Raw genomic sequence first — 543,968 nt, 5'->3', positions numbered from 1 at the left:
AAACTTAAAACTGCAGAGCTTCTGGTGGTAAAAGGAATCACCTACGTTACCCAGCATTCCCATGGGCAAGGATCAAGTGGAGTTAGCGTTCACATAGCTGCAAAAAAAAAAAAAAAAAGGAGGGGATAGTGCCATATTGGAGGGAGGAGAGGAATGAAGAAGGTATAGAAAGGGGACAGGGAGACCAGGTATCCAGATAGGAGAACTCATGATGGGCTCCTGTAGATGGCACCCCCTAGAGGACAGGAACACTGGCATAAAGTAAGAATAAAAATGATCATGATATATCTACTATGTTCACTATGCACAAATCCTCCCTCTTATCTTTTTTAAACTTTTTATTTAAAAATTATAATAAAAAATACAAACCCCATGCAGAGAGCTCCAATATACCACCAGCCCCCAGATACCCTGATCCACCCATTTTAACATTTTGCCACTTTTGCCATGTCATTCTGTCTCTCATCTATTTTTTTTTCTTTTTTAACTTTTTTTATTGTATAACACATATACAAAGCAAAGAAAGAAAAAAGCAATAGTTTTCAAAGCAGTCTTCAACAAGTAGTTATAGGACAGATCCCAGAGTTTGTCATAGGCTCCCGTACCATCATCTCAGATTTTTCCTTCTGGCTGCTCCAGAACATGGGAGGCTAGAAGAAATAAATACTTTCTGTGTGTGTGTGAAAAATAACATTTATGCAAAAAAAAAAAAAGCAATACATTTCAAAGCACAGCATAGCAATTGGAGAACAGATTTCAGAGTTTGGTATGGGTTATAATTCCATAATTTTAGGTTTTTACTTCTAGCTGTTCTAAAATACTGGAGATGAAAAGAAAATCAATTTAATGATTCAGCAATCATATTCGTTTGTTAAATACTACTTTATCTGCATAACTCAACCATTACCTTTGATCTTTCTATCCCACTCTTTAGGGGTATTTGGGCTATGGCCATTCTAATTTTTCATGTTGGAAGAGGCTGTCAATAATATGGGGGTAGGGAGATGAGACTAGCTGATGTTCTGGAGAGGCTGGGCCCTGAAGGTTTCAGAATTTATCTGGTCTAGGGACCCATCTGGAGGTTGTAGATTTCTGGAAAGTTACCCTAGTGCATAGAACTTTTGTAGACTCTTATATATTGCCCTAGGTGTTCTTTAGGATTGACTAGAATAATTTTGGTTTGGGTTTGGCAAATTATGATAGATAACAATGTCCAACTAAAGCTTGCATAAGAGTGACCTCCAGAGTAGCCCCTCAACTCTATTTGAACTCTCTGTGCCACTGATACGTCATTAGATACACTTCTTTTTCCCCTTTTGGTCATGATGGCATTGTTGATCCCAGGGTACCAGGGCTGGACTCACCCCTGGGAGTCATATCCCACACCACCACAGAGACTTTCACCCCTGGATGTCATGCCCCATGTAGGGGGGAGGGCAATGATTTCACTGCAGAGTTGGGCTTAGAGAAACTGAGGCCACATCTGAGCAACAAAAGAGGCCCTCCTGAAGTGACTCTTAGGCATGCCCATAGGTAGGCTAAGCTTCTGTGCTACCTGCATAAGCTTCACAAGAGTAAACCTCAGGATCAAGGGCATGGCCTATTGATTTGGGTGTCCCTAATGTTTGATACAGTACAGGGGTTTCCCTAGTGGTAAAGTTTAATAGTTCCATATTTTAATACTTATTGATTATCTGCTTAAGGTGTTTTTTATTTTGGGAGATACATGGTCCAGGAATTGAACCTGGGTCTCCCACATGGCAGGCAAGAATGCTACAACTGAACTACCCTTGCACTGCCCCTATTTCTCTATAATCTATTTTTGATCATTTGAGAGCAAGATGCAAACATCATAGTCATTGAACACATAATCCTTCAATGTACGTTTCCTATGAACAAAGATATATACTTACATAATCCCTTAAAGTACAGTTATCAAGTTCAAGAAGCCCAACATTGATGCAAAGCTTATAGTCTATATTCTAATTTTTTCCTATGTCCCAATAAAGTCATTTTGAGCCTTTTCTCCTCCATTTTTATTTCCCATCCAGTATCATCTGTTGCATGCAACTGTCATCTAGTTTTTCTTTTTTGTTTGTTTGTTTTTGGACAAAATAAACACTTTTCTTTTGTCTCACACAAAAGTTAAAGCTTTAAAATACAGACATTATTATGATTATTATTCATTTTTAACTTTTATTGTATAGTATAACATATACACAAAGCAAAGAAAGAAAAAAGCAATAGTTTTCAAAGCACTCTTCAACAAGTGGTTACAGGACAGATCCCAGAGTTTATCATGGACTACCATATGATCTTCTCATATTTTTCCCTCTAGCTGCTCCAGAATATAGGAGGATAGAAGGCTTAAATATTTATCATCACAGTCGACTCTTTTTCCTTCTTTTTTTGTGAAAAATAACATACATACAAAAAAGCTGCAAATTTCAAAGCACAGCACCACAATTAGTTGGAGAACATATCTCAGAGTTTGACATGGGTTACAATTCCATAATTTTAGATTTTTATTTCTAGCTGTTCTAAAATACTGGAGACTAAAAGAAAATCCATTTAATGATTCAGCATTCATATTCATTTGTTAAATCCTATCTTTTCTGTATAACTCCACCATCACCTTTGATCTTTCCATCCTTCTCTTAAGGGATATTTGGGCCATGGCCATTCTAACTTTTTCAAGATTCTCTTTCTTTATTGTGAAAACATAAATACAACATAAATCTTCCCATCCCAAGCCCTCCCAGGCACACCATTCTGTGAGATTAATCACGTTCACGATGTTGCTGAACTCTCACCACAACCCATTGCTAGAAATTTCCCTTCACCCACTCAGAAACCCTACACTCACTCATTCTGCATTAACTCCCTATTGCCCTGTCCCCCACTTATAAACTGAACTCTACTTTCTGTCTCTTAGTTTGCATATTCTCTGCTATTTTCTTTGTTGCTGCTATGTCAGCTCCAATCTGCTGGTGAACCCCTCTAGGGAATTTTTTATTTCTGTTACTGTGGTTTTCAGCCCAGTTCAATTAATTTCCATCTCTCTACTGATCTTCTCTATATGGTCAGTTATTGTTTTCTTAATTTCCTTTAGTTCTTTGGGCATATTTAGGAGTGTTTTTTAAAAGTCTTTGGTAAGTCCTAGGTCCAGTCCTTCTTGTTGGTGGTTTCTAATGCTTTGATCTTCTTTGCCTGCACCATCCTTCCTGTTTCCTTGTATGTTTTGTAACCTTTTGTTGAAATCTGAACATTTTAATATTTTAGTGGGTTTTTATTGGAATTTAGAGTCTGGAGCATCTGTTCCTTAGCTTGTATCTTGCTAGTGTTTTTGACAGAGCTTTCCTTGAATATCAGGACCTAACAAAGAAAAAGAGAGAAGAGAACACCTGTCCCAGTATTTGCAGATTGACCTGTGTGAGGGCTCTCCCTCAGAGCTTAACCATACAATGAGTTTAGAGAACAGCTCCAGGCCAAAGCATAGGATTCTCCCTGGTCCTTTCAGCATGTAAGTCTTTGCATAGGCATGGACTTTTGGCCCCAGGAATTCCCTTGTTAACACAGATAGGAATGTCACCTTTTCCTTAGGAAAGAGTTTCCTCGCGGTCCCAGATGCTGCACTGTACTACAGCCAGCAAGCCCTTGCCAATCAAGCAGCAGCCACTTGACTGCTCTCCCACCATGTTTTGTAGATGTACTCTATGAGGTGCCCTCTATTTGCAGGGCAAGTTCTGGGACAGTGAGTTCCTCAAGACAGATTGGGTCAGACATATGTGTCTCCTCATCCATACATGAGGGTTACTCTGCTCACTCTGGAACCAGGACCAGGGATTTGTACTGGGGGTGTGGCCGGCTCCACACTGGACCAGGGAGGGCATAGAGGAGGGGCCAGCTGGGGCCTCAGGAGACCCTATTGCTTTTAAGTGGCTTTTTCCTCATTTGACATTTGCCCTGTTACTGCAGTCCTTTAACTGTTTTCTGGAGCTTTGAGAAAGGTGTTTCTGCCAGATGTTGCTGGTTGCTCAAAGCCTCTGTAGGCGAAAGGATCCCTGAAGCTTCTCCTTCATCTTGATCCGGGTGGGGCCTCCCTGCCTGATCTTGTTTAATCCACACATCAATCCTGCAAACAGACATATGTTACACATGGTGGATGAGGAAACTGAAATCTGCAGCCAAAGTTGGGGGCTAGAAAATGCAGGCCTGCGGGGATTAGGGGATCCACAGCTGTTCCCTCAAGGTGCTGCACAGTGGCAGATGGGGAAGAAGAAGGCATTTCTTTCACCCCCACAGGACACAGGAGTGAAGAAAGCAGAGGAGGGCGAGTGTGGAGCGAGGAGTCCCGTGTCTCATCAACTCAACAGGCTGCCTGGATTGGCAGGCAGAATGGGGTGTTTTGTTTACCGCCCCCACCCCTGGGGAGGGTATTTTAACAGCAATGAAACAAGCCCTGCATGTTGACCGTGGGCAGAGTTGGCGAGAAACCCAGTGGCTCCCATTCAGTGGAGGGAAGGGGAGAATGGAGGTGTGACCTAAGTGAGCCTCCCCGTCCATAATTTAATCCACCTGTGATGTCCTCCAACCATAAGGCACAAGAGACAGGAGAAGCTGATGGGTTCAGGGCGGGGGAAGGGTGATGACATTTAAAATCTGTCATTAGAGACAGAATTATTGTAGATCCTAGCAGAGAATGCCATGAGGGCAGAGCTCCAACGTTTAACTTCCTCACGGGACTTTTGTGCTAATCCAACAGAATCCTTGTCCTTTCATTTCTCCAAGCTCAGCAGGGAACATTTTGATATTTCCCCCCAGCCCCCCGAGCAGCCTCCTGCTATTGTCTCCATTACCCATCCCCCAGCAGCATCTTCTCTGGCTCCATGAACATAAATACCATCCACTTGGTGACCCTCTTCTTGGGTCTGAGAAGAACGTGGTGATTGAAGGTTTTCACTCCACCTGTTCAAGAAAGAGCTGCTCTACGTGGACCACAGTAAGTCAGCAGAGCTTCTGTTAAATCTCACAATCTGTTTCCCTTCTGAGTCTCCCCATGCCCCACCTCCCTCAACACACACACACACACACACACACACACACACACATACACACATGCATGCACACTCATCCCTGCCAGGACCCCCGTGGTGGCAGCTGGAAAACAGGGTCAGTTTCAGGATTGGGCAAATGCACTGAGTTGTATATTTGCATTTCTTGAGGCCCAGAGAAGAATGCCATGTTCTTCTGGTGAAAAGAGCCTGAGGGGTCCTGCTGAGAATGTGTTTGGTTGGGCACAAAGCCCAGGAGGAAAATGACAGGTTTGGATTGGGGGCTGGGGGGGTGGTGGATGGAGCTGATCTGGCCACAGTGGCTGGGAGCAAGCGGCTCAGGGGAGCCCACACTGGAGAGCGTCCTGCACACATAGGTTGCTGCCTCTCCGGCTTTGAGCATGTCTGAGCAGGAGAGGCCTCACTGCTGCCAGGCCGTGGAAGTCCTGAGAATATGGACCCTCTCTCAGATGGAGGCCGCTCATGTCCCTACATCAGCTGCAAACTGACATCACTGCACAGAAAATTTGACCCTGCAAACTTAACTCTATTGACTTTCCCATATTTAAAATTGTAATAGAAACTCTGAAAGATCTATACTTGGTCTAAGGGTTTATAAGAGTCTCAGAGACATCTGGCTCACTCCTCCTTGCTCTAAAACTGAGAACAGGCCTGACCAGGCTGCGCTAGCTTGGGAAATGGAAGATATTAAGATGCCTGTGTGAGGCTGAGCCTACTAAAAACTAGACCTGAGAGTCATCCCCAGAGAACCTCATTTGTTGCTCAGGCGTGGCCTCTCTCTAAGCCATTTCAGCATGTGAACTCACTGCCCTCCCCACTGTGTGGGACATGACTCCCAGAGGTGTAAATCTCCCTGGCAGTGTGGGACAGAAAGCCTGGGATAAGCCGGGACCCAGCATCAAGAGATCAAGAAAGCCTTCTTGACCAAAAGGGGGGAGAGAGAAATGAGACAAAATAATGTTTCAGTGGCTGAGAGATTTCAAACAGTCAAGAGGTTTTCCTGGAGGTTATTCTTATATACTATATCCCTTTTTAGTTTATGGTGTATTGGAGTGGCTGGAGGGAAGTACCTAAAACTGTTGCGCTGTGTTCCAGTAGCCGTGTTTCTTGAAGACGATTGTATAAAGATAGAATGTTTACAATGTGACTGTGATTGTGAGAACCCTGTGTCTGATGCGCCTTATTTCCAGGGTATGGATGTATAAGTGAAAAATACGGATAAAAATAAGTAAATAAATAATAGGGAGGACAAAGAGTGCGATAAATTGGGTAGATGGAAACAATAGTGGTCAATAAGAGGAAGAGGTGAGGGGTATTGTATGTACGAGTTTTTTCTTTTTATTTCTTTTGCTGGAGTGATACAAACGTTCAGAAAATGATCATAGTGATGAATATACAACTACGTGATGATATTGTGAGCCACTGATTGCACACCATGTATGGAATGTTTTATGTCAAGAATATATGTTTGTATATTAAGTTTTTACAATTAAAAAAAGAAAAATAAATAAAAATAAAAAATGAGAAAACTGTCGTTGCTGCAAATGCTGACTTTCAAGCTGCAAGCTGCCTACTATCAAATCCTGCTTTGGGGGATTTCTGAGCTTTTTAGAAAGGTTGCTTCCTAGATGTCTGGCATTTGCTGGTTCTGCAGGGAAAAGCATGGTCTGGAGAGACCCATCAGGCCGCCCCTCCACCCCGCCCCCTTCCCATGTGCTCACCTCCTCACTGCTTTCTTACAGGTTTCTCTCCTGGGGGTGTGCTCTGATAGGTCACTCCCAGACAGGAGGCTGACCTAACCTCCCCACCCCCACCACTGTGTGAGGTCTGTGCACCCCGAGGATTTCTGTCAATCCTGTGGGCCCCCACTGATGGTGTGCAGTCACCCACAGCCTCAGGGGAGCCAGACCCCAGAGCCTCAGGGACCCTCCCCACCAGCAAGTGGTATCAGGGAAGCACCAGCTGCTCACACACTTGGCACCTGGGGAGACTTGGGAAAGGGATGCACTCCCCATCAAACATCCATTCCTCCCCCCCATCTTTCTCCCTCCACCCTTCTCCATGGGTCCCTGGGAACCAAAGTCTGATGCTGGTCCCGGCTGTCTGGCTGGAGCCAAGCAGCCCTTCTCATCCTTGTCCCCCAGGCTGGAACCTACTCCTGGCCCTCACCTTGTTTAACGTGGACCTCCCCCAAAGCACCCCTGCCCTGAACTTTAACTCCAGGCCACCACTTGCTCCAGAACCCAGGAGCGCTGACATCAACCACAGACCTGATATGGCTCCATGTAAGGGAGAATCCAGGAAGCTAGCTAATAGTCAGTGACTATCATGTCCTTTTTTTTAACCCCTTAAGAATTTCCAATCAACGGACACCATGGAGAATGAATGAGACCATGAGATGGGCCTCTCTTTGATGATGTTGATGTTGGGGCTGCACCTATTTAAATTTAAGTTTAAACCAAAATTGAATAAAGTGAAAAGCTGGGCTCTTTGGTCACATGGGCCCATTTTGAGTGCTCAGTAGCCACGTGGCTTGGTGCTATTGTATCGGGCACTGCAGGTAGTTGGGTTGGCCAAGGCTGAGCTACTGTATTAAGTCAGACACACAGACATGCCCAGCTCACTGTTATGAAATGGGTAGGTCTCATCCAACAACCCAAGGCTGTGATTGGTGTGAAAAGAAACAAAACCAAATAGAATTACTCTGGCCAAGAGATTACAATGGAGCAGGGAGGTCGTGCAGATCTCAGCCAGATATCACAAACTGCCACGGTATGCAACAGCAATGAGGTTCCTCAAAACCCTAAGGACATGGGGATACCAGAAACCAACCACAAGATAAAGAACTCAGTAAACTATCTAACCTGAAAGACATTGGGAGCTTCCCAAATATCCACTAACCACAAACCACCTATGTAATCTTTAAAAAAAAAAAACCTCTTCCTTGGAATCACCAAGATGGGACATGTTTGGGGTTGCTACCTGAATCTGTGCTCCCTGAACTGCAATTCTAAGACACCAAATAAATGTCTTTGTTGCCTTGGGGCTCAGTGTGTTGTTTCTTGGCTGATGCAAGGTGTCAATCAGGGCTTCTCAGTCCAGAAATGTGGGATGCTAGTACCACCCTAGCTCCACTTCTGCTCACCTTCCTCAGGATGTCTTCAGGACTGCTGTTGTCTTCTCCACCCCCAGGTACTCCCAGCCTCCAAACCCTGAGCCTCCATCCTGGCTGCTGTTTTGTGCACAGGCCCATAGCTGCTGCTGCTACCTAACCTTCCATGGGGTCTGAGCTACAACCCCAGGAGCTGTGTCTAACTCCCTGCTCTGGATACTCCTGAGCTCCTCCTGGGCCTGCTTAACACACACACCACCTGGCAGCAGATCCTGAGGCCGGAGCTGCTACTGTCACTTCTTTGGGTACCATGACTGCTGTTAATTTCCTTTCCATTTTCCCTTGAGAAGAAGGAGGCTACCTGTAAGAGCTGGGCCTCCTTCTTTCTGACCAAGGAGGTTCCCAGCATCCTGGAACAGTCCAGAGAAACCTCAGGGCAGACCTTTCTTTTACTGGAACCCTGCCTCCCCACTTGCCCAGGCAGAGGGGCTGAGTTCACCTGGACTGCTCCTCCTAGTCTCCCCTTCTTCTTTCCCTCCCATCTCTTCTATCTCTTTGTTAAGTAACATGAGAAGATTCAGCAGAGGCCCTTTTCTTTATCCCTTGGGGATGTTAGCTTCACAAGACCAGAGCATATGGATAGCAAGTGATCTTTGGGAGCATGGTGAGAACAATTCCACCAAATAAGCTTGGAGAGGCTTATTAGAGACACTCAATGTGGTCCTCAAAGGTGGAGGTGGGGGAGACCCAAGATGGAAACACAAGTGGCAGCAAAGTCTAAGAGACAGGAATAGCGATATGGGAACAGGGAGCAGCTAGAGCACGGGGGTACCATGGGGCAAAGGACATCAGGAGGTGGACCCATTCTCTAGGCCACGGGATGATTCTGATGTCTGGCTGTAAGAATGGTGTGATGATTAATTTCATGCATCAACTCAGCTAGGTTATGGTATCCACTTGTTTGGTCAAACACAGGCCTAGTTGTAACCATGGAGGTTTTTCATAGATGGGATCCACCTCTATAATCAACTAGCCTTCAGTCAGGAGATTAGCCTCCATGATGTGGGTGGGCTTCATCCAATCAGTTGGTGGTCTTAAGAGCAAGAACTGTGGGTTTCAGAGATAAGAAGGATAACTGCCTCAAGACTTCAATGTTACCTTTACCAGAATAGGCAGTCTGCTCTATGGAATTCAAGCTTGCCAGCCCCCACAGTTGTGTGAAACAGTTCCTTATAATAAATCTCTATTTGTCTATCTATCTATCTATCTATCTATCTATCCATCCATCCATCCATCTTTTTATCTATCTATCTACCTATCTATATATCTGTCTATCTACCTTCTACCTACCTACCTATCTATCTATCTGTCTACCTATCTATCTATCCATCTATCTAATCTCCTGTTGGTTCTGTTTCCCTGGAGAACTCTAACTGATATAGACGCATCAACTCAACTTGGGCAGCGTTCCTCCATCTTCCAGAGGTGAAAGCTGATATTCAGAGCAGGTAAGGGCTCTCAGACCACCCACAACCAGTAATCTTTTGTGCCTGGCCTCAAACCTTGGCTTTCAAGTAATGATTGCTTGTGATTTTAAAGTTAATCTTAATAGCTTGAAATTTGCCAAATTAAAGCTTAATTTTGTTGATGAAAACACCCTTAGAAAGCTGTTCTGATGACCGATCCAGTGGTCACTTTAAAATGCAATTGCTATCTCCAGTGCCAACATACATCAAGGGTCTAACAAATTATTCCTAGCAGAATCTTTTTCTGAAAGGTTCCTGATCTTTGCTTGAAGATTATACATCACCTAATTGCATTTATTTCAGATTGGTCCAAGAGAAAATACAATTGGGAATTTATCTAGAGGTGAAAATGCCCGCTTCCTGCTTTTAAGCAAACTGCTGGCAATATCGTGAGTGTTGCCTGCAGGACCTCGGCAGGACAAAGGGAGGAAAGTCTGTCACTTCCGATTGGGGTACGTATTCATTCCCCAGACTTTTCTCTGTTCCAAACTCATGACTCCATGGATCAAGTCCTTTCAAGAAAAGAAAAATAGAGCTTGTCATTTCCTATTGTTTCAAAGACGAAATCCAGCCTGGGAAAGATTGAGGGAAGAGGAAGGGGGACTCGTGTTCAGATGACTAAGCACCAATCTGACCTGGAAAAGGCTCAGCCTGATTTGTTTCTAAGGAAGGGAGGGAGCTCCAATTAGAGGGATGTGTAAAATAATGACATTACCTCACTGAAAAGTGAAAAAGGAAAAGTTTCCCAAATCACTAACAATGAACTAGCAAGAGCATGTGTTACTAATCTGTTAAGAATTTACAAACGCAGTGAGTCACCTCCCAGCCTGAACTTCCGAAGTTGCTGCCTTAGAACCAGACCTTAGATTGGAAAGCTGCCGGACTCTGGGAAAATGAAGTGGATGTCGGTCAGTGGAGACTGAACTACCCAAACGAGCCCATGCAAAACTTTTCTTATTGAAGATGTCTTGGGAGGACTGTCCTGAATCTAATTAATGAAGACACATTGCCTTGTATTTCAAAATGAGGTAGAGCTCTACCAACATGAAAAATTCAAGTCACATTCGTCAATGAAAAGCACACATTATAAACTAATACATTGGTTAAGATACCATTTATGTTAAAAAAAAAAAACACACTCAAATCAAAACTATATATTTTTATGTACATATATATAAATCCATAGGCTTTCCCCTAACATTTGAAGGGTCTGAGAGAACAAAAGGAGGCCCACGCCCCATACAGTCAACTATTAGAAAGTTATACTTCAGGCTAACAAAATGTTATATAAAATATGTTCCTCCTCCTTTCTTAATAAATATGTCTTTATAATGACCTTGAAGACCAAGTTCAGATTTAGAGTCAAGATTCCTCAGGGTTTGGTACTGGGATGTGGCAATGTGGGGGGAACTGGCCCCAGGATCCAGCACCTGGTGTACCCCTTTCTCTTGCCACCCCACCTCTAACTCTCACTCTAAGGGCCTCTCCCCACACATGGGGAGTGGACACTCCGGATCATGTGTCTAACCTCTGCCCCAGCCCCCAAAGAGCCACCCTTTTGCCACCATTTGATATCATGTGAACAAGGGCCTCTCTTAGATGAATGGACTCTCAGAAGTGCCCATACTATCTCTGGAATAACTGTTATGTTCCAGACAGCTTAGCAGTTTCCTTCCCTGGACAGCATCGGAACAATTTTTAAAATCTTTGGTTAAATAGTCCTATTGGTTTACACCTTTTCCAAAGAGGGAGGAGAAGTGGAACCAGAGGCAAAACTCAATTCAGGGCTCAGTCAGGTGCTGCAGTTAAATCTCCTCAAAGAAGTATTGTCCCAAGTTCATGTTCATCCTCCATCACCAATTGGCTGTGAGCCAGTTAGTTCAATTAGTCAATTTCTTAACCTTTCTGGCCTTCAGTTTTCCCCATCTTTGAAATGGAGACAGTTTGGTTGCCTGTACTTTATAAGATCATCAGGAAGGATCAGTAAATGAGGAGCTGCAGAAGCTCAACCTGACACAAGGGAAGGAAGATGGATCTTCAGAGGAACACAGAGCAGAGAGTGTGGCCAAAGATGAGAAGAATAGACAATAAGTTTTTAAAGGATAATTTTCTCATCAATTGAAAGATATGAAGGGATTTATACATTGAGAAGTTTTTAAACGTTTTTCCATCCTTGAGTATTCCTGGGCGCCGTATTCATGTTAACCCATCCACCACCCCATACACACAGCTTTTTTTTTTCTTTTCATCTGGGAATCTTCCATTCATCACTGCTGGACAAATTCCTATCAGTCTTTGAGGCCTGTTTCAGATACTACATCTTTCATGAACCTTTTCAGATTCCCCAAACTGGGACATGGCATATACTTCCTTTGAATTCTGACATTGTTTTCCTCTGCATTTCTCTTGGGGCCTTTACCTGGCACCACACTAGGGACTTGGAATTCAAAGACTAAGACAGGTTCCCTGTCCTCAAGGAGTGCACAAACAAGCAAGAGAAAGTGGACAAGTACAGTATAGGATTTGAGAAACATGTAATGGAAAAATAATAAATACCTTTTTAGACACAAACTCTATGCCAGCTTTGTTATACATTGTTATTTACCAGTGAAGCCATCCTGGGCTTTTCTTTGCTGGGAGGTGTTTGGTTACTGATTCAATTTCTTTATGTATCATAGGTCTGTTCAGATATTCTATTTCTTCTTGAGTCAGTTTTGGTGGTTTGTGTCTTTCTAGGAATTTGTCCATTCCATCTAAGTTATCTAATATGTTGGTAAACAATTATTTATAGTCGATTTTATTTTTGTAACAACAGTTGTAGATGTTCCCTTTCTTTTTTTTGCATGGACAGGCACCAGGAATCGAACCTGGGTCTCTGGCATGGCAGGTGGGAACTCTACCTGCTGAGTCACCATGGCCCACCTGATGTCCCCTCTTTCATTCTTGATTTCAGTAATTTAAATCTTTTCTCTTTTTTCTTGGCAAACTTTCTAAAAGTTTGTCAATTTCATTGATCTTTTTTGGCTTTGTTAATTTTTCTATTGTATTTCTACTCTCTATTTCAATCCTTTATATGTTAATCTTTATTAATTTCTTCTTTCTGCTTGCTTTGGATTTGTTTGGTCTTTCTAGATTCTTATTTGTTTAAGATATTTCTTTTTAATATAGGCATTTATAGTTACAAATGTTCCCCAAAGCACTGCTTTTGCTACATCCCATAAGTTTTGGTATGTGGCTTTTTTTTTTTTTTTTTTTTTTACATGGGCAGGCACCAGGAATCGAACCCGGGTCCTCTGGCATCTCAGGCAAGCATTCTTGCTGTGGCTTGTTTTCTTATCTCAAATTATGCTCTAATTTCTCTTTGCTATCTTCATTGACCCATTTGCTATTTAAGAGTATGTTGCTTAATTTCTACATAGTTGTGAATTTCCCCAAATTCTTTCTGGTTTTGATTCTAATTTAATTCCATTGTTATCAAAAAACATACTTAGTGTGATTTCAATCCTATTAAGTCTATCAGAGGTTTTGTAGTGTCTATGTCTCTTTGAATTATAATGCTGTTCAAGTATGTTATATCCTTGTTGATTTTTTTTTTACTTAGGTTCATGTATTTTGGTTGTTGTTAGGTAGCATCTCCTTTAGGTAGTATATAGTTTGATCTTAGAGTTTTATCCACTCTGACAATCTCTGCCCTTTGATTAGATTGTTTAATCCACTCCTACTTAGTATTATTATAGATATGGGTGAATTTATGTCTGCTCTTTTGCTTTCAGTTTTATATGCCTCATGATCTTTTGTCTATTCCTCATGTACTACATCCTTTTGTCTCAAGTGGATATTTTCAAGTGTATGATTTCAATTCCTTTAATGATTTTTAAACTATATAGTTTATTTTAGTTATTTTCTTAGTCATTGCTCTTTATCTCTTAACTTCTCAGAATCTACTTCACATTTATACTAACTTAATTTCAGTTACTCCTACATATCTCAATTCTATACATCCATTTTATGATGTTATTGCTATATATTATATCTATACATGTTACAAATTCACCTATACTTTGTTATAATCACTGCTTTTTATAGTCTTATATCTTTTAGAAAGTTAAAAAATAAAGCACAAATACAGTTATAGACTTTTTATATTAACTTCTCTTATTTACCATTTTTGGTTCTTTTAATTTCTTCCTATAGATTCATGGTACTGTCTGGTGTCATTTCCTTAGTACAGTATAGCTTCATCCCCACCCTTCTCCCCTGTGTTGTTATTGTCAAATATGTTACATTTCTATATGCTATAAGCCCAACAATGCAATTTTGTAGATACTGCTTAATGCAATTGCTCTTTAAAATAGTTGAGAAGAAATAAAAATAAATATGGAATTATACTATCCTTTATCACTACCTACATAATTACCTTTATCAGAGCTCTTTGTGTGTATGTGTGTGTGCTGGAATTATTTGGTGTAACTTCCTTTCAGCCTGAAGATCTTTGTTTAGTGTTTTTTTATCAGGCAGGTCAGCTAGTAACAAATTATGCCAGCTTTTATTCATCTGGGAATGTCTTAATTTAACCTTCATTTTTGAAAGATAGCTTTACTGGATATAGGAGTATTGGTTGACAGCATTTTTCTTTCAGCACTTTCAATATATTGTCTTGTGACTTCTGGACACCATTGTTTCTAATGAGACATCAGCTGTTGATCTTATGTGGCTGCAATAGGTAATGAAAATATCAAGTGTCTTTGCTTTGGACTGGAATTATTTCGATCCAGTTATCTCATACTGGTAAATAAAGGTAATCAGAGAGTTACAGGTGTCTTTAATTAAAAAAAGAACATGAAAATAAATAAATTATTCCTTAATACTGCTTGATAAACCAGCACATTCAAAATATGAAATCTGTGGAAGTGGGGGAGATAGTGAAAGAAGCAAAGACGTTGCATGCTCCTAATAGGTTTGCTTGACTCCTCCTAGCCCTGCACCCCACCTGAATCTCCCCTCCATGGTTTCCTTTAACCTCTAGGCTCTGGGAGCAGAGCTTATTTCCATGTTGATTTAAACTGACAAAAGATTTTGTCACAACCAACTTTGCACCAGGAAACCTCAGCCATTTCCAGAGTCTGTGACACACTCCCAGTTCGCCTTCTCTCCCAGACCCAGAACAGATGGGGCATCTTTCTCCTTCTTTCTTCTTTATCTGAAGTTGTGTCCACCTATATCCATCTGTCAATTCATTCATCCATTAATTCATTCACTCTATAAATCTTCACTGAGCTCCATTCTGTGCCAGGTATGGTCCTGAAAATATAATGGTGAGCAAAACCTGGACCTCACCTTCAGGGAGTTGACATTCTAGTGGTGGAGAGAGACATTAAGCAAGCACACACATTAAAAAAAATACAACTACCAATTGTGATAATTACAGTGAAGAAAAGACACGGGATGCTCTAAGAGAGAACATTAGGGGGACAGTCTGATTGAGATTGTCATACTGTCAATCTCTTGACAGTCTTGAGGTTGTTCCAGAGAAAGCACCCCAAGAAATCATTTAAGCTAATCTCTATTCCTACCCTACTCCATCCACCTTGGCTTGAGCCATGGGGTGTGTTGATGGAAGGACTCATGCTGGCTCTACCATTGAGATGGTGAAGAAAGTAATCACTCTCTGTTCTGAACCTTGACTTTTCTGCAGGAGGAGCACAATTACTCACTCTGAGGTTAGTCAAGAGGTTCTGGTCTCAGACGGGATTTTCGCATGAAGAAAATGAGAAATGCATCTCAGAGTCTTCTTTCCCTGCTGGAGAAACCTCTGGGGGACAGCCCTGCTGTGCCCCATGCTCAGCACAGACAAAATTAATCACTTCAGACCAGGAACAATGTGTGTGTGTGTGTGTGTGTGTGTGTGTGTGTGTGTGTGTGTGTGTGTGTGTGTGTGTGTGTGTGTGTGTGTGTGTACTAAATAGGATAAGAGATGAGTTTTGCCTAAAGTTGAAAGAAGGTTTACTGAAGAGTGAGTCTCAGCCAGAGCTGGGCAAGGTTGAACAGGATGTTGTCTGAGGAGCTGATCCTCTGGATCACAGTATGGGCCTCCTCTGTTTTACACCAGGTTAAATTGAGATGGGGCTGGTAGTCAATCATTGTCCCTGACACAGGATCAGCTCTAGAGAACGTGAGGGTACCTGTACAGTTCTGACCCCCAGCCCTGAATCAGGCTCCTTCTCACACTTAGAATGGCTGAGACTATGAACCTTGTACCCAGCATCCAGAAGTGAGCTGGTTCAGCACCCAGGTAGGCCCTGAGAAGCCAGCCCCTGGCCCAGATCCTGTCTCAGCCCACCATGGGGCTCATTCTCTGATAAGCTGTTCCTGTAGAGACCCTCACCCCAGAAGCAAAGTCAGTGGGTTTGCGTGAATTGGAAAGGCTGAAGCAGAGCTTGGAAAAACCCACCCCACCATCCCTGGGCAGTAGAGAGACCTGTGAGGTGGGCCAGCTCCAGCTCAGCCAAAGGTCCTGGCAGGTCCCACACACATGTGCTCAGAAGTGTCTCCTCGATTTGGCCTTTTCCTGTCTTCTGAGCTCTTTGACCTTGCACTTCCATTCCATGCTCACCCTAGCTTCTCCACCGTCTTGTGAGCAGACACTTAAGGCTACCCACACTGGGTCAGCCTTTCCACTCAAACCCAAGAGGGTGGATGAGAGGAAGGGAAAGGAGACCATGCACAAGCCTCCAGGGCAGGCTAGCCAGAGGGGTGGGGATTTGGAGAGGCATTGTGTTGAGCTGCCTTGATCTGCTTTGCTTCCTGCCTTCTGACTTTCTCAGGCCAAAGTTCTAAATATCACCAACCAGGTACATTGTGAGCCCCTGACCAGGATTAAAGATGGCTTCCAAAACCCCACCTAATACTGAATCAGAAATTCGGGGGCATGGGCCCAGGGAGCTGTATTCTTAAAAAACACTCTCCTGGTGGTTGAGATGTGCAGGCAGCTGAGATTCAGGCTTCCTGGGCCCGATCATCTGGGCTGTTTGCTTGCCCTGTAGAGAATATCTCCCAGTTACTCCAACAAATGTGCTCTCCTCTTTCCTCTCCAGCCATCTTCAACTATCCTGTGCTCCAGAACATTCTCACCCATCTCCCTTGTCCGTGGAGTTCCCATTGGGTTCAGCCAGTGAGGAGGAGCCCTGAAAGGACATGGGAGGGAGGGAGGAAAGGTTGGTTTAGTGTTTCTCCCAGCATCTTCCCTACAAGGTCATGTTGCATGGCTGTGCCCCACCCTCCCCAAACCTCAGGTGTCTGCTCCCCTCAAAGCAGCCTGCATCGGAGCCCAGCTTTCCTTCCTGGTTCCCTCAGATGCCTTCAGGCCTGAACTCTTAAGGGGACGACTGGCCCTCTTCTGGAGGTCCGTGCACTTCCTGACATTGCATGTGTAAGCCTGTGTGATCTCTGCGGCATTCTCATGGGGTTGCGTTGTGGACCAAATGAGTTCACATAAGTGAGATGAGACACATAACATTAGCAGTGACAGCCAGTAAGTGCTAGACAAATAAAAAGTATGATGAGCATCACAGCAAAATTGAAAGAAACTAAGGTGCATCTCTGTATCAACAGTGTTTGTGGAACTTCTCATTGAAGTTTGGTTCACCATGTAAAAAGGCAGTTGTTAGAAGGTAGAGGCTGAACCTGAACTTCTGGAAGGAACAGGTTTGCTTAGAAAATGGTGCAGTCATTGAGAATAAAGAGGATACCAGGGCGCATGTGAGAGCCGGAGGAAGGGGACATCACTACTGTAGAGCAAATTTGCTGTTTTCCATAAAGTAACTCTAAAACTAAAAGAGCAAACACTTAAATTGAGTGTCCGTTTGCTCCCTGATCATAATTAATCAGGCAGCCAGTCACCTGGATTTTTTTCCACCATCTTAGAGGGACAGCATTGCCAGTAGCTTCCCCCTGAGGAGATACAGTCCACAGCAGCTCCCAGAAGCAACAAGAAATCACAAAGCATAAATGAGCCACCGGGCTTCCAACAGGAACCAGATTACAAATTCAAATTGGGATGAACCAAGGAGGGTGTATTTCTAAAGGGTGAGCTGAGCCTGCTCTGTGCCAGAGACCACAGTGAAGTGCTGGCAAAATGTGTAACAGCCAGCAACAGGGGAGAAACAAGTCCTTGATTTGCAGCATTGGCTGATTTCTGTGGTGTAAATCTTTCCTCCCTGACCAGTGCAAGCTACCAGCCATCACTGGACGCAGAATTGGGAGGAGATACCCAAGAGCATAGGATGGTGAGAGAGATGTAAACAACCTCAAGAGCAGAGAACAGAGAAAAATGTGATACAATAATTAGGACCTGATGAGTTTTGAGTGTTTACTGCCTTTGTTTCTAACACAATCTGTTTCATTGTAAATTTTCATAATGCCATTTCTAATCATGGCTGTGCTTAATAATGGGCTCTGGGCTCGCAGTATTCATGAATGTTGAACAATGGGCTCCAGCACACATCGGTTGGGGGGTGGGAATAGAGAAGACTGACTCCCTTGGCAGACAGGACCTCTGGGGCCCTCACAGCAAGTGCTAAACGGTGGGCTCCTGGAGGATGCTCCCCAAGCACCTGCACCTTTGATGGCCACAAAGCAGCCTCAGAGGAAGCCACCACGTGCTCCTCTGAGTGACCAGCAGTCCACAGAGCAGCCTCTGTAGTCACCTCTCGACTGGTTCAGTATGGCATGGCCAGGCGAATGTCCTAAGTGCCCCATCAACAGCTTACATCAGTGAGCTCTGGGGAAGTCTATTGACCCACAGGACCCAGAGAGGGCATGGGGAGGAGGGACAGAGAGAGGGTGGGGTGGAGAGTCACCAGAGGTCTGGCCAAGAGATACTAGTTTGGACTAGTAGGAGGCTGACACTATGAGGATTACAACTAGTCTGGCAATCCTTACCCACCCCAAGCTTGGCACAGGGAGGGATTCCTCACTCTAGAGACTCACATTCCCAAGGTACGGGATGCTAATACTGGCTCAGGAAATGGAGACATTTATGTTGAGCTCCAGCCCTGCCTCTTGACACCCCTCTCCCATATGCAGGTGCACACACACACATGCACACACATACAGGCACTGCACACTGTTGCATGCATTTGTGCACACTCGTGTGTGTGCATGTGCACACATATGTACACACTCAAATGCATGTGTGTGTATGCACATAACTTACATGGACACACATCTCCTTCTATTTTCATTTCTACCAAGACAGTATTCTTCGGTAACAACTACTTATTTTTTATTTAAATCTATTTTTATTGTGGTTATAGATGTATAACAACATATATAACATATATAAGATACAATTTGCTATTTTACCACTGTTCAGTGTACGATTCAGTGGCAGTAAGCACATTTACAGTTTGGGGCTCCACGGTTCGGTGGCTCCCATCACCACCACCCATTATCAAAACTTTTTAATCAACCAAAACTCTTTCCCCTTTAGGTATTAACACTCCCCTCCCCTCTCCACAAACCTCTGTCAACCTCTCATTTACTTTCTGTCTTTAAGAGTTCAATTCTTCTAGATATTTCATATACATGGAACCATGCAATGTTTGTCCTTAACAGCTACTTATTAAGGGCTTCTTGGTATCTGGAACCAGGCCAGAAGCTAGGACTTTAAAAGAAGAAGCAAAGCCTCTGCCTTCCAGCAGTTTACAGTTTAAGTGGTGGCCTGAGATCGTCCAGAGCTGCTGGTGTCTAATTCTGGGGCTGAGGCTTAGGAGGTCCTTTGCCACCCTATACTCAGCCCTGAACTCCACCTCTGTTGTGGTGGATTTTGAATGGGGCTTTAAAATAGGGTATTATTTCTTGAGTTGTTTCAAATCCCTGTGCTTGGAACTGCAGACAATTCTTTGTGGAGGGACGTTCTGAGGTAGAATTGACAGGGAAATTTGGTCACCTGAACTATTGAGTGCATTGGGAATTACTTGCCATATCCTTAGCAGTCGGAAGGAGGGTGACCAGATGTCCGATTTCTTGAGAACTTCCTATTACATGGGAATTTTCAGTGCCAACCCTGCGGCCGTATTTGATCACCCCAAATCTCACCTCCTCACTAAGGACCCAGTGTTGAATATTGAGGTATTCCACGGACAGTAATCTTATCCAAGTAAGCTACCACTGAGTTCTAAATCTTGTATTTTCCTTGAATCTATTTCCCTAGGAAATATTAGAGCATTTGCTCCTTTTCATTTTCTAAGACATGTTGAAAACCAGCCATTCATTTCTAAATCCCTCTTTTCAGTCACTTTTAATATTCTTTTAGAAAGAAAGAAAGAGAAAAGGCTATTGGCACCTAAACTTCACATACTTGGATGAAACCCAAAGGTGAATATTTATTTCAGCAAAATTCACTTAAGGTCTTGAAAGTCAAGTGCGTGAAAATTAAAATACACCTTTTCAGCGTAAAATAATGCCCTTTTCTGCACTTGCTGGGCTGAACTGTGACATTTTAGGATGACATATTTGGTGTCCCCAGGAACGTGACCTTAGGAAAAAGAAAGGAGAGTGTGGTGACTACAGAGGCTGCCAGACCCTATGCTGAGGTCCGAACTCAGGTTCTGGAAGGTTCCAGTCCGTCCACCTGCCTCGGCGCTGCTGACACCGTACCCCACCATGGTTCATCTGCTACTGGAATGACAGGTTAGCACCTCCGTTACGGGGACTCTGTTCAAATCCTTTTCCCAAGCACTCTTGTGATTTCGTCTCTTTGCCGTGACTCCACCCATTCCCCCCCCCCCCCCCCCACCACCACCAGGAGGATATGTCTGGATTTCACACCGGCTGCTTTTAGGGGGCGGGGGGAGGGGGAGATCCTTCAACACCTTCAAATTCCAGCCCTCATCACCGAGGCCGAACGCCGCCGTGTTCTCGCTCTCATGAAGATTACCCTGCACTAGAGCTACATAAGCAGGCCTTTGATCCTTTCATTTACTCGTTGGTTCCTTCCGTCGCGATCACTAGCTGTTTGCAGGACAAACACAACCTGCGTGTGTGTTTTTGTACGTGCGTGTGTATGTGCATGTGCATGTGCATACATGTCTGTGTGTGTGTGCATTTCTGTGTCTGTGTGCATGTGCACGTTTGTGTGTGTCTGTGTGCATTTCATTCCATCCTTAAAACCGCCCTGCAAAGTGCGTAGGGTATGTGGCATTGCTTCCGTTCCACAGGTTGGCAGATGTAAGTCAAAAGAGGGATGGACAGTTGCCTTCTGGGGTCACAGGGTGGGTGCCACTTTCCAGTGGCCTGGGTTTGAATTCTGTCTTGACCTCTTGGTAGCTGCACAAACTTGGGCAGCTTGTCAAGCCTTCTATGCTTAGTTTTCTCAACTGTAAAATGGAGACAACAGGAGTACTGCCTTGGAAGGTTGTTGCCAGAAGTAAGCCAGGTAAGGAGGGCCAAGGGCTGGCTCAGTGCCCAGATGGACGCTGGCAATGCCCAGTGGATGGCAGCTGTCCTGGAGCATCTGCTCCCTTGTCCTGGCACCAACAAACCCCATCAATGCTCTTGGCTTCTTGACAAATGTTGGCTTTGGTTGGTAAAGCTGAATGTCTTCTTTTTAATGGTTTCTCTCTTCCCCAGGAGGTGATTCGCCCACACAGATGCTATGTCACTGAGAATTCACAGGAAGCATGTCTGGTTTTATTGTAAAGGAAGGGAGAAGGGGCAGGGTAGGGATACATGTGTTTACCTGGCCAGGTCTTGGGATGTCTCCCTGGAGAAGGCCCAGCAACCCTTGTGTCTGGAGCCAGATTCACAGGTAGCAGGGCTGCCACTCAGCCTCAAAGACCACACCCTCATGCCCCTGCTGGGTGTCATCCAGGCACCCAGACAAGGCCTGCAGCTGTCCCCACCACCTGGGACAGGCCACAGGAATGTCATGGTTTTTTTTTTTAATCCCAATTTCTAAGGCTCATCGAATAAAAAATGAAAACAATGTATTTGTGTATAGAGGAAAACAATTCTAATCAGCTGTCTTGGGCCATGTAAGTCCTCCCTAGAAAAATATAAACATCATGTGTCAGTTTGAAAGTATTATGTACCCCCAGAAAAGGCATGTTTTAATCCTGATCCAATCTTGTGGGAGCAGCCATTTCTTTTAATCCTGATTCAGTACTGTAGGTTGGAAACTTTCAGTTAGATTATCTCCACAGAGAGGTGACACAGCCAATTGTGGGTGTGGCCTTTTGATTAGATGAAGATGTGACTCCACCCATTCCGGGTGGGTCTTGATTAGTTTTGTGGTATCCCTTAAAAGAGGAAGCATTTTGGAGAGAATCAGAAACAACAGAAACGACAGAAGCCTCAAAGCGAATAGAAACTTCACTACAGAGCTGACTCGGATGTGGACATGTGACGTATAGAGACACGGATGTTTAGAGATGCTTGGAGCCTAGCAGATGTCACCATGAAATGTTAAGCAAGCCAGAACCTGGAGAGAGCCAAGGGAAGCCAAGAGATGAAAGCCAGCCCTGGAGAGATAAAGTGAGGAACCCTCAAGGAACAGAGGGTGAAAGCAATGGAGCCCAGGAGCAAGGGACCAACAGATACCCAGCTGACAGAGGTGTTCCTGACCCCTCAGCCTTTCTTGAGTGAAGGTAACCTCTTGTGGTGCCTTAATTTGTACACTTTCACTTCCTTAGAACTGTAAACTTGTAACTTATTAAATTCCCCTTTTTAGAAGCCATTCCAGTTCTGGTATATTGCATTCCGGCAGCTTGCAAACTAACACATGTTGATATTCATCCCTATAAAATTAAAAGTCAATGTTATAAAAAAAGAATGCAATTGAGCTAGTGGTCAATGAAAGGGAGGGGTAAGGGGTATGGTATGTATAAATTTTTTTGTTGTCTTTTTATTTCTTTTTTGGAATTGATGCAAATGTTCTAAGAAATGATCATTCTGATGAGTATGGAAACTATGTGATGATATTGTGAATTACTGATTATATATGTAGAATGGAATGATCACATGTTAAGAATGTGTTTATTTAAAAATTAAAAAAAATTTTTTTTTAAAGTCAGTGTTATATACTACTTCGGGTTCTCTAGGGAAACAGAACCAACAGGAGATATCTGTAAATAGTACAAGATTTTATAAAAAGGTCTTATACAACTGCGGTGACACATGAGTCCAAATTCCATAGGGCAGACTGCAAACTGGCAACTCCGATGAAGGTTTTCAATGAATTCTCCAGGAGAGGCTGGAATGATAATCTCCTCCCCTTAAAAGCCGTCAACTGAATAGATTAAACATCTGTCATTGTGGAGGACATGCCTCTTATCTAACAGCAGATGTAATCAGCCATAGATGCAATCAACATGTTGATAATCTATGTCCACCAAATGTCCTCACTGCAACTGACAGGCGCCTGACCAGACGCCCAGGCACCATCACTTGGCCAAGTTGACACATGAACCTAACTCATCACAGCCCATCCCTTGTCAATTTGGCAGCTTTACAAGTCACCTTAAACCATGCTTCATCTCTAAATAAAAATAATAACAGACATATTTTTCACCTAACAATACTCAGCTATCCTGTGTGCAACCAGAAATGCACTACATCTCTCCAGAATAGGGTGCAATTTCTTGAGTAACATTCACTCTTAAACTTGATATCCTATAATATGAACACTACAACTTGTATCACATGATGAGAAAATAAGGTATTTGCTTATGTACAAATGCAAACATACTCATAACAAAATAAGGAAGAAATAGTCAAATCATCACAGTCCTTGTTGTAACTGGTCATGTGGTTGTAAGTCATATTTATCACTACTTCTTCCATTACCCATTCCATGTTCCCTTTACCCTCAGCAAGTACATCAGCTGGCTGTGGTTCTTTGCCAGGTGGGGTGACCCAGACCTTCATTCCTGAAGTTTCTGGGCCATTGGTAGTCCTGCCTGGATTGGGTTGTTGCAGTTTTGCATTGAATTTAATCACAGGGCGTGGTAGTCCTGATCCCATTTTAGGGGATCTCCTGTATTCTAGGAACACTCTTCTTTACCTCCATTGTGTAGTTGCATCCTATTTCTCCTTGACAATCAGTGTCAATCACCCTAGCCAGGACAGTAGTTCTTGCCTGTTGATGTCAAGGTCTTCAAGAATTGTGGGAACCTGTGATGGAAACCCCGAGCCCAAATTATCCTACAGAGAAAAACTGTCTGGCAACCGAAACATCCGCATTGGACTGTTACACGGGGGAAGACATATATTTCTATTGTATTAAGCTGCTGCAATGTTGGTGTTTGTTATAATATCTCGCATCCCCCTAACTAATACACCATGATACCTTTTTATTTATTTAATTTTTAGATAAAACAGTACTTTTCTGAGGACACACCTGGAAAATCCTTATCTTGTATTTCAGTGTTAAATATGCCATTAACTGGTCTTTATTCCTTACCGTGTTAATAAAGTAGCTTTCCTTTCTTGGAGTACCAAGAGCTGTTTATGTTTACTGCTTTTGTTTTGAACGGGTATGGATTTACTGAATACCTTTGCAATATTTATGGAAATAATCATGACATTTTCCTCCTTTGATCTATTCAGGTGATGTGTTCCATTCATACTTCTTAAACTTTAAATAGCTTTGTATTCCTAAAATAAAACCATGTTTCCTCACTTACAGTACTTTTTATATTCTGTTGAACACACAGGAATAAGCAAACAAAATAATAGATTGAGAAATTCTTTAAACTGATTTATAAATTTTGAATTTCCACTGAAGTGGTAAAAATAGAATAGACCCTTCTGAAAACTAAATTCCTTATCCGAGAATGTTTTTTTAAGATAGGAAACGTGACCACATATCGATATATTTATGGGGTGACGTAGTTGGGACATCGGTGATGCAGAAGAGAGGGGGAGAACTGCAAAGCAGAGTCCTTGACTGGGATGGAATCACATAAACCAGCACAGGCTGACCTTGGTAGGACCCCTGAGGTTCCTCCATTGAAACGGGGGAACAGATACAGCCCCCTCCCCAAGAATGGGATGGCACGCTGGCGGGAGCACTGCAACTATGTCCCTGAAGCCCCTCTTTACTCACTCAGTGTGTTTGGGGGCACGACCACCAGCTAAAAGGGGGTGGTGAGGAGGGTGAGGAGCTTTGGAGAGAGAGAAGGTACAAAATAGATGTTAAAGGAAAGAGAGTGAGGGCTGGGAGTTCTGGGCCCCCTGCCCCAGAAGCACCATTGGAGTCTTCTCTCCACCATGGTTGGTTTTAAACTACAGTTGAGGTTTTGCCAAAGGGAGACAGTGGGGCACAGGGGCTGGAGGAGCCTATGGGGGTGATTTAATGGTGACACCAAGGACTGTAGGGTTAGGGATGTGGGGAGTTTGGATGTCAGGCAGTGTAAAGGATTGTAAGAAGATGCCAAAATATGTTGATGAAGCATCAGAGTCAAGGGTTTTAGGGAAGAGGAAGGACTATGGCTTGGAAGCAGTAAGAAGGACGCTCCCCCACCTCCACCAGGTGTGAGGGGGTGAGAGAGCCACCAGCTACCAATTCAAGGGCTGTCAGGGATACAGGTCCCAGGGGAGGTCAGGCCTTGATGGGACAGAGTCAGGAGATGTTTAGGGAGAGGTTGGATGTGGAAGGATTTGCTGGTGCATCATAGGTTCCCAAGCTGGCCAGAAAGGTGCTGGGGGAGGTGGAGGCTAGGAAGGGGGGTTGGGGGTGGGAGATAATCCAGAAGTCTTGGGTTTCTTGGGACCATCATAAACGGGATTGAAGCGTTGGATAGTCCCACGCAGAAGCCATGAGCCAGGGAGAGGTGGCATTACCATCGGGACACGGCACTCAGAAGTCCTGTGGCACCTGCCAATGGGGTGCCAAAGCCTCCTTGGACAACTTCCAGCCGTGGCCACAAGAGAGGCCCTGGCCAAACTCGAACCTGACGAACGTCTTTCCTCAGGGGGCCCATGTCCTGAAACCATGGCCATGAGGCACCACATCCATCATCCCATTAGTCTGGAACCCCACTTGGCTTCTGTAGGGGTTGAGGATCCTCAACCACATCTGAAGCTGCATTGAAATAGCAGGCATTTTTAGAACCTTTCTCTGTGCTGCACAAAGCACTTAACAAGGAGTGCTTCCCAGGGTCTCCACAACTGCCCTGTGAAAATAGTTGCTATTATCGCTCCCGTTTTACAGATGGGGAAACTGAGGAAGGCAGAAGTGAAAGTAATGGGCTTGGGGTTTTTAGCTGGCAGGTGGTTGTGTCAGGGTTTGGATACACACCCACACTCTGCCTGCTATCACCACAAACAAATCCTGAAAAAGCCTAAACTGACCCGTACCTGTTGCATATGGTATGTACTCAGTTGCTCCAGCTCTGAGGTTAAAAATGTTTTTTCTTTTTAAAAATCACTTCCCTCCCCTCCCCCCACAGCCACCCTACAGTAGGTAGAATTGTGCCCCTTCTCCTGCTCCTCCTCATGCCAGTTTGAAACTGCTGTGCACCCCAGAAGAACCATGTTCTTTAACCCTCATTCAGTATTGTTAGGTGAGACCTTTTGATTAGATGGTTTCCATGGAGATGTGTGTCCACTCATTCAAGGTGGGGTTGCTTACTGGAGTCCTTTAAGAGGGAACCATTTTGGAAAAGACTTTAGAGCTGACACTGGCAGAGATGTTTGGAGATGCAGAAAAACAAAACGCCCCAGGGGGAGCTGTTTGAAACCAGAAGTCAAAGACCCTGGCAGATGCCAGCCACATGCCTTCCCAGCTGACAGAAGTGTTTGGGACCCATTGGTCTTTCTTGAGTACCTTTTACTGGATGCCTTAGTTTTGACATTTTTACAGCCTTAGAACTTTAAACTTGTAACTTAATAAATTCCCTTTTTAAAAGCCATTCCATTTCTGGTATATTGCCTTCTGGCCACTTTAACAAACCAATGTACAATACACACCTCAGAATGAAACTTTATTTGGAAATGGGGTCTTTCCAAATGGGGGTAGATATAACGTAATGGTAAGATAAGGACAGAGATGAGCTCATACTTAATTAGGGTGGGGCCTAAATCCAAGGAAAATGATCTCATGTGAGACAGAAAAAGACAGGCAGAGACACAGAGAAGGAGGTGATGTGAAGATGGAGGCAGAGATTGGAGTGCTTCAAGACAAGGAATGATAACTTGCCAGCAGTCACCAGAAGCTGGGAGAGAGGCAGGGATCAGTGTGGTAGTGCCATAGCCTTTTAATCCATTCCCGAAGATGCAGACCTGTTGTGGATGGGATCTTTTGATTAGGTTATTTCAATTAAGATGTGACCTGCCTAATGCAGATGGGTCTTGATCTTCTTGTGGAGTCTTTTATAAGAGGAGAAAATACATACAGACTTAGAGAGACAAAATTCAGAGAAACACCCAGAGAAGTTAAAGAAAAAGCCACAGATGGAGAAGCCAGAAGCTGAAGCAATGAAACCAGGGAGAGAAGACATAACCATGTGTCTTGCTATCTGACAGAGGAACCAAAGCTTGCCAGTAACTGGACTTCAGAGAAAGTATCATCCTGTTGATGCCTTAATTGGGACATTTTCACAGCCTTAGAATTGTCACTTTGTAAGCTAATAAATCCCCATTGTTAAAAGGCAGCCTATATCTGGTATATTGCATTTCCTCAGCTTTAGGAAACCAAAGTAAATGGTTTCTCCCTCTAAGCCTCCAGAAGGAAACAACCATGCCAACACCTTGATTTTTGAGTTTTGGCCTCCTGAACTGCAAGAGAATAAATTTCTGCTCCTCGAAGCCTCCTGGTTTGTGGTAATTTGTTGTGGCTGCCCTAGAAGGCTAAGACACAGTCATTCAATAATCAGCCCCACATTGCTGTTTCTTCTCTCAGTGTTAAATTGTTGAGTGTGTTTGTGGTGATGACATATCATTTCAAAACTGGCAGCAGAAATGCTCAGCAAAGGAAAAGGAGAAGGATGCCAAATTGATATTGATTCAGTAACAAGAAGCAATTCCCACATTTGTCAATTTGGCAATTGAGTGTTACAGCTTCTAGATCATTTCTTTTTTAAGAGTGGAACTTGGAAACACTCTTTGAAGCATTGCTCTATTTTCTTCTGGCTGGGTACATTTTAATCTTCCAACACTCCAGCACAATGTTTTGGCTCAGTGACATCTTGATTTTCCTATGTGACTTTATCACTTTTGTTTAGCTCTTCATCTTTACTTTAAGTATTACAAGAGTTGAAGTACAGTGTGGTAAGGGGAAGATGAGATGGGCTGTGTTTCTATAACAGTTGGATTGAGTTCATCTGGATATAATCAAGAGCAGAAAATAGTGACTTAAGCAGCATAGAAGAAAGGAGGTAGGCAGTTCTGGGTGGAGTGATGGCCTTCTGATTTCAGGGACCCAGGTTCCTTCTGTTTCATTCTACCATATGTGGCTTCTCTTCCCACATCAGTGCAGTGTATAAGGTAGCTGCTGGAGTGCTAGCCATTACATCTGCATTCCAGGCACCAGAAAGCACAAAAGGGGAGAAGAGAAAGCAGTCACTTTTATCACTGCTCCAGTTTCAAAGTTCTGGGCAGAAATACCTTCTGGTCAAGCCAGTGAGGGCTCAGGCTAGGCTTTAACAGGTAGAGGTGGGGAGAGCAGGAATCCCACATTTTCAGCTTCCCTAATGGGAAGCAGAGCATGAAGAGTCACATGGTAGTGGATTTCCCAAGAAGGGAGTTAGGTGCTGGGCAGCTAGAGATTGATAAATGTCCACTAGACCATTGATCATATATAGAACTTTCCTCAGGGTTCATTTCAAACTCATGCTGGAAGGGAAGACAAGTGTATGTTCAGTTAACTATCTCCTAATTGGCTGGTGCCAGGATCTGAGCCAGTTAGCCATTCCATGGTTCCCCACTCTGGTTATGTAAAGATCTGCATCCCCCCTTCCTGCACCCAAATGCACCAATCAAATGGAACTGCACATCCTTCCCCTGTGGACAGACCTGCTTTGCCTGGCTGATGCACCCATCTCTCAGTACCAGGAATATTGGCTGCTAAAGGTGCAAGTCTACCCCCTTCTCTAGGGAATTGCCCTCTGCAAATGGGAGTCAAGGTTGGCACCCCAGTCTTCAATATCCCACTACCTATAAGTGGCTCTGGGTGGGAACCCCTTTGCCTCAAGATGGGACCAACACAAGTGAGGCTCCAGCTGAGGTCACACTCTTGCTAAGCTTTCTTCCCTTGCTCTATCATGATGTGATGAGCTAGAGTCAACCCACTCATCTTCTTCAGGAGACAGATTTATATCTTATAGGCACTTGTGGTAGTTAGATTCAATCATCAACTTGGGCAGGTGAACGTGCCTAGTTCTGCTGCTGTGGACATTAGCCAATGAAGTACATGAACCTCATCTGTTGCTCATGACATCTGCAGTCAGTTAAGAGGTGTGCCTGCTGCAATGAATGATATTTGATTTAATTGACTGGTGCTTAAATGAGAGAGCTCAATGTAACACAGCCCAAGCAGCTCAGCATACCTCATCTCAGCACTTGCAGCTCAGCCCAGGCCTTTGGCGATGCAGAAAGGAATAACCCTGGGGAAAGTTGTTGGAACCCAGAGGCCTGGAGAGAAGGCCAGCAGAGATTACCCTGAGCCTTCCCACATAAGAAAGAACCTCAGATGAAAGTTAGCTGCCTTTCCTCTGAAGAACAAAATAAACTTCCTTTTATTAAAAGCCAATCCATCTCTCGTGTGTTGCATTCCGGCAGCTAGCAAACTAGAACAGCATTTACCATTTAAATAGCTCCCACCCCATGCTTACCATCAGGCTGCTCTTAAAGGACAATCACCCTTCCAGCCAACCACCTTTGACCACCCTGCTGCAATGTGTTTTCCCAGAAGCATAGCTCGTCCGTGAATCACAGCCTAGGATAAATGTATGTCTTCTAGCTCTTCCTGCACCCATGCCCTTGGCCCTCCTTCATATAATAGCACAGAGACTATGAGACATCCTGCTGTTTACCTCCCATTAGCTGGACATGTTGACACCCACCCAAGCCCTTCATTTCCCAGTGTTCCTTGTAGCTAGTGTAGCCACAAGATGCAGCTCTGGATGAAGAGCAAAGAGATGAAAGCGAAAATGCCGGGACACTATGGGGGATCGAAGAGGTCAAGGGCAGAAGATGTACAAGCCAGTCCCATGCAACAAAAAGGGGGGTGTGCCAAAATGTCCATCAACAGACGAGTGGCTAAACAAACTGTGGTATATACATACGATGGAATATTATGCAGCTTTAAGGCAGGATAAACTTATGAAGCATGTAATAACATGGATGGACCTAGAGAACATTATGCTGAGTGAGTCTAGCCAAAAACTAAAAGACAAATACTGTTATGGTCCCAATGATGTGAATCGACACTTGAGAATAAACTTGGAATATGTCATTGGTAACAGAGTTCAGCAGGAGTTAGAAACAGGGTAAGATAATGGGTAATTGGAGCTGATGGGATACAGACTGTACAATAGGACTAGATACAAAAACTCAAAAATGGACAGCACAATAATACCTAATTGTAAAGTAATCATGTTAAAACACTGAATGAAGCTGCATCTGAGCTATAGGTTTTTGTTTTGTTTTATTTTGTTCTTACTATTATTACTTTTATTTTTTTCTCTATATTAACATTCTATATCTTTTTCGGTTATATTGCTAGTTCTTCTAAACCGATGCAAATGTACTAAGAAACGATGATCATGCATCTATGTGATGATGTTAAGAATTACTGATTGCATATGTAGAATGGTATGATTTCTAAAAAAAAAAAAAAATGGTCAGCACAATACTACCTAATTGTAATGTAATTGTGTTAAAACACTGAATGAAGCTGCATCTGAGCTATAGTTTTTTTTTCTTATATATTTTTGTACTTTTTATTTTTATTTTTATTTTCTCTCTATACTATCATTTTATTTCTTTTTCTGTTGTCTTGCTATTTCTTTCTCTAAATCGATGCATATGTACTAAGAAATGATGACCATACACCTATGTGATGATATTAAGAATTACTGATTGCATATGTAGAATGGATTGATTTCTAAATGTTGTGTTAGTTAATTTTTTTTAATTAATAAAAAAAAGGGGGGTGTGCCAGTTTAAAAGGATGTATGTACCCTAGAAAAGCCATGTTTTAATCCTAATCCCATTTTGTAAAGGCAGCCGTTTCTTCTAATCCAGTATAATACTTCTATTCAGTATTGCATGTTGGAAATTTTAATTAGTTTATCTTGAAATGTGCCTCAATCAGTGTGGGTATTAAACTTGATGTATGGAGAAGTGTCTCCACCCATTCCAGGTGGGTCTTGATTAGTTTACAGAAATCCTATAAAAGAGGAAACATTTTGAAGAAAGCAAGAGATTCTGAGAGAGCAGAATGACATAGCCCCAAGAAGCAGAGTCCACCAGCCAGCGAAGTTTGGAGATGAAGAAAGAAAATGCCTCCCGGGAGCCTCATGAAACAGGAAGCCAGGAGAGAAAGCTGGCAGATGACACTGTATTCGCCAAGTGCCCTTCCAGATGAGAAAGAAACCCTGACCGTGTTCACCATGTGCCTTCAAACTTGAGAGAGAAACCCTGAACTTCATCGGCTTTCTTGAACCAAGGTATCTTTCCCTGAATGCCTTAGATTGGACATTTCTATACGTTTGTTTTAATTGGGACATTTTCCACAGCCAAAAAACTGTTAACTTGCAACTTATTAAATTCCCCTTTTTAAAAGCCATTCCATTTCTGGTACAGTGCATTCCGGCAGCTAGCACACTAGAACAGGAGGTTTCTACCATACGTTCCTTGCAATGTACTTTGACTCTAGCTCTGGCTTTCCTTGGTTCCTGCTCATTTTCTGAGACTGCCACTGATTCCTGGATGTAAGGGTGGTGGTGGTGGGGGGGGGGCTGGGATTCCTAGTCTGCTTTACTTTTTAGCCAAAGTGAATCAGAATTGTCTGTGTTGTTTGCCACCAGGAACCCTGACCGATGCAGGGCACTTGTGGCAGGGTTCAGGCAGAACTAAGGCAGAGAGAAGTTAAAGGCACAATTAAGAGACTCCAAAATACCCTCAGACCTTGCATTGCCTTCTCAAAACAAAATTGCATTTTACTATAGATTTTAGCAACTGGTGCACTTTATGTTATTATAATTCTTTAAACTTCGGTATTCTAACCACAATACATCAATAGATTTGATTTCAAGGAGCATCCTGAGATCTCTGCCTTTGGCCAAGATGGTGCTGCTGGGACCGGATGTACCCTCCCACTTGGAAAAAATTGAAAAACCTGAAAAATACACAAAACCACATCTTCAAGACATTGGACATCAGATAATGGAGATCAGTGACCCCTGAGAGGCAGGAACAAAGTAAGTCAGCCCTGTGATTGCCCCAGCTTACTATCTCAGGGGCATTTCCAGGCTGCAGCCCAGGGAGGGACAAGCCTGAGCTGAGGACACAGGGCTGAGAGTCCCAGGGGACTGAGGTGATGAGAGTTTCCAAGACCAAGTATGGGAAAGGAGAAACCAGATATGTGAAGAGGGGATGAGAATGAGAAAGCAGCTAGGGACTCCCCACAGCCAAGTAAGGAAGCACATGAAAGGATTCACAGGAACTGAGAATGGAACTCACCAGGAACAGTGCCTGTTCCCACCAGCCAGACTGGAAAATCTCATCATCTGCAGGGCAGTGGGTAGAGTTGTCAGAGGGTCCGGCTTCAGGAGTGATGGATAATTAGCTCCCCCCATAAGGCAGAGCTTACTTTTTGGAAATTCTGTTGCATATGCGAAGCTGCTTCTCCAGCTATTTAGACTGCTATGATGTTTCTCGTGTCAACAAAATCTTGAGCTAATATGTAACTGGGATGTGTTTTTATTCCAAGGAAGTCTAAATTTCCCACAGCTTTCTAGAAACTTCCTTTTACTGCAACAGACCATCTAGGTTCGCAGGTTGTGAACATTTCTTTGAGATTCCTGACTTAGCCAACTTCTCCCCCTCCACCCCCATTCCCAAAGTGTGGTTCAGACACAGCCCACACTCTGGGAGGCAATGTGTCTAGCCACCTCTCGGCCACAGGGACCAGGATGGGGAGAGGCATGGGCAGTGGGTGCTGAGTTCAATCCTGCTGTTGGAGGAGCTGACCTGTGTCCACCCCTGGGGGTTGCTGCTGGAATCCAGGCACTCCATACGCATCTGGTCTGGATGGGAGAAGTGGCCGCCCTTTGCCAATGGGCACTTGAGGCAGCAGAGGTGAGGCTGGATGGCAGACCACGATTCCAGCAACTGCCTCCAGGCCAGAGCTCTTCTCTCAGCTGAATGTGCTGCCCACACTTGGAGGGCATCCTCAGGAATGGGAAGGGGGCTTCCCCTGATTAACACTCCGAACAATTAAAATACTTCTAACCCTACTAATGCTACCATGTACTGTAATAAAACCCTATTGCACCCATTCTGTAGACTGGCCCTGCTCTGAAACAGGAGTAGGCAAAAATTCTTGCCTTTGCTTATGTGTGTGAGCACATGACAGGAAGGGTGAGTCCAGATAACACAATGGTGGCCACCCCAACTCAAAAAGAGCAGTCGAGGGTTCTGGACATCTCAGGTAGGCTACTGACCAAGCTCCTTAATTGGGCTAGTGAAATGGATGCCAATTTAGGAGATTCCTGGAAGAGCTGCTGCTGGCCTGGCTGTCCCATTGAGTCATAGGACTCAGAATCAGCCCCATCAATATTTAATATTATCACCACTGTTTGTTTGCATGATATGTTAAGTCAATTAATCCTCCTAACAACCCTGATGGTAGGTATAGCAGACATGAGCAGCTGTCTATCTAATTTCTCTTCTCCCTTTCCTTGTTTATAGCAGAACCTCAATTTTCTGGCTAAAATAGTGGTCAACCCATACTGCCTTGCAGCTAGCATGGGCAAAAGCAAAGTTTCAGCCAAGGTGATGTACAGGAAAGTTGCTGGTTGGGACTTCTAGGAACACTTTAAAGAAGGAAAACACAAGTGGCATCCACATTTTAGCTTTTTGCATTTGGCTGCCTGTATTAGTTAGGGGTCTGTAGAGAAACAGAATCAACAGGAAAAATCTATAAATATAAAATTTATAAAAGTGTCTCACGTAACCATGAGGATGTAGAGTCCAAAATCCATAGGGTAGGCTGTGAAGCTGATGACTCTGATGGAGGGTCTGGACGAACTCCGCAGGAGTTCTCCTCCTTCAAAGCAGGAGGAGAAGAGAGCCTGTCTCTTCTGAATCCTCCTTAAAAGGTTTCCGGTGATTAGTTTAAGCATCACTCACTGCAGAAGACTCTCCCCTTGGCTGATTACAAATGGAATCAGCTGTGGATGCAGCCAATGTGCTCATGATTTAATTCTGTGAAATTCCCTCATCGCAACAGACAGGCCAGCACTTGCCGAACCAGACAAACAGGTACCACTACCTGGCCAAATTAACACATGAACCCAACCAGGACACCCCCCCACTTCTCTATCCTCTTGCCTGATAATAAGTGGGGGGATTAGAGCTTCAATAGCCATCATGTAATCATGAAGAAAGCTTCAAGTTAACAATGATGGATCAGGAAGTCAGAGAGAGCCTGCGGTTTAATGGTTTCCTCAACTGTCTGCCTCCAACTTCTTGTTACACGAGGAATTGGAGGGATATATAAGCCTGATTTGGTCAGGCTACAGTGGTTGAGTCTCTGGAATATGCAGCCAAATGCTGTCCTAATGGGCGAAATAGAGAATGGTGTTATTCCCATTTTACAGAGTAGGAAATAGGCTTGTAGAGTTTAGCAATTACCCAGGGTCTTGCAGCTGGTAAGTGATAGAGCCTAAATTCCAACTCAATTCTAAACCCAAGGCTTAGGCATCTCCACCCACACCATCTCTTTTGCATTTAAGGCTTCTCTGCAGCTCAGCTTCACATTGTGTCCCTGATCTGGGGGGTAAGGGGCAGGATGAGGGGAAAGTGAACTGCCCTCCTGGACCCTCCCTGCTCTTTCTTCACTAAAGGAGGTCCGTGGGGTTTTATTTCTTCTTTAACTGTTTGCACACCATGGCCCTGCAACCTCATCCTCAGGGAGGATGAACCTCCTCAGTGAGAGGAGGCCGGGAGAACCAGCTTGGCACCCTGCCCTTGTCATGCTTTGGAAAATCTTCAACCATAACAGCAAATGTTTTAGGATGCAAAATAATCTGTATTGTATAGTTGGCGTTTACAGCCATGTCAACTGGGAGTTGAATTTTATCAAATGCCTCCTTGGCATCAGTGGAGATGATCACTTGATTTTTTTCTTCTCCTTTTAACTAAACCACACTTAAAACATCACTTCTTCATGATATACTATTATATTGCTTGCTTATATTTTTATTTAAGATTTGTGTATCATATTGATAAGTGATATGACTGAATTATATCAGCATCAAAAAAGTAGCTTAGAAGCTTACCTTCTTGTCCTACGCACTGTAATAATTTAAGAAGCTTTGGGATTAACTGATTTCTAAAGGTCTGGCAGAATTCCTTGGTGCTTTTTTGTGGGTTACCTCTCTTACAGTTGTCTCTCTTCTATGGAAATTGTCTGCTTACACATCCTATCTCTAATGGGTCAATTTTGGTACATTCTATTTTCATAGAAAAATTCATTTCATCCAGGTTTTATATTTATTTGTCTAAACTTGTGCAAAATAATTCTGTTCAGTTATATTCCCCTTGTTTCTTATTTTGAATAAATGATGTCAGCTAATAGGTTTCCAATTTGGTTGATTTTTCAATCAACTTTTTTATTCATAAGTTACATTCTTTTCCAAGTCATAAATATCTGCTTTGATCTTTATTAATTCCTTCCTTCTGCTTTTTGTGGTTTACTTTTTTGGATCCTTTTCTAGTTCATTCGATGTTGATTTGTTTTCATTTCTATTGATTCAGGTATTTAATGCTGTGTATTTCTCCCTTATCACTGTTTTGGCTGAGTCTCATGAATTTTGATATTCTCTGTCCCCCCATTCCTGTTTCTTCATCTTAGCTCGGGTAGATTTTCCTGTATAAGTAGCTTCATCCAAACTTTGGTCAAATTATTTTTCTTAGTAGTTAATTTATGAAACTATTCTCTAGGTGTGTACACTAATTTGTGAGTTCATTTATCATAAAGCTATTGAAATCCTATATTCAATAATTTATATTTACTTCCCAAGGAAAACAAAAACTATGTTGCTCAAAAACTCCCTCTGCCACTGAATGTAAATTACCTCTAGAAATGCCGTTTTCCATCCTGAAACTGTTGCAAGAAAAGTTTGACATCTTTTCTCTCGAGTTGAATCCATTTTGTGAAGGTCTAATGGCAAAACTGAGCACAGTCCAGGGGTTTTGATTTGCACATCAATGCCGTTAGTTGTTTTATCTCCCTCTCTTTCTCATTTATTCTTGCAATCACGTGACTTAATTATAACAGGATTCTGATAGCAAGAGCATCCATTGCATTTTGTATTTTGCTTATTTATCCCTAAAACACACAGTTGCTTTGAGACTCTGGGATTCGTTCCAACACAATACAAACTGAATAACAAGAAATGAGATCTCACAAAATAATACTGCCACTGTGTCCTCCTGCTTTGTTTTGGGGATGCTGAGGGTGTCGGTAAGCAAGCACAGAGGGCTGGGGGAGAGGGGGTCCATGTACATCATTTATTGCATCATAGACAGGTTACCAACTCGGCTCTAGATTGTTTTGAAATGAGGTAATAGATGAAGCAGCAGAATTAAAACACCAGTATCATTCTCACTTTCTTCAGACTTGTGCTGGTGGCCCATAAGCACAAAGAACACAACTGCATCTCTCCATGAGCTAAGGAAAATGGATCAAACATCGTTAGGTACCTTGAGCTGATGTGCCAAGTGCACTCAGGAGAAGTTTCAGGGCGGAAAGACAGTGATGAAGCCATGGTTCTATGGCTCCCAGGCAATGCTGCATCCAATGGAGCCAGTCATAGGACTAGAGATTTTAGTTGCAAAATTACCGAGGAGGTTTTTGATGTTTAACATTCTGCATTTCACAACAATTCTGGTTCATGTGGTTGTTTGGAATCCTGCCTCATTGTTGGAATAGCAAGACAACCCCAGCTGCTCGTGTGCTTTTGTGGTCTGTGTGGGGGTTTGGAGCTGTATGTGCCGCAGAAAAACATGTTCTTAAACTTAATCCATTCCTGTGGGTGTGAACGCACTGTAAGTAGGACCTTTTGATGAGGTTACTTGAGTTAAGGTGTGGCCCAACCCAATCTGGATGGGTCTTAATCCTATTACTGGAGTCCTTTATAAGCGGAATGGAATTCAGATGAGAGAGACGAAGAAAGTCAAAGGAAACAAGAAGCCCAAGGTCAATGGAACCCAGAAGAGAAGGAAGGGGCCAGAAAGGGCCACTATGTGCATTGCCATGTGACAGAGGAGCCCAGGATCAAGAATCACTTGCAGCCAGACCCAGAACACCAGACTTTGGAAAGAAAGCATTGCCTTGGTGATGCCTTGATATAGACTTTTTCCTAGCCTTAACACCATGAGCCAAAAATAAACAAATAAATAAATAACAGCCAAAAAAAAAAAAAAAAAACCCTGAAAAAGTATGAGCTAATAAATTCCCATTGTTCACGCCAACCCATCACATGTTATTTGAGTAGCCAAGGAAACTAAAACAGTCTAAATATATAGAATTCAATCTATTCAAAGTAATGACAGACCAGAGCTTACCTGTGGGAATTATTCAACTGCTAAGCTGTGAACCCATGCCAATGTGACCCAGAATCCTACAGGTGAAGCACCTACAACCTGTGTGTACTGGGGCTCCAGCAGGGAGGCAACCCGACTCAGTCTTTCATCATTCAGGTAAATCAAATCATTCTATTTTTTATTAAAGCAGATTAAGGATGGCTCAGGTGACTTTCTTTCCTTTCAGTGGTTAGTGAACCAAAGCAGAGTGGTAGGATCCGGAGCCAATCATCATCATTTAGCTTCCAACATTAAAATAATCAAAGGCTGCCATTTGCCTACCCTAGAGAATCTGTTCTTGATTTGGACCCTTTGCAGCTGCATATTCCATGGACCTTCATTCACTGCCACTTGGTTTAGTGTCTACACTGAATATAAACAAAAACTGCCAGTGAGCTCAGTGTAGACTCTGGGCATAAGCAGGTAGATTTTTAGATGCTTGACCTTGGAAAAATTAATTAATCTGGCCTTTGGTCTAGTAACCTTTTGCTTATTAAGTTCTGCTGATTATATGAAGGTACAGAAAAACTTTTGTGGCTACTTAAAACATTCATATCCTATTGGTCAATAAGAATTTCTAATAGTATGGAAATAGTGGTTCTGAAATTATTATGATCATGTAGCCTGAATATCTTTTCTTGCAAATCCGGGCAAAGATTAAATGCACTTAGAATAATATGGCAAAAGCCAAAGTCTTTTCAAATAAAACTGTGGGATAGCAATTGTGAATTTCACATTATCTGGGGACAAAAATTATAATAAAAGTCAAAAAGAAGACAGTTGCAAATTTGTTTTTAGAAAATCTGACATTCAACCAAAGGAATAATGTACAATCGAGACGTATAGTCAGCGACAACCCACTTTAGAAAAGTTTTTGAGGAAAGCATAAATTCTAGTGGCCAGCTAACAGACAACCGTAAGTGCCTTGGAGTGGAGTGGGGAGGTGAGAGGAGGCAGGAGGCTCTGAAAGAACCTATGCTAGGTATTTATGGGGACTGCCTTCCAGGGGTCTCTGCCAGGAGCCCAAGTCACCCACTCAAGGTGGGGAGCAGCATAAGTCTCAGCAAATCTTGCTGCTGTGTCCCAACTTTTATTTCTTGTGATTCATGGAGACAGGCAGAGTAGCTAGACCCCCTTTCTTCATCCGCAACGGAACTAGGCTTGAGAACCAAGCAGCTGGTCTCAAGGAAAGGCTACTTTTTGGCAGGTGGACAGGCTGGAGTTTGGCAAACTGCCTGTCCCCAACAGCTCCATCTCTGTGGCTATGGTGGGGAGCTTGGGCCTGGAGGCAGGAAGAGGAGCAGAGGCACAGGAAGATGAGGGCAGGAAAACCCACCTGTGCACTCCACTTATCCTCAGGGGTGAGAGACCCTGATTCCTCTAACCAGGGGAATGGTACTGTACAAACCAGAAGTTAAGCATGACAAAATTTCTAGGCCACTTCTGGTTGCCACAGGCAATCTGGGAGGTGTACTTCAGATGCTAAAGTGTATTAGAGTTTCCAGGTATGGAGAGGATGAATTGAAGTATTTAAAATCAAAGGCATTCCCATAGAATGTACAATGATAATGACTAAATGTACAATTCAAAAAATGTTTTTACAAGAGGAAGAACAAAGGAATGTCAATATTGCAGGGTGCTGAAAATAGATAGGAATTCATACCTTAAAACCTTATGTGTAAGACTAAAGCAAAAAATGTTTATTTGGTACAAAATTTATATTTTGACTAGTGCTGTTCCTAATATAACTTATATGGGCAGGTTAATTGAACACCATAAATACATGGATCCTTGAATAGAGCAAGAAATTTTATAGGTTTGTCTAGTGTGATGCCTCGATAAATCCCAGAGTGATTTAAACAGTGAATAAAAAAGTTCTTGCAAAGTCCCCCTGGGGGAATGGCAAGAGAGAAGGAAAATTCAACTTTCCCATTTGGAGAATGCCAGATATTCTTGCAAGCAGTGAGGACAACCAAATTAATAGGCCGAGTCCTCAGTCTTGGGGTTTGCTAATATGAAACTTATCGCCACAAAGGGTAGGTTAAGACTATTTAAAATTAGGCCTAAGAGTCAACACCAGAGAACCTCCTTCATTGCTCAGATGTGGCCTCTCAGCCAACATGGCAAGCAAATTCACCATGCTACCCCTCTCAGAGTGGGAATTGACTCCTGGGGCGTAAACCTTGCTGGCAACATGGGACAGAAAACCTAGAATAAGCTAGGACTCAGCATCAAGGCATTGAGAAAATCTTCTCGACTGAAAGGAAGAGAGAAGTAAGACAAAATCAAGTGTCAGTGGCTGAGAGAGTTCAACCAGTCAAGAGGTTATCCTGGAGGTTACTCTTACACATTATATAGAAATCCCCTTTTGAGCTCAAGGTGCATTAGAGAGGCTAGACAGAAGTGCCTGAAATTGCAGAGCTACGTTCTAATAGCCGTGTTTCTTGAAGATGATTCTATAATGATATAGCTTTCACAATGTGACTATGAAAACCTTGTGTCTGATGCTCCTTTTATCTACAGTATGGACAGATAAGTAAAAAATATGGATTAAAAATAAATAATGGGGGAACAATGTTTAAATCGGGTTGAGGGACACACTAGTGGTCAATGAGAGGGAGGGGTAAGGGGCATGGTATATAAGGTTTCTTCTTTTTTCTTTTTCTGGAGTGATGCAAATGTTCTAAGAAACGATCATGGTGATGAATATACAACTATGTGATGATATTGTGAGCCATTAATTGCACACCAAGTATGGAATATTCATATGTTAAGAATGTCCGTGTTTCAATGTGACTGTGTGATTGTGAAAACCTTGTGTCTGATGCTCCTTTTATCTACCTTGTCAACAAAAGAGTAGAACATATGGAATAAAAATAAATAATGGGGGAACAAATGCTAAAATAAATTTAGTTTGAAACGCTAGTGATCAATGAAATCGAGGGGTAAGGGATATGGTAGGTATCTTTTTTTTTTCTTTCCTGTGTTCGTTTTATTTCTTTTTCTATTGTCTTTTTATTTCTTTTTCTGAATTAATGCAAATGTTCTAAGAAATGATGAATATGCAACTAAGTGATGATATTGTGAATTACTGATTATGTATGTTGTTTTATTTTTTAATTGATAAATTAAAAAAAAAAAGAATGTCAGTGTTTGTATGTTGTTTTAGCAATAAAAAAATAAAAGGCATTCCAGAAAAGCAGCCAGCATGGTGGCTGAAGCAGGGCTCCCTAAGCCCGATGTCACCATCAACCTTAGGTAAAACCTCAGCACCAACAGCTGGAAACAACCTAAGTCAGAACTTGCAGGATAATCCACAAGGAGGAATTTCCACTTACCAGCATCTACACACCCTTTCAGGATGTCTAGCTCAGTGACGAAGTTTGACAAACAGAGAAATTATGGAATAAGGTATTTAGTTTTAAAGTTATACCAGCTTGGTCACCCAGTTCCCAGCACAGGTATAGCCTCTATTCCGGGAAGACAAGGCCTGAGAGACATCAACCAAGGAGTCAAATTTCACCCTGGAAGCTGGGAGACTTCTGGCTACTGGGACTGCTTCGGCAGATTACAAAAGTCTTTCAAACAATTCCGAGAATTCTGCTTCCTTCAGGTCTCTGTGGAGAGCCCTAAGAAAAAGCCAAACAATTTAGTAGCTGGCGCCCTCTTGTGGTCACTTTCAGTAAGTTGCTCATGAGATGCTGGACAGGCTACAAAGACAAATTGCTTTCAGATCTCAAATACAACAGTTCTTACGAGAATATAAAACAAAGAGTCAGGAGGAAAAAATATAAGACTGCCACTTCATTTTAAATATTCTATCAAAGAAGAACCTCAAATATTAGTTACCCTGAAATAAAAATAATTAAGGAAGGGCAATGCAATGGTGGCTCAGTGGCAGAGTTCTCACCTGTGATGTCAGACCCAGGTTCGATTCCTGGAGCCTGCCCATGCAAAAATCAATCAATCAATCAATCAATCAATCAATCAATCAATAATAATTTAGGCAGATTCTTTTGAAGATGTGTTTATTAAGTCCTAAAACCCTGGATAACCTTCATTTTAAAAATTCAAACTAAAAGAAAAACTAGGAAAACTAGAAAATGTCAGCAACTTCCACAGAGGTTTGTTGGTATTCTTTTTATTATTAATATTACAATTATTTTGCCTAAAACAAAGTGAGTTAATAATTTTGGAAGCTTCACAACTGGCACACTTCATCTTGGTCTCCATTTTATGTCCTTTACGCCATGAAAATGTCTTTTCAATGCAGTGTTATCTGCCCATGGAGAATTTAAACAGGAGTCATCATCATTTTCTTCCAATTTCTGGAAATAAATTTGTTTTACTCACTTTATTTCAGGAAAGTGTTTCACATAAAGAGACCAAAGAAAGACTCCATGGCCAATGCCCTACACCCACTCCCCATCTCTAGCATTAAGGCAGGTGAGACACCTGGCAGGGCCCCAATAGCTTCAGGAAGGCTGATGTTCTAGACGGGCTTCCCCCACCTACCACCACCACTGCCCTAGAAAACAAACACCCCCCACCCCCCACTTCTGCAGTGCTCAGAGTAAGAGATGCGCATGTCATCTGATACCTTGAGTTCCTCCTGCCTTCTGTGATAATACAGCATCAGCCGTTTCTGCTCCTTACTGCTTATAATAGGTTCTCGGGCTGGAGCTCCTTGTCCCCTCTGAAAAGATTAGGCAAAGGGTGAATTGTGGATTAAGGCCCTCTTCTACAGACAATCAGGAAAGTTACACTGCAGGTTTTACAACTGCTTTTGTCAACTGCTAAAGATAAGCAAGGCCATCATTTTCAAATGCAACCATCGGGGGCAGTCTGAGTGTGCAGCAGCCCCCTCGCTCGCTCTGCACCCTTACCAGGGAGGAGACCAGAGGCAGCAGCCATCATCTACTTCAATGCCCCTTGACATCCCTGTCCTGGACACTTGCCAGGCAGCCACTTGTTGACAGATAATCATGGAGGACCCCACGTCCCCAAATGAGAGAGCAATGATTCAAGAGCAAAGCAGCCTTATAAATACACAGCTTTAAGTTACATCCTTAAAATATCTTTATTTATTTATTTATTTCTCCCCTCATTTTCAGAGCAACAGCAGTTTGAAAAGCCTTGAAATCAGTGCTCTGGTCTGTATTTTTCATCGCAAGGAACACTTTAATTTACTCACAGCCCTATTTTAAAAACTGAAATTAACATGGCATAACCACCTCCACCTCCCCAATTTAAACAAACTCCAGGTATTTCAATTAATCCATATTTTCTCACTGTCTTTGTCAGAGTATATAAAGAAGACATTTTTACTTTAACCCCAGAGTAGTGGGATGAAAATATTTAAGTCTTCCAGATTTGTTGTAAATTTTCATCAGTTTGAAAGCAAAAAGCAAAAAAAAAAAAAAAAAAAAACACTGAAATGTCAAAGCAAAATAACTTACTTGTTGAATCTTGACAATAATTTTGGTTTTTTCATTTTTCCCCACATAGTCTGAAAGCTTTTTTGTTCTTCTTAACTCCTTGGCTGCCCACCACAGTTGGGCCTCTGCTTCTTTAATGACATCGAGTCCTGCCTAGGCCCAATCATAAGAGGGGTTGTCAGAACACCACCTGGGGTGTGGTCCCACCCTGAGATGCACAGGGCCAGCTGGTGCCCTCCCAGTGTGCCACAGGCTTTAGATGTCCTGCCTCCACCCTCCACCCTGTGGGAGGCTCTGACTGTCCTAGCTTACCCAAAATCCTTGCTGATTTTAGCAGATAACCTCCCCTGTTAGTTTCAACAGGGACTCATTCACTCAACTTCTTCCTCTGGAAAATGGGGAGTATCTTATCTCATTTGTGCCCTCATCCATAATATAAATTCACTCTTAAATGTATTTTTAGGATACTACCAGGAAAGAAAACTGGAATCTCGCTGGACTTTTGGTTAAAGGCATTACAGGACAGTTTTATTTGCTTGCTTCTTTGTACTCCACCTATTAAAGACGGTCTGGAGATATATTTACTGCTCAATTGGATAAAGAATAAAGGAGAAAAAAAATGGAAAATAAGGTGAAGCAAAGGAGAAGCTAGAATGCAAAATTCTGTGTGAAGTGAGCAATGCATTTGGAAGGAAGAGGCACTAATTAGGCTGCTGGCTTCCCAGCGGCCACAGAAACTGGGAAGTTTTTAGTTGCTCATGGTGGGGAGGCTCACAGACCTGTCCACTGCCGCGTGTGGGCCAAACTCCTCAACCAGGAGCACCACACTCTCAAGGTCTTCTCATGAACTCCGCATTGAGATGAAAGCCAGGGATGAAGCCAAAACTATGTCCAATAGAGGATGTAGTCAAAGCTGAAGGGCTTCTGCCCTTTTGGGGAACATGAACTCACCTTAGAGATTACCCAAGGACCACATACCTGGGTTCCTGACAAATCTTCTTTATTTTCAAATTCCATTTGGATGGGATCGTATGGGGGCAAGCCCATCGGGTAAACGATCATCACGGCCCCTCTAAGCTGATCCAAGGCATCTTTCACCATTTCCAACGTAACACAGACACCGGCTTCTACTTGTTTCTGAAAGTGGACAGGCATTGTCATCTACAGTACAGCTATTCAGTTCAAAAGGTATTTATCAAGTTCTGTATAAGACTCTCCTCAGATACCACAAGAGCCACAAAAGGGAATAAAACAGTTGTTGTTACCAGAGTGATGACCACTGACTTCAGGTAGACAGTGTCCGGTATTATAAAGCAGAATATGGAAGTGCAAAGAATGCTTCAAGGGGAAAAGAACCCAAATCGAGACAGCACAGCTGAGAGAGAGGATCAGGAAATATTGCCAAAGGAGAAGGCATCTCAGGTAGACCTTAAAACACAAGTGAATTTAAGAGGTGAAGATGGGAACAGGGGTTTCGGGACAAGCAAAAACAAAGCAAATCTGGAAATAGCCAAGAGATAACTCTGTTTGGGACATGAAGGAGAAAAGAAGATAGGACTGGATGGGGTAGGTTGGTATTATTTTTTGAAGGGCCATGAGAGTTTGGATTTTGGATTTACTCTGTCAGGCAATGGGCAGCAGTTGACTTTTCTGGGAAGGAGTGATAACTTTGGGAGACCGATCTTGCAATGGGTACAGAATGAACCTAATTTGGGGAAACCCAGTGAGGAGGCTCTGAGGAGTACAGATGAAAGGCTATAGGGAGATCGTTGCATAAAGTAGTAGCTATGGAAATGGAAAGAGATGTAAGTAAGAGACATTGTGGGGCAGATGGGACAGGACCGAATGTCAGGTCTATGGGTGATGGAAACAGAAGTGTTGGAGATGACAGAGAGGATTACAGCCTGTATAACTGAGAACTGGAGGTTCTGTTACTAGAAAGAGAACATCTGTAGGAAGTGTTTATTCTTGAGTACAGAATAAAGAGGGGAAGGGAAAGAGGAAATGATGAGTTCAGATCTAGAAAATCTGTGTTTGAAGAATGGTTAGGGACATCCAGGTGAAACAGTTTAGGAAGGAGATGGAAATTCAGGTCCTATGCTGTCGATGATGTCAGGGGTAGAGGTAAGAGCTACCCACAGAGATGTGAATTTGCACTTGGCAGGGTAGATAAAATGTTGGGGGAGGAAGAGGAGAAAGAAAAGAGAAGAGGGCCAAGAATCAAATATTTTGATAAATACCAAACTTAAGAGGCAAGAGAGAGACAAAAAAAAATAGCCATCGGAGAAGGCTAGGGGGGACAAGAGTATAATAGGACCATGCTTGTGGTCAAAAGATAGAGGGCCACTGGAGTTCTTGGAGTCAGACCAAGAAAGGCGTTTGGCTTTGCTGATGGGGTGGGGGTCACAGTTAGAGACAGTTGTTTCTCTAGGGAGGAAAACAAAGGCCAAGCTATATGAGCCCAGGAAGATGTGGGCTAGGGAGCTAAAGACAAGAAATGTGCAAATCTCCTTCTAGAAGCCTGAGAGGAAGCAAGTCTAGTGACAGGAGGTAATGCAGGTGGTCACATGCAGAGAATTTATTTGCAGTTAAGGAAGGAGGCTGATTACGTTTAACTGGGAATACATGGAGCCCACAGGAAGGAAGAGACCAAAGCAGTATCGACTCTTCGGTTTATGTGGTAGGGAATCCAGATAAGCTAGAGATGTGAGAGGTGCAGCCCTGGGGCAAGAGATACTGAGCAATCAGAATTATAGTTGTGGGGAAAGAATGAGAAAAGTAGGACAGAATTCACAGGAGATGCAGAGAGCTGCCGGGCTCCTCCAAGGTGGACTTGATCTCCTTACTGAAGCAGGAGGCAAAGATGTTCACAGAGGGCAGGAGCTAGCAGAGACAGGTCATTGTCATTCTGGAAGCAATAATTTGAGTCTGTATTTCAAAAGACAAGATTAGAGCATCATTTAAAATGCTAACCTTAGATATGATTGCTTTGGCTTCTTCTACAGTCTTCTTTAAAACTTGCATCATTTTTTCATTTGGAGCTATAAAACAAGGGATGGGGAGATAGAATGGAGGAGAGAGATAGCCATTAAATATAACCTCTTTAAAATTCTTAAATATCCCAGTCACATCTGTCTGAGTCAGAGAATACATGAAGGAGAGAAAGTATGAGTTCAGAATTTAGATGGTAGATGCAGGAAACCTGGTTGCAAGAAATCAGATAAAGGTACCTCTGGGATAGCTAAGCACTGCAGTATCTTTTCTACAAAGTGGAAAATGCAATGAAGAATAGGAATAGGTCACAGGACCAGACAGGGGTCAGCAAATATTTTCTGTAAAGGGCAGATACTAACTATTTTTGGCTCCTCGGCTGTACAGACTCTGTTGTAATGGCACAATTCTGCCACAGTAGCATTAAAGCTGTCATAGACAATACTGAAATGAGTGGGGTGGCTCATTCCAATAAAACTTTATAAAAACAGGCAGCCTTGGCCACATTTGGCCTGAGGCACATAACTTGCCAAAACCTGGACAAGAAGAAAATAATCATGACTTGAAATTTTCGAATCAGATGGAAAGTCCAAATGTAGGAAAAATGGGGCAAATTCAAACGTTATATTCTAAATAAAAGAATGGTATTAATTGGACATTGAAAATATTAGAAATATAAACTTAGAATAGATAACAGTTGATTTAAAACAATATCTGTTTAAAGATGAATAACAAACTTTTAACTTATATCATTTTCATTAATGAAAGTCCTTCTAAAAAGCAAAGAATCTCTCCAAACTGAGCTTGGGTTTACATATGAAAAGATGTGGAAGACAACCAACCATTTTCTAGCTTAAAATTAAAAGGACATAATACTAGGAATTCCTATTACCCCTTGGGCTGGTTTGAATCTCTTATGCACCACAGAAAAGCCATGTCCTTTAATCCTCATTCAATATTGCTGGGTGGGAACTTTTTGATTATCCATGGAGATGTGACCCACCCAATTGTGGGTGGTAACCTCTAATTGGATGGTTTCTATGGAGACGCATGTCCACCCATTTAAGTTGGGGTTGCTTGCTGGAGTCCTTTAAGAGGAAACCATTTAGGAAAAAGCTTTAGAGCATGAGAGTCCATTTGGAGATGAAGAAGGACGCTCCCCTGTGGGGAGCTTCATAAAACAAGAAACCAGGAGAGAAAGTTCGCAGCCTTTGCCACCTGCCCTTCCAGCTGAGAGAGAAAACCCGAATTTTATAGGCCTTTCTTGAGCGAAGGTAACCTCTTGCTGGTGCCTTAATTTGGCTTTTTCACAGCCTTAGAACTGTAAATTTGCAACTTAATAAATACTACTTTTTAAAAGCCGTTCTAGTTCTGGTATATTGTATTCTGGAAGCTTGCAAACTAGAACACTCCTAAATTGTTTTTTCTTTTTTTCTTTTTTTTTAGCTTTTAAAGGCTGTGCAGGAATACTGTTCTCTATTTCAATTTTTGCTTCCCCAAATGGCTGACAGTGTTTTAGGAACATAGTAGATGTTCTAGGTGTTAAATGATCAATTATAGTCATTTAAATGGAGTTGTTTATACAGGATAAAAAGATAAGCTATTAAATTTGATAATCATCTCTCATTAATTCAAATTCCACATTACTAACCACAAACTGGAAAAAAAAAAAAGAAAGGATAACTGCTTCAGTGCTCTGACATGTACTAAAGTGCTTTGCTCCAGAGAGGCATATCCTGAACTCAGAGGCAAGTCTCTTGTGCTGACATTTACTTCCATCTTTCACACAGAATCTCTAAATAAACCCCAATTATCTGCAAACCAAAACAAAAAAACAACCCAGTAAGTTTCCAAGGCTTATCCCCCTAAATTATTTGGTTAGACCATGTAAACTTACCACATTCAACCTTTTTTTTTACCTATGAAAATGGTAATTTATTTAAAAGCTAGCTGCAATTAGTAAGAAGTCATGAGCCATTAGAATTATTCATCTAATTTATTTTAGATTAGGGTTTTACCACAAGGAGTTACACAGTGTAGAATTTCATAAATTTCTATAGAACTCTTGAAGTCAATTTTTTAAATTGTGAGAACTGCTTTCCTAATTATTGGTACGCTCAGGCATGCACACAGAAGATAAAAGCTTGCTTACCTTGTCCATTCCTTCGTCCGATATCATCTTTTTTAAATATCGAACCCCCACTGGGCACACACTTTTCACCCCATTCATCCTTTAATTTCAATTCCTCAATCTGGTCATCAGTCAGTCCTTGCATATTAGGAGGGAGAAATATGCCATGTTCTGCTAATTCTCCCATTTCTTAAAAACAAGAGAAATGAGACAATATGCATCATCAACATCACAACACCTCTACCCAATTAGAACATAAGCTCCCAAGAGGGCAGGTGTCTTGCCTGACTCACTATTTTAAACCACTTGTCCTCGACCCTCAACAGAGAGTTACCAACATCCTCCTTCCACAGAAGTTAAGAAACTCATTCAAGTTCACAAGCAGTCAGGCTGCTGACTCTGTGCTCTGTTGCTCTGGCATTCAGGAGGTCCAAAACTAACATTCATTCAAAGTCTGGATATTATATTCCTTCTTTCAAATGTTTTCACCCAAATTATCCCAAATCGTTTAGCCTTAGGAGGTAGGCAAGCTAGTTATCACCATCGTATTCCCTAATTTGCAGCTGAATCATCAGAGACTCTTTCAGGTGACACAGCTAATGCTCTATAAAATAAATAAGCAATATCGACTCCAATCAGTGGAATTTACAGCAGTTCATACCCCTGGAGAGAGGTAGAGACTAGACAATTGGATACAGCCCTTGGCTTTATAGTAATGAGAACTAGGATTGTAGTCAATGCTTGGCTTTATACTTTCTACACGTGTTCACTCCAAAACCAGTCCACATTTTTATTTTGCAAAATTGCTATCTCTGCATTAAGTAGATATCACCTTGTTATTCAAGATGTAATGGGAGGCTGGAGGGAACTGCCTAAAAATGGAGAGCTGTGTTCCGGTAGCCATGTTTCTTGATGATGACTGAATAATGATATAGCTTTCACAATGTGACTTGTGTATTGTGAAAACCTTGTGTCTGATGCTCCTTTTATCTACCTTGTCAACAAACGAGTAGAACATATGGAATAAAAATAAATAAAAGGGGGAACAAATGTTAAAATAAATTTAGTTCGAAATGCTAGTGATCAATGAAAGGGAGGAGTAAGGGGTATGTTATGTATAATCTCTTTTTTTTCTGTTTTTGTTTTGTTTCTTTTTCTGTTGTCTTTTTATTTCTTTATCTGAACTGATGCAAATGTTCTAAGAAATGATCATTATGATGAATACGCAACTATGTGATGATATTGTGAATTACTGATTATATATGTAGAACGGAATGATCATATGTTGAGTGTTTTTGTTTGTTGTTAAATTTTTTTAATTTAATAAATAAATAAAATGGAAAAAATTGCTCTTTTTTTTTTTTAGCATGGAAAGAGATCCATAGATGTAGGTGTTTCTGATTCTGTGAGACACCTGTGGCCTGTAGCAACACAATCCTGCAGAGTATACTGACATAACCAAAGGGAATGCTTATTGCCTCCACCTCACCAGACTCTAAGCACCTAGGGGCAAGGGGCTCGTTTTATTTCCCCCTCCTTTCTAAGGTAGAGCACTGGCGACTGAAAAAATCAATGTGTTCTAAGTTTCCCAACAGGACTTCTAACATTCAGCACCTTATATTCAATTTATAATTTTTTAAATTAATTTTCTAAATATAACAACAAACATATTCTTACCATATGATCATTCCATTCTACATATATAATCAGCAATTCACAATATCATCACATAGTTGTATATTCATCTACATTTGCAAGCAGTCTGGCTGCTGAGTCTGTGCTCTGTTGCTCTGGCATTCAGGAGGTCCAAAACTAACATTCATTATTTCTTAGAACATTTGTATCAATTCAGAAAAAGAAAACAGAAAAAAATTCGTACATTCCATACCCCTTCCCCTCCCTCTCATTGATCACTAGCGTTTCAATCTACTAAATTTATTTTAACATTTGTTCCCCTTTCAATTTATAATTTTATAGAAGTTCTTTGAGTCTCTCTTCTCCCCCAAATCCTTAGATTTTTAAATAACACAATATTGAGTTTATTTGGTAATCAGTAAGTTTTATGAAGGAACTTTACTTATGCCCAGTAAAGGTAGAGACCATGATCCTTATGGAATTTCCCACGGTACACAAATCACACTCAATCATATCTTAGACCACACCGGGAGTCTCACCATGTCAAGATCTAGAAGTGCGTCTTCCAATGCAGCAGCTACTATCTGCACTTGGCTAACCTAAATTTAAACTAATTAAAATAAAATACAGTGAAAAATTCACTTCCCCATCTACACTAGCCACATTTCCGTTGCTTAACAGCCAAGTGGGGCTAGCGGATACCGTACTGGACAGCGGAAATGTGGAACCTTTCCACTGCCACGGAAAGTTCTATTGGGCGGCGTTGATCCAGTGAGTGTTCAGAGGACGAGGAGGATTAGGAAGCGGTAAGAGATCCTAAGATGCTGTAACAGGAGAAACGGTCGGGCTTGTTTCTCGAAGAGGAAACAGCACCAAGGCACTCCCACCATCAGAAACTGTTCCACCTCACAAATCTCAGAATACGAAATGAACTTTTAAAAAACCTACCCAGTTATCATTCCACCCCGCTGTACCCGTGTCAATCCCAGTTGCTGCCAATCCTCACACACTGAACCCCTCGATCCCTGCCTGAGAAAGCCTGGTAAGTCCCGTCAACCTTCCTCCACTCTGCCGGGCCCTGCGCCTTCTAGGACCCCACCGCGCCCCGGGCCGGACTCCGCACCTGTGCACAGGCGCTGCACCTTGAGCCGCCCGTTGTAGACCCGGGTCACCTGCACCGTGAGCTCCTCCAGTTCGGTGCTCCCGGGCGCCTGAAGCAGGAACTGGCTCTCGTCGCCACGCTTCACGTGCAGCAGAACCATGGCGGCCCCAGGAGGCCCCGCCGAGGCGGCGAGGAGACCCGGGATGCGCGGCTCACTGGCCTGGCCCGACGAGATTACCCCAGGAATACTAGTTTGCAGCTACAGACCAACCGACCGCTGCGTGGAGGCCGGAACCCTGGGTTCCAACGTCCGCAGTACAAGTGGGAAACGGTATTCCCTCCCGGAAGTGGCTGTTGCCAGGAGCGACAAGTCAACACAGAGTCTGAGGCGCCGCCCGCTCTAGGTCGGAGACCCAGGGTGGGGAAGCCGGGTGCAAGGCGACCCAGGAATCCACTCCCGGAAGCAGGCGCTGCCAGGGGCAACGAGGATCCGCGGAGCCCCTTCCCCGGAAATGGCTGCAGTCCCGGCAACTCTCAGACACAGAACAACCCGCTGGAGGGGAGCGCGGGCTGCCCAGTCGATTACCCTGGGCTCCCGAGCTTCCAGGAAGATGGTGGGCTGGGGGTGAGGGGTTCTTGGCTCGGGAGAAATGGATGGCGTGGAGAAGACCCACAGACACAGTGATCCGTACCAGCCTCCCCTTCCCCGCCGCACCAAATCCCAGAGTCCTCCATTTCCGGAAACGCTTCCCACCGCTTCCGGTCTAGAGGGCCTGGACTAGGTGAGCTGCGGACTGCTGATATTCCAGTTGGTCAGTGTTTCTCTGGTTTTCCGGACCGAGGGGGCCGGGGACGTCCCGGCACGCCTTTTTGCAGACTGATTCGCACATCTCGGGTAGCTCAAGTGGCTGTCCTCTGAGCGACTTTCACCCAATTTTACAGGCGGCCGTCCGTCCTACCAGTTTTTAAGGAACGGCTACAGAGGTCTGGCACTGTTTTCTTCCAGGTGCCGGTAACAAAACAGCAGACCCACTCAGGGCTCTCCTGGAGCTAATATTGTGGTGTTCCTGGCAAACAGAGAACAAAAATAAATGGACAAGGCAAATTCAAGTAGAGATACACGGAAGCCAAAATGTTTATTGGCTTTTTAGGTTGAATGGTCAGGGAATGCCTTAAGGTGTGGCCGACATTTGCACTGGGCTCTTAACCACAAGCTAGCAAAGCTAAGCTAGGGCAGGCCGTAGAGACCCAAGGTTATCTCGTTCTTCAAAGGGGTAGTGCCAAATACGAATTGTTTTGAATATTAGGAGCACCCGCTGCTTTGTTTTTCAGAGTCTTTGGCCCGCTCCACTGAACGGCATCTCTGGTAGGGTAGGGAATAAGTGTGAAACTAAGGGCTCCGTAATGCCCAAAGCCCACCCAGGGCTTCACATGTAGACTTGAGACTGACTGGACAGAATGGGGATGAAGTACAAGGGGAGGGGAAGATGTTTCCTCATCTGTAATAACTTTGGGACAGAGATCGCTTTGGCCCTGGAGCAGGCGCTACTTGTCAGATTGGCAAATGCCTGTCTCCCTGTGAGGGAAAAGAGAGCAACTTTGTTCTTTAGCTCCAATTTTTGGCCATTAAGGTCATCCTCCTAGATCTCCTGACTCTGATTCTGTATTCCTCATCTAAAAGTCTGCTTAAAATTTGGTATACGGTATAATCTTCCAGGGAGAGAGAGAAACACTTATCCGTAAACTCATGTTATCTTAGGATTCCTGGCCATAATTTTAAATGAACTAATATTAATGAAATGTGTAGAGAACAGCTGAATAAACACCCATGTGCTGACTGTCCAGTTTTATTTTATTTTTATTTATTTTTTTAACATGGGCAGGCACCAGAAGTCGAACCTGGGTCTCTGGCATGGCAGGCGAGAATTCTGCCGTTGATCCACTATTGCACCGCCCAACTTTCTATTTTTAAGAATGCAGTTTTTAAATCATCTGGTGGAAAATCTGCAAAACTGCCAGAGATCAAGCCCTTGCAGTATCTTCAACCCATGTCAGCACTGAAATTTGCCTTTGCGGTCTTCGTAATTTTATTCCGTTATTGCATTCCCTTCAATGACATCTTATGATGTTTTTATTCTTATACAGGCAGGCCATGGCATACAAACCTGAGTTTAATTTTTTTCTTTGTGTAGTCTAAGTAATCATGCTACAGCTTGTTGTCTTGCCACCACCAAAGTGGGTTCTGAATTCGAAGACCAGATGACATCTGGTGTTGTCTTGTTTGTTTTGGCTAATTTTCTCTGGTTATTTTAGGTACTGTTACTTTTTAGGGTAAAGAACATCTGTGACAATTTGTTTATGTTGAAGCAGTCCATTAGTGATGGACTTCCTAGTCTGGATAATTAATGGGTCATTCTTGATGGCTACTGGTTGCCAGGGAGGAAAAGAGCAAGTTTGACTCTACTGACAAATTTATTTCAGATACTTTTAATGTGAACACACTGCAGGTACAGTTAAAGCTCCCACAGACTCCTCTCCATTCTCATTTCTCTCTTCCCCCTTTTCCAGAGGTATCTGCTATCCTGAATTTAGTGTTTATCATTCCTATTGCATGTTTTATACGATTAATATATGTGTGTATCCATAAAGAATACATTGTTTCTCATGTATTAAACCATTAAATAAATGGCGCCATGCTGTATCATTTTGTAACTTACTTTATGTTTCCACAGTGAGATTTATACATACTGATATGTTGTTCTCATTTAGATATTATTACACTGTATGAATACATTATTCCATTCCCCTGTTGACATTTAATTCATTTCCAGTTTTCACTCTTACAAACAATGCATCTCCTGGCACACATGTGCCAGAGTGTCTCTAGAAGTCAAATTTCTTGTTGATAGGGTATAGGAAATACGACATTTAGGTTCATCTGTAAATTTGAAAGTGCCCTCCAACCGGGAGAGACTGATATACAGGTCATAAGTATCAGAGAAAAAAGTGTTGTCTATTTTTTTGTCTGTTTTAAATGTCTCTGCTATCCCTGTGTAGCAATTTCTTTTGATGCAATGACTGGTTTGTGATTAAGTGCTCATAAAAACCTTTGCTATAAATAAATGAAAGTGCCTGCAGAACTTTCCTGCATTTGGAAATCTAGCTAGACATTTATGAAGTTTTGTAAAATGCCTTTCCGCCTTAATCACAGAAAGTCAGTGCAGTAGAGAAGCTCAGAGCTTGGTCTATAGGGAATTGGCAGAGCTTGGTTTACTGCTGATTTAAGTCTTTGCTTTGCCACATGTATTAGTGCCATGTGGTTGCTAAAACAAATTACTCCAAACTGTATGACTTAAAACAACAGAAATGTATTCTCTCATAGTTCTGGAAGCCAGGAGTCTGATATCAGTATCACTGAACTGAAATCAAGGTGTTGGCTGGACTGGACTTCTGAAAGCGCTAGGAGAGACTTGTTTCTTGCTGTTTTAAGTCTCTGGTGACTTCAGGCATTCCCTGACTTGTGGCTGCATCACTGTAGTCTCTATCTCTCTCTTCATGTCACCTTCTCCTTTGTGGGTCTTATTCTATATGTGTTTTAGTTTCCTAGGCTGCTCAAAACATGAAATGGGTCAGGTTAAACAAAGAGACTTTATTCATTCATAGTTTTGAGGAACTATAGTTTTGGGAAAATGTCCAAATCAAGGCATCATCAGGGTGATGCATTCTTCCTGAAGACTGGCTACCAGTGATCTCTGGCCCCCTGTCACATGGCAGCAACTACTGGTCTTACCCTCCTCTTCCAGGTTTTCTTGAATTCAGTTTCTTTCTTCCATAATTCTGTCTGAATTTCATGCCCTTATAAAGGACTGCAGTAATAGGATTAAGACTTATCCTGAATGAAGTGAGTCACACCTAAATTGTAAATAGCCTCATCAAAAAGTCTAGGTACAATGGGTCCACAACCATAGGAATGGATTAAACTTAAGAACTTGTTTTTCTGAGGTGTATGCAGCTTTAAACTACCATAATCTGTATCAAATCTCTCTCTGCCTCACATAGGAACATTTGTGGTTGCATTTAGGATTATTCTAGGAGCATCTCCTCATTTCAAGAGCCTCATCGCATCTGCAAAGACCCCTTTTCCTTGTATCATTTACAGGTCCCAGGGATATATATCTAATATCTTTGGGTAGCTATTATTCAGCCCACTGTACCACATTGCTAGCTATGTAATCTTAGAGATTCAACTTTCTCATCAGTAAAATAACTAGAAGCTACTTACTAAAATGTAATTGAGATAATACAGAACATGTAGTACCTTCTTGGCACATGAGTGCTCATATGTATTGGCAATTCCATTCTTAGCACTTGTATCCCTCTCTCTTTCTCTTTCTCTTTCCTCACACCTCCTTTCTTTCCTTCTTTTTCTCACCGTGCTTCTGGGTGGTGATACCCTCAAAAAGGAAGAGACCCCAAAGCTGACATTATCTTTCAGGGGCAGAGAGGATGGATGCCAGACACTTCCTGAAGAGAATGTTACTGTCCCTAAGCTAATGAAGTATGGTCTCAATTGAACTTTAGGGATGTGGGGAGGATGGAGGGAGAAGGCATAACATATGCTGGTGAATGATCAACCAGTGGCTTATATTCTGAGTTAAATGGGAAGCTTCTGAGGATTCTGAGGTGGAGAGTGACATAACCTGGCTGCTATGATGACAGACTGCAGGAGACAGTTACAAAGGCAGAAGACCCATCAGAAGGCTATTAGAATAATCCTGGAATAGCATCCTCCAAACTCCCTACTCATGATTTTAGTCCAGATACTATTTTCAAACCAAGTTGAATAAAAATAACTTTCCAGTTAGGTTAAATTTATCCCTCAAAGCCTTAAGATTCTCTCAGCAGAACTTTTTTTGTGATGAAAGTCTTTCAATAAAGCAATTTGAAAAATAGTGGATTTCTCATCCAAAAGCATGGAAATCAAAAAGAAGTGGCACAACATCTTTCAGGTGTTGAAAATAAGGAACTGTCAATCTAAGCTCTATCTAGCAAAAATATCCTTCAGGAATGATGGAGAAATCAAGATAGTCTCAGATAAGGAAAACTAAGAGAATCTGTTGCCAGCAAACCTACCCTAAAAGAATGGTAAAGGCAGTACTCTTAACAGAAAGGAAACGATAAAAGAAGAAATCTTGTAATGTCAGGGAGAAAAAACAATGAAAAAAAGTAGAGACATGGGTAAATAAAATGCCTTTCCCTTCTCTTGAGTTTTCTAAATTAAGTTTGATGGTTGAAAAAAGCACGATGTGGTTCTAAATGTATGTAGAGGAAATATTTAAGACAACTATATTATAAATGGAGAAGGTAAAGGGATGTAAAGGGAAGTAAGGTTTCTATACTTCACTTGAACTGGTAAAATATTGATACCAGTAAAGTGTGATAAATTATTTATATATAAAGTAATACTATAGCAATCACTGAAAAAGCTATAACCAAGAAATACACTCAAAAACATTATAAATCCCTGCAGAACCTGGAAAAGCTGTTGCTGCTATTGATGCATAACATACTGCTATTGGTCTTTTTATATAAATATATATATATATACATATATATATATAATTTGAATTTTTGGAAACTTCAGCTGTGCTGTCAACTTTGGAAAAAGTATCCCAGTTGAACCGTGTTGAGTTGGCATTGTACAGAAATTAACAGCCATATTGGTCTAGAAACGTTAAACTTAATTTTTTTCCATTTGTACAGGGGTAATGCACTGTATTAAAATATGTAAGGTCTTATCTACATGGGTTTGATTACAGAAACTAATAAATTATTCTCTACATAGTGAAAAAAAACATTATAAATCCACTTACCCAATAGCTTACCCTATTTCTATCTCCTGATGGTCTCTGTTGCTAGTGAAATTCTCCAAGTTTATTCACTAATGTCAGTTCATGCAACAGGACTGATTGTAAAAACTCAGAAAGGGATAGCACAATACTACTTGACCGTAATACAATTATGTTAGAACACAGAATGAAGCTGAATGTGAGAAAGATAGAGGGAGGAGGGCTGGGGGCACAAATGAAGTCAGAAAGAAGACGATAAAGACTGAGACAGTATAATCTAGGAATGCCTAGAGGGTATAATGATAGTGACTAAATGTACAAATTTAAAAATGTTTTTGCATGAGGAAGAACAAAGGAATGTCATTACCACAGGGTGCTGAAAACAGATGGTAATTAATATTTTTTAAATTTTAACTTATGTGTGAGACTAAAGCAAAAGTTTATTTGGTACAAAATTTATTTTTTGACTAGTGCAGTTCCTAACATAACTTAAGTGGACAGCTTAATTGAACACCATAAGTACGTGGAACCTTGAGTAGGGCATAAGATTCTGTAGGTTTGTCCAGAGTGATGCCCCAATAAATCCCAAAGTGATTTGAGCATGTAAAAAAGTATTTGCAAACTCCCCTTGGGAGAATGGTGAGAAAGGGGGAAAATTCAACTTCCCCAAGTGGAAATACTTGATATTCTCACAAGTAGTGGGGACAACCAAAGCAATAGGCTGAGCCCCCAATCTTGAGGTTTGTTCATATGAAACTTAACCCTACAAAGGATAGGTCAAGCCTACTTAAAATTAGGCCTAAGGGTCACCCCCAAGAGAACCTCTTTTGTTGCTCAGATATGGCCTCTCTCTCCAACCAACACAACAAGCAAACTCACCGCCCTCCCCCTGGTTTATGTGGGACATGACTCCCAGGGGTGTGGAACTTCCTGGCAATGTGGGACAGAAATCCTAGAATGAGCTGAGACTCAGCATTAAGGGATTGAGAAAACCTTCTGGACCAAATGGGGAAGAGTGAAATGAGACAAAGTGTCAATGGCTGAGAGATTCCAAACAGTTTGAGAGGTTATCCTGGAGGTTATTCCTACGCACTAAGTAGATATCACTGTTATTCAAGATGTAATGGAGAGGCTGGAGGGAACTGCCTGAAAACGTAGAGCTGTGTTCCAGTAGCCATGTTTCTTGAAGATGATTGTATAATGATAGAGCTTTCACAATGTGACTGTGTGATTGTAAAAACCTTGTGTCTGATGCTCCTTTTATCTACCTTGTCAATAGATGAGTAGAACATACGGAATAAAAATTAATAATAGGGGGAACAAATGTTAAATTGTTTGAAATGCTAGAGATCAATGAAAGGGAGGGGTAAGGGGTATGATAGCATACATTTTTTTTTGTTTCATTTTATTTGTTTTTCTGAATAGATGCAAATGTTCCAAGAAATGATCATTATGATGAATATGCAACTATGTGATATTGTGAATTACTGATTATATATGTAGAATGGAATGATCAAAATAGGAATGTTTGCATTTGTTTGGTGTTTTTTGGTATTAAAAAAAATAAAAGTAAAAAAGTAAAAAAATAACGCCAACATAAACATGAACAACAACAAAAAATGTCTATTACTCTATCTGTAACTTTTTTTTCTTTTCTTTGTATGCTGTATGGTGGGGGGTCACATTTCATTCTTTTTCCATGTGAGTATCCCCTTATTGCAGCAACCTTTGTTGAATTTTGGTTTTGTTTGACTTTTGTTTGTTTGGGATGGGCCTGGAATTGAACCTGGGTCTCCTGCATGGCAGGCGAGAATTCTACCACTGAACTACCCTCACACCCCTATCTATAACTTCTTAATTGGAGGTTAATGAATATAACTGGTTAAAAATTAACATTATTCTGAATATAAATCATATAGGACTGAAAAAGGGCAATACCCATACCAACTACTAGTCTGGGCCACTTCATTTGGGTCTGCCTTTGAGCTGGTCTCTTGGTCTGGCTATTCATGTGCCTATTTTCCCTCTATCACAACCAGTTGGCTTTTTGTGCTAGGGGTTAGAAAATCATCACTCATGCTTCATGTGTTATTTTCAAGTCAACAAGATTTTGAAATGAGGGACTGTCTTGCAAAATAAATGCATGGGCTTCTTGATGATCTATAATCTCAGAAAATCTTATTTTTAAAGCTAGCATTATATGGAGAAGTGAATTAGATTAAAATAAGTACTTAGGTTAAAATACATGATCTGACAATAAGAGTGTAACCTATTTTACCAAATGTCACAAAACTTATATATGCAAACTACAAGGAAAACAGCTAAGAAATTCTTCCCTTTTGGGCAAAGCAGTCAACATGGTAAAGACAAGTATATTTATTTCATATGACAGCACATTTCACATTATATATACATGTTTGTATAGCACTGACTTTAATAATGTACTTCTATAAAGTATATAGTTATAAATATTGTATACCACATAAGCAATAAAATTCTTACATATAAACACCAATCTACTATAGAGAACAAAAAATTCACAAGGAGATCCTTAGTGTCTAATTTCTGCTCTGCTTTAACAGAACTGGTAAATACTTTTAATAGTACATAGAATAATGGCTAGTTATTTGCAGCATACCTTTTAACTTTCAAAACTGTGCATTTTCAGCAACTTGCCAAATATAATATTCCTGATAAAGGCTGAGCTGCTGCTTGATATGTATATTTTAGACAGTAGTTTATATTCAATGGGAAATGTTGCTCACAGAACTGCAATTTGCCATAGTGAAGTTTACCTAACAATGAATTGTTCTGCTAATGGAGAGCAAATACCATATACACTATTCACATAGATGTCAAAGCCACAGTTTCAACAAGTTATTTCACATTTTGAAGCACACGGTTTATAGTAATACTGTTCTACTGCTGAAATTATTAGAACCCTCAAACAAATCACAATATAAAGCTCACAAGAGTTGTTTTTAACAGCAAATCCTGGCTGTTAACAGAGAAGATTACTTCTATAAATAATATAGTATTTTGATAACATTTGAGTTTTTAGAAAAATGCTCTTTCCTAATAGCTTTGTTTTATGTTTTAAGTGCAATTCAGTTTTGCTGTGCTTTTACATCTTACACATTCTTGGCTATTTTCTGATATCTCTTCAATGCACACTTTTAAAGGTTAAATATGGACACAGGAATTTAGGTGGATAAATCTAACCCTTTATAGGAAAGGAATGTTAATGTAAGTCTTAATGGGTAAAAGATGATTCTAACTTAAACTGACAACAAAACAACTATTGCTCAAGGAGTTTTCTGATTGAGTTTACTTAATGATATCAAAATACTACATTCTGTAAAAATTCTGTGTACTCCATAAAATTAATAAAAGCAGGATCAGTTGCATATTGGCAGTGCAAGAGACAAAATCCAAGCTAATCTGAGGCGTAGTTTCCAACGACTTAAAGCAGCATTGTAGATGTATTATGTCGCCTCTTAAGGGGAGAGAGAATGTACACTGAGTATATCCCCAATTCAAAGCACTCTGAGGACTGCTGCTTTCCCTGCTAAAAAGCAAAGTTCCAAAGCAGAAACAACGAATACAAAAGTGTCGGAGGAAAACAGGCAACATACACCTTAACTGTATGGAGAGTTAACATTCGTTGAGATCTAATATTTCTAATTGAACTCTGTGCTATGTGCCTTCCGTAGAGATAAGTCCATAGAGCTGAGAGGTATGGGTATCCATCTACATGAGAGTGGCCACAAAATACGCTGTTTCCAGCTGCCAGAACCTCCTCCTAGAGAAAACTAGATGGAAGCGCTAGACTGGAAAGAAGCGGAGGTGTATGTGTGTGTGTGTGTTTGAAGAAGTGGGTGTTGAAGAGTAGAAAATTCAGGCTCTGTAGTGATATAATTCCAGTTTTTGGAAGGAAAGTTAATGAAGTATCCAAATTACATTTGCAGTCATCCTTATGGTACTGAGATATTCACAAAAGGACTCTGTTAGAACTTTTAGCTAAAAATCTGATTTGAGTCATATCCTAGAATTTTACAAATATGTAATTGTGTGTATATCTGCATATGCATATACATACATATACTTTTTTTAAGCAATACTGTTCAAAAAATCTGTTTCAATACAACTTTGGTAGCTCTTTGGTAAATACTCATAAATACCAATTGCTAACAAGTATAAAAGAAGTTGTTTGAACTTTTTGAAATTCTTCAGAGAAGACTGACAAAAGAATTTCTGAATAAGGAGTATAGAATATAGTAGTTTAAAGGACTTTTTATGGCTACTGTTCTTTCCTGTCCATCCAAACTAAAACACACCAAAACTTCAGTTAACAATAATATTTTTTCCTTATTTCCCATATACACATATTCCAACTTTGTATACATTAAATAGTGGTATTTTATGAAGATATCAGTGCACTTAACAATTATTTATTGCACTTAATGAATAACTAATGCCCAATTCTTTTGGCTCTTCCCTGCCGAAACTAAAAAAACACAACCTTTTTTCTATTGTTTAACATCATCTTTCTGTAAAATTTAGTGTGGATGATGAAGTCTTAGGTGCCAAGGATGTAAAAGGATCTGCTGGAGGGGTGGTATTGGGTGGCGGCAGAGGGACAGGAGGTGGAGGTGGTGGTCTTGATGGCCACACACAGAAAGAAACATTTGTACCTTTATTATAGTCATCATCAAATGTCAAGTTTGGGCCAGACAACGATCTTGGTTGATTATCCAGTAAACCTGGACAAGCTGACTTTGACTTCTGTTTCACACCAAAGTCCTCTTCCTCCTCAAAGGTTACCCATCCTTTTGGATTGTTAGTTTTAACTGTAGATTGCCTCTGCAGATCAAAACTGTCCTCCAAGTCGTCATCAGGTGATGCTTCATTATGACTAAGAAGCTTCACAGATGGGAAAGGACTGTTAGCAAGAGGCTCTTCTTTGGAGAACCAGGACTTTATCTCTGGTACTTGAGACTCAGCTCTAAATGGGTTTCCAGCAGCAGCAGTCTTGTCCATGAAAGAATCTGTGCCAGTCAAGCTAGGAATAAATGGATTTGGAGAACTTTCCATCTTTTCTTGGGATTTACTCCGGGCTGGAATAGGAGGCATTGTTGGCATGCAACTTACAGAACTCAGAGTATTAACATTACTTTGTGTTGCAGAAGGCAACAGAATCAACCCCTTTAGGTTTGGGGTTAGAACAGATGATGTTTGGACAGATAACCCAGCCTTTGATACAGCACACAGATTAAATGACAGATCTTCAAGTGGGTCACTTTTTAATGTGGATCCTGATTTTACTTCGGAGACTCCATTGATTTTTTCCTGGAAAGAAAGAGGACACTGAATAACCACAGTTTATAATTACACACAATACCCCCTTTGCTTCCTGTCTCAATTAGTCTTCATTTTGGAGGCAAGTACACAAATTTAGAAACTAAAAGGCAACGTTGTGTAGTTTGTTACTCCAGTGGTTTAACAATGAAATTTAAGATGAAATAGCTAAAATCTTATTTATTTATTTATTTTTAACATGGGCAGGCACCGGGAATCAAACCCGGGTCCTCTGGCATCGCAGGCAAGCATTCCTGCTTGCTGAGCCACCGTGGCCCGCCCTAATCTTATTCTTTTTAAAACTTCCTTCTAAATAAATCCTTTTATTAAATATATTTTTAAAATCTCAAAGAAATTAAATAAAGTTTATTCATCATACAAGTACTAAAATGATAACATGGAGAATTGTACAGAATTAACAAGTGAATATTGTTCTTATTCTGTCAAATTTTAGTATAAACTTCAATCCATAGAAAAAACTTATGCTGGATCTATAGATAAACTTCCAACACCCTCTATGATGATTGTGGCGTCACTGTTCTTTTAAATACATTTTCATTTAAAATTAATGTTACTATGGAAATTCAATTTAATGGGTAAAAATTTAGTGTTACTAATATATTTGTATTTATAAGCTGAAGACAATGCATCTTTTTCTTTTCTACTTAGGAAAATTCAAAAAGTTCTCTGCCTTTTAAGGTAAGTTCTCCTTTTTAGAAAAAAACTCTTTGATTAATGTGATAACTTTCCTTAACTGACCTTTCTCATCTTATAAAACGGTTCCAAAGCAGATACGCCTATTAATAACCAAATAAAATGGTTGTTAAAAAACAGGGGGAAATTTCCTATTTTCCATATGGTGTGTTAATTATAAAACCAGAATGAAGTTGTGCTCAGAGTAGTACACAATCCTTTTTTATGGGACAGGGATGGTGAACTGTTATTGTAGGAGGAATGTTCTATATTACTTTATGGTCATAAAAAGTTCATACTCTTTCCCTAACTCCTTTCACAAAGAAGCTACTTGGAGTAAAGCATGGCTATGGATGGAGCAAAGCTCCTCTTATGGAAGAGAGAACTATGTTCTTAGCCTCATGAGCAAATTAGCTTAGGAGGTACTTTGTTATTATATATATATATATATATGATTGTTAAAAGTGGAATAGATTGATTTGGACATTAATGCTAAGTTCAAAGATAAGAAAAACAAAATTTTGAGGTTGGAAAGGGTAGGGGACAGGGACCTCTAGCTCATGACTTATAGGGTTCTCCCCCCTCAAAGAACAATTAGGCTTCCTTAACAAAATGGAGCACTGCCCCAAATGAACTAAGATAGTTATTAAAGCAAAATAACTAAACTTTCATAAAATAATATGTTGAAAATAGAGTAGTAGGCCCAAATAAAACATAACTGCAAATTATGAAATACTAATTTAGTAATTAAGATAGGGAAAGGTATTGGTTTGCTAAAGGAAATGGTGTGGATAACTTGAAAAGTAAATAACTTTCAAATATCTGACGTTTTATTCAACTAACCTAGAACATTCTTAATAATTGAATGAACAAGTATATTTTTCTTTAGAAAAAACTTTGTATGACAATAAATGTGAACAAAGTAAAAGGGTAAACATGGCACAGACTAAAATTATATTCTAAATGTGTAAAAATAAGCAGATCCATATATGAAAATCTACTTGAGAGAGAAATTTATTACAGACATCATAAAATGATCACATGTGGGATCCATTTCTCCACTGGCAGAACAGTCCACAAGGTAGATGTTACAGGAAAGGAGAATTTTATGTTTTGCACAGCAAATAAATGTTTTACAGTCAAATAGCTTTATGTTCACATATAAGAACATTTTTATTTCAAAATATAAGTAAAAGGTAATTTGTTAGAAGCAAAATCATTTTGTCCCATCAGATTTGAAATTATAATGAAAGCCACAATACTTTTTATGTTATAATTAACTTGTAATCTAAACAAAATTTGTGATAGCTTGACATTAAAAAGTTGTATTTTTACAGAGAAAGATGTTGGAAGGATCTTTGAATAATCCAATTATAACTTTAATCTTTCTTTATCATCAATTCTTCCTTACCCAAAAGAATCTTACTAGTAAAGCTAGTTGAAAAAAATTTTTCCCATCAGAAATCTAAGGGAAATAAGAATTTTGTTTTCATGTAATTATGCCATTGTGAAAACCCAGAACCAATTTGGTTTGGCCAAATAGACTTTCATGTGCCTAAAGTTTACCTTCTTGTAGCTACACATTTTAGTTTTGTTAATTTTCATAATAAAATGAAGCAAAAAAATAGTAAAGCATTAGCAAGAACAACTAAAATTGTTCCTAAAAATCTAAAATACTAAGAAAAAGAAAAAGCAGGTTTATGGGATGATGATAGAATTTATTAATGTGGACAGGTAGTTTTAAAAATAGGTGAAACTTTAGATGTATGAAGCAAAGGACACATACATCTAATGTGCTAGGACAGATGAAAAGCACATAGAAAATTGATAAATAGTCAGATACCTGTTACCCTGATGGTTGCTCCTGCTTTGAGAAAGGGAACACAGACATCAAAGAAAAGAGTTAGGAGCACAATCTGAGACAAACCAGCAACCCTAACAGTTCAATATCCAAAATACTTTCAGTTTTATGTTACATACAGAGTCCAAAAGCAGTAATATTTGTAAGGTCATAGCATATGTTCCAGAGATAATTCCAATTCCTTTTGTAATTCTGAATGAGAAATTTTTATTGAATTAGGACCTAAATTTTAATTTTGTCTGTGGTTGATTGACCTGTTCAAAGTTTTGTTATTCCACAAATATTATTCCAGATAGGTGTTCAGAACTTTAAAATATTTCAAGCAGCCTTAGGAAAGCCTAAAGATCTGTCATCATTAGAGAAAATGTACAAAATGGCATCACCATCACTTTGCAAACGTACTGGTCCAATGAAAATTAGTATCCATTTCAATAAAACAGTCAGGATCCAGGCTTGTTCTATATTACTCAGTTTTTTTTTTCATTAATTCACCTCGTAATTTATTAGGAAGATAGAACAAGGTAAGAAACTGGATCCTATTTTTATTGTTCAAGATGAAATTCATGATCTTTCTATATCCCATAATATGGTAATATCTTATTTATCCAGTATTCTCAAGAAATAATTTCAAGCCAATTTTCCCAAGTTCCTAATGCTTATTTTTAAATAGCAAAACTTATTTTGATAATTTTGGGAGACACCAATCTAAAATACATTAAACATTTTTAGAGTTTCTTGCCTACTAAACATGTGTCTCTCGAATTTAAATGAACATTTAGTTTCTTGATGGCCTAGGGTTATGTATATCAGCCTGGCACTGGACAGGAAAGTAGGAATGGGTTTATACTAACTTCTACAGGGTTACTGGTCCCTCCAGTGAATGGACCCAGAATGCTAGGATTTTCTACTTGGCCTCTCCCTTACTGTCAGCTATCACTTCATCAGCAGTGATAGCTTTATCTCCTGTTGGACCTCCTCACTTCTGGTTCTGAGCTAATAGTCAGATGACTGAGATGTCAGAAGTCAGACACTAAGGGAGAGTTTCATATTTCGTAAAAGGTTTGTAACATATTTTTAAGTTATTCCTTATGTTTAAAGGTATCTTTTGCATCTAGAATTAGAGAGTCAAAGAATATTTAAATATTGGGGCATGTCAACACGGGAAGCAAACTCACTGTCCTCCCCCTCTCTATGTGGGACATGACTCCCAGGGGTATAAACTTCCCTGGCAACGTGGGACAGAAATCCTAGAATGAGCTAGGATACAGCATCAAGGAATTGAGAAAACCTTCTCAACTGAAAGGGGGAAGAGAGAAATGAGACAAAGAGCCAGTGGCTGAGAGATTTCAAATAGAGACGAGAGGTTATCCTGGAAGTTATTTTTACACATTATATAGATGACCCCTTTTTAGTTTAAGGTATATTACAGAGGCTAGAGGGAAGTGCCTGAAACTGTAGAGCTGTGTTCCAGTAGCCATGTTTCTTGAAGATGATTGTATGATGAAAGCTATAATGATATATAGCTTTTGCAAGTGACCATGTGATACTCCTTTTATCTATGGTATGGACAGATGAGTAAAAAATATGGATTAAAAATAAATAAGAGGGGGAATAAATGTTAAAATAAATTGGGTAGAGGGAAATACTAGTGGTCAATGAAAGGGAGGGATAAGGGGTATGGTATGTATGAGTTACTTCTTTTTTCTTTTTATTTCTTTTTCTGGAGTGATGTAAATGTTCTGAGAAATGATCATGGTGATGAATGTACAACTATGTGATAATATTGTGAGCCACTGATTGCACAGCAAGTATGGAATGTTCATATGTTAAGAATATTCGTGTTGTATGCTGACTGATTTTATTAATGAAAATTAAAAAAAACAACCAAAAACTGGAGCATGTATATCTTTGTGTTTTAAGGAGCCACCTTGTAGATTTTGGGCAGAAATGATAAAGACTTGTAAAATAGTTTAAGTGCTGAATTCTAATAGTACTTCATGTCATCATCAAATATCAATTTCATCATATTTAAAAATCTCATTCCTCATTTTTTAAAACTACAGTTACACTTCAAAAGATTTTTAAAATTTAAAAATTTTACTTTAGAGTAGGTATTACTCTTACGGTTCAAAACTGAAAAGGGACAAAAAAAAGTATAAAGTGAAAGCTTCTTCCCCGCTCCCCACCCTATTTCCCTGCACTGACTTCTACCCAGTTGCTCCTTCTGGAGGAAACTGTCGTTAACTTCTTTGGGATCCTCACATAGACAGTCTACATATAAACAAAACCCTCATCCTTCCATCCCCCAAAAGAAAAGCATGTCTGTGTATATAATTTTCAGAAGAATCTGAAATAAATTGAGGAAAAAAGAAAATTTAGAATTTAATATAAACATCTTTGCTATTTTTGCTTAACTAAATACCACAGCATACGAGAGAGAACACAATCTACCAGGCCGTTTACAAAGCATGTGCTGTCTGCCACCAAATCGTGGTGCTCATTTCAATGAAAAACACAGAAATCAAAACAAGGGGAAAATGACTTCAGAAAACAGCACATGGCGTTCACTGAAATATTCACCCTATAGTGCTGTCTGCCATCTATGACTCTCTCACTTGAAAAATTTGCTCTTCCTGAAGGTTTTCAGAGTATTGCATTTACTTGGCCTAAGCATACTTTAACCATAATGGAGTTTTAGGAATTAAGGTATACATTTACTGTGAAATGTCTGCTCACTTTCTGTCATAAAACAGTAAGTGAAAGCTCAGCGCTGGCTAGTCTGAAAATTTTTTGCTCTCCAATTATATTTTAAAAAACACAATAGTGTACACTACAAGAAAATGAGATGAGAAATTCAAAACTAACTATAGATGGATTGGCAGGAAGAAAAGTAGACATTTATTCTTTGAAGGATTTCTACCATTATTAAATATCTTCTGCATCCTCAACTTTCTAAACTGAAGAATGGAGACAACATTTTGGTATTACTCAGCTGAAAAGAATATTTTCTTTCTCTATTATACATCCTCCTTCAGCTTTTACAAATGTGACCAATAGTCTAATGAACCCGTGTTAATTGCTCCTTAGTTGTTTATGGTTATATTTGGATTGTTTTAAGGTTTTTATTTACTTTAATATCTTTTCACCATCTAAAACTGTAAGACAGGAAACCACTTAACTTCTGCCAACTAGCTGGACATACCCATATATCTGTAAAAATAAATGCAAGTTATTATGTTTAAGTATGCTTAAGGGATATCACCAATGTGTAAGATTTCCGTACTTTGGATCTTTCCAAAGTTTAAAAGTAGACTTTTAAGACTTTACACACATTTCTTTGGTCTTGATGACATTTTCAAGTTAAATCTTTAGAGTAAAAATAAAGTTTAAAGCTAGATAACAAAAAATGTATTTACTAAACAATTGTTCATTTAAACAATTTTATTGAAATGTATATAACAAAAACAAGTAAAACAGGCTCCAAATTTTTTAAATTTAGTTTGCATGATTATTCTGATATTAAAATAACTTTTTATATATACTTTCTAATTTGAGATCACTCTGGCCAAACGAGAGACTTGTAATTCTATGATTCCAACCCATCAAAGCAATGGCACCATTTTCTGTGAGACACTAATAAGGTGACTTATTATTTTGATGGTTTTTACCTGGTGAACAAGCCTACTGCTGCTGTAAGCCCAAACCATTTAAACCGATTCAACAATGATTAATGGTTTGAAATAATGGAGGAATTCTGGTGCTAGATCCAATACAGAAAAGAACAATTGATCACATCAAGAGGAACAAAAGGGTTATCCTCTGTTTATTGGAAATGAACCACACGCCACTGGTCTAAAGATTGAGCTGAACTGCCTCTCTCCATAAAGTAAAAACCAAGAGTAATTTACTAGTCATGGACAATAAGAAAAATAAATCCTTATTGCTTGTCCTAATTTATTAACTGCCCAAAGTAAATTATACATAAAAAAGGAAAAAAAAAAAAGTTACAAACATTTTAAACGGTAATGAGAAAACAGCCTGGGAATCACTTGGAACTGCTCTAAAGAACCCTGGTCTAGGAGCACTCTTTGAGAATTGCTAATCTGAGCAACAAGGTTAAAAAATCAAAATCAAAATCAAAAAGCCTCAAAAAGCCAAAACACGCACTGATTATATGACTAGTCTGACATGAGAAGTGACACATTTGTTGAAGTCATTATCTCGCAATATCAAAAGGCAAAAAGAAAAAGAAAACTAAAGTCCACATTTTTTTATTTCTTATAAAATAGTAACCAAAATAAGTATGTTCAGAGACTATTCCATGTGCATCAGAGATGATATTTTGTTTAATAGTGAGTCTTACTTGCTGCTGTGATGAAGACTCTGAAGGCAAGCTATGGGATGACCTGCTACGAGGTGGAGGCTGTGGTGGGGCTTCCAGATTTGGCTGCGGGGCAGACTGAGGCATAGGTGCTGTCACAGGAACAAGAGGCTCCTGCATCTTTTGAACAGGTGGAGGCAGAGAAGGCTGTACAGGAAGAGCAGCCTGAGGCTTCAGTGGTTCTGGAAGGAGAGCTGAACCTACAAAAAAGAATCATTTTCATATGTTAGATGTTTTCTGGAAAACGAAGTTTTTTCTCTTTTTTAAATGACAAAAGAACCTTAAATGTTAGAGGACATTCTGGTTTCTTTTTCCAACTAGTAGCCTCACTTCCTTTGGTATAAAAGAAGAAAGGACAGCCCTATTTTGAGTAAGTTGTGAAAAGTGGGAGACAGCAGAAGAGAAAAGGAAAAGAAAAGGTGACAAGAATACAGAACAAAACTGGTATTTCTAATATGGTTACTACCTTTTGGTGCTTCAGATGATTTGCTTTGGCTTTCAGGAGTCAGTCTTCCAGCAGATGCCCGAGCATGGCTCTGTGGGGCACTAATAACTCCAGCACGGGGCGGAATAATCTAAAAATGGGAAATGTAACATTTGAGACATTTACTTTATTTTAATAAATTCTGTGAAAATATCTGCTTTTAGTATCTCATCATTTTAATTGCTTTCCACTTGTAGCCATGTAATCATGACTTTAAAAATCTTTTTTATTTTTAAGAAATTATGTATTTACCATGCCAGGCACTAAGGCACCCTCTCACTGAGTCTTCAAATTATCCCTAAGAGGAAGGTATCATTTTTTTATTTTGAGGAAGTTCTCTGCCCAGGAACTCAGACCTAGAAAACAGAGCTAGGATCCAAACTCAGGCCAGACTAACTGCAGGCCCCTGATTTTAACTATTGAGCAGCAATGCCTTAACAGGAGAGGAGGGAGAATCACAGGACTGATAAGGATATGGACAAATCTACACACACTGAGCAACTAAGAGGCCGAAGAAAAAAAGTATACCCTGAGATCTTTTTCTCTTTCTTTCTTTTTTTAACACGGAAGTAAATCCCTTGAATGAATAACTACATATTCTAATTAAATTCCTTGGAAGACATACCATATTCTCTTTCCACACTTTTACTGAAGGCTCTATGCCTATAATACTTCTAAGTCACTTTAAGTAAAAGTTAAAATGAAGGCAATCTCACAAAATCTTGACTCACAACTGCCCCGGCTCCCTCCCACACCATTAAAAGTATTATAAAGAATAAAGGAAGAACTTGTGGGGAGTATGGTGGCAGAGTAGCAAATTGCAATTCTATCTCTTCTTAAAAAGAGCAGAGCAGACAACAGATACAAGATATCTTTAGATATAGCCCACAGACATTTTACTTTGGAGTGTAATATTAAACATAATAAAGGATTTTTAGATCAGATGTTAAGCAGACAGCTACAAGAGAAATGAAAACAATTCCTGTCTTCACTAGAAGCACTTTTTAAATTTCTCACAACCTTAATTTCTAGTTACAGACATGGTTCCCAGTTCTCTGTTTTTCAGAAATAGGTCTCTCAGCTGTTCCAGGCACTACCAGACAAGGCTGTCACTGATTACTGGTTACCATTTTCTCTTTTTTTGATTACCTGCTATATCCCAGAAAAATATTTAAATTTTTAATAGAATTTAAAATAATACAAAATATTTAATATAAAAGTGTGTATATATTTTCTCTTATGTATATAAGAGAACATGATAAACACGCCTGAAACCACAGAGTCAAAAGGTAACACCATCTTATCTTCTATTTTTAATATCTTTAGAATGAGTTTTAGTAAACAGATTCTATGAAAACATTTTTTTCTGAAATCTAATTAAAAGTTACCTAATTAGTTTCTATCCTTATTAATTACTAAGGTAATATGCTAAAAAGTTGTACAAATATATCACCTTCTCATAGGCTAAGTATATAACTTTTATTCAAATAAATGAAGTATGATTGGGTACTTCTGAAGAGTATGTTAGCCTGTTAAAGTTGAAAAGTACCTTAGAGGTCATCTAGTGCCACTCCCTCATTTTAGAGTTGAGAAAACTGAGGCCTTGAAAGGTCACACAATTTGCTCAAGGTAACAAAACTAGGCAGTAGCAAATGTGGGCCTAGAACCAGGATTTCTTGGCTCCCAGGCTAGGTTTTGCTTACTGGTCTGGCCACACTGTATCCAGCAGTTCCTGGGCCTGTGAGTCCGGCTTGAGATGAAGGCTGATTACGTCCTGGAAAAGAGACATCACATTATACAATAAATTGAAATATATATATAAAAGGAAAGCTATGTACTTAGATTCTAAGTGTATATTTATTGGTCCAGTTACAATGTTAAGTAGCCAAATTCAATTGTTTTTTTACCTATATTATCTTTCTGTGTTATTCCAGGGCTTTTGGGTGCTTTGAGGCAGGATGGAAAAAAAAAATTAGTCATAAATAAATAATAAAGCAATACTGTATGCCATCAGTTAACTGTTCTTTTATGATCAGCAGAAACGGGGGCATGAGATGGTAACAAAACAAAGAAGTTTGATTTGGATAATGATGCAGGGTATTACCAGTCCTGAGTGAAATATGCCCAAAGAGAAAAATCAGAATACTTAGAGCAAGTATGGGAGACATGCGTAGTTCTAGCCTGATATCTCACTCATACAGTCACTTTCAAAGTTGATTTTCCCAGTAGAAATGTTGTCAGTTTTAAGTTGATTTTCCCAATAGAACTGAAGATATATGGTCTGCCTTTGTGAAAAGCCACAAGAGTGGCACTGCTGCTGCTCAGAGATCTTGCATCCAAATTGCTCCTGAGCAACAGACATGACTGCATTTTTCAGGTTACTCAAGTAATTCCTAACAACACTGGTTTAGGGTTTCATGCTATGATATCATTAAGGATGAAATAAGCTTATGATGAGGTCTTTTAGATTTATAGAACAAAATTCTATGAATAAGTAGAAAGCAGGTATACCCAACAGCCAAATATCTGTCTTATAAAGATCGTGTTAAAATACGGTTCAAATGCAAATAATCTATCAGTGGCTGAGAGTTCAAACAGAGTTGAGAGGCTACACTGAAGGTCACTCTTATGCAAGCTTCATTAGACATTGCTACTGAACATAATTTGCCAACCCACAACCAAAACCATTCCTGCCAATCCTAAAGAACACCTAGGGCAATATATAAGATTCTACAAAGGTTCCATGCACTAGGATAACTTTCCAGAAACCTAAAACCTCCACATGGGTCCCTGGACCAGATTAGCCTTGAAATGCAGAGGGGCCAGCCTCTCCAGAACATCAACTAGTTCCATCCTCCTATCCCATATTAATGGCAGACCCTTCCAACATGGAAAAGCTAGAATGGCATAATAGCCCAAGCACCCCTAAAGAGTGTGAGAAAGATCAAAGGTGATGGTAGAGTTATACAGAGAAGGGAGGGTTTAATAAATGAGTATGACTGCTGAATCATTATCTTGATATTTCTTTTGGTCTCCAATATCTCAGAGCAGCTAGAAGTAAACACCTAAAATTGTAGAATTATGATCTGTACCAACTCTGAAATCTGTTCTACAACTAATTGTTATGCTGTGCTTTGAAGTTTAGTACACTTTTGTATAAATGTTATTTTTAACAAAAAAAAGAAAAAAAAACCCATTGATTGTGATGATAAATGCACAGCTATATGATGATATTGTGAACCACTGATTGTATATTTTGGATGATTACGTGGTATGTGAATATATATTGATAAAAAATTGAAAAAAATTAAAGACCACACAAAAAATACAGTTCAACTGTACAAGGAAGTTAGCTGAAGGATGAAATGAAATAGATTACTTTTTGGGCCAGAAGGAGTAGGAGGGACTACCAAGACTAATACCTCAGATTTAGCCTCCATTTAGAAAAAAATTCAAGTACAATTGCTATATGAAATACACTGGCCTTTGAATGAATGGCTTTTAGTTTTAACGATCTTTTAAACAAACCTAGCTCAGCACCATTATACATAAAAACATTGATGTAATAATGTGAAATCATCCACCAAATACTATATTATCAGATCTGAATTAATAGGGTTTAATTATAATTACTAATTTTTAAAACTTCAGATTTAAGCCTGCCCATGAAAAAAAAAGATAAAATCTCAGATTTAGTATGGTATTTCTAAATATTTGACTTATTTTGAAAAGAATTATGAAAGCATTCTTCTTAAAATAACATAGTACAGTAATTTCACATTCTATTTAAGTATAGACAACAGACAATATGAGAATCTGAAGGAAATTAAATGGATATCCATTAGAAATGATACACAACATAGAATAAAAAGTAAGCATAAATACAAGGTGGTTTCACAAGGTTTACATAAAGAGGGGGAGGGAAAATTTGCAGCTGAACTAAGGAAAGATTTAGTATGCTTTTAAACATTGGAGGAGCTGGAGCTTAGAAATAAAATGAGATCCATTTCTAAAACACAGAAGTCTTGTTACCTTCCACCTCTCTCCTAGCTATCCCAGGACTGGGAGGGGCTCCAACACCTTTTCAGAGAAAGAACAGAAGCTGTATATTGTTCCGGGCCCACAGCACAGAATGAAAGGCAGGCACGCAAAACAATTTCTGCATTAAACTCACTTTTGCAAAAAGGCTCTTTGGTTGCTTTAAATTTCTTCAAAGATAACAATAGAAACCAATGAGACTTTAGATGCTTAGTCCCAGCCTGAGTCTTTCCTTTTCTCAAACAGAAGAATAGAACTGGGATGACAGTTTTATATCTGAGATTGCTAGCAGCAGGAAATTAAAAAGATACGTTCAGTGAAAGCCTTCTGCTTTATGATCATCTCATTCCTTACATAAAATTTAAATGACTAATGAAAGCTCCAGGTTCAAAGAGAAAAAATATTATGAAGTTTCAATTTCATTTCAAATTTCTAAGAGACTATTATGTAAACACAGCAGAAGTTAGTTTTCGATGCATTTAAAAAAAAATCACAAACCAAAAAATCCCACAACTTTCTAAGTACTATACTGACTTTCCCTAAGCTTATTGCCTTAAAGGAGTTATTGGTTTATAGGGTAAAATAAGATATTTTATGAATTATGAAGATGAGTAATTTTAAAACTAAACCAGATTTCTAAGTAAGCTATATGTTGCTAACATAAGTTTTCACAAATTAATTTTTAAAGTTTATTTTTGACAGGCTGTTTTCCTAATAAAGGGAGAAAACAAATAGGATTTATCATGAAACTATAAATAGGTGAAACTTTGAAGCAGGAAAAATTCTTCTGTAAGTCAATGAAAAAATTATTACCTAGTAGTATTTTGCAGAAGTTGTAATGCTGAAATAAATTTAGCTATTCTCAATATATAAAGTCAGTATATAAGCAAAGTGAATCTGTAATATCAATTGAATTGGTCAATAATGTTGCTAGGCAGCGAGAGTAGAAACAGATAAACTACACATGCATGTTGGGCCTTAGTAATATTAAATCTGATTTGTGAAAGCTCTTCCATTGAACTGTGATAATCGGCCTCGTCCTTTAAGTAGTAGACTAAATAAACCTGTTCTCTATATACTACCAATTGAGCTTTAAGTTAGAAACCCAGTCTAACTTAAAGCGAAAAGTGCTTCATTTGTTAATATAAACTTTCTTCTAGAAAAAAATTAAGGAAAACATAAATAGTTCTTAAAATTAAGAAGTGAAACCTGAGTTTTATAAATTATGCTAAAGCCATGTAGAATGAAAGGTATATTTCAGATCATTATAACTTTAAATTGCATTCCTAGGAAACCTTGCTAATTCATAAGCTACAGAAAAGGAATGTACTAAAGCATCACTAAGCAAACACGTGGGACATGCTCTATATTTACTGTACCTGATTCCCTTCTGAAATTAAAACTACTTTTGGAAATTAAATATGTGCAACCAGAATGACTCAATTTGTCAAGAAAAAAGTATATCAGACCTTGATGAGTAGTAGTTCAACTACATCTACCTGGGAAACGGAAGCTCTCACCAAGTGGTCCTTGTTTTAGTAGTTCACTACTAAAACTAGGCACTAACCTTGTACTTGACAGGAAGATAACAGAAGGTTAGAACTGGACTTTATATTTGGAGTACAAATGCCATTCATTCTGACTTCTATCAAACTAACCTAAAATGTCTCAGCCACAGGGATCAAACCCCAAAACATTAATGAACCAAGATCCATACATTATAACAAATGTAAACGTTACCTCCAAATTCTTTTCTAGCAGGTGCAGGACTCCTAGCCCCTTATAGTTTGTTAAGAAAATATGCAGCAGGAAGGAAATGACATTAAATAAGTATCTGAAATGTCAAGGATTTACTACTGTATTCATTTCATATATTGTGTAGAGGCACTATGTTAATATCTAGGTGTTATGAAAAAGATTTAATGCATATACTTCTAACAATTTAAGTCACAACCACACTTGTTTAAAAAGAATATTTAAACCAATATATAAAGTTCCTTAATGTAAATATAAATTATACCTCATAAGTACATTTATGCTCTTCAGTTCTAATTATAAATTTTACAGACATTAGTAAACTAATGATCTCATGCTCAGAAAAGCCAGAAATGAGTGTTTTAAAATACATAAATAAAGCTAGTTTTACCTAGGAACAGTTCACATGCCCAACTATATTGAGCTAGCAAAAACAAAACTAAGTATCTCATGCACACTTGTAAGAAGGCAGCTATGAAAACATGCTAGAGAAAGCGAGTTGGCAAACACCCTTGTCACCTGTTCTGCCACACCCATGATGTTCTTTAGAGAAATGCTGAAGTAACAATAGTGATTAAAAAAAACAATAAAATCTAAATACTAGAGATTTGGAGACATGTAGAATACTTTTTAAATGTTAAATGGGGTGGAAGAGAATTTTAGGTCTAGTAGAAATGAAAATCAAACAGTTTGTTACCTGAAGGGGGAGGTGGCCTCTGTGGGGGAGTGGGCCGTGTGGGTGGAGCAACCGGGCGTGGTGGTGGAGGCCGCTTGGGCTCCAAGGTCTGAGAAGAGTCTTTCTGCTGCAGCGGAGTTGCTGATTGAATGTCAACAGGAGAACCTAAAATGTGACATTTGTTGGGGAAGAAGATCAGTCTCCAAGTGGGTGTTGGCAGAAAGGTATGTGCTTCATATATACATATATATATGACTATATGTATACATATAGGATACATTTTCTATTTTGCCAATTTTCTAAATTAGTACATAGAGTAAAAAGAAATGACACACATTCTCAGTAAGAATAACAAGCAATTCTATCATTAAATTACCCTCTGGTATCACGTAAATAAGAGTGCTAGCTCTGTGTTGACTTCTTAGCTAGGCCCCATGTGCTGAAAGTTGATTTAGTGGGTGGCTCTACTGAGATGGCACCAAGTGCTGTTTAAGTCATCTGCAGTTTGCATGCCAGGAGAGAGAAGAAGAAAAGGGGAATCTCTTTTCTCTTTACTTTAGCTTACCTTGGCTTAATTTAATGAAGTCAGTACTCCAAGAATAGAAAGGGATAAAGGATATTTTCTAAAAATGTTGATTAGCATAGTATGACTTAATCATTTAGTGTTAACAACTGCCAGAGACAAATCCTCCAACTTTAGAGAAATAATGACAATATATTTCAATCAAAAACAAATTTTTCTGTCTCTCCTTGCTTCAAACTATACTATAGGTAATAGACAAAAACATAGTTAAGTCCATATAGTTCATTTCATAATGTAAAACAGGCAATATACATATTTAGATCAGTCCAAATAGATGGGATTTACAATAAAGGGTTTACTGTAACTATAGAAAACGTCAATTTTGGAAAATGGACATATCTGACAACATAGAAAAGGGATTCCAAAAATTCTCATCTAGTGACAGTGAGGAGGAGCCTCTTTCCCAGCAGAGGCCTGCCAACTACAAATTGTCCTCTTCTGGATGCACACAAGGCAGAGTACATGACAGCAATGGACTGCGCAGGTAGACAAGAATGGGTCCAAAGGATCAGAAACTTTGACCACTGAAAATTAAACACACTAACCAAGAAACGATCACACAAAACTTAAAATAACATACTCACTTTGTGCATTTGGAGGCCCAGGAGTTCTTGATGGTGCTCGACTTGGCCTTACGGGAAGGGAAGGCACAGGACCCTCTGTTATGGTAGGGGACTGGCAGGGACTGGTTCGGGGTGAAGAGCTTGGGGAAGTGCCAAGGCCAGAACTTGAACATGGCTGGAGATGTTGGGGAAGAATTTCTTCTACTTCAGCATTATAGTCATCAACATCACCTAAGGAAGAACAAAGTCATCAAAGATACCAGTCTTCCAACTTTCTCAGAGATTTTTTTCCTCTAATCTAGGTTTTAAAGGGTTAACTACACAAAATGAACATGTTACTATTCTTTCATAGCAAATATGCATGGATTAAACATGTAGACATGAATAAACAAAATTTATATGTATAAAATTAGATTAGTATAAAATCCCTATAGAAAACATAAAGAAAAATATCCTATTATCTCTGGTTGTACCAGTGGGGACTAACCAGTTGGAACTGGGACTAAGTGGGCTTTTAGTATTCACCGAGCAGCTATCTTGGTGCTGCTCTCCCTCTCAAAACTTTCCACTTGCTCTTTGGAAACCCCTAACCTTCTCCCAACCTGCCACCCAAGGTACCGTCCTTACAAGTAACCAAGCTCTCAGCCAGCCACAAACTGAAACTGGCTTCCCTGAAATTTTCCTAATCCTCCCTCTCGGGCTCCCAGTCAACCCATACCTCCTTAACTTTAACTGAACACTCAACACTGGTTCTTTCCTGAGGTCTTCTCAACCCCATGAGCCTCAGGGTTAGAAAGTGGAATCAGGGCGTCCCTGGCAATCCAGAACGTTAACCTTCCAACCCTGAACAAAAAGGCCTCTTTCATTGAGGCTTATACCATTGGGAATTACATGTAACACCTTCTACCCCTACTTGTTGCAGTAAATGCCAACCTCCATCCTTCCAGTCACTTGAACCCATTTGTCAAGGACTAAGCAGTGAGCCAGATGATAAGTAAGGCCTTACCCTCTTTCTATGTGACAGTAAAGTCCATGTGGACACCCTCTTCAATATCTAAATGCCCTGGTCTTATCCGTACTGACACTCACCTCTACTCTAAGCAAACGCACCCAGATACTGCCACCCCTCAGAAGTGTACTATCTCTGAAATAAAAAACTCAAATACTTCATTTTGTCACCTTTTCAGCTCTTCCTCAGTTACCCTCTTCCTTTGATGTCGACAGGAACCAGGCCTTTGATCCCTTCCTTTCAACCATTTCATTTTGCCTTCTTCCATATCTATCTTTAGATTCTATGTTTTTCAACTCATCCCTCCCCTACTTCACTATTCTTCCATTGAACCTGCTTGACAAAACCCCAACCCTGGATCAATTCTACTGTTTAATCTCTCCACAAGTGCACATGGGCTGCATAGTGCTGCTGCTAAGGAAAATCACACAACTGCGATGATTGCAATCACATTAAGTTTGCAATTTTCAGCCTGACCTGGGCTTTTACAACTGCCTGGCAATTTCATGATTCCCTGGTTAGCTCCCCTCACCCTTCTCTACAGGTGCTATATTGCAAAACTTCTCAACTTTCCTGAAACTACCCCACTCCAGATAATCTCAATTCTCAAACTTCACCGAGGAAAGAGAATTCATAAGATGAACATCCCCTTCAGCAATTTGGCCCTAGCAGGAGTCTGATCACAGGTATTTGTGGATGGACCAAAAGGGGCCTTACCCAATCAGTTCCTCCAGGGCCTTGCTCTATCAGTCATTCCATCCTGTTCCTCCCTGGTATTTGTCAGTCCTTTCCCCTCTTCTAGCTCTTTTCCATAAGCAGTAAGCATTCTCAACCCTTTCCCACTTAAAAACAATGGTCCCCCTCTCTCTTCTTTTCATCCCTTCATCTCATTAAACTCTTTAAAAGAGTTGTCTATAGATACTCTCTCCAATTCTTTGCCCTCTACCCATACCATCTGGCTTCATTACTCCATCGAAAGTACTTTCGTGAATGTCATGAACAATCTCCCTCCGGTGATTAAATCCAAAGGACAAGTCTCAGTCCTGATTCTTCCTGGTCTCTGTGGTAATGGAATCCCACTGACTACTCCTTCCAGGTTATCTTCTTTTTCTTTGATTTTTATGCCACTGTGTTCTCCTGGAATATATTCCAGGAAACTGAGAAGAAACGACTAGAAATATACTTTCCTTTTATGGGAAGCCTTCTTCTGCTTATCTTTAAAGTTAATGTCCCTCAGTATTCAATCCTAGGACTAATTCTTTCCCTTCTCTACATAATCCTACTGGTCAAACAAATAATTGCTTGTGGCTTTAACTGACATTCGAGCTACCTGGTGACTCCAGAGCTCATTCCTGAGCACCAGGCTCACAGAGCAATAGCCACCACCTGGACACTACTGATTCCACTGACACCTCAAATCCAATGTGTTCAAAACCAAATCCATCTTCCATCCCACATGTGCTCCTCGTCCTGTGTTCTTTCTTAATTTACCCCCTGCACATACGCTATACCTATACAATCTACTCTAGCTCTTTTTTTTTCCCACTTAGGACTGTGTACATTTCCTTCTTCCCTCACCTGATCTCTCTACCCTTTTTTATCCCATTCTTACTTATCTTTCAGATTTTAAACTTAAATTCTAATTTCTCTAGAAAACTCTACAAACTCTCCAAATCCAGATAAGGTCACTCTCTGATGAGCTCCCACAGCATCTTTTATCATCATATTCAGTTGCTTTATTATAATTGCCTACTTACTTATGTGCTGCACCCACTAAATTGTGAGTTCTGGGAAGATAATGACTATATCTGTTGGATTTCCAGTACCTAGCATGAACCTGGCACTTAAAAGGTATTATATCTGTATGTATGAACCAAGTAAATGATTAAATAGAGAACTGTGAAAATGAGATAATCTTCTAAAATGAGCAATTCTTACATGCAATAATTAGACATACAGGGTATCACAATATGACATATTGTCCTTTTATAAACTAAGATATGTACTTCAATGAAAAATACGCTGGAATAATATAGTAAGTAATATCAGAAAGCAAGTGCATTTCTTAACTATGTTTAAGGAAAATGAACCTGTCCCCAAACTAAACTTGAAATGGTTACATTTATTATGGGTGGGTCTAGTTTCTAATGTATGTGTTTCTAAACACTTTGAATCCTCTTAAATTACTTTGAAACATATCCTCTTTTTTAGTTATTATTTTGAATTCATTTTTTAAAAATATTTTTATTGAGTTGAATTCATTTTTGCTATTAGAAAACCCACTCTGACCTTTTAGTTACTTTACCTAACTGTGCATAGAAGGATCAAACCTACATTAACAATATCAATTTGTGCTTCTTACACAAGAATACAAAATAACATTTATAAATGTCTTACTATATGAGTGGCAGAATGGAATATACATTTAAAGTCTAGGTAGAAGCAAAATAAACACAATACAAAGAAAACTGAAAATTAAGTTAAGTGTGTTCTAAGAAGAAGGAAGATAAACTTGGATGCTAAGACTTTACTAATGGGAAGGAAACTTATCTAGGATTACATAAGTAAATGTGTCCAACAAACAAACCTTCCATGTCAAAATCTGCTGTGACCTCTGCATCTTCACCAAGCAGGGTAGAGCTTGTTGAGGACGGCAATGGAACACTAATTTTCTCTAAACTCATTTCTTCTTCCAAAGTTTTGATCCAGTCTGGACTTTTTAAAGTAATGGTTATAGACCGACCCAATAACTAGGTAAGTAAAAGAAGAGATAAAATAAAAATTTATTGACATGAAAACGAACTATTTTGGAATAAAGCAGCTGTCTTTTACTACGAAATGGCACAGACAGTTAATTTAGCTAGACTCAATTCAACATAATTCTTTCAAACATACTACATTTTTAGCTAGCTTAAACTTTGTTCCCAGTTCTCCCTTTTAAAGCCTGTGTGTTACTACTAAATAAAGGTCTGCTTTTCTAGACTGCACACAGATTCAAGTTTCCTTCGCTACAGCCAGCGTCTTTTCCTGGCCAGACAGAAATTTATTGACAAGTGTGCTACCTAATTTTACACTTCTTTTAATTTTGATTCTCAGATTAAATAGCTGTTCCTACATGATATAACTACAGATGAGACCACAGAAAATCTTTAAAAGATATTTCCTGATCATTTGGGCCTTCCTAATTTGACATAATTGTTCTGAAAGATGCTGTGCTGTTAAAGTAGTTTCAGTATCGCAAATATCAGAAGAATATTAAGAAAACCTAAGAGCACATTATATCTTCAACAAAAGTCAATCATGTTAATCCTTCTGAAAACAGAATGAGTGGTGCCTGTAAAATTGCCACTATGCCTTTCCTATAAATGAATAACTTTTAGATGAAACTGTAATCTTCAACACATTTTAATCAAGTTACAGCATGCCCTGACAATACATTAAAAAAACAAACTCCTCAGACAAGCATAAACTGTGCGCTAGCAAGACCTGCTCATATAAAGGCCATACAAACACACAGCAAACTTGCTTTCTAAATGTAAGCTCTCTCTCACATGGCTTTAACTTCCTTTGATTTGAAGAGTTTCTTAAGTATACACAACATGTGAAGTTTTTCTGCTACTTCCTCATGAGCTGGGAGCTAGTCTGCTATTGCCAAATGAGCTGAAGACAGCTGACATCTGAGTACAGCTCTTCCTTGGCTTGGGTATTTGTGATGTAAGAATTCCTTGAGGGCATAAGGATGAAGAGGCTGAAAGTTGCTGGCCTGAATGGCATGGCCATGTTTCACAGTAATTTAGCATACTCATTAAGATTTGAAGTCAGAATCTTAAGAATAATCCTTTACTTGCAAATCAGAGTATTAAAATCAATTCAATTTCAGAACTTAATAACAGACTTTAGAAGTCATTTATTACTTTTAAAGTCAGTAACATTCTTGACATATTCACCAAAGAATACCAATAAACCTTCTTAAGCCTCTAGCACTCTAATGGCCATTTAAGACGCAATTCCTTTAGACTTCGACTAGAGATATGAATGAAGCAGATTTGGATAAGACTGGAGTAGATGAGAATATAGGATAAAGGATGATAACCGTATTTTAAAACTTCAACTTCTGTGTGAGACTAGAGGGAGAGATGTTTAGTTGGTGCAAAATTTATATTTTGGGTAGCACATTACCTAATTTAACTTGCATGGTCAGTTTAGTTGAACACCATAAGTTCATGGAATCTCGAATAGGGCATGAGATCTTGTTATAGTTTGTACAGGTTAGTATGATGCCCTAATACATCCCGAGTAACTGGGCAGTGAATAAAGAAGTATTTGCAGAGTCCCCTTGGAGTAATGGGGAGAAAGGAGGTAATATTCAACTTTCCCATTTGGAAAACTTCTGATATTCTTGCAAGCCCTGGGAGCAACCAAATCAACAGGTTGAGTCCTTGATCTTGGGGTTCGCCCCTATTAAACTTATTTCTGTAAAGGATAGGCTAAGCCTACTTAAAATTAGGCCTAAGAGTCACTCCTAGAGAACCTCTTTTGTTGCTCATATGTGGCCTCTTTCTCTAAGCCAACTTGACAAGTGAACTCACTGCCCTATCCTTCTACATGGAACATGACTCTCAGGGGTCACGTTCTAGGTAGCATATGAGACAAAACTCCCGGGATAGGCCAGAACCCAGCATCATGGGCTGAGATGGAGAAAAGCCTTCTTGACCAAAAGGCGGAACAGAGAAACGAGACAAAATAAAGTTTCAGTGGCTGAGAGATTTCAGAGTCAAGAGGTTTTCCTGGAAATTATTCTTATGCATTAAACTGATATCCCTTTTCAATTTATGGTATATTGGAGTGGCTGGAGGGCAGCACATGAAACTGATGAGCTATATTCCACTAGCCTTGATTCTTGAAGATGATTGTATAACGATATGACTTTTACAATGTGACCATACAAGTTAAATTAGGTAATGTGCTACCCAAAATATAAAGAAAACCTTGTGTCGGATGCTTCTTTTATCCAGGGTATGAACAGATGAGTAAAAAAAATATGGATAAAAAAATAAATAATAAGGTAGATAAGGGGTAAACAAAATTGGGTAGATTGAAATACACAGGCCAGTGAGAGGGAGGGGTAAGAGGTATGTGATATTAGTGTTTTTCCTTTGTGCTTCTTTCTCTGGAGCGATGCAAATGTTCTAAAAATGATCGTGGTGCAAGGGTTCCAGGCACTAGAGTAACTTTCCAGAAACCTACAACCTCCAGATAGGTCACTGGTCCAGATAAGTCCTGAAACCCAGCCCAAACTCTCCAGAAGATCAGATAGTTCCATTTCCCTACACTATATTAGTGACAGACCCTTACAATATCAAAAATTTAGAATTGCCATAGCCCAAACACCCCTAAAGAGAGGGATGGAAAAGTCAAAGGTGATGGTGGAATTATACATAGAAGACAGGACTTAACAAATGAATATGAATGCTGAATCATCAAATTGATATCTCTTTTAGTATCCATATTCTAGAACAGCTAGAAGTAAAAACCTAAAATTGTGAAATTGTAACCCATGTCAAAGTCTGAAATATGTTCTACAACTAATTGTGGTGCTGTGCTTTGAAATTTATAGTTTTGTATATATGTTATTTTTCACAAAAAAAGAAGGAAAAAAAGTCGATTGTGATGATAAAAAACTGTTTAAGCCCTCTAGCCTCCTATATTTTAGAGCAGCTAGAAGGAAAAATCTGAGAGGATCATATGGTAGCCCATGACAAACTCTGGGATCTGTCCTGTAACCACTTTATTGCTTTTTTATTTCTTTGCTTTGTATATATGTTATACAAAAAAAAAGTTGAAAAAAAATGATTGCGGTGATGAAAACACTACTATGTGATTATATTATGAACTATTGATTGTAGACCATGTATGGGCTGTATGTGTATGAAGACTTGTCAATAAAAATAATTTTTAAAAAAGATGCAATCCCTTAGGAATATTCACTTGGTAGAGATCAGAGTCAAATGAAAAGGAAGAAATTTTTGATGACAGGAAAAAAAAAGTGATCAAGAAGGTCATTCTTCAGGTTTGCTCTGCTGAAGCTATATATTTTTTCACGTTTCTTTTCTGAAATGGAAGAACGCTCACTGAGGTATATGCAGCCTGGGAGATGTAGAACTGAAATAATGGCCCTAACAAAGGCAGAAGGCTATGAGTTTGGAAGCATCTAACCTTCAAAGGATAAAAAGACTAAACTTTCCACAAACATAATATATAAGAGTTTTGAAAATCTTTTAGGGTAGTTAATGATGGTTACTAGTCTAAGCGGGTAACACAGATGACTAGACTAAAGGGCGGAGGGATATTGCTGAAAAGAAGTGGGGGAAAGAAACATGGAAAACTAAATTATTATATTGACATTTCTGTTGTCTCCAGCATCTTGGAGCAGTTAGAAGAAAAAATAAATAATCGTTGAACTGTAGCCCACACCAAACTTTAAAATCTGTTCTATAACTACTTGCTAAAATGTACTTAGAAATTTATTGCTTTTTTGTATATATGTTATATTTCATAATAAAAAAAAATCACAAAAAAAACCCCTGAATTACAGGGGGAAGACAAAAGAAATACTCAGAAGGGAGGAAGTGCTTACAAGGAACGCCAAATTGAGAGTTGATCTTTAATATTTCTATTATCAAGGGATGAGGAAGGGCTTTTAGTGTGAGACTATAGCTAGAATTAAATAAAAAATAAATAATTTCCATATAGTTAAGATATAACAAAGCTACAAGACAAACTGAGAAAGATATTTGTAGCATATACCTTCAGAAGTAACCTATATAACACACAGGGAGCTTCAAAAGATGTTTATCCCATTGGAAAAATAGGGTAAAGACATAGCTGTTATACAAATTGTACAGATAAGCAATCAACAAAATATACTTAATCATTAGCAATCAAAATCTTAAAACAGAAATGACATGCTACTTCTAATCTTTTAGAGTGTCAAAGATAAAAAATATCTAATATCTGATACTGATTAAGATGTTAGATGGTAAGTGATCCCATGCATAGCATTTCTTGATATGTCCTTTCTAAAGGGCAATTTGGAAACAAATACCAAAATTTAAAATGACTTTATTCTTTGACATACCAAAGTTACATTTAGAAATGTATCCTAAAGAATAATAGGACAAGCACACAGTTATAGATACCCAGGGGTTTCCTGGATTGTTCATTTTAATAATTAAATAGTGGAACCAATCTAAATGCCAAATATAGGAGTTTGGTTAAATAAGTTTATACATTTATCCACCTAATGAAATTTTATGCATCCATTAAAAATGACATATTGGGGAGCGGGCGGCGCTGCGGGTCAGCGGTCGCGGGGCACCCGGTGGGCTCGGCAGCCTGGGGCGCCGGGCGCAGCTGAGCGGCGGCCCCCAGTGCGTGCAACCGGCCCAGCTGCTGGAAAGGCAAATGAAGATAAGACAATGTCCACCAACCTAAAATATCTTTCCTTGGGAATTCTGGTCTTTCAGACTACCAGTTTGGTTCTAACAATGCGTTATTCTAGGACTTTAAAAGAGGAGGGACCTCGTTATCTATCTTCTACTGCAGTGGTTATTGCTGAACTTTTGAAGATAATGGCCTGCATTTTTCTAGTCTACAAAGATAGCAAATGTAGTCTAAGAGCACTGAACCGAATACTACATGATGAAATTCTTAATAAACCTATGGAAACGCTTAAACTTGCTATTCCATCAGGGATATATATGCTTCAGAATAATTTACTCTATGTGACACTGTCAAATCTAGATGCAGCTACTTATCAGGTCACGTATCAGTTGAAAATTCTTACAACAGCATTATTTTCTGTGTCTATGATTAGTAAAAAATTAGGTGTGTACCAGTGGCTCTCCCTAGTAATCTTGATGACAGGAGTTGCTTTTGTTCAGTGGCCCTCAGATTCTCAAGAACTTGATTCTAAGGAACTTTCAGCTGGCTCTCAATTTGTAGGACTCATGGCAGTTCTTACAGCATGTTTTTCAAGTGGCTTTGCTGGGGTTTACTTTGAGAAAATTTTAAAAGAAACCAAACAGTCCGTTTGGATAAGAAACATTCAGCTCGATTTCTTTGGGAGTATATTTGGATTAATGGGTGTATACATTTATGACGGAGAATTGGTATCAAAGAATGGATTTTTTCAGGGATATAATCGACTGACCTGGATAGTAGTTATTCTTCAGGCATTTGGAGGGCTTGTAATAGCTGCTGTTATTAAGTATGCAGACAATATTTTAAAAGGATTTGCAACTTCTTTATCCATAATATTATCAACACTGATATCCTATTTTTGGCTACAAGATTTTGTGCCAACCAGTGTATTCTTCCTTGGAGCCATCCTTGTAATAACAGCTACTTTCCTATATGGTTATGATCCTAAACCTACAGGAAATCCCACTAAAGCATAGCAGTATACTATCTTAAACTGGTTTTTCAAGATGGTGCACTAGAAATTGCAACATTAATCCTGCACAGAGGACTTCAAACAGATTATGTGAAGATATCATGCTGAATCTGATTATATTATTCAAATGGTTTGAAATAATAAAAATTTAAGGAAAAAATGTATATATATATATATATATATATATAAATACCTATTGCAATTGAAATTAAAACTTGAAAGAATTTCCAGGGATTAGAAGACTTTAATTTCAGAAAACTTGAAATCTGTGCGTTTAAAAATACTTTACCTTTTTGATTGCTGCAGAAATGTCCTATGCACTCTTTGCAATAGCACACAAATGTCAGATATCAATTTTTGCAAATCAGATCTATTTAATCTTATTAAAATTTTTAAATCTTACTCTTCTTGTACAGAGTATATATAATCTGATATATCTTCTTGTACAGATATATCAAATTACACAGAATATTTAAGGTTTGAAAATTGTAATTACATATAAAGTTGTGAAGAAATAGAAGTATATATGATTTGAAAAAACTTTTACACATATCTAAGATTTTTATATTTGTACAAAGAATTACTAAACAAAGGGCTGTAAATGTTATTTGTTAAACTACATAAGAATTGATAGAGTAACATTCTGGTTCAATTTACCAGAGAATAAAATTCATATTTAAATTTAATGTAGAGAGATATACACATCTATTTCTCCATATATGTTTTAATACCTTCTGTTGCTTCAAATAGCTGAAAACAATCCAGTTGCTCCTGTGTTAAATAGGCGTCAATGACCTTTACACTAATGGAATTTTGCCCTTAATCTCCTAATTGTATTTTTTCTGTAAATCAGATAAATTCTTAATATTAAATTAAATTTGTATATGTTAATTTCCATTAAAGTTTTAAAATGTAAAAAAAAAAATGACATTCACATGGAAACATGTCTAGCTATAGTCTCTAGTAAGCAGTGTCTATAACATGATCCCATTTGTTGGTACATTTTATGTGTATGTATATATGTGTATCTCCTTTGTATTAATGTGTTTATATATAAATATAATCCCATTTGTAGAAATATATGCATATGTATATATGAAGGTTAAGGGAAATTATTTAACAGTGGTAGGATTATAAGTGGTCTTTATTTTTTCTTTATGCTTTTCTGTATTTTCTAATTCACTTTTTCTATGAGCATATTACTCATACTGCATTCAGGAGAAATTAAGAAGAGTAACACAGCATGGAAATTTTTTCTCTAAGCAAATTCAAGTAATGGGACAGAAAAGGAAGCCTACAGAAAATCTTAAGAGCTGTCCACAGTTGGAGAAACCAGGCCTAGATTTCAGTCCATCCTTATAGGAACCAAATATCTAGAAATTTAGGATTCGTCTGGAAACATTCAGATAAATTAAATACAGCACTTCATAGATGTAAAACTGTTCCAGGCAAACTCCACTTACCAATGATATTACAAATCACAGTAAGAGATAACGCCACTGATTAAAAACTTCTAAAACACTGTAATGAAATTTGTTATCTATGGGGATTCTTTTACTTATGCTTGAAAGAGATGCCTGGGCACCATGACCCAAGCCAACAAAACAAGCTCTTAGGAATAAAGAGCACCTTTTCTCCTTGTTCTTTAGGAAATAAAGGATTTTCTTCATTTAATAGAAATCTTTTCTATTTGACAGATGAACCAACTATCTATCTGTGATTAAACCTTTAAAACTTCTTATATAACAAACTATAATATAATAGAAATCAAATTAGATGATAAACATGTTTTCTTCTTACTCCATAACAACTGTTAATATTTCTGGGGAGGGATCAAAATACTCTTAGGTTTAGTCAGAAACTTAATCTAAATAATAAATATTTTAACCCATACTTCCTCAAGCATACCATAATGGTCTACTGCCCACCTAAAATGAAAACACATTTAGATAATCTTATTGCACATCTATATTATATTCGTATATAATCTCCAGACACTTAATGATTTAGGATCAAAAAATGTCACATTACCTCTTTACCATTTAGGCTCAGAGCACTCAAGGCAGAGCTTCCCTCCAAAAATGTAACCCACATTTTATCTTCTACAAATCTTTAAGAAAAACAAACAACAGAAAATATAATTAATACCAGAATCATAACTAGTTCAATAATTACTAATTAACAAGCATCTGCAGGTGCTAGGAAGATAGTAAGAAAATGCATAAAAAATATAAATGAGGGAAGGTTGTCAGGTCTGTGGTAACCTGGAGAGGGTGCTCTCTCCTGAAAGCATTAAACTAAAATGTCTTTCCAGTACCATGTTAATAAAACACTCTGCTCAAAGAATCTTAAGGTGTAACAATCAGATGGCTGAGAATTATTTCAGGTGTGGAGATACCACATGGTTTTAAGAGTTAGGGCAATGCCTTGTTTTGCTACTTAATGATAGCAAGCATTTCTGGGGAAAGCTTTTGGCTCCAATTGAACACCAAGTTCTTAACAGTCTGGATTATAGAGACATACAGGATGTTTTCCCCTATAATCATTCATCCCTTAAATACATTCTGGATTATTTGTAGCCCAATGCAATATTTCACATTTGCTCATCATAACACTTATTTGCTACCTTGCTGCCCACTCACACAATTCACGTTATGGTCCTGGTAGTTTTCATACTTAGCAGAGTTTATTGTCATCTCTAAACTTGGAGCTTTCATTATGTACTTTCTAGAACTTTAATACTTTGGGAATTTTTGTTTTGTTTCAAAGCCTTGTGATAGATCTTTTTTTTAAAATTTATTTATTAATCAAAAAATAAAGAAACAACATACATAATCAGTAATTCGCAATTGTGGTAGATCTTTATCAAAAGATTTGTGAGAAATCTAAATACAAGTTCTTGTATTTACTAATTTAGTCTCTGAAAGAACTCCAAATTTCTCAGGCATGCTTCTGCAGAAAGCACACTTTCTAATTTCTGTGGACTGTGCTGGTTAGAATGGAGGGAAGGCATATATACATGCCAATCCTTCCAACTAGACTACAAGCAGGAAGTGAGTCTGCAATTTCTCGTCTGCTCTTTCACAGCACCTGATATAGATGCTTGCCCACTGAATACCTATAAACACACCTAAAAAGCAAGCAAACAGCCCACGAATTGTATCTCTGCCCTATGAAATTCAAACTTACATACGTCATTCAATCTCTCAAAACTTTTGTACTGTTGGAAGAGAACATCTTTTAAACAAGGAAAGAAGCGGCTATTTTGCAAAAGGCAGATGGTTAAGTGAGCAAGGGAATTCAAGACTGGAACGGATGATTTCTGATTATTCATTTGGCAATGCTGCTTCTCCTTTGATTGGAAATTAAACACACTTAAACCCTAAAATTTCTTAAACTTAGGGAGAAAAAATCATTCTAGTCTATATTTCTTTCAAGAAACAGAAGGGCAATTACAGTTTCATTTTGTTACATGGCTTTGTTATATGTTATATAGGAATCTTAAGAGATCATATTTACACTTGCATATACTTTTGTCTTTAATTGTTCATATAAAGTTCCATTCTTTAAACTTTCTAGGCAGAGAATTCATTATCAAAACCTTTGATTTCTTTGAATAACATAGCTGTATTATGATTATTCTTTGGTTTGAAAATACAAATACTCATTAATACTCAAACTTTAAACAAGGTTATTTCTAACATAGAAGTTTTTATGAATCATGAGCTGCTTTTTGATAAAAAATATTCTACTCACCTTATGAGTATAACTTCACCAAAATTTGCAAACTGCTGGAGAAGCTCATCAATTAGAGCATCATCGAAAAAATTATTTTCTGGTAAAGAACTTTTGATTGAGACCAATACTGTACCATCTGGTGGGCCCTGTTTTGTGATTACTTCTTTATAAATGTTTTGCCTTTCTTCAGCTTCAACTTCAAATATATCTATATCAATCATGGCAACGACAGGCCTTAGGGCATAGAGGAAATAGACATATTAGGGATGTTTAAGGAAGGATATATTTTAAACAAACGTCAAGAACCGTTAGTAATACTGAGACTGTTTAAACCTGTGGTCAGAAGTCTTTAGCTCGGCTCTTCCATAATGCAGCAAAGTGCCAGGAGTCCAGGTGTAGAGGACTTTGCTTTCATCTTGAAATCTAGTATTTGGAAGCTCCAAATCTTCAGCTGAAGTTGGAATAAAACAAAATAGGAGAGAAGCCATGTGAGCAGAATCAGTTATGTAGAGCAAGGAGCTTTCTCCTTTTCAATAGCTTCAACTGTCTGAGGCTGGACTACACTTGTTTATAGGCAAACAGATACACTTGTTTATAGGCAAGAAGCCTACACACCTTTAAAATAGAAAGGTTTTTGGTCAAGTCATTTTATGTTTTACTTAATAAAAATTAAGACTATGGCTTTACTTCTGAAATTACTTAAAAGCCTTTGATCAAACGGTGTTTCATAAATAATTCAATAGACAAGTGGCAGCTCAAAATATCTGCAAACCATTTCAGTTATTCAAGTTAAAACCTTAATATGCAGGCAATTGAAATCTTCAAAAAATTTTCCTTGCTGTGCTCTGTATGAAATTATGTCACTGTAAAGAAAATAGATTGAAAAATGATGTCAAATTGTTATAAGCAGTCTGAGAATACTTAAATTTGTATTATATTTAAATTTTATGTCTTCTATTCTGGAAAACCTTTGTTGAAAAAATAGCATTGTTTTTCTTATTTGACATTTATATCATTCCCTTCTTCCTCATAAAATGTACATTAATTTATTTAAATGAAGAAGTCCATTGTCCAACCTGATCTATCAAAAGGCCATTTCCTTCTTCTCCAGAGGACACGGTCTGTCCATGCAGGCGTGCGGCACTTTTCACTGGTGTCATAGTCATCAGAAAACAAATCATACTTATATGTAGGAGCAAAAGTCATTTTTCCTTCTAAAAATCCTCTAAAAATCTAAAATAAACATATACAAAGTAAGTCATTCCACCACGCAAGAAATTAAAAGATCTGTTTTCATTCAGGCAGACAATCATTAAATGTCTATTATTGCTGAATATTCTCACACTGAAATTCATATGTATTTGATGAACACTTCTAAATAGAGCCACACTTTAAAAATAAGCAAAAACATGGCCATTTTCATACCACCTTGTCTGTCCTTCATTTAAATAAACTACAAAAACACAAATAAGGAAATTCCACCAGATTTCTGAGCTATAGCAGACATTCAGAGCTGTGATAGATTTTGGAAATCATCTAGACTGATACTTTATTCTCAAATGAGGAACTGAGGCCTAAAAAGGTAAGTGGTGCCCAAAGTGTCTAAAATCAACCCTTAAGACTAACCATATCAATGGCCTCCAATAACCTCTATTTAAAAAAAAACAGTTGTTTTTTTTAAATAAATTCTTTCAAAATTTTATGGTCACAAGTTTTAATAAATAAATTTCAAACAGGCAGATGATGTGGGCAAAAACCCATATGCTGATGCAAAAAATAAATACTGTTTTGCAACCTAGAACTCATTGTTCAGTAAGAGTTCTGATACAGATAAGAGAGGAATACATGATAAAAAGAAGGGAAACAAAAAAGGCAGGTGAGACGAGAAACTAGAAGAAAAAAACAAAGTAAATCTTAAAAAACAGTAGCCCTAAATAACTCAACCTCTCTGGGCCTCAGTTATGAGATGAGGAAGACAACAGTATTTATCCTTACAGGATTATTCTAAGGATTAAATGGGCTAAGAATAGTTCAAGCACTTAAAATAGTGCCAAGCTTATGGTGTTAGCTATTATTACAGATCTACTATTCCTTATCTGAAATTCTTCAGGTCAGATGAGTTTTAGAATACAGAATTATTCAGATATTTAAAAGGTAATATTTATTACCTTTTATATGTGAGATATATACCACATATTACATAACATCCCTAATGGAGCCTGGGACAATACATATATAATCACTTAATATTTCTATTAAAAAAATATGAATTCTTACTAAGCAAGACAGATAAAGAATATAATCAGCTTTAGGTAATAAAATTAATAGAATCCATTTATTAATTAATAAACTCAATTTTCAGAACTTTTTGGATTTGGGGATTGTAAATAGAGAATTATGGATCTTAGTAGTAGTAATATTAACCCACTTGTTAGGGAGAACATTAACTTTTTTTCTAGATGATTTTATAAGAAATGTTCTTTTACAGGAGTTGCCTCTGGAGAATAGAGATGGGAGAAAAGACACCCATTTTCACTTAAAATTCTTCTGTAATTTTTAAAGAAGACTTTGCTATGTAATGTATTACTTGTAATTTTAAAATTTTAATATAAATAAAATAAAATAAATAAAAGTTGATTCATTAAAAAAAAAACAGTAGCCCTTAAGACTAAGATTCTAGGCTCACTATTACTGAAACAATAAAACAAAAATGTATAGCTTACCACTAAGAATTAAATTTTATACAGACATATTTTTCCTCCTGGGAATTATTTTGGGTTTTCCTTTCTAAAAAAATTTTAAATGAAAAAGTAATTCTATATTGGTTAAACTATGGATATATGTTAATTAAGTATAAAGGTACTCCAAGAGATTAATAAAAATCACTATGATTAAGGAGAGCATTCTCATTCTCCCCAAATCCTTTAAGATATAAAAAGTAGCACTCTTGTCAATGTAAATATCTTCTTAAATATGTACATACCTGCCCGGCATTTTTCTGATTGATAAGTTGATCTCCTGCTATAAGAGAATCCCAATTTTGCTGTCTTATGAGTTCTTTAACTTCTTCATTAGGAAGATCGATTCGATAGTTGAAATCACCACACCAAAATACATAATCATGAGAAAATAGCATCCTTCCCTGGAAGCAGTGAAATGAAATTTTAAATTCAAAACAATTGCCCTGTTTCTTTGACCCAACAGTAATAACAGGTGAAGTATCTGTTTAGGTGAGTGTTACGTTTCTAGTAACTATCTCCAATTTTCAAAAGTACTAATGTATCAGTTTGAAACTGCTGTGTACCCCAGAAAACCATGCTCTTTAATCCTCATTCAATATTGCTGGATGGGATCTTTTTTATTGTTTCCATGGAGATATGAACCACCCAGTTGTGGGTAGTGCCTTTTGATTAAGTGGTTTCCATGGAGATTTGTCTCCACCCTTTCAAGGTGGGATTGCTCACTGGATCCCTTTATGAAGGAACCACTTTGCAAAAAGCCCAATGCTGAGTGAGGCCACACAGCCAGAGACCTTTGGAGAGGCAGAAGGAAAATGCCCCAGGGGAAACCTTATGAAATGAGAAGAGAAAGCTAGCAGTCATTGATCGCCATGTGCCTTTCCAACTGACAGCGTGTTCTGGACACACTGGCTTTTCTTGAATCAAGGTATCTTTCCCTGGATGCCTTAATTTAGACATTTTCATGGCCTTAACTTGCAACTTAATAAATTCCCCTTTTTAAAAGCCATTCTGTTTCTGGAATATTGCCTTCTGGCAGCTTTTACACATTAAAACAACTGATATGGAATCTGAGTAAATTAATAGAGGCTTCAAAGTTTATCTTTAAGAACAAGCAGCAAGAGCTTACTTACCATAGGAAAACTCAATTTTCGAGCTATTTCTACAAAATCTTCATTTCTTTCTTTGACTTGTGATTGCCCTGCAGCAAAGTGGCTACAGACAAAGCAAAGGCTTGTTGTGTGGAATAGCATTCGTATTGCAACTGCTCCCTTATTTCCAGTTGCACCTCCCATTCCAGTCTTCACAGTATCCATTGCAACATCCCTTTAACACAAATAATTCTAAATCAAAGATCTGATCAAAATTTAAATGGTTCTGTGTGTCCACAAGAAATTTAGACTATATATTATATAACTATGCATTATATGGTACTTCAAGTGCAATGCTTTGGGTGCATTAGTACAGGGTAACTATTAGTGACTCTTTAATCAAAAACACATTTCAAAACAAAAAGCATATTTTAAAGCACTATGAATAAGTGCTTCTCTGAAACAACGAGCATCCTAGACATTTTTCTTGTTATGCAGTGGTAGAAAGTAGCCTGAGGAGAGTGCTCTGTTCACTGACCTGATAAAGGGGGCATGCTGTGGTCTGGTAAAAACAAAGAGGCAGACACCCACCAACTGCTCAGAAGCCAGGAGCACATACTTGTTGTCTCTAGAGATAGTCTTCTGAAGTTCCACAGCCCAGAGCTTCTGATTAGTTGTGCTACCATAAAATATTAACAAGAGGATCTTTAAAAAGATATTGACAATAGCTATTTTATAAGACAATTGTCAATTATGCTTTTATATGCTTGAATTTATGAGACTACTGATAGTCAGGAAAGCTATACCAACAGTAAAATTTTTATGAGGTTTTTTTGTTTTTCTTTTTTTCTAAAAAGGAAAATCCAAAACTTACCTAAAAAGAATACCAGACTTCAAAATCTCATCTATTTCTACTTTACAAGGGAAACAGGTGCTTATTCATTAAATGGCTACATACCTTACGAGTAATCTCAAGTTCGTATACTTTACTTCGGCATTAGGTATATGCTAGAACAGATACCTATGTACTTCCAGATATTTACCCCTTCTTCCTTATTACCTTGAATTATAACTAATGTTTTAAAACAACATAGCATTATAGAAACTTTTTAAAAAATAAACCTGGTGTATCTAAATCTAAGTCACATGTCATCTTACCCATAAATACTTCAGCATGCATCTCTAATACAATATTATTTTATATAATCCCAATGTCCTCAGCACACTTAAATATTAATCATTCCTTAATATCATCTAGTACTGTTCATATTCAAACTTTACCTGTTATCAAAAAATGGCTTTTTACAGTTGGCTTCCTTAAAGCAGGAGTCCAAACAAGGCCACACGTTACATTTACTTTCATGTCTCTTGAATCTCTTTTTTTTTTAAATTTTTTATTTATTTATTAATTAAAAAAAAACTTAACCACAAACGAACCAAAACATTCTTAACATATCATTCCGTTCTACATATATAATCAGTAATTCACAATATCATCACGTAGTTGCATATTCATCATGATCATTTCTTAGAACATTTGCATCAATTCAGAAAAAGAAATAAAACGAAAACAGAAAAAGAAATAAAACGAAAACAGAAAAAAAAGATTATACATACCATACCCCTTACCCCTCCCTTTCATTGATCACTAGCATTTCAAACTAAATTTATTTTAACATTTGTTCCCTTTAATATTTATTTTTATTCCATATGTTCTACTCGCCTGTTGACAAGTAGATAAAAGGAGCATTAGACACAAGGTTTTCACAATTGCATCATCACATCGTGAAAGCTATATCATTAATCAATCATCATCAAGAAACATGGCTACTGGAACACAGCTCTACATTTTCAGGCAGTTCCCTCCAGCTTTTCCATTACATCTTGAATAACAAGGTGATATCTACTTAATGCATAAGAATAACCTCCAGGATAACCTCTCGACTCTGTTCGGAATCTCTCAGCCATTGACACTGTCTCATTTCACTCTTCCCCCCTTTTGGTCAAGAAGGTTTCCTCAATCCCTTGTTGCGGAGTCTCGGCTCATTCTAGGGTTTCTGTCCCACGTTGCCAGGAAGGTCCACACCCCTGGAAGTCATGTCCCACGTAGACGGGGAGGTGGTGAGTTTGCTTTTTTTGTTGGCTGGAGAGAGAGAGGCCACATCTGAGCAAGAAAAGAGGCTCTCTTGGGGGTGACTCTTATGCCTAAATTTTAAGTAGGCTTGACCTATCCTTTGTGGGGGTAAGTTTCATATGAACAAACCCCAAGACTGGGGGCTCAGCCTATAGCTTTGGCTGTCCACACTGCTTGTGAGAATATCAAGAATTCAACTTGGGGGAGTTGAATTTCTCCCCACTCTCACCATTCCCCGAAGGGGGCTTGCAAATACTTTTCTAGTCACTGATCAAATCACTCTGGGATTCATCAGGGCATCACTCTGGACAAACCAACAAAATCTCATGTCCTACCTGAGATTCCAAGTACTTATGACATTCAATCAAACTATCTGCATGAGTTATATTAGGAAATGCTCTAGTCAAAATATAAATTTTGTAACAAATAAACATTTTTTGCTTTAGTCTCACACATAAGGTGACATTTTAAAGTATTAATTATCATCTATTTTCAGCACCCTGCAGTAATGACATTCCTTCGTTCTTCCTCATGCAAAAACACTTTTAAAATTTGTACATTGTACATTTCACTATTATTATACACTCTAGGCATTCCTAGATTATACCATCTTGATCTTTACCATTTATCTTTCTTTCTGATTTCATTTATGTCCCCAGCCCTCCTCCCTCTATCATTCTCACATGCAGCTTCATTCAGTGTTTTAACATAATTACATTACAGTTAGGTAGTATTGTGCTGTCCATTTCTGAGTTTTTATATTCAGTCCTGTTGCACAATCTGTATCCCTTCAGCCCCAGTTACCCAGTATCTTCCCTATTTCTATCTCCTGATGGTCTCCTTTTACCAGTGAAATTCTCCAAGTTTATTCACTAATGTCAGTTCATATCAGTGGGACCATACAGTATTTGACCTTTTGTTTCTGACTGATCTCACTCAGCACGATGTCCTTAAGGTCCATGCATGTTGTTACATACTTCATAACTTTATTCTGTCTTACAGCTGCATAATATTCCATCTTATGTAAATGTCACAGATTGTTTAGTCAACTGTCTGTTGATGGACATTTTGGCTGTTTCCATCTCTTGGTAATTGTTAATAATGCTGCTATAAACATTGGTGTGTAAATGTCCATTTGTGTCCTTGGCCTCATGTCCTTTGAGTAGAGACAGCATATAGATGGGTCCTGTTTTTTAATCCATTCTGCCAGACTGTGTCTTTTGACTGGAGAGTTTAATTCATTAACATTCAGTGTTATTACTGCATGGGTAGTACTTTCTTCTACTCTTTTGCCTTCTGGATTTTATATGTCATATCTAATTTTCCTTCTTTTTACCTTTACTCATAGTCTTCCTTTCTACACTCTTCTCCACACCTCTCTCTTCTGTCTTCGTATCTGTCTCTAGTGTTCCCTTTAGTATTTCTTGCAGAGCTGGTCTCTTGGTCACAAATTCTTTCAGTGATTTTTTTGTCTGAAAATGTTTTAATTTCTCCCTCATTTCTGAAGGACAGTTTTGCTGGATATAGAATTCTTGGTTGGCAGTTTTTCTCTTTTAATAATTTAAATATTTTATCCCACTGTCTTCTCGCCTCCATGGTTTCTGCTGAGAGATCTGCACATAGTCTTATTGGGCTTCCCTTGTATGTGATGGATTGCTTTTCTCTTGCTGCTTTCAAGATCCTCTCTTTCTCTTTGACCTCTGACATTCTGATGATTAAATGTCTTGGAGTATGTCTATTTGGATCTATTCTCTTTGGGGTACGCTGCACTTCTTGGATCTATAATTTGAAGTCCTTCATAAGAGTTGGGAAATTTTCAGTGATAATTTCCTCCATTAGTTTTTCTCCTCCTTTTCCCTTCTCTTCTCCTTCTGGGACACCCACAACACGTATATTCATGTGCTTCATATTGTCTTTCAATTCCCTGAGTCCCTGCTCATATTTTCCCTTTTTTTTTCCCTATAGTTTCTGTTTCTTGTCGGATTTCAGATGTTCCGTCCTCCAGTTTTGAAATCCTATGTTCTGTCTCTCGAAATCTACCATTGTTGGTTTCCATTGTTTTTTTCATCTCTTCTACTGTGTCTTTCATTCCCATAAGTTCTGTGATTTTTTTCAGACTTTCAGTTTCTTCTTTTTGTTCTTTCCTTGCCTTCTTTATATCCTCCCTCAATTCATTGATTTGGTTTTTGATGAGGTTTTCCATGTCTGTTCGTACATTCTGAATTAATTGTTTCAGCTCCTGTATATCATTTGAATTGTTGGTTTGTTCCTTTGACTGGGTCATATCTTCAATTTTCCTAGTGTGATTTGTTATTTTTTGCTGGCGTCTAGGCATTTAATTACCTTAATTAGTTTATTCTGGAGATTGCTTTCGCTTCTTTTACCTAGGGTTTTCTTGCTGGATGAATTTGTTGTCTATCTGTTCTTTGACATTCCGTTCAGCTTTATCTGGACCTTTAGCTTAAGTTTTGTTTCACAAAGGAGAATTTTTCAGTTCTTGTTTTCTTGTTTCTTGCCCTGCTTGTGTGGTGCCTTCCCCCCACACACACACTTAGGAGGGTCTACTTAGATATTATATACCCCAGCCAGATTTTCCCAGGCCAAACTGGCCTCCTATCAGGAGGAATGAGTCATCTGCATCGGTTTTCCCTGAGGGTGAGACCCAGCAGGTTGAAAGACTTTCCTGTGAAGTCTCTGGACTCTGTTTTTCTTATCCTGCCCTGTGTGTGGTGCTTGTCTGACTGCAGGTCCCACCAGCATAAGATGATGCGGTACCTTTAACTTTGGCAGACTCTCCCTGCTGGGGGAGTGGTGGAGACAGAGGAGAGGCTGTAGGCTGGTTTTAATGGCTTCAAATTACCACACCCTGGTGTCTGAATTCCTTGATGGAGGGATTCCACCTGAGTTGGGCTTCACCCCTCCCCTGGAGAAGGCACAGGCTCCAGACAAGCCCCCAAAAGAGCTCATTTCTGCCTATGCCTGGGGCAGTTGCAGCCTGAAAAGTCCTGCCACTGTACTCAGAGGCAGTCAAGCCTTTGTAGATACACAGTCACAAAAACCTGTTTCCTTCTTCCCCCCACCCCCTTTCTCTGTCAGTCCTGCCCTCTTGGCACCAGGGCAAAAATGAGCAACCTCCGCTTTGATCAGGTTCACCTAAGCTGGGGGCCTATTTTTAGTAGTCAGAATTTGTTAATTAGTTCCACAATTGGCGTTTGATTGTGCCCAGACCCTGCTGCTGGTAAAGTCCTTTCCTTTCCCCTCTGGGAAGCGGCCTGTGGGGGACGGGCGCTGGCGGCCGCAGCTTTGGGAACTCACAGTTCGGGGGGAGCGGTGCTCGCAGCTGGTCCAGCTGCTCCAGACTGGGGTACGCTGTGTGTCTGGTCACTGACATGGACCCAGGAGCTGTTCTGTACTGTTTCTGGTTATTTAGTAGTTGTTCTAGAGGATGAACTAAAACGCGCACATTGTTAAGCTGCCATCTTGACCCGGAACTCCCCTTTTTTTAACACCATTTATTTGTTTAAGAATTTAGGCCATTTGTACTACAGAATACTCCAACTTTGGATATGGCTGATTGTGCCCTCATGGTGTCTTTACTTGTCCTCTAGCCCTCTTATTCCTATAGTTTGATATAGAGGCTTGATGAAGGAACAAGTTCAATTTTGGGGGTGATAAGGAGAGGGCCAAAAACATCTCATGGGGATTGAAAGCAGGGACTCAAAGAGGTATGTGTACACGAATGTCCACAGCAGCATTATTCACAGAAGCTAAAAGGTAGAAATGATCCAAGTGGCCATCAACTGATAAATAAACAAAATGAGGAATTATGTATGCAACGGAAATTATTCAACCATAAAAAGGAATGAAGATCTGAATCATGCTACAACATGGATGAACCGTGGAAACACTATGGCAAGTGAAATGAGCCAGTAAAACATTATACAGCTTCACCTAGATGAAATATCTAAACAGGCAAATTTATAGAGACAGAAAATGGATGGGAGGTTACCAGGATATGAGGGGAGAGGAGGGTGGAGAGTGACTGCTGAATGGGTACAGAGCTTCTATTTAGGGTGATGCAAAAGTTTTATAAATAGATAACGCTGACAATTGCACAGCATTGTGAATGTAACTAATGCCACTGATGTGTACACTTGAAATGGCTAAGATGGAAAATTTACATATATATATTTTACCACGATAAAATTTTAAAAAACAAAACACTCCATGGGTGGTGCTGTATACTTCTTAGGGTATCCCGGCAGGAGGGATATAGCATTAGTGATAATACCCTTGATCATTCAAGTGGTATTCAGGTGATGACAGTTCCCCATGGAACCTTTCAACTGGGATTTTGGCATCTATCTATGATCACTGCCTTAGATCCATTATATCATTAGGAGCTGTAAAATGTTGAATTTGTAATTTCATCCTTCCACAGACATTTATAATAAGTTGGAATTAATCTACAAAACCTTTTATCAATTATTTAATTACTCTGAAATAAAGTTCATATAAGAAAGGCATGATAAATATTCATTTTTACCTCTTTATCAATACAATTTCAGAGTAGCTCAATATAATTTCAGCAGAAGACCCTCCAATGGAAACCAAAATATTCTTTTCAAATGTCGTTAGTAACTCAAGAAATTTTACATTCCAAGTAAGTTTTAAATGAATTGTGTGAAGATGAATTGATAGTCAATGAACATTAACTGCATGTTAGGCAGATTTACATGTTATTCCATTTAACTCTAATAACCACTCTGAAAACAGTCTCGATCCCATTTTACAGATGAGAGGACTTTCATTGGTCAAGGTCACACAACTGCTAAGTGGCAAAGCCAGAATATGACCTCACGTCCATCTATCTAAACATTCAACCAGCTGATCTAACACTATGCCACACAACTTCCAAAATACAAATTCAAATACAAAGTCCACTGCTATTACTTGGATTCTGATCTCAGAATGACAGCTTCCCTCACTTCCTTCAGGTTACTCATCAAATCACCTTCTTGATGATGCAAACATCTCTCCACCACCAAACACCTAATCCCCTTTATTGCTCTCTATTTTCCATTACACTTCTCATCTTCTAACATGCTATATACTTTATTTATCATAGGTATTGTTTATTGTCTGTATCCTCTCACTAGAAGAGAGGGTCCATGAGGGAAGGGATTTCTGTCTATTTTAGCCATTAGCTGTATCTTCAGCACCTAAAGCATCAATAGATAATGGTTAAATAAATGAATGAATAATAATCACTATCTCATTAAAAGAATAATTCGACAAAACTCCAATTATGCAAATAACTGAACAATTTTTGTGGTGCCAGGAACCCTTACAATATGTTCTATTTTAAGACCTGGATATGTATTTTCACAAACACGTCTCAAAATATTAAAATGAATGAAGTCAGATTTTCCCCTTGCTTTCTGGAAATGATTTGTTCAGTTTTGATTAAGAAAAAAATTGTCATATGCAAGACTGATAACCATATCATACTATTTTGGCCCATTATTTTATTCTGAAAATCTTTTAAAATGTCATAAAAGATGCTCACCTGCTCAACTTTAAAAGCAAGCACAATTTCCTAACATAATTTATATGGACAGTTTAATTTAACACATAAGTGCATAGAGCCTTGAGTAGGGCACAGATATTTTGTGGGTTTGTCCAGAGTGATGCCCCAATAAATCCCAGAGTGCTTTGAACAGTGAATAAAGAAGTATTTGCAATGTCCCCTTGGGGGAATGGCAAGAAAGGGGGGAAATTCAACTTCCCCATTTGGAGAAGGCCTGATATTCCTGTAAGCAGCGAGGACAACAAAATCAATAGGCTGAACCCTCAATCTTGGGGTTTGTGCATATGAAATTTATCCCTGCAGAGGACAGGCTAAGCCTACTTATAATTAGGCCTAAGAGTCACCCCCAGAAAACCTCTTTTGTGCTCAAATGTGGCCTATCTCTCAGCCAACACAGCAAGCAAACTCACATAACTCCCAGGGGTGTAAACCTTCCAGGCAACGTGGGACAGAAATCCTAGAATGAGCTGAGACTCAGCATCAAGGGATGAGAAAAACTTCTCAACTGAAAGAGGGAAGAGAGAAATGAGACAAAATAAAGTGTCAGTGGCTGAGGGATTCCACATAGAGTTGAGAGGTTATCCTGGAGGTTATTCTTACACATTATATAGATAACCCCTTTTTAATTTAAGGTGTATTAGAGAGGTTAGAGGGAAGTGCCTGAAACTGTAGAGCTGTGTTCCAGTAGCCTAGTTTCTTGAAGATGACTGTATAATGATACAGCTTTCGCAAAGTAACTGTGTGTTAGTGGAAACCTTGTTCTAATGCTCCTTTTATCTACAGTATGGACAGATGAGTAAAAACTACAGATTAAAAATAAATAAATAATAGGGGAAACAAATGTTAAACTGGGAAGAGAGAAATACTAGTAGTCAATGAGAGGCAAGGGTAAGGGGTATGGTATGTATGGGTTTCTTCTTTTTTCTTTTTCTGGAGTGATGTAAATGTTCTGAGAAATGATCATGGTGATGAACATACAACTATGTGATGATATTGTGAGCCACTGATTGCGTACCAAGTATGGAATGTTCATACGTTAAGAATGTTCATGTTGTGTGTTGACTGGTTTTATTAATAAAAATAAAAAAATAAAAAAGCAGGCACACTTGTTTTCACTGAAATAATTGAAACAACACTCAAAACACTTAGGCTTTAAGTTTCACTTCAGCAATTTGTATTTATAATAAGGCTTCAGAGATGCTCTCAAAATGTGATCTGAGGACACCTCTGGAAACATCTATACTCATATAAGGTCAAACAATCTTTTCATAATAATACTAAGATATTGTTTGCATCTTTCACTGGGCTGACTGACATTTGCACTGATGGTGCAAGAGCAAAAATGAATAAAAGTGCTGATGCCTTCACATGAATTCAAGCACTAAACTGCACTACTAATAATCATTATAGTCTTTACTGCCATGCATGTGCAATAAAAAAGTACTATTTAACTTTAAGATGTCTTTGATGAAGCAGTAAAACATCATTAATTTTATCAAATCTCATCTCTTAGGTCATATTTTTAATATTTTGTGTGATGAGAGGAAACACACAAATCATGTCTGTTGCATACTGAAGTGCAATGGTTGTCTCAAGGAAAAGCATCTAATAGTTTGACTAGCAAGCTGAACTTCACTCTTTTCAAGGAACACAATTTTCACTAGAAACAACCACCAGCAGACAAACTATGGCTATTCACACTTAGGTATGTGGCAAACATTTTCTCAAGAAAATCTGTTTCTTCAAGGAAAACAACAACAGTATTTGTTTCCAATGATATGATTTGAGTTTTCTATGGTCTTTCCCAGAAACTTCAGGTGTATATGTGACACATGAGACTCAGGGTTAGAGCTCTGAAGCTATGAAAGTCAGCAGTAAATGGTTTAAAAAGTTGAAAAAGTGATCAGACATTGAGTAGAGATATGAAGGAAGCTGATCTGGATAGGACTAAGGTATATCAGAAGATTGGGTAAAGGATGATACCACCCACATTTTCAAACTTTCAACTTCTCTGTGAGACTAAAGGGAGAGATGTTTATTTGGTGCAAAATTTATATTTTGGATAGTGCTTCCTAATTTAACTTGTATGGTCAGTTTAGTTGAACCTCTTAAGTACATGGAATCTTGAATAGGATGTGAGATTTTGTTCGTTTGTCTGGGTTAGTCTGATCCCCTGATAAACCCCAGAGTGATCTGGACAGTAAATAAAGAAGTATTTGAAAAGTCCCCTTGGGTTAATGGGGATGAAGGAGGAAATATTCAACTTCCCTATCTGAAGAATTACTGATATTCTCACAAGCAGTGAGGACAACCAAATCAATAGCTGAGCCCTCGATTTTGGGTTCATCCCTATGAAACTTATTCCCGCAAAGGATAGGCTAAGCCTACTTAAAATTAGGCCTAAGAGTCACCCCCAGAGAACCTCTTTTGTTGCTCATATGTGGCCTCTCTCAGCCAATACAACAAGCAAGCTCCCTGCCCTCCCCCTCTCTATGTGGGAAATGACGCCCAGGAGTGTAAATCTCCCTGGCAACGTGATACAGAAAGCCTGGGATAAGCCGGGACCCAGCATCAAGAGACTGAGAAAGACTTCTTGACCAAAAGGGGGAGGAGAGAAAAGAGACAAAAGAAAGTGTCAGTGGTTGAAAGATTCAGAAGGTCACATGGTTATCCTGGAGGTTATTCATATGCATTATATAGATATCCCTTTTTAGGTTATGGCGTATGGGAATGGCTAGAGGGAAGTACCTGAAACTGCTGAGCTGTGTTCCAGTAGCCTAGATCCTGAAGACGACTATATAAAGATAAAACATTTAAAAAAAAAATAAAATAAAACAAACAAAAAAGATAAAACATTTACAATGTGACTGTGTAATTGTGAAAACCTTGTGTCTCCTTATATCCAGGGTACAGACAGATGGGTTAAAAAAATATAGATAAAAAATTAATAAATAATGGGGGGGCAAAGGGTAATTGGGTAGATGGAAACACTAATGGTCAATGAAAGGGAGGGGTAAAGTATATGGTATGCATGAGTTTTTCTTTTTTCATTTCTTTTTCTGGAGCGGAGCAAATGTTCTAAAAAACGACGGTAATGAATACACAAATATATGATGATATTGTGAGCCACTGATAGTACACTATGTATAGAATGTATTTGTGTGATTTCTCACTTAAAAAGAAACTTGAATTTTCAAGTAAAAATTAGTATTTCAGAAAACTTGTGTCCTGTCACTGTGATATTGAGTTTTTTAATAGTTAAAGAATTTTCTGATAAGTGGTAACAGCAAATATGATGTTTTGATCTTTTATAATGAAATGTGTCAAAATGTGGAAGATCTACATAACTTATTGAACCAATATTTTCTAAATGACCAATACATGATGTTACAAAATCATGCAAGGGTAAAATAAAGATTAACTAGTTTTAATATAATCAAGTACAAAAATTTCATTAATATGATGTCTGATTCCATAAGACAATTTGTCTTTAAGAAACTACTGCTTATCAAGTTTTGTAATATCAGAGAAGAAATTATCTGAAAAAGCTATTAAAATACTTTCCTTTCCAACTACATATCTATGTAATTTTCTTCATACTCGTCAAGCAAAACATGTTGCAACAGACTTCCAAAATAGATGTGTCTTAAACCAGACAATGAAGACATTAAAGAGATTTGCAACACTACAAAACAATGCCACTTCCTTCCAAGTTTTTTTTTCCAAAAAATATTATTTACGTTAACATTTACTGAGTTTATGGTTGTTATTTTCAAATGAATTAATGTTTTTTTAAATTTTAGTTTTAATTTCTAATGTGATAATATACAAGATATAAGGAGTAAAAAGGGAGTGTAAAGGGAATCACTGTTTTACAGTTCAAGGACACCTTCACATATATCTCAATGCATCCTGGTAACAGCTGCTTAGTTATCTGCTCTCCATGTTTCTCAACTGGACATTTTTCCTGTGTGTTACCTGGCTGGCTTACCTTGCATTCACAATATTTCCAGCATTCAACTCTACCATTTCTTCAAAACCAATAGCAAATATATCAGTTGGCTTACTTCTTTTATCTACAATTAAACATCCAAGAAAGACTCTTTAAAAATAGCCTTAGCCAAATGGCAATCTCTCCTGACACACAAAAAATCAATTCCAGATCCCACAAAAATCCATTCCTGTGTTTTAAGTTCAACCAAATCTAAATTAAAGGCAAAATCCCAATAGTGGGGGAAAAAATTACTAAATTTCTATCAGGTGTCCTAAATTCGCTATTTCATGACTTTTATTCTTTAATATCCTTTAAGTCAGTTCAGAAATCATTTAGAAAGAATTCTCACTAAAGTTTGTATTACAGATAGCTGAGAAAAAAGCCAATTCCCAGAGACAAAATGAATCAAAATTGGAGAACTAAAAGTAATTCTGTAGGAAAAAAGCACCAAGAATAAAGTGGTTGAAAAGTTGGGAAGGATATATATATATGTTGGGAAGAATTTTTAACATTCAAATTTCAAAACCACAGGCTTGATCTTTTATTTATTTTCTGGGTGGACAAAATCCAGGAAAACTAGTAGAAGAGGTCCAAAGAGTAAGACATATCACTGTTTCAGTTATTAGCTCCTGAGAGGTGACAGGGACTAAAAAAGGACAGAAGCTACTTGAGAAAAGCAGTCCTGAGGCATTTTGTTGCTCTAAGCTTTCAGCAATGATGGCAAATATCTAGAAAGTGCTTATGATATTATGACGTAATACTGAGAAATTAAAATATATATATATTTAATGATGGCTACTATGTGCAAGGCCTGTAAATGCATCAAATCATTTAGTTACTGCACGAACATCTTATGAGCCAGATAGTTTTTTACCTTTATTTTACAAACAGGAAACTGAGGTTATAGAGAAGCTAAGCAACAGGCCCAAGCTCACAAATATGATGCAGTGTAGCACACAGACTTGGGAGCCAAACTGCTTGAGTTCAAATCCTGTCTTTGCCACTACTAGCTGTATATTTGTGCAGGTCACTTTCCTTTCTGTTTCTGTTTCCTTTTCTGTATAATTTTTTTAAATAATAGTGTCTAAATAACAGGTCTGTTGTAAGGACTAAATGAACATATGTAAAGTACCTAGAATTTTAGTGCTAGCTATTATTTTATCATTATTTGACTATAATTACAACTTCAAAGTTAGGTTCAATATAAGAGAACAAGAGAGAATTTTAATAAAAACTTGGGGATAAACTCACAATTTAAGTTGTGACTGAATAAAAATAACTAAAAAAAGGAAATCACACCCCCTTCATATATAATATTTGGCAACTGTATGCTATTTTAAAAGGGAATTAAAGTTGATTTAAAACAGGAAGGCGAGGGTGCACGGGTAGTTCGGTGGTTAGAATGCCCACCTTCCATGCCGGCAACCTGGGTTCGATTCCCGGACCATGCACCACCACCACCCCAAAAAAAACCCAGGGAGTCGGCCTCAAATTCTTGAAAGCATCTTGAGCTTAACATTTGTTTCTGGCTATTAATAGCTTAACGACAGAGTACCCAAAGTGAGTGATGACCAAATGTTTACAAGGATAAATCAGAACTACTAAAGTTATAAAGTACCGCCAAATATCACAAAAGGTTTCATAAGAGTGCTCATGGTCAATCCTATTCTTTATCTTAACTAAACAGAGGACTAGATTTGAAAAAGAGAACATATGTGGTTTGAAAAATGAATCTCAAATTATCAATTACAAAATAAGCTTCGTTTGCTTTGATTTAAAAGAATAAAAACAGAACTAGTTTTCTGATATGTTTGATGCCTTCAGAGTAACCTATTTATGTATGGATATTATTTCTTGAGAACCAAGAATAAAAAAAAAAGATTTTTCATTGTACCAATTCCATTTGCATGAACTAGAAAGTAAAGGTCAAGAAATAAAAACAACAGAGGAAAGATTTCAATAGATTTCATCTATAAAAATGTCTTCAACTTTTTAAATCAAAGTATCTTTTATAAATTTATGCATATTGTAGAATGCATTAATTCTACAATATGTATTATTTAAATCCATATTATAGAAAGCCAACCTTGAAATTCCTGGATGCCAGCCAACTTGGGTGCATCAAGCAGCCAGTCAGTAAGTGTCTGATTTTTAAAAGCGATGCTGCGAAATTGCTTCCCACCATTCACATTCCAGGTTCCAACACATACTCGAATCTTCTTGGTCTTTGAATATTTGTAGAAATTCTCACACATACTCTTTAGTACTTTAGAAGATGCTATTTGAAAACAAAACACAACAGAATTTTAGCTGCAAGAAACCATTTTTAAAATTTGATATTCATAACTGAGAAATGTCTGAAAAGTACAATTAGCATCATAAGAATAAACAAGCATAAGATACATGCTCAGGTACCAAAAAATGATAAGCTCGGAACGCAAAGTCCGTAATGATGCAATCAACCAACACACATACAAACAACAAAAAAAAGACCATATTAAATATAATAGACAAAGTAAAAAAGCTATTACAAAATTATTGCAGCAATATAAAACATGCAGAATATGTCTATTTCAATAAAATAGTACATTATTTTATAATATAGAGAACCTAAAAACTACATTTTTAGCAATATAGCAATTGATTTTCACACAATTTTCATTAGGTGACTGGTAAAAAATGTATTTTATTTCTCCTTAAGCAAAAACATTTTAAAACATTTACATTTAAAACTCCAGCTCCTGGGCGGGCCACGGTGGCTCAGCAGGTAAGAATGCTTGCCTGCCATGCCCGAGGACCCGAGTTCAATTCCCAGTGCCTGCCCATGTAAAAAAAATTAAAAAAAATAAAAATAATAAAAAATTAAAAACTCCAGCTCCTGGCAGGAAGTTTGATAAGTAATAGCTCCCGTGATAAATACAACTCATGGATGATAATGAGATGTTGGAAAACGAAATCATTCCTAAATGTTTCCCATTTCACTCAGAGTAGAAGGCAAAGTTCTTAACAATGGCCTGTAAGCCACTCCACATTGTGCCTTGCCTTTTACCCTCACCTATTACCCTTCCCATCTCACTCACTATTCAGTCTATTGTTTCAAAAAGATGCCCGACATGTTCTCACTACAGGGCCTTCGCATTAGCTTGTCTCACTGGCTGGAACACTCTTCCCTGACCTCTTTCAGGTTTCTGGTGAGGCCTTCCCTGACCAATTCATTTAAACCCTCCTTGCTTTATTTTTCTTCATAACACTTTTTGCCATTTACAAATGTTAAAGAGTACTGTATTTGAAATAGAGTGCATATGTATGTATTTATCCTGTAATTCTGCCCCATGAGAAAAGCTACGTTGTCTATTTTGTTTATTACAATATCCCTAGTGATTAGAAAAGTCTCTAGCACACAGTAGGTGCTCAATAAATAATCACTAAATGAATGAACGTTCAGTATATTCTGAATCTTCAATCTCTCTTGTATATTCTTTGACTATCATATCTTTTCCCTTCTGACCCACTCTTTGTTTTGGTTAAGTTAAATTCTCAGCACCTAAAGTGGATAGAATCTGAATAGCAAATCAATCTAAAAAAATAGATGAGGCAGTTGATTAGTAGTGAACTGATGTGAGGAAAGGAAACAAAAATATTTTCACCTTTCATACCCATGATCTTATTTTATTACATTATCTTTTATTGTTACATTATCAATATTATATTACCTTTATACAAAGATACAGCAGTCTCGTAAAAATTAAATGCATGAGGTCAATTCTAAGGTAGGTGAAACAACCCCTTTCAATGTACCAGGTAGATAATTCTTGCAGGATAAGCAAATGTACACATGTGGTAATTGATATATTGCATAAAGCTTCCCACAGATTTTCCCATATAAATGTATCAAATCTATCTGGCTCTATTTTTGTATTCTAATTTAGAGATGTAAGTAAATTGCTGCTCATGTAGCTGCTGCCTACAAATGTGAACCTTAATTCATGAAGTACAGCTGTAACACTGTTCCTACAAAGTCTAACATTATATATAACAGCACAGCAAAAACAGAGTTGGGACTTTGTAACTAGAGCACTAACAAGAACACTAATAATCCAAATAAAAAGATAAAACTAAATACCCACTAGCATTTGCACCTAAAATCAGTCAGTCCATTTTCTGCAATGATATACCCCAGAGCTCATGCTTCTTTCTTGGAGACATAGATTTTCAAAGACATTAGGTTCAACAGAAACCAGAGTCATCAAAATAAAAAATATGACCCAGAGACAGCCTTCATCAAACATCTTTTAAGCAAAGTAGAAATATGTGAATAATTCTCTGCTTCTGAGTTAACCATAGTGGAAATTACAGTAGATCTGAAATCACTTCTTGTGATTTCTGCAGTATTTCTAGTTTTCTAAAATCTTCATAATCCCCATACTAAAGCATTATTTCTCTTTACTTGTGTGAAATCCCTGAATAATTAAAAATATTAACAAGCTGGAAAAATCCTGAATGAAACAGTGACACATCTGCATTGTACTGACAGTTTTCCTGTTTATCAGATGTGCATGAAGTAATCCATGGTAAGAAAATCTGTGTTCCTTTAATGGACCAGGATAATTTTCAACCATGCTGTTTTTCCTCATTTCAACCAGTATTTTAATCCAAATATGATTAAAATTCACAAGAAACTGGGAATGAAGGAGATTCTCAATACAAAGTGGCAGATTCCTCTAGAAATAAGGAAATATCATGAGGCATCAGCCAATAATTTGAAATTTATTTCTAGAGGCAGAAAGGCAAGGGGGGACACAAAAGGACATGCTTCGTAGATGCATAAGGACATGAGTCCCTTCCCAATCTCATTACTGTTTTGGACTATACTCTCTGGTGTTGCTGCCAGAACGTCCTCCCATTCCCTCTGACACAGACCCATTTTATTAAAAGCAAATTTATTTCCTACAGATTTTTCAGGGGGTTGGTTCACAAGGTCAAAACTATTTTCATGACATTACCATATTATTTGCTTTTTTAATGCTCATTTTCTTACAAGAGCTATTTTATTACAGATATTTTCTTACTGGCACATGAATCTGGAAAACAGCTTACCATGCTTTTGGAACAAATTCATGATGTGGCTAATGCAAGAAATTTGGATCAAAAAACTGGTGCTACCACCTATTTGCAAAAACTAGGGTAAATCATTAAACCCATCTTGATTTCCTCATTTGCAAATAGAAATAACACGTCTTACCCATCCCATAAAATTACTCTAGGCTTCAAATGAAAAGATGTATGACAAAGTGCTTTGAAAACCACAAACATGAAATGGTCAGATTCGCTGTTGCTCCTATTAGTATTTTACTGCGTCCACCATCCTGCCAATTCAGGATTCCCTATGTCTGACCATAATTTTCTCTCTAAGCATCTTAACCTCTCCTTGACCACGCTTTCCAAATCAATTCTTTCCACATCAATGAGGCTTTCCTTTCACTTTTTATACCTCACTGTTTACCCAGTCTGTAATACTGTGCATTTGCTTCCTGACTCAAATAGCTTATTGCCTAATCTTAGCCTTCCGGTCAGTTCCACTTCTATTAAAGCTTCTATTAGCCTTTCTATATCATAACCCTAGTCCTATAGTGATTAAACAGCTTAAAAATCCAGCCAGACAACTAACGAACCATAAGAATGAAAAACATACTGCTGCATTGTATAAGCTAACAGAAGTTAATTAAGTTTTAAAATAGAATATATATTCCTAACTTAACTGGTTGGCAGATTAATGTAAAGAGAGAAATAAGTCAATGTTCAAACAACAGATGTCCATCTCTAATGATACCACTTCAAGAAATGGATTACATTACATAGTTCAAAATTATATATTAAAAACATTTAAAAATTATATATTAAAAACATTAAAAAATTATATATTAAATGCTCTCTTCCTCTACTCTTTGCCAAAAATAAATAAATAAATAACCAACAGCTTCTTAAAACATTCAGCACAAGAATCAGCAAAACAAACATTAAGTGATTCCAAAATTGAAGGGAAGAAAACTTTTTTTCAGCTAAATTTCTGGCAAGAGTTTTAGTTTTTGTTCCTTTTGCCACGATTCATGTTTAAAAGATACCATAAACCTTGTTCAGTGAATGAAGGCATGAGAAATAGAAAGATAAATAATGACTTTAGGTCTCACATTTAATTATCTAACTTTGTTAGCCATCTTGATGATTTCTAAAAATTAGATTTCAGGTCATATTTTAGTGCAGGTCTCTATAGTTACAGAAAATATTTCATCTACAATGTAAGAAAACGAGACAAAGTTTTCTCAAATATTGTATGTGAGAAACACTATTGAATAGTCACAAATATCATAGATAGTACCCTGAAACTTATCCAAAATAATCACATTTGAGTTTTTTTCCAATTGTGTGATAAAGAGTAAGTTATATCTCTACTGTTTTATTTCAGTAAAATAAGAAAATGAAATTAAAATTAGATGAGTATTTTAAATTTGAATTAAGCATTTGCTGTAAGAAAGCACTGTATTTCCTTCTAAACTTAAATTCTTTTTCTCAGATCAAAACAAGATACCAATTTATCTTATAAAATTTGAGCACAACTTATTTGTTTACATTATCAACTTTAGAAAAATAAAGACAAAGTTGTTTTTATTTACAGATTTATTTCTATACTGTACCTGATTGTAATGTCTGTTCAGAAACTATGGATGCATCAAGAAGAAAGCAAAGAGTCATTAGTAAAACATCAAGTTACAGTAGAAGTCTATAAGTGTTATAACAAAATATTCTAAGATGATTTTACCTTCTTAAGTTGATTTTTTTAAATTTTTATGACAGCTATAGGACATCAAAAATTAAAAATAAGTGACTTAATAACTGATACAATTCTTCTGTATCTAAGAAAAAGGTTCCAGTGATTAGTTATGTCTACTGATTCTGATGGTTTTACACCACAGTTTCACAATCTTAGTCAGACTTGATTCCTAGGCCTGTTTTCCAGGCTGCTCCTGCGTGTGTGTGCTCAGGCTGCTCCTGCGTGTGTGTGCTCAGTCTGCTCCTGCGTGTGTGTGCTCAGGCTGCTCCTGCGTGTGCGTGTGCTCAGGCTGCTCCTGCGTGTGTGTGTGCTCAGGCTGCTCCTGCGTGTGCATGTGCTCAGGCTGCTCCTGTGTGTGCTCAGGCTGCTCCTGCATGTGCGTGTGCTCAGGCTGCTCCTGCGTGTGCTCAGGCTGCTCCTGCATGTGCGTGTGCTCAGGCTGTTCCTGCGTGTGTGTGTGCTCAGGCTGCTCCTGTGTGTGTGTGTGCCCAGGCTGCTCCTGTGTGTGTGTGTGTGTGTGTGTGCTCAGGCTGCTCCTGTGTGTGTATATGTGCATGCATTAAAATAGTTTTGGAAGGGAATTTCTATAACAGTCATTTTTTAAAATTGGATTCTCCATTTTTTTTTTAATGTATGAGTGAGAGAGACCATGAATGCGAATATGAAAACCTCAGCGGCTGGAGGATATTAACAATATGGAAAATACTGGTGTAATATACACCTTTTAGAAGTTTTTCTAAGATTCACCAACTGAGAAGTAAAATTTTAAATTTAAAAATAAGTAAAATAAGTTCTGCTATAACAAGACATGGGCACTCCAAAAAATCACATTATGCAAAATTGTGCAAAATACCACAGCCACAGGGCTTATAGAAAAATGGGGCCAGGACACAAAATTCAAAAACTTCAACAATGACACACCAAAAAAGACAGGAACCTAATAATAATGGTAACAAAATTTTACACATTAGATGGCTAAGAAATACATGATACAGTAAATTTATAAATAAATACAATAAATATAGAACTTTACCCTGAGCTCAAATCCTTTTGATTTCAATAAAAAACACACAGTAAAGGATAAAAAGCTATATATTTATGTCAAATTTTAAACTGGGAATAGCAGTGAATGTCCAATAAGAACTAACATTTAAAATTATTAATTAATATGATTTAATGTTTATTCAAAAAATAGTGGTTAAAAAGACCAAGTATTGGAAACTTTTGGGATGGCAATTAGGAAAAAAAATCAATACAGGTAATAGTTTTTACAATAAAGAAATTATTTTCTACAGTAAATAACTGAATGGTCTCTTAAAAGCACTCACTGAATATTATGAAATCCTGCCTTGAACAAACTAGTAATACTTAAACCATTTACCCCTCTCATTCATAATCTATAAAAGAAAACATATCTAGGCTTCAGTTTATGGCTTAACCATACCATGGATAGTACAAACATTTTAAAAGAAACAAACTTCCTTTGGAGAATCCAATTTTTAAAAAGCGCTTTTATAGAAATCTCCTTCTATAACTATTTTAAACAAATCTTTTAACACCAAATTCATTACATTTACATTCGAAACATTTACATATTTACCTCTTGGACTTTTAGAAGGAATATAAATAACATAGAGTAAATAAAGGATAAAGTAAGCATACCACGCAAACTTCCGGTAGTTAAGAGTGCTCGAGCTTTGTCAGCTAAATCACTATTTAGAGTATTTCCAAGCAGCAAAACATCAATGGCCTCTTGCTTGGAGCTGTCAAAGAAATTATTCTGAATTGTTCTTGTAACAGAACGAGCACCATCTTTTAACTTTCCAGCCTGTTGGGGGAGAAAGGAGCATTTTAAATATTAGTTGATTTTACTCAAAAGGCATCCTAAAACTTTAAATCAGTTCTATAAGATTTTAATGTAATAAAAAGTACTGGCTCATCCTATTTTGAGTATCTAACCATCACATAAAAATGCCACAAGATGTGACTTTTTCTTGTTTGTATAACAACTCTGCACAAAGAGAGTAAAAAGTTCAGTGTTACAAATGCATCCAGTAGTGACATAGATCAGTAAATGTTCAAAATTATTTATTATAAAGGAAATAAGTATATTTATTTTTAAAAAGGAAATTACTTCTTACATCTTCACCTTTAGAATTGACAACGGGGTGAGTAGGGAAATAAAGGAAGATATACTGAACTTGCTACATGTCCTTGGAAAAACTTCAAATTACTTTAATAAAAGAAAAATAAAATTTAAATTGCTCCCAAATAAGTTATATTACTTAAAACTAAATCTCAACATAATAATGGTCTAATCTAAAAAGAAATTTATAATTAGAGTTCATAAATGAATATTTAAATCAGTTTTTATATTTCAGGCAATTTTATTACATAGGTAAATCATAGCCATAAAAACAATAAATTTATGCCAATCCCTATAGTGAGGGAGCTGATTATAATTTTTAAAGAATATATTTTTATTTAGGCATGTTAGTTGCCATAAAAAAGATCTGTTTTGATCTTATAAGTTTTGATGATTGTTTTAAAAAAACAACAACCTTGAACTTTTAGAAAATAACTTCCATTTGCAATATGTAATTTTTTATTCCTCAAAGAAAGAACACTAATTAGAGGCTTCTTTTAAAAATAAAGAGCCAAGTTTTTAAGATGTCATTAAATGAAGATAGCACATATAATCAGCTATTTAAATTTGGCATTAAATGTTATTACTTTCTACATGAAAACATACGCAGGTGACATTTGAAAAGACACTCACCATTCACATTATCAGGCAATTACCAAAAGGAACCCAGAGAAAGGGAAAAAAGAGCAGTTTAGATATTAGATTTCAGTTCAGTTCAGACTGGTATATTTAATATATAAGTAATTCATAGCTATATATTATGTTAAAGATAAAAGACCACCAAAAATATATGTAACCACTGTACATATATTGTCTATTCACTACAGAAACAAATAGGTGAGAAAATGAAAAATATATATATATTTTTAAATATTAGTTATAAAGAGCTGACCTTTAATAGCTAGGATTATGTACTCAATTTAAAAGGAACAGATGAAAGATTGGCAGTTTCAGGTTTTTGAAAACAGGAGCTATTTCAGAAATCAATATTTATAAATAAGAATACAAATTATTTCCATGAGTTGAACAAAAGGGACTTTGCAGGTAAGGACAATAGCTTTGGTGGAGGTATGGTTTTTTATGAGACACAGGAAATGTACAAATTAGACAAAGACTTGGATATGATGGTCTTTAAAGAATTTCAGTTACTATGCTATGAATAAAAACTATAAAAGTATTAAGTATTCTTGTTTCTTTTACTGAGATAATGTGAGGAATTGTATACATTTAGAATATTAATAAATTCAACAGAGGACAAGATCTTTAAAAAATTAGAGAATATTTAAGCATATAAAATAATTAAAAATATCTCAAGCATGCTTCCAAAATTCCTCAACAAGGACAAAAGACAAATACTAGAGGGGGAAAGTAGTCTACAGATAGCAGCAGTAATGAAAAAGTTATAATGAGGCACAGAACTATAATTCAGTCCATTCCTCATACTTCTTTTGCTACTTTCTAAAACCTCCCTTTCAAGGCAAAATAAGTAAAAGAATAAAAATTCAATAATTAAGTTCTAATAGTGCTGGATTCATAGTAGGTGTTCTTATCTTCGTGATTCCTTTATTCATCCAGCAAGTATTTGTTGTACATCTATTACACAGTACGCATGACAACAAAGCCAAATGAGATAGGACCCTTTCTTAGCAGGACCACAGTTTAAAAAAAAAAACAAATCATATTTATAATCAAAATAAACAATATAAAAAGTAAGATAAAGATATCTAAGGAGAAATGAATGGGGAAAAAAACCTCATAAACAATACATATATAAACCTAATAGATTATCACTAAATGACTATGTCATAGGTACATAATCCTCAATTCTAGGGAAATAGTTATCATCCATTTAATCATTAATAGCCACTATAGAGGGAAATATTAAAGAGTGCATAAAGGCACAATAAAAAACAGAATTTTAAAACAGATACTTTAAAGCAAAACTATTAAATCAGAAAAGATGTGAAAAAAGTGATAGATATGTCATCAGTTTTGAAGTGAGACATAATTCCTTGTAAAATACAGATAACAAAGGTTTCTAAATCTTTCTTTCCTATTTTTAAAATAAAAATGTACAAAGAAAAGTTAAATAAAACATAATACTTTCTTTTGGAAGGATTAAAAAATAGTCAAATACATCACTTACTGACAATGCTCAGATTTTCATTAGGTGTTCTATAATAGAATTATGTTAGTACATAATTAATTAATAGCACAGCATATTAATTAATGCTCAGTGGGATGTAAAAGTATTGAACATCTACAATGTGTACAAAACCATCTGGGAACACTTTGCAGGACCAGAAAAAGAGGAAAAGATCATATCCTTAACCTATTTGTTGATAATATAAGGAGGGAAAAGGAAATATATGGAAACAAACAATTATAGCTACGTATGATGCGTAAGCTTTAAAAAGCTATAGTTACAGGTATTTGGAGTCAGGTGGGCTTAGTCATGAAAAGCTTAAGGGCTTCTCAGGTCAGGACAATCAGCACGTAAGAAAAATTCATAAGAGTGACAGGTAAAATACATGTGAAGGATAGAATGGAGATTTATGTGCTTTGGGAGATGAGAATAATTAATTGTATCAGATTAAGGAATAAATAAAGAAGTAAAACCTAGAACCCACTAAAGATCTAGGATTTCACAATGGATTATTATTTGGGAGGCATTTTATCCTTTTCAGATAGGAAGAGGGTTTATCAAAGCACAGAAGTTAAAAGAAAAGGAAAAAAAAGACCACGTAAAAGCTTTATAAGTGAGGAAAAAGAGGATCCTTTGTACTGTTATGATAATTCTAGATCTACCTTGGCCTTCCCTTCAAGAGCTCCAGTTCCTGCATAAATCTTACTGATTGAATCGCCATTCACAGACCACATTGAACGAAAAACTTCTTGAAAGCGAGTCACCAACTGAGGCTTTTCAGCTAATCCAAGAACTTCCAGCTGTTTAGTTAGCATCTGAACAGCAAAACAGAAACTTTTATAAGTATATTAATATATTCATTGCGATGCAACTTTTAGGAACTACCAAACTCAAACCCCATTTATAGTTATAGGACTATATAAGACTGGATTCTGAAAATATAGGCATTTAATAAGTTAACTGTTTTATTCTCATCATTTCAATTTTTGAAGAATATATTACATCAATGAAACTTATAAGTAATATAATATTTCCTTATATTAATATGAAATTCTTTCTGGTTAAATGATAAAATTAATCTTATAAATGTTAATCAATCTACAAATTAGACCAGTCTCCCTTCTCACTCACCTAAAAGATTTATTTAACAGCATGATTTAAGAGCAGAGAAAAATATTTACCTACTTTTCCTAATTAATATATGGAAATATCTAAGTTCCTTTAATTTTTAAATTTGATTCTATAAGTTTGGGTAATTAAGGTTAAGGGGACTATGGGGAGAGGAGAGCTGCTCTTAAAACGTCACATGCTTTTTATGCAAAAAATCTATATTGGTAATGTATAAACGAGAACTAGGTGGGTCATAGCATGTGAAGAATTTCTGGCCTTCGCCACTACTTCATCATAGATAATAAGAGTGTTTAAATAAGCAAGAAAAGTTATAGGTCTTTATCCTGAATGAATTCTAGCCTTGAAATGTGGCAATGTCAAAACAATGTAAAAAAATCCTTATCTAGTTGTTAGTCATATCGGAATCTGGTCATTTTCTATGCCTAGCATTTTCAGTTTCCTGCTTCCAATTTATGTTTTCTCTTATCTCTAAGTATAGATACTGATCATAATTATAAAGAGATCAAAACTAAGATAATATAAAATCCCTAACCTGCTTATTACTTTGGCACTGTGCCAGAACTAACTTCTTTGTAGTATGGAGAAAAAAAAAATAAGAGGACTTTCTCCATTTTTTATACCTCTCTCCAAAAAACTTTCAAGGAATTAAGCAAAACTGATCTTACTTCATATTAATTTGGTGTTGTCTACCTTAGCAGTAGATTGCTACATTATGGGAGAATTCCTACACCTAGCCACCAACAATGAATTGAGAGCTAAGTCAGATTTTAAAAACTAGCAAGTGCTATAATTTTAATGAAGATTTTCAAGTATTTCAGTATTCAATCACTTAAAAATAGAAGCCACGTGAAAACTCCATCCAAATGACCAACATGTCTGCCTTCACTTTTTTTTGTCCCTATCATATTTTTTTTTTTTTTTTTTTTTTAAAGGAAAGACAGAGAGAAGGAAGGAAGGATAGAAGGAAGGAAGGGAGGAAGAAAGGGAAACATCTTTTAAACATTTTCTTGTTTTATTGTATTTTGTTTCTCCGTTTTTGTTACATGGGCTGGGGCCGGGAATCGAACCGAGGTCCTCCGGCATAGCAGGCAAGCACTTTGCCCGCTGAGCCACCGCGGCCCGCCCTGTCCCTATCATATTTAACTAAATAAATTCTAATTGTAAACTTCAATGACATCTGAAACTTCAAAGTCAAAACAGTAACATTTATTTAGTTACATGAAAAACACATTTCTGTAGCAGAGATATTTTTATACACCATTGTTCATTTTTTTGAGCTAGGAAAAAACTTAAAATTACCTTAGGAGGTAATTTTAATATTCTGGCCAACTTCAAAATCATTAGAAGAAATAAGATGTCATTTGCTATTCTCGTTTTTTTATCGTATTTGAAAACTATGCTAAGTTCCTATGGAACTATGTAAAGCTCCATGGTAGCCTTATGACGCCTAACTGTTACATATTAGGAATGACTTAGGAAGCTCAGCAACACCACATAGTTTGGCAAATAGTTGCAATTATGTCTACATTACACTGAATTTGATGGATGTGTGACAAAGAAAACAAAGATCCTTTTAGAGAAGTTAAACCTATGTACTTTCATTTTCACAAAGGCATTTTCATTTATCCCTGGTTTTTACAGCCACTAATTTGAAAATGCCATACAAACTAGACTGGACTACAGACACTGTCAAAAATGTAAAATTAAATGGAAATTCTGAATTTCCCATTTATAAATTTTTAAACATAATGTAACCCTATAGGACTGTACATATGAAAACAGACCCTCCTCAATTCCAAACATAGATTTTTAAGAAACACAAAGAACAAAGGTCAGAAATCTTTTTTCAAGAGGAAGGCAGAATAAGCAATTATCAGAATATTATAAATGGCAGTATTTAAGAGGGAAAGTTAAGGAACAACAGAAGAAAATACATAGGAAGCCATCTAAAAAGAAAGTATAAAGAACAGGTAGAGGAAACATTTGGAAAGAAAAAAGACTAGAAGAGATGTGTTGCATGCCTTTATAACTTCTTCATTAAATACTTTGCAAATATAGCAAAAGCACTAAAAGAGTCCTTTTAGTCACATACAAATTTTTTTAATTTTTTTTTTACCTCTAAGCCAAGGAATGCCTGCACACTATTTGTTCTATCAAGACAATCCAAGCAGTTTGCTCTAACTGTACCACTTTGGCATCTGCAACAAATTCAAGAAAGTTAAATAACTAGTTTAGAACAAATAAACAGCTAAATAAATTTAAGAAAAATTAGGCAATTAAAATGTAGCAACCACTTTTCCTCCAACTTTTTATTATAATTTTCAAACATATAAGGAAGCTGAAAGATTTTTACAATTAGCATCCATATACCTACCATCTATATTCTACAACTGTTAATGTTTTGCCATATGTTCTTTATCCCAAATCTATCCATGCATACCCATTTACTTTAAATTAGGCCAGTGGTTAGGAGTTATATATACATTCAGGATTATAACACCATAGTTTATTGCACATAATAGAAAATCAAATATTTGTGGGATGAATTAATTTTAAAAACCTAAGATCTGTTATATCTGATTGCCCTACAAAATTTCTATGACATTGATACTAAGCAAAATATTAGGCAAATGGAAAAAATTAAAAATTTGGGCTTTGTTTACTAAAGTTGACCTAAATCTATACTCTGAACTTAAATCTTTCAATACTTAAAACTTTTCTCCTCTACTTCATATACCAAAACCAAAGATTTAAATTATATTAAAAATGACATTATAGCAATGTCTTTTACTTCTACTTATATTTAATAATCCTTACTGTGGTCAAGAAATACTAAAGCATTAGATTTAAGAGAGAAGTGCAGAACCTCATAGTTAGCAGCTTGAGATCTGGAGTCAGATGAATCCTGGCTCTCACACTTCCTAGCTATGTACCTTGAGGAAGGTTATGGCCTCAATTTCTCAGATTAAAAACAAAATGAGGCTAACAGAACCTATTCCTATAATTGTTGTTAAAGATCCACATAGAGCACTATGTACACTGTTGGGTACAAAGTATGTACTCAATAAGGTAAACTATTACTATTTGTCGAATTTTAAAGAAAGAAAAAAAGCCTAAAATCAAGTATTTATTTCATATAAACCATGCTTTAAAAAAAGAAACTTATGAATTCAATGTTGAGAATAATTTTTAAATTATAGCAAAGTTCCAATTTAAAGATAAGAAAAACAGAGCAGTCAAACCTTTGAACTTCACTTCCATTGTAATAAAAAAATCCATAATCTACAAACTTTTGGACTTGAGGTTTAAGAACACTGTGCAATTTTTCTGCCTTTCCTCCTTTAACCATTTGATGATAGTCAAAATTCACCATCTGGATATCAGCAGCATGTTCAGAAGCTTTCAAATGACTCTGAAAGTAAAAGGTAAATATTCACCTAAATGTTAATGAAACATGATCAATATAATGCTACAAATGGAAACACACTTTAAGGTAAAATTTCAGCACAGTCTCTTGACACTGGCAGTAAAACTAAAAATTACTTGCTGATACCTAATAAAACCTTTTACCTCAAATCTCATAAACTCTCCCAAGAGATTAGGTGATGTTTTAAATATCAGGGAACTTAAATAATATTCTCATTAGGTTTATACCTTCATTTAATACATACACATGTTCTGAAAGTTTAACATAAAAAGTCACTCTCTGAAGTGTAACCTGTTTATGAATGGTGTTTATTTCACAAGTTTAAAACAAAATAGCACAACAATTGGTTAATTCTGGATTCAATTAAACTTTTAGAATATGTTTTCTAACCATTAAGTTTATAATCTTAATCTAACATAATTTATACTAATTAATTATTTATTCAATAAGTGTTTATTAAGAATAATTTTTCCTTAGAAGTCAGACATTTCTTTGGTTTGCATTTAACTTGAGATATTCAAATTTTCTCTAATCAATTCTTAGGTATCTAAGAAGGTATAGTCTTGCATGCTTACAAATGCATTATTCAACCACTTCACATGTTTAAAACAATGACTGTGGGTTTGAGGGTGTAGATAAGCAATGAGCAGACGAAAGAGGAAAATGTGTGATATTTCTCTACTAATGACAGATGAACTTTTTTTTTTTTTTGGAATGGTGAGGGAAGGAGGGTATCCTTCTGCTACTTCATGGCACAAATAAGATTAGAAAACAATGCCAATTGCCTTGAAAATTTTCCATAATTCCATTTCTAGCCTAAACAGTTTCGCAAATGGTCCCAAAGAGTTAAAGATCTTAACAGGTACCCAATTTTTTTCTGGAAGTAATTTACTTTCTAGAAGAACTTGATTATTATATTATTTTATTTTTTAATACTGTTCTAAGTGTCCAAGGACCAGGCCAGAAGTTTAAAAAAGTGACCATACTTACCTGGAAAGCCTTACTTAGCATATGTTCCCCTTCCTTGGACCCAAGCAAATTTACTATTATTTGTTTACCATATAAACTCTTAAGTGTTCTAAAATGCCTAGTAAAGAAAGGAAATAAACCTTTGTCAAACGATAGCCTGTTTGTTTCTTTTTTCAATAAACAAATATTCATTATTAAACAGAACTTAAATGGCAGTATTTTAAACTCACAATACTGGAAAAATTGGGTACAAATTCATTGTACATGGTCTCAAACTTCTGAATTTATAAAAACTCTCAGGTAATGCTATCTCCTCTCTGATTTGCTAACGCTGAGACCTGTTTTTTTTTTCACTACAGCAGAATGATGTCAATCAACTCCCCCTTCTGCTGGAGCTGCCTGAGTCACTGGCTCCCTAGCCAAGCTGTGAGGCTGGCACTAGACTAGCAGAGAGAACACAGGCCATCTGGCCTGACGGGGAAGACAGCAAGGACAGAGGGTGCAGGACTGCACCTCAAATATGAGGACATCATACACTCAGCAGGCATTCAGAGGGACCTCCTGAATTGCTCTAGCCTTAAGCAAAGAGAGCCCCAAATAGGTTTTTTTTTCTTTCTCTTTAGCTCCCAACTATTCCAAAGGGTATAGGGCAATGTTGACCAAAGAAAATATAACATGAGCCACATAAGTATTTTAAATTTTCTAGAAGGTACATTTAAAGAAGTAAAAAGAAATAGATGAAATTCATTTAAGCACATTTTATTTAACCTAATATATTTAAAATATCATCTTGGCATATAATCAATATAAAACAAATATTCATGAGATATTTTATATTCTTTTTCTTGGACAAAATCTTAGAAACCAGTGTGCATTTTATATACTTAGAGCACATCTTAATTTGCTCTTCAAGTGCTCAATAGCTGCAGAGTGGCTCAATAGTGGCTACCATATTAGGCTGCACCCCCCCATAGGAAGTCTTAAAGCCAAGAAGACCCACACATCCAGTGCAACCACCCTAAAAGTCATGCCAATGGATGTCACTGTTTTTTAGTTAGAGGGAACTTTACCTATAGCAAAAAATGCTGTAATGAATCAGTATATTTCATTATAACTAATCTCACTGCTTAACTATGTCAAAACTTACAGTACTATAAAAAAATAATGCACATCACCTGTCAAAAGCTGGTGCATTAGCTTCAAATCCTCTTGACATACGAACACGGTGGGATCCCACCTTGGACAAGAATACATTTAGTCATGAGAAAAACAAACATGTAGAGACAAAAGTAATATCATTGCTTAAATATATAACAAGTCATTTTCTTAGCACACAGTAAATCAAATAACTGATTTTTGCTCATGACACCTGTTTAAAAAACAAGTTCTGGACTTTTTCTCTTCCTTGTACTTTTTCAAAGACCTCATAAAAAAGAATAGGAAGTTATACCATATGAAATACTTGTAAATTAATAGAACTTTTTATTTATGAAACATATTTTTCGAGTGTTTTCACATACTTGCCCTTGCTTCACACTGAAACCTCATGCCAAGTGTAAGTTAATAGATAAATCACTACTTGAGCAATAATAAAAAAAAAAATACCAAGAGGTGAAAAAAATTCCTCTCTGAGGTCAACATAACTAATTTCAAAAAAGATTCAGAAAATAATTTAGGTCTCCTGACTAGATTCATATCCTTCTTAGTCTTCCAAGCTGCCTCCAAGAGCACAGTCTATGCATTTTTTTCTTTGCTATGAAAAAAAAAATTCTATTCACCTCCCCCTTGCTGAAAGCTCCAACAAATTAAAAAATATCATTCCTTCCTGGAAAAACAGACTTTCTAAGTTAACCTACCTGCCATACAACTATATGAAAAGCACATTTTTCAGAGCAAAAAAACTGGGGCTCAGAGAATAAACAAGATGAAAAATATCTCCCATGGTATTTTGTTATAGTTTTTCTTTTCTCACGGAGGAGAGTGACAGAGATGAGGCAGAACTGAGAAAGTTCTAACAGTTGCAGAGAAGAAATATAAAGGTGAAACCAGATTATTTCCTGGAACTATACTTTTAAACATTTCTCTCTGAGACTTTGGGATCAAAGTTCCCCAGAATTCATTCTTGCTAACCTGTGGAAAAAAGACTTTAAAGGTGATGTGGGAGGAGGGTGAACAAATCAGGAATGTAGTTGGACAAATAAAATCAGAAAGTAAGTTTAATATGCTCACCTATTCCCATAATGGAATTAACATTATGATCACTCCTCTGACTTTCTCGCTTGCTGTGCTAATAAGTGAGACAAACTATGGCAGCTGTTATAATCAGTGAATTTTCTTTTTAATGTTTTTCTCTTTTTTAATAAGAAATTATCTTAATGAATATCACATCTATATTCAATTTCATTTCGTATTATTTTAATATCCTTCATAAAATTTTAAAATTTGAAATATGTCCATTCCAGGACATTGGGCATTTTAGACTACAGAAAACTCAGAAGTTTATACTTTTTCTTTGGTGTAATTTCAGGTTAATGGCCTGTAACTCTATAAAAGTAGAAAGTACTGCATTTGTTTTTATCTTGCAGAGTACTGCAAAAGTCAATGAGGTGAACAATACGATGTTTTTCAGCAAATGCCAGTGGTAGCTTCCTATCACCCTGTCCCCAACACACACACACACCTAGCTATACACTGTGACTCTTACAGCAATATATTAGACTAGATGAAGTATCATCTCACTGAAAAAAAAAATCTATAATAAAAGTATTATTGAATTATTTGTGATTAAAGTAGTACTCCAGGAAGTTTAAGGCTTTAACCATAAATGTACTTAATTAAAAAAAAAGAGGTTGAATCATTTTTTTAAAAAGTTAATTGGTTGGCAGGAAACACCATTTTCTATCAGTATTATTGCTTCCTGTTCACATACTTCTGAGACAGAAATTCAACCAAAATTTGATTGTTCAGCACTACACTTGGCAAAGAACTTATGATACTACCAGCTTTTAAGACTCATAATACAAGCTATAATGGAATGTAGTAATATAATCTAGTGTAATAATATGTCAAAGTAATACTATAACTTATTAGTATCAAGGAACTTCAGAGAAAGAAAATCCTAGGTAAAATGAGTTGCCAGCACTTAAAATATCATTCTTACCTGTGTAGCACCTTGATAACTCTTATGTCTCAAACGAACTCAGATTGATATTTAACTTTTCCCTAAAAGTACTAACTCCCCCAAAATATCACAAATTCTCTGTGAAGCATTGATATAGCCTTTAATTCTCACAGTACCTACTAAAGAATAACATATATTAGAAGAGTTCAAATATTTAATGAAGAGATCAGTGTGGAAAAGTGATTAGAATCCATTCCATGTGCTCTAATTTGGTTTTGGCAAGTCAAAAAACAATCTGGGGAGTATAGGGATCCCATTAGAAAATAAGAAAACATGAATTTTGACAGGTGAGTAAGCCAGATCAGCATGCTATGGATGCCTAGTAGATCTGGTGACCATGATATATTGAGAGTGGCAAGAACTCTGATATAGTTACAGGGAAGCAGAGCCTAGAGGGAAGAAACCATTTAAAAAACCGTGAGAGTCTTCCAGGCAAGAAGAAATTATAAAGATCTTCACTGGGCTGACTGCAGTGGGAATACAAAGAAAGGGGATAGTTGCAGTGCCCAGGAGAATGCTGAGGCTGTCTGCTTGTTCAGGACCAGCTGCTGGAGCAAACCGGTCTGGGTATGTTTGAAGGTCATCAGAGTAGGAGCCTGTAAAACAGAAATTTCCTCTCAAATTTGAGAGGAAAGGAACTTGATTAAAAATGCAGATTCCTGGCCCCATTCCAAGAAATTATTTTTCAGTTATCTGAAGTTGAGACTAGGAATTTGCATTTTAAAAAATCACTCTGCCTGCCATGCCGGAAACCTGGGTTTGTTTCCCAGTGCCGGCCCATGCAAAAAAAAAAAAAAAAAAAAAAAAAAAATCACTCCAGGCAATTCTTTCAATTAAAAAAACTCAGAAAGGAATCAAACATGGAAGATAAGGGACAAGCCGAAGGACAACTGCCTAAGACCTGTGACTTCTAAATTGGGACATCTCACTAGGCAACATTAATTCAAGGATCCCCTAAAATAAATTCTACTCCCGAGAACACACAGGACTCCTGATAACCATTTACAACCATGCAATTCAAAACTCCTTGTTTGCCTTCTGCGAAAAAAATAAACTTACGACTTAGTATTTTTGGTTTTATAAATCAATAATCTATTTTTAGTCTTTTTTTAAAAAAATCAATTATATTTTTGCATTCTACTATTACCTACTTTTTTAGAATGGAGGGGAAAATGTTTTGGAGTAAATAAGATACTCATGAAATTAATCAATTCCTAATCAAAGAAGGCTGGCTTTAAAAACTACTATGCTAAGTAAGTGAGAAAACCACTGACTGACCCAATCTTCTCCCTAATTCAAGACAACAATAACGTCAAATCAGTGACACTTTAACGGAATTGCTGAACTGTCTTAATAGCTCAAAAATTACTATCTCCATGAAGAAATACATGATTTAAAAATCTGTAGTTTGTAGCCCACAATAGCATGACATTAGCCAGATAGATTATTTGTATAGGCCATCTACTGTACAACGAAAGGAAGTAGGAAGGGAGTCCCACCCAAAGAGGACCCCTCAAGGTAGCTACTTAGGATCTGTTATTGAATAAGCAAAACTATATTTTTGAGCTTCTTAATAAAATAACCAGAAGCAGTACAACAGAGGGTCCATAAATAGGCTATTAGAATCCCTTATACTAATCTATACCTAACATAAAAGCATACATCTTGCATCAAAGCAAGGCTTTTGGAATGTTCTCAAGGTAAATATTTCCTAAGCCCTTCTCTTATCATGATAGTTTAGAATAAGTGGGCTAGGGCTGGGATTCTTTTTCAAGAGAGATTTGGGGAGAGATTTATCTCTTTAAGGTACTTCTACATGCCAATGATAAAACCTAAAGAAGACAAACCGGTCTTGACAATAACTCAAGAACCTTAGCAAAGCAGTAGTGTTAATCCTTATTAATTCTTGGTCTGTCTTGAAGAAACTGTATTACTAAATCAGTATAATAAAAAATAATGGCCTGAAATTTCTCTCACCAGCAGCCACTCTAGAATGAAACAATAATACAGTTGTGAACTAAAAGGAGACAAGATTTTTTTCTGTCCATTTTCTCAATTCTATAAGCTGAAGCACAAAATTTATTACACTATACATACTTAGAAGCTTAAAATGAATTTACCAACACTTTAGAAACTGAATATATTTGAATAATTATATTTGAATAAAAATATTTGGATAAAAATAAAATGCAAAACCACATAATTATGGGCAATCCAATATTATGACCTTACATGAAAAAAGGGCTTAAAAAAATGGCTTAAAATGTTTAAATATTAGGCATTTATATTAATAAAGGAAAGTAAGAAAATTAAAAGAATATCAGAAAGAAAGTCAGAAAACCTGTTAAAGATGACAGGTCACCATAAATTACAAAGAAAATTTCTGCAGAAGATATATTATTGATAACAACAGCAAGAGCTAACCCTTACATGGAGCTCACTCTGTGTGCCAGGCACTATTCTAAGTGCTTTTTGTTTAATCCTTACAATATCCCTAAAAAGTAGGTACTATTGCTATTATTATCATTCCCATTTTACAGATAAGGAAACAGACACAGAGAACTTTAAATCACTTACCCAAGATCAGCTAGCAGTGACAGAGCAAGGACTTAAAGTGAGAAGCATGGTTCAATAGTCTTTAATTACTATATTCTTCTACCTAAAGACGCTAAATTGTCACATACTAAGATAATGAATAATAAATATGAAAACACTCTGAAAATAAATATGCTATAAAAATATATCAAAACTTTAATGTTAAATCAAATACAGCAACTGAATTTCCATGGACATTTGAAAGAATATTAAAGGAAGAAATACCTAAGACAATTCTATACTGAGAGAATCTAGCTAATATTAGATGGGATAATAGAACTATCCAAAGAACTATCCTGAAAGTTTAGAAAATACGGAAATTTTTCAAGAAAAAAATAAAATGAAAACTGAAAGTCAAGCACATACTTGCAGACCTGGTTGCTCCCAGAATAGTGGAACAGATCCCCGGATTTGTATGAAGGAAGAAACAGAGTCATCTAAGTATACAACCTAAAGAAAAATAATATATATAATACCCCCCAAAAAAGAACAAATTTACTAAAATCTGTTGCCCACTAGTTATTTTACCAATCTCATACACAAATTGCCTTCATCAAAATATCCAAAACAGGCCACTGAAAAGTTTACTGATTTTTTCTGTTGGTGATAGCTCTTCCATATATAGTAAACAAAAGCATAAGAAACACAAATTTTTAAAAGAAATTCCTCTTAAACTTAAATATTCTAAACATATCCTTTTATATTTCATTTCATTTTTTTCTTTAGCTTCTTATATTTTTCAAAAACTAATCTAGAGAACTGAGTTAAGCTGAGGGGAGGGGAGTGTGGTGGCTCTCAAAAATCATAAAAGTATAAGTCTGAATTTATAATTATATAGTTTCATAACCAAAAATGTCTTAATTTATAAGTTTAGATGGCATACATACATACCACTTAGAACACGGGTTTGAATCTCACAAAAATTCCAAAGTTGAGTTTCAAAAAAAATAAAGAAAAACCCTTTCTTAAGTTGTCCAGTTCAATAATTAAGGATTCTTAATCCAATACCAAAACATAAGGCACTGACTATGCCATATTGATTCCTGAATATCCTGCCATTTAATTTTATTTGAAAAGCCAGATAAATAAGTTTGTTCTAGGGGAAAGCCTTTCTTAAGGCCAATAAGTAGCCAAGAACAATCATAAAATGACATTACAAATGTCAAAATGAGTTCTGAGTCAAATAAAAATCCGTTCTCTTATTTTCTGTGGCTGTCATATAGTACAACACAAAATACTATACCTGTTCTGTTTCTACAAAATTAGCGACATGCCCATCATCATTTGTTCCCCGGACATTAAACCTGGTCCCAGCTCGTTCACAACTCAGTCTTGAAATGAGGCAAGCCTTTGCCTGTTTATGAGCGGCATAAATTGTCCTGATTTCTACTCCTCCACACATGAGGCGTAATAACCAGTCATCACAATTCACACCATAGTGCTTGAGATGCAAGTGCAAAGACTGATTCCTAACAGAAAAAGAATTAACTCTGTTAGTTTCTTGAGTACTAAATAACAAAGTATCAATTTTTAAATGGTGCTTCTGGAACATTAATTTAATATTATGAAATTAAAAGGCACCAAAAGTAAATCCACTCATACATTTACATGCTAGGGATGAGACAGTGATATAAAATGAGATCCTGGGACATGTGATCAGTGGTCCACAAAAGAGAAACATTTTGCATTTTGGTTTTGTGTTTTGAGAATCTGTGCCCCATTTCTGTTATGTCCTTAAATATAACAAATTTATAACCTAACTTGCTTCAGAAAGGATTTCATATACACATCCCCACCCCACTTTATAAAGCTCTCCTTTTAAGGCCTAACTTTTATATGGCTCCACATATGGTGAGTCACTACCCTAGTAATGACTAGCACAGCCTTAGAGTTTTTCATCACTCCAAATACTTTCAGCATTCTAGGTCACAGATGAGGCCTAGCTCCCAAACTTTTTCAATATTATAGAAAATATTGAAAGGCACCTTGTCATCTGAAAATATCAAATAAAGAGTATTCCTGCATAATGTACTTTCCTGAGCGGTAGCTTGCTTAGAAGCTATTTCTGGAGCTTCCTTCCATATGGATCCTGTGGAGGACTAAGGTTCCAACAGAGACATACAAATTCACCTTGGGTGTGTTAGCCTCTTCTTTGCTGACCTGTCTCCTCCTAGATAAACCTTCTCAAGCTTTCTCTGATCTAAATTTGCCCCATCTCATCCTTATTTAAAGAAAAGATAAATGAATTATTGCTACTAATTAAACCTAGCAAATGTAACTGCAATTGCTTGTACTTTTAATTGTGGCAGTAAAGCCTTTATCTCTCAATCTAAGGAATCTGGGGTAGGAATGGGGAAGGAAGGAAAAAGTAAAGACTGCTACTCTATTCAGAGCTGTAGCATGTTCACCTTTTTCAACAAACTTCAATGGCTTTCACCAGAAAAAGTGGACCAGTTTTAACTGTTCTGAAGCCTAATTCTGAAGGCTAAACAAAAGAGCAGCATTCCATCACCACTAGCTTCTTTATATCCACTCTTCTGCCTATCGACCACTTCATGCTTTTCCTCTTTCCCTTCTGCATTCCTAGACTCTAAGCCCCTGAAACAGTGCTCTGAAGCCTGTTTTTCATAATGTCCTCCCTTCTCCCAGCGTCACTACTCTGGGCCAAGACACTTCCATGCAAGCTATAAGGTGATCAAGCTGTTGCTCTATAATTAGTTTATATTCTAAAGTTGTTGACTTTGAGCCCTCTGACACCCAGGGACAAATGGGCCAGGTCTGAACGTGCTACTCCAGGACAGTACAGATAGATAATAAAAGTGTAAAGGAAAGAGGGAGAATCTTGAAAATGAGTTACTAAAGGAGGTTGCAAACAGAAAGTCTTGGACTTTGGTCTTAAAATACACTTAAGGGTAACGAAATATAATTTGCTCAGGGTATTAAGCAGAAAACGTCAACACTGATGTCAGGTGCAGACAAAAGAACCACTATACTAGAAATTTGGTCTGGTTAAAATAAAGCAAAACTAATTACAGTCACAAGCATTCTGTTTACCGTTTGTGCCTACTTATACTACAGCTCTTTATGCATTATTATGAAATATATCACAGTTACCTCCATAAGTTTTATTTGATTTTAGTACTGGACTGTATCCCAGTATACTACTTCTTCATAGTTAGTTGTTCTTGAATAAAAATCATCTACTTAAAACCTTAAAATTTAAAAAGAGAGGCAGGGAGAATACTGTTCTTAGAAAGGCAATTCTGCTAGAGACTAAATGTCAAAACATGAATATCACAATTTTACTACAACTGAACAAACTTCTAAATTTAAAATAAATTTCTCAAATTTCTGAACTGAAAGGTTAGTCTAGCTCAGGGAGATCATATAGGTTTCATGTCACATGCTAACTCCAATAAACTGGCAGGGGCTGCCTGCCATGTTCTACTGAGGATTTTGGGGCAAGAAGGGAAGGAGTGGTATTCTCAACCAGTAATGCCCAGCTCTTGTTATCTTTGGAAATAGCAGCTGTTTAACATGGTATGTCCAAAATTACTATGCATTTGCACAGTCCATAATCACAAAGGGAGAAAAGAAAAAATCACGTCTCACCAGAAAAATCTATTATCGGTGGTGTGCTCCTGCATGCTACGATGAGCATTAAGACTCAGATCTAAACTGATTCCAGATGCAGACCATGCAAAATAGAAGTTTCCTGAATTCAAAACTTTTCGCACTTCTGAAATGCGATCCTCATCTGAAGAATCAACTCGTAGTGATATAAACTCAGTGGAAGTGACACGGAAAACTTCAGATTCCTGAATTTTCCCAACAGACATACATCCAGTGACCAGGACCATATAATGTAACATAGTATCACCTGCAAAAAAACAAAGATTTAATTGGAGGAAGAATCCCAATATTTTTCAAACTATTCAAAGTTTCTTCCAAGTTTCTTTTCATGTCGCCATCTTTTAAATGACATGATGATTATTTTAAATTTATCACAGACATATTTATGCTTAAATTTCACAACCAGATTTGGCAAAAACTGGAAAAATTCTTGTTTAAATATACTCAGTATAATAAAGCATTTAAACATTCACAGTAAACTCTCATGTAGGAAAACTGATCTATTTAATCTGAAGCTATGTAAAATTTATCAAATGAAATTATGTGGTATCTTCTCTATCTTCCCTTTGTTGATTGTTAGGAAGTTCAGAAGAGTCAGTGAAAGTGAAAGTTCTTTGTAAATAGTACAGCTGAAAAACTGGTATATAAATGTGAGCTGCTGATATATCGGTGAAAAGTCCCTGATCACAACTATTTATGTTTTTTATCTTTTATAATATTTATAAATCAGTTTGGCTTACAAAAAATTCTGTAGAGATTTTTGCATCTAATCGTGACAAAAATCCTGTGAAATCAGTCTGCAGTTGGAAGACAGCAGCGGTGTACTCTGAACATGGGCGTTCAGGTAAGCAAAAGTGGCCCTGAATTTTGACTCCATTACCTACTGTCTGTATCAGCTTGGATATGCTAACTTAACCAACCTGAGCTATCATCTCTCATAAAAAGGGATTAAAACAAATATCTCATTGGACTGTGAGGAATATCCAAGACAATATTAGTAAAGGCCCCAGGTACACTGCTTCACATGTGATAGATTAGTTGTAAATGGAAAATCTCCATTTTATAAACCAGCACTACCCAAAACGAGGTCTGTGAACTGTTACCAGTCCACAATGAGAAAAGGGCTTGCAACAGAATGGAAATCAACTACATCACTAAGTCCATTCACCCTCTGGTTTAGATGACCCTTTATATATATATATAGTAAGACTTTCTCCATGAGGGAGTTTACACTGATTTACTTAATGGCCCAAGTTCCTTATCTCATCATCCACTATAACAAAGAGTTCACCTGACTGGTACTAGTCCTTGGGCTACACTTTGAGCCATAATTACACTTTGAGTTATCATGTTTTAGGTAATCCAGTTGATAATCACAAGGTGACATTAAGTGATAGAGAGAGGCTCAAACTGCAATCTTCTGAATCTAAAATAAGGTCCTTTTAACCAGGGAAACAAGTGTGGTTCCACTAAGGCACCTTTCCTAAATGCACTGAAGCAAAAAAAAAAGTAGAATACCTGATTTTCTCTTTTGACAACCAATATCAACCCCTTAAAGTGTTAAAATAAAACACTGCTTCTAGAACTTAAAATCACATGAGCTTGGGCACGTAGCATGCCTTTCTGGGCAGTAAACATTATCACAGTATTAGCTTAATTAAGGTTTAAAAGACATTTCCACATGTGTAGTCAAATTTGGAGTTTGAAAATGATATATAGGGAGTCTCTCTCAAATCCTTAGAACTATAAAAATAGAAATTAAAAATGGATGAATCATATAGAAGAAAAAAACTTACCAAGATTTAGTCGTAAAACACCCAAGAGTCCATATGCATCCATCACTTTGGAGTATGTACCTTTGATTGCCTCTTTTTCTGCAGATGCTACAAGAAAAAGCTTTAGATTTAGAAAAATGACCTGAAACATCAGTTTCTTAGAAATCAAGTCAGAGGTTCAATTAAAATTTTCTACGTCTGATGTTAATATATATGTACTATATAACAAATTTTCTCAAACTAATAAGTAAACTGTTCTTCCCGAAGAGTTAAATTCTTCTAGCACCAAAATTTAATTAATCCCATCCTTTTCCCCACTGATCTGAAATACTACTTTTAATAACAGTCATATGTACTTGGGGCTGTTTGGGGGGTTTCTTCTTTGTTCTACTGCTCTGACTGCCTACTCTTAAACCAGGACCATACTGCTTTATGATCCCCTATAGGTTAAAAACACCTAACTTCTTAAACAAGCAAAAAATCTCTCAGAATCTGGTCCAACATACCCCTTCTGTTTGAGTTTTTATTATTCTCCTCTCCCTCCTACTCCCTGCTCCTATGCGCCATTGCCCAAAGGCGCTCTTTTCCATTTCTGTGCCTTGCACACACTAGCCTTCTGCCTGGAAGTCTTCTCTACCTTACCTTTGCCTCTTGGCAAAATTCTACTTACCTTAGAAAAAATAGGTACACAGTCACTTTATTTTAGAAACGTCTTTACTTTTCCAACTCTCCCTTAACACAGTTCCCTCTTTAGGTGGCCAAAACATTTAAAATACACTTATCACCTTTACTTTCCATTGTGTTCCTCGAAGGCAGGAACTGTGCCATATTTATCCTCTTATCCCTAATACTTAGAATAGTGCCTGTCACACAGAAGTCTGACAAAAACTTTAAACAATGAAAGCTAATGGCAAAACTTAACTACGCTGTTTAGTATAGGAATGGGGAAAACTTCAGAAATGGCTATTTGGCTTGACTTATTTCTTCTGTTATAATGTTCACTTGTTAATGAATATAGCCTAGAGAAGAAAAATTTCCCCGTGACACACTGCTGTAGTTGTTCTATTGAGGAGGGAAAAAAAAGTCCCCAAAACTTCTTCCTAGTACTTAGAAAATAATGCTTTTTAAAAATTTAATGAAGACTCAAAGAAATATAACCCACAGCTAGTATTTCAAAGGACAATAAAAAATAACGACACTCTAAAGTCTATAATCCAGAAGGGTATGATCCTTCCTCTCCTTCCTTCTTTTCCCTCCCCGGTTTCCTGCCTTTCCCACTGTTGTCCTTTTCCCATTCTCCACGTCACATCTCCCACCTACTTTTTGGCTCTGGTTCACTCCTTAATTACCTCTTCACTCTTATACTTATCCTCATTTTCCCTTTGCTCATTTAACTACACTACAGAATTATAATACATTTTGGAAACATTTCAATATTCTATATTATAAATGTCAGGTAAGCAAATCCTCAAGACCTCTCCCATTTCCTGTCAATCTTCGTTACCAACAAAAGTGCTATCTTCTCAATATATTGCTTTTGCACTTTGCATTAGAGACCATTTCCTTTACCTTGAAGCTCTTCGCCATGCCTTTACAGACCATCTCACCTTCCTTGTATGTTTCACCTTTTTAAAAAAATTTACATTCCCACCAGCATCCTTGCCAACACTTGTTATTTTCCAGTTTTTAAATAACAGCCATCCTAGTGAGTGTGAAGTAGTATGTGATTGTAGTTTTGATTTGCATTTCTTTAATAGGTAATGATATTACCCATCTTTTCATATGGTTATCAGATATTTGTGTATCTCCTTTGGAGAAATATCTGTTGAAAGACTTTGTCCAATTTTTAATTGAGTAGTCTTTTTGTGGCTGAGTTGTAATTGCTCTTAGCAGTTATTTTTAATATATTCTAGATATTAAACCTATATCAGCTATATGGTTTCCAGAGATTTTCTCCCATTCTATAGTTTGTCTTTTCATTTTTTTTTTATAATGTCCTTTGTTCTACAAAAGTTTTTAATTTTGATGAAGCACAACTGATCTCATTTTTCTTTTTTTAATCATGCTTTTGGTGTCATATCTAAGAATCCATTGCCTAATACAAGGTCCTGAAGCTTTTCCCTATATTTTCTTCTAAGAATTTTAAAGTTTTATCTCTCAAACTCAGGCTGTATGAGCGTGTGGAGGTAGGGATCCAACTTCATTCTTTTGCCTGTAGATATCCAGTTTTCCTAGCACCTGTTGAAGAGACTATTTCTTTCTCATTGACTGGTCTTGGTATGCTAGATGAAAATCAGTTGACCATGGAAGAGTGGGTTTAGATATGAACTATAATACTATTCCATTGGTCTATTTGTCCATCTTTATGCCAATACCACACTGTTTTATTGTGTGATTGTGTAGGAAGTTTTGAATTTAAGAAGTGTTAATCCTCCAACTTTGTTATTTTTCTTTCAAGATGATTTTGGCTATTTGGGGCCCCCTGAAATTCAATATGAATTTGACAATTGGCTTTTCCTTTTCTGAAAAAAAAATGTTGCTTAAATTTTTAATGGGATTATGTTGAATCTGTAAATTGCTTTGATTAGTATTGATATGTTAACAATGTTCTCTTCAATCTATGAACATGGACTATCTCACTACTTATTTAGGTCTTCTTTAATTCAGCAGTGTTTTGCAGTTTCAATGTACAAGTCTTTTATTTCTTTGGTTAAATTTATTACCAAACATTTTATTCTTTAGATGCTATTGTAAATGGAATTGCTTTTTAAATTCCCATTTGGGACTATTCATTGCAGGTATACAGAAACACACAGATTTTTGTATCTTAATCTTGCACCCTACAATGCCATTGTACAGTATCTACTCTCAAGTCTTCTTCCTACAGTTATACAACTCTTGCCTTCAGACAAGTTGTGCTCTGCTAGTTCTCAGCACAGGTTAAGACAAATGGCTTAATCACGCAATTAGCTGATATTATCACAATTCTCTAGAATGTTCATTATTTATTTTTTTTATTAATTCACTTTTTGAACATAACATACAAACTTGGAACATTCTTACCATATGATCATTCCATTCTTGATATATAATCAATAACTCACAATATCATCACATAGCTGTATATTCATCAACATGACCATTTCTTAGAACATCTGCATCAATTCAGAAAAAGAAACAAAAAGAAAACTCATACATACCATACCCCATACCCCTCCCCTTCATTGATCACTAGCATTTCAATCTACTACACTTATTTTAACATTTGTTCCCCCTATTATTTATTTATTTTTAATCCATATGTTCTACTCATCTGTCCATAAGGTAGATAAAAGGAGCATCAGACACAAGGTTTTCACAATCACACAGTCACATTGTGAAAGCTATATCATTATACAATCATCTTTAAGAAACATGGCTACAGGAACACAGCTCTACATTTTCAGGCACTTCCCTCCAGCCTCTCCATTAAGACTTAACTAGAAAGGTGACATCTATTTAATGCATAAGAATAACCTCCAGGATAACCTCTCGACTCTGAAATCTCTCAGCCATTGACACTTTATTTTGTCTCATTTCTCTCTTTCCCCTTTTATTCGAGAAGGTTTTCTCAATCCCTTGATACTGAGTCCCAGCTCATTCTAGTATTTCTGTTTCACGTTGCCAGGAAGGTTTACACCCTGGGAATCACGTCCCACGTAGAGAGAGGGAGGGCAGTGAGTTTGCTTGTCGTGTTGGCTGAGAGAGAGAGTCCACATCTGAGCAACGAAAGAGGTTCTCTGGGGGTGACTCTTAGGTCTAATTTTAAGTAGGCTTAGCCTATCCTTTGTGGGGATAAGTTTCATATGATCGTCATTATCTTTAAGTGTGGGTTTTTATCTTTATCATACTACCCAGTACGAGGTTAGGGAATTGGGGAAGATTTCACTATTCTATGGGGTTTTGTCTTTCATTCTGCATTCCTAGAGCTTCTATTATAATGCTGTATTTTACAGAACAGCTATTCCTAACATTCAATGACAAACGATTCAGATATAAAAAAATTATCACGTAAAATTATTTTATGTATTGTATAAAGTAAATCAGGATTACCTTCCCTTAAACATTGACTTGTAGGAAGTTAAGAATACCACATGTACTCAAAAGCAACTGTTACAGAGACTTGTTATGAAAGCATGGCTTCCAGAGAAAAATTACTTGAGTATATATTTTGCTACATGCATTTAAAATACCATCACTAATATAATAATATAGAAATTCCTAATTTATCAGTTCAGCAGCAATCATCGCTTCTGCTAAAATACTGGCAGCTAGTAAGAGATAAAGAGAACATATTTTTAGTATTAAGTAATCTGCAGCTTCCCTTAGAAAACAGGAAAAAAAAGTTGTTTTATAATTCGTCATGCAACATGTTGTCTTTTCTAACAATGCACAATATTTATCTTCTCATTAACGGAGCTCCAAATATATGTACATCATATCAATCTCTTAGACACAAAACAGACCAATCTAGTAGACTATCACCTAATTCAAATATGTTAACAAAAGCCATGCTGTTTAGTTATTTACACATTTGTATTACATTCTGAGACCCAGGAAATGAGATACATACACATAAACATAATTTAAACTAAAGTACACATTCTTAGACAAAAGTAAGCTAAAGGAAACAAAAAATAATTCAGGGAGTAGATGAGATGTCTTCTCTACCAAGCATTTTTTGGTTTCCCCTCAAAATACTGAAAAACATTTAAAAAACAATTTTTAATAATTTTTAGAATGATGAATAATACTTTAGCTGAGCTACATGTACATTGTTTCTGTGACAATTCTGGCAATAACTAACACAAAGCTAGGTATTTTTCAGGCATTGTTCAATTTTCACAATAACCTATGAAGAAATTTCTACTATTTCCATTTGAAAAACAGGCTTAGAGAGGTCAGTAATTTGTTATTACCTTGTCTAAGGTTAGATAGCCAGATTGAGAGGATGTAGCTTTATGAGAGATGGGTCTTTTTCTAGTTCACTGCCCCATTCCCAGTGGCTAAGTTCAGTATCTAGCCCTACATAGAAGTCAAATGAATTAGTGAATTCAATTTAAGAGCCATATGTACCATTAATTCTAGACACTTCTGTTTTCATTAAAGAGAAGGAAGCAAAGAGTTTTGTTTTATTTTCTTCTTTTCTAAATCAAATACCATGCAATGAGTTGGCTTAAACAATGAGAATTTATTGGCTCATGGTTCTGAGGCTAGGAGAAGTCCAAATCCAGGCATTATTATTTTTTTTTTAAATACCAAAAACATGAAATAAACGCAAACAGTCCTACTTTGATCATTCCGTTCTATATTTATAATCAGTAATTCACAATATCTCACATAGTTGCATATTCATCACCATGATCATTTCTTGGAACATTTGCATCTATTCAGAAAAAGAAATAAAAAGAAAACAGAAAAAAAATGTATACATACCACACCCCTTACCCCTCCCTTTCATTGATCACTAGCATTTCAATCTAAATTTATTTTAACATTTGTTCCCCCTATTATTTATTTTTATTCCACATGTTCTACTTGTCTGTTGACAAGGTAGATAAAAGGAGCATCAGATATAAGGTTTTCACAATCACACAGTCACACTGTGAAAGCTATATCATTATACAATCATCTTCAAGAAACATGGCTACTGGAACACAGCTCTACATTTTCAGGCAGTTCCCTCCAGCCTCTCTATTACATCTTGAATAACAAGGTGATATCTACTTAATGTGCAAGAATAGCCTACAGGATACCCTCTTGACTCTGTTTGGAATCTCTCAGCCATTGACACTTTGTCTCATTTCACTCTTCCCCTTTTTGGTCGAGAAGGTTTTCTCAATCCCTTGATGCTGAGTCTCAGCTCATTCTAGGGTTTTTCTCAATCCCTTGATGCTGAGTCTCAGCTCATTCTAGGATTTCTGTCCCATGTTGCCAGGAGGGTCCACACCTCTGGGAGTCATGTCCCACGTAGACGGGGGGGGGGAGGTGGTGATTTTGCTTGTTGTGTTGACTGGAGAGAGAGAGGCCACATCTGAGCAACAAAAGAAGTTCTCTTGGGGGTGACTCTTAGGTCTAATTTTAAGTAGGCTTGACCTATCCTTTGTGGGGTTAAGTTTCATATGAACAAACTTCAAGACTGGGGGCTTAGCCTATAGCTTTGGTTGTCCACACTACTTGTGAGAATATCAAGAATTCAACTTGGAGAAGTTGAATTTTCCCCGTTCTCACCATTCCCCGGAGGGGACTTTGCAAAACACTTTTTTATTCACTGTTCAAATCACTCTGGAATTTACTGGGGCATCACTCTGGACAAATCAACAAAATCTCATGTCCTACTCAAGAATCCATGTACTTACGGTGTTCAATTAAGCTGTCTACATAAATTATATTAGGGAATGCACTAGTCAAAATATAAATTTTGTACCAAATAAACATTTTTTGCTTTAGTCATACACATAGGTTGAAATTTTTAAATATTAATTACTATCTATTTTCAGCACCCTGCAGTAATGACTTCCTCATGCAAAAACACTTTTAAAATTTGTACATTTAGTCACTATCATTATACACTCTACGCATTCCTAGATTATACCATCTCAGTCTTTATCATCTATCTTTCTTTCTGATTTCATTTGTGCCCCCAGTCCTCCTCCCTCTATCATTCTCACATTCAGCTTCATTCAGTGTTTTAACATAATTGTATTACAGTTAGGTAGTATTGTGTTGTCCATTTCTGAGTTTTTACATTCAGTCCTGTTGCACAATCTGTATCCCTTCAGCTCCAATTACCCACTATCTTACCCTATTTCTATCTTCTGATGGGTCTCTGTTACCAATGAAATTCTCCAAGTTTATTCACTAATGTCAGTTCATATCAGTGATACCATATAGTATTTGTCCTTTTGTTTCTGGCTAATCTCACTCAGCATAATGTCCTTAAGGTCCATCCATGTTGTTACATGCTTCATAACTTTATTCTGCCTTACAGCTGTATAATATTCCATTGTATGTATATACCACAGTTCAAATCAAGGCATTATTAACACGATGCTTTCTTCGCAAAGACTGGCATTCTGGGGCTGGCTGCCAGTGATTCTTGGTCCTTGATTTTTCTGTTACAAAGAAATGTACATGGCAGCCTCTCCTGACCACTCACTTCTTTACTGGTTTCCATTGACAGCTTCTTGCTTCCTGTGGCTTTCTCTCTTTCCAGAACTTAATTCTGCTTATAAAGGACTCAGTAATAGGATTAAGGCCCATAATTAATGTGAGCCACACCTTAAGTGAAGTAAACTCATCATTATAATGAATTCACACTCATAGGAATGGATTAAGTTTAAGAACATGTTTTTCTGGGATACACAGCTTCAAATCACCATAGATTTCATCCTATATATATACATGTTTATATATATATATATATAAGCCAGAGGACTGTAGAGGATTATAAATGTTTTCCTACTCTTTCATATATGCTTCAAAGGTTTTAAAAGTTTGGGGGAGATGGAGGGAACCTCAGTATAGGGTATCAGAGCCCAGATGCTGTAAGAAGGAAAGCCCTTGTTCACTGGGCTGAAGCCGGAGGTGGAGGGTGGGGTGGGAAAGAGGGCAACCCACTTGGTGGCAGGGGCAATAAGGCTAGAGGTACAGACGTCTGAGTGGGATGAGGAGGATGGTATGCATCTGGGAATGTTAGAGGAAGCCCATCAGGGTATGCTGGCTCCTGAGATGATGGAGAGGGCAACTACAGAGGAGCAGCTCAGGACAGAGTTTTGGTGCCTGATGGGGTGAGGAGGATGTCCATGTAGTGTGGAATGCTAACAGGAGCCTGGTTGCATACTGAGATCAAGGCTAATGGTAGCCAGATTTCTCACAGTCAGAGCAAAGAATTAAAAATGTGGAAAAGAGAGAAATATAGAAAGAGAAATGGGTAGCTAAGCAGACAGATGGATACAGAAACATATCTAAAAATGTGTGTATAATTATATATACACAGACCGACATACTTATACATATACACCCTAGCTCTATCCATTGAGAGGGCCTAGGATCAGGAACTCTCCAACAGCAATGAGCCTAGTGCACAGATCCTGATGGCTAAATACCATTTTCTACTCTCTTTGGAGAAATGGCGGATTCCTGGGCAGGGACAGGAAAATATGAGTCTGGGACATGCTCCTATGCCACAAAGTAAGAAAAGTCAGAATAATGGAGACATGTTGCAAGAAAACAGAAGCCAGCTTGAAGAGACTTCTACCGGTGAAATTTGGGAGAATCTGAGTATCAAAATAAACAGCAAGAGTAATGGATTATAATCCACTGAATAAGCCCATAAATTAAAAGTCTGATGAGGAATGGGATATTTATATAGTCTCAAATTATTTTCATTCAAAACACTTATGATAAAGGAAAAAAGAGCCTGCAAGGAGATGCCTGACAGATATCACTTCAACCAATCAACAAAAGTAAACACTAATATTAATGGGACAAGTAAAAACTATGCGCCGCCTGACAGAATGCAATGAAAAGAACACTTTTGTTATATTCCCAACAAAGATGTATAATCTGAATCTAAGCATGGGGACAATCAGACAAACCCAAATTAAGAAACTTGCTACAAAATGCATGGCCTTTATTTTCAAAAGTTTTAAAGTCATAAACATCAAAGACTGAGAAGACTTTCCAGATTAAAGAAGACTAAAGAGACATGAAAATTAAATAAAAGGTGTGATTTTGAAATGTATTTGGAATAAAAGATATTGGAGCAACTGGTGACACCTGAATGGCATCTGAGGATTAGATACAGTAATGTATTACTGATAATCTTTTGATAGTTATATTGTAATCATGCAGGAGAATATCGTTCTAGAAAATACATAATAAAGTATTTGGGGATAATGGAGTGTCATGTCAGCATCTTACTATCAAAGAGATTAGAAAGAAAAAAGTTCTTTATACTGAACCTCATTTTTCTCTCTTTGAAATGGTTTTGTGAGGACCTACGGGCCAAGCCATTCCCTAAACCTTTGTAAAACTTGAAAGCGTGCAACCACTTGCATATTCTGGTCAGTTAATGTTTACACTGACCTCTCCATGGAAGAAGAAATGTACAGCGGGTCACTATATGTAAGAGCCCAGACCCTTCTCTGAGTAGGATGTTAGTCTATACCCTACCTTCTTCCTGAAGCCCTTGTGATGTTATATCATTTACTCTTATCTAATAAAACAACCTATAATCCTTCCCCTATGCACACAAACTATAATTAATCCTACCCTTGTATCACGAGACCCCTCTGCTGTATTCATGTTCTCTTACTCAATGGAATGTCCTTGTCCCCCTGGCCCCTATAACTGGCCCTGTTGATTCCCACCTAAGGGCAGAGGGCTTTCACCTGAGCTCTGAACCAACCACCTTCAGAGTAGCATGATTCCCTGATTAGCTTCCTTCTTCACTCCTGTAAGTAAATTCCTATAAAAAAGTGTAAGTCTCAGTACAAACCTAGCGCTTTTTTTGGTCTCTTGGCTGGAAAGGCCCCTGTAGGCCGGGACAATTGGCAAGCTAGACAAGAGGCCAAAGAAGACCCTGCTTCTGATGGTATGAACTTGGGAAAGAGATTTCCCAGGTAGGATACTGGGGTGGCTTGTGATGTCTATGTGGGGATGTGTGGCTACCTTCCTACTTAAATGGATCCACTGAGAGAATATGGAGATCACTGAGAGAATATGGAGATCCCTGTAACTCCCTGGTTGGATTAATAGTCCTCCTGCAACAGGCCACTGGATAGTTAGGATTTCATAAGGAAAAGAAGTGCCACCAGGCTGCTGTAGCAACTGCTGGCCATTGCTGGAAACAGCACCAACAGCTACTGAGAAGGCACTGAAGGCTAAAGTGAAGGCTGGCCACCTAGAAGAGGAACTTAAATTAGAAAGAAATATGTAGATCATACAAGGTTAAAAAGAGTGGATGACTACAATGAGCTGAGGCTCATCATCAAGGGATTGAGAAAACCTTCTCGACCAAAAGGGGTAAGAGCGAAATGAGACAAAGTATCAATGGCTGAGGGATTCCAGAGTCGAGAGGTTATCCTGGAGGTTATTCTTACGCATTAAGTATATGTCACCTTGTTATTCAAGATGTAATGGAGAGGCTGGAGGGAACTGCCTGAAAATGTAGAGCTGTGTTCCAGTAGCCATGTTTCTTGAAGATGGTTGTGTAATGATATAACTTTCAAAATGTGACTGTGTGATTGTGAAAACCTTGTGTCCGATGCTCCTTTTATCTACCTTGTCAACAGACAAGTAGAACATGTGGAATAAAAATAAATAATAGGGGGAACAAATGTTAAAATAAATTTAGTTTGGAATGCTAGTGATCAATGAAAGCAAGGGGTAAAGGGTATGGCATGTATAATCTTTTTTTGGGGGGGGTTTCGTTTATTTCTTTTTCTGTTGTCTTTTTATTTCTTTTTCTGAATTGATGCAAATGTTCTAAGAAATGATGAATATGCAACTATGTGGTGATATTGTGAATTACTGATATATATGTAGAATGGAATGATCATATGTTAATGTTTTAGTTCGCTTGTTGTTAATTTTTTTTAATAAATAAATGAGTGGATGAAAATTTGGAGAATTTGGCATGTAGTTATGCTAGAATAAGGTGTGAAAACTGCATAAGGTCCAAGGAAGGCACATTCTTACTTCCCCTGAGTGGGATTCCAAGGTATGGGACCCTGTGGACTTTTCCTCAGATGAGGAAGAGCCACAATCAGACTGGAAAGAAGCGGGAAAGTGCAAATTAGTCTGTCCTTTAGTACAAAAGGTCAAATCCAAACTGCTGTTGTACAGAGGGTGGGGTGGGAGTGGGGTAAAGAGGACCCCTACGCCAAACACAAGATACGTGTTACCTCATGAGACTTTACTACCTCTGAATTAAGGGAAATGGTCCTTCAATATAGGCAGAAGCCTAAAGAAACTTATGAAAATTGGCTGTTGTGATTATGGGACTGAGGTGTTGATGGCACATCACTCTCAGAGTATGAGTTAAGCAAATTAGCTTCTCTCACTACTCACCACCTTGCTGCATCAGTGCATGCATGCAGTGGACCCTAACCAAGAAGCACATTCATTACTGGATTGACTTGTACTCATATTCAAGGAAGTGTGGCCCACGAGGGAGATTTACCACACCCAGCCTCCAAGTGCAGCACTACCGAAGAGCTTCAAAATATGCTATAGGCATTAAAACAGGCAAATTTATGCACCTGGCTCTGCTGGACTTGATAGTGTAAATTTCACTGCAGGCATGTGTGAAGCAATCCTGTAGACCAGCTCCAATCTCTGGTGCAGACTTTAATGCCAGCTGTCAGTCAGATGGTTAAGCATTCCATCTCAGAGGCTGCTCAAACAATAGCTCATCTGGAACAGCCAGCCAGCCTGCGGCACAACCGAGAATGAGTGAGGGCCATGGGATGTGTGCCAAAGGGACACATTGGATGCTCCAGACCAAGTATCACACCAATATATGTGGGCAGATCTAATAGCTGTAGGAGCTAAGACCAAGGATTGATGGGCAGCCAAATGCAGTGCTGGTCAAATTATGAAGTAAGCTGCCCAAAGAACAAAGGTTTACTAAGTTTCAGACCAGGACACTAGAAAAAGAGGATGATATCGGCCAGAAGCCTTGCTCAATGCCCCAAAAGGAGCCATCTGCTCCACTGGCTGAGGAAATCTAGGAAGCTCCTTTCCCCCTTGATTAGGGGGCAGGTTGAGATCCTGGTTTTGGGGGACACTGGGGATCTGAGGCTACACACAGAATTAGCCACCTTTTGGTCCCTGTGCTGGCTTGAAAGGATTATATGCCCTAGAAAAGCCATGTTTTAATCCTGAACTATCTTGTGGATGCAACTGTTTCTTTTAATTCCTATGCAATAATGTAGGTTGGAATCTTTTCATTCGATTATCTACATGGAGACATGATACATCCAATTGTGGGTATTAACCTTTGATTAGAGGGAGATGTGACTCCAGCCATTCCAGGTGGGTCTTGTTTAGTTTACTGGAATCCTTTAAAAGAGGAAACATTTTGGAGAGAGTCCCCAGAGCCACGAAAACCACAAGAGCCCACACAGCCTAAGACCTTTGGAAATGAAGAAGAAAAACACTCCTGGGGAAGCTTCATGAAACAAGAAGCCTGGAGAGAAAGCTAGCAGACATCGTCACATTAGCCACATGCCTTTCTTGTTTCTTCGGAGAGAGAAACACTGAACGCCATTGGCCTTTCTTGAGTGTAACCTCTTGTTGGTGCTTAATTTGGACATTTTTTTAGACTTGTTTAATTGGGACATTTTCATGGCCTTAGAACTGTAAACGTGCAACTTAATAAATTTCCCCTTTTAAAAGCCATTCCATTTCTGGTATATCACATTCTGGCAGGTTGGTGGCCAAGGGATTAAAGCCACACAACAGTGGCTGTTAATGAGGATTGGTTGGTTGTTACCCCCCACCTACCCCAAATTTATACAGTATATATATCCCAGATCACAGAGTATATATTAGTCATCGATATATTATAAAACATTACTTTGCAAACTACTATAGGCGAATTCTGCCTCCAGTGCCAGGTGATTAAGGCTGTTGTAAGAAGCTACCATCTGAGGTCCTCAGTGAAAGTACCCTCTCCTAGATGCATGGTGGGAGTACACCAATACAAACTACTCAGAGGCCATCAGGAAATTACTGCCACTATTAAAGAGCCAGAAAAAGTAGGCATTATTATTCCAACTCATTGTCCTTTCAATAACCCTATTTGGCCAGTAAAAAAATCTGATGGAACTTGGCAGATGACAATTGACTACAGAGCACTAAATAAAGTAACTCTTACTTTGTTTATAGCTGTGCCAAATATTACCATTCTATTATAAGACATAAGTACTCATTTAGGCCAATTTCATTTTGTATTAGATCTTTTTTTTTTTTTAAGGTTCAGAATATATACAAGACAGTTGAGAGACTGACAAAATGTTTTTAGGGACATAAGGGAAGACCTGAATAAAAGAAGAGATAAAACAGTTTCCCAGATGAGATGACTCAATATCTTAAAGATGTCAGTTAGTCTAAATTAATATATAAATTCAAGTCATTCCAAATAAAATCCCTGAGGCAGTTCTGTACAGTGTCAATTTAGCTAAGTAGGAACTTTGTTACCCAGAATTCTCTTACTGAATGGTCCTGGGTTAGGGTTAGCCATAAGAAAAACTTGTGCGAGGAATGGAAGGTGAAGGTAAAGCAGCAGCTTTTTTTTTTTCATGGCACATCCAAATACAGCTCATCCAGTAGCTGATAGACCCAGTTTTCTTCAGCTTTCACCAGATCTCTTCCAGCTTCTCCCTATCTTTTTTTTTTACTTTACTTTTTAAAAAATTTTAATTAATAAAACCAATCAACATACAATATGAACATTCTTTTTCTCTTATCACATAGTTGTATATTCAGCATGATCATTTCTCAGAACATTTGCATCAATTCCGAAAAAGAAATAAAAAGAAAACAGAAAAAAAATCATACATACCATACCCCTTACCCCTCCCTTTCATTGATCACTAGCATTTCAATCTACTAAATTTATTTTAACATTTGTTAAATATGTTTTTTTATTATTTATTTATTTATTTATTTTTAATCCATATGTTTTAGTCATCTGTCCATAAGGTAGATAAAAGAAGCATTAGACCAAAGGTTTTCATAATCACACAGTCACACTGTGAAAGCTATATCATTATACAATCATCTTCAAGAAACAAGGCTACTGGAACACAGCTCTACATTTTCAGGCACTTCCCTCCAGCCTCTCCATTATGCCTTAACTAAAAAGGTGATATCTATTTAATGCATAAGAATAACCTCCAGGATAACCTCTCGACTCTGTTTGAAATCTCTCAGCCATTGACACTTTATTTTGTCTCATTTCTCTCTTCCCCCTTTTGGTTGAGAAGGTTTTCTCAATCCCTTGGTGCTGAGTACCAGCTCATTCTAGGATTTTTGTCCCACGTTGCCAGAAAGGTCCACATCCCTGGGAGTCATTTCCCACGTAGAGAGGGGGAGGGCAGTGAGTTTGCTTGTTGTGTTGGCTGAGAGAGAAAGGCCACATCTGAGCAACAAAAGAGGTTCTCTTGGGGGGGGGTGGTGACTCTTAGGCCTAATTTTAAGTAGGCTTAGTCTACCCTTTGCAGAGTTAAGTTCATACGAACAAACCCCAAGATTGCACGCTCAGCCTATTGCTTTGGTTGTCCCCACTGCTTGTGAGAATATCAAGAATTCTCTACTTGCGGAAGTTGAATTTTCCCCCTTTCTTGCCATTCCCCCAAGGGACTTTGCAAACACTTTTTTATTTACTGTTCAAATCCTTCTGGGATTTATTGAGGCATCACTCTGGACAAATCTACAAAATCTCATGCCCTACTCAAGGTTCCATGTACTTTGTATTAGATTTTGCTAATGCTTTCTTCAGTATTTGTTTAGATCCTCCCTGCCAGCCTGCATTTGTATTCCCATGGAGAGCACAACAATGGACATTTACCATGCTACCCCCAGGGGTGTCGTCACAGCCCCACTACTTGACACGGGTGTGGCACAAGACCTAAAGGGTGGAAACCCCCCCAAAATGTGACTCTGTTTCATTATATTGATAATGTCATGCTAACCAGTAATTCTCTTCCAGAACTAAAAATGCTGCTAAACAAAATGCTGACCTACCTTGAAAGCCAAAGATGGGCACTAAATTGAGACAGATTACAAGGGCCTGGATGCTCTGTCAAATTTTTATGTGTTGTTTGGTCAGGTAAGACTAAAACTATTCTTGCTGCTGTTGTTGATGAAGTACAAAATTATCCCACCCCCTATACTCCCAAACAACTAATGGCGCTCCTGGATTTGTTAGGATATTGGAGACCATTCATACCACAGTTAGAGCAAATCCTAAAACATCTGCAAACATTAGTTTGAAAGGGGAAAGCTTGGGAATGGGATATCCCCCAGCAGGCTATCTTTGAACAGTCCAAACGGGCTATAACACAGGCTTAAGTTCTAAGGGTGGTGGATCCACACATACTTTCTGATTTGGAAGTGGCCAATACTGATACTGGCTTTGGGTGTGGCTTGTGGCAAACGGCAACAGATAAAATGTATACCTATTGGATTCTGGTCTCAATTGTGCAAAGCAGCAGATATGAGATACAGTCCTTTAGAAAAACAGCTGTGTGCAGGCTATAACACCTTGCTTGCTGTAAGTGAAACAACTAACTCAAAGGTACCCAACGACTGTGAACCACCATACCCATACAGGGGTGAGTATGTGACACCACCAATAACCCTCATTCTGGTAGTGTTCAGCGTGGTACACTGACAAAGCATAAGGCCTATCTCCTGCAGCAACGTGTTTTCAACAACAGCCCATTAAGTGCAGAGATGCACTTAGGAGGTCTAGAATACTTTGAAGAGACTGTTCACAAAAATGTGGACACTAAAAATATCTCTGACATGGCTTTACACAGAAATGAGGAATGTGTTGCTGAAAACTGGCAAGAAGGCATTCTTCGTGATGGAAGGCAGAATTTTAGAGTAATGAGCTTGGATATCTAGTAGAAGAAATTTCCAAACTAAATGTAGAAAATGCAGTCTGGTTGTTCCTTGCAGCTTACAGTAAAATATGAAAGGAAACAGATAAGTTGAGAGCTGAACTCTTATGTACAAAGAAAACAGAAATTGATGGTCTGGAAAATTCTGGGCTTCCAGAAAATAAGACCTCAGGGAATAGTGCCCCATGTGAGGATTTAGCCAAACACAGAAGCAGTCAGACATCATAGGACAAGTGAGGACTTGAGATGGAGTCATCCAGGAGGGATCTGTGGAAAGTCCTACTGTCTGATGGTTATGAACCCTGCATACCACATAGAAAACCAACAAGACTGTTGTGTGATCTGTATAAACAGAACCACTGTCAGTCTGGACAGGAAAGGGGCAAATTGAAGGAAAACTAACTTCAAAGACAGAATCATGGAAGCTAAGGTCTGAAGCCAAGAAATCTCAAGGCTGAGAGTAAAACCACCCATGTACTTGCAGAGGGTCAGTCTGCCTTGAAGGCAGAGGGCGGGCCTTCTGCCTAACTGTTCTGGAAGAGCTATGCCACCCCTAGGCTTTAGAGAGGATGGAGCACATTTCTTGGGGATTGAGGAAAGCCTTGCTGCCACCACATTATTCTGGAGGGGTTGAGTATGTGCCCCGGAGATGGCAGAGATACCAGGTGCTGCCCCAGTGTTAGGAGAAGGTGGAACCAAGAAAAAGGCGGTCTCCTCAATGTCTTCCAAGGTTGCATTTGGAGAGCTGGGCCACTGTGTAGGCCCTTGGAAAAGGTGGGACTACCATTTTCTAAAGTTCCAAGGATAAATGATTCTCAGACTTTGAAATCTAATGTAGTTGCCCTGCAGGTTTTTGAAACTGTTTGGGTCTGGTGACCCCTGTGTTCCTTGCAGTTTCCCCCTATGGATATGGGAATATGTATCCTATGACTGTCCCTCCTTTGCATATTGACAGCACTTAACTTGTTCTGAATTTTACACATCCAGAGCCAGAGGAGAATTTTGCTTTAGGACAGACCATGCTTGTAGTTGACTTTGATGAGATTTTGTATTGTTTCTGACTTTGTATTGTATTTGTATTTTTATTGAATTAGTTTAAGGCTTTCTGATATTGTAATGGAATAAAGGTATTTTGTATATGGAAAGAACATGTTTTTTTTAGGGTCAAGGATGGAATGTGCTGGTTTGAAACTTGTATATTCCAGAAAAGCCATGTTCTTTCATTCAATATTTCTGGGTGGGATTTTTTTAATTATTGTTTCTATGGAGATGCGACCCACTTGATTGTGTATGGTACCTTCTGATTACATGGTTTCCATGGAGATGTGTCTCCACCCATTCAAGGTGGGGTCACTTACGGAGTCCTTTAAGAAGGAACCATTTTGGAAAAAGCTTCAGTGACAACAGAGCCCACACAAAGATCTATGGACCCAGGGAATCCTTATAATATGAGAAGCCAGGAAAGAAAACTAGCAGATATTGCAATGTGCCTTCCCAGCTGAAAGAGGTGTTCCAGACCCATTGGCCTTTCCTAAATCAAGGTATCTTTCTCTGGACATTTCTATAGCCTTAGAACTGTAAACTTAAAACTTAATAAATTTCCTTTTTAAAAGCCACTCCATTTCTGGTAAATTGCATCCTGACAGCTTTAACAAATTAAAACAACATCTTCTCCAGGGACCCTTTTATCCACCAATGGGAATTTAGTGTGTATATCATTAGAAACCAAGATCTGCCCTTTATTGTTCTCCATAAACAACTTTCTTTTCACCCATGGTACTGTGGAAAATCCATTTCTGCAGTGGGCTTCTACTGGAACCTATACACACAATAGGTCTCAGTGCTGACTATGCACTGAGTTGCCACTGTCTAGCTCTACTGGCCTCGTGTGGATCATCACTCCTGTCAACCGAACGATGTGGGATACAATGTTGATGTGGCAGAACATCCATCAGCGGCAAGTTTGGGAAAACTTTCTTTTTCTTCGTCACCAGAGACTTTGTCTTCTAGGACTGATTCCTATTCTTACATATACTCCCTGGTCTGGGAAAAAAGTCAACAAAACGAGGCCTATACCTGGATATTCAGTATTTTATAACTTGGGGTGGCTTACTGTTGAGATCGTTATAGGGCAAAGTGGCATCTGTCTTCATGAAGCATACTGAGGGTACAAGGGGATGGGGTGGCTACTTACTGAACTCTGTAACATAATCATCCACTTACAAAATGGCAGCCTCTTTCAATGGCAAAATATAAGTAATAACCATGGGGCCAACCCCTTTGTAAGGGGTGGCTCTGGACCTGTGAGAAAACAGCTAACCCTACTTGCCCTATAATTGGCCTGGATGATGTACATGGGGGCAGCCCTATGTACTAGCTACTTTTTTTTTAATTTTTTTAATTTTTTAAAAACATAACATACAAGCATGAACATTCTTACCAAATGATCATTTCACTCTTGATATATAATCAATAACTCCATATCATCACATAGTTGTATATCACCATGATCATTTCTTAGAACATTTGCATCAATTCAGAAAAAGAAATAAAAAGAACAAAGAAAAAAATCATACATACCATACCCTTTACCCCTCCCTCTCACTGACTATTAGTATTTCCATCCACGCAATATATTTTAGCCTTTGTTTCCCTTATTTTTTATATACCCCTATCACTCCCTTTCATTGATCAGTAGCATTTCAATCTACTAAATTTATTTTAACATTTGTTCCCCTATTATTTATTTTTTAACCATATGTTAAAAGGAGCATCAGACACAAGGTTTTCACAATCACACAGTAACAATGTGAAAGCTGTATCATTATACAATCATCTTCAGGAAACATGGCTACTGGAACACAGCTCTACATTTTCAGGCACATCCCTCCAGCCTCTCCAATATACCTTAACTAAAAATGTGATACCTATATAATGCGTAAGAATAACCTCCAGGATAACCTCTCGACTCTGTTTGAAATCTCTCAGCCATTTACACTTTATTTTGTCTCATTTCTCACTTGCCCCTTTTGATCAAGAAGGTTTTCTCAATCCCTTGATGCTGAGTCCCAGCTCATTCTAGGACTTCTGTTCCATATTGCTAGGAAGGTTTACACCCCTGGGAGTCATGTCCCACGTAGAGAGGGGGAGGGCAGTGAGCTTGCTTGTTGTATTGGCTGAGAGAGGCCACATCTGAGCAACAAAAGAGGTTCTCGGGGTGACTTTTAGGCCTAATTTTAAGTAGGCTTAGCCTATCCTTTGTGGGGATAAGTTTCATATGAACAGACCCCAAGATTGAGGGCTTGGCCTATTGCTTTGGTTGTCCCTGCTGCTTGTGGCAATATCAGGGATTCTCTACATGGGGAAGCTGAATTTTCCCCCTTTCTTGCCATTTCCCCAAGGGAACTTTGCAAATACTTCTTTATTCACTGTTCAAATCACTCTGGGATTTATTGGGCCATCACTCTGGACAAACCTACAAACTTATGTTCTACCCAAGGTTCCATGTATTTATGTTGTTCAATTAAACTGTCCCCATAAGTTATATTAGGAAATGCACTAGTCAAATTATAAATTTTTGTACCTGCTACTTTTAATGATACCTTGTCACACATGCCCAGTAATTGGGAAATGGTAAAAACTTGATATAGATCAAGCAAACTGCTTGGTGGTTCTATCTCTTAGCTATATTCATCCCAGGCAGCTCTGCTATATTAAATGAAAAACATGTAACCACTTTAGCCAATCACACTGCACGTGTACTCAATGAATCAAAAATTAGCTATATCCTTACTTAAGAAACCCCACAACTTAGAAAGGTAGTTTGTTTTTGTTTTTGTATGCTGTATGGTGGGGTCACAATTCATTATTATTCCACGTAAGTATCCTGATATTGCAGCACCATTGGATGAATTTTTTGTTTGGTTGGTTTTCTTGTTTATTTTGGTTGTTTGTTTATTTTTGGGGGAAGTGCATGGACCAGGAATCAAACTTGGGTCTCCCGCGTGGCAGGTAAGAATTTTACCACTGACCTACCTTTGCACCTCCTAGAAAGGTAGTTTTGTAAAACAGAATGGCATTATATACCCTCACCAAAGCGCAAGGTGGCACCTGTGTTTTAATAAATATCCAATGTTGCATACATATACCTGGTAACTCACAAAATGCTACACATGCTTTAAATAATATGCAAAGTTCATACAAAACATTGAACACTTATCAGATGTCTCCTGTTACAGTGGTTTAAGTCTCTAACTTGGCCATGGCACCACTTGCTAGTAGGACTACTTTCTGCATGTGCTAGTTTGTTTGTACTTTGCTGCTTACTATACTGTTGTTGTGGATTATGGATACAATGTCTCCCCTATGGTCAACACAAACTGCTGTGTGGGGGTGGACTGTGGGGACCTAGGAGGCAAGCCATTTCCTAAGTCTCTCCAAAATTCGAAAGCACACAACCACTTGCATAACCTGGTCAGTTAGTGTTTAAGCTGACCTCCCTTTGGAAGAAGAAATGTACAGAGGGTGACTTTATGTAAGAGACCAGACCCTTCTCTGCATAGGATGTTAGTCAATACCCACCTTCCTTTCTGAAGCCCTTGTGATGTTATCATGTTTACTGTTATTTACAAAGCAACCTATAATCCTTCCCCTATGCATGCAAACTATAATTAATCCTACCCTTGTGTCATGAGACCCCTCTGCTGTTCTCGTGTTCTCACACTCAATGGAATATCTTTGTCTCAGGCCCCTACAACTGACCCTGTTGATTTCCACCTTAGAGGGCTTGCACCTGAGCTCTGAATCGACCACCTTTGGAGCAGCATGATTCCTGATTAGCTTCCTTCTTTACTCCTGTAAGTAAATTCCTATAAAAAAGTGTCTCAGTCCATACCTAGTGCTTTCTTTGGTCTCTTGGCTGGAAAGGCCTCTGCAAGCCAGGACAGGTTTTAAAATTAAAAAAAAAAAAATGTAACCAACAAATATATATTTCAAAAATACATTTACGGGGCAGGCCACAGTGTCTCAACAGGCAGAATTCTCGCCAGCCGAACCCGAGACCTGGGTTTGATTCCTGGTGCCTGCCCATGCCAAAAACAAACAAAAAAACACGTTTACATATTCCTAAATTAAGTGCATTTATCTCTAAATGGCACTAACAAGATAAATCCTTTGATACCATGTTCTGCCCTCCCTTTTATATTTTTTTAGTGGGGAATAAAGACTAACTTATTTTATGAAATTCTATAAAATACAGAAAAATATACAATGTAAGAGGGACACACCTAATTAAATTATTGTCTAGAAAATAATTTGAGAATCTCCTACTATAAAGAGATTTAAAATAAGAATACCTATGCTACAATTATTTAATATAATGGGTATAACCTTTAGGTAAAATGCAATGTTTTATAAATAACTTTATTCAACCCATCTGTACTGGTTTGAAATGATGTATGGACCCTAGAAAAACCATGTTTTAATCCTAATCACATTTTGTAAAGGGAGCTGTTTCTTCTAATCTCTCTTCAATACTGTATATCTGAAACCGTAATCAGATCATCTCCCTGGAGATGTGATTTAATCAAGAGTGGTTATTAAACTGGATTAGGTGATGACATGTCTCCACCCATTTGGGTGGGTCTTGATAAGTTTCTGGAGTCCTATAAAAGAGGAAACATTTTGAAGAATGAAGGAGATTCGGAGAGAGCAGAGAATGCTGCAGCACCACAAAGCAGAGAGTCCACGAGCCAGCGACCTTTGGAGATGAAGAAGGAAAAGGCCTCCCGGAGAGCTTCATGAAACAGGAAGCCAGGAGAGAAAGCTGGCAGATGATGCCATGCTCACCATGTGCCCTTCCAGCCGAGAGAGAAATTGTGGCTGTGTTCACCATGTACTTTCTCACTTGAGAGAGAAACCCTGAACTTCATCGGCCTTCTTGAACCAAGGTATCTTTCCCTACATATCTTTGATTGGACATTTCTATTGACTTGTCCTAACTGGGACATTTTCTCGGCCTTAGTACTGTAAACTAATAACTTATTAAATTCCCCTTTTTAAAAGCCATTCCGTTTCTGGTATATTGCATTCTGGCAGCTAGCAAACTAGAACACCATCCCTACTTTTCTTTCTTCCTTCCTACTCTTGTCTTGCATTCCATGCTTTAGCCAAAATGAATAATCTGTTGTCCTTCTACATGCTTCACATTACTTTCCCTATGTTCTCTTTTTACAGTGTTCTCTATATCCGGAATATGCATTAGTCATCTTTGTACTTCCAAACAGTACCCATCCTTAAATACCTAACTATGCTATTAGGTTCCTGAAATCTTCCCTGCCTCTGACTAGAAATACATCTCTTTCTTCTATTTTATACTATTACTCATTTACATACAAATAGCAATAGAAATGAGGTCTCATTTCTTCTTATCTCACATAGTACCAACCTAATACAAAGATTTGAACACTGCAGCTGTTAAATTCATTTAACAGACAAAATAAAATTGAGAGTATCTTCAGGCACACGTTGACCAAGGAGGAAGGATTAGATGTTTAAGGGTGCTATTCTCCCACAGAATCTTTGAACAATTAGCAAAAACTGGCAGGGTTATATTCTTCAAAACTCCACAAAATAGATAAAAGGTGCAGTACCTGGGTGAGTGTTAAATCAAGAAACCACAGCTTTAAAAATGGTAGGAGAAGCCTGTGGCACCCTTGATATCTCTTCTCCCACCCCTCCTTGGTTCAGGGTGGAGTCAGCCTATACTCCCATTTTAGGGCTCTGGCTCTTTTCCAAAAAGCGAGTAGAGTAGCCCCTATACATATATTGGGCTATCTGTATGTTGGTGCCAATCTATTGGGTGGCAGGCTGAAAGACTGAACAAGGAAACTTGTACCTGGCTTGCAATAGGAGAACTTGCCAGGCAGTCAGTAGAAGCTTGCAGACAGCTAAAGCAATGTAAAAAAAAAAAATTATGTTAATGTGTCCTGAGGCAAAGGATTACTGACTTTAAGACATACAATAGAGCTAGCAGGAGGGGTAAGAAAGTCTTGCATAAGGAATAGAGGGGACATTCATATTCTGTAAACAGGAATTCCTAAATCCAAGGGCCAGTACAAGCCCAGGATAAGAGGCTGGTTCAGAAAAGACAGAGAGGACCCTGCACTTCACTTCTGCTTTAGAATGCTCTTCTTGATGGGAGGGTTAAACTCTGAAAGAGAGCACTAACCAGTACAGAGCCAATTTCCAAACACTGTGAAAGGCGTCTTTTGCATTGGTCTGTTTGTGTCTGCTAGTCCCGGTACTCAAGGAAATTTCTGTCATAACAAGAGTTGGATGCAAAATTAAAGGACAGAAAGCTCAGGAACTAAATCTCAGAGTTAATCCATTAAAATAGTAAAATATACAGTGTGCAACAAAAGATTACAAGACAAAGAAAGAGTATATGATGTCCCATCCAAAGGAACTAGATAAAAATTCAGAAACCCTCAAAGAAGAAAACCAGACTTGGAAATACCAAACTTTAAAAGAGTATCTACAGTATGATCAAGGAGATAAAGGAATACAAGAAGAAAGAACTAAAGGATATTAGGAAAGTGATGCACGAACAACATGAGAATCTGAATAAAGTGACAGAAATTTTAAAAAGGAAACAATGAGAAACACTAGAAAATGAAGTCTACAATAACTGAAATGAAAAATTTCCCAAAAGGTTTTAACAGCAGATTGGAGCTGAGAAGAAAAAAAAAAGTAATGAACTCAAAGATAAGAGAGTTGATATGATTCAGGTTGAGGAGCTGAAAGACAAAAGAATGAAAAAGAAAAAAGTGAACAGAGCCTAAGAGACCTATGGGACAATAGAGAGTATACCAAAATATGTGTAATGGAAGTCCCAGGAGCAGAAAACAGAAAGAGGCAGAAGGACTATTCAAAGTAATAATGGCAGAAATTTTCCCAAGTGTAATGAAAGACATGAATATGCACATTCAAGAATCCCAATAAACAACAAACAAGATAACCCTGTAGAAAGTCATGTCCAGACACGTAGTAGTCAAACTGCTGAATGCCAAGGATAAGGACAAAGTTGTGAGAGCTGCAAGAGAAAAGCAACATGTTATGTATAAAGAAGCCCCAATAAGTTTAAATGCCAAATTCTCAGCAGAAACCTTGGAGGCAAAAAGGCAGTGGGATGAAATATTTAAAGAGCTAAAAGAAAACAACTGCAACAAAGAATTTTATATCTGACAAGGTTTTTTTTGCAAAAATGAAGGAGAAATTAAGACATTCCCAAACAAACAAAAGATGAGGGAGTTTGTTGCCATTAGATCTGCCCTACAACCAATGCTAAAAGGAGTTCTTCAGACTGAAAGGAAGGATATTAGACAGTAATTCAAAGCAGCATAAAAAAATAAAAACCTCTGGTAAAGGTAACCATCTGGGTAATTATAAAGACCAGTACAATGGTACTGCACTTTTGGTATGTAACTCCACTTTTTATTTCTTACAGGTTCTAAAAATGTAAATGCATAAAAGTAATGATAAATTTATGGTTTAGGGCATACAATGTATAAAAAGATCTAATTTATAACAAGTACAACAAACAGGTAGGAGGATGGAGAGGTTTAGGAGGATGGGGAAGTTTAGGAACAGTGTTTGTGTATGCTATTAAGTTAAATTGGTATCTATCAAATGTGATTGCCATAGATTTGGGAATTTAAAGTTAAGCCACATGTAACCACAGAGAAAAATCTATGAAAAATGTATACAAAAAGAAATGAGAAGGCATTCAAGTGGTATACTATAAAAATTAAAATAAATATGAACTAGGCATTAACAGAAGAATTGAGGGATGAAAAAGGTATACAGTAACAAAGACCAATTAGCAAAATTGCAGAAGAAAGTCTTGCATTATCAGTAGCTACTTTAAATGTAAATGGATGAAACTCTCCAGTCAAATGGCAAAGATTGGCAGAATGGATAAAAAGCATGACCCAACTATAGTCTGTTAACACAGATTCACCTTAAATTCAAAGACACAAGTAGTTTAAAAGTGAAAGGATGGGAAAAAATATTCCATACAAATAATGACCAATAATATCAGATAAATAGATTTTAAGTGAAAAATTGTTATGAGGGACAAAGAAGATCACTATATCTTATAAAGAGGTCAATTCAACATGTAGATATAACAAATTACAAATATAAATATACTTAATGGCAGAGGCCCAAAACATATGAAGATATTACTGACAGTTACGAGGGGAGAAATAGATGGCTCTACATTGATAGGAGGAAACCTCAATGTCCTACTTCCAATAACAGATAGACATCAGATCAATGAACAATACCATAAACCAACTAGACCTAATAGACATATTTAGAACATCTTACCCAACAGTAGCAGAATACACATTCTCTTCTAGTGCACATGGGCCATTCTCTAGGCTAGACCACATGTTAGGTCACAACACAAGTTTCAATGGGTCAAAGAAGAAATCACAAAGGAAATTTAAGAAATATCTTGAGATGAATGAAAATGAAAGCATAATATACCAAAATTTATGGGATGCAGCAACAGCAGCTTAAAGAGGGAAATATTATAGCTCTAAAGTTTACATTATAGAAGAAAGATCTCAAATCAGAGACCTAACCTCACAACTTCAGGATCTAGTAAAAGAAGAGTAAACTAAACTCAAAGTGAAGAAAAGGAAGAAAATAGCAAAGAGTAGAGTGGAGATAAATGAATTAAAGAATAAGAAAATAAGAGAGAGACTCTTATTTTGGTTTCAAAACCAAAAGTTGGTTCTTTGAAAAGATTAAGAAAATTAACAAACCTTTTGCTAGACTGATAAAAAAAGAAAGGCTGCAAATAACTAAAATCAGAAATGAAAGGAGGGGCATTACTACAGATCTCACAAAATTGAAAAGGATTATAAGAGGATACTAAGAATTACCATATGCCAACAAATTAGATAACCTAGATGAAATGGACAAATTCCTAGAAACATACAAACAACCTACACTAACTCAGGAAGAATAGAAGATCTCAACAGATCAATAACAAGTAAAGGGACTGAACATATAATCAAAAACTTCCAGACAAAGAAAAGCTCAGGACCTGATGGCTTCACTAGTCAATTTTACCAAACATTCCAAGAATTTAAACTCCTGGCTCAAACTTTTCCAATAATTGAAGAGGAGAAAAAAATTTCCTAACTCATTCTATGAAGCCATCATCATCCTAACACTAAAGCTAGACAAAGAAACCATGAGAAAAGAAAATTATCATGTTGAGTGAAATCAGCCAGAGAGAGGACAAATATTGCATGATCTCATTGATATGAAATAAACAGAATAAGTAAATTCATAGAGTCAGAAACTAGAATTCAAGTTACTAGGAGCTGGGTTGAGGGTAGAGAAGAGGGAGTTAGTGCTTAACTGGTACAGAGTGATGGAAGTTTTAGTAATGGTCGGTGGTGATGTAGCACATTATGAATATAGTTAATAGCAGTGGACTATATATTTGAATGTGGTTAAAAGGGGAAAATTTAGGTTGTACATAGGCTACTAGAATAAAAATTTAAAAACAGGACAGTGAGCGCTAATGGAAACTATGCAATACAGTTAATAGCATAATTATACTAATGTTGTTTCAGCGGGTGTAACAAAGGCAGCATACTAATGCAAAACGTTAGTAAAAAGGAAAACTGTGTTTGTGGGGGGGGGTTATGGAACTCGGTATTTTCTGCATGATTTTTCCATAAACTTAAAATTTCTCTAATAAAAAAATTATTTAAAAAATATTTCTATACTCTGTCATAAAAGTTTTCCCTACATACACCCCAAATAACTTAACTGTAATATCCTACTTCGTTTGAAACTATCCTTGAAAAACAGTAAGCTTGCCTTAGCTCATCTTCACAGAAAAGGTTAAGTAATATTTAGAACTACAAAAAGCCATGAGGTGCTTACTAATATCCTGCAACTTTATTCAGATAACTTATTTCAGCTCTGTGCATTTTTTCAAAGTTCTTTTAACTGACAAATTCATGACTGAAGATAGGTATAACCTGCAACTTTTCCTATTTTAGTTAGAGAAAGATAATAAAATAGAAACTGGTCTATTCATTGGTCTATTCATAGACTATAGAAAAACACTCAGAGTATAAATAAATCAATTGTTCTCTATCAAACCAGAACACATTTGTTCTCCTTCACATTAACTGACACCCTTTTTGCTGGAGTGGCTTACTTTTATAGCACTAGTGCCATACGACACAACTTGCATTATTCAGCATTGTTGGTACTACATCCTTCCTTCTCAAATTAGAAATTAAGGAAAATAATGAAGCATTTAGATTAGACTATAGAAATTCAGTAAGAAAACATGATCGTATACCTACGTCTTGATTTTCATGAGTTGTGACCATAAAACAGAGGTTTATTAAACATAGAATCATTGTCACATGATATTCACACCTGCACTAACTCCACCATCTGAACTAGAAACACAATTAACTTATTACCCAAGGTGACAGTTAATTTAAAAGTCATAAACTCTCCAGATTGGGAACCGACTGCCCTTCCCCAGCCAATACAGAAGACCAACCTAAGAAAGGTCTATAAGAATGTGAAACAAGATTACAAATTAGAGTGCTCTTTCTAGAATCATGATCTGCCTGAGGCTGCATGACTGCAATTTGTGGTCAATTTACATGCATGCAGGAAGCACTTTTGTATAGAACCAGAGCACCTCCAGGGCAGAGGATCCTAGAGATCATGTAGTTCAAGCTACTCATCTTCAAAAGAAGAAAGCCTAGAGGTTAAGTGATTCATTCAAGATCATATAACTAGCTTGTGGTAAAGGTTCTTTCCATTTCAGCATACATATAGAGAAAACTTGTTTTAAAAAGAAAATTTTTCTTATATAATTAAGTTGTTAAAATTCCAACTGAGCAATATTAATCCAAATTAATGTTTTATATAAAACACATTCAAATCTTGGCAACAGCTCAGAGTAAAAATAGCCTTTCATTTATTCATGCAACAAGAATTTCTCTAATGCCTACCATGTACAAAGACACTGGCAAAGTTCTAGGAATAAAACAATGTACTGATAGAGGGTACAGTCTATTAACACAGGCACCAAATAATCATAAGAACACAAAATTATAAATTGTTAGTAAATGCTATGATGGAGTTCCAACAGATTGTACCAGCAGGACTCAATTTAGAATGATTTAGGAGAGTAGGGTGATTAAATTGGGACTGCCTGAAAAAATGACTTTTTCAATAAAACCAGAAGAATATATGAGTCAGCCAGAAGAAGAGTAAAGGTAAAAATGTCCCAGACAATATACACATAGTCTATGAGACAACAAATTTATTTGTAAGGATATAACTGGCAGAAATGCATACATATGTGCACCAAAACATATACACAAGGATGTTCATGATTAGTGTCATTTGTAACAGCACAAACTGGAACCAAATCAAATAAAAACAGAACAGATAAACTGAAATATTCATATACTACATAGCAATGAAAATGAACCACTGCCATATGACATGCCGCAGATGAATCTCCCATTTAGAATGCTGAGTAAAGGACTCTGGACACAGAAGAATACGAACTAAATGATTTTCATGTAAATTCAAAAATAAATAAAACCAGTCTATGGTCTAAGAAGTCAGGATAGTGATTACGTTTGCAGATCATGGCAGAGATAATAATTGGGAAGGAACATGAGAGGATTTTCTAGAGTGCTAGTAATAATGTTCTATTTCTTAAACTGGTGGTGCTAACAAGTACGGTCACTATAATAATTCACCAAGCTGTACACTTATAGTTTATACACTAGGGCAAAGCGGTATAAGATAAGATTGACAAGGAAATCAATAAATCACTGTAGGTCAGAGTCTGAATAGGTATCTTAAGTTCAGTGGACAACCACTGAAGGGTATTAAGTTGGGGAATAATACAAATATGATCTAAATTGTGTTTTTTAAAGACTGGTGCGGGGTGGGGGGCAGGTTGTAAAATGGTAGCCAAGGAGGGCAGAGGCAGGGAGACCAGTTAAGGAAGCTATTGTGAAGGTATGTGAAAGAGATGACAGTGGCTTGACTGGGATAGAAACAGCCAAAATGGTGTGAAGAGTATGAATTCTCAATGAAATTAGGAGGTTGAGGTGACTAGACTTGGTGACGCAATGTATGAGAGAGAGAGGTGAGTGAGAAGGAGGTATCAAGGGTGATTCTTAAGTTCTGGCTTAAATAATTGGGTGAATGGAGTGCAATCCACTGAAATGATGTCTGAACAGCAAGTTTGTGGGTATGCACTTGGTCAAGGTAACTGTCAACCCAGTATCTACCCCAATCCTCTGTAATTTATAGGCATTTTTCAGTACTAAACCTAGACAATTGATTTCTATCTTGGGCCAATGATCTGTCTAGCCTAAGCAGCACACAGTCCCTCTGATCACAAGAATTAATTCAGGAATGAACACAATACCCAATTTGATCCAGTGCAAGGGGTAGTAGATTTTCATCTTGTAGGTTCAAACCCATTATTAGTATGCAGAATCTGGATCTCAATTGTGTTATCCAGCATAATTGATTATTCTACCTAGTAATAAAAAAAGTAACATATACAATTTTGCAACATATACAATTTTGGCAACTACACTTTCTACCCCATTTTCCAAAGAGAATGATGAGACCAAAGACATACCACTGATGTTGACCAGGATAGATAACTACTAAGCATTAATGTACAACCAGCTAGGAATTAATTGTGAAATTCATCTGGTCTATACTGCACTACTGCACACATGATTCTCAAGGATATTAAAACACCTTATCTAAATTTCATTAAAGCATTCAACAGACAACAGCAATTCTATGTCTACTAAGTGAACAGAATGAAAAGCAAGTCAATAGTGAATATCTATTGCTAAGGGCTAGCTTGTATAAGTAAATATACTTTAGATTATTTTTAAAAGTTATTAAAAGATTATAATAAATGGAAAATATGGCATCTTTTAACAAGTAACATTATATAGAAATACATAATGCTTGAGTCAAGAATTTAATAAGTATTTTATTTTTTCTTTTCAGTGATTTAGTTGTCTCAAAATCACTCAGGAATTTAAAGGCATATATCTTACTTCATTCTGAACTGAGGGAGTAATTAAATAGTGTCCAACTGACCAAGAAGAGTTAATACATCTTTCCAAAGGCCAAAAATATATGTACAGTAATTTGATTGGTTTGGGAACTATGAAATACACTCCAGTGTGCATACATGTGCTTATACTATGTAACATTACAGTGCAACAAAGCTTACACTTTCAAAATCTATTTTAGCTGAAAAAAAGGTAAAACATAAATTCTTATTCATAACCATTAAAAATCTCACAGAAGTAAATTTATATTATCACCAGTAAAAATATGATATGCAATTTGTAAAGCTATACCTCCTTTTTATACTAGAATTGCAAGGCTAACGAATTAAATTAGTCTGTCCCACTCTTTATTTTTTCAAACTCACAGTTTAAATATAACTAAAATAAGAATTGCAATGATTCAGACTTTATCACCTCAGAATTTTTGAAAATGTTGGTCATGGAAAAAAAGCAAAACTTTTACACTGTTACCCATAACTGTCTCACAGTTCTTCAGCTTTTGAGCATCTGAAAAAGTCTTTATATACTTATTAAAAGACATTTTTGTTGGGTAGAGAATTCCAGAATTTTGAAGATGTTGCTCTACTGTCTTTTGGTTTGGACTATTTCTGGAAAAAAGTCTACCATCCTTTTCTTCAGGTTTATACAGCTCACAGATGCTGTTGATTTTTATTTATTCTTTAAATCTTTTTTGTCTCTGTATTTCATTTTGGATAGTTTCTATTTGTGTGTCTTCAAGTTCCCCAGTAATTTCTTCAGCAGTATCTCAAATCGGTTATTAAGACTTATCAGTATTTTTTAATTTCTAGAAGTTTGATTTGGATCTTCCACATTTTTCATATATCTCCTTAGTATGCTCATTCTTTTCTCTACTTCTTGGACATATGGAGGATATTTATAATAGCTGTGTTAATGTCCTTGTCTACTACTTGTAGCATCTGTTTCTACATATTGACTTTCTTCCTTATCATGGGTTGTAATTTCCTGCTTCTTTTTTTTTTATTGGATGCCAGACATGGTGAATTTTACAGCACCAGATGCTCGAGGCTTTTTTGGGGGGGGAGGTGGTATTTCTATAAATATTCTTAAACTTTGTTGTGGGATGCAAATTATTTATTTGCTAATTAAGTCACTTAGAAACAGCTTGGTCCCTTTGGGTCTTGGTTTTAAGATTTGCTAGGCAGGACCACAGCAGCATATAGACTACTACTCCACCACTGAAGCAATACTCTTTTCAGTTCTCAACACAAATGCCCATGTATTACAAGATTTCCCCACTCTACTTGTTGAGAACATAAACTATTCTCAGCACTGTGTAAGCTCTAAGGAGTTTTTCTGCCTGCTTCTTTTGGGTGGTTTTTTCCCTGCCTCGGATAATTGCATCACACATTGGAACTGGTCAATACTCAGTGGAACCAGCTACCAAGCTCTGGAACTCTCTGCACACCTATTTCTTCTCTAGTACTCAGCCCTGAGAATTCTAACTGCCTTAACCTCTCCAAATTCCCTGCCATGTCTCCTAATCTCAAGGAGACTGCCAGGCTTTCTGTTCATCATCTTCAGCTACAGCCTGGAAACTCTCTAGGTAGTAAGTAAACCACAGCAATCATAAGGTTCACTTCGTTTGTTTCCTTTCTCTTAGGAATCATTGCTTTGTGCTACTATTCAATGTCTGAAAACTTCTTAAGTGTTTTGTTCGTGTTGTTGTTATTTAAGGTGGGAAGGTAAATACAGTTTTTCTTACTCCATTCTGTCCAAAAGCAAAAATCCTGAGTTAGATGTATTTTATAGGACTAAATCAAACACCTGAAAGGCCTAAAATCATGCAATACGATGTCATATGATCCAGAGTTTTACTGTTCATGAGGGAGATTTGCCTTTGCCTTTTATTTCCTCATATTAAAGTTAAGTGGTAAAGAAATGAAAGCAGTTAGTAAGTACTGGTTAGTCTGAACATTAGCAGGCTAATCCTGTGACCCAACCCAGAATGGAGGAGTTGGCTGTTCTGCTTTTTTTTTTTTTTTAAAGAGCTGATATTCAAGTTGTCACTTATTTTCCTTTCTGTAAATATGAACATTCCAAAACATATTTAAAAGAGCAAATGAATTTTTGGAATCCTAACATAAAGTGTCATGTAACTTTATATAGCAAGTCTAAATTTCATCACTTCTATGCTGAAAAAGTCAACTATAAAAAGTTACTTCTTCCCCCAACTTGAAAATTTTTCTTGAAAAGAGATAAGATACCGCAACTTACCTAAAGGGCAACCATGCTAACTGACAGCATCTGGCAATTTAAAAAAAAAAAAAAAGAAATCCAGCACTATGCACACTGTATATCATCACCACCTACTCCACTTTTCATCCAAAGTTCTAAGGCACGACATTTGACTCAACAAAGAAGCTTTATGTTTTTAATGCCCTAATTCTAAATCAAACTATTTCCCCTCTAATATACAAATATATTATTAGTTTGGCAGTAAAACACAGCAAGTTAAAAATAACTCTCATTACAAAATGTTACCAACATCTCAACTCTAAAGCCTACCGGTACTCTCTTCTTTTGCCTCATCATCCCTCAAACCCCAAAATAATAACTACCACCCTCTCAACTGCACAAATAATAATTACAGTGAAAAAAACAAATGATAGATTGTCATTGGTGCAGTTATTTTAACCTGTCAAAGTCTCAGTTTCCTTATCTGTGAAATGAACTAACAGCACAAATCACAAAATTAAATGCATAAAGCATGTCAGATGCCACAGCTCATAAACTGTATGCTGAGATGCTCCAGGGCACTGCAGCAAACTCCCAAGGGAGCTGCAGGATATTTTAAATTCCGGAAACACAGATACTCAACCCTAGGAATACTATCAGTGTGAGATAGTTCAGATGATTAACTTTAGATGGTAGCACATTCCCTTGATGACATATCTTTGTGAAGCTAGGTTTTCAGTGGTTACTGTGATAAAAAGCAAGTACCAATCAAAAATCAAGCTGGAACAGGAAATGAAATGTCATTGTGCCCATTCTGATACCAAAGTTTGAAAAGGTGTTTGCTGTTCAACAGGCACACACATTCCCTTAGTAAATAACTGTCTTATTTATGATGAAAATAATTTTTTTGCAATTTATGTGTATTATTTTTTCGAACAGATACTAAAGTTGTTGGGACATAAATATTGTTTGGATGTATTTAATAAAATAGAACTCTTGGTGTTCTTTGAGGCCTAAGGGTGCAGAGAGAAAAACTGACTGCAACACCCAAGGCACCATGAACCAATAAAGTTTGGGAGCTTCTAGCTTAATGTTGGGACCAGCAGAGTAAGTTTCCAGTAAATGGCAACTATTATTTCATTTTTATTACTTCTTTACAGTGTGCAGTTTCACAGAAAAGACTGAATACGTCACATTCTATTACACAGACCTCAGAATATTGTCCTACAGCTTTATGGCTCATAGTCCAAGATAAAAAAATACGTAGACAACTCAGATGGACAACTTACTTTAAATGCAGAGTTGAGTGATATGGCCTTGCTGGCTATTAGGTACTCAATTTGGAAAGCCTGAAAATAATCTTACCACCCCTTGACAGATAAAAGCATTTGATCCTTATTAGCAGGGAGGCACCATATTAGCACATGATATCCATAGTTTTATTTAAAAGTTTTAGTGTTAAGAGTTAGGAATTTACATTTCCACCTTTTAAACAGGAAATCCATAACTTCTGGTTTTAAATCACCCTTTTTTTTCCCTATTTTGACCATTCTTCACCTTCTATTTAGAATAAAATTATGAAGTACATGATCTACCTTTATTGAAGCTTGAGATGGTCTATAAAATAATGAGGTTACTTGTGAATTTAATTTATGTCTCTGACTGACTGCTTGTCCTTCCTCTGTGATGGTCCTTTTGATCTGTTATCACTGTCAAAAGACTAGGAAAACTGAATCCTACACAAAACTGATAGACATCTTATCTCTTAATAAATTAGTTTCCAGGAAAAAAATATGTATTACTATAACTTGCTGATTATCACACTTGCTGTTTACCCTGGTCCAGACACAACATACTAGTCAGAGTGCACGAGCTACACTGAACCATTTCTCTATGCATATCATATTTCAGGAAATTGAGCATTTTCTGGACTAATAATTTTAAAAAATGAGTAAACACTAACAATGGGTACCTACCAAACACTATATTAACTGTTATCTAAGGATAAGAATACTTTACGTTTAAATATAAATACATGCAACAGAAGAAATCAATAATGAAATAATTTTCCATTTTTCTTTAAAATAAAATTTTAATAGTACTTATACAAGTCATAAATAACGAATCCATCATAAACATTTTTAATTGGTATTTCAGAAACACCGTAAGACAGTTAATAATTATTTCCAATAGGATTTTTCAGTAACAACTCTAAATAATAACATCTTTCATATGAGCAGTTCTGCCAAATAAGGATTCTTTGAAAGACTGAAAATACATTTTAAAGGAAAAGATACCATACTATCAAACATAATAATACCACATTTTTTATGAACACTGTAACTTAGTTTAGGGTTGTCTTTGCCCCGACACTATTCATTTAATAACCACTTATTCTTCAAATATGAGTATGAGTAAAACATAAGCACTGAGGACACAAAGATTACTAACACATGGGCCTTTTCTTCAAGAAGTCCAGCACCAAGACCCAGAAACTTGAACACAATTTGTATATAACATGGAAGTGCTATACTGAAAGTGCTATGTGAGGGTGACCAGGTGGTAGAATGCTCACCTTTCAGGCGGGAGACCCGGGTTAGATTCCCAGACTATGCACCCCACCCCCCCCAAAAAAAGTGCTATGGGAGCCCCCACAAAAACCTGTATACAAATATTTACAGCAGCATTATTCATAACAGCCAAAGAGTAAAGACAACTCAAATGTTCATCAACGATTAACAGATAAATAAAATCTGGTATATTCATACAATGGAATATTTATTTAGCAATAAAAAAAGTCCTGATACATGCTACAACATGGATGAACTCGAAACATTATACTAAATGAAGAGGCCTGACATAAAAGACCACATATTATATGACTCCATTTATACCGGATGTCCAGAAAAGGCAAAACCATAGATCAGTGGTTTCCAGGGACTGGGTAGAGGCCTGGGGGAAGGGGAGAATTGGGGGATGATGGCCAAAGGATGCTGAGTTTCTTCTTAGGGTGATGAAAATATTCTAAAACTGACTGAGTTAATGGCTACATAACTGTGAATATAATAAAAAACATTGAATTGTACATTTTAAATGGGTGAATTGAATGGTATATAAATTATATCTCAATAAAGCTGTTACAAAAGATATTTTTAATGTGATATAGGAGCATTAGCATTTATTTCAGTCTGAGGATTTAAAGAAAACTAATTAACCCCATAATAGACAATAATAGCATTAAAATTCTGGGAATATGGTTATTTTGGATAAAATCTACAAGTCAAAAAAAGTTATCTCAAAATTTACATAGATTTGCTCAGAAGTGACCACCTTAATCAAATTATATTGGAATCTCTGGGGGGCTTGAACCCAGATACCAGGATTTTTAAAAGCTCCCCATGTGATTAAAATGTGCTGCCAAGGCTGAAAACCACTGGTTCACTGGTGAAGTCATAATATCATAATCAACTTAATCAAGAATCCTAACAACATAAAGGGGTCTTGAGGCTGGATTAGTGGACACTGGATCCTTAACACTATTCACAGTTGGAAGTTATTTTTCACTTGCAATCTATTTTCTGTTATGTGCTAATAATATGAAAGATAAGATTTCATGTCTGCTATCTCACAGCATCTCTGGCATCAGTTAAGAAACTTAAGTGATTGCCAATCTTCAAGGCTATGTGTTAATGGAAATGCTGAATTTTTTTAACTTTACTCTTTAAAAAAACAGGGTAACTAGAGTCTGTTGAAATTATAAACTTGGACATGAAGACTGAGTCCTGCTAGTCATTTTCACCATCTAATTTCAAGAAAAACACTTGCATAATAAACATTCAGAGAACAGCAAAGCCAGCACATAAAGAGTGTTCATCTAGGATACAGACTAAATTCCAGAGAAATGAAGAAAGGCAGAGATCAAGAGGTGGGGAACATTCTTACAGAGGAAGAAGGACTTGAGCTTCCTGGATTGGAAGGCCAGAGGAAAGATTCCAGCAATCTTAGAGGAACAGGATATAAGAAGGAAGGCAAACACGGTGAAGGTTCAAAACAGCACAGTATTCTGGGAAACCACAGGGGAAAAACCAGACCCTTTAAAGGCAATCAATACTGGACAAGCAGGGTGGGGCCAAGGTATGGAAGGCCTTGATCAACAGGTTGAGGAGTTTAAATTTAATCTTGAAAAATGGAGTTGCACTTAGGTCTAGAAGCAAAAATTGCTTTAGAAGATTATTCTGCTAGAATAATATGTAAAATGCATATAAATCCAGGGGGGATGGGATTGTTGAAGATAAAGAGAATTCAGTATTTTCCTAACAGTTACCTTGTGCCAGTTGGAATCTGCTGTGGACCCCAGAAAAGCCCTGCCCTTTAATCCTCATTCAGTATTGCTGGCTAGGAGTTTTTTGATTGTTCCCATGGAGATGTGACCTATCCAAATGTCGGTAGTAACTTTTGATTAGATGGTTTCCATGGAGATGTGTCTCCACCCATTTAAGGTGGGGTTGCTTACTGGAGCCCTTTAAGAGGGAACCATTTTGGAAAAGAGCCAGGAGAGCCCATGCTGCCAGAGAACTTTGGAAATGAAGAAAGAAAACGCCCCCATGGGAGTTTCATTAACCAAGAAGCCTGGAGAGAAAGCTAGCAGATGCCGCCAATTTTGTCATGTGCCTTTCCAATTGAGAGCGAAACCCTGAACGTCATCGGCCTTCTTGAGCCAAGGTATCTTTCCCTGGAGGCCTTAGATTGAACATTTCTCTAGCCTTGCTTTAATCTGGACATTTTCACAGCCTTAGAACATGTAAACTTGCAACTTAATAAATTCCCCTTTTTAAAAGCCGTCCTATTTCTGGTATATTGCTTTTTGGCAGCTTGTAAACTAAAACATACCTTAATCCAAGAAGCATTTAGAAAATGTGAAGCCTTTAAAATTAAATACTGCATGGAACAATACACACCTTGGCATCACTATAAAATGAATACTAAATTAACTTTATAAGTGAAGTGATGTATAAACAGGCTTATTAGCTCTTAAATATTAATATTTTAAGTAGTACTATAAAGTTTACAGTAAGAAAGCTCACAAAACACCCATGACATTATATATTGATATATGCTAGTTTTTCAGAGAGAGAATATTCAAACTTTTTTCTCTTGAAATAACTATGCAGTCAAAATCTAATAAAAATAAATAGAATTAATAGTTAAGACAGTATTCTTAAAAATAATTTCTCTTTAAAATGAATAGTAGGGCAGGCCATGGTGGCTCAGCAGGTAAGAGTGCTTGCCTGCCATGTCCAAGGACCCGGGTTTGATTCCTGGTGCCTGCCCATGTAAAAAAAAGAGTAAAATGAATAGTAAAAAAAAAAAAAAAGTTTTAATAAAAAAATGAATAATAATGCCAAAATGGATACTTTGGGATCTTTTTACCATTATTTGACATAAAAGATGGCTGATGAAGGTTTGGAAGTATGATTATTTTTAGGTTTCTTAACCTTGGTATAAAGCATAACAGTAATCCTAAAAACTAAAGCCCTTATCTACCTGTGGCTAAAAATTTAACTTTCCATTACCAACAACCACAATTAAAGAAACATTTAGAATTTAGACAAGTTTAAGACTAATAAATCAGGTAATATTATAAAAACACAAAAACATTTTCACAGTATTCAACCAAACTTTTTTCCCCAGATATTTTAAATTAAGAATCTACCAGTATAAGAATATTTGTGGTATGAAAAAAATGCTAAGCAAATTAATATTGTAATAAGTTACATTTTGGATTATTTAAATCTAAGTAACAGTTTTAGCAATTAAGTCCTAACTGATTGAATAGAAGCAAAATTATTTATATTTTGTTTTGTAAAACACATATAGCCCCTTCCCCTCACTCAAACCATGTTACTATATATACTAAATATATATATATTTATATATTTTACATATATATGTATTTCTTATATATATATTTTTTTTTTGCTTAAGGCTTTCATCATATCACTACCATTTTCCCCAATCAGGATAAAATTTTACTATTCTAGTATATTAAGATCAGGTTGCTTTTTGTGCCTGTGAAGATGGCAGCTCAGGAGCCCAAGTTGGTGCTGTATGCATGTCTGGGTAACATGTGTCAATCATCATTGAAGAAGCAGTTTTCAGAACACTTGTAACTGATTGAAATATTTCAAATAATTGGAGGACAGACAAAGCCACAACATCCACATATGAGATAGGAATCCTTCCTGATTATCAAGGGCAAAACTGCATGAAGCAGCCTGATATTCCCAGGAATCACGCTGCAAAGCAGGTTACCGAAGAACACTTTGCCACATTTTGATTATATACTATGTATGGATGAAAGCAATCTAAGAGATTTGAGTAGAAAAGGTAATCAAGTAAAAAACTGCAAAGCTAAAACTGAACTACTTAGGAGCTAAGATCCATAAAGCTAGCTTACTTTTGAAGATCCCTACTATGGGAAGGACTCCAACTTTGAGACTGTGTACCAGCTGTGTGTTAGGTGCTACAAAGCATTTTTGAAGAAGTCAAAGTAAAGCTGCATTGAGACTTTTAATAATCTACCTCTTCAGTAAATTGATATGGGTAACCTGATGGACAATTGTTCTCTATTTCCCTGTACTACCTCTCATCTTTTTACCCCAAGGCCTTTCATTGAATTACATACCCCTAGTCACAGGAATTCACAACCTGACTGGAAGTCTGCTAATTCACATACATCCACAGTGCACACTGTACATTAAAAGGACAGGAAAGAGAAAATGATTTATGAAATTAATCATTAGCACCTTTGATGATTCTTAATTTTTGTTTATGTAGTTTATTTTGTAAGAAAGTCCGCTTTTTTGTTTCCATTTGGACCACTGTGCCTCTGGAAATTTAATTATATCCAGAAATGACACTATGCTATTTTATCTTATGCTCACTAAATGTGTCTGTTTTTAAATGTACATATAACCTAAATGCCAAATATATATTGGCTTAGATGACAACAAATAGTTTATAAATCTGTAAAAAGAGAATACTATTATATTCAAGTCCTTAAATAATATATTCTTTTATCAGTGTTTCACTTATAGGAGAACACAGATAATTTCTGTGTACTTTGAGATAGCTGTAATTTCAAATTCATTTGTATATATAGCAGAAATATTCTTTTCAAAATAAACTGAGGAGTAGGAAAATAAAACTGAGATATAAAAAATCAGGTTAAACTTTAACTGACATTAATATTCCGCATGCAAAGATTGGGATCTTATGCTCTTCACTTACTGAGTCTGGTGAAGGTTTAAGAGTTTAAAATATTTTAGGGGCTTGTTTTTAAAAGTATGTCTTTGAAACACTATTTTTAATTCATAAAAATATGACCCATTACTAAATTGATCCTAATATAGCAAAAGCATAATAAAGAACAAGTAGTTATTATAAGAAAGCCTCTAAAAGATACCATCACATTTGAAATAATGTCAAATTGAGGTACTCTGCCTATACCTTATGTTAAGAAAGAAATTAATATTCAAGCTAATCTTTTAAAAAATTTTTAATATCATCCATCTGCCTCAAAATCAATCCAAACCATATTAATGTACTATTCTTCGTGTGGCACAGTAAGCCACAAAAGCTTTAAAGTAGACCGCTAAAATTATTTTTAAAATATAATGAAATCAATCATATACCCGACATGAAATTTTAGAAGTTGTTTCATTCCTCTCAATAAAAACATACAGGTCTCATCATTAGATATTCTGACAATATTAATCTTATTGTCTATTACTATAACTGCCCTATAATAAATGCTGTTCACTACAGTAAAAACATCAAGCAAACCAATTCACGAGTTTATGTGATTCGATATAAACTGCAACAGTATTTCTTAAGAAAAAAAAATTTACTTTTTAGAGGTAGAAGAATCCAAGGAAGCAAAAAACTATATCCAAAAGTCATACCCCACCCCATACCAAAAAACAAAAAACAAACAAACCTAATGGAAAGAAAAGGAAAGTTTACAAGAAAATAAGATTTGATTAAAAGGAAATAAAAGCATAATTATGCTGGACAAAATAAAATGAGGAAGCTGTCAGTCTTCTCTAAAAAATGACTGACTTGAATTATTTCATTTCAAATGGAAGACCAGGACCAGTTGGGCTATAACAGAATGACTTACACAGCACGGCTACAGCCCCAGACTCGAACATGAGACATTCTTCCTTATGCCTAGTTTCCACTATGAGGCTGAAAGGTGGGGGATCCAATTTGTGATAGATCCGAAATCCTTTGCTGAACGCCATTCTCCGTTCTTGAGAGGCAGCCCTGAGAAAACCAAGCAAAACAAGGCAAATGAAGAGGATAACGTTTCCTTCTGCAACAATGACTACAAGGTATCAACAAATCCCTCCCTGCCAGGTTTTCTGACTGGAAGGGTGGGGTGGAAAAAAACGGGGCTCAGGGGGCGAATGGTTTATTCCAAAAAGATAAGTCATCACTTAATTTTATCAAAAAAAACAGCAGCCACCAAGTCTCACGGCAAGGCAAGACAAGGTTTTATCACTGTAAATCCACGAACGCTTGGTTAAGATGAGTTTCCCGTTTATGTTTACCGAAAAGAAAATTTTCAAGCGTATTTCGTTTCGGATTTGTTTAGCGGCTTTCAGCTTCAGGATTTGTCACTATGCTGAAAGGGAACCGATTCGGAAACTTCAAGTCGTTCCTTTGGGGGAAGAGGCGAGGACGTGGGAGGGAAGGTTTACAAGGCTGATTCAAAGCTCCTTAGGGGGCGGAAAGAGGGATAGGATTATCCGACACCACAGACTCTCCCGGCGCCGACGAAAGGTACACCGTGGTCTAGGCGGGCGCCGGCAAATACGAACCGCCACCCCGGGGGAGACACGACTCGGGAGGCGGACCCGGCTAGGGTTCTCAGGGGTCTCGGGCAGCCGACCACAGGGAAAGCGGTTCCTTCTCTGGAGGACCCAGGCACCAGCAACCCAAGACCTCCACTGTGCGCCAGAAGACATGACCCAGCGTCCAGATCGACCAGGTCCCCCTCCCGCGGGCAGGCTGACAGCCGCTGTCACCACAGCTCCCGCACGCCGGTGGTCCGGACAACCCCGCTGGCCCTCCCGCACCCGGCTGCCCGCGGTGGCCTCCTCACCGCCCCCTCCAGCTGCTACTGCGACCACCTCAGGAGGCGCCCGTCAGTGCACCCGCACGAATGCGGGTGGGTCTGTCCGCAGCCGTTCCCCGCCCGCTGGCTCGCTCACCTCTTCCTCCGGCTCCTCCTCCTCCTCCTCCCGCAGCCGCCGCCGTTCCAGCCGCCGGAAGCGTCACTTCCGCTCCAGTAGCCCCAGTTCTTCCGCATTGCGCCGCCGCCGGGGGCGGAAGGCCCGCCCTTCGCGGGGGAAGGGGCGGGGCGTCAGGAAGGAGGCACCGCCCACTCGAGGGCGCGCGGCGGGGCCCAGCCGCCGAGGGCAGCCAGTCGCCTTCTCTCACCGCGACCTTGGCCTCCAGGCGGGTGTTCCTCGGACGGCAGTTGCAGGTGCCACGGTTGGGGAAGCCGGGAGAGGGCGCTCCGGCCCCGCCCTCTCGCGTGGGCTCTGGAGCGCTTACCAGGCTTCCCCGCCCAAGGGACTCCGGGGTAAATCTTGGGGACTGGGTATTGACACGTGGCCAGGATGAGTGCCAGAATCACCTCTTGCTACCCCCATCGGCTCGACGGGCGAAAGGGAGGCCCCAGGACAGCCAGTTTGCTGGGCCAACCGGGTGGCGCCTGAAGAGCTGTCCATGGTGTCTCATGGCGAACCGCGCAGAAGTCTTATTCTAAGCCTCTAGGTGGGGAGAAGGAAGAAAATTTACTGCCCTTTATTCCTTCTTGCGTGTCCTGGAGCTCGAGTATTATAAAGATGGCTACTCAGCCGTATATACGGTGGAGTGTGGCAAGGAACAAGGCATGATAACAAAACTGAGTCGAAACATGGCTGGCTGTACGGAGGCCGAGGGAACTATGGTTGCCAGTGAAGGCATGAATAGCTTCTGCCAAGAGTGGAATTTAGTCACTGAAGGCATGTAACTCTTTATTTCTCAGCAGATCATACTTCCTGGCTAGCATTCGTGTGCTTCACAGACTTCTCATTTTGTCTCTATTTAATAGACCTAAACATGGGAATGAAACCAAAGCCAAAAAGGCCAAAAGAATTAAAACCTGAAGAACCCAGCACGAGGAACTGTTGTTTCCACTTTCCTCTGCTTTTTTTTTTCCCAACTCTTCCCGGTCGTACTTTTAACTGCAAAAGCAGAATTTAAATTTCGTACATTGCACAATATTTCCCTATTCAGGCAGCCATGACTTGATTTAGCATTTCTTTATCCATTGTAGAGAAGCTGGACCCACCTCTGGTTGCAGGATACTAAAGTAGCTATAATTGATCAGAAGAGAAGTTATATCCAAGTCAAGGAACATGAAAAGACCCTTGGATTTCATTCTGATTACAGGGAGGGTTTCTCAACTTACTAAGTCCCGTGAGTCTACCACAGAGGTATGCTCCAGAAAACCATATGGATGGTAACGTTCCAAAAGAGATGTTGTGGTTACTAAATATATCTTCTTGGAAGGTTTCTTATCATAGCAGTTGGGGTCAGAGATGTTAACTTGCTGAAAATTGCTTAATTTTCAGTGGAGCTGGAACTTGAAACCAAAATTGCTCATCCCCAAACCCAATATCCCTTGCAGCTTGCCTCGACTGTCTGAGACTATACTAGACACCCCTCCTTTCTCAGAATGGGAAGCCTGGGTGCTAATGTCTCATAGAACCAACTGTTCTGCCTATTCCTGGTTCCTTTTGATTTGGGACTAAGGAGGTGTAGGGCCAAAGTTCCTTGGTTCTGACTGGAACTGCTGCCTCTTTCTTCAAATTAAAGTGGGGGTAGCAGATCATTTGTCATAAAACAAGCACATGCCCAGGGTTTGAAAGAAGTAAAGGCAATTTTACTAGTGGCTTTTTTTTTCCTTCTTCTGCTTCCTCTTCCCTATTATATTTTTACTTTTATTACAGTACTTGAAAACAGCTGGACCAATTTTCACCAAGCTTGTAGACTGTCTTAGGGATGGACTGACTTAAAAACAGGTAAGGTGGCATACTCAAACTTCTTAGTGAGGTTCTAAGGGCTCTTTAGAGAAAGGATGGAATCCTTCTGACCTGAAACTGAGAAGTGAGAGGCATGTACTATACTGAAAAATGGTTCCCCAAAAGACGCCCACATATTAATCCCTGGAACCTATGAGTATTAAATTATTTGGAAAAAGGGTCTTTGTAGGTATGAGTGACTTAAGGATTTTGAAGTGAGATTATCCTGCATTAGCTGGCAGGATCCTAAATGCAATCAGGTGTATACATCCTTGTAAGAGGAAGATTACATACACAAAGATGTGAAGATGCTGGCAGAGATTGATGTGGCCACAAGCCAAGTAATGCCAACACCACCAGAAGGTGGAAAAGGCAAGGAATAAATAATCCCCTAGAGCATCCAGAGGGAGTGTGGCACTCTTGACACCTTGATTGCAGGCCAGCAACAGATTTTGGACTTCTGGCCTCCAGAACTCTGAGAGAATACATGTATGTTGTTGTAAGCCACCTGTCTGTGGTGATTTGTTACAGCAGCCACAGAAACTAACGCAAAGCCTATGTGACAACCATCAGGAGGAGATTAGGATCAATAACAGCCCAAGAAGGGATTTCAGATATCGGCTCCAACTGAGCAAATTGAAAGCAAACATACTGTACTGGTTTGTGACCAAGTTTTTTCTCCTAAGGTTAACTGTATCAGATGGAAACATATGTAATCACTATTTCTCTTTAAGTCAAAAATGCTCACAGTGACAAGTTTGTATGGCCTAACCTAGAAGTATGTCCTGGGTAAACTAGAGCAAGGATTTAGTTATTCAGTGATGATTAATGATTATCTTAAACAATGACATAAAATGACATATTACAAGATTACAAATTTTGATAGGTGTCTACCATGTCATCAATTAGTAACAGGGCCTATTCTTCCATATAGCCTGGTGTTTTAGTTTGCCAAAGCTGCCAGAATGCAATATACCAGAAATGGACGTTTTTTAACATAGGCAGGCTCTGGAAATCAAACCTGGGTCTCTGGCATGGCAGGTGAGAATTCTGCAACCAGGCCCCGTTGCACTGCCTGGAACGGCTTTTAAAAAGGGAATTTAAGCACAGTGGCAGAGTTTTTGCCTGCCACACTGAAGACCCAGGTTCGATTCCGAGTGCCTGCCCATCACACACAAAAAAGGGAATTTAATAGTTACAAGTTTACAGCTCTAAAGCCATGAAAATGTCCAAATTGAGGTATCAACAAGAGGTTACCTTCACTCAAGAAAGGCTGATGCCATCTGGAACATCTCTATCAGCTGGGAAGGCATGTGGCTGTCATCTGCTGGTTCTTGTTCCCAGTTCCATTGCTTCTAGCTTCTGATGCCAGTGGTTTCCCCACTAACCCGTGTGTGGGCCTTCACTTTGCTCCTCCAGGACACAACTCTGGGTTCTGGCTTGCTTAGTATCTCACGGGAGGGGATCTGGTGACGTTTGCTGGGCTCTGCCCATGTCTAGGCATCTGCTGTCAGCACAAGCGTCCCCAAATGTCTGTGTCTCTGTCAGCACTGAAGCAACTGTTTCCCAAGCACTTGCATCAGCTCTGAGCTTTCTCGAAAATGTTTCCTTTTAAAGGACTCTGGTAAACAAAGAGTCCTTTGTAAACTCTGGTAAACTCTTTGTTTACCAGAGTCTACCTAATCAAGACCCACCCTGAATGTGTAGAGTCACATCTCTGTGGAGATAATCTAATGGAAAGAGTTTCCACCCCACAATATTGAATCAGGATTAAAGGACATCGTTTTTCTGGGGTACACAGCACTTTCAAACCAGCATACCTAGTTTTTGCTGTAAAAATGCTAGAAAATGTGTGGCAAATATGGGAAATACTAAAAGCCTATAACAATTTCTTTTCAGGTGACATAAGCTAGAACTAATTTTTTTCATGAGGATCTGCAGAACTTTACTAGAAAGGGATGGCTCCTAGTTAAAGAGAAAATGGTAGCCTCGAAAGACAATAGAACAGGTTACAAATAGCATTAGCTACCCGCTAAGTAAGTTCATGGTAATCAGTGAAAGACAAGGTTTTGAACTGGAAAAGGGGACATCCTATAAATAGAAAACATAGTAAGCTGGAGAGCAGAATCACTATGAGAATAAAATCAAACAAAAATTCAAAAACTGGAAAAAAGTGAAACATACTATAGGTAAAAAAAAAAAATGCCACTGGAGCATAGAACTTGTATCTGACAAAAATGTAATCTTTTCATCTGAAACAGAAGACCATCTCAAGAGAGAGCTCAAGTGAAGGTTTATTTTAATGACACTCTCACATGCACTCTCGTGTAAATCAAAGGACTGGATCCATGACAGGCTCATTCTTATTGAGCTGAGAGCTATAGGAAGTTCACTCTTCAAGCTGGCTCTGGGTTTCTCAGCAGCAGGTATCTCTGGAACTTCAACATCTAGGTTACATGAAAAGGTAAGTTTTTATGGTCTAAATGTTTTATAAGGTAGCTTAAAATGGTTTCTGCAGAACTTCTCAAACCTTCTATTGTTGACAGTGTGTTTTGAATCATCGAGCCTAGGAAGCATTGTACATTTTCCTACTGGTATTTTTAAGCAAGAGCCTAAGAACTAATGAGCCACAATAGTCATTCAGAAATGTGCTAGGCATTAGCCTCTTAAGTCTTCACTAAACTTGGGGATGACAAGGAATTGGGGAAAACCAGTACAAATTACTGAGGCCCAATTGCCCAGAAGTAGGATGGGGGCCAGTCTACATTGTACATCAATATGAATCCCATATAACAACTTTTATAGCCTGCCTTTGCTGGGCAGTCCAAATCTACTCTCAGCAGCCTTAACCTAGTAACCACGGACAGTTTCAGTTCTGAAAGGCAGATACCAAAACGTTTTGGACAATGACAGCCTTGTCTCCCAAACATTCAGATATATTTCATTCTTCTCACTACATGTAGAAGTACTATTCATTTACTTGAAGCACAGATCAGAATGTTGCCATAATCACTAAATGGCAACACCCCCTTTGAATATTACCATCTTTGAGACAGAAGAGCTCTTGTTAACCTAAGGAACTACTACAATATAGGTACTTATATTTTTCATATTGTATATTGCAGGCTTACAACACAGGATCATTTTTTATGATTTTATCATTTCCTGATTTCAAGGGAAATTAGCACTTAAAACAAAATTAGTGATTTGTCCAAACTCAAATACTTCTAAAGAGGGTAAATTTTACTGTTTCTAAAGTATACCTCAATAAACTTGGTTTTTAAAAAAAAATTAAGGAATCCTACATTTTAATATATTCTCATGAGGAAGTTACTTGCTGTTAAGACTTGTGCAATTTTTGGTCAATTCCAATGTTGCTGAGGTTTACACTGCAGACAATTATGGCTCAAACCAACTGAAGACCTCTGGGAGCTGATATGGAACATACCTGTTTTCCTGAGATTAGGATGTTGGATGTGGTGGCTGTGAAAATGTACCTCTTCTACGATGAGGAGACCCTGTTTGTATTAGGCCATAACCTCCAGGAGCTTCTCTTAGCCAATGACCGAGGGGGCACAGGTATAAAGGCAGCTCCTTCCAAAGACACAGGACCCCTCTGAAGGGATTTGCAGTTGTGGACTCCCTTTTGGCCTTGCTGAAACTTTCTTAAAGCTGCACTGAAGTCTAACACCTTCCTAATTCCTTCTTTCTCTCCTTCACAGAGATCAGGCCTGCTTCATGGTCTGATGGCACTCCAAGCCTTCTCCAGCCCCCCCACCTCCCATACTCCCCCTTCCAGAAGCATTTCCCCCCAATCTAAATCTCTGTACCTCTAATGTCATCATGATGTCTGCTCTTCAGAGGACCTAGACTAACACTGGGGTATTTGTCCCTAAACTCCTTCCCTTCTCTGGTTGAGAGCTGCTTCCAGGGACAGTAACTTGTTGACACTCACACCTACTGCACAAGCCAAGAGAAAGCTCTCAGGCAGAGTTGTAGGTACTTGTGGAAGAATGCCAGTGGAATGAACAGGGATATAGATGGGGCACCAATATCATTTTCTACAATAATATTAATCAGAATTTATGACTACTGTTTATATTTGCTCAATAAAATAACCTTTGCTTTCAAAAACTTTCCTCAGTAAGCCCAGTAAGCTTAAAAACAGAATAAAATGTTGCAAAATGCATACCACTTTCCTCTGTCAAAAAGACAAAGACCAAAGTAGATTTTTTTCTTTCACAATGAAGTATTTCTAGGATTTTTAGTACACTAAACCAACTGATTGCTTGAACTATAAAAAAAAAAGTGTTGAAATCTAGTAGGCCTAGTGAAAAGAACTGCTACATAGCTAAAAATAACTTACTTCTGTGCTTACATTTTCTAATTTAGAAAATGGATTCATTCAACAAATACTTATTGAACATTTACAAGTACCTATCAAGTATTGTTCTAAGCACTTTTGATAAAATGGAGCTGATTCACAGAACCACCCCAAAAAAGAAAAGTGAAAAGACAAAAATAACTTCAGCTTTATTAAAATGTTACCCTCCTAATTTACATTTTGGGAATTCCTTTCAAAAGAAATAACGTTTTCAGCTATTTCAGGAATGAAAATTATCTGTCTGGGATTTGAGAACCCTTTGTTTTATTCACAGTTCTATTCTAAAACCCCTTACAAGAGGGCCTAGTGTGGTGTTTAGACCCATTCGTGAAACCAAACCAGCCTGATGGATTTCACAGGATAAAAAGTCTGAGTTTATTGCAAGAGTTCTTGAAAGGAGATAAAGGAAAAGTAATCAGTCCAATGGGTTCGGAAAAACCTGGTTTAAGGACTAAACGATCTGCATGTCATACATATTATACATACATGTTTATAGTTGTATTCCACTGAAGTTGAGAGTAGGGGTTCTCCTTTTAAATCTATTTAGTAGGCCAATAAGGCATAACAAAAAATTCATCCAGAATAAAGATGGGGGGTTAAGCAATATTCCTACAATAAAACTGACAGAGCAATAAAGTGCATAATACTGTTCTAAACATTATTTAGTGTGGACCCTCTAATAGTCTCACTATGCTAGAGTCATTTGAAATGCTCTAACTAAAAAGTCGCCACCAAAATACCACAAAAGATATATTTAAAAATTAATTTAATGTTTGGCTAAAGCTTAATTACATATATAATTATCAAACAATAGTCCTTAATTTCCAAAAAGTTACTCTTGAAAATCACAGAATCAGAAAGCATAAACTTTAAAACAAGTTCTCTGAGTATTTACAATATGGTATAAACATTACAGAAGACGATGGATTTTTAATTGCCTGGGTGCAGCTAATCAGCAAGGCGTATTTTTTATTGCATATATAACTCACATGTGTGGGATTTAAATACATAACAGACTACCAAAATTGAAATGCATGTTTCTATAAGCTGGTTGGGAAGTAGAATGATGAATGAGACAGGACAGTCAGCCCCAAACCATGCAGTTAAGTTGTGGATTTGTTATTTTCAAAAATTAAATTTCTATGCTCCACCTCAAGCTATATTGCATATATTACGTAAAGTTCACATTAAACCCACATTTGACAGTAATGCTGATTCAAGGAAGAAAGTTCCACATTCATCCAATGACCACAACTCAACTCTCAATTTTAAGGCAGCGCAGCTATGGTGAAAGAAGCTGCTAACCAAAAGGTGGTGAACATTTAGTCACTTGCCAGCCCTTTTGTTGCAACAGTATAGTAATTTCCCTAAGACCATTTGCTACTGAAATATCTTCTGCTGTTAAAAGGCTTATTCTGTAGAAAAACACCACAAATTTCCAGTGTGAAAGTAACTCCGTGGTGGTATAAATATATATATGCATAATTACACAATTTACACTGCACACATCGTTTACAGAGGACAATTAACTGAGAGGGCTAATTTGTATGACCATACAAAATGCTTCTGTAAACAAAGTATGACAGAAACATTCACAGACTCCTAGAAATAATCTGAATTCCTACATTCCAAAGAAATCGCATATAAGGACACAGTATTGAATATAATAATGCTCTTTATATTAAAACAAGAATCACTATTTTACAGTTTAAAAACTTTACATATGTACAAAATTTATACACTGGGAATGGTATTAAAGCAAGTAAAAGGCTTTTCAGTCTCACAGATCTATTTACCTTCAACCAAAGACTTAAATTCTTTCACATTGTGGTCACTTGCAACAGACAAAGCATGATCCAGAGCTCGAACACTTGCAAGGAGTTTTACTATCTGTTTGATGTTCTCCCTAAAAAAAGAAATAATGTAGCAGCATCTCATTAATCAGTACAAAAGGCTTTCAAGGAAAATTTGTTATTGACTTTCTGACCATTTTAGAGATGTTTCAATTCTTTCCAAACATATACTATTTTTTTGAAGAAGGAAAATCAAAAAAGCTACAACTTGTAAAACAAAAATTTGACATTTATCCATCTAAAGCAAAACTTTGCATATGTTGAAATGAATACCCCAGAAACAGGGGGACCCATTTTAAAAAAACCATATTTCATTCAGATCAATGATGTTCATTAATACCTAAAAAGGAAAGAAGGCAATTTACTTCCAAACTACCTGAGAGTCCGGACTCTCATGCTTTCCCAAACCTGCAACCCGAAACTCTTTAATATACCTGGAACACCAATTACATCAGTATCTTTATCAATCCATTGAGAACAAGCACAATTTCCATTCCTCCAAAATCCACTAATAAAATTTAACATGGCTTCCCTCATCAACCCAGCTAGAAGCCATCCTGCGTTCTTATTATGAAGTAATCCTCAATTTGCCTGTACATCAGTGTGCAATCTGGTATACCTAGAGGGTTGTTAAAACAGATTGTCAGGTCCCACCACCAGTGTTTCAGGAGTGGAGCCTGATAATTTGCATTTCGAATAAGCTTCCAGATGCTGCTGCTGTAGGTGGACCAAAGACAACACTTAAAAGAATGACTGTTAATATTCAGTTTGAGCCACTCATGAAAACAACACATAGTATGCTGTATTACTAGCTGTCTCACCTCTATAAGATTATACTAAACACTTTTTAGAGAAGAACTGTGATTTGTAAAACTGCAACCCAAATGGAACCTACTTAAGGTGCACTGCAGAGAGCAGGTACTCAAATAGCTACTAAATTATTTTCTATAGAAAACTAAGTACCATTCATTAATATTTAACTCCTGGACAAAACCACTGCCAAGAATATTTAAATCAAACCCAAAAAGGAAATAGGATTTATCAAGTCCAAAAACATACCTCATTGTGAAGAAATACTAGTACTAATAAGTAACAATCAAAACGAAAATGACACTATGGATGAAATTAAGATATAAGCCAAAACTATCAGTAAAGAATTTTATCACTAAAATCTTTACTACTTTGCTTTTAATCTTACAGTAAAAGATGGCAAATTTTCTCTCAAGAAGATACCGTTTTTTTTCATGGGAAAGAGAATTGGGGAACAGAAAAGGGGTGTGTTATGGGGTATGACTAATGGTATGAACTAAACAAAAATGACACTGACATTAGGAAAAATACATGAAGTCAAACTATTAAAAAGAAAATTCTTCCCAGTTGTACTAGCTGTTGTTGTTACTGACCTTTTTATGTTAGAGATTTATCCCCAAATTACATGCACATTCATGACATTAATGTCCAGAAAGGATAAAGGTTCATTCATTCGTTTCCTTGTAACACTTGAGAAAAATTATTAAGCTGTTCCCCAAAAACCATGAATGACAACCTTTTTTAGTCCATGATATTGATAAAGAAAAACTCAACATGGAATTTGGGTGTCCCCAAATTGGGAAATATTCTTAAATATACTTTGAGTTTAACTGATATTTTCCAAGGATTCCATCTGTATGATGAACTTCCAAAGACTGAAGCCCAAGATTCGTAAGAGCCTAAGAGCTCAACAGAATTCCTGATTCTTCACAGGAAGAGACACAGGAAAAAATGGTTTAGTTATTCCTCTGAAGGCTGGTCCTTATCAGAAATTTTTCCTTAATTCCTTCATAAACAATGTACCAAAAATACCAAATAAAAATTGTAATAATGAAGATGTATGTTTATTTTTGGTAATTTGCCAAAATACTATTTAAATTAAAATGTATGTCTCTACTTAAGACATCTTAATAATATTAAATCTGACTACTAACAAAAGAAACCCTAGATCACCTTTCCACTAACTAATTACAAATAATCACCTTGCATTTCTTTTTTCCACGTCAGAGCACCCAATACTGTTTCTGTAAATTGTATCTGCTAAGTGTACAAGATATCTACAGAAGTTTTCCAATTGAGAAATAGTTCTTTCTCCTTTCAGATTCATGAACCACTGTTTGGGGAAACAACTGATTACCTAGAGATAAGAGAAAGAGAAAATAAAATAGTTAAAACAGAACAAATTAAAACATATAAAAATCGAGTCTAGATAATGGATGTAATGTATTTCACTAGGGGCTATCTGTATAATCAAGTCTCTTAAGAAAAATTCTTAAACCTGACTTCCCACATTAATTGTAGAAATATACCTCAATTTTATTCCAAAAGACAGGTCAGGTAGTCAAAGCAAAAGATAATTCATCCAACACTAAGGAAATTAAACATGTAAAACTGATAAGCAATTGCTTCATTTTCCAGTTTTCTGGAAAGCTCTAAGTAAATCGATTTCTCCTCTATCAGCAGCCTATGACATAAAAACACATGTAGTTAAATTAGCAAATTGTAGCCCCTTCCCATCCTGAACCCTCTGGTCCAGGCATATATGCTAGTAGTGAGAGCCTCACTGGCCCAGTGTGGACTGAACAGGGCATCGCAGCAACCTGGAATAGAATGTCACAGCCCAAGCAAGGTAAGGAGAAGCAGCCTAGGATGAGAGTTAGAGCCCACCTGGGTTGAATAGGTTCACCACTTAGAGGAACCAGAGGTCCTTGGGAAAATAACCAATTCTAGGTTTAGGTACTAGATGACCCTGGAACATCTTGTACCAGAAAGCAAGACAGTGCTCCCCAAAATAAGAGGACCCGTCATAAGATCACAGAAGCCAGCTTAAAGGGACTCCCACTGATTAAATCTGGGGAAATTCCTGCCAAAGATGCAGAACCTAAATCTAATCATGGGAAAATATCAGACAAATCCAAATAGAAGGACATTCTATAAAATAACTGGTCTGTCATGTTCAAAAATATCATGTTTATGAAGGTAAAGGAAAGACACAACAACTAAATACAACACATGATCTGTATTCTTTTGCCAATAATGGATACTGTTGAGGTAATTAACAAAACTTGAATAGAGGTTTGAGAATTAGGGGGAGGTAATATACCAAAGCTGATATCCTAAATTGATGGTTTCTTGGAATCATGCGGAAGAATAGTCATGTTTGTAGGAAAGGTACACAAAAGTATTTGCAGGTGGTGGGGTACCACATTAGCTTCTGACAGAGTTCAGGAAGAAAAACACTGTGCTATACTTGAAATTTTTCTTCATTTTTGTGATTTTACCAAAATAATTCTTTTTCAAGTCCAAACTGTAACTCATGTACATAAGTAGAAAATGAAATAACAGTAAATAAAACTATTTCTCAAATGGGAAAAGAAACTATTTCTAACACTCAAAGTAGTATTCATACAAGTATTATACAATTATCCTGAAATTAAAACTCTTATTGATCCCTGCAAAAGCACAATAGATAAATAGGTAGGTAGATATATACACATGTACATATATAACAGTAAAATTTTAATGTAAAAAATGTTATGGGGGTTTAGAAATTCCTGGGTAGGCAAAACAATTAGTCAACCTTATACAAGGTCCAATCATCAAAAGGGGATTCATAAAAATTCTCAAATCCCTGTTCAAAGAAAACAATTCATTTTAACTTATGTGCTTTTACAATTTTTGTTATATCATTTAACTCACATTTTGGGCTTTTTTGATGCTGTCATCTCCATATTCCGAGTTCTGAAAAGCCATGAGAATGTATCTATTTAGCAGACCATCTATTGATAACTCCTGAAGGGTTTTATTTGAGAAAATGCCGTACCACTGAAGAAAATTCCCTAATAGCTAGAAAGAGAGAACAAAATTGAGAGGCAATATTAAGCAATTAAGTGCAAAGCAAATGAGTTACATGGTACACTACCACCTGAAATCCAATGGATGTTACCTTGCCAAAGTACCAATAAGTAATTTTAAAGGGTTCGAAAATTTCCTAGTATACCCGAGGATCTAAATTTTTTATTTTAATTAGTAAAAATTTAAATAGCCACATGTGGCTAGTGCTACAGTTTATCAGAAAGCACAGATATGGAACATTTCTATCATTGTACAAAGTATTACTGGGTAGTGGACTATAATTAATAGAACAATTAAAATATCCTTTCATCAACTGTAACAAAGGAACCACACCAATGCAATGTGTTAAAATGGGGCGGGGGGGTATATGGGAATGCTGTATTTTCTAATGTTTTTTCTGTAAAACTACAACTTCTCTAATTAAAAAAACTTTAAGAATATACAGTGAACAATATAGTACTTGATTAGTTTTTATTTTTAATAGTAAACAAATCACTAGTGTACTTTTATTAGTATTTATTTATTTAGTATTTATTTAGTATTATATTTTGTAATGCAATATTACGTTTTTAGAGATTGGTCATATAAATTAATTTGTTCCTAAAAAACAAATCAGTTATGGTATATCATACTAAACAAGAATCAAATAAGTGAAACAAACATAAAATACATCTATATAAAATATAATATCAGGGACTTATTTTCAGCAAAAACCATATTACCTGCCATATCAACAAAATATTTAAAATTTTAAAGTCTGGTATTTAATTTGCACATTTGTTATTTTTATAGTTACATTAAAACTATAAGCATAAGGACAGTATAGATAATTTTATGTTTGTACAGATTAAATAATTTTATAATAAAAAATAATTACCAATGAGGAAAAAAAAGTATTGGGTAGTGCTTATTTTTAGATAAATGTCCTCCATTTCAAAATTAGGCTTTAATCTAGTCTTACGATCTAAAAACAGTAGAAATTGTCTTTTTGACATGAAAACTGCATGGCTACCAGATCTTAGGAACCTGGACTAAGCCTGGTTTTGTCACTTAGATATCTCAACCTACTCAAGTACAATACAAATAAAATATGTCATTATCATCACCCTCCTCCCTCCCCACCATAAAAATGTCTAGTTTCCTAGTATGTCTTAACTCAGTAAATGGCAACACTAACCAACTGCTCATGCCAGAAACCTGTAAGTCTTCTCTACCCCTACCCCTCAAATTCTTTGACTATCTCCCTCCAATCTGTCCATCTCTCTCTATGAGACACCCTCTCATCTAAACTGCCTTTTCTGGACAGTGTAGTTACTCAAGTAGGCATGATCTCTGGAGAACCTTTTCTCAAGCAAGGTACTGCAGGAGAAAGAAAACCTACAGAAAATGATTTGAATGACACTATTCAATTTCCCTGAGGATGGTAAAGAGCTTGTTTCTAGATGCACAAAAAGAGATTTCATTACACATAATGGAGGCCTTACAGCATTAAGTTCTAATTCATTCATAGAACTGTGGTTGTCAAGAGCTCCTCAAAAATCAGAATGGCAGAAGTTAGATTCCGACCTCTACCAATTATGAACTTGATGACCCTGGGCAGGTTATCCTGTGCCTCCATGTACCTTCAGTGGAGTGGGAATACTACTGTCTACCCCACAGAGTTGTGGAGCAACAACAAGATAATCTATATAAAATGTATAGCATAGAGCTTGGTACATAGTAAACACACAATACTACTAGCCTCCCAGTTTCATTATCAGATCTTTACCCACTCCATTACCTCCACACCTGCCCTCGTTCATCTCAGGGCCAATTACAACTTTTTCTCCTGGTCTAATAAACTAAATATCATTTCCTTGAGGTGGAAGGGGCTCTTTTATGGACCCGCCAGTCAACGTCTGTGTCTTTTGTCATATACTCCCATGTTATCTTGAACTGCCTCTTTCTTAACTCGTCATAACTGGGATTACTTATTTGCTATCTATAAACTATGTGGATTGTAAACTCCATAAGGGCCTTCACTTCTATCTTATTCACTGTGATAGGCCCAAATTTTAAAAAGTACCTGGTACTCTATTTGCTGAATAAATTAAATATGCTTTATCTAGACATCTTGTAGGCTAGCTTGGACCCTATTTTGGTACTCAGAATTCATTTTCTCCTATGGAAACCACAAACTTGACTAAACTTTTGGAAAACAATTAGTTCATAAAATGGATACTTTGTGGATATAAATAGATCTAAGCCTGCAGTTAGTGAATTACTAAAATACTTTTCGAAATACAAGATAAGAAATCAAACAAAAGCTGAAATCTTTTTGATAGCTGATGGACACATACCTTAACTGAAGACCAAAATTGTCGTTGAAAAAACAAGTAAGGCCCAGAATTTTTATTTTCTAAGACACTAAGTAAAAAGAAAACAAAAAAACACATGAACAAATATTTTACATAAAGTACCATAGATTCATATAAGAAAAGATCTCTGCAGTAAACTAGATAAACAAAAATTAAGTAATTTTTAAATTTTCAAACAAATATATTCTGAAAGATAAAAAATTTAAAAAGAAATGGAAATTTTTTCTGAGGTGCTGAATAAGCATTATGTGCTTCATTCTGCGTAGGACAAAAATTTTCCCATTAAGCTAGACTCTGGGCTACTGGTTCACAATAAATAAAGCTTATATTTTAAGCTATCTTTAGTTTCCCAAAACTTAAAAAGTCTTCTCTGGAAAAGAAGGGAGAATATTATCTTTAGTGTTCTTAGGAATTACTTACTTTTTGGGATATAAGGGCATGAATACATCATCATCTAAAGTTCTTCTCATTCTCAGTAAAAGTGCTTTTAGGTATACCTACAGTTAAAAGTAGATAACACATTTTTAATAAGGGCTAAGATAAAAATTAACTTACAAGAACTTTAAAATAAGCTACATTCCAAATCATATAACCAAGTGAATATTCAGTTTTGAGTGAACTGTCTTCTCAGACTTTGTATTTCCCTCACTGAAGTCTCTAAGGTCAATTACTATCAACTACTCTATTAGTTCATCTCTAAACAAGTACCAAGCAATAAAGCCAACTAGAAACCTTTCAACCCCTTAGCCTAATTAATAGATTTAAGATTATATACATACATAGTCCACTTCTCATCAGGGAAAATGTACGAGTGACAGCACTTTTTAGTATATGAATGGCCACAGAGGAAGAACAGCAATTTTAAGTTTGGAAACTAAAATTGAAACTAGTTGTCTCATATTCTATTTAAATGTAATGGTTCTCAAATCATCAGTTGCTACCCATTCTGGTAATATTTTTACATTTTTCTTTCTCCCACAAAATACAGTTCTTAAATGGTCATTTGATTAGTCAGACTAAGAGGGCATGGTATGGTGAAAAGGTAAAAGAGAAGAAAACAAATGTGATGCTATCTAGACTAATATCTTCCTTCCATATAGATCTTAAGAAATGGAAAATTAATATCTTAAATCGTGTTTATTTCAGGCATTACACAACTAAATGGTAAAAGTGGGAGAATCAGATTTCTGATTAGCTTAAGAATGTAACCAACATTCTCTCTCAATAACTTCTCACTTTTAAAAGGAGAGGGGAAAAAAGCTTTCCATAGATAATAATTTAATTACCTGTGTATTTTTATTTTCTGCATTCACTACTGAAGGATACCCATTTATTAATTTTAGTGTAATTCCAACCATTCTTGAAGTTTGTGTTGTAGAAAAAGGGTCCCACATATTTTCAGCTATCACTATGAAGAAAAAAAAGGTGTTGAGATAAAAGGAAGAGGTAAAGGCAAACTTCAACATACTTAAATCTCATGTTAAGCAGTTCTCAAATTACAAATGCCAGTCCTGATTTATTTTTCCTCTCTCTTTACAATATAAACTTCAGTCTTTGCTACTTTAACTGTAGGAATTTTGAGGGGTAAGGATGTGGGTAGAGGACAAAGTCCCCTTATTTCTGCTACTCAGTGAAGATAAAAGTGGGGTATGGGTTGGGTTGGGGCAAGGGGGGAGGATTTTTGTATCCTCAGAGATGTACCAACATCAGGAATTTCCAATTAAACTTGAAATTTATTTTTAATATTTTAAGTATATTAAAATATACTTAATATATTTTGGGGGTGCAATTTTATCACTTCAGTTGGTTTCTCCAATATACTTAAAATATTAAAAATAAATTTCAAGTATATTGGAGAAACCAACTGAAGTGATAAAATTGCACCCCCCAAAATATATATACCCCCCAAAATATGCAGGCACTCCATGAGCCTCTAAAACTCATCTATGAGCCATCTATCATGGCTCCACCCCCAGGCCTATCCATAAGTGGTCCTTAAGTCCCAGGTTAAGAAACCCAGCCTCCCTTTAGTCATCTCTGGGCCTTGTGGTAATTTTTATCATTTATAATATACTTTCTATGAAGAAACATACTCTGGAGTAAAAATTCTGCTTAAAAATAGATCCGGGAAACCTGATGTGTTTAAATGTTCAATTCAGAAAATAAGAGACCTACCTGTCAGTTTAGGAAGAATCACCTTTTCCACAATGGTAGGTAGTAGTGCAATATCTACATCATCTTTTTCTTGTTCCCGTTCTTCGCAACCATAAAACAACAAAGATTCAAACCAGAGCATATTCTCAAAGTCACGACATTTTGCCTGCAAAATATTAAAATGACTGTCTGAATATTTAAAATAGAAACTATTCTACTTAAGCCATGACAGAGTAATAGGAACTGGATACAGCCTTCCATCATAAACAGCTAAAACTGGACAAAATATATTAAAACACCTGTTTTCAGACAACAGACCAGGAAGCTGTGAGTGAATGGGTCCCACAGCTCACTTTTTTTTTGTTTTAAACCCCAGAGTTTCAAGAACTTCAGCCCTCTTTTCTTTATAGTTTACATATTCAACCAGGGCAATCTCATCCACCTGCATTCAAAAAATCTTAAACATAGCCACCAGACCTATGTAGTCAATTTTACTCTCCTCCCTTATCTATCAGGCTAAGTCTTACTGAGTCCACCTTTTAAATTTATCAATTTGTCTCACTCTACAATCTCCATTACCACTAACTTAGTTCAGGTCCTCATTTCACACCTGCCTCATGGCTCTTTCTGTTTAAATTCTAAGCTCCTCTGGAGCAAGGGACCAAATTCTTACTATTCATGCTCATACTCCAGTGTTACTACAAGTAATTTAGTTGACCAAAAAAGGCATTGATTACAAATTGGAAAACCATAGATAACCTTTGGGGAGGGAGATAAAGGTTAAAAGGAAACATCAAAGGACTATACTCAGATACAATCTGTATTGATTAATACAGCCCATGCCCTATCTCCCCTGAAAAATATTTTGCTTAAGCTTACATCTCTATCTTAGAGATCAAAGTTATGCAGTCATCAGGTCATATTATTTCCTAACAGCGTTACAAAACCACCCACCTCAAGGGGGGTCCATGTGAGGAGCTGCAGCCTTATAAGGGGATTGAACAACTTTGGCAAACAAAGGCCAATGTAAGCATCCTTGTAAGACATGTAGTATTTGGAACGCCATGCTTCAAACTGTGATTTAATACAGTCAATTGAATAGAAACTCTCAAGGACATCTTCAAAAATCTTGCTGGACTCTTTCGATATGCGATCTATAATAAAAAACCGACAGAGAACCATAATTTAGTATGAAATAAGGAAAAACACAGTTCAATATCTGAAGTGTTCTCTTTGTAACTGAGTCTCAATAAGACAGGTTCATTATTGTTAAGAAATTATTGTTAAGAAAAGACAAACAGAAAAGCTGAGGTTCTAATTAGTCTGTTATGCAAACGAAAGTGCAGGAAATCCTCTTTGCATGTTTTCCAATTTCGGTTACCACGGTTTAGTTAAATAATAGTAGTCCCCAAACAACATCGTTTAAATTTCAGTTACCACAGTATATTAAAAGTAGAATTGCATGGAGTACAAACATCAGTGCTAACTCTTCCGACCTGCGTAAATAACATATGTGCATCATGATCAGTGACCAAACATATCACTTCTTGACTGCAGAAACTGATATGGACAAATATTAGCAATGGCTGCTAAAATCTGTCCAGTTATTTGGGACAAAATATTTTCATGGCCCTTTTGACTTGAAAAAGGGAATCTTTATAATGGAGAGATTATAACCAAGATCAAACTTAACATCATTACCACTGGAATAAACTAACGTTTGTCATCTGATATCATACAATAAAAGGAACCAGCATACTGTATGAAGTACTCTTGCTTAAATTCAATCAATCAAGCCTTCAGATCTAAATTCCAGTTTACAAGATATACAGTAAATGTGAGAGCACAATCACCATAAAGAAACATTTAAACAAATCTACAAGGTAAGATGTTCTACAAGACAAGCGGCTGATCTCTTAAAAAACAATAGATGTATGGCGGGGGGAGGATACTCATGGATATTAATTTATTCCAGATTAAAAGTATTATGTAACATTAAGAAATGTTGAATCTGGCTGACAGGTATATGGTTTATTCTTTCAAATTTTCTGTATGTTCAGAAATGTTCAGTATAAAAAAACAGGGGGAAAAAAAAAGCTTCTACAATTCAGTTCTAAATGGCGGTCCATGATCACAGCTGGTAGTGGGAAGGAGTCCTTGTGGAAATCCCTGGCACATAATAGCACTATTTCTCATGGTTGAAATTCTTTGGGACTCCCAGAATTAAGGGTTTCCTTCAGGTCTGACTGCCCTACTGCCCAGGGTCAACTTCCTATACTAGGCAGACTGCTCTGAGGGTTGCCCTGGGATCTGACACAATGTTTGGTCACTTAAAATCCTACGATTCTATAGAGTAGCATCATCTATTATACAGGTGCTAAATAAACCCTACGACATGGTTATCACACTCCTATTTTTGAGCACTTGTCATGATATTCAATAATAAAAATGAGTGAGGGTGGGCAATGGTGGCTTAGCAGCAGAGTTCTCGCCTGCCAAGCTGGGGACCTGGGTTTGATTCCCAGTGCCTGCCCATGTAAAAAAAAAAAAAAGGTGTTCTACATCTGAAAATAAAGTGTCTGGTTCCAACGCAGAGGCCACAGAAATTCCAACTATTAGAAATTAACCACACCCAAATGGAAACCAAACTGACAATAAATCTCATTTCCAAATGAATGTCTAACCTTTTTCCAGATTGAAATTAGTTATGTCAGTAGATGTTTCCTCATCATCACTGGAAAGGCCTTCAAGATGATCTGCCATCTTACCGGTTTGCTCTCTGGCTTGTCTACGACGAGTCCTAAATAACAAATATCAAGTTTTCAAACCAAACAAGAACAGATGACTCCCTTCCCGATTAAACCAACAGCAAACATTCTTATGATTACCTTCTGGCCTCCCGTTCTGCAACACGACGCTTGGCATGCTCTTGATACAGTGCCCGGTCACGTCCAAAAGAATCAAGATTTGGTGCCATTAGAGCTTTATCTGTAAAACAACATGGATTAAAATGAAAAGCTGCCCTTTGACAATCTTGAGGAGAGAGTTTGCACAGAATAAGCCATTATGATAGACTCCTTGCTAATCTCAAAACAGCAGAATTTTTCAATAACTGATAAATCAGGTAGCTTTTTAAGTTTTGAGCGTATCTCAATATTATTCTGTATTCCTATGAAAAGGAGTAGAAAAATTAAAGAACTGATATCTTTTTTAAATGAAAATCAACTACCCTATACAAATGCATTTGGGCTTAATCACTATTTGGTGTCAAACTAACAAAACTAGTTTCGCTAGCATGATGACCAAATCAATTAAAAATCTAAATTACCTGTGCAAAGGGAAAAGTAAATTATTCTTTCAAAAAAGAAGAATTTAGCCATCACAAGTACAATGGTATGAAATGACAGCAAAGAAAAAACATGGGTAGGAAGGATGAAAAGAAAACAGCTTTGCTGTAGGAATTCAATGATTTATTCTACTTTATCCCTATTTTACTTTGTAGAAATTTATTCTCTTTTGCTAGTTTTAGAAAAAGGGCAGGATCAACACTGTAGAATAAAAACCATATGTGCACTATATAGCACCAACTTATACCTTTCATACACTAGTCTTTCATAGCATATCTCTTTCTTTTTTCTCCTATTTTCCATCTGTTCTTTTTCCCTTTTATTTAACTTACTTGGTGAAATTTCTAATTTTGTCTTCCAACCTTTCTTACTTAATTTTATATCTCAGTTATATTTTTTATTTCCAAGAGATGATTCTTGTTCTTGGAAGACTCCTTCCTATACTTGTGTTAGGAGTAAAATACCTTCTCTCACCTCCCTGAGGATATCAATTACAATGTTTTAAAGTTTTCTTGTGTGTCTTCAGAACCATTGGTTGTAATGCTGTGCAGTTCTCTCTGATGACCACAAGCACCCTGTTCAAATGTAAGAATGAGACGGGGTATCATGGGCATAACTAGGGTTTGTCTACTGAGGCATCTTCATCGGCCCTCCAGGTAGGGAGCCAACTCTTTTATTGGGGGTCCCCAAATATTATTATCTTAAGGTCTTTTCTGAGGATCTATTCTATTTCCTTTCTCCAGAGAATCTCTTGCCTAGGATAGAAGGTGGGGTGGGAGAAAGTGGATGCTACACTTTCCTCATTTCTACATTTTGTTGTCACACTACGAAAATATTCTGGAATATATGGGACAGTAACAAAAAGCAAACAGCCCATAAAAGGTATAAGATATTCATTTAAAGGTGTGTATATCTTTTCCCTGCTATCAGAGATGTCACCCATATTAGCAACAGGAAAAACAAAACCAAAAATTAGCTCTCTACCTCAGTGTAGCCTAAAGCAACAGGAAAAACAAAACCAAAAATTAGCTCTCTACCTCAGTGTATCCTAACTACCTAGGACCTACTATTTTTAAAAATGGGCTTTTTTCCTGAGTATTTATTCATAATTCAAAATTGCTCTGATATTAGGAAGGAGGCATTTCCAAGAGTTTACTAATTACAATGAAAGATTACTGGAATAAACATGAAAGATGCTACAGCCCCCAACTCAACTGTGACTCCATTACATGCCACAGATTAGCTAAAAAAAAAAAAAAAAAAAACCCAAACTTCAAACATGACTCCTGCCTCTTCATCATTTAAGAAGTTATGTTAAAGAATACTCATTACTATAACAAATACTTAAAATGCTGCCATATTTGTAGGTTTTATAAAACATGTACTTGGGGAAATACATTAGAGTAGATAATTCAAGTGACAGGCTCATTCATTTCTACATACTAAGTACTTGAAGATAACTGCTTATAAATCTAAATGTATAAAATAGGTGCATTTCAGGCTATCCTTTGTTTCTTAAAAAAAAAAAAATCACAACCAGGACCAACTCTTTAGTTTCCCAAGTAATTTAATTAAAATCTTTGGCAATTAATATGCATTCCCTCTAGAACAGCATTTTTAACTTGCTCATTACCTTTCAATTTCTTTCTGACTTTCAATCTAACATATATCATCAAACCTTACTTCATATTCCATGTAATTAAACAGTAATAAATTATGAAGAACAGATTGCAGACAGAAGATATTTGATGAAATGCATACCTCACACAAATCATTTAACTTAGAAGGAAATTATTTTCCTTTGTAGTATAATAGTTACCTGTAATCTGCCCCAGAAATCTGGTTCTTTCTGAATCAAAACTGATCAGGGAGGGATGCATTAGTCATAGATGGCCTACTACATCAATAATCCATTTAAACTTGTGCAGCAAAAAACAAAAAGTCAAAGCCTTTTTATATGCTTGCACTGAATCTGACTCAGCTCTGACTGCCATATTATCATCTCTTTATGCCTGTCCAAAACCCAACTGACACACAGGAGAATGCATTCTCAGGGATCCAGGGTCTCTCTGATTTATAGGACACTTGCACGACAAAGCATTGTTTGAAAAGAATAATACCAGAGCCTTTTGCATTTAGGTAACCTAGGGTGATTATTCAACATGCAATTTCTGGACACCAATGAAACCCTAATGAGAATATCTGGGGATAGGGCCAGGAAATCTGCATTTTAAATAAACACACAGACAATCTTAATGCTCACTTCCATTTGAGAACTTCCATTTTTTGAGAAAGCAAAAAAATGACAAAAGCATCCCTAAGGAAAAAACCACACTAACAAAACTCCTATTACAGTATCAAGAATATGGAGGGCAATGGAAAAATGGAATTTAAAAATTTAAAACATCTCATTAAAAGAATCTCAACAAAGCTATTATATAAGAAGTTTCCAATTAATTGGTTTTCCTTAGCATACATCTATAATGAGAGAAACAAATTCAATTTTTAAATGTTTACACTAAGCTTTCAAGAATTGCAGGAATCAACTAACTTACTATAAAACACCCAGTATATAAGGCAAACTGGAGAACGGAACCCAGTATATAAGGCAAACTAGAGACAGGAACATTTAAAGAGAAAAATGCACAAACTTTGCTTTATCCTAAAGGTGAAGCTCAAAACTCTTCCCATTTTGGAGTCATGCCTTTTGTTATGTAACACACACACACATACACACAAACATTTCCCTAGTCCCTAAACTCAAAATCTTTTATTGCAATCAACAACAGTATTTGCATTGGTATTATGAACAGGATGAAAAATGGAAAGACAAATCAATTAGGGTAAAAAAGACGGTGATTTTAAGATTAAAAAAAAAAAATGCCCCAAAGAAGAATAAGATTGACAGAACATTGGTGCATGTATTAGAGCTCCTTTGTGAGGCAATATTTTCTTAAACAATTCAATTACATGCTGTTATGATTGTTTAGATCTACCTGACATAAGAGCAAGGAAACTTGTTTCTTTTAAAAAAAAAAAGCTCTGCAATATCTAATTTTCAATTAGGCTGCACTAAGTAAACAAGGTTGTTTAATGAATAATAAAAACCTTCAAGATGGACTGACTTGAATGGCTTGAAAACTCCGAAGATTCATCTTTAATATCATCTTGTCGTCTTTGGACAAGGCGGGAAGCTCGCTGTTTGTACAGCTGATGTATTGCTGATTCAAGTTCATTTATCAGTGGCACCTGTAAAAATACAACACACTCCGTAACACCAAACTCCTCAGTTGCTTACTTATTTGAGGGTTCCATACTATTTCCGGATTTCTGAGAAAGTACCCTCTCTATGGACAGAATAATCAAGAATTCCCAAAAGGACACAAATAGTAATTTATTTTTATGTTTACGAAACGTCACTTCTTCTTTTAATCCATGAGTAGAGCTATAATGTCCAGTGCCTAGTTATTGGAACAAAAGTTTGGTTAGGAAACTTAACACTTCAAAATTAGTAGAAAGCAAGTAAAGAATGTCCAAAACTTACTGTTTTTTCTTTAGGTTATTTAAGTACTTGGAAATTTTTAAATTTTCCACCAGCATGATCTCCCTCTTAACTTTTGTAATTTAAAGCCAAACATTATCATTATGCAGTACCAAAAATATATATATAATGGCAACAGGTAGGTAAGAACAAGAACTAGTAATTGCCCAATTTTGGACACTTATATTGCCTTGCCACACATATCTACCAAGTATATTACAGTAATTGGTTACACTATTTTGCAGTTTGATTATGTATATTAAATGTAAACTGAATGGTTAATAGGGCAAATAAAATTTCTAGCTCTTCACTAATCTGTCTGAATTCAACAGACCTCAAATTTTTTATTCAGAAAGTTCTTCTCTTCCTATCAAATGTTCATTTTTTCCATATCTTGTAATGAAATAATAAAGTTCTTCATAAGACTTGTCAGTTTAAAAAGTAAGTTTTTCAGGTTAATATAGGTAGCTAAAGCATTCACTTGACTGATAAAGAATACAAAAGCTTACAGAACATGAGACAACTAAAAAAATCTTTTTTCTTCATCAATGTCTTACGTTATAACCATATGCTATGAAATTTTAACAAAACACTAACAACCACTACACATACCTGAGGAAACCAGAAAGTCTAGTTTCCTGATGGTTAGTGCAAATGGAAAACACATTATTTAGAGTTTGGGAACACTGGCACCAAGTGTTATAGCAGCTTCCTGAACTGAATAGACTGCAAATGGAAAATAAAAAAAGGCAGGTGGAATACAAAGATGTCTGTAATAAAGGCAATTTTATATACTTGCATGATTCCATTGCAAAAATAGCAAATGTTCACAGAGAGATCAAACTGATGTAGTTCATTTTATCCTTTAATTAGCCACACCATGGATAACAATGTCCCCAAATCAGCATCAATTCTTTGACAGCTATCATTAAAATTTACTATAATTTGATTTTTTAGCAATTACTGCCATTTTATTATTGTGACTTACACTTCCCCAACCCCCTCATTAAAAAAAAAGTAGAAGAAAAACAAATAAATGTACCCAACATACACTATTTTATTCCTAGGGACTAACATTCCTATACTGTAATAATTGCATACTTAAGGTTGTATGCATGACTTAATTATTCAATTTATAGTTTAAAGCCTGATACTGTAATTTTTCATTTTAGACAACTGGATTGTCTTTACATGCCTACAGAAACTTCTACTGAGATGAAAAGCCATAAAATATACTTTCAGCTCTCACTCAAGTTTCTTAACATGCTGATTGATCTCAAGAGTTGACACCATGACAATTTCTTTACTCTCTCCAAACTCAAAGCCATTATTCATTATTATTATTCCAAATGTAAGGCAAAGACACAAGAAAGATGACCAAAGGCAAACAAAACAATGAAGTTAAAATAATGTGCAATTAATTTAAAATCTAAGTTCAAAAGTCTTTTTAAACTTTAATAATGAAAAAGGAATAAACAATGTTTACCTTTGTATGATCCTACTCCAAAATAATATTTTTACAACATAATAAATTGAACATTCAGATCTATCCAATTGTTCTTAAATATTCCCAAGATGACAATTTGTGATAAATATTAACTCTGCAGAATTTTCTTAATGAAACTAAATGCATATAAAAATGTCAAAATGAAATAGCATACCCGCCTTTAAAAGAAATGACATCTCTGGGTGGGCCATGGTGGCTCAGCAGGCAAGAATGCTTGCCTGCCATGCCAGAGGACCCGGGTTCGATTCCCGGTGTCTACCCATGTTAAAAAAAAAAAAAGACTGCATTGAAAGAAATGACATCTCTTTTAATTAAACTGTAATCACTTTATAAAAGAAATGACATCTCTTTTAAACTGTAATCACTTTATAATATTTGAAACTTAATGTCTGCTTTGCAAACATTTATCTAGAGCTCTTGTAACCATATCAGCACAACCTGAAGTAGACTTCTTTGAGCAGACTAATCAAGGAGTAATAAAGAACCACCCTTTACCCTTTTTTTTGCATGAACAACCAATAAAACGAACTTCAAAAATTAAAAAGATACAAAGGGGAAAAAAAATGTATAAAAGCCTAAAAATCCTGAAAATAAACTTGTACAAAAATGACTTAGTCTACATTAGTGTTTTTTCCTATTCCTAACAGAAAGTAATCTATACTTCACCCAAGTTTAAAAGGGTATATACAGGTATTATATGTATGAGTAATTTTTAAAAGAATAAACCAATTAAAAATTGTATTAAGTAGATACCTTACTATTCTTTCAAGAATGGTATTCACTGTCAAATTTTTCAGAGTTCATTATGTTTGCAATGACTGATTTGTACGTTTACTTAAGGCAAAGGCCAAGAAACCTCAAGAAAAACTGCACAGGGTCAAGAACAGTTCAAGACAAAGATTCTTTCTCAAGTCACCAAAGGTTATTAGGCCAGTCCCCTACCATAAATGGGCTCAGAAAGGATTTTCCAGTAGGAAGGACAAAACTGCTAGCCCTAATACTTATGATCCACTTCCCATATAAACTTTAGGCCCCTGCAAAGGAATAGTCAAGTTTATGCATCTTACCCACTCCTGAACTTTTCACCCTAAGCCACTTATCTGTCAAAAGAGATACCATCACTCAGACTGTAATTGCTTATGCAGATATCAGATGATGAGGGTTAAGAACAACAACTAATGAACCTACAAACAGGGATATGGTGAATGCTATATCAGAATGGATCCAACCAGACTGACAGGAACCGTTAAGATATATTAGGAAGACATAGTTATCTGCTAACATTCTTAGCCAGTCTTTGACTTTAGTGTATTGAAGTAGTAAACAGGGATAACAAAAAGTTAAAATACTCATTTAACCATACTATATGTTATATATTCTATACTACCACAAGGGAAAACGGGTCTTCCCAGCTCATATCACTGGAAAGTTTAGGGACAAGTTGGGACAAGTTGTACAAGAACCAGAACTTGTGTGTTTTTTAAAGATAAGGTTGTAAAGTCCATAAATGCTCATAAACCAATGCATCAAACAATATATTTATCTTAAAGTCAATTAAGAGGTCATTTGAGAAAAAAGGGAATTCTCTGTGCAGCTCACTTTAACTATACAAACAATAAATCGTACAATAAAATACAAAAAATTACATGAACTATCATACTCAAAAAATGAACTTGGAAGAAATCATGTTCAGTAAATGGCTTCTAAAATGGATGATGTATAGGCTAATTTGGATGAAAAATATTAGCAGCTAAATTGACCAACTCTATCTAGGGTAAAAAATAAAAACTGCTAACACACTGCAACTTTATGCGAATTACTTGTAGGAACAATTTAAGAATAAGTATAAGAAAGAAAATTCCATCAGATGACTTCCTTATTTTCTAATAATTCAGGGCAATCCACTAATATTACCATTGTATTAAGGCAAGACTTGCCAAAGTCTTATTTAAATAAGCTTTCTATTATCTTCCTTTTTCAACTTAAGGCACTATATGCTCCCCAATATAAATATTGCCACTAATTATGTGAACCAAATGAAGCATTTATTTTCATCACTTCTAAAACTGAATTCAGTGGAGATATTTTCTGAGATATACAGAACTGTTCTACACAAAGCCATCTAGATCTCCCTCAGTTTGCTTTATTCAAAGAGATTAATATTTTTGCATTCTTACCTTTTCACTGAAACACTCAAGCAAGTCTTGGACATACCCTCGCATTTCTTGCAAAAATTTATACCGTTCACCAATACCCCCAGAAGACCCTTCTAATCTTTCAATAGCCCTGGTCGAGTCCATTCGGCTTTGGAGATGTTTCTCATGCTGCTGTCGGTTTGTTTTGTGCAGTTCTTTCATGGAGTCCAACCTTAAGAACACAAAAGCATAAATATAACACATTTACATCCAAAACTCTTTGTTGTCAGGACTCTTGCAATATTATAATAATGCATTTATCTTCACTACTAGAATATAAAAATACTTGGAATGCCATCGCTTCATCTGTACTGCTTTTTTTCCTCCAAAATGGCAGTTTAGAGACATCATAAAAGTTACTTTGTGAGCTAACCAAAATCTCACTGTTTTGCCTTCTCCCCCCATATCTTGACTACACTTTTTCAGAGTCCAAGAGGTGTCAAACTCAAAACTGTCTTCAACAAGATCAGGGAGTAGCAATTTTTATAACTTTTCGAGGGTTCCACAGAAGTACTCCAAGAAGGTAGAGAACAAAACATGACGTCATCCTCTTGTTAGCTTTTGAAGATGGGCCAGTATATCTTCTTGCCGATATTCTGCATCTGCTACCCCAGACTACATGTTGCCTGAAGGAACAGAAAGCTAGAGGACAGGTCTTTAAGAAGTTGATCTGCCCTACCTGTCTTTAAGCTGTTTCTTTACCAAATCAATAGTAACGGGAGTCATCTCATTACTGGGAGTTTTGAAAGGGACTGTATTATCTGATTTTTGAGATTTGGCATCTGACGATCCATAGGCTGTATAGCTATAAGGAATGCCATAGGATGAACCATAAGGCATTGGCTGGTAAGTGTTCTGGTAGTACATATTCACTTCTGTGGGCTGGCTGGCTTGAACCTAGAAAAGAAATAGAGTTTATATGAAAATTATGAGCAAAAACTCTGAAAAGAATAGCATACCTTTAAGTTTAAAAATGAGCAAACAAAATGAACAGCAACAATTACACCATTTTCTAAACAGTGTATTATTAAAATAAATTAACTTGAGAGTCCTGTAAAATCAAATAAAAGTAGGGATGGGTGAATGTTCTATCTCTTGTTGGGATCACTGAATTTATTTCTAATAACTTTCATGAGAACAGAGTATCAGAGTAGTTTTACTGTTGGACAAGACATTAAAAATAATCAAGTTCACTCTTTTATCAACAAAAGGGGAAAAATGACTTGCCCATTGCACAGAATACATGGACAAGCAAAGATTACAACCTAAAAGTCCTAACATCTAGTCCAAGACTTTCTTTATTATACCCTTTTTTCCTTAACATAACCCAAAGGCATGCAAAATTCTGCCAAAATACTACCATCAACACAAGTCTGTGGACATTCCCATGAATAAAAGTAATTTACATTTATATGGTCTTTTTCATCATACTACGTACTTCTATAAAACAAACATAACCATTTGGGAAGATATTTTCTTCTGGCTCAATAAATTTTTACATTGGTGAAAAATCCATCTTTTACAAAGTTGTTTTTAAAATCAGTTACCAAAAAAAAAAAAAAAAAAAAGCTATAGAGACATTTTCTCTAAGGCAGTGGTTCTCAAACATTTAAGTGTGTATCAAGAATCCATGGGGGGACTTCTTAAAAATAGTTTACTGGACCCCATCCCCTAGCATTTCAGATTCAGGTCTAGGATTCGGGTTTGAAAATGTGTTTCTAACAAGCTCCCAGGTGATGCTGGTGGTGCTGCTTCAGAAACCTCACTCTGAAGAATATCAAGAAATTGGGAATTCTTCCACCCCTCTGTCAAAAGCAAAATATAACACTATTTCTTTAAAAAGCCTACTAGAAACTTTACGTGGTGTGATTTTCTTAACTATGTTATTTGAATGAATGACAACGATTCAACATATTTTTACCTTAACAAAACACACAAAAAGGGTTTTAAAGTTTTGAACTTTACTTCTTTGGTTTTTACCTGAGGGATATTAATTCCTTTTCTTATCTGCTCCTGTTCCCATCGGCTGAGTTCTTCATCTTGTTCCCCAGTTACTAAAGCATCATCATCACTCCCCTCAATACCTGCAACCACAAACATCAAACAAAAGTAAATAGTATCAGAAAAGAAGGAGAATGTTACCCTCATGTTTCACAATAATTAGACAAAAATATTGGTATTAACACAATCTTACTAAAATGTCTACTATGATCCCTGTCATTTGACCCCCCTGATTCTGCTTGTCTTAACAGAGTATCCTTTGAAACTAGATTCAAAGGATTAAAATTTAAATAGGTGTCCTAATCTCTGTAAGTTTTGACTTCAACTCAACAAAGAAAAGAACAAAACCTAATGCCTGCTAAGAACGCTGTGAGAATTATATAACTTTAAGCATGCGAAGTATTTAGCATAGTAACAGCCACACAAGAATGGTTCAATAAACATTAGCTATCATAATCATGTTAAAGTTTTCAAGAATTCCAGTAAGATATTTGCAACCAAGCAAAAACAGTTCTCTAATATACAACACAGTTTTAAAAATATTTAGGGCTTTATCTGAGATTCTACAAAGGTTTCATGCACTATGATTACTTTCCAGAAACCTACAACTTCCAGACAGGGTCCTAGACCGGATAAGTCCTATAACCCAGAGAGGCCACCCTTTCCAAAACATAAACTAGTTTCATCCTGCAATCCCATATAATCAACAGCCCCTTCCAACATAAAAAAAAAAACATTAGAATGGGGCATAGCCCTTTAAAACCCCCAAAGACTGGGAGAAAAATCAAAGGAGAAGGTGGACTTATAACAGAGAAGACAGGATTTAACAAGTGAATATGACTTCTGAATCATTAGATCGATATTTCTTTTAGTCTCTAGTGTCTTGGAGCAGCTAGAAGGAAAAACCTAAAATTGTGGCATTGTAATTCATACCAAACTCTGAAATCTATTCCATAACTAATTGTTGCAATGTGCTTTGAAAATTTATTGTTTTTTCTGCATATGTATTATTTTTCACAATTAAAAAAATGTATTAAAAAAATAAAGGTAGGTCTCTTTATTTTGATTATAGGATGAAATCACATTTAATAGCAATGCAATGGGCTCAGTATCCTATTAAATCATGTTACCTATTTCCTCGGCAATCTTTTGTCTTTGCGACTTTTCTTTCACAGAAAAAACTATGCGGCGTTTCTCGTCATCATCTTCGTCATCACTGGCATCGTTCTCATCTTCTCTAACAAGTCGGCCTTTACCAGGTTCATTATCATGAGGAGTGAAATCTCCCAATTCCCGGGCCATCTGACGCTTTTTCCTTGCAGCATGAATAAAAGCAGCATCTGGAATTTCTCCTGAAAACAAATGATAAGAATTATAAACTAAGGCAGGATAAGCAAAAGCACTGTCTTCCAGGGGTATAAAGTTTATCTTCTTGAAAATCTGAAGGGTAAAATAATCTCACCAAGATAGCCTCGTCACAGTTATGTTCTGTTAGCTGCTGGCACCCCCTTCCCAAGGGTGTCTGCCATCCAAGCAATTTAATTTTAATTCAGTTTAAATGGAAACCAAAAGTCATAGGAATATATAATGGCAACATATATATGGCAAAGAATGGGGGAAGGTGAAAACCTTCCCCAAAGCAGTTTTATCATAACATAATTGTTTCATTCCTAGAAAAATAAACAAAAATAATGAAATCATGTTACTAATCTAGAAAACAGACAGAAATAACACAAAAGTCGCTCATAATTCCATCCCCTAAAAAAAACACTGTTAGCCTTATAGCATATTTCTCTTACAAATACTGTGTTCAGTTTGTCTGCAAGCATATCAAATAAAATTCTATACCAAATTTTTCTTAATATTTAATCATACTAACCTTTCTCCATGTAGCTGTTCTAGATAAACATAATATTTAATGGCATAACAATATTCACTGAACAGATAAAGCACAATTTACTTTACAATAAAACAAACTGAACTTTTTGGCCTACAGTAAAAATTAATGACATATTACTTGTCTAATTGTTATTTTAACAGCTACATAACATACTGTCAAGTAAATGCAACTTAATTTGCTAAGCTACTCCTCTCATGCAAGTCATTCTGTCTATTGCAAGTAATGTTGCAATGAAAACATTACTTCCTTGGAATAAATTTCTAGAAATGGAATTACAAGGTCAAAGGGTAAGAACATTTTGAAATCTATTGATTATATTGCTCAACAGCTTTCCATAAGGACTTGAACCAATCAGATTGCCACAGATGAAGAATATATAAAATTTATCACAACTTAACCACCCCAGAGGAATTTTTAAATTGTATAAACCTAACAGGAGTTAAATGACATCTCCATATAATATAAATTTGGCTACTAAGCACTTATTTATTCAAAAGTTGATTAGCCAATATACAGATTTGCAAATTATTTCCCATAGAAAAGGAAAAAGAAAGGGTGGACATAAAACCAGAAGCAGTTAGTTTTGCTTCTTAGTAGAAATTCTGAAAACATTTTTACGAGAAAGGATGTTAAAGCCTCAATTTGAAATACATTAAATAAAAAAAAGACTTTAGTACCATTTACCACTGACTCAAATCCCATTTGCTTTGACCGCAAAACTCCGTGTCTATGAATAAACCTGAGAAAAGTTGGGAAACCTCGAATTCTTCCATTTTCTCTATTTACAAATGGAACAACCTGACTCCATTCAGAGATGTCATAATAAGAAACATCTCATAAGAAGAAACACCTCTTAGCGCTCCTACCCTCAACAACCATCTTTAAAGATTGCTTATTCTCAAAGGCTTATTTCATTTCTGAGAAATGCCTGTTAGGACATACCTGGACGGAGAACATTCAAAGAAGACAAAGCATTTGAAAAAGCTCCACCAGCTTTTGGCTTTTCTTCCTCCTTCTCACTTTCCATATCCATTTCATCTTCACCATGTTCACTGATGATAACTCCATCTTCTTGATTTGTATCCTTAACATGTCCTGTTTTGTCCAAAGGTTGTTCATCTAAGTTTTTTGAAAAGATTAACCGCATGATAATGAAATTTCACAACAATAAACAAAGTTAGAAGGTAAAAATAATATGGAAGGCACACAGGGTGGAATTTGAGGCCCTGCTTAATCCCATCTCCAGTCTAATCCTTTTCATCAAAATGAACTATTTCGTCCTCTAATTTCCCATAGGTAACTGCTCAAACTTCTTTTAAACACATTATTGCATTTTATATATTTTATGGTTATATGTCAGTATTACATCAAACTCTCTCTGTCAAGAACAAAGTATGTTTATGGACCAGAAAAAATAAACCTCCTGTACTGGACACTTTACAGGTATCTTCTCAGCTAATTATCACTCATCAACCAAAGGGGTGAGCCACTGGCTGACATTGTGCAACCCTGACATCGCTTTATGACTGAATTATAAGAGTTTACTTCTGACCCAGGCAGGGACCACCTGATTTTCTTCTGGGAATCTGGAATTGGGGCAGAAACAAATTAGAGACTAGATGGCACTAAGAACAGCATGTAAACTAGGGAAGTTGTGGAGGGGTCACATTCTGCCAAGCAGACAGAGAAGAGGGCTCTTCTAACTCCCAGTTACAGTCCATTCTGGAGGCTACTTGGTGCCAGGAGGCACCATTGTATCTTTATGATAAACTTTGTTTTATGTTACTTTTAAGTAAATGGTCCTATCATACCCTCCCTCCCAGGCACTGTTTCCAGAAAATTCAAGTATTTTTAACCATGAAGCACTGAACTTGGCAATGCATACAATAGGGGTGATGAACATAATGAAAGTAAAGCAAATATTTTTACTAAATATAAAAGATTAACTTTTCTTTTGTTTCTCCAGCATGCTCCCGTCCCCAAAACTGCTTCAAACATTCTCCATTCTCCTCAAACCAAAATCTCCTCTGCTAAATAAAAGTTCCAAAGATAATACCATCACTTTCCTTTATTTTTAAACTATACAAGGAGATTTAGCTTATTCTGTTTTAGGCTTTTTGATTTTTCACCTACCACCCTCTTTAGCCACACATGTCCTTCTTAAATATTCTGGGACTATGAGATTTTAACCTTCTCTCAATTGTATAGTTAGATGGAATCAAAACTATTTTCTTCCTCTCTAAGCCCAAATTAAATTGATAGGTTTTAATAGACTGAAAATAGAACTGTCAATAGTCTATCAGATCAGCTATGCTCAGGTAATGATTTCTGCAAACTTTAACGGTTTACGTTTCATTAAGTTCACAAGCATTTGCTTATTGAAAAGAACTTCTTGAATCTACTGGTCCCTCTAGCTACTGTTTTCTACTTCTTTCTCTGCCAAATTTCCCAAAGAATCTGCAAGGACTTGCTGCCTTCCACCAATTTGAATGCCCTACCCCTAGCAAACACCTTTAAACCTTCACATTCTAGGCTCACCTAGCTAAGACAGTATTCGCAGCCACAACTAACTCTATACATCATCACTGAGCAATTAAGCAAAGTCACCCCTTCTTTCAAACAGCCACAGACAGCCCTGTGGACACAGTCTGGCAAGGAGACCACTCTCTTCTGCCAGATCTTGCTCCTGAGAAAAGCCTGGCAATACTGCCAAAAGATCAGCCTCAGTCCTTACTTCTCCTAACCTTTCTTGTACTATTCATACAACCATCATCTTCTTGAAACTTTCGTCCCTTTCTTCTTTGGCCTTTCTGATTCTTTTTCGCCATTTGGTAAATCCTCTTCTCTTTTTCTATGTTCACTTATTACAATCTTTGGCTAATTTTTCCTTAATGCTGTTCTCTCATCCATTCTATTCACTTTTAATTACTACTATAAGCACCACCCCTAATTGCACATCTCTACCTGTTCACTGGCTATTTCTATTCAAATTCAAGTTTGCAAGTGAATTATTCTAATCCCAATCCCATATTATCAACAGCCCTTTCCAACCTGAAAATGTTAGAATGGCCACAGCCCAAATATCCCTTAAGAGTAAGAGAAAGACCAAAGGTGATGGTGGAGTTATACAGAGAAGGTCGAATTTAACAAATGAGTATGAGTGCTGATTCAGTACACTGATATTTCTTTTAGTCTCCAGTACCTTAGAGCAGCTAAAAATAAAAACCTAAAATTGTGGTACTGTAACCCATACGAAACTCTGAAATGTTCTACAACTAACTGTTGCACTGTATTGTGAAATTTATTGTTCTTGTACATATATTTTTCACAAAAAAAAAAGAGAGAGAGAGAAGGAAGAGTATAATAGAGAAGATAGGATTTAACAAATGAGTATAACTGCTGAATCACCATATTGATATTTCTTTTGGTCTCCAGCGTTTTGGAGCAGGTAGAAGAAAAATGAAAAATCATGGAACTGTAACCCACACCAAACTTTAAAATCTGTTGTATAACTACTTGTTAAAATGTACTTGGATATTTATTATATATATGTTATTTTTCACAATAAAACAATGTCAAAAAAGTGAACTAATTATTATAGGAATGTTACAAAACATTGATACTTCTCTTGTTTTAAGGTTAATGCATCTCTTTGCCTAATCAAGGGGAGTTGGAGGTAGGAAGAGTTCTGGATTGTGAGCTGCTTAATGCAAGAGCTACATAACACCATCATTCCAAAGATGATGATGATGACAATCTATAATACAAAGAGAGGACCTAACTTTGGGGAGGGCATGAATTGTTGGAGGTTGCTGGTGAGTAGACGACTGTCCAAATTATGTGTGGGTAGAAGGTAGGAAAAAGTCACAGAAGATGACCTCATAAACCTTGAACATACTTCAATTTCTAAACCCACAATGGTAAATGGCAACCAGGCTAACAGCCCTTTCTCAGTCCTTAAATCTCCTGACCCTTCTTATATTATTTCACAGTACAGTCAGTTCTCAAGAGATCTGGGAAAAACAACGCAGTTTCCTAGATTCCAAAATAATCAATCCTCCTAAAAAACAGTCTCTTCCACCTGCCATCTCTATTACTGTATATGATAGACAATTATTCTCTCAGTCACTCTGGCACAAAAGTTCAAATTTGACTATTTCTTTTAAATTCAGTAATTAATCAAGCTTTCCCTTGGAAAAGCTTTCCCTTTTTCTCAAATTCCAATTCTTCCCTTGGAATGTTTTCTCAAATAATCTTTTCTTTCCATTTCTTTTCCCCACACCCACAGAAAACACTACCAATTCATCCACATCTCCCCACTGAGTCAGGAAAGGCCTCAGTCTTAGTCAACTAAGACCTTTCAAAACCCACTATTAATAGATCAACTGCTTTAGGCCTCCAATCTCTCCTCATTTCAGTCCACGCTGCATGCTAATACAAAGTTAGGACTTCAAAGGGCATTTAGCATGTCACCATCTTGGCAACTCACTGACCATCTCTGAACAGAGCAACTCCAAACCCCTTACAGAATACTGAACATCCTCCACAGTCTAACTACTTCCTACACAAATCATCTGCTTTGGTCTATCAGGTGTACTTGCTCTTTTCCAAAAAGGCCTTAGTTATTTTAATCTTTGATAATACCCCATGCCTTTTCTTTTCTGTCTTTTGGAATTTTAATTATCAAAGATCCAGCTTCAGGGGTGTATGGGTAGTTCAGTAGTAGAATTCTTGCCTGCCATGTGGGACCCACACACCCTCCCCACCCTCCCCACCTCCAAAAAAAAGAGAGATCCAGCTTCAAATTCCACTCTTAAAAAAAAGCACTGCCTCTCTCTCCTTATAAAAAAAAAGTGTAGTTATCCTTTGAACCACTCATTTGACATTTTTCACAAACTGGGTCCTACTAGAATACATTTAGGTGATGTTGCCTCCAAAACTAGATTGTAAATCTGAGATATGATACCATACTTTTCTACATTAAGCCAAATTATGTGTGGGTAGAAGGTAGGAAAAAGTCACAGAAGATGAAAACCTGAGGTATAATAAATTCTATCTATAACTCCTTAAAATAAAAAGAACCCCTTGTATGAGAATAAGACAGACTGTACCATGTTATAATGGATCCACTTTCCGAAAAATAACTGGTTAAAATTTTTAAACTTATGTTTTGAGAGGACATGAGTGATATCTATGCAAGGTATCTCTCTCATACTGGAGGATCTTCACTCAAGTATAAGCTAAGTGGATATATGATTAACATTAAACTTAGGGCATTCCTAGAACTTTTCTGAGAATAAAACCAACTGAGGAAGTATCACCAAAGAAACTGAAAATTTATATATAAAATAAAGACAGGAATTTATAGTATACTCCCTCAAACAGCAAATCTTTCTCTGTTCATTAGCAGTCTGCACACTAGGAAAACTGGGGTAGGATTTAGTCATTCCAGTGGCAATAATTTTATTTTTCAAAAACACATTTACAATGCAACTGTGTTAGTATTAAATAACAAAACGGTATCGCTATTCAAGTTGGACCCTTGACAACTACAATTAGACTCGTCTAAATGGAGTCACAATATATAGAAAATCCATTCAACCACTGTGAGAATGAGTTTTTCATTTTGGCATTTCAAAGAAATTCTATTTAGTACTTACTATCAGCTGATGAGTTGAGTTCTGTCTTAATCTTCGATTTTTCAAGATCTTCTTTATATTCTTTCTTAAGTAACTTTACTATCTTTTTGCTATAACTTGATTTCTTCACTTTGAAAACTTCTTCATTTTCTTAAAAAAGAAATTAAACCAAGTCTGTAGTAACCATTTTCAGAAAATATTGCCCTTCTAACTTCCACATGATCTTATGTACTATATACCAAATTCCTCCAAGTATATACTCTTAACACCAATTCCATTACCTAAATCAAAGTTACTCCAGATCTGTCTAAACTCTCAAAATCTAAAGTCAACTTCATAAATTAGAGTAATGAAAAGTTGAGAACCTTTTAAAGAACAACACATGTAATATACCAAAATTTTCCTGTTTCTTAATTATCCTCCTGAAATTATCCATTTTAGGGAAAAAGATTATTTAAAATGTTTCTTAAAAAGCAATCACCAAATTATTAAGGAATCTGAAACAAAATATCAAAATCAAAACCTGATGGTTAACAGAGCTAACCTGTTAGGAATTCTACATCCATCACAAACATATATAATTATTTTAAGACTAAGCTGAGAGTAAATCCCTTTTTAAAGTAATATTGGGTGATGTATCAATTCTGACCTCTTTGATTTGAAAATTTATAAGTCAATACAAACCAATTACCAAACTGTCTGCATCATCAAAAATAAAAATCGAGCTGTACACTTCTCAAACAAAGTAAAAACAAATAACAGGCTACAGGCAAATTGCCTACCTTACCGGAAACATAAGAATATCTATCAAGACACAGTGAGATTTCTATCATAATTTCTTTTCTCCTTACACTGGTTATTAACTGGTTATATAAACATATATATATAAATGGACGGGAAGTTAAAAAATGTAATGCCTTTTCCCACCAGAAATCCACCCACTGCAGTCTGGTCTCCGGCACTGGATAAACCACTTTGCGTTATTAATCATACCTTCTCTTTCCCTCGTTTTAACAGGCAATTTCCAACCTACTGGCCCAAGGTCACTCAGCACCAAGGCTGCTACTCCTAGCTTCGGTTTTTTAACTAGTAATCCTCTCTTCAGTCAGCCCAACCTTCCTGGCAAAGAATGCCTGGACAGGGCACCCAAGGGGGCTGGGCACAATGACCTACAGAAGGCTCAAAGAGGTGCCAAGAGCCGTGAGAGGACCCAGGCGGGAAAGGGGCAAGACAACGAAGACTGGATTTCCACTTTCAAAGAACTCAGAATGACTGAATCGAGCTCTGGTCTGGCCCCGCGGAATAGAAAATGCATAGGATGGTGAGCAGCAGGCGGTTGCTACGAATAGGCTAGTGGCAACGCGGGAACGCGTCCCCTGCCCAAGCAGAAGTCCGGAGGCCGGGAAAGATGCGCAGCTGGCCCGGGGGGAAGAGGCTCCGTTCGGGGTGCGAGGGCTGGGGGCGTGGGTGCGGGGACTGAGGTTCAAGGGAAGACAGAGGACTGGAGAATGATGCGGCGGCCCGGGAAGCCCGAAGCGCGACACCAAGGCTGCGCTGGCGGTTACCTTCCTCCTCGTCCTGGAAGCTGAGCAGGCTGGCCCGCGGCACCTCTTTGTTCTCGCGCGGCCTCTTGCGCGGCTTCAGCCCGTTGCCCGGCTCCACGCCGCCCGGGAAGCCGCCTCCAGCCTCAAACCCGAGGCCCGGGATCAGCGCAGAAGGCGGTGGCGGCCCCGGGCCCAGCAGCGACTCCCCCACGGGGGCCCTATCGCCACCGCCGGGGCCCGGCTCTTCGCCGGTGCCGGGAGGCGGCAGCAGCGGCGGCGGCGGGTTCTGTTCCTCATCGCGCTCCCGCTCCTCCTCCTCCGAGTCGTTCCGCTTGCGCACGTTCACCCGCCGGGCCTTTCGGAACATACCGGAGGTCCGTACCGCGGTCTGCACACCGCTCCCACTCTGCAGCCAAGACAGCCCCGACAGCCCCAGCAGCGCCGAGCTCTTGCGACGACGCACGCGCCCTCCCGGCGGCTCCAGCCGGGTCGCGTCTTCCCTCGCGCTACCGCGCTAGCCAGGATTTGGGGTGGGCCCCGCGCCTCTCGCGAGAACCACGGCTCCTGCGCCGTTCTCTGTCGGCTTGGAGGTCTATTCGCAGGGAATTCAGTCCGATTGGTCACAGAGGGGATCATAGAGACGAAAGGAAAGAGCGGCTCTGTAGTCTCTCAGCCGGCGTAGCTGCGGGGAGTCTTCCGTATTTACGTATGCGGTCACGTGAGGAAACGTCCCGCCAAGCGCTGGGAGGAGGCAAATAAAGGAGGGTCCAAAAGGAGAAGCCGAGTTTGTTGAGAGGCAAAGTGGCGTACAGGGGATGGGGTGTTCTCGAATCTGCGAATTGAGGTGTGACCGTTGTTATTATTGGTGATTATTAGTAACTCTACTGAATAATACTTGGCTGTTTTCAGCCATATGGCTCTAAACCACTTTTCACAGACATGAATTTCATTTATGGTAAAATGTAATTTTGGTGTATTTTTTTTCCTCTATTAGAACGAAAGCAGAAGTGGTGCGTCTGAAAGAATACCAAGTTTGCTAGCAGTTATGAGACTGAATACTTACTGAAGCATAGCTATTTGGAGAAAAAAGATGGAAGAAAAATAGACTTGGGGGTGGGGTGGTTGCGACATGCTGCGCGCTTGCGTCACAAAGGTGCAGTCTTAACGGGGAAGCCGTCATTAACGAGGTAGTTGCCTCTGACCTTGAGCTCACAGTTTTCGCCATTGCATCACCACGCACAGAGCCTTTTCTTTCGCGCTGGCGCGAGTGTATGTGGCTATGTTTTCATGATTTAAGTCAGGAACTACAAAGGGCATTCAGTGAATGAAGCCCACCCATGTTTAGAAGCCTTCCAGTTCACCTCTTCAGAGGTAACAGTTTCTCTTGATCCTCCAGAGATGTTGTACAAATATGAAAGTAAATATGTATACTTTTCACGACTCCCGTTTTTTACATAGATGATGTGTAGACAGAGCGTTTTTAGTTTAGTATACGTTGGAGATTGGCTCATATCTGTACATAACGCACCCTCATTCTCTTTTACCCACGGGCCCCCCCTACCCCCACCCCCACCCCGCACAGTGATCCATTGTGGAAATGTAATATGTTGAACCAGTTTCATAAAAATTGGCATTTAGATTATTTCCAGTCTTGCTTTAATAATTACTGCTTCAGTAAAAAAATTTTGAAGTGTCATGAACTAGAATTGGGAAAACTAGGTCCAAAGGTACCTTTTTGTGATTTTGCTAGTTTTAAATAGTTCTTTATAGAAATTGTGCCAATTTGTACTCCTACCAGCAAAATATGAGTGCCTGTTTGTTCACACGGTCTCGTCGAAATTTCACTGAGATTTAAGCTCTAAACCGATGCAAAAGATCTCAAGCACACCAGGAATTTTTATTGTATGCACATCTGCCTCTTTTTTCTGGTTTTCCTTGATTCGATTTGATCTTCGCCCACCCAAAACCCAGTTTTGGAAACTGAAAAGGCTATCTAAGCTGAGTATCCTGTGTAACATTTTTTTCCCAGTTGATAGGGAAAGTTAATATCTGGCTTCCATTCTACACACATTACTTTTATTTCTTATATTCTGCCTATTCAGCATTGCTTTAAGTTCTGAATCCAACAGAATGTTTCTTTGGTGAAATGGAGCAACACAGCAGGCTCCACAGCAGGTTCAAATTGTGCCTGGTCAGCCTTCAGACATCTGAGCTGAGAAACAGATTTGCAATAAAATGATTAGGCTAGAGATAGCAAAGATAAGGCAAAATATATTATAAAAATAAAATCTTCCACTCTAAAGGGCAGAGGATTAATGATTGGATATGAAATCTAGTTACAGGGGGAAATACGTGTTATTTTAAAGAGAGTAAAAATATTAAAAAAGAATAAGTATATTTATAACTTTGCGTAACTACCTGTTCAGATAATTGAAGAACAGTATTAATCACTTAAAAGTTATTTTACTCCCCAACCAAACCAAAGATCTGTTTAGCGAAGGTTACAGACCTTGTGGAAATTAAATTCCTAAACTGAATAGCTACTACTTTCGCTGACAGTATATTATGAGAAACTAATTATTTGATAAAGTGCTTCTGTGCTTTGAGTAGTAAACAAATGTTTGTTAAATATAGTACATCATCGCCAACTAATACTGGTATGTCTTTAATATTATAAGATGACAAAGACTGCCTTTGTAGAAATATTGCACCAATAAGTTAGTTTGAATCAATAAGTTCGGTTCTTTTTAAAAAGTCATTTTTTTCAAGCAGTAGTTTTGATTAGTTTTTCCTCCAAATCATGACTTCATATGGATCAATTGACCCAGAAATTCAGACAAAATAGGCAGATCAGTTTTGCTTGCTGACTCAGTCTTGCACTCTGCAGTTTGAAACAGTGGTTACCAAATGCAGATCTATAAACCTGTAAAAAGATTTTCCTAGCCAGCTGCCAAATTAAGCAGAGTAAGGACAGTCATTCATATAGAGTAGCTAGATGTCCTTTCTTGGAAAAAGTAGTCCTTTATTCAGAGATTTTCTTTCTCTTTAGAAGTTAAGATGCTAAAATCTCTTTTATTCTATGAAATAATAGTAGTATATTGTAGTACATTTGTTTTAATACTATTATATGACAAACTAAAAAATAATGAAAGCTTTGGAGTCCCCTCACATTTTTTATTTTATTTGGTAGGGGAACTCTAAATCTTCTCTAGGAATCCGTGATATGAGAATTTTTCTTTTCTTTCTAAAACTTTAACTCTGGACATCTCAATTGTTCTGTTCTGGAAAAAACTGAATAAATTGTTTCATTAAATTTCTTTAGACTTCGCCTTGCTGAAAGCTGTTCTACATTAACTTAAAATAGAATGTAAGCTTCGTGAGGGAAGGAATTTTTATGTTTTGTTTAGTGCTCTTTTCACAGTACGTAGAAGAGTACTTTGCACACAAAAGATAATATTTGTTACTAAATTGTATTAGACATTATCTGTACTGTTTTTAACTAGTGATAAACATTTTACCCTAAGCTACTTTAAATGAACATTTTCTACAACTTGGATCCCCTTGTTCTTAAAACATGATCTAAATATTTTAGTTGTAAATTACTGATGTAGATTAATTCTTAAAGTTGTAATAGACACCTTTTGGTGTATTTGTCCAGCCTAAAATTCACCCCCTCTGCCTTTGGGCACTGCCTGGCATCTGGAAGAAGGAAATCCACCCTCTGGTAGCCTGGTTACATTGAACCAGTTGGGCCAATGGGTGATCCAAGGTGGGCCAGTCAAGGTCTCCCAAGTTTTTATATTGAGACTGAGGCAATAAAGAGTCCCTGCTTATATATGGAATTGCAATGAGCTAAAGTGCTGTAGGAAAGCCATAAATTACCCTGCCAATTCAGGAGCTGAGAAATTGGTGTGTGAAGCAGGAGAAAGAAATGGAGCAGCTGTGTCAGAATGCAGACAAGGACAGAACAAATGCCAAGCTGGATTCTGATACCAGGTCCTCATTTACTATTCTTATTGAGGCAGGACTGCATTCCTATATGTAGGTTCCCTTGGATACCCCTGGAATCCTTGTAATAAATTTTCTTTCTTTTTTTTTTTTTTTTTTTGTTGATGATAATGTTTTTGTTTTTTTTTTTTTAGTGCTTGCTCAAGTTTGTTTCCATTACCTAGAACAAAGGAACTCTAGAAAGAATTCTAACTAATCCAAGAATTATTTTAATTCTTTAGTAATAGTAATTCTATTGGTACAAATTATACAATATTTTTTTAAATTTTTAAAGTTTTCCAGTTGAATAATAATTCTTCTGCTTATCTTTGGTTCAGGGAAGAGTTCTATTTGTTTCTTTTTACTAATATCCACACAGATATCCTCACTGGCATTTAAGCAGTATGTAAAAGCAAGGAAAACCCCTTTTACAGTTGACTTATTGTAGAGACAGTTGTCTCCATTCAGTTCATGTAAATGGTCCTAGTTGAAAATATTAGAAAATTAGTCAATTCTTTTTCTTAAGCATCAATGAATTTTAACAATTGATTCTAATTTAGCAAGATCATCTTTTCTGTCAAACCATTATCATTGATGGAATCCAGGTTTAAAAAAATTCAAGGTTTTTAAAAAATTAATTTTTTTTACTATATTAGTAACCCCCAGTGGAGAGTCACTCATTCATAAATGTATTGGCACTTCAGTTATAATGGCCATTCATTCATTTTCTGTAATGACAATTTCTCCAACAAAAAGGAAGTTAGTGAATTTTCTACCTGTTAGCCAACTAGAGAATGTCATAATAAAAGTAAATACCATTTTATGGATGTTGCCTAGTTCATCCTAGTTCCTTGCATGGAAATACTGAGTTATTTAGTAGTTTTGACAATATATCTCCTGTTTAGACCAGGTAAAGCTTAATTCTTTTATCATTTGTTTTGGTTTGCTAAAGCTGATGAAATGCAATATACCAGAAATGGCTTAGCTTTTTCAATGGGGATCTATTAACTTAGAATTTACAGTTCTTAGGCGGTGAAAATGTCTGACTCAAGGCATCAACAGGATGATACTTCCTCTCCAAAGAAAAGCAGCTAGTGATCTGGGACACCTCTGTCACATGGGAAGAAACATGGTGACATCTGGTGACCCTTCTCTCCCAGGTTTCATTGCTTTCAGCTTCTCACCTTCTCTCTGTTTCTCTTTCTTATCTTCTGTCTCCTAACTTCTCTGGGAGTTTTTATTTCTTTTATCCTCTTAAAAAGGACTCTAGTAAGAGGATTAAGATCCATCTTTGAATGAGGTAGTTCACATCTCAATTGAAATAACCTAATCAAAATGTCCCACCCACAATGAATCTACACCCATAGGAAGGAATTAAAAGAGGATGTTCTCTTCTGGGGTACATAACAGCTTCAAATCATCCCATCATTCATTCTTTCAACAAAATATATGGTGTTTCTAAATCTTCAGTCAGGTGCTGGAGACAATAAACAAGCAAATAGACAAAAATTAATTACTGATTGCAATTATTTTGAAGCGAATTAAGAGCCACAGATAAAAAATGATAGACATTTCTATTTGAGTTAATTTTTTTCCTTTGAACGAATGGCCATTTGTGTATCTCAATCGTAGAAAACATGTAACGATTTATGGAATTGAGGCTCACAGTTTCCTTTAAGATTATTGCAATTAACAGGTCTGGCATATCTCCTTTGGTAAACTTCTTTTAGGACATTTCATGTAAAACAAGGAGTATTTGAAATCATTTTCTTCCAGTTCGATTTCTTACATCTGCTTGTGTTATGCAAAATAATACAATTCAGAACCATGGTACCAATATGGTATTTATATCGCATTCACAATGGACACTTTATGTATATACCTAAGAACAACGTGGCCAATGAAAAATAGCAATGAATCCTTTCTGGAAGAACCTATCACTTCTGTCAGTTCATTATCATTCATACATTATTGTCTGTCCCTCTTGGAAAAATATGAGAAGCAGATACATTATTAAAGGCAACAGAATTATAAACATCTCCTTTGGGTATAAAAGAAGAATTAATATTTTTTGTGTATTATTTAGTTTTACTAGAGGGCAACAAAGGAATAAACAAAAGCTAAGATTAAGCACATCCTTGAATCCATAAAGAACTCTCAGTGGAGTTTAAAAAGTAACCACTTTATAACCACGAAAGTTCTCCCTACACATTTTAGAGCTTTAGAAAATATAGAACAATACAAAGAAGGAAATAAAACCACCTATAATCTTACTAAACTAGTAATTTTGAGTGTCTTTCCTTCCAGAATTGCTTTAGGAACATTTCATCCATTCTTAGTGGCTTCAACATTCAAGAGAATGATCCCTTAGAGTCTTAGTTCTTTTACTTTCTCACTTTTAAAAATCGTCTTCACCATTCCATCACAGCCATGTAGCATAATGGCTGCACCTTGGACCTCCTCCACATTACTGGGAGATACTGGAAATCATCTCCAGTAAACTGCATCACTCCTTCCTTTCAGTCTGCTTCCTTTACCTCCAGTCTAATGAACCCATCACATTTCACTGTCCTCCCACTTCTCCTGCCTTTGTTTCTGTCCTTATCCAGGTTTGATTTCATGGGCCAAGATTATACTCACTTTCTTGCAACACCTTCAACTGCCTGGCCCCCGCTTCCTTTATTGTACTCATCTAGCAAAACCCTAGCCATGGCTGAGCCAGACTATGGTTTTCTCTGTATCTGTCCATAATTAGCTAAATTGCTCAGTTTGGTTTTAAATTCAAAACTAAGATTTAAAATGGACACAATACTACCAGCATTATTTTTCCTTCATGGTGAAATATTTTAATATGCCTCTCTGAATCTGACAGATCATGTAGCAAAGAACTATGTAAAGTTACATGGGATTTTAGTAATCAGCAAGTTTAAAGATAGATAGATAGGTTGATAGATAGATAGATAAATAGCCAAGAGAGAATTTTGTACTCTCCAAACAGAGATTATTTAATAATCCGTTTCTCTGTAAAATATTTCTAAATATCAACCATTAACCTGGCTATAATAAAAAGAAAACTGAATAAATTCTCTAAAATAAACACGTTTACAGGCACATTCCCCAACCAGAGAAAAAGTTCAATGACAAACCAAATTCAAGTTGAGCAACCCTTCCTAATTTGAAAAAAATTAAGCCTTAACTACTTGGGAATTAATGACCAGTCATTTAAATAATTTCTCAGTCAGAGGGTATGAAATGTGATATTAAAAATTATTTAAAAGCCCTATAAATTAATTAAAATGTTATTTCCTATAAAATATATGGCATATAACTAAAGTGTTGGTACTCAGAAAAATGTATAGCTTTAAAATACCTATAATATATATAATTACAAAACTTATACCAAAAAGTAAGGTATTCAATTCCAAAATTGGAAAAAACAACTCGCAGAATGTGGGAAGGTGGAATATTCAAAGATAAAACTGAAATTGGAGTGCTTCCGGTCACGCTGTCATCGCCGCTTTCTTCGTTAAGCTGTTTTCATTTGAGGAATACATTTGGATGCCCTACTCTATCTTCATCATTCCTCAAGAAGCTTGAGAGGGAACAAGATGTAGTGGATAACCCTGGACTTTGAGAACAGTTGGCAGGGATTTGAATCTTAATTCTTTGAACAAACACCTGAGTTTCTTCTCCAGGACAGCTACTAGGGGAGTAGAAACGATACAGAAAGCGCCCAAAGCCACAACAGAGATAAAAAAGACAGCGTACCCCATCCTGGAACGGCTGGCTGGCTGAGAGAAGCAGCTCGGGTGAGACCACCGAGGCACGCAGGCCTCACCGGGCGGGGTGGCAAGCGGCCGGAGTTACTCCCTTCCCCCTTCCCGGGCCAGCTGGGAGAATTGGAGAGGCGGTCCCCTGAAACCAAGGCGGCTGGCGCCCACACCACGCACAGCCCCCCGGACCAACTGAGAGAATTCTATCGGAAATCCCCAGGCCGCGGAGAACGGTGACAGGTGGGGGAGGCCCCTTCCAGACCCGTGACTCCCGGGGAACGTGCACTCTCTCGGGCGGGCTGCTGCCGCTGGCGCCCTCCTGTCACGCTTGTCGCCCAGGGCCGACTAGGAAATTCGGACAGGCTCTTTCCCGGGCTGCGGCGACCAGCAACCCTCCCTGCGTTCGGACCCCGGGCCGGCTCAAGCCGCTTCGGCTAGCGAACCCCCCCCGGACGGCGAGAGTTTTCCAAAGTTTAAGGTCCCACAGCACCTTTTACTGGTGGGACCCGCAGACAAACGTGTGCCACGAGCGCCACCTACTGGGCAGGATAAGAAAAACAGAACCCAGAGATTTCACAGGAAAATCTTCCAAACTTTTGGATCCAATACCCAGGGAAATCTGTCTAAATGCGCAGACGCCAACAGAAGATAACGGATCACGCTCAAATAATTGAAAATATGGCCCAGTCAAAGGAACAAACCAATAGTTCAAATGAGATACAGGAGCTGAGACAACTAATGCTGAATATGTGAACAGAAATGGAAAACCTCTTCAAAAACGAAATCGATAAATTGAGGGATGACATGAAGAAGACATGGGCTGAGCATAAAGAAGAAATAGAAAAACTGAAAAAACAAATCACAGAACTTATGGAAGTGAAGGACAAAGTAGAAAAGATAGAAAAAACAATGGATACCTACAATGATAGATTCAAAGAGACAGAAGATAGAATTAGTGATTTGGAGGATGGAACATCTGAATTCCAAAAACAAACAGAAACTATCGGGAAAAGAATGGAAAAATTTGAACAGGGTATCAGGGAACTCAAGGACAATATGAACCGCACAAATATACGTGTTGTGGGTGTCCCAGAAGGAGAAGAGAAGGGAAAAGGAGGAGAAAAACTAATGGAAGAAATTTTCATTGAAAATTTTCCAACTCTTATGAAAGACCTAAAATTACAGATCCAAGAAGTGCAGCGCACCCCAAAGAGATTAGACCCAAATAGGCGTTCTCCAAGACACTTACTAGTTAGACTGTCAGAGGTCAAAGAGAAAGAGAGGATCTTGAAAGCAGCAAGAGAAAAACAATCCATCACATACAAGGGAAACCCAATAAGACTATGTGTAGATTTCTCAGCAGAAACCATGGAGGCTAGAAGACAGTGGGATGATATATTTAAATTACTAAAAGAGAAAAACTGCCAACCAAGACTCCTATATCCAGCAAAATTGTCCTTCAAAAATGAGGGAGAAATTAAAACATTCTCAGACAAAAAGTCACTGAGAGCATTTCTGACCAAGAGACCAGCTCTGCAAGAAATACTAAAGGGAGCACTAGAGTCAGAACCGAAAAGACAGAAGACAGAGCTATGGAGAAGAGTGTAGAAAGAAGGAAAGTCAGATATGATATATATAATACAAAAGGCAAAATGGCAGAGGAAAATATTATCCAAACAGTAATAACACTAAATGTTAATGGACTGAATTCCCCAATCAAAAGACATAGATTGGCAGAATGGATTAAAAAACAGGTTCCTTCTATATGCTGTCTACAGGAAACACATCTTAGACCCAAAGATAAACATAGGTTGAAAGTGAAAGGTTGGGAAAAGATATTTCATGCAAATAACAACCAGAAAATAGCAGGAGTGGCTATACTAATATCCAACAAGTTAGACTTCAAATGTAAAACAGTTAAAAGAGACAAAGAAGGACGCTATATACTAATAAAAGGAACAATTAAACAAGAAGACATAACAATCATAAATATTTACGCACCGAACCAGAATGCCCCAAAATACGTGAGGAATACACTGCAAACACTGAAAAGGGAAATAGACACAAATACCATAATAGTTGGAGACTTCAATTCCCCACTCTCATCAATGGACAGAACATCTAGACAGAGGATCAATAAAGAAATAGAGAATCTGAATATTACTATAAAGGAGCTAGACTTAACAGACATTTATAGGACATTACATCCCACAACAGCAGGATACACCTTTTTCTCAAGTGCTCATGGATCATTCTCAAAGATAGACCATATGCTGGGTCACAAAGCAAGTCTTAAAAAATTTAAAAAGATTGAAATCATACACAACACTTTCTCGGATCATAAAGGAATGAAGTTGGAAATCAATAATAGGCGGAATGCCAGAAAATTCACAAATACGTGGAGGCTCAACAACACACTCTTAAACAACGAGTGGGTCAAAGAAGAAATTGCAAGAGAAATTAGTAAATACCTCGAGGCAAATGAAAATGAAAACACAACATATCAAAACTTATGTGATGCAGCAAAGGCAGTGCTAAGAGGGAAATTTATTGCCCTAAATGCCTATATCAGAAAAGAAGAAAAGGCAAAAATGCAGGAATTAACTGTTCAATTGGAAGAACTGGAGAAAGAACAGCAAACTAATCCCAAAGCAAGCAAAAGGAAAGAAATAACAAAGATCAGAGCAGAAATAAATGAAATTGAAAATATGAAAACAGTAGAGAAAATCAATAAGACCAGAAGTTGGTTCTATGAGAAAATCAATAAGATTGATGGGCCCCTATCAAGATTGACAAAAAGAAGAAGAGAGAGGATGCAAATAAATAAGATCAGAAATGGAAGAGGAGACATAACTACTGACCTCACAGAAATAAAGGAGGTAATAACAGGATACTATGAACAACTTTACGCTAATAAATACAACAATTTAGATGAAATGGACGGGTTCCTGGAAAGACATGAACAACCAACTTCGACTCAAGAAGAAATAGATGACCTCAACAAACCAATCACAAGTAAAGAAATTGAATTAGTCATTCAAAAGCTTCCTAAAAAGAAAAGTCCAGGACCAGATGGCTTCACATGTGAATTCTACCAAACGTTCCAGAAAGAATTAGTACCAATTCTCCTCAAACTCTTCAAAAAATTCGAAGTGGAGGGAAAACTGCCTAATTCATTCTATGAAGCCAACATCATCCTCATACCAAAACCAGGCAAAGATATTACAAAAAAAGAAAACTACAGACCAATCTCTCTAATGAATACAGATGCAAAAATCCTCAATAAAATTCTAGCAAATCATATCCAACAACACATTAAAAGAATTATACATCATGACCAAGTAGGATTCATCCCAGGTATGCAAGGATGGTTCAACATAAGAAAATCAATTAATGTAATACACCATATCAACAAATCAAAGCAGAAAAATCACATGATCATCTCAATTGATGCAGAGAAGGCATTCGACAAGATTCAACATCCTTTCCTGTTGAAAACACTTCAAAAGATAGGAATACAAGGGAACTTCCTTAAAATGATAGAGGGAATATATGAAAAACCCACAGCTAATATCATCCTCAATGGGAAAAAATTGAAAACTTTCCCCCTAAGATCAGGAACAAGACAAGGATATCCACTATCACCACTATTATTCAACATTGTGTTGGAGGTTCTAGCCAGAGCAATTAGACAAGAAAAAGAAATACAAGGCATCAAAATTGGAAAGGAAGAAGTAAAACTATCACTGTTTGCAGACGATATGATACTATACGTCGAAAACCTGGAAAAATCCACAACAAAACTACTAGAGCTAATAAATGAGTACAGCAAAGTAGCAGGTTACAAGATCAACATTCAAAAATCTGTAGCATTTCTATACACTAGTAATGAACAAGCTGAGGGGGAAATCAAGAAATGAATCCCATTTACAATTGCAACTAAAAGAATAAAATACCTAGGAATAAATTTAACTAAAGAGACAAAAAACCTATATAAAGAAAACTACAAAAAACTGCTAAAAGAAATCACAGAAGACCTAAATAGATGGAAGGGCATACCGTGTTCATGGATTGGAAGACTAAATATAGTTAAGATGTCAATCCTACCTAAATTGATTTACAGATTCAATGCAATACCAATCAAAATCCCAACAACGTATTTTTCAGAAATAGAAAAACTAATAAGCAAATTTATCTGGAAGGGCAGGGTGCCCCGAATTGCTTAAAGCATCTTGAGGAAAAAAAACGAAGCTGGAGGTCTCGCGCTGCCTGACTTTAAGGCATATTATGAAGCCACAGTGGTCAAAACAGCATGGTATTGGCATAAAGATAGATATATCGACCAATGGAATCGAATAGAGTGCTCAGATATAGACCCTCTCATCTATGGACATTTGATCTTTGATAAGGCAGTCAAGCCAACTCACCTGGGACAGAGCAGTCTCTTCAATAAATGGTGCCTAGAGAACTGGATATCCATATGCAAAAGAATGAAAGAAGACCCATCTCTCACACCCTATACAAAAGTTAACTCAAAATGGATCAAAGATCTAAACATTAGGTCTAAGACCATAAAACAGTTAGAGGAAAATGTTGGGAGATATCTTATGGATCTTACAACTGGAGGCAGTTTTATGGACCTTAAACCTAAAGCAAGAGCACTGAAGAAGGAAATAAATAAATGGGAACTCCTCAAAATTAAACACTTTTGTGCATCAAAGAACTTCATCAAGAAAGTAGAAAGACAGCCTTCACAATGGGAGACAATATTTGGAAATGATATATCAGATAAAGGTCTAGTATCCAGAATTTATAAAGAGATTGTTCATCTCAACAACAAAAAGACAGTCAACCCAATTACAAAATGGGAAAAAGACTTGAACAGACACCTATCAGAAGAGGAAATACAAATGGCCAAAAGGCACATGAAGAGATGCTCAATGTCCCTGGCCATTAGAGAAATGCAAATCAAAACCACAATGAGATATCATCTCACACCCACCAGAATGGCCATTATCAACAAAACAGAAAATGACAAGTGCTGGAGAGGATGCAGAGAAAGAGGCACACTTATCCACTGTTGGTGGGAATGTCAAATGGTGCAACCACTGTGGAAGGCAGTTTGGCGGTTCCTCAAAAAGCTGAATATAGAATTGCCATACGACCCAGCAATACCATTGCTGGGAATATACTCAAAGGACTTAAGGGCAAAGACACAAACGGACATTTGCACACCAATGTTTATAGCAGCGTTATTTACAATTGCAAAGAGATGGAAACAGCCGAAATCTCCATCAACAGAAGAGTGGCTAAACAAACTGTGGTATATACATACGATGGAATACTATGCAGCTCTAAGACAGGATAAACTTATGAAGCATGTAATAACATGGATGGACCTAGAGAACATTATGCTGAGTGAGTCTAGCCAAAAACTAAAGGACAAATACTGTATGGTCCCACTGATGTGAACAGACATTCGAGAATAAATTTGGAATATGTCATTTGTAACAGAGTCCAGCAGGAGGTAGAAACAGGGTAAGATAATGGGCAATTGGAGTTGAAGGGATACAGACGGTGTAACAGGACTAGATACAAAAACTCAAAAATGGACAGCACAATAATACCTAATTGTAAAGTAATCATGTTAAAACACTGAATGAAGCTGCATCTGAGCTATAGGTTTTTGTTTTGTTTTGTTTTGATTTTACTATTATTACTTTTATTTTTTTCTCTATATTAACATTCTATATCTTTTTCGGTTATGTTGCTAGTTCTTCTAAACCGATGCAAATGTACTAAGAAATGATGATCATGCATCTATATGAGGATGTTAAGAATTACTGATTGCATATGTAGAATGGTATGATTTCTAAATGTTGGGTTAATTTCTTTTTTTCCGTTAATTAAAAAAAAAAAAGAAAGAAGGGGTAATTGGAGCTGAAGGGATACAGACTGTACAACGGGACTGGATATAAAAACTCAGAAATGGACAGCACAATACTACCCAATTGTAATGCAATTGTGTTAAAACACTGAATGAAGCTGCATGTGAGGTATAGGTTTTTTTGTTTTTTTGTTTTTTTTCTTTCTATTAAATTCTGTTGTCTTTTTATTTCTTTTTCTAAATCGATGCAAATGTACTAAGAAATGATGAATATGCAACTATGTGATGTTATTAAGAATTCCTGATTGTACATGTAGATTGGAATGATTTCTAATTGTTTTGTTAATTCTTTTTTTAATTAATAAAAAAAAAGAAAAAAAACTGAAATTAATAAGTTGGAAAATAAATTAAAAAGTATGAATTACAAAGAAAAATCCAAGCCTGATAAATAAACATACATGCACTTCCACAACTTTAGGTACAACCAGAGATAAGGAAGAGGACAAATTAATTATGAGAGAATGTTTTGTACAAGCCAATAACAATATATTTGTAAACCAATTTTTTGTTGTTGTTGTTTTTGCATGGGCAGGCACCAGGAATCGAACCTGAGTCTCTGGCATGGCAGGAAAAAACTCTGCCTTCTGAGCCACCATGGCCCACCCCCAACAGCAATATATTTAAAATTCTACAGGAAATATATTTTCTAGCAAGATAAAAATTACCCAAAACTGATTTAAGAGCCTAATCATTCTTAACAAACCAATAAGTGAAGCAGACACAGGTAAGTTGTTTTTTTTTTTTTTTAAGAGGTAAGTAGTCTTTGGGTTCAAGAGGTAGTTACAGCCATATATTTTTATCAATTCCTTCTCCCATTACCCCAGTAATCTATGGTAAAGGATTTTAAATGTATACGTGGGGGCTCAGTGGCAGAGTTCTTGCCTGCTGTGCCAGAGACCTGGGTTCGATTCCTGATGCCTATCCATGTTAAAAAAAAAAAACAAACTATATATGTGTAGCAAGGAAGAGAACACAAGAGAACAAATCTGCACTTGAGAGATTTCAACAAATTTATCCAGTATTCTTAATGTTTCCTTGATAATTTTACTTTCCCATACATTAAGATAATTATATCTTCCTCTCTTCTCAGAACCTTTCATGCTATTCCCAATTAATATTGGGAAGATTGAACCATCAGAAGGACCAAATCTATAAATCTACATCTTCTTTGCTTCACTTGTAAATAAAAAGTGACTATCCTATCCAAAAAGAATTCCATCAGTTTTTACACTATATTCTGTTCTCTTCAATCTTTACTCTTTTAGCCATCCCCTCTCTTTTCTGCCTCATCAGTTTCTCCCTTTTGGCTCTGTCATTCCCATCCATCAACACACACACACACACACACACACACACACACACACACACACACACACACACCTACTCGATTTTCATCCTACAGCCTCCCTTGATACCTCTCTCCAGCCACATCCTTTTCTCCAGTCTTCTTCACAGCCAGGCTTCTCCAATGTTTGTTTCCACTAACTGCCAGTACTACTTCATCTCCTACTCCTCTAATGACTTCAATCTGATTTCTGTCCTCCACAACTTTACCGATACTCCTCTTGTCAAGCTCACCAATGACTTTACCTCTTGCAAGTCCAAACGACACTTCTCTTTCTTCCTCTAATTTGACCTGTCAGCATCTTTCAACCCAAGTGACCCCTCTCATCCTTGAACCTCTTCTCTCAGTGGTGTGCTGGAGCTAGTTATTTCGAGCTCACAGCACAACTCTTATCAACTTTAACTTGGGTGATGTCACACTAATAGCTTGAAATTGGCCATGGTAAGAGTATTTATATCATGGAAATCAGCAAACACTATACGTAAGATCTTGTTTTCCTGGCAAGCTTGTTACTGAAAATTTTCCAGCACACTACTGCTTCCAAAACACCACAAGCTCGTCTTTCCTTCCTCACTAACTCTGTCAGCCTTTTAATGGACCTCTAAATGACTTCTAAGTGTTGAAGTACTTCAGCCTTTAATCCTGGACCCTCTTTTTCACTCTCCCATTAGGTGCTCTAATTGTGTCCTGACTTTAAATCCGCTCAATAAGGATGACCTTAGGCCTGTGACCAATATGCATGAAGTAGTAGGTAGATTGGTCAAGTCCAATTAAGTGGCAAGTAAGTCATCTCTTTTGAGAAATTACTCCTGGCTTGCCCTGAGCCCCTGATAGAAAGTAAATGCCTAACCATGAGACACCAAGTTACCATGTGGGGAATTAGCTGCCTCAAATGAACTCAGGTTATCTGAGCCATCAAAATTAAAAGTTGGGCATGTGTCAACCTATGAATGACTGGAAGTAGTGTATGAATGATTGGATGTTAGCAGATTGCTGTTACCCATCCTATTATGAATTGATTAAGGGGGAAAAATCAATCCAAGTTCACAGATGGTTCCACATGATGTGCTAACACTGTCTTGAAGTGGACTGCTGTAGCATTGCAACTCCAGTCAGGAGAAGCCCTGGAGGGAGTGGTGAAGGGAAATCCTCCCAGTAGATAGAACTTCAAGCAGTTCATCTGGTTGTCTGCTTTGCCTGGAAAGAGGCAGCTAGAAGTACAGATGCATAACTGATTGATAAGTAGTAACTGATGGATTGGCTAGATCCCACTTCTCAATAGGGGTTCCTTGGGAAAATTAGCCTTAATGCCCTAAGGTGTACTTTGTATGAATGGATTAACTCATCTTCTATGTAAATAGAATTAACTTACTTTATTTGTATGTAGATATACTTCATCTTTAGGAGAATTGAGGAAATAATTGCTCGACTCATTTTACATAGAGCTTAATCAGAAGGCTGGGGAGAACAGTCAGGGACATGAAAGGAATTAGACAAGGAGGTCTGGGGAAGAGTTATATGGATATTCTCAGAATAGTAAAAAAATATGTGGATATTTGTGTCTCCCTGAATGCTCTAAAGTGCCCCCTTTGAAAAGGATGCTTTCAATAATCAGATAGATAAGAACTTATTATGTGGATATCAGTCTACCTCTTTCTCCAGCCTTTCCAGTGTTTACACAATGGGCTCATGAATAAAGTAGCCATAATGGCCGGGATGAAGGTTTTGCATGGATTCTACAACACGGACTTCCCAAGATAGATCTGACTACTGCCCCTGTTTAGTACCCAGCCTGTCAACACAGAAACCAATGCTGATCTCCCACAATGGCACATTCCCTAGGAGGACCAGCCAGTTTCATTATACTAGATTCTTTCCATCACGGAGGGAGCAGCAGTTTATCCTTATTGAAAGAAATAAATGCTTGTTCTCAATATGATTTTCCTTCTCCATATGTAGTACTTTTGCCAATAGCACTATCCATGAGTTTAGTGAAGACTTTATTCAACATCAGATATCCCACATAGCACTGCTTCTGACCAAGGGACAAATTTTATGTTAAAAAAGAAATGCAATGGGCTGATTTTTACAAGACTTACTAGTCGTTCCACATCTTGTCCTATGACATTGGAGTGTCCTATTAAAGACTTAATTAGATTTCTTTATGGGACTTATGGTTTACCAATTAGAAGCACTTATATGAGATTTGGGAAAGTGAAGTAAGGCTGAAGCCATCTTCCTTCTATTATAGCTTATGAGCAAGGCCATGCAGCGAGGGTGTTAGGGGTCAGTTGTGCCAGCCAGACTTGGTGTCAAGCCTTCTAGTCACCTGCTTTGTGGGTATCTAGATGAAGTTGTGGCAATTGAGGATGCTTGTCCAATATTCAATGTCTCATTTCCAGCTTCCTGGGTACTAGCTGATAATGACAGTGTTGGCTATAGTGTCAGTAGCAGCAACTTCCTGACCTTTGGTGTGCTGCAATGGTGTGTCCTTTAACTTGTGAGTGCAGAGGCAGCCCCTGATTTCCACTCCTCCAGACCTTCTTGTGACTGTGATGTAACATATGGTCTATCTACCCTAAAAGTTTCTTGTGATTTGTAAGCAGCCAATACCCCATATTTAATCATTCTCTTCTCAAAATACGAGGAGTGTTTTACATTTCCTGCACTGACACATATCCATTGATCTATCTATCTATCTAATCTATCTGTAGTAATGTTTTACATATTTTAAAACTAAATGGTATCATATTCTGTGTGATTTTTTTATAACTCACTTTTTCCTTTCAGGGAAATGTTTGGAGATCTTTTCTTATTAAATGCATATAAATATACCTTATTCTTTTTTCTAATATTTTATTTTGGAAAAATTTAAATGTACAGAAAAGCACGAATAGTACAATGGACACCCATGTATCCTTCACCTAGGTTCAGCAGCTGTTAATATCTTGCTACATTTACCTTCTCTCTTTCTGTCACTTTGCTGAGCCATTTGAGGCCCAAGACACTGCAGGGCCTAAATAAGTTACAGTTTGTCTTCTAAAAAGATGGGTATTCTACAACATAACCATAACATGGTTATCACACTCAGGAAATTGAACATTAATATACACTACTATTATCTAATATTCAGTCCAGATTCAAATATCCTCAATTGTCCCAATAATATCTTTTATAGCTGTTATTTTTTTCCCAAATCAGGATTCAATGAAGATTATGCATTGGGTTTTCTTGTTGCGCCAGTTTAAACTGTTGTATACCCCCAAAAAGCCAAATTCTTTAATCCTCATTCTGTATTGCTGGGTGGAATCTTTTTGATTATTTCCATGGAGATGTGGTCCACCCCATTGTGGGTGGTTACTTTTGATTAGATGGTTTCCATGGAGATGTGTCTCTACCCATTCAAGGTGGGATTGCTTACTGGAGCTGTTTACGAGGGACCCATTTTGGAAAAAAACTCAGAACAACGAGAGTCAAGAGAACTGATAGAACCAACGAAACAGACAGAGCCTGAGGGAAGCTGTTGAAGAGAAAGCTAACAGAGCTCTTCATGTGCCTTTCCAGCTGATAGAGAAACCCTGAACATTATCAGCCTTCGTAAACCAAGGTATCTTTCCCTGGGTGCCTTAGATTGGACATTGTTATAGTCTTGCTTTAATTTGGTCATTTTCATGACCTTGAAACTATAAACTAGCAACTCAATAAATTCCCCTTTTTAAAAGCCATTCTGTTTCTGGGCAGCTTGCAAACTAGAAGAGTTGTCATGGCTATTTAGTCTCTTTTATTCCAGAGCAGCCTTTTCTTTTTATAATTTTTCTGTCATTGACTGAAGTATCCAGGACATTGGTTTTGCAGAATGCCCCCTAGTCTATGATATCAATTTGGCCCACATTAAATTTAATCACTCAGAGAGGTATCTTTCTCCATCATAATTTCCCCTTTGTAATTAGTTAATTCACTTTCAGGTTCTCTTCTGATATATAAAAAGCCTGAAAGTCATCTCTCCCATCATCACAACAAAGAAAAAACTGAACAACTGACAGTCAATCCAGATGGTTTGGGCTATTCATGGCTCTTTACCCTTCCATATAAATTTGATGATTGGCCTTTCCATTTTTTAAAAGAAGATTGTTGGAATTTTGACTGGGATTACACTGACTCTATCAACTGCATCAGGCATAATTGATTTCCTAACAATATTTAGTCTTCCCATACATGAACACAGAATGTCCTTCCATTTATTTATTTATCTCTTCTTTTAGCATTGGATCTTAGTTTTCCTTGTACAAACCCTTTACATCCTTGGTTAAATTTATTCCTAGATATTTGGTTGTTTTAGTTGCCATTGTAAATGGGTATTTTTTCTTGATTACTTTTTCAGGTTGTTCATTACTGGTATTTAGAAAAACTACTAATTTGGGGGTGTTGCTCTTGTACCCTACAGTGGTTGAATTCATTTTTCAGCTTTTGTAAGTTTTTAATGGAGTTTTCAGGATTTTCTACATATAGGATCATGTCGTCTGCAAAAAGGGAAAGTTTTACTTTTCTCTCCAATCTTGATACCTGTATTTCTTTTTCTTGCCTAACTATTTTGGCTAGAACTTCCAGTACAATGTTGAATAACAGCGGTGACAATGGGCATCCCTATCTTGTTCCTCATCTTAGGGAAAAGCCTTCAAACTTTCACCATTGAGATATTAGTTGTGCATTTATATATATATATATGCCTTTTATCATGTTGAGGATGTTTCTTCTAGTTCTAGTTTTCTGAGTGTTGTTATCAAGAAGGGGTGCTGGATTTTTGTCAAATGACTTTTCTGCATCAATTCAGACCAATATGTGTTTTTTCTTTGTTCTCTTAATGTAGCGTATTGCATTAATTTATTTTTCTCATATTGAGCTACCCTTGCAGACCTTGGATAAATCACATTTGATCATAGTATATAATTCTTTTAATATGCTGTTGGAATCCATTTGTTAGTATTTTGCTGAGAATCTTTGCATCTATATTCATAAGGTATATTGGTCTGTAATATCCTTTTCTTGTGGTAACTATCTGGCTTTGGTATCAGGGTGATGTTGGCCTCACAGTACTAGTTAGGCAGTTTCCTTTCTCTTCAAGTTTTTGGAAGAGTTTGAGCAGGATTGGTGTTAATTATTCTGGGAATTTTGGTAAAATTCACAAGTAAATCCATCTGGTCCTGGGATTTTCTTTCTGGGGAAGTTTTTGATTACTGATTCAAAACTCTTTACTAGTTGTTGGGTTATTGAGATCTGTTTTTTCGTGAGTCAGTGTGGTAGTTTCTATGTTCCAGGAATTTATCCATTAATCTAGGTTATTTATATTGTTGGCATGGAGTTATTCATAGTATTCTCTTATAATCTTTTTATTTCTATGGGGTCAGTAGTAACATCACCTTTTTGTTTCTGATTTTAGTCATTTGTGTCCTCCCTCTTTTTTTGTCAGTTTACCTAGATTTGTTGATTTTATTGATCTTTCAAGGAACCAACTTTGGTTTTGTTGTCCTCTGTTTTTTAAAAATTATCCATTCCATTTATCTCCACTCTATTCTTTGTTATTTTCTTCCTTTTGCTTACTTTGGGTTTAATCTGCTCTTCTCTTTCTAGTTCCTTCAGTTGTGAGGTTAGGTCTCCAATTTGATATTTTTTCTAAACGTAAACATTTAGAGCTATAAATTTCCTCTGAGCACCCCCTTTGCTTCATTCCATAAGTTTTAGTATATTGTATTTATGTTTTCATTTGCCTAAAATTATTTCCTAATTTCCCTTGTATTTATTCTTTGACCCAGTGGTTAAGAGTGTGTTGTTTAATTTCCATATTTGTTTCAATTCTCCCTTGGTTATAGGCTTCTAGCTTCATTCCTTTGTGTTCAGAGGAGATATATTGTGTGATTTCACTATTTTTAAATTTATTGAGACTTGTGTAGTGACATAACATATGGTCTATCCTGGAATATGACCCATGTGCCTAGAGAAAAATGTGTATTATACTGCTGTTGGGTAAAGTGTTCTATGTGTGTCTGATAGGTCTAGTTGGTTTTTAGTATCAGCCAAGTCTTCTATTTTCTTATTGTTCTTCTGTCTGTATATTCTATCCATTATTGAAAGTGGTATATTGAATTCTTCTAATAATGTAGAACCATCTATTTCTCCCTATAAATCTGTCAATATTTGCATCATCTATTTTGAGCTTCTGCTGTTAGGTATCTATGTATTCATAATTGTTATGTCTTCTTATTGAGTTGACCCCTTAATTAGTATATTGTATGCTCATTTGTCCTTTGTAATATTTTAATTTTTAATACGTTTTTTAAATTCCAAAAAACCCCAAACACAAACATTCTTAACTTTTGATCATTCTGTTCTACATATATAATCAGTAATCCACAATATCATCACATCGTTGCATATTCATCATCATGATCATTTCTTGGAACATTTGCATCTATTCAGAAAAAGAAATAAAAAGAAAACAGAAAAAAATGTATACATACCATACCCCTTATCCCTCCCTTTCATTGATCACTAGCATTTCAAACTAAATTTATTTTAACATTTGTTCCCCCTATTATTTATTTTTATTCCATATGTTCTACTCGTTTCTTGGCAAGGCAGATAAAAGGAGCATCAGAGACAAGGTTTTCACAATCACACAGTCACATTGTGAAAGTTATATCATTACACAACCATCTTCAAGAAACATGGCTACTGGAACACAGCTCTCCATTTTCAGGCAGTTCCCTCCAGCCTCTCCATTACATCTTGAATAACAAGGTGATATCTACTTAATGCCTACGAATAACCTCCAGGATAACCTCTCAACTCTGTTTGGAATCTCTCAGCCATTGACACTTTATTTTGTCTCATTTCACTCTTCCCTCTTTTGGCCGAGAAGGTTTTCTCAATCCCTTGATGCTGAGTCTCAGCTCATTCTAAGATTTCTGTCCCATGTTGCCAGGAAGGTCCACACCCCTGGAAGTCATGTCCCACATAGACAGGGGGAGGGTGGTAGTTTGCTTGTTGTGTTGGCTGGAGAGAGAGGCCACATCTGAGCAACAAAAGAGGTTCTCTTGGGGGTGTCTCTTAGGCCTAACTTTAAGAAGGCTTGACCTATCCTTTGTGGGGTTAAGTTTCATATGAACAAACCCCAAGACTGGGGGCTCAGCCTATAGCTTTGGTTGTCCACACTGTTTGTGAGAATATCAAGAATTCAACTTGAAGAAGTCGAATTTTCCCCCTTTCTCACAATTCCCCAAAGGGGACTTTGCAAATACTTTTTATTCACTGTTCAAATCACTCTGGGATTTATCGGGGCATCACTCTGGACAAACCCACAAAATCTCATGTCCTACTCAAGGTTCTATGTACTTATGGTGTATAACAGTTTTTAATTATAGACTTTTTTTTTTAGCATTGCTATCCTAGTTCTCTTTGTTTACTATTTTCATGGAATATTTTTTCCATCCTTTCACTTTAACCCTACTTGTGTTTTTTAATTTAAGATGATTCTCTTATAAATAGCTTATAGTCGAGTCATGTTTTTTTAACCCATTCTGCCAGTCTCTACCTTTTAACTGGAGAATTTCATCCACTAACATTTAAAGTAAGTACTGATAGTGCAGGACTCTCTTATGCCATTTTGCTATTTTTGTTCCTTAGTTCTTCCATTAATACCCATTTCATTTTTACTTGATTTTCTGTGGCAAACCATTTTGTGTCCCTTCTGATTTTCTTCTGCATATATTTTTCACATATTTTGTTAGTAATTACCATGGGACTTAAATTTAACATCCAAAATCTATAATGACCACATTTGAATTGATACAATTTAACTTCAATAGCATACACAAAAACTGTTTCTATACCCTTTGATATACTAGTTATAAATTATATCTATGTGCATTGTATGTCCCAAGCCATAGATTTATTATTACTTTTTATGTATTTACATTTTAGAATCTGTAAGAAGTTTTAAGTGGAGATATATACCAAAAATACATTATAGTAGTACTGGTATAATGGGTACAATTACCCATATGGTTAACTTTACCAGAAATCCCTGTTTCTTCATGCTGCTTAATTCATTGTCTAGGGTTCTTCTCTTTCAGTCTGAAGATCTTCCTTTAGCATTACTTCTAGGGCAGGTCTACTGGTGATGAACTGCTTCAGTTTTTGCTAATCTGGAAATGTCTTAATTTCTCTCTCATTCTTGAAGGACAGTTTCTGTAGATATAAAATCCTTGGTTGGTAATTATTTTCTTTCAGCACTTTAAATATTTCATCACACTGCCATCTTGCTTCCATATTTTCTGATTAAAATCTGCACTTATTGCATCTCCTTATAAGTAACATGTTGCTTTTCTCTTGCACTTTCAGAACTCTTTCTTTCTCCATAGTATTTGACAGTTTGATTCCTGTGTCTGGAAATAATTCTTTCTGAGTTTGTCCTGTTAGGTCTCTGTTGGGCTTCTTGGCTGTGCTTATTCATATCTTTTGTTAAGTTTGAAAAGTTTTCTATCATTATTTCTTTGAATATTCCTTCTGCCCATTTCTTTCTTTGTTCTCTTTTGCAATTCCCACAATGCATATTTTAGTACACTTTGTGGTGCCCCACAGGTCTCTTAAGCTCTGTTCATGTTTTTTTCGTTCTTTTTTCTTTCCACTCCTCATCCTGAATCATTTCAACTGTCTTGTCTTTGAGTTCACTGATCTTTTTCTTCTGCCAGATCGAATCTGTTGTTGAAACCCTCTAGTGCATTTTTATTTCGGTTATTGTGGTCTTCAACTCAAGTATTTCCTTCTTTTTTTTCCACATGGGCAGGCATCGGGAATTGAACCTGGGTCTCTGGCACGGCAGGCGAGAAGTCTGCCTGCTGATCCACTGTGGCCTGCCCATGATTCCTTTTTTTTTTTTAATCAAACCCAGTTCTCCAGCAATGATTCCTTTTTAATATTGCTATTTCTTTATTGAGATTCCTCTTATTGTTCATGGATCATTTTCCTGATATCCTTTAGTGTTGTCCTCATATTTTCCTTTATCTCTTTGAGCATTCAAAGATAATTAAAAAAAAACTTTGGTATGTCAAAAATCTGATCTCCTTTGTTGAAGATTTATTAATTTCTATCTTGTTCCTTTAGATGAACTATCATTTCTTTTTTCTTTGACTTATAATATTTTTTTTGCAAACTGGACCTTTTCAAATTTTAATGTGGTAATTTCAGAGTTTAATCCCAGAGATGTGTGTTTTTTAAGTTTGTATCCAGCTTGTAATATGACAGAGATTTCCCTGAGTGCAGAAGCTAACGTAACCGAATAAACCAATTCAAAACTCACCTTTTGCAGTCTTCCCAAATTGACTCTATTACCTAGTGCGCGCCTTCATAGTTAGTCCTACTATCAAGATTATTCCAAGGTAAAAGGGAGGGGTCCCTTTCACCTTTTCTGAGCTGTACCTTATCCTGGGCTTCCCAAAGAAGGAGACACCACACTCTTCATTGAGGGTGCTCTATCATTAAATTTGATTTTATCTGTCTTAAAGCTGATAATCCTTTCTCCTAGACTGCTTTGACTTAGTTGTTCTGTACACTACTTTAGCTGCTAGTAGTCTGCTTTGCCTTCAGGACAAGTTCTGGCAGGCATACCAGAGAGGAGTGACCTGGTACAGTCTTTCAGGTAGCTACCCAATAAATTGGCACTGCCACACAGGCACTGGAGTATGCACATAGGGAATATGCTAATCCCTCCAATACAGGGTCAGGGACCCGAAATGGGAAAACAGGCAGCTCTGAACAGCCTGAAGGTGGTGGGTGCAGGCAAGCAAGGGCAGCACAAGGTTCTCCTACCATTTTTAAAAAACCTATTTTTATTGTAAACAACAAACAAACATACAAACATTCTTGACATGGTTACAATCAATGGCCCACAACATCATCACATAGTTGTGTATTCATCACCATGATCATTTTTTTCAACATTTGCATTTCTCCAGCAAAAGAAAAAAGAAAAAACTCATACATACCATATCCTTTACCTCTCCCTCTCTTTGACCACTAGTATTTCAATCTACTCAATTTAGTTTAACCTTTGTTCCCCCTACTATTTGTTTATCTCTTATCCATATTTTTTACTCATCTGTCCATACCATAGATAAAAGGAGCATCTGTCACAAGGTTTTCACAATCAACAGTCACATTGCAAAAGCTTTATCATTATACAGTCATCTTCAAAAATCAAGGCTACTGGAACACAGTTCAACAGTTTCAGGTACTTCCCTCTAGCCACTCGAATACACCATAAACTAAAAAGAAATATCTATATATCTATATATGGCATAAGAATAACCTTGTGACTCTGAAATCTCTCAACCACTGACACTTTATTTTGTCTCATTTCTCTCTTCCCCCTTTTGGTTAAGAAGGTTTCCTCAGTCCCTTGATGCCAAGTCCCAGTTCATCCTAGGATTTCTGTCCCTTCTTGCCAGGGAAATTTACGCCCCTGAGAGTCATGTCCCATGCCCTACTTTTTTTTATTTTTGTTTTTTTGGCATGGGCAGGCCCCGAGAAACAAACCCAGGTCTCCAGCATGGCAGGCGAGACTCTGCCACTGAGTCACCATTGACCCTACCTTTTTTTTTTTTAAGTTGCATTTTCTTCATTTGATATTTGCTCAGTTACTGCAACCCTTTAACTGTTATCCATTGTTTTTCCTGTAGCAAATCAATCCAGGTTTACAAATGTCCTCCTGTAAATTGTGGGTAGAGATCCTGAAATTTGTTACTGAATAAGTCTGGAAATGGAAATTAATTGTCCATTTCCTATTTTTACTAATTTAGTATATATAAATTGTTGGAAATTTCTCTTTCCTTTATTCATTCCTCTGTTCTTTCCTTCCTATCGGGGAGCTTGCCTATGTTCACTCAAGAGTTTTAACTTCTCACTCATTTTTTTTCTCAAAACTTCTTAAATTCGTTAATCTTCTTTTACCTTAAAGATTTGGGAGAACATAACTTTCAAATTTAAGGAGTAAGCTAGTACAAGTAAGGTCGGTCCAAAACCCTAAAATTTCCACCTCTAGTTCTGAAGTTGAGTATTTCAATACTGCAAGTAACCTTCCATAACCTAAACTTATTCTTTTGACTTAGTAGCTTCACCATTTCTTTCTACCAGAGTCAGTGGAGGTGCTGTAGCTGACAGACTGTACTGTCTTGTTGAGAACTAATTATTAAATTTTCAGGAATACTGAAAGACAGTTATTAAACACAGTCATTATGAAAAATCAAACCATCTAAATGTGTAATTAAATTATATAAAAACAAAAATAGATACTAAAAACCTAACACTTTCTAATTATCTTACTACATTTTACTATTATTTATGCTCTTGAGGTTATTTGTGCTTTTGGTGTTTATAGACTGGAAATGCTATATATGGTGTCCTATTTTCTATCTTTTCTCAACTGTGTGTTCAATGACTTCTCTTGATAGCTTGAAATTGGTTGGATGGGGATATTTACACTACTAAAATCAGTAAACACTACAAATCAGGGTTTGATTTATTGCTTTGTTTGTGATATAGAAAATGTTAGCAATGCAGATTAAACTTAAAAGTTGTATGCCTGTAGTTCTTAAAATGTACACAGTCCCCCAAATTCAGGAAATATTCTTTTAGTATGTGAAATCTTTTGTCTGATTCAGCAAATAATTAGCTTATATCATTGGCTAACAAGTACATCTTCATTGGTAACTTTCCATACATCTTTGTTGTGTAACTTTCCTCTAACTCCTTAAACAGAAATAAAATTATTAACCAACATTCATGCCAGAACTGCACTTGTTCATCAGTTACAAACCTTGACTAGATTTGGATACAAAAGTTTGCAGGAAAAATCAGCCCTCTATTCTCTAAAGTTTGCAGGAAAAATCAGCCCTCTATTCTCTAAGAGAATGAAATGGATATATACAATTTACAATGAATAATCTTATATATATTTTATTATCATTTGTAAATGTCATGCTGTACATCCTTTATATCAGTAAAATTTATAATAAAATTGTGCACATGTATGTCTGCATATGGTTTTGAGTTTTATTCATTAACCAGCACTCCACTGATCAAAGGTGATACATGCCAGCTCCAGGTCAAATGGGGACCACCAACATAGCTTGTTTGATCTATACAGTATTATTTAAAATAAACAAGTAAACAAAAGAAATTTGAAAATTTGCCAACCTGTACAAATTGAAAATTTTTACATAAAAACCTGGAATTCTTAATTTTCTCGGAGAATCAGATCTGCAGTGAACCCTTCCGGTGGGACGTGCACTCTCAGTTTCTCACTGTCCCCCAACCCTGCAGCTAAGTACCATGTGTCATTTATCCCATGTCTATGCTGTGGATTTTCTCTGTTTCTTATTCACCCCACAACAGCACAATTGGAAATGCATTTTCAGTCCAGAAATCTGACAACCTCAGCCTAGATTTGTGTCTAATTTAGCTTTCCTCTTCTATCGATTTAAGCACTATTTTTTTTTTTTTTTTTTTTTTTTTTTTTTTTTATTAATTAAAAAAAGAATTAACAAAGCAATTAGAAATCATTCCAATCTACATGTACAATCAGTAATTCTTAATAACATCACATAGTTGCATATTCATCATTTCTTAGTACATTTGCATCGATTTAGAAAAAGAAATAAAAAGACAACAGAATAAGAATTAAAACAATAATAGAAAGAAAAAAAACAAAAAAAAACAAAAACAAAAAACCTATACCTCACATGCAGCTTCATTCAGTGTTTTAACATAATTGCATTACAATTGGGTAGTATTGTGCTGTCCATTTCTGAGTTTTTATATCCAGTCCCGTTGTACATTCTGTATCCCTTCATCTCCAATTATCCCTTCTCTTTTTTTTTTTTTTTTTAATTAACGGAAAAAAAGAAATTAACCCAACATTTAGAGATCATACCATTCTACACATGCAATCATTAATTCTTAACATCATCACATAGATGCATGATCATCATTTCTTAGTACATTTGCATTGGTTTAGAAGAACTAGCAACATAACCGAAAAAGATATAGAATGTTAATATAGAGAAAAAAATAAAAGTAATAATAGTAAAATCAAAACAAAACAACACAAAACAAAACAAAAACCTATAGCTCAGATGCAGCTTCATTCAGTGTTTTAACATGATTACTTTACAATTAGGTATTATTGTGCTGTCCATTTTTGAGTTTTTGTATCTAGTCCTGTTGCACAGTCTGTATCCCTTCAGCTTCAATTACCCATTGTCTTACCCTGTTTCTAACTCCTGCTGAACTCTGTTACCAATGACATATTTCAAGTTTATTGTCGAATGTCCGTTCACATCAGTGGGACCATACAGTATTTGTCCTTTAGTTTTTGGCTGGATTCACTCAGCATAATATTCTCTAGGTCCATCCATGTTATTACATGGTTCATAAGTTTATCTTGTCTTAAAGCTGCATAATATTCCATCGTATGTATATACCACAGTTTGTTTAGCCACTCTTCTGTTGATGGAGATTTTGGCTGTTTCCATCTCTTTGCAATTGTAAATAATGCTGCTATAAACATTGGTGTGCAAATGTCCGTTTGTGTCTTTGCCCTTAAGTCCTTTGAGTAGATACCTAGCAATGGTATTGCTGGGTCGTATGGCAATTCTATATTCAGCTTTTTGAGGAACCGCCAAACTGCCTTCCACAGTGGTTGCACCCTTTGACATTCCCACCAACAGTGGATAAGTGTGCCTCTTTCTCCGCATCCTCTCCAGCACTTGTCATTTTCTGTTTTGTTGATAATGGCCATTCTGGTGGGTGTGAGATGATATCTCATTGTGGTTTTGATTTGCATTTCTCTAATGGCCAGGGACATTGAGCATCTCTTCATGTGCCTCTTGGCCATCCGTATTTCCTCTTCTGAGAGGTGTCTGTTCAAGTCTTTTTCCCATTTTGTAATTGGGTTGGCTGTCTTTTTGTTGTTGAGATGAACAATCTCTTTATAAATTCTGGATACTAGACCTTTATCTGATATATCATTTCCAAATATTGTCTCCCATTGTGAAGGCTGTCTTTCTACTTTCTTGATGAAGTTCTTTGATGCACAAAAGTGTTTAATTTTGAGGAGTTCCCATTTATTTATTTCCTTCTTCAGTGCTCTTGCTTTAGGTTTAAGGTCCATAAAACCGCCTCCAGTTGTAAGATCCATAAGATATCTCCCAACATTTTCCTCTAACTGTTTTATGGTCTTAGACCTAATGTTTAGATCTTTGATCCATTTTGAGTTAACTTTTGTATAGGGTGTGAGAGATGGGTCTTCTTTCATTCTTTTGCATATGGATATCCAGTTCTCTAGGCACCATTTATTGAAGAGACTGCTCTGTCCCAGGTGAGTTGGCTTGACTGCCTTATCAAAGATCAAATGTCCATAGATGAGAGGGTCTATATCTGAGCACTCTATTCGATTCCATTGGTCGATATATCTATCTTTATGCCAATACCATGCTGTTTTGACCACTGTGGCTTCATAATATGCCTTAAAGTCAGGCAGCGCGAGACCTCCAGCTTCGTTTTTTTTCCTCAAGATGTTTTTAGCAATTCGGGGCACCCTGCCCTTCCAGATAAATTTACTTATTGGTTTTTCTATTTCTGAAAAATAAGTTGTTGGGATTTTGATTGGTATTGCATTGAATCTGTAAATCAATTTAGGTAGGATTGACATCTTAACTATATTTAGTCTTCCAATCCATGAACACGGTATGCCCTTCCATCTATTTAGGTCTTCTGTGATTTCTTTTAGCAGTTTTTTGTAGTTTTCTTTATATAGGTTTTTTGTCTCTTTAGTTAAATTTATTCCTAGGTATTTTATTCTTTCAGTTGCAATTGTAAATGGGATTCGTTTCTTGATTTCCCCCTCAGCTTGTTCATTACTAGTGTATAGAAATGCTACAGATTTTTGAATGTTGATCTTGTAACCTGCTACTTTGCTGTACTCATTTATTAGCTCTAGTAGTTTTGTTGTGGATTTTTCCGGGTTTTCGACGTATAGTATCATATCGTCTGCAAACAGTGATAGTTTTACTTCTTCCTTTCCAATGTTGATGCCTTGTATTTCTTTTTCTTGTCTAATTGCTCTGGCTAGAACCTCCAACACAATGTTGAATAATAGTGGTGATAGTGGACATCCTTGTCTTGTTCCTGATCTTAGGGGGAAAGTTTTCAATTTTTCCCCATTGAGGATGATATTAGCTGTGGGTTTTTCATATATTCCCTCTATCATTTTAAGGAAGTTCCCTTGTATTCCTATCTTTTGAAGTGTTTTCAACAGGAAAGGATGTTGAATCTTGTCGAATGCCTTCTCTGCATCAATTGAGATGATCATGTGATTTTTCTGCTTTGATTTGTTGATATGGTGTATTACATTAATTGATTTTCTTATGTTGAACCATCCTTGCATACCTGGGATGAATCCTACTTGGTCATGATGTATAATTCTTTTAATGTGCTGTTGGATACGATTTGCTAGAATTTTATTGAGGATTTTTGCATCTGTATTCATTAGAGAGATCGGCCTGTAGTTTTCTTTTCTTGTAATATCTTTGCCTGGTTTTGGTATGAGGGTGATGTTGGCTTCATAGAATGAATTAGGTAGTTTTCCCTCCACTTCGATTTTTTTGAAGAGTTTGAAGAGAATTGGTACTAATTCTTTCTGGAACGTTTGGTAGAATTCACATGTGAAGCCATCTGGTCCTGGACTTTTCTTTTTAGGAAGCTTTTGAATGACTAATTCAATTTCTTTACTTGTGATTGGTTTGTTGAGGTCATCTATGTCTTCTTGAGTCAAAGTTGGTTGTTCATGTCTTTCCAGGAACCCGTCCATTTCCTCTAAATTGTTGTATTTATTAGCGTAAAGTTGTTCATAGTATCCTGTTATTACCTCCTTTATTTCTGTGAGGTCAGTAGTTATGTCTCCTCTTCCATTTCTGATCTTATTTATTTGCATCCTCTCTCTTCTTCTTTTTGTCAATCTTGCTAAGGGCCCATCAATCTTATTGATTTTCTCATAGAACCAACTTCTGGCCTTATTGATATTCTCTATTGTTTTCATGTTTTCAATTTCATTTATTTGTGCTCTAATCTTTGTTATTTCTTTCCTTTTGCTTGCTTTGGGGTTAGCTTGCTGTTCTTTCTCCAGTTCTTCCAAATGGATAGTTAATTCCTGAATTTTTGCCTTTTCTTCTTTTCTGATATAGGCATTTAGAGCAATAAATTTCCCTCTTAGCACTGCCTTTGCTGCGTCCCATAAGTTTTGATATGTTGTGTTTTCATTTTCATTCGCCTCGAGGTATTTGCTAATTTCTCTAGCAATTTCTTCTTTGACCCAGTCGTTGTTTAGGAGTGTGTTGTTGAGCCTCCACGTATTTGTGAATTTTCTGGCACTCTGCCTATTATTGATTTCCAACATCATTCCTTTATGGTCCGAGAAAGTGTTGTGTAAGATTTCAATCTTTTTAAATTTGTTAAGACTTGCTTTGTGACCCAGCATATGGTCTATCTTTGAGAATGATCCATGAGCACTTGAGAAAAAGGTGTATCCTGCTGTTGTGGGATGTAATGTCCTATAAATGTCTATTAAGTCTAGTTCATTTATAGTAATATTCAGATTCTCTATTTCTTTGTTGATCCTCTGTCTAGATGTTCTGTCCCTTGATGAGAGTGGTGAGTTGAAGTCTCCAACTATTATGGTATATGAGTCTATTTCCCTTTTCAATGTTTGCAGTATATTCCTCACGTATTTTGGGGCATTCTGATTCGGTGCGTAAATATTTATGATTGTTATGTCTTCTTGTTTAATTGTTCCTTTTATTAGTATATAGTGTCCTTCTTTGTCTCTTTTAACTGTTTTACATTTGAAGTCTAATTTGTTGGATATTAGTATAGCCACTCCTGCTCTTTTCTGGTTGTTATTTGCATGAAATATCTTTTCCCAACCTTTCACTTTCAACCTATGTTTATCTTTGGGTCTAAGATGTGTTTCCTGTAGACAGCATATAGAAGGATCCTGTTTTTTAATCCATTCTGCCACTCTATGTCTTTTGATTGGGGAATTCAGTCCATTAACATTTAGTGTTATTACTGTTTGGATAATATTTTCCTCTACCATTTTGCCTTTTGTATTATATATATCATATCTGACTTTCCTTCTTTCTACACTCTTCTCCATACCTCTCTCTTCTGTCTTTTCATATCTGACTCTAGTGTTCCTTTTAGTATTTCTTGCAGAGCTGGTCTCTTGCTCACAAATTCTCTCAGTGACTTTTTGTCTGAAATTGTTTTAATTTCTCCCTCATTTTTGAAGGACAATTTTGCTGGATATAGAATTCTTGTTTGGCAGTTTTTCTCTTTTAATAATTTAAATATATCATCCCACTGTCTTCTTGCCTCCGTGGTTTCTACTGAGAAATCTACACACAGTCTTCTTGGGTTTCCCTTGTATGTGATGGATTGTTTTTCTCTTGCTGCTTTCAAGAGCCTCTCTTTCTCTTTGACCTCTGACATTCTAACTAGTAAGTGTCTTGGAGAACGCCTATTTGGGTCTATTCTCTTTGCGGTGCGCTGTACTTCTTGGATCTGTAATTTTAGGTCTTTCATAAAAGTTGGGAAGTTTTCAGTGATAATTTCTTCCATTAGTTTTTCTCCTCCTTTTCCCTTCTCTTCTCCTTCTGGGACACCCACAACACGTATATTTGTGCGGTTCATATTGTCCTTGAGTTCCCTGATACCCTGTTCAAATTTTTCCATTCTTTTCCCTATAGTTTCTGTTTCTTTTTGGAATTCAGATGTTCCATCCTCCAAATCACTAATTCTATCTTCTGTCTCTTTAAATCTATCATTGTAGCTATCCATTATTTTTTCTATGTTTGCTACTTTATCCTTCACTTCCATAAGTTCTGCGATTTGTTTTTTCAGTTTTTCTATTTCTTCTTTATGTTCAGCCCATGTCCTCTTCATGTCCTCCCTCAATTTATCGATTTCATTTTTGAAGAGGTTTTCCATTTCTGTTCGTATATTCAGCATTAGTTGTCTCAGCTCTTGTGTCTCATTTGAGCTATTGGTTTGTTCCTTTGACTGAGCCATATTCTCAATCTTTTGAGCGTGAACAGTTATCTTCTGCTGCTGGCGTCTGGGCATTTATTCAGATTTCTCTTGGTGTTGGACCCAGCAAGGTTGTAATATTTTTCTGTGAAATCTCTGGGTTCTGTGTTTCTTATCCTGCCCAGTAGGTGGCGCTCGTGGCACACGTTTGTCTGCGGGTCCCACCAGTAAAAGGTGCTGTGGGACCTTAAACTTTGGAAAACTCTCGCCGTCCTGGGGGTTCGCTAGCCGAAGAGGCTTGAGCCGGCCCAGGGTCCGAACGCAGGGAGGGTTGCTGGTCGCCGCAGCCAGGGAAAGAGCCCGTCCGAATTTCCTAGTCGGCCCTGGGCAACAAGCGTGGCGGGAGGGCGCCAGCGGCAGCGGCCCGCCCGAGAGAGTGCACGTTCCCCGGGAGTCACGGGTTTGGAAGGGGCCTCCCCCACCCGTCACCGTTCTCCGTGGCCTGGGGGTTTCCGATCCAATTCTCTCAGTTGGTCCGGGGGCTGCGCGTGGTGTGGGCGCCAGCCGTCTTTGTTTCAGGGGACCGCCTCTCCAATTCTCCCAGCCGGCCCGGGAAGGGGGAAGGGAGTAACTCCGGCCGCTTGCCACCCCGCCCGGTAAGGCCCGCGCGCCTCGGCGATCTCACCCGAGCTGCTTCTCTCAGCCAGCCAGCCGTTCCAGGATGGGGTACGCTGTCTTTTTTATCTCTGTTGTGGCTTTGGGCGCTTTCTGTATCGTTTCTACTCCCCTAGTAGGTGTCCTGGAGAAGAAACTAACATCCGCGCGTCTTACTAAGCCGCCATCTTCCAGGAAGTCCGATTTAAGCACTATTGATCCACAATTATTTCTCATAAGAATTACTTGAAACACATGTGAATATACTTTGGAACTATTAAAAGCTACCCAAATGAGGGGGTGGGTGCAAGGGTAGTTCAGTGGTAGAATTCTCCCCTGCCATGTAGGATTCAATTCTCAGTCCATGCACTTCCCAGAAAACAAACAAATAAAAGTTCAACAAATGGTGCTGCAATAATAGGACACTCACTTGGAAAAAGAATGAAATGTGACCCCCACCATATAGTATACAAAAAAAGAGAAAGTACCAAATGAAAGATATTCATAGCATACAACATAATTTCTAACATCACTTAATTTTATCCTTTATTAATAAAATCTGTTAAAATTCTATGTTATATTTTCTGTAACTACATGACAGTAAATACTTGCTAATCTTTTCATTTATTTCCTTCTTGCTTTCCTTTCTCCTCCACCTTTTAATTTCTTTGTCTTTTTCTATCACTTTTAATCTTATCTCTGAAGTACAATGTCAGTAATGAGGTCGTTGTATTTTTCTAAAAAAAAAAAAAAATTCATACTTTCGTCTCTTTTTTTAGTTTTGGCCTAATTTAAATGCTGACATTATGGTCTCATGCTAATTAGCCTGAATGACCAAATCCCCCATCAATTAAGCAAATGTAGAAATTTCATTTTATTTCAGTTACCCTATGTTAAGGGTAAGAGAGAAAATGTGGCAAATGTGATCCAACATCATCAACCCCATTTGTTATTTCATTGTTATGGTCACGAGAATGCAATTATGTTTCAGCTTCATTGCACCTGAAATTTAGACTCGTACCAAAATGGTTATGGATTATTTATATTTCATATTAATGGCAAATTGGCTCTCTGTGAAGGAAAATTTTCTTTGTACAAAGATGAGTCAACTTATTTTTTTAATGTTGCTTTGATTTCTTTTATTGACACATAAAATGATTTTATTCTCACCATGTCACACAGAATATCTTCTGATGAAAACATGCAAACTTCCAAATGCATTGAGCCCTCAAAGTTCTTTTATTAATTATCTATTAGTATTTAAGTATCTGTACTTATAGGAATAATACCATAAATGATTATTAGATTCCCAGGGTAGCCCACAAAGTCTATTTAGCCCCTAGTAGAGTTAAATACCTCTAATGGTATTCATCTAAGTACTGATTTCTGGAGCAAGAGGACAAGGAGGAGGGGGGAGATGATAGAGATGAGACAAGAAATAGTGAAGTGCTAAAGCAGGAAGGAAGACAGAAGACAAAGGAAGAGAAGGTGAGAGCATGTCAAGAGAAACTTCCTATGTCTAGGCTTGATGCTAAGCAAAATTTTGCAATATATACAATTAGTTTTTGTGTCCTCTAATCTTCATTTCTGTAGTGGCCCAGGTGTCAGAACTACTTCCTTTAGGGAAAGGGTGGGGCCTTCACCATGTAAGAGCCCATGTGACCCGGACACAGACATTCATTAAAAAAAAAACCCTCCCTTAATCACTGTTGGTAGCCAACTCTCATAGGAATCTGCTAAGACTCCGTTGCAACCAAATCTTGTGAGATTCTGCTGAACCTTATAAGCCCCACCCCTGGCACTCTGCCCCTTTCGGTTTTTGGCATGCAGTGCAGTCGGTTGGCTGTTGTGTGTGGTACAGACAGCTACAGAAGACTGTCTCAGAAAGACAAAGGTATTAGTAGATTTGAAGGATGCATTGAATGAGAAACTACGACATAAGAGTTTAGGACTGTATGCTAGAGTAAGAGGCTGTAGACTGCCCAAGGGGCAAGACACGCATATCCTGACTTCCCCTGATTGGGATCCAGAGGCTTGGGAATCCCATGAATTCTTCATCTGATGATGAAAAGGAGTAAAACAGAGGTTTGGGAAGCAGAAAATAAAGTAATGCCATCTTTGTATGCAGTGGATCATAAGGTTGCCTCTTTACGGTTAGCATCCAGTTATGTCATTCCTTTAATATTCTCTTACATGGGGCCAGTCAACCCATTTTCACTCTAACCTGGGAAGGAGAACAAAGGATTTTCACTGTGCTCCCATGAGGCTATTTACATATTTACATCTTCCACAGGCTTTTGGCTAGGTGGAGAAGTATAACTATTGCATTGTATTGATGATGTCATGTTAACCAGTAACTCTTTTCCAGAACTGAAAGAAGCCTCAGGTTCATTGCTATTTCACCTTAACAGCCCAGGATGGGCAATTGATCACAGTGGACTGCACAGTGGTCTGCCCTGTCAGATTCTTAAGTATTGTATGGTTGGGAAAAGCACAATTTATGCCTTTTGTAGTAATTCATAAGGTACAATGTTTGCTACATAAGCCAAAGCAATTCATGGCTTTCTTGGGATTGTTGGGGTATTGGAAACTTTTTTTCCTCACTTAGCCCAAATGTTAAAACCTGTGTATGTTTGGATTAGGAAAAGCCATCCCTAGGAGTGGAATACCTCCCAGGAAGGGCTTCTGAAAAAGCCAAATGGGCTATAGCACTGCCACAGGCTTTATGGATGAGGTGATGGATTCAGATGTGCCTTACTGTAAGTTGAAAGGCCAACTCAGTAATGCCCTGTAAAATTAATAACAGTCACCCCCATACAGAGGTGGATACATGGCACTACCAATAAGCCTCACTATGGCAGTGCACAATTAAGCACATTAGCAAAATGGAAAGCTTATCTGCTACAGTGCAGCATTTTCAACAGCAGCCCCTTAAGTGATATCCTGAGACCAGTTTCCTATGTGGCAGAATAACCCTAGCCCCTCCCTGCTGATTCTCCTGAAGTGACTGTCTCTGTGCCCACTGTTGATGGATTTGGCAGTATACCTAAGTCTGCCTGGTATACTGATGGATCAGCCCAAGGGCAGTCTGTCACCTGGACAGAAGGACAGTAGAAGTGCAACCTAGTATGGACACTATATAGTGGGAAACTGAACTATGCAAAGCAGCCAGTGGGCTAAATTAAGGGTTATATGGATGGTCAGTGTTTATGAACCAGGAGATGCATTACCTATTTGTGCTGACAATCAAGCAGTGTACAAAGGCCGACCTGTGGTAGGCTATGTGGAACCAAGAGCAATATAAAGGCAGATGCTCTAGCAAAAATTTATAGCTTAATGCCAACATTGCATGACGCTGCTGAATGGTTGGATAGAAAGACAGGACACCAAGGGTACCAGACTCTGTGGAGATAGGCACAGAAATTCTAGCTGCCCATCACCAGACAACTGAAAAAAGTCATGGACTCCTGCCCCTCCTATTCGCCGTGATGCCCAAGGGATGCTTCCTCAACAGTTCAGTCACGCTGGCTGCAAGCAGAGTCCAGTCACTTATCCAGAAGTATGAAATATGCTTTTACAGCCATTAAAAACTACATTGGACTGTTGGTGGCCTTCCCAGAAGGGAAAGCTAACCAAAGAATTATGATGCGTAGTTTAGAAAAGCTAAGTGCCTTCTTTGGGGGTCCCCACATATGTGGACAGTGATAGAGGGACACTGTTTCCTGGAGAACTAACCCAAGTCTGGGCTACTGAACATGACATGTTATGGGCGTTTTATTTGCCTTACAAGCCCTCAGCAGCAGGGTTCATTAAAAGAATGAATGGGCATTTAAAGGAGCAATTAAAAGATAACAAGCGAACTCTGCAGCAGTGGACATGCCAGTTGGATAAGGCCCTCCCAGCCTTGAGTCACAGCCCCAAGCTGCTGCTCGTGCCCTTCTTGAGCTGGTAATGGCAGGGCCCATGCAGCTGCTGTGAATTCAGGTAAAAGGACTAGCAATGCTACAGCCACAAAGAGATGATGAAAATAACTTGCTCTTGCCTATGCCACAAGCATTAGACATTGGGAAAAATAAGGTCGATTGGCCATCATCCTGGCCGATGCAGCCACACTGGTTGGAAATCTTAAGCCCGTGGGGTAACGGGGTCACCCCAAATTTAAGTATTAGACCACAGTTTATAAGTAAAATGCCAAAAGTTGTATATATAGCCAACCCAGGATCCCCCATACTCCACAGTACAGTATCTATGATTCTGTGGATCTTTATTATGCCCAGGCTAACTGTGCATTTGACTCCCGAAAGTGCCCTACAATTTTAGGACAGGTGTAGTTATCTGTCTACTAATGGAAATTTAGCTTGTATTCTTGGTGCTCTTAATGTTGTAACAAATACCTTTCTGTAATAGGCTTCTGTGGTAACCCGCATGCACAATAGATCTCAATACTGAGTGTGCACTGAACTGCCACTGTAGGGTGACACTGGCCTGCCCTGGATGGTGATCCCTGTGAACTGGACTGTTTAGAATACCCTGATGGCCTGGCAGAATTTAGCACATCAGAAAATCTGCAAAATCTCATAAAAGACTGAACTCTGAAATCACAGGTTTTATCAATTACCAGTAGAATGGTTTAAATTCCTGTTCTTGGCCATAAGGACATCACTTTATAGAATTGTTTTCTCTGTGTGTGGGACTCTCAATATTGCATTGACTCTCATACTGTTGTTGTGGAATATGGATGCCCTATGGTCACCCTCATATCCTCATTAGACCCTAAGGTCCTACTCTATCTATGCCTTTGCTACCTCTTTGGTTCCAAACCTCTCCCTCTCTATGACACACAAACACATAAACACACCCTCAGAACTCCCATTCCTCAAGGCATCTGTTCTAGCAAGATGCTTGGAAGATGTCAGTCTGAGAGAACATAATCATCTTGTGGAAATCTGTCATTCCCTATTAGGGGCATTCCAGGCAATGTAAGAAAAAGGAGCAGAAAAAGATTAAGGCACAGTTTTACATAAAGAAATCTTTGGGGAAGTGGCCTATGGCTTTCTTGGGGGCCATTCCCTAGGCTGAGCTCCACTAAGCAGTTCCTGGTATGGACTCCTTCCTCTGCTTCTGATCAGACTTTCCTCCCCAAGTCCCCCATTGCAAAGATCCAGCTAATAGCTGGCACTCAATACATGTTTCAGGACTCAATCAAATAAGGTCTTTGGTTTCTTTTATTTTATATATTTTAACAGAGCTGCCATAGTTGGGCACAGAGTGGAGCAGAAAGGGCTAGTTATTTAGAGTGTGTGTCTCTTTTGTAACTGGGAGAGGAGGAAGCAGGATGGCACACTTGTGGGTGGAGAGGCCTATCTTATAACCTTGTTCCCAGATTCCTTATTCAAATTATTCATAGTTTTCCAAAACTTCCAGTAGTTGGACACAGTCACAATGTTAGTAAATGAATGTGACAATATAGCTTTTGTTGCTTGGAGTTGGGAAGGTTTTTAAGTAAGAAAAGTAAGGAAAGTTACTGCGATGCTGGCAACATTTTCAACACTGTATGATTTTAAGGACAATTCCTGGTTGAAAAGTGCCATATCTAACAATGAGATATACATATATGTTTGCCATCCTTCGTGAAATGGCACAGGATTCTTGTTAGATTCCCTCTCCCCACCATTGTGGATGAGTAAGCTCTGTTCTAGAAATGGGAGCTTGGCTTCGGTGGTGATAACAAAGCCTCTTGAGACCCCAAATAGGCAGATATTCACGGAGGAGGGAGTTCATACTGCACAAAGAAAGTTTCAGGTCCCGAACCAGTGTGAAGTTCAGCAGGAGACCCAGGGCAGATGCATCTGTGAACCAGATGGTCAGATGGCCACTGTAGCTGGTTTGCTCGATTGCAAAAGGCAGGATGGTTTTACAGCTGCACGTCAGGTTGGCCAAATTGTAGTCACAGTTCTGGATGTCTGCAGAGCAGCTGCAGTTCCGAATGACATTTTCTTTGGTGAAAATTAGAGTGCTGTTCAGACCTCAAGTGAAGCTGTCAAGGGCAAAGATGCCCAGTTCACTGACCAGAAGGAGGCAGTGCTTGGAATGTAGAGCCATTTTTGTCTCAGTGTGGGCTGGCACATTCGTGTCTCCCTCTGTTGGACTCACCTGAAAAAAAATATGCAGCTCTATTATCACAGCCACTCGTTGGAAATGCACAGCTTACAGAAAAGGAGCCCCCTAAATAATCAATTCTAAACCGTTCTCTCCTGCAATTCTGTCAAAGGCAGGCAAATGCTCAGAGCCCAAGCCCAGGGAATTCTCTTTTCCCAGAACCTCATGAGGGGCAACAGTGAACCCCTGGTCTCTGCTTCTCAAGGAATAAAACTCCCAGTGAGGTCTGCAGACAGTGAGAGAACACACCAGCAAAAGAGCAAGAGCAGATGCCGAGGAGGAGGCCCACTGCATCCTCTCTGCAAGCAGGGGTTGGCGCTCTTAGAGTGAACACATCTTCCAAATATCCAGTTACTAGTATTTAGTGCCTGTAACCCTCTAAATGTCCACATTCCCTCTTCCTTCTCAAGATCTGACTTCCTGGAATTCAGGAGACCAACACACAGTTTCTCATTGGATCCAGGTATCCAAGCATTACCTGTTAAACAAAATAGCATGAATACTAAAGATACATTTAGTCAATGGTAAACCTTAATTTCTAACTAGACAAATGTGCCCCGCCCCCATCATATTCATCTGTCTAAAGGTCAATCCATCCTTTTCCTGACCTCCTGGAAATGTAAAGAACCAGAGTCAATTGTAACTGTATATTAACAGATAATGAAGAAACCAGTCAAATACTGATTAATAACAATTATTTTGATTTATCACCTCCTGCTCCAGAACAAATTTTTATGAATTTATTTTGTTGAACAATTTATTGTAAAGCTCTAAAACCCAGCACTAACCACTGCTACATGAGTGTAAATAAGGCAGAAATGCATGTATACCTTCAATGTCACCCAGTGTCAAGTTTGGGGGGAAATACCCTAACCAAGTGCAGCATATACCACAGGGCCTGACATATGATAGATATATGCAGTCTTCTGTGTTGGTGTGATTGGAATAAAATAAGCAGTATGGTATAGGCTGCCAGATTTGCCAGTTTTGCAAAAGTAAACTTCCTTTGAATTACCTGATGATCGAAGCCTAGGGTAAGAGACCAAATAATGTAATTCAGCTCATCTATTTTTACTGAGCACTCATGCATATGGCAAGAAACTTGGAATGAGACCTCTGACTAGGAGGGCCCAGAGTTATTGACAGGCCCACCCCAGGAGGGGCCAAGAAGGTATAGTGAAAGGGTCAGTATGGGGAGTTAAGCATGTGTCCAAAGAGCATAGTGACAGCTGGAAAGAAGTGAACCAGACACGCATCACTAGGGAACAAAGCAATACAAGGTGATGCGAAATCCAAGGAACATGCTGAAAATCAAACGGACAGACAGCAGAAGTCCATCAGGGGGTGGCCGGAGAGCAGGGAAAATAACAATAATCCCAGTCAAGTGAATTTGAACGGAAGCATGACGTTGGGTCACAGCAATTGTAACTTCATTCATTCATTCAATAAACACTTATTGAGCATTTACCAGGTAGCAGGCACTTTGCTAGCCGTGGGAATACATAGAGCACAGAATAAGACAACCCAGGCCCCAGCCCTTGTGGAATTTATATTTTGATGAGCTTGGTTCTGCTTCCAGGTGGCTGTGGTGCCGGAGGTCAAGGCCAGGCCTGCATGTGAGAATCAAGAAACTATGGCAGTGGGGAGGAGGAGAGAGGCAGAGACAGGAGGAAGGTAGGGCCCTTTCCTTGCTGTGTGCCAGAACGCCCCATGCCCGGCTCCAGGGCCTCACAGGAGGAAGACAAGTAAGACTGAATGGAGAAGAGCTATACTGAATGCATAAAAGATTACAAGAGTGTGGCAGAAAGAGAGTTAATTCTGTTTGGGGGAATGGATAAGGTGGTTTCTAGTGTTTTGCATTTATTGTGAAGTTGGCATAAGAGTTCCTTAAAGGATTTATTAATAGGGACATGCTGTGATCAAAGAAAGGGTTTTGAGAAACTGGTAGAGCCCAAGTTCTTCCTGAGATTTAACAGCTTTAAATAGTGTTAGGATATGGGTGATGGCTAGAAACAGTGACTAATTTATTAATTACAAGGTAATTTTAGATGATCGGCTGTCCCAGATTCCATTGAAGGGTTTTCTGGGACTTTGTGTCCCAGTGACCAGGTCATTCCAGAATAGGAATGTCACCATCCATGACATTAGCCTGCTCTGACCCCAGCCTTAAGGGGGAAGGGAGAGAAAGGGTTGGCACATCATGGTAACAGTGTCTATTCCTTTCTCTCAGTGGCATGCGTGAAGAGGCAAAGAAGTAAGAAGGGAGAAGATACAGATGTCTTGGAGCATGTGGGGCTGGAAAGTCCCCCAAGGCATCTGTGAGCAGCTTTCCAGTAGTCAAGGTCCTAGACAACAGGGAGTCCCAAAGGCCAGAACACGGAGGCCAGATGCAGGAAGCCTATCAACAGGTGTATAGAGCAGGACAAATATTCCTAGGAACCAATTTATAGATGTGATGGTTAATTTCATGTGTCCACTTGGCTAGGTTAAGGTGTCCAGATATTGGGTCGATCAAACCCTGGCCTAATTCTAACTGTGAAAGTATTTCATGTATTTAAATTATTAGTCAGTTGGCTGCATCTACAGCTAATTGCATCAATAATTAACAAACAGGATTGCCTTCAATAATGAGAGGTGTCTCCTCTTCCAATCATTTGGAGGCCTTAAAAGAACTGAGGATTTCCACAGTCAGAAGAATTTCTCTCTCAAATTCAAAGAGCCAGCTTCTCCTGAGGAATTAATTGTCACTGTCATTGGAGTTCCCAACTTGCAATTTCTCCTGGGGAATTCAACATTACCTTCATCTAATCTGCAACGTGTGCCCTGCCCTACAGATTTAAGACTTGCCACTCCCCACAATCATCTGCGCCAATTCCTATAATAAATCTCTTAATATTTAAATGCATATATATGTGTGTGTGTATTTATCTATCCTTTCTGTTTCTCTGGAGAACCTTGATTAATACAATGAGGGAACCACAAAGATGATAGTTGGAAATTTTTCTATTTCAATTTTACGATGAATTACATTCTTTAGATTGATTGAATGTGGGTTGCAAAATAACACCTTAGGTTCACTATGCATTTATTCATTTGTATCTGCCCAGCATGACATAAGCAGAATGGGCACAAATATATTACATTGTCCTTACCCATTGTGAGCCCGTGCCCATGGTGGGGTTGGAGGCTCATCATAGAATGTAGGAGGCAAATCTCAATGACAGAGCACCCAAAAAGCTGGCATGCTGAAAATATGAGTTGTCAGGCCAGGGAAAGTCAGAAGGTGCCAACTCAACAAGATCTTTCAGCTCTTCCATCCCAATGCCACCCTCCCCAATAGGCCATCAATCTCCTCTGTCAGGCTTTGGGTTTTTAAAAAATTCCTGGCACCCTATTCTAGTTACATAGGTAATTTTCCTCTTTTTTTCTTCCCATGCAGGAGCTATTTCCCTAATCAGATATAACCTCCTCCATGAAGCTTTATCATGACATCTACTCCCAGGCAAAGAAAGGGAGATGTAAAGTTAATGTCCCATGCAAATTGTTAATTGTAGGGATTATAAAATTGTACTATGATTATGGGGTCAAGTATCTCTTCCTCTAGGGTGTAACCTGTAGAAGGAGTGTTTCTTGGCTTTATATTCTTAGTTTCCAGCACTCTGCATAGCACATAGCAATAACTTGCAATGAGACATAGAGCACTGATCTGAAAATCCTCCATCAATTTCCTACATAAATAATATTTAATAACTGCTATTAGAAAACATCAAACCTAAATTCAAGGCAAGATTGTAAAGTGTGTGGTATGTTAGGGAAAATAACATGAGAAGTGAGCAGTAAAGACAAAAAGGGAAATGTGTTTCCCTTCTTCTTGGGGGTGGGGGATGAGGAAGGGATGGCCAACAAATGAGAAAGGGCATCAGCAATTGCCAGAGTAAAAAGAGAACTTTAATGAAAGTTGATTTCTTTCTTGATTTCCCATGATAATTACTTGGACTGATATAATTCTGGGAAAAAGAGAAAATTCCAAGACAAAAAGATATTGGTGTGAGGTTACCTGAACGCATTATTGTTTCTCATTTTACCTTTACGTTAAAACAACGGGATGGAATAATTGTGGAAGTCATCTAAATGATTTCCAAGATTAGTTCATGTAGTTGGAACTACATGAGCAGCTGTTTGTTGTAATAGAGAGCAGCTGTTTACTAGAGGAACAGATAATTTAATCTTTCTGACCATCAGATCTGATACGACAAAGCAATTGAAAACTGAAAATAAATCTGTCATGATAAACTAATGTGTTAAAAGCTGAAGACGGACTTCTGGGTCAAGATGGCGGCTTAACAACGTGCACATTTTAGTTCGTCCTCAAGAACAACTACTAAATAACCAGAAACAGTACAGAAAAGCTCCCGGAGCTATGATAGTGACCGGACACACAGTGTACCCCAGTCTGGACCAGCTGGACTGGCTGCAAGCACCCCCCAGAACCGTGAGTTCCCAAAGATGCGGCGGTCAGTGCCCCTCCCCCACAGACTGCTTCCCAGAGGTGAGAGGAAAGAACTTTACCAGCAGCAGGGACTGGGCACAATCAAACGCCAATTGTAGAACTAATTAACAAATTCTGACTACTAAAAATAGGCCGCCAGTTTAGGTGAACCTGACCAAGGCAGAGGTTGCTCATTTTTGCGCCGGGGCCAAGGGGGCAGGACTGACAGAAAAACGGGAAAAAAAAAAAAAGGAAACAGAGGTTTTTGTGGCAGTGTATCTACAAAGGCTTGACTGCCTCTAGATACAGTGGCAGGACTTTTCAGGCTACACCTGCCCCAGGCATAGGCAGAAGTGAGCTCTTTTGGGGGCTTATCTAGAGCTTGTGCCTTCCCCAGGGGAGGGGTGAAGCCCCACCTAGGTGGAATCCCTCCATCAAGGAATTCAGACACCAGGGCATGGTAATTTGAAGCCATTAAAACCAGCCTACAACCTCTCCTCTGTTTCCACCATGCCCCCAGCAAGGAGAGTCTGCCAAAGTTAAAGGTACCGCATCATCTTATGCTGGTGGGACCTGCAGTCAAACAAGCGCCACATACTGGGCAGGATAAGAAAAACAGAGGCCAGAGACTTCACAGGAAAGTCTTTCAACCTGCTGGGTCTCACCCTCATGGAAAACCGATGCAGGTGACTCTTTCCTCCTGATAGGATGCCAGTTTGATCTGGGAAAATCTGGCTGGGGTCTATAATATCTAAGTAGACCCTCCTAAGTGTGTGTGGGGGAAAGGCACCACACAAGCAGGGCAAGAAACAAGAAAACAAGAACTGAAAAATTCTCCTTTGTGAAACAAAACTTAAGCTAAAGGTCCAGATAAAGCTGAACGGAATGTCAAAGAATTTGTGACCAAGAGATCAGCTCTGCAAGAAATACTAAAGGGAACACTAGAGAGAGATACGAAGACAGAAGAGAGAGGTATGGAGAAGAGTGTAGAAAGGAAGACTATGAGTAAAGGGAAAAAGAAGGAAAATTAGATATGACATATAAAATCCAGAAGGCAAAACAGTAGAAGAAAGTACTACCCATGCAGTAATAACACTGAATGTTAATGGATTAAACTCTCCAATCAAAAGACACAGTCTGGCAGAATGGATTAAAAAACAGGACCCATCCATATGCTGTCTCTACTCAAAGGACACAAGGCCAAGGACACAAATGGACATTTACACACCAATGTTTATAGCAGCATTATTAACAATTACCAAGAGATGGAAACAGCCAAAATGTCCATCAACAAACAGTTGGCTAAACAAACTGTGACATTTACGCAATATGGAACATTACACGGCTGTGAAACAGAATAAAGTTATGAAGTATGTAACAACATGAATGGACCTTAAGGACATTATGCTGAGTGTGATTAGCCAGAAACAAAAGGACAAATACTGTATGGTCTCACTGATATGAACTGACATTAGTGAATAAACTTGGAATATTTCCTTGGTAACAGAGACCATCAGGAGATAGAAATAGGGTAAGATATTGGGTAATTGGAGCTGAAGGGGTACAGATTATGCAACAGGACTGAATATAAAAACACAGAAATAGACAGTACAATATTACCCAACTGTAATACAATTATGTTAAAACACTGAATGAAGCTGCATATGAGAATGATAGAGGGATGAGGGCTGGGGCATAAATGAAATCACAAATAAAGACAATAAAGATTGAGATGGTGTAATCCAGGAATGCTTAGAGCTTATAATGATAGTGACTAAATGTACAAATTTAAAAAATGTTTTTGCATGAGGAAGAACAAAAGAATGTTATTACTGCAGTGTGCTGAAAATAGATGGTACTTAATATTTTAAAATTTCAACTAATGTGTGAGACTAAAGCAAAAAATGTTTATTTGGTACAAATCTATACTTTGACTAGTATATCTCCTAACACAACTTATGTAGATAGTTGATTGAACACCTTAAGTACATGGAACTTTGTACAGGACATGAGATTTTGTTGGTTTGTCCAGGGGATGCCCTGATGAATCCCAGAGTGATCTGATCAGTGACAGGAAAAGTATTTGCAAAGTCCCCTTTGGGGAATGGTGAGAATGGGGGAAAACTCAACTTCCCCAAGTTGAATTCTTGATAGTCTCACAAGCAGTGTGGACAACCAAAGCTATAAGCTGAGCCCCCAGTCTTGGGGTTTGTTTATATGAAACTTAATCCCACAAAGGATAGGTCAAGTCTACTTAAAATTTAGGCCTAAGAGTCACCCCCAAGAGAGCCTCTTTTGTTGCTCAGATGTGGCCTCTCTCTCCAGCCAACACAACAAGCAATCTCACCACAATGCCCCTGTCTACATGGGACATGACTCCCAGGGGTGTGGACCTTCCTGGCAACGTGGGACAGAAATCTTACAATGAGCTGAGACTCAGCATCAAGGGATTGAGAAAACCTTCTCGACCAAAAGGGGGAAGAGTGAAATAAGACAAAATAAAGTGTCAGTGGCTGAGAGATTCCAAACAGAGTTGAGAGGTTATCCTGGAGGTTATTCTTATGCATTAAGTAGATATCACCCTGTTATCCAAGATGTAATGGAGAGGCTGGAGGGAACTGCCTGAAAATGTAGAGCTGTATTCCAGTAGCCATGTTTCTTGATGATGATTATATAATGATATAGCTTTCACAACGTGACTGTGTGATTGTGAAAACCTTGTGTCTGATGCTCCTTTTATCTACATTGTCAACAGATGAGAGGAACATATGGAATAAAAATAAATAATAGGGGGAAAAAATGTTAAAGTAGATTTAGTTTGAAATGCTAGTGATCAATGAAAGAGATCAGGAAGGGGTATGACCTGTAAAATATTTTTTTTTCTGTTTGTTATATTTTTCTGTTGTCTTTTTATTTCTTTTTCTGAATGCTGAGTATATGTGTTGGGAATGTTTGTTTCCTGTAATTTTTTTAATTAATAAAAAATTTTTTAAAAAATGACAAGGCCTTCTCTGGGATACATACAAGTGACTTTCTCCCTTTGACCTGGGCACTTACAATATTTATAGCTTAGTGCTCTCCTGTTATGTCTGCATGAAGAAGATGTATGATTTCTTCTCCATGGGATGAGACTCTCCTCCCAGACCCCAGGTGACTGAAGATTCTATGAGGTGAGGGCCAGACTCAGGCGGTGTAGGTTTAGAAGACAAGTTCCAGACTGATGGGCCCGGGAGACAAGGAAGAGGGAGTAAGTTCTTTAAAATGTGTCATTTTACTGAGCTGAATCCCAGCTCTCGACTGCTTGTTACCATTTGACACAGCGTATGTCTTATTTGGTTTTGTTGTGTGTCACCCACAAGAGCCTGTGCCCCAGGAGGAAAGGAATTTGGTTTTGTTCACTGCAGAGAGGAAGGGATGTCACACTAACTAGTGGTGCTTGGACACTGAGGGTAGGAAGGCCTGATCACTGGGAGTTTTCATTTCCTGGCTGCTGAAACAAATACACAATGGGTTGCCTTAACAACAGTAATATATTGGCACGTGGCTACAGAGGGTAGAAGGCTTGCTTCCTTCCAGGGTTAAGGTTACTTGGCTTTTCCATCACATGGTAGCACCTTTTCCTTTTTCTCCATGTTCTGCCGACTTTCAGTTTCTTGCTGCAACCTGTGGCCCCACTTTCTAATTCCAGTTACCTTTGCTCATAAGGACTTCAGCCATATCTGGGCACAGCTTAACTAACAACTTCTTCAAGGGTCTATTCACAAATGGGTTCATACCTGCAGCACAAGGGGTTGGGACATGACTGTGCCTTTAATGGGGCAGATGATTCAACCCCCAATAGCTGATCTGGGGCACTGGGGGCAGGAAAGGCATGAGCAGTGGGCTTCCTGGGCAGCTGCCTGATAACCACTCCTTCCTGGGATTGGGGGTGGGGTGTTCAGGTTAACAGGGTCTGACCCTACCGGAGTCAAGCAGGTAAATCCAGTTCTCTCCCAATCACTGAGACTTAAGAGTCCCGTGAGATCTGGAGGCCATTATGATACAGCCTCATCATGGAAACCTACCCTTAGTGGTCTCCCATAGGCATGGGATTCAGTGATATGTCCCAGGACAGCCTGCTGCCCATCTCCTTTTGTGCATCAGCTATTCAAAGTAGCCTGTAACCAAGGGAATTGCAATATACATGCAATGGAGAGTGTTTTAAGTTTGCAAGCTGTCCCAACAATTAGCTGTAAAACATTTCAGAGTTTGGGACGGGTTACAATTTCACAATTTTAGGTTTTCACTTCCAGACACTCTAAGATAATGGAGACTAAAAGATATATCGTACTTACTTGTTAGACCCTCCGTTCTCTGTATAACTCCACCATCACCTTTCACTTGGGCATAGCCTAAAGAGTGGGAGAAAGACCAAGGGTGTACATGACTTTTCTTTTAAGTCTTTTTTTTCGATTTTTATTGCTATATAATTAACATACCATACAAGACGTAATGTTAAAGTGTACATTTCAGTATTTCTTAGTACATGTTCTGCATTGATCACCACTATCTTATTCCAGAATACTTTATCACCCCCAAAGTACACCGTATTCACATTAACAGTTACTTCCCCTTTCCCCGTGTGCTGGTTTGAACCTATTATGTACACCAAAAAAGCCATGTCTTTGAATTCTCATTCTGTACTGCTGGGAGGAATCTTTTTAAAAAATATTTTATTGATAAGATTTAACATACAAACATTCCATACATGGTGTACAATCAGTGGCGCACAATATCGTCACATAACTGTGTATTCATCACCATGATCACTTTTTTTTTTAGCATTTGCATCACTCCAGAAAAAGAAAAAACTCAGATATACCATGCCCCTGACCTGTCCGTCCCTCTCACTGACCACTAGTATTTCCATCCACGCAACTTATTTTAAGTTTTGTTTCCCCTATTATTGTTTACTTTTTATCTATATGTTTTACTCATTTGTTCATGCCCTAGATAAAGGTATCTACCTCAGACACAAGGTTTTCACAATCACAGTCACACTGTAAAAGCTGTACCATTATACAATCACCTTAAAGAATCATCTTTAAGAAACAAAGCTACTGGGACACAGCTCAACAGCTTCAGGTACTTGTCTCTAGTCACTGTAATACACCCTCCCCGCATTCGGACCCCCGGGCCGGCTGGCACTCTTCCAAGCCGCTTCCGCTGCCGAATCTCCCCCACGACGAGAGTTTTCCAAAGTTAAAGGACCCACAGCAACTTTTACTGGTGGAACCCGTAGACAAACGTGTGCCACGAGCGCCACCTACTGGGCAGGATAAGAAAATCAGAATCCAGAGATTTCACAGAAAAATCTTTCAACCTGTGGGGTCCAACACCCAGGGAAATCTGACTAAATGCCCAGACGCCAGCAGAAGATAACGGATCACGCTCAGAAAATTGAAAATATGGCCCAGTCAAAGGAACAAACCAATAGTTCAAATGAGATACAGGAGCTGAAACAACTAATGCTGAATATACGAACAGAAATGGAAAACCTCTTCAAAAACGAAATCGATAAATTGAGGGAGGACATGAAGAAGACATGGGCTGAACATAAAGAAGAAATAGAAAAACTGAAAAAACAAATCACAGAGCTTATGGAAGTGAAGGATAAAGTAGAAAAGATGGAAAAAACAATGGATACCTACAATGACAGATTTAAAGAGACAGAAGATAGAATTAGTGATTTGGAGGATGGAACATCTGAATTCCAAAAAGAAACAGAAACTATAGGGAAAAGAATGGAAAAATTTGAACAGGGTATCAGGGAACTCAAGGACAATATGAACCGCACAAATATACGTGTTGTGGGTGTCCCAGAAGGAGAAGAGAAGGGAAAAGGAGGAGAAAAACTAATGGAAGAAATTATCACTGAAAACTTCCCAACTTTTATGAAAGACCTAAAATTACAGATCCAAGAAGTACAGCGCACCGCAAAGAGAATAGACCCAAATAGGCGTTCTCCAAGACACTTACTAGTTAGAATGTCAGAGGTCAAAGAGAAAGAGAGGCTCTTGAAAGCAGCAAGAGAAAAACAATCCATCACATACAAGGGAAACCCAAGAAGACTGTGTGTAGATTTCTCAGTAGAAACCACGGAGGCAAGAAGACAGTGGGATGATATATTTAAATTATTAAAAGAGAAAAACTGCCAAACAAGAATTCTATATCCAGCAAAATTGTCCTTCAAAAATGAGGGAGAAATTAAAACAATTTCAGACAAAAAGTCACTGAGAGAATTTGTGAGCAAGAGACCAGCTCTGCAAGAAATACTAAAAGGAACACTAGAGTCAGATATGAAAAGACAGAAGAGAGAGGTATGGAGAAGAGTGTAGAAAGAAGGAAAGTCAGATATGATATATATAATACAAAAGGCAAAATGGTAGAGGAAAATATTATCCAAACAGTAATAACACTAAATGTTAATGGACTGAATTCCCCAATCAAAAGACATAGACTGGCAGAATGGATTAAAAAACAGGATCCTTCTATATGCTGTCTACAGGAAACACATCTTAGACCCAAAGATAAATATAGGTTGAAAGTGAAAGGTTGGGAAAAGATATTTCATGCAAACAACAACCAGAAAAGAGCAGGAGTGGCTATACTAATATCCAACAAATTAGACTTCAAATGTAAAACAGTTAAAAGAGACAAAGAAGGACGCTATATACTAATAAAAGGAACAATTAAACAAGAAGACATAACAATCATAAATATTTATGCTCCGAACCAGAATGCCCCAAAATACGTGAGGAATACACTGCAAACACTGAAAAAGGAAATAGACACATATACCATAATAGTTGGAGACTTCAATTCACCACTCTCATCAATGGACAGAACATCTAGACAGAGGATCAATAAAGAAATAGAGAATCTGAATATTACTATAAATGAGCTAGACTTAACAGATTTATAGGACATTACATCCCACAACAGCAGAATACACCTTTTTTTCAAGTGCTCATGGATCATTCTCAAAGATAGACCATATGCTGGGTCAGAAAGCAAGTCTTAAAAAATTTAAAAAGATTGAAATCATACACAACACTTTCTTGGATCATAAAGGAATGAAGTTGGAAATCAATAATAGGCGGAGTACCAGAAAATTCACAAATATGTGGAGGCTCAACAACACACTCTTAAACAATAAGTGGGTCAAAGAAGAAATTGCAAGAGAAATTAGTAAATACCTAGAGGTGAATGAAAATGAAAACACAACATATCAAAACTTATGGGACGCAGCAAAGGCAGTGCTAAGAGGGAAATTTATTGCCCTAAATGCCTATATCAGAAAAGAAGAAAAGGCAAAAATGCACGAATTAACTGTCCACTTGGAAGAACTGGAGAAAAAACAGCAAAATAATCCCAAAGCAAGCAAAAGGAAAGAAATAACAAAGATTAGAGCAGAAATAAATGAAATTGAAAACATGAAAACAATAGAGAAAATCAATAAGACCAGAAGTTGGTTCTATGAGAAAATCAATAAAATTGATGGGCCCTTAGCAAGACTGACAAAAAGAAGAAGAGAGGATGCAAATAAATAAGATCAGAAATGGAAGAGGAGACATAACTACTGACCTCACAGAAATAAAGGAGGTAATAACAGGATACTATGAACAACTTTACGCTAATAAATACAACAATTTAGAGGAAATGGACGGGTTCCTGGAAAGACATGAACAACCAACTTTGACTCAAGAAGAAATAGATGACCTCAACAAACCAATCACAAGTAAAGAAATTGAATTAGTCATTCAAAAGCTTCCTAAAAAGAAAAGTCCAGGACCAGACGGCTTCACATGTGAATTCTATCAAACATTCCAGAAAGAATTAGTACCAACTCTCCTCAAACTCTTCAAAAAAATCAAAGTGGAGGGAAAACTACCTAATTCATTCTATGAAGCCAACATCACCCTCATACCAAAACCAGGCAAAGATATTACAAAAAAAGAAAACTACAGGCCAATCTCTCTAATGAATATAGATACAAAAATCCTCAATAAAATTCTAGCAAATCGTATCCAACAACACATTAAAAGAATTATACATCATGACCAAGTAGGATTCATCCCAGGTATGCAAGGATGGTTCAACATAAGAAAATCAATTAATGTAATACACCATATCAACAAATCAAAGCAGAAAAATCACATGATCATCTCAATTGATGCAGAGAAGGCATTTGACAAGATTCAACATTCTTTTCTGTTGAAAACACTTCAAAGGATAGGAATACAAGGGAACTTCCTTAAAATGATAGAGGGAATATATGAAAAACCCACAGCTAATATCATCCTCAATGGGGAAAAATTGAAAACTTTCCCCCTAAGATCAGGAAGAAGACAAGGATGTCCACTATCACCACTATTATTCAACATTGTGTTGGAGGTTCTAGCCAGAGCAATTAGACAAGAAAAAGAAATACAAGGCATCAAAATTGGAAAGGAAGAAGTAAAACTATCACTGTTTGCAGACGATATGATACTATACGTCGAAAACCCGGAAAAATCCACACCGAAACTACTAGAGCTAATAAAGGAGTACAGCAAAGTAGCAGGTTACAAGATCAACATTCAAAAAATCTGTAGCATTTGTACACACTAATAATGAACAAGCTGAGGGGGAAATCAAGAAACGAATCCCATTTCCAATTGCAACTAAAAGAATAAAATACCTAGGAATAAATTTAACTAAAGAGACAAAAAACCTATATAAAGAAAACTACAAAAAACTGCTAAAAGAAATCACAGAAGACCTAAATAGATGGAAGGGCATACCGTGTTCATGGATTGGAAGACTAAATATAGTTAAGATGTCAATCCTACCTAAATTGATTTACAGATTCAATGCAATACCAATCAAAATCCCAACAACTTATTTTTCAGAAATAGAAAAACCAATAAGCAAATTTATCTGGAAGGGCAGGGTGCCCCGAATTGCAAACAACATTTTGAGGAAAAAAAACGAAGCTGGAGGTCTCGCGCTGCCAAACTTTAAGGCATATTATGAAGCCACAGTGGTCAAAACAGCATGGTATTGGCATAAAGATAGATATATCGACCAATGGAATCGAATAGAGTGCTCAGATATAGACCCTCTCATCTACGGACATTTGATCTTTGATAAGGCAGTCAAGCCAACTCACCTGGGACAGAACAGTCTCTTCAATAAATGGTGCCTAGAGAACTGGATATCCATATGTAAAAGAATGAAAGAAGACCCATATCTCACACCCTATACAGAAGTTAATTCAAAATGGATCAAAGATCTAAACATTAGGTCTAAGACCATAAAACAATTAGAGGAAAATGTAGGGAGATATCTTACGAAACTTACAATTGGAGGCGGTTTTATGGACCTCAAACCTAAAGCAAGAGCACTGAAGAAGGAAATAAATAAATGGGAGCTCCTCAAAATTAAACACTTTTGTGCATCAAAGAACTTCATCAAGAAAGTAGAAAGACAGCCTACACAATGGGAGATAATATTTGGAAATGACATATCAGATAAAGGTCTAGTATCCAGAATTTATAATGAGATTGTTCAACTCAACAACAACAAAAAGACAGCCAACCCAATTACAAAATGGGAAAAAGGCTTGAACAGACACCTACCAGAAGCAGAAATACAAATGGCCAAAAGGCACATGAAGAGATGCTCAATGTCCCTGGCCATTAGAGAAATCCAAATCAAAACCACAATGAGATATCATCTCACACCCACCAGAATGGCCATTATCAACAAAACAGAAAATGACAAGTGCTGGAGAGGATGCGGAGAAAGAGGCACACTTATCCACTGTTGGTGGGAATGTCAAATGGTGCAACCACTGTGGAAGGCAGTTTGGCGGTTCCTCAAAAAGCTGAATATAGTGGGCGGGCCGCGGTGGCTCAGCGGGCAAGAGTGCTTGCCTGCCATGCCGGACGACCCCGGTTCGATTCCCGGCCCCAGCCCATGTAAAAAACAAACAAACAAACAAAATATAATAAAACAAGAAAATGTTTAAAGATGTTTCCCTTTCTTCCTCCCTTCCTTCCTTCCATCCTTCCTTCCTTCTCTCTGTCTTTCCTTCCCTTCCTCCCTCTCTCTTAAAAAAAAAAAAAAAAAAAAAAAAAAAAAAAAAAAAAAAGCTGAATATAGAATTGCCATACGACCCAGCAATACCATTGCTGGGTATCTACTCAAAGGACTTAAGGGCAAAGACACAAACGGACATTTGCACACCAATGTTTATAGCAGCGTTATTTACAATTGCAAAGAGATGGAAACAGCCAAAATGTCCATCAACAGACGAGTGTCTAAACAAACTGTGGTATATACATACGATGGAATATTATGCAGCTTTAAGACAGGATAAACTTATGAAGCATGTAATAACATGGATGGACCTAGAGAACATTATGCTGAGTGAGTCTAGCCAAAAACTAAAGGACAAATACTGTATGGTCCCACTGATGTGAACGGAGATTCGAGAATAAACTTGGAATATGTCATTGGTAACAGAGTCCAGCAGGAGGTAGAAACAGGGTAAGATAATGGGTAATTGGACCTGAAGAGATACAGACTATGCAACAGGACTAGATACAAAAACTCAAAGATGGACAGCACAATAATACCTAATTGTAAAGTAATCATGTTAAAACCCTGAATGAAGCTGCATCTGAGCTATAGGTTTTGTTTGTTTGTTTGTTTGTTTTTGTTTGTTTTTTGTTTTTGTTTTTTTAGTTATAAATTTTTTATTTACAACTGTATTCTTCGTGTAGTTTTAAAGCCTTCCAAATTTTAATCTTTAATAATTTGATTTGTGAGAATAACAAAAATTATCTGTAAATGGAATATCAAAACACATTTGACAAAAAAGGAAAACAGGACTTCATCACACTAAAAACATTTATGCAAAAACAAACTTTATCATTCCCGGTGCCTGCCCTTGCAAACAAACAAACAAAGAAACAGACTTTATTTATCAAGAAAGTAAAAAAGCGGTGTCATCAACATGGTGACAGAAGACATCCCGTGAAAAAGACTTGCTAGAGATTTAGCAAATAAAAGAACAAATCCCACTTGCTTAGAACTCTGGTCAATGGCAGAGATGGAGAAAAACTCCACAAACACTTCAAGAAACAAAAAATATCACATAAGTAAATTCTGTACCAGACTGTCAACTGGTTTGCATTCCTCTACCCCTCACTTGGTCCCACGCAGCTTGGGAGTTGCACAGAGGCAGCATGGCCCAGGTGCCTTCTACCATGGGCAGACTGCAGACCAACTCGAGCAGCAAGTCAGAACTCCATGCACATACAGGCATAGGGCCCCAAGTCTACCGAGACCCAGGGAAGAACACAAACTGCAAAGGAGTGCTTCATGGAAAAGGATCCCTGGGAGGTGAGAGGGAAGAACCCATACTAAAATGGAAGGAAAAAAGGGGAGGGGAATATAAAACTGAACTGCTGGGTGGGCCATGGTAGCTCAGCAGGCAGAGTTCTTGCCTGCCATGGCAGAGACCCGGGTTTGATTCCTGGTGCCTGCCCATGCAAAAAAACCTGAACTGCTGTAAAATAGGATGAGCCCCAGAATTTAAAAGTGTAAGGAAAATGGGGCACTGAGTGAGGGAGAGAATTTAAACAAATCACAGGAGTTGGGGGGAAAAGTGCACAAAAATGAATGGAACAGATCAAGATACCTGAAGAAGGAACAGATGAAAAAGAAGTTCTCTCTTGGAAGTGAGAAAAATTTTATCATGTAGCCAAGGCATAATCAGATGAAGAGCTGAAAAAATCTAAACAGTTTCTTAAAACAGGTTATTCTAAAGGGCTAGATTAAGCTAGACCAAGCATCAAAGAGCCTTAATAAAAAGGCAATCAAGAATAAAACCCTAGGCAAGTGGGCCTTCAGATTTAACTCTAGATAACCAGGTGCCTAGACATCAGCCAAAAATTACAAGCCATCCAAAGAAACAGGAAGATACGACTGTCAAGGGAACAAATTAAAACTTCAGAGAAGAGTGAGAAGTTGGAATAAAGATGTTAAAACAAATCTAAAGCAATTCAAGATGCAGGGAAATACGCAAAAGGATGAAGAAACAGTGCTAAATGGTGTGTGACTGTGGTGGAATGGGGAAGTTTAGAATCATGCATATCACCAGAAGGAAAGTTGGAGGTTAAAACGTGGGAATACATAACACAGTGAATCTTGTGGTACACAATGTTTGTGATTAACTGCACAAATATAAAATAGTTCTTTCATGAACTAAAACAAATGTATGACTATTATAAGGAGTTAATAGTAGAGGGGTATATAGGAAAAAATTGCAAACTATGCACTATAATTAACAGTAATATATATATATATATTTTTTTTTGACATGGGCAGGACCAGGAAACGAACCCAGATCTCCAGCATGGCAGGCAAGAACTCCGCCAGTGAGCCACCATGGCCCGCCCAGAAGGAAATATATATATTTTTATTAACTAACAGAAAAAAAGAAATTAAATGGGTAATTGCAGCTGAAGGGATACAGACTGTGCAACAGGACTAGATACAAAAACTCAAAAATGGACAGCACAATAATACCTAATTGTAAAGTAATCATGTTAAAACACTGAATGAAGCTGCATCTGAGCTATAGGTTTTTTGTTTGTTTGTTTGTTTGTTTGTGTCTTTTTCTTTTACTATTATTATTTTTTTATTTTTTTCTCTATATTAACATTCTTTATCTTTTTCTGTTGTTTTGCTAGTTCTTTTCCTAAATCGATGCAAATGTACTAAGAAATGATGATCATGCATCTATGTGATGATGTTAAGAAATACTGATTGCATATGTAGAATGGAATGATTTCTAAATGTTGTGTTAATTTCTTTAATTAATAAAAAATGCTTATAAAAATATGCAAAAAAAAGATACTATACCAATAAATATACCAAAAAGATATGAAAATAAATAAATAAATAGGGGGAACAAATGTTAAAATAAATTTAGTTTGAAATGCTAGTGATCAATGAAAGGGAGGGGTAAGATACATATACATATGGTATGCATAATTTTGTTTTTCTGTTTTTGTTTTAGTTTTCTGTTGTCTTTTTATTTCTTTTTCTGAATTGATGCAAATGTTCTACAAATTATCATGATGATAAATATGCAACTATGTGATGATATTGTGAATTACTGATTATATATGTAGAATGGAATGATCATATGTTAAGAATGTTTGTGTTTCTTTCTTGTAATATTTTTTAATTTAAAAATTAATAAAAACAATAGTTCATGAAGAAAAAAAAATAGAGGACTGTTTATGTAAATTACCATATATTTATAAAATGAAGGACCTACCCAGCCATTAAAATCAAATCTGCATTTACTAAAACAAAGAGCAAAATGAACACATGGTTAGTAAAAAGCAGGTTGCATGCTGTGTGTATATTATTATTTATGGTAGAGGACAGTGACCTGTTGCCTGTTCCCCAAGACCCACAAATACATCCTGTGCCGAAGACAAGGTGTGTTGGGATAAAACACAAAGCCGTAGTAGATAAGGGAACTGTCAGTACATTCCTTCCCCTGTTGACCCATGTGTAAACAGTCCCTGGAGACGGTCTGGTTCTGGTGGGTGTGTTTTATGGCATCGGGCTCACACCTCGAGGGGGGAGGGAGGGAGTGGGGCTCCTTCTCTATGGCATGCACAAACAAGAGGTGGGTGGGGACTTGTCATGGATTAGGCCCCGTTGCCTCTGGCTGGGGGAACTGACGTCCATGAGTGAAAATGACCTTGCTTTGTCTGTTCTCTATGTGAGTGAAAGTTCGTTCCATCCAGGCTGAGCAAGTCTTGCTTCTGTTTGCAACCCCGACACCTGTACTGGAGTGGGTTGATATCATTTTAGGTGTCTTTCCTTCTGGCCATTGTTATTCAGTTCAAAGCTTTTATATATTTATATGCATGTGTTTGTGTGAAAACAGCTCTGGAAAGATTTGCATCAATGATAAAAGGGGAATATTAATTTAATGAAATGTCTTTCTTTTTTTTCTTTTCTGTTCCCATTTTTAAAAATAACAATCATGTATTATGTAACTTCAAATTAATGTACCTTCCTGAACAGTTAAAATAGATAAAAGTGGGCTATAAGCTTGTTTTTGGAATAAAACATGGAAGTGCAATAGTTTCCCGAGAAAACAACACCCTCTGCTTTAAAAGCATAATTACAACATGATAATATGATTGTGGTAATAATTATTTTATAGCTGGTAAATGTTAGACATAATTTCCACAAATGTCACTACTGATAGGAAGAAGATTTGTATGCATGCCTGCAACGTGTCTCCCTTCCCGAGTCGGGTCATGATCTACAGTATTTTAACCAAGACATGTTTTCCTCACTTGAGGCTGGCAGGTGGTTACCCCACATTTACTGGACACCCCCAGGTATCGGGGGTGAGTTAAAAACAAGTAGAAGCTCAACTCATACCCTGAAGAAGCTTTTAATTTCTTGGGGGACATAAAACACTCCCACTGAATTCAAATCCACCACTAATGAGGGAACGTTTCCCTTGGGGCTTAGAGATGAGCAGTCTCATGTTGTAGAGGATGACATTGCTTGTAATGAAGTGACCACAAAATAATGGGATGAGACAGAATTCCATCATAAGCTTCCTGATTCCCTCCGTAGAATGTTTCCCATCATCTCCCACCACCAGATCCAGTGAATGCCATCAAAGGCAGTAAAAAGTTGTACAATAAATAGCAGAGGGAAGTTGAAGTCAAGACAAAATCAGATCTTGGTATCATGAAGAGCATTTCAAATGCATTTTGGAGGAAGGAAGAGACATGGTGTTCTAGTTTGCAAGCTGCTGGAATGTGATAAACCTGAAATGGAATGGCTTTTAAAAAGGGGAATTATCAACTTGCAAGTTTACAGTTCTAAGGCCATGAAAATGTCCAAATACAGGAAAGGCTATAAGAGTGTCCAAATTAAGGCATCCAGGGAAAGATAACTTGGTTCAAGAAGGCCGATGATGTTCAGGGTTTCTCTCTCAGCTGGAAAGGCACATGGTGATGTCTGCTAGCCTTCTCTTCAGGAACCTTCCATGGCTTCCTCAGGGCTCTGTCTGTTCTGGTGGCTCTGTCAGTTCTGGTGGCTCTCTATCAGTTTAAAGCTTTTTCCAAAATGGCTCCCTCTTAAAGGACTCTAATAAGCAACCCCACCTTGAATAAGTGGAAACACATCTCCATGGAAACCATCTAATTAAAAGTTACCACCCACAATTGGGTGGCTCACAACTCCATGGAAACAATCAGAAAGGTCCCACCCAGCAATATTGAATGAGGATTAAAGGACGAGGCTTTTCTGGGGTACATAACAGCTTCAAATGGCACACATGGGTTGAGAGGAAAGAAAAAAGGAGAGTGATTTTTATCCTCATGGTTAGAGTGGTAAAGAAAACCAGGAGTTTTTTCTCCTCACTCCAAATGTCCACTTGGAGGGGTGGCAGGCAGTGGGAGAAGCAGGTGTGGTTTGAAAGGCTCCCCAAGTGACTCTGATTCCACTCCACTCCCATGGTGATCTTGCAGTTTTGATGTTGTCCTGACATGGTATTCATCTTTCCCCAAATAGAAAGGACCTCTGTGATGACCTTTTCATTTTTGTTCACAAGGACATGGAGAGCAAAACTGGTGAATTGACTTCTCCAAGGACTCTCAGTTGGCCAAGGCAGAGCCAGACCCCTAATCAAAGCCTGTGAATCTCATCCACTGCCTTTCCCACTGTTACATGCATCAATTTGACAAGACTGTTACCCTGTCTTTCTAACAAAAAGAGGTTGGTCTTTAACCTTCAGAAAGCATCTGATTCTCTTGACTAATTGGTCTGTTTATGGGTCTTAAAAGCAATTGCAGTAATTGGATAAGATGCTTACATGCTTTTGCTGCATTTTCTGCCTGAGACACACAATGAGATGAGGATGTGAAACTACATAAATGAGGTTGGCTTTCAATTCCAAGTGCTATGGTATCAAGAAGATGCAGACAAATTGGGACAGGTTCTGAGGAGATCCACTAAAATAATGAAAAGAGGAACAATTGAAGTGCCTGATCAGGTAAAGCTTCATTAAGCAGCCAGTTGGCTGCAGGAAAGTGGGCTTTGGGACTTCTGTGAATATTTTCAAGCTATGAAGAGGGGAGGTAATTACTTCAGCATTTTGGAGGGTCTAAGAAAATGCGCTGTGTGCAGATAAAAAGAAAGAAAACTACTTCATGCCAACACTAAATGCATGTCACAGTATTTCCTTAACTTGTGACCTTGGCTTGCAGATATTCTTTCATTCATTTTGGCTGACTACCAGGATAACCAACTGGGCTGATTTTCCTCGGACCGAGGAGTTTCTTAGGATGCAGGACTTTTTGTGCCCAAACAAGGACAGACTGGGATAAACTGGGACATCTCGCCACCCTATTGACTGCACTGGTTATCTCATTGCATATGAGGTCAACATCTTGGCCTAACCTGTCTGACATGGGGAAGTGGGGTATTAGGGCAGGTTCCCACAAGTCCTATGTGTGTGATGGATCTAAATATCCTTGGAGAAATGGTAAAGGGATTCACAGTGGACACTCAGAACACACAGATGAACAATTCTGTTTAAATGGGGAAGGCAAAGCCTGCCTATTTCGTCTAAGTTCAAGGGGCAACCAAGTGTCTCAGGAACACAGGCAACATGGCTTAAGAAAGGCCAGAAGTGTGTATAATGTGTTCTAGGGCTTTCATTCAGGAAGTGATGAACAGATTTAATGGAATATCAGGTGGTGTCCCTCAAGTGACCTCTAATATGGACTCTGGCTAATTAGATCCAAGATTTTCTACAGAGTCAACCATAAATCAGTAAGAGTGAAGCTATCTTTTGGAAGTCTGAAAAGCGAAAACCACCGACGGAGGACAGCATCGACACTGACACCCTGTGGGAGCTGGGGAAGAAGTGTTTGGATCCTGGAACTGATAGCAGGAGGGTAACTGGTCAATTTTCAATAGCAAAACCTATAGCCATCAAACCACGTCATCAGGTAACGGTGAAAAGAATAAAAACAGGGTGAAAGAAACATTAACTGAGAAAGAACCTGGGATCCTCAAGAAAGGGAGGTCATTTGGTGAAAACTTGAAAGCACAGAAATAAGACTTTGTGAGCCTTCCCCTATTTTTATCCAAGTTTTCAGAGTCTAAATGTCCTTGTTCACCCAGAACAGAGAGATTGGAGGTCCTGGTGCCCTGGGGTTGGATAGTCCATTAGAAGGATTAGCCAAAGGCAAGAATCAGGGTCAAGCCACATTGCTGAAATGTGAAGACAGAAAGAAGGGATAGAATTTTAGTTCAAGGCAATCTAGTCATTGGCACCAAAGCTGGGTTGTGGGTCAATTTAGGAAATGGCTATTCAGTGTGGTATTAATATCACATATGGTGAATCTGTCAGTATTCTTAGTTGTATGCAATGTAAAATGACTGGTTAACTTAAGCAGAAAGGGAATTTGTTAAAAGGATAAAGGTTAGCTCACAGAAGCAACTGGAGGGCTGAAGAGTTAAAAGATCGGGAAAAAAAAGCCTAATATTATATTCCAGAGAGAGAAGTGTGGATGCCACAGACTACCAACAGATGTCCCGGCTGCCATTGCTGACCCAGAACTCAGTCACTTCCTATCACCACCACTGCCTGTTCTGCTGGAACTGAGGCCTTGGCCTCAATCTTCCCACCACTGCTACATTCCAGACAGAATCCTTTGTGGTTCCAGCTTCATGGCAGCACTTGTTCCTCACTTGAAGTCCAGGTGGATGTTCTTGTTCCAAGGAATCTGGATCAAAGGAGGCTGGGCAAGGGAATGTCTGGCATTTTCAGAATCTATCATGGGTGTTTGACTTTGTCCTTTGGAGACTCATAATAGGTAATCAGAGGCTGGGGAGTCAGAAAGAATAACAATTCTCCTATATACAGTGCTCTTTTGCTGATCTAGCATCAACATACACTCTTATTCCTATACTTACACTTCCCATCTACTATAAGGCCACCACTATTCATACCATTGAAAATAAGCTCTCCCCTCCTAACTAAAGTCAACTCAAAGTCTCAGTGGTCCTAGATACAGCTTGGAATTCACGGTCCCTGGGTCGTGACATTTCTCATCTATGCCATCACGATTCCCCACATTGATCTTCTATAACCTGTGGGGAAACTTGTAAAGGTAACCACCAGCACACACATTATACAAAATAGCATAAGAAAGGAGAAGAAAAGAGAGTAAAATAAGTTAATATAAACAAATACATTTTAGTTAGTAAGAAAACAGCTCATTTCTATATCTGGACATGAGGATAAAGTCAGTAGATCTATTTTCCCTCTTCACTACAATGTTTCCTTCAAAATCTGTCTACCTCAGCTGGTCAAGGTTCTGTACCTGATGGGAAGACTCAGCACTTCATTCTCAAGAATACCGAAATCCTGGCGGTCATGCCTGAACATAGTTGCTACAGTCTTTGGTTGACTTTTATCCTTGGCATGGCCCTGGTTTCAAGATCTCATGGGATTTATCCACCTTCAGTTTATCCCCAGTTTTTAGCAGCACCTCTATTTCCTCTTGATATTCAGGAGCATTCACATCCAACCAACACTAGATTTCCCATTTTGACTTCCTTGGTTTACCCAGCTCTTTCTGGGTAAAAAGGTACAATGTAGGATCAGTGAGTCATACATACTGTAGTCCATTGCCTTATTTCTTTTTCAGTCATATGCATTATTTGATAGAAGCAAGATGAAAGGTGAGTAGAGATGCTGTCAAAAAAGTGGCAGGTGCAGAAAGCCAGTTCAAATCCCTAATAAGGTCTGTATCAGTGAGGACAAAAGTTGGATGCCTCATGATAGAGGGGGTTGAATGCAATCAATCTGGAACAATGGGGTGGCTGGTCCATTCAGAGGGTCACACAATTATCAGGGGATAAAGAATAGTTCATGCAACCTGCAAGTTGCGCCTCAGCACTGGAGGTAGCCAGATTAACCTTGATGAAAGCATGTCTATGTCTTTGAGTCCATCAATAAGTTCCATTCCTACCTCCATGACCACTTTGTTCATGATCTCATTAAATAATCGCTGGGGTGGTTGAGAAGGAGGTTGATAGACAGCTACACGACTGATTATCTTGCCTACTACTTTATTCAGCAACTTTCTCCACTGTGGGGTGTGAGTATTTGGTAATATGCACTTGGGGCACCTTCCTAGAAGCCCATCCACATAGCTTCTTCTCCAACCTCCTTGGTTGGTTACTAATTCTCCAATCTTTTCTTCCAAGTTCATGGCCATCCATTTAAACAACCCACAGTTCTAGTATATATGTAGCTCTTCACCTCAAGCCATCTCACCTGCCAGGAAGAGTGGACAACAAAATATCCCACTCGAGGTTCCACTCTCTGGCATTATTTCCTTTCCTACTACCCATTAGGGACAATCAAGAGTGAGGATATAAACCCAGAAGTATACTTCTTATCAACAGTAGCACATTAAACAGGCCCATCTGAAACTGGGCTTGACTTTCTCCTTTCCTGATAAAGCAGTGTAGGGAGCTCCCTATGAGGCCATCAGTGTGAAATGGGGAAAGGACAGCTGCTTGCCTGGCATGGATGAAGTTCGTGGACCTTCTTGTATTTTCACAAACTGCTCAACCATGTGCCTCACTATGCTTATGCCACTTAATGACACAGTTCAGATGCTCATCCTTGACCTGTTAAGGCAGAAAGCCTTAATACTCCATCATGGGCATTTCAGGACAGGTAGTCATTGGGTCTTGCTGCAATCATGGCCATTGATATTGTTCACACTACAAGACTGGATTTTGATCTTGCTGCAACTGTTTCTACTTTCAGAAAGGATTCACCACCAGTCCTGCTTGCCTGGGTCACTTGCTGTCAAAGCAAAGTGCAATATGGTATTAGCAGATCGAAGAAGCCTAAGATCACATGCCCATGCCTAGCTGCATGGGAGGCTGGGAAATTTGGCTTTTTCAGTCCTTTTAGTGAGAGGCAGGGCAGACAAACTTTATAAAATGGGAGTTCCCCAAAGTATAGGAGAATATTCAGATGCTTGATAACCAACATAGCTACTATGCCTGCCCCTTCACTTTGAGATCACATACAGAAAAGTATAAGGATAATATAAAAATGAAATGCAATCCAATAGGTAAGAAAAAAATAATGATTACCATTTTGGTGTGTGTCCTTCCACTAGTCTTTTAATGAGTATTTTGCAGAAACATCTCTTCTGTGGGGTCACGGGCACCATCTGTTTTATTTACCACTGTTTCTACATTAATGAATTCATTCCTAAATGAATGATTGCTTCTTAAATCTTAACCTAATATTTCACTCATTTTCCAGCATCAATACAAATTTTTACGCAATTATTTTTAGTGGCCAGGTGAGGATCACCCAATGAATAAAATGTTTAGTTGCTGAAGAGCTGGGGACTGAGAGAAAGCCTGTTGGACAATGAGATGATTTTTGTGACTCCCTGTCTCTTCTGCAGTCTTTCTAAATCTGTCCCAAAGTGAGAGAACATAGTACTTGCCTTTTGCCATAATTCTTGACCATCCCAGCGACCAGTGTGGTCTGAAGAAAGAAGTTTTTCTGTGAAAGGATCAGAAGTTCCATCAACAAAGTTTTTTGTTTGTTGAACATTGCTCACTAAGTCCTGGTGATGAAGCAGGGTATAAATAGACACACAATGACAAAAACAAGGATGTGTTGCGTCTACTTATTGACAGACATTGTTCTAAGGGTTTCACATATGCTATTTCACTGAGTTTTCACAACAACTCTATGAAGTATACAATGTTATCTCCAAGGTATGGAGAAGTTAAATGTCTTTCCCAAGGTTTCACATTGCTGGTGTTATGCCAGGATGTGCAACAAGGCAGGCTGACTCTCTATTATCATTCTAGATGGATGTCAAATTATTTTATTCAAAAGCATCCTTGACAAAGAGGGATATGAAAAAATAACATTAAAAAGATGATGGATTTTTTCTCTTATAATGGTGGCAGGACATTTATCCTCTGTTGAAAAGAAGAGCAGCCTTTGGCTATTTAGAACATCTTGAAAGACTTTAAAATATGTCCTTGGAAAAAGAGCTTCCTGGCAAGTCAGGAAAATGGAAAGGTAACTTGGGGTTTGCAGGGTGTCTGTTTGCCTTCATCTTTCTCTCCGGTTCTGGAACCCAAAACATGGTACCCGCCAGAACCAGAAATGAGAGAAATATTCTCCAACTCCTTCTTCTGACATTCTTCTCAGTCTTCCCTTGATCTGGTTCTTTATCTTAAGAGTAGAGAGGCAGGGCTCCAAATGAACCTCCACCTATGTCCTGACCAAAACAGGGGAAAGAAGTGCAACAAATAAGGTATCAGTGGCTGAGAGAATTCAGAGTTGAGAGGCTGCTCTGGAGGTCACTCTTATGCAAACTTCAGTTAGACATTGCTACCTACCATAACTTGCCAACCCCCAACCAAAACCATTCCAGCCAATCCTAAAGAACACTTAGAACAACGTAAAAGATTCTACAAAGTTTCTATGCACTAGGGTAAATTTCCAGAAACCTACATCCTCCAGATGGGTCCCTGGGCCAGATATGTCCTGAAATGTAGCGGGGCTAGCCTCTCCAGAACATCAACTAGTTCCATCCCGCTATCCTATATGATCGACAGTCTCTCCCAAAATTAAAAAATTAGAATGGGCATAGCCCAAATACCCCTACAGAATGGGACAAAGATTAAAGGTGATGGTGGCGTTATATAGAGAAGGTGGGGTTTAACAAATGAGTATGATTGCTGAATCATGGTATTGATATTTCCTTTTAGTCCCCAGTATCTTAGAGCAGCTAGAAGTAAAAACCTCAATGGTGGAATTATAACCCATACCAAACTCTGAAATCTGTTTTACAACTAATTGTTGCAATGTGCTTTGAAGTTTATTGCTTTTTTGTATGTATGTTATTTTTCAGAAAAAAGTTTTAAAATTTCCTCTAGCCTCCAGTGTTTTGGAGCAGCTAGAAGCAAAAATTTGAAATAGTGGAATAGTAACCCATAGCAAACTCTGAAATCTTTTCGGTATCTACCTGTTGAGGTGTACTTCGAAAATCACTGCTGTTTCTTCCTTCTCTTTGTGTATATGGTATGTTTAATATATTAAAAAAAAAAAAAAAAACTCCACCTAATTGGGTCCCAAGATTGATGGAGACTCTCCATTTTCTCCAAAACAACTACTCACCAAAGCCCACAGCAAATTAAGTGCTCATTACTAGTTGACTACTCCCTCATACACCATGCATTTATGTTCCCACCTGCTGATTTTCCTTCTGTGCTTACCATGAGTCAGCTGTGTTAGCTCAGAAACCTCTTTATCCTGGTCTATATTTATTATTGTAATAAACTAATTAAGTTAAATATTATGTGAACCACTCTATCCAACAAATCAAGCACCTGCAATGTGCCATACCCTATTCTTCATGCTTGGAATAACCCGGTGAACAAAGAGACAAAGATCCCTTTCTTTCAGCAGTTGACAGTCTATCCAAAAAATATTCTGATCCTCAGATCAGAAACTGATCTCTGCGCTCCTAGGACGCTCAGGGCCCTCACCCCAGCCGAAGTGGGGGCTCAGGCCTTCTTCCTGCTAAGGACTCCTCGAGAGGGCCGCCGGCCTGAAGGCGCTCGGGGTGGTAAGTGCGCCCGGGTGGCCCCCCGCCCCATCGTGCCGCGGCCGAGTAAGAGGTGTCGCGGAACTTCCGCGTCCCCCAGGCCGCGAGCGAGCCAAAGCGGGAGAAAGGTTCACGTGGGTACTTTGCGACGCGCGTTAAAGCCACAGTCTCTCGTAACCCAGCTTCCAATCTGCCCGCCCCTTGTGGGATCCCCGCCCCTTTCTCCAAGCTCCTCCCCCGAATCCCCGCCCCTTCCGCCTGCTCCCGAAGCACCGCCTCTTCCGGTAGCCCTGACTCTTCCTGCTCACGTGTGGGCTTCAGGTACGCATGTGTTCCCCTCAGGTGTCTTCGGTTGTCTGAATTTCCTTCGCGGTACTAGCACAGGGTCTCCTTGGCCATGGGGGTTCCTAAGAGGAAGGCCCCGGGCGGCCAGGACGGCAAGGCTCTCCCAGCGAACGCAGCCAAGCGGGCCCGCGCGGACGAGCTCACCGGAGTGCGGTTCAAGACTCAGCTGAAGGAGCCGCAGAGCGCCGGGCTAGGTGAGTGCGGGGCCGCGGGCCTGGGGCGGGGAGTACGGGCTCCCGAGGTGTCCTCCCGGCCTCGGTTCGGGTGGGGCCTCTTAGTGTTAGACACCTTCTGGGCCGCCGACTGTCAGAGCCACGCCTCCGATTTTGCAGGCAGAAAACTGCGGTCCCTGGTGTTAGGTGTCCTGGGTCCAGGATAGCATCTTCTAGGCTATCCACTGCCTTCTCTGTTCTGGGCTGACAGCGGTAGCACAGCTGCATGGTTGTGAGTTTTAAGCCAGTTCATCATTCCCTTGCCTAGGTTGCCTCTCTCAGCAGGCTCCGCTGTTTATTTCCGTTGGCCGGAAAGTAAATCGAGTGTACACCTCCTTCACACAACAAACGTTTATGGGGTGTCTGCTGTGAGTCACTTTGGGCTGTTCAGTTCGGTGGTTTGCTACTGCTGGGACCGTCAGTGATATTCTCAATAGCTCAGCTCCTCCAAAACCATTCACACTGACGTGATGACATGGGACAAACAACCAGAAGCCGTCTTGATGCATTGTTAGTTGACCAAGACCGGTGACCGATATGGAGCATTCCATAACTTCACTTTTTTGAGAAATGGGATCACCCTTTGGAAAGTACACTGGTTATGAGGAAAAAATAGTTGAACGTGTTGGTGGGTGGAAACGTTGGTGGTGTGACAGTATTTCTCCCTGGGTAAAGAAGTTATTAAATTAATGGCCAGAATTTCCTCAATTTCTAATTTTCCTCCCACAAACAGTTTTATGCTTTTTATATTGAGATATAATTCACATATTATACAATTCACCCATCTAAAGTGCAAATTCATAGTGTTTTTGTATATAAAGAGATCTGTGCAGCCATCATGGTCAACTTTTTTAACGTTTTCATCACCTCAAAAAGAAACCCGTGCCCTTTAGCTATCACTCCCTTGTCTCCCCATTCCCTATTCTCTAGCCCTCAGCAGCCACTAACCAGTTCATCTCTATAGATTTCCTGATAGGAGGGTCAAAGAAGGTGATCCTAAGAAGTAGCTTTTCAGCAGGCTGTAGGGTAGGGAAGAAACAGGGATAGAGGCCTTTCTGGCAGAAGGAAGAAAATGTTTAGTTCTTTGAAATTTATTGCATATGTGTTTTATAGTTTTGCACACAGAACCATGATATTTAGGTGATTTGAACAGATTTTGGAAAGAAACCTGCATTGACAAGTGATGGATATAGGTGAAGTAGTCAAAAAATGTGGCAAAGTTCAAGTCAGTACATGAAAAATTGTATGAGACTGTGCTGGATTTGTGTTAACTCTGGTTTCTGTCTTGAATTCTCTCTATCCTCTCTTGAAAACACTCTGATAACTTCCTGTGGCAGAATCACCTCACTGGGCGATCAGGGAAGTGGAGTTGATGGATGCCAGTGGGTTCAGAGGTAGGGTCTCTGATTATACTTCCCCTGGAAGCAGGGGGGAAAAAGAACTGTGGAGTTAGATTGGTAAAGACTCAGAGGGTGCTCAGGAATGGATTGTTGTTAGCTTGAGGTCAGGGAGACCCCCTTGATCAAAAAGGTTCTGCTCTACCCCCCTTCCACCCACTCACCCAACTTCTTATTCACGCATGCATTGAGCTCCATCCATACAGTGTGTCTTCACACCTCAGGGTTTGTGCATATTCTTGACCCAGAATACTGGTCCTCTTCACTGGGTAACTCTTTATCACTGTCTGCTTCATTACTTTCTTAGAGAAGACTTCCCTGATCCTCTGATCTAAATCATGCTCATGCTCCTTGATTATATTCCCTTGTTACACCCTTTCTTTTTTTGGCATGGGCAGGCACCGGGAATCAAACCTGGGTCTCCGTTGTTACACCGTTTTTGCTTCATGGCACTTAATACAGTTTTTGATTATTTAAGTGATTCGGGGAGGTGCTCAAGAAATATTCATGGAGTGAACTTAGGTCTCTGCCATTTGATTGTAAACTTTGTGTGCCTAGGGGACATTTCCAGTTTTTTCCCCCATCTATCCCAGGCACCAGGCATATTGTCTGGTGCACATGGTAGGGAGCTCAGTAAAGAACAGACACCCAGAGAGACAGAAAATGTGGTAGGCGAGCTGTTCCTCCTTTCAGCATCCTGGATGCTGGAAGTTTTATGTCAGATTGGCAAATGAGTCCATAAAGAAAAAAAAGCAAAAAACCATGAGCTCTGCTCTCCTTATGAAAGCATCTCTTGGTCTCACTTAACTCCTGAGTGTTCTTGAGTGACAGGGTTGCACATTAAGTGACCAGATTGGGCTCATGGAACCACAGTCCCCTCTGACATAACACCCATTGCACATTCCTGTTTAATTTCTGCCTTTCCAGCCGGATTATGCTACAGTCCTGCTGGGATGGGGTCTAGGCCCAGTTCCTCAAGCAGGGTCTGTGCATGAAATTCACCCAGTAAATGCTTAATGAACAGGTGTGGTTGCTGTGGCAAAAATGCTGACCCACGTCAGCTAACATCTCAGGCACCATGCTGACACTATATGCATTATCTCACTTAGTGTAACAGTCATTTCTGTCCAGTGCTTAGGAATTTTCCAGCTTTTGATGGGAGGCAACGTGGACTCCAGAGCCAGTCTGCCTGGATTTGAGTCCTGGCTCTGCCCTTGCTAACTCTGTACCTTTGGACAGGTAGTGGACCTCACCTGCAGTGCCATGTCCTGACCTGGGCCTTGGTTTTCTCATCTGTAAAATGGGAGGATAATATATCGAGAGAGAGCCTGGCACAGAGAGTTGCAGTGAGAATAAAATGATGTGCTGTAGATCAAGCTCTTGATAATGTTTCCTTACCATCTTGTATCATAATTTTTCTTATTAGCCCTATTTTATACATGAGATAACTGAAACTCAGAGGGATGCAGGGAAATAATTGAGGCAACCCAAATCCTGACTTATGATGTACCAGCTTTCTTGGATTTCTATGTGCCTTCATCATTTCCAAATGTGTTCAGCACTTCCACAGCAGCATCTCGGCTTTGGGTGGGCTAGGACGCGGTCCCTGCCCAGGTAAAGCAGTGTGTAGTCATTGCTGCTGCAGGGGTTTCTGAAGAGTTTTTTTAGGGATTGGAGGCCAGCCTTGTTAACCAGAAAATAACTTTACTTTCAGCCTTGGAAGCATTTGTCTCTGCTGCCAAGAAGCTGCCACGAGAAGGCATGTATGATGTCGTAGAAGGATATATAAAGATCTCAGTCGAGTGTGCAGAAATTTTCCAGTTCCTGAGTGGAGAGAAGCTACCCGAAAGTGAAGTAGGTTGTTCCTTGTCTGATGAAGAGGGAAGAAAAAGTCAATATCATACTGTGTTAGCATGGTATAAATTTCCAAGACATTTCCGGATCTCTACAGAGGATAATGTTTTGGCCCTGTACCATTGGAATATGTTCATTTTTGTATTCATGACCTTTGAAAGCATTTTAGTGAAAACCAGTAGCTTTTTATTAACATCTGGTGAATAACAGCAGAAGGAAGGATTATAGATTCTTAATATATAGTCAACCTGGTATGCTTTTTTTTTAAAATAATATTTTTATTGTACACAACAAACAAACATACAAATATTCTTGACGTACAAACGTTCTATACATGGTGTACAACTAGTGGCTTACAGTATCGTCACATGGTTATGTATTCATCACTGATAATTTTTTTTAACATTTTCATATATCCAGCAAAAGAAAGAAAAAAGAAAAAACTCATACATGCCATACCCCTTACTCCTCCCTCTCATTGACCACTAGTATTTCAACCTATTTAATTTATTTTAACCTTTGTTCCCCATTATTTGTTAATTTTTTATCCGTATTTACTCATCTGTCCATACCATAGATAAAAGGAGCATCAGACACAAGGTTTTCACAATCATGCAGTCACATTGCAAAAGCTATATCATTATACAATCATCTTCAAGAAACATGGCTACTGGAACACAACTCTGCAGTTTCAGATGCTTCCCTCTAGCTTCTGTAATACACCATAAACTAAAAAGGGAGTATCTGTATAATGCATAAGAATAACCTCCAGGATAACTTCTCAACTCTGTTTGAAATCTCTCAGCCACTGACACTTTATGTTGTCTTATTTCTCTCTTCCCCGTTTTGATTGAGAAGGTTTTCTCAGTCCCTTGATGCCGAGTTCCAGCTCATCCCTGGGATTTCTGTACCCATTTCCAGGGCTATTGGTACCCCTGGGAGCCATGTCCCATGTGAAGGGGGGAGAACTGTGAGTTCACTTGCTATGTCAGCTTAGAGAGAGGCCACATCTGAGCCACAAATGAGGTTCTCTGAGGATGATTCTTAGGTCTAATTTTAGAGAGAGGCTACATCTGAGCTACAAATGAGGTTCTCCGGGGATGATTCTTAGGCTTAATTTTAAGTAGGCTTAGCCTATACTTTGCAGGAATAAGTTTCATAGAGGCAAAACCCCAAGATCAAGACTTGGCCTCTTGATTTGATTGTCTCCACTGCTTACAAGAATATCACAGCCTGGTATGTTTTAATAAGTGGAAGCTTTGTGTCAGAGACTCTCTTATTTTGAAAAATAACATACAAAAAAAGAATAAAATAAAAAAATAAAAAATTTTGAAAAAAATTTCAAAGCAACAATTAATTATAGAACAGATTTCAGATTTTAATATGGGTTACAGTTCTACAATCTTAGGCTTTTCCTTTTGGCTGCTCTAAGACACTAGAGACTAAAAGAAATATCAATATAATGATTCAGCTGTCATAGTCACTTGTTAAATCCTATCTACTCTGTTATAACTCCTCCTTCTCCTTTGATCATCCTCCCAATCTTTAGGCATATTTGTAACTTTTTCAGGTTGCAAAGGGCTGTCGATAATACAGGATAGGGAGCTGAAACTAGTTAATGTTCTGAAGAGGCTTGCCCCCTCTGGGTTTTAGGACTTATCTGGCCTAGGAACCCATCTGTAGGTTACAGGTTTCTGGAAAGTCATTATAGTGCATGGAACCTTTTGTAGAATCTCAGGTAGAGCACTAGGTGTTCTTTAGGATTGGCAGGAATGGTTTTGGTTGAGACTTGGTAAACCTCGGTAAATAGCAATATCTAGCTGAAGCTTGTATAAGAGTAGCTGCCAGAATAGACTCTTAAGTCTGTTTGAACTGTCTCAGATTTGTAAGAGCAAGCCTCAGGATTAAGGGATTGGCCTATTGACTTAAGAGTACCTGATGTTTGAGACAGATATGAGGGATTTCCCCAGTGGTAAAGTTTAATAGTTCCATATTTTCCCTCCCATCTCTTGTAGACACTGTTAACATATCAAGCATTGGAGGCCATTTTATTGCGGACAGCAAGTGACCTCTCACATTTCCATGTGGTAGGAACCAACATCTTGAAAAAGCTCCTGAATAACCACATGAAGCTCATCTGTGAGTCCCTGTATGCTTCAGGCTACAAGTAAGCCACTTCCCTTTATGTTACTGGACCAGTATCTGGGTTCGGCCTCTCTTCCTGTCCCCGTGAATTCATTTGACTTTCACTGTCTCTTACAGGAGACCTGGACTATGTCTGGAGACCTCTCCGATCATGTCTCTGGCTTCCTTCCTCTGTTGACCACCCTTTGCTGTCCCTGCCTCCTCTCAAAGTACTTGTCCCTCGATCCCTCTGCCCCTGCCCTGACACTTTCCTTGTGTTCTAGAACACTCTAGACATGCCCTTCCTTTGGCCAGACGGTTTCTGTCAATAGTCACACGTGCGCTCCACACTGCTGTCAGGGCTTTGCTGTGTATTATCTCAGGAAGCCTTTGACATCCTATGGTCAGCAGCACCGCTACTGTCACTCCCTGACCATTAGGTTGCTTTATTTCTGCAGTATTCTATTTGTATGACCATATGTTAGACATAATGTTCTCTATTTGCTAACTGCATGTTTAGGATGTGAGGTGCACAAGGGCAGGCCCTGGACTATCTTGTAAACTGCCACCTTCCCTGTGCATTGTATGTAATAGACACTCAGTAAACACTTTGTCTTCTGTTTCCCAACAAAGGCAGAAATTGAGATTTGATTCTCTCAGTTACATGATGACTTACTTGGAGAGAAATTCCCTATCTTTTCATTCCTGATGTTTTCTATTCTTGATCTTCCTTGGTCTCCAATTTTAGGTTTTGGAAGTTTCTGTTATGCTTTTTTTTGAATAGTATGTCTCTGTGTTTCCTCCTTTCCTGTTTCTGGTTTGGGGCTTGAGACCACACAGGCAGGCATGCAGTTGACCATGTGGTGGGTGAGTCCCTTGACATGGCTGTACCTTGACATGGCTGATGTCCTCGTTGTCTCTGTACAGGATGGCTCGAGCCTGCCTGAACCTGATGGCCGCCCTGGTGGCTCAGGGTCCCGAGGCTGCTAGGGATGTCTGCAGCCATTTTGATTTGAACAAAAAGCCCTTGTACGCCCTGGCGATCAAGAGGGATTCAAAGGTAGGAACCCCAAGCAAGTGTCTTGTGCCTCCTGCATGCATTCCTTCCCTGGGAGGGCCATTGGGCTGTGATTGTTCCCCTCTCTCTGGCTGCAGTCGCCATGTTGACGTGCAGGGAGTGCGTGGTATCTTTGCAGAGAAGGGTGTGCTCTGGTTGCTGCTGGGTGGCTCTGGGAGGCTGCCCTCTCTCCTGGTGGCCATGGAGGGGGGGCATGGGGGCCCAACCGTGGCAGAGCCTAAACCATGGGTACAACTTCCAGCTGCTCCTGTTGGGCTCAACGTTGTTCCCTGTCCGGCCTGCAAGGACAACTTAGCTCGTAAGCACACTTCTCTACCGAATAAACAGATAATCTCCATGTGACTCATGGGACCCTTGAAGAGTGTCCCATCCCTCCTGTTAGTATCCTGTCCACTTTGGTGAAAGCCTTTGGAAGTCAAAGCCCATGACATTAGCAAAGAAGGCATCAGTGATTCTTTAATGTGGCACCTGTACCTCCCATTTATTGCTCTGGCTGTGGGTGGGGGATGGGTTGTGCCAAAGAAAGATCGAAGTGTGAGTGATTAGCTTTCAAGAGAGCTGTTATTTATAAAAAAATTCCTTGTTAGTTCTAGAAATTTCATTTGGGTTTAGAAAGGTTCCTGAGGAGAAAGCACAAGTTTGAGGGTTCATGAGCTTGAGAGAGGGCATCCTCCCAACTCATATCGAAGTGCCTCTCTCCAATTGCCAGAGCAGCTCTCACAGCCCCTCTTCTGAGCATGAAGACCAGACCATCAGGTATCAGCACCTACCTCCTGAGGTAGAAAACTGCATAGTAATTTGCTTTGGTATCCATATGTTACTCTGTTCTCCAGATATTCTTGGGAATTGCCAGTCTCTCCACACTGCCAAGTAGTAGAGTAAGGTGTCAGTAATAGCTCCCGTAAACTTATCTCTGAGGTTGGCCCTGTATCGGGAGTTTTACTGAAATTACAAATGAGGTGTTCTCTTAGGAGAAGTATTTCCAGGTCATAGCATCTCACAGAAACTGTGTATTAACACGTCAACCAATTCCATTCGAGGAGTAATGGCTCCTGACATTTAAATCCATTTGTAATAAAAAGGATTTGTGTGCTGTTTGCTCATTAGAACAAATATTCTGGTTCTCTGGCGTTACTGAAAGCCTGGCCATCCTTATCCATCAGTTTCCCTTACCCCGCCAGCCCATCTCTCTCAATCTCAACCCTCCTAGCCATTGAAGCAAAAGTATACTTAACTACCCAGACCACCCACCAACAGCAGATAATATGGGAAAGCTCCACAGGGTTTCCTTTCCTCATTTCCCTTTCTGAGCCCCTGCTGTCAGCCTGTGCAAAAAGCTGCTTCATCTCAGAGTCTCAAGGCAAAATTATTTCTCCTCTCTCTGATCTGTGAAATAGGAGTTAGTGTCAAGACAGGAATATTATTACTTTCTTTTGTGCAATCTTTTATATCAAGCATCCTATCAGTGTTATAGAAAATGGCTTCTAGACAGTTTTTTTTTTTATATGGAAAATATCTGGAACATTTAAAAATACCTACTTAAAAGGCCCTTTCTATTATAGATATACAGAGATTTTTATAGTGAAATATGATTCATGTTTGGGATCTGCTATAATAGCCAGCTGCAAGAACAAAATTGCAGTTCCATTTTCTTAGCTAACAACATTAATATTATCTCAATGTCACCAAATACTCAGTTGGTTCTGGGCTTTTCCTGACTGCCTCAAAATGTCTTTACCCCTGTGTGGTTCAAGTCAGGGTCTGAATAGGGTCCCCACATTGTGTTTAGTTTGTAAATTTCTTTAGTCTCTTAGAATCTTTACATTTTTTGCTGCTCAGCCTCCCTGACCTTTTTTCCATGCCATTTAGTTGTTGAAGATATTGGTAGTTTTTGTTCATTCATTTTGTTTTTTTGAGTGTGTTTTAACATCTGGGAGGGAATTAGTAAGGACCCATGAAGAGAGAGAATATGGGCATATTCATCCAGCCAAACAAAGCATTGTTAAAATCCTCTGCCAGAGAGAAGTTTTAACAAATTTGTTTTGTTCTATTTTAGACAGTGTTTTCAGAACAAGCCATAAAAGAGATCAGGACATTTTCTTCCTGGGATAATAACCCTGTGAGCTACAGAGTAGGAATGAGGAGCTGCCGCATAGAGAGGTCCACTTTTGGCTTGGCCCTCAGGGCTGTCTTTCAGTGGGGTGGTGTGTGCTGGAGGTGGGGTGGAGGCCCAGGTGGCACAGGGGTTGTGGTTAGATAGATGGGCAGAAGTCATGGCAGCAACATTGCCTGTAGTGGCTGCCATATCTTGGGGATCTCATCTAGTTCTTCTATGATATCAGGAATCTAGAAGTTTGAAGTTGTCTGGAAAGTACAGAATGGGTACCGGGAAGTCATAATGAAATTCCTTTCCATTTAGAATGTCACTGCTGGAGGGACTCTAGGCTGGATCTTGTCTCACTTTACTGTGTCCTGTGGGAACATAGAGATATGGCATGTAAGATAACTAGGGCCAGCTTTGCAGGGTGTTGATTTCCAGTCCTCCTATTTCAGGGAACCAAAAAATCCTCATGGAACCTTTCGACAAGCATGGAAACGTATGATACCATTTACTTTTGCCAGGCAAAGTTTTAGCACTTCACCAGCATTATTTAGAAACATGTGACTCATGTAGACTAGAATAAGAAATGGCTGTTCTTCAGTTAGGTGATGATGTGTCTATTTGAACAATGAGGCATCTGGATAGCTTGGGAACTATGGTTACTTTAGACCTCTTTATTTTTTTTTTTTATTAATTAAAAAAAAATTAACTAACACAACATTTAGAAATCATTCCATTCTACATATGCAATCAGTAATTCTTAATATCATCACATAGATGTATGATCATCATTTCTTAGTACATTTGCATCGATTTAGAAAAAGAAATAGCAAGACAACAGAAAAAGAAATAAAATGATAATATAGAGAAAAAATTAAAAAAAATACAAAAAATATATATAAAACAAACAAACAAACAAAAAAACTATAGCACAGATACAGCTTCATTCAGTGTTTTAAAATAATTACATTACAATTAGGTAGTATTGTGCTGTCCGTTTTTGAGTTTTTGTATCTAGTCCTGTTGCACAGTCTGTATCCCTTCAGCTCCAGTTACCCATTATCTTACCCTGTTTCTAACTCCTGCTGGTCTCTGTTACCAATGACATATTCCAAGTTTATTCTCTAATGTCGGTTCACATCAGTGGGACCATACAGTATTTGTCCTTTAGTTTTTGGCTAGACTCACTCAGCATAATGTTCTCTAGGTCCATCCATGTTGTTACATGCTTCATAAGTTTATTCTGTCTTAAAGCTGCATAATATTCCATCATATGTATATACCACAGTTTGTTTAGCCACTCTTCTGTTGATGGACATTTTGGCTGTTTCCATCTCTTTGCAATTGTAAATAACGCTGCTATAAACATTGGTGTGCAAATGTCCGTTTGTGTCTTTGCCCTTAAGTCCTTTGAGTAGATACCCAGCAATGGTATTGCTGGGTCGTATGGCAATTCTATATTCAGCTTTTTGAGGAACCGCCAAACTGCCTTCCACAGTGGTTGCACCATTTGACATTCCCACCAACAGTGGATAAGTGTGCCTCTTTCTCCGCATCCTCTCCAGCACTTGTCATTTTCTGTTTTGTTGATAATGGCCATTCTGGTGGGTGTGAGATGATATCTCATTGTGGTTTTGATTTGCATTTCTCTAATGGCCAGGGACATTGAGCATCTCTTCATGTGCCTTTTGGCCATTTGTATTTCTTCTTCTGAGAGGTGTCTGTTCAAGTCTTTTTCCCATTTTGTAATTGGGTTGGCTGTCTTTTTGTTGTTGAGTTGAACAATCTCTTTATAAATTCTGGATACTAGACCGTTATCCAATATGTCGTTTCCAAATACTGTCTCCCATTGTGTAGACTGTCTTTCTACTTTCTTCATGAAGTTCTTTGATGCACAAAAGTGTTTAATTTTGAGGAGCTCCCATTTATTTCTTTCTTTCTTCAGTGCTCTTGCTTTAGGTTTAAGGTCCATAAAACTGCCTCCAATTGTAAGTTTCATAAGATATCTCCCTACATTTTCCTCTAACTGTTTTATGGTCTTAGGCCTAATGTTTAGATCTTTGATCCATTTTGAGTTAACTTTTGTATAGGGTGTGAGATACGGGTCCTCTTTCATTCTTTTGCATATGGATATCCAGTTCTCTAGGCACCATTTACTGAAGAGACTGTTCTGTCCCAAGTGAATTGGCTTGACTGCCTTATCAAATATCAAATGTCCATAGATGAGAGGGTCTATATCTGAGCACTCTATTCGATTCCATTGGTCGATATATCTATCTTTATGCTAATACCATGCTGTTTTGACCACTGTGGCTTCATAATATGCCTTTAAGTCCGGCAGCGCGAGACCTCCAGCTTCGTTTTTTTTCCTCAAGATGTTTTTTGCAATTTGGGGCACCCTGCCCTTCCAGATAAATTTGCCTATTGGTTTTTCTATTTCTGAAAAAAAAAGTTGTTGGGATTTTGATTGGTATTGCATTGAATCTGTAGATCAATTTAGGTAGGATTGCCATCTTAACTATATTTAGTCTTCCAATCCATGAACACGGTATGCCCTTCCATCTATTTAGGTCTTCTGTGATTTCTTTTAGCAGTTTTTTGTAGTTTTCTTTATATAGGTTTTTTGTCTCTTTAGTTAAATTTATTCCTAGGTATTTTATTCTTTTAGTTGCAATTGTAAATGGGATTCGTTTCTTGATTTCCCCCTCAGCTTGTTCATTATTAGTGTATAGAAATGCTACAGAATTGTTGAATGTTGATCTTGTAACCTGCTACTTTGCTGTACTCCTTTATTAGCTCTAGTAGTTTTGTTGTGGATTTTTCCGGGTTTTCGACATATAGTATCATATTGTCTGCAAACAGTGATAGTTTTACTTCTTCCTTTCCAATTTTGATGCCTTGTATTTCTTTTTCTTGTCTAATTGCTCTGGCTAGAACCTCCAACACAATGTTGAATAATAGTGGTGATAGTGGACATCCTTGTCTTCTTCCTGATCTTAGGGGGAAAGTTTTCAATTTTTCCCCATTGAGGATGATAATAGCTGTGGGTTTTTCATATATTCCCTGTATCATTTTAAGGAAGTTCCCTTGTATTCCTATCCTTTGAAGTGTTTTCAACAGAAAAGCATGTTGAATCTTGTCAAATGCCTTCTCTGCATCAATTGAGATGATCATGTGATTTTTCTGCTTTGATTTGTTGATATGGTGTATTACATTAATTGATTTTCTTATGTTGAACCATCTGTTCTAGTTTGCTAGCTGCCGGGATGCAACACACCAGAGATGGATTGGCTTTTAATAAAAGGGGATTTATTTTGTTGGTTCTTCAGAGGAAAGGCAGCTAACTTTCCACTGAGGCTCTTTTCTTACATGGAAGGCACAGGATGGTCTCTGCTGGTCTTCTCTCCAGGCCCCTGGGTTCCAACAACTTTCCCCGGGGTGACTTCTCCAAAGGCCTGGGCTGAGCTGCAAGTGCTGTGATGAGGAATGCTGAGCTGCTAGACTGTGCTACATTGCGTTCTCTCATTTAAGCACAAGGCCAATTAAGTTAAACGTCACTCATTGCAGCAGACACGCCTCCTAGCCGACTGCGGATGTCATTAGCAACAGATGAGATTCACCTACCATTGGCTCATGTCCACAGCAACAGAACTAGGTGCTTTCACCTGGCCAAGTTGACAACTGAATCTAACTACCACATGTCCACCCCTTGTCAACTTGGCAGCTACTCACATCACCTTAAACAGGTGCAAAATATTCTCTTCTGGCTGTGGACCTGTGAATCTCAAAATAAGTCCGGTGCCAATATGCAAAGGAGGATAGTCAAAGGATACAGATTTTCATTTCCATAGGGAGAAATTGGAAGGAAGATCTGCAGGCAAACACCATTGGATTTCCAAGTCTGAAAGTCATTTATCCTTCGGCTGTAGAAAGCGGCAGTCCCACCCCTTCCAAAGGCCTATGCAGTGGCCGGCCTCTTTCCAAATCAACCTCGGGGAACATCGAGGAGACCACCTCTGGGCTCCACTCTCTCCAGGCATCAGGGCCACCCCTGGGCTCTCTGCCATTTCTGGGGCGCACGCTCAACCCCTCCACATGGTGGCAGCCAGGCTCTCCCAGTCCCCCAAGGAGCGTGCTACGCCTTTTCCAAGGCCCGAGGCTGCACAACTATTCCACTGCAATGAGAGGGGAGACTCATCCTCGCCCTTCAGGGTAAACTCACCCTCTCCACACATACAGGTGGGTCCACTCTCCTGGCCGAGGTTTCTTGGCTTCAGACCCGAACTTCCATGGTTCTCACTCTGCAAACTCCAATCTCTCCCTTTTGTGTCCTCCTTTGTCAAGATTGGCGGTGGTTTCATTTACACCAACAGTCTCTTCAAGCCCTCCAGGACTTCTCCGTCAATCTCTTCACAGTTCCTCCAAAGTCTTCCCCTTAGCCATCCAAAACACAGTTCCAACAGATCTGGCATTTGCAAACCGCAGCAGCACCCCACTCTCCGGTACCAACTCTGTTCTAGTTTGCTAGCTGCCGGAATGCAACACACCAGAGATGGATTGGCTTTTAATAAAAGGGGATTTATTTTGTTGGTTCTTCAGAGGAAAGGCAGCTAACTTTCCACTGAGGCTCTTTTCTTACGTGGAAGGCACAGGATGGTCTCTGCTGGTCTTCTCTCCAGGCCCCTGGGTTCCAACAACTTTCCCCGGGGTGATTTCTTTCTCCATCTCCAAGGGCCCGGGCTGAGCTGCAAGTGCTGAGATGAGGAATGCCAAGCTGCTAGACTGTGCTACATTGCGTTCTCTCATTTAAGCACAAGCCAATTAAGTTAAACATCACTCATTGCAGCAGACACGCCTCCTAGCCGACTGCGGATGTCATTAGCAACAGATAAGATTCACCTACCATTGGCTCATGTCCACAGCAACAGAACTAGGTGCTTTCACCTGGCCAAGTTGACAACTGAATCTAACTACCACACCATCCTTGCATACCTGGGATGAATCCTACTTGGTCATGATGTATAATTCTTTTAATGTGTTGCTGGATTCGATTTGCTAGAATTTTGTTGAGGATTTTTGCATCTATATTCATTAGAGAGATTGACCTGTAGTTTTCTTTTTTGTAATATCTTTGCCTGGTTTTGGTATGAGGGTGACGTTGGCTTCATAGAATGAATTAGGTAGCTTTCCCTCCACTTCAATTTTTTTGAAGAGTTTGAGCAGAGTTGGTACTAATTCTTTCTGGAATGTTTGATAGAATTCGCATGTGAAGCTGTCTGGTCCTGGACTTTTCTTTTTGGGAAGCTTTTGAGTGATTGATTAAATTTCTTTACTTGTGATTGATTTGTTGAGGTCATCTATTTCATCTTGAGTCAAAGTTGGTTGTTCATACCTTTCTAGGAAGTTGTCCATTTCATCTACATTGTTGTATTTATTGGCATAAAGTTGTTCATAGTATCCTGTTATTACCTCCTTTATTTCTGTGAGGTCAGTGGTTATGTCTCCTCTTCCATTTCTGATCTTATTTATTTGCGTCCTCTCCTTCTTTTTTGTCAGTCTTGCTAAGGGCCCATCAATCTTATTGATTTTCTCATAGAACCAACTTGTGGTCTTATTTATTTTCTCTATTGTTTTCATGTTCTCAATTTCATTTATTTCTGTTCTAATCTTTGTTATTTCTTTCCTTTTGCTTGCTTTGGGATTAGTTTGCTGTTCTTTCTCCAGGTCTTCCAAGTGGACAGTTAATTCCTGCATTTTTGCCTTTTCTTCTTTTCTGATATAGGCATTTAGGGCAATAAATTTCCCTCAGCACTGCCTTTGCTGCGTCCCATAGGTTTTGATATGTTGTGTTTTCATTTTCATTCGCCTCAAGATATTTACTAATTTCTCTTGTAATTTCTTCCTTAACCCACTCGTTTTGTTTAAGAGTGTGTTGTTGAGCCTCCACGTATTTGTCAATTTTCTGGCACTCTGCCTGTTATTGATTTCCAACTTCATTCCTTTATGATCCGAGAAGGTGTTGTGTATGATTTCAATCTTTTAAAATTTGTTGAGACTTGCTTTGTGACCCAGCATATGGTCTATATTTGAGAATTATCCATGAGCACTTGAGAAAAACGTGTATCCTGCTGTTGTGGGGTGTAATGTCCTATAAATGTCTGTTAAGTCTAGCTCATTTATTGTAATATTCAAGTTCTCTGTTTCTTTATTGATCCTCTGTCTAGATGTTCTGTCCATTGATGAGAGTGGCAAATTGAAGTCTCCAACAATTATGATAGATGTGTCTATTTCCCTTTTTAGTGATTGCAGTGTGTTCCTCACGTATTTTGGGGCATTCTGATTCGGTGCGTAAATATTTATGATTGTTATGTCTTCTTGTTTAATTGTTCCTTTTATTAGTAGATAGTATCCTCCTTTGTCTCTTTTAACTGTTTTACACTTGAAATCTAATTTGTTGGATATTAGTATAGCTACTCCTGCTCTTTTCTGGTTGTTATGTGCATGAAATATCTTTTCCCAACCTTTCACTTTCAACCTATGTTTATCTTTGGGTCTAAGATGTGTTTCCTGTAGACAGCATATAGAAGTATCCTATTTTTTAATCCATTCTCCCAGTCTATGTCTTTTGATTGGGGAATTCAGTCCATTAACATTTAGTGTTATTACTGTTTGGATAATACTTTCCTCTACCATTTTGCCTTTTGTATTATATATATCATATCTGACTTTCCTTCTTTCTACACTCTTCTCCATACCTCTCTCTTCTGTCCTTTCGTATCTGACTCTAGTGCTCCCTTTAGTATTTCTTGCAGAGCTGGTCTCTTGGTCAGAAATTCTCTCAGTGACTTTTTGTCTGAGAATGTTTTAATTTCTCCCTCATTTTTGAAGGACAATTTTGCTGGATATAGGATTCTTGGTTGGCAGTTTTTCTCTTTTAGTAACTTAAATATATCATCCCACTGTCTTCTAGCTTCCATGGTTTCTGCTGAGAAATCTACACTAAGTCTTATTGGGTTTCCCTTGTATGTGATGGATTGTTTTTCTCTTGCTGCTTTCAAGATCCTCTCTTTCTCTTTGACCTCTGACATTCTAACTAGTAAGTGTCTTGGAGAACGCGTATTTGGGTCTATTCTCTTTGGGGTGCGCTTCGCTTCTTGGATCTGTAATTTTAGGTCTTTCATAAAAGTTGGGAAATTTTCAGTGATAATTTCTGCCATTAGTTTTTCTCCTCCTTTTCCCTTCTCTTCTCCTTCTGGGACACCCACAACACCTATATTTGTGCGCTTCATATTATCATTCAATTCCCTGATCCCCTGCTCAAATTTTTCCATTCTTTTCCCTATAGTTTCTGTTTCTTTTTAGATTTCAGATGTTCCATCCTCCAGTTCACTAATTCTATCCTCTGTCTCTTTAAATCTACCATTGTAGGTTTCCATTGTTTTTTTCATCTCTTCTACTGTGTCTTTCAATCCCATAAGTTCTGTGATTTGTTTTTTCAGACTTTCCATTTCTTCTTTTTGTTGATCCCATGCATTCTTCATGTCCTCCCTCAATTTATTGATTTGGTTTTTGAAGAGGTTTTCCATTTTTGTTTGTATATTCAGAATTAGTTTTCTCAGCTCCTGTGTCTCATTTGAGCTATTGGTTTGTTCCTTTGACCGCGCCACATCTTCAATTTTCCTGGTGTGATTTGTTATTTTTTGCTGGCGTCTGGGCATTTAATCAGATTTCCCTGAGTGTGGGTCCCAGCAGGTTGAAAGACTTTCCTGTGAAGTCTCTGGGCTCTGTTTTTCTTATCCTGCCCAGTATGTGGTGCTTGTCTGTCTGCGGGTCCCACCAGCAAAAGATGTTGTGGCTCCTTTAACTTTGGAAGACTCTTGCAGCTGGGTGTGTGGTGGAGACCGAGGAAAGGTTGTAGGTTGGTTTTAATGGCTTCAAATTGTGCAGTCCTGGGATCTGAGTTCCTTGACAGAGGGAATCCAACTGAGTTGTGTTTCACCCCTCCCGTGGGGAAGGTTCAGGTGGTAGAGAGCCCTGAAAGCAGCCTGTTTCTGCATTCGGGGCAGTTGTAACCTATGTAATCCCAGCGCTGAGCCCAGAGGCAACGAAGTCTCCGTAGAAACAGCCACAGAAGGCCCTGTTTTGCCCCCTTTCCTTTTTTAGTTAGCCCAATCGGCAATTTCCGCCTTGATCAGTTTCGCCTGAGCTGAGGGCCTATTTTTAGTAGTCAGAAGTTGTTCATTAATGCCCCTATTGGTGTTAGGTTGGGCTCAGTCTCTACTACTGTTGGAGACTCTTTCCTTTCCCTCCGGGAAGTCGCCTGTGGGGGAGGGTTGCCAACCACCGTGGCTTGGGGAGCTGCCGTTCCAAGGCTCCCAGCCGGCCCAGGAAGCCGCGCGTGGGGAAGAGGCTGCGGATGCCGGCCACTGTGGCTTGGGGGACCGCTGTTCCGAGGCTCCCAGCTGGCCCGGGAAGCCGCGCGTGGGGAAGGGGCGCTGGCCGTGGCAGCTTGGGGAACCGCCGATCCAAATCTCCCAGCCGGCCCGGTAAGCCACGTGTGGGAGGGTTGCTGCGGCTTGGGGAACCGCCGATCCAAGGTTCCCAGCCGTCCCGGGAAGCCGCGTGTGTGGAAGGGGCTCCGGTCGCCGGCCACCGCGGCTTTGGGGACTGCCGTTCCGAGGCTCCCAGCTGGCCCGGGAAGCCGTGCGTGGGGAGGGGCGCCGGCCACTGTGGCTTGGGGAACCTGATCCAAAGCTCCCAGCCGGCCCGGGAAGGAGGGAGAAAGGGGCTCTGGCCACCAGCCGCCACGGCCTGGGGAAGCACGCGCCTCTCGGGGACCTCACCGCAGCGGAGTCTCTTAGCCAGTCCAGCCGTTCCAGAATGGGGTACGCTGTGTTTCTGGTCTGTGTTGTGGCTCCGGGAGCTGTTCTGTACTGTTTCTAGTTCTTTAGTAGTTGTTCTGGAGGAGGAACTAAGACCTCCTCCAGAGGAGGAGGTGCCTTACTAAGCCGACATCTTCTCCGGAAGTCCGACTTTAGACCTCTTAAGGACGGGGACGATGCCTCAGTTGTTTCTGCAACCTCTCTCAGCCCGTGATCATGGCCTCTCAGATACATGTGGAATTTTATAAACACTGAATTGGTGAGTGCAGGCCCTGGAGTCCTGGTGACACAAAGCAAAGGCAGTGCATTCTTAGAACTTCAATTATCATACTCAAACCTCTGGGTTGTGAAGAGACTCCCGGCTGGCCCCCAAGAACAGGGAGGTTAAGTTGAAGCTGTTGAGACATTTGTAATAAACCAGCACTGGTCTACAAAGTCTTTCTGAAATGCTTTGTGGTGGTGACCAAGAGATTCACAAGAAAAAGAACGGACATGCAAGGCCTGGAGCCAGATGTTAAAGAGCAGAGGTCAGGCATCTCTTCTCTCCAGAAGAATCATAAACCCAACTGAACAGGCAGAATTCATAGAGACCTAAGTGGTGCCATGCTTGAGCCTTGCCTCTTGGAAAGAAGTGAAATGAAAATGCTGTGGGAGCCCTGTGGAAGGAGAACTTTTTTACAGTTGAACAAGCCCCTGTGTTTTGTGTTTGCAAAATGATTTCTTATTATCCCAATACCGGTACTTAATAGCTATGTGACCTTGAGTGGGTTACTTAATTCTCAGTTTCCCCATCTGTAGAAGGTGTGTATGGTAGGCATTCCCGCCTCATACTTTAGTGAAGTAACGGGCATGAAGTGTTTGGTGTTGTGCTTGGCACCCAGTAGGAGCTCAGTAAATGAGTAATAAATAAAAGATTGATATCATGTCCATTATCACTGTTGTTATTCCTGCCACATCTGTTCCTACCAGCAAGTGTGGTTGTGCTCACCAGGTAGAGACTATCCTTCATCCCCCCCCAATCGCTCAGGACAAGTTCCCCATGGTATTTCCATGATCCTTGGCAGTGATTAAGGTACCATTGGAGTAACAGAAGGGAAGAGTTTTGGTTGAATAGCCAGGGCTCTGAACATGTGTACTCACTCTGGTATCACTGACATGAGCCCTGATGATGACGTGCCTGGGTTTCTTAGATATACATTGGGACACTGACATGCGGGCTTGCTGTCAAGGTACTCAGAGGAAATTCTGATCAGACGGCCCTAGTGGCATACCTAGAAGTGTCAGCTGCTGGTCATGGCCCCTACTTCCTCGCTGAGGATGCCCACTGCCCTGGGTGATGGCCGATGGCCCTTGGGGATCAGGTGGGCTGCAGTCCTGGGGTTGCCACAGGCTGGGTTTGTCATAGGACAGTGTCTGTGCTTGGTTCCTATTGTACACTGAAAACCCATTTACAATATCCAATAAAAACCAGGCACCACCACTTGGATCTCATCAGAACTAGCACCAGTCTTTCTGTTATCCCTGGGTTAAAAAAAAAATAGATTATTTTCATCAGCAAGTGAAACTAGATGTATCAAGATAGGCCGAGAATCTTTTCTCTTTAAAGCAATGGTCCATAAATTAAAAATATATGTATTACAGTTTGGGTTGGAGGAACTTAACTATTTTTTCCCCATACTTTTGTATTTAGAGTAGGGCTTGAAAGAGAAGGAAAGTAGGAGGAAAGATTGGGTTGGGAGAGGTGTAAGAGGGAATACAAAAGCTTTGTTTTCCATAAAGAGATGGTCCTTGGTTTCAGACTTCCATCTCTCCAGTGGTCCAGAGCAGGAGGGAGGCCTTTGTAGCCCTGAGGCAGGGAGGTGCTTGCAGGTGCTGTACTCCTGTATCCTTTTGAGGTGGGAAAGTACATATGACCACAGGTCTCCTTTTCCTCCAGGGGGTACCCGATGTTCGGCTAGCCTATGTGCAGTTCGCCATTTCTTTTTTAATTGCCGGTGATGACAGCACCATAGGGCAAGTGCTGGAGTTGAAAGGTAGGCATCCCCTTTGTCCCTTAGGCAAGCCTATTCGTGATTGTTTTGATGCCAGCCATTTCTCTAAATTAAAAACCATTTGCAGCTGCCATGTGCATTGCATAAAGGAGTTGTGTGTGGTGAAACTTGTGATCAAAATGAACAGAGGGATTCCTGTTCAGCATTCTGGACTGCTGAGCGATGCCCTAACAAAAGATAAATTCATAGAAAGGAGGTTTTATGGCCCCAGAACATACTGACACTCTCAGCCTTGGCTGCCCATCTTTCCTTGATAATCGAGTTTTAAAATAGAAAGCTGAATGACTTTGGCACTCAGCCCAATGTGACCAAAATATCAGTAATAGGCCTTCACAGAGTCCCAGCTTGGCCACCTCCTAGTGGCTGCCTCTCTAGAATGAGGATTGGCAGAGTTTAATTTCTTAGGGCCATTTGTATATTATCAGGAATGGCCCAGCAGCTATCCCATGCTTAGTACTTGATGGTTTTCCAGGAAGAGAGGCTCCAGAATTGTGCCCTAGTGGCAGTTGAGCAATTCTACATCCTGGCCAGAACCCTTGGGGTCACTGAATAATGGTTGCTATTTGGGTATCAGCCCTGTGTTGTACAGGTGGCCCCCCTGCTTGTGGCCAGGTCCTGTGTGGGATGTCCTGCTGCCACCTTGAAGAGTCAGGAGTATTTTCAGAGTTCACCTTCATTGTCTCGGCCAGGGTACTTGCCATACTGCTAGCAGGGGTGGGAAGGTACTTAAAGGTAGTGTTTTTAGAGGGCAGTTTGGCCATATATACCAAAATTTTTCAGAAGTTGCCCTGTAATGCTGCGTGCAGTTATTTATCCCAAGGAAACACTTAAGGATGTGAATAAAGGTTTGGTTCAGGGCTATTTTTTCATATTAGCTGAACATTGGATGCCTCCTAAAAACCAGCAAGGGATTGGTTAGGCAAATTGAGGGCTAGTCCTAAGAGGGGATGCAGTTCTTAGAAATCATGTAGAAATATAATTATTGACATCACAGTTTCTAATATATGACTGGGGCTCAACTCAGTTATAAAACTGTAAAATATTTCACAAAAAATTAAATAGAATCTTTTATTAGAAAAATCAGTTTGTATAAAAGTTATGTGTGCCCCATGAACCTGTGCAGATCAAGTAAAATTATAATGCCGGCACATAGTAACAAAGCCGCAAATTCTGGATGTTATTTACTTAGGTACCAAACGGTACAGAGAACTCAAAAACAAACAGCTAATTCCACCACCAATCAACATTTCATGCACATCATTTTTAACATATCTCTGAGCAAGTATATTAGAGAAACCTGAATCATACCATGCATTCCCTTCCACACAATCAGTATTTAATTAATTTAGCTTAATATAAGAAAAGGAAAATAAAATGGACCTAAAGGAATTACTAAAGTTCTTAAAAAGTTCTGTCATTATATCTACTTTGGATACTATTGACTGCCTGTTATGAAAGAAGTAGTCATTCTTATTGTGGCCTCTGTAATGAAAAATAGCAAAACTTTAGGAAAAAAAGTAAATGCTACTGTTGGTTTCTGTACCATTTAAGCAGTAAAGTTCTTTAAACTGTTCTCATTTTAAAAAATCCTTTTGTTAAAATACTTTTTTTTAACTTTTAACACTTTGAAACTTTTGCTTTCAGAATTTATTCCTTGCATTTTTAGCTCAGGCATAAAGGAAGATAGAATTTCTACCATCAATCTTTTGTTATCCACACTGAAAACAAAGGTAAGTGTTTGGTAACTAGCATTTTCTATATTTTCTCCTTATGAGTGAAGAAATAATCTCCAGTATTTCACAGGACTTCAGAACTATAATAGCTTAATTATCTATTCCACTCCATTCATCATGTTGGTTTGCAGGATCTTCCAATTAAATAGAAACTTTCTTGAGCAGAAACTAAGTCTGTGGTGATGAGCAAATCCTAGGGCCAGAACGTTCAAGGAGAGTGTTTTAGTTTGCTAAAGCTAACAGAAGGCAGTGTACCAGAAATGGACTGGCTTTTACATTGGGGATTTATTAGCTTACAAATTGACAATTCTAAGTCTGTCCAAATGTCCCAATTAAAGCATCAACAGTATGATACTGTCTCTGAAGACCAGTTATCAGTAAGGTTGGGTTCCTCTGTCAGATAGCAAGGCACATGACCACGTCTGCTCATCTTTCTCCCCTGGGTTTCATTGCTTCAGCTTCTGGCTTCACTGGCTTCCTCTCTCAGATGCTGTGGTTGTGTCCTTGTTTCTCAGCTTTGGGGCCTTTTCTGTGAGTTTCTTTCAGGACATCTCTTAGATTTTGCATGTGTGTATCCTTTTCTAAAGGACTCCAATAAGAGGGTTAAGACCCACCTTGAGTGAGATGGGTCACATCTTAATTAAAATAACCCAATCAAAACGTCCTGCCCACAGTGGGCCTGCACCCACAGGAATGGATTAAAAGAACACGGCCTTTTCTGGTACATAGCTTCAAACTACCACAAAGAGCTAAAGCAGTCGCTTATGTTTAGGTCAGCCTGATGTTTTATCACAGCAGGGGGAAAAACATTTGACCAGCTTTTCACAGTAAGCTTGTCTAAGAATTGTGAGATGTTAATTACAAATACTTCACTTATATGTTTAGCAAAATGTTATTTTGTGTCATGTATATTCTGCCTTTTACTAGCATCATAAAGGAATTTGAAAGCTTGCTGAAAGGAGAATCACTGTCTTTAATACAAAAGCACCTAGGACAGATCACTTAGGACCCGGTATTAAAGGTGTCAAAAGGCTGCAATCTGGTAGTGCACATGGAAATGGCTAAAGAGCATTAACATGTTTAACTGTGGTAGTAGTTAACTAGTATTTAAATCGCTCAGCCGGAGGCGATTTTGCCCTCCAGGGGACATGGGCAATGCCTGGAGACTTGGGTTGTCATCCTGAGCAGGGGCCACTATCATCGATTTTGTCCTCCAGGGGACATGGGCAATGTCTGGAGACTTGGGTTGTCATCCTGAGCAGGGGCCACTATCATCTGTTTGGTAGAGGCTTCCTGTAGTGCTCTGGACAGTCACCCCCAGCAGTCAGTAGTGCCGAGGCTGGGAATCCGTGATTTAAAGTAATACCAATGAGATTCATGTGTTTTCACCTACCAAATTAGCATTGCTCTTTTAAACAATGATAGTCACTATTGGCAAAGATGCTTTGCTGAAGGAGGTGTTACAGCCCCTCTGGAAGATAGCAGTTCTTGCAGTCAGGGTCAGAGGTCTTAAAAATGTACACAGACCCTCACTTAATGGTGGTTACTAATTGTGGAATGGAGAGGTGAGGACATATGAGAAATAAAAACTCCCAGACCACATGCCCAGAGATTTGCAGTAGGATAGTTTGAGTGAAGTTGAGAGCTTGTGGCACAATTCCAGTTCTAAGAATCTATGCCAAGTCCATGGCAGACAAGCAGTAAAGACTTGAGTATAAGATTACTAATCACTGCTTTGGAGGTAATAGTCAACATTTGGAGCAACCTAACTGATAACCAGGAGTGGTTAATAGGTTATAGTTCACTTGTAGGAGAGAAGAATATTAAGCCCTCTGAAATGACGTTGTAAAGGAATTTTTTTAGGAGTGTGGGATACATAAGTGAAAGTAGGCACAAAATCATAAAATTTCAGGTGTCAACAACAGCATTGCTTATTATGAGAGAGAGACTGAAAGGAAATATTCCAGAATGGTAACCATGAATATACTAGGATGGTGGGAATATTAGTGAGATTTGTTTTTCTCTTTATGCCCCCCCCCCTTTTGCTACCAAATTTTCTGTCCTATGTAGGCATTATAAAAGTAGTGCTTTTATAATGAGGAAAAATATTAACCATTATTAAAAAAAATAACTGAAACCCATGGACTACATTTCTTTTATTGTTTTTAGGTAGTTCACAATAAAAACATCACAAAAACCCAGAAGGTGCGTTTTTTTACTGGGCAATTATTGAACCACATAGCATCTCTATACTGCTGGAATGGGATTACAGATGTAAGCACGGAAAATGTCAAGGTACGGTAACTTTGGGGTTTCAGATGACCTCTTTGTGTGGTCCTCATGTTTGGAGAATAAAAAATCTGAACACTGTTACACTGGCTCTGCCTTCAGAATTTCCCCATTTGCTTTGTTTCTTTTGGCTTATGGTTTTATTCCCCACTTGATGTGATAGATTTAAAAATTTTAGTATTTACAATAAGATTTTTTCCTAATGTTTCCTCTGGGGTCTCTTGATATGTTTTATTGTATGCAAAAGAATGTTAGTCCTTCAGCTGAGTGATGTCTTGATTTTTCCATGCACTGCTTCCCTGATGGATTTATAGGATAGGACCAGGTTCTCTCCACCCCCTCTTATTTTGAATTTTCTTTTCCTTTTTTCCTTTCTTTCATATCCAGCTTTTGGAGTTTCAAGGTTTATTACTTTTACTTTAGAAACTAAGTGTACAGGGACCTCATATTTTAATTTGTAACAGTTTCTCAAGGGCTCAGTGAAACCTTTGCTCTCAGGTTGACCCAAGGCCAGTGTACATTTTAATTTTCGACTTAGCCAGAGAAGCAAAGGCTCAGATTTCCTGTTAACTTTATAATAATTTACCTAATTTACTTCTCAAGAGCCTGTTATTTTACTTCCTTTCATCTTTGTGACGTGCTGATGTTCTCTTGTTTTGAACATGTTTTTGTATGCCCCATTGCCAGAAACCTCGGGGGCTTAATAAAACCCTCCTGAGTGTGGAATTTTATTCAAAAGAGCAAGAGAAATTAAGTCATCTTAAGCTTTAAAAAAAAATACACGTTGAAGCTTCCTCCTCTTTAGGGTATTGTTTTATTTTGATCATTGTTTTGGGGGTTCTTTGTTTTTCTGGAATGATGTCAAATGTTAATTTAAAATGTTTTCTGAGTTGCCATTAGGCATGTGAAATTATACTGTCCAGTTTTTACCCTTTAGTCATTGCTGAGGTTTGAGTCTGAGATTTTCTTTTTATTTTTTCAAACCCTCCTAGGCCTCTGCTGAGGAAGCAGGGAAAACTGTGGTGAGGGAGCTGGTTCATAATTTCCTGATGGATCTTTGCTGTTCGCTCAAGCATGGGATCAACTTTTATGATGCATCTTTAGGTACCTTGGGCAGGTAAAGTATGACAAACCTGTGAACTCTGGACTGTGTGTTCCTGAGAAGCCCTTACATACGTGACTGCCATATGGAAATTCTGTTAAATGATAGAATTATAATGGCATAGAACTAGAATAGACATTATCTCATTCATTTTAGGAGTCAGAAATTTGGGGCTCAGAGAGCTGTTCATTGCATGTTCTCAATGACAAGGGTCATAGAGTAGCAGTTTATTTAGACACAAAGCAACTGAGTCATCTCACCTGGAAGGCGCTATCTGTGCACAAAGACTAGTATCACCTGAATCTGAGAATAAGTCTATCATGTCTTTTTTTTTTTATTTTAAAAATATTTTTATTGAGAAACCTTCATACACATATATTCCCCACATGATGTACAGTCAGTGGCTCACAGTTGCATCACATAGTTGTATATTCATCAGCATGATAATTTTTTAGAACAATTGCATCACTCCAGAAAAATAAACATAAAGAGAAAAGACTCATATATACCATACACCACACCCCTCCCTCTCATTGACCACTAGTATTTCCATCTACCCAATTTATTATACCCTTTGTCCCCTCTATTATTTATTTATTTATTTATATCCTATTTTTTACTCAGCTGTCCATACACTGGATAAAAGGAGCATCAGACATACGGTTTTCACAATCACACAGTCACATTGTAAACATTATATCTTTATACAGTCATCTTCAAGAATCAAGGCTACTGGAACACAGCTCAACAGTTCCAGGTACTTCCCTCCAGCCACTTCAATACACTATAAACTAAAAAGGGATATCTATATGCATAAGAATAACTTCCAGGCTAACCTCTCAACTCTGTTTGAAATCTCTCAGCCTCTGAAATTTTATTTTCTCTCATTTCTTTCTTCCCCTTTTTGGTGAAGAAGGCTTTCTCAATCCCCTGATGCCAGATGCTCACCGTGGGATTTATGTCCCATGTTGCCAGGGTGATTTACAACCCTGGGAGTCATGTCTCACATGGAGGGGGAGGGCAGTGCATTGGCTTAGAAAGAGAGGCCACATCTGAGCAATAAAAGAGGTTCCCTGGGGTTGACTCTTTGGCCTAATTTTATGAAACCGTAGCCTATCCTTTGCAGGAATTAGTTTCATAGGGGCAAACCCCAAGATTGAGGGCTCAGCCTATTGATTTGGTTGTTCCCACTGCTTGCAAGAATATCAGAAATTCTCCAAATGGGGAAGTTGAATATTTCCTCTGAAAAGGGCATTATTGAGAACACTGAATGTTGACTTTATATCAATGTTATATTTCTTGAACTGCTACAGGATACCCATTCTCTGGAGTTTTCATTGGCTGAAAAAGGAATAAGGAGTATTTTAATATACTGCTATGGAGATATTTTCAGGATGTACTACTAATGGAAAAATGCAAAATGGAGAAAAGTTTATATGATATACCATAATTTATCTAAGAAAGGGACAAATATATATACTTGCCTATGTTTTTTTTTTAACTAACTAAAAAAATTAAGAAACAAAGCATTTAGATATCATTCCATTCTACATATACAATCAGTAATTCTTAATATCATCACATAGTTGCATGTTCTTCGTTTCTTAGTACATTTACATCGATTTAGAAAAAGAAATAAAAAGACAACAGAAAAAGAAATAAAATGATAACAGAGAAGAAAAAGACTATACATACCATACCCCTTACCCCTCGCTTTCATTTACCACTAGCATTTCAAACTGAATTTATTTTAACACTTGTTCCCCCTATTATTTATTTTTATTCCATATGTTCTACTCTTCTGTTGATATAGTACCTAAAAGGAGCATCAGACGTAAGGTTTTCGTATTCACAGAGTCTCATTGTGAAAGCTATATCATTGTTCAATCATCATCAAGAAACATGGCTACTGGAACACAGCTCCACATTTTCAGGCAGTTCCCTCCAGCCTCTCTGCTACATCTTTAACAACAAGGTGATATCTACTTAATGCATAAGAATAACCTCCAGGATAACCTCTCAACTCTGTTTGGAATCTCTCAGCCATTGACACTAAGTCTCATTTCACTCTTCCCCCTTTGGTCGAGAAGGTTCTCTCAATCCCTTGATGTTAATTCTCAGCTCATTCTAGGGTTTTTCTCAGTCCCTTGATGCTGAGTCTCAGCTCATTCCAGGATCTCTGTCCCACGTTGCCAGGAAGGTCCACACCCCTGGGAGTCATGTCCCACGCAGAGAGGGAGAGGGTGGTGAGACTGCTCGTCATGTTGGCTGGAGAGAGAGGCCACATCTGAGCAACAAAAGAGGTTCTCTTGGGGGTGACTCTTAGGCCTAAATTTTAAGTAGACTTGACCTATCCTTTGTGGGATTAAGTTTCATATGAACAAACCCCAAGCCTGGGGACTCAGCCTATAGCTTTGGTTGTCCACACTGCTTGTGAGAATATCAAAAATTCAACTTGGGGGAGTTGAATTTCTCCCCACTCTCACCATTCCCCGAAGGGGGCTTGCAAATACTTTTCCACTCACTGATCAAATCACTCTGGGATTCGTCGGGGCATCACTCTGGAGAAACCAACAAAATCTCATGTCCTACCTGAGATTCCAAGTACTTATGACATTCAATCAAACTATATACATGAGTTATATTAGGAAATGCTCTAGTCAAAATATAAATTTTGTAACAAATAAACATTTTTTGCTTTAGTCTCACACATAAGGTGACATTTTAAAGTATTAATTATCTATTTTCAGCACCCTGCAGTAATGACATTCCTTTGTTCTTCCTCATGCAAAAACACTTTTAAAATTTGTACATTGTACATTTCACTATTATTATACACTCTAGGCATTCCTAGATTATACCGTCTCGATCTTTAATCTATCTTTCTTTCTGATTTCGTTTATGTCCCCAGCCCTCCTCCCTCTATCATTCTCACATGCAGCTTCATTCAGTGTTTTAACATAATTACATTACAGTTAGGTAGTATTGTGTTGTCCATTTCTGAGTTTTTATATTCAGTCCTGTTGCACAATCTGTATCCCTTCAGCTCCAATTACCCAATATCTCACCCTATTTCTATCTCCTGATGGTCTCTGTTACCAAGGAAATATTCCAAGTTTATTCACTAATGTCAGTTCATATCAGTGAGACCATACAGTATTTGACCTTTTGTTTCTGGCTAATCACACTCAGCATAATGTCCTTAAGGTCCGTTCATGTTGTTACATGCTTCATAACTTTATTCTGTCTTACAGCTGCATAATATTCCATCTTATGTAAATGTCACAGATTGTTTAGTCAACTGTCTGTTGATGGACATTTTGGCTGTTTCCATCTCTTGGTAATTGTTAATAATGCTGCTATAAGCATTGGTGTGTAAATGTCCATTTGTGTCCTTGGCCTCGTGTCCTTTGAGTAGAGACAGCATATAGATGGGTCCTGTTTTTTAATCCATTCTGCCAGACTATGTCTTTTGATTGGAGAGTTTAATCCATTAACATTCAGTGTTATTACTGCATGGGTAGTACTTTCTTCTACTCTTTTGCCTTCTGGATTTTATATGTCATATCTAATTTTCCTTCTTTTTACCTTTACTCATAGTCTTCCTTTCTACACTTTCTCCACACCTCTCTCTTCTGTCTTCGTATCTGTCTCTAGTGTTCCCTTTAGTATTTCTTGCAGAGCTGGTCTCTTGGTCAGAAATTCTCTCAGTGATTTTTTGTCTGAAAATGTTTTAATTTCTCCCTCATTTTTGAAGGACAGTTTTGCTGGATATAGAATTCTTGGTTGGCAGTTTTTCTCTTTGAATAATTTAAGTATATTATCCAAACTGTCTTCTCGCCTCTATGGTTTCTGCTGAGAGATCTGCGTATAGTCTTACTGGGCTTCGCTTGTATGTGATGGATTGCTTTTCTCTTGCTGCTTTCAAGATCCTCTTTTTCTCTTTGACCTCTGACATTCTGATGATTAAATGTCTTGGAGTATGTCTATTTGGATCTATTCTCTTTGGGGTACGCTGCACTTCTTGGATCTGTAATTTGAAGTCTTTCGTAAGAGTTGGGAAATTTTCAGTGATAATTTCCTCCATTAGTTTTTCTCCTCCTTTTCCCTTCTCTTCTCCTTCTGGGACACCCACAACACGTATATTCGTGCGCTTCATATTGACTTTCAATTCCCCGAGTCCCTGCTCATATTTTTCCATTTTTTTTCCCTATAGTTTCTGTTTCTTGTCGGATTTCAGATGTTCCGTCCTCCAGTTTTGAAATCCTATGTTCTGTCTCTCGAAATCTACCATTGTAGGTTTCTATTGTTTTTTTCATATCTTCTACTGTGTCTTTCATTCCATAAGTTCTGTGATTTGTTTTTTCAGACTTTCTATTTCTTCTTTTTGTTCTTTCCTTGCCTTCTTTATATCCTCCCTCAATTCATTGATTTGGTTTTTGATGAGGTTTTCCATGTCTGTTCGTACATTCTGAATTAATTGTTTTAGCTCCTGTATGTCATTTGAATTGTTGGTTTGTTCCTTTGGGCCATATCTTCAATTTTCCTAGTGTGATTTGTTATTTTTTGTTGGTGTCTAGGCGTTCAATTACCTTAATTAGTTTATTCTGGAGATTGCTTTCACTTCTTTTATCTAGGGTATCTTGCTGGATGAATTTGTTGTCTATCTGTTCTTTGACATTCCGTTCAGCTTTATCTGGACCTTTAGCTTAAGTTTTGTTTAACAGAGGAGAATTTTTCAGTTCTTGTTTTCTTGTTTCTTGCCCTGCTTGTGTGGTGCCTTCCCCCAACACACACACTTAGGAGGGATTTACTTAGATATTATAGACCCCAGCCAAATTTTCCCAGACCAAGCTGGCCTCCTATCAGGAGGAAAGAATCACCTGCGTTGGTTTTCCCTGAGGGTGAGACCCAGCAGGTTGAAAGACTTTCCTGTGAAGTCTCTGCACTCTGTTTTTCTTATCCTGCCTAGTGTGTGGCGCTTGTTTGACTGCAGGTCCCACCAGCATAAGATGATGTGGTACCTTTAACTTTGGGAGACTCTCCCTGCTGGGGGTGTGGTGGAGACAGAGGAGAGGTTGTAGGCTGGTTTTAATGGCTTCAAATTACCAAGCTCTGGAGTCTGAATTCCTTGATGGAGGGATTCCAACTGGGTGGGGTTTCACCCCTCCCCTAGGGAAGGCACAAGGTCCAGATAAGTCCGCAATAGAGCTCAATTCTGCCTATGCCTGGGGCAGTTGCACCCTGAAAAGTCCTGCTGCTGTATCCAGAGGCAGTCAAGCCTATGTAGATACACAGCCACAAAAACCTCTGTTTCCTTCTGTTCTTTTTTCCCCCTTTTTCTGTCAGTCCTGCCTCCTTGGTGCCAGGTCAAAAATGAGCAATCTCCACTTTGATCAGGTTCACCCAAGCTGGGGGCCTATTTTTAGTAGTCAGAATTTGTTAATTAGTTCCACGATTGGCGTTTGATTGTGCCCAGTCCCTGCTACTGGTAAAGTCCTTTCCTTTCCACTCTGGGAATCGGCCTGTGGGGGAGGGGCGCTGGCCGCCGCAGCTTTGGGAACTCATGGTTCTGGGGGATGCTCGCAGCCATTCCAGCTGGTCCAGACTGGGGTATGCTGTGTGTCTCGTCACTGACGTGGCCCCAGGAGCTGTTCTGTACTGTTTCTGGTTATTTAGTAGTTGTTCTGGGGGACGAACTAAAACGTGCATGTTGTTAAACCGCCATCTTGACCCGGAAGCTGGACTTGTTTTATTTCTCATTGTCATTTGTTTTATTTAATTTTTTTTAAAATTTTTTATTAATTAACGGAAAAAAAGAAATTAACCCAACAATTAGAAATCATACCATTCTACATATGCAATCATTAATTCTTAACATCATCACATACATGCACGATCATCGTTTCTTAGTACATTTGCATCGGTTTAGAAGAACTAGCAACACAACCGAAAAAGATATGGAATGTTAATATAGAGAAAAAAAAATAAAAGTAATAATAGTAAGAACAAAACAAAACAAAACAAAACAAAAACCTATAGCTCGGATGCAGCTTCATTCAGTGTTTTAACATGATTACTTTACAATTAGGTATTATTGTGCTGTCCGTTTTTGAGTTTTTGTATCTAGTCCTGTTGCACAGTCTGTATCCCTTCAGCTCCAATTACCCATTATCTTACCCTGTTTCTAACTCCTGCTGGACTCTGTTACCAATGACATATTCCAAGTTTATTCTCGAATGTCGGTTCACATCAGTGGGACCATACAGTATTTGTCCTTTAGTTTTTGGCTAGACTCACTCAGCATAATGTTCTCTAGGTCCATCCATGTTATTACATGCTTCATAAGTTTATCCTGTCTTAAAGCTGCATAATATTCCATCGTATGTATATACCACAGTTTGTTTAGCCACTCGTCTGTTGATGGAGATTTCGGCTGTTTCCATCTCTTTGCAATTGTAAATAATGCTGCTATAAACATTGGTGTGCAAATGTCCGTTTGTGTCTTTGCCCTTAAGTCCTTTGAGTAGATACCCAGCAATGGTATTGCTGGGTCATATGGCAATTCTATATTCAGCTTTTTGAGGAACCGCCAAACTGCCTTCCACAGTGGTTGCACCCTTTGACATTCCCATCAACAGTGGATAAGTGTGCCTCTTTCTCCGCATGCTCTCCAGCACTTGTCATTTTCTGTTTTGTTGATAATGGCCATTCTGGTGGGTGTGAGATGATATCTCATTGTGGTTTTGATTTGCATTTCTCTAATGGCCAGGGACATTGAGCATCTCTTCATGTACCTTTTGGCCATTTGTATTTCCTCCTCTGAGAGGTGTCTATTCAAGTCTTTTTCCCATTTTGTAATTGGGTTGGCTGTCTTTTTGTTGTTGAGTTGAACAATCTCATTATAAATTCTGGATACTAGAGCTTTATCTGATATGTCGTTTCCAAATATTGATTCCCATTGTGTAGGCTGTCTTTCTACTTTCTTGATAAAGTTCTTTGATGCACAAAAGTGTTTAATTTTGAGGAGTTCCCATTTATTTATTTCCTTCTTCAGTGCTCTTGCTTTAGGTTTAAGGTCCATAAAACTGCCTCCAATTGTAAGATTCATAAGATATCTCCCTACATTTTCCTCTAACTGTTTTATGGTCTTAGACCTAATGTTTAGATCTTTGATCCATTTTGAGTTAATTTTTGTGTAGGGTGTGAGATATGGGTCTTCTTTCATACTTTTGCATATGGATATCCAGTTCTCTAGGCACCATTTATTGAAGAGACTGTTCTGTCCCAGGTGAATTGGCTTGACTGCCTTATCAAAGATCAAATGTCCATAGATGAGAGGGTCTATATCTGAGCACTCTATTCGATTCCATTGGTCGATATATCTATCTTTATGCCAATACCATGCTGTTTTGACCACTGTGGCTTCATAATATGCCTTAAAGTCAGGCAGCACGAGACCTCCAGCTTCGTTTTTTTTCCTCAAGATACTTTTAGCAATTCGGGGCACCCTGCCCTTCCAGATAAATTTGCTTATTGGTTTTTCTATTTCCGAAAAATAAGTTGTTGGGATTTTGATTGGTATTGCATTGAATCTGTAGATCAATTTAGGTAGGATTGCCATCTTAACTATATTTAGTCTTCCAATCCATGAACACGGTATGCCCTTCCATCTATTTAGGTCTTCTGTGATTTCTTTTAGCAGTTTTTTGTAGTTTTCTTTATTTAGGTTTTTTGTCTCTTTAGTTAAATTTATTCCTAGGTATTTTATTCTTTTAGTTGCAATTGGAAATGGGATTCGTTTCTTGATTTCCCCCTCCCCTTGTTCATTGCTAGTGTATAGAAATGCTACAGATTTTTGAATGTTGATCTTGTAACCTGCTACTTTGCTGTACTCCTTTATTAGCTCTAGTAGTTTTGTTGTGGATGTTTCCGGGTTTTCGACGTATAGTATCATATCTTCTGCAAACAGTGATAGTTTTACTTCTTCCTTTCCAATTTTGATGCCTTGTATTTCTTTTTCTTGTCTAATTGCTCTGGCTAGAACCTCCAACACAATGTTGAATAATAGTGGTGATAGTGGACATTCTTGTCTTGTTTCTGATCTTAGGGGGAAAGTTTTCAATTTTTCCCCATTGAGGATGATATTAGCTGTGGGTTTTCATATATTCCCTGTATCATTTTAAGGAAGTTCCCTTGTATTCCTATCCTTTGAAGTGTTTTCAACAGAAAAGCATGTTGAATCTTGTCAAATGCCTTCTCTGCATCAATTGAGATGATCATGTGATTTTTCTGCTTTGATTTGTTGATGTGGTGTATTACATTTATTGATTTTCTTATGTTGAACCATTCTTGCATACCTGGGATGAATCCTACTTGGTCATGATGTATAATTCTTTCAATGTGTTGTTGGATACGATTTGTTAGAATTTTATTGAGGATTTTTGCATCCATATTCATTAGAGAGATTGGCCTGTAGTTTTCTTTTTTGTAATATCTTTGCCTGGTTTTGGTATGAGGGTGATGTTGGCTTCATAGAATGAATTAGGTAGTTTTCCCTCCACTTTGATTTTTTTGAAGAGTTTGAGGAGAGTTGGTACTAATACTTTCTGGAATGTTTGATAGAATTCAGATGTAAAGCCGTCTGGTCCTGGACTTTTCTTTTTAGGACCTTTTGAATGACTAATCAGTTTCTTTACTTGTGATTGGTTTTTTGAGGTCATCTATGTCTTCTTGAGTCAAAGTTGGTTGTTCATGTCTTTCCAGGAACCCGTCCATTTCCTCTAAATTGTTGTATTTATTAGCGTAAAGTTGTTCATAGTATCCTGTTATTACCTCCTTTATTTCTGTGAGGTCAGTAGTTATGTCTCCTCTTCCATTTCTGATCTTATTTATTTGCATCCTCTCTCTTCTTCTTTTTGTCAGTCTTGCTAAGGGCCCATCAATCTTATTGATTTTCTCATAGAACCAACTTCTGGCCTTATTATTTTCTCTATTATTTTCATGTTTTCAATTTCATTTATTTCTGCTCTAATCTTTGTTACTTCTTTCCTTTTGCTTGCTTTGGGATTAGTTTGCTGTTCTTTCTCCAGGTCTTCCAAGTGGACAGTTAATTCCTGCATTTTTGCCTTTTCTTCTTTTCTGATATAGGCATTTAGGGCAATAAATTTCCCTCTTAGTACTGCCTTTGCTGCGTGCCATAAGTTTTAATATGTTGTGTTTTCATTTTCATTCGCCTCGAAGTATTTGCTAATTTCCTAGCAACTTCTTCTTTGACCCACTCGTTGTTTAGGAGTGTGTTGTTGAGCCTCCACGTATTTGTGAATTTTCTGGCACTCTGCCTATTATTGATTTCCAACTTCATTCCTTTATGATCTGAGAAAGTGTTGTGTATGATTTCAATGTTTTTAAATTTGTTAAGACTTGCTTTGTGACCCAGCATATGGTCTGTCTTTGAGAATGATCCATGAGCACTTGAGAAAAAGGTGTATCCTGCTGTTGTGGGATGTAATGTCCTATAAATGTCTGTTAAGTCTAGCTCCTTTATAGTAATATTCAGATTCTCTATTTCTTTATTGATCCTCTGTCTAGATGTTCTGTCCATTGATGAGAGTGGTGAATTGAAGTCTCCAGCTATTATGGTATATGTGTCTATTTCCCTTTTCAGTGTTTGCAGTGTATTCCTCACGTATTTTGGGGCATTCTGGTTCGGTGCGTAAATATTTATGATTGTTATGTCTTCTTGTTTAATTGTTCCTTTTATAAGTATATAGTGTCCTTCTTTGTCTCTTTTAACTGTTTTACATTTGAAGTCTAATTTGTTGGATATTAGTATAGCCACTCCTGCTCTTTTCTGGTTGTTATTTGTATGAAATATCTTTTCCCAACCTTTCACTTTCAACCTATGTTTATCTTTGGGTCTAAGATGTGTTTCCTGTAGACAGCATATAGAAGGATCCTGTTTTTTAATCCATTCTGCCAGTCTGTGTCTTTTGATTGGGGAATTCAGTCCATTAACATTTAGTGTTATTACTGTTTGGATAATATTTTCCTCTTCCATTTTGCCTTTTGTATTATATATATCATATCTGACTTTCCTTCTTTCTACACTCTTCTCCATAGCTCTGTCTTCTGTCTTTTTGTATCTGACTCTAGTGCTCCCTTTAGTATTTCTTGCAGAGCTGGTCTCTTGGTCAGAAATGCTCTCAGTGACTTTTTGTCTGAGAATGTTTTAATTTCTCCCTCATTTTTGAAGGACAATTTTGCTGGATATAGGAGTCTTGGTTGGCAGTTTTTCTCTTTTAGTAATTGAAATATATCATCCCACTGTCTTCTAGCTTCCATGGTTTCTGTTGAGAAATCTACACATAGTCTTATTGGGTTTCCCTTGTATGTGACAGATTGTTTTTCTCTTGCTGCTTTCGAGATCCTTTCTTTCTCTTTGACCTTTGACATTCTGATTATTAAATGTCTTGAAGTATGTCTATTTGGATCTATTCTCTTTGGGGTATACTGTACTTCTTGGATCTGTTCGTATATTCAGCATTAGTTGTCTCAGCTCTTGTATCTCATTTGAACTATTGGTTTGTTCCTTTGACTGGGCCATATTCTCAATCTTCTGAGCGTGGACAGTTATCTTCTGCTGCTGGCATCTGGGCATTTAGTCAGATTTCCCTGGGTGTCGACCCAACAAGGTTGTAAGATTTTTCTGTGAAATCTCTGGGTTATGTTTTTCTTATCCTACCCAGTAGGTGGCGCTTGTGGCTCACGTTTGTCTCACGTGTTTGGAAGGGATCCCCCCGGTCACCGATCTCCGCAGCCTGGGGATTTCCGATCCAATTCTCTCAGTTGGTTCGGGGGGCCGCGCGTGGTGGGGGCATCAGCCGCCGCAGCTTGAGGGGACCCTGTGGCTGGTCGCCGACTGCAGCGGGCCCAGGAAATTCCCCACCGGACCAGGAAACCGCCCGCGGGGGAGGGCCACCGCGGCTTGGGTAGCCCTCTGATCCGAGACTCATAGCCGGACCAGAAAGCCGCCCGCAAAAGAGGGGCGCCGGCCGCCTCGGCTTGGGAAACTTGCCTCTCTGAGACTCTCAGCCGGCCCGGGAAGGAGGGAGGGAGGAGCTCCGGCCGCCACAGCTGCTGCTGCTCGGGAAATCACGCGCCGCTCGGGGATCTCACCGCAGCCGAGTCTCGCAGTCAGACTAGCCAGTCCAGACTGGGGTACGCTGTGTGTCCATTCCCTGCCGTGGCCCCGGGAGCTGTTCTGCACTGTTTCAGTTCACCTAGTAGTTGCTTTGGAGGAGGAACTAAAACGCACGTTACCTTACTAAGCCGCCATCTTGGCCCCGCTGTCTAATTTTTTTTTGTTATATTGTGGTTTTTCTCTCATCAGTAAATTTGAGCTTATTTTTATGGTGAAATGTACAGGGCACTTTTTCAGTCTAATATAATAGAACACCATGCTTGAGACAAACTCCCCCTTTTTATATTTTTTCTTCATAAGTAGATCCATGAAATAGATGATCATTTAATGAGCATTTTGAATCAGCTTGAGGCTCCCAGTCTGTTAGGAATAATTTTGGTTCACATAAATTCTGGAAGCCAGAGGCAAAAGAGAAATAAATATTTGTGCTTAGGGGAGAGGAAAGAGATTTTGTTTGTGGGGATCTAATAGAAAACATTGAAAAAACTAAAATGGCTGGTTCCAGAAATGCTCCCTCATTTCATTCAGGTCCCCATGCCATTGTCACCCACTCAGGAAGGTCTTCTCCGGCACCCCTTTCTGTAATAAACCTCTGCTGTCACTGCATTTTTGCCTGGTGATGCTTCTGACTGTGACATAGCACCACCTTGTGCATATGTATATCTGCTCCTCACCTGGTCACCATCCACACTAGAATCAGAACGGAAACCAGTCTGTTTTGTTCACTGCTGGATCCCCCATGCCCAGGAGTGTCTGACCCAGAAGAGGTGCTTGGAATAAGCGAGACACTCCTGTGCAGAGCAGGCGTTGGCAAACTTTCTGTATAAAAAGCCAGAAAGTAGATATTTTAGGCTTTGTGGGCTACACATCTTCTGTTGTGACTAATTAGTTGTCAATGAGTGGTAGCCCAAAAACAGCCATAGAGATAAAGACGTGAACGTAACTATATTTCAATGAAAATACACTCAGAGAAACTGGCCACGGTTTGCCAATCCTTGGTGTGTGGGATTCAGAAAACAGATTCTGAAACCTGACAGCTGGTTCAGTCTGAGCCTAGATGTGAAACCCTGTGCAGGCGACCCTCCCCTCTGCTTCTATCACCTCATCTGTAAACTAGATAGGAATGGCACCTGCCTTACAGAGCTGGGGCAGGTGGTGAACATGGTATGAATGTAAGTGCTGTTTGTTTTATTCCTTGCTGATTGAAAAGAAAAAAACTATGGTAATAGTATTTTTAGTACTCTTTGTCGGCTTACAGTTCCAATCATTTAGGAGTATCAATTACATTATTTGGTTTGCTCAACAGAATTTTCATGGGAAGAATTTCAAACCTTTTTTAAAGAAGGGATGGTTAATTCTTTTTTTTTTTTTTTAAATTATTATAATATATAAAGCTGCTTTGTAGCCTCTTAGTTTTTCTCAACCTATGTGGGAACCCTAGAAATTATCAACCTGGGATGCAAATGAGGCAGATAGTGGGGTGTTCCTGGATTTTATGGCCCAGGGTTAAGTATCTCTTGACATGAAAAGACATTGGGTGGAGGCCAAACCCAGCCTGTAGCCTGGTCCTGCAGACCCTGGTGAGATTGCTGTCTTCAGTCAAATTTTGATGTCCACAGGTTTTCCTGCCTTTTTAATTTGTAATCAAGTGCTCATATTTTGGGACTTTGTTCATACTTTGCCCACTTTGGGCAAACTTTTGAATATTTTCATGCAGGTATTTTTCCTAAGCTGCCTTGGTTTCTGAAGGTGTAAACATTTGAAATAAAGCTAAAAACAGAGACCATCTCGTGCCAGGATTTTGTGCCTACTTGTGGCATTTTAGAAATATTTTCAGGCACTGTTGAGTATGTGGCAGTTTTTGAGCACTTTGTTTTTTAAAAAGAAAATGTGTTCATCTTTTCAAAAAAAAGTAGGCAAAGAAAGAAGAAGAAGAAAAGTACATGATATATACATATATATTTTTACACAGGTAACTTTCTTGTGTACCATTAGTGGAAAGAGGTCAGTTTAATCTTAAGATAAAAATTTGGGGCATGGGCCCCTCCCTGCTGATTTTGCCCTGTGCATTAGCCTTAACTTCCAGGCAGACCGGTAAGTAGGTGACATAGGTGAATGGAGAAGGAGAATGATTTCCTTCCTCTCTTTAAAAAAAGTCGAATTTAGGTGAGGAGAGAGAAGGGAGGATAAGATGGGGAGCAGGACAAAGCAGAGACTTTTTCAACCAGTCAGCAGAGCAATGGAACCCCATAGGCCATGAAAACATCCCACTTTATGTCATTGGTGGGGATGAATCCACCGAAACTCACATCTGCCCCATTGCTGCCTGAACATGATTCAGGAGAGCTGCTGTTATTGTCGTTATGAGCTCTCAGTGTATTTTGAAAACTCTGCCATCCCCTCTCTCTACTCTCTCTCTCTAACAGAGGAGGAAACCTGACACTGTTGCACTTCTTACTGGGGTTGAAAACCGCAGCAGATGACGAGCTGGTGGCCGAACTGGTGGTGAACATCCTCAGGGTGTGCCCAGACCTGCTCCACAGATACTTCAGGGAAGTAACATTTTCCTTCCTGCCAAGGGTGAAGTCTACTTGGTTAAATAATATCAAACTCCTGAATAAGGTAAGAAACTGGAATGCTTAGTCTGTGAAGTAGGGTCAGAGGTGGAGTGGAGTGGGTTGGTGGGCAGAGGGGAGAGGAAATCATGTTCTGGTCTGTCCATCTGTATAAGGTGCAGTAACTTCTCCAGTGGTTCTTCAGGAGTTGTTCTGAATAATACAAATTTGGTATCTTTTTCCCCTGAGTGTGGCATTTTGCTTTCATTGAGACTTTTGTCTTTTGAGTCTGTTGAGCCAATTTCATCTCCTTCATTTAGGCAGATGTAAAGTCTTATTGAGTCTCAGCTTACTTAGGCAATGAGTAAAACATCGAAACTGTAGGCTAGTTTTTAAAGGTGGCTGTCGCAGGTGCTTAAAGAAATTTGAAATAGGCCATGAATGTGGCTTTGAACACCGATGTTGAACTGGTTGTGTAAGTGGACATATTAATTTCCTTTTGGTTATGGATGCCATTGTCCTCTGTCTACCAGTGAAAGGACTCACTACAGATCCTTGGGCAGTGTCTCCTGGCTTGGTCACACTGTCCCTCTGATGTATGGCCTGCCTAATGGTGCAGTACCTGGGATTTTCTTGTACCACAGCCTGGAATAATCTTCTCTGTAAAACAAGCTTGTACTTGTGTAATCACTACATTTTTCTTGAGGACCCCACATGTCTGGGGTGAGAGGATGCCCTCCTTCCCCATTTTGGCAATGGCTCTGTCAGCTGGCACCCCCAGCGGAGACTCCTCCTGGGTCTGCTCTCCTGGTAGGTGGAGTCTGGAGGGATGGGGCATGGCTGTGGCCTTCAAGGTCCGAGCTTGGATCCTCACTTGGCTCCTTACTAGTCTAGTGGGCTGGCCTCAGGGAAATTTCTTCATTTTGTGGTTTAGTTTGGACACCTGTAGACATTAAAAAAAAAATGTCAAGTATCTCTAACCCAAAGGGCTATTACAAGAGATCACATACTTGTTAGGTGCGGGCAGTTGCTGGAACTGAGAGGGAACACCATTGTTCTCAGTGGTTCTTGCAGTGGTTTATTTGCCATCTGAGGCTTTAAAAGGCTTTTCAGACCACGGCCCAGGGTCTGCTGTGAAGGTATCTGCTCCGTAGAGAGAGAGAGAGAGAGAGGGTCTCACCCCTGTAGCCTGACTTGTCTTCAACAGGTGGATTTTGTGGCTCCTCTCCCAGCCCCCCCTTCCCTGTGGCGAGTCCCAGACCTTCCTCCCTATAATTATTTGATTGGAATGACTTCACTGTTGGGTGCCAAAAATTTTCCTCAGATTGGAATCTTACCTCCAGCATCAACTACTGATCTTTTCTTTCCATAGATCTACAAGGCCCAGCCGGAGATTTCCCGGGCATTTCAGACCAGAGAGTTTATCCCGCTGCCTCAGCTCCTCCCGATGGTGATGGTGACCACTGTACCCCTGGTGTGCAACAAGATGATGTTCACCCAGGCACTGAATGTAAGGGCACGTGGCTACGCCACTTGTAGAGCTTTCTCCTGCTTAACCCGGCCTGTGTGATCGTTCTGCAAATGCCGGCCTGGGTGTCTTTGTTTTGTCAGTGAGTTTATGACGCTCCCAGGACAGGGGCTTTGGTTCGAAATCACCCCCTAAGTAACCTTGTCCAGCCAGCTGGGTGAGCTGCCAGGACCTGGAGGCTCTTTACTTCCAGAGTGCAACTGACTTCACGCCATCATCTCTGCTCCACCACGGAGCCTCGTCCTCAGGGTCCTCCGTAGTACTAGGCCTGCCTAAGGGAGGGGCAGTGTTTGAATCAGGAATGTGTTCAGTTACTGTGTAATTTTGTCTATTAAAATCTCATTAATTTAGAGTTTCTGGACAGAGTGGGAATGAAATCTGCCCAGCAAGTCCTCTCTTTTGAGTAGAGTTAAGATTTCTGAGTCCAACTGTCTTCAGGCATTTTCAAAGGATGGGTTCATGGATCAAATTGACGTTTGAATTTCTAATTTCACTATTACAGAGGTCCCCAGGTCCCATTAGAAACCCCATTTGTAGGGAATTCATGCATCTCTTTTGGCAGCATCATGGGCATGGGTGAACAGCTCTGAATTATTGGTGCACCTGAACCCAGGATCTTGCCACTCTGTCTCCACCACTTCCCTCCAACCCACATTGCCTCAAGCCCTACCTGGGGAGAGACTGGACTTTCAGAGTGGGTTCAAGACCTGGATTCTAGGGGCATGTGGAGTCTCCTTACAGCTCCTAACCTTGCTGGCCGACCCAGGCAGGCCAAGTGGTTGTGTGAGCATTAGTGGGTTGTGGTCTGACCAGGGTCTGCTGTGGCTCAATTGTGGGCAGAGATTGTTCCCAGTGGTGAGACATGGTGGCAGTTACTGTAATATGGGTTGAGCTCATTCATTTGTCTAGTAGGATTAAATACTTTTTGATAACCCCAAGGTTTGTTCTGAGAGTGGGTGGTAGAGGGGAGAATAGACAGTGAGATCTGGGTGATACTTAGGAGGAACAGCCTTTTCTTCTGTTTATCAGATCATAATAAGCAAAATTAGGAACCAGCAACTTTTCCCATCTGTTCTGCAGAAGACATTAATATTTTATCCTAAGGGGTTTGCAAGAAAAGAGAATTGAAAGGAATAGGCCAGATGCCTCCTTTCTGGGTCGAAGATTATTTAATCTGACTGGCTGCATTTCCAGTCCCCCACGACTTACCACTGGCTGGCTGGCGCATGTCCCTTCTCACTCATGGGGAGAGGGGTCATGCCTCTGAAATGGTGCTCCATCCTTGTGGATGGAGTGTTTACAAGGACGGTCTCAGTGGTAGAGAATGTCTTTTTCTCCTGTGAAGTGCTGCTGTTGGCGGGCAGGTCCAGTGCTAACAAGGAAGAAGCTGCACCTTTGCTCTTCTCCTCCCACATGCCCTCAGTGAAAGCTGGCACTGCCACACAATCATTTAGTAGAAGCCAGACTCAATGGTTCAAGGATACCTGGAGGGGGGCGTTATGAGTGGTTTTGTTTGTTTGTTTTTTCTGCATCTTTCCTTTATTCATTACAGCAGTATTATTTGACATTTTTCAGAATAGCAGACATTTTAGAATCAAAATGAAGGTTGCTTATTTTAGGAATGGAAAATAACGAGTGTTTGGAGTCATGGTCTCAGGCTTTTGGTTGGGCTTTTTGCTCTAAGCCCTTTGGGTATATATATGGCCAATATTCTGGAGCCCTGACTTTAAAATAATTATGGTGTCTGAGTCATTATTGCTTTAGGATGTTTAATGTCTTATCTCTTTAGTGTACAATGTAGGCATCCAGTGAAATCTCACCTAATCAGAATGCTGGTAGAATGGGATACTGTAGTTATGAATGAAAAGTAAATCAGAGAATCTGTCCGTTTATACCTCATAATCTAAAGTATCCCATCCAGTGCTTCTTAAACTCATGTGAATCACTTGGGATCTTGTTCAAACAGTCTTGGGTAGGGGCCTGAGAGTCTGCATTTTTAGTGAGTTCCTGGGCTGCTTCTTGAGTCAGCATCTAGACTTTAATTCTTTTGGGTACTATCCCAGATCCTAAAGACGTCTATGGGTTTGATGCTTTTTTTCTTTCCAGTTGGAGAGCATATCAGTGAGACACACAGCTCTAGCCCTCCTTTCCATCATTTTGAAGAGAGCATTAAAAACCATTGACTACTGCCTGAACAAAGCGGCATGGCAGGACTCAGGTGTGTATACACCTGTGATGATGGAAGAGTTTGTGCGGATTTTCAGAGAGGCCTTGAGCAAGGTAGGCCTCGAAATCAGGTTTGACCTTTCTAGATATGTTTTGAGGACCTTCCTTAGAGAACTCACAAGTCAGGACACCAGGTAGGAAAGGCCATCTTGGGGACACAGAGGCAGGTGCTGAGCAAAGGTTCTCTGAAGCTGCAGGATTGGAAAGGCTGGCAGGCAGGGTTGCAAGGATGAGAAGCAGTAGTTGATGAAACATTCTACTTTCCATCATAGACAGTGATGTCCCACTTAAAACAGGATGCCAGTGTCCTTTTGCAAAATCATAATTTAGAAGATGTGCTTGTTTCCCCACGAGACAGTATGTGGCTTCTGGTGCTCCCAGCTCAGGCCTCATCAGGAGTCCCTGTGTGTCCTTCCTCTATCCCTGCTCCCCATCACGGCCATACTTGCATCACTGTGGCCCAGCCCCCAGCCTGTGGCCTAGAGCCCAGGTCCCGATGGGCAGGTTGCCCTGCTGGTCTTAAGAAGTGTTTCTGGATTCCCAGTGCATTTTGCTCAGGTGAATGAGACATCAGGGGTTTGTTGGAAAGATTGGCACTTACTTTCAGCCCCCCAGCAAATCCTCACTGTGTCCAATTCTAGAAATTATCCAGCAAAACGGAGTCTACAGAGAACTTGGCCTGTCCTCCTCGCCCCCTCCCATCTCCTGCCCATAGGCACACACACACTCGTGTACTAGTGCCTCCTTCCTCTGTTGTTTGCTTCTTCTTGGTAGTGTGTGGTCAGATCATTTGCTTTTCTTCATTATTTAATGAAGAAATATTTATTTATTTAATAAAAATTATTTAATGAAGAAGAATCTTGCTTTTTTGTTTTTCCCTTCTAGATTTTACCAGACCTGAACACGATTGTGTGGGTCTGGCAGTCACTTAGAAAGGAAGAGATGAAACCAGATGATGAGAAAGGAAGGAAGAGGGGAGACATGGCTCCCTCTGCCAGTGTGAATCACCAGTGTGGTGAGGGCTTGCGTGGGGGCTGCTACTTTTGGGGTCCCTGTTATTTGTGGGGGGGCTCTGCTGTTTTGCCCAAGCAGGTCAACTGAAGGAGCTAGAATGGCTTATAGCTGGAAGGCCCTCAGAGCAATTCCCATTGGAAGACCTTTCCAGTGGGAACACATCTTGTGTCCTCTTTTGCTCAGAAATGTTCTCCCTTTGGGAGGAGAATTAAAATTGAATAGGCCTGTTGAATTTTAGCATGTACTAGAAATGCACCCAAGCAGTATGTCTCTAAGACTCGAATACTGTGCGCCATGCTCATTCTGGCCTTTTAATGGGGCCCTCTGTTTCACTCTGCAGAGAGAGGTGGCCTCAGCAGTGCCCATTGTAACAGAATACAGTAGCAGCAAATATCAGTTCAGACCTTGGGATTGGGTGGGCAGTGGGCTTCGCTTAGAATTTTTCTTCCTCTTTAATCCCCATGGCATTACCATGAGGGTCAGTTGCCTCTATTTATCCCAATTGAGGATGCTGCAGCACAGGAGTGGGAGAGGGACCAGTTCGGGTCCCTCTTTTGCCACATAGACTTCTGAATCTAGTTAAGGGGGTGCGTACAGCCCAGTGTCCGTTCCCACTCTAGCTGGGCGTCTCTGCTACTTCCCCCATTTCAACCTGCAGGTAACTGTGATGACGTGTCACATATGGCTTGACTGTGTGCTTGTTCCGGGTTTTTTCCTTTTTTGTTAGAGAAGCTATGGGTTTCCAAAACAGTCATGCTCATTGTTATTGTTACAAGTATTTTTTCAATTCCACCTGCCTCCTTTTGAAAGTTTCAGATGATGCAGAGACCATTCTCCTGAAAGCTGCTCTGCTCCAGGTCATATGCCTCTACCAGAAGGTGGCTCCCCACCTGATCATGCAGTACAACTTTGACTTCAGCAAGCTTCTGAAAGGTGCATTTTCAGAGTCTGCAGACACCCTCCTTGCTCTTGCGGGTAGAGTGGGAGGAAGCACCAGTAAACCAGAGCTGAGTCTCTGGAGCCGAGATCACAGAGGCTGATGGTGGGGAGACTAGTTAGGATGCCAGACCTACCAACCTGGTTGTTTTCATTTAGAACAGTATTTTTTAAATAGCTGGGCCTCTTTCAAAATAAGCCAGATGAGCCCTTAGGATCAGTGAGGATGGCGAAGAGAGAAGAGACCAGCCATCTTGGCCTGAGTTGTTTGCCATGGACAATCCATAATCAACTCATCCAAAGTTAACTCCAGCACCTCTTTTCTAAGCCCAACCCCCCGCCCCAGGTTACAGAGAAGGTAGCAAAATAGGAGGCCCTCAGCAGAGGGTACAGTTCATGCCAAGGCACTTTGAACATGGTTATTTCATATTTCACCCCATTGAGTCAGGTTCAGACCACATCTTACAAAAGTGATGTTGCAGTGGTCTAGACATGTTACCCTGATGGTGTTGTTTGCCCAATAAAATTGACTTTAATTGGCCTATGAAAGAACACTTGCAAAAATACTATTCTTGGAGTTTATGCAAACTAGTGAAACACCATCCTCAGAAACTGTAATTCATTTTTAACTATATGAAGGTGCAAGGTTTCTCTTTGCTGTGAGTGTGAAATGTACACAAATGTGGCCATTTAGTATTTGGTAGCTGTGTCATCCCCAAACAAAGGGACTCAGACCAGTGAGAGGATAAAGACCCAGTCACAGGCTCAGCACAGTCTTTCCACAAATGCTTAGAGCCCGGGGAAAAAGCACCCCCCCTCCACACACATGCTGGGTTAACATTAAGGAGAAACCTTCAACGTGGCACAGCACTGGTGTTCAGTCTGTTGGAAGAGCTCAGCGTGTGCCGGGTGGCAGGGAAGGGCTTCCCTGGGCACGTGGGATTTGGGCCTTCCCTGGAAGGGTGTGACTGGGGAGAAGCACATGGGCAAGGTGAGTGTTCCTGGGCACGTCACAGCCTGTGGGACAATGAGCCACATGCCACCCTCTTTAGTTCCTGGCAGAGGATTCTTTCTGCCTTTTATGGCCTGAGACAGTGGTGGACCCACCTTTCCATGACTTTTCTGTTGATTTTCCTCTTTTCTGCAGGTGTCATCTCAGAGCAGGGCCTGCGGGAGGCAGTGCCCCCCATTCTGCAGCACCACATCCTCAAGGTGGCCCTGGAACTGCCTGCCAGCAAATTCCTGTGGCTAAAGGCACAGGTAGGAACTGGTGACCTTTCTGCCCTTAGCCAGCTTTACAGCGGGAGATTTCCACCAGGACCAGACCCCTGACTGAGTTGGGGAACTGCAGGGAGAGTTTCCCCTTTTGGAGGGAAGGTCTGGAGTGGTGGCCAGGTCCCTAGTTGTGACCTCAGAGGCCTGCCTTTGTAAGCCTAGGGTACTTCACGTGTCCCTGTTGAAAATTTATTGTTGGGTATTTTCTATCTTGAGTATTTTCATAGTTCTTATCATTTAAAAACTTTTCTTTTAATTAACTAAATAAAATGCATTCCTGTCCTTTGTCCTCATCCTGTAAGAACTTAAAACAGAGATGGGAATAGCTACCAAGCTAGGAGAGGGTTGAAGATGTAGGAAAAATCAGTACAGTTTGCTAGAGTTCTTTTCTGTGCCCTTAATGTCATGTTTTACTTTTATAGAAAACATAAATAAAGGGAAACTCATATGCCTATGTCTATATTTAAATATAGAGGGCTTTTATATCATCTCTACAAAGAGGGGGGGAATGACACAGCAGTATTAAGTGCTGTCTAGGAGTGTTTCTCAGTAGTACAGATTTTTTTTTTTTACTGACTTAGGTCTTCTGTAAAACCACTAGCATGGATGTGGATGTTGGCATTTTTACATCCCATAAACACTCTTCTTAAGACTCACCTGGCTGGTGATTTTTCTTACTGCGTGTGTATGATATGCTGGGCTTTCTGAGTCAGCTCATCAAACCCAATTTAAAGACAAAGCAACTGTAGCATAGAGAGGTTAAGAAAATTCTGCCAGGTCCCACCTGTCACTGATGGATCCAGGACTTGACCCAGACAGTCCTGCCCAGGGCCCTGCCCTCAGCCTTTACATCTCACTCTGATGTCACTGCCATTGACCACAGAGATGACAAGCAAGGGGACCGTGTGCATTGCTTTCTACTCCCGCTGAACTGGGGCAAGGGGCTTCCTGACACTTTAATTAGAAAGTGAATAGAGACTTCTTCATTTGAAAGCACCATTATTTAACTATTGGTTTATCTCCCGTTCCCCAACTTATGCTTATAAGATATGTCAGCCAGCTTGCTCTGCTAGCTGAGTTAACCCCGTGGTTCATGATGTTTACTGCCTTTCTCATTGCTGGGGGCTGTAGTGGCATAGCCTTGACAAGATATAGGGTTTGGGATGTAGAGCACCATACTTCTCTGAAGAACACTTCTTCAGAGCCCAGAAGCTTTTGTAAGAGGACACATTATATGTATAAGTAATTGATTCTATTTAGACCTGCATCCTGATGAAATGGAGCCAGTGTAGCCTGCAGTGGAGTCAGCCCAGGGATCCTATTCTCTTCCCCCACCCCAGGCAGAACAAGACTGTTTGGGTTTGATTCCCAGCTCTGCTCTTTAACAGTTATGTGACTTTGGGCAAGTTAATTGCCTTCTCTGTGCCTCCATTTGCACATATGTGAAATAGGGGCAATGTAGGATTGTTGGAAGGATTGAGTCAAATGGCAGGGTCTTAGAACAACACTACCTCATGAGGAGGGCCATGTATACTTATTGTTGTTAGCTGTGGCTATTCTGCAGGGTGAGGTTTGGATGAGCTACCTAACTCCTCTGAGTTTCCTCATGGATAGAATAATAGCAGTCTTGCTGAGCTGTATATTAACATCCTACAGGTGTTCAGCAAATGATAGCCTGTTGTTTTTATGTGATATCGTTCAAACTCTAGGAAGGCCCAGATGCAGAAATTATTGGAGGAGAAAGATCGGTGTTTTATTTACTGATGAAAATGTTTGTGAGCAGTAGCCATTCACAACTCAAGGCATCAACCAAACTTCTGATTATGAAGGTGAGCATTTTCTATCAGTTTCTAATTCTGAGAAGCCTTTTGTACAGGTATTTCTTGTGGTTAGTGCTTAATAAACTGGTGTTGAATTAAGGATGCGCTTGGGACTATTGTAAAGTTAAGAACAGATTTTATGGCAGTTTTAACATGTGGTGTCTTACACTTAGCTGCATTTCTTCGAGGCAGCATAATCATGTGGGAAAAACAAGTGCTTTCAAGTCCTCCTAGATTTGAATCTTGATCCTACGATGTCCTGGTTGGTAGTGGCCAAATTACTCACTCATCTTCTATGGACGTGATTTTCCTATGGTAAATGGGGATAGTAAAACCACGGGTCCGTGGTGTATGTGTACTCTAACGCATAAATGTGATGAGTTAGTAGGTTGTATCTGGTACCTCATAAGCTCAATTTTAGATTTCCAGCCCCTCTTGGGAAACTGTTTAGGTTATGTGTCTTCCCTCATCTCCAGGCTCTCAGCCTTTTCACCTTGTCCGTCATCCACAGAACAGGTGTCCAAACAAAATTCAAGGAAGAGAAGAATGAGTTTGTTTTTTTCTTTTCTTTCCTATACATGGTACAAGTTTTTCTGGGGCAGCATCAGGTCTTGCCATAGAAATAAGAGACCTAGTGCCTCCTATCTTCTAAGTAGCAGACAGCTTGGGCACAGTGACACAGATCCTGCTCATTGTTTATTGGGTGTGGAGTTTTTACCTTTTTTGAGGTGCTGATAACTCTCCTGCCTTTTAGCCTCCTCAGTTGAAGACCAGGAACCTCCAGGCCTTGTCCCCCAGGTCACCATTTCCACAGGGCCATGGTAGGGTTGACCCAGCCAGCGTTTGTGGCCATGAACTGTGAATGTGGAATTGGTGAGGTAAGGGATCCATCCCTTGGGCTCTGTTATTGGACTCCATGCCACGAGGCCACCGTACAGGCCCCAATTGCTCGGATCAGGTTTTAAATACTGCCTCATAACAAATTCTGTTCTGTCAGAAATGGTGAGTGCTTCTCCACTAGGGTCTGACTCTGAAGGTACTCCCTTGAGATGATGATGATGTGATGTCACTGGTTGTCTCGGAGAAGGATGTACACACTGAGGGTTGAGTAGCTGTGAGCAGTTACAGTCAGAAGTGTTTATCTGGGTCTTTGTGAAATGCCAGGTGGAAAATCAGACTCATAAAGAGCAGCAGAATTTTCTCCTTTTTTATTATTTGATAGAACACAATGGGAATCTCATTTTGTAAGAGTAGCTTTTGAGGAAAATCTGCCTTTGGATGAGGGTTTCACCCACTCTGGCCACTTAGGTCCCTGTATTGTGTGCCTTGGCTCCCGTGGAGGGCAGTTTCCATCCAGACTTTTCACTGAGTGCTTTCTGGCAACAGATTCTGCGGGACACTGGAGTGTTTGAGTACACCTGGAAGGAGCTGGAACTGTGGCTAGAGCACTTAGATGACACCATGGAAGAGAAAAAAGAAACTGTGATTCAGTTTTTGGAAAGTGTAAGCACATCTTACCATCCTTCAGTGTGAAAGGAGCCTGTTTGGAGGATAATTATACTAAGTTCTCCTTAGACTACCTACAACGTTTTTGATGCACCTATGCCGGAAGGCTTTTCTTCCTTGCTTAGTTTGTCATTCTTGCTAAGACTTTCAGGAGCTACTGAGTTTAGACTCTAAAATGGGAATATATTACTATATGCTTTCTCATCCCCAACTCCTTTTTTTTAATTAGAAAGTTGGGGGGTTACAGAAAAAATCATGTAAGAAAAATAACATCTCTCATTTGCTTTGGTAATTTGCTTTTGCACAAGGGAATGGGGTAAATGAAAAGCACTGTTAAAAGTGGTGGAGGCCAGGCCACAGTAGCTCAGTGGCAGAGTTCTCACCTGCCATGCCGGAGACCTGGGTTCGATTCCTAGTGCCTGCCCATGTAAAAAAAAAACAGTGGAATACTAAAAGGGGATGTTTTTATTATAGTAATATTAGATAATATAAATTCATGAAATAAAAAATAATTGAAAAGGAGATTTTTAAAAAATCCTACAGAAAATTCAAAACACAAACTTTAAAGTTGTTCTTGTTAAGAACTGTGAACATTTTAGTGTTCCCTTTATTTTGACCTGTGTCATCTTTATGGCTTATTTTAATTTCATTGTGACTGTCTAAATGTTTTCCACTTGGATCCTTAACATACAGATTTTATTGACATTGGTGGCGAACCCCTATTCATACACAGACAGAGCATCTGACTTTGTCCAAGAAGCCAGTACACTGCAGGCTGCGATGACAAGGCAGGACACCGATGATGTCAGCATCCCTGTCTCCCACATTGATGGTAGGAGCCATGCCTTCACCCTGCTTGGGCTTCTGAAGATTGTGCTATGGTGGCCACTTAGAGACAGAGAACGAGAGTAGCAGTAATGTCTGTATGGAAAGTGAAAAATCCCATTTCCTTGCATTGTGAGGTCAGCCTTTTCTGAAATGAAAATGGCCTTATTTGTTAATATAATGAGAAATAGGTACAGAACTGATTTGCTGGAATGTTTTTATTTGTGCAGTATTTACTAGTGTGCCGGTGATATTCTAAGCTTTTTGTAACCTGCACTCACATAAACCTCATGAACAGCCTGAAAAGGAAGGTATTGTTATTATTCTTATTTTGTAGATTAAGGTAGCTGAGGCAGAGAGAGGTTGAGTAACTTGCCCAAGCTCATGCAGCTATTATAGTAGCATAGTCAGGGTTTAAATTCAGACACTCTGGCTCTAGTCTGTGCTTGAACCCTTACCCTAATTTGCCTCTCAGATTTGGGCTTGTTTGCCTGGAAACTCAGGGTCAAGCTCCTGGGCATCATTTCCCTCACCCTCTACCTTCCCACCACCGTAAGATTAGCTTTTACTTTTTCCCTTCTCTGCAAATGTTCTCTCGCTTATCCCTCCCTATGGGGTTATTTGCAACAGAATCTGTGGGTGACTTTTGTCTCAGCCTGATTCCCTTTTTCTGTCTCAGATGTTCTGGACATGGTAGACGTCCTGGTAGAGGGCAGCGAAGACCTGGATGAGGAAATTGGGTTCTTGTTGAATGAAGACATGGTCCTGCTCACGTTTCCTTTCAGTGCCTTGGTCCCTGCGGCACTGGAAGCCCGGAATAAATTGCTCCTTGGGGCAGAAAATGAAGCAGGTATTCTGTGCATAGTCAGAATGTTCTGGTTGCCTTGGGCCATCCGGGTCTGTGGGATCTAGAAGTGGGATTCTGAGGCCTCTGATAACAATTGCCCAACACCCAAGCTCACAGTAGTTGGGACCCAAGTGACGGCTACCCATGCGCCAAGAGTGGAGTATAGTGATAGGGTCTTCAGGCCGGCAAAGCAGCTGGGAAATTGGTCATTTGAAGGGCAGGTCTGAAATAATGTGTTTGGTCACGTGAACACCAGCTATAACACAGATGTTCTCCCTTCAGTAGTTTTTCTAGACACCTTGATGCCAAGAGTCTGGATCCTGTGTACTTGCCAGTATCCCCCAGAAGTAGATCACAGTGGGGGAACTAGTCAGGGGAATCAGGCTTTGCTGCAGCAACAAGCTGGCCCTAACCCTTCAGGGGTTTTCTGAGTAAAGGCTGTTTCTTGACCTTGGTTTAGTCCAGCACAGGTCAAGCTGCTCTCCTAGGTGACTGTCCTACAAGTAGTGGCTCCAGTCCTTGCTGCTCCCAACTTATACTTATATCCTCTCCACATCTGACTCCCAGGGTCACTGTAGAAGGGCACAAGGGTGTGGACAGCCATGCTGAGGGGCGTATATCAGGCCTGCAAGGGGCTGCCCACTGTCATGTGGTCCCAGCCTAAGTTTAGGGGAGACTTGTGGGCCAAGGAAGAGGAAATGGATTGGTGAGCACCTAGCGGGTCCCAGCCCGAATGGCTTTTGTCTCCCCTCCTGTTTGTTTGGGTTTCCACTTCCAGGCCTCAGGACCTAAGATCTGACCTTGTGTTAATACAATCTGCAGGGGTAGCATCCTCTCTTCAGTACGGTGATGTGGCTGGCCCCTGTTGGAGTGTGCCTGCATTTTTCTGGATCTTGACTATCCATGGCATGAGTTAGTGTTGATGAGTCACAGAAGGCTGGCCCCAGCAAACCCCTTCCCATATACATTTCATCCCCTTGCAGGAGAAAGCATCGTGCTGTATCTGACAGCTGTACTGACGGACCTCCTACACACCCAGAGGGACCCCCTGGCTCTGTGTCTTCTGCTTCAAGCTTATGACAAGCTGGAGCCTCCACACTCACCTTGCTGTGCTCAGCTCTGCTGCTTTAATGGATACTACAGCCTCTGGATCCCGGAGCAGGCCCGGGAGGCCTTGGTGAGCCTCAGCTGCTCCTGGGATCATTTCCCATAGAAAAAAAGAAAAGTTTAGAAATGTTTTCTAAAGAAACGTGGGTTTTCTTTAGAAAATCTTGGCAGCGTGGTTTCTTCCTGTGAGTCATAGTTGCATAGCTTTTTAGCCATATAGCTTGTAGGGCAAAATTACTGAACCTTCTAAATTTCCCCTACATGAGCTCTGCTGCCCTGTCAATATGACTGAAACACAAAGAACTCGGTGAAGCAGCAGAATTAAATTTCCCACTGGCTCTGTAATAATGATAATTGGCTAATCACTGTTACTACTTGGGGTAGTTTGCCATTTTTCATTTTCCTGATGAGTTATTTGTGCCCACTTGTTTCTTAGCCCTCTTCTGCAGACCTTAGGAGGTCCCATGGCTTATTTGTGCTCAGCTGGCAGACCTGGCCTCCTAAGGCCCCCCAGGAGGCTCTTTTCTGCTCAACAAGGAATGGAAAGTGCAGAAGAGAATTTTTCTTTTAGTTGGAAGTATATTCTTGTAATGGGGTGCTACAGTTCTAGAACCAAGTATTTACAAGTGCTGGGTAGGGCAAGGAATCAGTGTTAGCGACATTTCTGTTAACTCATTAAATTTTTAGCTGCACTTTTAGAAGCTGGCTGTTGAAGAGCTCTGTTTCATGATCTTGGGGTAGTGGCAGCTAATGTCAATAGCACTTTACTGTTTGCCAGGCCCCGTGGTAATGCCCCATACCGTTTTAAGTTTTAAGCCACTTCCAGCAACTCTCAGAAGTAGGTCAAGACTCTTATTATCCTCACTGTACAGATAGGAAAACTAAGGCACAAGGTGGCTCCCACTACCAGTCATTGATGGCATCAGGGTTTGGGGCATTGGCTAGAGAGGTGATACCCCAAGCAATCATTGCCATGTTCTCGGCTGATCGGCCTTAGGTGGAGCATCAGGACAGCTGTGCCACAGGGTTGTTGGTGTAAGAAGTGCAGAGCTAAACCTCCTAAGCACTCGAGATGTGTATACCAGTTCTCTGTTGAATATATTCCATCAGTGATTTCCATACCCTGGGAGTTGTTCAGAGATCACTGGGACCTGCCCCCTGTTTCTGGTTTGGTAGGTCTGGGGTGGAGCCCAGGAATTTTAGTCTTTGATAAATTCCCAGATGCTGCTGCTACTGCTGGCCCAGTACCGCTGAGCTTCATGACACATGTGGCTGTGAGATTTCTTAGCCTTGGGAAATTGAATGTTTGGAATTAACACAGGCCATGAAGGGTAAAGAAAGACTACTGTTTGAAAATTATGTTAGGAAAAATGTTCAACTTCAGTTTCAGGCAGACGAATTCCAGCAGTGTGTTCTATCCTTTGTCTTCCTATTCTCCCAACAAAGTATTCTGACCATGGCTCCTGGAAGGCCCTTTAGAAAGCATGTAGCTCACAGAACCGGTTCCTTTCTCGGGTTCTTTCCCACAGTTTCCAGTCACCAGTGTTTGCGATGGTGATGAGAATTGTGTCCCAAAAGGCTCCCAGCTGTGGCGTATGTTCTCCCAAGTGTGTAAACACCTCCCCAATTCCATGCCTTCCCATCTGTCAGCATTGACACGCTTGGGGAAAATGCATGCAACTGATAGAGTCAAGACTTTATTTGCTTAAAATAACACTCATCTGTTTTTCAGTATTAGCGATTATTGTGAGCTATCCCTTCGTTATGAATGTCACCTGTACTGCTTTATCAGACCATTACACCTTTTGCTTGTAATGACTTGTCTTTTTCTCTGGGCTTCTGCTGTCTCCCCAAGCCACTTCAGACACCAGCCAACCCTGTCCTCTGGGCTCCTTCTTCGGACTCTTCCTTTGCCGCCCTGCTGAAGATGGCCTACGAGAGCAAGGGTGCGCTCTTGGATGAGCAGGTGCAGGCGCGCCTGCGGGCAGCCATCCCGCATCTCCCCATGCACCAGGTGCCACGCTCAGCGAGACATGTGCTACTATACCTCAGGAGCACCGTGGAGAACTTTGGCCAGGTTAGGCTGCTGCTGCCACCCCTCCAGCCCCCACAGGCACCCACAGGTCCACCTCCAGAGAACTTTGCCTTCTCTGTGTTGACTCCAAACTGAGTAACAGCATTTAGAGGGCCCCGGAGCAAGAAGGATGCTTACTCACTTCACATTGTTGAGGAGGCTGGTACCCAACACACCCAGGCCACAGGTCCGGACTAGAACTCGGGACCCTATACTGTTGGCTCGTGCTCCTTTCGGGCCTGGACTGCCTCACCTCCCCCTGGAGCACACTCATGGGGGTGATTTGCACACCCACTTTCTTTCCTTCAGGCCTCAGCTGCCAATCCAGCATTTCCTTCAGCTGTTGAGAAAGGGAGACAGACACCCTGGCTTTGTAGCTGGGGCCGCTGTGAGCAGGACAGGGCCCTTCCTGAATTAAACTGGACCATCTGCCCAGGCAGGGCGCCCCTCTCTCTTCTTCTTTTATAAATTCATTAATCCAACAGTTCTTTGCTAAGCTTTTTGTCCTTGCTATGCTTTGCAGATTCTTAGTTTAGGCTTTGAGGTGGGCCTTTCCCCCTCTTTTTTTTTCTATTCAAGCTTTGTATTTCCTCAAGATTTAGGAGGATTAAGTGTCTTATTTTTAAAAATTACTGCTTGAGGTAATTGGTGTTTCATAGACATCACCTATAAAGGAGTTGCTGTTTTACCTGCCCCCTTTTTTTAAAAAGTTTACATTTTCTCCTCTGATAACCTGGAATCTTCCAGTAACAGAGGTTGCAATGATAGCCCTCCCCAGTCTAAGGGTTCCATGGCTCTCATTCTCACAGCTGGGCAGAAGTGCAGGACCTCCCTGCCTGCAGCTCTTCCTAGATCTCCTCAGGGACCTGGTGATCCATGGTGAGCAGCTGCATGCCCAGACCCAGCAGCAGTGCCAGGCCACCCAGGCTGAAGCTGATCTCTTTGTGAACATGGAGACCATGGCCTCACTGGAGTCGGCCAGTGACAAGGTACCAGCATCCTTCTCCTGCAGATACTTGCTTTCTGCTCTTGTGGTTAAAAAAATAAAGTGTGATCGTTGTAGGAAAATGCATAAAAATACAAAGAAGATATTTAAAATCATCCATACCCCTACTGCCCAGAGATAAGCATGGCCTAGTGTACACATTCACCTCTCCAGGCACCACCTGTGCACACACCCCCTCACTGAAAGCACTTTTCCCTTATACTGGGTGATTAGGGCACCTAGAGAAGCTCAGAGTGAAGGTTTTCCTCTTAAGTAGTTCTGGCCTATGTGGAGGAAAGTGTGAGCAGTGGGTAAGGCCCCTTATAGCCAACATAGCAAAGGTGCTCATCCTGGAAAGAAAAAAAAGCGTTTCCTCACTGGCCTTTGTCTTGGGAAGCAGACTGTTTAGTTGGAGCCTGGTAAGTATTTCTCTCAGTTTACGTTTAACCTGTTTTTTTTGTTTTGTTTTGTTTATTTGTTTGAAAAGGAGACATAGCTCACAGCTTCCTTGGTACCATGGGACACTTTCTCAGCCAATCAACGTGGGGCAAAGCAATCTTAATATGTAGTTGTACTTTTTTTAAAAAAAAAAAAATTGGTTAGATAGTGTGATAGGCTTCTTTTCCTTCCCTTAAGAATGAGAGAACATGTTTTGTTTCTATTCCTGGGGGCTGATGTAACTTTGTTACCTAAATACTGCATTCAGCAAGGCTGGTTAGAACAACCAAATCAGTTTTTGTCTCTAATCTAGCAAAGGTTGTTCAGCTGCTCCCTGATCAGTGGTTTAAATTTGGCTGTATCAGAGGTGGTTCTCAGGGGATCCCTCAAGAACCAGACAACTTCTCGAAGTAGAGACAGTAACACTTTCAGTTCTAGATCATGGATATTCACGGAAGTTTGGTCTCAGCTCTAGACATGAGGTCTCTTTTAAGTCATGGCCCTCCTACCCCAGCTCTCAGGAGCTAGCCATGATGTGTGGGGAGAGCAGTACTGCTGACTAGAAATCAGAAGGTGATTGATCTTCATCACATCTTGGCATTTTGGCACATCTCGTCCTCTCCACTGGCTGACCGTGGAGCTCAGTTTTGCCATCCAGTGAATTCCTTCATGTTGCACTCATTGACTCTCTGCTGGGCCCTGTGCGGCTCTCACCACGTCCTATGCCAACCCTCCTGGTACTCCTAGCACCGTGTGAAGGAGAGGGGCATTTGGTGGGGGTTACATTCCAATCTGATAACATCTTGGGGGTGACTTCAGGCATCTGAACTTAGGCTTGGGCCAGGAAAGCTTTTTGTTCTGTGTCCTTTAACAGTGGTAGATGCTTATGGAGTAGCTGTTGCTCTGCTCCCAGGCTGTGTGTGAACTCTGTGCTTTGCTCTCTGTATTTCAGTTGCTAGAGGAGCTGCTCGTGGCCATCCTCAGACATCCCACACTGGACAGCTGGTACCTGGCTCTGGAGCAGCAGGCCCTTCCCTCCCACACCCTCAGCCCCATCCTTGTGAAGCTCCTGGCAGCCCATTTGAGTGCAGGGGTTCTTCAGCTGCTGATAGTGAGCGCCCCCATCCTCCAGAACACTGGGCAGCTGGGCCTCCTGGCCAAGTATTCGGAGGCCATCACCCAGAGCATTTTGAAAGAGCTGCGCGCTAGGAAGATGGGCCCGGCCACTTCACTCCCCAAAACCCTCCCACAGCTGGAGGCCCTGCAGGCACTACATCCCTACATAGAAGGCTCCCAGCTTCGTGAGGTCACCCTGGCCCTGCTGAGCCTGCCTGAGGCCTGTCTGGTGACCCCACGACCCACAAAGTCCTCCGGGAAGGAGAGGCACCTGAATGCTCTGGGGCAGACCCTGGTCCAGCTGCTGACTAGCAGCCCCGAGCTGCAGCTGCAGAGCAGTGAGCTCCTCTGGTCCTCTGAGTATATAAAGGGCCTGGGGGCACTGCTTCCCTCGCTGGCCATAGAGGAGCTGGAAGCTGTGTTCCTGCACACTCTGCAGAGAGACCTGCTGCTGGCCCCCGTGGTCCGGGTTGACCTGCTTGATCATTGCCTGGCACGGCAGACGCAGGCAGCCCTCCTCATTGCAGCCCTGCTCCTGCAGCACAGCTGCACCCACCTGCTGCGCTTTGAGCTCTGGTGCCTGCAGGAAGGCTCAGGGCTCCGTCTGCAGGAGGGCCTTGATGACTTTCTCCCACTCATCCACATCTACTTCCAGTGCAGGACTCGGGAACAGTTCACGCGCCCTGCAGAAGGTAGGGGGGCAGGGTGGGGGACAGCTTTGAGCACCTGGAAATTGAAAGTCAGAGGAGCTATGGAAGTGAGTGATATGTTAGTTTTCAAACCTTGCAACTTAATGTTCTGGGGTGTGGTTTAGTTCCACTTCCCTTCCGGCACCTGACCTGGCTCTAAAGATGGAGAAGTCCTGACAACACTCCTCCCCAGCCTTTGACCTTATTGCTTGAGGAGTAGCCCTTGGGCCCCCATTAGCTCCGAGTTCCCCTACCTGAAGTGATGGAGAGAAAGTGTGTAGTGGTTCCTGGGGACATTTGGGGCCGAGGGCAGGATCAGAGTCGGGGCTGTGTCTTGAAAAGCTGAATCCTTCGGAACTAATCTGTCACTTGTCCCATCCCACTTTCTCCACCTTTGGGTGAATTTTTCATCAGTTGATGTTGAGCTGAGGCAGCGTGGGCCTAGCTCTCTTTGTTCTCCACTTGCTGTATTTCCAACCTGAGGTGCTTTTTGAGCACCTCAAATTTAGTCTAAGTCCCTTTTATTGTACTTCTGAATTTCCCCTTACTGCTTTGCTTCAATTTTGTACAGCCCGCCATCATTGATGTCATGTTTTTACAAAGTGGAGAGCCCTCTTCAGGAGGAACGTTTCCAGCCCATGGTTCTCTGTACATCTCCCCTTCCGTACTTCTTAGTGCCTTTGAAGAATGAGTTCCATGCCAGAGTATCTCCCAGTGTTGGCTGATGAGCTGCAGCCAGAGCTGTGCTGGAAAATGGTTAACAGCTAGCTCTCAGGAAGCCAGTAGCATCTGCCAGATTCCATGGTGTAAATGTTCCTGCCACAGCCAGTTTCAGGCTACCAATGTGCTGCCGGCTGACTTTCTAGGTTCCGAAAAATACAGCTCTCAGCTCCAGCTCAGCCTTAGGTGTACTGACTGCCTTCTCCTTTGTATCTCACCCCAGTGTCCTCTGCTGTCATTCCTGTCTTGAGAAAGGCCTTGTGGAGGCAGTTGCAGGACAGACTTCTCCATGCCAACGGTCCCCCAGAGTCTGGGCTGCATCAGGAAATCCTGTCCCAGCTGATCCCATTTGCCAGAGACAAGGATCTCAGTGTCCTTGTGGACCGTCTGCCCAGCGTGCTTCAGATGCCCAGCAGTCCCAAGAGGTATGAAGGCTTCAACGTCTTGACAGCTCTTCTCTGCTTGTATTGTGCTTTTATTTTTGTATTTAAAAACTGAATTAGGGAGCAGGTCCTGGTGGTGCTGTTGTGCCAATTGGTGAGAAGTGCTTCCCATGAGAACTCTTCCTTTCTGCCATTCTGGCTGGCGAAGGTGCGCCTCCACCTGTGGGCCCCCGGTTCTGCTCCCCAGGGGCATTTGACAAAAATGTCTGATTTTTTGAACATTAGTAACAGGATGGTGGTGCTACTGGCATCCAGAGTGTGGAGGCAGGAGTTGCTGCCTAACATCTTACAGTGCACAGGACAGCCCCTCATAACAGAATAATCTTGTCCAATAGGCCATTAGTACTGAGGTTGTAAACCCTGTCTACACCACCATGTAGCCACCATGACAAATACCACAGGTGGTTGGCTGAAACAGTAGGGTTTATTGACTCAGTTGGGGAGGCTAGGGGTCTGACATTATCGTTATCACCAGGCCAGGCTTTGTCTTGGGGTCTGTAGTGTTTAGTTGGCAGCTTGCCAGCAGTTGGTTGGGTTCCTTGGTTTATGGCTGCACCTCTGCTTCCATCACATCGTCGCCTTTCACTCCCGCCCTCAGTCTGCTGTTCTGGTTTTTGCTGACTTGTAGCTGCTTCCAACTGTGTCCAGGTTCCTTCTCTTTGTAAGTCCTCTAGTCATATGGCTTGAGACCACCCAAATTGAATTTGGCCTCCTCTAAAAGGGATCTTTGAAGATCCTATTCACAAATGTGTTTACCCCTTAATGGATAATTTCTTTAAAGGCCTGTTGACAAACAGGTTGACACCTACAGGAACATGGATTTGACCATGTCTTTTGTGGGTGTATGATTCAGTCCCCAAACCTGCCTCAGGCAAAGTCTGTACTCATACCTTTTTTTTGGTGTGCTAATATTGTTTCCCCTGGTCAGAAAAAAATTGTTACATCTTGGATGCTTGAAGAAGAGACAGAGGGAGTGTGGGGAGCAAGACTCGGGGAAAGCAGATCCCACTGTTTGGATATCTCCAGTGGCCCATCGTGTTGTCCTGTTACTCATAGAGCTAGAGGAGTTGAAGCCATTCCCTCTAACTTTGTGACTTTTGTCTCCTGCTGCAGCTGGATTGTGGCTGACGCTATCTCGACAGTCCTGGAAGAGTCGGCAGAAGAGCTGCGAGCCTGGAGGAAAATGCTCCAGGAGTCTTGTATGAAATGGCTGATCATGTCTTTCACTGGTAACCAGCAAACTGACAACAAGACTCAGGCTCAAGAGAAACAGATGCTACTGAGATTAAATGAGCTGTTGGTGAGCATCTTTTCTTTTCTCAGAGATCCGGATTAAGTGTTTAAGGTAAAGCTTAAGTGTTTTGAGATAGAAGTTTTACAGATACATTTCAAGCCAGGTGGCATTTATGTGATCTTGTGGGAGATGAGAGGTGCCCAGTCTGGGAGGCAGAGTGGCAGGTTGGGGACAGCACCTGAATCTGTGGGCCATCTTTGATCAGGAATGAGTGTTGGATTTTGTCAAATGCTTTTTTCTTCATCTACTGAGACTATCAAGATTTTGCTTTTTAAGCCCGTAATAAGGTGGATTACGTTCTTTTTTTTAATTTTTTTTTTTTTATGTTTTACTAACTTTGTCAACTGACTTGGTCATGATGCCTCCATTTAATATACTGTTGAATTCAATTTACTAATATTTTGTTAAGAATTTTTCCATGTGTATTATGAGGGATATTGAATTGCAATTTTCTTTTCTTTCATTCTTTTTTTTTTAAACATGGGCAGGCACCGGGAATCGAACCCAGGTCCTCTGGCATGGCAGGCAAGCATTCTTGCCTGCTGAGCCACCGTGGCCCGCCCTGTAATTTTATTTTCTATAGTGTCTTAGTCTAGTTAAGTGATCAGGGTAATACTGGCCTCATAGAGTAAGTTGGGAAGAGTTTGTATAATACAATATTATTTCTTCCTTAAAAGTTTAGTAAAAATAAAGTCAGCTGGGTTTGGAGTTTTCTTTTTTGGGAGGGTTTTTACATGTTCAGTTTATTTTATCTATGTAGGACTGTTCAGATTATCTATTTCTTTTGGAGCTTTCAAACAGTTAATCTACTTCTAAGTTGTTTAATTTATTGGCCTGAAGTTGTCCATAATATGTTGTTATCCTCTCAATATTTGTAGAATCTATAGTGATGTCACTTTTTTCATTCCTGATGCTAGTAATTGGTGTCTTCTCTTTTTCCTAAAAGTCTGGGAAAATTTTAAGTTTTGTTAATCTTCATGTAGAACCAACTTTCTGTTACTGATTTTCTCTGTTTTCTTCCTTGATTCTTCTATTTTCTTTAGATTTAATTTGTTCTTCTATTTATAATTCCTGAGGAAAGAAATTGAGGTCACCAATTTTAGACCTTTATTCTTTTCCAATCTAGACATTCAGTGCTATAAATTTCTCCATAGCTATTACTTTAGCTGCATGTCACAATTCAATACATTGTGTTTTCATTTTCATTCAGCTATAAAGAAGTACTTTGTAATTTGTCGTTTGATTTCTTCTTTGGTGACTATTTTAGAAGTGTATTAATTTTCATTTATTTGGAGATATCTTCCAAGTATCTTTCTGTTGCTGGTTTCTAAGTTAATTTTGATCATAGAATATCAAAGAGTGTCAAAGAATTCACCAAATTCATCGAAGAAGATACTTTGCATGATCTGAATCCTTTTACATTTATTGAAAGATGTCGTTTATGGTCTAGAATGTGGAACATTTGGCAAATATTCCGAATACATTTGGAAACTGTTTTTCTGCTATTTGTGCATGAAGTATTATAAAACATTTCATTAGTTCAAGTTGGTAATGATGTTAAAATCTTCTAATATTTAAGGATTTTCTGTCTCCTTATTCTGTCAATTTTTGAGAAAAGGATATTGAAAACTCTAATAGTGGATTGTCTATTTCTCTTTACAGTTCTTTCACTTTTTGCCTCATGTATTTTGAAATTCTGTTATTTAGGTGCATATGTGTTTATGATTTTGTTTCCTTTTAATGAATATCCTTAATTTATATCTTTTGTCATCTTGAAATGACCATCTTTATCCCTACCAATACTCTTTGCTCTCAAATCTATTTTAGCCAATTGAGCTTCATTTTGGTTGGTGTTATCATGATGTGCTTTTTTCCATGTTTTTAATTTTAACCATTTGCATCTTATTTTAAGTGTATTTTTTGTAAACAGCATATATTTAGGTCTTATTTTTTATCCACTCCATTTACCCTTTAAAGAAGCGTACTAAATACGAAGGAAAGTCTTTTACTTTTAGCTGTGTTGTCGCCATTTCCTGTGTCCTTCATTCCTTCTACTTGAAGGACTTCATTTAGCATTTCTTTCCTTACAGATTTGCAGGTGAGGAATTCTTTCAGCTTTTGTATGACTGAAAAATAATGAATTTGCCTTCATTATTAAAAGATATTTTCACTGGAATAGAGAAAAGGTTGATTTCTTTTTTCTTTTAGTCTTAGGTGTTGCTTTATTGTCTTCTGGCTTGTGTTGTTTCCAGCTACTGTCCTTACCTTTGTTCCTTTCTACATTCTGGGTCTTTTTCTCTTTCTGCTTCAGGATTGTTTCTTTAGGTTGCTTTAAGCATTTGCTTATGATGTGGCTTGATGTCATTTTCTTCAAGTTTCTTGTTCTTAGAGTTCACTGGGCTTCTTGGCTCTGTGGGCTTATGGGTTTTATCACTTTTGGAGACATATGGTTGTTATTTGGGGCCATTATTTCCCTCTATTAAAGCATCCTGTTAGACTTTTAAAAAAAATTTTATTAATAAAACCAATCAACCTAAAATATGAACATTCTTTTTTTCATCACATAGTTGTATATTCATCATCACGATCATTTCTTAGAACATTTGCATCAAATCAGAAAAAGAAAATGGAAAAAAATTCATATATACCATACCCCTTTCATTGATCACTAGCATTTCAATCAACTAAATTTATTTTAACATTTGTTCCCTCTATTTTTTATTTATCTTTAATCCATACGTTTTACCCCTCTGTCCATAAGGTAGATAAAAGAAGCATCAGACACAAGGTTTTCACAATCACACAGTCACATTGCGAAAGCTATATCATTATACAATCATCTTCAAGAAACATGGCTACTGGAACACAGCTTTACACTTTCAGGCAGTTCCCGCCAGCCTCTCTGTTACACCTTAACTAAAAAGGTGATATCTATTTAATGCATAAGAATAACCTCCAGGATAACCTTTCGACTCTCTTTGGAATCTCTCAGCCATTGATGTTAGACCTTTTTTAGTGTTATATTTTTGTGTAGGAATAGTTAACACCCTGAAAGCTAGCATATTCCTTGTTGCATGGTGTAAAATTGCATTAAAAGTCCTACAGTTTATGACTTGGCTTTAAACTCTGAACTCAGGTATGTAAGTTGTTAACCTATTTGTTGTAAATACATTTGATCAAGCAGCATGTTAATTTGATTGAAAAACTTTATAACCTTTACTTTCAGGCTTAATTAGTTTGTATTACAGGTTTGTGAATTTAAGGTACATAGGAACCCAGACATGGGGAACTAAGAAAGAGGAATGTTCCCATGATCTAAAGAGAGCTGAGCGGTAGATGGTGGTGCTATGCTTGCCAGCTCTTGATTTACCAGGAATATTTTTGCCTGCTATCATGTCATCCCCTCTACCCAGCAGTCTGGCTTGAATATTAAGTGATAGTCCATGCATTTTTAGGGATTTGTGTTCTCAAGGCAGCTTCCCTCTTTACCCCTCTTTTCTTTTAATTGAGGTATAATTTACATACAGGCCATAAGTGTATAGCTTAATTGGTATTGACAAATGCATCTATCCCTTGACTCTATGCTCTTATCCAGAAGATACTCTCGTCATCCCAGAAAATTCCCTTGTGCCTCTTCTCAGTTAATCCCCTTCCCTCCAAAAAGAATCTTATCACCATTAGGTTAGTTTTGCTTGTTTTAGACCTTCATATACTTGGAATCATACCGTATAACCATATAATATGTGTACTTTTTGTGTCTGGCTTTTATGCTTTTCAGATTTGTCCATGTTGTGGAGAAACGTGTTTCTTTTTATTACTGAGTAATGTCCCATTTTATGACGTCCTCCTTTTCCCCTCCCTAAATGAAGAGTTGGAAATAGTGGTGCTTGTGATTATAAAACTAGCCTAGACTCATATTGCAAATGCAAGTGATGAGAAAAAAAAAGCATGAAGAAGAAAATAAAAGTCTCCCTCTACCCAGAGCCCTTCCCAGTACAAGTTTGTGACTATCCTTTTGGACATCTTGCTCTGTGTGTGTATGTAACTCATGTATAAATGGGATCATATGATGTATACTGTTTATGATCTGGTGTTGTATATGTGGATCTACACTGGCCCTCTTGGCAGTGTGATCCTCTTCCCCCCTGTGTTAATTTGCAAGCTGCTAGAATGTGATATACCAGAACTGGAACGGCTTTTAGAAAGGGAGAGTTAATAAGTTACAAGTTCATAGAACTAAGCCTATAAAATTATCCAAACTAAGATACCAACAAGAGGTTACCTTCATTCAAGAAAGGCTGATGGGTCAGGAACACCTCTGTTAGCTTGATAGTCACGTGGCTGACATGTGCTGGTCCTTTGCTCCTGACCTCTGTTGCCTTCAACCTCTATTCCTATGGGGTTTCCTCACTTTGCATCTCCAGGGCTGGCTTTCATCTCTTAGTTTCCCTTGACGCTTTCCAGGTTTTGGCTGCTTAAGATTTCATGGTGATGTCTGCTGGGCTCCAAGCATCTCCAGACATCAGTGTCTCTGTTCTCTGAAGCAACTGCTCTCTCTGTTGGCTCTGAGGCTCCTGCATTTCTGACTCTCTCTCCAAAATGTTTCCTCTCTTAAAGAATTCCAGTAAAATAATAAAGACTCACCTGGAATGGGTGGAGTCACCTCTCCATCTAATCAAAGCTCATGCCTGCAATTGCATGTGCCATATCTCTGAGGAGATACTCATCAAATTTCTGATCTACAGTGCTGAATTAGGATTAAAAAAAATGGCTGCTCCCACAAGAATCAGGATTTAATCCTAAATCAGGATTAAACCATGGCTTTTCTGGGGTACATAATACTTCCAAACCAGCACATTCCCAGATTTACTGGGATGCATATCTGCAGGCGTACAAACTGGACCAGTGTTATTTTAAAGAATGCTGTGATGGACATGTTGCATGGTCTGCCCTTGCGCACTTGAACGTCATCTCCTTCAGGTGAATTCCTAAAAGAGTAACTGCTAGGGCAAAGAGAAAACATGTAAAAATGTAAGTATATGAGGTATGACCCAGATGAGGAGATCCAGCTGGTCCTGGTATTTCCATCATACTTTTCTTGCACCGTGGTCCATCATTTCGCCATCCTGGTGGAGGCAGCAGCCTAAGCACACGCTGTCCTGAGCTGTTTTCTGACCCCACCCTTTACTTTCCCATTCAGCAGATCTCTTCATGTGGTCTTTCCAGAACCCAGTGACCTGGGGACTAGCTGAAAGTTTCTTTGTCAGCAGTTGAAGGGATTTTATTTGCTATTTAATGAAAAGTTAATTGTAAATCAGTGGTGTCTGAAATAGTAGACAAAGGAAAAAAATTATAGGGCTACTCAGCAAATTTCTTTTTGCCCATTTGGTGGTCATGGTTATACAAATAAAATGTCATTGCTACTAGTGCAATTAAGTAAACAATTGCATGCTTTTGTGGATTGTTCAGGTAACTATTTTTTAGTGGCTCTAATTTTCATCCCACATTCTTGTTTTAGTTTTTGCTTTAAGGCCAATTTTGGTCCTCCTCCCTTGCCCCATATGTTTGAGCTCTCACCCATTTATCAAGAATGCAAAAAGAACAGTAGACTCGCGAACATTAAACAGGAAGGGATGTTGAAGTTCCCCCTTTTCAACTCTGATCACACATTTTACAGAACAGAAATGTGGGCCCAGAGAGGTTGGGACGTTTCTGAAAATTACCCAGCTGGATTATTTAGATATTTAAAAAATTGGTGGTGATATTTCATATATGTATTTTTTTGCTTTATTCATAGCAATCACTTAATGAAGTTGATCCTGGTGATTGGCAGAAATTTGTGAAAACTGGACTCAAGTAAGTTGTTTTATTTCAATAAAAGTATAAATGTTGTTAATGCGAAGCCAGTTCAGTAGCTTATTGGCCTACCAATAAAGCAGGTGTGGTGGAGCAGGTGCAGTCCAGCTTTAGAGACTGAAGATGTGATACACATTATCAGAGAAGTTAAATGACTTGGCTGTTGACAGGCAGTATACTTCTGACATCAACAACCTTCAAAAAAACAAAGAAATAGTTTTAAAACATGTAAATTTGTAGAGAATAACATAGCAGCACCCAGATTTACTAAATGCTAATAGTTTTTTATATTTGTCCGAATCTCTTCCTCCTTTGCTGAAGGTCATTACTTTTCCAAGGATGAGCTTTGTCATTCCCCTGAGGGTGATGATATGTTGATTTTGCATCTGTATGTCTCTAAACAATAAGTAATGTTCTTTAATATGTTTAATGTTTTACACAGATATCTCATTCTTTATATGTATGTTATCTTTTTTCATTTATATGTTTATGTGTTGGAACTATAGATCTGTGTCATTTTTCCAGCTGTAGTATATTCCATCATAGGATTGTGTCACAGTTTAGGTAATCAGTCCCCATAATTCGTGGACTTCCTCACCTCTCTCCTTCCCCCCTTCAACAGTTTTCCATTAACCACATCTCTCAGTGCAAATATGAAGAGTTTTGGGGGATGGGAAGACTTTCTGTTAGTTTACTAGATGTTCAAATTGCTTTCCAAAGTCATTGAGCTAATTTGTACTTACAGCAGTGTGCAAGAATTCCATTTACCCTCATCTTCACAAGCACCTGATGTGATCAGACTGTCGTTTTTGCCAATCAGATAGTCAATAAACTGTATTTCATTGTGGCTGTAATCTCCCAGGTTATTTATGAAGCTGAAACATGGAAAAATATACAAGGGGAGAGAAAAAAGGGAAGATGACTCATAGGTTACTAGCAGCTATAGATTATCATTATGGAGTATTGCCATTTCTTTTGGCCTTTGGTTAATTTGTTTTTCTAGAAATGCCCACGACATGCGAAATGATTCTTAACATTACTCACATGTGACTAAAAAGCTTAATTTTTTGAGCGCATGATGCTTTCATTGCCTTAATGGGTTTTGAGGGAATTTAAGGCATAGAAAACACACACTCCTGAGCCATGTAATTGGAAGGTCTGCAACTGGAAAGAGGAAGGAGGGAGGAGAGAGGCAGTCATATGAGAGATGCACTGGGGGCCCTGAGTGTCGTCTTTATCCAGACTCAGCTGTTTTACAGCCTCTTGGCATTTCAGCTAAATAGCGAAATGTTTGTAGCATCAAGAAAGTAAATGCACTGCACCTCTCCTTTGTTGCTAGGAACACTCCCTGTGATTGGGCAGAGGGGTAGGTCTGTGATGCAGCAAATGATATAATCTAGATGATGAGTATATATGTAGTCACTCAAATTCTCAACTTTGTGGCATGTTTGAGAATTTTTTTAATGAAATGTTGAAAAACATTTTTAATTGTTTCCTTTTAAATGAAATTCTCCTTTAGTGAAGCTCCTTTTTCTTCTTGCCTCTAGGTTTCGGTATCAGGGCCACACATTTTTAAAGACCCTCCATGCTGCCATTCAGCTCCTGTATTGCCAGGATAGCTCCCTGTGCATGAAGCTTGTCCCACTGCCAGTGCTGCACATGATGCTCACCCAGCACTCACTGTTTCTGCCAACTCTGCTGAAGTCCGAAGAGGAGGAGAATCCAGACAGTCAAGTAAAAGGTGACCCCCACCCACCATTACAGACAGAGATTTTACTTCCTGGTCTCATCAAACTGGTTGTGTACCAGTGCTCATCTCTTACATGTTTTCAGAGCTAAGAAACCATTATTAAGGCAGTAGGAAAATATTTTGTTTCTGTCAAATCCAAGCCCAAGAAATGTTTCCTTTCATTTTGGTTCAAACAATAAGTGCATCTCTGCTTCCCAGGCCTTTTCTGGCTTGCAGAAGTTATGGTTGAGGTCTTATTGTCATATCATGAGTGAGTATTAAAAGAAAATGTGGATGTCTGACTGAGAGAAAGGGCTCAGTCGCATGAAACTTCTCAATGCAAGATTGAAATGTTTAACAAGGGAAAAAGTTAGACTCCCCTATTGACAGTTCATTGCTGGAGAACACTTAAAAGTCCAAGTTTGGTCTCCATCCTAATCCAGTAAGAATTGCCTGAGTGCCCATGAGTATCTGTAGGCCACAGGAAATGTCTGAGAGGATGTTCGGTTAGGTTCTGCCCTGCCAGGGCCATGGTCTGCTTTGAGACAAAATTAACGCCTAAAACCCATAGAAACCACCATGAAGTCAGTCCGTAATTAACTGCTGAATTGAAGATGACCATTTATGCAATGGTGTATATGGGTGCTGGGAAAAAAAAAAAAAAAAAAAAAAAAACCCTTCTATTCAGGCAAGAAGAGAAATATTAGAGCTTTGGTAATATAATCATTAAGGGAAATTCTTAGATTTAAAAATCTTTGGTGGAGTTAACATTTTTGAGATTTAAAATTGGGACAAGAGCTGATAATCAGTCCCTGTCAGAAATCTAGGAGGAGATTGATGATAAAGGCAGGTTTATTTATTGTTTGGCAGTGGTGAAGTGATGTTCTAAGAGCGATATTATTCAGCAAAGGATATTGCAGAACATTTAAATTTTTCCCACTGCACTTCCCTCTGCTCTGCTGGGCATTTCAATGCTGATTTCTTCTAGAAGCGCTGGTGGACATAATGTCAACGGTGGTAGAGATGTGCCCCTCGGTCTGTGAGAGCAACCACTTTGCAGTGTTTCTTGGGGCATACGGTGCCTCTCTCAGCATCCTAGGTGAGTGTGTGAGGCCCAGACAGTGTGACCTGGAGTGTGTGAGGCCCAGGTGGTGTGACCTGGAGCATGTGAGGACCAGGTGGTATGACCAGGAATGTGTGAGGCACAGGCGGTGTGACCTGGGAGTGTGTGAGGATAGGGTGGTGTGGCCCAGAGCGTGGGAGGACAGGGCAGTGTGACCTGGAACCCGTGAGGCCTGGGCAGTGTGAGCTGGAGTCTGTGAGGACAGGACAGTGTGACCCGGAGCGTGTGAGGACTGGGCAGTGTGACCCGGAGTTGTGAAGCCCAGGCGGTGTGAGCTGGAGTCTGTGAGGACCTACAGTGTGTGAGAACCAGGTGTTGTATCCCAGGGCCATAAGTAAGGGGTTCAGCTTTCTGAATAGACCTCATTTGACTCCTAGACCAGAAGATTTTACTTCTCCTCCGGGCGTATGAGAAGAACCACCTCAGCCTTGTCAACTTCAGGTGAGTGTTGGCCTGGATGTGGGGCCCTAAGGGCTTTGAGGCCACACACCCCAGTTTCATGCTCACAGCTGCACAGCCAGGTCAGCATTTGAGCTTTCCTTTCATTCCTTTTTTACTTTTTTTGAAGAAGAGAGATAGGTAGAACCCCCGCTCTGCTCACCTAACAGCTCTGGTCTAGGCAGCTGAGGAAAAGCTTGACCTAGCACCATCAAAGGATGGTCTTTGTGGGCAGGTGGCTGCCTACCAATCTACCTCCAGAATTAACTCCTGGCTCAGGTGCCTTGTTTTCATTTTGTTTTTTCTGAAAACCTTTGTCTTCATGCGTTCCCTTAGATGGGATTGCATAGAAGATGGGGATATCGAGGGAGTAGAGTGAAAAGTGCTAACTGGACGTTAATCCTGTTCTCTCCTCTTCTCGGTGTGTATGTGCATGTGTGTGTCTGTTAGTCTGTCTCTTTCTCTCTGTCTCTCTCTGTAGCTCTTGTCTGCCCGCTTCTCTTTCCTTCTGTTCTTTCTCCCCTTCCTCTCTATCTCTGTCAGTCTCTTTCTCTCTATCTTAATGTTGTTCCCCTTTTCTCCTTCTCTTTCTCTGTCTGTCTTTCCTTTGGGTTTTCAGGGGCTGCTTGCCAATCTCTTTGGCAGCTCATCTTTGGGCCTGAGGGCCTGGAATTGATGGCTTTCACTGTGGTCCCTGCCCCAACTCAGGTTTCCTGTCTCTACAAGTGCAGGGGTTAACTTGGTCACATGTGCAGTTCATAAAAGACATCTTGGAGCACTTCTCTTTGCTGCCCTAAGTTTTTATTTTAATCCCTTTCTTTTGGGACCAGCTCCCTAAAACCAGTCCAGTATGTACATAAAGAAGGGTCTGTGTTCAGATAAGGAATGAGCTAATGGGGTCAATAAAAATAGTTCATGAGATCTCTGCAGGAAAAAGAAAAACATTTCTTAAAAAAAAATACTTTTTAAAAAAAAAAAAAATAGCTCATTAGCCCAGAATTCTCCTTATTCCCTCCCAAAAAGAGACAAAACAACAGAAATAAAAATATTTTCTATCCTTTTAGGGTGTTTGGGCCTTGGCTAAATGTTCTCTTTTTCTTCCCCTTATGATCTGACCTTATCTCTTACTCTTTTGGAGTTGGTGGTTCTTCATTTGTGCCCTTTCTGAGGTTGAACAGTCTTTGTGTACATGAGGGAGAAATGAGAGCAAGTTGGAAGCCAATTTTTTAACCTTATTTTAAAATAATTTCAAACTTACAGTGCAAAACCCATACAGAGAACTCCAAAATACCTCCCACCCAGATACCCAGATCCACCAGCTTTTGTTTTTCCATACCTGCTGAATCATTCTACCTGTCCATCTGTATCTTCCTATTTATTTATCAGTTTCCTAAATGTTTGAGAGTAGGCTCTGCATCATATTCCTTGAACACTTAATACTTCTGTTTACATTTCCTAGGGACAGCGATATTCACTTTATGTAACCACTGAAGTAGTTACCAAGTTCAAGAAATTCAACGTTGAATTATACAGTCTGTGCTCCCAAAGCAGTTGTTATCACAGTGAAGAAAGAGCTCTTCTAACTACCCCATTTCTGTATTAAAATGCCCTTTAACTCAGAGATTAAAGAAAGTCAAATGAGGTTGCCCTGGGAATAAACTTTAGTTAGAAAAGGAGTAGGGTTTCAGCTCCCAAGAGAAAGGGTATGAATGAAGAATGCAGGGCTCACTGGGCTCTCTGATACGGCACTCAGCATCCTTTCCTCCAACTCAAAATAAAAGTCACAGCCACATTCTCAGATTACGGAACAGGTATGAGTTAGGGAGCGACGTTGGGGGCCTCCATCTTCTTGCAGTAAATGGTTGCCATTACAAGGGGGATATCCAGTGGGGTTATATCCACTGCCTCACCTGCCTGCCTGCCAGAAACCAGGGCTAATGGAAAACCTTCTTACAAAGGGATTTTCTACTTTTTAAACTTTTCTGTTATTTTCATAGAAACGAGTGTATTTAGAAGAATTCCATTTAGAAAACTATAATACCTACATATAAAAGTATTGTGCTCTGCCCTATTGAGACTAACAAAGAGGAAGAGACTTAATCTTACCCTCTGTTGAGGGTGCAAGCCTCCTGAGTTGAATTCTTTTTTAAATTGCCTCCTGATTCACACCACTTGGTTACATTGTTACATTGGAAGAGCCCAAACCAGCAGTTTGGCTGCTACATTATTGTGAAGACTGAGTGGATTAATACATAAAAGGCTTTGACTAGTGCCTGGTCCAGGGTAAACTCGGTAGTATTAGCTCCCTCCATCATCATCAACACTGTCACCACTACCCACCTCACTGGCTGGTATGGGGATTGTGGATACAGTATGTGGCATGCTATGAATAGTACCTGGCCTGTAGTAAATGCTAACTATCACTGTTATCATCATTTTGATTGCTTCCTTTCCTGGAGGGGCCCTGAGGCCAGTCTGCTCTCCCTTCTGCTCCAGGGTGCTGCTGTGGGGCCCGGCAGCTGTAGAGCATCATAAGACGTGCCAGAGCCTGGGCAAGTCATTATGGCGGCAGCCGAGTGTTGGGGACATCCTTCGCCTGCTGGATCGGGACCGCATGCTGAAGACCATCCTCCATTTCCCCCAGAACCGGAGGCTGCTGCTACCTGAGGTGCAAGATGCACTCACCACCCCCCCTTGCTGGCCGATGGCAGAGCAGTCAGGGAGCATGCATGGTGGTGGGACAGAAGTGTCTGCCCCCTTCCTCTCTGAGAGTCCCACTTGAGCCCTCAGCTTGATCACACTGTAAAATACAAGCACTGCTTTTCTAATTTAATTTTTTATTAGGTAAGATTCCAACCATATTTGAAGATAGAGAGACTGGACCGCATATCCCTATTAGCTTTAACGGTTAGCAGCACTAACCAAGCTTGTTTCATCCCCGCAAATTATTGTAAAACAAATCCCAACATCATTATCACACTTTTTTTTTTGAGCCATTTTTTTAATTAATTTTTAAATTTCTAAAAAAATATAACAACAGACTCAAACATTCTTAACTTATGATCATTCCATTCTACATATATAATCAGTAATTCACAATATCATCACATAGTTGCATATTCATCATCATGATCATTTCTTAGAACATTTGCATTAATTCAGAAAAAGAAATAAAAAGACAACAGAAAAAAAATCATACATACCATACCCCTTACCCCTCCCTTTCATTGATCACTAGCATTTTAATTTAAATTTATTTTAACATTTGTTCCCCCTATTATTTATTTTTATCCCATGTTTTACTCATCTGTTGATAAGGTAGATAAAAGGAGCATCAGACACAAGGTTTTCACAATTGTACAGTCACATTGTGAAAGCTATTTCATTATACAATCATCTTCAAGAAACGTGGCTACTGGAACACAGCTCTCCATTTTCAGGTAGTTCCCTCCAGCCTCTCCATTACATCATGACTAAAAGGTGATATCTATTTAATGCATAAGAATAACCTCCAGGATAACCTCTCGACTCTGGAATCTCTCAGCCATTGACACTTTATTTTGTCTCATTTCGCTCTTCCCCCTTTTGGTCGAGAAGTTTTTCTCAGTCCCTTGATGCTGAGTCTTTGAGCCATTTTTTAATGCTCTTAAGCATTCAAAATAATTTTTTGCTCTAGAAAATAGCAGGTAAACATTTGCATGAGATTTCATTTATGAGGTTGAATAAGCACATTTCTGCTTGTTTGGGCTCTTCCAGGATGCTCAGGAACTGATCATTAAAGATGAGGGCGCAGTGGATTACAGTGACCTTTATGACCCCTGCTTTCTACTTCATCTCTTCAGTGAATTGACCCGGCCAGGTAAGCCCAGCCTTCTCTTAGGAGGACGGTCCCCTGTGTGTGGCTAATGCATAATGACGGGGACTTAACATAGGTTGGATTTCTTACCAAGCAAAAAAATAATTTTTGAAGGATGTTGAACTGACTTCTCACCTTTTCATTTGGTGAATTTTCAGCAGAAGTAACAGTTGATATTTTGAATATACAGTGATATTTAAAAAAATTCTTAATTATAAAATCTGGGTATGTCCGTTTATTCTTGATGCTTTCCTAATTTTTAAATGACAAATATTTTCTGCATTTTTACTAGATAGTGGCCAAATATCAGAAGAAAAGAGAAATTTTATACTTGAGAATGAGTCAGAACCTGCTGAGGCTAGCCTTTTGTTGGTTTAAGAATATTTTTGGAATTGCATTTTGTGTCTGGAGCCTGAGGGTTGGCAGTCTTTGTGGATGAATAGGTGGGAGGGTAGAAGGAATGAAAAGGTATGAACATATACACCCATTACTGAAAACAGATTTATTTTCTCATGTCAGTCTGGTCTGTTAGTTTTAGGCATTCTGATAGGTGTCTAGTGATACCTTATTGTGGTTTCAGGTGCAGTTTTGTAATAGCTGATGATGTTGAACTTCTTTTCATGTGCTTATTTGCCATCTGTATGTCCTCTGGTGAAATGCCTGTTCGTGTCTTTTGCCCAGTTTCTGATAGGATTGTTTAGTTTTAATACTGTTAAGTTTTTTTCTTTTTCTTTTTCTTTTTTTTTGGTGTGGGCAGGCTCCAGGAATTGAACCTGGGTCTCCAGCATGGCAGGTGAGAATTCTGCCACTGAGCCACCATTGTACCACCGTACTGTTAAGTTTTGAGCAGTCTTCGTATGTTCTAGATATTTAGTCCTTTGTCAGATTTGTGGTTTCCAGGTATTTCCTCCTAAGTCTATAGCTTATTTTTCCATGCTCTGAACAGGGTCTTTCACAGAGCAAAAGTTTTTAATTTTGACGAAGTCTACTTTTTCAATTTTTCCTCTAGTGGATTATGCTGTCAGTTCTAAGAATTCTTTCCCTATCCTGAAGAATTTCTCCTGTGTTTATTTCTAAAAGTTTCATAGTTTTACATTTTGCATTTAAGTCCATGATTCATTTTGAGTTAACTTTTGTATAAGGTGTGAGGTTTAGGTCCAAATTCACTTTTTTGCCTACACCTGTCCACTTGCCCCAGTACCGTTTTTTGGAAGGCTGTCTTTCTCAGACAACAGAGATAGATGGTATTTTGGGGTTTGTATTATTTTTGTAATTTTAAAATATTTCTAATTAAAAAGTTTAAAAAAAAAAAAGAAAGGAAAGCTGTATTTCCTCTATTTGAATTGTCTGTGCACCTTTGTGTAGGTCTATTTCTGTTTTAGTGGATGAGAGATTTCAAACAGCATTAAGAAGTATCCTGGGGGTTATCCTTATGCATTATATAGATATCCCTTTTTGGTTTTTGGTATATTGGAGTGACTGGAGGGAAGTATCTGAAATTGATGAGCTGGTTCCAGGAGCCTTGACTCTTGAAGACAGTTGTAAAAAGACGTAACTTTTACAGTGTGATAGTGTGATTGTGAAAACACATTCCCTTTGTGTCTTTGTCTTTGTTTCTTTTTTTCTTTTTAATATTTTTCTTTACTTTCTTTTTTTTAAATATTTTTATTGACAGATCTTCACACATATATTCCATACATGGTGTACAATCAGTGGCTCACAGTATCATCATATAATTGTGTGTTCATCACCATGATCATTTTTTAGAACATTTGTATCACTCCAGAAAAAGTAAAAACACTCATGCATGCTATACCCCTTACTCCACACCCCTCCCTCTCATTGACCACTAGTATTTCCATCTACCCAATTTATTTTACCCCTTATCCCCCATAGTATATATTTATTTTTTATCCATATTATTTTACTCATCTGTCCATACTCTGGATAAAAGGAGCATCAGACGCAAGGTTTTCACAATCACACTGTCACATTCTGAAAGTTACATCTTTACACAATTATCTGCAAGAGTCAATGCTCCTGGAACCAGCTAATCAATTTCAGATATTTCCCTCCAGCCACTCCAATATACCAAAAACTGAAAAGAGGTATCTGCATAACGCATAATGATAACCTCCAGGATAACTTCTTAATTCTGTTTGAAATCTCTCATCCACTAAAACTTTATTTTGTCTCATTTCTCTCTCCCCTCTTTTGGTCAAGAAGGCTTTTCTCAGTCCCTTGATGCCAAGTCCGGCTCATCCCTGGAGTTCTGCCCTATGTTGCCAGGGAGATTTACACATAGAGGGAGGGCAGAGAGGTTCTCTGGGGTGACTCTTAGGCCTAATTTTTTTTTTTTGAAACTTGACACAGGTTTTTAATTTTGGTTAATTCCAGAATAAATGTTTTGGAATATTTCTTCTCTTTTTTTTTTTTTTTTTTTTTTTTTTAATTAACGGAAAAAAGAAATTAACCCAACATTTAGAGATCATACCATTCTACATATGCAATCATTAATTCTTAACATCATCACATAGATGCATGATCATCATTTCTTAGTACATATGCATTGGTTTAGAAGAACTAGCAACATAACCGAAAAAGATATAGAATGTTAATATAGAGAAAAAAATGAAAGTAATAATAGTAAAATCAAAACAAAAGAAAACAAAACAAAACAAAAACCTATAGCTCAGATGCAGCTTCATTCAGTGTTTTAACATGATTACTTTACAATTAGGTATTATTGTGCTGTCCATTTTTGAGTTTTTGTATCTAGTCCTGTTACACCGTCTGTATCCCTTCAACTCCAATTGGCCATTATCTTACCCTGTTTCTACCTCCTGCTGGACTCTGTTATCAAGGACATATTCCAAATTTATTCTCGAATGTCTGTTCACATCAGTGGGACCATACAGTATTTGTCCTTTAGTTTTTGGCTAGACTCACTCAGCATAATGTTCTCTAGGTCCAGCCATGTTATTACATGCTTCATAAGTTTATCCTGTCTTAAAGCTGCATAGTATTCCATCGTATGTATATACCACAGTTTGTTTAGCCACTCTTCTGTTGATGGAAATTTCGGCTGTTTCCATCTCTTTGCAATTGTAAATAACGCTGCTATAAACATTGGTGTGCAAATGTCCGTTTGTGTCTTTGCCCTTAATTCCTTTGAGTAGATACCCAGCAATGGTATTGCTGGGTCGTATGGCAATTCTATATTCAGCTTTTTGAGGAACCGCCAAACTGCCTTCCACAGTGGTTGCACCATTTGACATTCCCACCAACAGTGGATAAGTGTGCCTCTTTCTCCGCATCCTCTCCAGCACTTGTCATTCTGTTTTGTTGATAATGGCCATTCTGGTGGGTGTGAGATGATATCTCATTGTGGTTTTGATTTGCAATTTTTTAATGGCCAGGGACATTGAGCATCTCTTCATGTGCCTTTTGGCCATTTGTATTTCCTCTTCTGATAGGTGTCTGTTCAAGTCTTTTTCCCATTTTGTAATTGGGTTGGCTGTCTTTTTGTTGTTGAGATGAACAATCTCTTTATAAATTCTGGATACTAGACCTTTATCTGATATATCGTTTCCAAATATTGTCTCCCATTGTGAAGGCTGTCTTTCTACTTTCTTGATGAAGTTCTTTGATGCACAAAAGTGTTTAATTTTGAGGAGTTCCCATTTATTTATTTCCTTCTTCAGTGCTCTTGCTTTAGGTTTAAGGTCCATAAAACCGCCTCCAGTTGTAAGATCCATAAGATATCTCCCAACATTTTCTTCTAACTGTTTTATGGTCTTAGACCTAATGTTTAGATCTTTGATCCATTTTGAGTTAACTTTTGTATAGGGTGTGAGAGATGGGTCTTCTTTCATTCTTTTGCATATGGATATCCAGTTCTCTAGGCACCATTTATTGAAGAGACTGCTCTGTCCCAGGTGAGTTGGCTTGACTGCCTTATCAAAGATCAAATGTCCATAGATGAGAGGGTCTATATCTGAGCACTCTGTTCGATTCCATTTGTCAATATATCTATCTTTATGCCAATACCATGCTGTTTTGACCACTGTGGCTTCATAATATGCCTTAAAGTCAGGCAGCGCGAGACCTCCAGCTTCATTTTTTTTCCTCAAGATGTTTTTAGCAATTCGGGGCACCCTGCCCTTGCAGATAAATTTGCTTATTGGTTTTTCTATTTCTGAAAAATAAGTTGTTGGGATTTTGATTGGTATTGCATTGAATCTGTAAATCAATTTAGGTAGGATTGACATCTTAACTATATTTAGTCTTCCAATCCATGAACACGGTATGCCCTTCCATCTATTTAGGTCTTCTGTGATTTCTTTTAGCAGTTTTTTGTAGTTTTCTTTATATAGGTTTTTTTGTCTCTTTAGTTAAATTTATTCCTAGGTATTTTATTCTTTTAGTTGCAATTGTAAATGGGATTCGTTTCTTGATTTTCCCCTCAGCTTGTTCATTACTAGTGTATAGAAAAGCTACAGATTTTTGAATGTTGATCTTGTAACCTGCTACTTTGCTGTACTCATTTATTAGCTCTAGTAGTTTTGTTGTGGATTTTTCCGGGTTTTCGACATATAGTATCATATTGTCTGCAAACAGTGATAGTTTTACTTCTTCCTTTCCAATTTTGATGCCTTGTATTTCTTTTTCTTGTCTAATTGCTCTGGCTAGAACCTCCAACACAATGTTGAATAATAGTGGTGATAGTGGACATCCTTGTCTTGTTCCTGATCTTAGGGGGAAAGTTTTCAATTTTTCCCCATTGAGGATGATATTAGCTGTGGGTTTTTCATATATTCCCTCTATCATTTTAAGGAAGTTCCCTTGTATTCCTATCCTTTGAAGTGTTTTCAACAGGAAACGATGTTGAATCTTGTCGAATGCCTTCTCTGCATCAATTGAGATGATCATGTGATTTTTCTGCTTTGATTTGTTGATATGGTGTATTACATTAATTGATAATCTTATGTTGAACCATCCTTGCATACCTGGGATGAATCCTACTTGGTCATGATGTATAATTCTTTTAATGTGTTGTTGGATACGATTTGCTAGAATTTTATTGAGGATTTTTGCATCTGTATTCATTAGAGAGATTGGTCTGTAGTTTTCTTTTTTTGTAATATCTTTGCTTGGTTTTGGTATGAGGGTGATGTTGGCTTCATAGAATGAATTAGGCAGTTTTCCCTCCACTTCGATTTTTTTGAAGAGTTTGAGGAGAATTGGTACTAATTCTTTCTGGAACGTTTGGTAGAATTCACATGTGAAGCCATCTGGTCCTGGACTTTTCTTTTTAGGAAGCTTTTGAATGACTAATTCAATTTCTTTACTTGTGATTGGTTTGTTGAGGTCATCTATGTCTTCTTGAGTCAAAGTTGGTTGTTCATGTCTTTCCAGGAACCCGTCCATTTCATCTAAATTGTTGTATTTATTAGCGTAAAGTTGTTCATAGTATCCTGTTATTACCTCCTTTATTTCTGTGAGGTCAGTAGTTATGTCTCCTCTTCCATTTCTGATCTTATTTATTTGCATCCTCTCTCTTCTTCTTTTTGTCAATCTTGATAGGGGCCCATCAATCTTATTGATTTTCTCATAGAACCAACTTCTGGTCTTATTGATTTTCTCTATTGTTTTCATATTTTCAATTTCATTTATTTCTGCTCTGATCTTTGTTATTTCTTTCCTTTTGCTTACTTTGGGATTATCTTAGGCCTGATTTTAAATAGGCTTAGCCTGTCCTTTGCAGGAGTAAATTTCATAGTGGCAAACCTCAAGATTGAGTGCTCAGCCTATTGACTTGATTGTTCCCACTGCTAGTGAGAAATACCAGAAATTTCCAAATGGGAAAGTTGAATATTCCCTCCTTTCTTCCCAGTCCCCAAGGGGACTTTACAAATACTTCTTTATTCATTGCCCAAATTACTCTGGGATACATCAGGGCCTCACACTAACCTGGATAAACCAATAAAATCTCACACACTATTCAGGATTCCAAATACTTATGGTGTTCAACTAAACTGACCTTACAATGTAAATTAGGTAATGTACTTCCAAAAATATAAGTTTTGCACCAACCAAACATCTCACCCTTTTGTCTCACACAGAAGTGGAAGTTTTAAAATCTGGGAGATAGCATACTTTACCCTGTATTCTTCTCTACTTTAGTCCCATCCAGATCATCTTCCTTCATGTCTCTGCTCAAAGTCTGATCCCTTTTTCAACTTTTTAAACAATTCCTATATGGGAACTATTTAACTGATTTTCTGTCTTTCTTCCTTTTTTTTTTTTTTTTTAACATGGGCAGGCACCAGGAATCGAACCCAGGTCCTCGGGCATGGTAGGAGAGCATTTAACTGACTTTCATAGCTTCACAGCTCAAACTCTGAGTCTCAGGTGTCACATATGTATACCCGAAGGTTCTGGGAATGACCAGGTTATATACAAACAGCTCAATATCTCAGAATTTAGAAATAGCAGTTACAATTTGTGAATCTATGGGAGTGTTGTAAAAGCTTATAATCTAGAACCCTTTACAATAGGCTCCAACATGACAACCGTGCCCTTGAATTCAGTTCATGGAGTTTTTGTATTATACTTTGTCCAGATAATTGAGGCATGATAATATTTTCTTGGTGCCTGACATTTCATTCAACATACAGTCTTTAAGGTTTATACACCTAGTTTCATGCCTCACAACCTCATTCCTTCTGGCTGCTCAGTGGTCCATTGTACGTATACACCATAGTTCCCCCTTCCATTCCTCAGTCATTTTACTTTTAGGCCTCCTCCACCCATTGTGAATCGTAAGCACTGCTGCCATGAACACCAGTGTGCAATGTCCATTCATGTCTCCATGCTCAGTTCCTCCAGATATATACTGAGCAACAGGGTTTCAGGATCATATGGCAGCCCCACCCCTAGCCTCCTGTGGAACCACCATATTACCATTCAAGGGGCTGTACCTCGCAGTTTTCCTACCAATAGCCCCCAATACCACACACTCCTAATAACTGCAGCTATGTAGTAAATCCTGAAAATTGGTAGGTGGGCTCCTCCCATTTTATTCTTCTTTTTTTAAACTTTGTTAGCTTTTCTAGCTCCTTTGCCTTGCCATATAAATTTTAGAATAATCTTATCTAAATATGCAAAAAATCTTGTTGGGATTTTGATAGGAATTTTGTTAAAATTCTCTATTAGTTTGGGGAGAATTGAAATCTTTACTATGTTGAGCCCTCTAATCCATGAACATGGTATGTGTCTCATTTATTTCATAATTTTAGCTTCCAGAACTGTGAGAGAATAAGTTTCTGTTGTTTTAAGTCACCAAGTTTATGGTACTTTGTTACAGCAGCCTGGGAAACTAATATACCCTCTAATCCTATTTTCTAGGTCATGTTTTTCTTGTTTTTAATTAATGATTGGTGTTGGGTTTTGTCAGATTGCTTTTTCTGCATTGATTAATAAAGATGATGTGATTTTTCTTTAGTCTATTAATATGATGGGTTACTGATTGATTTATAAACCAGTCTTTTATTTGTAGACTAAACTCCACTTAGTCATGGTGAATGATTCTTTTTATTGCTATATTCTGTCTGTTAATATTTTGTTAAGGAATTTCGTGTCAATATTCATGTGGGATATTGGTCTTTAGTATACTTGTTTTGTACTGTTTTTGACTGGTGGTATCAGAACAATACTAGATTCATAAAATTATTTGAGAAGGGTCTCCTCTTCTGTTTTCTGGAAGACATTTTGTAGAATTGGCATTGATTCTTCTTTAAATGTTTGGTTGAATTCCCCAATTAAAGCCATCTGGACCTGGAGATTTCTTTCTTGGGATTTTTTTAATTGGAATTCAGTTTCCTTACTACTTACACTGTTTCTAAAGTTATCTATTTCATAATTAGTTGTGGCAGTTGTGTCTTTCAAGGAGTTGGTTCATTTCATCTTAGTTAGCAAGTTTGTATATATTGAGTTGTTCATAATACTCCCTTACGCTTTTGATATCTGCAAAGTCTGTGATATCCCATTATTTATTCCTGAAATTATTTGTGTCTTCTTTTTTACCTTTGTCAGTTTTTATAGAGGTTTGTCAATTTTATTCATGTTTTCAAAGAGCTTGCTCTTTATTTCATTGATTTTTTTTTTTTCTGTTTTCAGTTTTATACATTTCTGCTCTTGTCTTTATCATCTCCTTCCTTCTGCTCTTTATTTTGCTCTTTTTTTTCTAGGTTCTTGATGTGAGAGCATAGATGATTGATTTGAGATATTTCCTCTTCCCTAATATGTGCATTTTGGTGCTGTATATTTCCCTCTACTGTTTAGCTTTGTCCCACAGATTTTGTTATGTTACATTATCCTTTTCATCAGTTCAGTGCATTTTTTATTTCCCTTTAGGATTCCTCTTTAACACATGAATTGTTTAGAAGTGTAGTTGTTTACTTTCTAAGTGTTTGGTGGTCTTCCTGTTCTCTTTCTAATGTTGATTTCTAGTTTGATTCCATTGTGGTCAGAGAACATGCTGTATGATTTCAGTTCTTTTAAATTTGTTGACATTTATTTTATGGTCCAGGATATAGTCTCTCTTTCTTATGTTCTGTGGACATTTGAAAATTATTCTACTGTCATTGGGTGGTGTGTTCTATAAATGTTGACTAGATCTGTTGGTTGATGACATTGTTGAGTTTTTCAGTATCCTAGCCTACTTTCAGACTGGTTGTTCTAGCAATTGCCGAGAGAGAGTTGTTGAAGTCTTCAACTATAATTATGGATTTTTCATTTTCCTTTCAGTTCCATCAGTTTTTACTTCATGTATTTTGCAGCTCTTTTGTTTATTGCATAGACATTTAGGATTGCTGTGTCTTCTTAGTGTTACATTATTGAGTCTTATTATTAGATAATGTCCCTCTCTATCTCAGGACATTTTATTTCCTCTGAATTCTACTTTATCTAATACAACAAAGCCACCCTTTTAATGTTTCCCTAATATATTTTTTTATTCTTTTGCCTGCCTCTATCATATTTGAAGTGAGTTTTTTACAGACAGCTTATAGTTGGATCATATGTTTTAATCCTCTTTGCCAGTCTAATTATTTTAATTGATATATTTAGGTAATTTATGTTTAGTATAATTATTGGTAATTACACTTCAGCTTATTTTAGTTTGTTAAAGCTGCTGGAATACAATGTACCAGAAATGGGCTGGCTTTTATAATGGGAATTTGTAAGTTTGCAAATTTACAATTCTAAGCCCATGAAAGTGTCCAAATTATGCCATCAAGAGGAAGATACCTTCTTCTGGGGGTTCCTCTGTCACGTGGAGAGGTACATGGGCAACATCCTGTCCTTTTTCTCTCTGAGCTCTTTCCAAACTTCTTTGGGTATTTCTCTCCCTGCCCTCCCCAAATGTCTTTTTTATCCTCATCAAGGACTCCAGTAAAGATTTAATAAGACCTACCTTTAATTGAGTGGGTCACATCTCAGTTGAAACTACCTAATCAAAAGGTCCCTCTCACAATATGGACCCACAAGAATGGATTAAAAGAAGATGGCATTTTCTGGGGTACATAATAGCTCCAAATGCAACCACATGACTCAAGCCTGCTAGTTAATCTTATTTTCTGCTCCTGCTGTTTTTTTCTCTGTTTTCTTGTTCTGTTATTTTAACATTTTTTTAAATAATTCCTGTAGGTTCTTCTGTAAAATAGCTAATTTTTATGCATTTGGGGCAAGAATACATATTTTGTCTGTATTTATGGTTATTAGAAAGAAAAAAGTAGAATCCATGCCAGGGCTTGGTATATTGTTTTTGAGTATTGTCTCTGTATAGCTTTTTTAGTGGTTACTCTAGATATTAAGTTATGTATATGTAACCCATCGCAGTCTATTAGCATCAACCAGTTTAGGTAAAGTGTGTAGAAATCTTAACTCCCTTTATCCCCCTCCATAACTGTCTTAAGTATTTTCTCTACATACAATTAAAACCAATTAGATAGTGTTAGTTTTTCCTTCAACTGACAAAACAATTTAGAAAAGTCAAGAGGAGAAGGGAAGTCTTTTTTTTTCATTCATGTTTTTGCTTACCCTGGGCTTTTATCTTTCCTACAGTTCCTAGATTCCTTCTTTTATTTTCCGTAATGTTTAGAGAATTTCCTTTAGTAATTCTTTTAAGATAGGTTTCTTGGCCAGAAATTATCTTAGTTTCATTCATCTGAGAATGTTTTGATTTTTTTTCCACCCTGAAGGATATTTTTGCAGGATAGTTATCCTTCTATACTGGGTTGACAGATCTTCTTTTCACTTGAAAAATGTCATGACACTTCTGCCTCCATGGTCTTCAGTGAGAAATCTACTGTCATTTGAATTATTTCCCCCTGTACAGAAGATATTGTTTCCCTTACTGTTTCAAAATTCATTTTGTCTTTAGTTTCAGAAGTTTGACAACAATGTGCTGTATTTGGGGTTAGCTTAGTTTCTTGGATTGATAGGTTTATGTCTTTTGCTAAGTTGGAGGAATTTCCAGTTATTATTTCTTGAATGTTTTTTCAGATCTGTCTTCTTTTCCTCTCCTTTCAGGACTGTAAAGAGTGAATCTTTTGTTTCACAGGTCCCCTTCATATTTTTTTCCCAGTCTATTTTCTTTCTATTCAGATTTCTTTCTGTTCTTCAGATTGGCTCATTTCTATTGATCTATCTTTAAGTTCACTGATTCTTTCCTCCTCATGTCCATTCTGCTGTTGAGTCGTCCTTTTGAGGTTGGTTTTGGGTTATTGTATTTCTCAGTTCTGAAATTTCTATTTGGGTCTTCTTTATTTCTTTGCTGAGACTGTTTTGTTTTTTTCATTTGTTTGAAGCATGTTTGTAATTCCTTGTTGAAGCATGTTCACAATTTTTCCTTTAAAATTTTTGTCAGATAGTTCTAACAATCTCTGTCATTTTGATGTTGGCATCTTTTATTTTTCCATAATATTTAGAGAATTTCCTTTAGTAATTTTCGGCACCTATTGGTTGTCTTTTTTTTTTTTCATTCAGTTTGAGATCTCCTTGGTTCTTGGTATGATGAGTGATTTTTTACTGAAAACTGGACATTTTCAGTATTATTATGAGACTGGCTCTTAAACGTATTTTACTTGGCTTTTTTGACACTGCTGTGCCAGGGAAAAGGGGGATGCTGCCTTGTTACTTCAGGTGGGGGTAGAAGTCCAGGTTCCCACTTGGCTTCCCTTGAAACCCAAGAGGAAGACAGTCCTGCTCATGACTACTAGGCGTTTGGTGGGGGGGGTTCCCACTCCCCACTCAGCTTCCACTGATACCTCCTGGATGGGAGGAATAGGCGCGGCTCCTTACTGTTGCTCTTCATGTGGCCACCAGTGGCACCAAGGGGGAGGGCACTCCTAGTGCTGGGCAGTATTGAGATTTCTTACTCTCCATTAGGCCTCCTCTGACAGCCCCAGAGATTGGAAAGGGGTGTCCTTACTTCCCTGTGGGGATGAAAGTCCTAGCTCTGTCCTCAGCCTTCTCTGAGACCAGCCTGGTGGGGTTGTTGAGGCAACTTCTTACAGCCTGACAAGGGTGAAAGTCAAGGCCCCCCACTCTGCCTTTACTGACAGGGGTGGATGTGGGGCTGCGTTTTTTTTCTCTCATGTTTGGCTGGAGTAGAGCCGTTACTGTCTGAAAGTTTTCTGGTTTGCTAGGCAACCCCTTTTCTTATCCTTTGGCCAGAGAGAGCAGGCCTTGTTCAGACTTTTTTCTGTCTTTGCTAATTGTTATTTCCAGATTCCTGGTTTCTTTTACTAGAGGCAAAAAAAAAAAGAAGAAGAAACTCAGTAGCCTGTCATTTGTTGGGCCCGAAGGTCCCTAGCTGGTTTGCTTCTCTCTACTTTTCAGAGCTGTCTCATGCTTGTTTTAAATACAGTCAGTGTTCAGGGTTTTTAGTTGTGCCTAGTAGTAGGAGAAATTGGGAAAAGTATTTCTATTCTGCCTTCTCACCATTGAAAGTCTAATGTAATTTTAACATTTAATATTGGGTAATAAATTTACAGTTCTATCTTCATATGATAGTGAAGGATATACGGTGAAACTCTTCTTCCCACCTAAGATCTGGCCCTCATTTCCTCATTCTCAGGGGAACAGGTTTGGTTCATTGCATTTTCTCCTAGATCCAGCTTGCTTTTATCTATGTGTTTTTTTGCACGGGCAGGCACTGGAATTGTACCCAGGTTGTGGCATAGCAGGTGAGACTTCTGCCTGCTGAGCCACCATCGCACTGCCCTCCTGCTTGCTTTTAAAGGCCTGTGATGGCTCCCATCTGGCATGCAAGAAAGGAGTCACAGGGACATGAGTGTGGTGGTGGGGAGCGTATAGGGGTGCTTTGCTTTTGTGCTCATGAACACAGCCTGATGCCTAAAGGGACGCCTCCTCTCTTCTCTACTAGATTTAGCATCTGCGTAGATTTAGATGCACTGGGGAGACCATGTCCCACGATTTGTCCTGTTTGTCCTCTTTCCAAACTTGAGACATCTTTTTTATACACAAGTTTTCCTACTTGTGAATGAGTTTGTTGATCCTCCACCATTGCCCTTTGATATTCTTTAAAAATTAAAAAGATCAAAGAGGGCAGGGTTTTTGTAGAGGGTTTCTCATCAGTGGCCCTTTGTGTTGGCTTTAGTTCCCCTCTCAACGAACAAACTGAGTAGTCTGTGGCTGAGGCTAGATTTTTTTTGCAAGAGAGCAGGGGCGTTGCATGGGAATGTCGGATTGCTATAATGGCAAGCTGATATCTTAATTACCCTGGTAACCAGATTCAAAGCAGGTTAACTGAGGCAAATCTTATCACAGATGTCCTGGGAAGCTCTTCTGACTTTCCTCCTGTCTTTTAACAATGATGGCTAGTCTGTTTCTCATCAAGCATGAACATATATTTTCCATAATCTAGAAATATGAGTTTCAGTGAATCATAAGGAATCATTCAGCCTGTCTGTCTCAGTTGAGCTTTTAGGAGACAGAGGCAAATATTTGGAAAATATTCAGTAGGGAAGTATTAAAATCAGGACAAAGCATTTTTTCACAAAATCCTGAAAACTGTACTTTTTCTTTTTGATGGGTGAATGTTTGGGAGGCCATTCGTGAAGAGAGAGGATGAATAAATAAAAGGTCTTTCAAGTTAGGAAAATGTACCAGTCACTGTTTTCCTTACCTTTGATTTTGCAAATGCAACCTATTTTAAGTTTTATTGTATTGTGTAGGTAGAAAAATTTACAGAGTATGTCTGCCTTACCTCTGAAAAGGATTTTCAGTAGTTTTAAGATACAATGCTAATGTGTTGGGTTGAATTGTGTTTCCCGGTTTGGCCATATTTTTGGTCTTGGTCCGCATTTTAGTGGGTGTGTACCCATTGCAAATACGCCTTTTCAAGATGTCACTTTCCTTGAGGTGTGGCCCAACTGAAATCAAGCTGCAGTTTAATTGAGATTATTGGAGTCCTTTATAAACAGAGTCAAAGTTAGACACAGAGAGAAGCCATGGGTTTCAGCCAGAAGCTGGAAGCTAGCAGAACCCAGCAGTGAAGAGAGAATGCCATCACGTGCACTGCCATTTGATGGAAAAGCCAAGGAACCCCAAGGATTGCCAGCCAGCCAGAAATTACCAACCTGGGAGGAAGCAAACCTTCTTCCCTCTGATACCATGAGCCAATAAATTTCTGTTCTTAAGCCAACCCATGTATGGTATTTGTTTTAGCTGCAGGAAGCTGCCCATCTTCAGAGAAATGACAGTCTTACTGCTCCATTTCAGCCCTTTGCCAAAAAAATGGGAACCTATTTCCTTAACCTTACTCCTTCCCTTCTTTGAGTCCGTGGCCAAAAGTCAGGGCTAGCCAAGGCTGTGGGTGGTAGTGGTGACAAATGCTTTTTCCATAGTGAATTCTTGTCTCAGCAGAACCAGGCTGATATCTTCAGCTCATAATTCACTGCCACAAAGCCACAAAGCAGCCAGAACAGGGGGGCCTGTTTGTTTGCAGCTCTCTGAGCCAGGCATGTGACAGTGAGGGCACAGGTGCCCTCACTGGACCAGTCATACCTGAAAGCAACCTTCTGGAGTGAGTATAAGAGGCAACCTGAAGAAGGTTTTGGATGCTCTCACGGCACCATAATGATGCCATGAAAGGCCACTAAAACCTGGGGCAGTTTTTATTTTAATCCTTAAAGGTTGTCTTGGTTAAGTCATTTGATCTAATGCTTCTGAGCATTCTGGCATTTATAACTGTTTTTAAATAGCCATTTACATATTCAGCATCCCAAGGGCAGGTCTTTCCTGTAGTGTTATAAAGCCAAGACTTCCCATAGAGTGGCAGAGATGACCACAAAACACGAAATTGAATTTTCCTCAGGGACACCTGGAAAATCCATTGGTCTTAGAAAGTGTCAGTGATAACTGAGAATATCCCAACCATCTGAATATTGGTTATTTTTAGAGAGAGTATGTTAAATATATTCATCTTTTCCAAAACAATTTTACCCTAGGGTCTGTTTTTGTTTTTTCCCCCTCCTTAGAAAATTTAGTCTATAAGCTATGGGAGCTATCTCTTGGTTATTCTTTTTTCATCCTTTTATTTTTACTCTATTCTATGCCTTGATATTTAAAGTGGTTTCTTTCAGGCTGCGTGTTAGGTAGATATTTCAGTTTCCGCACTGCTAAAACAAATAGCAGCAGTGGATTGGTTTAACAACAGGAATTCATTGCTCACAGTTTCTGAGGCTAAGAGGTTTGCTTTTTCCAGGGGTTGGGATTTTCTGGCTGACTGGCAATCTCGGGTACACTGACTTTTTTTTTCCCATCATGTGTTAGGGGGTGAGGGTGGGGGGCTCTTGTGATTTTTGTTGTGGGTTTGAAGGAAACTCGGGTTTCAAAGTGAATCCTTTGTAAAATTGATGGGCCACATCGGACTGGTTTGCATTCAGCTGGATTTCCCAGCTTCTGCTGCCTCCTGTATTTTCCTTTTACTGTTGCACATATTTCCACATATTTGCAGGCAGTAGACCAAACACAGGAGAAACCATAAGCTAATTTTCTCTACTTACGGTTCTCTGTTCCCCTCTTGTGTTGCCCGGGTCTCCAGCATGCTGGGATCCCAGCAGTAACTCTGAGTTCTTCCTTCACTTGTTGGGTGTTTGTGAGAAGTAATGAGGTAATCCTTGTCGTGATTTATGAGCATCTTAGAAACTGAAGTTGTGATCATTTTTGCCACAGAAGAGAAGACAGTCTTTTATCCAACCTCAGCAGGAGTTGGAGGTTCTGGAAAAAGACACATTCATTTTGCCTAGCGCACGTCACTGATATGAGTGAAATGCAAAGGTAGATTTATTTATTCGTGTTGCAGAAGCAGCATGGAACTGTGTGTGTTTATTGAATCAGCATGCTATATTCTATTTCCTGTAGAATTTGTGATGGACTGTAGAAAATTCTTGGACTCGAATGCTCTGGGCCTGACCATCACGGCCCTCAGCAGCTATGACCCCAAGATGCGAGCCGCAGCTTACTACGTGCTGGCGGCCTACTACTCACAGCTTGAGGGGGCGCGGTTCCGAGAGCAGTGCCAGGTAAGTGAAAAGAGGGGGCACTGTGCGAGGCTGAGGGTGGACCTCCTGGGCCCCAGAGAACTGGCGCTCCGTGAGGTCTGATGGAGGTTTTACTGAAGAGCTTAGAGGTGTGTGTTGCCTGGAAACCTCTGATAAAGCACAAAGATCTGTTCCCTTGTAAGAATAATGCAAAAGGTACCCCAGGAAAGTTGAAAAAATTTCCTCTTCGAAGCTTCTCTTGCATTGTGAGTGGGCAAAATGGTTTAATTTTTGTCGAATATTCTTTGGTTGGAACATGATGGTTAAGGTGGCTGTCGTCTATGACAGACTGAACCTCAGAAGTCCACCCCAGGTGGTTAGAGCAGGGGTGCCACTAACATGAGCAGCTTCTCTGGGGGTTCCTGGAAGGTAGGCACTTGGTGTTTCTGCACAAGGCAGGACTGATAACAAATGTGAAAATGAGCCTATGCCTTTCCCTGTTTTTCAGCTGCTTTACCTTTTGGATATGGTCCGGAATGGGATCCGAACTCAGAACATGAGACTCACTTTTTCCTTGACTCTCTTCATTGCCAAAGCGGCTGTGCAAATTTTGAAGCCAGGTACACTGATGTATAATTAGGTTGAGGTGACATAGAAAAATTGAGCCTAAGCAAGTCAACCTCTAGGAGTTTATCATCTGGGTATAATCATACACACTTGAGAAAGGATGTTTGTATAAGGACATTCAAAGCTTGCAGAAGTCAAAGATTGTGAGCCACCAAATGTCCAGTGGACAGATAAATTATGGCTCTGAGGAAGTTCTTATAGGGTGCTAGAAAAGAGTAAATGAAAAAGCAAGGTGCAGAATAGTGTGTGTGGATGGAGGGAAAGAATATATATTTGTATTTACTTGTATTTATATAAAATCAAGAAATGATTTTCTTGTTTTTATATAAAATCAAAAAGCAATGAAAATTGAAATAAAAGCCCAACTGAACACCACCATTCATGGATGTGTCTACGTACATCAAGGGACTGTAACCCCAGGTTAAATGTGGGGTTGAGTCAGACTTGCTGGGCTCAGTTTCGGGCTCCCTCACTCATCAGTGGTGTGACCTGGAGCATTTACTTCAATTCACAGTATCTGAGTTCCTTCACTGTAAAATGGCATGGAAACAGCACTACCTCTGGACTGCTGTGAGGGCCGCATGGGTTCACAGACATTAGAGCACCTTCTAGCACACCTATCCATGTTGGCTGCCAGCACTACTCTTTCTAGTCACTTCTCTGGCTTAGAAAAAGGCTGAGAGTTAGCACAGCCTCCCTGGGGCTCAGCTAAAAAGCCATTAGCCTGGAGACCCTGAGCAGGCTGGCAACGTGGAGGCAGGGTGCATGAGAGAAGTTAGTCCATCATGAGAACTTTATTTGGGTTGTTGAGGGAAAATCACGAATGTCATTCCCATTGGGGGCTGTGGGGTTCTCTTAGTGCAGCACAGCCACTTTTCAGATAGGAAAAGAATTCTCTCCCTGACCCCAACTGAGGCCCCCAAAGTTAAATAGCTTGTTCAGTGTCCCACAATTAGATTATAGTCAAGTTGCTATTGCAGTTCAGACCTTCTGATTTTTACCTGTTTATATGTCATCATTTTCATTGCATAAGTTTGTCTTCTTCTTGGAAAATCTGGGAGGAAAGAAAATAATCTATCCATTTGCAGCTCTAAAGAAAAGAGCCTGTTCTGAGAAAATATGGGAGCTGAAGCCACGCTGGTTTTGGCCTTTGCCTCCCGTCCAGTATGTGCCATCTGGGTGCAGCTCTGCCCCTCATCATTCCTGGGTCTGGTGTGGGAATGGGGGGCAGCTGTGGTAGTGGAGGGGACTTCAAGGCCACAGTTGGTCTGGACAGACGGGAGTCAGAGATTAAAGGTGAGAAGTGGCAGGAGGAGGAGTTTGTCCACACCAGCCTTGGGGCATCACACAGCACAGTGGCCCAGTCCATGTGACCCTTTATGTGGCGGTGCCTGTCAGAGAGGCTGGAGGTGGGTCGGGCTGCTGGGTGAGGCTATTAGCCCTATGCTGGGGGAACGTTACCAGGCCCCAGTCTTCACCCACCAGCTGACTGACCTTCACAGCTGGAGGATAATTGGGGGACAGGCTGGTATCTCTGAGAGATTCGACATCCAGAAGTGCTTCCAGAACCATCAGAAAGCCTCCTTGCAGTGTAGACTTAAGGCCCTTTACTGTGCTTTCCTCATGAGAACTAGTTATCTGGATGAGGATACAAAAGTTCCCAGGGCCCAGGACTTATGTCTGGTCACCCAGTGCCCCCTGCCAGATCCCTGTGGGTGCCCATTGTATATAACTGCCTGCCTGTGTCCCCAGAGGAGCACATGTACTTGAAGATCAACAAGTTCCTGCTGTCACATCAGTCTCTGAATATGAACAAAGTTCCAGGCTTCTACCAGTTCTTCTACAGCTCTGATTTTGAGGTAATGCTTCTGATGGCTTCAGGGTTTTGAATTGGATTACTCAGCTGCTGCTGTCATTGTGAGATGTTCTCTGTTAATATTGCTGCACAGATGAGTCAATTGCATCAGCAGTGTTAACAATGAGGTCACGAAAATAAGAACTCATGCAGGCTCCAGAGTGAAAATACTCTTCATTCCAGGCATTAATTTTTAGATTCCAAAACAAACAAAAAAAAAACTCAGAATTCTACATTTTATGGCATTTTTTGTTACCATTTTTTAGTTGACTCACTGGGTTAAATATTAAATGTAGTTTTAGAGAACACTTAGCTGACTTAACACTGTTTAAACCTGATTTGGGTCCTTTAACCTGAAGAAATTGAATTAAAAAATGAGACTGCGGGTTGTTAATATAATCAGAAATGGGGATGGGGGCAGTCTTTTCCACCGCTCAAAGATAGTGGTGTCCAAAAAGTTATTAAGTACATGGTTTTAACCTATTTTAACAATAATTTGTATTTTGGGTTTTAGCAAAAAACCGAGCGAGAATGGGTGTTTGGAATCCTGCGGCAGGGCATCCGGGACAAGCACTGCTATGAGCTGTATGTCCGGCAGGGGATTTTCCATGTCATTCTGTCCTTCTTCAATAGCCCACTATGTGATGAAATGGCTCAGGTAAGCAGGTCCCCGTGGTCTGTTTGAGACTGAAAGATCAATTTTCTTTCTCAAGGTTTTATTTGGAAATGAAGCATGTGTGAATTCTAGCCCCAGCTTGGGCATGACTGCCATGCTCACTTGACATTGAACCTGGCTTTCAATTGGGAAAATGAGGTTTCTTACGCCTTTTCCTGTGGCCTGCATGCAGGACTAGCTCATTCACCCAAGGCTGGAGTGCGGTTGACGCTCAGTATTGTTTTTTCTCTGATGAAAAGCTTTCCCCTGTGGCCCTGTTATTGTGCCTTCTGCTGATGTTAAGGCCTCCTTCACCATTGAGAAGAAGGAGCTAGTAAGTGAGCATGAGTCTTTGCAGCTAAGAAGTCTGCAAATGCTTTACAACCTGTAAGTGTCTGCACTGCTGCAGCTGAGTTCCCCCAGAGCCTCCTGGATTTCATTTCGTGCACAGAAACTGCCTGTCATCCAATCAGGCTGGAAAACAAAGAGAGTTTAACTGACTTGCCTTGAGTTAATAGCAATTAAGAGAACCTATGCATTTTAACTATATCCCCTAGAACAGAGAGCTGATGTGTGTGTGTTTTCTAAATGTCATAGGTGGTTGGAAGAAGTAAATAGGAAAAACCTTTGGTGTTTTGATTAATTTCTAGGGTGGTTGGCTTTTGTTTCTGACATGTAAAATTTGGATAAATAGGAGTATGTTGTACTTAAGAAACAGATTTGAATAAGCTGGGTTACAGTGTTTTTAATATTTTTTTAATGAAATTTGAGATCTCTAAAGCACCCAGTTCACCTCCTTTCGAGATGGTAAAACTGACAAAGCTAAGTGGGCTCCCAGTAGTTCTCAACTAGGCCCGAAATGGATCTGCATTCTCGCCAGCCCAGGCTGCTCCATGTGATAACCCCAGGGCATTGGCAGCTCGGCCCTGTGGTTTCTGGGATGTGTCTTTTCTTGTGGGTCGGTTCCTCATCATGGTTTACAGAAGTGCCTGTGATGGCCATGGGCCCGTGATGGGCCATGGGTGCTCACGTCCTCTGGCTGTCACTTCTAGGGAAAGGTGTGTTCCCTCACGGCCACCTTTTTCTTAGACTCAGCCAAACTCCACTGACAGTAACGCTACCAGAGTAGCATACTGTCATGTTATACAAATTGTTCCTTTGATCAAATAAGTCAGGTTTTCCTTAGAAAGTAACTTTTTATTTGGCATTTTCAGAATTGGATTCTGGAAATACTACAGAATGCTGCCCAGGTCGCCAAATCTGCCTATGAACTCCTGCGGGACTACAGCCTCCTGACATGGATCGTGCACATCCTCGAGAGCAAGTGAGTCTCTTCTGCATGGGCCACCTGGGGCAGATGGACATGGGTGCAGCACAGGCGATAGGTGTGGATGGGGAATTCTGGTGAAGTCTCTGCTCTCAACAGCACAGTGTCCTCAGATGCCCTCCTGTGCTTGGCAGCGCCCAAGTGTCTTCTCCTTTTAAATTCTTCCCTAGAGTGTCTTGTCTGCTATGGAACAACCTTGACGTATTGCTCTTGATATTTGGCTGCAGCTCCCATGGCAGGTCCTCTGTCTCTGCTCCGTAGCCATCAGGTTCCTCCCTGGGTGGTCAGAAACAGGTCCAGTTACCTATCTAAGGCTTCAGAGAGTACAGCCCCTAAGGAAAAACCAATAGGCTCCAGTATCAGGAACCTTGTGTGACTTTGGGGAGGGTTACGGTACTTCAGGGTGGGCTCAGCTTCGTAGCTTGGGGAAGAGGAGCACTGGAGCTGTGTTGAGGCATGGAGTTAGGGATCATTTCCATTTCTAGGAAGCTTGTCCTTCTGGGTTTGTGGCTGTCCAGAAGCATGAAGACTGTTAAGAAGAGGGTCAGTCCTTTAAGGAACTACCAGACAAGCCTGCGGTATCCAAGCCATTGTGTCATTGTTTTTAAGTATTTTCTGAAATTTCTCTAAAAGAAAAGAATATCCTAAATCTAGAATGTCTTTGGACATCAACTTCAGAAGTATTTCAGATTGATGAGAGGCATAATTGGCTAATTCTTTGTTCCTGACTAATAACCTTATGGATTTAGAAAATGCTTTAGAAATAAATCTTATGCTTTTAAATTCATGTCTCAATAAATGGGACAGCTCTCCCTGTTCTCCTGTGGAGGCTCCAGGATTTTCCTTCAGGAGAACGTCAAGTCGTCTGATTAGAAAGGGTAGGCTGCATATACATTGAAGGCTGTAGAGGGGGATGAACAGACAGAATTATTGGCAGGGGAGGAGTAAAGCCTTCACCTGCCACTGCCCACTTCTGCCACGGTGGGTCTCCTTGAAGGGTGATGTTTGACCAGAGAGCCAAGATTGTGTGCTTTTGGTTTTAGGTTTCTGGAGACACCAATGCTCTCCAATATCATCTCCTTGGTGCACACACTGTGGGTGACCAACCTGGGGGACAAAGGAGTAGAGGTGGGGAGCCAGTTTCAGTGCAAGCCTGGGAGTCAGGATCCCCCAAAGCTGCTGGCTCTGCACATTGTCAACGAGTTCCTGTATGTGCTCCTTGTGCTCATGAGGCATCTGAGGTGAGCCGCTCACCCCTCTACTGCACCCTTCCCCTGTTGTATGTCCCAGTCCATTACTGCACTGCCCTCCCAGTTGTGTGTCCCAGGCTGTCACTGTATTCCCCCCCACTCCATTGTGTGTCCCCGGCTGTCAATGCATTGCCCCCCCATGTGTGTCCCCTGCATATGGCCCAGAAAGTCAGGCCACCACCTCTCAGCCTTCTTAGTGATGACTCCTTAGGTGGAGGTCTGACCGGGCTGGGTGTGAATTGGGCTACAGGGTTGGTGTCAGGCATGTGAGACTTCAGGAGATCTATTCCAGCTGTTTCCTCCTTCCCCCATCAACTTTTCAAGACTCCTTTTCAAAACCCTGACAATGTAACTTTTAAAAAAAATCTCTGACATGCCATACTATGTCAGGTTTAGCAGGTATGAACCATCTACCTTTGTGTTTTGATTCAAACTCTCAGTTAATTTGTATGTGCAGAATGTAGTTTCCATGACTGTACCCTGAGAAAGTCAGGGCATTCCCCTACCTGCCTGTCTGCCTTCATCACCTGTGATAACTCATTGGTTCTTGAATTTTCTTAAATATTCCATTGGTTTCATCTCATCCCTTGTAATAAAGCTCTTTGTCTCCTCAGGAGAGCTAAACTTCTCAGATGCACAGTGATCAAGAAACTATTCAGTCTGCTCTCATTTCTGATTTTGGAACCCAAAGATTGATAACAGTTGTAATCATAGAACGAAGCTTCTCAACAGAGAAACTAGAAACACCTAGTTTGGTTTACGTTGTTAGAAATTATGTTGTGTCAGTGCCAGATAGCCTTCTTATTTTGGAGTTGTTGGCAGACATGCTGTTCTTTGACAACTGATCATTATTTGACGCAATGCTTTTTTTTAATTATACGGAAAAATTTTAGATTTCTCAGTGACTTGGTCAGGTTTTGGCCCTGGGTGGCAATGGTTCCCCAAGGCGTTCCTGAGCCTTTTTCAGTTTCAGCCTGATAGTTCATGAGAAGGAGAAAACTTGGCAGTCCTGGAGCTGAGTTTTGTTAAGCTCCTGGTACCCTAACCCTCCGCTCTCTCAGCCTACCTATTTCACTTAGCAGAGTTTTCTGAAGGGGCTCTCTCAGCATGAAGTTTGGGCTCTGGGTCTCCCACCCTGGTTCTCTGTTTGGGGTATAGGGTTTCATGTCAGACAGCTGTTGTAAATCTGGATTGAGGGGTGGACTGTTTTCGTCTTGGGTTCTGTGACATTGGCAGCCACTCCAATCCCAGACCTCTGGAGGAGGAGGCAACTTTCGCTTCAGTCTCTGACTTTGGCTCCTCCACAGGCCCACCTTGGACATGGCCCAGGTGACCAGCTTTTTTGGGGCTCTCGACTCTGTGTTGAAGTACCGAGCTGCCATCACACAGGCCTTCCGGGAAATGAACCGGTTCACTGTGAACAAGGAGGTGCTTTCTACCAAGGATGTCCTTGTTCTCTTGCACAAGTGGAGCCTCATTGAAGGAGACATCAAGCTCCAGGATGATTTGAAAGCAACTGTTGAGAAATACGAAGTCAAGGAGCTAATGAGTGAGTTCTAGAGCTTGCGACTCCATGTAGCAGCTTCCCTAGAGCATATTCTCCTTCCTTCCAGGGCAGCCACCCTCTTTCCTGTTCAGAGGAGCCTTTTTAAAGCCAATGAAGCTTAAGAGACAATTCCATCTATCTCCATAGCCCTGGGAGGGATTGGCAGATGCTGTGGCTGGCTAAGTGAGGGGATGCCACTTCCATGCTTCTGAGACCTCAGTCTGGGTGCTGGCACCCCACCCCTGCTGGCCAGATCCTCAGTAGTAGAAATGCAGCTTCGGGGGTTGATTCATCTAGGATCAAAGCATGCAGGGCCAGCATGCGGTGATGCTTAAACAGCAGGCTCCCTTGAGAGGAAGGAGGAAGGCCAATTGCCAGCTGATTGGACATGTTTGTTAATTTGCCCAGCTTTCCAGATGTCCTGGGTCATTTGATTTAAATTTAAGGAAAAGAAAAAGGTCAGCGATATTGGCTGTCATCTGCCAGGGAGGCCTCAGTGGACAATGGAAGAGGTCCTGGATTTCGACTTGGAAGGCCTGGATTTGAGTTGCAGGCTGCCACTTAGCAGCATTATAAGCCTTTGGATGGGTCACTTTACCTTCCTCAGTATCAAGATGCTCCCCTGCAAAATTGGAGGGAAGTTAACAGCTGCTTGTGCACACTTCATCAGTGTAGTGTAGGTTAAAAGCAGACTAGAGGCAAACCTGGCACTGCCACTTTCACATGATTCCTCTTGCGTTTCCTCCTATAAAATGGGGGTGACACTGGCCCATTCCTGGAAAGGCTGTTGTATAGAGTGAGTTCATCATCATAATGGTAATAAAGATATTGACCACCTGCTGTGCCCCAAGCATGGGAGGATGGCACATTGGCAAGTGTGATGAGGTCATGCAAGCTCCTCCTTTTCCTCCCCCTTCCTTTTCCCATCTCCCCCTCCTCACGATTACCTGCCCTAGCATCTTTGGACCTGTGTGGAGAGGAGTACTGTGTCCTCTCTGCCTTTCCCCCACCCTCCTGCTGAAGGCTGCCTTTTTCCTCCTTGTGTGCATAACAGAAATGATCAAAGATAAGAACAAGCCTGTGGTGCCCACCCGAGCCAGAGGCCCCTGGAGCCGAAAGGGGAGGCCCTGGGAGGCAGAGGAGATGGCTGCCCCTAAGCTGAAGGCATCCAGCCTGCAGACCTGCAGGGGTTTCCTGAGGTCCACACTGACCCAGTGGGGGCCTGTGTTCCCCCACTCTGAGCTCAGGCAGGAGCCCACCGACCAGGCCCTCCCTGAGAGAGATGCCCCAGGTCCTGTAGAGGCTGCCGTTGCCCTGGTGGTCCGCTGGCTGCTGGCATCAGTGACTGGGCACCCACTTAGTGAGACAGAGGCCACAGGACTCCTCAGCTGGCTTCATACCCACATCCTGCCCCACCCGGTGGTCGTGGCTGACCTGCTCAGGGACAGTGGTGTGAGGAGTGGCCTGTTCAAGCTGTACAGCCAGCTCTGTGGAGCTGAGGGACTAATGGGGCCCACACTGTCTGCAGCCTGCCTGTTCAACACAGTCATGCTGCAGCTCCTGGAAGCCCAGGGCGCAGTGGAGAGCCCAGCTCGCCTGGCCGTCAAGGCCCTCTGCCATGCTGCTCTGCAGGAGGAGGATGAGGCCACACGAGGTAAAACTGGTTTCTTGGTTGGAGTGGGGCTGAGGGTGGGAAACAACTTCAGTTCCTTAGAGCCTCCTGTGCCCCCGTGAGAAATGTCTTCTCTTTACACTTTGGAGTCAGTAGTTAGGTAGCTACTTACTACACCACTAGGGTTGCAGAGGGCTTGTCCTTTGGCCCTGAATGCAAAGGGAGGGGCAGTCTTGGACTTCACTTTCAGGTAAAGGCTTTGGTGATGGTCGTGTTTACAGGCAGAAGGCAGGCACCCCACTCAGAACCTCCAAGTCCCACCAGGGAACTCTTCCACCCACAGAGAGACAGCTTTCCTGTTTTGATCAGTGACTTAACCGAGGAATTACATTTCATATCATGGCCAGATGTGTGTGCGTGCGCATGCACGCATATGCATGCACTTATCCAGTTTGCACTTGGTGATGTTTAGAAAGGTTTGAACAAATGAATGAAGGAATGCCAAGTACTTTAAAAGGCTGTAGAAAAGCACAAGGAGGCTGGTGTGGCACATGTGTGTGGCCTCAGTCTGGCAGAGGTGGGGGTGCCTCCTGAGCTTGGGTGGAAGAGGAGTGGGGAAGGCGAGGCACCAGCAGCCCAGACACCTCAACTCCCCAGGCAGCAGGGGTGAATTGGCTTCCTCCCCTCTGGCTGCATCCAGGGTATGGAGTCTTTTTGTCCATAAAACCTCCTCTTCTCAGGGCCATTGAGGAAATGATAAGAAAAGATACCATGGTGCCCTTCTCTAAGCCCCAAATCTGGTTTTTAGCCTGGGTCGTCAGGTCATGTGGCTTGGTGTAGGACTTTTTTTTCTTTTTTTTTTTTAATTTAAGAATGCACACATAGTCATCAGAAGAGACAGAAATTTTTAAATGGACAAAAAAGGGTTAACTCACAAGTTGCTGTTTTTATCTACATACTGGCCTCTGCTTGCCTAGTTGTGGGCTGTAGGTTTGGGTGTTTCTGCCTAACAGCCTCTTCTGGCACTTTACAGCCGCTGCAGCTTTCCTGACGTCACTGTACATCCAGGACATCTGGCTGGGAGCCCCACGGCCAGACACTCTCTTCACCCATACCCAGTTGATCCAGGAGACCACAGAGGAGGTACCAGGCGCTGATGGAGGCAGAAGCCAGGGCCCAGAGGAGGCCATTGTCATGCTGTCCAGAGACCTTGCGATCTATGCCCTGGACGCCTGACCCCTGCTGACTGGCACCTCAGCACCAGCTTCTGGAAGTTCACTTGCGTCAGGGGTTTCTGGGGAAGCATGTGAAATCCTGGATCGGATACACTGACCAATTCTCTGACAAGAAGAGTTGAGGAGTTTGTTTAATTGATCAATAAATAGTAAACTCTAGAGACTGAGTATGATATGGTTGGAGTTGAAGTGACTGTGTGGGCCTCAGGGCATGAGCCTTCAGGTGTTGAGTTGGCAGGACCCTGCCTCCCTGGGGCCCAGGTGCCCTCCAAAAGGCAGGACCTCACATTGAGGTGATATGTGAGTGCCCACAGGTTTCTCAGGTTGTAAACTACAATGTCAGAAAAGATACCGTTAAGAGCATCAAGATAGCTATTTAAAGTTTTTTTCTTGTAAAAAGTCATAAAGTTTTCCTTAACATTTTGACTTAGTTCCTGCCAGTGTTTATTGTTTTGTTAAATAAAAGGATTTTACACTAAATCCTTAATGTGTAAAATTGATTAAACATCTGCTTCAGGAAGGCAGCCTGCATTTTCTAAAGTTCTTTCAAAAAGTAGGTTTTTATAATTTGTTAATAAATGTCTATTTTTATAAGGATTTATAAAAATCCTTGGACTTTAACTGATCTTCACAGACTATTTTTATTCCACAGAGGCCTGTATTTCTAGGATATGAGGTTTAAAGGTTCACATAATAATTGATGTGATAGCAGACAAAAGTTACTCTGAAATTTCGCAGATTATACAGCCTAAATTATACCTTCCCCATTTAAAACTCTGCATGTCCTTGTGTCCCTTACACATGGCAGACTCCAGGGTCTGCTCTGTGGCTACACTGGCCCTGGCAGTAAATGGGACATCCTGTGTGTCCCTGGGAGGTAGCTTTGTGAGATCTGATCACTGAGAATGGCTTGGCTTTGTCCTAAACATTTACATTTTCATAGACCATCTGTGTTCCTAGAAACCTTATTTTATTTTATTTTTTTGGGGGGGGGTGGGTTGTGCATGGTCTGGGAATCAAACCTCTCCCACATGTAAGTTGAGCATTCCACCACCTAAAAGCTTTTTTTTTTAACCATTTAATATCTTAGCTAAGGCAGAAATCACACTTACTGGCCTACAGTTCCGTTAGCACAAATAGAGGCCATTGCGTAAAAGGAAGAATCTGCTCAACCTCCCTTGTCTCCCTTCCCCCAAACCCCAAAAAAACCCATTACAATGTTGTTTCAGGATATTTTGAAGTTGAAATCCTGCAGTTGGTTCAGTTTGGTTTGGAGTCACATAAACATGGTTATACCACAGGTTACATTTTGATTTCTCTTCATCTTAAATTTTTCAGCTCTCTGTACCAGTTTAAAAATATTATTTACCCCAGAATAAACATATTTTAATCCTGATTTGATCTTGTGGAGGCAACCATTTGTTTTCAACCTAATTCAGTGCTGTAGAACAGAAAGTTTTGATTCAATTATCTCCATGAAGGTGAGCCACATTTAATTGTGGGTGTGATCTTTTTTGCTGATTAGACGGATTATGTGGCTCCATCATTAGATGGAGATGTGACTACACCCATTCCGGGAGAGTCTTGATTAGTTTACTGAAAGCCTTTAAAAGAGGAAACATTTGGGAAGAGTTAGAAATGACAGAAGCCTCAGAGCCAGCAGAGAGAGAGTGTACAGGAACTTCAGAGCTGACACAGATGCTACCTCCTAGAGAACAGATGTTTGGAGATACATGGAGCCCAGCAGATGAAACCATGAAATGTTAAGCCAGAGTGTGAAGAGAGCCAAGTGAAGCCATGAGATGAAGGCAAGCCTCAGAGAAGCAAAGGGAGGAACTGCCTCAGGAACTGGCTGAAAGCAGTGGAGCCCAGGAGGAAGGGACCAGCAGATGGCAGCCACATGAGTACCCAGCTGACAGAGGTGTTCCTGACACATCAGCCTTCCTTGAATTAAGGTATCGCTCCCTGGATGCCTTAGTTTGGACATTCCTATAGGCTTAGAAACTTAAACATGTAACTTACTAAATTCCCCTTTTAAAAAGCTGTTCCAGTTCTGGTACACTGCATTCCGGCAGCTTGCAAATTCCACGCCCCACTTTTTCAAACTAGGCAAAAATAAGGGAATGCTAAGCACAAAATTCTGGACAGTAGTTCTAAGAAGGAAAAGTGGGAGATAGGGTTGAGGAGGTGTATACATAAGGACTTCAAGAGTGTAAAAATGTTCTATTTCTTAATCAAATTGAACAGCATAAATTATTGGGGTTTTTTCTTCTTCACATTTTAACATCTCTGAAATTGTCCTTTTGCTATGTTTTCAGTTTTCTATAAGGCACAAGAGTGACATATGACCAAAATTAAAGCTATGAAAACTTGTAATTTTAGATAAATTGTCACAAGAACCTTTGGTTATATGACATCCCCACTTCATGAACACACTGAAGCTCAGAGAACATAACTTGGAACCTCAGCAGAAGAGTGAGCTACCGTACCAGCCCAGCTCTTGGTAAAGCCCTGCCTGAGGATGGAGGTGGGCAAAGCAAACAAAGGAGACAGGGACACCACAGGAACTGAGGGCACCTGCCTGCACCACCAGGTATATAGCTGCCACTCCCAGTGTATCAGTTCTGTTGGTGGAGATTTGGGCTCTTCCCCTCTGACCATCCAGGGGAAAAGGGGGTGCAGTAGCATTTTGTACAGTTAGAACAGGCGAGTAATTTCACCCCTAGGTCTGTATTACACAGAAAACTCATACTCTAGTATGAGTCTTGCCATTGCTTTGTTATGAAGGAACAAAACTTTGTAACATGGAGGGGGTGCATAATGGAGCATCCCAGCCTGCTCTCCAACTTTCGGCTCTGCCGAGCATGAGTGAGATGGGGCTCCCTTTCCCTGGGCATTGCTGCAGCACATGACATCACAAAACACCGAGGTGGCTACCAGTCTGCAGGACATGGCAAAAACAGAACACAGCACAACACAGCATGACACTTTGATATTTATTGAATATCAAGTGGAATAGTCTCCCTGGGGATACTCCCCAGAGGTCACCTCGTCTGCTGTCTCTGAAGTCAGGGCACTGATGTTCGCACCCTGGTGACGCTCAGCTGACCCCACGACAAGGCTCACATCTGTTCTGTGGGCTGACGATGATTTAGTTAACCTGGCTCTCAGGCCCCTCAGGAATGACGTGAGCCTACTCGGACCCTTTTTTGTGGAGCCCGAACTGGCAGTGGATCCACCCGTCCTGGACTTCCCAGAAGACCTGGAGTCCTTTGCAGGGAGCATGTGGCTAATGCCCTGGTTAAGGGAAGGGCGCTCACTGCCCTGATGTTCTTTTTGCTTAAGATCTTTCCTGGTGGATCTGTGGCTAGAGAAGGACCAGCCTGATGACTGTCGGTCAACTTGGTGTCTGGTCTTCTGTTCCCTCTCCCTGTTCTTCCGGGCCGCGGCCTTGGCCTGGGAGACTCGTCGGTCGGCCTGCCTCCTGTGCAGTGTTCTGGCCTTGGCTCACTGAGCTGGAGATAGGCGATTCTGCTGCTGTTGGGACTGCAGCTATTTCTACGATGCTCTTGATGGTGGATGTCCTGGCAATCACCATACCTGTGCTGCTCTCGAGAGAGACTGGCCAACGCTGCTGTGCTGGAGGTCCACTCGGATGTCTTGCTTGCTGCCCCAGCACCGGCCACCGGCCACCTTGATGTTCTTCGCAGGCATGCTGATGACACCCGCCATGGCCACATGGCTCTTGCTTCCTCTTGGGCCCCTGGAGGCGGCTCCTGGTCCTGTCACAGTATTTTGCACAGAACTTGCAGACGTAGATGTCATCACGCTCACCACGGCGCCTGCTGCGCTGCCCTTTCTTGCCGCCCCTGCTGTTGCCCAGGATGCTGCATGCTGTGCCGGTTTGAGGGTGGTCATGGCAGGCCTGCTGGGCTCTCTATAATTCATTCCTTCACCCCCAGCAAAACCTGCAGAGGAGGCCCAAGACACGTTAGAGACAACACGGAGGCTCCTGATGTCATCCCATTCTCCGTGGAACTCAGCTGGTGTGCTGGCCTGGTCCTCTTCCTCCAGCTCTGGCATGCATATCATGTCCCCTGTGGGAACGGCATAAGTACCACTGTTACTCTCCACAGGTGGGCACAGGAGGTAAATGATTTTTTCCCAGTACAGGAAAAGGTCTTCCTGAGCATCCAGAGGAGGACACAGCTGCAGGTAAGAAGAGCGGCCAGTGGCGAACTTCAGGCACAGCTGCTGTTTCTCCCGGTCATGAACCGACAGCCTGATGAGCTCCATGGTCTTCTCAGCTTGGCGGCCTCTCCCCTGGGTGGTCTGGCCCCTGCGGGTGATGGGTCGGGCCAGCAGCATGACATCGGGGATGGGCAGGAGGGGGCTGGTGCACACGATGCCCACGGTCACATTTGGATTCGGTTGTGCACATCAATCACCTCTCCCTTCCGGGTGACCTGAATGAAGTCGCTCTCAAACATGGGGGCGTACTTAAACATATCGTACTCCCCCTTGTACAGGTGGCGCTGCAGCTTGCCCATGGCGGTGTTGAACAGGCCCGCTACAGGCCCGTTCCGCACCGTGTAGTAGGGGAGCTCACCGCGACCGCTCATGATGACACTTGAGTAGCAGCAGCAATACCACACAGCGGGGCACTGGGTCTCCCTTGGCCTCATGGGCGATGAGTCAGTAGCACACCGGAGTACAGGGGTGTAGTTCTCCAGCTGTTCTTTCCACTGGGCTCTACCCCACAGGACCCCAGAGCCTCCCAGAGGGCAGGATGGGGAGTGGGGGGCTCAGCGGATTGCCGGCACAGGGGATGCTGCAGGTGCTCTGAATCTGACCCCGAATTTCCTCCAAGTCACAGCGACAGAGAGTGGGCTCCTAACAAATGAATATGATTGCTGAATTATTAAATTGATGTCTCTTTTAGTCTCCAGTATCTTAGAACAGATTGAAGTAAAAACCTAAAACTGGGGAATTGTAACCCATGCCAAACTCTGAAATCTATTCTACAACTAACAGTGGTGCTGTGCTTTGAAATTTATTGCTTTTTTGGATGTATGCTATTTTTAACAAAAAAGGAAAAAAAAAAGTAGATTGTGATGATAAAAAAACAATTTATGCCTTCTAGCCTCCTATATTCTAGAGCAGCTAGAAGGAAAAATATGAGAGGATCGTATGGTAGCTTGTGACAAACCCTGGGATCTGTTCTGTAAGTATCTGTTGAAGAGTACTTTGAAAACATTTGTTTTTTCTTTCTTTGCTTTGTATATATGTTGCATTATACAATAAAAAATTAAAAATATACAATAACAGCAGCGGAAAAAAAAATGAATGTTACCTTCTGAGCCAGGTTTAAAATAAACTTCGGGTGACTGAAAAAATAAATAAATAAAAAATAATACGGATATGTATTACACTTTTAGGACCACAAGGAGAAAGCCTAAAAGAATATAGTCCAAACCGTGAATTTAGTACTTAACATCTTTCCTTACTGATGAAATGTTAAAAAGACTGTGGACTGTAAAATAAAATATAAAGGCAAAACTCTGAAATTCTAATTCAGTCGCAGCCCATCTTTGAAAACAGGAAGACTGTTTAGTTCTTATGACTATGGGCATGAGAACCAGATTTCCGGGGTTCGAATTCAAGCTCTGCCTCTTATCAGGATATGTTCTTTAACCTTTTTGCGTCCTTTGTCCTCATTTCAAAATTGGGATAACAATGGCCCCTACCACCCCACCCCCCCACCCCGATGGTTATAAGCTCTGCCCTAGGCCTTCCTTTCTTCATTAAGAAGACAAGACAGACTTATTCTCAGATTGGGGTGATACTAGTCTTTGTGCACACATAGCGCCTTCCAGGTGAGATGTCTCAGTAGCTTTGTGTCTAAATAAACTGCTACTCCATGACCCCTGTCGTTGACAACATGAAGTGAACAGAAGCTCTCTGAGCCCCAAATTTCTGACCCCTAAAATGAATGAGATAATGTCTATTCTAGTTCTATGCCATTATAATTCTATCATTTAACAGAATTTCCATATGGCAGTCACCTATGTAAGGGCTTCTCGGGAACACACAGTCCAGGGTTCTTACCTGCCCAAGGTACTTAAAGATGCATGATAAAAGTTGATCCTGTGCTTGAGCGGACAGCAAAGATCCATCGGGAAATTATGAACCAGCTCCCTCACCACAGTTTTTCCTGCTTCCTCAGCAGAGTCTAGGAGGGTTTGAAAAAATAAAATGAAAATTTCAAACTCAAACCTCAGCAATGACTAAAGGGTAAAAACTGGACAGTATGATTTCACATGCCTAATGGCAACTCAGAAAACATTTTAAATTAACACCTGACATTGTAAGAATTCGAGAGTTTTTCCATGCAGAGGAGGACTCCAAGAGACGTTCTCTCATGCAACACGCAAGGGGTTTATTACCACACATGCATGGGGCTCACTGAACACGCAGGAACAGAGAGCGCCCCAAGCCTGGGTTTGGGGAAGCTTTTAAGGGGTAGGAGGAGGGGGGTGAGGGTTGAGCATGGGTCATAGGTGCTGCTTCATGCAAGAAGCAGATAACAAACATTTTGCAAGAAGCAGCTAACAAACATTTTGCAAGAAGCAGATAACAAACATTTTTCGTGCATGAGTCATGGGAGCTGCTTCATGCAAGAAGCGGCTGTCTCGTTGTGCAAAACTCCCTTACTCAACCTTCTCAGTTGCATTCTTAGATAAACTTCCTCTGGCAGTTACAACCTTGCATAACCAAGGCAGCAGATAACCGCCCCTGGGAAGTTCCGGGTTGTTTTTCTTAGCCTGATGGGGCCCATAACTCTTTTCTTTACAATTCTTAACTCACACCAAATGCATAGCAGTGAATATAAAATGACACAAATGCTTTTGCTGGATATTTCTATCATTCAGAAGCTAAAATATATGTAAATAGCTAAATTAAGCAAGAAAAATTAGCTACTGTTAAGCTTTATAAAATCCTTCTTTACAACATCATTCCAGAAAAATAAAAAAACCCCAAAACAATGATCAAAATAAAAGAATACCCTAAAGAGGAGGAAGTTTAAAGGTGTATTTTTTTTAAAAGCTTAAGATGACTTAATTTCTCTTGCTCTTTTGAATAAAATTCCACACTCAGGAGGGTTTTATTAAGCCCCCGAGGTTTCTGGCATTGGGACATACAAAAACATGTTCAAAACAAGAGAACATCAGCACGTCACAAAGATGAAAGGACGTAAAATAACAGGCTCTTGAGAAGTAAATCAGATAAGTTATTATAAAGTTAAGAGGAAATGTGAGCCTTTGCTTGGAAAATTAAAATGTACACTGGCCTTGGGTCAATCTGAGAGCAAAGGTTTGACTGAACCCTTCAGACCGCTACAAAATAAAAATATGAGGTCCCTCGTAAACTTGGTTTCTAAAGTAAACGTAATAAACCTTGAAACTCCAAAAGCTGGATATGAAAGAAAGGAAAAAGAAGTTCAAAATAACGGGGTGGAGAGAACCTAGTCCCATCCTATAAATCCATCAGGGAAGCAGTGCAGGGAAGAATCAAGACATCATTCAGCTGAAGGACTAACATTCTTTTGCATACAATAAAACATATCAAGAGACCCCAGAGTAAAGATTAGGAAAAAAATCTTATTGTGAATACTTAAATTTTTAAATTTATCACGTCAACTGGGGAATAAAACTACAAGCCAACAGAAACAAAGCTGGGGGAATTGCGATGGGTGTTATGACAGAGGGGACTATGGTCCCATGAGCCCAATCTGGACACTTAATGCCCAACCCCGTTGCTTCCTATGAAACGGAGATCAAAGGATATTAAGGAATGACGAGAAAGAAAGACACAGACGGGTTCAGGGGGTCTGAAGCTTACCTTAGACAAACAACAGACATCAGACAATTTTATCTTAACCAGATCCTGCTTATATAATGCAGGATGACAAAAGGCGTGCATGCATTTCCTGAGGGAACAAAGTTCTTATCTCTCAGTGCTCTTCCTTCATACTTAAAATAACCATTTGGGGTAAACAAACATTCTCTTCCTCCTGGACTGTTCTACATAAATCAGATAACAGAAAGTAGTTCACTGCCACCGCCACCCTAATGCCATCTACTCCCAACTAGTTCCGCAGGTCTTATGTTAATCCTATCTCCTACATTTTCCCTCTTTCATTTTATTAGCCGAGGTGACTGTGCCTGTAAGAGAGAAGTGTGGAGAAAGTGTAGAAAGGAAGACTATGAGTAAAGATAAAAAGAAGGAAAATTAGATATGACATATAAAATCCAGAAGGCAAAAGAGTAGAAGAAAGTACTACCCATGCAGTAATAACACTGAATGTTAATGGATTAAACTCTCCAATCAAAAGACACAGTCTGGCAGAATGGATTAAAAAACAGGACCCATCTATATGCTGTCTCTACTCAAAGGACACAAGGCCAAGGACACAAATGGACATTTACACACCCATGCTTACAGCAGCATTATCAACAATTAACAAGAGATGGAAACAGCCAAAATGTCCATCAACAGACATTTGGCTAAACAAACTGTGACATTTACATAAGATGGAATATTGTGCAGCTGTAAGACAGAATAAACTTATGAGGCATGTAACAACATGAATGGACCTTAAGGACATTATGCTGAGTGTGATTAGCCAGAAACAAAAGGAAAAATAGTGTATGGTCTCACTGATACGAACTGACATTAGTGAATAAACTTGGAATATTTCCTTGGTAACAGAGACCATCAGGAGATAGAAAGTGGGAAAGATATTGGGTAATTGGAGCTGAAGGGATACAGACTGTGCAACAGGACTAGATACAGAGACTCAGAAATGGACAGCACAATATTACTGTAATACAATTATGTTAAAACACTGAATGAAGCTGCATATGAGAATGACAGAGGGAGGAGGGCTGGGGCTTAAATGAAATCACAAAGAAAGATAGACGATAAAGATTGAGATGGTGTAATCTAGAAATGCCTAGAGTGTATAATGACAGTGACTAAATGTACAAATTAAAAAAATGTTACTGCATGAGGAAGAACAAAAGAATGTCATCACTGCAGTGTGCTGAAGAAAATAGATGGTACTTAATATTTTAAAATTCCAACTAATGTGTGAGACTAAAGCAAAAAATGTTTACTTGGTACAAATCTATACTTTGACTAGTGCATCTCCTAATATAACTTATGTAGATAGTTGATTGAAGACCTTAAGTACATGGAACTTTGTATAGGACGTGAGATTTTGTTGCTTTGTTCTTGTGATGCCCTGATGAATCCCAGAGTGATTTGATCAGTTAGTGGAAAAGCATTTGCAAAGTCCCCTTAGGGGAATGGTGAAAACGGGGGAAAACGCAACTTCCCCAAGTTGAATTCTTGATATTCTCACAAGCAGTGTGGACAACCAAAGCTATAGACTGAGCCCCCAGTCTTGGAGTTTGTTCACATGAAACTTAACCCCACAGGGGATAGGTCAAGCCTACTTAAAATTAAGCCTAAGAGTCACCCCCAAGAGAACCTCTTTTGTTGCTCAGATGTGGCCTCTCTCTCCAGCCAACACAGCAAGCAGACTCACCACCCTCCCCCTGTCTACATGCGACATGACTACCAGGGGTGTGGATCTTCCTGACAGCGTGGGACAAAAATCCCAGAATAAGCAGAGATTCAGCATCAAGGGATTGAGAAAACCTTCTGGACCAAAAGGGGGAAGACTGAAATGATACAAAATGTCAATGGCTGAGAGAGTCCAAACAGAGTCCAGAAGTTATCCTGGAGGTTATTCTTATGCAGTAAGTAGATATCACCTTGTTATCCAAGATGTAATGGAGAGGCTGGAGGGAACTGCCTGAAAATGTAGAGCTTTGTTCCAGTAGCCATGTTTCTTGATGATGATTGTATAATGACAGAGCTTCCACAATGTGACTGTGTGATTGTGAAAACCTTGTGTCTGCTGCTCCTTTTATCTACCTTGTCAGCAGATGAGAGGAACATATGGAATAAAAATAAATAACGGGGAGCAAATGTTAAAATAGATTTAGTTTGAAATGCTAGTGATCAATGAAAGGGATCAGTAAGGGGTAAGGCCTGTAAAATTTTTATTTTTCTGTTTGTTATATTTTTCTGTTGTGTTTTTACTTCTTTTTCTGAATTGATGCTAATGTTCTGGGAAATGATCATGCTGATAAATATGCAGCTACGTGATGATATTGTGAACTGCTCAGTGGATGTGTTGGGAATGTTTGTTTCTTGTAATTTTTTTTAATTAATAAAAAATTAAAAAAATATTCTATAGTTAGGTTTTATTTGGGGAGGGAAAGGTACTCCAAATTTGTAAAAAAATTTATGTGCATTCCTATTTAATACTCATTTAACAAATATCTGCTGACACCTGTTGGGTGGGGGTAAAAGAGTAGAAAGGCCTTGCCTACACAGGGCCAACATTTCAATGAATTTTACCTTCAGTAAAGTCAACTTTTAAGCCTGACATACTTGGAGTATATTATCACAAATTCTCTGACCATCAAAAGTTAGGAAATATTTTGTTACTCTGATAATCATCCCTAGTGAACTTTACAAGACACTGTTCAAAACAAGTTGCAACTACTGGTAAGACAATTTATGTACCCATTAATCGAAAACAAATCATTTCTAAAATAATTTGTAAGGCAATAAGCAGTCTTAACTGCAGCATTGCTACAGGGTCTCAAATTATGGCACTGCAAATGGAAAGGAAAATTACTGCATCATAATTCTCTTATAAACCAAACTATAAAAATCATATTGTGAGATGCAGTTATGTTTTCTAAACGCCGTTATCAAGATACAGTCAACTGAATACATGACAATGATTCCCATTCTGTAACTGCATTTTATATCAACGGTCAAGTTGTCGTCATTCTCCCCGCCCCCCCGTAGCCCCCCCGCAACCCCCCCCCCCCAGTCGATTCTGATGAGTAGGATGTGGGCGCTACACTCCAAGTGCAGCACCTGGAATGATCTGTGCTAGAACTACTTTGTTCCCGGTTTGGGGAGGTTTTCATATGTAAATGTTGTCGTAGACAGGAGCCCAGGATTAACTACCTCGGGAGGGGGTGCGACGGTTGGGGACCGGAGGCTAACGCCGGATTTCTAGCGGACTTAGGCCGAGCAAATACTTTTTTTTCTCACTCAACTTTTTAGGTGTCACTTTGAGACCAGAGCCTCTAAGAGGGTTACGTTCACCACTCGAAATAAGTAGTCACCCCGTCTGTTTATTAACCCCATTTCCCAGGTGCAGGAATCCCGGAGGAGACGGGTGAACACCCTCTCCAACTCCTCCCCGGCCTGGGATCAGAGTCCAGCCGTCGACGTGCAGCGGCCTGAGCAACAGGAGAAGCGAGACCGCCGCTCCGCCAGCCCCACAACCGGCAGATGCTCCCGCTTCCCCGCCCCCAACCCTACTCGCCCGCCCGCGCCTCTTTCTTAGCCCCTTGCTGACTCCCGGCACCGCGAAACCAATAACCGGGCGTGAGCAAAGAGCGAGCGCCCCTGAGCACTTACGGGGTGAAGTTAGAGGAATAGGCCGGGACCGGAGCTGTGGGAGGTCCGCAGGGGGCGCGGAGGGCCGCTCCAGGTCGCCGCCCCAGGGCAGGCGGTGGGGGAGGGGTGTGGGGTCAGCTCCCGGGGCTGCCGCGACCTCTCCGGGCCCCAAGCCGCTCTGCGAAGGCCTCGCCGCCTCGGAACCCGGGCAGGAAGCGTCCCCACCCCAACCAATGCTTTAAATCTCGGGCGGCGGGAGAACCAGTGCCCCGGCCCCGGCGGCAGGCCCGTCATCCCCGTGCCCCAAGCACCCCTTACCTCCTGGTTGAAGGCGTTGACGGCGTCCATGTTCGCGCTGCTGCGGCGGCTGCTGCGGGCCCGCCGGTCACATAGACCTTACGCCGCGGCGGAGCGAGCCGGGGAACCGGCTGGGCCTGGGGGACGGGGAAGAAGCGGCGAGCGGCGGGGCCAGAGGCCGAGGCAGGAAGAGGCTGCGGCCCAGGCAGGCGGGCGGGCGGGCGGCTGAGGCAGAGGCGGAGGAGTGGCGTGCCCCAACTCAGTCCCGTTCGGAGGGTGAAGAAAAAGAGGCGGCGGCGCTGGGCTCCAACATGTCCGTTTGGCGGTTGTGGTTCCGGCTGCGCTCTGCATCTCGCTGACACGGCCCCGCGCTCCCTCACGCACTGACATGCACTGGCTCACACTGGCCAGACCGGCGAACGGGAGGACCTCTCTCTCCCTCGGCAAGGGCCCGAGTCCACGCCGCGCGGAGCACCCTGGGACGGCTCAGGCCTCCCAGTGCTTCCTGTGCCCGGCTCCCGCCCCGCCCCGCCTGCGCTGGCCCCGCCCCGCCTCGCAGCGCGCCCGGCCGGTGGCACGTGACAGCCGCACGCCGGGTGCTTTCCCGCCGGCCTTCGGGCAGCTTCGGCACCAAGGGGCGCGGAGAACACTGGGGAGCCGGGGGAGCCGAGCCCAGGGCCGGAGACTGACCGCGGCCAGGCCCTCTCACCTGCGTGCTCCCGTCCGACGCTGCTCTTCCAGGCTTCGTTTCTTTAAGCCGTACTGCCCAAGCAGGCCCTGCACCCGTGCTGTCCGCGAACACGAAGCGTTTCCCTGGTACAAAGGGCGCAGGATTTAACCTCAGCGCGCTGGCGATATCCTCACACGCTCTTGTGAACTCTGCTGGGAAAAAAGCCTCTGTGGATGCAGTCCTATGTCTGTTTTAATTGTATGGCTTCATTCTGCCGAGCTGAAGCACCAAGAAGGACCTGGCGGTACGGTATAGCCAGCACGGGCCTAGAGGAATTCCTGTGCAGCCTTGTGCCCGCGGCGAGGTGGGTTGACCAGTACTTGATACTGATTCTCTTGATTCTCTTGATACTCTTGGTTCTCTTGATACTCTTGGTTCTCTTGATACTCTTGATACCGATTCTCTTGATACTGATACTCTCATTTTTGACTAAATAAAATTTCTACTAAAGCTTTATAATAACATTTTTAATTACACGCTTAATCATGTACATAGCCAAGTGAACCTTAGAATTATTTGACGTTCTCTTCCATAATCCCAGATTTGGATTGAAATTACATTAAATAATGACAAAGCAGGCACCCTATTGGCACATTCAATCCAGGAATATGGTGTGTTTCTTTTCATTCGAGTTATTTTTCAGTTCCTGTTATAATTTTTCCCATTATGGGTTTGCAAATTCCTTCATGTTTTTACCTCTTGATTCATGTTTTGTTTTCTTTTTCGTATTTTCAATATGATCTTTTTCCTGTTGTATTTTCTAAGTGGTAAGACAGGTATGTAGAAGAGCTTTTAGTTTTTGTGTACTAACCAAATTGTTAAATTCTTAGTTCCAAAAATTTATTATCTTGGTTAAAAGGTTGCAACTCTCTTTATTGACGCTTTAATTTTATAAGACTTTATTTGAAGGGTCATCATTATTGAGAAGAACGTTTCACAACAATGCTTGGATTTTTTCTTTTTTTGGCATTTTCTTTTAATATTTCCTTTTGTTTCATTTTAGGCTCTTTTCACTTATGGATATGAAACCTCCCATCTCTCGAGCCAAGATGATTCTCATTACTAAAGTTGCTATTGAAGCTGTTAAGGTAAGAGTAAAATAAATATATTCAATGTAAGAAATGGGTTTTTGAACACATTTGAACATGTTTCCAAGTGTGAACATTAATCTTGTGGTTAGTTCAGGATTGAATCAAAAACACTAACCGTTTTTTGCTGAAGACAAATGTAACTCTGCCTTTGCATTATAACATTCTATTTCAAAGTAGTTTTTCTTAATTCCGTTTAATTCTTAAAATTAGCCAGCTGGTTTTTTTTTTTTTAACGTTTTTTTATTGTTAAATATAACACGTAAACAAGGAAAAGAAAGAAAAAACAATGAATTTCAAAAAACGCTTCAGCAAGTAGATACAGACAAGATTTCAGAGTTTATTATGGGTTACCATTCCACTATTTCAGGTTTTTCCTTCTAGCTGCTCCAAAACACTAGAGGTTAGAAGAATATTTTCTTTCTTTTTTTGTGAAAAATAACATGCAAAAAGCAAATTTCAAAGCACATCACAACAGTTAGTTGTAGAACAGGTTGCAGAGTTTGGTGTGGTTGTTACAATTCCACCATTGTAGATTTTTGCTTCTAGCTGTTCTAAGATATTGGAGACTTAAAAGAAATATCAGTATAATGGTTCAGCAGCCACTCCACCATCACCTTTGATCTTTCTCCCCCTCTGTAGGGGTATTCGGGCTATGTCCATTCTAACTTTTTCATGTTGGAAGGGGCTGTCAATACTAAAGGGTGGGGATGGATCTAGTTGATGTTCTGGAGAGACTGGCCCCTCTGCATTTCAGGACGTAACTGGTCCAGGGACCCATCTGGAGATCATGGGTTTCTGGAATGTTATCCTGGTGCATGGAACCTTTGTAGAATCTTTTCCTTTTTTCTTTTTTTTTTTTTTTTTTTTGTAGAATAGTACATAATACCCTAGGTGCTCTTTAGGATTGGCTGGAATGGTTTTGGTTGGGATTTGGCAGGTTGTGATAGGTAGCAGTGTCTAACTGAAGCTTGTATAAGAGTGACCTCCAGAGGAGCATCTTAACTATATTTAAACTCTTTCAACCACTGATATTTTAATTGTTACACTTCTTTTCCCCCTTTTGGTTGGGATGGCATTGTTGATCCCACTATGCCAGGGCCAGACTGATCCCTAGGAGTCATCTCCAGATGGCCAGGGAAACTTTCACCCCTGGATGTCATGTCCCAATTAGAAAAGAGGGCAGTGATTTCACTTGCAGAGTTGGGTTTAGAGAGAGGCCACATCCGAGCAGCAAAAGAGGTCCTCCAAAAGTAACTGTAGGCATAGCTGTAGATAGGCTAAGCTTCTCTACTACATACATAAGCTTCACAAGAGCAAGCCTCAAGATCAAGGGCTTGGCCTATTGATTTGGTGTCCCTAATGTTTGTGTTAGTCTCATTTTTATAAAAAATGAAGGCTCAGTGAGGTTAAATGTCTTACCCATGATAATACTTCAGCAAGTGACTCACTTTAGAAATTACATGTTTTTAGTTCTGAATCCATTGTTCTTGTCCTTTTTGTACCTTGTTTCCTATAACAGTATGCTGCTTTTTGAAGATTTATTGATTAAAATCTAAGCAAAGGGGCTATGGTTTGGGGGAATTTAGAAGTTTTCTGTTTTACTTCCTTTCTGATTTGTTTTTAGTTTTTTTTAAGTGTTTGTATGTGGATTATTTCTTATGGTTCTATTCAGTAGTATCTTGAGAATTTAAATTTTACAAATTCTAAGGTTTTAAATATTTTATAGTTACAGGGAATGTAGAAATATTTCATCTGAACAGTAATTTTCCTGTTTTTTTTGTGGTGAAATATATGTTCTAAAACTTGCCGTTTTAACCATTTTTGTTTTATTAATTAAAGAAAAAAAAGAAATTAACACAACATTTAGAAATCATTCCATTCTACATATGCAATCAGTAATTCTTAACATCATCACATAGATGTATGATCATCATTTCTTAGTACATTTGCATTGATTTAGGAAAAGAACTAGCAAAACAACAGAAAAAGATATAGAATGTTAATATAGAGAAAAAAAGAAAAAAATAATAATAAAAAAGAAAAAGAAAAAGAAAAAAATAAACAAAGACACAAACAAGCAAACAGACAAAAAACTATAGCTCAGATGCAGCTTCATTCAGTGTTTTAACATAATTACATTACAATTAGGTATTATTGTGCTGTCCATTTTTGAATTGTTGTATCTAGTCCTGTTGCACAGTCTGTATCCCTTCAGCTCCAATTACCCATTATCTTACCCTGTTTCTAATTCCTGCTGGTCTCTGTTACCAATGACATATTCCGAGTTTATTCTCGAATGTCGGTTCACATCAGTGGGACCATACAGTATTTGTCCTTTAGTTTTTGGCTAGACTCACTCAGCATAATGTTCTCTAGGTCCATCCATGTTATTACGTGCTTCATAAGTTTATTCTGTCTTAAAGCTGCATAATATTCCATCGTATGTATATACCACAGTTTGTTTAGCCACTCGTCTGTTGATGGACATTTTGGCTGTTTCCATCTCTTTGCAATTGTAAATAACGCTGCTATAAACATTGGTGTGCAAATGTCCGTTTGTGTCTTTGCCCTTAAGTCCTCTGAGTAGATACCTAGCAATGGTATTGCTGGGTCGTATGGCAATTCTATATTCAGTTTTTTGAGGAACCGCCAAACTGCCTTCCACAGTGATTGCACCATTTGACATTCCCACCAACAGTGGATAAGTGTGCCTCTTTCTCCGCATCCTCTCCAGCACTTGTCATTTTCTGTTTTGTTGATAATGGCCATTCTGGTGGGTGTGAGATGATATCTCATTGTGGTTTTGATTTGCAATTTTTTAATGGCCAGGGACATTGAGCATCTCTTCATGTGCCTTTTGGCCATTTGTATTTCCTCTTCTGAGAGGTGTCTGTTCAAGTCTTTTTCCCATTTTGTAATTGGGTTGGCTGCCTTTTTGTTGTTGAGTTGAACAATCTCTTTATAAATTCTGGATACTAGACCTTTATCTGATATGTCGTTTCCAAATATTGTCTCCCATTGTGTAGGCTGTCTTTCTACTTTCTTGATGAAGTTCTTTGATGCACAAAAGTGTTTAATTTTGAGGAGCCCCCATTTATTTATTTCTTTCTTCAGTGTTCTTGCTTTAGGTTTAAGGTCCATAAAACCACCTCCAATTGTAAGATTCATAAGATATCTCCCTACATTTTCCTCTAACTGTTTTATAGTCTTGGACCTAATGTTTAGATCTTTGATCCATTTTGAGTTAACTTTTGTATAGGGTGTGAGATACGGGTCCTCTTTCATTCTTTTGCATATGGATATCCAGTTCTCTAGGCACCATTTATTGAAGAGACTGTTCTGTCCCAGGTGAGTTGGTTTGACTGCGTTATCAAAGATCAAATGTCTGTAGATGAGAGGGTCTATATCTGAGCACTCTATTCGATTCCATTTGTTGATATATCTATCTTTATGCCAGTACCATGCTGTTTTGACCACTGTGGCTTCATAATATGCCTTAAAGTCCGGCAGCGTGAGACCTCCAGCTTCGTTTTAACCATTTTTTTAAAAGTGTGTAATTTAGTGACATCATGTGCATCCATAATAATGTATAACATCACCACTATCTCCAGAACTTTGTTACTCCAAACGGAAACTTCACACCCTTAAGCAATAGCTTCCCTTTCCCCCTTCCCCAAGGTCCTGGTAACCTTTATTCTACTTTTTATCTCCATGAATTTGCTTATTCTAAATATTTCAAATAAGTGGAACCACACAGTGTTTGTTCGTTTGTGTCTACCTCATTTGCTTTAGCATGATTTCACAGTTCATCCACATGTAGAATGTAGCATAATCTTATACTTTTTTATGGCTCAATAGTATTCCATTTGATGTATATACTGCATCTTGTTCATTTATCTGCTGATGGACATTTAAGTTGTGTCCACCTTTGGGCTGTTATGAATAATGCCTGTTGAACACTGGTGTGCAAATGTCTGTTGGATCCCTGTTTTCAATTATTTGGGAAATATATATACCCTGGAGTAGAATTGCCTGGTCATATGGAAATTCTAAGTTTAACATTTTGAGGACCCACCAGCTGTTTTCCTTGTCAGCTGTGCTGTTTTACATTCCTCCCAGAATTGCACCAGCATTCCAGTATCTCCACACCCACAACTACACATAACTTTTTTTTTCATGATAGCAATCCTAGTATGTGTGAAGTAGTATCTCGTTTTTATTTGTATTTTTCTACTGACTAATGGTAGTTTTCTTTTCTTTTCAGCTATATAAGCATGTTGTTCGAATAGTAGAAAAGTTCATCAAAAAGGTAATTATCCATTTCATCAATACCTCATTTTTGTTAAGATCGGTGTATGTAATTTACTTTGTAAGCCGTAATTCGGATGCTTATTTTTAAAGCCGTTCTCCTAAAAAGGAGTCACTAGAGGTTACCTTAATCATCAGATGTTCTCTTTTCATAACAAAAGCTAAGAAAACACATTCTATTTACACCAGTTCAGTTGATTGAGCACTTGTTGTGAGCGAGGCACTTGGCCTCTCAACATTGTTTCTTGTTATTGGGCAGGGCCTTTTTCTAAGTCTAATGTGCCCCTGTCTACCTTGTTGACATTTAACTTTCCTCTGAATAATATTTTGGCTATTACTTTATAACAATTTCCCAACTTTTCCTTACCTGCATCACAATTAAACCGTTTTTCCTTTCTACAGTTCTCTGTTGTTTTATGCCTGCGGTGGGCGCAGAAGAACGGAGACTCTATACATCTTTGTCTTGTCCTCCTGACCTGGAGCTATCCCATATAGACTTGACAAACATAAATGTGGAAATATTTCTAATTTATGGCCTTTGAATATTGACTTAGGGATAGAGGTTAAAACTCCAACAAATCAAGAATGCTCAAAATGGTTTGTTAACAAATCAAAGTATAAATAAGTAAAATGGAAAAAAAATGAAATTAACTATATGCCACCACCTGTACCTTTCATCCCCATAAGTTCCGTGATTTTTCTCAGACTTTCCATTTCTTCTTTTTGTTCATTCCTTGCCTTCTTCATATCCTCCCCCAATTCATTTATTTGGTTTTTGATGAGATTTTCTATGTCTGTTCGTACATTCTGAATTAGTTGTTTCAGCTCTTGTATCTCATTTGAACTACTGGTTTGTTCCTTTGACTGGGCCATATCTTCAGTTTTCCTGGTGTGATTTGTTATTTTTTGCTGGCGTCTAGACATTTAATTACCTTAATTAGTTTATTCTGGAGATTGCTTTCACTTCTCTTACCTAGGGTTTTCTTGCTAGATGAATTTGTTGTCTATCTGTTCTTTGACCTTTAGTTTTCCAGACCTCTAGCTTAGGTTTTGTTTAACAGAGGGTAACTTTTCAGTTCTTGTTTTCTTGTTTCTTGCCCTGCTTGTATGGTGCCTTTTCCCTCCCCACCCTTAGGAGGGTCTATGTAGGTATTAAAGACTCCAGCCGGGTTTTCCAGACTAAACTGGCCTTCTATCAGGAGGGAGGTGTCACCTGTGTCAGTTTTCCCTGAGGGTGAGACCCAGCAGGTTAAAAGACTTTCCTGTGAAGTCTCTGGGCTCTGTTTTTCTCATCCTGCCCAGTATGTGGCGCGTCTGCCTGTGGGTCGCACCAGCAAAAGATGTTGCGGCACTTTTAACTTTGGAAGACTCTCCCTGCTGGGGGCGTGGTAGAGACAGAGGAGAGGTTGTAGGCTGGTTTTAATGGCTTCAAATTGCCAAGCCCTGGGGTCTTGAGAGAGGGATTCCACCTGAGTTGGGCTTCACCCCTCTCCTGGGGAAGGCACAGGTGGGAGACAGCCCTGAAAGCAGCCCGTTTCTGCCTATGCCTGGGGCAGTTGCAGCCTGAGAAGTCCCGCTGCTGAATCCAGAGGCTGCCAAGTCTCCGTAGAAACACAGCCACTAAAACCTCTGTTTTCCTCCCCTTTCCTCAATTTCTGTGAGCCCAATGAGCGAACTCTGCTTGACCAGGTTTAGAGTCTCTTTCCTTTCCCTCTGGGAAGCCGCCTGTGGGGAGGGGCACCGGGTGTTGGCTGCCGTGGCTTGGGGAACTCACAGTTTGGGGGAGGCTTGCAGCCGGTCCAGCTGGTCCAGACTGGGGTATGCTGTGTGTCCGGTCACTGACGTGGCTCCGGGAGCTGTTCTGTACTGTTTCTGGTTATTTAGTAGTTGTTCTGGAGGACGAACTAAAACGCGCACATTACTAAGCCGCCATCTTGGCCCCTCTTGTCCCTTTGCTTTTCCTTTGATTAAAAAGTATATGAAGGTAGTCAAGGGGTACAACTTATTTCTGTTGCCTCATGTACATCTTCAGTTTACTAAAAGGTAATAAGAAATTCTTTTAGATAGGCCCTACTGTAAATTTTTTTCTTCTTGTCAAAGAGAGAAAGCATTTATTACAAGGCGTGTAGTAGGAGAGCAGATGGCCTATTGGCCCAAAATCTGTCTCAAACCGCATTAATTCTGATAAGGGTTTTTGTGTTTGTGTGTGCTGTATGGCAAGGGTCACATTGCATTCTTTTTCCATGTGAGTAATTTCTGATAGTTTTGTTAGAGAAAAATATGTGCAGGGTTTAGGATCATCAGCACAGTGGTCCCAGATGATGTAATTAGAGGTAATCTCATTTATAAGCTTGTGCAGATTGATTACATGCTTAGTCACAGGTAAGAAAATAGCAGAATATTATAGGGTATAGGTGAGTTATAGGTTAAAGTCTAAGCTACTGCAGATGTCAGGTGGGCCCATTTTGGTTCGATTCAGTCTCAGTTATTAAGGTAACTTTGGTCTTGGGGTGGATTCGTTCTGGGTTGACGCAAGACCCTTCATTAATAAACATTAGGCGCTGTCTTTAGTGATTACAAGACTCTAAAGTTGAAAAACTCGATAAAGGGTACAAGTGAAGGTTAGTCACAAGGTTTTTACAATCACAGGGGCAGAAGATAAAGGCTATCAGAGATCAAGGCAGCCGGATTACAATTTAGAATTTTCAGATATTTCCCTGTCTCCTCCCGTATACCAGAAAACAAAAAGGAATATCTATAGAATGATTCAGTAATTAAAATCATCCTTTAAACCCTGATTTTTCGGTTACAGTTCCTCCCTCTCATTTGATAATTATCTCTCAATATTGAGGGATATTTGAGTGATGACTCTTTTAACTGCTTCAAGGCTGAAAAAGGATACGGTCATGAAGGGACACAGGAATGGAATGATGACACCGGTTGTTCTTGGAGAGTCCGATATTTCTGAGTTTCAGAGCTTCTCTGGTATTGAAACAATCTGGAGGTCTTAAGTCTCTGAAAAACAAACTGAAGTAAACTTTTATAAAGCCAGGATATCTTTCAGGGTTTCCAGGAATACTGTGGGTTAGGGTTTGCCATCTTGTGGCAGTTTGCAGTACCTGGCTGAAGCTCGCATAAGAGGAACCTCCAGAATGACCTCTTTACTTGATTTGAAATCTCTTAGTCATTGAAACTCTATTTCTTTTCCCCCTTTTGGTCAGCTAATCCACGATGCCAGGGCCAAGCTTATACCCCTGGAGATTATGTCGCACATAGGGGGAAAGGTCAGAGTTTGGTTTAGAGAGATACCATATTTGAACAACACCAGAGATTTTTCTGGAGCTGATTCTTGGGCACTAATCACAAGTATATTCTGTTTTTTATTACAGAAGTAAGCTTCATAAGGGCAACTGGTTTAAATTTTTAATTGCTTCAGGTCTTTTTTCAAAGCAACAGGTATAAATATTAAAGCCTTAAAAAACATGCTGCTTGTGTTTATGCAAAGATTATAGTTTTTTTTATTTTGTTGTTTTTGTGTGTGTGTATAATTTTAGACCTGAGATTTCATTTTGGTTCCCACCACTTACTGACTCTGTCCTGTTGTTGAATTACTTAAAGGTTGAGTGTCACCAGTGTAAAAGAGGGATGATAGTATGTATAGTTTATGGTTTTCTTGAGTGTTAAATAAGCTAATGAGTGTAAAACAGCAAAGGTTCTTGATTCATAGTGGATGTTCAGAAAATATTGGTCTATTTTAAGACTTAATCACCTGACCTAAATTTACAGAAAGAAACACAAATTAGCTCTGTCCCAAATCACAGTTTTCACTTGGTTCAGTCATATATACCGTGTTTTCCAAGGAGAGGGCTTCCCTTCTTTATTCCGATATCAGTTCAGTAAATTAGAAACAAAATTTTCCAGCACTTCTCTCAGAACAACACCAATTTAAGAATTTGAGATTGAATTCCTTGAGCAAAGTGGACACAGTTTTAGAGCAAAGGACACAGTCAGGGGGCTTTGAAATATAAAAGCCCAGTGTCTGTATCCTAATTCTACTGCCATTTACTGGCTGTACTATCTTGGTTATGTTCCTTAATCACATGAGCTTTAGTTTCCTTGTTTGGGAAAAGAAACTCTACCTATCTTGCAGGATCCTTGTGATGATGAAGTATCTTATATAGTTCACCTAACATGATAGTAGGTGTTGATTATGCGCTCTGCCTTGCTTTGTGCATAAGTGTAAATATTTTTAAATGGCTGCTCTTCTAGACAGGTGATCTTATGAAGTGTGATTTCTCTCTCTTTTTTTTTAATGAAAATCTCTAGTAATCTAAGGTGAGCTCTGAAATTCTAAGAAAGAAGCTCATGCGCAGTTGGTGAGACTTCTTTGTGTCCCTGTCCTATATCATTTTCTTATTATATTGGAACATTTTACTTGTACACATTAGTGTACTCTTGGTATGCACATTTTTTTCTCTAGGCATTTGTGGTAATGAAATAAGACAGTCTGTGTACATTTTACAGGTGACATAAAATGTGGGCCTTTTTACATTGTGCACGAAGTGCTAGAAGGTTTTAGTTAGAAAAAATGAATGTTAGTAAAATATTTATACTGCTAAATTAACTGAAGTAAGCATACAGAAAATAGTCTAAAATGCTGCACTTATAATTGGGAAAGGGAAAGCAGACTAAAAAATGTGTCTTTTCTAAAATTTCATTCATATAAACATTGTTTATGTCTGTGAACCATGGTTCTAAAGGTCAGGTGGAAAAGCGACATTGTATGTGGGAACATGTTGGATTATTGACGATAGATAATGGTAAAATATATGGATTTTTTGTCGGTAGATTATGTGTGTATGTGCAGTGAGTTACAATCTAAATTTTGAAATGGAATATTGACATACCTATTCCAGAAGCTGCTTGATAGATTTGTTTATGATGATGAACCAGAAGCTGTGGAAGATTCAAAGAAAGAAGACGCTGTTGCTACGGCTACTACACCTGCTCCTGCCGCGGCACCTCCTGCACCTGTTGCTGCTGTGCCTGTTACTACTGCACGTGCTGCTTCTCCTTCTCCTCCACAGGCACCGTTGTAAGTTTCTTTAAAAAAGAAATTCTTTGGCAGATATAAGATAGGTAAATCTGGAAAAACATAAATGTAAGTAACATTCAGAACAAAATCAGTTTTCATATAGTCATTGTTTTGTTAAATGGGTGTGATATTTTGTGTTAGATTGAAATTGGAGGTAGTAGTGAATATATGGGGAAATACATGATTCAGTCAAAAATTGATTCATCAATTCCTGAGTAACTTTCTTTCTATTTCTGTAGTATAAATGTGGCTGAGGATCTTACGTGCTTCTAAATGGTACAACGATTGATTTCTCGTCTCTTTTAGTGGCTTTCCTGGAGATGGGGTACAGCAGCCAGCCTATACACAGCATCAGAACATGGATCAGTTTCAACCTTGAATGATGGGAATACAACAGGATTCAATGCACCCACAGGTACCGGCAGTTTTCCTGCAGCTGGGTTTTTTTCACTCAAAATATTATTTATTAGAAAAAATATATATTATTTATTAGAACATATGGTTTGTAACTAGACCACTGTTATTTAGCTTTGTGATTGTACTACAACTCCAGTAAAAGCTGTTGTACATGTTAGCTTTGAGTTACTTTTTGCTGTAATTAAAACAAAGATGCTAAATATTAATTACATGTTCTTGTTCTAATGATAGGTATTTCATTTAAAAATAGTTTAAAGAGAGGTTATGATTTCGTTTCCAGACAGTAGCCTGTTTAGTTGTACAACTGTTTCCCTTGCAGGGATCTTTTCTCTGCAAATGTTGTATCATCGGATGCTTTAGAGCGTTTTCTAAACAGTAGGTTGCTGTTTGTAGCCCCTACAAGATTAGTTGATGAATAAGACTTTTTTTTAAAATATATTTTTATTGAGAAGTTCTCACACATGTACATTCCATACATGGTGTACAATCAGTGACTCACAGTATCATGACATAGTTGTATATTCATCACCACAATCATTTTTTAGAACATGTGCATCACCCCAGAAAAAAAGGCAAACTCATACATACACCTTACCTCTCCCTCTCCTTGACCACTAGTATTTCCATCTACCCAATTTATTTTACCCTTTGTTCCCCTATTATTTATTTTTTTATGCATATTTTTTTACTCATCTGTCCATACCCTGGATCAAAGGAGCATCAGACACAAGGTTTCACAATCACACAGTCACAATGTAAAAGCTACATCTTTATATACTCATCTTCCAGAATCACAGCTACCGAGAGATGGAAACAGCCCAAATGTCCATCAACAAATGAGTGGCTAAACAAGCTGTGGTTATACATACAATAGAATGTTAAATAGCTGTAAGACAGAATAAAGTCATGAAGCATGTAACAATATGGATAGATCTTGAAGATATTATGCTGAGTGAAATTAGCCAGAAACAAAAGGACAAATACTATATGGTCTCACTGATATGAACTAACATTAATGAATGAACTTGGAGAATTGAATTTAAGAACACAGGTTATCAGGAGATAGAAATAAGGTACAGATTGGGTAATTGATGCTGAAGGGATACAGATTATGCAACAGGACTGATTGTAAAAATTCAGAAATGGGTAGCATAATGCTACCTGCTTATAGCACAATAATGTAAGTACACTAAATGAAGCTGAATGTGAGAATGATAGAGAAGGGCTGGGGGCAAGTATGAAACCAGACAGAAAGATAGGCAATAAAGACTAAGGTATAATTTAGGAAAGACTAGTGCATACAATGATGATGATTAAATGTACAAATTAAAAAATGTTTTTACATGAGGAAGAACAAAGAAATGTCAGTATTGCAGGGTGTTGAAAATAGATGTCATCCATATTTTAAAACTTCAGTTTCTGTATGAGACTAAAGGGAGAAAAGATTATTTGGTGCAGAATTTCTATTTTGACTCCAGTGCATTTCCTAATTGAACTTGTATGGTCAGTTTGATTGAATACCATAAGTACATATAACTTTGACTGGGGCATGAGATTTTGTTGGCTTGTCCAGCTTAGTGTGATGCCCTGAAAAATCCCAAAGTGATTTTGAGCAGTGAATAAAGCAGTATTTGCAAAGTGCCCTTGGGAGAGTGGGGAGAAAGGGGGAAATATTGAACTTCTCCATTTGGAGAATTCCTGATATTCTTGCAAGCAGTGGGGACAACCAAATCAATACACTGAGCCCTCGATCTTGGGGTTCACCCCTATGAAACTTATCCTGCAAAGGATAAGGTAAGTCTATTTAATATTAGGCCTAAGAGTCACCCCCAGAGAACCTCTTGTTGCTCAGATGTGACCTCTCTCTTTCTCTAAGCTGACACAGCAAGCAAACTCACTGCCCTCCTCCCACTCTACGTGGGACATAACTCCCAGGGGCGTAAACCTCCCTGGCAACATGGACATAAATGCCGGGATGAGCTGGGACTTGGCATCAAGGGATTGAGGAAAGCTTCTTGACCAAAAGGGGAAAGAGAGAAATGAGACAAAATTAAATGTCAGTGGCTAAGAGATTTCAAACAGAAATAAAAGATTATCCTGGAGGTTATTCTTACGCAACATATAGATATCCCCTTTTTAGTTTATGGTATATTGGAGTGACTAGAGGGAAGTACCTGAAACTGTAGAGCTGTGTTCCAGTAGCCCTGTAAAGCTTTTACAATGTGACTGTGTGATTGTGAAAACCTTGTGTCTGATGCTCCTTTTATTTAGGGTATGGACAGATGAGTAAAAAATATGGATAAAAAATAAATAGTAGGGGGAAGAAATGTTAAAATAAATTGAGTAGATTGAAATACTAGTGGTTAGTAAGAAGAGGGAGGAGTAAAGGGTATGGTATGTATGAGTTTTTACTTATTTTTCTTTCTTTTCCTGGAGAGGTGCAGATGTTCAAAAAAATGATCATGGTGATGAATACACAACTATGTGATAATTTTGTGAGCCATTGATTGTATGCCATTTATAGAATGTATGTCAGTAATGTTTGTACAATGTACAAATAAATGTTTCTTAAGTTTTACAATAAAAATATAGATTAAAAAATATGTACTGCAGAAAAAAAAAAAAACAGTCAAGGCTACTGGAACATAGCTCAACAATTTGGTGCTTCCCTCCAGTTCCTTAATGCCAGGCCCCAGTTTGTCCTGAGATTTCTATCCCACATTGCCAGGGAGTTGCACGCCCCTGGGAGTCATGTCCCATGTAGGAAGGAGGGCAGTGAGCTCACCTACTGAGCTGACTTAGAAAGGCCACATCTGAGGAAAAAAAGGGAGAACAAGACTTTTAAGGTGCTTTCAGTTATAAACAGAAAAGTATTGCCAGAGATGAACTCGTTTTGCAAATTTAGAACTGTGTACAGTTCTGTGGAACTAAAGTCTTTTGTGCTCTTTGAATTAACGGAATCATTAGGTCCTTTTCATAGTAGCTATTAAAAGTTGTTAACTTCATGAGTTCCCTCTCAAATAGGCAGGACTTTCTCCCTTAAACATTTAGTTTCCATCAAATGCTTTTATTTTTCAGCTCTCAACATTCAGCAATATGGTTTGAAATCTGAAATAAAGGCAGTATAGCACATTGGAGAATTGTAGGAAGTTAGTGGAGATTTGATGATTGGATTTATTTTAGTAAATCCTCTAATTCAAAGTTTCCTAAACTTGGCTATACTTCTAAATTGTGGGGGGTTGGGCACATTTTAAGAAATACAAGTCCTGGACCCACTTCAGAGCTTCAATCTGTCTTTAGAGAATCTGTTTTTCTTTTTAAATCATGCAGTGATTCTGTTGCACAGCCAAGCTTGGGAGTACTCGTTCATAGCCTTAGTTGAGAAAGAGTTTTGAGAAATCTCTGTTAGAGTATATTCATTTTCTTATCTATATTATGTTCAGTCCATCTATATATGAAGTGATTGAAAAATGAATTTTGAGAAGTAATTTATGTCTGTTTAAAATAAGAAATCTAAATGTTTAGTAATTACTGAAAGTTGTTACATAATTTGGAAATAGCACTTTTTGATATTATATTACTTTAATTGTATTACATTTGAATTGCACATGTAAAAATATGTTAGGTTGTAGTTTACTTTATTATTATGGTATTTGGAACCCTAGAAGTATGTTTGTTAGTTGGAAGTACCCTTGAAGTAAATAAAACATCGTGAAGTCATTGCTTCTGGTTGTTCCTCCTCCCAAAAGGCCTTTAAAGTTGTAAAGACACCTCTGACTTTAATCACCGTTTCAAATTGCTTCTTCATATAATTGAAGCTATGTTACTCATTATAAAGTGAGTTGTAAGATTTTTAACCTATACCTTTGCATATGAAACAGTTCTTTGGAAAAAGATTGTAATATAAATTATTACACAACGTTGCATGACACATCATCTTCTTTGTGCAAACCATGTACATGGTTTTTCCTTTACCAAAGTTTATTAGAGATATTTTACTCTGATAAAAAGTAGCTAAATATTTTCTCAATTATTTTTCATATCTGTCACTTAAAAACTACTCTTATACTTTTCAAAAAACTAAAGGTTCCACTTCCTCCTAATGGACAGATGCCAGGATTTGGACTTCTTCCTACACCTCCTTTTCCTCCCATGACTCAGCCTGTGATTCCTCCAGCTCCACCAGTTCAGCAGTCTTTCCAAGCTTCTTTTCAGGCACAAAATGAACCACTTACACAGAAGGCACATCAGCAGGTAAAACTTTGTTCCCACATCATTGTTTATCTTTTTGGTTGCCTTGATTATATGCAGATAACTACCTATTTGTTTGCTATCTTCATATTTTTAGTTTGAAGAAAGAGTGTTATCTTGGTTATATAATAAATCCTCTGTGTGCCCAACTTATCATCTGGAAAGTGGGCATAATATCAACTTCCAGGGGGTTCTGTGAGCATTGATGTAGCATACAGAATGCTTAACCAGTGTCTAGTTGACAGAGTTATGTGGTGGTTTACTAAGAATGGTATGTAGTTTTTTCAGAGTGATTTCCATAATTGAGGAAGCATTTCTTACAGTCTTGTAAACTTTCTTAAAACGTTGTTTTTTAGTGCTGCTCCTTCATTAGTAAACCAAATTACGAAAGACAGCTGTTTGAGGAAAAGAAATTTTTAGTCTAACATTTAAGATTTTGGCATCTTGCCTCTTCATAATTTTTTTTTTTAAAGGAAATGGAAGTGGAACAACCTTGCATTCAAGAGGTTAAGCGGCATATGTTAAATAACAGAAAGTCAAGATCTAGGTCAGCATCCAGGTAATTTATGGAAGCTGGGCCTCTACCAGCCAGGAGGAATCCGCCCTCATGGCCAACCCGCAGGGCCTCCCACTGGCAAAGTATGGAATCCCGATGAGGGTGAAGAGGAGGCAAAGTCTTCAGGCAGCAACGTTCGTAGACCCTCAGATCGGAAACTGAACTCTGCGCTCCTCCGATGCTCAGGGCCCTCACCCCAGTGGAAGGACTCCTCGAGAGGGCCGCCCGCCTGAAGGCGCTCGGGGTGGTAAGTGTGCCCGGGTGGCCCCCTGCGCCATTGTGCCGGCAGCCGAGTAAGAGGTGTCGCCGAGTGTCCGCGTCCCCCAGGCCGCGAGGGAGCCAAACCGGGAGACAGGTTCAGGTGGGAACCCGGAGATGCGTGTTAACTCCACAGTCTCATTAGTTCTGGAAGTCAGATTGGGAGGGATGACACAGCCTCCGCAGCTCCAGTTACAATGCCCTTCCCCGTTTCTCCAACCTAACATTCCAGCCTTTTCTTTAAATAGCAGCCATAAACACTGTATCCATATATGTACTAGAGATCCATATATGTTTGTTAAAGGTCATATGCATATAAGAAATCAAACTTCTAATTGTGAGAATTGTTCTCTGTTCACTTTTCTCCAAGCCTTTATGTTGCAGAAAAATGAGACGATTATAGCAGCAAGGAGAAGAAGAGGTATTTGGCTGCCGGTGCAGATGTCAAGATCTTTGCAATCCTCTCCAGAAACACATATACTGATCCATTTGGCAAAAGAATATCTAAGAAGGACTCGGAGACTAATTGGACTCATTATTGGCAGCTGTCATTGGAATCATTGGAAGTATCACAGTGGAGGGTCGCTGGAACTGCATTGCAGCAAACTGTACAGACGCAGCATTGTTAGAGAATGGCATAAAAACGCCAGTGAACTGTGGCATAGACAATCTCATATTGATGAGCAAATTAATAGTAGACTATATGATATAGAGATGACATTGGTTGATATTGGAGATCAAATGTATAATTTAAATTTTTCATGAAGTTTAAAGTATAACTGGAATGAGAGCAGTTTTTGTATTATCCCTTTTAACATATAACCTATCTGAAATAGAATGGGAAAAGGTAAAGAGGCATCTTTGGGGCTTTCGGATAGTTTAAATCTTGATATCTTTGAATTACAAAAAAGGGTATTAGAATTATCTCAAAATAATTTACATGTAGCCTATGGAGGTGATGTTATACAATTACCTACCCAAGAGCTAAAAAAAAAATCGTAATCCTATTTACTGGTGGAAATCACAGCATTCTTTGACTACTATAGGCTTAGGTTTGGGGCTGTTTATACTTTTTCTCTTCCTCCTCAGCTGTGTTAAACAACAAATAATCAAAGTCAGAAAGCTTGACTGGTAGCCAATGACAGGTAAGCCCCTTCCTTTAGAGCTTAAGGGCAACCTAAGCCAGGCACAGTCACCAAGCAAAACCGCCCTAAACAGTGTGATTCTTGTAAAAACTCTTGGCTCCCTCCCAAATCAAAGTCTGAGAGCTTGACTGGTAGCCAGTGACGGGTAACCCTTCCTTCAGAGCTTAAGGGCAGCCTAAGATAGGCACAGTCACCTTGGCTAATAAAATGAAAGAGGGAAAATGTAGGAGATAGTATTAACATAAAACCAGCGGAACTAGTTGGGAGTAGATTGCATTAGGGTGGTGGCAGCAGTGAACTGCTTTCTGTTATCTGATTTATGTAGAACAGTCCGGGAGGAAGAGAATGTTTGTTTACCTCAAACGGTTATTTTAAGTATGAAGGAAGAGCACTGAGAGATAAGAACTTTGTTCCCTCAGGAAATGCATGCACGCCTTTTGTCATTCTGCAGTATATAAGTAGGCTCTGGTTAAGATAAAATTGTCTGATGTCTGTTGTTTGTCTAAGGTAAGCTTCAGACCCCCTGAACCCGTCTGTGTGTCTTTCTTTGTCGTCATTCCTTAATATCCTTTGATCTCCGTTTCATAGGAAGCAACGGGGTTGGGCATTAAGTGTCCAGATTGGGCTCATGGGACCATAGTCCCCTCTGTCATAACACCCATCGCAATTCCCCCAGTGCTTTGTTTCTGTTGGCTTGTAGTTTTATTCCCCAGTTGACGTGATAAATTTAAAAATTTAAGTATTCACAATAAGATTTTTTTCCTAATCTTTACTCTGGGGTCTCTTGATATGTTTTATTGTATGCAAAAGATGTTAGTCCTTCAGCTGAATGATGTCTTGATTCTTCCCTGCACTGCTTCCCTGATGGATTTATAGGATGGGACTAGGTTCTCTCCACCCCGTTATTTTGAACTTCTTTTTCCTTTCTTTCATATCCAGCTTTTGGAGTTTCAAGGTTTATTACGTTTACTTTAGAAACCAAGTTTACGAGGGACCTCATATTTTTATTTTGTAACGGTCTGAAGGGCTCAGTCAAACCTTTGCTCTCAGATTGACCCAAGGCCAGTGTACATTTTAATTTTCCAAGCAAAGGCTCACATTTCCTCTTAACTTCATAATAATTTACCTGATTTACTTCTCAAGAGCCTGTTATTTTACTTCCTTTCATCTTTGTAACATGCTGATGTTCTCTTGTTTTGAACATGTTTTTGTATGCCCCATTGCCAGAAACCTCGGGGGCTTAATAAAACCCTCCAGGGTGCTCCGCGCAGCATGGACTCGGGCCCTTGCCGAGGGAGAGAGAGGTCCTCCCGTTCGCCGGTCTGGCCAGTGTGAGCCAGTGCATGTCAGTGCGTGAGGGCGCGGGGGGCCGTGTCAGCGAGACGCAGAGCGCAGCCGCCACCACCAAACGGACATGTTGGAGCCCAGCGCCGCCGCCTCTTTTTCTTCACCCTCCGAACGGGACTGAGTTGGGGCCCGCCACTCCTCCGCCTCTGCCTCAGCCGCCCGCCCGCCAGCCCGCCTGGGCCGCAGCCTCTTCCTGCCCCGGCCTCTGGCCCCGCCGCTCGCCGCTTCTCCCCCGTCCCCCAGGCCCAGCCGGTTCCCCGGCTCGCTCCGCCGCGGCGTAAGGTCTATGTGACCGGCGGGCCCGCAGCAGCCGCCGCAACAGCGCGAACATGGACGCCGTCAACGCCTTCAACCAGGAGGTAAGGGGTGCTTGGGGCACGGGGATGACGGGCCTGCCGCCGGGGCCGGGGCACTGGTTCTCCCGCCGCCCGAGATTTAAAGCATTGGTTGGGGTGGGGACGCTTCCTGCCCGGGTTCCGAGGCGGCGAGGCCTTCGCAGAGCGGCTTGGGGCCCGGAGAGGTCGCGGCAGCCCCGGGAGCTGACCCCACACCCCTCCCCCACCGCCTGCCCTGGGGCGGCGACCTGGAGCGGCCCTCCGCGCCCCCTGCGGACCTCCCACAGCTCCGGTCCCGGCCTATTCCTCTAACTTCACCCCGTAAGTGCTCAGGGGCGCTCGCTCTTTGCTCACGCCCGGTTATTGGTTTCGCGGTGCCGGGAGTCAGCAAGGGGCTAAGAAAGAGGCGCGGGCGGGCGAGTAGGGTTGGGGGCGGGGAAGCGGGAGCATCTGCCGGTTGTGGGGCTGGCGGAGCGGCGGTCTCGCTTCTCCTGTTGCTCAGGCCGCTGCACGTCGACGGCTGGACTCTGATCCCAGGCCGGGGAGGAGTTGGAGAGGGTGTTCACCCGTCTCCTCCGGGATTCCTGCACCTGGGAAATGGGGTTAATAAACAGACGGGGTGACTACTTATTTCGAGTGGTGAACGTAACCCTCTTAGAGGCTCTGGTCTCAAAGTGACACCTAAAAAGTTGAGTGAGAAAAAAAAGTATTTGCTCGGCCTAAGTCCGCTAGAAATCCGGCGTTAGCCTCCGGTCCCCAACCGTCGCACCCCCTCCCGAGGTAGTTAATCCTGGGCTCCTGTCTACGACAACATTTACATATGAAAACCTCCCCAAACCGGGAACAAAGTAGTTCTAGCACAGATCATTCCAGGTGCTGCACTTGGAGTGTAGCGCCCACATCCTACTCATCAGAATCGACTGGGGGGGGGGGTTGCGGGGGGGCTACGGGGGGGGCGGGGAGAATGACGACAACTTGACCGTTGATATAAAATGCAGTTACAGAATGGGAATCATTGTCATGTATTCAGTTGACTGTATCTTGATAACGGCGTTTAGAAAACATAACTGCATCTCGCAATATGATTTTTATAGTTTGGTTTATAAGAGAATTATGATGCAGTAATTTTCCTTTCCATTTGCAGTGCCATAATTTGAGACCCTGTAGCAATGCTGCAGTTAAGACTGCTTATTGCCTTACAAATTATTTTAGAAATGATTTGTTTTCGATTAATGGGTACATAAATTGTCTTACCAGTAGTTGCAACTTGTTTTGAACAGTGTCTTGTAAAGTTCACTAGGGATGATTATCAGAGTAACAAAATATTTCCTAACTTTTGATGGTCAGAGAATTTGTGATAATATACTCCAAGTATGTCAGGCTTAAAAGTTGACTTTACTGAAGGTAAAATTCATTGAAATGTTGGCCCTGTGTAGGCAAGGCCTTTCTACTCTTTTACCCCCACCCAACAGGTGTCAGCAGATATTTGTTAAATGAGTATTAAATAGGAATGCACATAAATTTTTTTACAAATTTGGAGTACCTTTCCCTCCCCAAATAAAACCTAACTATAGAATATTTTTTTAATTTTTTATTAATTAAAAAAAATTACAAGAAACAAACATTCCCAACACATCCACTGAGCAGTTCACAATATCATCACGTAGCTGCATATTTATCAGCATGATCATTTCCCAGAACATTAGCATCAATTCAGAAAAAGAAGTAAAAACACAACAGAAAAATATAACAAACAGAAAAATAAAAATTTTACAGGCCTTACCCCTTACTGATCCCTTTCATTGATCACTAGCATTTCAAACTAAATCTATTTTAACATTTGCTCCCCGTTATTTATTTTTATTCCATATGTTCCTCTCATCTGCTGACAAGGTAGATAAAAGGAGCAGCAGACACAAGGTTTTCACAATCACACAGTCACATTGTGGAAGCTCTGTCATTATACAATCATCATCAAGAAACATGGCTACTGGAACAAAGCTCTACATTTTCAGGCAGTTCCCTCCAGCCTCTCCATTACATCTTGGATAACAAGGTGATATCTACTTACTGCATAAGAATAACCTCCAGGATAACTTCTGGACTCTGTTTGGACTCTCTCAGCCATTGACATTTTGTATCATTTCAGTCTTCCCCCTTTTGGTCCAGAAGGTTTTCTCAATCCCTTGATGCTGAATCTCTGCTTATTCTGGGATTTTTGTCCCACGCTGTCAGGAAGATCCACACCCCTGGTAGTCATGTCGCATGTAGACAGGGGGAGGGTGGTGAGTCTGCTTGCTGTGTTGGCTGGAGAGAGAGGCCACATCTGAGCAACAAAAGAGGTTCTCTTGGGGGTGACTCTTAGGCTTAATTTTAAGTAGGCTTGACCTATCCCCTGTGGGGTTAAGTTTCATGTGAACAAACTCCAAGACTGGGGGCTCAGTCTATAGCTTTGGTTGTCCACACTGCTTGTGAGAATATCAAGAATTCAACTTGGGGAAGTTGCGTTTTCCCCCGTTTTCACCATTCCCCTAAGGGGACTTTGCAAATGCTTTTCCACTAACTGATCAAATCACTCTGGGATTCATCAGGGCATCACAAGAACAAAGCAACAAAATCTCACGTCCTATACAAAGTTCCATGTACTTAAGGTCTTCAATCAACTATCTACATAAGTTATATTAGGAGATGCACTAGTCAAAGTATAGATTTGTACCAAGTAAACATTTTTTGCTTTAGTCTCACACATTAGTTGGAATTTTAAAATATTAAGTACCATCTATTTTCTTCAGCACACTGCAGTGATGACATTCTTTTGTTCTTCCTCATGCAGTAACATTTTTTTAATTTGTACATTTAGTCACTGTCATTATACACTCTAGGCATTTCTAGATTACACCATCTCAATCTTTATCGTCTATCTTTCTTTGTGATTTCATTTAAGCCCCAGCCCTCCTCCCTCTGTCATTCTCATATGCAGCTTCATTCAGTGTTTTAACATAATTGTATTACAGTAATATTGTGCTGTCCATTTCTGAGTCTCTGTATCTAGTCCTGTTGCACAGTCTGTATCCCTTCAGCTCCAATTACCCAATATCTTTCCCACTTTCTATCTCCTGATGGTCTCTGTTACCAAGGAAATATTCCAAGTTTATTCACTAATGTCAGTTCGTATCAGTGAGACCATACACTATTTTTCCTTTTGTTTCTGGCTAATCACACTCAGCATAATGTCCTTAAGGTCCATTCATGTTGTTACATGCCTCATAAGTTTATTCTGTCTTACAGCTGCACAATATTCCATCTTATGTAAATGTCACAGTTTGTTTAGCCAAATGTCTGTTGATGGACATTTTGGCTGTTTCCATCTCTTGTTAATTGTTGATAATGCTGCTGTAAGCATGGGTGTGTAAATGTCCATTTGTGTCCTTGGCCTTGTGTCCTTTGAGTAGAGACAGCATATAGATGGGTCCTGTTTTTTAATCCATTCTGCCAGACTGTGTCTTTTGATTGGAGAGTTTAATCCATTAACATTCAGTGTTATTACTGCATGGGTAGTACTTTCTTCTACTCTTTTGCCTTCTGGATTTTATATGTCATATCTAATTTTCCTTCTTTTTATCTTTACTCATAGTCTTCCTTTCTACACTTTCTCCACACTTCTCTCTTACAGGCACAGTCACCTCGGCTAATAAAATGAAAGAGGGAAAATGTAGGAGATAGGATTAACATAAGACCTGCGGAACTAGTTGGGAGTAGATGGCATTAGGGTGGCGGTGGCAGTGAACTACTTTCTGTTATCTGATTTATGTAGAACAGTCCAGGAGGAAGAGAATGTTTGTTTACCCCAAATGGTTATTTTAAGTATGAAGGAAGAGCACTGAGAGATAAGAACTTTGTTCCCTCAGGAAATGCATGCACGCCTTTTGTCATCCTGCATTATATAAGCAGGATCTGGTTAAGATAAAATTGTCTGATGTCTGTTGTTTGTCTAAGGTAAGCTTCAGACCCCCTGAACCCGTCTGTGTCTTTCTTTCTCGTCATTCCTTAATATCCTTTGATCTCCGTTTCATAGGAAGCAACGGGGTTGGGCATTAAGTGTCCAGATTGGGCTCATGGGACCATAGTCCCCTCTGTCATAACACCCATCGCAATTCCCCCAGCTTTGTTTCTGTTGGCTTGTAGTTTTATTCCCCAGTTGACGTGATAAATTTAAAAATTTAAGTATTCACAATAAGATTTTTTTCCTAATCTTTACTCTGGGGTCTCTTGATATGTTTTATTGTATGCAAAAGAATGTTAGTCCTTCAGCTGAATGATGTCTTGATTCTTCCCTGCACTGCTTCCCTGATGGATTTATAGGATGGGACTAGGTTCTCTCCACCCCGTTATTTTGAACTTCTTTTTCCTTTCTTTCATATCCAGCTTTTGGAGTTTCAAGGTTTATTACGTTTACTTTAGAAACCAAGTTTACGAGGGACCTCATATTTTTATTTTGTAGCGGTCTGAAGGGTTCAGTCAAACCTTTGCTCTCAGATTGACCCAAGGCCAGTGTACATTTTAATTTTCCAAGCAAAGGCTCACATTTCCTCTTAACTTTATAATAACTTATCTGATTTACTTCTCAAGAGCCTGTTATTTTACGTCCTTTCATCTTTGTGACGTGCTGATGTTCTCTTGTTTTGAACATGTTTTTGTATGTCCCAATGCCAGAAACCTCGGGGGCTTAATAAAACCCTCCTGAGTGTGGAATTTTATTCAAAAGAGCAAGAGAAATTAAGTCATCTTAAGCTTTTAAAAAAAATACACCTTTAAACTTCCTCCTCTTTAGGGTATTCTTTTATTTTGATCATTGTTTTGGGGTTTTTTTTATTTTTCTGGAATGATGTTGTAAAGAAGGATTTTATAAAGCTTAACAGTAGCTAATTTTTCTTGCTTAATTTAGCTATTTACATATATTTTAGCTTCTGAATGATAGAAATATCCAGCAAAAGCATTTGTGTCATTTTATATTCACTGCTATGCATTTGGTGTGAGTTAAGAATTGTAAAGAAAAGAGTTATGGGCCCCATCAGGCTAAGAAAAACAACCCGGAACTTCCCAGGGGCGGTTATCTGCTGCCTTGGTTATGCAAGGTTGTAACTGCCAGAGGAAGTTTATCTAAGAATGCAACTGAGAAGGTTGAGTAAGGGAGTTTTGCACAACGAGACAGCCGCTTCTTGCATGAAGCAGCTCCCATGACTCATGCACGAAAAATGTTTGTTATCTGCTTCTTGCAAAATGTTTGTTAGCTGCTTCTTGCAAAATGTTTGTTATCTGCTTCTTGCATGAAGCAGCACCTATGACCCATGCTCAACCCTCACCCCCCTCCTCCTACCCCTTAAAAGCTTCCCCAAACCCAGGCTTGGGGCGCTCTCTGTTCCTGCGTGTTCAGTGAGCCCCATGCATGTGTGGTAATAAACCCCTTGCGTGTTGCATGAGAGAACGTCTCTTGGAGTCCTCCTCTGCATGGAAAAACTCTCGAATTCTTACAATGTCAGGTGTTAATTTAAAATGTTTTCTGAGTTGCCATTAGGCATGTGAAATCATACTGTCCAGTTTTTACCCTTTAGTCATTGCTGAGGTTTGAGTTTGAAATTTTCATTTTATTTTTTCAAACCCTCCTAGACTCTGCTGAGGAAGCAGGAAAAACTGTGGTGAGGGAGCTGGTTCATAATTTCCCGATGGATCTTTGCTGTCCGCTCAAGCACAGGATCAACTTTTATCATGCATCTTTAAGTACCTTGGGCAGGTAAGAACCCTGGACTGTGTGTTCCCGAGAAGCCCTTACATAGGTGACTGCCATATGGAAATTCTGTTAAATGATAGAATTATAATGGCATAGAACTAGAATAGACATTATCTCATTCATTTTAGGGGTCAGAAATTTGGGGCTCAGAGAGCTTCTGTTCACTTCATGTTGTCAACGACAGGGGTCATGGAGTAGCAGTTTATTTAGACACAAAGCTACTGAGACATCTCACCTGGAAGGCGCTATGTGTGCACAAAGACTAGTATCACCCCAATCTGAGAATAAGTCTGTCTTGTCTTCTTAATGAAGAAAGGAAGGCCTAGGGCAGAGCTTATAACCATCGGGGTGGGGGGGTGGGGTGGTAGGGGCCATTGTTATCCCAATTTTGAAATGAGGACAAAGGACGCAAAAAGGTTAAAGAACATATCCTGATAAGAGGCAGAGCTTGAATTCGAACCCCGGAAATCTGGTTCTCATGCCCATAGTCATAAGAACTAAACAGTCTTCCTGTTTTCAAAGATGGGCTGCGACTGAATTAGAATTTCAGAGTTTTGCCTTTATATTTTATTTTACAGTCCACAGTCTTTTTAACATTTCATCAGTAAGGAAAGATGTTAAGTACTAAATTCACGGTTTGGACTATATTCTTTTAGGCTTTCTCCTTGTGGTCCTATAACTATAATACATATCTGTATTATTTTTTTATTTTTTCAGTCACCTTAAGTTTATTTTAAACCTGTGTCAGAAGGTTACACTCAATTATTTTTTTCCCCTGCTGTTATTATATTTTATAAATTTTTTATTGTATAATGCAACATATATACAAAGCAAAGAAATAAAAAAACAATAGTTTTCAAAGTACTCTTCAACAAATACTTACAGGATAGATTCCAGGGTTTGTCACGAGCTACCATACGATCCTCTCATATTTTTCCTTCTAGCTGCTCCAGGATATAGGAGGCTAGAAGGCATAAATTGTTTTTTTATCATCACGATCTACTTTTTTTTTCCTTTTTTGTGAAAAATAGCATAACATCCAAAAAAGCAATAAATTTCAAAGCACAGCACCACTGTTAGTTGTAGAATAGATTTCAGAGTTTGGCATGGGTTACAATTCCACAGTTTTAGGTTTTTACTTCAATCTGCTCTAAGATCCTGGAGACTAAAAGAGACATCAATTTAATAATTCAGCAATCATATTCATTTGTTAAATCCTATCTTCTCTTTATAACTGCACCATCACCTTTGATCTTTCTACCCATCTCTTTAGTGGTGTTTGGGCTATGGCCATTCTAACTTTCATGTCGGAAGAGTCTGTCACTAATATGGGGTAGGGAGACGGAACTATCTGATGTTCTGGAGAAGCTGGGCCCTGTAGGTTTCAGGACTTACTCTGGTCCAGCGACCCATCTGGAGGTTGTATGTTTCTGGAAAGTAACCCTAGTGCATGGAACCCTTGTGGAATCTTACATATATTGCCCTAGGTGTTCCTTAGGACTGGCTGGAATGGTCCTGGTTGGGGTTTGGCAGGTTATGATAGGTAGCAATATCTAAAACCTCCAGAGTACCCTCTCAGCTCTTTTTGAACTCTGTATGCCACCGATACTTTATTTGTTACACTTCTTTCCTACCTTTTAATCAGAATGAAATTGTTGATCCCATGGTATCAGAGTTGAACTCATCCCTGGGAGTCATCTCCCATACTGCCAGGGAGGCTTTCACCCCACGTGTCATGTCCCACATAGTGGGAAAGGCAGTGATTTCACTTTCAGAGTTGGGCTTAGGGAGAGTGAAGACACATCTGAGCAACAAAAGAGGTCCTCCAGGAGTAACTCCTAGGCATACCTGTAGGTAGGCTAAGCTTCTCCACTACATGCGTGATCTTCTCCATTGCATGCGTAAGCTTCACAAGAGTCAGCCTCAAGGTCAAGGGCTTGGCCTGTTGATTTTGGTGTCCCTAATGTTTGACAAGGTATCAGGGGATTCCCTGGTGGTAAAGTTTAATAGTTCCATATTTTTTCTCCCATCCCTCAGTGGACTTTACCGATAGTTTTTGATTATCTGCTTAATACACTCTAGGATGTATCCAGGCATTACATTAAGCTATACAGGACTAAAGGACCTCTTTCATATTCTGGGCTCCCTCTGTTTCACTTGTTCAAATGAGCTGTACAGATAGGTTGAGTTAGATTATGTGCTAAAAAGAAAATTTAGGTTCTTCATCAAATAAACGTTTCTTTCTTTGGTCTCAAAGAGCATGTGTGGTTCTGACATATAGACAATATCTTTGTTAACCCCTATGTTCTGAATTTCTTTAATGTCTGAACTAATTGCTTCATGTGTGTGTGTGTGTATGTGTGTGTGTGTGTGTATAACAGCCTCTCAGAATTCAGAAATAATAATTACCACTCTGATCTGTGTGTCTGCTATAAAAGCTTACAGATTAGACCCCTATTTTCTTATGAACATATTCTTAAGAAGATCATACTATATTGTTCTTTCATTTCTGGCTTATTTTGCCTTACCGGATGTCCCACAGGTTCATTCACATCATTGCATGCCTCACACCTTTCTTCTCTTTTGTAGCAGCACAACATCTGATCATGCATGTACACCATCATTTGCCAATCTACTTTTCAGAGTGTGTCTTTCAGCCACCTGCATTCATCAGGCATCATGCGTAATACCCAAAGTGCACAGTCCATCGACACTCTCAATTTTAGATAATTTCATTGGTCCCAAGAGAAAGATAACCCCTCACCAAATAGGAAATCTAAACCTCCTCTTAACTCTTGTCCTTACCCCATTATTTACCTGTGCTGTTGCTGTGGTAGTGCTGATGGTTTCTTTTCAAGCATAGCCCATAGTCTGCAATAGCAGTTTTCCCTGTACCCTGGACTTAAACATTCTTTGTACATGAGTCATGCATTTGAAGTAGTTCTTGCAAGAACTAATTTATATTTATCGTGTTAATCAGTGGGATGCATAGGTTCCAAGCAACCCCTTTCAATCTTGTTCATTTTCAATATGGTATTATTACTTATAGACCCCTTAGAACTGCCTTCACTTCTATCTGTTGCCTTAAATTGGAGTTCAACTTCATTAGCTAACCGTTCAGCCATCTTTAGCTTCTATTTGTCTCTAAGTCCACTGTATTCTGTATTATAAGCCTCTGATTTTACCTTTTATCGTGGTCATAAAAGTGAAATCAAATAGTATCTATCCTTTTTTGTCTGTTTGATTTCACTCAGCATTATGTCCTCAAGGCTGTGATTGAGGATGTCATTTCATCTTACTGTTGCATAATATTCCATCGTTTTTTTTTTTGTTTGTTTTTTTTTTACATGAGCAGGCACCAGGAATTGAACCCGGGTCCTCTGGCATGGCAGGTGAGCATTCTTGCCTGCTGAGCCACTGTGGCCCACCCTTCCATCGTATTTTTATACCACATTTTGTTAACTCACTTGTGTGTTGATGGGGTTTTGGATTATTTCCATCTTCTGGCAACAGTGAATAATGTTACTATGAACATTGGTGTGAAATGTCTGTTTGTGTCACTGCTTTCAGCTCTTCTGGGTATATACTAAGTAATGGTATTACTGACTCATAGGGCAACTTGAAATTTAGTTTCCTGAGGAACCACTAAACTGTCTTCCATAGTGGCTACAGCATTATACATACCCATAAGCAGTGCATAAGTGTCCCAATTTCTCTACATCCTCTTCAACATTTATAGTTTCCTGTTTAATAGCAGCCATTCTTATAGATGTGAGGTGGTTATCGCGTGGTTTTGACCTGCATATCGGTTAGCCAGTGAAAAACATTTCTTCATGTGCTTTTCAGCCATCTGTATGTGCTTTTGAGCCATCTGTATTTGCTCTTCAGAAAAATGCCTGTTCATATCTTCAGCCCATTTTATAGTTGGGCTGTTTGTTCTTTTGATGTTGAGTCGTAGGATTTCTTTGTATGTACAGGAAATCAAACTTTGTCTGATGTGCGATTTCCAAATATTTTCTCCCGTTGAGTTGGCTGCCTCTTCACCTTTTTGACAAAGTCCTTTGAGGTGCAGAAGCATTTAATTTGAGGAGTTCCTATTTATCTAATTTTTCTTTTGTTGCTTGTGCTTTGGCTGTAAACTTTAGGAAGCTACCTCCTCTTCTAGGGCTTGAAAAGGTTTCCCTAAGTTTTCTTCTAGAAGCTTTATAGTGCTATTTTTTACGTTCGGTTGTTTTATTCCATTTTGAGTTAACTTTTGTATAGTTTATAAGGTAGGTGTCTTCTTTCATTTTTTGGGTATGGATATCCACTTCTCCCATGCCCATTTATTGAAAAGACTATTTTGTCCCAGTTTGGAGGATTTGGGGGCCTAGTCAAAAATCAGTCGACCGTAGGTTTGGTAGTCTATTCCTGCACTCTCAGGTTGATTCCATTGCTCAATGCTTCTACCTTTGTGCCGGTACCTTGCTGTTTTGACCACTGTGGCTTTATAGTAGGTTTTAAAGTCATGGAGTGTTAATCCTCGTACTTCGTTCTTTTTCAGAATGCTTTGAGCTGTTAGGATTCCTTTCCCTTCCAGATGAATTTGGTAACTAGCTTTTCCAAGTCTTCAAAGTAGGTTGTTGGATTTTGATTGGCACTGCATTGAATCTATGGATCGATTTGGATAGAATTGATATCTTAACTATATTTAGCCTTTCTGTCCATGAGTAGGGAATGTCTTCCTACCTATATAGATCTTTGATTTCTTTTAGCAATGTTAGGTAGTTTTCTCCGTCCAAGTAAAGGACTTGGACGGAGAAAGTTAAATTCTTTCCTAAATACTGAAATCTTTTAGTTGCTATTTTGGATGGAATTTTTTCCTTTACTGATTCCTTAGGTCATTGCCTGTGTATAGAAATGGTACTGATTTTGCACATAAATTTTATATCCTGAAAATAAACAAAATGAATTTGTTTATTTTTAAAAATTTTTGTTTTTTTATTTTTTTAAATGTAACAACAAACAAATGCGAGCATTCTTCCATATGATCATTCTATTCTAGTTATATAGTCAGTAACTTATGATATCATCACATTAGTTTTATATTCATCACCATGATTATTTCTTAGAACATTTGCATCAATTGAGAGAAGGAAAGAAGAAAGAAAAAAACTCATACATACCATACCACTTACCCCTCCCTGTCATTGACTACTCCTATTTCCATCTACCCAATTTATTTTAGTCTTTGTTCCCCTATTTTTTTTCTATACCCCTTGCCACTCCCTTTCATTGATCACTAGTATTTCAATCTACTACATTTTTTAATATTTGCCCCCCCATTTATTTATTTTTAAACCATATGTTTTACTCATCTGTCCATACCATAGATAATAGGAATATCAGACGCAAGGGTCTCACAATCACACAGCCACAATGCAAAAGCTATGTCATTATGCAATCATCTCCAAGAAACATGGCTACTGGAACATAGCTCTACATTTTCAACCACTTCCCTCCAGCCTCTCCATTATACCTTAACTAAAAAGATGATATCTATGTAATGCTTAAGAATAGCCACCAGGATAACCTCTTGGCTCTGTTTGAAATCTCTCAGCCATTGACAACTTTATTTTGTCTCATTTCTCTCTTCCCCCTTTTGGTCGAGAAGGTTTTCTCAATCCCTTGATGCTGAGTCCCAGCTCATCGTAGGACTTCTGTCCCATGTTGCCTGGGAGTCATGTCTGACCTAGACTAAAAAGTTCCACCTAGACTGGAGAGGGGGAGGGCAGTGAATTTCCTTGTCATGCTGGCTGAGAGAGGAGGGGGGTCACATCTGAGCAACAAAAGAGGTTCTCTGGGGGTGACTCTTAGGCCTAATCTTAAGTGGGCTTAGTCTATCCTTTGCAGGGATAAGTTTCATAGGAACAAATCCAAGATTGAGGGCTCAGCCTATTGCTTTGGTTGTCCCCACTGCTTATGAGAATATTAGGAATTCTACAAATGAGGAAGTTGAATTTTCTCCTTTCTCGCCATTCCCCCAAGGGGACTTTGCAAATACTTTTTCATTCACTTTTCAAATCACTCTGAAATTTATTGGGACATCGCTCTGGACGAACCTACAGAATCTCATGCCCTACTCAAGTCCATCAACAGACGAGTGGCTAAACAAACTGTGGTATATACATACGATAGAGTATTATGCAGCTTTAAGACAGAGTAAACTTATAAAGTATGTAACAACATGGATGGACCTTGAGAACATTATGCTGAGTGAGACTAGCCAAAAACTAAAGGACAGATACTGTATGGCCTCACTGATATGAACTGACATTAGTGAATAAACCTGGAATATGTCGTTGGTAACAGAGACCATCAGGAGATAGAAATAGGGTAAGATATTGGGTAATTGGAGCTGAAGGGATACAGGCTGCGCAACAGGACTGGATACAAAAACTCAGAAATGGACAGCAAAATACTACCTAACTGTAATACAATTACTTTTAAAACACTGAATGAAGCTGCATGTGAGAATGATAGAGGGGGAGGGCTGGGGGCATAAATGAAATCAGAAAGAAAGATAGATGTTAAAGATTGAGATGGTATAATGTAGGAATGCCTAGAGTGTACAATAATAGTGAAATGTTCAAGGTACACTTTTAAAAATGTTTTTGCATGAGGAAGAATAAAGGAATGTCATTATTGCAGGGTGCTGAAAATAGATGATAATTAATATTTTAAAATGCCACCTTCTGTATGAGACTAAAGCAAAAGATGTTTAGTAGTTACAAAATTTATATTTTGACTAGTGCATTTCCTAATATAACTCATGTAGATAGTTTGAATGCCATAAGTACTTGGAATCTCAGGTAGGACATGAGATTTTGCTGGTTTGTCCAGAGTGATGCCCCGATGAATCAGAGAGTGACTCGATCAGTGAGTGGAAAAGTATCTGCAAGGCCCCCTTCGGGGAGTGGTAAGAACGGGGAGAAATTCAACTTCCCCAAGTTGAATTCTTGATATTCTCACAAGCAGTGTGGACAACCAAAGCTATAGGCTGAGCCCCCAGTCTTGGGGTTTGTTCATATGAAATGTAACCCCGCAAAGGATAGGTGAAGTCTACTTAAAATTTAGGCCTAAGAGTCACCCCCAAGACAACCTCTTTTGTTGCTCAGATGTGCCCCCTCTATCCAGCCAACACAACGAGCAGTCTCACCACTCTACCCCTCTCTACAAGGGACATGACTCCCAGGGCTGTGGACCTTTCTGGCAACGTGGGACAGAGATCTTGGAATGAACGGAGACTCAGCGTCAAGGGATTGAGAAAAACCCTAGAATGAGCTGAAATTCAACATCAAGGGATTGAGGAAATCTTCTTGACCAAAAGGGGGAAGAGTGAAATGAGACAAAAAAATGTGTCAATGGCTGAGAGATTCCAAACAGAGTCGAGAGGTTATCCTGGAGGTTATTCTTACGCATTTAGTAGATATCACCTTGTTATTCAAGATGTAGTGGAGAGGCTGGAGGGAACTGCCTAAAAATGGAGAGCTGTGTTCCAGTAGTCATGTTTCTTGAGGATGATTGAATAATGATATAGCTTTCACAGTGTGACTGTGTGATTGTGGAAACCTTGTTTCTGATGCTCATTTTATCTACCTTGTCAACAAAGGAGTAGAACATATGGAATAAAAATAAATAATAGGGGGAACAGATGTTAAATTTAGTTTGAAATGCTAGTGATCAGTGAAAGCCAGGGATAACGGTATGGTAGGTAGAATCTTTCTTTTTTGCTTTCCTGTGTTCGTTTTATTTCTTTTTCTATTGTCGTTTTCTTTTTCTGAATTAATTCAAATGTTCTAAGAAATGATGAATATGCAAGTAAGTGATGATATTGTGAATTACTGATTATGTTGATGTTTTATTTTGTTTTTTAATTTTTTAATTAATAAATAAATTAAAAAAAATTTTTTTTAAATGGTTGTTAAACTGGGTCAGCTTGAGGCGTGTCGCCACCTGTTTAGGTGGGTCTTCAGAAGTTCCTGGAGTCGTATAAAAGAGGAAACATTTTGGAGAATGAAGGAGATTCAGAGAGAGCAAAGCAGAACAACATAGCCATGAGAAGCAGAGTCCACCAGCCAGTGACCTTTGGAGATGAAGAAGGACAATGCCTCCCAGGGAGCTTCATGAAACAGTAAGCCAGAAGAAGGTAGCAGATGATGCCATGTTTGTCATATGCCCTTCCAGATGAGAGAGGAACCCTGAACTTCATTGGCCTTCTTGAACCAAGGTATCTTTCCATGGATGGATGCCTCTGACTGGGCATTTCTATCGATATGCTTTAAGTGGACGTTTTCTCAGCCTTAGAACGGTAAACTAGCAACCTGTTAAATTCCCCCTTTTAAAAGCCATTCCGTTTCTAGTATATTGCATTCCTACAGCTAGCAAACTAAGAACATCAAGGTTCCATGTACTTACGGTGTTTCATTAATCTGTCCACATAATTTATGTTAGGAAATGGCACTAGTTAAAATATAAATGTTGTACCAAATAAACGTTTTTTGCTTTAGTCTCAGGCGTAAGTTAAATTTTTAAAATATGAATTACCGTCTTTTTTCCACACCTTGTAGCATCGAAATTCCTTTGTTCTTCCTCATGCATAAATATTTTCAAATTTGTACATTTAGTCACTATCGTTGTACACTCTAGGCATTCCTAGATTATACCATCTCAGTCTTTATTGCCTATCTTTTGATTTCATTTGTTCCCCCAGTCCTCCTCCGTCTATCATTCTCACGTTCATTTTCACTCAGTGTACTAAGATTGTTGTATTACAGTTAGGTAGTATTGTGCTATCCATTTCTGAATTTCTACAATTAGTCCTTTTGCACAATCTGTATCCCTTTATCTCTAGCTCCAGTTACCCAATATCTACCCTATTTCTATCTCCTGATGGTCTGTATTCTTAATTGAAATTTTCCAAGTTCATTCACTAATGTTAGTTCATGTCAGTGAGACCATACAATATTTGTCCTTTTGTTTCTGGGTAATCTCACTTAGCATAATGTCCTCGAGGTCAATCCATGTTTTTACATGCTTTATGATTTTATTCTGTCTTATAGCTGCGTAATATTCTATTATATGTGTATACCACAGCTTGGTTAGCCACTCGTCTGTTGATGGACATTTGGGCTGTTTCCATCTCTTGGCAATTGTAAATAATGCTGGTATAAGCATTGGTGTGCAAATGTGCGTTTGTGTCCTTGCCCTCATGTCCTGTGAATAGATAACTAGCAATGGTCTTGCTGGATCATATGGCAATATGAGGAACCGCCAAACTGTCTTCCACAGCGGTTGTACCATTTTAAATTCCCACCAACAGTGGATAAATGTGCCTTTTTCTCCACATCCTCTCCAGCACTTGTCATTTTCTGTTTTATTGATAATGACCATTCTGGTGGGTGTGAAATGATATCGCTTTGTGATTTTGATTTGCATTTCCCTAATAGCCAGGGAAGTTGAGCATCTTTTCATGTACCTTTTGGCCATTTGTATTTCCTCTTCTGAGAAGTGTCTGTTCGTGTCTTTTGCCCATTTTGTAATTGCTTATCTTTTTATTGTTCAGTTGAGCAATCTCTTTATATATTCTGGATACTAGACCTGTATCTGATATATCGTTTCCAAATATTGTCTCCCATTGTGTAGCTGTCTTTGTACTTTCTTGACAAAGTTCTTTGAAGCACAAAAGTGTTTAATTTTGAGGAGTTCCCATTTCTTTCTTTCTTTCTTCAGTGCTCGTGCTTTGGGTGTAAGATCTAGGAAACTGCCTCCTGTTAAAAGATTTATATTTCTCTACATTTTCTTCTAACAGTTTTATGGTCTCAGATCTAATCTTTAGGTCTTTGATCCATTTTGAGTTAATTTTTGTATAGGGTGTGAGAGATGAATCCTCTTTCATTCTTTTGCATGTGGATATCCAGTTCTCTAGGCACCATTTATTGAAGAGACTATTCTTTCCCAGGTGATTTGGCTTGACTGCCTTATCAATGATCAGTTGTCCATAGATAAGAGGGTCTATATCTGAACACTCTATTCAATTCCACTAGTCAGTATATCCCATCTTTATGCCAGTGCCATGCTGTTTTGACCACTGTAGCTTTGTAATGTACCTTAAAGTCAGGTAGAATGAGACCTCTGACTTCATTTTTCTTTTTCATGGTACTTTTAGCTATTCGGGGCACCCTGCCCTTCCAGATAAATTTGGCTATTGTTTTTCCTGTTTCTGAAAAGTAAGTTCTTGGGATTTTAATTGCTATTGCATTGAATCTGTCAATCAATTTAGTTGGACTTGACATCTTAACTATATTTAGTCTTCCAATCCATGAATACAGTATGTCTTTCCATTTATTTAGGTCTTCTGTGATTTCTTTCAGCAATTTCTTGTAGTTTTCTTTGTATAGGTCTTTTGTATCCTTAGTTAAATTTATTCCTAAATATTTTATTCTTTGGGTTGCAATTATAATTGGGATTTTTTTCTTGATTTCCCCCTTGGCTTGTTCATTACTAGTGTACAGGAACACTGCATATTTCTGAGCGTTGATCTTTTAACCGCCCACTTTGTTGTACTCGTTTATTGCTATGGATTTTTCAGAGTTTTACGTCTTCCTTTCCAGTTTTGATGCCTGTATTTCCTTTTCTTGTCTAATTGCTGTATCTAGAACTTCCAACACAGTGTTTAATGACAGTGGTGATAGTGGACTTCTTTGTCTTGTTCTTGATCTTAGGGGGAAAGTTTTCAGTTTTTCCCCATTGAGGCTGATGTTCACTGTGGGTTTTTCATATATTCCCTTTATCGTGTTGAAGAAGTTCCCTTCTGTTCCTATCCTGTGAAGTGTTGTCAGCAAGAAAGGATGTTGAATTTTGTCAAATGTCATTTCTGTATCAATCGAGATGACCATGTGGTTTTTCTGCTTTGATTTATTGATATGGTGTATTACATTAATTGATTTCCTTATGTTGAACCATCCTTGCATATCTGGGATGAATCCTGCTTGGTCATGGTGTATAATTCTTTTAATGTGTTGCTGAATTCATTTTAAAGAATTTTGTTTGGGATTTTTGCGTCTCTAGTCATTAGAGAGATTGGGGTGTAATTTTCTTTTCTTGTGATATTTCTGTCTGGCTTGGTATGAGGGTGATGTTGGCTTCATAGAATGAGTTAGGTAGTCTTCCCTCCTCTTCAATTTTTTTGAAGAGTTTGAGCAAACTTGATACTAACTCTTTCTTGACTGTTTGGTAGAATTCACATGTGATGCCATTTGGTCCTGGATTTTTCTTTTTGGGGGGCTTCTTCATGACTAATTTAGTTTCTTTACTTGTGATTGGTTTCCTGAGGTTGTCTGTTTCTTCTCAAGTCAGTGTTGGTTGTTCATGACTTTCTAGGAGGTTGTCCATTTCATCTACATTGTCGTTTATCAGCATAAAGTTGTTCCTAATATCCTCTGATTACTGTCTTTATTTCTGCGGGGTCAGTGATTTTATCTCCTCTTCGTTTTCTGGTATTATTTATTTGCATCCCCTCTCTTCTTTTTGTCAGTCCTGTTAAGGGTCCATCAATCTTATTGATTTTCTCAAAGAACCAACTTCTGGCTCTATTGATTTTCTCGATTGCTTTCATGTTCTCAATTTATTTATTTCTGCTCTAATCTTCATTGTTTCTTTCCTTCTCGTTGCTTTGGGGGTTAGTTTGCTGTTCTTTCTCTAGTTCTTCCAAGCGGACAGTTTGTTCTTGATTTTTGCTCTTTTTTCTTTTTGATCCAGGCATTTAGGGCAATAAATTTCCCTCTTAGCACTGCCTTTGCTGCATCCATTAATTTTGATATGTTGTGTTTTCATTTTCATTTTCATTTACCTTGAGATATTTATTGATTTCTCTTCTAGTTTCTTCCTGGCCCCACTGACTGTGTAATTGTTCCTTGACTTACTGGTTGTGTAAGAGTGCCTTGTTACAGCCCCATATATTTATGAATTTTCTGGCCCTCTGCCTATTATTGATTTCCAACTTCATTCCTTTATGATCTGAGATAGTGTTTGGATAATTTCAACCTTTTTAAATTTATTGAGACTTGCTTTGTGACCCAGCATGTGGTCTCTCCTTGAGAATGATCCATGAGCACTTGAGAAAATGGTGTACCCTGCTGTTGTGGGGTGCAGTGTTCTATAAATGTCTCTTAAGTCTAACTCATTTATTCTGTTATTCACACCTTTGTTTCTTTATTGATCCTCTGTCTATATGTTCTGTCCATCGATGAGAGTGGGGAATTGAAGTCACAACTATTATGGTAGATGTGTCTGTTTCTCTTTTCAGTGTTTGCCTTGTATATTTTGGAGTTCTCTGGCTCAGTGCATAAATATTTGTGATTGTTATGTCCTCTTGTTGAATTGTTTCTTTTATTACTGCATAGTGTCCTTCTTTGTCTTTTCTAATTCTTTGCATTTGAAGTCTAATTTTTGGATATTAATATAGCTACCCCTGCTCTTTTCTGATTGTTGTTTGCATCAACTATCTTCTTCCAACCTTTTATTTTCAACCTGTGTTTATCCTTGGGTCTAAGATGTGTCTCCTGTAGACAACATACACATGGGACCTGTTTTTTAATCCATTCAGCCAGTCTTTGTCTTTTGATTGGGGAGTTTAACCCATTAACATTTAGTGTTATTACTGTAAGGGAGTACTTTCTTCTATCATTTTGCCTTTTAGATTTCATGCGTCATGTCTAACTTTTCTTCTTTTTACCTTTACTGATAGTCTTCATTTCTACACTGTTCTCCACACCTCTCTCTCCTGTCTTTTCCTATCTGTCTCTAGTACTCCCTTTAGTAGTTCTTAGAGAGCCAGTCTCTTGGTCACAAATTCTCTCAGTGATTTTTATGTCTGAAAACGTTTTAATTTCTCCCTCATTTTTGAAGGACAATTTGTTCTAGGTTTTCTCCTCCTTTTCCTTTCTCATCTCCTTCTGGGACAACCACAACATGTATATTCATGAGCTTCATGTTGTCATTCAGTTCCCTGTGTCCCTGGTCATAGTTTTCCATTCTTTTCCCTATATTTTCTTTTGCTTGTTGGATTTCAGATACCCTGTCGTCCAGTTCACTATTCCTATCTTCTGCCTCTTGAAAGCTAACATTGTAGATTTGTATTGCTTTTTTATCTCTTCTGCTGTGCCTTTCATTCTCCTAAGTTCTGTGATTTTTTTCAGACTTTCTGTTTCTTTTTTTTGTTCATTCCTTCCCGTCTTTGGATCCTCCCTCGATTCACTGATATGGTTTTTTATGAGGTTTTCCATGTCTGTTTGAACATGCTAAATTAATTGTTTCAATTCCTATATCTCCTTTGAGCTGTTGGTTTGTTCTTTTGTCTGGGACCATGTCTTCAATTTTCCTAGTATGATTCGTTATTTTTTGCTGACATCTAGGATTTTAATTTCCTTAATTAGTTTCTTCTGAAGATTGTTATCACTTTTTTTACCTAGGGTTTTCTTGCTGGATGACTTTGTCAATCTGTTGTTTGACATTCAGTTCAGCTTATTCTGGACCTCTAGCTTAGGTTTTATTTAACAGAGCAGAATTTTTCAGTTCTTGTTTTCTTGTTTCTTGTCCAGCCTATACGGTGCCTTTTTTTTTTACCCCCTTAGGAGGGTTTACTTAGGTGTTATAGACCCCAATCAGATTTTCCCAGACCAAACTGAGAGAGAGTCACCTGTGTAAGTTTTCCCGGAAGGTGAGACCCGGCAGGTTGAAGGATTTTCCTGTGATGCCTCTGGACTCTATGCTTTTCCTATTCTGCCTGGTTTGTGGTGCTTGTCTGCCTGCAGGTCGTACCAGCATTAAGGTGATGTGGTACCTTTACCTTCAGCAGACTCTCCCTGCGGCGGGTGTGGTTGAGACAGAGCAAACGTTGTAAGCTGGCTTTAATTGCTTCAGTTTTCCAGACCTTGAGGTCTGAATTCCTTGAGGGAGAGGTTCCACTTGAGCTGGGCCCCACTCCTCTCCTGGGGAAGGCACAGCCTGCAGACAAGCTCTCAAACAAGCTTAATTCTGCCCGTGCCTGGGGCAGTTGAAGCCTGAGAAGCCCTGCAACTGTATCCAAAAAGCAGTCAAGCCATAGAAACACGGCCACAAAAAAGAAAAGGAAAAATAAAATCGTTTTCAGAGCAGGACCCCCATTGCTCAGGTTTGCCAGTCAAGAGTTTAAGTTGGTATGTTGCTCTGTGTATCTCCAGGTCCTATATGACCCCTCCTTTCCTTCAGGGCCCAGATCCTTTCAAGTATTTTGTGCTGTTTGATCCAAAAAACAGTCTGTTTCTTTTCTTCCACTTTTTCCTTCAGTCCTGCACTTTTTGCTCTGGGCAAAACCCAGCAACCTGGTTTTACTCAAGGTTCAACTGAGCTGGGAGCTTATTTTTAGTAGTCAGAATTTGTTAATTAATTCCACAATTGGAGCTTGGTTTTGTGCTCAGTCCCTGCTGCTAGTAAAGTCTGTTTCCTTTCCCCTCTGGGAAGCAGCCTGTTGGGGAGGGGCACTGGCCTCTGTTGCTTGGGAAGGTCACGATTCTAGGGGGGCTCTCAGCTGGTCCAGCTTGTCCAGTCTAGTGTACACTGTGTGTCCGGTCACTGATATGGCTCCAGCAGTTGTTCTTTACTGTTCCTGGCTATTTATTAGGTGCTCGGAAGGACAACTTAAATCCTGCATGTCACTCAGGTGCCATCTTGGCTTTCTCATCCTGAATTGTTTATTAGCTCAAGTAACTTTCGTGTAGATTTCTCAGGATTTTTCTAGTATAGAATCATGTCATCTGCAAATAATGAAGGCTTTACTTCTTCCTTTCCAATTTGGATACCTTTTATTTCTTTGTCTTGCCTGATTGTTCTAAGTAGAACTTATAGCACAATGTTGAATAATAGTGGTGACAGAGGGCTTCCTTGTCTCATTCCTGATCATGGGGGAAAGTGTTCAATCTCTTTCCATTGAGTATGATGCTGGCTATCAGTTTTTCATATATTCCCTTTATCATGTTGAGGAGGTTACCTTTGATTCCTGTTTTTTGAAATTTTTTTATCAGAAAAGGATGTTGAATTTTGTCAAATGCTGTTTCAGAATCAATCGAGATAGTCATGTGATATTACCCTTTAATTTGTTAATGTGCTGTATTACATTAATTGATATTCTTGTGTTGAATCATCCTTGCGTTCCTGGTATAAACCCCGCTTTGTTGTGGTGTATTCTTTTAATGTGTTATTGGATTTGATTTGCTAATATTTTTTTGTGAATTTTTGCATCTAAGTTCATTAGGGAGATTAGCCTGTGGTTTTCCTTTCTTATAGTATCTTCACCAACTTTTGATATTAAAATGATTCTGGCTTCATAAAATCAGTTAGGTAGAGTTCGTTTTTCCTCAATTTTTAAAAAAAATTGAGCTAGATTGTTGTTAGTTCTTTTTGGAATGTGAACCAGTTTGCTAGCTGCCAGAATGCAATATACCAGAAAAGAACTGGCTTTTAAAAAGAGGAGTTTAATAGGTTGGTAGTTTACCATTCTAAGGCTGAGAAAATATCCCAGTTAAAACGAGTCTATAGAAATGTCCAATCTAAGGCATGCAGGAAAAGATACCTTGGTGCGAGAAGGCTGATGAAGTTCAGGGTTTCTTTCTCAAGTGAGACGGCACATGGTGAACACGGTCAGGGTTCCTGTCATCTGGAAGGGCGCATGACGAACTCGGCGTCATCTGCTAGCTTCTACTCTTGGCTTCCTGTTTCAGGAAGCTCCCTGGGAGGCATTTTCCTTCTCCATCTCCAAAGCTCGCTGGCTGCTGGACTCTTCTTCTGCTGGCTGTGTCGTTCTGCTCTGCTCTCTCTGAATCGCTGATTCTCCAAAATGTTTCCTCCTTCGTAGGACTCCAGTAAACCAATCAAGACCCGCCTAAATGGGTGGAGACAAGCTTCCGGCTAATCCAGTTTAACAACCACTCTTTTTATTTATTTATTTATTTATTTTTAAATTTTTTAATTTTTACATGGGCAGGCACCGGGAATCGAACCCGGCTCCTCTGGCATTGCAGGCAAGCATTCCTGCCTGCTGAGCCACCATGGCATGCCCAACAACCACTCTTGATTAAATCACATCTCCAGGGAGATGATCTGATTGCAGTTTCAAACATACAGTATTGAATGGGGATTATTCTGCCTTTATGAAATGGGATTTAGATTAAAACATGGCTTTTCTAGGGATATAACATCCTTTCAAACCAGCACAGAATGTTTGATAAAATTCCCCTCTGAAGCTATCTGGCCCTGGGCTTTTCTTTGTAGGAAGATTTGTGAGGACTGATTGTGTCTCTTTTCTTGTGATTGGTTTATTGAGATCTTCTATTTCTTCCTAAATCAGTGTAGCCTGTTTGTGTGTTTCCAGAAATTTGACCATTTCATCTAAGTTGTCTTTGCTTGTTCATAGTGTCCTCTTATGATTTCTTTTATCGCTTCAGGATCTGTGGTTATGCACCCCTTCTCATTTCTGATTCTGTTTGTTTGCATCCTCACTCTTTTTTTCTTTGTCAGTCTTGCTAGTGCCCATCAATTTTATTGATTTTCTCAAAGAACCAACTTTTGGTTTTATTGATTCTTTCTGTTCTTCTGTCCTCTCATTCATTTCACTCTTCTTTAATCTTTGTTATTTTTCTTCTTCTGTTTGGTTTGGGGTTAGTTTGCTGTTCTTTCTCAAGTTCCTCCTGGTGAGTAGTTAAGTCCTCAATTTTGCTATTTCTTATTTATTAATACAGGAATTTCTGGGCAGTAAATTTCCATCTCAGCATGACCTTTTCCTCCTCCCGTAAGTTCTGATATGTTGTATTCTCATTTTCATTAGTCTCCAGATAGCTACTGATTTCTCTAGCAGTTTCTTCTTTGACCTGCTGGTTATTTAAGAGTGTGTTATTTAACCTCTCTCTATATATATATTGCTGTGTTTTTAACTTTTTAAGATTGTACTGTATATTCTAATCAGAGAAAGAGCTTTGAATAATTTCAGTGTTTTTAAATTTATAAAGACCTCTTTTGTGCCCCAGCGTATGATCTATCCTGGAGAATGTTCCATGAGCTCTAGAGAAGAATGTATATTGTTGTGCAATGACATATATGTGTCTGTTGTGGAGGGCCAGGAGCAATCAGTGAGGCCCAAGCAGGGAAAGTCCCCACAACACTGGGGCGGAATGTCCCAAAGAGTTAAACAATAATCAATGTTAGGAAACTGAGGGAACGGGATGTGTTTTGGCAACCGCTAACAGCATTCTTCTGCTTCTATGATCACGCTTGCTTGCTAGCAACTGCAAAAGCCACAACATGATTTTAGCCTTTATAAGCACACCTTGCAAACCTCTGGGGGCTGCTCTCTGAATCCTCTTTCTTGGAGGTTTCTGAGACAGTCGCCGGCCGGCTAGTAAAGACTCCAAATTGGCTTGCAGCTTTGAATTGTGTGGTCTCTCTTTCGGTGCACCCCACAACACTGTTAGGTCTAATTGATTTATGAAGTTGTTTAACTTTTCTATTTCCTTTTTCCTCTTCTGTCAGGTTGTTCTGTCTCTAGAGGAGAGTGTTGTATTGCCATCTCCTGTTGTTATTGTTGAAACATCCGTTGCTCCCTTCAGTTTTGCCAATGTCTGTCTCATGTTCTTTGGAGCCCCTTGATTGGGAGCATAAACATTTATGACTGTTATTTCTTCTTTGTGGAGTGTCCCTTTAATGAATATATAGTGTCCTTCTTTGTCTCTTATGTCTTTACATTGAAAGTCTATTTTGTCTGATAGTAGTATAGCTTCTGCTTTCTTTTGATTACAACTTGTATGGAAAATATTTTTCTATCCTTTCACTTTCAATCTGTTTGTATCCTTGTGTCTAAGATGAGTCTCTTGTAAGTGCATATAGCAGGATTATGTTTCTTAATCCATTCTGCCAATCTGTATCTTTTTTCTTTTTATTTCAGCAACAGAATACCAATTTGTATTTATTTAACCTAAAAGTATTTCCAGCCCTGATAGCAGCTTTAACGTGAAGGTACTCAAATCATTACATCTATGGGAGGCATACACCAACCATAAGATACTTTAGGGAAAGTCCATTAGTGCTGGCTATTGAAAAAACTTTTCCATTAAAATTCTGAAAGCACTTCAAGAATAGTCACCTGAAGATGTCTTCTTTGGGTTTCTATGAAGATCTTCTCTGTAACTCTGCTGTTTTCCTCTAAACCCCTGTGTTGTAAATGCGTCCCTAATGATGAAATTGCTATTTATATAACATTCAAAATCACTCCCATTAAGACCAGATTAACATCACTTAAAATATTGCCAAAAATGGTTTTTCTTTGAATAATTACTCTCTATTAATTTTTGCCTCAGGGCTTTTTTCTTTCAGAAAAGTAATTTATAAGGGATAGTCACACCATACAGGCTTTTCTACTCTCATTTTGGTGCATAAAGCAGGATCTTAAACAAAGTTTCAAAACCCAGGTGAGCTGGGGACCAAGAGACTACCAGAAGTAGTCAAGATCTTGAAAGATAATTAAACCCCTGAACACCCACAGTCACATATAAATCATTAAAAAAATTTTTTAATGATAACCAGCACTACGGAAATTATGTGGAAAGATTTATCATGCTCACATGTCTATACATGAATTAAATCCATGAATAGTTTAAAAAATACTAATTTGGGGAAAAGATTTACTAATCATTTGTGTGTGTGGCTTACTAAAACCCTTAAGAGAAGATGTGCCTACATAAAATAGGCTGATTTTTTTTTATTTTTAACATTTTTTATTGCATGGTATAACGTATATACAAAGCAGAGGAATAAAAAAGCAGTGGTTTTCAAAGCGCTCTTCAACAACTGGTTACAAGACAGATCCCAGAGTTTGTCGTAGGCTACCATATGATCCTCTCATATTTTTCCTTCTAGCTGCTCCAGAATATAAGAGACAAGAGAACTTAAATACTTTTTTATCATCACAATTGACTTTCTTCCTTCTGTTTTTGTGAACAATAAGATATATACAAAAAAGGTATAAATTTCCAAGCACTGCACCACAATTAGTTGTAGAACAGATTTCAGAGTTTGACATGGGTTACAGTTCCACAATTTTAGGTTTTTACTTCTAGGTGCTCTAAAATTCTGGAGACTAAAAGAGATATCAGTTTAATGATTCAGCATTCATATTCATTTGTTAAATCCTATCTTCTCTGTATAACTCCACTGTCACCTTTGATCTTTCCATCCCTCTCTTTAGGGGTGTTTGGGCTATTGAAATTCTAAATTTTTCATATTGGAAGGGTCTGTATTTATATGCCAATCGGTAACTTTAATTGGTACATTTAGTCCATTAGCAGTCAAGGTTTTTACCAAAAAGGCATTTCTTGAATCTACCATCTTATCATTTTTATGTTATTTGTGGAATATATTTATTCTTTACCCTTTTTCTCTTTTTATCCTTTAAGTTACCCTTACTGGTGCTTTTCAGTTCTGTGCCCTCCTCCCAACCTTCCTCTCCTGTCTTTTTTTACAACTGCACAAACAAGTCCTTTTAGTATTTCTTATAGGGCTGGCCTCTTTTTTGACAGATTCTTTCAGGATTTGTTTGTCTGTAAAAATTTTAATCTGAGGACTTCCGGAGAAGATGGCGGCTTAGTAAGACGCGCAGGTCTTAGTTCCTCCTCCAAAAAAGCAACTAAAGAAACAAAAACAATACGAAACAGCTCCCGGAGCCACGACAGAAACCAAAAAGACAGTGTACCCCATTCTGGAACGACTGAACTGGCAGGGAGAATCCACGGCGGTGAGATACCCGAGGGGCGCGTGTTTTCCCGGCCAGGGCGGCTGGTGACTGGGGTCCCCTCCACGCACGTGGCTCCCCGGTCTGACTGGGAACATTGGATAGCGGGGCCCACCCGCCACGCTTGGCGTCTTGGGCCAGCTGGGCAATTTGGACTGGCACTCCCCCAATCCGCGGGGGCCGGCGACCCCCCTCCACGCGGTTTCCCGGGCCGACTGCAAGATTCGGATTGGCAAGTTAAAGGAGCCACAGCATCTTTTACTGGTGGGCCCCGCAGACAGATGAGCGCCACGAGCGCCACCTACTGGGCAGGAAAAGAAAAACAGAGCCCAGAGATTTCACAGAAAACCTTTCAACCAGCGGGTCCCACACCCAGGGAAATCTGATCAAATGCCCAGACACCAGCAGAAAATAATGGATGACGCTCGGAAAATTGAAGATATGGCCCAGTCAAAGGAACAAACCAATAGTTCAAATGAGATACAGGAGCTGAGACAACTAATGCTGAATATACGAACAGAAATGGAAAAACTCTTCAAAAACCAAATCAATAAATTGAGGGAGGACATGAGGAAGACATGGGCTGAACAAAAAGAAGAAATAGAAAATCTGAAAAAACAAATCACAGAACTTATGGGAGTGAAGGACAAAGAAGAAAAAATGGAAAAAACAATGGATACCTACAATGGTAGATCTAAAGAGACAGAAGCTACAATTAGTGAACTGGAGGATGGAACATCTGAATTCCAAAAAGAAACAGAAACTATAGGGAAAAGAATGGAAAAACTTGAGCAGGGGATCAGGGAACTGAATGACAATATGAAGCGCACAAATATACGTGTTGTGGGTGTCCCAGAAGGAGAAGAGAAGGGAAAAGGAGGAGAAAAACTAATGGAAGAAATTATCACTGAAAATTTCCCAACTCTTATGAAAGTCCTAAATTTACAGATCCAAGAAGTGCAGCGCACCCCAAAGAGAATAGACCCAAATAGGCGTTCTCCAAGACACTTACTAGTTAGAATGTCAGAGGTCAAAGAGAAAGAGAGGATCTTGAAAGTAGCAAGAGAAAAACAATCTGTCACATACAAGGGAAACCCAATAAGACTATGTGTAGATTTCTCAGCAGAAACCATGGAAGCTAGAAGACAGTGGGATGATATATTTAAATTACTAAAAGAGAAAAACTGCCAACCAAGACTTCTATATCCAGCAAAATTGTCCTTCGAAAATGAAGGAGAAATTAAAACATTTATAGACAAAAAGTCACTGAGAGAATTTGTGACCAAGAGACCAGCTCTGCAAGAAATACTAAAGGGCGCACTAGAGTCAGATATGAAAAGACAGAAGAGAGAGGTATGGAGTAAAGTGTAGAAAGAAGGAAAATCAGTTATGATATATATATAATACAAAAGCCAAAATGGTAGAGGAAAATATTATCCAAACAGTAATAACACTAAAAGTTAATGGACTGAATTTCCCAATCAAAAGACATAGAATGGCAGAATGGATTACGACCCAGCAATACCACTGCTAGGTATCTACTCAAAGGACTTAAGGGCAAAGACACAGACGGACATTTGCACACCAGTGTTTATAGCAGCATTATCTACAATTGCAAAGAGATGGAAACAGCCAAAATGTCCATCAACAGACGAGTGGCTAAACAAACTGTGGCGTATACCTACGATGGAATATTATGCAGCTTTAAGACAGAATAAACTTATGAAGCACGTAATAACATGGATGGACCTAGAGAACATTATGCTGAGTGAGTCTAGCCAAAAATTAAAGGACAAATACTGTATGGTCCCACTGATGTGAACCGACATTCAAGAATAAACTCGGAATATGTCATTGGTAACAGAGACCAGCAGGAGTTAGAAACAGGGTAAGATAATGGGTAATTGGAGCTGAAGGGATACAGACTGTTCAACAGGACTAGATACAAAAACTCAAAAATGGACAGCACAATAATACCTAAGTGTAATGTAACTATGTTGGAACACTGAATGAAGCTGCACCTGAAATATAGTTGTTTGTTTGTTTGTTTGTTTGTATCTTTTGTTTTGGTTTTTTTCTTTTTCCTTTTATATATATATATATATTTATTAGTATTATTATTTTGATTCTCTTCTCTATATTAACATTCTATATCTTTTTCTGCTGTTTTGCTAGTTCTTTTCCTAAATCGATGCAAATGTACTAAGAAATGATGATCATACATCTATGTGATGATACTAAGAATAACAGTGCATGTGTAGAATGGAATGATTTCTAAATGTTGTGTTAATTTCTTTTCTTTTTTTGATTAATAAAAAAAATTTAAAAAAATTTTAATCTTTCCCTCCGTTTTGAAGGCTGGGTACAGAATTCTTGGCTGGAAGTCTTTCTCTTTCGGCATCTTAAATATTTCATACCACTATTTTCTTGCCTCCATGGTGCCAGTTGAATAGTCCAAATTCAGTCTTATGTGGTTTCCCTTCTATGAGGTAGGTTGTTTTTCTCTTGCTGCTTTCAGAATTTTCTACTTCTCTTCAATATTTAACAGACTCATTAGTATTAGTTTCTTGGGGAAGGCATGTTTGGACTTACTCTGTTTGAAGTTTTTGACTTGTATATTTATGTCCTTTGTGAGGATTGGGAAGTTTTCCCCCATTACATCTTCAACTACTCTTCCTAGCCCTTTACTCCCTCCTCTCTTCTCCTTCCAGGAAACCATTGATTCTTATATTTGTACACTTTGTTTTGTCCATCATTTTCCTGAGATCCAATTAAAATTTATCTATCTTTTTTGCTATTTGCTGTTGTGAGTGTTTGAAATCAGTTGTCCTGTCCTCTAGTTCGCTTATTCTTCAGCCTCTTCAAATCTGCTGTTTTTGTCTCTAGTATGGGGTTTTTGGGGGGATGGGGTGGGGTGCATGGTCTGGGAATTGAACCCGGGTCTCTGCATGAATGGCGAGCTGAGCTGTTCTACCACTGAACCTCTAGTATGTTTTTATTTGGTCAACAGAATTTTTAATCTCTGTGATATCTGCTATTTTTCTATTTATTCTTTCAAACTCCTCTTTATGCTCTTCTACTGTCTTCTTGATTTCCTTTGTGTCATTAGCCATCCCACTTAGTTCATTTAGTAGAGTTATATGAATTTTGATTAGTTGTTCCAATGTCTTTGTCTCTTCTGGTGTTTTAATTTGGTCGTTAGGGTGGGCTATGTCTGTCGGCATTGTGATACACTTCGTGATCTTCTGTTGTATTTGTTGCATGTAGTATCTTTTTTTTTTAATTTTTTTTATTGATAAGTCTACACACACATACAGTCCATACATGGTGTACAATCAGTGGCTCACAGTATCATCACATGGTTGTGTATTCATCATCATGATCATTTCTAGAACATTTGCATCACTCCAGAAAAAGAAATAAAAAGAAAAAACTCATGCATCCCATACTCCATGTCTTTGACACCAATATTTCAATCTACCCAATTCGTTTTACCCCTTATCCCCCCATTACTTATTTATTTATTTTATGCATAATTTTTTACTTATCTGTCCATACCCTGGATAAAAGGAGCATCAGGCACGAGGTTTTCACAATTACATGGTCACAGTGTAAAAGCTATATCATAAGGCATTCATCTTAAAAAATCAAGGCTACTGGTACAGCTCAACAATTTCTCGTACCTCCTTCCAGCTACTCCAATATACCATAAACTAAAAAAGGATATCTATATAATGCATAAGAATAACCTCCAGGATAACCTCTCAGCTCTGTTTGAAACCTGTCAGCCATTGACACTTTATTTTGTCTCATTTCTGTCTTTCCCCTTTTGGTCAATAAGGCTTTCTCAACCCCATGATGCTGGGCCCTGGCACATCCCAGGACTCCTGTCCCACGTTGCCAGGGAGATTAAAACCTCTGGGAATCATGTCCCCATGGGATGGGGAGGGCAGTGAGCTCATCTGCCATGTGCTTTGTGTGTCTGGGTGATTGTGCCCTTGCAGTGCCCGCCCGTCGCCCCCTTGGTGGTGGGCCTGCTTCTGCACAGCACATCCTCGCTGAGAGGTGGTGTGGAGAGGGAGTGGGGCATGTTCACACACACCACCACACGGCATTGGGATGAGTCAGCTCCAAACCTGTGAGGGGCCAGCTCTGGCTGGAAACCCTGCGCTGAGTGGGAAGAGGGGCACCTGAGAGGAGGCTCAAAGCAAGGGTCTAGGAGTATCCCACAGTATCCTGTGGGATAAAGCCATGGGAGATACAGATTCATGCATGTAAGCCCCTGAGAAGTGTGGGCAGATTCTTCCTGAAGGATCAGGGCAGTTTCTCTGTGTCTTGTGTGTGGGAAGTAAAGAAAAGCGTAGGGTTGAGGGCCGGCGAGAATATAAGGGAATGTATTTTCTCTTCATTTAAGCACTTTGAAATATAATAGGTCCTTTGGTGATAGAAAGGGTCTTGGGAACTATAACAAAGAATTCCAGACTTTGGAGGGACTTTGGAGTCATCTAATCTCTTTCTGTGTTGAACAGATGGAGAATTCTAGGCCCAGGAAGGGCAGTGGTTAAATGGATTCTGTTTAGTGCATTTTTGGCCCCTTACATATGTTAACACATTGAATTGTTAAACCCCGTCAGAATTAAATATCCCTATTTTACAGACAAGAAGACTAAGGTCTAGAAAGAAGTTGCAGCCCGTAAGTTCCAGAATGAGAATTTGAAGCTAGACAGTCCAGTGTATTTGAAAGCATGCCAGCACTAAACTGCAGCGCCAGGGCTGGAAACTAGGTTTCTTGGCCTCCCGAGCTCTATTGCCCTGCCTTCTGGCCCATCTCTTCTGGTCCTTTACCTCAAGGCCCTGGAATGCCTGGACCCACTTCCAGTAGTGTAGGCTGACTTCACAGTCCCCAAATTGCCCCCAAACTCAAACCAATATCAACCCCATAGCTCAGGAAAGCTGAACCCCTCTGCTGTTCTAGGGAGGGCAGGGATGAGACTATGCCAAGTGATGAGGTCGGGGCAGAAGCTCCTCACAGTCAGAAACACCCTCTGTCTTATTCCTGTCAAATATCGGGGTTCAGGTTTCCCTCAAAGATCCCACTTGTTGCCCTCCCCCAAGACATTTTTTTTTAAGTGCATAAAGTGGTGATTCAAGTTTTATGGGAAGCTTACAACCCTCTGGGATTGGCAAGATCTGTCTAGTTCTGGAAGCACTTTTTTGTGATTGTCTTGCTGGTTTGAAGTTGAGGAATTTCCCTTATTCTACTTTTCTTTAAAAGCTGACTGCATTTACCATGTAGCTTTTTTTAAAAAATTCATTTATTAATTAAAAAAATTAAGAACAAACAAGCAAAAACATTATCATATAATTCTGTTCTACGTATATATTCAGTAATTCTCAGTATCATCATAGTTGCATATTCATCATTTCTTACATTTGCATCAATTCAGAAAAAAATAAGACAACAGAAAAAGAAATAAAACAATAACAGAAAAAAAAAGATTATACATACCATATCCCTTATCAGTAGCATTTCAAACTAAATTAGTTTAACATTTGTTCCCCCTATTATTTATTTTTAGTCCGTATGTTCTACGCGTTTCTTGGCAAGGTAGATAAAAGGAGCATCAGAGAGAAGGTTTTCACAATCACACAGTCACATTGTGACAGCTATATCATTATTCAGTCATCCTCGAGAAACATGGCTACTGGAACACAGCTCTACATTTTCAGGCAGTTCCCTCCAGCCTCTCCATTACATCTTGAATAACAAGATGATATCTACTTAATGCGTAAGAATAACCTCCAGGACAACCTCTGGACTCTGGAATCTCTCAGCCATTGACACTTTGTCTCATTTCACTCTTCCCAGACCCTTTTGGTTGAGAAGGTTTTCTCCATTCCCTGATGCTAAGTCTCAGCTCATTCTAGGGTTTTTCTCAATCTCTTGATGCTGAGTCTTAGCTCCTTCTAGGATTTCTGTCCCACGTTTGCTGGGAAGGTCCACACCCCTGGGAGTCATGTCCCACATAGACAGGAGGAGGGTGGTGATTTTGTTTGTTGTGTTGACTGGAGAGAGACGCCTCATCTGAGCAACAAAAGAGGCTCTCTTGGGGGGTGACTCTTAGGCCTAAATTTTAAGTAGACTTGACCTATCCTTTGTGGGGTTAAGTTTCATATAAACAAACCCTAAGACTGGGGGCTCAGCCTATAAATTTGGTTGTCTACACTGCTTGTGAGAATATCAAGAATTCAACTTGGGGAAGTTGAATTTCTCCCCACTCTCACCATTCCCCAAAGGGGGCTTTGCAAATACTTTTCCACTCACTGACCGAATCACTCTGGGATTCACTGTGGCATCAGTCTGGACAAACCAACAAAATCTCATGTCCTACCTGAGATTCCAAGTACTTATGGTGTTCAATCAAACTATCTACATAAGTTATATAAGGAAATTCACTAGTCAAAATATGAATTTTGTAACAAACATTATTTGGTTTAGTCTCACACATATGGTGACATTTTAAAGTATTACCATCTATTTTCAGCACCCTGCAATAATAACATTTCTTTGTTGCTCCTCATGCAAAAACGTTTTTAAAATTGTGCGTGTGACCTTTTTTGCTGGTTAGATGGATTATGTGGCTCCATCATTAGATGGAGATGTGACTCCACCCATTCTGGGATGGTCTTGATTAGTTTACTGGAAGCCTTTAAAAGAGGAAACATTTGGGGAGAGTTAGAAATGACAGAAGCCTCAGAGCCAGCAGAGAGAGAGCCTACAGGAACTTCAGAGCAGAGCTGACACAGATGCTACCTCCTAGAGAACAGATGTTTGGAGATACATGGAGCCCAGCAGATGAAACCATGAAATGTTAAGCCAGAGTGTGAAGAGAGCCAAGTGAAGCCATGAGATGAAGGCAAGCCTCAGAGAAGCAAAGGGAGGAACTGCCTCAGGAACTGGGTGAAAGCAGTGGAGCCCAGGAGGAAGGGACCAGCAGATGCCAGCCACGTGAGTACTCAGCTGACAGAGGTGTTCCTGACACATCAGCCTTCCTTGAATTAAGGTATCGCTCCCTGGATGCCTTAGTTTGGACATTCCTATAGGCTTAGAAACTTAAACATGTAACTTACTAAATTCCCCTTTTAAAAAGCTGTTCCAGTTCTGGTACACTGCATTCCGGCAGCTTGCAAACTCCACGCACCACTTTTTCAAACTAGGCAAAAGTGAGGAAATGCTAAGCACAAAATTCTGGACAGTAGTTCTAAGAAGGAAAAGTGGGAGATGGGGTTGAGGAGGTGTATACACGAGGACTTCAAGAGTTTCAAAAGGTTCTATTTCTTAAGCAAACTGAACAGCATAAATTATTGGGGTTTTTTTTTCATATTTTAACATCTCTGAAATTGTTCTTTTATTTCCCATATGTCCTTTGGCTATGTTTTCAGTTTTCTCTAAGGCACAAGTGTGACGTATGACCAAAATTAAAGCTATGAAAACTTGTAATTTTAGATAAATTGTCACAAGAACCTTTGTTATATGACATCCCCACTTCATGAACACTGAAGCTCAGAGAACATAGCTTGGTTGAGTCACACAGTGCAACTCGGCAGAAGAGTGAGCCACCGCACCAGCCCAACTCTTGGTAAAGCCCTGCCTGAGGATGGAGGTGGGCAAAGCGAACAAAGGAGACAGGGACACCACAGGGACCCAGGGCACCTGCCTGCACCACCAGGTGTGTAGCTGCCATTCCCAGTGTATCAGTTCTGTGGGTGGAGATTTGGGCTCTTCCCCGCTTTTCTCTTGCACCTTCTCATAGTTGTCTCCTAGGACACGGGTTATAGTCTCTGTGTGATACAGACCTAGGGGTGAAATTACTTGTCTTGCCTGTTCTAATTGTACCAAATGCTCCTGCACCCCTCTTTCCCCGACCATCCAGGGAGTATGAGTCCTGCCGTTGCTTTGTTATGAAGGAACAAAACTTTGTAACACGGAGGGGGTGCATAATGGAGCATCCCAGCCTGCTCTCCAACTTTCAGCTCTGCCGAGCATGAGTGAGAGGGAGCTCCCTTTCCCTGGGCGTGGCTGCAGCACATGACATCACAAAACACCGAGGTGGCTACCAGTCTGCAGGACATGGCTAAAGCAGAACACAGCACAACACAGCATGACATGTTGATATTTATTGAATATCAAATGAAATAGTCTCCCTGGGGATACTCCCCGGAGGTCACCTCGTCTGCTGTCTCTGAAGTCAGGGCACTGATGTTCGCACCCTGGTGACGCTCAGCTGACCCCACGACAAGGCTCACATCTGTTCTGTGGGCTGACGATGACTTAGTTAACCTGGCTCTCAGGCCCCTCAGGAATGACGTGAGCCTGCTCGGACCCTTTTTTGTGGAGCCCGAACTGGCAGTGGATCCAGCCGTCCTGGACTTCCCAGAAGACCTGGAGTCCTTTGCAGGGGGCGTGCGGCTAATGCCCTGGTTAAGGGAAGGGCGCTCACTGCCCTGATGTCCTTTTTGTTTAAGATCTTTCCTGGTGGATCTGTGGCTAGAGAAGGACCGGCCTGATGACTGTCGGTCAACTTGGTGTCTGGTCTTCTGTTCCCTCTCCCTGTTCTTCCGGGCCGCGGCGTTGGCCTGGGAGACTCGTCGGCCTGCCTCCTGTGCAGTGTTCTGGCCTTGGCTCACTGAGCTGGAGATAGGCGATTCTGCTGCTGTTGGGACTGCAGCTGTTTCTACGATGCTCTTGATGGTGGATGTCCTGGCAATCGCCATGCTCGTGCTGCCCTCAGGAGAGGGACTTGCCAACGCCCTGTGTTGGAGGTCCACTCGGATGTTTTGCTTGTGCTGCCCTCAGGAGAGAGACTGGCCAATACTGCTGTGCTGGAGGTCCACTCTGATGTTTTACTTGCCGCCCCAGCACTGGCCACCTTGATGTTCTTCGTGGGCACGCTGATGACACCCGCCATGGCCACATGGCTCTTTCTTCCTTTTGGGCCCCTAGAGGCTGCTCCTGGTCCTGTCACAGCATTTTGTGCAGAACCTGCAGACGTAGATGTCATCACGCTCACCACGGCGCCTGCTGCACTGCCCTTCATTGCCGCCCCTGCTGTTGCCCAGGATGCTGCATGCTTTGCCAGTTTGAGGGTGGTCATGGCAGGCCTGCTGGGCTCTCTATAATTCATTCCTTCACCCCCAGCAAAACCTGCACAGGAGGCCCAAGACACGTTAGAGACGACATGGAGGCTCCTGATGTCATCCCATTCTCCGTGGAACTCAGCTGGTGTGCTGGCCTGGTCCCCTTCCTCCAGCTCTGGCATGCATATCATGTCCCCTGTGGGAACGGCATAAGTACCACTATTACTCTCCACGGGTGGGTGCAGGAGGTAAATGATTTTTTCCCAGTACAGGAAAAGGTCTTCCTGAGCATCCAGAGGGGGACACAGCTGCAGGTAAGAGGAGCGGCCGGTGGCGAACTTCAGGCACAGCTGCTGTTTCTCCCGGTCATGAACCGACAGCCTGATGAGCTTCAAGGGCAGCAGCCTGGTGAACTCCATGGTCTTCTCAGCTTGGCGGCCTCTCCCCTGGGTGGTCTGGCCCCTGCGGGTGATGGGTTGGGCCAGCAGCATGACATCGGGGATGGGCAGGAGGGGGCTGGTGCACACGATGCCCACGGTCACAGTTTGGATTCGGTTGTGCACGTCAATCACTTCTCCCTTCCGGGTGACCTGAATGAAGTCACTCTCAAACATGGGGGCGTACTTAAACATATCGTACTCCCCCTTGTACAGGTGGCACTGCAGCTTGCCCATGGCGGTGTTGAACAGGCCCGCTACAGGCCCGCTCCGCACCGTGTAGTAGGGGAGCTCACCGCGACCGCTCATGATGACACTTGAGTGGCAGCAGCAACACCACACAGCGGGGCGCTGGGTCTCCCTTGGCCTGGTGGGCGATAAGTCAGCAGCATACCGGGGTGCACGGGCTGCTCTCCAGCTGTTCTTTCCACTGGGCTCTACCCCACAGGACCCCAGAGCCTCCCAGAGGGCAGGGTGGGGAGTGGGGGGCTCAGCGGATTGCTGGCACAGGGGATGTTGCAGGTGCTCTGAGTCTCACCCGAATCTGCTCTAAGTCACAAGGACCGAGAGTGGGCTCCTGACTCTCACCCGAATCTGCTCTAAGTCACAAGGACCGAGAGTGGGCTCCTGACAGGTTCACTGACGCACTCCTGGCAAGAGAATTTCCCACTCAGCCTTCACCCCCGGCCCAGCCCTATTTATACTCTGCGGCCCTTTGTGAGCTGTCCCTGTCATGCAGCCCCCTTTGTCGTTGTCACCCCAGCTGTCACCTCAAGGCAGGACCACTGTCCTCCCCCAAAACACCCCATCGTCTCCACAGAGGCCGGGCTCACCTGCTAGGGATACATGCATCTCAGGGCGAAAATAAAGTGGAAAATTAAAGTGTTTCTTGGCTCTTTTGCTAGGTTATAAGTATACCAGAGACTTCCAAGAATTTGTTCATGTAACAGTTTCATGGATTTCATATGACGTATAAAATATAATGTATTTTAACACAGGCCACTAATTAAAATGCAATGAAAACTGGGGTTTCATGACAAAGGCCTAAATCTTTTCAGTTAATTCTATTTCTTTTATGTTGGATTTAAGTTACTCTCCTACACCAAGAACCGTAATAGCTGTCCTCACCATTTAAAATCTTCATTTTATATTCTCCGTCTGCCTACAATTATTCATGCGGCATGAGACGTAGAGCACTGAATCTGAATATCTTCCATCAGTTTCCTGCATAGATAAAATTTTCTAACTGCTAATAGTATACATCAAACCTAAATTCAAGACAAGATTGTAAAGTGTGTGGTATGTTAGGGAAAATAACATGAGAAGTGAGCTGTAAAGACAAAAAGGAAAATGTGTTTCCCTTCTGTGTTGAGGGTGGGTGGGTGGGAAGGGATGGCCAACAAATGAGAAAGGGGATCAGCGTTTGCCAGAATAAAAAGAGAATTTAATGAAAGTCAATTTCTTTCTTGATTTCCCAAAATATTCACTTGTACTGATATAATTCAGGGGAAAAGAGAGAATTCCAAGACAAAAAAATACCAGTGTGAGGTGAGCGGAACGCATTATTGTTTCTCATGGGCTGGTATAATTGTGGAAATCATCTCAATGATGATTTGCGTCGTACTGTCTAGTATAAATAAATGAGAAGTGTAATGCTTTTTAAAGAGCAATTACTTGTATCATGATGAGTTAGCTCTTCCTGAAATAGGGAACCATGTTCTAGACAAAAGTTCCTACACTCAGTCCTCTGCTAACGCTCTGTCTAAATACCTACAGCGCATCACCATTCTTGTGCCTGACTTTGAAATATTAGCTCAAATGCTACTTCCTGACAATTCTTTACATGGGCTGGGGCCGGGAATCGAACCGAGGTCCTCCGGCATAGCAGGCAAGCACTTTGCCCGCTGAGCCACCGCGGCCCGCCCCCTGACAATTCTTAAATTCTTCAGCTAGAATCCCCATTTGTACCCATTCCTCGATTATAAATGCAGTGAGAGAAGGCCCACGTTTCATGCTTTGGTCTCTAGGACTTTCGGGTTATGGGAGGTCAACCAATACTTATAGTATTTTCCGTATTCTGTAGTATTATGGAATCCGCAATTATGACTTATTAGTATTGTGTAAGGATTCTTTAAATGTGAATAATCAACTAATTCTTTCCCAAGTTGGAAATTTTAAGAAAAGAATTCTTATACATAGTCCCTTTATTATTAACAAATAATGAAATCTATTAGATATTTTGCTAATCAGTTTTTGTAAAAATGTATAGGAATTCATCTTAAAGTTAGTGTGCTGGTTTTTAACTGTTCTGTACCCCAGAAAACTGTGTTCTTTTAATACAGTCTTGTTTGGACAGACCTATTGTTGGGCGGACATTTTCAACAGGCTGTTTCCAGGGAGATGTGACCACGCCCATTTAGGTGGGTCTCAATCAGATTCTTGGAGGCAAATTTATTGTTGGTGGGGATGTAAAATGGCACAGTGCTCTAGAAGCAGTTTGGTGCTTCCTGAGGAAGCTAAGTACAGAATGTCATATGATCCAGGAATCCCATTAATAGGTGTCTTTTCAGAGGACATGAGGGCAAAGAAAGAAACTGGCATTGCACACCAATGTTTATAGCAGCATTATTTATAATTGCCAAGCAAGGGAAACACTCCAAGTGTCCATCAACAGAAGATTAGCTAAACAAGCTGTGATATATGCAAAAGATGGAAGGTTACACAGCTATAACACAGGGCAAAGTCATGAAGCATGTAACAATGTGAATGGACATTGACAACATGAATCTGTGAAATCAGCCAGAAACGAAAGGACAAATACTGTATGGCCTCACTAATATGAACTAACGTTAACGAGTGAACTTGAAGAAGTTAAAAACACAGGTTATAAGGAGATAGACGTAGAATAGACATTGGGCAACAGGACTGGTTGTAAAACTTCAGAAATGGATAGCACAATACTACCTGATTGTAGCACAGTAATACACACTTAGGCTGGATTGTATGATGAGTGAATAAAACTGCTTAAAAATGAACAAAGAGAAGCAAGTGCTAGAAAAAATGTGGGTAAACAGATGTACCTGTTCACTGTGGGTAGGGAAATGAGAGGTGCAGTGTCGTAGTTCCACAGGAGGCTACTTGTAGGGTTGCCATATGATCCTGAAACCCTGTTGCTCAACACATCCTGGAGGAACTGAGTGTGGGGACATGAGTGGACATTTGCACACTGGTGTTTCGGGGGGCAGTGAATGGAGGTGGCCTAAGGGTACAACGCCTGAGGAATGGAAGGGGGAAGTATGGCGTATACATGCAAAGGTATACTGAGTGGCTACAAAAAGGAATGAAGTTGTGAATCATGCAACTAGAACCTTAAGAGCTATATGTTAAATGAAATGTTAGGAGAATAAAGACAAATATTATCATGCCTCAATCATTTGGACTAAGTATGAGATAGAAATTCAGTGAACTAAAGTCGAGAGCATGGATTATCAGGTTGGGGCTTATTGCAGAAGGCCCTAGAGTGTAAGCTCTTACAGCAGTCACTTACTCAGGAGGTGTAACTGTTAATTCTAAATTTGGAGATGCTGAGCTGTTTATATATAACATGGTCCATCCCAGAATCTTTGGGTACTTATGTGACACCTGAGACTCACAGCTCTGTAGCTATGAAAGTCAGCAATACCCTAGCAAGCTAAATATTGAGGTGCCCTATGACCCAGCAATAGCACTACTTGGTATATAACAAGAAGAGCTGAAAGCAGTGACAAACAGACATTTGCACACCGATGTTCATAGCAGCATTAGTCACAGTCACCGGAAGATGGAAACAATCCAAATGTCCGTCAACAGATGAGTGGATTAACAAAGCAGAATATTAAGCAGCAGTTAGACAAAACAAGATGGATACACCTTGAGGAAATGATGTTGAGTGAAATAGGTCAGACACAAAAAGATAGAAGCTGCATGACTCCATTTTTACAGCAATGATAAAGGTAAAATCTGAGGTTTATAATACAGAATATAGGGGACTTAGACATACATAGAAGCTACAGATAGGTGAAAGGTTACCGAATGAGTTTGAACTCCAGAGTAAGAGAATAGATAGAAGTGAAGGCAATTCTCTAGTGGGTCTAATAGGTGATATTATCATATTGAAAGTGAAGATGATTGAAAGGGGTTGTAAAGACCTATGTGTCCCACTGATGAACACTAGAAATTTAAATTAGTTCTTGTAAGAACTATTTCAAAGGTTTGTTTCTTGTACAAGGAGTGTTTTAATTTCAGGGTACAGGAGGAAAACTGCTTTCGCATACTATGGGCTATGTTTAACAGGAAAACATCAGCAGTACCATAGCAACAGCAGGGGTAAATAATGGGGGGAGGGACAAGAGTTAAGGAGAGGTTTAGATGTCCTGTTTGGTGAGGGTATGTATTGGTTATCTTTCTCTAGGAAACAATGAAATTATCTAAAATGGAGAATGTTGATGGACTGTGGACTTTGGGCATTATACATGATGCCTAATGAATGCAGGTGGCTGAAGGATGCACTGACTACAAAGTAGATTGGTGAATGATGGTGAATACACTTGATCGAATATTGTACTGCTACAGAAAGGAATGAAGCCGTGAGGCATGCAGGTATGTGAATGAACCTATGGGACATTTGGTGAGGCAAAATAAGCCAGGAACAAAAGAACAATTATTGTGTGGTCTCCTTTAGAAAATGCTTATAAGAAAACGGGGGCCTAGATTTTAAGCTGTTATACCAGATTTATACTAGTCTGGAGTGGTAATTATTCTTTCTGGATTTTGAGAAGCTGTTTTATATATGTATAACCTGGTATTTAGAGATAAAGACAAAGGCGATCGGGTTGGGATTAAGGTAATTCAGAACACAGAGGTAAGGAAGACATCGTCTATATTTTAGAACCACACCTACTCTTTGAGACCAAAGAAAGAAAGTTTATTTTGTCTGCAACCTAAATTTTAGGTAGTACATAATCTAACTCAACCTGTCTGGACAGCTCTTTTGAACAATTGAAACACTGGGAGTCCAATATAAGAAAGAGGTCCTTTAGTCCTGTATAGTGTAATGTAAGCCTGGATGCATCCTAGAATATATTAAGCAGATAATCAAAAAGTATTGGCAAAGTCCCTTGGGGATGGGAGAAAAATATGGAGCTATTAAACTTTACCACAGGGAATCCTGATACTGTGTCAAACTTAGGGGCACCAAATCAATAGGCTAAGCCCTTGATCTTGAGGCTTACTCTTGTGAAGCTTATGAAGGTGGAGAAGCTTAGCCTACCTATAGTATGCCTAGGGGTTACTTCTGAAGGACCTCTTTCATTGCTCAGATGTGACCTCACTCTCTCTAAGCCCAACTCTGTAAGTGAAACCATTGCCCTCCCCACTATGTGGGATGACATCCCGGGGGTGAAGGACTCCTTGGGGGCATGAGAGGTGACTTCCAAGGATAAGTCTGGCTCTGGCACCGTGGGATCAACAAGTCCATCCTGACTGAAAGGGGGAAAAGAAGTGCATCTAATAAAGTATCATGGCTGAGATCATTCAAATGGAGTTGAGAGGCTACCATGAAGGTCACTCTTATGAACGCTTCAGTTAGACTCTGCTACTCATCAAAACTTACCAAACCCCAACCAAAACCATTCCATTAAATCCTAAAGAACACCTAGGACAATATATAAGATTCTACAAAGGTTCCATGCACTAGGGTCACTTTCCAGAAACTTAGAACCTCCAGATGGGTCCCAGGACCAGATAAGTCATGAAACCTAGGGGGCCCAGCTTCTCCAGAACATCAGCTAGTTCCATCTCCCTACCCCATATTTCTCACAAACCCTTCCAGCATGAAAAAGTTAGAATGGCCATAGCCCAAATACCCCTAAAGAGAGGGATAGAAAGATCAAAGGTGATGGTAAAGTTACACAGAGGTAGGGTTTAACAAACGTATATGATTGCTGCATCATTAAATTGATACTTCTTTTAGTCTCTAGTATCTTAGAGGAGCTCGTTGTAAAAACCTAAAATTGGGGAATTGTAACCCCTACCAAACTCTGAAATCTGTTCACAACTAAGTGTAGTGCTGTGCATTGAAATTATTAGTTTTTTGTATATATGTTACTTTTCACCAAAAAGGAAAGAATTCTATTGCGATGATAAAAAAATATTTATTCCTGTGTTCTGGAGCAGCTGGAAGGAAATACCTGAGATGATGGTATGGTAGCCTATGACAAGTCTGGGATCTGTCCTGTAACTACTTGTATAAGAGTGATTTGAAAACTATTGCTTTTTTCTTCCTTTGTTTTGTATATATGTTATATTATACAATAAAAAGGGGAGGTAGGAAAGAAACGAAAAAATCATTTCTAAGCGTCACCCCCAGAGATCCTGTTTTGTTGCTCAGATGTGGCCTTTCTCTCTAACCGACATCACAAGTGAACACACTGTCTTTCCCCCCTCTACGTGAGACACATCTCCAGGGGTGTAAATCTCCCTGGCAATGTGGGACAGAAATCCAGGGATGGCCTTCTTGACCAAAAGGGGGAAGAGAGAAATGAGGAAAAATAAAGCGTCAGTGGCTGAGAGATTTCAAACTGAGTTGAGAGGTTATCCTGGAGGTTATTCTTACACATTATATAGAGATCCCCTTTTCAGATTTATGGTGTATTACAGTGGCTAGAGGCAAGTACCTGAAGCTGTTGAGCTGTGTCCCAGTAGCTTTGTTTCTTAAAGATGATTCTTGAAGATGATTGTATAATGATATAGCTTTTACAGTGTGACTGTGTGATTGTGAAAACCTTGTGTCTGAGGCAGATACCTTTATCTAGGGCATGAACAAACAAGTAAAACATATAGATAAAAAGTAAACAATAATAGGGGAAACAAAACTTAAAATAAATTGTGTGGATGGAAATAGTAGTGGTCAGTGAAAGGGACAGACACGTCAGGGGCATGGTATATCTGAGTTTTTTCTTTTTCTGGAGTGATGCAAATGCTAAAAAAAAAGTGATCATGGTGATGAATACACAGTTATGTGACAATATTGTGTGCCACTGATTGTACACCATGTATGGAATGTTTGTATGTTAAATCTTATCAATAAAGTATTTTTTTAAAAGATTCCTCCCAGCAGTACAGAATGAGGATTCAAAGACATGGCTTTTTTGGGGTACATAATAGCTTCAAACCAGCACATGGGGAAAGGGGAAGTAACTGTTAATGTGAATACGGTGTACTTTGGGGGTGGTAAAATATTCTGGAATAAGATAGTGGTGATCAATGCAGAACATGTACTAAGAAATACTGAAATGTACACTTTAAAATTATTTATTGTATGATATGTTTATTGTATAGCAATAAAAATGGAAAAAAAAAGATTTAAAAGAAAAGTCATGTACACCCTTGGTCTTTCTCCCACTCTTTAGGCTATGCCCAAATGAAAGGTGATGGTGGAGTTATACAGAGAATGGAGGGTCTAACAGGTGAGTATAATTGCTGATTCATTATATTGATATATCTTTTAGTCTCCATTATCTTAGAGCGGCTGGAAGTGAAAACCTAGAATTGTGAAATTGTAACCCATACCAAACTCTGAAATGTTTTACAGCTAATTATTGGTACAGCTTGCAAACTTAAAACACTCTCCATTGCATGTACATTGCAATTCCCTTGGTTACAGGCTACTTTGAATAGCTGATGCAGAAAAGGAGATGGGCAGCAGGCTGTCCTGGGACATATCACTAGAATCCCATGCCTATGGGAGACCACTAAGGGTAGGTTTCCATGATGAGGCTGTATCATAATGGCCTCCGGATCTCACGGGACTGTTAAGTCTCAGTGATTGGGAGAGAACTGGATTTACCTGCTTGACTCCGGTAGGGTCAGACCCTGTTAACCTGAACACCCCACCCCCAATCCCAGGAAGGAGTGGTTGTCAGGCAGCTGCCCAGGAAGCCCACTGCTCATACCTTTCCTGCCCCCAGTGCCCCAGATCAGCTGTTGGGGGTTGAATCATCTGCCCCATTAAAGGCATAGTCATGTCCCAACCCCTGGTGCTGCAGGTATGAACCCATTTGTGAATAGACCCTTGAAGAAGTTGTTAGTTAAGCTGTGCCCAGATATGGCTGAAGTCCTTATGAGCAAAGGAAACTGGAATTAGAAAGTGGAGCCTCAGGTTGCAGCATGAAACTGAAAGTCAGCAGAACATGGAGAAAAAGGAAAAGGTGCTACCATGTGATGGAAAAGCCAAGTAACCTCAATCCTGGAAGGAAGCAAGCCTTCTACCCTCTGTAGCCACGTGCCAATACATTACTGTTGTTAAGGCAACCCATTGTGTATTTGTTTCAGCAGCCAGGAAATGAAAACTCCCAGTGATCAGGCCTTCCTACCCTCAGTGTCCAAGCACCACTAGTTAGTGTGACATCCCTTCCTCTCTGCAGTGAACAAAACCAAATTCCTTCCCTCCTGGGGCACAGGCTCTTGTGGGTGACACACAGCAAAACCAAGTAAGACATACACTGTGTCAAATGGTAACAAGCAGTCAAGAGCTGGGATTCAGCTCAGTAAAATGACACGTTTTAAAAAACTTACTCCCTCTTCCTTGTCTCCCGGGCCCATCAGTCTGGAACTTGTCTTCTAAACCTACCCCGCCCGAGTCTGGCCCTCACCTCATAGAATCTTCAGTCACCTGGGGTCTGGGAGGAGAGTCTCATCCCATGGAGAAGAAATCATACATCTTCTTCACGCAGACATAACAGGAGAGCATTAAGCTATAAATATTGTAAGTGCCCAGGTCACAGGGAGAAAGTGGTAGTTTCCACTTGTATGTATCCCAGAGGGGGCCATGTCATTTTAATCCATTCCTGTGGGTGCATGAGACCTTTGATTAGGTTATTTCAATTGAGGAATTTACCCAAGGTGAGTCTTAAGCCTTTTACTGGAGTCCTTTAAAAGAAATGAAGTTGAGAGAAGCTCAACACACATAAAAATCCCCAGAGAAGCTGAGGGACAAGGACACACCTAGAGAAACTTGGAGAGATAGAAGCTAAAAGAGAGAAGCACATAGCCAGAAGCTGGAAGCAACAGAACTCCAGAAAGAAGGACTAGCACATGCCGGCCCTGTGCCTTCCCATGTGACAGAGGTGTCCTGGATGTCAGCAGCCTGTCTTCAGCGTCCAGGTATCCTCCTATTGATGCCTTGAACTGACATTCTTCGCAGCTTTAGAAATGTAAATTTAGTTCTAAATTAGCAAATTTAGATTTAGCAGCAGATTTAGCAAACTGAAACACAGTTATTTTAAAAATAACCGCCCCCTGCCCATCCCAGCTCTGAGCTGGAATGCTGTGGTGGTGAAGGTTTGATGTGTCCCCTAGTGTGAGGCTGTCCTCTCCACCTGGGCAGGGCAATTGGGAACTGGGGACAAGACCCTTCAGGGGTCTTAGATCAGGGGTCACATAAAGTCATATGCAGAATGCGACTCTTTCTACCAGCTTAAGATGTGCTGTGACAGCCTTTCAAGGCTGTTTCCCTTATTAGGGTTAGGCCCTACCTACGTGGCTTGGCTGGGGTGGGCATTGGCCGTTCCCCTCCAGGGCAGAGTCCTCCTTGGGCTCTGTCTTTCAAAGGCTTTAGGGAGGATGGAGGAGTGGCCCAGCTCTCACAGGGGAGACACTGGCCCTTCTTGGTCAGCAGGGGCCTCAGTGGAGGGAGGAGGGAAACTTCACAGGCCTTTCCTGGGCTCTCTCCCAGAAAGTAACAGACTGCCAAGTGAAGCTCAGGGTCCATGAAACATTACAGAAGCAACCACTTAACTGGAAAAGTGGCATAGTAAAAATTAGCAAAGTTTTTGAAAGTCTTTATTCATATATATTTTATTTTCCTACCATTCACAAAGCAAACATAAATTATAAATAAGCAGGTTCGTTAACTGCTAAATAAAATCAGCAATATTCGGGACAATTTTCCTATGCTACAAGAGTGTCTGCAAGCCTTTGATAAGTGCATTTTTTTTTTAGTCCCCTTATTCTTTCTTTTTTTAAATGGGCAGGCACTGGGAATCAAACCTGGGTCCTCTGGCATGGCACGCAAGCATTCTTGCCTGCTGAGCCACTGTGGCCTGCCCAGTCTCCTTATTCTTGGTCTAGCTGTGCTTTCAGCTCCATGGAAATGGGCATGGAAAAGGCAAGTGTGTGTCCAGTTGGTTTTCGTTCACCAGTTGGCTCAGCTCTGAGTGTAATTTCCTGGTGTCAATACTACCATGGAGAGGTTCTGCCTCAGGAAGGCCCCAGGCTTTTATCCCTGATGTCTGCTGAGGCCGGGGCAGCCCCTCCTGTGGGCCAAGTCCCAGTGCAGAGCAGGTGGGCCTGGAGGGTGAAGCAGGGCCCCCCTCCAGCCGCTGGTCAGGGGCAGAGCTGCCCCTGCTCCCTTGGTCCTCTACCTGGGAAGATCCTGGGGCCCCTTCAGGTGCGTGGGGTGTCTCCAGACCCAGAGCAGGAGTTGAGGATCTGTCCCCACAGCATGTCTGGTGGAGCTGGGGCTGGTTCCTGTGGACAGAGCAGAATGGGAGGCAGCGTCAAAGGAACCTGCCGGAGAACATATCCTTACTCACTGTCTATCCGGTCGCCCACTCCTGCCTGCCTGGTCCATGGGGAAGACCCCATGAGCAGAGAACCCAGGGTGGGGAGGGTCACTGCCAGCTCATGAGGGTGAAACTTCATTTACAGGACAGTGTGGGTGTGTATACTTTACCCATGGACTTGAGTGCAGCTCATTCCATCTCCGCACTTCAAGCCCACCTGTATCTGATACAGAAACCTGCCCTCCCTGGATGGATCCTTCCAATCCAGGAGGTGCTGGGGGCAGTGGACATGGTTACCTGGTGTGAGCTCCACCCCACCTGCCGGACTTCAGTTCCATCGGTAAAACAGGATGCTAGCCTCCTAGATTGTCATCAGGAGGAGATGCGGGGAGGCCCTGCTGCCTCAGTTGGGGACACTGTTGGAATGTGGCTCGAGTACTAACATGAGTAAAGAGCCACCAAGAAGGGAGCCTGGGAGCAGAGCCCTCCTTCCAAGAATGTCAGCAGGAAGTGGCCCTGCATTTCTTTTTTCTTTTTCTTATTTTCAGCAGGACATGAGTGACTCCCTGGGGACCCTCTCCTAACCTGGAGCATCTGTTGATGGCACTGAGCTTTCCATGCCTCTGACCAAGTGACTGGAATGCACTGTCCTCAGTGGGCCATGGGGCCACCAGGGTGTGCAGCACCCTGTGAAATTGCAGCCCAGGAGGGCAGTGCCACCAATTGGAGCCAGACTGGGTGGCACCTGAGGACAGTACAAGCCCCCTCAGCAGGGAGCTGGGAGCTTTCCACCATCAAGGAAGCTGACTGTCCATGGAAACTGTCCCTAGCACTGGACTTCCTACATGTTACCTCAGAAGGGCAGAGCAGAAAGGTGATTTCATCCCTTCATCCCCCAGCTATCCCTTGGGGGCAAAAACCTGTGGAAATTCCACGTGAGTTCTAAAAATGGTAAGAAAAGGATGACACTTCCATGACTGCTAGAGGAAACCAGAAATGGCAAGGAGAGTTCTGGCCTGTGGGTGAGGAGCTATAGGCAGAGGGAGTGCGGGTGGGGTGGAGAAGAAGCAGAGGTCCCTCCGAGGTAGCTCTGTAAACTCACAAATCTACTGGATCCCCAAGGGAACTGGCACTGGGACCCCATCAGGGCTTGGGGCCAGCCTTGAGGCCCCTCATCTCTGCCTCTTTGAGCAGCTCTTCTGGTCTCTGTGCTTACTCCTCGTTGCTGCTTTCCTTCTGGACCACTCAGAGAAGCTTCCACAGCCTCCTGGACCCACGTCTCATTTTCATGATTCCGCATTCCAAAGACTGTAATCTGCTTGTCCCCAGCTCTTTGGCTGGGCCATGTACATCAAGGCATTGGCCAGTGTGCCCGTATGAAAATATCATGTAGCCCAGAAAAGACATGTTTTAATGCTGATTCAATCTTGTGGAGGGGCTTTTTCAGTTAATTCTGATTCAATGATGTATGTTGTGAATTTTTATTTGATTATCTCCATGAGGACATGGCACTCCCAATTGTGGGTGTGTCCTTTTGTTTAAATGGTGATGTGATTCCACCCTCTCCGGGTGGGTCTTGATTAGTTTAGTGGGATCAAGAAAGGAAACATTTTGGAGAGAGAAAGGACAGAAACCTCAGTGCCAACAGAGCAGATGTATACGGTTGGAGGTTATTGCTTCAGAGAACAGAGACATGGATATTTGGAGATGATTGGAGCCCAGCAGACATCACTGTGAGATGTTAAGTAAGCCAGAACTTGAAGAGAGCCAAAGGAAGCCAAGAGATTAAAGCCAGCCCTGGAGAAGCAAAGTGAGGAACCCCCACAGGAACAGAGGCTGAAAGCAATGAAGCCCAGGAGGAGGGAACCAACATGCCAGCCATGGGACTGCCAAGTTGACAGCAGTGTTCCTGACCCATCAACCTTCCTTGAATTAAGGTATCTTTTCCTGGATGCCTTAGTTTGGGCTTTTTTATAGGCTTATAACTATAAACTTATAACATATTAAATTCCCCTTTTAAAAGCTGTTCCAGTTTCAGTGTATCGTGTAGTGGCAGCTTGCAAACTAATACAGCTAACCTCTGGAAGGGCCCTTTTTTGATCAAGTAACCTCTCCTGGTCCCATCAGCTAATGGCAGGGCAAAAGGGGTGATGGGCTCTCTGTAAGAATGGGCATTAGGGTGGCAGTGGCTGGAGGGAGAATGGATGTTGCAGGCCAATTGAGAATTAGCACAGTAGAATTAACACATACTGAGCTAAGGCTGAACTGACACTTGGATCTCATAATTTCTACCCCCAGTGTAGCTGCTAAGGTACACAACAGGCACTCAGTAAGAGGTAACAGCCCCAGATGTCTTAGGTGAAGTCCTCATTTTCCTGGTAAGCTTGTTGGCAAGATTTAACTGGTGCATGAGGTAATTTTGGCTTCCTTTTCTTGAATGGCTTTATAAAGATTTCATACACATACCCTAAATTTTGCCCACTTCAAGTGTTCAATTCAGTGGTTTTAGTGTATTCACAGAGTTGTGCAACCATCATCATAATCTAATGTTAGCACATTTTCATCTTTCCAAAAAGACACTTGCTGCCCATCTGCCATCACTCTCCATTCCCCTGTCACCCTCCTAGCCCCTTGCTGCCACTAGTCTACTTCCTGTCTCTATAGATTCACCTATTCTGGACATTTCTTATAAGTGGGACCATAAGAAATGTGGTCTTTCATGATGGGCTCCTACTTAGCGTCATGTTTTCGAGGTTCATCCATGTTGTAGTATGTGTCAGTGCTTCATTCTTTTACATGACTAATAGCCCCTTGTATTGAGTCACCTGCACCCGGCACCCCACCTTCCTTACCTCCCCTGTGGGGAGCCTGACCAGGACATGTACAGCAAGATGAGGAACAGAAGCACCACGAAGGCAGCCAGGCCCACCCAGAAGGCAACGACGACCAAGTCTGTGGAGGGAAAGACACATTCCAGAGTTACTTTGATGTCAACAAAAGCAACAGCGAGTGAAATGAGCAGAAACAGGGTCCTGGGTGTGGTGTTCTCTCTTCTTCCGGCCTCTGAAGTCTTCTTACCATTGGGAAGATTTTCCTCTAACACACCCTCAGAACGACTGAGGGAGCAAAAGAAGTGGTTTTTTTCAGGGACAGCTAGCCACTGGGGCTCTTTAAGGGGATTGTCTGATGAGGGGAAAAAGCAGTAAAGGAAATCATGGGTGCCCCTGGGCCTGCTTCCTTGGCTGCCACTCCTACTCAAAGGAACAGTCCTGAAGAGTGGGTTCCCCTCCTTCCCTTCTCACCCAGGAGGGAGGGAGGGGGAGAAAAGGGCTGTGGGCAGCTCCAAGTAACAAGATGGAACCGACCTGGGGCCTTTGGTGACTGGTCCCAGAGCCAGAGAGAAAACTCACTGCCCTCTTCCCCCATGTGGGACATGACTCCCAGGGGTGTAATTCGCCCTTGCAGGACAGGAATCCTGGGATGAGCAGGGCCTGGCATCAAGGGATTAAGAAAAGCTTCTTGACCAAAAGGAGGAAGAGAGAAATGAGATGAAATAAAATGTCAGTGGCTGAGAGATTTCAAACAGAGTCAAGAGATTTTCTTCGAGGTTATTCTTATGCATTATATAGATTTCTCTGTTTAGTTTATGTCATACTGGATTGGCTGGAGGGAAGTACCTGAAATTGTTGAACTGTAATCCAGTAGCTTTGATTCTTGAAAATGATTATATAACTACATAGCTTTTACAGTGTAACTGTGTGATCATGAAAACTGTGTGTCTGATGCTCCCTTTATCCAGGGTATGGACATATTGGTAAAAAAATAATAATAATAAGGAAAAATAAGTATGTAAATAATAGTGGGGATAAGGTAAGGAGTTAAATAAATTGGGTAGATGGAAATACTAGTGGTCAATAAGAGGAGGAGGGCTAAGGGCTATGGGATGTGTGAGTTTTTTCTTTTTTCTTTGTATTTCTTTTTCTGGAGTGATGCAAATGTTCTAAAATATGATTACAGTGATGATCAGGATGGCAGAGCAACAAACTGGAAGGTAGCTAGGCTCCTGAGGATTTCATGGAAAAGACTCCCCACTCCAGCCTTGGAGACTGTTACATGAGAAAGCTACCAACTTCTATTTCATTAAGCCATTGTCATTTTGGTATTCTATTCACCGAAATCAATTTTCCTTTTAGAATCAGTAAAGAAACTGACTTTTTCAATGATTATATCAAAACTTAAAAATTCAAATGAATGTTAACCTTCGAAGTAATCATCCTCTGTCCCCCAGAGCCTTAATTTCTGAAAATACATTTATTGGTCAAACATTTTAGAATGTCTATTTTGGAATGACCTTGAAGAATTAGTTTGTGAATACGTATGCACACACACACACACACACACACACACACACACACACACACACGCGTGCACACGCACATGCCATTTTTATTACTTTATAACGTGGTGTTTCACTTTTGTCACCCAGATGGTTTCAGTCAGCTTAATCATCTGTTTCATTCACTGGACTTGTTTTTGGATGATTGTTAACTGTTTTCAAAAAGCTAATCCGTCCTCAAAAGATATGCATAATTTGTCACTGTGGATGTTTCATAGAATGTGCCATGGTCATAAAATCAGTGCCAAAAGAAGAGTTTCAAGAAGTTTTTGAGCAATAACAGAATCATTCAAGCATCACATCACCCTTTTCCCCAGGGCTGCCTTGATGGGAAATGTGTTCACGTCATTCGGAACGTCCTTTGCTTAAAAATAACTTTCACTGCTTATGTCCTGCACATGGGACCAACCATTTGCTGAAGAGTTAGAATCATAGTTAAAGCCACGATCCTGAAATTGCTCTAAACAAAAGGAAAAATTTATAGGCAAATCCCTTGTTCATTCTGTATATTGAGTTCTCTATAGTGTGTTCAGGAGAGATTGGTTAATTATGTGTTTTTGTTTTTGTGCTCCTGGCTCTTTGAGCAGCAGATGAACAAATTGCCTTATAGTTGAAGCTTCTGGAAACAGCACATTGGCAGAAGTCAATGTGGACTATGACCAATTCTTTATAATACATAATTAAATGTAAGGAGACATATTGACCCAAGAGGTAAATAGCGACGGCATTAAAACCAAGCACCGCTCAAGGGAAATCAATGCATCTTACAGTCCCTAGGAGGGAACATTAGAACAGGATCTGGTGACGCATCATATTCAAATCATCTGCGTTGCTACTGTAAGGTTGGAGTATGGACTTGGTTTTCTTCTAAGCTTAACCTCAGAAAAAGGGATGTAGGTTGAGCAGACATATTATTGGTCAGATTGGCCCGGACCTCAGGAAACAGATTTGCATTTTCCACCTGGTTCACCTTATTGGAAAGATTCTTAATCTTTCAATGAAACAGTCAGAAGCCACCAGGGTTAAAAGCCTTGTGAAGTCCCTGTAACATAATCACACTAGATTTTGAACCATCCCTGGTAAAGAACCATTGCAGCCTTCAGCTTAACACTGGTTCCACATAAAAACATACACAGATTCCTAGATGCTTCCAGATAGTCTGTGCAACCAAGATGATATATTCCAGCATATGGCACAGATGCTAAAATCTTAAACTCCTTCCTGCTTATTTGGTTACACAAATGAGCCCTGGGTAGTTTGATTTCTATTTTGCCTCCCTACTAAGCACAAGAGATGAACCTAGCTCAGCCTACCACATTTCAAACCCTTCCAGTGAGATCTGAGAGAGAGCTTAACTTTTTTTTTTTTAATATTTTTGTTGAGAGATCTCCAAGCCCACGCAGTCCGTCCAAAGTATACAATCAATGCCTCACAAATATCATCACATAGTTGTGTATTCATTGCCTTGATAGTTTTTAGAACATTTGCACCACTCCAGAAGAAGAAATAAAAACATACATTCCATACCGCTTACCCCTCCCTCTCATATATGACTGGTATTGCAATCTACCCTTTTTTTTTTTACATCTCCCCTACTTATTCATTTTTTTGTCCTTACTTTTTACTCATCTGTCCATACCCTGGATAAAGGGGGCATCAGCTATAGGGTTTTCACAATCACACGATCACTGTAATCGCTATATAGTCATACAATCATCCTTAAAAATCAAGGCTATTCAAAACTAAATGTAAACAAGCAAGGGGCATGGAAGAAGGGTAGGGATTCTATGCGGAAGAAAAGAAAATGTCTCCATATAGATTATGGTGGTGAAGGCATGTCTATTAGGTTGGATTGTATGATGTGTGAATAAAATTGTTTAAAAATGAACAGAGAAAGTGTGCAAGGGTAGTTCAGTGGTAGAATTCTTGCCTGCCATGCAGGAGTCCCAAGCTTGATTCCTGACCCATGCATTTCCTTGAAAAAAAAAAAAACAAATGGTGCTGCAGTAATGGGATAGTAACACAGAAAAAGAATACAATGTGACTGCCACCATACAGCATACAAAAAAAAAAATTGAAGAACAGAGAGAAATGAGTGCTAGAGAAAATGTGGAAAAAGTGATGTGCCTAGTTACTGTTGGTAGGGAAATGAGAGGAAATGCTCTTGGAGGGCAGTGTGGGGGTTCCACAGGAGGCTAGGGGTGGAGTCGGCATATGATGTTGGAAACCCATTGCTGTGCATATACCGGCAGGGACTGAGAGTGGGGATATGAATGGACATTTGCACACTCGTGTTTATGGCAGCAATGTTCCAGATTTGCAGTGGATGGAGGTGGCTTAGAGGTACGACAACTGAGGAATGGAAGGGTAACTGTGGTGTTTACATACAACATACTACTGAGCAGCTGCAAGAAGGAATGAAGTTGTGAGATATGCAACTAGGCGAATGAACCTTAAGGACAGTATGTTGAATAAAATAGAAATAGAAAGACAAATATTATCGTGCCTCATGCTTATGGATTAACTATAATATACAAACTCAGAATTGAAGTCAAGAGCTCAGGTTATCAGGTTGGGGTCTATTGTAAAGGACCCTAGACTGTAAGCTCTTATAGCAGGCACATACAGGAGTTGTAACTAATATTTATAAATTCTGAGATACTGCGCTATTTGTATGTAACCTGGTTGTTCCCTGAAACTTTGGATATATATATGACACCTGAGACTCAGAGCACTGAAGCTATAAATTCAGCATTCAGCAACTGTTAAAAAAATTGAATTCGTATCTGGAGATATGAATGAAGCTGATCTGGATAGAACTAAAGTAAATTAGAATACTAGGTAAAGAATGATATGTTTCATATTTTCAAACTTCAACCTCTGTGCAAGACCAAAGGAAGAGATGTTTATTTGGTGCAAAATTTACATTTAGGGTAGCATATTATCTAATTTAACTTGTATGGTCAGTTTACTTGAACATCATAATTACATGGAATCTTGAACAGGGTGTGAGATCATGTTGGTTTATATAGGTTAGTGTGATTGATGCTTTGATATATTCCAGAGTAATTTGGGCAAAGAATACAAAAGTATTTGCAAAGTCCCCTTGGGGTACTGGGGAGAAAGGAGGAACTGTTCAACTTTCCCTTCTGGGCAATTCCTGATATTCTCGAAAGCAGTGGAGACAACCAATTCATTAGGCTGAGCCCCCAATCTTGGGGCTCACCCCTACGAAGCTTACTCCTGCAAAGAAGCTAAGCCACTGATAATTGTAGCTAAGAGTCACCTCCAGAGGACCTCTTTTGTTGCTCAGATGTATCCTCTCTCTCTAAGCCAACTCTGCAGGTAAACTCACTGCTTTCCCCCCAACATGGGACATGACTCCCAGGGGTGTAAATCTTCCTGGCAACATGGGACCTAACCCCTGGAGAACAAAAGGAGAAGAGAGAAATGAGACAAAATAAAGTCTCAGTAGCTGGGAGATTTCAAACAGAGTCAAGAGGTTATCATGGAGGTTGTTGTTACGTATTATATAGATATCCCTTTTTAGTTTATGGTGTATTGAAGTGGCTGGAGGGAAGTACCTGAAACCATTGAGCTGCATTCCAGTAGCCTTGATTTTTTCCTTCACATTGTAAAAAATGTTTTTACATTTATAATTTCCCTGCAGAGAGGGGTGGAGGAACTGGTTTATGATGCCTGGAAAGGAACCCCACATAGAGGAACTGGCACAGTGCAAGAAAGCTGGATTGGTCAGCAAAGAAGCCAGCAAGAGGGGTCACCTGCATTCTGCATTGTGACTATCCGTCCTCACATGGATCATGCTGATCCTACCTGTCTGAGCTTCCTAGGGCTGCTGTAATCACATACCTCAAACCCCATGGGTTAAAATGACAGAAATTCATTGTCTCACAGTTTGAGAGTTCAGAAGTCCAAAGCCAAGGCTTCAGCAGGGCTGAGTTCCCTCTGAAACCTGTAGGAGAGAATCCTGCCTGGCCTCTTCTAGCTTCTGGTGGTGGCTGGCCATCCTTGGCATTCCTTGGCTTGTAGACACATCACTCCAGTCTCCACGTGCTCCATCTCCAAGGGCTTTCTCCCCACTGTCTGTCTGTTGGCATCTTCTCTTTTCATAAGGACACCAGTTATATTGGAGTAAGGTCAATATGCAACTCATTCACCTGCAATGACCCTTTTCCAAAAACTGAGGGCCTAAGGGGCTGCGACAGCACCACATCTTTTTGGAGTACATGCTTCAAGCTCTGTGGTAGTTGGGTTCAGCTGACAACTTGGCCAGGTGATGATGCCCCTTAGTTCTGTTGCTGTGGACTTGAATCATTAGCATGTGAAGTTCATCTATGACTGATTACATCGGCAGTCGGCTAAGGGGAGTGCGTTCTGCAGTGAGTGATGTTTAATTTAATTAGCTGGAGGCTTAAAACAGAGAGGTCAGAAGAGAGCTCAACACAGCACAGCCCAAGCAGCTCAGCATCCCTCATATGGGCACTCAAGGCTCAGCCCAGATATTTGAAGAGGCAGAAAGAAATCGCCCCAGGGAAGGCCAGTGGTACCCAGAAACCAGGAGAGAAGGCCAGCTGATGTTGCCTTGTGCTTTTCTCATGTAACAGAGAAACTCAGATGAAAGCTAGCTGTCTTTCCTCTGAAGAACTATAAGTTGTTAACGTAATAAATCCCCTTTTAATAAAAGTTGATCCGTCTCTGGTGTGTTGCATTCTGGCAGCTTGGGCAGTCTGAAACAACCCCTAACAGGGATCAAGTGTGAGACCACTACCCACCTAGAGGAGTGGTGGGCATCCCACAGTCCAGGTGGGGGCTAACCTCTGGGGACAGGGCTCTGAGGGCAGTCATATGTGTCTAGCAGTAGAGAAAGAGCCAGGTCGATTCTGTCCCGGCAGGAGGACACAAACCTGGGAACAATGCCAAAGAAGCACTGCCCTCCCTGCCCCCTCGCCTCCTCCCTCCTCTCACTCCAACCCAAGACTTGGTCACCAGACCGGATGGGGCAGGTGGCTGGGAACAGAAGGAGCTGCCACCAGCCAATGGCAGGAGAAGCCGACCTTTCCCCAAGCTGCGGGCAGAGGACATTCTAACTTCACATTCAATTTGAAAGTTGTATTTTGTTTCTTTTTCAGGAAAAAAAAACTTTTAAATTTATTTCACAGGACATTTTCTTTGGTAGCTGAAGTGTTTGGAGGACATTTTTTCAAATTTAAAAGGGAGCGGTGAAGCAAAGCGGGCCTGATCAGAATTTCACCCTGGGAAAGAATCATGCCCAGAAGTAGCTTTGCAGAGATGATTGTGAGAAAAATAAGAGCTGCATTTGATTGCACTATTTGAAGGCTACTCACTCAATGTACTGGTGCCTGTATTTATATAAATGGAGAAGAAAAAAAGACTGGAAGGACATTGCATTTCAGCAGAGCTGGCTCCGATTAGGAGACAAGCCACTCAGTAGACTAATGGGAAAAGTTTAACATAAAGTATTATTAACTGTGATAAAAGAGTAACTCTGAGATGTAAGGAAACTCTGCATGGTGCTGTAGGTCTAAGGACCCCGGAAGGACAAACTCGGGTTTCAGACCTGTTGGAGAAGATGTGTGGATAGCAGATAGCAGGGGAGTGTGGTAAGTTTAGCCAGGTCAGAGCTGGCCAGAAACTCCTGGATAAAGCAGATGGAAGAAGGGGAGTCAGAGCCGGGGCCCGGCAGGGCTTGCAGCCCCGGGGTCACAAATGGCTGTGCACAGGCCACGGAGGGCTTCAGTTTCTACGTCAAGAGGGCTGTGGAAAGGTCATGGCCAGAGCCAGGCTGCCAGACCCCAGAGGGACCGCGTTCCAGGCTGGTGGCAGGGCTGGCTCCCCAGATGTCCTCACACCCACGCTACTGACGCAGCCCCCCAGCCCCTCCCAGCAATGCCCCTCCAGAGCCTAGTCCTGGGGAAGCTGAATGCATGGTCAATTTGAAAAGAGAAATGCATAAAGGGATCCCATCGATTATCACAGAGCCTGTACGAAGGGTGCACTGGGAGCTGAGAGGCAACACATCGATGACTGACACAGATGTTCATCGTGAAAATGTGTGCAAGAGCTGCCCTATTTCACATCATTTATTCATTCACTCATTGCACGAAGACTGACTGTGTGCCTACCACGAACCAGGCACAATTTGGGCACTGGGGAGGGAGAGCCAGGCAGACAAAGCTCCCTGCTCTGCTGTGTCATTTGTTCTGGGAGGAAGCTGCCCATGAGTCACTCCAGGTGTGCTGGGAGAAGCCCTGGAATTTAAAATCGGACACTGGAATTTAAGTCCCAGCTCCAACAACTGGGTGCGCATGACCCAGGCATGTGACATCTCTGGGCCCTGCAACACCACCACCCCCTGCCCCGTGCCCTGTAGCTCTATTCTTGGATCCATAGCACACTCACACACACCCAACCATGTGTGCCTGCTTCTCCTTTCTATGCTGGAAGTTTTCAGTGGTGGAAATCTTTTCCAGCTTTATATTTCTTGCTCCAGCACTCCACCCATTTTCCTGACCCAGTGGCACCTCCCCCCACCCTCCACTCTAAATTTATAGTCACACTAGAGGGATATTTACAGCAGCAAACCACACTGTGTTCCTCTCACCACAGCTTACAGGACAATCTCTGGGGTGGCTCCCTTAGAATCTGGCCCCCATGTAGTCTACAGCACATCCCCTGTGGCTCTTTCTGGAAGCATCTTCTGGGTCACTCTTCCGGCAGGAACCCCCATATCTTCCTCCCCCAACCCCCCTTCCACCTTTAGATTTAGAAGTGTAACTGTTCCATCCCTGCCTGGCCCATGCCAGCCCTGTGTCTATCAGGCAAACTCCCATGTCTTTTCCAAGACTCAGCTTAGCTGCATTTTTCCTATGATGACTCCCTTAGCCCCACTGGTCTCCCCTTCCCAGACCTCTTACTTCCCCTCCAGGGTGTCCTTCTGTGGGCTGCATGCACACATTTGCCAACCTCTGGCATAATGCCATTGACTGAATAACGGCTCCCTAATGATTCGTGCCCCCCACCTGCCGGACAGCTGAGAATAAACACAGAGCAAATGTTTGCTGTTTTCATCAAAGCGGTGTCATCTACAAGAAGGGTCTGTTCTAGAATAAAAGGGACATAACCAGGAACAGGAACTAATGTGGCTCAGACAAAGCAGCTCTTCAGTACATTTTGGGGGGAATTAGGGAAAGTTCAGTATGGATCAGCTACTGGAAGATACTAGGAAATGATTATGGAGATGTTTTAGGTGTTCTAGTAGTGTTAGGTAAGCTGTGTAGTGAAATGTCCTTATTAAATTTTGTAATGAAGCATTTGGTAGAGGAACATGTAATCTTACTTGAAAATAGATTTTCATAAAATAGATGGTGATCAAATAAAAGCGTTCTTGAAAAAATTCTTTTTAGTCTTGTGCCTTCTTGCCTCCCGCTGCCAGCACAATGCCTGACCTGCACAGGCACTTACAAAATGTTGGTTGTTAAATTGAGCAAAGGCACGAAGGACGGAAACAGTCTGGTATGTTTCTGGTACGGAGAGGAAGTGGGTCTCATTGGGAAGAATGAAAACCTAAATTCCACAGGATCAAATCGAGGAGGGACTGCAAAGAGGAAGAGGGGAGCTGGGACTGGCTAGACTGGGAGCTGGGACTGGCTAAGGAGGACACTGGGAAAGCATTAAAAGGTTCTGCTGCACGTTTTGACAAAGGATGGCAGGTCAGTCAGCTTGTCGTGGTAGGCAAGGTGGAATGGAGAGGCAAAGGAGGGGAGGGATTGGGGTGTGCATCCACGAGGCTTTTTTGACAGCCAGATATGACAGGTCAGGCTATCTGAGGGCAGTAGCTGTGGAAATGTAAGGGTGGGATTGATCCATATTTTAAAGAAAGAATCAATAGGACTTAGGGATGCATCAGAATATTAAGGGGAGGAATGCCTTCTGGAACAAATAGATGCAGGGAATGACATTTTCAGGGATGTGGGAGAGGATGAGAATGAGTTCAAACATAAAGTGTTTGAAGACATAGCAGATCACTGACACAGAAATGTTTGTTAGGCAGGTGGCAAATTTGTAATGGACACTTGGGAGAATGAAAAGGATAATGTTTAGAAAGAGATGATCGAAGCATCATTGGGACATATCTGAAGGTGGGAAAGTGGATGAGACTGTGGGGGTGGAGGTGGGATAGGGAAATGAGTTGTGGGACTGTAGGTTGAGTCTAGAGTCACTCCACACAGTGACATCATGAACAGTTAACACAGCTGTGCACTGCCCAAGGATCCTAGCTCAATTTGGGATCCATGTGGGTCACATGGAAAAGCCCTTTTCTAATTTTCTCTAAGATATGCTTTAGTGGCACTTCTGTTTATGGAGTTTGAGGAAAGAGGAGAATCAAGGTGTATTTGTTTGTTAATTGCTGCTTGAATGCAATATACCAGAAATGGAACGACTTTTTAAAAAGGAATTTATTATGCTACAAGTTTAATAGTATGTTACAAATTTACAGTTGCAAGGCTATAAAAATGTCCAAACTAAGGCATCCAGAGAAACATACCTTGACTCATAAAAGGCCGATGGTGTCCAAACACTTCTGTCAGTTGAGAAGGCGCACGGCTGGTATCTGCTGGTCCTTTGGCTTCTGATTTCAGACAGCTTCCTCAGGGATGTTTTCTTTCTGCATCTCCAAATGCCTCTGTCTGTGTCAGCTCTGAAGCAACTGTGTTTTCTCCAAAATGTCTCCCCTTTTAAAGATCTCCAGTAAATTGATCAAGACCCAATTTGAATGGGCGAAGTCACATCTCCACCTAACCAAAAGGCACACCCACAATCAGGCCTGTCATATCTCCATGGAGTAATCTAACCAAAGGGCCACACCCATCATTGGATGGGTCACATCTCTATGGAAGCAATCTAATCAAAAGCTTAACAATAGATCTGTTTAACAATCTGTTTAACAATAGATCTGCTCCTATAAGATTGGATTAGGAAAAAGAACACGGCTTTTCTGGGGTACAGAAGAGCTTCAGGATGGCACATGGGGTGACCAGCCATCCTGATTTGTCTGGGACAGAAGCGTTTCACAGGATGTGGAACTCTCCATACGAAAACTGGGGCAGTCCTGGGCAGACCCAGGGGCATATTTGTCCTAAGGAGAATGCAAAAAGGGAAAGAAGAAAAAGATCAGGAGTGGCAGAAGTCAGAGTGTCACAGAAGCCAGGGGGGAATATGACACTGGTCACTGCAGGTTGAAGTTTTCTGAAGAGATGGTTTCAGTAATTAGGCACAGAAGCCTAATTGCAGGGATCCAGAGAAGGTGAATGTAGAGGGGGAACTGGTGGCAGTGACCGTGGCCACCCATCCAAGAAGTCTGGCCACCAGATGGGAGAGACTTGGGCTTGTGGTCCAAGAATGCAGTGGAGATGCAGACGGATGGATGTTTCAGACCCAGAGGAAGAGCCTGGTGAAGAGAGAGATCCTAGAGGTACAGGCTCTCCTGCAAGGAGGCAAACCTGGAGAGCACTGCTGCATTTTGACGAAGTGACGATGTGTCTGCTCCACGCTGGGCTCATGTGGTGGTTCAGCTCTGCATATGTTGGTCATTTCTATGACCTGCTTTGTTGTGGCTGCAGTGCCGGTGACCCAGAGGTTCCCACCTCCCGCTGCCACCACTAATAGTCCTTGATTGATGACCACGTTGTTCAAGCTACTGAATCAAGATGTTTGAAATTCTTTCCAAGCACCCAGAGTGTGGAGTTATTGTCACCTTCCTTTCCCTCCTCAGCTGCGCTTGTCCCTGTCCCACTGCTACAGGGGGTGGGTGTTTGCCCCGAAACAGGCCCAAGAGGAGAGGGGAGATGGTACGTCCTTGTGACCCATCCAGAGTGCCTGCAGTGGTTATCACACAGAGAATGTATAGCAGCGTCCATATGAGTGTGGGAGTGTATGTTTGCGTGTATGTGCATGCACATGCTTGTGCAAGTGTGTGCATATGGGTATATGGACACAACAAAGCACTCATCCGCTAGGCACTGAAAGGTTAACATGGATTTTTTTTCCTGAGTGGTAAAATGAAGTCATTTGCTATCTGAATCTTTTACTAAGAGCATAGTAACCTTTCAAAAAGATAGTTTAAAAAATTGAATTATGTAATAGTCCAAATATGCAGAAAAATATAGAGAAAAATGTGACAAAATCTATAGGTCCATAAACCATGTTGCCATATTTGTTTTAAATACTAACAAAAAATTAAAATTTTATGAATAGAGTTGGAATCTTCCACTATCTCACCATTCCCCTTCCCCCAGGAAACTACTATCCTGAAATTGCAGTGTGCAATTAAACTTTCCCACACATGGGAATCTCCTTTAACAATATACTGTGGGTTTTTGCATTTAAAAATTAATGAAAATTAATTATATAATTAATAACAGTAAATTCATTTATAATTTTAAATGTAATTATGATAGTATAGTGGTAATTCACAATATAAGTTCTACTGAATGTGTAATTTTACAACTTGCTTTTTTCCTTCATTACATTTTAGAGATTAATCCATATTGACATAGGTAGAATATCTGATTCGTGCATTATAATCATAATGTGTTATTAGTTATTATACACATGTATATACACATAACTACAATGTTATTTATCCTATCTCCTGTCAATTGGTATTAGGTGGTATAGTAGTTTGGAGTGTTATATACCCCAGAAAAGACTATATATTTTTAATCCATTTCTATGGGTGCAGACTTATTGTGGGTGGGACTTTTTGCTTAGGTTATTTCAGTTAAGGGGGTCTTAATCCTTTACTGGAGCTTTTCATGAGAGGCAGAAACACTGAGAGAGAGAGAGAGAGAGAGAGAGAAAGAGAGAGAGAGATTAGAGAAACATTCAGAGATGCTAAGGACCCACAGAGGCTCAGAGAAGAGGCCACTGATAGCAGTGAAACCTGGCAGTGAAGGACCAGTAGGTGCTGGCATATGTCTTCCCATGTGACAGAGGAACCCTGGATGTTGGCAGCCTATCTTCAGAGAAGGTATGTCTTCTTGATGCCTTCATTTGGACATTTTCATGGCCTTAGAACTGTAAATTAGTAAACTAACAAATCCCCACTGTAAAAGCCAATCCATTTCTGGTGTATTGCATTCTGGCAGCTTTAACAAACCAAAACAGGTGTTTTCCAATTTTTGTCTATATTAACTTTGACCAGGGAATGTCGAAAGCCTCCTAATACATGTCTCCTTGTGGGCGGTTTCTCCAGGTGATTGCTGAGAAGGAGGAGCTGCTGAATTATGACTTGACTTGCGAGCATCTTCAACTTTTCTCATCCTTACCAAGTTGCTCTCCAAATGCTGGACCCAATTTTCACCTCCATTGGCAGCATGTGACAGTTCTAGCTTGTCTACATTCTTCCTGAACACTCTGAATATCAATCTTTGATTTTTTGCTCATTCAAAACATATAGAATAGTATTATATTGTTCTTTTTCAATGCATTTCTCCAATGACTTGTGGAATTTAATATTTCCTCATATTCATTGGCCATCTGAATTTCCTCTTCCTTTTCATATTCTTTGTCCATAATTCTAATTTGGGGTAGAGGTGTGTATTAGTTAGGGTTCTCTAGAGAAACAGAATCAATAGGGAACACTCGCAAATATAAAATTTATAAAAATGTCTCACGTGACCATGGGAATGCAGAGTACAAAATTCACAGGGCAGGCTGTGAAGCCGACGATTCTGATGGAGGGTCTGGATGAACTCCACAAGAGAGGCTCACCAGCAGAAGCAGGAAGAACCTGTCTCTCCTGAATTCTCCTTAAAAGGCTTCCAGTGATGAGATTAAGCATAACTCATTGCAGAAGACACTCCCCTTTGGCTGATTACAAATGGAACCAGCTGTGGATGCAGCTGATATGATCATGATTTAATTCTATGAAATGTCCTCATCGCAACAGACAGGCCAGCACTTGCCCAACCAGACAAACAGGTACCACCACTTGGCCAAGTTGACACGTGAACCTGACCATGACAGGGTGTTTGAGTGTATTTGTGGTTTCCAATTTAGGAGAAAAAATATATTTCCAGTAGGACAACCTTTTTGATGTTCCCTGAATATCCCAGGTCCCCTCCTGCCTCAGAGCCTTTGCCATTTTCTGTTCTTGATATGGGAATGCTCCTTCCCTGAAGGATCTCCCTTGAGAGATCCTCAAGGCTTGATCTCTCCAACTTTCACCTCTTCAAAGGTCACCTTGGGGAGGCCGTGGCTGACCACTCTATTTAAGGTTGCAATCCTTCCTTGGGTACCAGCTTTTCCTAGCCTCCCCTCCTGTTTCAGTTTTCTCTGGAGCATATATTGCCATCTGATATATTTTTCTTGCTTATAGTGGATTAAAGACTGCCCCCAATTCTTTACACTCCTTCTGTTGAGAAATGGGTTCTGGTTCCCCTTGAATCTGGGCTAGCCTTAATGATTTCTGTGATGGATAGGATGTAACAGAAAAGATGTTCTAGGACTCTTGAGACTAACTCCCATATGAGTCTCTTGGAGTGGTTACTGTTGGGCATTCCCTTTCAGGAAGCATCCGATGGAACCCAGCCTCCATGCTGAGAGGAAGTCTAGGCAGCACTTTAGAGAGGCCCATGTGAAGAGGAAGAAGCTCCCACCTAGAGCCCCAGCAGAACTGCCAGCCAACACCCAGTGTCAACTGCCAGCCTTAGGAGAACACCCAGTCCTAGTGAACTTTCAGGTACCTACAGCCTCAGCCAGTATCTGCCTGCAATTACATATGTGACCCCAGTGCCCCACTGGGCCCTGCCCAAATCTTTTTTTTTTTTTTTAACATGGGCTGGCACCAGGAATTGAACCCAGGTCCTCTGGCATGGCAGGCAAGCATTCTTGCCTGCTGAGCCACCGTGGCCCACCCTGCCCAAATCTTAACCCACACGATCATGAGCAAAAAAAAAAAAAAAAAAAAAAAAAGGTTTTTGTCCTTGAGTTTTGCGACATTGTGATACTCAGCAATAGATAACCAGAACATTGTTTATTTTTTATTATGAGACTATAATCCCCATGAGGGTAGGGGTGCTTATCTATTTTGTTTTTTGCTTTATCCCTTGCATCAACTACAGACCGCAGCACACTGCAGGGAGTCAGTAAGTTGAATGAATGGATGGATGAATGCAACTGCGTCCAAACTCTCATGAAGTGTCTGCCATAAGATTTCCTGGCATCCCACAGAAAGAGCAGAGCCCTGGAAGCCCTCACCCTCACACAACCTGTCTTGTGGCTGTCAGCAGAGTTTCTAAAGCTGGTTTGGCTGTGGTTTTGTCATCTAGAGGAGTGTGTGAAGGGCCAGCTCTAGCGGCATTGTGCGATCAGCCAGCCACCAAGAGATGGAGTCACAGTGTTAAGAACTTAGCATTTGAAGCCCAGGGCGATCCCTTCTGGGCTCTTGGTCAAACGGCATCCCTGACTTGCCTAAACCCAGTTTTCTTTCTAAAATGGGGGTGAGAAAAACACCTGCTTTGCAGAGGGATTGTCAGGATTAAATGACAAGGCATGTAAAGCTTTTAGTGCCATGCCTCTTGCAATAGGCCCTCAGTAGGGAGTAGCTGCTCTTTTTAGTACTGATATGAATAACTGTAGGAAATCCACAGGGTCACGGACTCCGGAATTACACATTTAATGGGCTTGGTATTGGAGGCTGACCCTTACATGCCCCCCTGAGTAAACATCATGCTGGGTTAGAGCCCCAACCTTCCTGTGAGAAAGGGGCAAGGTACCACGAGACAAAGGACAATGAGTCAACCCAAGGGCGGGAATGCAAGTGCATTGTTAGAGCCAATGAAAGGGGACAAAGGAGAAGGGGGAGACAAACACATGGGGTTGGTGCCTCTGATCCGGTCCATGTGTCCATGCGTAACTGTGGGGTGTCCTCCCCAGAGAGCCTGCCCTCTGTTATTGTTCTTGGGAGCTCAAGATTTCCCTCAGGCAGTAGGTCAGGAAGGAGCCAGGGCTGGGATAGGAAGGCTGAGAGAGAGAGAGAGAGAGAGAGAGAGAGAGAGAGAGAGTGTGTGTGTGTGTGTGTGTGTGTGTGTGCGTGTGTATGGTGGGTGTGGTATACTTGCAACGGTGTGTGCTATGATGGTGAGTGCAGTGTGTGTGTGTGTGTGTATGATGTGTATGTGCTATATATGTGTGTATTTGTTTATATGCACGTGTGAGTGTAAGTGGTGTGTATATGTGGTTAGTGGTATGTGGGCAGTGTGTGTATATCAGTGTGTGATGTGGTGTGAAGAGTGGATGTGGGTGTGTGATGGAGTGAGATGTTTGTGGGTGGCACATTGTGGGGCATTTGTGTGTGATGTGCATGGAGGTGTGTTTCTGTATATTTGTGTTGTGTGTATGTGTGGGCAGAGGGGTGGGAGGGAAGTGGGTGACTCATATGAGATTCCATTTCCCTTCCCAAGTCAAACAGTGTGTGTGTGTTTTCATTATCCCTCATGTTTTTACTAACTTTTTTTTTTGCTGCATGGATGGGATCACATTTCATTATTTTTCCATGTGAGAATGCCGTTATTGCAACACCATTTGTTGAATCTTTTTTGGGGGGGGGGCGGGACGTGCATGGGCCAGGAATTGAACCCGGGTCTCCCACATGGCAGCCGAGGATTCTACCACTGAATTACCCTTGCACCCCTCTTACTAACTTTTAAATTGTCCCTTTTCCCTTCTCCCTGGAAATGAAAAACCGATGAGGGCACCTGGCCACAGCAAAGTTCTCTGATCTCAAACATACCCAGGGTCATTCATAACCTGGCCCAGAGGTTACTGTACACATGGGAGCGCTTTCTAGGCTAACACACCCAATCCTCGCAGCAAGCTGGAGGATGTCATGTTGTCCTCCCCCTTTCACAGAGGAAGAAACTGAGTGCACAACTCACCCAGGTCCACACAGCTCGTAAGTCACAAGAGTGAAAATGCAAATCCCACCAGTCTGGGATTATGGACCCCGGACACAGCTGCTGCCTCCTGGTTAGTCTCCCAGGAAAAACTAGACAGCTACCTGTCCACGGCTTAAACATCCAGGTGTGGATGGGCAGGAGTTTGTCTAGTCCCCAATTTCATTTCCAGAAAACAATAGAAGTTAAATTCAGATAAGACACAAGGATTGGAACCTTGAAATAAGAAATAAAGCAGAGGCGGGCCACGGTGGCTCAGCAGTCAGAGTTCTTGCCTGCCGTGCCGGAGACCCGGGTTCGATTTCCGGTGCCTGCCCATGCAAATCAATCAATCAATCAATCAATAATAAAGCAGACTGGGAAGGAGCACTTCTTCCTGTGGATATCACAGGCCCTTGACTTTTGAGGTGTCTGAGACCCACTGACCGGCATTCTCCATGGCAACATTTCTGTATTGAGATGATTTTCATTGGGTTTGGGAGTTTGGGGAGGCGGGTACTGTGAAGTTTCTTTGCTCAAGAGACTGTAAACTTCCAATTCTGGCTCACGTGTACAAGAAAGAACTTCTCTTCAAACCTCCCATAACTTAGGGAGCATCAGTTGCTTTTCCCAGAAAGGGAAGTCATTTGTGGGTAAGGAGGGCAGAAGGTAGATATTGTAGGGTCTAAGGTCAGGAGGTATAAAGAGCCTCCTCACCCAAAGAGGCACGGAGAAACTTTGGAGTCCACCTTGTGAGCTATCAAGATGTCTGGTACGCACACACATGGGAATAGCTGAAGCTGACCCAGAATTTTAGTTTAATTTGCGTAAGCTGACGAAGGCTTTCTGGATGCAAATCCACATTCTGTCTAGATCAATCTGGAAGTTTCAGCTAAAGTTTTGAACTTATATACAAACGGTCTTTTATTTCAATCCTGTTACTTTCTCCTCACTATTCTATGTCTTCCCTATGAGTTTCAGGTGAAAAAATTCCACATTTTATGTGTACTCTGCATCAGAAAACACATACCTGACCTATCATTCCCCCCAAAACATTAGTACAGTGCTGGATACATTGTAATAGAGGGATGCCTGCATTTGACCTCTGGAGGTTGTAAATTTGGAAATAAGACTACTATCTAACAAAACCTAGGAGATGCCTGTACCCAAGGATTTTGCAGGACTCTGGCTCTCTTTATTCAATAATAGCATCCAAATAGCATTTCAGTTTCAAGCTGGTGTATAACAGACTCTTTTTTCACACGAAAAGCAACTAGTTCTTTCTAGTGGCTGAATTTGCCTTTTAAAAAAACTTTTTATTGTAATGTAGTAACATATACACAACTAGAAAGTTCCTTTTTTTTTAAAAACTGCTTTCAAGTTTATAACGCGTGGTATTAATTACGTTCACAATATCATGCCACTGCCACCAACATCCACAACCCCAACTTTTTCATCATCTCAAACAGAAACTTTGCATCCATTAGCAATAACTCCCCCTTCACCTCCCACCTCCACCCTTGGAAACTGTAATCTGTTATCTGTCTAAATGAATTTTGCTTATTCTAGGTATGTCACATAGGTGAGATAATATAATATTTGTCTTGTTTGTGTCTAGCTTATTCCACTAAACATGAGGTTTTCAAGGTCCATCCATGTTTTGGCATGCATCACAATCTCATTCCTTTTGATGGCTGAATAATATTCCAGCATTTTTTTTAATTAATTAAAAAAAATTTTTTAATACCAAAAAAAACACCAAATGCAAACATTTGTAACTTTTGATCATTCTGTTCTACATATATACTCAGTAATTCACAATATCATCACATAGTTGCATATTCATGATCATCATCATTTCTTGAAACATTTGCATCTATTCAGAAAAAGAAATAAGAAAACAGAAAAAAATTCATATATACCATACCCCCACTCCTCCCCCTCACCGATCACCAGCATTTCACTTTAAGTTTATTTTAACATTTGTTCCCCCTGTTATTCATAGCAGCATTTACTTATTATGACAGACATTCTATGTGATCACAATGATGAAACGCCCAAGCCAGGCCATCCCTTCTTTATGGGATAGCAGAGGACGGATTTCCAATGCCAAGACCCATTATTCAAGGGTCTCGTTTTGCTTTCAAACCTCATTTCCTCAGCTAGTTTTGTTATCTTGATTTAGTGGCTGGAACGATCAGAGAAGAGTGCCCACAAAGTTTCAAGTTCCCGGAGGCCAAAGAGACAAAGAATAGGAAACAGATGAACAAAAGGAGGCTCAACTTGTCCTGCTTTGGATTTCCTGAGGCCATGAGGGAGAAACACCTGTAGGTATTTTAATAGATATTCTTCAAGCCTCCCACTTAGGGGATAGACAAGGTGACCCTCTCAACAAATCTGCATACTGACCATGGGAAGTATGAAATCTACAGTTTGGAGCCACCCACCCAGCTGGTTAGAGTCCTAAACAAATTACATTCTATCAAGAAAGTCATTTGAAATGAATATTCTGCTTCAAAAGCATCTTAGGAGGGTCATTCTAAACTTATCATAAAGGGTAACAGGTGCCATTTACCGCCCCCACCCCAAACCTTTTATTTATATTCGTGTGAGCCCTGCACACATCCTTGTTTGCCCAGGGCATCTGTCAGAATCAGTCAGTGCATGGGGGCAAAGTCTGGGGGTGCCCCTGCCATCTGGGCCAACCCCATCCTCCGCCTGGTCGGCTTCCCCGGCTCAGGACTCACGTTTGTTGACTTTCAGCTTCCTCTCGTCCACGGGAACGAGGTCCAAGTAGTCCAGGTAGTACTCGTAGCTGTAGGAGGGCACAGAGGCGTCCGTTCTGTTGGTCATTGTCTGCAGCGAGCACCGGGCTGGTATCTGCGCACGTGGCTGTGGAACCGGTGGGCTGGTATCTGAGCTGGCTCAGCTGATTCCTGTAGGAATCATCCAAGTGTGCCTGTGGGTCTCCAGGCTCTAGGACTGTCCCCTTATCAGAGCCACTTGGATGGAAGGCCAGGGGAATGTGACTGACATCTTCAGCAGACAATTACAGCTTCCCTTGCGCTACACGCAGACACACGCACGCACACTCCCTTGATTGATAAAACTCCAAAACAAACAGAGCTGAAAGGCAGGGAGAATGTATTTCCAGCACAGCTCTAACTTGCCCCTCTGCTCCATAGCAGGAATCTGGGTGGGAAAACGGGTACACCAGGCCCCTTGAAAGAGAAGATGCCGAGCAAGTTAGAAAGGATCTTTTTGCTTTCAATGCTTATGAAGTTCATAAAACTTAAGACAGTTTTACCAATGCCCTTGACTTCCATTGGGAAAGCTCTTGAAGCTGTTAAGCAACCAGCAAGATTTACTGCCTGGCTTAGATTTACTATGTGAGGGCAGAAATTGAGTGATGTCAGCCCTGAACTTGATGATCTCTCTCTCGTGTGCACATATCCCACCAATCAAAACCAAAAGAACTGCCTGCCCCATTGAGACCTCAAAGAGCCAACCAATTCACTGCATTTGTTCAGACTGAAGAGGCTGTTTATCTGGGCTGGGCAGCCACAAATATTAAGCTTTTGGGAAACAGGGCCCAAGGGCTCAACCAGCTCTTGGCTGACGTCAGTCAGCGTGAGAGGATTCTTCTGGGTTTCTGTGCAGCTGGAGTCCAAACGACACTCACTCTTCTAAGATCCAGACACTATCGAGAGGAACAGGATTAGGTGTTTCAGTTGGCTAAAGCTGCTGAAATGTGCCATACCAAAAATGGGTTGGCTTTTATGATGGGGATTTATTTCCTTACAATTTACAGTTCTTTAGGCTGTGAAAATGTCCAATTCAAAGCAACAACAGGATGGTAACCGGACTCTGAAGACAGGCTGCCAGCACCTGGAACACGTCTGTCACATGGGAAGGCACATGGCAACATCTGCAGGTCCTTCTCTCCCAGTTTTCATTGCTTCCAGCTTCTGGCTTCAGTGGCTCCCTCACCATCTTCTCTGGTGCTCTTCTCTGTGAGCTTCTCTTAATTTCATCTCTTAGCATCTCTGGGTCTTCTCTATGTGTGTTCTTTTTCCTCTTGTGAGGGACTAAGTAAGGACTAAGTAAGGACTAAGTAAGGGGACTAAGACCCACCTTGTATGAAGTGGGTCACATCTCAATTGAAATAACCTAATCAAAAGGTCCCACCTACAATAGGTCTGCACCCACAGGAATGGACTAAAAGACCAAGGCTTTTCCTGGGGTGCGTCATAGCTTCATAGTACTCCTGAAGTCTCAGCTCTTTCATTTTCCAATGTCTGGAGTGAATGTGAGGACAACCCTGTATTTTCCAATGTTTGGAGTGAATGCGAGGACAACCCTGTATTTTCCAATGTCTGGAGTGAGTGCGAGGACAACCCTATATTTTCCAATGTCTGGAGTGAGTGTGAGGACAACCCTGTATTTTCCAATGTTTGGAGTGAATGTGAGGACAACCCTGTATTTTGGCCTTTGAGAATTAGGAAGATAGAATACCAGAACTAGAGACAGTTTCACCAAACGTCCAGATTTATGGGACCTTTCCCCATAAAATACCAACTTCCTGATGTTGCTGTGTAGATTACTGAAGAGCGGTATAGTGCAATGAGGAAGGGAAGCCAGACCGGGTTTGACTCCTGACTCCTACTTAGTAGCAGTGTGGCCCTGGACAAGTGACTTACCTGCTCTACTGTTTGTTTTCCTCATCTGTGCAGTGGGGATGATTTCACATGGGCTCCATGGGGTGACTGGGAGATTTAAATGAGAAAAGCCATGTTTCACACCTATAGTAATGCCTTGCCCAGTGCAGGCACTCATAAATATCACGCCTTCTTGTTACTTGCCAGCAAATGTGACTTTCTATCTCAACATTCTTCTCCCATTTCTCACTCTCTGTCTTGCCCATCTTCTCTTCTAGCTCTCCTTCCTCCCCTAATGCCAGCTTTAGATGTTAATGAAGTCCCTTTACTCCTTGCCTTCAACTATTCATGTTCTCTGGCTCTCAGTTTCCCCAATCTCGTTACTATTACCATCTACCAGCCTGTATGTACACTCTCTATCCCTTACCACATGCGTGCGCGCACACACACACACACACAGTACACTCTCTATCCCTTACCACATGCGTGCGTGCGTGCGTACACACACACACACACACACAGTACACTCTCTATCCCTTACCACATGCGTGCACGCACACACACACACAGTACACTCTCTATCCCTTACCACATGCGTGCACGCACACACACACACACACAGTACACTCTCTATCCCTTACCACATGCGTGCGTGCGTGCGTACACACACACACACACACACAGTACACTCTCTATCCCTTACCACATGCGTGCGCACACGCGTACACACACACACACACAGTACACTCTCTATCCCTTACCACATGCGTGCGCGCGCATACACACACACACACACACAGTACACTCTCTATCCCTTACCACATGCGTGCGTGCACGCACACACACACACACACACACAGAGTAGGTTTCAGAGACTTAAGTGGTTTGTTCCAGCTCAATCAGCCAATCAGTGATTGAGTCGAGATTGGAACTCAGGTCTCCCAACTCCCAATCCAATCAACTCTCCAGAGCACCGGACATTCTTCAGTGGGAAATTAGTTAGACATGGACATGTCTTAGGGAGAGCAGTTGGTAAGGAATAGTTTATGTTTGTTAGACACAGGCACATATGCATTTAGAGAGGGAGAAGAGATAAGGACTCCATCTCAATTGGGAATCGAAGGTCGAATTAGTTGACGTAGAATATTAGCAACAGAAAAACGTGACCAAGGAGAGGTTCCATTTCGAAATTGAGTGAGACCATGTTGATAACAAGATAAAGATGCAGGGTCTCTGACTTTAAGAATTTGTTGAAACACAACAGTTATGCTACTGGTTCTGCCTTAAACTGGACTGTACATGTTTTTATACTTTTAGGCAATATTTGTCATGTACGTATAATATAGATTTTATATTATATATATAATCTGCCACATATATAAAACCTATCTGTTCAGTTCACTATAATTTTTTTCTCTTTTCATTCTAAACAGACAAGGTTGGAGTCAAGGGGATTTGGAAAATTGGCATAAGGTGTAGACCTGGATGTGAGAACATTTGAGCCCAGCTTACCCTTCTCTCTGCCCATTCAAACCTTCCTCCCTTTCAAGTTTAAGTTCCACGTAGCTCAAGACAACTTCCAGAACCTACCTCAGTGCCCTCCCCTCCTCTTAATCCCAGTCACTTGCATTTCTCATTGCCAGTAGCCTTTAAAATATTTTTTTAAATGAACTCTGAAGAGTTAAAATCTAGAATATAGGTTATAGGAGACAGACAGAGGGTAGAGAATGGGAGAGATGGTGCTTAATCTTTAAAGAATGTTTAATAAGGTTGATTATAACTGTACAGAAATGGATAACATGATAATACGTGATGGAAGCACAATTCTGTGAGTGTAATTAACAATACTGAGTGTGGGTATGATTGAAAGAGGAAGGCGGGGGTCATGTATGTCACTAGAAGAAAAGCTACAGGATAAAATATGGGACTTAGAACAGCAAAATCTATAGAGTGTGATGACTGGTTAATTGTACGAACAGAAGAAAATTCTTACATGAACCAGAAAACAATTGCACATCACTATTACAAGGTGTTAAAATAATAAGGTGGTATATGAAAAAAAACAGTTAAGGCAAACTAAGGTCTCTAGTTGACAGTGACATTGTCTCTCATCAGTTGTAACAAAGGCATTATACCAAAGCTAAGCATCACTACAGGGGTATATAAGGGATATGAGTTTTTTTTTAAGAAATGAAAATGTTCTCATATTGATTGTAGTGGTGGATGCATAACTATATGATTATATGAAGAGACATTGTACAGTTTGTATGTGAATAAAGCTGCTTATTAAAAATTATTTAAAAATTGCAGTACAACTCACAATAAATAAAGCTTAAGGATCCAGCTTGATGAATATTTTATACACACACCATTATCCAGATCGAGATGGAGAACATTTCCCACACCCCATCAAGGTCCCTCATGTTCCCTACTGGCCAGTATCACCCCCACATATATACACACACCAAGAAAAACACTATTCTAACCTCTATCACCATAGATTAGTTTTGTATAGTTTTGAAGTTCATATAAGTAGAATCATATAACACGACATATACCCTTTTGTGTCTGGTGTCTTTCAGTCAACATATCGTTGCATATAGCAGTATTTGCTCTCTCTCTTTTTTATTTTTTATTTTTTTTCTGTTTTGCATTCTATCAAATATATATCCTATAATTTTATTTATCCATTTCCTGTTTATGAGCATTTGGCTGTTTCCTGTTTGGGGTTATTATGAATAAAGTGGCTATGAACATTCTTTTTCATGCCTTTGGTGGACATAGCACAGATTCCTCTTGTGAATACGTTGGGTGTGGAATTGATGGGACATTGGGAACACATAAGTTTAGCTTTAATAGATTATAGCTGAACAATTTTGGAAAGAATCGATACCAATTGACACTCCCCAAAGCGACATAAGTGTGGTGTATTGCAAAAATGGCTACAATTCTTCTCCCTGTATGCATGCTTCTTGCAATGGGACTTTGTATCACATCAAACCATGGAGTGCAAGTTTTCCACCCCTTGGATACAGGCTGGCTTTGTGACTGTTTTTTTTGGCTTTGGCCAGTGCAACTATTGAGAAATTGTAGCTCTAGGCCAAGACCTCAAGAAGACCTGTGTCTTCTTACCCAGTGACTATGTGAAGAAGCATGAGCTAACTGCCTGCTAGATACTAGATTCTGGTACTAGGATGATGATAGAATCCAGACTCCTTAAAACATATCATCCACAATATCTAGTATAAAATTTTTTTTTAAATCACTGTAAATACAAACACAGGAAAATGCGACATCTGGTGTAGAGAAAAGGAAGTCATTAAAAACCAGATCTGAGATAATCTAGTTATTGGAATTAGCAGACATGGAACTTAAAATTATCATTATAAGTATGTCCAAGACTTTAAGGAAAATATGGCCAAAATTAATGAAAAAATTGGGAATCTGAGCAAAGAAATGGAAGCCATAAAAAAGAATCAAATGAAAAGTCTAAACATGAAAAGCACAGCATCTATAATGAAAAATGAATTGAATGGGCTTAACATAATATTGGACGTGGTTGCAGGTATGATCTGACAACTTGAGGAAAGATCATTAGAGATTATCTGATCTGAAAAATAAAGAGAGCAAAAGATTTTAAAAAAGGACAGAGGCTCTATGATATGTGGGATACTATCAAGCAGCCTTATATATGTGTAAATGGAGTCCCAAAGGGCAAGCAAGAGAGAATGGGGCAGAAAAAAAGATTTGGAGAAATAATGGCTGTGCTGGTTTGAAAGGATTATGTATCCTAGAAAAACCATGTTTTAATCTTGATCCATCTTGTGGGAGCAGCTGTTTCTTTTAAACCCTATTCAGCATTGTAGGTTGGAAACATGATTAGATTATCTCCACTGAGATGTGACTTACCCAGTTGTGGGTATTAACCTTTGTTTAGAGGGAGATGTGACTCCACCCATTGCAGGTGGGTCTTGATTAGTTCACTGGAATCCTTTAAAAGAGGAAACTTTTTGGAGAAAGCTTGAGAGTCATGAGAACCACGAGAGCCCATGCAGCCAGAGACCTTTGGGGTTGAAGAAGGAAAATGCCCCTGGGGGAGCTTCATGAAACAAGAAGCCAGGAGAGAAAGCTTGCAGATGCTGCTATGTTCGCCATGTACCTTTCCAGTTGAGAGAGAATCCTTGAATGTCATCGGTCTCCTTGAGCCAAGATATCTTTTCCTGGATGCCTTAGATTGGACATTTCTTTAGGCTTGATTTAATTTGGTCATTTCTATGGATTTAGAATGTAACTTGCAACTTAATAAATTTCCCCTTGTAAAAGCCATTCCATTTCTGGTATATCGCATTCTGACAGCTAGCAAACTAGAACAATGGCTTAAAATTGTTCAAATTTAGTGAAAACGTAGCTTTAGGGATGTTATAGTTTGTAAAAGCTGCCAGAATGCAATATGCCATAGAGTGGATTTTAAAAAAGGGGAATTTATTAAGTTGTAAGTTTACAGTTCTAAGGCCATGAAAATGTCCAAATTAAGGCAAGACTATAAAAATGTCCAAATTAAGGTATCCAGGGAAAGATACCTTGGGTCAAGAAGGCCGATGACGTTTGGGGTTTCTCTCTCAGCTCAAAAGGCACATGGCTACATCTGCTAGCTTTCTCTCCAGGCATCTTCAATGGCTTCCCCAGGGGCAATCTCTTTATACATCTCCAAAGGACTCTGGCTGTGTGGGCTTTGTTGGTTCTCAGGCTTTTCCAAAATGGTTCCCTCTTAAAGGGCTCCAGTAAGCAACACTACCTTGAATGGGTGGAGACACATCTCCATGGAAACCATCTAATCAAAAGTTACCACCCACAGAATGTCAAATGGTGCAACCGCTGTGGAAGGCAGTTTGGCGGTTCCTCAAAAAGCTGAATATAGAATTGCCATATGACCCAGCAATACCACTGCTAGGTATCTACTCAGAGGACTTAAGGGCAAAGACACAAACGGACATTTGCACACCAATGTTTATAGCAGCATATTTACAATTGCAAAGAGATGGAAACAGCCAAAATGTCCATCAACAGATGAGTGGCTAAACAAACTGTGGTATATACATATGATGGAATATTATGCCGCTTTAAGACAGAATAAACTTATGAAGCATGTAATAACATGGATGGACCTTGAGAACATTATGCTGAGTGAGACTAACCAAAAACTAAAGGACAAATACTGTATGGTCTCACTGATATGAACTGACATTAGTGAATAAACTTGGAATATGTCATTGGTAACAGAGATCATCAGGAGATAGAAATGGGGTAAGATATTGGGTAATTGGAGCTGAAGGGATACAGGCTGTGCAACAGGACTGGATACAAAAACTCAGAAACAATACTACTTAACTGTAATATAATTATGCTAAAACACTGAGTGAAGCTGCATGTGAGAATGATAGAGGGAGGAGGGCTGGGGACATAAATGAAATCAGAAAGAAAGATAGATGTTAAAGATTGAGATGATATAATCTAAGAATGCCTAGAGTATATAACAATAGTGAAATGTACAATGTACAAATTTTAAAAATGTTTTTGCATGAGGAAGAATAAAGGAATGTCATTATTGCAGGGTGCTGAAAATAGATGGTAATTAATATTTTAAAATGTCACCTTATGTGTGAGACTAAAGCAAAAAATGTTTGTTTCAATATTTATATTTTGACTAGAGCATTTCCTAATATAACTTATGTAGATAGTTTGAACGTCATAAGTACTTGGATTCTCAGGTAGGACATGAGATTTTGTTGGTTTGTCCAGAGTGATGCCCCGATGAATCCCAGAGTGATTTGACCAGTGAATGGAAAAGTATTTGCAAGCCCCCTTTGGGGAATGGTGAAAGCGGGGAGAAATTCAACTTCCTCAAGTCGAATTCTTGATATTCTCACAAGCAGTGTGGACAACCAAAACTACGGCCTGAGCCCCCAGTCTTGGGGTTTGTTCATATGAAACTTAACCCCACAAAGGATAGGTCAAGTCTACTTAAAATTTAGGCCTAAGAGTCACCCCCAAGAGAGCCTCTTTTGTTGCTCAGATGTGGCCTCTCCCTCCAGCCAACATGATGAGTGGTCTCACCACCCTCCCCTTCTCTACATGGGACATGACTCCCAGGGCTGTGGACCTTCCTGGCAATGTGGGACAGAGATCCTGGAATGAGCTGAGACTCAGCATCAGGGGGCTGAGAGAAACCCTAGAATGAGCTGAGAATTAACATCAAGGGATTGAGAGAACCTTCTCGCCCAAAAGGGGGAAGAGTGAAATGAGACTAAGTGTCAGTGGCTGAGAAATTCCAAACAGAGTCGAGAGGTTATCCTGGAGGTTATTCTTATGCATTAAGTAGATCACCTTGTTGTTCAAGATGTAGTGGAGAGGCTGGGGGAAACTGCCTGAAAATGGAGAGCTGTATTCCAGTAGCCATTTTTCTTTTTTTTTTTTTTTTTTTTTGCTTTTTTTTTTATTAATTAAAAAAAGAATTAACAAAACAATTAGAAATCATTCCAATCTACATGTACAATCAGTAATTCTTAATAACATCACATAGTTGCATATTCATCATTTCTTAGTACATTTGCATCAATTTAGAAAAAGAAATAAAAAGACAACAGAATAAGAATTAAAACAATAATAGAAAGAAAAAAAAACAAAAAAAACAAAAACAAAAAACCTATACCTCACATGCAGCTTCATTCAGTGTTTTAACATAATTGCATTACAATTGGGTAGTATTGTGCTGTCCATTTCTGAGTTTTTATATCCAGTCCCATTGTACAGTCTGTATCCCTTCAGCTCCAATTATCCCTTCTCTTTTTTTTTTTTTTTTAATTAACGGAAAAAAAGAAATTAACCCAACATTTAGAGATCATACCATTCTACATATGCAATCATTAATTCTTAACATCATCACATAGATGCATGGTCATCATTTCTTAGTACATTTGCATTGGTTTAGAAGAACTAGCAACATAACCGAAAAAGATATAGAATGTTAATATAGAGAAAAAAAATAAAAGTAATAATAGTAAAATCAAAACAAAACAAAACAAAACAAAAACCTATAGCTCAGATGCAGCTTCATTCAGTGTTTTAACATGATTACTTTACAATTAGGTATTATTGTGCTGTCCATTTTTGAGTTTTTGTATCTAGTCCTGTTGCACAGTCTGTATCCCTTCAGCTTCAATTACCCATTGTCTTACCCTGTTTCTAACTCCTGCTGAACTCTGTTACCAATGACATATTTCAAGTTTATTCTCAAATGTCCGTTCACATCAGTGGGACCATACAGTATTTGTCCTTTAGTTTTTGGCTGGATTCACTCAGCATAATATTCTCTAGGTCCATCCATGTTATTACATGGTTCATAAGTTTATCTTGTCTTAAAGCTGCATAATATTCCATCGTATGTATATACCACAGTTTGTTTAGCCACTCTTCTGTTGATGGAGATTTTGGCTGTTTCCATCTCTTTGCAATTGTAAATAATGCTGCTATAAACATTGGTGTGCAAATGTCCGTTTGTGTCTTTGCCCTTAAGTCCTTTGAGTAGATACCTAGCAATGGTATTGCTGGGTCGTATGGCAATTCTATATTCAGCTTTTTGAGGAACCGCCAAACTGCCTTCCACAGTGGTTGCACCCTTTGACATTCCCACCAACAGTGGATAAGTGTGCCTCTTTCTCCGCATCCTCTCCAGCACTTGTCATTTTCTGTTTTGTTGATAATGGCCATTCTGGTGGGTGTGAGATGATATCTCATTGTGGTTTTTTTTTTTTTTTTTTTTTTTTAAAGGAAAGACAGAGAGAAGGAAGGAAGGATAGAAGGAAGGAAGGAAGGAAGAAAGGGAAACATTTTTAAACATTTTCTTGTTTTATTGTATTCTGTTTCTCCGTTTTTGTTACATGGGCTGGGGCCGGGAATCGAACCGAGGTCCTCCGGCATAGCAGGCAAGCACTTTGCCCGCTGAGCCACCGCGGCCCGCCCCTCATTGTGGTTTTGATTTGCATTTCTCTAATGGCCAGGGACATTGAGCATCTCTTCATGTGCCTCTTGGCCATCCGTATTTCCTCTTCTGAGAGGTGTCTGTTCAAGTCTTTTTCCCATTTTGTAATTGGGTTGGCTGTCTTTTTGTTGTTGAGATGAACAATCTCTTTATAAATTCTGGATACTAGACCTTTATCTGATATATCATTTCCAAATATTGTCTCCCATTGTGAAGGCTGTCTTTCTACTTTCTTGATGAAGTTCTTTGATGCACAAAAGTGTTTAATTTTGAGGAGTTCCCATTTATTTATTTCCTTCTTCAGTGCTCTTGCTTTAGGTTTAAGGTCCATAAAACCACCTCCAGTTGTAAGATCCATAAGATATCTCCCAACATTTTCCTCTAACTGTTTTATGGTCTTAGACCTAATGTTTAGATCTTTGATCCATTTTGAGTTAACTTTTGTATAGGGTGTGAGAGATGGGTCTTCTTTCATTCTTTTGCATATGGATATCCAGTTCTCTAGGCACCGTTTATTGAAGAGACTGCTCTGTCCCAGGTGAGTTGGCTTGACTGCCTTATCAAAGATCAAATGTCCATAGATGAGAGGGTCTATATCTGAGCACTCTATTCGATTCCATTGGTCGATATATCTATCTTTATGCCAATACCATGCTGTTTTGACCACTGTGGCTTCATAATATGCCTTAAAGTCAGGCAGCGCGAGACCTCCAGCTTCGTTTTTTTTCCTCAAGATGTTTTTAGCAATTCGGGGCACCCTGCCCTTCCAGATAAATTTGCTTATTGGTTTTTCTATTTCTGAAAAATAAGTTGTTGGGATTTTGATTGGTATTGCATTGAATCTGTAAATCAATTTAGGTAGGATTGACATCTTAACTATATTTAGTCTTCCAATCCATGAACACGGTATGCCCTTCCATCTATTTAGGTCTTCTGTGATTTCTTTTAGCAGTTTTTTGTAGTTTTCTTTATATAGGTTTTTTGTCTCTTTAGTTAAATTTATTCCTAGGTATTTTATTCTTTTAGTTGCAATTGTAAATGGGATTCGTTTCTTGATTTCCCCCTCAGCTTGTTCATTACTAGTGTATAGAAATGCTACAGATTTTTGAATATTGATCTTGTAACCTGCTACTTTGCTGTACTCATTTATTAGCTCTAGTAGTTTTGTTGTGGATTTTTCCGGGTTTTCGACGTATAGTATCATATCGTCTGCAAACAGTGATAGTTTTACTTCTTCCTTTCCAATTTTGATGCCTTGTATTTCTTTTTCTTGTCTAATTGCTCTGGCTAGAACCTCCAACACAATGTTGAATAATAGTGGTGATAGTGGACATCCTTGTCTTGTTCCTGATCTTAGGGGGAAAGTTTTCAATTTTTCCCCATTGAGGATGATATTAGCTGTGGGTTTTTCATATATTCCCTCTATCATTTTAAGGAAGTTCCCTTGTATTCCTATCTTTTGAAGTGTTTTCAACAGGAAAGGATGTTGAATCTTGTCGAATGCCTTCTCTGCATCAATTGAGATGATCATGTGATTTTTCTGCTTTGATTTGTTGATATGGTGTATTACATTAATTGATTTTCTTATGTTGAACCATCCTTGCATACCTGGGATGAATCCTACTTGGTCATGATGTATAATTCTTTTAATGTGTTGTTGGATACGATTTGCTAGAATTTTATTGAGGATTTTTGCATCTGTATTCATTAGAGAGATTGGTCTGTAGTTTTCTTTTTTTGTAATATCTTTGCCTGGTTTTGGTATGAGGGTGATGTTGGCTTCATAGAATGAATTAGGTAGTTTTCCCTCCACTTCGATTTTTTTGAAGAGTTTGAAGAGAATTGGTACTAATTCTTTCTGGAACGTTTGGTAGAATTCACATGTGAAGCCATCTGGTCCTGGACTTTTCTTTTTAGGAAGCTTTTGAATGACTAATTCAATTTCTTTACTTGTGATTGGTTTGTTGAGGTCATCTATGTCTTCTTGAGTCAAAGTTGGTTGTTCATGTCTTTCCAGGAACCCGTCCATTTCCTCTAAATTGTTGTATTTATTAGCGTAAAGTTGTTCATAGTATCCTGTTATTACCTCCTTTATTTCTGTGAGGTCAGTAGTTATGTCTCCTCTTCCATTTCTGATCTTATTTATTTGCATCCTCTCTCTTCTTCTTTTTGCCAATCTTGATAAGGGCCCATCAATCTTATTGATTTTCTCATAGAACCAACTTCTGGCCTTATTGATTTTCTCTATTGTTTTCATGTTTTCAATTTCATTTATTTGTGCTCTAATCTTTGTTATTTCTTTCCTTTTGCTTGCTTTGGGGTTAGCTTGCTGTTCTTTCTCCAGTTCTTCCAAATGGATAGCTAATTCCTGAATTTTTGCCTTTTCTGATATAGGCATTTAGAGCAATAAATTTCCCTCTTAGCACTGCCTTTGCTGCGTCCCATAAGTTTTGATATGTTGTGTTTTCATTTTCATTCGCCTCGAGGTATTTGCTAATTTCTCTTGCAATTTCTTCTTTGACCCAGTCGTTGTTTAGGAGTGTGTTGTGGAGCCTCCACGTATTTGTGAATTTTCTGGCACTCTGCCTATTATTGATTTCCAACATCATTCCTTTATGGTCCGAGAAAGTGTTGTGTAAGATTTCAATCTTTTTAAATTTGTTAAGACTTGCTTTGTGACCCAGCATATGGTCTATCTTTGAGAATGATCCATGAGCACTTGAGAAAAAGGTGTATCCTGCTGTTGTGGGATGTAATGTCCTATAAATGTCTATTAAGTCTAGTTCATTTATAGTAATATTCAGATTCTCTATTTCTTTGTTGATCCTCTGTCTAGATGTTCTGTCCCTTGATGAGAGTGGTGAGTTGAAGTCTCCAACTATTATGGTATATGAGTCTATTTCCCTTTTCAGTGTTTGCAGTATATTCCTCACGTATTTTGGGGCATTCTGATTCGGTGCGTAAATATTTATGATTGTTATGTCTTCTTGTTTAATTGTTCCTTTTATTAGTATATAGTGTCCTTCTTTGTCTCTTTTAACTGTTTTACATTTGAAGTCTAATTTGTTGGATATTAGTATAGCCACTCCTGCTCTTTTCTGGTTGTTATTTGCATGAAATATCTTTTCCCAACCTTTCACTTTCAACTTATGTTTATCTTTGGGTCTAAGATGTGTTTCCTGTAGAGAGCATATAGAAGGATCCTGTTTTTTAATCCATTCTGCCAATCTATGTCTTTTGATTGGGGAATTCAGTCCATTGACATTTAGTGTTATTACTGTTTGGATAATATTTTCCTCTAACATTTTGCCTTTTGTATTATATATATCATATCTGATTTTCCTTCTTTCTACACTCTTTTCCATATCTCTCTCTTCTGTCTTTTTGTATCTGACTCTAGTGCTTCCTTTAGTATTTCTTGCAGAGCTGGTCTCTTGGTCACAAATTCTTTCAGTGACTTTTTGTCTGAGAATGTTTTAATTTCTCCCTCATTTTTGAAGGATAATTTTGCTGGATATAGGAGTCTTGGTTGGCAGTTTTTCTCTTTTAGTATTTTAAATATATCATCCCACTGTCTTCTAGCTTCCATGGTTTCTGCTGAGAAATCTACACAAAGTCTTATTGGGTTTCCCTTGTATGTAATGGATTGTTTTTCTCTTGCTGCTTTCAAGATCTTCTCTTTCTCTTTGACCTCTGACATTCTAACTAGTAAGTGTCTTGGAGAACGCCTATTTGGGTCTAATCTCTTTGGGGTGCGCTGCACTTCTTGGATCTGTAATTTTAGGTCTTTCATAAGAGTTGGGAAATTTTCAGTGATAATTTCTTCCATTAGTTTTTCTCCTCCTTTTCCCTTCTCTTCTCCTTCTGGGACACCCACAACACGTATATTTGTGCGGTTCATATTGTCCTTGAGTTCCCTGATACCCTGTTCAAATTTTTCCATTCTTTTCCCTATAGTTTCTGTTTCTTTTTGGAATTCAGATGTTCCATCCTCCAAATCACTAATTCTATCTTCTGTCTCTTTAAATCTATCATTGTAGCTATCCATTATTTTTTCTATGTTTGCTACTTTATCCTTCACTTCCATAAGTTCTGCGATTTGTTTTTTCAGTTTTTCTATTTCTTCTTTATGTTCAGCCCATGTCCTCTTCATGTCCTCCCTCAATTTATCGATTTCATTTTTGAAGAGGTTTTCCATTTCTGTTCATATATTCAGCATTAGTTGTCTCAGCTCTTGTGTCTCATTTGAGCTATTGGTTTATTCCTTTGACTGAGCCATATTCTCAATCTTTTGAGCGTGGACAGTTATCTTCTGCTGCTGGCGTCTGGGCATTTATTCAGATTTCTCTTGGTGTTGGACCCAGCAAGGTTGTAATATTTTTTTTTTTTTTTTTTTTGAAAGGAAGGAAAGACAGAGAAGGAAGGAAGGATGGAAGAAAGGGAAACATTTTTAAACATTTTCTTGTTTTATTATATTTTGTTTGTTTGTTTGTTTTTTACATGGGCTGGGGCCGGGAATCGAACCGGGGTCCTCCGGCACGGCAGGCAAGCACTCTTGCCCGCTGAGCCACCGCGGCCCGCCCCGGTTGTAATATTTTTCTGTGAAATCTCTGGGTTCTGTTTTTCTTATCCTGCCCAGTAGGTGGCGCTCGTGGCACACGTTTGTCTGCGGGTCCCACCAGTAAAAGGTGCTGTGGGACCTTAAACTTTGGAAAACTCTCGCCGTCCTGGGGGTTCGCTAGCCGAAGCGGCTTGAGCCGGCCTGGGGTCCGAACGTGGGGAGGGTTGCTGGTCGCCGCAGCCCGGGAAAGAGCCCGTCCGAATTTCCTAGTCGGCCCTGGGCAACACGCGTGGCGGGAGGGCGCCAGCGGCAGCGGCCCGCCCGAGAGAGTGCACGTTCCCCGGGAGTCACGGGGTCACCGTTCTCCGCGGCCTGGGGGTTTCCAATCCGATTCTCTCAGTTGGTCCGGGGGCTGCACGTGGTGTGGGCGCCAGTCGCCTTGGTTTCAGGGGACCACCTCTCCAATTCTCCCAGCCGGCCCGGGAAGGGGGAAGGGAATAACTCCGGCCGCTTGCCACCCCGCCCGGTAAGGCCCGCGCGCCTCGGCGATCTCACCCGAGCTGCTTCTCTCAGTCAGCCAGCCGTTCCAGGATGGGGTACACTGTCTTTTTTATCTCTGTTGTGGCTTTGGGCACTTTCTGTATCGTTTCTACTCCCCTAGTAGGTGTCCTGGAGAAGAAACTCTGCTCAGCAGTGCGCCCAGCACCAGGCTCAGCGCCCCGCACAGCGGCGCCCCTGGCCCCGGGGCCGCGCCCTCGGAGCGCATCCTGCTTCCCAGCCGCTCACGCCGCGCGCCCGCCCGTAGGGGTCTGGCGTGCTGCCCCGTGCCGGCAGCCGCGTTGCCCCTGCCGGCGTGCCTCCGAGCACCGTACCCCGCCCCTGCCGGCTCCCGGCCGCGGCGAGCCAGCCTGCCACAGCTCGCGCTCCCGCCCCGACTAGCCATGTTTCTTGATAATGATTGAACAACGATATAGCTTTCACAGTGTGACTGTGTGATTGTGAAAACCTTGTGTCTGATGCTCCTTTTATCTACCTTGTCAACAGATCAGTAAAACATGTGGAATGAAGATGAATAATAGAGGGAACAAATGTTAAAATAAATTTAGTTTGAAATGCTAATGGTAAATGAAAGCAAGGGGTAAGGGGTATGGTATGTATAACTTTTTTTTCTCTATTATAGTTTTATTTCTTTTTCTGCTGTCTTTTTATTTCTTTTTCTAAATTGATGCAAATGTTCTAAGAAATGATGAATATGCAATTATGTGATGATATTAAGAATTACTGATTATATATGTAGAATGGAATGATTAAAAAAAAAGTTACCACCCACAATTGGGTGGGTCACATCTCTATGGAAACAATAAAAAAGATTTTAAAAAAGCAATACCAAAAGGATTAAATAACTTGGCTTTTTCAGGGTACATAATATCTTCAAACCAGCACAAGGGATTCAAGAGGTTGGCAAACTCCGAAGGGAATAAACAGAAAGAAAACCACACCCAGCACATCATATTACCAGGGATAAAAAAAGTTCACTTCGTTAGAAAACATAACAATAAAAAATCTGTATGTACTTAATAAAAGAGCTTAAAAACACATGAAGCCCAAACTTACAGAACTAAAAGGAGAAAGAAAAACTTCTAATTAAAGTTGGAGATTTTTAATACTACTTTGTCAGTAGTTGATAGAATAATAGGACAGAAAAAATCTGAAAGGGTATAGAAGATGGAAACAATACTATCAATTATCTCTACTTAATTGCTTGTATAGAACATTGCACCAGACAACTGCAATATGCACATTCTTTTCTAGTGCAATTTATATTCTTTGACACAATTATATATGTTTTCTGGTAGTTTCAAAAACATAAAATGCATAGAAATAAAATCAATAAAAGATGTAGAAGGCTGAAAAAATTGCAAAATATTACTGAGAGAAATTAAAGAAGACCTAAAACATGGCTGGAAAAATTCAGTATCATTAAAATGTCAATTGACTGTAAATTGATCTATAAATTCAATGCAACCCCAATCATAATCCCAGAAGCTTTTTAGAAAATAGAAATCAACATATTGGGAAAATTATATTTCACCAAATTTTAAATTTCTATCCTTCAAAGAGACCATTAGGAAAATGAATAAGCAAGCAACATATTGGAAGAAAATATTTACCAATTATATATCTTATAAAGAACTTGTATCCAGAATATATAACTTGATAACAAAATGTCAAACAACCCCATTTAAAAATAGGCAATTCTGTTGAACAGACTCTTCACAAAGAAAAGATAATGCAAATAGTTAATAAACACATGAAAAAGTGTTTGGTGTCATTAGTCACCAGTTACATGCAAATAAGACCAAAAGATATCAAACACAATGGGTCGGAATAAACAAAATGGGTTGGATTAAAAAGATTAACAGTGACAAATGTGGGCTGGAAATTTCATACATTGATGATAGGAATACAAATTAGTACAACCACTTTGAAGGAAAGAAATCAGACACAAACGGCTTCATACTGTGTGATTCCATTTATGTGAAATTCTGGAACAGGCCAAACTATAAGAAAAACAACAACAACATCAGAGAAATGGTTTCCTCTGAAGGTGAGTGGCGATTGGCTGGAAAGAAGCAGTGGAACTCTGAGGTGATAAACATTCTATATTTCTCTACAGGGGTTGGGTATGTGGGTGTATGCATTTTTCAAAACTCATTGAATTGTACACTTAATACTTGTACTTTTCACTGTATGTAAAATTTACCTTTAAAAGATCTGTAAACAAACAGAATAAACACTGCAAACAAGAAGGGCCAGTTTCAAGAAACAAACAAAACACAATTAACTTTAAGTCAGTCGCCTCTTTCCAGAGAGGAAATTGCTGGAATTTACACTGCAGAAAGGCATTTCTCTTGGTGGCTGCAGTGCACCTTTACAGTGGCTCACCTGCGCAGGTGAGCGGGAGTCTATCCTGCCTCTCCTGTGGCCACCACCCCAAGACGTGGGACAGGAACTTGGGATAAACATGAGCCGCAGTCAGTGGCACCAAAGCCCTAGAATGACGCTTACCCCAAGGGAAGTCCCAGGAGCACTTGTTCCCACTGCTGTCTGAACCGGAGCACCACTCCTTCTGCCCCGTGACCCCTTAGACAACAGCGACTCCGTGCCAAAACTGTCTGGAGCTCCCAATGCCACCGTTCAATGGGGAATGACGCGGCACCAGGATTCCTGGGGCAGGAAGGACCCCAAGGTCCCTCATCTCAGATTCAGAACCACGGATGTCTCTCCATGTCTCAGCTTGGCACAGAGGCCAGCCCTGGTCCACCTCTGTCCACTTCTTGGTGATATGAATCTGGAGGATTGTTGCCCTGCCCTGACACTGGACTTTGGTCTGGGTCATTAATGTCCCTTTTCTCTATCTCTGAGCCCTAGGGACGAGGGCGTGGGTCTTTATTGTTTTCTGTTTCTGAGTCCCTCTTGCGAATTTGTTACCCCTTCCTTGTAAATTTTGAGCTCCATTTATCAGTAGCTTCTCTCGCAGAAGAAGTAATAATAACTCCACAGCACTGAACCTAACTCTAAAGATTAATATAATATAATAAAGATGTTGGGTATATATTACTCAAGTGCAGGTTTTCAAAAATTTATAAACTTTCCTAAAAGGCAACAGCTTTATGTAAATAATAATTAAGGCTACGGATTGAAATTAGGAGATTGGGTGGGGTTTAGGGAAGGATTTTACATCTTGATATAACTTTTTTTTAATTGAGGGCTTCTAGATAAATTTACCCTTTCTTTCCTTTCTTCCTTCCTTCCTCCCTTCCTCCCTTCCTTCCTTCCCTCCTTCCTTCATTTCTCCCTTTCTTCCCTCCCTCTACATTTTCCAGTTTAACATACTTTCATTCTGCTAGTTTGAAATGCTCACTTCTACCTGAAAAAATATCAGTTGAGTGAATTTATTGGTCTGATGATAATCTCAACTTAAAAATACCTATGAAAATGCCCTCGCAGAAAAACAGACCTAAAAAAAAAAGTTTACCCTTTGGCATTAGTAAGGACTAATAATCTTGTCAAGGTCAGTTCTCTGAGATAACAATGACATATTTATGTTAACAAATACGGCAAAGACCTTGACTGTTAGCATTGTTTTTCTTCCCCCTTTGATTTATAACACAAGGTATTGTTTTTCTAGGATATTTTTTCTTGTAGAAAATACACACACTCATTAGCTATTAGTGTGATTACAGATTGGGGAGGGGGAGAAGGTGGAAGGAAGAGACAAAGAAAGGCAGAGGAACAAATATTCACTAACTCATTACCTGAGCCAGGTACTGGGTGGGGTAGTTTACCTAATTCTCGCAATATGTGCTAGTTGTTTCAGTTTTTGTTAAAGCTGCTGGAATGCAGTATACCAGCAATGGATTGGCTTTTTGAATGGGAATTTATTAGCTTACAATTTGCATTTCTTAAGCCATGAAAATGTCCAACTCAAGGCACCAATAGAATGCTGCCAGTATCTGGGACATCTTGGTCACATGGGAAGGCACATGGCCAGCGTCTACACTTACAGGAACGGGTTAAGAGGACATGGGGTGCATGGGTGGGGCAGTGGAAGAATGCTCACCTTCCGTGAAGGAGACCCAGGTTCAATTCCTGGACCATGCACCTGAAAAAAAAAAAAAAAAGGAAAAAAAAATAGCATGGCCTTTTCTGGGGTACGTCACAGCTTCAGACTGACATCCAGGTATTGTGGGGCCCATTTTTCCAGACTTAGAGCTAAGATATTGCCAGGAGGGGCAAGCCCTGTCCAGGCTCTTCCTAGTATCCCTGGGGTATATTCATTTCCTAGGGCAACTTTAACAAATTTTCACAAACTCGGTGGTTTATAACAAATTTATTGTCTTACAGTTATGGAAGTCAGAAGTGCAAAAATATCTTTATGGGGCTAAAATCAATGGGAACATTAGGGCTGATTCCTTCTGGAGGTCCACCGTCAAGGCCTAATTCCCCATCCTCTGGGTGTGGACTCATCTAGAAACAGGACCTTCAAAGAGTCTATTAAGATGAGGCCAAATTGAGTGGAGCAAAGCCCAATGTGACTGTCGTCCTTTGCGTACAGGCAGTCATTTTTTTTTTTTTTAATTTTTTTATTAATCAAAAAAAAGAAAAGAAATTAACACAACATTTAGAAATCATTCCATTCTACAAATGCACTCAGTAATTCTTAGTATCATCACATAGATGTATGATCATCATTTCTTAGTACATTTGCATCGATTTAGGAAAAGAACTAGCAAAACAGCAGAAAAAAATATAGAATGTTAATATAGAGAAGAGAATTAAAATAATAATACTAATATATATATATATATATAAAAAGGAAAAAGAAAAAAAACAAAAACAAAAGATACAAACACACAAACAAACAAAAAACCATATTTCAGGTGCAGCTTCATTCAGTGTCCCAACATAGTTACATTACACTTAGGTATTATTGTGCTGTCCATTTTTGAGTTTTTGTATCTAGTCCTGTTGCACAGTCTGTATCCCTTCAGCTCCAACTACCCATTATCTTACCCTGTTTCTAACTCCTGCTGGTCTCTGTTACCAATGATATATTCCAAGCTGATTCTCAAATGTCGGTTCACATCAGTGGGACCTTACAGTATTTGTCCTTTAGTTTTGGGCTAGACTCACTCAGCATAATGTTCTCTAGGTCCATCCATGTTATTACATGCTTCATAAGTTTAGTCTGTCTTAAAGCTGCATAATATTCCATCGTAGGTATACGCCACAGTTTGTTTAGCCACTCGTCTGTTGATGAACATTTTGGCTGTTTCCATCTCTTTGCAATTGTAGATAATGCTGCTATAAACACTGGTGTGCAAATGTCCGTCTGTGTCTTTGCCATTAAGTCCCTTGAGTAGGTACCTAGCAGTGGTATTGGTGGGTCGTAATCCATTCTGCCATTCTATGTCTTTTGATTGGGAAATTCAGTCCATTAACTTTTAGTATTATTACTGTTTGGATAATATTTTCCTCTACCATTTTGGCTTTTGTATTATATATATCATATCTGGTTTTCCTTCTTTCTACACTTTACTCCATACCTCTCTCTTCTGTCTTTTCATATCTGACTCTAGTGCTCCCTTTAGTATTTCTTGCAGAGCTGGTCTCTTGGTCACAAATTCTCTCAGTGACTTTTTGTCTATAAATGTTTTAATTTCTCCTTCATTTTTGAAGGACAATTTTGCTGGATATAGGAGTCTTGGTTGGCAGTTTTTCTCTTTTAGTAATTTAAATATATCATCCCACTGTCTTCTAGCTTCCATGGTTTCTGCTGAGAAATCTACACATAGTCTTATTGGGTTTCCCTTGTATGTGACAGATTGTTTTTCTCTTGCTGCTTTCAAGATCCTCTCTTTCTCTTTGACCTCTGACATTCTAACTAGTAAGTGTCTTGGAGAACGCCTATTTGGGTCTATTCTCTTTGGGGTGCGCTGCACTTCTTGGATCTGTAAATTTAGGTCTTTCATAAGAGTTGGGAAATTTTCAGTGATAATTTCTTCCATTAGTTTTTCTCCTCCTTTTTCCTCCTCTTCTCCTTCTGGGACACCCACAACACGTATATTTGTGCGCTTCATATTGTCATTCAGTTCCCTGATCCCCTGCTCAAGTTTTTCCATTCTTTTCCCTATAGTTTCTGTTTCTTTTTGGAATTCAGATGTTCCATCCTCCAGTTCACTAATTGTAGCTTCTGCCTCTTTAGATCTACCATTGTAGGTATCCATTGTTTTTTCCATTTTTTCTTCTTTGTCCTTCACTCCCATAAGTTCTGTGATTTGTTTTCTCAGATTTTCTATTTCTTCTTTTTGTTCAGCCCATGTCTTCTTCATGTCCTCCCTCAATTTATTGATTTGGTTTTTGAAGAATTTTTCCATTTCTGTTCGTATATTCAGCATTAGTTGTCTCAGCTCCTGTATCTCATTTGAACTATTGGTTTGTTCCTTTGACTGGGCCATATCTTCAATTTTCCGAGCGTCATCCATTATTTTCTGCTGGTGTCTGGGCATTTGATCAGATTTCCCTGGGTGTGGGACCCAGCTGGTTGAAAGCTTTTTCTGTGAAACCTCTGGGCTCTGTTTTTCTTTTCCTGCCCAGTAGGTGGCGCTCGTGGCGCTCGTCTGTCTGCACGGCAGTCGGCCAGGGAAACCGCGCGTGGAGGTGGGGGTCGCTGGCCGCCGCGGCTTGGGAGAGTGCCGGTCCCAATTGCCCAGCTGGCCCCAAACGCCAAGCTTGACGGGACGGCCCCGCTATCCAACGTTCCCAGTCAGGCCGGTGAGCCACGTGCGTGGAGGGGACCCCAGTCGCCAGCCGCCCCGGCCGGGAAAACGCGCGCCCCTCGGGTAGCTCACCGCAGCAGATTCTCCCTGCCCGTTCAGCTGTTCCAGAATGGGGTACGCTGTCTTTTTGGTCTCTGTCGTGACTCCGGGAGCTGTTTCGTATTGTTTTTGTTTCTTTAGTTGCTTTTCTGGAGGAGGAACTAAGATCCGCGCGTCTTACTAAGCCGCCATCTTCTCCGGAAGTCCCCAGGCAGTCATTTTGGACAAGGAAACAGACACCTGAGGTGGAGACTAAAGGTGACAGAGGCAGAGACTGATTGTCAGTGAGCCCCCACCAGCTACAGATTTTGGAGAAGGCACAGCCTGCCAATGCCTTCCATGCCTGCCTCCAAAACCGAGAGACAAGAAATTCCTGCTGTTGAAGCCAGCCAGTCTGTGGTATGTGTCATAGCAGCCCTGGCTGCTTTCTGAGCTGCCTTCTTTTCTGCTATGAGAAGATGTTCAAGACAATTTGTACATTTCTTATCCCTGACCTTGGAATCAGCCATTTCTCCAAGGAGTCCAAGGAGCCTTGTGTTTCCTTTTAGTTGGAAACGGTATTTAGAGATCATAGTCTGGGCGCTAATTGCTACTAGGTTGGTTAAAATGTTTAGGCTATTCAATGTAGAGAGCTAGAAAATACATATTTTTTTAAGACAAAAAACTTCACGAGTTCATACTGAGAAAATGGCTGAAGATTTTTTTTTCAGTATTTTTCAAAGTCACTTGAAACAGTTCTTTTTTTTTTAATGGGGTTATGCCGCCATTGCTGATGAGAAGTCTAATTCAATAATTCAATATTTATGATTGCTCTTTTAAATTTGAATTATTTTATAATTGTGTTAAATAATAACATGATTCTAAAGTCAAATACACAAAGAAAGGTATATTTGCAGATCTCTAGTTTCTATTCCTCTTCTCTCTCATTGCCACCTCCCTCTAATCACTTAAAAAAGTGATTATTCTTCAATTTTCAAAGCTATAAATAAACATGCATATATATTTCTCTATTCTCCTCTCTCCTTTTTTTCAGATAATCAATTGCAAACTACGTTTTAATAAATTTTCTTTCTTCTGTTTATTTCAGCAATCCCTCCATGGCTTGTAGAAATATCCTTTTTTTTCTTCAGATGCATAACCTTCTCATTGTGATTACTAGGGTTTCTTCACCCAGTCCCCAGTTGATGAATGCTTTGAGCTAGTTTCAGTTTTTGCTAGTGCAAATACTGCTACAATTACTTGTGTCCATGTTTCCCTATTTCTGCCAGTGTATCTTTGGGATAGATTCCTTGATGTGAGGTTGCTGCATCAAAGGATAAACACATATATGATTAAGTGAGATATTGCCAAATTCCCCTCCATAGAGGTGAGAATAGTTGACATTCACATCTGCAGTGTCTGAAAGCTCCTGTTTTCCCACAGTCTAGACAACAGATTATGTTGTCAAACTTTTGGATTTTGTCAACATGATAGGTTAGTTCTTGGCTTTCAGTGTAGTTTGCATTTGCATTTCTCTATATATGAGGCAGAATATCATTTCATATATTAAGTACTTTCTTCTTTTACTGTGACCACCTTTTCATATTTCTTGTTGTGGTACATATTTTAGTAAGAAACAATGTATAAAAGATAAGTTTTTGAAGCTTGGTTATGTATGAAAATATCCACTGTATGAGGCTCATGATGATATGGGTGGATTTATAATTTTCATCTGAAAATTACTTGCCCTCTGTGCTTTGTACTTTCTAGCTTCTGAAGTCGAATTGCTGATGAGAAGTCTAATGCTACTCTGATTCTTATACCTTTTTTCTCTTCTTTGAAATTTTTAGAATCTTCTCTTAGCTTGGAGTTTTGATATTTTATAATGCTAAGACTTGGGGTAAGATTTTCATTCCTTGTGCAGGGCACTTGGTTTACCTGTTCAATACAAATACTGTATCCTTTAGCTCAGGGAAATTGTATTATTTCTTTGATTATTTCATCCCCTTTATTTCATCTTTCCTGTCTGTTTAACGCTCCTATTAGTCAGATGTTGGCTAATTGATTATGGATTAATTGATTATGCCTTTTATCTTTTCTCCCACCTTTTACATTTCTTAGTTACTTTATTCAATTTTCTGTGATTGTTCAACTTTATCTTCCAATCTTTTTATTATTTTCTCAAAGCTTTCTAAAGTTACATATTTTGAAATACTTCAGGTCTCTCTAATATGAGACCAGATCCAGAAGTCACAGTTCTCATTTTATGATCTGTCTGTATTGAGTTTAGAGAGCATCCTCCTAGTTAAAGTGTTTAATAGGTGTTTAACATAAGCAATAGCATATTATCCCCTAATTTAGACCTTCTCCTGGTTGTATTCAGAAAAATGGGAAGAACTAGGGGGGTGCAAAAGAGTTCTTGGAAGAAAGTGTGTGACTGGCTTAAGAGTTTTGCATTGGAAGGATATTCTCCCCTTACATATTATTGTAATTCTTCAGAATTAGGCCCCTTGAAAACTGTAAGCTATTATCAAATACATGGTGTTTTATTTCAATAATTTGGTAGAGTGGTGTGAACCTGGTATTTGGGGTCTGGAGACCTTAATTCTGGAGTGGAATCAGTGCATTAATTAGATTCTTTTAGTAATAGTGACAGAAACCTAATTCTCATTAGTTAAAACCAGTGGGTTTATCGGAAGGATGCTATGAAAAGTGCCCCACACCCCCGCCCCAGACCTGGAGGCAGAGTTGTAAAGACCAGGTCGGCTGCTATGACTCTCCATCCCCAGCTCACATCTTGCTTCTCTCTGAGGGTCAGCTGCAGGCCAGGCTGTTCCATGCAGCCAGGGACATGTCTGCTGACAGTTCTGCAATCATGATTCAAGAGGTAGGGGTGAGCAGAGGACTCTCCCTCCAAGCTTTGACATGACACCTGACAGGGATGAACTTGGACTGGACCTAGTTCGATCACCTGCTCACCTTGAACTGGTTTCTGAGGCCAAGAAAGTGGTGGCTAAGACTGATCAGGGCTTGAGCATAGCCCACCTTGGAGTGAGGTAAAAACCTTCAAGACGCTTCACCACAGTCACATGGTTGGAGTGGGAGGAGGCAGAACGGTTTCCATGGAAAAGAAGTTGCATTTTGTTTTGCTTTGCTTTTTCAGAAGAAGGGGTGAGAGTAATGCTCATATAAAAGCCCAGATGTCTATTAATCTCTGCCATTAACTAGCTCAGTGACTCTTTATTTTTACTGAGAAATCTTCAGGCACATACATTCCATACATGGTGTACAATCAGTGGCTCACAATACCATCACGTAGTTGTGAATTCATCACCATGATCATATTTTAGAACATTTGCATCACTCCAGAAAAAAAAATTAAAAACTCATGCATCCCATACCCTTCACCAATCCCTCTCATTGACCACTAGTATTTCAATCTAGTTTTTATCCATACTTTTTTACTCATCTGTCCATACCCTGGATAATAGGAGCATCAGACACAAGGTTTTCACAATCACATGGTCATGTTGTAAAACTATATCATTATACAATCATCTTCAAGAATCAAGGCTACTGGAACACAGCTTAACAGTTTCAGGTACTTCCCTCCAGCCACTCCAATAAACCATCAACTAAAAAGGGAGTAGCTCTATAATGCAGAAGAATAACCTCCAGGAAAACTCCATTCTGTTCGAAATCTCTGTTGAGATTTTTTCCCTCTGTAGAGATGTGTGGATTAGGCATCTCTATGAATCTTTCCCAGCACAAATATATTATGATTTTTACTAAAGTTCATATTTTCTGCTCCTTATTCTTTTCCAACTTGCATGAGAACCAAATATCTCCATTAAAGATTGGAAAATCATGGGTCCACATAGTAAACAGAAGAGGGAAACAGAACTATTTTAAGTACATCTGCCTCTGAGGATTTTTAAGAAGGTGAAGTGTATTCCTGTAGTTATTGTTTCATCCCTGGAACACGGATATGAATATCTAACTGGTAGTTTTCCCACAGTGCATTTTATCCCCTTAAAGGGAACTCTGGTTGTGGCGGAAGGTCCTTGGGGACCAAGTACATAGCATGGCATTCTCTAGAAATGACAGCTGATTGGGGAAAGCAACCTCAGTGCCATTTGGCTCCCAGGCATTTCTCTACCAGTAAAAGCTGGTTCAAATGGCCCTCAGCTGCAATACCAAAGGGGCCAGGTGACTTACTCTAGAGACCTGTAATCACATCTCATTGCTGTTCTCATGTATAAGTTGTAGGAAGTCCGTGCAATTAAAATCTAGTCCCAAAATGTAATCAACAGGGCGGGCCACAGTGACTCAGCAGGTAGAATTCTCGCCTGCTGTGCTGGAGACCCGGGTTTGATTCCCGGTGCCTGCCCCAAAAAAGTAATCAATAGCCACTAATTTCTGATTTTTTTCCAATTGCCAAAGCACTTCTAAAAAGCCATGATTCCTTCAGCAAAAATTTTCAAGGTTTCATTTGTTTCTTCTCTCCCTTTTCCTGTTCACTGTCTTTTGTAATTGTATTTTCTAGCTTGGTCCGTTTTTTGTTTTTTGTTTTAGCATGGGCAGGCACTGGGAATCAAGCATGGGTTTCCAGCATAGCAGGCAAGAATTCTGCCACTGAGCCACCATTTCACTGAGCCTTGGTTTTTTTTTTAAACGTGTTTGATAAATTTATACCAAGGCTTTGAATCAAGCCAACAATTAGGATTGAATCCAGTAGTCTGAGAAACTGATATATTGAACAAGAAAGACTGCAGGATATAATCAAAAGGGAATTCAATTTTAATTTTCGCTTCCCACTATCTCTTTAGAACTTATTTGATGAGAATAGCCTTCCTTACTCCTGTCCAGTCTGTGTGAGATTCCTTCCATTTGCCCCTCCAGATCCACTTTCCACCCTGCTCTCTGCGCTAGGAGTCTGATCTGTAGGGATGGCGTCAATGGATTCCACGCTTTTTGGCTTCTGGATGGATTTGGGCAATGGGGCCCCCCAGCAAGAAACTGGAGGGAGAGAAGTGAGCAAGGTCAGGATATTTAACACCTTACTTCCTGTCTTAGTTTGCCAGAGTTGCTATAACAAACACCATCGGCTTGTGTTACGCAACGAGAATGTATTGTCTCACAGTTTTGTAGGCTAGACGTCCAACATCAAGGTACTGGCAGGTCGTGCTTTTTTCACAGTCTGTAACATTTCTTCAAAGTCTATAGTATTCTGATGGTTTTTTTTTTGGCAAACCATAACTCAGTCTCTGCTTCTGTTCTCCACCTGTCTCTTCCTCTGGCTTCTCCTTCTCTGTCCAAACTTCTGTAGCTTCTAAGGACTCCAGTCATACTGGATTCAAGTCCACCCTAATTCAGTTTGTTCTCATCTTAGTAGCATCTGTAAAGATTCCATTTACAAGTGAGCTATTACCCACAGGACTAGGGGTTGAGATGTGAACATGTCTTGTGGGGGACATGATCCAATTCTCAGCATGTTCTGTGAGGTCACTCACCTGGTGTGTCCCTCCATGGAAAAGTGTCCTTATAAGGTAGCAAACTCTTCACAGCTCTTTACTTCTGGGTTTCTGTACCATCTCTCTCCCTGCATCTTGTGGGTTGAGGGACAGTGTCAGCTTCAATGCCAGTGACCCAAGCTCCTGCAGTAATCTTTGGGGTTGTCCCACATGCTGTCTCCACTTTTGTCATTCAACACTGTAAAGAAACTGTTCTCATAATACTGAAATTTGAATGTGCCACCTGTTTTTTGTGATGATTCTCTCAGGAAGTGCACAATTGACAGCCACTTTAGTTGCAAACAGAATCACTACGAAGACACAATAGCATACATTCCAAGGCATTAATTCACATTGAATCTTCATTCAAGGATAATCATTTTCCCCTCCCCTAGATAGGACTTACAGGTGGGCTTCCACCTTGTGTGGGAGGAGGGTGTGTGACTAGCTCTTCCCTTTCTTACTTCACCTCCTTCCTCTTGTTTCCATGGCCATCTAGGCTGACATTTCAGGGAATGAAGGGAACAGGATGGTTTCTACTTGAACTGGTTCAGTCATATGCTGGTTTTGCACCCTCTGGTCTGATACATGGTTAGAAGTGACTCCTGTTGGCCCCTCAGAGATTCTTTGTTGGGCCCCCCAGCATTCCTATGATCTAGGGAGGTCCACCCTTGGGCTGGCTTCTCCTCTCAGCCCTGGTTGTCCAGAGACCCTTTTCACACCAGGACACTTATTGCTGGAAAGCCTTCATCCTTCCAAGTTTTCTTCTTGGGCAGATCTTAAAACGGTTCTATGTTGCCTTACAATCAGCAAAGTTTAGATCTGGTTTACAGCCGCTCAGACTCACCTTTATTTTGCCATTTAGACAGCTCAACAGCCTGGCTTTCTTGCTGGCCATTTTGTCCCCAGATTCCTGGGAAACCACAGTTTCTATGAATGGTTCCTCAAAGCCTCCTCTCTGCCAAGTTGAGCAAGTGGCAGGTACCTTCCACCTTCTCTCTTGGGGAGGAGTGATGGAACTTACAGCTCAGCAACCTCCAAGGAAATCCTCACTAAGTAATTTTGATCTCCATTTTCTCCCATCCTTTATGTCCTCCAAGGCAGGAGGAGGTTCAAGAGCAGAAAGGAAATAGCTCTCAGATATTTACTCTGAAGTTTCCACCAGGGGAGGAGAACACTATCTCATTGGCACTTGGGCATTTCATTTTCACCTCCTTTTGGAGTCTCAGTAAAATATAAACTTTAATGCACTGTTAAATACATTTTTGTTGCTAGTAATTACGAGCAAACAACACAAAACTGCTCAAGCTGGCTTCCACAATAGAGAGATTCTGTTGGCTCACATAACTGAAAGAGTTCATAAGTTGGATGCTCAGTTTCTTCATGATTTTCTCAACTCTACCCTTCTCCTTGTTTTATAAGATGGTTGCCTAAAGCAACCTGGGTATGTGCTTTTTTGTTCACCAAGAGGACATCTCTTCCCTCAACCGTTGAACAAGGTGTTACTGAGATTTACTCTGATTGGGCAAGTGCTCACCCATGAGCCAATCCCTATAATCAGATTGGCTTCAGTCTGGGGTAGGTGCCATCCTTCTACCAATCATTACAGAAGAGAAATGGATCATCCTGATTAGGTCAAACCACTGGGGAGCCATTCTTGGCATTTGGGTGGTGGTGGTGGAGGAGGTAGCTGGGGTTGGACTTGGTCTTGCCCAAACCTCCTAGCTGGGTAACTAGAAGGAAGAGTAGAAATGGAGGTTCAGGAGGCAATAACTACCCAATCCAAGGTCTTCTTCCCTCAAGCATCCAAGTTTGCCCTCACATAAAATGTGATTTTTTTTTTGGAACCTAAGTACTTTATATTCATAATACAAGCATACTTGTGACTCTAGAGGAATTTGTTTTGTTTTAAGGCCAAATTCTCCAAAAGGCACAGGAGGCACAGTATTCTGAGCCCACGATATTTTTAGAGGCCAGTGAAAATGTTTTGATTTCTTTTAAAATCTGAAGGAAAAAAACTCAAACTCTTAGGTCAAAGAAAATATTTTCATATATAATGTGAACATATTTGTCTTTATAACAATGCAATCACAAAATGTAACTTTTAATTTTTCATTTACTTTTTTTTGGAGGGAAGGGACCCACCAAAGCAAGGTGCCTAGGGCCCCTGAAAGTTATCATGGGGCCCTGTTTTGTGTTTCTTCTTTACTAGGATATCTCACCACAGAATTGAAGTGTTGACAATAGGAATCCAAAGTCTGAGGCAAAGATAATCATCCCTTGAATTACAAAGTTACCACCCACTTACTTAAAGAGGACATTGCGGGTTACAGTGTTGTACCAGAGATACCATGTTTCAAAAAAGCAAGAAGCTCAGGCTGAGCTTCCCAAAAGAAGCAGAGGGAAGGAAGGCAATTCTATGGGTGAAAAAAGGAGTATCTATTTGGAGTATTTACTTGCAGTTGGAAATTAGTTAACACCAGTATGGTGCAGTAGAGAGTGGGTGTATGTTCATGTCTGTAATATCCTTTAATCCTCTTAAGATGCCAGGCAGTAAGGACCGATTTAACTGATGAAATATGAGATTCATTGAAGGCAAATGGCTTTTTTTTTCACAGTTATCCACACAGTTATTACCTGGTGGAGGAGTATGTCAAACTAGAACATCTGACTTTATAACTTTTGCTCTTTGCTAGGGGCCAAAGGCACTAAAATTGGAAGAAAGTTTATGTAAATGGTCTATCTGATCAAGCAGAGTGGCAGTGACTTGGGGCACTTAATCAAAACACCAAAGAGTAGTTATAAGGAGCGTAGGTCCTGGGGGGTGCCTTTTTCCTCTTCTATGCTGCCAGGTGGTCTGCAGTACAGCTTGGCTTCTTTTCTACCAGTCTTTCTCCTCTGACCTGTCATGCATTTAAGTCAGAGTCTGGCTTTCTGGGGTAACTGAAGAAATCTGTCCTTACTACCCAAGAAAGATTATTAAAAACAAAAAACTTTTCATGTAATTTAGGATCTCACAGCTTTATTGAAATTCATGAATCGGGCAGAATTCCATTCAGAAAGAAGGGAGCTCCACCAACGGGGTAGAAAGAGGGAGTTTATATAGGGCAACCTGAAGCAAGCAAGGAAGTGTTCTTATTGGCTAGCATCAAGTTTCCATGTCATGTGCGGTGGGGGTTGCATCCTACAAAACGCAGAGCATATATACATTGATTAGTATGGGAAGCTTGTCCATTCTGATAAGCAATCTCTACCAGATCGAAGAAACTGGGTTATCACCATGTGTTGCTAATCTGCAACTCTGTAGGGATGTGTTCCATTTTCTCTGAAAGCCTCTGCAGGTCAATTGTTTTTGTCTTCTGGAAAAGCTGTTCTGGGAAAGAGGATCCTTCCTGGACACTTAATCCAGGTGGCCATTTTATTTTACTTAACAGCATGCTCACCCGCTGGAAGGGGCAAACAGCTGTCTGCTTCTGACTGCTGAAACACTTCCAAGCTTTCCAGCACCACACTGCCCAAGCAGCTTCTTCTCTAACTTTTTCCTTACAGTGCTAGTTTGAATGACCTGAGGTCCTTTCCAGGGTCTTATTTCAGGAACAACAATGAACAAAAGGAATGACTTGGATTAGGTGGCTCCCCAACAACCCCTGCTTTCTCCACTTCAAACTAAGCCTCCCCACCCTCCCTGCAGTCTCATCAGACAAACTGAAAGAATGGAGGCACTCAAAAGTGGATCTGCCAAAATATTGAATTAAAAAAATAAAGTGGATCTGCCAGATTGGGAGAAGGATCAATGGAGAAGTAAGAGTGTCAATAGAGAACATAGGATTTAACAAAATGAGTATGACTGCAGAATCATTATATGGATATTTCGTTTAGTTTCCAGTGTCTTGAAACAGCTGGAAGGAAAACCCTAAAATTGTGGAAAACTAACCCATTTCAAACTCTGAAATCTGTTCTGTAACTACTTGTAACAGTGTGCTTTGAAATGTATTGCTTTTTTGTGTATATGTTATATTTCACAATAAAAAATGTTAAAAAAGAGAAATGCATACGAAAATACATGAACATAATCTTAAGAGAAAAGTTGTTGCTGTAATAAAAAAATTAAAATAAAAGTGGATCTGCTAATACTGGCAACATGGACACCGAGGGAGTTTGTTAAAATGCAAATGACAGGGCCCCTAAGAAACAGAATCTGTGAAGGAGATCTATGTTTCAATCAGTTCTCCAAGTAATTCTTCTGCACGCTCAAGTTCGTGGCGGTTGCTTTATTGCAAGGAGAGAAAAGGTCACAGAGGAAGTGGGGTTGCTGAAGGAGAGATTGGTTGCTGTTACTAACCAATCGGAAGGTCCTCGCCAAGGGTTGGTGATTTAGTTTGGGGCCGGTTATTTTCTGAAAGCAAACCATCCCCCAACCTTCCCCAAACTCAATTTCTTAAACATGAAAAATGAGCTACAGGCGCAGTGACCACTACGCATGCGCGCTAGCAGGCTCCGCCGTCAGGCCCCGCCCTCAGACGTCAGCCCATCTCGGCCAGCTTCGCCTCGCCCCGCCCCACGCACGCGCAATGACGATTTTCCCTTGGTGCTCTAAGGCGCGGGCAGTTCGTAGGTAATGGCGGGCTCTTCGTCACTCGGTTGCTGTAGAGGCTGTTCCTCCCCTAGCTGTGCGTGTGACGTTAAGGGCAAGTGGAGCGACTCCTCGCTCTTGGGTAGACGGCTTTCAGAGGACTCGAGCCGCCACCTGCTGCTGCAGAAGTGGGCGGGCATGTGGAGCTCCTTGAGCGGGAACCAGCGGGCGGCCGGCGCGGAGGAGACGCGGCCCGAGGAGATGGCGGAGGCTGACGAGGAGGAGACGGAGAGGCCGCTGGTGTTCCTGTGCTCCGGCTGTCGGCGGCCGCTGGGCGACTCGCTGAGCTGGGTGTCAAGCCAGGAGGACACCAACTGCATCCTGCTGCGCAGTGAGTCCGGGCTGGCTGGGGACTTGGGGCCGCCCTCTTGGGTGTTCCTTACCAGCGCGGCCGGGGAGGAGGAGGGGGTTTTTTGGGGGGCCGCCCTGGGACTTTAAAGGCAGAGAAATCTAAAAGAGTGAGATAATCTAGGAAAGAGGGAAGGGGAAAGTCACCCCTATACCTCGGGCTCACGAGAACTGGGTCCTTTTCTGGTGTCCTTCATCGCTGAAGAGTAGGGGTTGAATAAGCATCTTTGTGAGCGTTAACTAAGAAATCAGTTGCCAACTAGATTGTAAGCGTTTGGGGTGTAGCCATTGGATCTTACTCTCCATAGACACTAGGGGGCTGCTAATTAATTAATAGATAGTATTTGTTAGTGGTTTAAGAAATCAAGCTTTTTAGCTAGCTGCTTCCTGCGGAGGAATGTCAAGATTGATTTCTCAGATCTTACTGCTTGTATCAGCGAATATTTTTACAGTTCCAAGTGTTAACAGCCTTAGCAGACAAAATAGTGCTGTGGTAAAAGAAAGGCTTGCAGTAAAGACACCAACATCCCCATCAAAACTGAAGAAGAGGAGGGAGTGAAAGAATTAAGAGGAAGGCAGTACTCAACTCAGTTTGTCGCTTCTGCAGTGTTTTATTTATTTATTTGCTGTATGGTGGGGGTCACATTTCAGTCTTTTTCCATGTGATTATTTTATTATTGCAGCACTATCTGTTGAATTGTTTTTTTCTTTTTGGGAAGTGCATGGGCCACAGTATTTGTTTTAAAGAGTGGTTTTATGTGGTTCTTTTTTTCTGAGTTGGTATAAAAACAGCATTCTTTTGGACCTGTGGTTTTTCAAGATGAGGTCTATTCTCTGAAGTTCTTGTTTAAATTCTACAAATATTTTAGTGGTAGAAATACATCATCAATTCATTGACGTTTGTAGGGAGAATGTTTTCTGGACTGTAATTTTGGGAAGGAAATCTTTTTTCTGCCATTTTCAATACAGATGCTGATTAACACTTATTGCTGAGTCCTCTACAGTAGTTAAATATAAACCTAAGAACATATAGATTTCATGAGTGATGCATTGGGATTAACCTTTAGCACCTATTAAAATCAAACAGTGAAGAAGAGTATAAAAGTAAAAAGGATCCTTCCACCAACCCCCAATACATTGCCATGTCGCAGTCTTCAGAATGCTTTAGTTTCATTTATACTTCCATATACATTCCATGCATGTGAGTATGTTTTGACATGTCTTTTTAAAAACACTTGAAATCATTCATCCTCTTATGCATCTTCTTTTCTTTATTCCACATATATGTTCTGAATCTTTTTTCATATTGATGTATATAGATACATTTCATTTTTGAGCAGCTTCTTGCTGAGTGTTGATATAGTGTGGTGGAGCCACTGGCCTGCTCCTGTTAGAATTCTGGCCCTGCCACTTACTGTCTGTAACCCTGGGCAAGCTCCTTAATGAATGTCTGTATACCTCAGTATCCTCCTCTGTAAAATGGGGACAGTACTTGTGTGCAGTAATTGATCAACTGAAGACAATTCTAGAATAGATTCCCCCCCCCATGAAAGACGAAGACATTAATTCCCATTCCCTTTTTTCCCTTCTGTCCCAGTTTAAGTTAAATTATTTTACTATGTCAAGATCATAGCATTTACATTCTATTCTGTAGCTTTAATTCGTGGGTCCCTTAATTGTAGTGTAATATTTATGTGAATTCATTTCTTAATTCAAGTACGCCTAACAGTTCCCATTCTTGAATTACATGTTTTGATTAGTCATAAATGAGTACACTTTCTCCAAGAAAACTCCAGGTTTGAGTGCTTGAAAATATCTTTCTGTTGTCTTTATACATGGATGTCAACTTGGCTGCAAGTACAATTTTTTGGTCATGCTTTTTGCTTTTTCTAGGCATAGGGAACAACTAATGGAAAGAAAGTCCTTGCAGCTACTGTGGCTGAAGAATCGAATGAAGTTAAGATTTAAAGTTAAATCTTTAAGGGGACAAAAAATTCGTGTCCTTGTAGGCTATTCTAAGGAATAGGGCTTGATTCTAGTGGCTGGTAAGATGGGGTGAAATGATTCAGATTTTATTTTGTCTCTGAGGAAGCATTGAAGGGAGGAACAAATGTGAAATTGGTAGGCCAGTTTGGAGCTAGTACAGTAGACTGAGCAAGAGGTGTTGGTTGTGGTTTGTGGATGGGAAAGAGAATACATTGGAGAGAAGTTTGTGAGGTAGAATGGACAAGATTTAAGTAGAGCTGGTATGGGAGAGCAGGATGAGATGGAAGAATCACAGATGACTCTAGGTTTCCTGATTTGAGCAACTGGGTGGCTGGTGGTAACATTTTACTGAGTTAAGGTAGACTGTAGGAGGAGGTGAAATCATGAGTCCGTTTTGGCCATGTTAGGTCTGATAGGTTCCTGCCTCATTTTCCTCCATCCCTTAACCTTGTCTCAGTTTGTCAGCTGCTGTGACAAAAGCCACACAGTGAGTTTGGCTTAAACAGCAGGAATCTACTGTCTTGCTGTTTTAGAGGCTGGAAGGCTTGCTTCCTTCCCGGATCAGTAATGTTCTGGTAGGCAGTCCCTGGGTTTTTTGGCTTTCCTGTCAGGTAGTGGTGTCCTTTCTCTTTCTGGTTCCAGCTGACCCTGGCTCCTCCCAGTGGCCATCTCTTAATAAGTCTTCAAGTGGGTGACGATCCTTCCCCTGTGCAGTTGGCCTCACCTTAACTAAAAACATCTTCAAAACATTCTGTTTACAATAGATTCACAGACACAGGAAAGGGATTAACATTAAGAACATTTTTTCTCAGGTATGGAACTTGTAGTGGTTAGGTTCAGGTGTCAACTTGGCCAGGTGATGGTACCCAGTTCTGTATTGTGGACCTAAATTGCCAGCATGTGAAATTCTCTGTGGCCGTTGACTAAGGAGAGTATCTTCCGCAATGATGAGGCTTAAAAGGAGGAGTCAGAAGAGAGGAGCTCAGAGGCATCTCAAACCCAGAGATGCAGAAAGGACATGCCCTGGGGAAAGCCATTTGAACCCAGAAGCTGGGTGAGAAGGCCAGCAGATTTTGCCGTGTGCTTCCCAAATTGATAAATGTGTTGCTAAATAGATACCCTTTTATAAAAGCCACTCCATCTCTGGTGTATTGCATTCCAGTGGCTTTAGCAAACTGAAAACAATTCAGTCTGCTACAACTTTAGTGTTCTGAACTTAGATCCTTCCACTGATGCTTCCTCCTGTGTTTGTGTCCAGCCATGACTTCTGTCAAGTAAAGGATTTTTGCCTGGGTTCTCTCAATAACTTTTAGAGAAATAAGTTCTGTGTTTGAGATCTAAATGTACATTGGCTTTGATCTCCATTTCACTGTATTTGGCTGATATTCTTTGTAAACTGCTTTGGGCTTCTAATTATTCCAAGTTCTGCTATTGATTGAGTTTTTCTCTCTAATCTTATTCATTTTGTTCTCACTGGTTTTCAGGGAAGGAAAGGAAATAACTCTTATTCTCCTATCTTTTTCCAGAAGAAAAAAGACATTTAGATTTGAGCCACACTTGCGTGTATATGACTTCTAGTTCTAATTTTTTCTAGTCTTCTGAATTCTAAAATAAAAGTTGGATTAGAGGGTCTCTAAATGTCTGCATATATATACTGCACTAATAAATTAGTTACTTTCTCTCTTTCTAGGTGTTTCCTGTAATGTGTCTGTGGATAAGGAACAGAAGCTATCCAAACGTAAAAATGAAAATGGTTGGTGAGTAAGGCTATGTGAATGTTTGAGAAAATGTTTGTTTTTCAAGTAAAAATCTTTAAAAAGCTCATTACCAGTAAGACTACAAGACTACTTGGGATAAAACCATTTTTATGATAATCAGTATAAAATTAGTTATTCAAATATATCAATTCTTGAGTCTTGTGGTACCCTTTAAATATTGGGATGGAAAGATTTCTAGATTTTTTTCTTAAAGGTATATTCTGACACTTTTTTTTAAGTCTTTGAGTTGGGCACTGATGAAAATTGAAAATAAAAATAGAAAAAATACCTGTATCATAAAATCTTAACTCTAAAGGGTGTATTAGATCAATGCTACCCCCCTTTTCCATGTCATGGCACACATAGAAAATGTATGTGTATATTCATATGGTCTACTGGGGTAAACAAACGAAGCTACTTGTGGCTAGATGTAACCAACACAGAGCCTCCAACAACCCCAGGCCCTGGGATCAATATTGCGGTGTGCCTGCCACCTATCTGCTGTAGGTGGCATCCTCAACTATATAAACGCTGCCTTACATAATTGTTGCCCAAAGTGTGAAATGTATCTTATGGATGTATATGGAAAACTTTGGATGGCACACAAATAATTAAACAAATGCTGATAATATAGATATTTAATGTGTTTTTAAAATGTTTTTACATTTTTCAGTAATGCTACAGTATCCTAATAAAGGATATTTTAATAAATTACACCATTTAAGGAAAATTAGTAACAGGACAGGTGGTGACAGGTGGTATGTGGATGTGACAAAACTGTGCTGCTGGTATTCAGGTGATTAAAAATTGGAAAACTTAGCCTTAGATTGTATCTCATTTTGTAGGTGAAGAAAGTAAGGTCTGGGAAGGTTAGAACTTCTGTAAGTTTACAGGACTGATTAGGAGGAAGAGCTAGGATATGCCTGTCTTTCTCCTTTCTGTGAATTGTTTTTTCTTTGCTTCTCAACGCCAATCATTTCAGTGTCATCTGCACCATTTTTGCCATATCTGTGTCAGATATGTCTATTGTATATTTAGTAAATGTTTGTTCATTAAGTTGACTCAAAAATTTTTATTTAAATTTGTTTTAAAAGGAACCTTTATATTACTATCATAAATTACTCGCAATAACTAGAAAGTAACTCTGAAGATAATTACAATGAAAACAAATGTTATTGCATCTAACTGAGATTCTTGTCTCATTACCATTAAAAGATTTACAATGGTTAGAGAAGTATTGACATTCTAGCACCAAACTGAGACTTTCATCATTCCTTCTTTTGACACTTTTCTTTTTGTATTCAAGATCGAAAGAGAATTGAAAGTAAAATATAATTACTCTGCAATTCACTGTTTTTAAAATGCTCTTTCTTATATCCCCTAAACCCATCATTTATACCACCTAAAATTGTATTGAATTTCATCAAGATTCCACACTGTTGGAAATACCATATCACTAGAGATTGCTCATGAATTTTGTGATATTAGGGCCATCCCACTGAATAACTTCCTGAACCGTTCTGCTGATAGTGAACAAGAGCAATTACGGGCTTTGGAAATAAGCTATAAAGGTAGCGATGCTCTTTTCTCTATTCATTGTGATTCTGTCATTTGTTAGGGATCTTACAAGCTTACTGATTCTTTGTCTAAAATCACCTTATGATTTCTGGACTGCTTTCTCAGTAGTGTTGTTAAATGACAGCAGTGAATTCTGGCCAAATTCCTGCTAGATGTAAAAGCATGAATGTGTTGCAATAATAGTTAAGGAGCATCTTCATTGCTCCTTAAGATTACCTGACTCTGTGTTTATTTATTCTAATTATTTCATATCAGTGAGATCATACAATAGTTGTCTTTGTGCCTGGCTTATTTCACTTGATGTCTTCAATGTTCATCCATGTTGCTGCACGTATTAAAACGTCATCTTTTTATGGCTGGTTAATATTCCATTGTATGTATGTACCACAGTTTATCCATTGGTTGATAGACACTTGGGTCCCTTCTGTCTTTTGACAGTTGTGAATAGTGCTACTGTGAGCATTGGTGTGCATATATCTGTTCAAGTCCCTACTTTTCATTCTTTTGGGTGTATACCTAGAAGTAGAATTGCTGGGTCATATGGTAATTCTATACTTTACTTTCCGAGGAACCATCACACTACCTTCCATGCAACTGTACCATTTTATATTCCCACCAGCAATGAATGCGTGTTCCTGTTTCTCCACATCCTCTCCAACACTTGTAATTTTCTGTTTTTCAATAGTAGCCATTCTAGTGGGTATGAAATGGTATCACATTGTGGCTTTGATTTGCATTTCCTTGACGGCTAATGGTGTTGAGCATCTTTTCATGTTTTTTGACCATTTGGATATCTTTGGAGAAGTGTCTGTTCACATCTTTTGCCCATTTTTAAATTGGGTTTTCTTTTTGTTGTTGAGTATAAATGTGGTTTTATTGAAACACAGACACATCTGTTCAGTTATGTATTGTCTAAGGCTGTGTCCATCTTACCATGACAGGGTTGAATGATTATGAAAGAATGACCCACAAACTTAAATATTTATTTCCTAATTCTTTGCAGAAAAAAATTGCCTACCCGTGTTCTAGAATGTCACATGACTCTTGGTGGGCTTGCAGTCAGTATGACAGTAAAAGAGTCATACTGAAGAATCTGTCTTATTCCAATTAAAAAAATATATTTTTTTATTATAAACAACAAACATATAAGCAGTCTATACATGGTGTACAATCAGTGGCTCACAGTATCATCACATAGTTGTGTATTCATCACCATAATCATTTTTTTGAACATTTGTATCTCTCCAGAAAAAGAAATAAAAAAGGAAAAAGAAAGAACTCATACATACCATACGCATTACCCCTCCCATTCACTGACCACTAGTAGTTCAATCTACTGAATTTATTTTAACCTTTGCTCCCCTATTTATTTTTTTATCCGTATTTTTTACTCATCTCTCCATACTGTGGATAAAGGGAGCATGAGACACCAAGTTTTCACAATCACACAGTCACATTGTAAAAGCTGTATCATTATACAGTCATCTTCAAGAAACATGGTTACTGGAATACAGTTCTTCAGTTGCAGATACTTCCCTCTAGCCACTCTAATACACCATAAACTAAAAAGGGCATATCTATATAATGTGTAAGAATAACCTCCAGGATAACCTCTTGACTCCTTTTGAAATCTCTCAGCCACTGACACTTTATTTTGTCTCATTTCTCTCTTCCCCCTTTTAGTTGAGAAGGTTTTCTCAATCCTTTGATGCCAAGTCCCAGCTCATTCCAAGATTTCTTTCCCACGTTGCCAGGGATGTTTACACCTCTGGCAGTCATGTCCCATGTAGAGGGGGGAGGGCAGTGAGTTTGCTTGCATGTCAGCTTAAAGAGAGAGAGAGGCTGCATCTGAGCAACAAAAGAAGTTCTCTGTGGGTGATTCTTAGACATAATTTTAAGTAGGTTTAGCCTATCATTTGCAGGGATAAGTTCATAGGGGCAAACTCCAAGGTTGAGGTTTTGGCCTGTTGATTTGGTTGTCTCCACTGCCTGTGAGAATATTAGGAATTCTCCAAATGGGAAAGTTGAATATTTCCTCCTTTCTTCCCATTCCCCCGAGGGGACTTTGCAAATACTTCTTTATTCACTGTTCAAATCAGTCTGAGATTTATCGGGGCATCACACTAACCTTGACAAACCAACAAAATCTCATGTCCTATTCAAGGTTCCATGTACTTATGGTGCTTAATTAAACTGACCATACAAGTTAAATTAGGAAATGTACTAGTCAAAAATATAAACTTTGCACCAAATAAACATTTCTCCCTTTAGTCTCACACAGAAGTTAAAGTTTTAAAATATGAATGACCATCTATTTTCATCATCCTGCAATACTGACATTCCTTTGTCCTTCCTCATACAAAAACATTTTTTAATTTGCACATTTAGTCACTATCATTGTACACTCTAGGCATTCTTAAATTACACCATTTTAGTCTTTTATCATCTGTCTTTCTTTCTAGTTTCATATGTGCCCCCAGCCCTTCTCCCCCTATAATTCTCACATTCAACTTCATTAAGTATACTTACATTATAGTGGTATAATCAGGTAGTATTGTGCTATCTATTTCTGAATTTTTAGAATCAATCCTGTTGTACAATCTGTATCCCTTCAGTACCAATTACCCATTCTCCACCCTATTTCTATGTCCTTATAACCTGTGTTCTTAACCAGAATTCTTCAAGTTCACTCATTATTGTTAGTTTTTATCAGTGAGACCATACAATATTCGTCCTTTTGTTTCTAATTTCACTCAGCATAATGTATTCAAGATCCATCCATGTTGTTACGCGCTTCATGATTTTATTCTATCTGACAGCTGTGTAGTATTCCATTGTATACTACAGCTTCTTTAGCCACTCATCTGTTGAAGGACATTTAGACTATTTCCATTAATGGCAATTGTAAATAATGCTGTTATAACATAGGTGTGCAGATGTCCGTTTATGTCCTTGCCCACATGTCCTCTGAATCGATACTTAGCAATGCAATTACTGGATCATATGGCAATTCTTTACTTCTTGAGGAATCGCCAAACTGCTTTCCACAGTGGTTGTGCCAGTTTACATTCCCACCAACAGTGGGATAAGTGTGCCTCTGTCTCAACATCCTCCCCAGCACTTATTGTTTTCTTTTTTTTATTTGATACTGGCCATTCTGGTGGGTGTAAGATGATATCTCATTGTGGTTTTGATTTGTATTTTCCTAATAACCAGTAATGTTGAGCATCTTTTTGTGTGCTTTATAGACTTTTGTATTTCCTTTTCTGAGAAGTGTCTATTCATGTATTTTGCCCATTTTTAAATTTTGATTGTCTTTTTGTTGTTGAGTTGAAGAATCTCTTTATATGTATTCTGGATACTAAACCCTTATCTAATATGTGGTTTCCAAATATTGTCTCTCATTGTGTAGGCTGCCTTTTTACTTTCTTGACAAAGTTCTTTGATGCACAGAAGTGTTTAATTCTGAAGAGTTCCCATTTATCTATTTCTTTCTTCAATGCTTGTGTTTTGGGTGTAAGACCTAGTAAACTGCCTCCTATTACAAATTTTATAAAATATTTCCCTATATTTTCTTCTAAAAGTTTTATGGTCTTAGCTCTAATGTTTAGGTCTTTGACCCATTTTAAGTTAATTTTTGTGTGAGGTATGAGATATGGATCCTCTTTCATTCTTTTGCATATGGATATCCAATTCTCCAAGCACCATTTATTGAAGAGAGTGTTCTGTCCCAGGTGAGTTGGCTTGACTGCCTTATCAAAGATCAGTTATCCACAGATGAGAGGTCTTTATCTGAACACTATTTGATTCCATTGGTCAGTATATATCTTTTGCCAGTACCATGCTGTTTTGGCAACTGTAGCTTTATAATATGCCTTAAAGTCAGGTGTGACAGACCCCCAACTTCATTTTTCTTTTTCAAGATTTGGGTAGAATTGACATCTTAACTACATTTAGTCTCCCAATCCGTGAACATGATATGCCCTTCCATTTATTTAGGTCTTCTGTAAGTTCTTTTAGCAATTTCTTGTAGTTTTCTTTCTATAGGTCTTTTGCATCCTTAGTTAAATTTATTCCTAAATATTTCATTCTTTTGGTTACAATTGTAAATGGATTTTTTTCCCTTGGTTTCCTCCTCAGATTGCTCATTACCAGTGTATAGAAACACTATAGATTTTTCAGTGTTGATGTTGTACCTTGCCACTTTGCTGTACTCATTTATTAGCTCTAGTAGCTTTGCTGTGGACTTTTTGGGGTTTTCAACCTATAGTAACTTATCATCTGCAAACAGTGAGAGTTTTACTTCTTCCTTTCCAGTTTTGATGCCTTGTATTTCTTTTTCTTGTCTAAGTGCTCTGGCTAGAACTTCCACACAATGCTGAACAATAGTGGTGACAGTGGCCATCCTTGTCTTTTTCCTGATCTTAGTAGGGAATTTTGTCTTTTCCCATTGAGGATGAAGTTAGGAGTGTTTTTTTTTTATACATATATTCCCTTTATCGTGTTGAAGTTCCCTTCTATTCCTATTCTTTGAAGTGTTTTCATCAAGAAAGGATGTTGAATTTTGTTAAACGCCTTTTCTGTATCAATTGAGATGATCGTGTGGTTTTTCTGTTTTAATTTGTTGATACAGTATATTACATTAATTGATTTTCTTATGTTGAACCACCCTTCCATACCTGGAATAAATCCCACTTGGTCATGGTGTATAATTTTTTAATGTGCTGCTGGATTTGATTTGCAAGTATTTAGTTGAGGATTTTTGCATCTATATTCATTAGAGAGATTGATCTGTAATTTTCTTTTCTTGTAATATCTTTGTATGGCTTTGGTATGAGGGTGATGTTAGCTTCATAGAATAAATTAGGTAGCCTTTCCTCTTCAGTTTTTTTTTTAAAGGGTTTGAGCAGAATTGGTACTAATTCTTGAATGCTTGGTAGAATTCACATGACGCCATCTGGTCCTGGACTTTTCTTTTGGGGGAGCTTCTTGATAACTGATTCACTGTCTTTACTTGGCATTGGTTTATTGAGGTCATTTGTTTCTTCTTAAGTCAGTGGTGGTTTTTCATGCCTTTCTAGGAAGTTCTCCATTTCATCTACGATGTCTAGTTTGTTAGCATAAAGTTGCTCATAGTATGCCCTCATTACCTCCTTTATTTCTGCGGGGTCAGTGGTTATGTCTCCCCTTCCAATTCTGATTTTATTTATTTGCAGCCTCTCTCTTTTTCTTTTTGTCAACCTTGCTAAGTCCATCAATTTTATTGATGTTCTCAAAAGAACCAACTTCTGGTTTTGTTGATTTTCTGGATTGTTTTCATGTTCTCAATTTCATTCATTTCTGCTCTAATCTTTGTTATTTCTTTCCTTTTGTTTGGGGTTAGTTTGCTGTTCTTTCTCTAGTTATTCTAGGTGTACAGTTAATTCCTCTGTTTTTGCTCTTTTTTTGATATAGACATATAAGGCAATAAATTTCCCTCTTAGCACTGCCTTTGCTGCATCCAATAAATTTTGATATGTTGTGTTTTAATTTTCATTTGCCTCAATATATTTACTGATTTCTCTTGTAAATTCTTCCTTGACCCACTGGTTGTTTAAAAGTTTGTTGTTTAGTCTCCATCTATTTGTGAATTTTCAGCCCCCCTGCCTGTTATTGATTTCTAGCCTCATTCCTTTATTATCTGTGAAAGTGTTTTATATGATTTCAATCTTTTTAAATTTATTGAGACTTGCTTTGTGACCCAGCATATGGTCTATCCTTGAGAGTGATCCGTGAGCACTTAGAGAAAGGTGTATCCTGCTGTTGTGAGGTGTAGTGTTCTGTAAATGCCTGTTAAGTGTAGTTCGTTTATTGTATTCAAATTCTCTATTTCTTTATTGATCCTCTGTCTAGATGTTGTATCTGTTGATGAGATTGGGGAATTGAAGTCTCCAACTGTTATGATAGAGGTGTCTATTTCTCCCTTCAGTGTTTGCCTCATGTTCTTTGGAGCACCCTGGCTCGGTGAATGACTATTTATGATTGTTATGTCTTCTTATTTAATCGTTCCTTTTATTAATACATAGTGTTCTTCTTTGTCTCTTTTAACTGTTTTACATTTGAAGTCTAATTTGTCGGATATTAATATAGATACTTCTGGTCTTTTCTGATTGTTGTTTGCATGAAATATCTTTTCCCAACCTTTCACTTCAACCTGTGTTTGTCCTTGGGGTCTAAACTGAGTCTCCTGTAGACAGCATATGGATGGGTCTTGTTTTTTAATCCATTCTTCCAGTCTTTGGGTTTTGGTTGGGGAGTTTAATCTATTAACATTTAGTGTTATTATTGTAAAGATGGTATTTCTGCCATTTTGCCTTTTGGATTTTATATGTCATATCTAGTTTTTTTTTCTTTTTACCTTTACTGATAGACTTCATTTCTATACTCTTTTCCTTACCTCTCTCTCTTGTGGTTTCCTTTCTGCCTCTGGTGCTCCCTTCAGTATCTCTTGCAGAGCCGGTCTCTTGGCCACAAATTCTCTCAGTGATTATTTGTCTGAAAATGTTTTAATTTCCCTCTTATTTTCAAAGGACAATTTTGCTGGATATGGAATTCTTGGTTGGCAGGTTTTGTCTTTTAGAATCTTAAATATATCATACTGCTGCCTTCTCACCTCCATGGTTTCTGCTGAGAAATTTACAGAATCTTATTGGGCTTCCCTTATATGTGATGGATTGCTTTTCTCTTGCTGCTTTCAAAATTCTCTCTTTCTCTTCGACATCTGACAACCTGATTAGTAAGTGTCTTGAAGTATGTCTGTTTGGATCTATTCTGTTTGGAATATGCAGCACTTCTTGAATCTGTAATTTTATTTCTTTCATAAGAAATGGGAAATTTTCAGTGATAATTTCCTCCATTAGTCTTTCTCCTCTTCCTTTCTCTTCTCCTTCTGGGACACCCACAACACTTATATTTGTGTGCTTCATATTGTGATTCAGTTCCTTGAGACACTGTTCATATTTTTCATTCTTTTCCCTATATTTTCATTTGCATGTCATGTTTCAGATGTCTAGTCCTCCAGTTTACTTATCCTTTCTTCTGCCTCTTCAGATCTATCATTGTAGGTTTCATTTTTTTTTCATCTCTTCTACTGTACCTTTCAATCCCATAAGTTCTGTAATTTGTTTTTTCAGACTTTCAATTTCTTTTTGTTTGCCTTCTTTGTGTCTTCCCTCAATTCACTGGTTTGATTTTTTATGAGATTTTCCATGACTGTTCAAGCACCCTGTATTAGTTGTTTCAACTCCTGTATCTCATTTGAATTGTTAGTTTGTTCCTTTGGAACATATCTTCAATTTTCCTCATTATTTGCTGGTATCTAAGCATTTGATTTCTTTAATTAGTTTATTCTGGAGATTGTTTTCACTCTTTTACCTAGGATTTTCTTGCTGGATGGCTTTTTTCTTCTATCCATTGTTTGACATTCAGTTCAGCTTATTCTAGGAAAACACCATGTCGTACTTCCTCTTGTCACTTTTGGGTATATTCCTTGTTATTTGTTGCTTTAAGGCAGTGTGATCTGGAGATGGCTGTCTTTACATTTCTAATGTAGATATTTTACTGTCATATTTTCCCTTCTTTATACATAGGCCTAATGTAATCAGAGTAACATATTTTAGAAACATGTTTAAGTGTATATAAATTTCTAAAATAGGATTTTTATTATATCAAGTTGCTATTTTATTTCCTAAAACAATGCCATTTCTTTTTTACAGCATTCTTGAAACCTTATATTGTGCAGGATGCTCTCTCAGTCTTGGCTATATATACAGATGTACACCGAAGAATCTTGATTTCAAGAGAGACTTGTTTTGCCTCAGTGTTGAAGCCATTGAAAGGTAAGTTTGATATATAACTTATTTATCATTATTTCATAACTGATTTCTCAGGAAAGTTGTTTGTACAGAAATTTATATGAAAATGTAAGAATAGACTTCCGGAGAAGATGGCAGCTTAGTAAGGCGCGCGGGTCTTAGTTCCTCCTCCAGAACAACTACTAAAGAACTAGAAACAGTACAGAACAGCTCCCGGAGCCACGACAGAGACCAGACACACAGTGTACCCCATTCTGGAACAGCTGGACCGGCTAAGAGACTCCGCTGCGGTGAGGTCCCCAAGAGGCGAGCGCTTCCCCGGGCCGTGGTGGTTGGTGGCCGGAGCCCCTCCTTCCCGGGCTGGCTGGGAGCTTCGGGTCGGCGGTTCCCCAAGCCACAGCGGCCGGTGTCCCTTCCCCATGTGCGGCTTCCCGGGCCAGCTGGGAGCCTCGGATCGGCGGTTCCCCAAGACGCGGCGGCCGGCGACCGGAGCCCCATTTATTTATTTCTTTCTTCAGTGCTCTTGCTTTAGGTTTAAGGTCCATAAAACCGCCTCCAGTTGTAAGATTCATAAGATATCTCCCTACATTTTCCTCTGTTTTATGGTCTTAGACCTAATGTTTAGATCTTTGATCCATTTTGAGTTAACTTTTGTATAAGGTGTGAGATACGGGTCTTCTTTCATTCTTTTACATATGGATATCCAGTTCTAGAGGCACCATTTATTGAAGAGACTGTTCTGTCCCAGGTGAGTTGGCTTGACTGCCTTATCAAAGATCAAATGTCCATAGATGAGAGGGTCTATATCTGAGCACTCTATTCGATTCCATTGGTCGATATATCTATCTTTATGCCAATACCATGCTGTTTTGACCACTGTGGCTTCATAATATGCCTTAAAGTCAGGCAGCGCGAGACCTCCAGCTTTGTTTTTTATCCTCAAGATGTTTTTAGCAATTCGGGGCACCCTGTCCTTCCAGGTAAATTTGCTTATTGGTTTTTCTATTTCTGAAAAATAAGTTGTTGGGATTTTGATTGGTACTGCATTGAATCTGTAGATCAGTTTAGGTAAGATTGACATCTTAACTATATTTAGTCTTCCAATCCATGAACACGGTATGCCCTTCCATCTATTTAGGTCTTCTGTGATTTCTTTTAGCAGTTTTTTGTAGTTTTCTTTATATAGGTTTTTTGTCTCTTTGGTTAAATTTATTCCTAGGTATTTTATTCTTTTAGTTGCGATTGTAAATGGAATTCGTTTCTTGATTTCCCCCTCAGCTTGTTCATTACTAGTGTATAGAAAAGCTACAGAATTTTGAATGTTGATCTTGTAGCCTGCTACTTTACTGTACTCATTTATTAGCTCTAGTAATTTTGTTGTGGATTTTTCTGGGTTTTCTACGTATAGTATCATATCGTCTGCAAACAGTGATAGTTTTACTTCTTCCTTTCCAATTTTGATGCCTTGTATTTCTTTTTCTTGTCTAATTGCTTTGGCTAGAACTTCCAACACAATGTTGAATAATAGTGGTGATAGTGGACATCCTTGTCTTGTTCCTGATCTTAGGGGGAAAGTTTTCAATTTTTCCCCATTGAGGATGATATTAGCTGTGGGTTTTTCATATATTCCCTCTATCATTTTAAGGAAGTTCCCTTGTATTCCTATCTTTTGAAGTGTTTTCAACAGGAAAGGATGTTGAATCTTGTCAAATGCCTTCTCTGCATCAATTGAGATGATCATGTGATTTTTCTGCTTTGATTTGTTGATGTGGTGTATTACATTAATTGATTTTCTTATGTTGAACCATCCTTGCATACCTGGGATGAATCCTACTTGGTCATGATGTATAATTCTTTTAATGTGTTGTTGAATACGATTTGCTAGAATTTTATTGAGGATTTTTGCATCTATATTCATTAGAGAGATTGGTCTGTAGTTTTCTTTTTTTGTAATATCTTTGCCTGGTTTTGGTATGAGGGTGATGTTGGCTTCATAGAATGAATTAGGTAGTTTTCCCTCCACTTTGATTATTTTGAAGAGTTTGAGGAGAGTTGGTACTAATTCTTTCTGGAATGTTTGGTAGAATTCACATGTGAAGCCGTCTGGTCCTGGACTTTTCTTTTTAGGGAGCTTTTGAATGACTAATTCAATTTCTTTACTTGTGATTGGTTTGTTGAGGTCATCTATTTCTTCTTGAGTCAAAGTTGGTTGTTCATGTCTTTCCAGGAACCCATCCATTTCATCTAAATTGTTGTATTTATTAGCGTAAAGTTGTTCATAGTATCCTGTTATTACCGCCTTTATTTCTGTGATGTCAGTAGTTATGTCTCCTCTTCCATTTCTGATCTTATTTATTTGCATCCTCTCTCTTCTTCTTTTTGTCAATCTTGATAAGGGCCCATCAATCTTATTGATTTTCTCATAGAACCAACTTCTGGTCTTATTGATTTTCTCTATTGTTTTCATGTTTTCAATTTCATTTATTTCTGCTCTGATCTTTGTTATTTCTTTCCTTTTGCTTGCTTTGGGGTTAGCTTGCTGTTCTTTCTCCAGTTCTTCCAAGTGAACAGTTAATTCCTGCATTTTTGCCTTTTCTTCTTTTCTGATATAGGCATTTAGGGCAATAAATTTCCCCCTCTTAGCACTGCCTTTGCTGTGTCCCATAAGTTTTGATATGTTGTGTTTTCATTTTCATTCGCCTCTAGGTATTTACTAAGTTCTCTTGCAATTTCTTCTTTGACCCACTCGTTGTTTAGGAGTGTGTTGTTGAGCCTCCACGTATTTGTGAATTTTCTGGCACTCTGCCTATTATTGATTTCCAACTTCATTCCTTTATGATCTGAGAAAGTGTTGTGTATGATTTCAATGTTTTTAAATTTGTTAAGACTTGCTTTGTGACCCAGCATATGGTCTATCTTTGAGAATGATCCATGAGCACTTGAAAAAAAGGTGTATCCTGCGGTTGTGGGATGTAATGTCCTGTAAATGTCTGTTAAGTCTAGCTCATTTATAGTAATATTCAGATTCTCTATTTCTTTATTGATCCTCTGTCTAGATGTTCTGTCCATTGATGAGAGTGGTGAATTGAAGTCTCCAACTATTATGGTATATGTGTCTATTTCCCTTTTCAGTGTTTGCAGTGTATTCCTCACGTATTTTGGGGCATTCTGGTTCGGTGCGTAAATATTTATGATTGTTATGTCTTCTTGTTTAATTGTTCCTTTTATTAGTATATAGTGTGTCCTTCTTTGTCTCTTTTAACTGTTTTACATTTGAAGTCTAATTTGTTGGATATTAGTATAGCCACCCCTGCTCTTTTCTGGTTGTTATTTGCATGAAATATCTTTTCCCAACCTTTCACTTTCAACCTATATTTATCTTTGGGTCTAAGATGTGTTTCCTGTAGACAGCATATAGAAGGATCTTGTTTTTTAATCCATTCTGCCAGTCTATGTCTTTTGATTGGGGAATTCAGTCCATTAACATTTAGAGTTATTACTGTTTGGATACTATTTTCCTCTACCATTTTGCCTTTTGTATTCTATATATCATATCTGACTTTCCTTCTTTCTAGACTCCTCTCCATGTCTCTCTCTTCTGTCTTTTTGTATCTGACTCTAGTGCTCCCTTTAGTATTTTTTGCAGAGCTGGTCTCTTGGTCACAAATTCTCTCAGTGACTTTTTGTCTGAGAATGTTTTAATTTCTCCCTCATTTTTGAAGGACAATTTTGCTGGATATAGGATTCTTGGTTGGCAGTTTTTCTCTTTTAGTAACTTAAATATATGATCCCACTGTCTTCTAGCTTCCATGGTTTCTGCTGAGAAATCTACATATAGTCTTATTGGGTTTCCCTTGTATGTGATGGATTGCTTCTCTCTCACTGCTTTCAAGATCCTCTCTTTCTCTTTGACCTCTGACATTCTAACTAGTAAGTGTCTTGGAGAACGCCTATTTGGGTCTAATCTCTTTGGGGTGCACTGCACTTCTTGGATCTGTAATTTTAAGTCTTTCATAAGAGTTGGTGAATTTTCAGTGATAATTTCTTCCATTAGTTTTTCTCCTCCTTTTCCCTTCTCTTCTCCCTCTGGGACACCCACAACACGTATATTTGTGCGATTCACATTGTCCTTGAGTTCCCTGATACCCTGTTCAAATTTTTCCATTCTTTTCCGGATAGTTTCTGTTTCTTTTTGAAATTCAGATGTTCCATCCTCCAAATCACTAATTCTGTCTTCTGTCTCTAAATCTATCATTGTAGGTATCAATTGTTTTTTCCATCTTTTCTACTTTATTCTTCACTTCCATAAGCTCTGTGATTTGTTTTTTCAGTTTTTCTATTTCTTCTTTTTGATCAGCCCATGTGTTCTTCACATCCTCCCTCAATTTATCGATTTCGGTTTTGAAGAAGTTTTCCATTTCTGTTCGTATATTCAGCATTAGTTGTCTCAGCTCCTGTATCTCATTTGAACTATTGGTTTGTTCCTTTGACTGGGCCATATTTTCACTTTTCTGAGCGTGATCCATTATCTTCTGCTGGCGTCTGGGCATTTAGTCAGATTTCCCTGGGTGTTGGACCCCACAGGTTGAAAGATTTTTCTGTGAAATCTCCGAGTTCTGTTTTTCTTATCCTGCCCAGTAGGTGGCGCTCGTGGCACACGTTTGTCCACGGGTTCCAGCAGTGAAAGTTGCTGTGGGTCCTTTAACTCTGGAAAACTCTCGCCGTAGGGGAAGTTCGGCAGCCGAAGCGTCTTGGAAGAGTGCCAGCCGGCCCGGGCATCCGAACGCGGGGAGGGTCGCCGGCCGCTGCAGCACGGGAGAGCGCCCGACCGAATTTCCTAGTCGGCCCGGGGCGCCAAGCGTGGCGGGAGGGCGCCAGCTGTCGCAGCCCGGGAGAGTGCACTGTTCCCAGCCGGACCGGGGAGTCACGTGTTTGGAAGCCCCCGGTCACCGTTCTCCGCAGTCTGGGGATTTCCGACCCGACTCTCTCAGTTGGTCCGGGGGGCCTTGCGTGGTGGGGGTGCCAGCCGCCGTGGCCCAAGGGGACCGCCTGCCCAATTCTGCCACCTGGCCTGGGATGGAGGAAGGGAGGCACTCCGGCCGCTTGCCGTCCCGTCCGGGAAAGCCCGCGCCCCTCGGTGATCTCACCGGAGCTGGTTCTCCCAGACAGTCAGCCGTTCCAGGATGGGGTACGCTGTCCCTTTGATCTCTGTCGTGGCTCCGGGAGCTGCTCTGTATCGTCTCCACTCCCCCAGTAACTGTTCTGGAGGAGGAAAGGTGAGGGTGGTAAGGCTGTCGAGGCCGGTGGCGGAGGAGCCGGTGAAGGCGGAAGAGGGCACGGTGGTGGTTGGAGAGCCGCCGGAGCAGGACGGGGAACAGGGGAGAGGAGCGCGGGTGGGCCGGCCGCCGCGGGGCGCGGGCGCCGCGCCCGGGCTGGCAGACAAAGAGGGGATAGCAATAGTTATATTATGGAAAGTGAATATGTATGGAAATCTGAACAGAGCTGTATAGAGAAAAATGTCATTTTTGATATACAACTTCCTAGATAGGTTGTTATTAACAAAAAATAGTTAACATCATTTCCTTGGTGCTAATATATTTAAAGCTTTAATATTATTAAACATAAATTTAATATTTGCTCCTTTTTCCTATTTTAACTTTGCACTGTACTATGCTTCAGTTATATTTTAGGGTCCTCTGAAAAGCAAATTGTATCAGAAGATAAAGAGCTTTTTAATCTTGAAAGCAGAGTTGAAATAGAAAAATCTCTAAAACAGGTAATTAATGCTGTAAGTTTTTATATGTCCATATGAACAACTTCCTGTTGGTAAAGAAGTTTTGCTCCACAAATAATACTTCTCATAATTTTATCTATTTTAATCTTAGCACTTTCATGGTAGGAGAGATCTTACTTCATTTTGGTTGTTGGTAAAGTTGAGTTTTTGGAAACCAGGCTACAAATTAAGCTAACACTTTATCAGCTAAATAATAAAGACATTTCATGGTAAAATCAAGACTATATGTTTTTAACCTATTGAACTAGAGAAAAATATATCTTTGAATCAAATCAGCATCTCATTTCCCATGGTGTAAACAGTCTTCTTATTGAATGTTGACATTTCTTGTGTCCAGATATGTAAGATGCTGATGAGCGCATAAAAGATCTGTAGATTAAAGGGTAAGGACAACCATTAATAGAATTTTGTCTTATCCATAGAAAATCTAGTTTATGCCTTTAATTAACTTCATTAAACAAATACTGAGTGCATATGTAATGTGTAATATATTCAAATATTGCGCTAAGGATATAATACTTTTAATAATATTTAATCATATATGATTTCATTATATTTGTATGTTTTTTTGTTTGTTTTTTTTACATATTTTGTTTTTCAATTCAATAGATGGAAGATGTTTTGAAAGCATTGCAAACAAAGCTGTGGGAAGTGGAATCAAAATTATCCCCTAGCAGTTGCAAAAGCTGAAATCTTTTCCATGGCCCCCATTCTGGAGTCTTCCACCCCTCACCTGCCAGTGAACAGTTCATATGTAGCAATTCTTATCATCTCATTTTCACTGAAAATTAAAGAAATTCTAAATGGCCGTGAATGATATTCTCTTGTATTGGTCAAGGGAAAAGTATTATAAATTTTCAGCTATATTTGATGGTGAAGAGTGATATTTTTTCCCCAAGTTCAAGTTTTAAAACTATTTTATGATACTTGCTAAAGTGGGAAGTTAGGATTTTATTTTGTTAGAAATGTGATAATTTTCTGAGCGGTTTTCTCCTCTGTATCAAATTATTTATTCTTTGTTTCCTTTTTTTTTTTTAACTATGATACCTTTACTATTTTGGACAATAGTTAATGTTGTCAGAAAATCTTGGAGGTTTCTCTACCCACCACATGGTTGAATTGTCTCTGAAAACTCATGTGTAAAGTTTTTTTTGAGAAATAGTGGTCAGTTTAATAATTACTTGTCCGAACTAGTTGAAAAGAACAGAACAGCATGCATGTGTAGTAGGATTCACTTGATCCTGTTTATTTTTTTTTATTTAATGCTGTATGCTTAAAACATCTGGAGGAATATTTACTGGAGAGTAGTAGTCAGTTCTGAAGGTGGGATTCTGGAATAATTTTCAGGTCTCTATAATGTATGACTTTTTGCGTAACTGTGTGTTATTTTATAACCAGAAAGAGAATAAATTAAAACCAAGTGCTTTCGATTCCTGGTTCCTGCCCATGCAAAACACAAACAAAAAAAATGCTTTAAGGATTGATTTTCACAATAACAAATTGTGATGTTTTATTGAGATCAGAAATCCTGGTGCCCTGACATCTACATATTTACTGAGGATGGCCCTGTGGTAGGTCTGCTCAGGAAAATAAAGGTAAATCTCAAATTCCCCAGGTCCCTTTCAGTTGTGGGTAAAAACAAGGTCACATGACATTAGTATTAAGTTTGTATGAGTGACTCACTCAACCTCTGCTCAGAATTTCCCTAATAATTTCTAAGAATACTTAAAAGTTATCATAGCAAAAGGATCTTAGTTAAATTGACTTGATCAGTTGATGAACGTAACAAGGCACCCCAAGGGTGGACATGGAAACATGCCTCATACCCATTTATATTATATGGTCACTGCTGAAACATCTAAAAATAAATCCTAGGAAGCATAATTGTGTCTTATAGGAAGCAGTCCTCATCTTTGGCCACTGCCTGCGTTATCATGAAAGGAGTGCCCTTGCCCCATTTGGGAGAAAGCTGAGGTTCCCTAAGCTGCCCCACCCTGAAGAGCCCTGGTAGGACTATTCCTGGTCCTCACTCCACACCACCCTCTTTTGGGGCCCACTTGTTCTCCTAAAGCCAGGTGGCCTGGCTTTTCTGGCTTTTTGTGAAGGCCTAATCAGAATTCTGTCTTTTTTCTACTTACTAAAACCTACTGCTTGAATTAATAAGTTCTTATTTCTGTTTCTTATAATCAGAAAGCCCAATATGCTGTTGTGTCTTGTAAATAAGATAAATAAGGGTCCTGAAGCAAGAAATTGTACATTCCCACCCAAATCACATAGTACCAACAAAGGCTTCAGATAGCATCTGTCTAGAAACTTCCTTCACCCATCCCTGGTAAGATTCTTCCCAAGTTCTTTAGAGAGAAGCTATGGAAACTGGCACCAGAAGCTGTCATGTGACCTTCATATAGATTGTTGTAAATACATGTATGTAGAAGGTTTTCATCCCAGTGTGGGTTTGGTCATTCTCCTACAAATTCTGTCATAATCATAAATTTCCAAGCCAGCGAGCCCTCATGGCCATTGTCCTGTATAGCACTGATGGCTGGATGGATTGTCCTACTTGGATGAATCATGTCATGCTCCAGGCATTCAAGATGGGCAAAACAAGGAGAGTGCCTTCCTTGGAGAATTTGATCTAAGTCTTCAGTGGGAACTTCTTGAATGAAGGTGCCATGTCAGCTTGTTATTAAGTGAGGATCTCGGGTAGCAGACAAGAATCCTGGAAAGAAGCTCAGTTTAGGTTTTGTTAGTCATGTGGTCTTGGGCAAATAATTTAATCATTTTGAGCCTCAGTTTCCTTGTCTGGAAAGGGAGAGTGTAACCTGCCTTCCTTGCATCCAGATGCTCAAATGAAATTATTATGACAGTACTCTGAAAATAGCAAAGTGTCACATAAATAAATGACAAGGATTTAGCCTTGTTCACATGGTTGAACTGACTCAGTCTTCTAGCCAGTGTACCCCTAAGATTCTGTGGATGTAAAAGAAAAAAGAATCTGAAATACCATGTGTATTTTTCTTTTTACTTTTATAACAATGGACTTTTTTTTCCCAATTAACAAAGTAATATATGTACACTAGAGATAGTTTGATAGAAAAACAGCAGAGAAGAAAATAAAATTTAAAAAAATCCGGCTAAAATGTAATAACTGTTCACCTTTTGGAGTATATTCTTCTGGTTATTTTTATATGCTAAATTCAAATCATACCAGACATAATTGTTTTCACTCAAAATATTTCATAAATTTATTTCTACATCATTAAGTATTATTAATTACCTGATTTTTAATGATCACATTAAATGAAACAGCCTACTTTGAAACCTATTTAGATGTAATTACATGGTATAAAGTTTACACTTTTTAGTGTTTTATTTAACACTTTTAGTACTACCATGCCCTGTTGATTAAAATCAATGGCAAACTGCAACCACCAAAACTACCATCACTTGTATTAGGGTTCTCTAGAGAAACAGAATCAATATGAAATATATGTAAATATAAAATTTATTAAAGTGAAGGGATTTGTAGAGTCTGAAAGCTCACAGGTCCAAAATTATTGGACTATTACTTTGCTCCCCAAGCCCCACTGACTTTGAGACTGATTCTGACAATTTAGGAAGAGATCCAAGATGGCGTCTTAGTAAGGTACATGCGTCTTAGTTCCTCCGACTCCAAATCAACTAATAGGTGAACAGAAACAGTACAAAACAGCTCCCGGGGCTACAGCAGGGAATGGACACACAGCGTAACCAAGTCTGGGCTGGCTAGTCTGACTGCGAAACTCAGCTGCGGTGAGTGAGATCCCCAAGCGGCGGGCGATTTCCCGAGCGGCCGCAGCTGCGGCGGTCCGAGCTAATCCCTCCCTCCTTCCGGGCTGGCTGAGAGACTCGGAGAGACAAGCTTCCCAGCCAAGGCGGCCGGCGCCACACTTTTGCGGGCGGCTTCGAGTCCGCGACTACAAGTCTCGGATCAGAGGACTATCCAAAGTCTGGGCTGGCAAGTCTGATTCCGAGTCTTGGCTGCGGCGAGACCCCCGAGCGGCCGCAGCTGCTGCGGTCCGAGCTAATCCCTCCCTCCTTCCGGGGCTGGCTGAGAGACTCGGAGAGACAAGCTTCCCAGCCAAGGCGGCCGGCGCCTCACTTTTGCGGGCGGCTTCGAGTCCGCGACTACAAGTCTTGGATCAGAGGGCTATCCAAAGTCTGGGCTGGCAAGTCTGATTCCGAGTCTTGGCTGCGGCGAGACCCCCGAGCGGCCGCAGCTGCGGCGGTCCGAGCTAATCCCTCCCTCCTTCCGGGGCTGGCTGAGAGACTCGGAGAGACAAGCTTCCCAGCCAAGGCGGCCGGCGCCACACTTTTGCGGGCGGCTTCGAGTCCGCGACTACAAGTCTCGGATCAGAGGGCTATCCAAAGTCTGGGCTGGCAAGTCTGATTGCGAGACTTGGCTGCGGCGAGACCCCCGAGCGGCCGCAGCTGCGGCGGTCCGAGCTAATCCCTCCCTCCTTCCCGGGCCGGCTGAGAGTATCGGAGAAGTAAGTTCCCCAAGCCGAGGCAGGCGGCGCCCTTCTTTTGCGGGCGGCTTCGAGTCTCGGCTTTAAGTCCGCGGCTACGAGTCCCGGATCAGAGGGCTATCCAAAGTCTGGGCTGGCTAGACTGACTGCGAGACTCGACTGCAGTGAGACCCCCGAGTGGCGTGCGATCTCCCGATCAGCGGCAGCTGCGGTGGTCCGAGCTACTCCCTCCCCCCTTTCCGGGCCGGCTGAGAGTATTGGAGAAGCAAGTTTCCCAAGCCGAGGCAGGTGGCACCCCTCTTTTGCGGGCGGCTTCAAGTCTCTGCTTCGAGTCCGCGGATACGAGTCTCAGATAGGAGGGCTATCCAAGCCGCGGAAGCCCCCCCCCACGGGAAGCTTCCTGGTCCGGTGGGGAATCCCCCAGGCCCGCTGCAGCCCGCAACCAGCCACAGGGTCCCCTCAAGCTGCGGCAGCTGACGCCCCCACCACGCGCGGCCCCTGAACCAACGGAGAGATTTGGATCCGAAAGCCCCAGGCCACGGAGATCGGTGACTGGGGGAGACCCATTCCAAACACTTGAGACAAACGTGTGCCACGTGCGCCACGTACTGGGCAAGATAAGAAAAACAGATCCCAGAGATTTCACAGAAAAATCTTACAACCTTGCTGGGTCCAACACCCAGAGAAATCTGAATAAATGCCCAGACGCCAGCAGCAGAAGATAACTGTCCACGCTCAAAAGATTGAGAATATGGCCCAGTCAAAGGAACAAACCAATAGCTCAAATGAGACACAAGAGCTGAGACAACTAATCCTGAATATATGAACAGAAATGGAAAACCTCTTCAAAAATGAAATCGATAAATTGAGGGAGGACATGAAGAGGACATGGGCTGAACATAAAGAAGAAATAGAAAAACTGAAAAAACAAATCGCAGAACTTATGGAAGTGAAGGATAAAGTAGCAAACATAGAAAAAATAATGGATAGTTACAATGATAGATTTAAAGAGACAGAAGATAGAATTAGTGATTTGGAGGATGAAACATCTGAATTCCAAAAAGAAACAGAAACTATAGGGAAAAGAATGGAGAAATTTGAACAGGGTATCAGGGAACTCAAGGACAATATGAACCGCACAAATATACGTGTTGTGGGTGTCCCAGAAGGAGAAGAGAAGGGAAAAGGAGGAGAAAAACTAATGGAAGAAATTATCACTGAAAATTTCCCAACTCTTATGAAAGACCTAAAATTACAGATCCAAGAAGTGCAGCGCACCCCAAAGAGATTAGACCCAAATAGGCGTTCTCCAAGACACTTACTAGTTAGAATGTCAGAGGTCAATGAGAAAGAGAGGATCTTGAAAGCAGCAAGAGAAAAACAATCCATCACATACAAGGGAAACCCAATAAGACTATGTGTAGATTTCTCAGCAGAAACCATGGAAGCTAGAAGACAGTGGGATCATATATTTAAGTTACTAAAAGAGAAAAACTGCCAACCAAGAATCCTATATCCAGCAAAATTGTCCTTCAAAAATGAGGGAGAAATTAAAACATTCTCAGACAAAAAGTCACTGAGAGAATTTGTGACCAAGAGACCAGCTCTGCAAAAAATACTAAAGGGAGCACTAGAGTCAGATACAAAAAGACAGAAGAGAGAGACATGGAGAGGAGTCTAGAAAGAAGGAAAGTCAGATATGATATATAGAATACAAAAGGCAAAATGGTAGAGGAAAATAGTATCCAAACAGTAATAACACTAAATGTCAATGGACTGAATTCCCCAATCAAAAGAAATAGATTGGCAGAATGGATTAAAAAACAGGATCCTTCTATATGCTGTCTACAGGAAACACATCTTAGACCCAAAGATAAACATAGGTTGAAAGTGAAAGGTTGGGAAAAGATATTTCATGCAAATAACAACCAGAAAAGAGCAGGGGTGGCTATACTAATATCCAACAAATTAGACTTCAAATGTAAAGCAGTTAAAAGAGACAAAGAAGGACACTATATACTAATAAAAGGAACAATTAAACAAGAAGACATAACAATCATAAATATTTACGCACCGAACCAGAATGCCTCAAAATACGTGAGGAATACACTGCAAACACTGAAAAGGGAAATAGACTCATACACTATAATAGTTGGAGACTTCAACTCACCACTCTCATCAAGGGACAGAACATCTAGACAGAAGATCAACAAAGAAATAGAGAATCTGAATATTACTATAAATGAACCAGACTTAATAGACATTTATAGGACATTACACCCCACAACAGCAGGATACACCTTTTTCTCAAGTGCTCATGGATCATTCTCAAAAATAGACCATATTCTGGGTCACAAAGCAAGTCTTAACAAATTTAAAAAGATTGAAATCTTACACAACACTTTCTCGGACCATAAAGGAATGATGTTGGAAATCAATAATAGGCAGAGTGCCAGAAAATTCACAAATACGTGGAGGCTCAACAACACACTCCTAAACAACGAGTGGGTCAAAGAAGAAATTGCTAGAGAAATTAGCAAATACCTCGAGGCGAATGAAAATGAAAACACAACATATCAAAACTTATGGGACGCAGCAAAGGCAGTGCTAAGAGGGAAATTTATTGCTCTAAATGCCTATATCAGAGAGAAGAAAAGGCAAAAATTCAGGAATTAACTATCCATTTGGAAGAACTGGAGAAAGAACAGCAAGCTAACCCCAAAGCAAGCAAAAGGAAAGAAATAACAAAGATTAGAGCACAAATAAATGAAATTGAAAACATGAAAACAATAGAGAAAATCAATAAGGCCAGAAGTTGGTTCTATGAGAAAATCAATAAGATTGATGGGCCCTTATCAAGATTGACAAAAAGAAGAAGAGAGAGGATGCAAATAAATAAGATCAGAAATGGAAGAGGAGACATAACTACTGACCTCACAGAAATAAAGGAGGTAATAACAGGATACTACGAACAACTTTACGCTAATAAATACAACAATTTAGAGGAAATGGACGGGTTCCTGGAAAGACATGAACAACCAACTTTGACTCAAGAAGAGATAGATGATCTCAACAAACCAATCACAAGTAAAGAAATTGAATTAGTCATTCAAAAGCTTCCTAAAAAGAAAAGTCCAGGACCAGACGGCTTCACATGTGAATTCTATCAAACATTCCAGAAAGAATTAGTACCAACTCTCCTCAAACTCTTCAAAAAAATCGAAGTGGAGGGAAAACTACCTAACTCATTCTATGAAGCCAACATTACCCTCATACCAAAACCAGGCAAAGATATTACAAGAAAAGAAAACTACAGGCCGATCTCTCTAATGAATATTGATGCAAAAATCCTCAATAAAATTCTAGCAAATCGTATTCAACAACACATTAAAAGAATTATTCATCATGACCAAGTAGGATTCATCCCAGGTATGCAAGGATGGTTCAACATAAGAAAATCAATTAATGTAATACACCATATCAACAAATTAAAGCAGAAAAATCACATGATCATCTCAATTGATGCAGAGGAGGCATTTGACAAGATTCAACATCCTTTCATGTTGAAAACACTTCAAAGGATAGGAATACAAGGGAACTTCCTTAAAATGATAGAGGGAATATATGAAAAACCCACAGCTAATATCATCCTTAATGGGGAAAAATTGAAAACGTTCCCCCTAAGATCAGGAACAAGACAAGGATGTCCACTATCACCACTATTATTCAACATTGTGTTGGAGGTTCTAGCCAGAGCAATTAGACAAGAAAAAGAAATACAAGGCATCAAAATTGGAAAGGAAGAAGTAAAACTATCACTGTTTGCAGACGATATGATACTATACGTCGAAAACCCGGAAAAATCCACAACAAAACTACTAGAGCTAATAAATGAGTACAGCAAAGTAGCAGGTTACAAGATCAACATTCAAAAATCTGTAGCATTTCTATACACTAGCAATGAACAAGCAGAGGGGGAAATCAAGAAACGAATCCCATTTACAATTGCAACTAAAAGAATAAAATACCTAGGAATAAATTTAACTAAAGAGACAAAAGACCTATACAAAGAAAACTACAAAAAACTGCTAAAAGAAATCACAGAAGACCTAAATAGATGGAAGGGCATACCGTGTTCATGGATTGGAAGACTAAATATAGTTAAGATGTCAATCCTACCTAAATTGATTTACAGATTCAATGCAATACCAATCAAAATCCCAACAACTTATTTTTCAGAATTAGAAAAACCAATAAGCAAATTTATCTGGAAGGGCAGGGTGCCCCGAATTGCTAAAAACATCTTGAGGAAAAAAAACGAAGCTGGAGGTCTTGCGCTGCCAGACTTTAAGGCATATTATGAAGCCACAGTGGTCAAAACAGCATGGTATTGGCATAAAGATAGATATATCGACCAATGGAATCGAATAGAGTGCTCAGATATAGACCCTCTCATCTATGGTCATTTGATCTTTGATAAGGGAGTCAAGCCAACTCACCTGGGACAGAACAGTCTCTTCAATAAATGGTGCCTAGAGAACTGGATATCCATATGCAAAAGAATGAAAGAAGACCCATATCTCACACCCTATACAAAAGTTAACTCAAAATGGATCAAAGATCTAAACATTAGGTCTAAGACCATAGAACAGTTAGAGGAAAATGTAGGAGATATCTTATGAATCTTACAATTGGAGGCGATTTTATGGACCTTACACCTAAAGCAAGAGCACTGAAGAAGGAAATAAATAAATGGGAACTCCTCAAAATTAAACACTTTTGTGCATCAAAGAACTTCATCAAGAAAGTAGAAAGACAGCCTACACAATGGGAATCAATATTTGGAAACGACATATCAGATAAAGGTCTAGTATCCAGAATCTATAATGAGATTGTTCAACTCAACAACAAAAAGATAGCCAACCCAATTACAAAATGGGAAAAAGACTTGAATAGACACCTCTCAGAGGAGGAAATACAAATGGCCAAAAGACACATGAAGAGATGCTCAATGTCCCTGGCCATTAGAGAAATGCAAATCAAAACCACAATGAGATATCATCTCACACCCACCAGAATGGCCATTATCAACAAAACAGAAAATGACAAGTGCTGGAGAGGATGCGGAGAAAGAGGCACACTTATCCACTGTTGGTGGGAATGTCAAATGGTGCAACCACTGTGGAAAGCAGTTTGGCGGTTCCTCAAAAAGCTGAATATAGAATTGCCATACGATCCAGCAATACCATTGCTGGAAATCTACTCAAAGGAATTAAGGGCAAAAACTCAAACAGACATTTGCACACCAATGTTTATAGCAGCGTTATTTACAATTGCAAAGAGATGGAAACAGCCAAAATGTCCATCAACAGACGAGTGGCTAAACAAACTGTGGTATATACGTACGATGGAATATTATGCAGCGTTAAGACAGGATAAACTTATGAAGCATGTAATAACATGGATGGACCTAGAAAACATTATGCTGAGTGAGTCTAGCCAAAAGCTAAAAGACAAATACTGTATGGTCCCAATGATGTGAATCGACACTCGAGAATAAACTTGGAATATGTCATTGGTAACAGAGTTCAGCAGGAGTTAGAAACAGGGTAAGATAATGGGTAATCGGAGCTGATGGAATACAGACGGTGCAATAGGACTAGATACAAAAACTCAAAAATGGACAGTACAATAATACCTAATTGTAAAGTAATCATGTTAAAATACTGAACGAAGCTGCATCCGAGCTATAGGTTTTTGTTTTGTTTTGTTTTGTTTGTTTTGTTCTTATTATTATTACTTTTATTTTTTTTTCTCTATATTAACATTCTATATCTTTTTCTGTTATAATGCTAGTTCTTCTAAACCGATGCAAATGTACTAAGAAACGATGATCATGCATCTATGTGATGATGTTAAGAATTACTGATTGCATATGTAGAATGGTATGACGTCTAAAAAAAAAAAAAATGGTCAGCACAATACTGCCTAAATGTAATGTAATTATCTTGGAACGCTGAATGAAGCTGCATCTGATCTATAGTTTTTTTTTTGTTTTGTTTTGTTTTTTTTTTCTCTTATATATTTTTGTACTTTTTATTTTTATTTGTGTTTTCTCTCTGTGTTATCACTTTATTTCTTTTTCTGTTGTAGTGCTATTTCTTTCTCAAAATGGATGCATATGTACTGAGAAATGATGACCATACACCTATGTGATGATATTAAGAATTACTGATTGCATATGTAGAATGGATTGATTTCTATTGTTGTGTTAGTTAATTTTTTTAGTTAATAAAAAAAAAAAATTTATTAAAGTGTCTCACGTAACTGTGGGAACGTAGAGCCCAAAATCTGTAGGGCTGGCTCTGAAGCTGATGATTCCAGTGGAGGGTGTGGACAAGTTCCACAGGAAAGGCTCACCAGCCTAAGCAGCAAAAGAGCCTGTCTTTTCTGAATCCTCAAAAGGCTTCCGGGGATTAGATTAAGCATCGCTCATTAAAGAAGACACTCCCTTTGGCTGATTACAAATGAAATTAGCTGTGGATGTAACCAACGTGATCATCATTTAATTCTATGAAATGTCCTCATAGCAACAGACAGGCCAGCACTTGTCCCACCAGATAACCATGTACCACCACCTGGCCAAGTTGGCACATGAACCTGACCATGACAGTCCATCCCTTGACAATTTGGCAGCTATACTCATCACCTTAAGCAATACCTAATATCTAAATACAAAACAAAAATAGACTTTTCCTCACCTAACAATACTCAACTGTCCTGCATATAACCGGAGACACATTAAATCTCTTCAGAATATGGTACAAGTCCTTGGATAATGTTCATTCTTAAACTTGATATCTTACAACTTAAATAGTGTAGTATGAACAAAACAGCATTACAGCCCTCGTTTCTGTAACTGATCACATGGTTATAGTTCATATTTATCACTACCTTCCACTACCCATTCCATGTTCCCTTTACCCTCAGCAAGCACTTCAGCTGGCTGTGGTTCTTTGCCTGGTGGGGTGACCCAAACCTTCATTCCTGAAGTTTCAGAGCCATTTGTTAGCCCTGCATGGATCGGGTGGTTGCAGTTTTCCATTGATTTTAATCAACAGGGCATGATCGTACTAAAGACATCCTAGGTGATCTCCTATTTCCAGTAAAACTCTTTACCCCCATTGTGTAGTTGTAGTCCTATTTCCCCCTGATAGTTAGGGTCAATCACCCCAGCCAGTAAGATAATCCCCTTGGTTTATTGATCCAGGGGTGTAAGTAGCCCAAAGTGACCAGGTGGCAATCTTAGATTCCAGTTCAATGGAATCATTGTTTTTCCCGGTGGAAGCATTCCCTCTTTTGGAACTAAGATCTGTAGACCTGCCGAGCTCAAAGTCACAGGGACAGGAAGCAAAAATTTTCCTAGTGGATCACTAGGGGTAATAGTGAGTGATGCCACTCCCATTTCCACCCCTTGGTTCCTGGACCCATGGATCCTGGCTATGGGAGAAACAGCACCATACAGCGAATGCTGATTCAGAGCATACACAGCTTCCTGGAGAGTATTACCCCAGCCGTTCAAGGTATTGCCACCTAGTTAGCACTGTAATTGAGTTTTCAAAAGGCTATTCCACCGTTCTATCAATCCAGCTGTTTCTGGATGATGGGGAACATGGTAAGACCAGAGAATTCCATGAGCATGTGCCCATTCCTGCACTTCATTTGCTGTAAAGTGTGTTCCCTGATCAGAAGCAATGCAGTGTGGAATACTGTGATGATGGATAAGGCATTCCATAAGACCAAGGATGGTAGTTTTGGCAGAAGCATTGCGTGCAGGGAAAGCAAACCTATATCCAGAGTATATTGTCTATTCCAGTTAGAACAAATTGCTGCCCCTTCCATGAAGGGAGTGGTCCAGTGTAATCAACCTGCCACCATGTAACCGGGCTGGTCTACAGGTGAATGGTGCCATATCAGGGGTTGAGCGTGGGTCTTTGCTGCTGGCCGATTGGGCACTCAGCAGTGGCTGTAGCCAGGTCAGCCTTGGTGAGTGAAAGTCTGTATTGCTGAGCCCATGCATAACCTCCATCCTTACCACCATGACCACTTTGTTCAGGAGCCATTGGGCAATGACAGGAGTTGCTAGGGGAAGAGGCTGACAGGTATCCACAGAACAGATCATCTTATCCACTTGATTATTAAAACCTTTCTCTGCTGAAGTCACCCTTGGGTGCGCATTCACATGAGATGCAAATATCTTCATGTTTTTAGCCCACTCAGAAATGTCTATCCACATACCTCTTCCCCAGGCCTCTTTGTCACCAATTTTCCAATTATAGTCTTTCCAAGTCCCTGGCCATCCAGCCAAACCATTAGCAACAGCCCGTGAGTCAGTATATGAATGCATCTCTGGCCAGTTCTCTTTCCAAGCTAAGTGAACAACCAGGTGCACTGCTCAAAGTTCTGCCTACTGTGAGGATTTCCCCTCACTGCTGTCCTTGAAGGACACTTCAGAAAGGGGTTGTAGTGCTGCAGCTGTTCACTTTTGGGTGGTACCTGTATATCGTGCTGAACCATCTGTAAACTAGGCTCGATTTTTCTCTAACTCAGTCAGTTAACTGTAAGGAACTCCCCAAGAGGCTATAGCTCTGTTCTGGGAAAGAGAAAGTCATGTGGCAGGAGAGGAGACCGTGGGCATTTGGGCCACTTCCTCATGTAACTTACTTGTGCTTTCGGGACCTGCTCTGGCTCTATCTCGAATATACCATTTCCATTTTATGATGGAGTGCTGCTGTGTAGGCTCAGTTTATGACTTGTTGGGTTAGACAATACCCAGCTCATGATAGGCAACTCAGGTCTCATGGTAACTTGGTGACCCAAGGTTAAGTGTTCAGTCTCCACTAAGGCCCAGTAGCAGGCCCAAAGCTGTTTCTCAAAAGGAGAGTAGTTATCTGCAGCAGAAGGTAAGGCTTTGCTCCAAAATCCTAAGGGTCTGTGTTGTGGGGGCCTGCCAAAGGCTCCAGACAGCATCTCTTTTTGCCACTGACACTTCCAGCACCTCTGGATCTGCTGGATCATATGATCCAAGTGGCAGAGTAGCTTGTACAGCAACCTGGACCTGTCGCAGAGCCTCCTCTTGTTCAGGTCCCCACTTTAAATTAGCAGCTTTTCTGGTCATTCAATAAATGGGCCGGAGTGACACACCCAAATGGGGAATATGTTGTCACCAAAATCCAAAGAGACCAACTAGACGTTGTGCCTCTTTTTTGGTCATAGGAGGGGCCAGATGTAGCAACTTATCCTTCACCTTAGGGATTTCTTGACATGCCCCACTCCACTGGACACCTAGAAATTTCACTGAGGTGGAAGGCCCCTGTATTTTTGTTGGATTTATCTCCCATCCTCTGACACGTAAATGCCTTACCAATAAGTCTAGGGTAGTTGCTACTTCTTGCCCACTAGGTCCAATCAACAGGATATCATCAATTTAATGGACAAGTGTGATGTCTTGTAGAAGGGAGAAATGATCAAGGTCCCTGTGGACAAGATTATGACAGGGCTGGAGAGTTGATATACCCTGAGGTATGACAGTGAAAGTATATTGCTGACCTTGCCAGCTAAGCAAACTGTTTCTCGTGGTCCTTACTAACAGCTATTGAGAAAAAAGCATTTGCCAGATCAATACAGGTACCAAGGGATGTATTGATTTGCTCAAGCAATGATACATCTGGAACAGCAGCTGCAGTTGGAGTTACCACCTGGTTGAGCTTATGATAATCCATTGTCATCCTCCAAGACCCGTCTGTTTTCTGCACAGGCCAAATAAGACTTGAATTGGGATGTGGTGGGGATCACCACCCTTGCATCCTTAAAGTCCTTACGAGTGGCAATAATCTCTGCAACCCCTACAGGAATCCAGTATTGCT

General features: G+C 39.6%; 8 protein-coding genes, 3 long non-coding RNA genes, 1 other non-coding gene and 1 pseudogene across 34 annotated transcripts; 7 read left to right on the top strand and 6 right to left on the bottom strand.

The window, feature by feature from the left end:
• Positions 1-41,540: 41,540 nt before the first annotated feature.
• CFAP298 (cilia and flagella associated protein 298) lies at positions 41,541-51,562 on the bottom strand. Its single transcript, XM_077118852.1, has 7 exons — positions 50,848-51,562; positions 48,111-48,278; positions 45,941-46,008; positions 43,946-44,104; positions 42,989-43,120; positions 42,130-42,225; positions 41,541-41,857 (listed from the first exon to the last, which is right to left on the bottom strand). Exons 1-7 carry the CDS (start codon positions 50,984-50,986, stop codon positions 41,747-41,749), a joined length of 873 nt encoding a protein of 290 aa, XP_076974967.1. The 5' UTR covers positions 50,987-51,562; the 3' UTR covers positions 41,541-41,746.
• Positions 51,563-59,039: 7,477 nt separating this feature from the next.
• SYNJ1 (synaptojanin 1) lies at positions 59,040-175,101 on the bottom strand. 3 transcript variants are annotated; one of them, XM_077118846.1, is made up of 28 exons: positions 175,004-175,101; positions 173,908-174,053; positions 133,670-133,756; positions 131,853-132,120; positions 129,484-129,709; positions 128,607-128,690; positions 123,640-123,701; positions 122,486-122,582; positions 121,311-121,480; positions 120,185-120,266; positions 117,600-117,752; positions 114,308-114,464; positions 107,903-108,094; positions 105,814-105,898; positions 94,637-94,777; positions 94,141-94,333; positions 93,253-93,411; positions 91,346-91,502; positions 90,603-90,720; positions 90,288-90,503; positions 88,563-88,641; positions 80,664-80,826; positions 77,089-77,298; positions 75,943-76,086; positions 71,156-71,226; positions 69,435-69,543; positions 68,951-69,168; positions 59,040-62,024 (listed from the first exon to the last, which is right to left on the bottom strand). In XM_077118846.1, exons 1-28 carry the CDS (start codon positions 175,099-175,101, stop codon positions 61,218-61,220), a joined length of 4,692 nt encoding a protein of 1,563 aa, XP_076974961.1. In that variant the 3' UTR covers positions 59,040-61,217. The 3 variants fall into 3 exon arrangements, with proteins under 3 accessions (XP_076974961.1, XP_076974962.1, XP_076974964.1); XM_077118847.1 differs by lacking the exon at positions 175,004-175,101 and adding an exon at positions 174,895-175,001 and having other exon boundaries at positions 114,308-114,473; XM_077118849.1 differs by lacking the exon at positions 175,004-175,101 and adding an exon at positions 174,923-174,999 and having other exon boundaries at positions 114,308-114,473.
• Positions 85,434-86,911, top strand: LOC143648613 (UDP-N-acetylglucosamine transporter-like). 2 transcript variants are annotated; one of them, XM_077118851.1, is made up of 2 exons: positions 85,446-86,310; positions 86,445-86,911. In XM_077118851.1, exons 1-2 carry the CDS (start codon positions 85,555-85,557, stop codon positions 86,499-86,501), a joined length of 813 nt encoding a protein of 270 aa, XP_076974966.1. In that variant the 5' UTR covers positions 85,446-85,554; the 3' UTR covers positions 86,502-86,911. The 2 variants fall into 2 exon arrangements, with proteins under 2 accessions (XP_076974965.1, XP_076974966.1); XM_077118850.1 differs by having other exon boundaries at positions 85,434-86,911.
• Positions 92,032-92,115, top strand: LOC143649000 (small nucleolar RNA SNORA40). Its single transcript, XR_013158882.1, has one exon. It is a non-coding gene; the product is annotated as a small nucleolar RNA SNORA40 (small nucleolar RNA).
• A 74-nt stretch (positions 175,102-175,175) lies between the features above and the next one.
• On the top strand, positions 175,176-181,269 carry LOC143648610 (uncharacterized). 2 transcript variants are annotated; one of them, XR_013158670.1, is made up of 3 exons: positions 175,176-176,275; positions 176,792-176,863; positions 179,125-181,269. It is a non-coding gene; the product is annotated as an uncharacterized LOC143648610 (long non-coding RNA). The 2 variants fall into 2 exon arrangements; XR_013158669.1 differs by having other exon boundaries at positions 175,176-176,863; positions 179,125-179,327; positions 180,586-181,269.
• Positions 178,979-213,837, bottom strand: PAXBP1 (PAX3 and PAX7 binding protein 1). 4 transcript variants are annotated; one of them, XR_013158667.1, is made up of 20 exons: positions 213,192-213,834; positions 211,648-211,776; positions 206,930-207,106; positions 205,218-205,439; positions 204,067-204,170; positions 202,766-202,983; positions 202,069-202,258; positions 197,969-198,092; positions 194,385-194,484; positions 194,181-194,296; positions 192,451-192,650; positions 191,518-191,662; positions 190,629-190,750; positions 189,763-189,839; positions 189,325-189,391; positions 186,830-186,976; positions 185,113-185,267; positions 183,044-183,153; positions 180,312-180,457; positions 179,213-179,310 (listed from the first exon to the last, which is right to left on the bottom strand). XR_013158667.1 is itself a non-coding variant. In XM_077118841.1 (19 exons), the coding sequence occupies exons 1-19, from the start codon at positions 213,535-213,537 to the stop codon at positions 178,994-178,996; spliced, it is 3,066 nt and encodes a 1,021-aa protein (XP_076974956.1). In that variant the 5' UTR covers positions 213,538-213,837; the 3' UTR covers positions 178,979-178,993. The 4 variants fall into 4 exon arrangements, 3 of the variants coding, with proteins under 3 accessions (XP_076974956.1, XP_076974958.1, XP_076974957.1); XM_077118841.1 differs by lacking the exon at positions 180,312-180,457 and having other exon boundaries at positions 178,979-179,310; positions 213,192-213,837; XM_077118843.1 differs by lacking the exons at positions 180,312-180,457; positions 213,192-213,834 and adding an exon at positions 212,620-213,149 and having other exon boundaries at positions 178,979-179,310.
• Positions 213,655-256,053, top strand: LOC143648609 (uncharacterized). The gene is made up of 3 exons (XR_013158668.1): positions 213,655-214,014; positions 254,753-254,847; positions 255,404-256,053. It is a non-coding gene; the product is annotated as an uncharacterized LOC143648609 (long non-coding RNA).
• EPCIP (exosomal polycystin 1 interacting protein) lies at positions 252,231-280,512 on the bottom strand. The gene is given in 7 exon segments (XM_077118844.1): positions 252,231-252,539; positions 252,542-252,743; positions 252,745-253,167; positions 253,423-253,651; positions 261,997-262,053; positions 273,618-273,756; positions 280,221-280,512. Coding segments are annotated over 4 exon segments (750 nt in total). The 5' UTR covers positions 253,468-253,651; positions 261,997-262,053; positions 273,618-273,756; positions 280,221-280,512; the 3' UTR covers positions 252,231-252,459.
• A 182-nt stretch (positions 280,513-280,694) lies between these two features.
• URB1 (URB1 ribosome biogenesis factor) lies at positions 280,695-380,992 on the top strand. 7 transcript variants are annotated; one of them, XM_077118833.1, is made up of 40 exons: positions 280,695-280,961; positions 284,091-284,230; positions 286,246-286,397; positions 287,282-287,414; positions 300,352-300,448; positions 302,111-302,196; positions 304,369-304,494; positions 305,481-305,605; positions 319,220-319,415; positions 320,721-320,858; positions 322,983-323,156; positions 323,988-324,117; positions 324,927-325,049; positions 326,200-326,312; positions 328,037-328,156; positions 329,534-329,650; positions 330,347-330,485; positions 331,158-331,328; positions 332,309-332,502; positions 334,288-334,509; positions 335,316-335,495; positions 336,882-337,737; positions 338,678-338,879; positions 340,011-340,197; positions 345,989-346,047; positions 347,595-347,788; positions 348,768-348,875; positions 349,277-349,340; positions 351,834-352,005; positions 353,094-353,196; positions 368,650-368,810; positions 369,277-369,388; positions 371,148-371,254; positions 371,765-371,908; positions 373,120-373,229; positions 373,718-373,810; positions 374,276-374,473; positions 375,790-376,031; positions 377,083-377,682; positions 378,674-380,984. In XM_077118833.1, the coding sequence occupies exons 1-40, from the start codon at positions 280,820-280,822 to the stop codon at positions 378,874-378,876; spliced, it is 6,933 nt and encodes a 2,310-aa protein (XP_076974948.1). In that variant the 5' UTR covers positions 280,695-280,819; the 3' UTR covers positions 378,877-380,984. The 7 variants fall into 7 exon arrangements, with proteins under 7 accessions (XP_076974948.1, XP_076974949.1, XP_076974947.1 ...); XM_077118834.1 differs by having other exon boundaries at positions 324,933-325,049; positions 348,765-348,875; positions 378,674-380,983; XM_077118832.1 differs by having other exon boundaries at positions 348,765-348,875; positions 378,674-380,982.
• Positions 379,380-391,232, bottom strand: LOC143648604 (Golgi-associated RAB2 interactor protein 4-like; annotated as a pseudogene). Its single transcript, XR_013158657.1, has 3 exons — positions 390,750-391,232; positions 384,984-385,107; positions 379,380-383,768 (listed from the first exon to the last, which is right to left on the bottom strand). The product of XR_013158657.1 is annotated as a Golgi-associated RAB2 interactor protein 4-like (transcript).
• Positions 391,233-391,309: 77 nt separating this feature from the next.
• Positions 391,310-479,599, top strand: LOC143648606 (uncharacterized). 9 transcript variants are annotated; one of them, XR_013158660.1, is made up of 16 exons: positions 391,310-391,762; positions 392,462-392,546; positions 396,814-396,858; positions 401,774-401,952; positions 402,259-402,367; positions 406,456-406,623; positions 407,094-407,423; positions 407,805-410,285; positions 415,929-416,052; positions 442,726-442,913; positions 443,412-443,634; positions 449,930-450,117; positions 452,928-452,984; positions 456,629-472,500; positions 473,089-473,260; positions 477,640-479,599. It is a non-coding gene; the product is annotated as an uncharacterized LOC143648606 (long non-coding RNA). The 9 variants fall into 9 exon arrangements; XR_013158661.1 differs by having other exon boundaries at positions 407,094-410,285; positions 456,629-458,017; positions 464,147-472,500; positions 477,640-479,598; XR_013158664.1 differs by having other exon boundaries at positions 406,480-406,623; positions 407,094-410,285.
• LOC143648605 (Golgi-associated RAB2 interactor protein 4-like) lies at positions 444,068-446,140 on the bottom strand. Its single transcript, XM_077118839.1, has one exon. It carries the CDS (start codon positions 445,786-445,788, stop codon positions 444,640-444,642), a length of 1,149 nt encoding a protein of 382 aa, XP_076974954.1. The 5' UTR covers positions 445,789-446,140; the 3' UTR covers positions 444,068-444,639.
• Positions 479,600-510,128: 30,529 nt separating the features above from the next.
• Positions 510,129-530,342, top strand: MIS18A (MIS18 kinetochore protein A). Its single transcript, XM_077118830.1, has 5 exons — positions 510,129-510,549; positions 514,243-514,309; positions 523,642-523,764; positions 529,420-529,516; positions 530,144-530,342. Exons 1-5 carry the CDS (start codon positions 510,204-510,206, stop codon positions 530,222-530,224), a joined length of 714 nt encoding a protein of 237 aa, XP_076974945.1. The 5' UTR covers positions 510,129-510,203; the 3' UTR covers positions 530,225-530,342.
• Positions 530,343-543,968: the final 13,626 nt, after the last annotated feature.

This window comes from Tamandua tetradactyla, chromosome 10 (assembly GCF_023851605.1).
Source record: "Tamandua tetradactyla isolate mTamTet1 chromosome 10, mTamTet1.pri, whole genome shotgun sequence".
NCBI lineage: Eukaryota > Metazoa > Chordata > Mammalia > Pilosa > Myrmecophagidae > Tamandua > Tamandua tetradactyla.
This window is presented reverse-complemented; position numbering and strand designations above follow the sequence as displayed.

Bases quoted from the DNA above. Each gene is read 5' to 3' on its own strand.
- CFAP298 (XM_077118852.1), bottom strand. From the start codon at position 50,986: ATGGTTCTGCTGCACGTGAAGCGTGGCGACGAGAGCCAGTTCCTGCTT. The intron at 46,009-48,110 runs GTAAGCAAGCTT...CTTGTTTTATAG, and splicing joins CGGACGAAGGAATGGACAAG to CTCCAAATGAAAAAATGATG. The intron at 41,858-42,129 runs GTATCAGATGAC...ATTTATTTCCAG, and splicing joins GAAGGCAGGAGGAACTCAAG to AAATTGGAAGAAAATGATGA.
- PAXBP1 (XM_077118841.1), bottom strand. From the start codon at position 213,537: ATGTTCCGAAAGGCCCGGCGGGTGAACGTGCGCAAGCGGAACGACTCG. The intron at 194,297-194,384 runs GTAATCATAAGA...TTTGTTATTTAG, and splicing joins GCAGAACGGGAGGCCAGAAG to GACTCGTCGTAGACAAGCCA. The intron at 186,977-189,324 runs GTATGTGTCCAT...CTCTCTTTCTAG, and splicing joins AATTTTGGTCTTCAGTTAAG to CTATTAGGGAATTTTCTTCA.
- URB1 (XM_077118832.1), top strand. From the start codon at position 280,820: ATGGGGGTTCCTAAGAGGAAGGCCCCGGGCGGCCAGGACGGCAAGGCT. The intron at 328,157-329,533 runs GTGAGCATTTTC...TTCTGGCAACAG, and splicing joins CCAAACTTCTGATTATGAAG to ATTCTGCGGGACACTGGAGT. The intron at 376,032-377,082 runs GTGAGTTCTAGA...TGTGCATAACAG, and splicing joins CGAAGTCAAGGAGCTAATGA to AAATGATCAAAGATAAGAAC.
- SYNJ1 (XM_077118846.1), bottom strand. From the start codon at position 175,101: ATGCGGAAGAACTGGGGCTACTGGAGCGGAAGTGACGCTTCCGGCGGC. The intron at 128,691-129,483 runs GTATAGTATTTT...ATTTTTCTTTAG, and splicing joins ATTTTGTAGAAACAGAACAG to GTTGTATACTTAGATGACTC. The intron at 80,827-88,562 runs GTAATGTGACAT...TTACTTACCTAG, and splicing joins TGAGCCTAAATGGTAAAGAG to TTATTGGGTCGGTCTATAAC.
- LOC143648613 (XM_077118850.1), top strand. From the start codon at position 85,555: ATGTCCACCAACCTAAAATATCTTTCCTTGGGAATTCTGGTCTTTCAG.
- LOC143648605 (XM_077118839.1), bottom strand. From the start codon at position 445,788: ATGAGCGGTCGCGGTGAGCTCCCCTACTACACGGTGCGGAGCGGGCCT.
- MIS18A (XM_077118830.1), top strand. From the start codon at position 510,204: ATGGCGGGCTCTTCGTCACTCGGTTGCTGTAGAGGCTGTTCCTCCCCT. The intron at 514,310-523,641 runs GTGAGTAAGGCT...TCTTTTTTACAG, and splicing joins CGTAAAAATGAAAATGGTTG to CATTCTTGAAACCTTATATT. The intron at 523,765-529,419 runs GTAAGTTTGATA...ACTATGCTTCAG, and splicing joins AGTGTTGAAGCCATTGAAAG to TTATATTTTAGGGTCCTCTG.